Source organism: Cyprinus carpio, chromosome A19, assembly GCF_018340385.1.
Source record: "Cyprinus carpio isolate SPL01 chromosome A19, ASM1834038v1, whole genome shotgun sequence".
Lineage (NCBI taxonomy): Eukaryota > Metazoa > Chordata > Actinopteri > Cypriniformes > Cyprinidae > Cyprinus > Cyprinus carpio.
This window is the reverse complement of record NC_056590.1, coordinates 11,228,481-11,778,703: the sequence shown is the minus strand read 5'-3', so window position 1 is coordinate 11,778,703 and position 550,223 is coordinate 11,228,481. Positions and strand designations below refer to the sequence as shown.

The 550,223-nt window shown below is 36.7% G+C and overlaps 24 protein-coding genes, 1 long non-coding RNA gene, 1 other non-coding gene and 1 pseudogene across 71 annotated transcripts; 11 read left to right on the top strand and 16 right to left on the bottom strand.

The window, feature by feature from the left end:
- The first annotated feature begins 2,121 nt into the window (after window positions 1–2,121).
- On the top strand, window positions 2,122–12,422 carry LOC109083790 (hepatic leukemia factor-like). Its single transcript, XM_042776459.1, has 4 exons — window positions 2,122–3,258; window positions 5,273–5,704; window positions 8,132–8,376; window positions 9,393–12,422. The coding sequence occupies exons 1-4, from the start codon at window positions 3,066–3,068 to the stop codon at window positions 9,606–9,608; spliced, it is 1,086 nt and encodes a 361-aa protein (XP_042632393.1). The 5' UTR covers window positions 2,122–3,065; the 3' UTR covers window positions 9,609–12,422.
- A 29,264-nt stretch (window positions 12,423–41,686) lies between these two features.
- Window positions 41,687–124,829, top strand: grin2da (glutamate receptor, ionotropic, N-methyl D-aspartate 2D, a). 3 transcript variants are annotated; one of them, XM_042776457.1, is made up of 16 exons: window positions 41,687–41,882; window positions 41,969–42,067; window positions 42,656–42,722; window positions 71,612–72,221; window positions 80,081–80,347; window positions 86,057–86,385; window positions 95,889–96,003; window positions 97,150–97,355; window positions 98,105–98,273; window positions 99,969–100,122; window positions 102,202–102,327; window positions 102,567–102,796; window positions 103,832–103,992; window positions 114,003–114,190; window positions 115,878–116,110; window positions 119,338–124,829. In XM_042776457.1, the coding sequence occupies exons 4-16, from the start codon at window positions 71,664–71,666 to the stop codon at window positions 122,368–122,370; spliced, it is 5,769 nt and encodes a 1,922-aa protein (XP_042632391.1). In that variant the 5' UTR covers window positions 41,687–41,882; window positions 41,969–42,067; window positions 42,656–42,722; window positions 71,612–71,663; the 3' UTR covers window positions 122,371–124,829. The 3 variants fall into 3 exon arrangements, with proteins under 3 accessions (XP_042632391.1, XP_042632389.1, XP_042632390.1); XM_042776455.1 differs by having other exon boundaries at window positions 41,969–42,722; XM_042776456.1 differs by having other exon boundaries at window positions 41,687–42,067.
- A 12,473-nt stretch (window positions 124,830–137,302) lies between these two features.
- On the top strand, window positions 137,303–157,150 carry LOC109055117 (annotated as a pseudogene).
- Window positions 157,151–161,248: 4,098 nt separating this feature from the next.
- On the top strand, window positions 161,249–172,882 carry LOC109106881 (voltage-dependent calcium channel gamma-4 subunit-like). 6 transcript variants are annotated; one of them, XM_042776452.1, is made up of 7 exons: window positions 161,251–161,682; window positions 164,239–164,271; window positions 165,544–165,834; window positions 167,715–167,942; window positions 170,327–170,410; window positions 171,251–171,391; window positions 172,027–172,882. In XM_042776452.1, the coding sequence occupies exons 3-7, from the start codon at window positions 165,804–165,806 to the stop codon at window positions 172,812–172,814; spliced, it is 1,272 nt and encodes a 423-aa protein (XP_042632386.1). In that variant the 5' UTR covers window positions 161,251–161,682; window positions 164,239–164,271; window positions 165,544–165,803; the 3' UTR covers window positions 172,815–172,882. The 6 variants fall into 6 exon arrangements, with proteins under 6 accessions (XP_042632383.1, XP_042632386.1, XP_042632387.1 ...); XM_042776453.1 differs by having other exon boundaries at window positions 164,231–164,271; XM_042776449.1 differs by lacking the exon at window positions 165,544–165,834 and having other exon boundaries at window positions 161,249–161,682; window positions 164,231–164,271.
- A 21,924-nt stretch (window positions 172,883–194,806) lies between these two features.
- LOC109106882 (voltage-dependent calcium channel gamma-6 subunit-like) lies at window positions 194,807–200,237 on the bottom strand. Its single transcript, XM_019120143.2, has 5 exons — window positions 199,957–200,237; window positions 197,659–198,448; window positions 197,472–197,546; window positions 195,798–195,935; window positions 194,807–195,027 (listed from the first exon to the last, which is right to left on the bottom strand). The coding sequence occupies exons 2-5, from the start codon at window positions 198,056–198,058 to the stop codon at window positions 194,807–194,809; spliced, it is 834 nt and encodes a 277-aa protein (XP_018975688.1). The 5' UTR covers window positions 198,059–198,448; window positions 199,957–200,237.
- On the top strand, window positions 194,829–220,480 carry LOC109107476 (neuronal pentraxin-1-like). Of its 2 annotated transcripts, XM_042776448.1 has the most exons (7): window positions 194,829–194,952; window positions 211,638–212,656; window positions 214,730–215,110; window positions 215,189–215,372; window positions 217,095–217,345; window positions 218,129–218,308; window positions 218,382–220,480. In XM_042776448.1, the coding sequence occupies exons 2-7, from the start codon at window positions 211,904–211,906 to the stop codon at window positions 218,589–218,591; spliced, it is 1,959 nt and encodes a 652-aa protein (XP_042632382.1). In that variant the 5' UTR covers window positions 194,829–194,952; window positions 211,638–211,903; the 3' UTR covers window positions 218,592–220,480. The 2 variants fall into 2 exon arrangements, with proteins under 2 accessions (XP_042632382.1, XP_042632381.1); XM_042776447.1 differs by having other exon boundaries at window positions 214,730–215,372; window positions 218,382–220,479.
- Window positions 220,481–227,033: 6,553 nt separating this feature from the next.
- LOC109077897 (solute carrier family 2, facilitated glucose transporter member 3-like) lies at window positions 227,034–239,249 on the top strand. 2 transcript variants are annotated; one of them, XM_042776445.1, is made up of 11 exons: window positions 227,034–227,389; window positions 228,239–228,368; window positions 230,617–230,715; window positions 231,280–231,440; window positions 232,495–232,735; window positions 233,062–233,224; window positions 235,758–235,945; window positions 236,256–236,360; window positions 236,439–236,537; window positions 236,656–236,859; window positions 237,170–239,249. In XM_042776445.1, the coding sequence occupies exons 2-11, from the start codon at window positions 228,354–228,356 to the stop codon at window positions 237,518–237,520; spliced, it is 1,626 nt and encodes a 541-aa protein (XP_042632379.1). In that variant the 5' UTR covers window positions 227,034–227,389; window positions 228,239–228,353; the 3' UTR covers window positions 237,521–239,249. The 2 variants fall into 2 exon arrangements, with proteins under 2 accessions (XP_042632379.1, XP_042632380.1); XM_042776446.1 differs by lacking the exon at window positions 228,239–228,368.
- A 1,093-nt stretch (window positions 239,250–240,342) lies between these two features.
- LOC109077891 (tyrosine-protein kinase STYK1-like) lies at window positions 240,343–242,045 on the bottom strand (the record flags this gene model as incomplete). The annotated part of the gene is made up of 5 exons (XM_019093212.2): window positions 240,343–240,401; window positions 240,539–240,579; window positions 240,673–240,887; window positions 241,172–241,252; window positions 241,839–242,045. Coding segments are annotated over 5 exons (603 nt in total), but the record flags the coding sequence as incomplete, so codon positions are not given.
- A 3,691-nt stretch (window positions 242,046–245,736) lies between these two features.
- LOC109070634 (chloride channel protein 1-like) lies at window positions 245,737–265,802 on the top strand. Of its 2 annotated transcripts, XM_042776437.1 has the most exons (23): window positions 245,737–246,306; window positions 251,348–251,600; window positions 251,685–251,816; window positions 252,549–252,677; window positions 253,550–253,683; window positions 253,820–253,897; window positions 254,188–254,266; window positions 254,913–255,038; window positions 255,126–255,210; window positions 255,577–255,678; window positions 255,834–255,918; window positions 256,589–256,744; window positions 256,975–257,044; window positions 257,654–257,764; window positions 257,972–258,185; window positions 260,205–260,338; window positions 260,679–260,866; window positions 260,967–261,048; window positions 261,226–261,311; window positions 261,604–261,648; window positions 261,807–261,911; window positions 262,942–263,028; window positions 263,670–265,802. In XM_042776437.1, exons 1-23 carry the CDS (start codon window positions 246,256–246,258, stop codon window positions 264,141–264,143), a joined length of 3,006 nt encoding a protein of 1,001 aa, XP_042632371.1. In that variant the 5' UTR covers window positions 245,737–246,255; the 3' UTR covers window positions 264,144–265,802. The 2 variants fall into 2 exon arrangements, with proteins under 2 accessions (XP_042632371.1, XP_042632372.1); XM_042776438.1 differs by lacking the exon at window positions 252,549–252,677 and having other exon boundaries at window positions 245,738–246,306.
- A 145-nt stretch (window positions 265,803–265,947) lies between these two features.
- Window positions 265,948–288,632, bottom strand: LOC109085860 (protein FAM131B-like). 6 transcript variants are annotated; one of them, XM_042776443.1, is made up of 9 exons: window positions 288,463–288,632; window positions 278,635–278,672; window positions 276,757–276,792; window positions 273,643–273,745; window positions 272,290–272,508; window positions 270,973–271,113; window positions 269,876–270,153; window positions 268,976–269,236; window positions 265,948–268,210 (listed from the first exon to the last, which is right to left on the bottom strand). In XM_042776443.1, the coding sequence occupies exons 1-9, from the start codon at window positions 288,488–288,490 to the stop codon at window positions 267,977–267,979; spliced, it is 1,338 nt and encodes a 445-aa protein (XP_042632377.1). In that variant the 5' UTR covers window positions 288,491–288,632; the 3' UTR covers window positions 265,948–267,976. The 6 variants fall into 6 exon arrangements, with proteins under 6 accessions (XP_042632377.1, XP_042632374.1, XP_042632373.1 ...); XM_042776440.1 differs by lacking the exon at window positions 288,463–288,632 and adding an exon at window positions 280,093–284,532 and having other exon boundaries at window positions 273,652–273,745; XM_042776439.1 differs by lacking the exon at window positions 288,463–288,632 and adding an exon at window positions 280,093–284,525.
- Window positions 288,633–294,500: 5,868 nt separating this feature from the next.
- On the top strand, window positions 294,501–299,221 carry ing4 (inhibitor of growth family, member 4). Its single transcript, XM_042776436.1, has 8 exons — window positions 294,501–294,588; window positions 295,051–295,122; window positions 295,272–295,438; window positions 295,974–296,088; window positions 296,212–296,326; window positions 297,227–297,371; window positions 297,596–297,657; window positions 297,817–299,221. The coding sequence occupies exons 1-8, from the start codon at window positions 294,552–294,554 to the stop codon at window positions 297,854–297,856; spliced, it is 753 nt and encodes a 250-aa protein (XP_042632370.1). The 5' UTR covers window positions 294,501–294,551; the 3' UTR covers window positions 297,857–299,221.
- Window positions 299,222–302,461: 3,240 nt separating this feature from the next.
- Window positions 302,462–314,958, top strand: LOC109085895 (non-homologous end joining factor IFFO1-like). Of its 4 annotated transcripts, none has more exons than XM_042776433.1 (10): window positions 302,468–302,889; window positions 303,010–304,039; window positions 306,773–306,833; window positions 306,913–307,008; window positions 307,206–307,346; window positions 307,769–307,929; window positions 308,214–308,331; window positions 308,931–309,023; window positions 309,211–309,341; window positions 312,049–314,958. In XM_042776433.1, the coding sequence occupies exons 2-10, from the start codon at window positions 303,087–303,089 to the stop codon at window positions 312,203–312,205; spliced, it is 1,911 nt and encodes a 636-aa protein (XP_042632367.1). In that variant the 5' UTR covers window positions 302,468–302,889; window positions 303,010–303,086; the 3' UTR covers window positions 312,206–314,958. The 4 variants fall into 4 exon arrangements, with proteins under 4 accessions (XP_042632369.1, XP_042632367.1, XP_042632368.1 ...); XM_042776434.1 differs by having other exon boundaries at window positions 302,468–302,894; XM_042776435.1 differs by having other exon boundaries at window positions 302,462–304,039; window positions 308,934–309,023.
- Window positions 314,959–317,072: 2,114 nt separating this feature from the next.
- On the top strand, window positions 317,073–325,045 carry LOC109085898 (vesicle-associated membrane protein 2-like). The gene is made up of 6 exons (XM_042776431.1): window positions 317,073–317,404; window positions 317,645–317,660; window positions 319,247–319,376; window positions 319,998–320,156; window positions 323,021–323,072; window positions 323,425–325,045. Coding segments are annotated over exons 2-6 (360 nt in total). The 5' UTR covers window positions 317,073–317,404; window positions 317,645–317,658; the 3' UTR covers window positions 323,442–325,045.
- Window positions 325,046–325,191: 146 nt separating this feature from the next.
- On the bottom strand, window positions 325,192–329,348 carry LOC109085896 (chromosomal protein D1-like). 2 transcript variants are annotated; one of them, XM_042776429.1, is made up of 2 exons: window positions 329,193–329,348; window positions 325,192–327,793 (listed from the first exon to the last, which is right to left on the bottom strand). In XM_042776429.1, the coding sequence occupies exon 2, from the start codon at window positions 327,722–327,724 to the stop codon at window positions 326,543–326,545; it is 1,182 nt and encodes a 393-aa protein (XP_042632363.1). In that variant the 5' UTR covers window positions 327,725–327,793; window positions 329,193–329,348; the 3' UTR covers window positions 325,192–326,542. The 2 variants fall into 2 exon arrangements, with proteins under 2 accessions (XP_042632363.1, XP_042632364.1); XM_042776430.1 differs by having other exon boundaries at window positions 329,198–329,345.
- Window positions 329,349–331,105: 1,757 nt separating this feature from the next.
- Window positions 331,106–362,260, bottom strand: LOC109111932. 2 transcript variants are annotated; one of them, XR_006162624.1, is made up of 6 exons: window positions 360,751–362,246; window positions 348,489–348,531; window positions 344,416–344,499; window positions 341,760–341,787; window positions 333,742–333,891; window positions 331,106–332,662 (listed from the first exon to the last, which is right to left on the bottom strand). It is a non-coding gene; the product is annotated as an uncharacterized LOC109111932 (long non-coding RNA). The 2 variants fall into 2 exon arrangements; XR_006162625.1 differs by lacking the exon at window positions 331,106–332,662 and adding an exon at window positions 345,393–345,505 and having other exon boundaries at window positions 333,585–333,891; window positions 360,751–362,260.
- A 4,310-nt stretch (window positions 362,261–366,570) lies between these two features.
- On the bottom strand, window positions 366,571–372,875 carry LOC109112387. 2 transcript variants are annotated; one of them, XM_042776428.1, is made up of 18 exons: window positions 372,679–372,875; window positions 372,299–372,446; window positions 371,910–372,011; window positions 371,617–371,700; window positions 371,354–371,410; window positions 371,096–371,179; window positions 370,777–370,857; window positions 370,503–370,598; window positions 370,274–370,366; window positions 370,078–370,161; window positions 369,032–369,136; window positions 368,584–368,736; window positions 368,280–368,396; window positions 367,731–367,823; window positions 367,500–367,586; window positions 367,220–367,306; window positions 366,998–367,090; window positions 366,571–366,805 (listed from the first exon to the last, which is right to left on the bottom strand). In XM_042776428.1, the coding sequence occupies exons 1-17, from the start codon at window positions 372,725–372,727 to the stop codon at window positions 367,009–367,011; spliced, it is 1,602 nt and encodes a 533-aa protein (XP_042632362.1). In that variant the 5' UTR covers window positions 372,728–372,875; the 3' UTR covers window positions 366,571–366,805; window positions 366,998–367,008. The 2 variants fall into 2 exon arrangements, with proteins under 2 accessions (XP_042632362.1, XP_042632361.1); XM_042776427.1 differs by lacking the exon at window positions 366,571–366,805 and adding an exon at window positions 366,813–366,919 and having other exon boundaries at window positions 372,679–372,874.
- A 1,601-nt stretch (window positions 372,876–374,476) lies between these two features.
- si:rp71-15k1.1 (uncharacterized protein LOC322393 homolog) lies at window positions 374,477–380,154 on the bottom strand. Its single transcript, XM_019124936.2, has 18 exons — window positions 380,024–380,154; window positions 379,836–379,901; window positions 379,535–379,676; window positions 379,345–379,449; window positions 378,114–378,185; window positions 377,947–378,003; window positions 377,714–377,797; window positions 377,502–377,594; window positions 377,247–377,342; window positions 377,078–377,170; window positions 376,906–376,992; window positions 376,510–376,614; window positions 376,081–376,230; window positions 375,878–375,985; window positions 375,616–375,711; window positions 375,255–375,332; window positions 374,964–375,059; window positions 374,477–374,841 (listed from the first exon to the last, which is right to left on the bottom strand). Exons 2-18 carry the CDS (start codon window positions 379,885–379,887, stop codon window positions 374,772–374,774), a joined length of 1,584 nt encoding a protein of 527 aa, XP_018980481.2. The 5' UTR covers window positions 379,888–379,901; window positions 380,024–380,154; the 3' UTR covers window positions 374,477–374,771.
- Window positions 380,155–380,981: 827 nt separating this feature from the next.
- On the bottom strand, window positions 380,982–420,133 carry LOC109112389 (histone-lysine N-methyltransferase 2B-like). Its single transcript, XM_042776376.1, is given in 38 exon segments — window positions 380,982–382,722; window positions 382,832–382,961; window positions 383,115–383,198; window positions 385,397–385,504; window positions 386,315–386,567; window positions 386,672–386,800; window positions 386,913–387,031; window positions 387,112–387,225; window positions 387,394–389,842; window positions 392,702–392,857; window positions 393,032–393,192; window positions 394,407–394,485; window positions 394,576–394,693; window positions 394,790–394,948; window positions 397,186–397,320; window positions 397,403–397,485; window positions 397,577–397,677; window positions 397,907–397,983; window positions 398,119–398,229; window positions 398,514–398,612; window positions 398,725–398,912; window positions 398,998–399,111; window positions 399,406–399,523; window positions 399,662–399,732; window positions 399,735–399,753; window positions 399,910–400,056; window positions 400,226–400,339; window positions 401,775–401,885; window positions 403,192–403,286; window positions 403,416–403,664; window positions 405,369–405,421; window positions 405,585–405,795; window positions 407,695–407,851; window positions 407,931–408,038; window positions 408,687–408,874; window positions 409,137–410,600; window positions 415,513–415,579; window positions 419,762–420,133. Coding segments are annotated over 38 exon segments (8,706 nt in total). The 5' UTR covers window positions 420,053–420,133; the 3' UTR covers window positions 380,982–382,446.
- A 3,833-nt stretch (window positions 420,134–423,966) lies between these two features.
- On the top strand, window positions 423,967–424,039 carry trnam-cau. The gene has a single exon. It is a non-coding gene; the product is annotated as a tRNA-Met (tRNA).
- An 855-nt stretch (window positions 424,040–424,894) lies between these two features.
- On the bottom strand, window positions 424,895–431,158 carry LOC109108713 (NADH dehydrogenase [ubiquinone] flavoprotein 1, mitochondrial-like). The gene is made up of 11 exons (XM_042776405.1): window positions 431,073–431,158; window positions 429,982–430,160; window positions 429,823–429,905; window positions 429,222–429,392; window positions 428,876–429,059; window positions 427,376–427,565; window positions 426,914–427,126; window positions 426,649–426,815; window positions 426,192–426,273; window positions 425,938–426,083; window positions 424,895–425,758 (listed from the first exon to the last, which is right to left on the bottom strand). The coding sequence occupies exons 2-11, from the start codon at window positions 430,153–430,155 to the stop codon at window positions 425,681–425,683; spliced, it is 1,488 nt and encodes a 495-aa protein (XP_042632339.1). The 5' UTR covers window positions 430,156–430,160; window positions 431,073–431,158; the 3' UTR covers window positions 424,895–425,680.
- Window positions 431,159–431,390: 232 nt separating this feature from the next.
- hcn3 (hyperpolarization activated cyclic nucleotide-gated potassium channel 3) lies at window positions 431,391–445,867 on the bottom strand. Of its 4 annotated transcripts, none has more exons than XM_042776396.1 (8): window positions 445,552–445,867; window positions 444,717–445,164; window positions 440,114–440,546; window positions 434,704–434,865; window positions 434,401–434,619; window positions 434,169–434,315; window positions 433,149–433,389; window positions 431,391–433,031 (listed from the first exon to the last, which is right to left on the bottom strand). In XM_042776396.1, exons 1-8 carry the CDS (start codon window positions 445,637–445,639, stop codon window positions 432,817–432,819), a joined length of 1,953 nt encoding a protein of 650 aa, XP_042632330.1. In that variant the 5' UTR covers window positions 445,640–445,867; the 3' UTR covers window positions 431,391–432,816. The 4 variants fall into 4 exon arrangements, with proteins under 4 accessions (XP_042632330.1, XP_042632333.1, XP_042632331.1 ...); XM_042776399.1 differs by having other exon boundaries at window positions 444,717–445,280; window positions 445,552–445,866; XM_042776397.1 differs by having other exon boundaries at window positions 431,392–433,031; window positions 444,717–445,324; window positions 445,552–445,866.
- A 4,595-nt stretch (window positions 445,868–450,462) lies between these two features.
- Window positions 450,463–459,667, bottom strand: LOC109111943 (dual specificity protein kinase CLK2-like). 2 transcript variants are annotated; one of them, XM_042776403.1, is made up of 13 exons: window positions 459,510–459,667; window positions 457,475–457,668; window positions 456,569–456,824; window positions 455,578–455,668; window positions 454,602–454,668; window positions 454,080–454,196; window positions 453,748–453,914; window positions 453,495–453,589; window positions 453,255–453,384; window positions 452,322–452,404; window positions 451,886–451,965; window positions 451,682–451,772; window positions 450,463–451,411 (listed from the first exon to the last, which is right to left on the bottom strand). In XM_042776403.1, the coding sequence occupies exons 2-13, from the start codon at window positions 457,666–457,668 to the stop codon at window positions 451,220–451,222; spliced, it is 1,563 nt and encodes a 520-aa protein (XP_042632337.1). In that variant the 5' UTR covers window positions 459,510–459,667; the 3' UTR covers window positions 450,463–451,219. The 2 variants fall into 2 exon arrangements, with proteins under 2 accessions (XP_042632337.1, XP_042632338.1); XM_042776404.1 differs by lacking the exons at window positions 455,578–455,668; window positions 457,475–457,668; window positions 459,510–459,667 and having other exon boundaries at window positions 456,569–456,704.
- A 697-nt stretch (window positions 459,668–460,364) lies between these two features.
- LOC109111941 (histone-lysine N-methyltransferase SETDB1-A-like) lies at window positions 460,365–474,938 on the bottom strand. 11 transcript variants are annotated; one of them, XM_042776383.1, is made up of 22 exons: window positions 474,385–474,938; window positions 473,004–473,204; window positions 472,714–472,916; window positions 472,588–472,613; window positions 471,106–472,423; window positions 470,820–470,960; window positions 470,511–470,715; window positions 470,199–470,272; window positions 469,889–470,079; window positions 469,116–469,552; window positions 468,952–469,055; window positions 468,260–468,551; window positions 467,751–468,009; window positions 467,071–467,435; window positions 466,335–466,451; window positions 465,574–465,743; window positions 465,273–465,500; window positions 465,109–465,156; window positions 461,452–461,550; window positions 461,157–461,356; window positions 460,968–461,056; window positions 460,365–460,778 (listed from the first exon to the last, which is right to left on the bottom strand). In XM_042776383.1, the coding sequence occupies exons 2-22, from the start codon at window positions 473,195–473,197 to the stop codon at window positions 460,661–460,663; spliced, it is 4,878 nt and encodes a 1,625-aa protein (XP_042632317.1). In that variant the 5' UTR covers window positions 473,198–473,204; window positions 474,385–474,938; the 3' UTR covers window positions 460,365–460,660. The 11 variants fall into 11 exon arrangements, with proteins under 11 accessions (XP_042632317.1, XP_042632318.1, XP_042632320.1 ...); XM_042776384.1 differs by having other exon boundaries at window positions 468,260–468,554; window positions 468,952–469,077; window positions 469,150–469,552; XM_042776386.1 differs by having other exon boundaries at window positions 468,952–469,045; window positions 469,178–469,552.
- A 164-nt stretch (window positions 474,939–475,102) lies between these two features.
- Window positions 475,103–491,099, bottom strand: LOC109111946 (leucine-rich repeat-containing protein 71-like). Of its 7 annotated transcripts, none has more exons than XM_042776406.1 (15): window positions 491,034–491,099; window positions 490,849–490,968; window positions 490,542–490,664; window positions 490,263–490,355; window positions 484,838–484,913; window positions 484,661–484,735; window positions 482,640–482,708; window positions 480,641–480,800; window positions 480,451–480,534; window positions 480,147–480,341; window positions 479,932–480,007; window positions 479,740–479,813; window positions 479,449–479,560; window positions 475,561–475,649; window positions 475,103–475,492 (listed from the first exon to the last, which is right to left on the bottom strand). In XM_042776406.1, the coding sequence occupies exons 2-15, from the start codon at window positions 490,931–490,933 to the stop codon at window positions 475,355–475,357; spliced, it is 1,449 nt and encodes a 482-aa protein (XP_042632340.1). In that variant the 5' UTR covers window positions 490,934–490,968; window positions 491,034–491,099; the 3' UTR covers window positions 475,103–475,354. The 7 variants fall into 7 exon arrangements, with proteins under 7 accessions (XP_042632340.1, XP_042632343.1, XP_042632342.1 ...); XM_042776409.1 differs by having other exon boundaries at window positions 479,740–479,804; XM_042776408.1 differs by having other exon boundaries at window positions 490,849–490,979; window positions 491,034–491,096.
- A 2,815-nt stretch (window positions 491,100–493,914) lies between these two features.
- On the bottom strand, window positions 493,915–524,794 carry LOC109112394 (histone-lysine N-methyltransferase ASH1L-like). 3 transcript variants are annotated; one of them, XM_042776373.1, is made up of 27 exons: window positions 524,635–524,794; window positions 523,687–523,786; window positions 518,286–519,075; window positions 513,205–517,579; window positions 510,501–511,224; window positions 506,657–506,830; window positions 506,471–506,565; window positions 506,037–506,110; window positions 505,556–505,601; window positions 505,232–505,340; window positions 504,931–505,137; window positions 503,863–504,009; window positions 502,616–502,724; window positions 502,082–502,231; window positions 501,906–501,976; window positions 501,511–501,674; window positions 501,268–501,420; window positions 500,901–500,955; window positions 500,520–500,652; window positions 499,741–500,010; window positions 498,602–498,688; window positions 498,308–498,398; window positions 497,937–498,075; window positions 497,455–497,627; window positions 497,148–497,314; window positions 495,688–496,171; window positions 493,915–494,696 (listed from the first exon to the last, which is right to left on the bottom strand). In XM_042776373.1, the coding sequence occupies exons 3-27, from the start codon at window positions 518,859–518,861 to the stop codon at window positions 494,605–494,607; spliced, it is 8,865 nt and encodes a 2,954-aa protein (XP_042632307.1). In that variant the 5' UTR covers window positions 518,862–519,075; window positions 523,687–523,786; window positions 524,635–524,794; the 3' UTR covers window positions 493,915–494,604. The 3 variants fall into 3 exon arrangements, with proteins under 3 accessions (XP_042632307.1, XP_042632308.1, XP_042632309.1); XM_042776374.1 differs by lacking the exon at window positions 524,635–524,794 and adding an exon at window positions 524,108–524,609; XM_042776375.1 differs by lacking the exon at window positions 523,687–523,786 and having other exon boundaries at window positions 524,635–524,789.
- A 6,057-nt stretch (window positions 524,795–530,851) lies between these two features.
- Window positions 530,852–538,892, bottom strand: LOC109112346 (E3 ubiquitin-protein ligase RNF115-like). Of its 3 annotated transcripts, none has more exons than XM_042776419.1 (9): window positions 538,738–538,892; window positions 537,676–537,734; window positions 537,477–537,549; window positions 534,830–535,062; window positions 533,579–533,647; window positions 533,238–533,310; window positions 532,968–533,057; window positions 532,139–532,254; window positions 530,852–531,673 (listed from the first exon to the last, which is right to left on the bottom strand). In XM_042776419.1, the coding sequence occupies exons 1-9, from the start codon at window positions 538,819–538,821 to the stop codon at window positions 531,577–531,579; spliced, it is 894 nt and encodes a 297-aa protein (XP_042632353.1). In that variant the 5' UTR covers window positions 538,822–538,892; the 3' UTR covers window positions 530,852–531,576. The 3 variants fall into 3 exon arrangements, with proteins under 3 accessions (XP_042632353.1, XP_042632352.1, XP_042632354.1); XM_042776418.1 differs by having other exon boundaries at window positions 532,964–533,057; window positions 538,738–538,891; XM_042776420.1 differs by lacking the exon at window positions 532,968–533,057.
- Window positions 538,893–540,812: 1,920 nt separating this feature from the next.
- scamp3 (secretory carrier membrane protein 3) lies at window positions 540,813–549,927 on the bottom strand. Its single transcript, XM_042776417.1, has 10 exons — window positions 549,707–549,927; window positions 547,146–547,384; window positions 546,113–546,196; window positions 545,696–545,803; window positions 545,012–545,132; window positions 544,201–544,329; window positions 543,541–543,700; window positions 542,725–542,826; window positions 542,470–542,587; window positions 540,813–542,071 (listed from the first exon to the last, which is right to left on the bottom strand). The coding sequence occupies exons 2-10, from the start codon at window positions 547,197–547,199 to the stop codon at window positions 541,922–541,924; spliced, it is 1,026 nt and encodes a 341-aa protein (XP_042632351.1). The 5' UTR covers window positions 547,200–547,384; window positions 549,707–549,927; the 3' UTR covers window positions 540,813–541,921.
- Between the last annotated feature and the right edge of the window lie 296 nt (window positions 549,928–550,223).

Genomic DNA, 550,223 nt, shown 5'->3' with positions numbered 1-550,223 from the left:
CAGCTCACATGTGTTGGCACATGCCCTATGTAGTGCCACACACTATTAGAGGTGGAGGGAAGAATCTCCTTAAGGGTACTTTGGTTTGGTGAGTCAGAGGCACACAACCGTCTGTTCACTTAGTTTCTCTCTCGGATGTCTCCAAGCAAAAGTTTAATGAGTTCAATACAGGACAGCATCTCACATGACCTTAATTGAAATGAACATGAAACTGCAAGTTGCAACAATGTACACTAGGTGGCAGTAATGTTCTCTTGCCACAAATCAACTCGATTTGTCTTGCAAGGCCTGTACAGTGCAGGCTGTTGAACACAATCATGGCCAATACCAACAATTCTGTTTTGTTTTTTTTTTGCCCCAGGATCATAGATATGTTTTTTTTTTTTTTTTCGACATCTGTTACTTTGTACTAATGTTTTCTGAACAAAAGTATCTTAAGATTTAAAGTATTCTCATGTTTTGTTTTAGAACTGTTCTCCTTTACATTCAGGTTGAAAAGTCATAATACATATACAGGTTTCCTACAGTCAAAGAAAACCTGGATCAGGTTAAGTTGTGATATATTGGCTTGAAAAGGTGATAGAAATTTAAATAGCGAATGTAGATCTTTCTAGTTTTCTCTCTCTCTATATAAAACTCTTATCCAGTAGTAACTGCATTTCCCAAATTTTTTTTATTTTTTTTTTACTAATTATTTTCCATGATCTTTTCAGTTATCACTGGTTTAACGCCCTTCAAAACCTACTTAAGAAGAACAATTTCTAGCCAGTGAAATACTGAGCCCAGCATAACTAGAAAAAAAGGTATATAGAAATTTCCACACCTTTAAAACCTTTTAAAAACTGATTCTACCAGGCCTAAAAGTCACAATTTCCAAATTCACTCATATTTCTAGGTTCTCCATGACTGTGCAACCATGAATCATTAAGGAATAAAAGCCAATGGAAATTCAATTGTCAAAAGGGGTTCCATATGTGTACATAAGTTACAAGCTTGTTTCTAGAAAAATCAATAAAGTTCTTTATATCTGGCCCTTTGATGCATACAACTTAATAAGGATCAGATGTTTCAATATTATTATATTATCATAATTTAACACTTTAAATTGTGCATAGTAAGCCTATCAGCTGTGCAGGCAAAAACGGGAGTTTTTTTTTAAACATTCTTCGTATTTGTTTTCATTTTTAAACACGCAAAGGCAGATTGTATTTGATCTCTGCATCTGACAAGAGTTGCCGGCACTAATCCACAAAGATCTCACCAAGCCGCCTTTGCATGTTGTTTTACTCCCATCTCACGCGGCACTAGCATGGGGAGAACTCTGGGAGGAGCGACTGACCTAGTTTTGTCCAATTGGATATCGCGTGGGGCAGACACTGACCTACTTTAGACCAATCGCGTGAAGGAGAGGCCGCCGGTAGGTAGCGAGCGCGCGTGCCTGAGCCATGTGCTTGCTACGAGGTCTAGTGCTGGCCTTAAGGTACCGTGGAGATACATTTGTGTCGGCCAAACTGACATGCTCACGTTTTTTGACTTACTCTAGCCAATGACAACTAGCAATAAATTAGAGAATGAATGAATATGATGGCTAGAAATAGCAGCGTTACTACGAATCGCAACTCAGGACCAGACAAATGTTATTGCAATTCCAATAGTAGTCTTTTGTGTCTTTGCATCTATTGATTTTGTCATATCTGTTTACATTCGCAGGCGCATTCTCATTATCAGTTTAGCTACTGTACACTCATCATTGCAGCCCAGCAGATCAAAGTTACAAATATGATTCTTACAAAATGTCTAGAATACACATTTATAATGACTAGTGTCAATTCAATGTCCGATTTAAAAGTCATTTTGACATTTATAGTGATTCTTAAAAAAAAAATAATTAAAATGATTAAGATTGTTCAAGGGAAAAGGAAGCAGTAAGTAAGGAGTAAGTCAAGCATTTCTAGTCATGAATTCAAGATTTCTGAATGCAACTAAACAAGAATGCTAAGAATAAAACTAGGCAGTTTTTACAATTCCATTTTGTCATTGACCCGCACGTGTAGCTTTGTCCTTTGTCCTGTTGTTTGGATGCATGTAGCCTCCCGTTCAAATTAGTTCGATCTGTGAAAATGTAACAGCACAGAAGTAGTTCGTGAAAACAGGGGTGGTCTGATATTAATATGTAAACACGGACACTTTCTATTGGCCAAAGCGGCTCATTTATCATATTGTGGGCGTTAATCGAGGAGGTGTGTATAATGAATAATAAATAGCCCCGTCCTTCAGTGCCATTCCCCCGTGAGAGGTGATGTCACGAGCGCTGCCCGTGTACGTTCCAGCTGACTCTTGCTACGATACCGAGCGCTCGCTTTACCGAGTGCCCGAAGAAAGAAAGAGAGAGAGAGAGCAACAAAGAGGGCAGAGGAATAATAACAGCCATCAGTCTTAACCGTCACAGCTCACGTTTAATTGTTTATTATATTCTGAAGAGGGGGACCATCTTTTTATTTGCACACGGAGTTTTTCCAGCTCTCTCGATTCGATTTAGTCTTATATTATAGTTTACTCGCAGTTTCTTGCCGACTGTGTGGAACTGAATCGTATCTCTGACTCCATGGACGCCCGTCTAATCCAACTCATTTGTTTTTTCGGGGAATATTTCTGTCCTGGACGCGAGGAGCACCAGTTAAATGCGATGACATACGTCAACAAATGAGCGGCGATCCCACGGAAGGTTTACTAAAGGCGAAGCAATCGGCTGAGTATTCTTTAAAAGGAGCCAGTGCGTTTGAAGAGGATGTTGATCTTGAACTCCGGAATGTTTCTCACTTGAGCGGACCATATAGGACGTCAGTTCACTTCAGTTTCCTAATGGGAACGCATTAGGACTTTGAATGCGAATTTTAAATGCTCAGAAACTTCCATACACACCCTGATACAAGGCGCGAGGCGTTGCCAAACTCTGTTTTTAGAACATTTCTACTTTTGATTGGAACACTTGATTAAGTCAACCAGCTCAACTGATCTGAAAAGTTATTAACTGGTTGAACCTGGACTAGGTATTACACCGAGGAATGTCCAGGCCAATTTCTCAGCTATTGCCACCTGACCTTCCAGCAGGGACCAGTCCACAGCTCGGTCCTGCTAACCCTGCAGTTACCACCACCAATGGCCACCTGAATAATTCCATGGCCAGTCTGAAATCCCTTCTTCAGCTGCCTATTAAAGGGGACCAGAGAGGGAAAGACTGCTGTGCTGAGATGAAAGGTGACTCTATTTCTATCTCATCCACTAATCCACTATTACAGTCTCTTAAATGGTGTCTTCTTTGTTAAGATTATCTGTTATCCACAATGCCATTTTCGCTTAAAAAGAATGTCGGTGTAGGCAAATTACAAATAGAGAGCAGCAATATAAGTTTTGTTGCCTCACAAGCTCTAGACTGATCTACCTCAGTTCTGTGCAACCAGGAAACATCTTCTGTTCTTCACTCAGTCAGGCTGCTTGCTCAGCTCGATGGCTAAATTGTTGACAAATTATGTGAATTGACGGGTTCACTACAAATTAAAGAAATTTAGTGCCTCTCCCCTCTCTTAAAGGGATTTCTGAAGCTCCCATTGCTGTCATTAAAGGGATGCCATCCTAAAATGCATTGAGGTGTTGTCTTAATACGGATGTACATTAGTAGTTGCGCCCTCTTGTGGATGATACAGGTCACTTCGGCTTTAGAAAGTAATCAGGAAGAGGTGGATAAATACTGTGACAACACTGTAAGCAAATGGCCAGCGTTGTATTATCAAAATCGATTTGTTCATTCTTAAATATGAATTTGTTATTGGTAAATGTTTCACTGCTGTGCTTTGTTTGGCTCTGCTGAAAACTCCCACTCTCCACCAATATCCTTCTTTCTCATTCCATTTATTTCTGCTTTTTCCCTCTTCCAGTTTAATGGTCACATGCTCTTGAACATTCCTCTGCTTTCCATTTGTGTTGTAGAGTAAAACACAGCTTTTCCCCAGCTATCACTATGCAGTGCATATTCCCCAGCTCCATCTTCAAAAGCCCCTGTGCTGGAGATGACAGCTCAGCTCTCATGCAGCACTCTCATTTTCCAGCAAGCACCCCCCCCCCCCACTCCTCTCATCTCTCCATCTGAGCGACGGGCAGGGAAAGAGACTTCCATCTTGGCCCCTGGCATTCCAGCCGTGTGCATGGCATTGTGTGTTCCCAAGCCTGTTGCAGCTGTGATACTGCAGCAGTTCAAGGGTCATGTACTCATGAGTTTTGTTTATTCATTAAGCACACTGTACGCCTTTATGCCTGGGCACCATGTTTATTTTTGGAAGTATGTTGGGATGCACCAATATCAAAACCGTGTAATATCTTCATGTTATGGTAATAAATATGTTATAAAGCACTAATAGGACAATCAATCATTTTAAATGCTACAAGTGAATTTAGGCATCCTAACATTATAATGTACAGTATGTTAAATGGATTTGCTTAGGATTGCATTTAACATTATTATTAAATTATTAGTGTTTTAAAGATGGACTTTTAGTGAGATTTAGATGTAAAAATAACTGACGGAATTAAGTATAAATTTTTTTCCAGAAGTGTTGTTGTAGTAAAACTACTGAAAATTGTTTGCGTTAATTAAAATAAATCTAAAATAAAAGTAGTTAAAATAAACTAAAACTTTAATAAAAATAAATTAAAACTATATATATATATATATATATTATATATATATATATATATATATATATATTTAAAAAATAATAAATATTAAGATTAAAACATTGAAATTATATTAAAAAAAACAATGCTAATCAATAGTCAAATGATTAACATTAAAATAATGTGTAATTAATATAAAAATGCTATGTAACTTTTTTGTGAAATTTATATAAGTACATCATGAATCAGTCTTCCAAACTGTGTTTTTGTCTTATCCTTAATCAGTATGCCTATAATAAGTGTTTATATTCAGACTATTCTTCCGCAAGTCACATGCAGTTTTTTTATTAACCACTAGAGCTCCAAAAGTTACATAGTGTACCTTTAAAAATCCTGAATGTCGCTGAAAATCGTTATGGTACTGATACATCATGCATCCCTTGAAATTTTAATTCTAAAAATATGGTAAATATTTGTTTTTTGTGTGATTAAATCCAGAATTTCGTGAATTTCATTCCATGAGATATATGCTAATTTATTTATGACAGAATCAACAAAGTGAACATATTTGATAGATTATTGTTCTTTTTATCACTCTCAGATAAAGACAAACCTCTGGATTCTGATGAGGATTCACTGGGTGGAGTTGGGGGCATGAACGGTGGGAACGGCACCCTGCGTTCCACTAACCAGTCCACCTTCCTCGGCCCATTGCTATGGGAACGTTCACTGCCGTGTGAAGGCGGCCTGTTCCAGCTACAGTACATGGACCTGGAGGAGTTCTTGACGGAGAATGGGATGGGGTGCATGCCGTCAGGAAACACCTGCAGTACGGCCGCTCAGGTCCCTTCTCAGAGCACACAGTCAGCCGTACCCAGCCAGAGCTCTCAGTGCCCACCTTCTTCCTCTCCGCCCTGCTCTTCCTCTGCCTCCTCCATCTCTTCCCTTTCCTCATCGTCTTCATCATCCTCTTTGCTGGGTCTGGACGTGCCGCAGGGCCCCGGACTGCTGGGAGGGCCGGAGTGTCTGCATGGTGAGAACGTTTTTCCATTCGATTTTGTGAGGAAGCATAATGGCTAACATAGATTGCTAATGGTTTAGTTGCCACGCATTGATTTATGAACAGTCTAAAATAATTCCATATCGCAGATTTATCTGTACGACAATGTGTTATTTTGTCTCCACCACTTTTTTGGTGTATATGTGTGTGTGCATTGGTGTGAATGTGAGCAGGACAGTCTCAGCCACTGCAGTGATGCATGATGGGATGTCTAAAACTGTTGACCTCTGATGCCCTGGGCAATGCAGGCTTTGAAGCTTTAAGGGCACAGCTGTGTGTGTGTTTGTGAGTGTATTAGTGCGTGTAGAGTGGAAATGTTTCTTTACAGCATAATCCTCAAAGCAGATAATAACCTCATGTAAAATTTGGAGAAGCATCAAATTTGGAAATCCTACCTAACTAGTGATGTAATGCCATTAGTGATTGCATATAGTGCAGTACTTCTACTGTGTCTTTAGTTTTTGGACATTGTTAATTTGAGACTAATATAAATTAGTGTACAGTATTCTGCACTCTATTCATTAAAAGATCCATTTGAATCTTCAAAATGCTGCACAGAAAGAGGGAGAGAGAGGACTGCTGGAGATGGTGGGTGCATTTCTATTGCATGTTTTGAAATTTCTCTCTCTCTCTCTCTCTCTCTCTCTCTCTCTCGCTCCCCCTCCCTCTTGCTCTCTCACACTTTGGGGCCATGTGCAGTAGACTTGTCACGTGCTGATGCAGAGAGCAATGGAGAGAGAGAGTGAGGGGAAAGAACGGACAAGGGAGGAGAAAGAGGGGCAAGAGGAAAAGAAAAAAAGAGGAGGCTAAAAAGATACAATATTTAAGAGATATGTTTGCCTGTGCCTGGTATTTGTCTTTTCATCATGGTAAAACAAATGTTTGATTGTGTTTGGATGTCTGAAACAGAAATCAGATGTGTGACATCAATAATGTGGTTATAATTGTATATTTAAAGTACATTAACTTGTATGTGTATAGATAAATAGATAAATTAGCTGATAGACAGAATGAAAAATATTGCATTGGGTTTGCCTTTGTATTGAAAGATAGATAGACAGATAGATTGATATATAAATTGATTGATATAAGAGAGAGAGAGAATGAGAGGGATGGATTGCATTGGGTTTGCCTTTGGATAGAAAAATATATAAAAATATATACACATAAAAATATATATATACATAAATATAGATAGATAGATAGATAGATAGATAGATAGATAGATAGATAGATAGATAGATAGATAGGGCTTGCCTTTGTATGGCAATATAAACATTGTATGTTATTGTGTGTGTTTGTATAGCTTGTACAATGTGAATTGTGCACACAGCTGTGTCTCTTGTTTATGTCTCCTCCCGCATAGAAAGGAAGAGGCCCAAAGGACAGCTGGTCTTGTACATGCTCATGGGGAAAAAAACAGTTTTTTTTCCCATGCCAGATTTTAGATAAGATGAGAATTACTACAGGAACTGGACAATACGTCCGCTTTACGTAACGATCTTCCCATGTCTTTGTCTTCCTATGTCTTCTTATATCTTCCTATGTCCTATACTTTGTGTTGGTCTTTGTGCATTGTCTTAATGAATGAAAAACAAATCTTTGGCAGGCCTTCTGAGCGCTCAAGCTTAGAAGCTCGTTATTAAATCACAAAGAATTTGATTATGTTTACATGAGCAAATTGGGCTTTCAAGAGCTGTCTCAAGTCTGAAGCCGGATTGTTCTGTTGTTGAAATAAACAGAATTATCTTATTTTAACATTTACAGGCGATGTTTAAAGGTGTATATAACAGCAAACGCTACATGCATATAATTAGCTCTTAATTGTATGTGTGTATTCTAAATACATTATATCTGTGTAAGAACTTACTCAGGAACAGTTTAAAGCAGCAGCCCAGAACCGCTTTAGCAGAAACTGCCATTACAGCTAATGTATCATAATTAACGTTAAGTGCTCGCCTTCCAATCGCAGCGTTATCAGCTGCTCTAAGAGCATATTTCAAACTAAAAAGAGGAAGAATATATGAGAAGTCAGCCATATAAAGTGCTGGAAAATGAGGCCCAATAAATATTTAACAATCTCGACTGAGAACAAAATGTGAGCGTTTTCAGGGTCAGTTTTATGGTGTTTCTCTGGATGTTTATAACACGAGCTGTAACTGCAGGTAGGCTTGTCGACCTTGCCTGCCAGCTGCTGAAACTGGCAAGTGTCCACGTTGGCTTTTGGCGCAACCTTGTGGCTAAAACGAACCAATGCAGCTAGTCAGGGAACATACACATCTATTGTTCATAATCCTCTTTGGTTTTAGCCCAGACGTGTGGTGTTTTCATCTGGAAAGTAACATGTGGCCTGTGACGTGACAGACTATTTTTTCTTGATGCTTCTGTCTTTCTCAACAGGGGCTCAAACTGTACCACCTGACCCTTCTCCGAGCCCCTCCTGCCCACCTCCACCGGTGGTGCCACCCACCAACGTGGCTGATGTCATGGTGAACTTTGATCCTGACCCTGCTGACCTCGCCCTGTCCAGTGTGCCAGGCCAGGAGGCGTTTGACCCACGCAGGCATTGCTTCACAGATGAAGAGCTGAAACCTCAGCCCATGATCAAGAAGGCCCGCAAAATGCTGGTGCCAAATGAGCAGAAGGTGCTACAGATATTTTATTTTTAGAGATTGCTTTCCAAATTTCTTATCATGCTGCTGGCAAGCGTATATGAATAATCAATGAAAAAAATCAATGAAAGTGGAATATTATAAAAATATCTTAAGGATAATATACAGTTTAAGTCAGCATCATAAGAGTCCATCTTATAAAGAAGGTCAACTGTATTGTTATTAACATTGTAACTATATGGTTATGTCCTTGAATATGCTGCTATTATTCTGATTATGAAATATTATGATAGATAGATAGATAGATAGATAGATAGATAGATAGATAGATAGATAGATAGATAGATAGATAGATAGATTCCAGAAAATCTTGATTGTTTTATCATGCTGCTGGCAAGATGTCTATGAATAATCATTTAAAATTAAGTATTATAAAACATCTCTTTAAAAGTCCAACTTCTAAAAAATGTCAAGCCTATACTTATTAACATTGTAACCATTCTGTGCTTGAATAAACCATTATTATTGTGAATATTATATATTATAACAAAGGATGTACCAGTATTACCATTCTGGCTGATATTTAAATTTATATGAAGCCAGTAATTATTAATAATATTATGGTAAATAACAGATAAATGGCCAGTGTTAATATTGTACACCTTTTGGTGTAAAGTAAAAATTAAACACACACACACACACACAAAAAACCCCCACACAAAATCAACAGTTTTAAATGCTACAATTGAATTTAAGCATCACAACTTCAAAAAATGTACAGTATGAAAATTGATATTCATTTTATGAGGATTACATTTAACAGTGTAATTATTAAATTACCTATTTTTGTAAGGATTAACTTAAAGTGAGCATCAAATGATGCTAAAGCTAATCTAAATGTAACAGTTGGTGGAAATTAGCATGCACAATTAAATACCCAATATCAACCTATAAAAAAAGAAGAATATGGTGTAATAACCCATATGGTACTCATATATCATGTATCTGTAATTATGATCTGACCCTTTTCCCTTTTTTCACTTCTAAAGGATGACAAGTACTGGAGCCGGCGCTTTAAGAACAACGAAGCAGCAAAACGTTCTCGTGATGCCCGCCGACTGAAAGAGAACCAGATTTCAGTCCGAGCAGCATTCCTGGAACGAGAGAACGCCACCCTTCGCCAGGAAGTCGCTGATATGCGAAAAGAGCTGGGCCGCTGTCGCAACATCATCAGCAAATACGAGAGCCGCCATGGAGACTTATGAAGAGGAGAAAGGAAGAGAAGAACAGAAGGAAGAGAAAGACACAATTACTGATTTTAAAAAAGCGTTTCAAGGGCTGTTCAACTCATCCTGGAATGGCATTTTCTTGTAGAGCTTGCTTCAAATAAGCACTACGATACTCTGTTCACTAATTTACACTTCTTTCCGGACGTGCAGGGATCAGTTGGATTAGCTGGTGTGGTGCTTGGTTGAAACAAATACTTGAAAATTGTGGTTCAAAGTTGAACAGCCTCAGCACGAGGGATGTGCACAAGGTCTACGTGTAAGCACAAGCACATTTCATAAGCATCGGCTCTTCTCCTACGATACCACCCCAAACCTTGACTGAGGATGTGCAATCCAAACTCTCATAAATACTCACGGATCATAAAGGCAGATCATTTATAACATCATGTAGCCCTTGTGAACATCCTCTTTCGATACGGGATGATTTTCTCAGAGAGAGAACTATACAGGAGGTGTTAGAGATGTAATTTTTTTCTATGATAAAAAAACACATTGTATATTTTTGAACTGTTAGGGTCAGCTACAATAGAGTAGATGAAGAGGCAGAGGAGGGAATAAGAGAGTGCAAAAGAGATTTTGACATAGGAAAACTGTATATTTTTATATTTGCACAAGCAGGCAGGCGATGAGATTTTGGAAATAATCGTTTTTGTATATTTTATATATGGGTGGGAGGGTGCGGGTAGCTGAACCGAAAGAGGGCTATATGAAGAATGGATCGTTATCATAAAATGATATATTTTCAACATCCAGAGCAGGAAGAACAAGAATAAAAGGATGAACGTCATTAAGAGTTATGAAAGGAAACGGAGCTGATAAGAAACAGAAAATAGCGAACATGAAAACTGTATAGTTTCAAATTTTTCATCATGGTTTTGTTTAAGCACTTGTTTTGGTATCTTTGATTACTTTTCTTAAAATTCTGTGTATGTGTTCGTTTTATCTTGAGGTGAGAGAGAGACGGAGAAAGAGAGAGAGAAAAATGGCATTACATCCTGTCACGATGTCTCGGGAGTTGCGAAATGTGTACAAGATTTTTCAGTGTATATATTTAAATGTTAAAGCAAATACGTCCACATGCACACACACACTCTTTTTAACACAAACTGGACATGGGTTTTCATGTTTGATATATATATGCACAGACAGACTCATTGAAAACGTGAACAACAGAACTGTTAAACACAGCAATATCGTTTCTCTTTCTTTCTCTCTTCCTCGAGCTTTTGACGTTGTGATCGGTGCTGGTTTGGCATTTCTCACCCAGGTCGAGTCGGCAGCGAGTGGATTGCATGCTGGCGCATGCTTGCGTATTTTTCCGCCACTGGAAAAAACACTCTTCGTTTTTACAACTGTCATTTTATATGGTGCTCACCCAGTCTCTTGACCCAGACGCACATAACCCAACAGTTCTACCCTGTATGCCTATAACCTTTGCTCTCGTATGATTTCTTATGATTATTGATCATTGTATGAGGGATTGTATATATATATATATATATAGACCTACAAGAGTATATCTATACATTTCCTCAAAATTAACCCCACATCCCCCCCAAAAAACATGCACCCTAATACTACTGTACCATACAAAGTACAATATTATATTATATATTAAATATTAAACTATTCTCTGACTAGATATATGTGTGTACATGAGTATATGCTTGAAATTTGTGACTATAGATGTTATTTGCATAACTTGAATATATAAATGTAGAATCTTTCCGATAAAAAAGACAGATCTGATTTCTTATCCATTTTCTCAGGTGTCTGGGATGACTCTAAAAAAACACACACACACCACGCTGATCAGCGATACTGTGTCTTTTTTTGATTGACTGTTGTCCAGTTTTATGGAGCCAGCTAATGGTGGCTTTATAATTCCACGGAAATGAATAGTGCACTATCAACTATTTTTGGAGGAAGATTCTGTTAAAAAAAAAGAATGAAAGAAAAGGAAAAAAACTGTGCTGGATATATAACTTTATTACTTTACAGATAGGAATTAAATGTCTTTTCCTTTTGAACGTTGTTGCTCTATTATTACGATTGCTTGCATTATCATTGCTGTTGTTATGATTATAATTCTCACATTTATTTTCAGCGTTTTCTTGCAACAACTTACTTTTCGATGGAAATGTATTGCTCTCTTACCTCCCTTGTAACTGCAAGACCATCTTGAATTACTCAGTCGAGCCTGTTCACTGTTGGAAACATCCACCAAGACTGTGCTAGGCCTTAAGTGCAATGAGGGCGGAGTGGCCGTAATCTTGTCCTTGTGTGTATGAATTTGATATAACCTGAAACAAACAAATAGTAGACTGACTGTTCCTTTCTCTCGACAGAACTTCTTCTTCTACCACCTTTGACTCGCTACTTTTTGATGCCATGTCAAAGACGTACAGTTTGTTTAAAAGAAGCTTAAAGGAAGTGAAGGTTGAAACCTTAAAGAGCTTAAAAACTTTTGACAGTGCTATTTTTCTATGTAACTGTGTGCACATACTCTTTCATGGGCATTGGTAGCCCGTCGTCACTTTAGTGTTGACGGCGCGCTGCTAAATGTTATTGCGGGTATTGTATTCATCATTTTATCCATTTTCACATGTGGATTATGAACAGCTCCCTGTTTGTGACTGTTATGAACTATGAATCTCATGAGTATACCACTACCAAACATCACTTGGTAATGTCTACTGTTCCTGCCTATAGGGATGCTGGGAAAAGTGGTTTGCCCCCCCCCCCCCCCACCCCAAAACACCAATAAATAATTACCCCTGTTCACTGACAGTTCACTGTTCCTTGTGCTGTAAATAGCCAATTTATTTCAGAATTGATGGTTGAAATTAACGTAATTTGTAAAAAGGCCATTTTGAATGAATGCCTTGGAATCTGCTCAGAAGCTGATTTTTATAAATCACTGGTAGACCAGAACACACATCGTGCCAAACTCTGATTCACAATCTGAATTATGATAGAAGTGAAATAGCAGCTCAGCCCTTGCTTTTGTGTTTTGTTTACTCTGTGCTATTGTCAGTCTCTAAGCTAGTTGAATAAAGGTTAACAGCAGCTGTGTCACACACCCCATCAGCCAACTATCCAAACCAGTTTCAGGCATGCAAAAGGCTCTTTTAGCCTGCTTGCATGCCATCTGTTTGGCCTTGCGCATTGAATGCTTACGTCAGCATGTGACTATTATGCTCCTAAGTCTTCTTGTAGACATATCTAAACTGTACGTGAAAGTTTAAAACTGCATCAATCCAAAAGGCTCCAAAAGTTCACGTAAAGTACAACCTTTCTCATTCTTTGTCTCTGAGAAGGATTCAAATATAGCATCCATTCTCCCAAGTGGCCTTCAGCAGACTGAAGGTGAAAAGCTTGAAATTTCTTCACTTACTGAAAAGTCTCACTGTGACTCTAGTTATGTCTGATTTCAATTAAGTTAGGGATATGTATGAAAAATTATGTCTGTATGAAAACTGTCTAGACTTGGTATTTGATCACCAACTCAAATCAATATTTAGTATTGCGGCTCTGTTTTACAGAAAACAAAATTTACTTTCTCCAGTACGAACATTTAGAAGAAGACAGGCAACATTAAACAGTAAATGGAAATACAAAAAATTTGGGCAACAATAAATGGGACATTAATATGAAATGTAGTGCTCGGTATAGTACATTATTGCAGTGTTGAAGGGAGAATTATTACACTGAGGTGCTGTAATTTCATACACGTATATACAGGCCTTTCAGCACCTAGTAGACTTTTCAGGTGGGAAGTTGGGTGAGGCAATGAGTCAGCTATTGAGCAGCTAGATGGTTTGAGGAAAAAGCTTTCACTGGATCTGCTGGTTGTAGTGTCATGCAGATAAAAATGAGTGTTTTGGTAGGCTAACATAAGATGACTAAAAATAGTAAACAAGGACTAGCTCATGCTGGTCTGCCAAGAGGCTTTAGTGGTCAGCTCGTGTTGTATTCGACAAGAGGCCAGGGGCTGTAGTTGTCAGCTTATTATATACGCACCAACAGCCCTGCTGCTCATCTTATTTTGGCAGTCTCGAACCTCAGGCCAGAGGCTTTGGAGGACCCTGACAGTCGGAGGCCCCGGATCTCGAGCTCCATAATCCAGGCCTGGCCATACATGTTTCATAACATGCCAAAAGCCTTTATGTTTGATTACAGTGATATCCCAGAACAGGCTGATCCTGAAAAGCATCTGCCTACCTGTAGATGGTAGTGAAGATCAGGCCTCTTGTGTTGATGTTTTGAATAAGCTTATGGAGAAAAGATATAGGTGGTTCTCCATTGTACAGAGCCCCGCACATGACATTAAAGAAAAAATAAATAAACTGTACGCACGATTTACTAATTCGTTCCCTCAATGTAATAAAACATGCACACAATTCCTATTTTGCTAATTCATTCCCTCTATTTGCTAAATCGTGCGCACAATTTACTAATTTGTTTTTACGATTTAGTAAATTGAGGGAACGAATTAGTAAATCGCGTGCACAATTTATAAATCGAGGGAACGAAATAGTAAATAATGCACATGATTTAGCCTACTATTTTTTTCCTGTATGCCATGTGCTGGACTCTGTATTATTGAGGTGTATGAGTTCTTTTTAAGCTGCTTTATGGTGTGAATACACAATCATTGAAAAAGACAGGATATTAAAGAGATAGTTTGTCCAAAAGTGAACATTCTCTTATCATTTTGTTGAACATATAAGAAATGCCTTGTTTTGGAATGTCAATGGCTACATTCTTCAAAATATATTCTGGGTTTTACAGAAAAGAAAAAGGGATTTGGAACAACATGAGGGTGAGTAAATGATGACAGATTTTGGGTGAACTATCACTTTAAATACCACATTTTGGGGAGAAGTAAACAGAAATTAAGAAGTTTTTATTTTTAATTTGAATACCATATATTGCAACAAAACTCTGTTCCGAATATGTAACTACACATATGAACTTACATAAGTCTGACATAAAATGTATTTGTAGGTTTGGAAACGCGAAAAAAACTGAAAAATAACTGATAAAACCTCTGAAAAACACTTAACACAATTTAACAAGACGCGAGCCCCAGTGAAATATCACTGATAAATCCTTGTTTGTCAATGGAGATCCATTCTGAGAAGTGAAATATCACTGATAAATCCTTGTCTGTCAATGGAGATCCATTCTGAGAATCATTTTCTCTAACAATCTTTCAGCAATCGTGTGTTATCTGTCAGTTGTTAAGAATCGGATGATATTCGAAATTATTCACGATTCAGTTCGATTCATTCGGTCATTACACACTGAATAGTTTAAGCGGGTTTTCACATTGAACAGGATACTTTATGCGAGTAAACTGCAACACACTGAATCCTGACAAGGGGTTTTCAAGATACTGCACATACCTTTAATATACCTTAAGTAGGATTTTACTTAAAGGGCCAAAAATTCATTTCTCACCCTTCCGTTGCTCCAGGTTTGAACAGATACTTTTGGCGAACAGAAAAGTGAATTTAATTGAACAAACCTTGGAAAAGGTGAACCTTGGCGAAGGACATCTTATTACACATGCAGCTTCGGAACGACTCTATAGCGCGAAGGACATCTTATTACACATGCAGCTTCAGAACGACTCTATAGCAGGTAAAGACAATATTTATACATATATCCAGATTAGAGCATTAAAATGAGTATCAAGATATGGGGACACAGTAGCTAATAAAGGATTACTGAGAACATAGGCATTCGAGAACTATTAATGTCATCAAAACCCTGAGAAACCAGTTATTCGATTCACGAGAAAAGAGTCTTGATGAATCAATACATTAAAGAGAACGACTCTTATGAACCAGTTCTTTTTAATGAGTTGCTTAAAAACACTGTGAATCGGACTTCACCGTTCACGCCGTTTTTTTTTTTTTTTTTTTTTTTTTGTGCAACGGTGAGGAGAAGATTAAGAGAAAGATTCAGTGCCTATTTATTGTCGTTTAATTATTATACTACACGCAGTCTTTTTCTTTCTACATGTTAAATCAAACTGCAAGCTCAAAACTAATTTATTTTGCTGTGGCGCTGTAGATTCAGTAGTAGTGCAGTAAGAACCATTGGTTCCACTACATTACAAATGAATAACTTGACCCATTCGAGAACTATTAATGTCATCAAAACCATTGGTTCCACTACAGTTTTGAGGAAGAACTGGTTCTAAATTACTTACCCTCGCTGTATGTAATGTGCAGGCTTGACAGATGATGGTTTTGACTTGCGTTGAAAAGTCTAAACAACTCCAATGAACCCTGAAGAGAACAGATTTTCACACAGAAGGCCAAATCAAAACAGCATGAATATTTTTATTATGGGCAGATGATTACTAACATGTATACAATGTGTGGAAGCATAAATGATTATATGTGTGCGTTTGTATGTACAGCTTCTTGAGAGGCAGGAATGAGGTCCAATTCAATAGAAATGTCTTATGTGCACTGCCTCAATAGAAACCATATGTGAGACCTTCCAGTACCCTTCCTGCAATCTATGTAAGTTTACTTATAAATTTTCACCCTGCCTCCTTCTCTTTCTGTTACTTCATCTCTCTTTCCATCTCACACCTCATCCTAGTTCTCTGTCTCTAATTCCTGTCTCCTTAGCAATTGCTTGGTAACAGTGGGCTGTTAGGACCCCACGGTCATTCCAAGAGAGCTCAGACAAACACAATGCTAGAGATTGTTGCCTTCAAAGTTGTTTCACAGTGTGACCAACCGACCATGTTTGTGTCATAGTGTCTGCTTGAAACCATACAATTTTCAATATTATAGCAGGTAATCTCTCAAGTGACATGGAAGAAAGCAGATTTAGCTCTTTTATTGCATTTGAGTGTAACCTTCAAGCAAAGCTCAGCTGTTAGCCCCATATTAGCCAGTATTTCTATTATTTCAGTCTGAATATCCTTAGAAGTTTAGGATACTTTGCGTGTAGGTTAATGCTAGGGGTGTGCGATAATGAAAAAAAAATGATACCTCAATATTTTCTTGAATTTTGTCGATAATGATAATTACACAATATTTTGTGTTTGTAATGCAGAGGTGGCACAGAATCTGCATCTGAAGTGGTATTAGATGCATTCACACAGACTGTTTAATGCAGGACATGAATGCATTTGACCTGCATTTACAAATGCATAATTAAAGTCCCCATGAAATCAAAATTGAAGTTTTTTGGTTTTTAGTATGATATTGTTAGCCTCAAGGTTATCTATAAGCTATTGTTCTCCAAAACAATAACTTCACATTTACAAGAAATAAGCATTCAAAATTTACAGTCTCTTATTTCAGCCAATCTGGATCAACGATTTTGATGACATCAACCTGCACTTCAGCTTCTTATCAGATTTCCTGTCCAATCAAATGCTCTCTAGAATCCAAAGCATCCTGCCCCCGCGGCGAATGGCACATAGGGCATAGGGAATCAAACAGAAAGTAAAGATTCTTGTTTACAGAGTACGGCGAATGGCACATAGGGCATAGGGAATGATTCAGACAGTGTACATATGCTTTGCATTTGGGTGAAAGAAGTCTGGTTTCGCACTGTGTCACGTGAAAAAAGATCTGATTACTGTATATACAGTAAGGGAGGTATTGGCAAAATGTCAGCTGTAGTAAGTCAGTCTGGCCACCAGAAACTACTACAATATTTGTAATATGAAAAAAAAAAAAAAATTTGGTTCATTTTTGTATTTTATTTTTTTGTTTACTGTACGTATAGTAAAGGATGTTATGGCAAAATTACTACAAACCCACTAAACCCACAGGATTTTTTTCTCCCAAAATGTATGTATGTATTTATTTATTTATTTATATATATGTGTATTTATGTACTCGTATAATAGAAGGTATTGTCAAAATTTAACCTCTATTAATTTACTCTTGAGTACTACAAGTTTTACAACGTGTATTATTAAATGTTAAAATTTAATTTTTGACAATTTAAACCAGTTGGTGGAATTTACGCGAATCACATACAAATTAGGGGTTTTGAATAAATTTTTTATAAAGTCGATATACAATGGTTGCATTAAAACTAATCGTGGTATTGATATCTTTTTAAGAATGTTGACTGCATAGAACAGTGGCAAGGGAAAGTGAATATCCAATAAATATCAAACCTAAAACTAACTTTGCGGCGTTTAAACAACAATTACGGTATTATCATAGTCTATATATATTGCACACCCCTAGTTGATGCAAACCTCTGCAAACAGAGTACACTAATCAAAACATGAATTTTTAATGTAATCATTCATATATTTTATGTAGTTTTGTATTTTAATATTGAAAGCATTGCTCTGAAAATCCATGCATAAAAGGCATTTTAAAAAGTATAGCAAAATAAAAATATATATACATATAAAATATATTAAATGCAAGTTAAGTGTCTACTTTAATGTTTCAAATCAATTTTGTGAAAATAAGATGTCAAAATATGGGAGAAATGATGTTCCAGCATCATTCTTCATTACAGATATATGTACGTAAAAATGAAGCAACATACTTACTCTGACCTGTACTTATTAAAATGTATAAAAGAATAAGTGATCATACTACATTTAACATCATACTACATTACATTTTAAATGATTAAAAATGTCTTGCTGACAAATGGGTAAAACCTAGTGGTTTGAAGGATAGTGGCAAAGATTGGTAAAGATTTAAAATGACAATGAATTAATATTTTGAGACTGCACTGTGAGTCTTTTAATGTCATCTAATGATTCTAGTTCTAAATATTCCTGGATTTTTGGTGTACAAGCTATTGTTACACTGTATGACATTTTTTTCTGTAAATCATGGTAAAAATGTATGATAGTCATTATTTTTTTTGCTCAGAAAAAAGAAAATTAAACAGGACATATTCTAATGTGCGAAAAAAAAAAGCTGTATTAAACTTTTATTGTTTTGATGCTTGAAAACCCCTTTTTGTCTTTGACCCAAAAACACTTGCTGAGTCAAATGTATTTTTACTCAATATCATCTTCCCCTAAAATGGTGGCTTGTCGCCAAATTCTATTGCTGGCCCAGGTCCAGGATCCCAGCAGGAGCGGGTGAGGAGGAGCACAGCAATGCCGCAATACTGGCAGCACGTGACGGAGCGCGTGTGATGTTTATTATGCCTCATCACTGCAGTCATAAATCTTGCATTGCACCCCGCTTTTGGGAAAAAAGTCTTCTTCTTCTCAGTCCTGATGACCTCCTGACCTTGCACCTCTCAACCTGACCTTTGAATTTCCCATATTCAATGAGAATATCACACTTTTATATTGTTTCATGCCCCATAGACTTCACAACTTCTACCTTGACACTTCTCCTTGTCATCTCTCTTTTTATTTATTTATTTATTTATTTATTTATTTAATAAAGGCCTCTCAAGAGTCCGACCACTGATGCCACAGTGTCTGTCTTCACTCATCTGAAGACAGCTCTGGCCAAACAACAAGACCTCTTGCTCGCTTCTCAAACATATTGCATGGCAAACAGGAGAAAAGAAGCCAGAAAGATCCACTTCCTCTCCATTTATTCAGTCAGTGTCTCCAGAGTGGCAGCAACAGAAATTATAAACACCTTCAGCTCAATACTAAAGCCTCTCGCCTTCAAATAACCTAGAGAAAAAGGCACATCCTAGATAAATTTCTCAACTTTAAGGTAGCCACGCATGGGTAATGAGTGAAAAAGAGCCACAACTTTAAGACTCTGTGAACTGTGACAGTTCAGACAGCAGAGTAACAGGCTGAAATCTTGCATTTTGAAGGTGTAAGCACAGATTATCAAACGCTGTAGTTTCTGATATACTATCATATATCAGAATATCATATTAGGGCTGAGTGCTTTTAATTTGGGCAAATAAGCAACCACAAAGCAACGTGCTATTTATTAAAGTAAAGTATAGCAGTTTTACGTCTTGCACATCTCACTTGAAGCTGTACAGAAGCTGTGGTTTCTCACTTGTTTTTGCTTTAAATGTTACTCATACATACTTTTCTAAGCACATTTGATTACAATTTTAAAAAAATGACATTGATTTACACTGAAAGAAGTATTTGAGTCATATTTGGTGATATCATTTAGCAGAATATCATTTTAGGCTTGAGTGATTTTAATTTGGGGCTATAAGAAACCACACAGCAATGTACTAAAACCACTTAGATCACCTTAGCAACACTTTAGCAGATTATTTTTATTATATAAAAAAATATGATAAATAAATATAATAAATAAATAAATAAAATTGAAATTTTAAAATATGTTTGATTACAAAATAAATTGTAATTGTTTTCATTATGACTAAATATTAATATATCATTTAATAATAAAAAAAATAAAAATATTCATAAAAATAGATTTAATAATTAAAAATTGAAATAAAAAATGTTTAGATCACATTAACAACTGAATGGCAACCACCCACACCCCAGTACCTTTTAAATATATAATTTATATAATTTAATATAAAATAATTTAAAATATTAATAAAAAATAGTCATTTTAAAATAATTGTATTACATTTTAATTAATTAATATTTTTTATTAAACCAAATTGAATTTTAGCAGTTTTTTGCACATCTCAATTGCTGCTAATAAACTGTATTATACATATCAACAGTACATCAGGCTTTTATACATATATATATATATATATATATATATATAAACACAAACTACCATTCAAAGGTTTCAGGTCAGTATGATAAAAAAGAAGAAAAAAAAAGAAATGAAATGAATACTTTTATGAACCTTTGCCCTTTGACCTCAAGCTTTGCCTTGTTCCTCTAAAATAATTTCTCTGTCTTTAAGCCTCTTTCCCAACCATCTCTTGCTGTTTCTCGTCTCCTGTTATTCTACTGGCAGGCCTGTTCAGAGACATGACTTCATTGGCTGTTGCCATGGAGACCAGAATGGTAGAAGGGAGGGCCTGTTTTCCTCTGCCTAGGTGGATAAGGTGAAGAGCCCTACAGTATGTGTGAATGTGTGCTGGTGTGTAAGAGTGTGTGTGAGAGAGTGAAAATGAGAGAATAAGAGCCAAAGAGAGCGGGAGAGGGGCGTAATGAGGCTATGTTTGTCAGCCGTTGCTCAACAGTATGACTGAAAGCATGTGTATGTGCGTGTATGTTAGGCTGCCTGGAAATGTGGTCAGGTGTGTGATTGTAGAGATCTCGGCATGCATTTTAATTATGTACAATCTGAATTTTTCTGCACCCCATGTGACCCGAACGAGAGGTTTTCCTGAGTGTGAAATGCATAAGTGTGTTTGTGTGGGTGGCAGCTGTAGCTGAGCAAGGCTCTGTGCCTGATTGCTCATTTAAAGCACTATGCAGCTCTCCTCTCACTGTATCTCTCTCTTTCTCTCACCCAGACACACAAACTCACACACAGCACGGGCTGACAGGATAAGTACCAGAGCACATCAGTTCTCTCCCTGTCATCTCTCAGGAAGATATACTGCATTTAATTAATAAAGCTATCATGGTCTTGTCAAAATGACTTATGATTAACCTGTGATAATTATGATGTCCTTTAGCTTGGCACTCTGCTGACATGCCAAGACACAACACACACTGTCACAGTCTCTCTCTCTTTTTTTTTTTTTCTCATACGCACATCTTCACTGCTGTAGCACTGCCAGCGGTTGGCAAAGCTACAGTGCTGTAAGCATATGGGTTTACTCCACCTGCACACCCAATACTTGATGCCATAGGTGCCAACAGGAAGCACTAGTTGGCGCCGTGGTCTAGTGATTAGCATGTGCTCCAGATGGATGAACTGCGGTGCTCACATGGGAGATACAGTTTTTAATCATGTTTCGACACCCCCTGGAAAAATCCTATCCACCTTGGTTCCCAAAGCTTGTTCATTTGCTGTTTTAGTTACTGTTTGGGAAAATACATCAATGAATAATTCTACAAATGACCAGTTTAAACATTTCTCTAGTTTTTAGTTGAATATTCTCAAGTTTGTAACCTAAAAACATAAAATGTAATTCTTTCTTTCTTTTTAATATGTATTTTTTAAACATTTATTTAGCAATGATTCATTAAATGGATCAAAATTGATAGTTAAAAGATATTTTTACAAAAGATTTATAGATAAATGCTGTTCTTTTAAAGTTCTTTTAAATTTCTATTCATCAAAGTATCCTGACAATTTTTTTTATCATGGTCTCCGCAAATATATGAAGCAGCACTGTTTTCAACATTGATAATAATAATAAATGTTTCTTGAGCACCAAATCAGCATATTAGAATGGTTTCTGAAGAATCATGTGACACTGAAGACTGGGGAAATGATGCTGAAAATTCAGCTTTGCCATGAAGTACGTTTTAAAATATATTAAAATAGAAAACAGTTTTCAAAATTGTGATAATATTTCATGATATTACTGTTTTTACAAAATAAATTTCTACACATCATAATAACACATAAACAAACACACAAAAAACAAACTTACCAAACACTAAAAAAAAATATAAATCAGAAGAGTAATTTCTGCTTACCACAAACTTTTGACAATTCTAAAATACGCAGAATTTTTTCGAGTGTCAAACATGGATATACAAGTTGTGCAAAGGACAAATTCAAATATTTTTTATCATTCTGAAATTATGATAGCAATAACACTGGTTCCAAAAGAAGTAGTTTATTTCATCAAAATGAAAATGTTTCAAAGTAGTTTCTGCATATCATAGTTACATGCTCGCTGATTCTAGGTCAGTTTGAGTGGTAGTAGTAAGTTGTGAGTGTTGTGGTTGGAAACCTGATGTGCTTCTCATTTCTTATTTGTGCATCCTCGCTTCCTTGCTTCCTTTCCTCACGTCTTAGAAACGACCCCCCCCCCCCCCCCCCTTAGAATGTGAGGAACGGATGCAAGGAAAGAAAATGAGGAAGGAGGAATCAAAGGAAAGCTTATTTTTACATTGGAATATTCTCGATCACTCAAACATCACTTCAAAGTGTCAAGAGCTGCACTCAGGAGATCTGCACTTATTTTGTTAAAGTTTCTTATTTTAGAAGTCAGAAGTCAGAAAGAGTTTTATTACCAAGTATGTTAACACACACAAGGAATTTGTCTTGTTAACAGGAGCTTCCAGTGCAGAAGAAACGGACATTGTGCAAAAATACATGATGCATAAGAATTACACAGTAGAGATGAAATATAACACTAACAAAAGAAAAGCAGAACATTAAATAATTCAATATAATACAGAAATAGAAATATAGAGAAAAAACATATATAAGTGTTTTAATGAATGACCTATAACAGTCTCAAGCCTGTTATAGGGCTGTGCAAAATGTTTTCTATTCTCTTCCTCATCACTGGGGCACTGGAGTGTATTATAATTCTGTATAAGCCATGCCATGTTGTAGAAGAAGGTACAGCATGCAGAGGCTGAAGCAAGCAAGTCCTTGTTGAGAAACTTGTGTTTTATGCTCAACTGAAAGTAATTGAAGCTATGTTTGGTATGAACTGTGTTTAAACTATGTTTTCCACTAGAAGTGTTATTTAAATCTTTAGTATGGTTTCTTTTTTTTCCTTTTGTAGAAGGACTTTTTTGTTCTCTGGAGGATTATGGTCCTTGATATGAAGACTATGGAGTAAGTTTTATAATTTCCTTTTGTTCACAAAGCTCTACATCTCTCAAGATTGACTGTTATGCTGGACGTTTTGGAACTTTGAAAGGAATTCAGATAATAGCTCTTATGACTTTCAGCAAGATTCTGAAGTGCACATCCAATGGACGCATAACTATCCCATAAGGCAACGGGAAAGGATTTGTAAATGGCAGTGGAGTGACACAACTGACACTGGTAGGCCACATGACAATGACAACATGACAAATGTAGTTTGTCCAGTTTTAAATGCATACTACACGCATTCATATTCAATTGAAAATGCTTTTTTAATAGTCACAATTTACTTTTAATTTTAGTCAAAATAAGTACCTACTCAGAGAGAATGAGATTTTGGATGCAGCCTACAGTAGATGTTGGCTGCATTTTGAAGTCTTATTTGTGGGTTAGTGATTTTAAATATTTTCACGCACGGGGCATTTAAAGGAGGCTCGACTGTCAAACAAACAAACTTCTTAAAGAGCATGTTTGCTTGCTGATGGCTATGCTTTAGTGTACTGACATTCAACATGGTGAAAGTCATCTATGAGAAGCTTGACCTGTAAGAAAACTAATTTAAAGCACCACCATGACTGTGTACACTAGTGATGGCAAAACTAATATTGTGTCACTGATTTTTTTTCCCCTTTTAACTGTATCATAAAAAGTGATCTGTATCACAAATACTGACTGAGCTTTGCCAAAACGCACATTGAAGATTCTGAGGCAGATGAGACTAAAATTGAATTATTATCAATGGAAAGAAGGTTTACCTTCCAATATGACAAAGACCCAAAGCACACAGCAAAACTGACCTCACAGTGGCTGAAGGAGAAAAAGGTGAATGTCCTTGTATGGCCTATAGCATGGGTTGGCAACCTAAGGCACGCGTGCCAACAGTGGAACGCAGAGGTATAATCGCTGGCACACGAGCATTAGGCAAAACTGCATACTGACGTACATTTTGAGGTAATAACTTCTCACAGTCACACAGCCTGTTATGAGCTATAAATACTATTAAAGTGTGAGAATTAACTTGCGCTAGTCTACGGATGTGCTTGCGACCGCTGCACATACTAGGCACTTCAGGTCAAAGCCTCTACGGTCTAACAGCCCTTGTCAATGTTAAAATGACTGAGATGGCCAATTAAATCAAAGTAGGCGGGGTTTACTGTTCACAGAAGCAGAGCGCGAAGCGTCAATTTAATGTTAAAGAGAGCGAGGTAAGATAAAGCTGCAAATCATTTAATATACGTCTTTTAATGATACGTTTATGATAGAAATGTTAAATGACCGAAAGCTAAATCCAGTGATGCAAACTACTCCATTTTATTTTTCTCAGATATGGCCACTTTTAGAGAGAGAGAGAGAGAAAGAGAGAGAGAGAGATGTGTAAATTGTCTGCATCTGTCTCTCTCTCTACAAACAATGAAGCTGAGTTTAGTTACTTAAAAACAGCAATTTTAACCTCCTCGTTGCTGAGAAATATAATGTAGTGATTCACTATCGATTTATAAAAGTTGCATGGCAGTGCTGACAAGTTTATGAGATTCTGAATTTTTCTTTTTGCACAGTGCGATCTCAGATCTCTGTGTGCCAGTAGTGTGTGTGTGTGCGCATCAATTAAAGCAACGCATTAATATAGAACGGTGATTAAACTGAACGGTTTTAATGAATTGGCCTTGTCACACACACACATACAGTGGTGTTCAGTACGGTCACACTGTATATCTGTTATTCAAGAAATGGGGGGGGGGGGGGGGGTTGCGGTGTTGGCATAGTGGTTAACCAGAAAAATAAAAAATGGCACGTACTGCCGAAAAGGTTGCCGACCCCTGGCCTATAGCCAGAGCCCAGACTTAAACTCCATTGAAAATCTGTGGAATGACTTGCAGACTGGAGTTCACAAATGGTCACCATCAAATTTAACTACACTTCAGCAGTTTTTGCAAAGAAGAGTGGGCAAATATTGCAAAGTTTAGATTAGGGGTCGGCAACCTTTTCAGCATTATGTGCCATTTTTTATTTTTCTGGTTAACCTCTGTGCCAACACCCCAAACCCCAATCCCCCGGGACCAGGATTGAAAACCACTGGACTAAAGGCTGTAATTAAAGCAAAAGGTGATTTAAAAAATAAAAAAAAAACATTCTGGTATTTTATTAGATTTTTTTCTGAGATGTTGGTGTTGTATCTTTCACTTGGATGTTATAAGTTGAGTAAATACAGCTGGATAAAACAAAAACTGTGTGCGTCTTCATTTCAGGCTGCAAAGCAACAAAATGTGATTATTTCAAAGCGGGGTGATTCTTTTCTATACCCACTGTATATTATCCATGCCCAAGTACTGTTTAATTATGAGGATGTTTATGCAATCAGTTACAGCAGGATAATGCAGCAGACATTTTTTGATTAGGCATGGCTACCCCATGGGGTCCAGGAGGGATAGGAGTCTGTATAACCAGCTTGCTTTGCTTTCTGATCCTGTTCCCCATTACAATTGCCCCTGTTAAATTCAATAAAGTAAATATTTTGGTTTTCTTTTGGAACACATATACATTTTTATTTTATTTATTTTTTTTTACACTCAAAAACTTAAAAAACATTAAGTTATTTTACTCTCTATAATATGTAAGCCAGCTTCATGTTCCAGGGTTTGGCTTCTTATTACTTACTGAGAACAGGGCTCTAACTGTATCCTGTGGAGAGGAGGGCAGAAAGTAAAAAAAAAAAAAAAAAAAATGTTTGCTGTGGGAAATGTACATTCACCATACCTTCTCTTTGAAAAAGCCAAAAAGAAAAGGGGAAAGAGGTCAGTGAAAAGAAAGGTAAAATATCAAGAATAAAAGGCAAATTGGTGATACATTGCTTCAAGCAAAAAAAAAAAAGGCATCTAATTTTTCAAACAGTTTTCTGATTCTAATTTGGACTTAAAACGGGCGGATCATAGCTAGTGAGTCAGTTTCTCTTCAACATGTGTTGTGCCCCAAGAAAAAGAACTATCGACTGTATTACAATAGTGGCAGTATTTATTAAGGTTTTGTTTATCATCGCCTCACTTGGACAAATACACCAGTTCTTTCGCAGCCACAGAAAAAAACTGTGGAGAGTGGGATTTGATTTTGTGGCTGCCAGACTGTGAATTAATTTTAAGTTCTGGTTCTTGTAATTCCAATTTGTGCATGCTGCTTATTTGGAGTTCCACTGTATACAAATCAGGTTTGGGCAATGCAACATCACAAGTTCCCTGTATAGTTTTCCATGCAGTTATTTTCAAAGAACAAGAAAAATTTGGTTGCTATTGTAATTCAATTCCCATACAAAATGTAACTCATTATTTTAATACAATCAAAGCATAAAATTTTGCCTGCTTTAATAAATGTGGAGCAGATTTTCAAAGACTTTTAGAGATTTAAACTCTGCAGTGTTCCAAATAAAGGAAACAGCTTGCAAATAAAAGCAATGATAAACGCAAATGAGGTGCAAATGCTGACTTCTCCGTGTGTAAACATAGACTGGTGTGTATAAATGAGCTTGTTGTTGGTTATGAGGGTGTTGTACAGAGATAATTTGTGGTTCATTGGTGGCTATATTGAGATGTAACATCTTTCCTAATTATCTCCACTGAGAGTCCATGTTTAATTGGAGTCATGTGGCATGAGGACGCACACACACACACACACACACACACACATGCACAAACACACACACACACACACACATCAAAAATATGCATTTACATAAAACACATGCAAGTTCAATGCAAACATAATAAGAGAGTGTGATTAGGAGTCTCACATCTGACATTGTACATCACAAGGATTGGTCTCTGCTGAGCAGTTTCTTTCTCCTGTTGGTACTGTCTGATCCTACATTATAGCTTAGGTGCTTTATAAGGTAGGGCATAGCTCCTCAACCATCTCTTTCTTTCTGAACAAACAAAAAGCAGTGATTGAACTCAGAAAAAGTGTAGAACTGTCATGTAAACTCTTTGTGTTAGAGTTGTCACTTCATATTGCACTATTGTTTCAGTCTAAGTCTGGATTTCAAATAGTTAGTTCAAGCAATGGTAAGCAAAAGTTCTCTTGTTATTTCCTCTCCCATTTATTGCTCTTTTCTCTTTTGAAGACTGTAGTAATAGCTGCTGAAAATTCTGTTTTCATTACATTACAGTTTACGGATTACATTTCATTACAGATTACAAAATACATGCTTTACAAAGTAATTCAGCATAATCCCGCTTATGCAATGGTCATTTGCCAGCATTGACAAGTTAGTAAGTGTATCTTAAGTGTGTAAGTTGAAAGGTAAAAATGTGCAATTAAAAATATCTTAATTTGTGTTCCAAAGATGAACAAAGTTCTTACAGGTTTGGAACGACCTGAGTGTGAGTAATTAATGACAGAATTTTAATTTCTGGGTGAACTATCCCTTTAATCTGAGCAGTGTTTTGTGTATTTGCGCAGTTGTGCATATGCACAAACAGTTTCACTCTGGCTCAGGAACTGCACCCATTAAGATTATGATGTATACTCAGGTGTGTGCACGTGTATTTGTCTATAGCTAAGTGAGCATGCATTGTTTGTCTGTGTTTGATAGTATGTATGTATGTATTCTTGTATGTATGAGAGACTGATGTAACAGTGGTGAGAGAGCTCTGGTAGAGTATGTGAGGGCTGCTGTGGGTAGATTCCTGGTGCTGGGGAACTACATCAATAACCACACAACATACACCACAAATGTCTTCTCAACCAGTCCCTGCAGCCTCCCACAAGCCCCCACAATCACTTTCTATTTTCTCACTTCAGTTCTCTCACTCTTTCTTTATAATCTAGGCCAGTGAAATGTGCTTATAATGCAGCTGACATATTATGAATAGGATGAAACATTATGCACATTCAGTGCTCATGTCAGGCAAGCAAACACTCACACACACACACACACACACACACACACACACACACACAAACACGTTTTGTAATAATGTAGAAATATTTAACAAATATGAATTATTAAATAGCAGCTTCAGTGATTTTCCCATAAGATTTCAAATTTATTTACATTTTTTTTGCTGAGCTCGGTGTTATGAAAAAGATTCCCATCAACCCTTTGCTTCAACAAAGACAGGTGAAATCTATATGAACTTGTGTAAAAGACTACTGACCTGTGCTAAAGGTTACTGAGTCCTTTAACAAAGTATATAGAGATACAGAGCTCTCTTGGTGTTTGAGACATTCATTATACCCCCACAGTGGTGATTCACCCTCCTAACAGCATTATTGAGCACACACACTTATAGTCCAACACATCCACACATGTAGTTGTTCATTATCTGTCTTTGTACAAGGAGATTTTCTGTGGATTGTCTTGACATAATAAGGGATTGCAGTGAAACCCTCACTAATATAGGTTTGAGAGCTTTCAAGTTCATTCAGTGTGTATGTGTGTCTGTGTGTGTGTATGATGCACGTTTTCTACAAACACTATTTGTGTGCATGGGAAATTGTATTTTTTATATATATACTATAGCTTCTATATTGCATACTGCAATTTCTCATTAAAATACAATTTACTATAGCAAAATCTTTAATATCTCTAATTACATATTTTTTAAAGGGGTCATATGATGCGATTTCAAGTTTTCCTTTCTCTTTGGAGTGTTACAAACTGTTAGTGCATAGATAAGACTAAAGTCTCAAACTCAAAGAGACATTCTTTATAAAAGTTAAGACTCGACCACGCCTTCCTAAAATGCTTCATTTAAACACGCCCCCATATGTCTACGTCACTGTGTGGGAAGATTTGCATAACACCGCCCAAATGTTCATGCAAAGAAAGAAGGCATAACTTTGATTCTCACTGTTGCTGACACTGCCGCACTATCGTGGAGACATTGTATGTTTCAGTGTGAAAGCGAAACTACTTTGTTTGGCCTTCCAGTAGAGGACACAACTAGAAATCAGTGGTTAAGTTGTATTTACAACACTTTTCCAGAACAGTTCAACCCAAATATTCAGATGTGTGCAGCGTATTTTACGGAGGACTGATTCATGAACCTGGGAAAGTAGCCTACAATGCCATCTACACACAAAGGCTGTTTCTATAAAGTGGGGCAGTTCCAACTTTGCAAGGACAGTCTGGCGCTTCTGACTCACAGCCTGTAAGTACATTTTCATATTTAAAGAATTTGCCACTGACGATTCAAACGCGAGTTTTGAGCAGTGTAGAGTAGAACTTCTTGTTTGTCGTTTCTCCGATCACAACATGGTTTTATGTTTACGTGGCACGATACGCAACGCAACGTGTAAAAAGACAGTATAAGTCATTTTAATCAGTAATTATGTCCCCACTGGATGCAAAAAATGCTTCGTTTGTAATGGGTTTTATTAGTTTTGTCTCATCGCACCGGGACATGGTACACAGTATGTTAAGGGGCGTAACATTACCGTCAAACGCTTGAGGCACTGGAGAGCTGGCCAATCAGCAAACACCTCGCTTTTCAGAACGATGAGCTTTGTAAAAATCGACACGTTTCAGAAAGGCGGGGTATAGAGGAGAAACAATAATGTACAGTATGTGGAAAAAAAAGTGTTTTTTTAACCTTAAACCACATAAACACATTCCATTACACCAAATACACAAAATAATGTTCTTTTTGGCAACGTCATATGACCCCTTTAATCACAACTTAATTCCAAATACATTTACCAATATTACAATTTTGACTAATACTGATGATTGCTTTTATGTCATGATCAAAACTAAAATTCTATGCTATTTTGTCAAATAAATGAAAGATGTACATATTTAAAATATCAAAACTAAAACAGTCACCAAACTTGTACAATTGTATTGATGCATCACAACATTATAATGTATGAAAAATGGATATTAATTTCAAAATAATGTTATGAAATAGTTTTTCAAGAATAACTTTGTGTGCATTAGATGACTAAGCAAAATAAATTATACTGAATTAAATATAATATATTGACATGCTGTGGCAAAACAACAAAACAGGTGTGAGAACTGTCTTTGTTTTGGTCCTGTGTGCATCAGATTTGATTCAGAATAATTTATTTACCAGCGCTCATTATGATAATCCTATAAATGCTATCATGCAATTTGAAAATCCCATCGGCACAAATGCAGCATTCTGCAGCTTAATGTCACATTCATATATCCAGTTTCATTACAATCACAGCCAAAGCAGCTCTGTGACAATACTGAATGAAAAGATCATCCAAAGATTTCTGAGGATGTCAAAATGTAAATTTTAATTACGTTTTTAGTTTTTGCTACACATTTACTGTGCAACAAAGATACAGCTATTGATTTGTTGGCTGTATGAAGACTGACCAGTCAATTATCACGGTTCTCCACTTACATGTGTATTGTCAGGAAAAATATCCTATATTTCACTAAAGCCTCTGGTTCTTTGCATTGTCTCTCTCTATTATAGACCGGTGTGTCATCATGATATCCTTCAGTCACACCACTCTGTCTTCCTGTTCTCTCTTTCTTGCTCTCTCTTATCAGATAGTGTTGGACACTCTCAGGGGAATGCAAGCTGGCACTGGCCTGTCCCATCTGTCAGACAGAGGATGAGGAGGAGTGAGGGTGTGTGTGTGTGTATGCGTGATCACGTTGGCATGTGAATGAACATGATGTGTGTGTGTATATATATATATATATATATATATATATATATATATAATATATACACACAAACACACACAAAGAATGTCTGGTGGGATGCATGCATTGATTTATTTGGAAATAGTGTGCTGTGCTAATGCAAGAAGTTATGAATTATGTCTGTGCTTATGTTGGATGGAAAGAAAGATACGAGAAGAGATGAATGCATTCATTGGAAGACAGAGGGAGAGAGAAAAAGAGAATGAGTTATAAACTGTCACCATTCTCTGCATAATTAAACTCTATTATGGAATGCCTGAACTGCTGAGGTACAAGTGTGTGTGTTGTTCAGTGCTGCCCCCTGCTGTAAGTAATGTGTCAACATCACCTCATACAGACAGCAGGTGTGCTTTTTTACATAGAGGACAGGTTGTTCTGCACAGCCGGAATCAATGTTTTTTCGCGAGCAATCTTCTTTGCACATTTCGCAGTTCAAAAAGAATTCAACATACTCAACAAGCCGTGCCTGAAAACATGCAGTTGTATAGAGAGTGGTGTGACTGAAGCATAAGGATACCGTATGAGACACTGCAAGAGATGCGGCTGTAACATAACCAAACAACTTTTGAAATTAACACAAGATTTTAAAGAAAAATATGGTGTTTAAATGCAAACTATTGCATGATGAAATGTGCTGCCTTGTTTAAAGTGTGACTCAGCACTTGATGTTCCAAAGCATCAGCAACAGCAAAATCAAAGAAATCTTAGACGTTATTTATCTAAGATTCATGTTGGTTTTGGAGGGCTGTTTTTATTGTGATCATTTTGAATTGCAAGATGTCAGAAAACCCAATAAAGCATCATTACTCCCACTCCCAGTATTGTTCACAACATCTCTGCACGTCGTTCCTATCCATTTATAATCTTCACAGAGGAAGAATAAATGATTGCATTGCTCGCTGCTGCCAGAAAGACAGCAGGCTTTTTCTATTAATGCTTTTTAATCTAGTCCACTTTGCATTTAGGACTGTTAGAATCACACTCGAGTAATAAAAGAGGAGAGCCATTCTCCCATGATGTCCATGTCTATTGATTTTCAGTTAATGCAATTCATTTGACATGTTTACAGTGTATTTGTTGCATTGCAGCTGTCTGGCTCTATATGGTGCAAACTGAAAGTCAACAATATAGACTTAATTTGATAATTAGCAATTTGGGAAGACTCTGCGGGAACTTCAAAGCAATAATATTTTATGATCGATGGAAGAAATAATTAGAATCACACTGTGAAGGAAAGAACCACTAAGCCTCAGTGAGAATATTGTAGATTTTAATCATTCAAAAGTCGCAAGTATTGAATGAGTGCGTGTCTGACATGGACAATAGTTAGAGATGCAGTGGACTAGTCATATTTGCAAATTGATCGACAGCTAGTATACAGTAGTTTGGGACAGTAAATATTCAAACACTGCACCACTGTTTCAATCTGCAGATGATAGAGATAGCACTGAGATTCATGGAAGGAAATTAAATAACAGAGGTGAAATTCCATCTAGCAACACATAAGCAACTGCATGAGGTTGATGCACATCCGAACAGGTCAGTTCCCCAGAGCGGCCAGACAGAATTTCGGAGCAAGCTCGTAAGCGGCACACATATTTGCTTGAATTAAAAAGTGAGTCATGATATTTTAGAATATCTGCTCCATTTGACAGTTAATTTACGACTACAGCATGTGAAGTTTTTGACTGTCTAATGGCTCTCATGTGTTTCTTAGCTGTATTTCAAACTCTCTACTGAATGACCCACTTTAGGATAACATTTTAACAGAGCGATGATAAGATATTGATCACAGCGTCACCCTATGAATAGGCATTCACAAAACATGTCAGTCTTATGAACTACAATGGAGGGAAAATGTAAAATGTTGTCAATGTGCTGGTGGAAAAGCTCACAGACGCCTGCGAGAGCACCCATCAAACCATCACTGTACTCTCTTCACAAGATATCTGTGCTGTTATCTGATAATGACAAAGGATATCAGTCCATCAATCACAGCTAGGATGCCTCCAGCAACTGTCAGAAAGAAGGACTCAGAGAGAGAGCGAGAGGGGGGAAAACATTCTTGGGGACCGTGAGATGAGAGATGGAGGTGACACATGCATGATTACGTTCTGCTGTGTTCCAGTCCCCTCATGCAGCAACGGCCAGTCGGCCCTGCGAGGAGATGGAGACGTACTCGAATCGCAGGTGCACGGAGGTAGATGCTAATGAATCTGTTCCAGCATGATGTTAATTAAGATTAATGAGGGGAAAAGGCCTGCGAGCGAACAGTGTCCAACAATAGAAAAATCCCGTGAACCATGTGAACAACCATGTGTATAAAAGAGAAGGCTGTGGCAGATAGTTTACACTGACTCTAAATAAGTGTAAAAAAATGACAATGGGACATGTTGGAACAGGTTTTAAAGGAATATGTCACACAAAAATGACAATTCTGTCATTATATGCTCATGTCGTCCCTAATCCGTTTAATGTAATAAAAAAATTAACCATTTTTTTTAAACATAGACCACTGATTCTCCTGCAGCTCTAGAGCAGCTCTCGAGTTAGACATGGTGCTGACAATTTTCCTTTTTGGGTGAACATTTCAAGATAAAAAATGTGAAAGTTTATTGTAAACACCCCCCACCCCCCCCCCCACAAAACTTGAAAACATACTAAAGTATTGCAGTGTTGTTAACTAAAAGTTTTTGGTAATTTAAATAAAGCTGAAATAAAATATTATATAAATATTAGTTTAAACAACTATGGCTTTATATAAATATGTAAAAAAAAAACTAAAAATTACAGAAGCACATAAAATTACTATAATGAAAATATTAATTTAAAATATTAATAAATACTACTAAAATAACACTGTTTATAGTGAAACAGAGGAAAGTTGAGTTGAACTTGGCTCAAACAGTGAATGACAGATGCCTGAAAAACCTGATTAGATTTGAAAATCCAATTTTAGATTGGCCTCATAGAAACTGTATACGTGTATTTATTTTTTTATTTATTTTTATCACTGGCAGATGCTTAAATGGACTCTGAGGAAAATGACTTCTCACTGAAGGGATGAGCTGAGGGAAGGGCTGTTGCCTTGAATATAAATTATTTCATTTGGGTATTCCAGCACTAACTGGCACTCCCCTAAGTACTGTTATCAATATAATGAATTGAATATGGCTTGACAAAACACACACTAGAGTGGGGACTAGACGTTTGACAGCAAAGCATCCTTGTAATAGCACCATTTCAAAGAATTTACTTTTATATAATACAACAAATTTGTTCTACTCTATGTGGTCAACAGTTCAGTACTCAAATTACCTTGGAGTGGTGTGTTACTATTTATTTAAAGAGGTTCCAAGTAAATAAGATGTATAATAATAAAAAATTTCAATGTACCGCATATTTTTTACATTCACAATGCAAAGCTGCTTTCACCAGTCCACACAGATGATTTATGTAAATTAATCTGCCAAAACAGGTAATTCAGAAATTGTCATAGTTATGAAGTCACAACCATGAGCATATTTAAAACATGATGCCACATATTAACACAAGGTATCCAACCACCTGGCACTCCCTGTTGAGTAGTTTTCACATATATATAGACCGACAGATAGATAGATTATTAAACTGTTCTTCCCACTAAAAAAAGGTTCTTCTAGCAACGCTGTGAAAACTCCCTTTTGGAACCTTTATTTTTAAGAGGGAAGGGGAAAATATACAATGGCGTGAAAATATAGATTATGGCCTTTTTAAGGAAATGTGAATTCTCTAACTCACCTGTCAGGGTTTTCAGTTTAATTCCCCTTTGACAAATTCCTCTTCAGAATATACTTATCTGAAGACTTTCCTCATGAACTTAAAAGAGCTCTCTCCTGATAGAAACCACTGCAGATGTCATTATAAAGATGAGCACTGCTCTAAGTAAAGAAAGAGAGATAGAGAAAACTGCATTCCCTGAGGGATAGGCCTGGGTCTTCAGCTCGATGGGCTAATCATAAAGCCCATCAGGCTATTACAGCATACAGTTACAGGTTCAAGACCTTTGAGACTGCCTCTGATGCATAAAGCTGTGAGTGCCTTTGACAAATATGGCTGCCTAGCTCCATGTTGATTTTCTAAGGCAAATTATCAGGGCAAATCACTCTCTGCGGTGGTGAATTTCATTACACCAGAGCACTTGATTGCTCTTTTTCTACGCTCATTGAATGTGATCATTGGTAATTAGCACTGGGGTGGTGACAAGCATTTCTGAGAATATGTTTGGACATGCAAAAGACACAGAAAAAAATGTGTCTCTCAACTGAAACTCTAATAAGAAACAACTTGTCTTTCAGGAAATACAACTCATTGTTTGTAAAATCCATCACACAGCCAAATGAGGTTAGAACAAGTATATAAATGCTGTTTGCATGATTTTAGACTCTATTAAGGATGAATCCATGACTCTGACTTACTTAATATTTCACAATATGTGTAAAGTATTTCTGTGTGTGAATGACCTGAAAATACATTAGGTTTAGATGATGTTTCTTTTTATTAATATGTTAAATATAAATTGTAGGTTAATATAATATACTAAACCGAGAATATGAGTTGTTCAGCAATCAACTATAGGCTGTCAGTTGTATCTCATTATTCACTTGTATCCACTAAATCAGAAATGTATGTTCATTTAATGCACTGATGTGAAGTGTGGTAAATGAGAGCTAGTTTTGGCTGGCTGTCCATAATAGAGGTGCCTGAACATAAAACTGACTCTCTGGAGAGCCTCTCAGAAATATTAAACAGAGAATAAGAAGAGTTCTCGAGGACAACTTATGCTGGAGGATGGGTGAGAAAGACTGAAGGAACTTCATGGTGTTTAAAAAACTTCAGTTATGGGAATGACTAAGATATTCAGAAAACCCCAAAAATATACTACACTGTAAGATAACAAAATCAATAGTAAAAGAGAAATGGCACTAGTAATTTTCTACCAGGCCATTATCTTGTAAGTTTACGCACATTTCCTAACCCTAAAACACAACTCGATGCAATATGTAATTCAAAATACAGGTAAACCACTTATGACAAATCAATGCAGAAAATTTCTTCATATTAACACAGTAAACTGGGTGTCACGATCTCCAGCTGGAGGGCCCATGAACTCCACCAGAGGGCACTCCACCCCATGAATCTTGCCACTCTCGCAGAATACATTTCCAGATAATCCTTTGCCGGTCTCATCATCACTTATTGCATTCACCTGTGTCTTGTTACCTCCATCAGTCTCATCCCATTTATAGCCTGGTTATCCATTCATTCATTGCTCAGTATTGTCTACCCCGGGGTGGTGAACGTCGGTCCTGGAGAGCTGCAGCCCTGCAGAGTTTAGCTTCAACCCTAATCAAACACACCTGAACAAGTTAATCAAGGTCTGAAGGGTTACTAGAAAGCTACAGGCAGGTGGAGATTTAATTACAGTTGGAGCTGAACTCTGCAGGGCTGCGACTCTCCAGGACTGGAGTTCGCCACCCCTGGTCTAGCCTGTAGCGTTCCCTAGTTCCCGTGTTTTCTGTGTTTTCCTTGTTCCTTGTTTAGGGCCCTATGAAATCAGTTTTAATTTCTCCTAAATTCTGTTTTTTCAGTTTAAATTTTTCTGGATTCTGTTTTTTTCATTTGAATTTTTCTCCACTCCTTTTTAATAGTTAAATTAAAATGTATTAATCAAAAAGCATGTCTAATTAATTAAATTACCAAATTCTGTGTTTTAGCATGTGTAATTATTTGAATGCATTAAACAACTTAATTTATTCTTTTTTTTTTTTCTCAAAGTAGCCTTATTTTTTCTCCATCAGAAATTCTGTGTTGTGTATATCAATTTTTCTGGTTATCAAATCAAGGCATAAAACATTTCATTTATCTTTTAATTATTGAAAATTAAGCAAACTTTTTTTGGCAAACAAAGGGGATTTACTATTAAAATAAAAACATGGAAGAAATGTTGTGATTATTCCTTAAAAAATAAATTCATTAAAAAAAAAGTTTATTTCATTTTAGAAGTAGTAGTAGGCTATGTACATTCTACTGAAAAATAGACTTCAAATCAAACCAGACTTTTATTTTATCGGGTTGCCGTGAACACCTTTACAGTTCTGTGTATGTGATATGACGCCAGTTTTACTCAAATCAAATGGTCAAATGCTCATGAAGTGACTCTCAGAGCAGTTCTGGAAATGTTGTTCATGTGTTTAGGTCCTCATTTAGTGAGAGGGCAGATGCTGAAATCACAGCGAGCATCACGCGCACTTCAGTATGTGGGTAATAAGCGAAACCACTGCACCATTCATTAACGGAGACACGCAGAACATGCAGGATTCATATTTAAATTGACTTTTGCGGCTTAATAGTTACAGATACTAGTCCATATCATGATTCAAGTTAAGTGTAATAACCTACTTTGATTAATTCATTCAAAATTTGACAAATTCCATGGATTCCGCGATTCCGTCTGCGTTTTCTGCATCATGGAAATCACAGGGCCCTACTTGTTGCCCTGCCTTGATTTAGACCTGGACTGTTTCTGATTTCTTATTGTTTGCTACCTGGCCTGACCTTCACCTGTATTGTGGATTACTCTTTTGTCTCGCCCTGGATTATACCTGTTTGCTGTTGTTTGACCCTGCCTGTTTTGACCATGATTTTAATAAAAGCCTGCACTTCGCATTGTTACAGAATACTGAGCCAGCGGCTTTATTGAGCGTCTCAGGCCAACCATGGACCCAGCACTCAGGTTAGTTTGCCTCTGTCAGGGAATGCGTTCCCTAGAGGACCACTTTCAAGACTTTCTGGACATTGCTTAGCTCTCTGATCTCCTGGACTTCATGTTGATTTACTTTTTCTGTTATGGACTAAATGAACCGTTAAACCCTGGACACAGTGCTCCCTGTAATGGCAGTCACCATTCTATGTGTTTGGGCCACACACACCACCGCAGTTCCCCCAGAGTTGGCAGCCTCTGCTGCAGAACCTCCCAAGGTGGTGGCGTCTGTTCCAGTCCCACTTCCAGTCCCAATCCACTTCCGAGCCTGCTCCAGTCCCAGTGTTTAGTAAGGAGTCTGCTCCAGAGCCTGCTCCAGCTCCCTTGTCATGGCCAGGTATGCCATTCCCTGTTCCAATGACTCCAGTTCCCTCGTAATGGCCAGGAGTGCCTTACCAATGACTCTAGTGAGTCAAGCTCCTCCCGAGGTGGCGGTTTGTGCTGCAGAAACTCACGAAGAGGCGGTGGCCACTCCAGCTCTGTCACTATCTCCAGCTGGAGTGCCCATGAACTCCACTAGAGGGCACTCCACCCCTGACTCTTGCCACTCTCACAGACTACATTTTCCATAATCCTTTACCAGACTCATCATCACTTATTGCATACAGCTGTGTCTTGTTACCTCCATCAGTCTCACCTTATTTATAGCCTGGTTATCCATTCATTCATTGCTTAGTTTTGTCTAGCTTGTAGTGTTCCTGTGTTTCCCTTGTTGCCTTGTCTTGTTTTTGACCCTGGCCCTGACCTTTGCCTGTTTTGTGGATTACTCTTTTGTCTTACCTTGGATTATACCTGTCCGCTGTTGTTTGACCCTGCCTGTTTTGCCATGATTCTAATAAAAGCCTGCATTTGGATCCACTACTGCATTGTTACTCCTCCAAACGTTACACTCAGCCCTATATTTTACAGACTTTTCTTAGAGTGTAGGGCTGTTAGAACCTGCAATTAATTGTTTAACACCATTAATCCTTTTTTTTAAACATTGTTAAATACATTTATTAAATTGTAATTGTTCTGTTTTCTGTGAAATACCCAAGAGTGAAATGCTGTGATTCATAGAAATGTGAAAACCAGTCTAGTGTTGCAGGTCAGCACCATCCTTATTCAGATGGTATTTGAAACACAAGCAGAAACCTGTTAAAAGCAATTATTATTTTTCATTATTCTGTTTAGTAACACTAGCAATACAAAAATATAATATTTTACTTTTATTCAAAAGAATGTGTTAATTAGAAAAAATAATAATAATAAAATAAATAAATAGTAATAATAATCAAACATTTTTATTGACAGCCCTGGAATATATATTTAATGTAAAAATGGCAATAAATTCTCAGAACTCTTAATACAAACTTGCTGTCTTAATCAAAATCAAATCCATTTCTGGTGATTCTGTCTGTTACTGCAATCCCAAGGTTCCTAAATGATATACTCACTGTAAACAAAATAATATGCACATCATACAAAGCCCTAAAGCCCCCTAGCTCTTTGTATTTGAGCAAATCAATAACCTTAAAAATAAGTTTCTGCCGTTTCTAATAAAAGATGACAAAACTAATAAATAGGTTGTGAGGCTGTAACTCAAATCACATAATTCCTGTCTGAGCGTGTAAAATAATAAAGCTAAATTGCAAGGTACAAGTGATCTGAAATATTATCAATACGAGAATGTCACACTTTTCTATGAAGTATTAACATGCACCTTTTAGGCATCAGCATATTACTTTTCAGATTACTTTGCCTTAAAGGAATAGTTCACACAAAACTGAAAATTCTCTATATTTTACGCTATGTATGACTTTCTTGGTATGATTTTATTTATTTTTTTGTGTTTCCATTTTTATTCTATTGTAAAGCACATTGGACAACCATGGGTTGTAATTAATGGCACTATATAAACACATTTGCCATTGCCATTTTGCCATTGCCATCTTATGGGTTGGCTAATGTTGGCAAAATATACCTTTAAATATCCAGCTTAAACCTTGATATATTTATATGTCCAGCCTCAAAGACTGCATGTATCATGAGATAGTGCTGCTGATTTGGTTTTCCACTGTAATCCTGGTAATCCTGGTAAGGTGCTGATTTTGCTGTTGGCTTGAAGTAATGACTTAAAGTTTCGGAGATAAACGTGTCATATAGATACAACTGGATGGACACATTCACTAGCCAATGCCACTAAAAATAAGAAAAGAGCCATTTATTTCTCTAATATTTCAATGAGTATCTATAAAGAATGATTATGACGAATGATTCATACTGACAGAGACCTGCTTACTGTACTGTATAGCTAAATTAATCACTTGCCTCTGGTAGTAGCTAAAATAATATAGCAGGGAAGCTGTTAGAAGCTTTATATCCAGATTTTACAGAAGACTGCAATTTTTATAAAATTCACATTAGTTCTACACAGTTCATCCTGCACAATTCCTTTTCCTGGTGCCAAACAAGGGGTTTCATCTCAGAACTGTGTTTGGGCTCAGTCTCCACTGTATAAAAATATTTCAATGTTCATCATACTGTTACTGCCAACAGAGGTCACTGCCCTGTCCTCCAATTACTGGCTAGACCATACAAAAATGGGATGCGAGTCCTGCACTTTTAAATTAATTAGAGCTATTTTTAATATTTGAAGGCAGCTGAAAGCTGCTGAGTATTTATGGACAAATACAGACCGGTGGAAATACAATCATGTGCAGCTTTTCAGAATGCACACAAACACACCCGGAATCTTCCTCTCAGTCACACTTGTGCACACACACACACACACACACACACACACACACACACACACACACACACACACACACACTCACACTGTCAATCTGTCACACAAATATAACACATAGATACACACCTTTTGGCCCATGTGTCTCTCGCTTGCTCACACACACACACACACACACCCCCACACAGGCACACCAGGGTTGTGTGCCATTCAGAAGTGAATTGAGAATGGCTTTTAAATTCTGAATAGAAACAGAACAAGAGGATTCAGAAATGCAATTTGAATTTAAGTAGAATTAAAACAAAAGGAACTGACACAACTGCAGCAATATAATATTCATATAATTGTTAACTAGAAAAGAAAAGCTCATCATGACAAACATTTATTTATTTATTTTTTTAATAACAGCAGTTTGGTTTTATACTGTATGTCTTACAAACAGCCCAACAGATATACCAATAGAATGATAAATAGATTTAAATATTTCTAGATAGAAAGATAGATAGATACATAGATAGATTAAGCCTAAACATTAACTAAAATGAAGTAAAATATATATATATATATATATATATATATATATATATATATATATATATATATATATATATATATATATTTACTTTGGCTATTTTAGCACTTTAGTTTTAGCAACATAAAACTATATAGACAAAAAAACTACAAAAACATGGCAAGCTTACTAAAACTTTAAAATTCAACTAAAAACAGAAAATATAAAAATAAAAACTGATTCAAAATATGAATACAATTATAATATTATCTTGATATAAAATAGCACTGATATACAGACAGATACACTGTACATTTTTAACATATAAATTTGACAGTAAAATTACATAAAAAATTAATATAAATTTAAATATAATTTCTTCTTTCCACCATACAAAGGAAGGCTGATTTATAGTAAAATGTTACAGCTTTTTTGGGGGGTAAAAATGAAAAGCATTTTTACAGTGTTGAAAAAGGTTTGAAATACCAACAAATGGAATTTGTATTTAATATCTATTAGTATATTAGTGTGTTTAATACATTTTTATATAACTTTTCTTTTTGACTTTTAATTCCAATTACATAAATCTATCTTCCTGTCAATACAATTCAACGTCCTGTGGGTGTGGCCAGATGAAATTCAATTTTACAAACTTACACCTTTCTGCTCAATCACACACACACAGGATCTCCAGTCACACGAACGCGCACTGCTGCATCTCCCAGTCTGTCCACATATACAGCATAAAGTGATTACCTTCAGATAGGACAGCGGAGTGCTGAGCACTCACGTTCTCTGCAGCATTCAACACCCAGATGTCCAGCAGAGGACAACAAAATGACCGGCTCGGTAGGAGGAGTACGATAAAAAACAGACAAAAATCCTCAAGAGTTGGCTACGCTCTCAATATAGCTCACCTTTTCTCCTTGCGCCAGGCAAACCCCGTTAAGGATTTATACAAATTAACGATTTGTAAAAATGACTTTGTTAGCGTTCTGTGGAACACAACGACAGCAAGCAACGGATGATCCCAGGTTAGAGAACAATTTGGTCGTAATGATCGAGGGTTTTAAATCTCTGGTGCCTCTCCGTTTTGGCGGCTAGACGCTAAGTTGCGTCTCCTGGTCTGTAAGGGGGAAAAAAGCGGGAACGTTCCCGGCTGGATTTAAAGGACGGGAGGAGGCGTATGAGGAAGCGGGCTATAATAACTATCTTGATTGCATAGTGATAACCCAGCGGCGCATGCACAGCCGCTTTTAAAATATTCCTGCCACCGTCCACAACTGCAAGTTTAGCATTCAACACGTGTCGCGCGAGTGATGAAGAGAGAGAGAGAGGTTGCTAGGTGACGGGGCGTATATACTGAATTTTAACAAAATAACTGGAGAGAGAGACTGAGTGAGTGAGAAAGAGAGAAAGATAGAGTGAGAGAGGGGAGGGAGGAGGTAAGGAGGGTGGGAGAGAGCTAGTCAGCAACATGTAGGCAGGCTGAGCAAAGAGAGGTCGAGACTGTGTGTGCGTACAATTTTTTACGGGTTTTTTTTCTTTTTTTTTTCTTTTCTTTTTTTTTTTTTTTTTTACGTCGGAAACATACCGGGTGGAAACGTCTTGGAAATGGGCAGCAGTGGAATGGATATACAAGTGACGAGGTGCTGCAGGGAGAACAGAGCGTCTGGATCCTGAAAAACAGTGAGTATGCTTGTTGGTTTTTTGCATTCTTGTGGGGTGTTTGGTCAAGTCCTCAACGGATTTGTGCCCTTCAAATCGGCAAAAGGGACAAGCGCGAAACACACTTATGCGTCGGCGCCTGAACGCTCCTGCGTCTCGCGCGGATATCCACTTTGATGGATAGGAGACAACCGGCCGGTGCGCGAGGGGTTTGACCCCTCTGTCATTGATGCGCGTGCACATAACGCAAGGTCTCTCTCTCTCTCTCCCACTAACCCGACTATCACCTAGACATCCGAAGCTCATATAGGATAGTAGTGACTTTTACCCTACGGGCTCAAGAATAGGGTCTTAACTTTATCTCACAGACATGGGTAGAGCCTAGTATGCTTCCTCCCGGAGAGCAGCCGTCCACGGAGGAGAGCACGTATGTATAGCCATTCCGTATTCCAGTGTTTTGTCTGACAAGTGGTCGCTCGAATTTCCTGGACAGACTGTTAGAAATAGTCTTATATAGGCCTATTAACTGTTAAATATTTTAACGTTCATGTGAAAACACTGCAGTTTTAATGCAGTCGTTTGTTTCTCCTTGTATGTTTCTTGTTTGAGTTGCGATCAAATGATAATCAGTTATGTGTAGCCGCAAGTGCAAAAATACCGCGCGAAATTTCAAGGTTTTTTTTTCAAAACCTGTTTTTTTCCAAATATAAAACACAGAAATTCTGTCATTGCTGAAACTCAAAGGAATATAGTTTGTTTTTGAAGTGTAGCATATTAAAATAGGTCACACGTCACAGTATAGTCTTTAATAAATGTAATGCTTTTCAAAGGCGAGAATCCAATCCAATTCATTTCATTAAGTCTGTAATATCAGAGCCAGTGTGCCAGTTTAGTAGCCTAATTGAGGTGCTTTCTTTCTTGTAGCTCAGATTGTCTCCTTTTGTGTGCCACTTGTTATACTGGGCAATCAAGATCCAAGAAATCTGCATGTGTTAGGAGCAATAAGCTTACTTTTATTGTTCAGCGGGCTTAACATTGCTGCAAATATCAGAATGCTTTGATTGCTATGACTTCCATATGGGTCCTAGGTTCAATTACTTTTGGTGCAGCTGCTGTTCTACTCGTTTCTCACACCCAGCTCTCAATGTCCAGGTTTTATATAGGGTACTCAGTGTATTTGATAGCACTTCACAAAGCCTTCAGTCACCTCCTTCCTAAACGTTGAAGTTGTGCTGGTGACCTGTCTGAGACATTAGAGTTGGTTTGACAGTCTTAGACAATTCCCCATGGGAAAGCCAGGTTTTTGCAGGAGCCACCTAAAGGTGGCTGACAGGTTTGAAGGTGGCAGGAAGATGCCGGTGATACTGGAGGAGGGGGTCACCGTTTGGACTGTCTCAGAGATTGCTGCTGCTTCAGAGTTCTCCCCAGGTTATAGTTGTTGACTCCAAGAACATAACCACCCACCATATAAACACACACAAATAAATAATAAAAACCTCACATGCTTCAGTTGAAGCAGCACAGCTTGAGGGCATTTTTGAGACTACTGACCAACAGGAATCTGGCCTAGAGGTCTTGAAAAGGCACATCCCAGGGAGAAAGTGGGACTGAAGCCAGACTGCGTCCTGTTTTCCCCTCGCCTTTTCAAGCCCCCTCCCTACGGGATTCGGTGCTTGCCAGACCCCAGCTGTTCTGAGGAGCCACCTCCTACGTCCAACCCTGTCATGTCTATGCATCAGAGCTGTGTTACATCATCCTAAATACAAGACTGAGACTGACTGATATTTTTTCACAAGACTTAAGAGCAGTTTTAAATTGACTACATTTTCTAACGGTGGAATTTTTTTTTTTTTTTTTGCAGCAGGGCGATCTCTATATCTGCTCTTAAGCCAGAACTGAATAAAGATAACATATTTTGACCCATTAGAAAATTTTAATTAAATTTTTTTAATTTGATTTAATTTTAATTTGATTTGAAACCACTTGTGTGACATGCTTATATTTTGCAGAACATCATTTAATTGTGTGATGAACAGAAGTGCTCTGCCGGATTAGGGTGTGGATACTCTTTTCAAGGCCCGACAGAATGTATTTGCCTCTAGTCTGTAGTATGTTAATATCAGTTACACAATAGATTTTAATCATACCCAAAACCCCCCAGAAGGACTTACCTTGACCTTTAAACTTAATTAAATGTCAAAAAAGAGATATAGAAGCAATTAGCCTCTCTATATTCCAAAACATGTCTCAACTGGTGTCCATAAATGGGCTTCTAAAATCCACAGAGATACTGAATATTTCTATATCTATTATTTAACTAGTGAGATGAGACAGGTAAATGAATTTTGTAAGCGGATCCATTAAAGGCGCGTCAAACCTTTTCACCATGGTATGGTTTAAATAACCTCTATATCCTTCAGTTCCTACTGTCTGAAGCTCATAGGCATATAACACTGGAATTGAATTTAAATGAAGAGGATGGTAGCGGTTGGCATTACTTGTTAACATAGGATTTGTCAACATAACTATGCAAAGTGAGACTTAAAATCTCGGCAGTGTAGCTTCTCTGAGAACTAGAGTGCTAATGATTTTTAGCAGCTCTGCCTCCTGCTTTTCCTGTTCTTCTCCTTGACTATACCTATTTGTTGATGTTGTCTTCTCACTGCTCGGGATCACTGGGAGGAACAACTCGGGCGCTGGCTTCATCTGAAAATAGCAGGCAAAAAAAAAAAAAAACTATGTGTGCTACCGGGGAAGACGCTGAAGCAGCAAAACTGCTAGCTTTGAAGCACATAAAGCATATGCTTGTGTGCAATAATTTCATTTATATATTTTAACCAAAATATTAACTAGATATTGATGCCTGGGACTGGCCCACTGCGAAACTGAGGAGATTTGTCTGTCTTTCATATGATTTTAACATTATGGATGCACCAAGGAAAGCAGACATTGTTCATTTGCGGCTAATGAGAATAAATGTAGTTAAGTTAAGTGATATTATGTTCAGTGTGATGTACCAAACTCTTTTGGAAGCCCTCATTGTGCACATGTAGCTTTTAAATAATGGAAGTCACTGTCTCAATTATGTGGTTTCACCTTACCTTTTATTTTTACCTTTGTTTATAAACTCCTGTCCCCAGGTAATTGTAGTGCAATTCCCACTCCCAAGTAAGGCTGTACGATTAAACCATCAGCAGAAAAAGAAAAGAAATAAAACCGTAAACAGCCAAAGGACGTAACTTAGAATGGGAGATAGATCGGTGTGTGAAAAGGAAGAGAAAAATCAAAGATGATGTCACACAGACCCAGGCAGGTGCTGGTCATTCAAAAGCTAAATGCAGGAAATATGAAGAGGCATATCTTGCTCTCGGCTTCACTCACCATGTCTATATCGAACGCTACAGTTGTCGCGTCACGCTGCAACAGCTCTACACTGGACTCGACAAAGCGACCATTGCAAATCATTTGTGTCAGTAAATAAATAGAACAAGGCATCAGTTTAATGTCGGGTTTTGTTGGGCCGCATCCAGTGTAGACAGTGTCACTGATTATAATGGGTTCTACTGTATTTTGCCCCTCGCGTCTGGTTTAGACACAGTGTTTAATGTCGTTAGTGAGGAGGAAAGCCTGTGTGTGTCCTGTGCCTTAGTTTGTGTGATTTGTTACTGACTTCCGTATTAATGTTTACACCAGGCTTATTTATTTGTCAGTTCTTTATGTTGTTATAATTATTACATGCTTACAAGGTTGGAAGTTCAACAAATCAGTCAATATACTGTGATTGTAGTTAAATAAAAATGTAACTCATATCAATTCATGCATCACCTAATTTCATCATAACATATAGGCCTGGCCTACAAAAAAGAACATTTACGTTTAACCTATCTAATATTGTGTTGGTCATACTATACAATGATTTATAGCTTGTCTTTGTTGAATAATACATAACATAAAGAGCTTTAAAAAATAATTTAATATTAAATCGCAATCGCAATATTGTTAATAAAAATTGCAATTAGATTATTTTCCAAAATCGTTCAGCCCTACTCCCAAGATACTCTCAGAAAACAATAAATTTGACTTTCGATCCAACTTTATGTCAAGGCAGGGTTTTGGCTCTTCCGCAAGGTCGACCTCAAAGGCATGCGACAGGAAGTCAATGGTGCAACGAAGCCACAATTCCAAATAGCTTAAGCCTTCCATCATTTTACGCTACACTCTCTCTCAGTGACAACCTTGACAATATCACCATATTGTATATCACTTAAACAAACCCCTGATTGTTGAACCCAAAAAAATGGAAATTAAACATTTTATGAAGTGAGTGAATGATCTAAAATCTTTGTTCAGTTTATCATCTATTTCCGACTAGTGTTTCAGCTTTCCTTCTAGCTATTCAATTTCCTGTTTTTGCTTTATTTGGCTGTGAAAACACTCAGACCCCCCGCGGTATCGTGACAGAGTGACCCGATATTAAAACACAATCTCTTCCAATGCACATCAGACATTTTCTGTCTAATGGTCCTGCACTAGGCTGCCTGGCAGCCAGCATCGTTCCACACGCTCTCTCCCAGCCGGTCTTTTCTCCACCCCCTGAGGTATCTCACCCAGACCCAGATACGCTCTGATCAATGTGAATTAAAAACTCCACACTTCCTTCTTAATACCAACAGAGACTCCCCAGATGTATTTATTCATCTGATTTTTAGTTTGATTCCAGAAAGTGCACTACTCTCAAGTGATATGTGGTGGAATGATGTCTTTGTCTTTCGACCGCTGGGCTTGATTGCTCATCTAAATAAGTACCTTAGTGAAACGGGAACAAGGGCAAACCGCTATTTTGCACTCTGTTAACCTCGGGGCTTGAAATCAGCCGTAAATTTCCCTTGCTTATCGGACAGGCGTGAATGTGTTTTTTTTTTCTCAGGACATTGATTGTAAATCTATTTTTGTTCCAATGTAAACCAACATTTTATCTGTGCATTTGTGCTTGATGAAGTCTGAGCTCTGGAGTCCAGAGCCTCTGAAACCAAATCCAGCCAAGCTCATCCTGGGTTTGAATTAATCTGACATGATATCTTGTGGAGGCGGGAGGATGTTAGGGTGGGGTTTGCAGGGATTCCCTCCTTCTCTTTCCCCTGAGCGAGACAGACAGAAACCGGCCCCCCGCAAGCAATCAAAATTAAATCTCAGGGGCCTCCACAGATGTCATTTTCAACGTAGGGCAATATGGCTTGCTGCTGCCACTGTCAATTTTACTCTTTCGTGCTCCACTCTCTCCTCCCTCCCACTGGGCTTTGGGAGATGATTCAAATTAAGCACCTCACCTATGCAAGTTTTTTTTTGTCTCCTGAGTGTGATACAGCTTTGTGTTTGATGAAATGGATGAGGTTTTTTTTTTAAGATCTTTTCATTTTGTAACTCAATGAGGAATCATTCATTTATTATGAATTCATGGCAAGAGGCTTCTTTGTTTTGGACAGGGCTGTTTTCTAATGTTATACCAATTTATGGTAAAAGTGTTGTTTGCTGAGGTACATCCAAAAAAAAAAAGAGTTCAATAGGAATTTTTTATTGCTCTGAGGTTGCTCTGTCACAGCTCAGGGGACTTAATGGGAGTCTCAAATTCTTTTAAAGGAATATTCGGTACAAGTTAAGCAAAAGTATTTGTAGTTAAATGTTCATTACCATAAGAGGCCTCAATTTTCTTTCTTTCTTTCTTTTTTTTTTTTTTTAAGAAAAAAGTTAAGGTCGCAGTGAGACACTTACAATGGAAGTGAATGGGACCAGTTTTTGGAGGATAAAAAGCAGAAACGTGAAGCATATTTTATAACCACACTTAGATTAACTTTAACTTTAATGTGTGTATCATTAGGGTTTTAAAGCTGTATAAATACATTTGTACAGTAATTTTAGGCTTTATATTGTCATGGTGGTTAAAGTTGAATATAACTTTACAAGGAAAAGGTTTGTAAATTATATTTTTTACTCTGAGCTTTGCTCTGTGAACACACGTTTACAATTTGTGGCTGTACTGTTAATAAAGTGAGTATTTTAACATTTATGGATTGGCCCCATGGATTGTGCTTCATTGTAACCCACATTTTTGACTATTATATACATACATACATATATATATATATATATTCTATATATATATATGGGGGCAAAGTATATATATATATGTATATATATATATGATTCATGTGTGGGGTTAATCAACAATTCTGCCAAAAACAACAGCCATGAAAAAAGAATGGTACCATATACATGCATACAAAAATGAATGTGGGTGTAGCTCAGATAATTTGGTTTCGGAAGAAATTGATGAGAATTCATTTTGAAAACATAAATACATAAATAGGCAGAACAAATCTAAAAACATTTGATATCACATTGTTTGACATTGTTGAGCTCTCTGTGAAATACTAGAGGAGACACTTGAGATTGTTTGTGTTTTTTTCTTATAAGAAAAAATCCAGAGAAGCAGGAGACTTTCACAAAAGTCCCTGTTTGCTCTCTCTTTTATCACATTGCTGGAGAAATAAAGTGTTAAACAATTGGGATGCCTCTTTTTTTGTTTTTCTTTCTTGCCAGCTAGTTCCCTAAACCCGTTATAGCTTGGAACATATGTCAGGCTATCATTCAGAATCCACACGATTTGCTCGTCAAAGCCACACTTAAAGTGATTGTACTAAAGAAGATGAAGAAGCCCATTTGACAGATAAATCCAATGACATCAGTATCAAAGGATGAGAAGATTGACTACGAAGCATTCAACTGTAACACTTACCCTGGGATTGTTTCTCATTAGCTCTAATAAAGTGCAAGGGTCCTTGTGTAATGAAATAAGCCATCAGGTATGTTGTCAATGCTTTTCTGTTTATTATTTATCATCCACCATTTTATTACTTTAGTACTCTTCACACTAATAATGCCTCTAGCCGTAACAATGCTCTCGGACTAGAGCATCACAGCCAGATGTTTCTGCCCAGTCCATTATTCACCATCTTCAGTTAAGTGCACTGGCAAACAGGGTTACTGCGCTGTCATACTTGACATGGCCAGAATTTGTCTTTTGTGTACAATTTTTTTTTTCAGTGCCTCAATGTTATCTGAGAGTCTGTGAATACTATCTGGTCAGGGACTAATACGAATGCCAAGTGCATGAACTATGTTTTTTTTAGTTGATGTACTATGTGGACAATATTTGCATTTTTTAGAGACAGCATTAAGATAACAAGATAGAAGACTAGACTTTAAAAACAAAGATGTGACTGCAGGATGAAAATAGAGATTATATGAAGGTTGAATTTAAGGTTACGAATTTTATATCAACAGTTGAAAGTGAAGTTGCTGGAATTCTGAATGACCCACGTTGGCTTTATCTTAACATGCATTACTCACTCTAACTCCATCAGTCAATCAAGGCTTAAAGTGGAGAGCACATCAATCACTAAAGTCCGAGGTAGATTCATTTTGTGTGAAGACACTGGGGTGCATACTGATTGTGCCAAATCTTGTATTCTTGATGTTTATGTGCATTTAGTGAATGCTTTGTGATTGGGTTTTTAGATTTGGGAAATGTGTTTCTGCTTATGTCAAGAAAGCCTTTTTGTTTCACAATTATTTGTGGTGAATCTGACCATTTTTTTTTTTAAATACACAGAGCTAACACTCACTACAATGTTGAATTTGTACAAATCTCAGTTTGTAGGAATTCTAGCTGAGCATCTGCCAGTTTCATATACCAGGGAACGAGACTAGCCGCTCCGCTGATGCCCAGGAAAGTTATCGCTTCAGGTCGCCGAACTCAGATGGTAGGCTACTAAATTTAATGTTACAGCCAAACATAACAAATATATAACACTCATTGATGGCACTGTTCCAGGTTCAGTGGCATCTCTAATCTAGCTGCAGAATCCATTAATGGGTGTGGCTAATTTATTAACGATGCAGTCATAGTTATCTATAAAGCATGCGTACATTTTGCATTTATTAGTGGGTAAAGAAGCAACAGTGCAGATAACACGTTAGGCATAGTTTTAAAATAATAATATTCAATACAATGCTCATTAGGCATCCAAATGAAGACAACACATTTGATAGATTATATTAAAGTGGGAAATAGGGATTTCAAAAGTATTGGTATTTTTCTACCAAGTTGCTTTTGAACCTTGTCATGTGAATATGTGCATGATCTGTTAAGAGCACTTACACACAAAAATGGGATTTCTGTAAAATATTGGATCTGTTTGTGCAGCATATAGTGCTAATGTTATTATTTTAACCAAAAAACAGTATTGTTGAGAAAATCACTTGCTGGTCTTAATTTATTTATTTCTTCTTGTTTTATTAATTTTTTTTATTTTTATTAAATGCTTAAAGCCATATTTTTTTGTACATTTAAATTTTTTAAATGAAGTGTTTAATATTACTAGATTTTGTTGTGGAAATTTGTTACCTGCAGTCTCAGTGTGGTATGTGTTTACTACTGCTAAAATTTGGGTATTGTGTCAACCCTGTAAGGAGACTAATGTGTTGCGTGCGGTTTACCTTGCATCAGCTAACAAACATAAAGCTACAACCTCAAACCTAACCTTTAAAATACAGCCTTATTGATTAAAAATACATTGACCCAAAGTCATGTATGCATTGAATAATGCATGGATTTATTGAATCTTCTGGTCTCCAGCGAAGATCGCACTATATGTATGTTTATGTGTGTGTGTGTGTGTGTATTTTTTCTTATCAGAAAAATGAATGGCACAGTGTGGCCCACACACACCACAGATAACTAGTAGGTGTCATCAGGGACAGTTCTATTAGAAATACTCAACAACCCCATGATCGACTGCAGCCTTGGAGATTGCAGTGATGTAGCCTGATGTGGTAAAGGTTGTCTAAAATAGGTTAAATCAGCATCAGCCTACATGCCTTGTGCATGTCATTTTACAGCTTTCCTTGTTAAATTCTTCCTTCATGTAATGGAGCATTTGCCATATTTGTTGTTATTATACTTGACCACATTCGTTACTTAAAATCTACAGTTTACAACCAATCAAATTCAACATGTAATAATTTTCTCAGTGTTGGAATTTTTTTCTTCGATTTCGGTTTCTTTACACAAATCATAATGTTTAAATTAGTTTTAAATGATACCTTATTCAATGATATTTAATTAATATATATATATATATATATATATATATATATTATTATATTTATATATATATATTTTTTTTTTAACTATATCTCTTATGTAATTTATTATTAAATATGCAATATACATTATAATTTTTGGTGTACTTTTTAAAGAGTGTAATTAATTAATTAGATATAAGCACTAGGCCGGGGCATTGCCTTGAAATTTATTATATAACATACTTTGTTTAAAATTTCTCAATGGTAGTGTAAAAAACATATTTTTTACCCTGTCAAAATGAGCTCTGTTTTTAGCAAGCCATTCTAGTAAATGTTGCTTTAAATGCTAATGAGCTCTGCTGACCCCGCCCCTCTCTTCTGTGGGGTGACCAGCAGTACTGTTTACTTTAGCCACCAAACTTGCTAGCACTCATTAGGAAAGGTGATTCCCAGAGATTCATAAAAAACCCTTATACACACTTCTTCTGTAGATGAAGCTCGATCACAAATGATTTGCGTGAACATAGACACATTTAGGCAGATCAGGGATCGGTTCATTCCCTTCAAAACGAAAGTAACGTTAATCCTCTGCGTATTCAGCGGCTCAGATGTCAGAGTAAATGACAACTGCTATGTTCATTATTACATCCAACAACAAAACACCTCAGTCGCTTAATCGGAGACTTTCTTGTCTTCCCCTGCACTGGAGTCGACACAATGGAGGACAGCTCACAGCTCACTCAGGGTGGGTCTAAGGTAAGACAGCCTTGTCAATCAAATATCTTGGGAGGGGTCTGTACAGAACTATGTCATTCTGACAGGAGTCTCAGAACAGCCTGATTTGAGAAAGGGGATTTTAAAATGGGGATTTTAAAAAAATAAAATACTGGGTAGATTTTTTATCATTATAGGATGGATGTTTACACACACTTACAACACACATTTATGTTCAAACAACAACAGAAGTAAATTTTGCATCCGATGACCCCTTTAAGTGTGAGAGTTCCATCTGCATGGTGGAGTGGGCCCTAAGGCCCCCGGCTGGCCTGCAATTCCCAGCAGCTCTCTTTAAGAGCCTGTGTCTGAGCCAGCTAAATATCAACTCATTAGGTCAGGCAAATGGGACTGCAATATTAAAAAAAAAAACAGAAAGAGGGAATACTGAATACATTTAAGCCCTGGTGAGAAACACAGGAAACTCTTGCAAGAGAAAAGGTAGGATACAGAGTTTCGTTAGCATTCTTTTTCCTTCCCTGTATCAGAACTTCTTGCTACTGTCCTTGGTCTGTCCTCATATTTCTTGTTCCTCCCCTCTTGGTTTCTTTCCCTCTTACTCGCTCCCTGTTATATATATATATATATATATATATGTCTGTTCCTCCTTGTCTGTGGCCTATATATTTTGCTTTCACTCTTTCCTTCAGCTCGCAACCTTTCACCTTTTGTAATCTGTAATTTCCTGTAAAATACAGCCATGCTGAATTTTGCCCTCATTTTCCCTAGCCTCTTTTACATCTAATTAACCAAATGATTGTTAAGAACACTGGAAACAAGGTCACAGTGATGCCTGTTAATTACTTTCCCCTTGTTGCAGAATACAGCAGTGTCGGTTCAAATGCTTTGATTTCCTTGAGCCTCACAGATACCGTAACAAACTTTTTTCCTTTTCATTTTTTAACACCTCATTTACAATACTTTTTTTCATCACGTTATCCTTTTGTGGATACAGAAGATTGCACCAGTGCATCAACTGAGATGTTCTTTTACCTATATTTCACCTCCTATAGACGGTTTCATCGGGCTCACACGCCTGGCCCGAAGTGAACTTCCGGTCTGTGTTTGTTTATCAGTCTGGCTATGGCGCAATCTACAAACGCAGTTATAGTTAAGGTGATGAGTAGACTCAGGTGGTTGTGCTGTGGGATGTGTTTCCCATACATTTATTTATTTGTGGCACTCACATTATCAAAACTGACCGATTTTCCAAAAGGCTTCATTGAATAACATGAGCATGTACTGCACGTTTAAAAATCAAAATGAGGTGCGGGTGTTTATATATCACTGTATTTCTGAAGGAAGACTATCTTTATTTAGTCTATTAAATTTTCTATGTCATTTTCATTTCATCTTGCATGTCATATGCCTAAAAAAGCAGCATTTGTGAGCCCAGAGTCAGCACTGCTTTGTGTACAGCAGTTACTGGGGAAACCTCTGTTTCTCCCACTTTAAAGCACCTCCTACTGGCAGAGAATGAATTAGCATTTTCAGTAAGTCTGATTTACGCAGCAAACATATTTTGCTTGTTATCAAAAATAATCTACTCTAGCGGGACTACTTAGCTGTTGTTAGTGATTTTATTTGTAAGTCTACCGGAAGTTAAGTTAGGGCCACAAAAGTGCGCATGCGCAGTAACGTTTGTTTATGTTGTTGCCGTTGAAACCGTCTATAACTTCATTGTGCTTCAGGGCTTGCTGGTTCTCAGGTACAATCTGCTCTCTCGCAGTGACATGCTTTTAAAGAATATGCTTGAAGTATTGTGTCTGTGGTGCATAAAATTGCAATTCTGTGCTCCTTACGCCAGTGGACTTGTGCCAAACTGCATGGAAAACTGAGTGAAGATGTCGTTTCATGAAATGACAAGACTGATTTTGCCAGGTGGGTCTCTGAAAGAGAAATGGCACTTTACACCAAGGAATTAATGATGGTATTATCATACGCAATATGCGATTGATTGCATTATCGTATGCAAAACAAATATGCAATAAAATATTAATTTAATGCTATAAAGATGGGTTTGTGTGTCAAGGCACACTCTGATATTAATGCCTGTTGCATAGGGGATGGAGGTTCCCTGAAGAGGACTGGCACATCGGCATATGAATTCATTTTTTTTTTTTTAGGTGTGTGTAGAGCGCGAAGTGTCACCCCTATTGCAAGGGACAAGGCTGGGCCTGAGTGAGAGGAAGCCATCTTTAGCTACATGAAATTCCATCTCTGTCAGAGCAGGGGCCCTGCAGTGCCGTGAAAAGCAGTTCAGTCTTGACAGAATTTAATTTGTTTTTCTTCACTTTTCTTCTCCTTTCTTTTGGGTCAAAGTTGTGCAATATGTTGCTAAGAGGATGTTTTTGTTGGGAGGGGATCTTCAGCTTGATTGTGAATCCAAAGATAACACCTCACTATAGAATCCTTTTCCACAGAGAAGGTTATTGCACGGCTCAGAGAGCACTCGTGTGTGCCCTTTTGCACTAGCAAAACCAAGGGGATGACGATTTACATCAAAGTTCCTCTCTGTAATGTATTCAATGAATGGGGTCTCTGCTCTGCTAATTATCCAAAGCAATTAACATCAGGTTTTCAAGGTATTGCATATTTTTATGTCATTAATACTGTATTATGTGGAGGCGTGTGGGCGACTGTGGTGGATTGCGCGACCTCTGGAGTGACTGTGGGTGGACATTTTCTCATGCTCATTGCATTGTATATACATGAACTCTGTATTACTCTGTAACCACATATAGGCTTATACTCTGTGAAATATGAACTGTTGGAAAGGGCAGTGGGATCTATCTTTGTTAAAGTCAACATGAAATCAAAATTGACATCATTTACTTGATGCACATTTCTGCTCATATGCTCAATTTGCATGATTCATAGATGCATGTTATTCAAAAAAATTGTTTATTTATTTTTATTATTTCATCAAAATGTAATAACCTGCTCTATCTCTGTAATGACTTCTTTTTATTTGATAATGCCAATTCTACTTATTTTCCGATGGCTTCCACCTGGCCCCATTCTTATATGTAACGCCCACTTTTCACAAACCAATCAATTCAGGACCGGCCCACTTTGTTTTTAGTTTTTTTTTTGGGGGGGGGGGGGGGGGGGGGTTTTTACTGGCCTTTTTCAGTGCCACCTTTGTGCTTTCTATTATACATTTTTTATCTATTACTTTTTACTCGCATATCTCCAACAATTATTTTTATTACTTTTTTTTTTTGGGTAAAGGTGCCACTCTCAGGGAGTTAAAAGATAAGTATCATTGCCAGTTAACTTCAGAAATGGAAAATGAGGGACAATTGTGATTCTTTATCTTATTCTTTAAGAAAATATTGTTTATTCTTGTATTCTTGTAGAAAATAAGTGTTTATTCTTTTAGAAAATAAGGGACAGAATAAGCGACGTTCCAAATATTTGTACTGTACCATAATGTAGGCCTAAGTCTCTGCCTGCAGATAAAAAGTTCTCAGAAATAAAAACAATTGTTTTGCTTAACCCATTTATGTATAATTATTATAAAAAGAATTTTAATGTCATACAAAAAATGTCATCGGCCTGAGTAAATTGTACCATTATAGAATTGTGACTTCACACGTGTAATTTAGGAGGCGAAAATACTGTGAAATTACAAATTAAAAACGCAACTGAAATTTTTTTTACTAAAATATTATGCATATTTTTCTATTAAAGTAAACTTTAATTGACTGTGAGAATGACTGTGGGCTTGTTCCCAAATAAAACTTGGATGAACTAAAGAGGGATTTTAATAGCTGTGTCATGGAAGAACCATTTTTGATCCCCTTACAGTGAAACATTCTTAGAGATTTTCTACCTTTTAATCTTTTTCTAATCCATTGATGTTAAGGATTCACAATGCCAAGAAAGAGCTTTTTGTTTTTAAAAGTGACAGTGGGAAAAGATGATTTTATTTCACTAAAAGTTTTTTTGGGGTACCAAAAATGGTTCCCTATCTGTCGGTCACTACGAGTTATGTCGAACGACATATGGGGTCTTACTTGGGAGGCCAATCATCTCTGAGTTTAAGAGAAAATGCCAATGGAAATTGGCTAGTGGATTTTGCATGCTGAGCCACTCTCCGTGCCTATGGTATATAAGGTGACAGCTTGCATCCACTCATTCAGATTTTTGCTTCGGAGCCGAGTAGTCAATGTTATATATTCGCTACAAAGCCATTCATCTTTGTGTTCGTGAAGAGCTGTTCCTGGTCGGTGTGACGGCGCAGTACAGTGGTGTCCCTGCAGCAGTGATTCCCCTAGGTGCTTCTGGATGTGGTCATTTCCTGTCCTCAATTGACGGTCTTCAGTGTCTGGGCATCCAACACGCTGAAGCAGCACTTGTGGATGACTCATGCGTCTGTTGTGAGCGTATGAGCATGACATCGCTGCGATCGCGTCTTTCACTCCTTAAGGGGAGTGCAGCAGACCCCTCTGCCGCCACCCATCCCGGTTTCCCTGGCTTGAGCAGGGGACTGCCGGTTGTCGCTCTGGGAGATCTGAGGGTGACTGTGAGAGCTTCTCCGCCAGGCCAAGCCCCACAGACCTCTCACTCCTCCCGCAGCACATGTCCCATGCGGCTGCTGATTGATTCTTCTGGGCTGTCTCGCAGCAGTCCCAGCGTGTCTTTCGGTGCACCGCCCGAAGATCAGATGTCGATTGCAGCATCAGGGGATGGGCTATCGGCCTCTCCACATGTTTCTGGCCAGTTCCTCTGGGAACACGGGGAGTTTTGCTGTGATGACTCAGAACACAATGCTTTCTGGGCCAACCAACATGATTTGCCATCGCTGCACCACCACTGCGGGTACGTCGACTGTCCCTTTGGTGCCACTCTTATGGAGTTTGGGGGCGTGGCTTGCGCTGCCCAACCTGTCCCGTTGGCTCATTCGGACGGTTCGACTCAGCTATGCGATTATGTTCGCCCGGCGACCTCCCAAGTTCAATGGCGTTCTCGAGACTTCGGTGGCAGTCCGTGATGCCTCTGTCTTGCGCGAGGAGCTTGCTGTTCTGTTGGCGAAGGATGCAATCCAGCTGAGATGAGGAAGGGGTTTTACAGCCCTTACTTCATCATACCCCAAAAAAAGCGGTGGCATTCGACCTAACTTGGATCTGCGAGTTTTGAATCTGGCCTTGCACAAGCTCCCGTTCAAGATGTTGACACAGAAATGTATCATCAAATGCGTTCAAGCCCAGGATTGGTTTACAGCGATCGACCTGAAGGACACGTACTTTCATGTCTCGATCCTCCCTCACCACAGACGGTTTCTGCGGTTTGCATTCGAGGGTCGGGAATGGGTCGGGAATGGCAGTACAAGGTCCTCCCCTTCGTGCTCTTCCTATCCCCCGTGTCTTCCCCAAGGCCGCGGAGGGCACCCTTGCCCCACTTTGGGAAGTGGGCAACAGGATCCTCATCATGGCCCGGTCTCGAGAGGAGTTGTGCAATCACAGGGACCTGGTACCTGAGTCAGTTGGGGCTTCAGGTCAACCAAGAGAAGAGCAAGCTCTCCCCTGTGCAGAGAATCTCTTATCTCGGTATGGAGACTCTGTGAGTATTACGGCATGTCTCACCAGCGAGCGTGCCCAGTCAGTGCTGAACTGAGTTCCTTTAGAGGCAGGACAGTGGTACCACTGAAACTGAGGCTCCTGGGCCATATGGCATCCGCAGCCACAGGCACGCCACTTGGACTGCTTCATATGAGACCACTTCAGCACTGGTTACACTCCCGAGATGGGCATGGCACCGCGGTACACTTCGTGTCACCATCACACTGATGTGTCGCCAACCTATTCAGCCCCTGGTTGGACCTTGCTTTTCTATGGGTTGGGGTTCTATGGGTTCTGGCATGTCATTATCACGACAGATGCCTCCAACATGGGCTGGGGCGCGACATGCAACATGCAGGAAGCTTTGGGGTCCTGGACAGGACCTTGACTGCTTTGGCACATCAACTGTCTGGAGTGCTGGCAGTGCATCTAGCTTTATGGCAGTTTCGGACACTATTGCTAAACAAGCACATTTGGTCTCTGAGCAGCTCCTGGTCTGCTTTGGAGGTCAGCAGAAAGGGAGGCTGTCTCCAAGCAGAGGTTGGCCCACTGGATAGTGGATGCCATCGCCTTGGCGTACCATTCCCAAGGCGAGCCGTGCCCCCTGGGGGTGAGGGCTCACTCCACATGCAGTGTTGCCACCTATGCACTGGCACATGGCTCCTCTCTGGCAGACATCTGTCGAGCTGCGGGCTGAGCAACACCTAACACCTTTGCAAGGTTTTACAACCTTTGTGTAGAGCCGGTTTCTTCCTGTGTGTTGGGTAACAGGTAATTGGCAGAAAGAATGGGGGAATGCGAGCACCTTTCTTCTCCCAGTAGAGTTCCCTGGTTGGCATACCCCGGTTGAGCGTCCTCCAGCGCCCTCGGCGGTCAGACTTGGCGGAGCAGTTTTATGACACACCGCGGTTTGTCGACAATTGCAGCACCACAGGGTTGTAACAGTGTTCAGGTTGTGGCATTTTCCATGGACCCCATATGTTGTTCGGACACAGCGCGTAGTGACCGACAGATAGGGAACGTAATGACATAATGTCTCCGTTCCCTCCAAGGGTTACGTATGTAACCGAGACATTCTTCTATGGCCTTGCTGCTAAAAATGCATTTCAGTTAATCCTGGCACCTTTATTTTTAAAAGATATATTTATATTATTTTCTTGTTTAATATCTGATTTCACTCAGAATGTTACAGAAATAAATGGGTTATGACTGTTGGTTTAGCACTGACTATTTTTTTAAACAATGGAATTGTTGAATGCATCCAGAGAAATCTTTGTAAAAACCTGCGCCATGAGCTGTGAATGATGAAGGCCTCGTGCTGTTAGATGAGACAGAGCGGACTCCACCATAACTCATCACCATGTCCGAATCACAGACCAGCGCATGTTAGACAGCGCTGCACAACACAGACAGAGATCTACCCACATCCCTTGCAGCAACAACAACAAAAAAGACCTGCAAGGATGGCGGCTTGCACAGCATCCAGGTCTTTCACATAAAAGAGGCTTTGATAGTGAATATGTTGCATTCAATACTGCCCAGACATTGAAAATGGCAAGTAAGAAGTTCATGGTAGGCTTTTTCAGATGCTGATGCATGACATGGTGCTACCCGGATTAGCATCTCTTATATATTTATTTATTTTTCCTTTTTTTCCCCAAGAGAGTCATTTCAAATGAGTGCTTTTCTCTGGAAAGTACTGCACTGCAGACCTATGATCTGAACAAGTGACCATCTGTTCAGCCCTCCAGTTTTCCCCAAACAAGCAACTTGCACATGTAAGAAGAAATTAGCAATCTACTCAAAACCCCCCCACACAGATGCTACAGTGCCACACCGGAACATGTATAGGGGTTCACTGAGGAACACTGAATGATTTTTAAAGAAATTCAAGACTGATGAAAGTGCAATGCTTTCAATTTACCTGCAGCAAAATCCTCGTGAGGTGGAGGGATGGGGGCACAGCTGAAGAGTGAATGATCCCAGAGATGTCATTTAGAGACAGAATATTATTTAAAAGTGCATTATTAACATGAAAATGCCCCGAAGAGGCAGCCTTTTCTAAAGCTGTAAGTAAAGCTTTTTTGAAAAAAAAAAAAAAAAAAAAAAAAAACAGCGGTAGCTCTGCGGTTACCAAAAGCACAATCAGTGCTTGTCAAAGCACTGTACTTAGCTTTAGACATTTGCAGATGTACAAATTGCTTTTTTGAAAAGAGTGTAATTTCAGAAGTAGAATACCTGTGACTAAAAAAGGCTATAAATTCTTGTTTTATCCTGTTTTTCTAGGATATGCCAAGTTATATGCATGCTGGCAAGTCATGAGGAGAACGGATTCCAAGCCAGTCAATTTCTCAGAGTCAGTCAGTCGTATACAGAGCTCCACAAATTTACTGCCACGTATGCTAGTACCTCAAGCTGAACCACACTGAAAAGAACCTGCTTGTTAAAGTCCCCCTGTAGTCAAAAATGTTATCCTTTAAAACTCATCTTTGATCATCAAAATGAGATATTTAAACGTTTTTTTCTTGTGAAAATAATTTTCTCATGCTTGAATGCAAACTCTACACCCTTGCCTCATTTACTATACGCAGATCTATGAATACGCAAATTAGCTCCGCCTCCACTCAGTCACACAGCAGCCAGCCATGAGCCAGCACCTACTGATCCACTAGCTGAACTGTAGTAAACACGATACAATGACAGTGACAAGTGGAAATATTGGTTTAATTAAGCCATATGAGTTTGAACCAGAAATATATGGAGACAGATTAGTCTCAAATATAATTCACGCAAAAAACACGATTCACACATGCGTAAACAATTTCACATGCATGAAACCTAATTCACGTACACACAAAAAAAATTCACGTGCGTGAAAAAAATATATATATTCACAAAAAGCAATTCACATGCGCAAAATAAAATTATATATTCATAAAATACATTTCACAAATGCAAAACACAATTCGTAGATTTGTGCACAAAAACCTTTGAATGTTTAAATTGTACGAGTGACTGAATGTACAAATCGTCATTTACTACGAATCCACTCGGATTTGTGTGTGTGTGTTTTTGAGACTTTCCTGGCAGAGCTCTCTTCCCACGTGGGTCTGTCGTACTCTTTAGCCAATCAGATGCGAGCTTACCATTCAACCAATCATATCATAAGCCACCGAGAGTGCATTCAGAAGCTCGCAGGCAATCGGGAGACGTCAAGAGAGAAGCCCATAGAAGCCCTGGCATTACATTTTAAAATACTATACAAAATAATTAATCAGAATACTTACTCCTGCACACTCACGCCAAAGAACTCCCCGCTCAAGCTCGCCGTCTCTGCAAGATTAACGATGGCAGTTTGCACGCACAGCTACTAGAAGATTTACATCTGTCAGACAGGTTGCTGACATCATCAAGCTTAGTTTGAGTCTGCGCGTCAGAAACGGAAGTTCTAAAAATCGCTAAAAATGGGCTTCACTTGTCTCAATTGAGTTCCAATTGGGTCGCTGTGTCCATTTCTTTTACTGTCTATGGGATTACTAAAGTAAAGGCTTAATTTCCGTTCTAATTAATCCATATTGCGCAAAAGGTGCGCAGAATCGTGCTCCTTGAATGCACTCTCAGTGGCTTATGATATGATTGGTTGAATGGTAAGCTCATATCTGATTGGCTAAAAAGTATGACAGACCCACGTGGGAAGAGAGCTCTGCCAGGAAAGTCTCAAAAACACACACACACAAATCCGAGTGGATTCGTAGTAAATGACCATTTGTACATTCAGACACTCGTACATTTTAAACATTCAAAGGTTTTTGTGCACAGTTGTATATCTACGAATTGTGTTTTGCATTTGTGAAATGTATTTTATGAATATATAATTTTATTTTGCGCATGTGAATTGCTTTTTGTTAATATATTTTTTTTTTCACGCACGTGAATTTTTTTTGTGTGTACGTGAATTAGGTTTCATGCATGTGAAATTGTCTACGCATGTGTGAATCGTGTTTTTTGCGTGAATTATATTTGAGACTAATCTGCTTCCATAGAAATAAGCTGGTATTCTCAACGTAAGCAAGGAGACTGATGGCTAACTTTGTGAGGTAACATTATCTGTTTGCGCTGGTTCATACACCGATAAGGACTGATAAAACTGTTTTAACTAGTGGACAACTACAGTTGATACTGTAACATTCGTTTACTTACTTGACGATGTTGTGTGCTTAAAATGCCTTGAAGATCATACGTGTGTGTGATGTGTGGATGTCAATGCCGGGGGGGTCCGTCTGACTCAGGGCTACTTTTACACTGCTGCCATGGGTTATATACTGTATAAGTTAGCGGTTCTAAATACAAATAAATAATCGCTAACAGCACAAGACATCATGATAATAGGGGGAAAAAAATCTAACTGTTACCAGGTTAACCTGACTGCTTTGTCACTAGACCTTCTGCTTTGCAGCACAGTTAATGATATGCTAAGGATAGGATCCCTTGACGCGAATGGTTACTGAATTTTGTGACGTAGCAAAAAATACTCAGCAATGGTGTTGATAAATGGATTGGCACATGGTTTGTCAAAAAGCATATTAAAAACACTATATAGACAAATAAACAACATAAAAAACTTGATTTTCACCACAGGGGGACTTTAAGCGGTGAGTAGCTCTTATTTGATTTTTACCCTTCAGATACCTTGTTCCACAGTTTATCTTGTTTGATGTAGTTCTGAAAGTCTCAAAGAACAATTTTGCAATTTTGTCATTATTTATGCACCCTCATATCATTCTAAATCTGTGTGATTTTATTAATTTTTTTGAGTTTTTAAAGAATATCCTGCCTCTCTTTTCCTTATACTGAAAGTGAATTGAGGCTGGGGCTGTCAAGCTCCAAAATGATAAAAGAAGCACCATAAAAATATTATGAAAGTGGTTCAAACAATTTGCATGTTCCAAGTCTTCTGAAGTCACACAAAAGTTTTTTGTAACAAACAGTGAGTCAGTTGAATGCAAGATTTGAATCATAAGAATGCCTGAGACCAGTGGTTCTCATCTACAGTCTTAGGGACCGACTACTGGGCACATTTTGAATGTTTTCCTTATTTAACACACATAACTCCGATAATCAGTTCATGCATCATGAACTGAACTGATTGTGTCAGATATGAGAGACATACAAAATGTGCAGAGCAGTGGATCCTGAGGACCACAGTTGAGAACCACTGATTTAGACCATTTTTAAAACAGATTTTTAAACAGCTTCCCCTGGAATTTAGGCGATCGGCAACCAGCCGTTTTTTATTTTATTGCAGCCGATCTCTGTTCTGGGCTTGCACAAACTGTGTTGCAATGCAATCATTTTCCAAAATTTAATTTATGTGAAAATATAAGTCTGTAAAAGCCCGTTAACAGAGGCCAGAGACGCTGAAGATGGACGCAAAGAGAAAAATACATTAGGAGGCAGATTGCTCGCTGTTCATGATGCACAAACTATTGGAAGAAAAACCTAAGTATTGATGTGGGGGTTTACTGTATATGAATGTGTTTCTGAGGGGAACTGACTGTCTTCAGAAAAGTTTAGATGGTATTTTCCTTTAAACTTGTCTCTGTATAATTCATATTAAAGCAGTGTTTCTGTGCAGTGCTGCTTTGTTTACAGCAGTAACCAAAGAAATGCTTTGTCTGCTGTTCCAGAAGCACCTCCTGCTGTCAGAGAGTGAATCTGCGTTATTCAGAGCTTCTGCTGTTTTTTTCGTTCAGGCTAGGGTGAACATACGGCCCCATTTTAACAGGACGCACCCTTGCCAGGATTTCTATATTGCCTAAAATATCCAGATTTTGGCTGTTTGCACTGTGCCGATTGATCTTTGTATGACATTAAATCACGAGAGCTATAGAAAGCAGAGCAGACAACTCCTTATGCTTTCAAATCGCTCTCGCGGTACTTTGGTGTCATACAATGATCTGTGCGCAGCTTCAAGTCAAATGAACGAACAAACACGTGTGCATATTTGACGCAGTTAAAAATGTTATTGGTCAAACTACTTTAGATATTTTAGGCAATAATAAAAATCCTGGCCTGGACGTGTCCCGTATAAATGGCACATATGGCCACCCTAGTTCAGGCATGTACAGTCATGGCCAAAAGTTTTGGCAGTGACATAAAATTTGTGTTTTGCAAAGTTTGATGCATCAGTATTGTAGATTGTTTTTCCACATGTTTCTATGGTATACTGAAAAACAATGATAAGCATATCATACGTTTTAAAGGCTTTTATTGGCAAAAAAATATGATTCAGTATTTACAGTGTTGACCCTTGTTCTTCATAACCTCTGCAATTCCCTCTGACATGCTTGATATTAGCTTCTGGGCCAAATCCTGACTGATGGTGATCCATTCTTGCCTTATAAGTTCTCGAAGTTGAAAACAATTTATGGGCTTCTGCTTGTCCACTTGCCTTTTGAGGACTGACCGCAGGTTCTCTATGGGATTGAGATCCGGGGAGTTGCCTGGCCACGGATCCAAAATTTCAATGTAATGATATTCGAGCCACTTCTTTGTCACTCTTGCTTTGTGACATGGTGCTCCATCATGCTGGCTAATGCACGGATCATCACCAAAAACGCTAATGGACCGTTGGAGGAAGTTGCTCTTGCAGGACGTTTTGATACTCTTCTTTATTCATGGCAGTGTTTTTGGGCGGAATTATGAGAGAGCCCACTCCCTTGGTTGAAAAGCAACCCCACACATGGATGGTCTCACAATGCTTCACTGTAGGTACAACACAGGACTCATGGTAGTGTTTTTATTGATTTTCCAGATGTCCCAAGCAGTCTGAAGTGAGCTTCATCAGAGAAAATAACTTTGCACCAGTTTTCTGCTGTATAATCCTTGTACTTCCTGCAGAATTTGAGTCTGTCCTTGACGTTTTTCTTAAAGAGAAGTGACTTCTTTGCTGCCCTTCTTGACACCAGGCTGTTGTCCAATAGTCTTGGCTTCACTGTGCATGCAGAATCTCTCACACCAACCTGCTGCCATTCCTGAGAAAGCTCTGCACTGCTGGTGGCACGATTCCATAGCTGATTCTTCAGGAGGAGACGGTCCTGGCACTTGCTGGACACTTTGGACATCCTGAAGACTTCTTCACTGCAGTCAAACCTCTCTCCTTGAAGTTCTTGAGGATCCTGTAAATGATTCTTTCAGGTACAATATTCTTTGTAGCAATTTCTTTGCATGTGAGGCCATTTTGATGCAAAGCGATTCTTTAGAGGTAAACATTGCTAACAAGAACACAATGATTGGATGCACTTATTCCCTCCTTTTATACTGTAGCAATCAGTATGCTCTTACAATTTAATTAGTATGTAACCTGACTAGTACTCATTCACACTTTCACATGTGCTGCTGATATTATTAGTCAATTAATGTTAGCTGGTCATTTTGTGTCAGGATCAAAAAACAGTGAAATTATTTTTTTTTTTTTTTAATGTGAAAAATTAAAGGAGCTGTATGTAAGAAATCTATTTCAATTAATCATAAAATGGCCCTGATGTGTCACTAGACATTAAGAAATCATGTTCATTTCAAATACTTATATCACTGACAACAGTAGTCCGGCCAGGATATTGTCATTTAAAAAGTGGACTTGCAGCCCTCAACTGATGTTGATGTTGTCATTTTGTGTTTTGGCCTGACGCGCCTCCCTCCACCTATCTACCAATCAAGAAGTCAGTAGTGTTTCGGCATCCGTGTTGCCAGCTTTGCTGTAACCTGCCCTAACTCCAGTCGGATAAAAATGTCTAATGTTACTAAATCAAAAAGACCTCGTTATAATTCAGAAATTCGTCATGACAAAGTCCGAAATAAAACCAGAATTTGTATTGGAGATGCTTTTGAAAGATGGAGACGGCTGAAAACGGAAAGAATTTGAACACAGACGCCAACATTGCTAATTTTCTCCTGGACAGGTAAGATTCATCTATGCTTGGCTAACTTGTACTTGATGTCAATGGACATTTCATATATTCATGACAGTCGAACAAAGTTATGCATGTTTGTGCAAAGTAACATAACGTTAGCTCACATGGACGTACTTATACTTGCCATTGGATGCTCATTGAAGCAGCCTACGTTTCTGCTGAATCCTGCAGCTCATCTGGCAACCTCGAGTCAGGGGGTAGGGGGAGGGGAGACACCGCTCTACAGTATTTTTATAGTGATTGCAGTACCAGTTTAGGCCACAATCCTACATACGGCTCCTTTAAGCTTTTAGCAATTATTTAAAATGCATCTGATCACACAGAGAGCCGCGTTTCAGACAATGTGCATACTCAGAATCAGTAAATTCATTTTGGGCTACCAAAACCTGAAGAATACCTGCCCGAAGGGCTACCAGGTATTTTGAAATTTTGCGAGCCCTGCAAACTTTGCAAAAAAACAAAATTTATGTCACTGCCAAACTTTTGGCCATGAATGTACACTGAACAAAATTATAAACGCAACAATTTAGTTTTTGCCCCCATTTTTCATGAGCTGAACTCAAAGGTCTAAGACTTTTTCTATGTACACAAAAGGCCTATTTCTCTCAAATATTGTTCACAAATCTGTCTAAATCTGTGTTAGTGAGCACTTCTCCTTTGCCGAGATAATCCATCCACCTCACAGGTGTGGCATATCAAGATGCTGATTAGACAGCATGATTATTATACAGGTGTGCCTTAGGCTGGCCATAATAAAAGGCCACTCTAAAATGTGCAGTTTTACTGTATTGGGGGGTCCGGGGGGTGTCCAAAAACCAGTCAGTATCTGGAATGTTTCATCATGAGGTCACTCGCTCCAGAATGAGTCAATTCTTCTTATCAACCCTGACGGATTTGTCGAGACTGAAATATTTATTGCCGTCATACTCTTGGGGAAACAACATGAACTAACACAACAATACCCCACAGGGGAAGGTAAAAATTGCATTACTGTCCCTTTAGAATCCTGCATACCATTTACATTTATTTATTTTATAATTAAAATTGTTAGCATCATTTGAATATGCCGTGTTAGACGTGTTAAATTGTGGGGTGATAGTTTGATTATTTAAGACCTGTGGCTTGTTCTGAGACTGGAGTATAACTTGTGTTTACCAGCATTTAGTTCATTTTTGTCTTTCATCAGATGCTTTGTCACAACATCTAGCTTTAAGTAATGTATATTTTCTGAAGCACAACTGAAAAAAAAAAACATTCAAATAATTACTAAATGATTGTGTTGATTCATTTCAAGTTTAGTCGCCAGTGTGCTTTCATTTAACAGATGATATAGTACACATATGGCAGGAGCTGTTTCCCTAGAGCAACATGTGTCTTGATGAAAGGCTTGATTGTGTCAGGGTTCACTTAGAAACTCCCCAGTTTATGTGTCAGTCCTGCCCAGAATCACATTTGTGATGTCTGCATTATCAGCACAGAGTCTAAGCCCCTTTCTGCACATTAGTCCCAGAAAATTACCGGATCGCCTTCTGTGTGAACGCAAATATGTCTGGGAATTGACTGCAGGACGATCCTGGGTTGGGGACCTAGTAACATTGCCAGGTTCAGTCCCAGAACGAGCTCTGTGTGAACAAAAGCCAGAACCAATGCCGTAAAGGGTGTGTCGTAGTGATAACGCATGTTACCGTGCGACTCTTTTACCGGGGTGTTTTGAAGGCAGATCAGCGTTCGCGACCAGAAAATATGTGCAAACTGTAATGAAGCAGAGATCAGGTAGTTCCTCACTATCCACACTGAAGCTGAGATCATTCGCCAACTTAAGTGAACGTTAACGTGCCTAGCATTTTCGACTCGTACATTACAAGTCACATCCTGATGTCACATGTCAATACAGGACATTACAGTGAATGCACGCACAGATTCCGGGAAATCAATGGCAGTGTGAATGAACCAAAATCGAATGATTTGGGAACAATTGCTGGGACACATTACCCGTGTATTATCCGGAATCTCGTTGTGAAAGGGACTTTAATCACCAGACAGCCACTGACTGGCCAAATTGCGTGACTTAGAGTGTTTTCACACTTTGAATGATTCCTTCAGCCCATACCCAATTTTAGTTGTTACCCCCTGGTCTGCTTTCACATTATTTTCTGATGTGACAAAGTGCTTCCATCATAAACATGTGGCAACAAGCTTTTAAATTCTCATAAAAATTCGGAACAATGTTTGCTTCACCTTTTCGATTTTATTTCAAATCATTCATATTGAAAAAAATTACATTTATGAATTTCGAGCAGTCTTAAAGGAATAGTTCACCCAAAAATGAACATTTTGTCATCATTTACTCACCCTCACGTCATTCCAAACCTGTATAAGTTTCACCTTTTTTATTACCAGCATTCTTCAAAATACATTCTTTTATGTTCAGCATAAAGAAACTCATACAGGTTTGGAACAACATGATGAGTAAATGATGACAAGATTTTTTATTTTTCGGTGAACTATTCCTTTAAAGCTTTTCATTTCTTTTAAGAAGCGCATGAACTGATGTCTGGTTTCATTGTCGATATTGTAGCTGAATTCAGTGTTCCAGAGTCAAAAGCAGCCCTCTCTTTAAGCTTGTCTTCAGAAAGTCTTTAAGGGCAAATAGACTATTATCTTGCCATTTTGTTGATTGGCTTAGTTTTTGCCTAGAGTAAAATTGTGATATACACACTTGTGGGTATACTGTATCAGCACAAGCCCACATTACTTATTCTCATCCTGCACTACAGGTGTTACAGTGCTGGCTATTCAGGAGTATTATATTTAAAATTAAAAACAGACTTTTATAAATGTGCCATAGAGCAATAACAATTTGAATGAAGCAACATCTTGAAGTAAATGTCTTCATTATTTTTGCATATTAAAAATTTAAAAAATTATGTTTTTCAGAGTTTTGCTGCGCACCTCCTTAGGGCACAACTACTGGCCTAGATGACAAAAACCCCTCAACCTCCTTTTCATGAGAAGTCGTGCAGTTCTTTGGTGTAAACAAACCAGACTTTAGCATCAAACCAATCTGAACATTTTTGACACTTGCAGCTTTGCGGGGTTCATAATTGCCCTTAATTACTTTGGCATCTTAGTCTGGGATTAAAAAACACCTTTGGAAATATCTATAGAGCCTATAGATATTTAGCCTCTCAAATATTTAACCTCCTTTTCAGTTTACTGCGTGTTTAGAAGCAGTCTTGGGGAAAATTAATTTTAAAAGTAATGCATTACAATATTGTGTTACTTCCTAAAAAAGTAACTTATTACATTACTTAGTTACTTTTTATGGAAAGTTATTGCGTCATGTCCTGAGTTTGCATTTGACTGTTTTTATTCATTTTGAGAAATACTGAATCTGTTTTTGTGCGAGTGAGAATACTGAATACATGTTGACATTTAGTCTAGAACTACAGTAACATGTTCACACAGCGCACACAACACCTCTGCACTTACTCCTGATTTCTCTCAACATGAGGACAGGAGAGCTGTCAGTCAATACATGAGAAACTAAGTAACTGGCGTTACTTATTTGAAAAAGTAATTTAGATATTTTCTTGTAAATTAGAAAGTAATTCATTACTTGACTAGTTACTTGAAAAAAGTAATCTGATTATGTAACTCTCGTTACTTGTAATGCATTACCGCCAACAAATAAGTCTGATGATTTTGGCTGAGGTGTGTGATGGACTTTCTACTCTAAGTTTTTTTTTTTTTGCACTCTCTTACTGATAACTCATTTGAATCAAACATAAGGAGCTTTATACCTCCACAGCTTCATTTATAATCATAGTTAACTATCCAGAACAGATGTTCATATCTAGACTCGGTCTACTGTATGGGTTATTGTTTTCTTATCCATCCGTTACTTCGTATTTCTTTGAAGCGGAATTATAATTTAAATGGATTTTGATGCTTGATGCACAAAGAAGTCACCTTCTCTGGTCTAGAATTCCTTTGGATTTCAACACACTGAATGAGAGCTGAAACCTATAGCCCTTTTCAAAAGCCTGCCATCCACTTGAAGTACTGTGCACAGGTCATAATAACACAAGAGTCAAATAAATTTTGTTTGTGTTCTTCCATTTTTTCCACAGTGTTTCCCCCTTACTTGCCACTGCAGTCTTTGCCTATAGGCCAGTGTGAATGCAGTAATGATGTGCTGAATTATGCAGCAGACCCTCTGATAGGCCCTTTTGCTCAAAACTCCCTTTTAGGCATCTGTCCTTTTACGTTTATTGAACTCACTCTTAAATATTTCTCTTTTTACCTCCTTTGCTCCCATCATTTCCACCCCTTCTCTTTATTCCCACTTCACACACTCTGCTTCCATCGAAACATCCAGATCTCTTTCATTTTCACCCCCCCCCCCCCCCCCGCCTATTGGTCTTTCCCAAATGGATCTTGCTTTCCCAAGTCTTAATCCCCCATTCTGTGTGTCTTTTTTCCAGTGTCAAAAGAACCACAAAGAGAATTAATGGAGAAGAGAGAGGGAGGGAAATGAGAGAAGAAATTATGACGTCATCATGCCTTCTGGTTCAAAGCTATGACATTAGCAGACTGAAACGTAGCCAGTATGATGCGAGATAGACATGCATTTGCGCTTGTGGGTGTGTGACTGTGTTGCCAAGCCCTGAGTCAGTGCCTTACTTAATATGCACATTACAGCTAGTATAGGTAAGTTTGTGCTATACATCAAACGGTATATCACGCTATTGCCTGTCTGTGCACTCACGTACAGGTTGTTTGTGTGTAAATAAGGGTGCTTAGTGGGAGGTTAATTAAAGAGAGTGTGTATGTGCATGTCTACAGCGAAGGTGGAGGGATGGGTGGGAAGGTTTTGATGGCTGGCTTACAAAGTGACTTGAAAATGATTCATGGTGTTGCTGGCACTTACATGGCCTTCTATTTGTATCAGCACAAGCGCACCATCTCTCCCTCCCTTTCTTGTTCTTGTGTGCTCTCGCTTTTTTCACTTATTGTGAGGAACACAAACAAAAGGAGCGGAGGGCAGCCTTATCCCCTCTCTTCTTCTTTATATTCACTTTTATTTACTCATTCTGTTCTGGATCTTCCCAGGCAGGGATGGACGCTTTAAAGCCAGGCAGATTTATAGCAGAGAATCGAGACTCTCTCCTGCTTTGAAAGATCTAATGCATGAATCAGTGCAGGAGGAGTAATGATTTCCCATATTCCCTGGGGAATGGTGGGGTTCAGGGAGGTGAGACATGTTAGCTTTCTTCTCCAATCCCCATGCAGACTAAACTACCGCTGCCGGGGTTAATGTATCTTGGTATCTTTTGGTGTCCTAATTGATGCTGATGGACCGTATGCTGATGGCTTGCCTTTCATGTTTTCCCTTTGTTCAGTTCGGTTATATTGTTTCTAACAGTCCTTCTTTCTTTTCTCCCTCAAGGTCTCGTTCCTGCATAAAACGCTACCCACCCAAGTGACTCTCTGGCCAAGTCATGGCGGCGAGGCCCGCCCTTTCGTTCTTATTGGCTGTGCTGGCATGCACTGGGCCGGCCCAGCCCTCCCCCCCACTGCTGCTCCGCCCCCGGGAGAGAGAGAGGGACTCTGGAGGGGCTTCGGGCGGAGTCAACATCGCTGTAGTCCACTCCGGCTCCTCCCACCTCCCGGAAACGAGTGCTGGGGTGGGGGGCGTGGGCGGTGCCTCTTCGACGGGCTCCGGGTCCAGTGCCGGGCCAAGCAGCAGCAGCAGCAACTCGGGGACAGGTTTTCTGAGTCGGGCCTGGTCAGGACAGGTGGGTGAGAGCGTGATGACGCCATGGGGACCCGCAAACGTGATCTGGTTGGCCGTGAACGAGAGCAGTCCTGGGAGCCTCTTACTACAGTTGTGTGAGTTACTGGCTACCACTCCACTACAAGGCCTTGTGTTTGAGGAAGAGAAGCCACCACCGCCCAACCGGGCACCATTAGCACCTATGCTGGAATTTGTCTCAGCCCAGACAGGAGTACCTGTGATTGCCGTTGGAGGAGGGGCTGGCTTGGGGAGGGAGCCACAGGTAAGAGTTAAGATTCATTCATGTTGCGTAAGATTTAATGGTTCTTCATGTATTTGAGATATTAGATGCGATTTCCCCAAACAAGTTAAATGGTTTCTCTAACCAGAAATAATTCTCTAATTATTTACTATCTAACTATCTAACTATTTACTTAATTGATTTTCTTACTTCTGTGGAACTCAAATGGAGATTTTAGGGAATATAATCAATTTTTGTGAGTATATGAGTCCATCTTTTGTTGGTCCCTCAAAGTTGACACTTAAAAAAGCCACACAATACAAACACAATGGTACTCCATGTGACCCTAGTTGGTGAACCAATGAAGTCTTCTGAAGTGGAATGATAGGTGTGAGTGAGGGAAAAATACTAACATTTTAAACTTTTTAAACTATGAACCATTGCTTCCAGCCAACTGTCAGTACTCTGTGAGGCGTGATGTAAGTGCTTTGTGAAACTCATGCAACAAGTTTGTAAAACTCTGTGCCTATTTAAGTTTGTTTCACAGCAAAGTTTTGGGTGAAGTATCCTTTAAACCACAGCCGATTTCACTGGTCAATTTAGTCATGCAGTCACCTGTCAAGAAAAGACTTTATAGATGTGATTGCAAACAAAGTGTAATTCTGTCTGTTAGGATGTGCTACCAACACTACAGTATATTTAAGGTTAAGGTGTAGGTTAGGGTTTGGTGTTAGTATTTGTTTCAGTGTTGTGTAGGCAGTCACTGGGGAAGTCGACTGGGGAAGTTGTGGCCTAATGGTTAGAGTGTTTGACTCCTAACCTTAAGGTTGTGGGTTTGAGTCTCGGGCCGGCAATACCACGACTGAAGTGCCCTTGAGCATGGCACTGAACCCCCAACTGCTCCCCGGGCACCGCAGACTAAATGGCGGCCCACTACTCCGGGTGTGTGTTCACGGTGTGTGTGTGCACTTTGGATGGGTTAAATGCAGAGCACGAATTCTGAGTATGGGTCACCATACTTGGCTGTATGTCACGTCACTTTCACTTTCAACGCTGTGATTGACATGACCAGTGAAATCTTTAAAATTGGCTGCAGGACGGGGTTCACGCTAGGCTTGCTGTGATAGTCGGTGTTGACGGTGTTACCCTTGTTAAACTGTAACACCGGTTATGTCACTTGCCCACAACAGCACTGCCCGCCTCCATCATTTTGAATTTCATAGTAGTAAACATCATTTAGTTCAGTTAGAGAACAGACACTACAGTTAAGAACTGAACGTGGATGCTCAATGCAGTGTGCCGAATGAAAGTCGAATCACAGATCAGCTGCTGGAGCCAAATTTTATTTATTACGTGAGAAGAGTGAGTTGAGCTGACTGACAAGAAGAGTGAGGTGAGACAGATAAGATGATGATGTAAGATTTAGTTTCGAAATGAAATGCAAAAGCATTTGGCAAAATTTTGGCCGTTTATCTAAGGTGATTTTGGATTTTTTTTTTTATATTTGTCTCTTATTTATTTGGTTCCACTGGTTGCAGATTTTTACGTTATTTTTTGTGTTATTTATTTATTTATTTTACATCAAGGTGTATGCCATGCCTCCTACTTTAGTTTTATAATTCTCATTTATTTGGTGAATTTTTACTAATTTTGCTAATAAAAGCCTTATGTTTAATGCAAGTGAGTTTGTCATTGTACTGTTTTGTTGTTGTCGATTTGAGCAATTGGCGTGGAATTTGAAGGTGAAAGTAAAATTTTACTTTCACTCCAACGAACACAACCCCACCCCATTTCACCTATTCAAGTACACACACAGAGCAGTGGGTAATGAACACACACCCGGAGCTCTAAGCAAATTTCTCTTTTTTTTTTTTGCGGCACCCAGGGAACAGTTGGGGGTTTCGGTGCCTTGCTCCAGGGTCTCACCTCAGTCATGATATTAAGGGTGGAAGAGACCCCCACCAACAATTCCTGCCAGTACCGAGACTCGAACATGCAACCTTTGTTTTACAATTCCGACCCGCCATGACTGCCCCCATCTACCAGCAGGTGCTAACTAGGCTAGCCAGTCTAATTGAAAATAAACTAAAGCTCATTACAATTTTCTTTATACCTAATTATTTTTTCCCCCTGGAATGCACAATAAGACTTTCCCCCAGAGATAATAAGGTAATAGTATTTGGTCATATTTCAGCCATGACCTCAGTTGTCCTCCCTAAGTACACTGCTCTCAGCAGCCTGGAAAAGCACTGAGCTGTCTCCCAGATATGCCTCTTCTAATTTTAGTGAAACAGTGGGTAATTATTCAAAGTATTAAGCATTAGTCAACAATACAGGTCAGTGTGTTTTTTTTTGTTTCTTGTAATAGTGAATGGGTAGTAAACAGAACAAAATGTTGTGTAAGAGGCCTTTGTACAAAAAATGTTTTACCAATGTTATGGTAGGTAATTTATTAATTACAGCATCTATACACACTGGAATTTATTCAAGTTTTGGCTTAGAGGGAAAAGGGCAGAGGTTTGTGATCATTCGACCATGTCTTGAGAAAACTGTACCTTTTGCCCTCCAAAGTTTTATCCACCCTTCAAAAACATTTCAGAATGGCAGATGCAGAGAGGATTTCTGATTGGCTGAAAAGGTGTTGGCCACTCCCAGATTGTTTATAGAGCCTTGGGGTGTCAGGATATTTCAGGACACATTTTAGTGATTGTCCGGATTTGATTTGATGTATTCCAAAGAAAACGGCTTAAAGCACCTTTAATCTGAATGTAAACTAGTATGTACAGTATTAAGATGACATTGTATTTTCATAGTAAGGTGCCATCAGTAGCTGAAAATCATGTGAAGATGGTTTTGTACCCACTCTGTGATTAAAGTGCGCAGGTGTTATTCGTACACAAACACATGCGGTACATCTATTATGTGCAGAAATGACTCAGTCAGAGGCCTTTTGAAGGTCTCTTTTGTCACTTAAGCCTAATGCTGTCAAAACATGCCCTGGATTTACAATATTTAAAATCTCTGTCTGTTAAACACTTTTTCCCCTTCTTTTGAACAGGGCTTGTTTGGAAAAAATCGCTACTTAAATTATTAATTCCGAGCAAACCAGGATCTGCCACTCACATGTGACAGTGGACAAATAATTCACCGTGTCGTACTACTTAATAAGATTTCAGCATAATTAAGATGACCAATTAAACTTGAATAAGTTTCAAGCTACCTATGTTGTTTTATTCACACTCGGGAGACAGCCTCTCCGCCACCGCATTTCTCTCCTGTGGAAAAATATTACATTACATTTTAATTTGCTTTAATTAACTACACTTAGAAAGGCTCATGTGTTGTGAATTGGTGAGAGCGTGGGTTTGGAGCCATGGAGTTAACTCTCTCGCAGGGCATGCCTCCAGAGACTTCTTTTACCTCTTCACAAACTGCCAACCAGAGCATGGCACAAAGGAGTCACTTAACTGGTTTAATTAGGACAGTAATTAATTAGTTCATGTGGTTAAATATTTCGATGTGTGAAGAAAGTAGATGTTTCAGACACTATTTTGGCACTCGTCACAGCTGCAAAATGTAATGCTGCAAATCCAGTTTCAAGTGTTCAGTGTAGATTGATTTCAGCCGAATCAAAGCTGTGGCATCAGAAGAGACAGATGTCTGTTAGTACTGGGATTCTTTTAAAAACAAAAATACCTCATGCACTCGCCCCCTATAGCCTTCCAGGGTCCGTTTTATTCTCTTAAAGATTTTGAATAAAGTAAAATAACTTGGCCCACCTGGACCTCAATATGGCACATAATACATTACAGACAATTATTGCTGTCTCAGGGGCACAAACTAGCACATGAACAACTTCTGGTTCAAGTACAGTGTGCACATATGAAACCAGCAGGATTCGGATGCAACGCAATTATAATGCAGAGCTATGCAATGCTATAAAATATGTGACATTCATGCGACACTGCAGTACATCCTAAAGAATTTCAGATCTCCCTAGCAACAGCATTAAATCTATCATTGTGGAATCCAGTAATTTCAAAGGCTGTGACATCTGATTACAAGTGGGCAAATGTTAAAATGATTATATTAATAGCTGTTGAAGTGTTCTTCAAAAAAGCCAACCTATTTAAATTGTTGGACACTTCAGTTATCTATATGTGATATGTGTGAGAATCTGGCACAAAGGATCTAAATTTCCACTCCTAAAACAATCGAGTTAAAAAAAAAGATTTTTCCTGTCACATTTAAATAGGTCATTTTTAAGGGGGAAAAAGAATTGATTTTATATTCTTACCTGTATAGATTTGATCTATAAGTATCCAAAAATATGGATGCAGAGTGTTTTCAGAGCAGACTGTTCCAATTATCTAAGTACCGAACGTAATTGCTAAAAGAAGGTACTTCATTTTTCAAGATTTATATCTTACGTCATTTAGAGCTGAAATTGATCTTGTAGTGTTAAATATACCATATACTGTTTTGCAATTTAATCTAAACCTTCCCACCTGCAATGCATTTAATGCATGCTGCAAATCCAGTTTCAAGTGCTCAATGTAGATTGATTTAAAAAAAAACTGGAGTCTATTAGTACTGGGATTCTTTTGAAAACACAAAGACCTCTGGCACTCACTCTCCCCCCAAAAAGAATAAAAAAGAAATAGAGAATTGTATATTGCTTCAGTTTTAAATGACTGCAATAGTTGACAAAACCTAGAAACAAAAAAGAAACAAAACCTATAAAATCAACATCAAATATAAATACCATTTATTTTTTTTAATGATATATTTTAATTTCTTTGAATACTGTATATACATCGGGAAGGTCTGAAATGACTCTCCCTCCCTCTTGCTTTCAGTAAAATATAATAAAAGACATATACCTGCTCCAATTTTGACGTATCAAATTTATTGAAGGAAATGTAGAAGTGTGGAAAATGTAACCTGGCCCATTAAAAGTGCTGCAATGCTGCAAGTTACAGTACTACTGTAAGCTCTTTGAGCCTTTACAAGCTAGTCTTCATTTAAATATAGAGCGGAGGTGAGCCTTTATGCCTGGTTAATGCTCTGCAGTCGTGACATTTTTCTCCTCACCAGGTTTGCAGCTCCTCTGTCTGGTTATTATTTGAAAGACTCAACATAATAACCTAGCTTTATCCTTTGGTCACGCTGTATGAACACTTGCATATTTGAGGTTTTGTGTTGTAATGAGCATGTTAGAAAACGTGCTGAGTGACTTGATTGTTGACAGAGATGTTAACAATTCCTCTTTTTTTACAGGTATGTATCACAAATATACAGTACTAACAGTGTAAGTGTAATTATGAAAATAAACATAAAAAAAAAAACCTGCCAGTTTGCCAAGGTCATGCCTAGGGGAAAATTATTCATAGGGGAAAAGGACTGTGGAGTTAATTGAGCTTTTATTTGCATAGGAAGTGTTTGTAATGTGGCAAAACTCATCTAGATGAAGACAAACTTAACATCAGCAAATTCAACAGCAAATTGTTTGTGGTTGTCATGACTGCTATTTTGTTGTGTCATTATAAAAAATGTTGGGAAAAAACAAGCCAATTTGAGTAGTTTTTAAACACAATGTTGAGTAAATAATAGACCGAAAACATGCTGTGTTAATCTTATCTGACAAATTGGGGTGCTCGTTTACCCAGCAGGCTGGGTAACAATTTTTTTTTTTTTTTACACTTTTAACACAGATGGTAGTTCATTGATTTGACTTCATAAAATGGTTATTATTTGAATCTTTATATAACTCTAGAAATAAATTGATTAATACTGAAGTTGAATAGGCTGTTTTTGCAGTCACAAAATAATTAAATCATATATAGATGACTCAGAAAATATAGATAAAATTTGCAGTTTGGCTCTTGAAAATCAAATTCATTAAAATCTAGAAATAATAATGTTTGGGAAAAGATAACAACGGAGTCAATGTGTAATAGACAGTGCTGTATTATTCAAACAATAGCAATAAATGATTCATAATTTATTGATTCTTCCTAATTCTTTTTCTTTAAACTCACAAACCCCCTGCAGTTCCTTCACAAACTCCAGTTTGAGAAACCTTGATGTTATGTTTAATGCACTTCATGTTGTTAATAATAATGAATGCAAACATTTTCTTATCAATATTGTTCAAGATTGTCCTATTTAAATCTATGCGATGAACGTGTTGGGTCACAAGTAATCTAAAACTAATCTGATTATATTACCTAAAATGTGTAATCTATGGATTACGTTACTGACTACAATTTTTGTAACAAAAACTGATATATTTTGGTGCAGATAAGCCAGGCGTATTTAACCCAGAGGTTTTTAAAGCACACAGACACAAAGCCCTCAGTTTTAGCAGCTGCAGTATACACAAAACATCTTCCCAGAAATGATCTAGAGATGCACCGATTGCAATTTTCTTGGCCGATTCCGATTTCCAATTTTTTGTTAGTGTGATCTGCCGATACCGATTTTTACCGATTCCAATTTTTTTCCCCTAAGAACTATAATTGACAGCATATACAAAAAAATCTACTTTTCTTCAGTGCAAAGTTTTATTTTCATAAAAAACACAAGTAAAAAGTCAGTAATAAAATAAGAACAAATAAAAAAAATTGCAAACAACAGCACAAATAAATGCAATAGAATAAAGAGAGCTATGAAATGTTTTTTTTTTGTTGTTGTTGTTTCAGGTTAAGTAATTTTTTATTCATGTAAGAAATACTACATAAATTAAAGTTTTATTTATCAATTTTGATCAGATTTAAATTCTGTAGTCTTCATTGTAAAAAATTAAATACAAATTAATGCTCACCATTAAAGTTATAAAATGTATTCATGTACATTTTGACATAATTTTGTTTGCTTTTTTAGCGCAGTTAGCCACTTATTTTGGTATTTGTGGCTCACAAGCTGTTTAAGACTGAGCGTGGCTTGTGCGCTCCATTAATATAGATCAGTGGTGGTGTGCACGCTTTTGGTGTAAGCTAAAACCTGCGGGAATTACTAAAATAATGCATTATTTAACCGATGCGAATGAGAATTGTGAGAGAGAAGAGAAAGAGAATATGCGACTGACATTATTGCCTGTGCTGCTGGTAACAAAACGGATCGTTTCGAAATCAGAAAGAAGTGAGACTGATTGGCCGGTCACCGATCCGGGCTGTTCATGAGGAAAATCAGCCAATTCCGATCCCTGGCCGATCGATCGGTGAATCTCTAAAATGATCCTTCAAAGATCTAAAGAGGTCACATATCGCTCGTCTGAATTTTCAAGAAGTAAAGTCAATTATAAAGGCAACACACTTCTCATTTAATGGCCAGTGTCAGCAGGAGGCACAAAACAGGTGTCATGTCACATTTGTGATATATTTGATCATGATTATGATGCATTAGCAATTGTCAGACTAAGCATTGCTATTTTTCACTATCAAAAATACAGCTTTATGTCAGAGTCATAAATCTCTTTGATTGTATAGTGGAATGGTCACCTTCCGGGGTATAGAAAAAAAAATATGCTGAGATGAGCTGAAGCAAAGCCGAACGGACTGTTTCGAATCCTAAAGCAGTCAAGGACACTAATGTCACCTGAAACACAGGCTTATGAATAGCAATGAATCCTTTACGTCATGTTGTGTGGGTAATAAGAATGACTGTACTGATCTGAATGAGTAAGAAGCAGAGGCTAAATGGAGGAAAGAGAAAAAGACCCCATGAATGAGAAATACTGAAACAAAGGGCTTGTAGATGATTGATGTTCAGAGAAAATTTAGGCTGGAAAGGGAAGGGAAATCTGTAATGTCTCAGTCCTTTCAGAAGTTCCTCTGTTTATGCTAAATAATATGTTGCAAAGTTTTACCATATTTACCCACATTTTCTTGTTCTTTCAGGAGAGCGGCTCCGTCTACTTGCAGTTCTTGTGCTCCACTGGCCTGCAGCTGGAGGTCATTTTCGAAGTTCTGGAAGAGTTTGATTGGACGGCTTTCTCTGTGGTGACCACACGCCACCATGGCTATGAGGACTTCCTGGCCATGGTAGAAGGCATGATAGATGGCTCCTTCATTGGCTGGGAGAGAAAAAGCGTGGTGATGCTCAACCTGACTGATGACCCGGGTGGGGCTCGTACACGCAGGCTGCTGAAAGAGAATGAAGCACAGGTCAGGAGTGAGAATATGAATGCAGTTGATTCCGAAAGTCTGAAACCACTAGAAAAAAATGCTACTAACTTGTGTGCTTTTGCAATTTAATACATTTCACTGACAAATTTATTATCAGCACAAATATTTTAATGAACATTTTAGTAAAAAAAAAAAAAAACAGATCAGAATGGTATTTGGTTTGTCTCTCTTTTGCTTTAATGACAGCCGCTCTCAAGCAGCTGCTTGACCTAGACATGTTTGTTTGAAACCTGATGATCATGTTCTCCAGCATGATCTGAGAATGATCAAAGAGCATCTTGAGCATCAATAGAAAAAAGAACATGAGACTGTCTGTACAAAGGAAACACATGATCAGTGTTACTGTAAATTTACTTGCTTTTGATTAGTTATATATAGTTAAAAATTAAAAACCTTTAATTATCAATAAATCGAAATTACATTTATTTTAAATCCTAAAATGGTTAAATTCCAGATTCAAATCACAGATTTTGACATTCATTCATTCATTCATTCATGCAAATCTAAAAATCTAATTTTCTTGCACATCATTTTATGTATTTTTTTATTTAAATCATTAAATGTTTATTTCTAGGGTTGATGCCTAGAAATCTTTATTATGATCTGATGTTTAGATCCCACTTTATTTATTTTTGTAAGTCATTTTACATATTCTTTTTAAAATCACAAAATGTTTTATGAGATCCACTTCTTATCTTATTGTAATTGTCGTAACATTAGTATTATCTTATCATGAACATTTAGAGAGAGAGAGACTGTTTTTAAATCATTATTGGGACAGCATACATTTAAAAGCCAAAAACCTGGTAATTCCAAAGTTTAAACAAATTACATTCTTGTTTAATCTGTTCATTTTTTTTTCAAATCTTCATATAAATAAATCCATTTTGTGAACTGCACTGGAAGCTCTTTCTCTCAGTTGCGATTGTCCTGTTCATTCTCTTCAATGGTTTCGATTCCTTTCATTGAACTATCATTCTCACTCCACCGGCTCTTATTTCATTTTTTTCTGCCAGCACAATTAAACAACTGTATTACCAAATCAGTCTTGGTTAATTATAGAAGTATGAATATGACAACAAAAAGAGAAAAGACAGTTCTAATGCCCCAGAGCAATTATTCCAGAACACTCCAAAATCAGCAACATAAGGTAAAGCTCCTCATGCGTTCGATTATTCACTTCCTCCATATTCCCAGCTTGATTTCTTGATTAACCTTCTCTCTCATCACTCAGGTATCCATTCCACTCTTTCTTTTTCTTCTCTCTCTCTCACTCTCTTGCATTCTTTGGCCTTTATGTGAAGATTTCCAAAGAGAAGTAGGTCGTGTGACCTATGAAAGGGAGGATGGCATCCGTAATGTTACTGAGCAGCGTGACATTAAATGACAGTTTCCATCTGACCCAAAGGTGGCCAACTCATTTCCCCACAGGACTGGCTATGCCAGCAGACATCCTCAATGTTGAACAACTTGACTGATTAATTCTCCACAGTTTCCAAGCACCCAGACTTTCAAACCCTAATCAGTGACTGATACAGGAGCACATTCAAAGTACCTGTCACAGTTCCCACATGGAAAAGAACATGGAAAAAAATTGGGGTCAGCTTGGTGCAATGTAAATTCTCGCAGTTATTAAATGTCAGTCCGGTTTTTGTAAGGGCTAGGGTTGCAAAAATGTGGAACATTTCCAGTAAATTTCGGAAACATTCCAGAAATTTTGGAAACTTTCCAGGATTTTTTTTGGAATATTCAAGGCACCTTTGCAAACCTACTGCAAACATACTACAACTATTCCACCCATACTAAAATCTAGTAAGGGCCCAACAGAAACACTGTAAAGAGATTGCTTACTGGCAACTTACTGGCAGCTGGATGACAGTGCTATTACTGTTTTTCATTTACAGGACAATAATGTCTTTACTGTATTTTAATTTACAGTATTATTGACATATTCTCATTTATAGTATCAGTACAGTAGATGTTCTTTTTATTTAGTTTAAAGATTTGTTTCCTGTAAAAAACAATCCAATTGCAGTACAGCACTGTAATCCATGATTTTTTACCACCCCAACCCCATAAAAATCAAATACTCTTTTTGATTGTTGAACATATTATTTTTTAAAAGTACAGATCTCTCGGATGCACTAGCTGAAAAAAGGGCATCACAGTCCCCTGGGGACTTTGTATCATGGCAAAACATACCCATATTGAAAAACAAAACATGCCTTACAAAAAATAAAAATAAGTAAATGAAATGATACAGTAAAAATTTGTGGTTTAAATGCTGGTCTTTGGATCTTTCTATTTATCAACGAATCCTGAAAAAATGGGCTTGGTGAGCAGAAGAGAATTCTTTTAAAAACATTAAAAATCTTACTGTTCAAAAACTTTTAACTGGTAGTGTATATTGCTAGCCCGTGGCTAATTTAACTAACATAATTTATTAGTTGGTGGATTGTTACTTGTTGATACCACCGCTACGATGGCAAGAAAAGATTCCAATATACACTGAGAGCTTTCCAATATGCGTGCCACTGAGTGATGTCTGTACTTTCAGGTCAGAGAGCACCTGTCCATCAAAAGCTCACAATCCAATCAGAGTAGATCACTGTTAAGCCTGCCCCCACGAGAGGTTTGTGTCAAAACACCAAACGAAAAACTGCGAAGCGTAAGCGAAATCTGTGGCAATGCATTCAGAATCCACGATTAGCGAAAACAAATCTTTGAAAAACATCAACAAAGAATGAAGCATATTTGAAGAACCTTTTAAATTTGTGCGACTGAGTTCATTTTTTTCATTTTCATTGTGTTTTTCTTCTTTTGTAATGGCATATTTTTGATAGTTTCTGAAAAAGTTACGTACAGTTTTATAAAGTTACGTTAAATTTTTTTGAAGCAAATATAATTCCATAATACTATGGCATTCACAAGAAGAGGCTCCAAAATACACCTCCGATGTTGCAGACGACATCCAGACTAGAAATTTGAAAATAAACAAAAGAAGTACTAGAAAATACTGTTTACAATCTCCACTGAAACAGTGGTTTGTCCTAACACACTTTATCTCAGTATTGCATGTTAGTTTGCGGTTAAGATTAAGGTTAAGTAACGACTCGCCAGATTCGCTAACTTGCATTAAAGCGCAGCAAAATGTACAAAGTGTTTCTCGGTTTAACTAAAGTTTAATTCGACTTATATACATGAACTTAATTTACTCACCAGTCGATGTTACCACTGTTATAGCAGCATTCCGGCCGACAGTCAGAAAAAAAGGCTTCAACTCCAGACACGAAAAACGAGACGATGAATTAAGTCAGTTTGCTGTTAACAACTGAAAACATCTTAAAATATCTTACATAAAACAGAAATAATATACTAACCTTTTTGTCAAGTTAACGGTACATCATTTCTTGTTTCTCCTTTTTTCCTGCCACTTCCACCATCAGTAAAAAAATAAAATAAAATCTCCCTTGCTATTGGACAGTTTTTCGCGGGTAAGTTCACTACTGTAAATTTACAGTAGTTTACAGTAAATACTGTATATTTTCCATAATAATTTTCTGTTTACAGTAAAATACTGTTCAAATTACAAAAATACAGTGTACATCAAAGTGCAGATGTTACCGACAAGCTTTGTTATAAATGTGAAAACTCTGCCTCCAATGATTTGCTTTAAAACATAAGCTTATTTGCTTTATTTTATTTTATGAAGCTTTACCAAAAAGACTAGCATGCTGATAAAGTGTAAATGTAAACTGCTCCATTATCAAAACTGCTATAATCCATTCCTCCTTCACATGTTTAACCCTCAGAGATCCAGCATGGAAGAATTGCAACAGTTATAAAGCAATGAATTAATAAATACTTTTTGCTAAATATGGGTAAAAACAACACATAACTGTAGACGATTCTCTAAAAATGTAGGGAAAAAGGCATATTAACGCTGAAGTCAAAGTCAGCTGACGCAATTGTTAGTGATACTCTAGTGGTGGGAAAATGCTTACATGCCCTGAAATATTGAACCTACAAATACATTATATTTAAAATAGGATTTTATATAAATAATTATTGAAGTGTTTAAATTCAAACTTTCACTTAGTGTTTAAAAAACTGTGGTAAAATTATATTATATATATATATATATATATATATATATATATATAAATATATATATAATTATATTATATATATGTATATCTCAATATCCAGTCCTATATATATATGCTCTGCACATATTGTATATGTCTTATATATACACCTGTATATATATATATATGTAGAAGTGATATCTGTGCATAACTATATTAGATATATATGTGTGTATATATATGTTCATATATATACTATATACATGGGGACATATGTATATATATTCACTTCACACATATATACGGATATATATATGCATATATATAAGTGTACATATACCTGTGTAAATAAATATATATATATATATATTTGCATACTATATATATATATATATATATATATATATATATATATAGCTATATATCATATATATATATATATATGTGATATCCACTTAAATTCAAACTTACTTAGTGTTTAAAAAACTGTCTGAAGCCAAAAGACATACATTATATAGAGCAGGGGTTGCTCAATTCCAGTCGCTCGCAACCCCCTGCTCTGCACATTTTAAAAGAAAATAATTCTAAAAGCTTTCTTAAGACAAAGGATTCAAATATTGCAGAATGGAACCATCTACTACAGGTCCAACAACAAGTTTGCATTGTCATCAACCGCAAGTGCCAAAAATGTTAGATGTTTATATTTTAGGATTTTCATTCATTTTTGCCCATTTATTTAGCTTTTTTGCACATAAAATAAATAAATAAATAAAAATTAAGACCCATGACCACTAAAAAAACATCTGGGGGTGTAGTCCAGTATCCAGAGCCTAGTCTTGCCCCTGCTGGAAGATCTATTGATTCCACACTTCTACTTTCACTACAGTTGTTAACTGTAGGAACTGTTGAAGGAGTGCAGGTCACCAGTCAACAACCCTCAAGAGTAGTTTTATCTCCCTGTCAGGAGCCTGTGGCTACATGTCGACAAGTGGGATAAGCAACCCATCTCCAACAAGAAAAACAACACCCCTGCACATCAAAGTAATTTTAAGATGTCTGACTTCTCTGACCTTTTTCTGAAACATGTGAAGAAAAAGCCCTTGTACACCATTTCCCTGGTTCGACGTTTATAAAAACACATGCTAAGGATATTGAAGAACATGAGTTAGTACATGTATAACAAGCTGACCAAATCACTCTGTTCCGATAGGATAATATCTAAAATCATAGAAGTATCATGAGGAGCCAGGAAGAGCTTATTGAGCTTGATGATTGTATTTATTACTCATGTTTTATTACTTTATTTTAATACTTCTTATTACTTATTCAAATTTTATTTTTATTTTTGGTGTCTCTTAAAGTCAGGATATTCATTTTCTAGCTTTCTTTAATATTCTTTGCATGACTATAGAAAAAAAGACCAAAGATATTTTTGAAAATATTTTTTGTTCTTATTTTTCTTCGCAACAGTTTACACCAATGATCATCATGCACAATAAAGCCATAATTGAGTAAATACATTTTAATTTTATGTCAACTTTAAAATGAAAAGTGGTCCCTTTGAATGCTTAATCCTTTCTTGCTCTGCCTATCTTTACAGGTGCGGCTTCTATATTGCTCACAGGAAGAGGCAGAGTACATTTTTAAGGCTGCATGGGCATCCGGGCAGGCTACTCCTTCACATATGTGGTTTGCGGTGGGCCCGGCTCTGTCTGGACTTGGTCTTGAGGGTCTGCCCAAGGCTTTTTTCGCTGTACGACCCCAGGGATGGAGGGACGAGCCACGACGGCGAATTGCAAAGGGTGTGTCGGTATTGACGCACGGTGCTATGGCTTTACGTAGGGAGTATGGTGGGGCCCGAGGGACAACCTATGCTGGGAACTGCATGATGGATGGAAATCAAACACAGAGGGTGCCGGATAGGATCAGGTGAGAAAATCTACTTGATAGCTGATAAATTCATAGCTTTGTTTGGTGTACATCCCTGCATCATCCAAAAACGAATAGAAAGAAGAAAATATACACTACCGTTCAAATGTTTGGGGTTCAAAAGTAAAAACAGTAATATTGTGAAATATTGTGAATATTGTGCAATTTAAAATAATATTTTTCTATTTTAATATATTTTAAAACACAGTTTATTCCTGTGATGGCAAACGCTGAATTTTCAGCATCATTTCAGCATCATTACTCTAGTTTTCCGTGGTACATTATATTATTCTAAAATGCTGATTTGGTATTAAAGAAACATTTCTTATTATTATTGTTTAACAGTTGTTGTGCCTAATATTTTCGTGGAAACATTGATTCAATCCTTTATTATCACTTTTGATCAATTTAATGTGCCCTTACTGAATTAGTTTTAATTTCTTTCAAAAAATCAAAATCAAAATCTTACTGACCCCAAACTTTTGAAATGATCTCATTTTTAAGACCTCATAAAATCATTGGATGTGGTTCAAGTTTTGGTCCTTTTTTTCAGATGAGAAAGACGGTAAATAAATGCAAATATCCAAGTAAATTCTGTGAAAGTTTTCAGTGAGTACACTTGCATATAAATGTTATTACTTTTGGATTATGTTTTACAAGAAAATACAATTTCATTCTTTCTACTTAAAAATTTCCAGTTTAATTTAAAGGGGTCATAGGACGTTGCTAAAAAGAATATTATTTTGTGTATTTGGTGTAATGCAATTTGTTTACGTGGTTTAAGGTTAAAAAAAACACATTATTTTCCACATAATGTACATTATTATTTCTCCTCTATGCCCCACCTTTCTGAAACGCATCGATTTTTACAAAGCTCATCATTCTGAAAAGCGCGGTGTGCTCTGATGCCGAATACCCCAAGCGTGTGACGGAACGCGGTGTGCTCTGATTGGCCAGCTATTCAGTGCATTGTGATTGGCCCGAATACCCCATGCGTGTGACTGAAATATTACGCCCCTTACCAGGTTCAGAAAACTTTCCTCCGTAAAATGAACTGCATGCACTCGCATATTTGGGTTGTACTGTTCTGGAACAGTATTGTAAATAAAACTTAACCACTGATTTCTAGTTGTGTCCTCTTTATTTTTCGCAATGAAACTCACAGCGTCTCCACGTTATGGCGGCAGCGGCGACAATACTACAGTGTGAATAAAAGTTACGCCTTCATTCTTTGCGTGAACATTTGGGCAGTGTTATGCAAATCTTCCCACACAGTGATGTAGACATGTGGGGGCGTGTCTGAACGAGGTGTTTTAGGAAGGCGTGGCTGAGTGTTCACTTTTATAAAGAAGACTATCTCTTTGGGTTTGAGACTTTCATCTTTGCAACTTTACGGATCTTCTGTATGCACAAACAGCTTTTAACACTCCAAAGACAAAGGAAAACATGAAATCGCATCATATGACCCCTTTAATGTGTTACTTGATGTTTCTTTGTAATTATTTGTTAAAATTTGCTAGCAGTTTCTTAGTGAAAATTGTTTCACCACCAAATAATTTTCAGTGTAAACTAAAACTTGAATACACAAAACATGTATTTTAATTTTATGACATCATTAGATAATCATGAACAAGTATTTATTTTAAACCATGATCCGCACATGATTGAGTAGGGAGGAGAATGTCAAGCTGCATTTGAAAGAATAAAAGTACTGACCCAAATGCAGTCCTGGCTCGTTCCACTCAAAAAACTTTAAAGCATTCATTTGATAATAAATATTTATTACATTTTTGTTGTAATATATCTTCCCACAGACTCCTAAAACAAGCTGAAATCTTTATTTCAGGCTGTGCGTCACTGCTGTTAATTATGTATGAACACTACATTGACTTGTCCTGTTAGAGAAAATGGCCCTAAACCGGGATGCATCATGAACGGCAAAAAAAAAAAAGTTCCTGTTTCATCTCTTGCAGCACAAAATTCAAAGAACGGTGCTAAACAGTGCAACTGTGATGACTGTATCAAAAACCTGTGTTGTGTTTCCTGGGTCTCTTTTCACCCATCACCCCAATGAGGCCACATGTGTTCAGTCACACACACACGCCCTTAACCTACGTTTGATTTGTGTTTGACAGCCCATACTGCAGGGATTTGCTGCCTGTCCTTCATGCCTCTCACAAATCACTCAATCTCCAAAAAACTGTGGCCTCAAACAGCACCGTCGACTTTCTTTTATGGTGGGGGGAGCTCTCTCAGAAGTGTTCATGTCACTCAGACATGAACTGAGAGAATCATAAATCTTTTAACCACCTTCAAAAGTCAATCACTTAAACATGCCATCAGGTTAGGTCAGCTGACCCAGCCAGTTCATTTTCATATCGAGCGTTCTCTCAAGCCCACTCTACAAGCACCATTATAAATCATCAGATTTTGTTTGATGTGACATCTGCATATAGGTGTAACCAAAATGATCCATATTTTAAAATTAATTTGTCTACTCTTCTCCTGAAAAGGGATTTGCTTCTCTACCTCAAAGAATTGCAACATCTATTCCTTCAGGGAGTTAACGGACAGCCTGTACCCTTTAAGAGTTGCTGCTATATTTTGCTCAAGGTTTTCCCATTGATCTCTATTCATTAGCACTGAGCACGGAATCACATCTAGATCCTTTACGAGTGTTTTTGTACAGGCTTTTTCCATTGCTTCCCTCTCATTTAATTGTTTTCTTCCTTATTTTGAAATCATTGCAAACTGCATTTGAACAAACTCTTATCCAATCTTCATGCTTTTCATATAGTAGGGGAATATGACACCATTAGCACATTCTGCATAGCTTTTCATAGGTTAGTCACAGAGTACATTTTTGTTCTCTGATTCATTTTCTCCAACATGTCTGGATCATATTTCAGTTCCAAATTCCAAACAAAAAATATGAAATTATAGTTTGCATATTGTCTATTTTTAGGACCATTAAGATTGTAACACTGTGACATTATTTTCATGACAAATAAGCATATTTTCATTCCACATTCTCGTTAAAGCAATATATCAGAATATTTTACTTTTGAATTTATTGGTAATTCTCATTATTTTCAATGGTGATTCTCATTAGGCTTTCATTAAATGACCTTACAAATTAAATAATACGCCATTATTTGTTTAACAATAGGGTAATGAGTGAGTGTTTTTTTTTTTTTTTTTTTTTTGCCACGTTGTGATAATGACAATTTGAGGGCAGTTGTCATGAAAATAATGTCACGACACAAAGACAATGTTCATTTGGACCCCAGTAGCTTTAATTTTTTGGACAAAAAAAATCATACAGGTTTGAAATGACATAAGGGTGAGTAATACTGACAGAACTATCTCTTCAATGGTCCTTCAAACAGGCTACCTTTTCTTTAAGCAAAATATATTTTCTGTTTCTTTTATTTGAGTTTCATTTGAAATATATGAAAACCTGTTTCCGCCACGGAATAAAAAATAAAGGTAATTCTTACTTTTTATCTCACAAAAGAGTGGCACAGGTATAATGTCAGAACCCAGAAGTCTAATTTGCCTCTGGTTCCTTCAACATTTTCCTATGGGATTTTATAATGGAGTTTTTCAATTTTTGAGTAAAATAAAACCTGTGGTAAACATAAATTGATGATACTTTGACGTTTTGTTCCACAACGTAAACTGCACACACCCATACTGAAAACGCAAATTTTGAAGCTGTTATGTTTATTTTTGAAAACTTATGTTTCTAATAGATAACTAAATAAGACAGTTTGGGGTGTGAGTGTGTGCAGTTTGTTGCAGAACAAAACATCAAAGTATCGTCAAGTTCTGTTTACCACAGGCTTTATTCCATTATAAAACCCCATAGGAAAATCTGGAAGGAAGTAGCAGCAAATTAGTCTTCTGGGTTCTGATGTCATACCTGCACCACTGTATTGTGATATTTTTCTTGCAATTCTGAGTTTATGCAGTATCTCAGTTCTGAGAAAAGAAGCCAGAATTCCAAGAAATAAACTATATAATTGTAAGAACTGTGAACTATAAGAACTAAAAGAATTGCGACATGTAAATTCACAGTTGCGAGAAGAAAGTCATAATTGTGTTTATTCTGTGGCAGAAACAGGCTTCCATACTAAAAAAAACATAGATATAAATCTGAATTACAAGATTAAAAGTTGCAATTCCCTTTTTTAGTTTTTATTTTGTGGTGGAAATGGGCTCCCATAGAAATATAACCTGAAAATTTTTCACAAGTATGGTGAGATTCTTGTTTGATATTGATTAAGCTTTCTTAGCTATGAACCACCCATGTTTGATAATTGAGCTTGTGGTCATGGATTAAGTTGAATTGATTATCATAATGGTGGTCAGCTGGATAATGGAAAGTTACAATACAGCTTCTAGTATGATTAGGATTTATCTATGATCCACTTTCAAGTTGATGAAATAATGGAATATCGCTTTGATTTATATTTCTTTGTCCTCATTATATTCCAGCACTATCAGCAGTCCAATCAATGGCACTAGTTCACAGATTACACGTACGGTTACTGTATATTATACAGATTCGTCTGACCGTCTCACCGTATGACCGTCTGCTCTGGGAACAGTATAATGCAGTCACTCTAGATTAAATACAGAAGCAGATGAGCCAAGAGCTGTTCCTAAATCAGCCATTAGAGGCTGGAGCAGGAGACGAGAGCACTGGCATTGCTATGAGTAAGGATATTGGAACAGACCTGTCGCCCCCTAATGCTAACTTTTTGTTACTGCTTTTTGGGCTGTTTTCTCTCGTTTCTCATTGTTTTGGTTTCTTTTAGTCTCTACTAATTTTTTTCTGTCATTCTTTTTGCCTCTTTTTCACGTCCTCCCAATCTTTCATGCCCCTGCATTTCTCAGTACTTGCACTCTTTCATAATAACTCTCCTCTCTCATCATGTCGACATTACTGTCCCCACTCTAATTCCATTTCTTTATCTCATTCTTCGCTCTCTCTCGCACTCATTCTTTCCTCTCCCCCTCCTTTTCTTCCACCCTTTTGTTGGCCCCTACTGTCTCATCCCTTCATTTTTCCTCTCCGCTCTTGTCTTGCCCCTGTGGGCGGCTCTAAAGAAGCAAGCATGCGGTGTCGTTTTGCATGTAAATAGGATAATTGGTTATGGTGTGCCAAATGCAGGGGGAAATATCACAGACTGTCACCAATAGAACTGATCTCACAGCCACCCAGCTTCACCCACACACACTTAAACTCAATCTTACTCTCACTCATTCACTCACTCAAGGTCTGCTCCATCCCTCATTCACTCACTCTTACGCCCACTTCCTCCTATTAACTCATACTGTCTGTGCAGGATGTCGCAGCAGTATTGACGTCTTCAGCCAACTTGGCCAACTTCCTCTCACTCTCTCTGGTTGCGTTTCAAAACCTAGTGAGCTGCTTATATAGACATTTTTTTGGACGTAACAGGCACATTGCAATTTTCCTGTATGGGTGCATTCAAATATTCCTTCTTTTGTAGCATTATTAATGTGTGTGAATTTTCCTGCATAGGCTTCATTTTTGGCCATCATATTGTAGATGCATTCAGATATTCATTGGGATCAAATTACACTAATATCATACTGTAGGTACACTGAACATTTTTACAGACTGAGTTTGTGACTGCATTCAAACTGCGTCATGGGTGTGTTTTAATATTCATATGTAAAACATTTTTGGAAATAATAGATGCATTTGAAGGATCCTACCTTGATTGTTTCTACAAAGAACATTTCTACCTGGTTTAATTTTTTGCATTGCAGGTATATTTAAAAATTTCTACATTTGGGCACTATACTATAGATGCATTTTAAGTGGGCACATTCAAATGTTCCTAAATGGGAACATTTTTTGGGAATTATAGATATTATTGAAAACACCGACCTATTCCATTTCAGCAAGCAGCAGTTTTGGGCAGCATAGGCACAGTATGTCAAATATTCATAGACAGCAGGCATTGGTAGAGTGTTCCTGCCAAGATAGCTTTAGAGAACCTTACAGGCCTTTTTTGGGCATCATAGGGACATTCATCTGCTTTTTTGGAAATGATGTGTTTGAAGACTGCAACCTAGACAGTTACTACAAACTGCGTTTTTGGGCAGCTTGGGCACCTTGCTTGTCCTTAGCCAATATTTTTGGGGATCTTAGACACATTATTTTTTAGGTATTAAACACATGAATATGTTACATCATGGATGCTTTCAAACATTCCTACATTGACCATTTTTGGGCAATATGGATGTATTTAATGCTCCAATCCAGACTTATTCAACGGGCAGCATTTTTGGGCAAAATAGGTATGTTGAATGTCCATAGGCATCATTGGGGACAGTTCAAACAGAACTCCATTTTGCATTCCATTGCACTGATTTTCAATTGTTGCACGTAAAAAGGCACTAAATGAATGTGTTTGACCATTGCATTCGCGTATTACATTTTTTGATGTCCGTCAGAATGTTCTTTTGTCTAGATAACCCTGGGGTCCCTTTTTTGAGCATCATAGACATGTTAAATGTGCCTAGAAAGCTTTTTTGGGTATCACAGGTGAGCCTGAACATTCTTTCTGACAGCACTTTTGGAGTTTAGTAGATAAATTTGAATGTTCCTACTTACGTTTTTTTGTCATCATGGGTGAGCGCAAACAGAGACAGCATTTTTAGCCATTTCAATTAACTTTTGAACCTGTCCGTGAACCCCAAAAATTCTGTCTAAATCTCACTAGATTCTGGAACAGCCTCTCTCTTTATGACTTTCGATCATAGGGAAACCATCTTGTGAGTGTATACAGCCATACTGCTTTGAGATACTCCCTCTTTCAAACACACACACACACAGCTGCAGAGGGCAGTGCCTCTGCTCATCACCATACTAATGCAGATTTAATGGACACATTAAAACCCCTCAAATGTTTCTGATGTTTAAACACCGCTCTGATGTTTAAACGTTCCGCATCTCTCTTTATCCTGTCCTGGTGTGTGTGCCACACACTTTTTCCCCCGTGCTTCCTCTTCCTTGTGTCTCCAGGCTTTTTCATTTCACATTCCATGTGACAGTACATCACTTCTACATTTCCATTTTGTGTCAGGCTCACGCTCGCTTTTTCCTGCCTCTCTCTTTCTCGTTTTCATTGTGATGACACAAGTGACATCTGTATTCCGCCACGTGCTGTGCTTTAGGTTGTTTGTTCACCCCACAATGTAAGGCATTAGCAGAAACATGTAATGTCAATGGCTGTGTCGCTATGACAACTTTACAGGGGTCTAGAGCGAGGAACGAGGAAAGTGTGAGTGCTGGCATCACCGACTCAAGGTTGTTAAGATTGTCACGCTCTCCATTGCTTTCTCGAAATGAGTGCGAGATAAATGAATTACGCCGAATTGGGCATTTTCTTTAATTGCCGATTCATAGCAGATATCGCGTGTGGCGGCTCAAAGAAGTTTGAGAATGATTTGTAAACTTGAATATGATTCCCTTGTGAGTATGCATGAAAAAATGTGGCTTTAAAAATAAACAGTGTTGTTTATAATCATCATTTTGTATTTCTAAAAGTGTTTAGTGTGCCATTTCAAGATGGAGGAGTGAGGTTTGGCTAAGCAATACTGCTCACAATCTACTGTATTAAACGGGGCATTAAACAAGAAGCCCGCTGTAGCTGTCACTGCAACCATCACTTTTGAAATTAACATAATCTCTTATATAGTGCCTGAAATAAATTATGGATAAGATATCAAGTACATTTTCTCCCAAAGACAGAAGTGGAAAGAGATATGTGTCATAAAAACAAGCCGAGCGTCCCATGCAATGACGGGCTAAAATAAAAAAATTAAAAACGTGCTGGTTGAAAGTGCTGGCCATTACCGCATCACCAATGAAAAGAAAACTGCTGACAAATGCCCAACCACAGGAGCTGCACCCACACGCGCAGGGGAGAAAGATACTCTGTTGATGTGATGTGCACGTTTTGCGTCTGTTCCAGAGTTTCAGTGCTACTCTCGTGCTCCTAGTTGTCATGGCGACTAACAAGAGCACCTCGGCAGCATCCTAAGAGCTCCAAACACTGAATATTGAAAAGAAGCCACTGTCGAGATGACTGCCGTGTCCTGTCGCCGATCTGGAAGTGTGATAAAAGCACAATCGGAGCTGTGCATAAGGGCACGTCATTCATCCTCCATCCACCCAGTTCCTCTCTCATAGACTCATTGATTCATTCCTCTGTGAAGGTTATCCTTTTCTTTACCCTTGTTTTTTTCATCCATCCATCACAATTTTTCTTCATAGTAAGTGAAAACATGAATAAATTCGAATTTCATCAGTTTATTCTGAATTTATTCCCCCATAAATTATTCATCAATACAGTTTATCCACTTTTTTTCTCTCCATTCATTCATTCATTCATTCATTCATTCATTCATTTTTACCCTTTAAACAATTCCTGATTTTTTTTTATCATTCATTCATCCCATTTTTCTTTCTTATTTGTTCATGTATTGATGGTTGATCCTTTTTACATTTTTTATTTTATCTGTCATCCATCTTTTTCTCTTTTTCTACATTCCCTAATTAACACATTCATGAAGGTTATCTTTCAGTACCCTTTATTTTTTATTCATCTATGAATTTACCCTTTCTTCCAAAAGTATCCCTATTTCTTTTCTTATTTATATAAATAAATTTAATATATTATTTATCCATTCTCAAATAAATTTGCCTTTCGTTCATTTATTTGTTTCTTTCATTCATCCATTTTTTAATTCATTCCAAATTTTGCTTATTTGTTACTCATTCATTCAGCTTTTTTGTCTTTTTTTTAATACTTCCATACTCTCTATTTTCTTGATCCTTTTTACTCTTGTTCATATTTTATCTGTCTGTTCATCCATCTTTTCTCTCTACTTATTTGTTTAATAATTTATACATCCGTGAAGTTTCTTTGTCAGCACCCTTAATTTTTTAATTTTTTTAAATTCATCTATGCATCCATCTGCCCTTTCTTCCAATGTATTTTTTATCCATTCACAAATACAGTATACATACACCCTAGGTATTCATTCATTCTTCTACAATTTTTTCATTCATATTTCAACATTCAGCTTTACTTTCTCCATTTGCTTTTTAAATACTTCCATTCTGTCTATGTTCTTCTGTATTAATTCATTGATTCATTCATTTGGTTAGGCAGTCATACCTTGAGTTTTCGGTCGTTCTGTAAATTAATGTCTTTTTTATGTTCATTGAGATTCAGTGTTGTCATTTCTGTTTAATGTTCAGCAGAGAAGGTTTGCTTAAGAATCCCTTAAGCATTCAGCACAAATCACACACACCACCCCAAGTGGAGAGGTGACTAATGGAACTCCCATCTATCACTCTTTATCTCTTACTGCACTCTCTCCTTCTCTTTATCACTTTCACTCAGACTCCTCCTTTATCACCTCACTGTTTTTTTCTTCTTCTCCTCCTGCAGGTTCTTCAGTAACATAACTCTATCTGGACGGGACTATTCCTTTAATAATGACGGTTATCTGGCAAATCCGCTCCTGGATGTTATCTCCTACACTGCAGGAAGAGGCTGGGAGGAGGTAGGGGTGGAGCCATTAGTATGCTTAAATGTGTTTAGATATTCATGGTTATCTTTGCACTGTTTTAAATGCAGCTCCCAAGCGAGTTCACATTTTGCCTTGCCATTTAAATGCAATATAAATGACATGTGAAGAATGCATTTGAAATGAACCGTGTGTCACAAACAGAAGGGACTGAAGTGCATCAAAGAATAAATATATACTCATTCACATTACATTACAATACATTTTGTGCAAAGCCCGAAAGTTGCATTGACACAATTCTTTAAATTGTATTATAATGTATAAACTGTGTTAATAACGTAACTAAGCTTGATTTTCATATTCAGTACTTTTAGTAGCCTACATATACTTGTGATATCATGCAGCAAAATTATCATCTTGCTGTACACTGCGAGTTTGCAATCTCTCTCTCCCTCTATTAAAATTTTTTAATTCATGGTAAAAATTAGTTATAAAAATGACTAGTCTGCATCTCATACCATTTGTTTTTACATGCTCATTTATGTTTTATTGTATAATTCACAACGTTCCTGTTTTTCCAATAACTTGTCTGTTATTTTAAATTACTATCGAAAGGGAAATTGTTTACGGGGCAGTGCACTTGAATGCAATTGAGTGGCAATTGCAAATTATTGCACGCAGCATTTTCCTGACAAATGTCAATAAGCCATAAGAAATAATAGATTTTTGCAGGAACATTTTTGGTATTCATGCATTTTTAGTGGCTGGTTTCAGAACCGTGCCAGTGGAGCTGCAGAAATAGTAAATCATTCATTGTTGAGCTAGAAAAAAATTCTGTTTTATTATATTTAATTGTCATGTTCACTGACAGATGGTTAACACTTGGGATTGGGAATCATGTGAAGTTAAAAAGGTGCCATGCTGCAGTAGCTTTGAAAGGTTTGGGTTTATGTGACTTGTTGAAAGATAAAATAGCTGTCACTTGGGAAGACAGACATTTTATATGTGCTTCAGCTTCAGTTTCTTACTTAATAAAGTTGCCACTACATCCACAAACTGTCTTGAAAATGTCAGATGCCAACACCAATCATATTAAACGTGCCATTATGAAATATTCTGCATCTGTCTGAAGCCTCAGAAATGTTTTTGTTTCATTTTAATGGCATCTTCTTATTGTTGTAGGTAGGTTGGTGGGAAAATGGAGTGCTGCGTCTGCGTTACGCTCCCTGGTCTCGTTATGGCCTGTTCCTCAAACCTCTGGATGACTCCCAGCACTTGCGTGTGGTTACTCTGGAGGAGAGGCCGTTCATCATCGTAGAGCCTGCTGATCCTGGAACAGGCTCCTGCATCAGAGACTCTGTGCCATGCCGTCTGCCACTCAACAACAGGTCAAGGTTCAGTCTGTGGATTTTTAGACTGGAAATGTTAAACCTTTGGGGTTATCACTTTGGCAAATGTGTCAGTGAATATGCAGATGTTGCAAATTACATTCACATTACCCCAGGGGCATTCATTCCCTGTCCTGTCACTAGCACTGATGGAATTTAAATAAATTAGAAATGCATGTAGAAATGGAAGAGTTTGATCAATGATAGTTCTGTGTTAGAGCACTTTACTTAATTTACTTTATTTAAATGCAGAATTTCTCAAAATCAGAACAAAAAAATAAAAATAAAGAATATCTATATTACTTATTTCAAACTGTGGATTTTTTAAATGAATAAACACTGCTACTGTATATAGTAATGACTACTTTTTGGCCACCAGTGTATATTTTACAGTAATTATTGCTGTGGTGAAGTCACTTTAATTAGGCAAAATTAATACGGAAAAGAAAAAAAAAAATCTTTAGATAGATAATGACATTTTCCTGTTTGATCAATGCTCCAGTTTCTATGGAGTAGTGCTTGTTTTTAAAACAGTAGACCATTTCCTTTTAAGAATCTTATACTTTATGCTGATAGACCTCAGATAATGTGTGTTAGACTTAGGTGATAAAGCACAGAATTCTAAGCAGGGATGTTCATTTAGTTTCTTTTACTTGGTTTCTCTACATTCTTTCTTTCTTTTGTGTCACTGTCCCCTTTCTGTTTCTTTTTCCTTTTCTATGTCTTTCTCTTCTTCTTTTCAATTACAGCATGGTTGTTGAGGGCATTCAATCCATGAAGCACTGCTGCAAAGGCTTTTGTATTGATGTTCTCAAGCGCCTGGCTAAAATAGTGGACTTCACCTATGACCTCTATCTGGTGACCAATGGCAGGCATGGAAAGAACATAGATGGCGAGTGGAATGGAATGGTTGGGGAGGTCAGGCCCTCATTTTAATCTATCGACTATATGTTCACCATGATTTTATTATCACAAAGTTGACTGAATTCAGGTACCGCAGGTTTTTTGTCTTGAATTGTGATACTTATAAAGCACCAGCCCATAATATGCAAGCTAATGTTCTTGAATATAAATTATACAACAACAAATCTGATTTTTTTTTTTTTAATGTGTAAACTAAGCTAAATTCAGATTTACCGTATTTTTCGGACTATAAGTCGCACCTGAGTATAAGTCTCATCAGTCCAAAAATACGCCATGACGAGGAAAAAAACATATATAAGTCGCATGGACTATAAGTCGCATTTATTTAGAACCAAGAACCAAGAGAAAACATTACCGTCTACAGCCGCGAGAGGGCGCTCTATGCTGCTCAGTGCTCCTGTAACCTATCAGATCGGCTGCCTATTTTACAACCTGCAGTTTGTAATCTGCAGAATAGGATTTTCTTTTTGGGGGCATTTTGTTTGCATTCAGTCTTTTTCAGTTGTCTTTAAGTTAATATTTCAGTTAACAGTTTTCAGTTGTTTTCAGTTAATGTTTTCAGGGGTACGCTACAGGAACACTGAGCAGCATAGAGCGCCCTCTCGCGGCTGTAGACGGTAATGTTTTCTCTTGGTTTATTTTCTCTTGGTTCATGTCAAATTAATTTTGATAAATAAGTCGCACCTGACTATAAGTCGCAGGACCAGCCAAACTATGAAAAAAAGTGTGACTTATAGTCCGGAAAATACGGTAACTGAATTTAACATTCAGATTTAACATTCAGACTAAGTAGTCCATAAAGATTAGTTACTACTTTGACAAACTTTTTAAAGGGATAGTTCAAAAAAAAAAAAAAAATTTGATGTTTATCTGCTTACCCCCAGGGCATCCAAGATGTAGGTGACTTTGTTTCTTCAGTAGAACACAAATTATGATTTTTAACTCCAACCGTTGCAGTCTGTCAGTCGTATAATGCATGGCAATGGTTACAAAATCTATGAGAGTAAAAAAAAACATGCACAGACAAATCCAAATTAAACCCTGCGGCTCGTGACGGCACATTGATGTCCTAAGACATAAAACGATCGGTTTGTGTGAGAAACCGAACAGTATTTATATAATTTTTATCTCTAATACACCATTATGTCTAACTGTCTTAAGTGCGTGCACGGCATCCGGTGCGTGAGGTGTGTACGTGCTCTAGCATAGTTTACGCAAGCGCCGGAAGTGATCTCTTGCGCATATACATCACTCATTGATTACACAGTGCACAGTCATGGATTGATAGATGGCGGATGCCGTGCGTGCGCTCAAGGCAGTTGGACATAGTGGTGTATTAGAGGTAAAAAATTATATAAATACTGTTCAGTTTTTTGCACAGACCGCTCGTTTCGTGTCTTAGGACATCAGTGTGTCGTCACAAGCTGCAGGGTTTAATTTGGATTTGTCTGTGCATGTTTTTTTTTACTCTCATAGATTTTGTTACTGTTGTCATGCATTATACCTGTACGACTGACAAACTGTTGGAGTTAAAAATCATCATTTGTGTTCTACTGAAGAAACAAAGTCCCGTACATCTTGGATACCCTGGGGGTAAGCAGATAAACATCAAATTCTCACTTTTGGGTGAACTATCCCTTTAAATACACTTTCTCTGTTCATAATGCAATTAACCTCTTTCCACACCAGGTGGTGTCCAAGCGGGCTGACATGGCGATCGGCTCCTTGACTATTAATGAAGAGAGGTCAGAGGTTGTGGAGTTCTCTGTTCCGTTTGTGGAGACTGGCATCAGTGTCATGGTCTCTCGTAGCAATGGCACAGTGTCACCATCTGCTTTCCTCGGTAAGGGAATAGGAGGGAGCACCAGACTTCATTTTTACTTTTAGGCATTTGGCAGACACTTGTGCAAAGTAAAGCAATGTATCTGTATGCACCTTTCCTTGGGAATCAAGCCCTTGACCTTGATTTTGCCAGCACTATGCTGTACCAGTTGAGCTACAGGTTTCAAATTTCTTTAGATTAAGTGTTATATATTGTGTTATGTTAAATGTTGTATTTGCAACATTTTTGCTGATTATCTTTTGACTTTTTATGCACACTGCCAAATGGTAATGGTTTAAGAATCTTTATAATCTTGTAATTAGCAATCCAACTTGGCCTCTTCCTAACAATTAACTTTTTTTAATTGTTAAGATGGTGTTGTCATCATAACATTTTTCTTAATTTATTGTTATAATTTTATTTAAATAAAAACATACTGAAAGTCCTCCCCCGATTTTTTGCATGTCAGTGCAGGGTTCCAGATTGCGACTAAAACGGTCACATTTGCGACCAAAAATATTGGTTTGCGAGTTATATTTTTGCTGAGCTCACCACTGGCAACTATATAAATTTACATGTATTATGACTTAAACATTTGCAAGTAATGCATTTTTTCCTGCTTGTTTTGCAATCACATCTTTTGTTATGCACCCTGCTAAAAGCAGCTCCAGTTGTGGCAACATGAAAGGGATTGAAAATGACGGAGTTGTGCGAAGTAAAGTGCTGAAAACCAGTATTGCACAACTTCAACAAATTACAACAAGCAAAGCTGTCAGCTGTGTGGACATTAACAATGTTGTTAACAATTCTCGTTTATATTCGTTACTAATATGGTTTCTTGTTATCAAGATCTTTAGTCTAAATGCTGTGTTCTGTTAATGCGTGAACTTCATATTATTTGTAGCACACTTGCCATCCAATAATTGCAGTAGGCTTTGCTACCTTTTAATAAACAAAGTATCAGTTTTTTAAAACTCAAATTCAACAAAATTAAAAAAATATATATATATTGCATTTTGGCACTCAGAAATGTAGCATGAGCGATCACTTTAGTGCTTCAGTTTAATCGGGTTGAACCCATCATATCGTTCTCTTTACTACTATAGTATGAAATAAACATGAATGGACGTCAAAATGTCTGAAATGTCTCATATAATCGCTCTTTCAGTGTTTAAAACTGCGGAAAATGTGTAAAGCTTGTAAACAATGCCACATAACAATCATTTACCACAGAATAACTGTTCGGCATCCATAAGCTCATTAGTCAGCTAGAAAAAAAAAAATTAAAGAAGAGAATTTTGCTAAATATATGTACTATATTGCATATTTATGTTTGACTTAATATGTTGTCTACATGATAAGAAAGAATGCATGGAGCTAAAGATAAAATTCAACACCTCTTATATAATTGCATGTTACTAATGAAGAAAAACAGACTGGATGTGTGCAGGACACATGACAACATTTATAGGATGCATTGAGGAGGAGCCCAAACTACACTCAATGGCCAAGTGATGCTGACATACTGTAGTTATGGTCTGTGATATTGGCACAGATTCTATGTAATAAACAATTCTGTGGCACTTAAAAAAAAAAATAATAATTTGGTGCCTATTTTTGTTTCTTATAGGAGACTTTTTTTTGCCAGCAGTGACATGTATTGGGTTATCAGAAGCTTGCATGAGATAATAAGAAAATAGAATACACAGTTATTCCTAAACAAGAAGAATGATAAAATGTGAGAAAGTTTGTCAAACCTTGTGATGTTCCTGACTGTGTGTAGCACCTACTGCTCTGAAAATGCCATTGATGGATCCCAACATTAAAAAAATGACTGAAATTTATTTTAATAAGGTCCCTTATCATTTCAAATCTGATATTAATCATTTGTAAGGCACCTTTTTGCAAGTCAGGCTTAGCGAAGAGGCAGATAAATTGGCTGTTTAATTCTAAGGGTTTCAGACAGTGTGGGCAATACTCAGTAAAATCTAAACTATAGACTTATTGGCACAAAGAAAATATTATATTCTAAATGTCATGATCCCTTTTAATTGTTTGGATTGTCATCCATTGATTTTTATATTTTTTCCACCATTATAGAGCCATACAGCCCAGCTGTGTGGGTGATGATGTTCGTCATGTGCCTGTCTGTGGTAGCTGTGACCGTCTTCATATTCGAATACTTCAGCCCTGTTGGATATAACCGAAGCTTACAGAGTGGAAAGAGTATGTTGTTTATAAATTTAAGGTTTTGCCCGGGGCACTTTTATGAATGCAATCAGCAATGAAGGACTTGTTTACAGATTGTTATTATCATTGTAAGCATGTTCCACAGTTCACCTCAGGCTGTGTTCCTCCTTTTCTCATGTGTCTTTTTGTTGTCTACTTTTACACTTGCTGTTATCACCATCTATGTCATAATTAGACATGTCTCCCTTGGCTTTCCTGTGTTATTCTTCTCTCAGAGGCAGGAGGTTCAAAGTTCACCATAGGGAAGTCTATTTGGCTGCTGTGGGCTCTGGTGTTTAATAACTCTGTTCCGGTGGAAAACCCAAGAGGCACCACCAGTAAGATAATGGTGCTGGTCTGGGCTTTCTTTGCTGTCATCTTCCTGGCCAGCTACACTGCTAACCTGGCTGCTTTCATGATCCAAGAAGAGTACATCGACACTGTGTCTGGCCTCAGTGATAAGAAGGTAAACAATGATACAAGTGATTTTATTTTCTAACAAATTTCCCGTTTTTTTAGATATTACGTTGAGCTGAGTTTATGGAGGTCGTACTTGTGTGGAAACATTGTAATAAATATGACTGTTTTATATTTGCATGATGATAAATCTTTATTTGCAAATAAAATTAAGATTAAGGCATTTTTTTGTTGCAGTTTATAACTGTATAATTATTTAGAATTATCAACCATTATTGGATATTTGTTAATAATAATAATTGTTTCTGCCTATTTTATGGCTTGGGTGACCATTTATCACTAACTTAAAGGGATAATCATAGATTATAGTAAAAAGGGACCCTTTCAGAGCTATTTTTCTTATAACAAGTATTGAAGAAAAATGTTTATTCATTTATTCATTATTCATTCCACACATTAAGTACAGATTTTTTTATTATTTTAATACTTATTTACTTTATACTATTAGTTTAGTTTAGCTAAGGCAACATTTCTTATTTTCTTATTTCTTAGTTTGTCATCTTGCATTTTATTTCAGCTTTATTTCAATTACTGAAGACATTTTTAGTAGTTTTAGTTAACAGTAACAACATGGTTATCAGCCGTAAAATGGAAATAAATATTGGCTTATTGGTATCGGTCACAATTTTAAAATCAGTGTATTACCCATTTACTGGCCATGATGTGAACTAAACTGAGCTGTGAGCAAAATTTTGTATAAGCTGAAATAATGGTTGTGTAGCAATAAATGACATTGCAGTGATATGGATACACACTATAAATATATTTTTTTTAAATATGTCTCACTTGCATTTGAACCAGACGTTTGTTTGTGTGGAGCAGTTGGGGCCAAATTATGCAAATAAATCTTCTGCCTATAATCATATGAAACAATGGTTCGATTTTCATTCTTTTTACTCCCACCACACACTTCAGCGTTTCCAATCAAAGTTAGCCAAATGACTGGTTATGTGAATTTCAGTGGCCTAAACTGTACTCTCATATTTCAGAAACCTAATGAAGTATCACCTAATGTTGTGTTCAGTTTCAGCAGCCCACAGAGCAGTATCCTCCCTTACGTTTTGGAACTGTCCCAAATGGGAGTACGGAGGAGAATATACGGAGCAATTACCCCAACATGCATCAGTACATGGTGCGGAACAATCAGAGAGGCGTGGAAGAGGCCATCGACAACCTTAAAACTGGGTGAGTGAATGACGACCACCGTGAAAGACAACACTAATTCATAGGCATAAACTGTATAATGAAGTGTTTTAGTAGTAGCCAACGTGGCAACTGAAAAATCTGCCAAACTCGAGCTTTAATCCTGGTCCTAAATCAGACCACAAAAGTGTTATGTCCCAATGAATCACGATGTTCTTTTAAGCAGTCGGGGAAAACAGATGTGCTCACAAGTAATTGACTGATATGGGTGACATGATGGATCACAACAGAGGAGTTAATTATTTTGTTGGTTGTCACTTTTCGCCTCTATTTCGAAGGAGGGTGTAAAGATTGACTTTCCTCCTTGGTGCTATGTCACTGAAAGGACAAAACATTCAGAGGGCATTACTACTTCCACAGGATACTATGTCTTCAACTGGATTTGTGCTTGCAGGACATGCATGGTGTTGATATATCTCATTTAATGTACTGCAGTCAAACTTCATTTATTTTATTTAGATTTGATATTTATTCATCTAGCTCTTGCTTTTAGGCAATGCAAGGCAAGTGTATTTATATGGCACATTTCATACACAATGGTAATTCAAAGTGCTTTACATAGAAGTAAAGACAATAATAATAATAAAAAATAATCAACAATAAAACAAGGAATTTAAAAACTTTGAAAATGATTAAAAATTGTATATAAGAGGTGTAAAATGAGTTTAAAACAGTTAAGAATAGAAAATGATTATACATCAAATATAGTGCAATCAGTTCAGACATTGCACAGTGCTCATTCCTTAAATGTACAGCTAAATAGATGAGTTTTGAGTCTGCATTTAATTGTGACTATTGTTTTAGCACATCTGATCTCTTCTGGAAGCTGATTTCAACTGCGGGCGGCATAATAACTAAAAGCAGACTTCCCTTGTTTTGTGTGAACCCTTGGTATTTCTAACTGACTTGACCCTAATGATCTGAGTGGTCTGTTAGGTTTATATTCAGTGAACATATCTGCTCTGTATTTAGGTCCTAGGCCATCATTGACTCAAAAGTGATTTTATCCAAAGTGAACATCACAAGCAATTTGCCATAAGAGAGCAGTCTTTTAAAATGACCAGGGAAACTAGTTATACTACCGTTCAGTACTTTTTGTTCAACAAGGATGCATTCCAGCCAGAGGCTGGGGGAAGTCCCCTTCTAAGTCCAGCAGTCCCAGATGTATAATCAGCTCACCCTCAGCCAACCCTCACCCACCACTCCCACCACTACCTTCCCCACATTCCCCCCACTCTGCTCTGCCTTGCCCTTTCACCATGGTGATCACTGTGGACGACGTGGGCACTGGGTCTGGAGTGGATCTGACGAGATCATCCACGGGGCAGGTGGTGGATGGCGATCCATTTCTAGCCAGAGTCCACTCCACGGAGGCAACGGAATCCTCTAGAGGACCATCTTCGGACGACGGTGCTCTGCTCGTGGTGTTCAAGCTCGCATTATAGAATGAGCAGAGAGCGTCGTCCAGTTAGCTGGTGGTGCTTGCTAGCAGCTGGAATAGTCTCGTATGGTCCTCGAGAGATCTATCCCCCTGTTCCAGCAGGAGGAGGAGGAATTCTGGGCGGGTTAGGGGATCCATAAGGGCGCACATTGGAAAAAAAAGACACTGGGTGAAAACGGGAAACAAAACGGAGGGTAGAAAAACAGAGGTTACTGTTTAGGTTGGGTCTTCTGTCATGATACGCTGTTGCGGGAACATGCTGGAGTCAGGAGGAAATGTTTAACAGTCTTTAATCAAGGAAATACTGGGAATAATCAACAACAGGAGCTTATGCAACACCTGTAGACAATAAGTAGATCCAACAGAGACAGACTGCACAGACTAGAACTTAAATACAGGGGATGATTGGGGAAACAGGTGCATGGGATGACTAATCAAACTAATAAGACAGAACAAGGACAGGAACAAGACCAAATAAGGAAACACAGAAAGGACTATGGGGCAAAACAGGTGCAAAAGTCTGACAATACTGTAGTAGCAGAATGTGTTTTTGTTAGTGCCACATTGTGACCACAGTGACCACAGCTGTGGCAGCTTAGTTTAGAGGCATGGTGGTATTATAGTTGTATAGTCAAGCATTGAGTTTTCCTATGATGGTGCTTTTATTTGCCGAGCCAGTTTACTGCATTCTGCATGATGCTGGTTTAGGAAACAAAAGTTTTTTTAAAAGCTTTGTTATACAAAAAGAATTTGATGTCATTTTATTTTCATTATTAATCACCGAAAGGAGCTATTCTGCACATGTGCATTATTCATTCACTACTCTGCATCATAAGATGCCGTGTTTTTTCCAGAATTATTAAATAGCAGTGTGGTGTCGCTACCACTGCCTCATTGCCCTAGGATCTGTGTGCGCGGAAGTGTGTGTGTCTACGGTTGTCCTGTCTAAAGCTCAAGTCCCTGCATTATGCATACAAAGGGCATGAAAATGCATCCTATCGCAAAAAAGGTTGTGTTTGCGGGCTAGAATGTGTAATGGCAGTGTTCAGGCTTTACAATTTCATCTGTCATTCATAAGCACTTGGATTGTGTAACAGTTGTAACCTGCACAATGAGACTTTCGATTTCAAGCCATGCAATTCAAGGCAGGCCTGCCAGCCCATAAGTCAACAAGTCAGGTCTCCAACTAGGCGATAGCTGATTTTCAGAGGCACTTGTTTACCTCAACAGCCTACCTACTGCTTTTACTGCCTTCCTATTTTAGTCGGGTTGCACTGTGGGCCAGTGTGCTGTCAAACACCTGTCTGTGTATGTTCTGTTCGTTTGGTTTCACCCTTACTGAAATGTGTGACTCATTTTCCCCCAAGGGCTCTGTTTTGTTGGATACAACGCTTCTGACAAAAGCTGCCACCTTGAATGCTAATGTAGGGCTTGCTGGTCTTGGAGGGCCAAGTAGAGCTTGTTAATAACCTCAAGGTGTGCTTAGCAGGAGGTTGAAGAGTAGCCAGTAATAAGCTGTCAATATAAGTTTTTGCTGCAAAGACGTGGCATGTAACAAGGTGGGAAAAAATATGATCAAAGAAAAGAGGCATACCAGTGCACCTGACTCTGATAAAGTAGAAAGCTTACTTGACTTCTGAAAAGCAACTTACTTTTATGTATTTACTGTAAGAGATTCACCTGCTGAATTATTTAGCACTGTGAATATGGAGTAATAAGATTAAAATGAAAAGTAATAAAGCAAAACTCACATTATTTGAAAAAGAGAATGGCACCTATTTTGCCTGTTTTATCATGCAGCAGGTGAAAAAATTCAGTCTGATTTGCTTAGAAAAGTAATTGCACAAAATGCTGTGTTCCAAGCATCACATTTCAAACTGTTATTCAACAATCTCCACCATAGAAGAAATGTGTATTTGTGACAGCACAGACAAAACTTGCTGCTAGCCAATCAGGTCATAATATCAGGTGGTGTTTTTTTGTTTTTTTTTACATCGGGTTTATTTGAAGACCAGTGTCTGCACAAATTAGCCCTCCTATTATGCGCTGCTCATTTCAGCAAAGCAAGCAGCCAGACAATATCAGCGTTCTTTGGAGCTATTCTGCAAAGTGCTTGTGCGCATATATTATCACATTTATGGCAAAGAAACAAGTCGTGTCCCAGAAAACTCTTGAGTTATTTGATTAGTATCAAATAGTATGCAGTATGCATGCATGTAGTCGCTGTTTACTTGACGCTTATTCATGCTTACCTAGTACCTTATAATTTCATTTTCTTCACACTTTCTATAGATTTATCACTGTATTTTTATGTAGTGAGAACATAAATGCAGTTACATTTATTGAAATGCATTTTCAGTGAACCTTATGTACCTGTTTTAAATGTCCTCCAGAAACTTGATTTTTAATGTAAATCATAGATAAAAGTAACCTTAAAGAGCAGGTCATATGGTATTTTAAAGTGTCCCAATATTGTATTGGAGTCCCCTACATCAGGTTTAAATGCATCTAAGGTCAGAAAACATTGTAATTTTCTCAGAATATACATTTAATATTAGAGTCATTTCCAATGATTAGGAAATGATTTGTTTCAAGCAAGTTCGGAGCAAGCCCCTCCCTTCCTCAAGCCTACTCTGCTCTGATTGGTCAGCTGGCCAAACCTGTTGTGATTGCCACAGAGATGAGTCCTTGAGCCAATTAGCCAGTGCTACCATTGACAAAGCACCTTTACATAAAACAATAATATAATCAATCCGTTCTTATAATGACATAAAATACAAAAACACTTATGCAAGCGAATCGTGCCCACAGCTAAAGTTTAGCTGCTAAACTGTGAACACTAGGTGGATACGTTAGCCGAGTGCTAACGTGACTAACTGATTAAACAATACAGTTTGTAAACCAAAATATGTCTACTGTAATGTTTGAAGAACGAAAGACAAAAGACGCTTGGTCTTAACTTTTAATCAGAACGCAGAACAGTTGTATCACAGGAGCACCAGCCGAAATCACTCATCTCTCCTGCATTAACCCTGTAACTGCCAGTGCAGCACAATAAACAGCAGTTTCACAATTATTATAAAGTCTGTGTGCTACACTACATTCTTTACTATTAAACAAAGTAATTAGAACAAGGTCAGTCTACAATAATCGACATATTCTTAGGTTCACTGCGAATTTTTAGAACTACTTCAGTAAGACAGTAATATCGTGCTTTACCTGGAAACCTAAAGCTGCACTAGGTATACATCACATATTGGCACAAAAAATTTTTATTTTGAGCACTCAATTGAAAATGTACACCTAACGTATCAATCGTACTACTTACAGGTCGTGGTTCAGAGAGCTTGTTAGTCCAAATTAAGAAGATTAAAAGCCAACGAAGATAAAAGCACAGATTAGAGAAGCAGTTCTTGATAAAATGACAAGCACACAACAAAAGGCTCGAATTGTATTTCTGTGGTATCCTTGAACACCGCGTCTTCTCAACATGATGTAAACGCACTAATAGCAAAAGTGTTTGTGGGCAGATCAGACTCTGTTCTTATTTCGCGGGCAGGCGGGGATTATGCAAATGTATTACCCAGTGACGTACTCCAGTAACAGGCAAAAGAGTCGAAATTATAACGACTCGTTACGGCGATTCAGAACCGACTCTCTCTTTTGAGAGACAATATCTTTATTTATCATGCACTTTTTTGATTAACAACTTTGCAGATTGTTTTCATTTAAGGATAGCTACGTTATAAACTGCAAAAAAAAGATTTTTCAAAAACCCATATGACCTGCTCTTTAAAGTAGGATTTTTTTTTTTTTTTTTTTTTTTTATAAATGGCACTGCGCATGACTGCTTCGGTTTGTAGCTCCTTGGTACTGTTACTATTTTTGTTTGTTTGTCCTGCTTTAAGTAACTTTTTTTTTCCGATCAGCTTTACTAGGGACGAGCTCCTAGACATCAATAATAGCATGCCAAATAATTTTTGCCAACTTTTGAGCATTCAGACGTTTTACTGGACATTTTGGTTGGAGGAGCTATGATCCTATAGAAGTGCTCCAAGCGACACAAATGAGGGAAGTGCGCCGATGTGCTCGTGAAATTCTGACAGCACGGTTTTAGGTCTTTGCTGCCAAGAGGGAATCCGTCCCACAATTTATACAGATATTTAACCCAAAAATAAAAATTCCGGGTTTGAGTCTCGGCCGGCAGGAATTGGTGGGGGGAGTGAATGTACAGCACTCTCTCCACCCTCAATACCATGACTGAGGTGGCCTTGAGCAAGGCACCGAACCCCCAACTGCTCCATGGGTGCCGCAGCATAAATGGCTGCCCACTTCTCCGGGTGTGTGTTCACTGCTGTGTGTGTGCACTTTGGATGGGTTAAATGCAGGGCACGAATTCTGAATATGGGTCACCATACTTGGCTGTATGTCACTTCACTTTCAATTTCAATCTAGTGAATCATCGGAACCATCCCAGACATGCCTCATCCAGGACAGCAATGAGTCTGCTTACAGACAAGAGGTTGAGCATCTGGCTGTCTGGGGCAATCACAGCAACCTGGAACTGAACAGAATAGCATTGTGGAAGTAGGGTTGTAACAGTAGAGTAACCCCCCTGCACTCCCCCCTCTAACCATCATGAATAGCATTGTGGAAGTAGGGTTGTAACCACTGATCTATATATGACTGGATCGCTCATCGCGTTCTAAACTGCCAGCAGACAGTGAAGCCACCGGAAGTGTTCGATCCGCCATCTTACTAATCCCTACCAGCAGAGAGCACCATTGAGTCACATTGAAACCGCTGTCCTAAAATCACCCGATTTGAAGCAAATCAGTCAAACGGGACTAGTTTTAATGTTATGTGTATGTAAACTAATGTTTACTTCAGATGTTATCTGCAGTGGTTTACGGTCTTTTGGGGCAGTAGTATAAGCGATATATTTAAAAACCGTTTAGGTGGGGTGTGTCTGCTGCGCACTGATGACACAAGTAACCGATCAAACACAAAATATAGACTATTTCTTTATGAACATAATTATTCAGGAATTATTAAACATGAACGTATTAGTATCAGAAATGGATTTGAATATATTATAATGAATAATACAATTATGTTGTTAATGTTGCTCTATAATGAAATGAAAAGCTTAACTTACTATCTTGGAAATAAAGCTTTATGTCTTTAAATCCGTACTGTATATAGTCAGTTATTTCTCTGAATAAATTCAGATTTCGGAATGAGCACTTTGTCGTTTGTTTTATATGTTGAGGTCGTGTCCGTCTGATGTTTATCATGTTCATGATGTTCGCTACTGTAATGAACGTAGGTTTTTTAATAAGTTGGGGAAATTCCCGACATTTAAAAAATATCCGTTTACATGCCTAGGGTGTTTGCATTGTGATAATGTACAGAAATACTTCAGATTTAAAAACGCTGATTTGTTAGGTGATGTTTTCTCATTAAAATCATAAAATTTCCTATTAATTCAATAGAACGTTTACGCACACTAGGGATTACCAATATGGCGGCGCGGCGGCTTCACTTTAATGACGTCATGAGCAATCCATTCATATGCTTTGGTGTTAAGAAAATAACAGTATGATGGTAAATCTCACCTGCGCATGCAGCTTCTTTTCGCTCGGCTGCTTACACACACTTGCAGTGGAGAAAATGGCAGAGACACAGAATATATCTCATCTCCATCACCTGCCAAAAAAAGAAGTTAAAATCTGCAGTATATGGGAATAACTTCTAAAAAAAACGCGGGGTTGTCCAGGGTTGACGGATATCCAACAAAAAATGTGGATGCAAAGGGATGCAATACATCCAACATGTTCGCTCATATTCACGAACACTATCCCTCCATGCAGATAAAGGTCTGTTGCATTTATAGGTTCAGGCTGTATGATTTCCATGAGGCAGGGGGATTCCCAGTGCAGTCGTGAACATGGAATTTACAGTAACACGGATGTTGTGTAAAACTCGCAATCTGATGGATGGATAAATAAAAAGTAGATATAATATGTGTTTTTGAATATTAAAGCGCAAAGAAACTGCTATATAAATAATCTGCTTGTTTCTGCATGTCTCTGAGTAGCACCGTTTTATCTTGGCTACTAACGTACATACTGAAGTACGCATAAAGCTAATGGTGTGTTCAGCGTCTACATAAACATGAACATCAGCAGAACTGCTCTGAGAAAAAACTTAAATAAACATTTCCTAGATTTATTTGAGAAAAAACATTATCAAATACACTCTGAAACTCAAAGGTCCGTTACAACCCGTTAAAATAAAAGTTCGATTTAATTTGAGATTATGACAGAAATATATTAGCATTGTACAATTGAATGTATAATTCTTTATAATAAGATAATTTTTTAAATATTGTCTTTAAGAAATATCATGTTTGTCCATTTAGTATACCTCTGTTGTGCTGCAGTTCTTTGCCAAAATAAAAGTTGTTACATTTTAGTTTGAGAACATTTTGAAACATCAGTTAAAATGTTAAGGTTTTATGTATTCATTTGATTACAATATATTTGTATTAAACCATAAAACAGAAAAAAAGAGAAAAAAAAGTATTATGATAATGATATGATTTCATAGGTCTCCATTATTCTTAAAATGTGAATAAACCATTACAACAAAATTCAAAAAATTAAAACAGAATTTTAATAAAAATAAAACATTTTATAGGGCTCTTGTTAACTTTAATAGCTAAAAAAATGTCATTCTGTTTGCCCCATATAAATTATATTCTGCATCATTGTTTTCTGCTACACATTGTAATAAAGCATTTGTTCACTCAAAAATCATGTTCTTATTCTTTTAAGGGTCATTGTTACTGATAAAAATTATTGTTTAATATATACCAGGAAACCATGATATTTTCTGAGATGATTATCATACCGTAAAAGTCTCATACTGTTACAGCGCAAATAGTGGAGTCATTCAGATTCCTGGGCACCACCATCTCACAGGTCCTGAAGTGGGACAATTACATTGATTCCATTGTGAAAAAGGTTCAGCAGAGGATGTACTTCCTTCGTCAACTGAAAAAGTTCAACCTTCCACAGGCGCAGATGACAGTTTTACTCAGCTGTTATTGAGTCGGTTCTGTGCACTTCAATAACTGTCTGGCAGACAGTTACAGATGTCTGTGCACTAGAACATCAAGGCATAAAAGTTTTATACATATTTTTATTTATACAGCTGTATATACAGTAAATGCAAAAATATGTACATAAATCTTTTGTTCCAGATGTATAGCACATTATTATTATTATTATTATTATTATTATTTATTGTTTTTTACTTAGTCTTAAAAAAAACACAACAAATTCCTTGTGTGTTTGCACACACTTGGAAAATAAAGCTTATTCTTATTCTGATTCTGATATTAACAAAATCCAAACAAAGTCATAGAAATTCCCGCCGTGGATGTACACTATCAAAAGTTTGGTAAAAACATTAATATTGTGAAATATAATTACAATTAAAATTGCAGTTTCAGTGCAGCTTCAAAGAGCTCTACACGATCTCAGCCGAAGAATAGCGTAGCGAATCGAATGGTCATTTTCTGAAAAAAATAAAAAATAATATACTTAACCACAAATGCTTGTCTTGCATTAGCTCGACCTCACGCATTATGTAGTCACGTTGGAAAGGTCAAAACCTTAACAAAAAAGAAAAAACAACCAAGTGTTTACAAAGTGAATGTGCAAAGAAAGTCAAACACCCTTTACAAAAAAGGTAAAACAACGATGTCAGATGATTTTGAAGTTGGAGGAGAAAATGAAATTGAGTTTTTCATCCTACCCTACCTTTTTGAACTGAAGTACAGAGACGAAGAGCTAACCACATGTGACCTTTACAACATGATTACGTCATGCATAACGCGCATCGTGTAAGACGAGCATTTGTGGTTAAAAAGTATATACTTTTTTTTTTTTTTTAAGAAAAAGACTAGATAAGACCCTTATTCCTCGGCTTGGATCGTGCAGAGCCATTTGAAGCTGCACTGAAACTGCAATTTGGAGTTCAAACTGTTGAGCACCATAGGAGTCCATTATATGGAGAAAACTCTTGGAATATTTTACTCAAAAAACTTAAGAAATATTACATTGGCTCTTTTTGAGTGAAAATCTATAAATGTTTTTTTTTTTTTTCTAATCCTTACACAGTAATCCAACTGGGAAACTCTTAGAAAGGTGATGGAAAAGTCTTGGAAGTATATTGGTCTTTCAAGGCAGTTGCCAGCAGCAACAAATAACTTTTTGAGAGAGATTAAAAAAAAATCCCATGTCCTAAAAAGTCTTTTCAGTGCTGTTAAACCAACAAAAGCATGGTGTAGAACTAGGTTGGGTGGTTGATTGACTTCACTAATTACCGATAACATGCTATTTAGTTTAGAAATAGGATTTCCCTGAAGATCATCAATGTTTTCGTCTTTACATGTAACAATCAATAAAGTGATAATTAGTCTTGTGAAGTAATTTACCAATGCCTTGTTGTTTTGTTTCCCATTTCCTCTTTCTCTCTGCAGAAAACTGGATGCATTCATATATGACGCAGCTGTCCTGAATTACATGGCTCGTAAGGACGAGGGCTGTAAAGTAATGACCATCGGCTCTGGCAAAGTGTTCGCTACAACAGGATATGGCATTGCCTTATACAAAAACTCCCGCTGGAAGCGGCCGCTAGACCTTGCCCTCCTTCAGCTAGTTGGAGATGGTAAAAGAATTTCTACATGAAATTAATACCTAGATACACCCCAGGTGTATCTAATGGTGGTTTGTTGTTTGTTTGTGTTTGAGTTGTAATCTCCTATACTCAGTCTCAAAGCCATGATTTTCAGTATGACAATTGGAAATGAAACCTTTATTAGTGGTGTTACACTTGTTATTCTGATTCTCCGAGGTACCTCCACCTTTCTCTGTTTCACATACACACACATTCACATGCGATTCTCCTGCATTGCTTGTTTTTCTTTGATGAGATTTAATGATGAGGAACCTAGTGAGTTGCCCCATAATGATTAAAGAATAAATGTGAAAGGGAGCTGGAAGAGTCTCACTGAAATATGTTAAATGATATCAGAAAAATTATCACAGCAAATGAATACAATTATGTATGAATAGCCAAAGGGTCACTTCAGTAAACAGTGCAGTAGTCGAACACCTCAATTTTGAATTTTGACGCATTCCAATTTGGCTTGAAATTCTCAGGGCTGATTTTGCTTGTTTGAATTAATAAATATAATGAAAATATAGGGATTTCAGTTCCTATGATTAAATTTCCCATTACCTAAGCCATTGTTCAAGGCCATATTGTCATAAATTGAAACGTAATTAACCTGCAGGTCAGGGCGGTTTTGTTTTTATGCTTTGTTTCATATGAAATGAGGATTTAGTGAAGAAATAATCCTAGATATAAAGCCGTCATCTAAATGCATATGTCGTTTTTCTGCCAGAAACATGCCTTTGTCATGCTTTTATTTTTTCCACAGTGACATTTTCACTCTGATAAATGCACTATTGGCTATTGTTTGAGAGGTAGGCTCATCGGTCTAGAGCTTTCATCTCCAAACTACTACGGGCCTGTCTTATCACAAGAGCCTCGAAACCAGGCCATTTCAGACCTCCATCAAAGCTCTTATTATCCTCCAGTCTCTCTTTCTTTGCTTCTCTCTTTCCACCTCCTTGCCTTTCATGATTCTTTTCCTGTTTTTTCTTTTCTATTTTCATCTTTTTGTGAACAGTGTAATAATAACTGAAGCTAGAGCAAGATCTCTACTGTCTGTAGTAGAGCCCGATCGATATATCGTTTAGTCGATATTATCAGCCGATATGAGTCTGTCGGAATCGATATTGGCGAATATGTCGCCGATATGATTTAAATTTTTTTTACAGAACATATAACACAGATTAAATGCTTCTGAATGGTGTAATTACTTAGTTTGTCCAGCAGAGCGTGCTCCATAGTTTGCTACTGGCGACCCAGGTCAGTGTAGCGTAGAGATGCGCGGTTAAATTAAATTGTTAACCGAACTCTGGTCCTGGACAGCTGCTGCCCTGTCGAGTTCAGCTCTAACCCTAAGTAAAACTCACCTGTCTGTAGATTTCTAGTAACCCTTCAGACCTTGATTATCTTGTTCAGGTATGTTTGATTAGGGTTGAAGCAAAACTCTGCAGGGCTGCGGCTCTCCAGGACCAACATTTGCTACCCCTGCTCTAGTCTGTAGATTTGACTTAAGACTTACTTTTCTCAACAATAGTGTTAGAGTGCTCTTTTGCTTTCTTTAGTCTTTCTTTTTAATTTTCTCCCTTCTGTCCATCTGTCTTTTCCCCTGTTTGTAGGCCTACTTGTCTTTCATGCTTCTTATCTCCTGTCATTGCGCACATCTTTTCCTTTTTTTCAGATGAGATTGACATGCTTGAACGACTCTGGCTGTCTGGGATCTGCCATAATGATAAGATTGAGGTGATGAGTTCCAAGCTGGACATAGACAACATGGCGGGAGTGTTTTATATGCTTCTGGTTGCTATGGGCCTAAGTCTGCTGGTGTTTGCATGGGAGCATATTGTCTATTGGAAGCTCCGCCACTGTTTGGGCCGCTCTGGAGGAATGGACTTCCTACTGGCTTTCAGTCGGGTGAGTGACCCAAATAAAGGGCAAGATAATATAAATAGTAGGGCTGTCAGTTGTTTTTTTGTTAAAATGTTAATGCATTCCCTTAATTTTTAAGGAAAGAAAACTAAATAATATATGTCATTATTGTTCTTCAATTTGTGTTAATGGCACTCAAAATATATGTGCATACTTCCCCCACCACTGACCCACATTCCTCCATCAATAATTACATTAACATTTTTATGAATGATGGCGTTCCACTTGTGGATGATGTTTCACTTTTTGAGCTTCGGTGATAATTAAATTTGATCATATAAAGGCTGCAAATGACTTTACAATTGTTAAACGTCCCATCTGGGTTTGATTTATAAATAAATAATCTGTAGAATAATGATTTTCTCAGTCATTTAGGCCACTGATAAATGGGAGCTCCCATAGGGAATTTTGTGCATGTGTGTGAGATACTTTCGATGTGGCTCCAAACTGTTTCAGTCAGTTCTGAAAGCGTCTCATTCATTTTTAGAAATCACACAGAACAGATCATATTTAATAAATGTGTTATTTCATACTTAACATTTTAAAACATATTTAACTAATTACAAGTATTAAGGTAAATTTTCACAGCCCTTATAAATATACTTATTTTATGAATATTTCTCATGAAACTGTGCTGAAATTTGAGAGAAAGTGATAAAATACATTAATTGTGTCATAATGATCATTTCATTCCAGCTCTACAAATTAAAATCAGTAGCCCAGGAAATGTAAAAATGAATCTAAGAAACAAAACTGGAAGTAATGTATTTGCAAGTAAAAGGAAAGATTACTCTTTTTGCATTTCTTGTTACTTGTAACAAGAACAAAGACTGACACGCAGTAATCTCCTTGCAGTCAGGTGTTAAATCCTTAGAAGGGGACTTTGCAGCACACCCCTTTATTTCCTGTCATTTCTAAAATGTGAAGGCACATCCAGCATTCCCATTGCACACACAGAGGGATTTTATCAAAGCCCATAACTTCTCTCATAGTAATGAATAGGGGTGGAAAAGGATGATAGAAGATGGATCATTTATTCATTCTGTATTATCACTCATCCCCCTTGCAAGCAACCAGACATTTAATGAGAGAACCCTCTGGAGTCTAAGGGTATTTTTGGGGCCTGTGGAGAAGTTTTGTCATGCCCTGACATTTGTGCTTTTTTCAGTTTCTTATAAATATCTAAATGGCTAAAGTCTAATCTCACTGTAATCAGCACAAACTAGGCTATAATAATATGTGAGCAGCATGTATGTACATGATTGTGTTTTTGAGAAAAAAAATGTTATGCGTGGTTAGTGAAAAACTAAAAATGTTAAATCACTTGAATAAGGCAATAAAACACATACAGAACATTGGTTCCCAGATATTTTGAGAACTGGAGCTTGTAGCCTAGAATTTTTTTTTTCTAAATGATGTGAAAATCATCTTGTTTACTCACTTACAGAAAACAATATATTGATTTAAATTTTCTAAGACACTTTTTGTTGGTAAAAGTCATATGCAAGTAGGCGTCAACTATCATGAATTCACACCTGAGAAGACAAAGGCCTGCATAATGAGCTGCATAATGAGCCATTCAGTCACCTGTGTCACTGAGAGGGATGAGTTACAAGAACGAATGTGAGGACAAAATAAATCTATATAATTTTATGTTTGTAGTTTATTTAGAATATATTTAATTATCCCACAACATAATTTAATATTCACTTGTGAGTGCAGTTAAACAGTTTATTAGGAAAAATCAAAGCTGACTTTCAAAGCTGAATTTTTTGCATCATTACTCCAGTCACACAATCCTTCAGAAATCCTTTTAACAATCTTATTTTCTACAAAAAAACATTTATTGTTATTATTATCATCATCATTATTATTATTATTATTATTATTATTATTAATGTTGAAAAGAGCTGAGAATATTTTTTTTTTTTAGGTTTTTTTAGGTGGGATAAATTGAAAGAACAGCAATGATTGTTACAGTTACATTTATTGGTACATTTATATTATTTACATCAAGCTTTTGAATGGTATAGTAGTGTATATTGTTATTGAAACTTCATAATATTTCACTTGATTATACATTTAGTCAGGAATTATAGTTTGGCAAAAAAGTCTTTGGAAAAAAGTCTAACTAGTAAAATGTTTACACGTTATGTGAAAAACAAGTACAAGTATATAAATCAATAAAAAGAGACTTACTCATGTTTATGATCTCTGCTGAATAAAGTGCTTCATTCTTTTTTCTGAGGAAATCCAAATCTCAAATCCTCAACCACATCACATCTTTTTGGGGTGAATTATGTCTTATTCCTCTCATCGCGAAGCAAACAGTAAAATAATAAAAACTTGAAGAACAGTCTCGCTGCGTTGTCTTCTGTTGTGTGGGCGTATTCAAAAGCCGCGCGCTTCAGTGAAACATTTGAATCTCAAAAAGCGCGCTCGGCGCGGGGGCGTGGTCGCATTAGAAGATAATGAAGGGAGACGTGAAAAAAACGGACATCGCGTTGTTTTCATATGGATTACTTTATCACAGAATATTTGTTTTCAGCAGCACTTGTTTAGTTTAAAAGTAGACATGTCAGGCTTTCTATAGATATCTCTCTCATGTCTCTGTGTTGAGTATTCACTGAGTTACAGTTCATTTTAATGACGTGTTTGTATCCTGAAGATCAGTGCAGACAAAGGCTGCAGACAGCACTCCTTGTTTGTTATCTTTATTTTATAAGTGCACAAAGTTTTGTTGTTATTATGTCTGGTATACAAAAAAAAGTAGACCCTTTACAGATTCGATTGATGTATTGCACTTATCTGTACGATCAAAACTGAAAGTGTAATTTAAGTTCTTTTCGGGCAAGCAACCAGACATTTAATGAGAGAATTGGAAGGCAGTTAATCAATATAAAACACCAAAACCCCTTGCAAGCAACCAGACATTTAATGAGAGAATTGGAAGGCAGTTAGGGTATATGGAACACTCAAAGAGTGAGGTCAGCATTGCCATTACCTTAGAAAAGGTTAGCTGAGCTTACAGTTTGTACTCTTGCATCATTAAAACACTGGGAGCTTTACAATTTAATGTTTATGGTAATGTTTCACATCTTTACCAAGACATTTTCTAAGTGTATAAATCGGTTTGTATATCACCAAGGGGAATAGTAAATAGTAAACTGAATTGTTTGCTAAGTAAATCTTTTGCTTGTTATCTCTTACAGGGTATGTACAGCTGCTGCAATTTTGAAGATGAAACAGCTCCTGGAGGTTCCCAAAGCACACTTCCTCAGTATCATCATGTCTCCACAGTTCCTCCTCCTCCACCGCCTCATGTGATCTCTACAGCCGTGGCCAATCCCCCCATCACTATGGCACAACAGCAACATCAACAGCAGCAGCAACAACAAATGCAACACCACCACCAGCCACCGGTATACAATGCTGTTCTTCCTGGCTCCCCTCCTTCAGGTGGACATTCTGGAATGGCACTAGGGCCATCGAACAGTCCCATTCTTGGAGCACCCATGCCTTGCTCTACATTCTTTCCAAGGCATGATCGTCGATTAGCTGTTGTGAATCGGTGGACACATCCAAATGTGGGCCCTGAGAAGCCTGGTGGTGTGAACAGTGGGATAACAGACTTAACACAATTCCAAGGCATGCCCCCTCACTGGGGTGTGGGAATAAGAGGAGGAGAGGGGGGTCTGGATGAGTACAAGAGATACTATGGGCCAATTGATCCAGAAGGCTTAGGGGTTTCTGCTGAACCTCAAATCATAGGCATCCAACCTCCAAAAACTAAGCATCGAGGGACAAAATCCTCTGGAAACCCACGGTTACCTCCTAAAAGTCAAGCCTCTGGACACTTACCAATTAACCCTGCTTTGCCACATCCCTCTCCACCTCTGCAATCTATCTGGAGGAGAAGCAGCTTCTCAAAAAGGAAGGGTTCAGGGGGGCCACTCTATGAAAACATCCTTCCATTCGGAAGGAGAGGTGGTGGTAGATATGGAATGAGGGATGGTGGTGGGAGAAGAGGACGTCGTCCTCCTCCTCTTCATCTGCCTATACCTGTGCCCATCTCTTCCCCAACACAGACTCCGCCCTCACCTTCTCCATATGTATGCTACACATCCACTTCCTCCAGCAGCTCCAGCACCTCCAGTTCATCCTCTTCTTCAGAATCAGTCTCCCGATCCAATTCTCCCTCTTCTTCATCATCGTACACATCATCACAGAGCTTCAGATACCGGGCAGATGTACCAGATGTGTATGAGGACTATGACACAGATGAGCTTACGGAGGAGTCAAGCCTGCTTTTGGGGAGGAGAAAAAGTCGTTCAGGGATGTCTTTCCGATCCCTGCCTAGCAGTCCTCCACCACCACCTATACCACCCCGTAAACCTTGCGGACAGAGGGCGCACGTGAGAGACAGAACAGGCAGCCAGATTGCACAGCTTCAAGAGTGGTGGGCTTCTTGGGGAGAGAAAGAAAAGGGTAGAAGAGCAACTGGAGATAGAGATGTTAAGGAGGAGAAACAACATCATAAAGAAAGTGAAAGAGAGAGAAAGAGGAGGAAGAAGGGTAGAAAGAAAAAGAAGAGAGAACAGCGTGAAAAAGAAAGGGAGCGCAAAAGGCGTAAGGTGAAAAAGAAAAAGAAAAAAGAGGAAAAATCAAGAAGGAGGGAGAGGGAAAAACGATTTGAACAAGAGGAGGTAGATATGGACAGGAAAGATGTCTTTGAAAAAGGAATAGGAGAAGAATACTCTTCTTATCCTGCACTGAGGCGAAGCTCTTTCCGAAAAAAGAGTGAAAGCTCTACAAGGAGTTATGATAGGGATATTATCAGAGATGGAGTAAAGAGAGATAGGGATGATCAAGGTGGAGAAGATGAAGAAGGCAGTAGAGGAACTGAAAGACATCAGAGAAGCCCAAAATCACAACGTCACTCCAGGCCAAGGTCCAACAACAAGCATTTTTCTTGCTCAAACAAAACTTCTTCAACCGTCAAATTTTGGAGTAGCAGAAACCCAACTTCTGATTCACCACCATCTTTTGTACCCTTGCTTCCCATATATAAAAGACGAAAGTCTGTAGGAGCCGAGAGAAATGAGCGAGAAAGAAGTGGAGAGAATCAGCCCCTTTTGGAAAAAAACAAGAGAGTTAAGCCTTGCTCGAGAGAAGGCCTGTCATTTCACGAATGGGATTCCAAGGAAGAAGAAGAAGATGAGTCTGAACTGGAAAGATGTAGGCCACAAGAACAGGGGCGACGACGAGAAAGCAGAGGAATGGACTCTGAATCTGAAAGGGACAGAGAAAAAACTGTTGAGATATACACAGATGATGAAGGTTCCTCAGGAGAGTTTGGTAAGTTTGAGAGATATTGGGAGGGTCACGAAGGAAGGGCAGTTGGAGGCATTGGAGGAGGAGGATGGTTCTTTGGCACCTACCCTGCCAGAGAAAGAGGAGGCAGCATAAACAGTAGAGAAGACTCTTTTTTGGGGTGGGGTGGTGGAGAAAGTAGCTTGGGTTTCAGAGCAGGAACAGGGTGGGGATCAGAAGGATTAGGATCACATCAGTGGCCTACAACTCCGTTGACTCCCCCACCTCCTCGAAGATACTGGTCTGTTGATAAATTACCAGTGAAGACTGAAAAGAAATCTAAAAGCAGGTCTCAAGAGAAGAGTCGAGTCCACACATCCTGTTCCTGCCAGTCACCCCATCACTTTGCTAGCACTCACTCCAAATGGAATCGGGTGACTTCTAGGAGTCAGGAGGAGCTACTCCCTCACTGCCATAGTTTCAGCAGCAGTGTAAGACCCAAACGGCAATCATCCAAACCGGATCGGGCGCAGAGCCAGGCAAAATCTGGAAGCCAATCCAACCTTAGTGCACAAAGACCACAACGCTCAGACCGGTCCCGACAACCACCATCCCCTCCTCAGAGTCTACCGCCATCTTTACCCTCTCCAGTGGTCCCTGCACTCCCAGCCCCACCCTCTTCCTCTCACCATATACATGTACCTCCACCTACCTCCTCTTCATCAGTGTCCTCCACTTCGGTTGTCTCATCTACACCTGGTGCCCCACAGCCCTCCTCTTTGTCCTCCTCTAGTGCTAAGCTCCAGTACCAGAAACTGCGATCGGTTCCCCAACCCCAAAGGTATCAATCCCCACATCTTCCCCTCAAAACCAAGAGCCTGTGCTCTCGTCGAGGCTCTGCCCACTTCTCCAGTGTGGAGAGTGAGGTCTGAGGAACATAATTAAATGAGGAACATCAGCAAGTAGCCCCTAGGGGCGATCAAATCACATGCTCATGCCACAAACTGTTCATAGCAGTCGAGTTGGGTTGTTTTCGCTGGCACCGATCTAATGCACAATGCTCTAATGCTCAGAGACAAACCTGGATTGGGATGTCACATAAATTGTAGCCCTTTCTCTTTACTTGTGTAAGAATGGAACACTGCCATGCTGACAAATCTTGTTGATGTTAGCGAGGCTGTTTGTATGGGATTGGCTTTGCTTTTCTTACTTCTTGGGGGCTTTAAGGTGGAGCGTCAATAATGTGGGTAAATGTGATTTTTCTTGGAGTGTTTTGCTGTTCGATGGCTCTGGAACGATTTTTCGAAGGGAGATTCTGAGGTCAAAATACAAAGCCCTAACATCCCACACCCATCTTTTTTTTTCTCTTGCTCTCAGAGCTCTGAATCATGATTTAATTGTTGTGTATATTCATTCAAAATATCTCAAGGGAAGCACTCACAAAGGAAAGTAGCAAACCATTTTTCTCTTCTCAGAGCATTTTTCTTGACCTCCACCTTCCGCAAACTGACATCTAGCATTCTGTGTGTTGTCAGTGTTTGTATTCCTAGCAACAGGGTAAGTTAGCCATGACTGATCACATATTGGCTTACTGAACGTGAATGCCAAACTAAAGTGGAGCTGATGTACAGTCCTGTTCAGTTGAAACCATTTCACAGGTCCTCATGTTTTTATTCTCATCCCTTGAGCAATACATAATTAACTACAAACAACATACAATACATATATTTTATATTTAAAAGTTATTTTATTATATATAATATATATGTTTGTGATCTGGTTTAAAACAGTTGTGTTGAGTTATTAAAAGAATATAAGCACTGTGCTGTAGGGCACATGCAATGTTTCAACTACCTATAATCGGTGGCCCTTCCCCTCTCGACTGAATGTACATGTTGCCATGACAACACAGTGTGCTGCAACCAAGACACTTTTAAGATCATAGCTTTCTCGAGGGAGATCTTCTCGTCGGAGCCAGTTAGGGTAGCTTTGAAAGCTGATGTTGAGAGTGCCAGGATGACAGGGCTAGCTATACTGCAGCACTGTACTCGCTATCCGAGATGTCAGTGTGTGATAAAAGACATGTCATCATTCAGAGAGCGATAAGCGAAGGAGAGAACTGTTTACAGTTTAACACTGTGTTTTTACACCTTTTTTTACAAGCTGCTCTGCTCTGCCATTTATTAGTTTTGGACACAATATCATACTTGCTTAGCAAGTTTGCTTAAGCTGTACAAGTAGCAGCAAGAATAAAATGGTCAAATGAGAGCAAAATAGAGTTGCAGTTTAATGCTTTTACTAGACATATATGTTAAGTAAAAAAATAAATAAAAAAAAAAATAAAGTCAGATTAGGTTTAAATTACATGTGAGGAAAAGACTGATTAGCAAACCAGTCAGGTAGATCTTTGTTTAATTTAGCTTTTACCATTAGCCAAAAGCTAGCATCTTTGAAGTGATCGCTATAATTGACTGTGAATATTGCAAAGGGCAATGCGTGTTGGCAGCAGGTCTGAGTCAACTATGTTTAACTTTTTTTGTTATTTTGTTTATACAGTATTTTAAATGTTTGTCAGCAAAGTATGACAAACTGAGTTCTGAGTTTCTTTTGTTTCAGATTAATGAATTTTGTAATGATGTTGCCTTGACAAAGCCAGCATACTGTAATTGCAAAAATTCTATTTTGGGTTTTTCAAAATTCCAGCACCTTTCTGTTTAATCAGAGGATGTTCAAGCTACATCCACCAGACTCAGTATAATCCTTCATGCTGTTCTGACTTAGGTATGTTTTATATTTTTCTGATTATATTTTTCTGAGGCTTGTGTTTTTCACACAGAATATTCTAAAAAAAATAAAAATAAAAATAAACAAATCCTGAATATGTTTATGTATAAATCTTTAAGTATTCAATCTCAAGGGTTTTCAAACTTTCACGCAGGGCTTTGTCAAGCCAGCAGCAAAGTTTGATTATTTTCAATTTCATTTGAAACATTGTATGCTGTTATTTAGATATGTATGAATTTATTTAAGTGCATATTTGACACAGTACCTCGCACAGTCCAACAGGCTATTTGTATTTTGTGTGTGTGCTTGTAACTGCACCTGAGCCATGTGGAGCTTATTTGTTGTATGCTGAGCTTTTTGCAAGTAGTACTAATTAATTGGGGTATATTCTGTTGTCAGTGGGCTAAACAGTAATGTCAAGAGACTTTGGAGTACTAGAAACATAATGGGTAATGATGATTTTTATTTTTTTAAACACAGATGACTTCTGTTTGGTGAAATCGAGAGGGCAATAACACAAGTCTTGTCACTTCTGACCAGAATCATAACACTCTGCCTCACTGTCAAAGATTTCGGAGTAATTCTGAGTAGTATTGACATTAACATTTAGAATATTTGGCAGCTTATGTATGTATATCCTTTTGACTCCAACTTTGTTGTGTAATATGTGTCTGGATTACTTTATATATAGATGTACCTCATATATGTGTTTGTGACGTTTAGATAGCAATAGAGAAATAGCTGTTCAGCAAAACAGTATAGCTCAAGATAAGAGCATTGTTTTCAAACATTTCTGTCAGCAGAATTGATAATTAAGATGTTTCATGTATTAGCTGCGCAAAATTATTTTGATTTCTCTTTCCATTCCATTGTGCACATTAAAGTCAGTAGACAACTTTGATAAAACATTTGGGCTGAAACAGCAAGGACCTTAAGATAATGTATTTTTTCTTTTCTCAAATGATAAAATATCAGGCATATTGCATAAGTTTTATTAGGAACTGCCACCACCAAGAATCTTAAAATGGCCTTTCTCTAGACGTGTCTTCTTGTGTTGATAGTGTCTTTGACAGTAAATGTTTTGTTTGATTGTTCATTGCTTTAAGAAGTCTCTTATCAAAGCAGCAGCATAAAAAATATATACCTATAGATATAAATAATATATTTCAACAAACAACTTGCATATATGTGTATATACATACAAACATATTGCATTATATATTGTCTTCTTTTGTCTCTTTGTCTTCAACTGTGTTTTATGAATTACATGGCTGACCAACGACCACAATGAACTTTTGTCTCTTTGTCTTCAACTGTGTTTTATGAATTACATGGCTGACCATCGACCACAATGAATTTATGTTGCAAATAACAAACGCTGTGATTGAGGTTTGTATGTGTCACTGTGGTAAAAGTTTTGGAACATGGTGATGCACAGCTATAGGCTCCACACTAGGATCACTATGAGCATAGCAGGTCTTTAGCAAATGGATTTGACCTCGCTACGTCAAAATCTTTGCAGTCTTCAGATGTGTCTCACAAGGCTGGCTTTTTTGGAAACGGTATGTGTGTGCGCTCTGTCTGTGCCGAGCTGCAGTGTGTTATGCTGAAAACACATTCGAACACATGCGATGCTGCTCTGTAATACTTTATGATAATGTAGCTGAGCAGAGCCAGTTATGTTTTATGCCACTCTGTGCCAGGACAGTAGTGCCCCCCCGGTACCACTGTGTTAGGTTCTTGTGCCATACTCCTCTCAGTAGGGGAGCCTCACAGGGGGGCCACTCGCTGAGCCGCTCGACCATGGGAGACTATACTATGCTGTGCTGCGAGCAGAACAGAATAAAAGACTTTTAATACAACAGTGTTTGGTCTGTTTTGTTGTTTTCAGCGTGTGTTCAACAGAGAATGTTTGTGATTGACAGCAAACGCAGTGAATAATTATGTAAGTCTTTGTTTTCTAGGTTTCTGGGGAGAGAGAGGACTTGAAAAGAAAGAGTGAAAAGCCTTTTGAAACCACTGGTGAGGAAACCTACGTTTTACCTTGATTAATGCAGAGAATTTTAAAGAAGCTTTAACAGAGTTGGGAGAGCCCTTTTGTACTGCTGTAAAACACAAATGAGAGCTCATTAATATATCAGATGTTTCTTCTAGACAGGGCCAACACTTCTCAACAAATTCTTCATAGACAAAATTGTCTGAGCTCTTAACTATACTATACACAGTGCAATTTTAATATTTGTATATTATAATATTAATTTTTTTAGTTTTCATTTTATTTTTTATTTTTTTTATCATTTTTTACAATTTCATTTTAATTATATATATATATATATATATAATATTTATGCAGTATAGCTATATATATATATATATATATATATATATATATATATATATATATATCTATATATATATATATAAAATTTTAAGTATAGCATTTAATATTTTTACTAAAATACATTTTTGTATTTTTAGTTTTCTAATTTAGTTTTTAATTTTTTGTACTTTTGTCATTTTTTTATAATAATAATTCATATTTTCTAATACTTCTGTTCAGCTTAATTTGCTAGTTTCAGTATTAGGTTTCTCATTAATACTTATTTCAGTTAAATGCCAAAGCAATATTTCACATTTTGGGTTTTTCTGAGTTTCATTTTTATTCTTCTTTATTTTTAATTATTATTATTTTTTTTTTAGCTTTATTTTATTTAACAAAAACTGTTTAATAGTTAATAAATATCAACACTATGGTATATATACACACATTAAATTAATTATATATATATAGTTTCAGATGTTTTCACTAAATCAGAATCAGAATGATCTTTATTGCCAGGTATGTTTACACATACAAGGAATTTGTTTTCGTGACAGAATCTCCGCAGTGCAACAGAATGACGGCGACACAACAAAAAACACATAATAAAAAAAAAAAAATACAAATAAGTAGGTAAGGAATGACAGTATACAAATTGACAATTGTATGTGCAGGTATATTACAATAGGCAGTTATGTATGTACATGTATATTATGTGCAAAAATTTAAGTGTACACTAAGTATGTGTTAGATAAATAAGTGTATGTGTATATAAATATAAATAGTGTTGTGTGTTCCACAGTTATTATCAAGTGTTCATTAGATGGATTGCCTGGGGGAAGAAACTGTTCCTGTGTCTGGCCATTCTGGTGCTCAGGGCTCTGTAGCGTCGACCAGATGGCAACAGTTCAAAGAGGAAGTGTGCTGGATGTGAGGGGTCCAGAGTGATTTTGCCAGCCCTTTGCTCACTCTGGATAAGTACAGTTATTGAATAGAAGGGAGCGTTGTAAAATGTAAGGCATTTTTATTAGGCCTGCCATTTTTTCTTTTAAGAAATGTCATGAGAAACATTTGAAACAAAACTCCATCAAGTCTCCTGAACTATGAAAGGTTCCTCTGGATAAATTTGATTCAGCATCACAATAGCCTACTTTTACAGAACTTTGGGGTATGTAAATAATACAAAATTGCGACTTGTATCTTGCAAGGAAAATAAAATACCACCATGGCCATACTGAATTGGATGATGTCCACAGGTGTTGGCTGTCCAGTAGCATTGCTATCTATTCGCTATCAGCAAAGGATTTCAAGGAATCTAACATTTATCCTACGATTCCAAATATGCCAGGATCTGCAGTGAATTCAGCATGTGTGCTCTGTGTGAGTGAGTAAATTCTGTGGGGAAATAGGAGATAAGAGAGCTATTGGACACAAGCTGTTGGTATGCAGAAACATTAGAGATTGTACAACCCAAGAGAAATATAAGCATGTAAAATGCAGGTGACAGCTAGTTTGCAGAAAGCATCGCCTCCTTGTCTCCACAGACAGGTAAAGGGAACTAGTGTTACTGATTTTCCAGAAAGAGAAACGTGAGAAGTTACTGTGGGTTGCCTAAGTAATAGCTTGATGCTTTAATAAAAAAATTTTTGCCCCCTCCTCACTTCTATCATACTTTTTTTTTTTTTTAAATTTAATTACCTATGCAGCATCATAAGTCCGTGAACTTACTCTCCCATTTTTTAATTAGTAACAAATGCATGATTTATGTAACCACACGGTTTCCATGCCACCACAGAGGGAATATAATTAACCGATGGGGGCCATTTACTGGAGATTAATGGAGGAAATAAGAGGCGAGCTGTAAGAAAATCTTTACCTTTCAGGGCTTTAGTTGGAGAGTGTGAAGAGGAAGGAAAACCAAGAATGTTGTTGAGAAAGGCTTGTTCAATATACACTTACTTTGTAGGATTATATTTAACAGTATGTATGAGTATTGATTAGTATGCATAAGGATTTCATATCAAACTTTCTTTTTATCTGCTGTTACTCTGAACTACAATGTTGGATCAGAAAGTTATTCAAACAAACACTGAGTGACGTTTGACTCTTTCAATTATGTCTTATCACTAAACAAATTCTATTTGATGTTGGCCAGTGCAGGGGTGAGTATCTCTCTAAACTTTGAAAGATTTTTCTCTCTCGCCTCCTTTCTGTAGTAGAATGTAGAGCAGAAATCAGGCCAAGGAGAAAGAAGATAAGAGATTAAAAACATCATACAGGAAGGTTTGAGAAAGATTGGGGAAAGGACAGACGTATAGACAAAAGAGAGAAATCCGGGATTAGGGGGACACGGAGAGCCAGATAAAATGATCAACATTCATTTGAAATTAATTTAACGGTGTGATTTGCAAAAATGCGCTGATAAACTGCCGCCTCTGGTGAAATGCGCTCAGGAACATTTCTATCTTGATAGAGCTCCTGCTATTGTGTGGAAGTTGGATTTCAGCATCACAGGAAATGGATGCCTGCAGTGAGATTATCCGACTCCAATCCTGAGAGGTGGAGGGCAGGAGTTTGCTAATCACTGTGAAAATGAAAAGATAGCCTACTTTAGGCACCATTTGGGGTTCCTCATCATCCCACTGTCAGAAGATTCTGGAGAACATCTAGACATCCTTTTGAAGGTACCTCTAATACCTTTTCCTTACTGACAAAACTTCAAATATGTAGCTTATTTCAAGTGTCTTTTAGAACTCTTGCAGGAACTCCAATTTTAGAGGTTCTCCAGAGGTTTCTGCCAGTGTGGCAATCTGAGGAACCCTATGCTGAATCAAGGATCTTTTTGTAGCTATGTTTCATTTCTGTTCAAAGGGCATCTTTAAAACTTTCATAAGAAATTAGCTAGGTTGTTTGACAGATTTAATTAATATTTTGCCTAAGCAAAATGATAATTTATGCTGGTATACAGTGAGATCTCTAAAGAAAATGCACAGAATGTCTGAGATAGTGGAAAAGGCTTTGGTTTTTCAGAAATAAATCTTGCAATATGATTATTTAAATAGTTTTAATAGCATAACAATTTGAGTGAAAAAATATCATGTAAAACCTAATCATCATGTTCTGTAGCTAGATTTGATAATGATCCATAGAGTATCATGAACTAGATCGATATCACAAACTTACTAATTTATAACTGATTTTCTATGTGGTCTCAGACACAATGAATCGCACTATATGTTCAGTGTTATATTAATAGGCTTAATATAAAATAATAACTACGAATATAGAAAAGCCCATACATCATGGCATTCTCATAGCATGCCACAAGAGGACAGCATTTCCATACTTCCTTACAGGAAATTCCCAAACGGATACGTTCAACAGCATAGCAGCTACAGTACCTCATAAATCGGAATGACAACCAATTATACAGCCTTCTGCCTATTAAATCCACTGCAGCCATATTTAGGGCAAGAACCTCCGTGCCAGACAACATACAATGAAAATATGGCCCGCCTGTCTTGACGCATTAAATATACCAATAAACTCCAGAGTGGTGGATAAATTTATCCCGCGCATGTGCCACAGATGACAGCAGTGGGGCGCTCTCAGGCTGAACTGGGGCAGTTTGACGGGAGAATCTCTTTATGTGTGCGTGGACGATATTTTGGAGACGTAATAATGACGCGATGGAATTTCATTTGCGTCCCCAAAATAAATGAATAAACTCGTAACATCTCACGGTAAATTAAATATATCAGTGGCGAGATATAATTAGGAATGAGAAAACTGCAAATGATAACTGATGTGCGATTTATTTTTTAATAAAAGTACAAAAATTCCATATATTCTCTTATTGAATATAGGCTACACGAAATATATAGCCTATATTTTATTACATTTTATAAAAACAAAATGTTATGAAATGGCAGTAGTCCATGTAATAGAAAGGTATATAAAATTGATTAAATTTTAACACTAATTTACACAGTAGCCTATTTGCCTAACTAGGATTTACACAAGCTTCAGTCTGGATCCAGAACACCTGAGAAGAGATGATGCCAACCCCTCAGAGGACCTCAGATGATGCTAACCCTGAAACAACATACAGAACTACCACATTTTGCTGTAAGTTTGATTGCAACATATAATACTTGTGGTTAATAGTGTCTTTAATTGATTTTTTTTCTGTACATTTCTGCCATGAACATTAACTAACAGTCACCACTGATAAGCTACTACTAAATATTGTTGTAACTTAATTTTCTGTAAAGCTGCTTTGCAACAATTTGTATCGTGAAAAGCGCTATACAGATAAATTGAACTGAATTTACTTTCAAATTCAAAATGAAAACAGAAATTGTTTGGTATGTATTAATAGCTGTCAGTAGATGATAGGTTTTGACCTTTCCGGTCTATTATTAATATTATTATTATTATTATTATTATTATTAATTTGATTCAGACTGGTGAATCAGTTTGGGAGTGGTTTGACTGAATCATTGAAAAGAACTGACTCAGATGAACAATTCACTCACAAACATCATTGGCTGTGCTTTGGAAACAATCTATTATTTTAATTATCAGTTTAAAATATCTCAATATTAACACTAATTGTATTAAATATTTTCAATAAAAAAAACTATTAAAAAGTTTAAACATACAGTATTAAATGAAAAAAGTCATTAGAAATATGAACATTTAAATAAATTAATGCCAAACTTACAGCATTTGTCTATTTAAGTCCTAGATTTCATACTTTATGCAGTGCATTAAAAAATATTGGCATTAGCATTAAGATGATTGGGGTGGGGGGGGTGTTGATTTGAATTTGAATTCATCTTAATTCGTAGACTTCAGAGAATTCATCTGTCTAAATAAGCATGAATAACTAACAGAAAGACCAAAACAGTCCCAAAGTTTTTCTCACTTCTGGGAATGAGTTGTCAAGAGTCAAATATGATGAATGAGGAAAATAAATGGTTACAAGCTCTAATGACATGAGAGAGATAAACCCGAGTCGTGCCAACAGCACGCAACCGCTCCATACATGCAATCCAAACATCGTTAGATACAAATGGCAAGCTATGGCCTTAAGACATTTCGTGATGACAAGAAACTGTGATCTGACATCATAAGCGGCTGCAGTCTCAATTCTATCTGTTAGATAATCACTGGGAGCAGGAGTGAATGCCAGCAGTGGGTGTATGGCCATTTTAAATGTCCCTTTAGTTATGACATTTTCTATGTAATAATATGCTCTGAACTATAACTAATGGTGAAGTCAAGGTGATAATTAAAGAGGCTTGTTTTAACTGTTGGCCACTGAAGCATTTCCTAGTTCATTCCTGGCTCACCTCGGTATCCTAATTAGTCAAATTAATTAATAAATGGGCCTGTTTCTCCTAACAAGACTATTAGCAGCCCTGCATCAGTGTAGCTAATAAGAACAGATTGTGCCTGTATTTTGACCTAAAGGGGCTTGTGAGTTTCTGAGTGTCTCTTTTTGCTCTCAGTAGACTTCTGACAGTAATGAGCAACTAAGGTATGAGAAAATAAAAAAACTTCTTCCACCTAATGGGTTTCTCTATAATCCTTGACTGAATTAGTTACATTTTAAGTTAAGTATCATATTCTTTTTATTTACAGTAGTGCTGCAGGATGCAGCTATTTGATGAAAGATATTTACATATATTTTACAAGGCAAAATTTTCAGTAATTATCCTGTTCAAAAGTTTACATGTTCTTGTTTATAAAAATCATGTCTTGTCTCCTTGAACATCAATTACTATTTTGTGGTAGTTTCAAGAGTCACTGGTTCGTCCTGGGCAGTAAAGCTGCCCAATGTTCTTGACAAACATCCTCCAGGTCCTGCAGGTTCTTTAGAATACACTGAAATATATGTTATGCAAATATCTAAAATCCAGGCTAAATCATATAATAATAAAAGTTCTTATTTTAAGATGTACTACATTTAAAACTTTGGGTCGGTAAAATTATTTTTACGGTTTTTATAAATCTTTTATGCTTTCCAAGACTGTGTTTATTTAATCAAAACACAGTAAAAATAGTAACATTGTTAAATATTATTACATTTTAAAATCACTGTTTTACATTTCAAAATTGTATGTATTCCTGTGAATTTCCAGCAGCCATTACTTCAGTTACTCCATTGCTTCAGTGTCACATACATTTCAGAAACCATTCTAATATTCTGATTTGGTGCTCAAGAAACATCTATTATTATTGTTAAATTTGAACATTTGTTAAAATAGTTGCGCTGCTTAATAATTTTGTGGAAACCATTTTTCAGGATTCTTTGATGAATAGAAAGTTCAAAAGAGCAGCATTTATTTGAATCCTTATTAAATCTATATCTATCTATCTATCTATCTATCTATCTATCTATCTATCTATCTATCTATCTATCTATCTGTCTGTCTGTCTGTCTGTCTGTCTGTCAGTCTGTCTTTAAGTGACATGATTATGGTGTATGTTGTGCTTTTCTTGTCATTTAGGATGGGCTTTTCAGATACCTACTGTATGTGACATAAGGAATGGGGCATTTTGAATAATTATCTTCCTAGATGCTGTGTATAAATGTAAATGTAATATTTAAAGATATATTTTTAAAAAACTGCTCCAAGTGAAATTATTTATTAGTCTACTGATATAGTCTTTTAGTTGGAATTTTGTGTATCACATGTGAGCATATGATTTTAACATTTTTTTAAAAGTACCATTTATTATTTCTTTCTGTTCAGTGTTTAATGAGGAAAAAATATCTGAGTATAGATTTTTGGAAAATGTGTTAGATTAAAAGTGATCAGTTATTAGTAAGTACTGAACACAACTCAAGCAATTCATAAGTATATATGTATAAGTCCTCAAAAAAGTTCCAGTGATTTTTGTCACAGATATGGCAGAGCTGGACAGCTCTAAGCCACACACACACACCCACACTAAACATCAAGGCAAAGCACAGTGCTGCCCTGAACTGGGTCAAAGCCACAAAACATAACAGTCCTATAAACATCCAGTGCATCACACAAACACTTTTAATAATTTCCATGCACTATATTTTCATGCATATATATCAAACTAATAAAAAAAGCCCAGATTCATTTAATAAGTAAACTTATGAACAGGTATATCTCTCTGTCAGTTTAATTTGACTATAAACCATTTGACAAATTTTCCTCACTTTTTTATGACCCAGTGGTTATACATTGATGGGTGTGTATGTGTGTCTTTCAGTGCAAGTGTTTAACCCAGCTAAGCCTGTATATATGCATCATAAGAGCTCATTATGCTCATAATTAACTCCCTTCGGGATTTCATGACTGCCTTTGCACTCAGGGACCAAAGAAAAGGGAGATTTTTTTTTCTTTTTTTAAAAAAAAAAAAAAATAACTAAGCACTCTGTTAACAAAAACAGGCAATAATTGTAATTGGTATAAAATTATATTCCTTTTCAGTTGGTTTAATTTTCTGTGTGTAACTGCAGGAGTAGTGCCCAAGAATATAATATTTTATTAATTAATTTATTTTATGTTATGAGGCCAAAAATGACACACTTCAATAATGTTTGAAAATTCTCTTTCATCCATAAAAATGTTTTCTCCCTGTTGCTCTTGTTCTGTCTTGTTCGTTCTCATCTCTCTCCGTACGATCTGCCTTTATCCCTACAAGTTATCCATATATACACACACATATATATTAATATATATGCATAATTGTGTTCAAAACATGTATGTATGCATGTCCCTATAATCTGTCCTCATCTGTATAATCTTCAAATGGTCACTTATGCATTTCCCGCTCTCCATTCTCACTGACTGGACTGTGAGCTTCTCCCTCTTGAATCCTTGCCTTCCCTTGTCCTCTTCCATCAAACTCTAACTCTATCTTTCTGTTGATTTAATGTTTTAACTCACCCCTACTTCCCGCCTCTCTCTGATGAGACCTCTTTGAAGTCACGGTTGTCACAGCAACGACATGATAGTGAGGGGATGGTTGCGGGCCATTTCTCTGTGGAACGTTGGGGATTCTCTGATGGGCCCAAGTCAATAAATCAAACTCCAAAATTAGCCTTTTTCTTGGCAAGTGAATAATCATTCAAGCACAATGGTAAATGTTCACTCGGAGTAGTGCTATTTCTCCCCCAATACATTTAAGGACATGTCTGTAATCAATGCGTGCTGTGAAAACCATTTCAAATGTCATATTGAGAGTGCAATAATTCATAGAAGGAGGTTTGAATGCAGATTTTAGGCCGTCCTTGAATGGAGATATCAGGTCAGTCAACAGCACTGTGTGTTATTTTTATCACACATGTATTGGGTTTCCCCACCAGGGGTCTAAAAATAGACAAAAAAAAGGAAGGGAGGGAGAGGCAATTTAGTGAGGAGTGGGAGGGAGGAAGAGGACAGGGAAGAAGAATGAGTAAGTGAAAGACTAGCCTGCTCCTCCTGTGATCTCTCTACTGGAGTGGATTGATCACATGCCAAAAGGATAAGTTTTCTATGTGTATTTACTCTTTGATTTAAAAGAAAACAGCGCATCCGTGCAGCGCGGCTGACACAGAATAGCGTAAACTGCCTGCTTTCAGCTCATATTCTCCAAAATATAGATACACTGTGATGAGAAAAAACAACGAGAAAAAAAATTGAATAAAGAAAAAAGTCATTGTTTTTGTTTTCTTCACATACAAAAAATATTTTTGTTGCTTCATGATGTTACGGTTGAATCACTGATGGCAGATGGACTTTTCTGACGATGCTTTTCATACTTTTCTGGACCTTGACAGTGTAATTTACTTGGCAGTCAATGGGTCACAAGCCTCTCGGTTTTCATCCAAAATATCTTAAATTGTGTTCTGAAGACGAACAAAGCTTTTACGGGTTTGGAACGACATGGGGGTAAGTGATTACTGACAAAATTTTTATTTTGGGGTGGAGTATCCCTTTAAGTTAAAACTATTTTTGACATCACAATAAACCTAAATCCATTAGGTTACACAACAAAATTTTAAGGTTACTATTATTCTCTGCTGTTTGGCACATTTCTTACCCATACCTTCTTTTTCCTTTAATCTTCATCTTTTTCTTGTGTTTTTTAACACTGTCAGGCTGTTAGAATGATTAACAAAGCATAAAAATGAGAATGCCTCAGATTATCCACTGAATTATTAACTCTAAATCTATTTTTCATATCTGTTATTGATCCTGGCAGAACTGACTGAATGTTAAATGTCTTCAACTAAGACGAAAGAAGAACCCAAGGACAAAAAAAGGTGGGTGAGTGATTGTGTTTGTACAGAACACTGTCAGAAAAAGAAAAGAAAAATGTACCTTTAGGGGTACAGCAGCTGGTCACTGTGGCAGAACTCTTAAAGGGATACCTTTGTACCTTCTTTACCTCTATAGAGTGCATATTAGTAAAGAGTAGTAATATGTACTCTTATGTTACCATTATGAAGCCTTTAAGGTATAAAGGTGTCCCTTTAAGAGTTCTACCCCAGTGACCAGCTGCTGTACCCCTAAAGGTAAAAGTTTTGCTTGTTTTTTTTTTTTTTCTGAAAGTGTATGTTGTATTTGCATTATGTTTTGGTGTAATCTAAATATTTCCACCTGACCAGCTTTTATTCACCTAACTCATCCTCATGCAAGCACACATGCACAAATGCACATGCACCACAAACATCAGAGCTTCTCTGCTGCATGGGCAGGTTGGGAGTAAAAAAGCCCAAGGCTGTGCAGTGCAGCACCTTAAACCACACACACACACACACACACACACACACACTTTTTCTTTAGCACATATTGGTTTATCACATACAGACACACAGAGGCTGCATTCAACACACACGCAGTGTTGTAAACATCTGTGCTGCAGTCTAGTGGTAACTCTACGTTTCCCACAGCAGAATTAGCTTTCTTTTACTGCAGTACAGTGGGCATCTGACAGTGCATTGTGAAACTAAACATCTGTTATTCACCATACTTTCACAAGAGTTTCACACAGGAGTTTGCAGTTGATCTCTCTGAGATAACATAGTTTGATTTAAGACATTGTACCTGTACATTTTGGGCAATTCTGATATTGTTCCTCATTTTTATCACCACATAGCTTTTTATATTTCATATCACTTAAAAAAAAACTGAATGAATGTGAAAACTGTTAAAAAAAACTGCACTGTTAATAATGTTTTTGTTGTTGTTGTTGTTTAACAAAAATGCATATATTCTTTTAAAATATATTTTATATTAAATATAAAACACACACAATGACAACTGTTATGTACTTTGGGTTAGTATTTTTTATTTTGTACATTATTTGAATGTCCTCTGTACATATTGCATAAATTAGTAAAGTAAAAAGGTACCACCATATACTGTAAAAATATATATTTTACAACAGTAAGTCAATATATGTAATTTTACTGTAAAAGTATGAAATCAATATATTTTCTATTATATGTTTTTAAGACTAACATATACGTCTACAGTAAAGTATATTGTTAGAATTGAGTTTTTGTAGGTAAACACATACACACATTTAGTAATTCCAGTAATCCTTTTACGTTGTGTATAAGTACGAATAAGTAAGCACGTATGCGTGTTAGTTTTGGACACAATTTTTGTTGTTTCGGGAACAATCTGCCTATTACATGTTCTCCGTACTTGACTCGCATGCCTTTACCGACACATACAGACCGAAAACTAACCATGCCCTTATTGAGCCTCATCAGCGTCAAACTACATGAGTGAAAGTCTCTCTTCTGTCATCCCATCCTCACACCGTTCAGCCAAACCACCGCAGTGGTGAAAGAGTGAGAGAGCGAGAAAGAGAGGGAGAGAACACGCGTGTGGGGTGTGTGTTCGTGTGTGAAAGAGCGAGTGAGGTAGAGAGAGAGGAAAACTGCAAAATCTGTCAAGGTTTCCCAGGCGTTCGGTTATTCCTCTCGACGCCTGTGCAGCGCTGACTCGGGTCGGGTCGCGTGCTGGAGGGTGAGTGCTCGCGCTCTTCGTTCTTCATGCACGTTACCATCGCCGTGTAAACGGCGCGTGATTAGACAGCATAGTTCACTGCGTGCGGGGGTGATAGACAGCTAGTTTGAAGTCGGGAGATCGATTTGTTCCCGGTGGTGCTTTCCATCAAATTAGAGAAATACTACAGCCAACCAATAAACAAAACCCATTAAAACGCTTATTTTTATTTATTTTATTTCTCATTTTTGCGACTATCATAGCTGATTTTATTTATTTTTTATTTCTCATTTTTTTGCGGAGCTATATCCCGGAATTTCTCACGACCTGGCTCCACTACTGTGAGTTTCTTTGTAGCGCCATCCTTTATTTATTTATTATTTATTTATTGTCGTAGCCGTACGGCGCGAGAGCTTTATATCAGTATACGTTCAGCCTCTCGTGTCGTGGCTGGGACCCCCCCTCCCGCCCTTTTCCTCTATGGTGTTACACGGCCATCGGGACCTAGTTGCATCTTACCGGAGCCCTGGGTTTTTGCTCCTAGTTTGCCTATTCCTTAGTGCTGACTTTGGTAACGCCACGAGGAAAGAGTGTACTGCGGTTGTGGGGATTTGAGAAGGGGTAGTCACGCTGTTTGTGTGTGTGTGTGTGTGTCCCACAACTACATAGTGGGGACCAGCTTACATACAGTACTGTAGAAATATGATAAATAATGTCCCAATGATATGCAAGTATGTAAAAATGTTTATGTAAAGGTTGTGTTTAAGGGCAAGGGATATAAGATAGTATTAGCTGAGTATTTAACAAATAAGAAAGTCCTCATAATGATAGAGAAAAAAATATGTGTTTGTGAGGGTCATGTTTACCTTTGTTGTAGGGACCAAATGGACGCCAGGATAGTACAATCTGAAATCACCTGCTTTGTTGTCCATCCAGCTGTTCTTATGAGGAAAATGGCTTAATATGCTTAAAAAAGTAAAACTGCATAAATGTTACTGTAAGTTTGAGGTAGAGGACAGGAAATATCATTCCAATACATAAACTATAGAACTCTACACTCTTAAAAATAAAGGTTCTTTTTTGGAATCAATGGTTTCATGAAGAACATTTAACATCCATGGAAACTTTCCATTCCCCTAAAGGTTCTTTGTAGTTGAAAAGGGTGATTTAGATTTTTAAAATGTTCTTCAGACTAAGAAAAATTGGTTGTTTTAAGAACTAAATACTGAAAGGTTCTTTGGGGACCTAAACTGGTTCTTCTATGAAATGGCTCTAAAAAACCCTTTTGGATCCTTTATTTTTTAAGAGTGTAAGGAAAATCTTCTTTATTATAGTGTCGTGTGTGTGTGTGTGTGTGTGTGTGTGTGTGTGTGTGTGTGTGTGTGTGTGTGTGTGTGTGTGTGTCTGTGTGTGTGGTGTGTGTCTGTGTTCTGTTTGTGGTGTGTTTGTGTGTGTGTGTGTGTGTGTGTGTGTGTGTGTGTTTGAAAGAGAGAGAGAGTGGATGAGGACGAAGTGGCACGTAGAATAGCCAAAATTTTTATACTTTTAATTCTCCCTTGAGTCATGTATGATTATTTTCTGGCTTCTTGTGGCCATGCTGAAATAGATATCAGTTTGAGCTTTATGAATGGTGCTCTGCATCTATGTGAAGTGAGCTGTCATGAATGTGCACATGTGAATGTGTGTGTGTGTGCGTTTGTCATTGAGAGCTCTCACATGCATGCAGGCCTGCGCGCGTGCCTGTCCTCTGAGATATTTTGGGCCAAGGTCTTTCCCCAGACCCTGTCCTTTTTTTCCCTCTCATTCCTTTTGCTCTACTTGAATACCATCCTTTCATAAAGCATGCATTTCTTTACTCATTTTCCTCCTACACTCTTCCCTCTCGCCAGTTGGCCTAAGGGAACATACAACCAAACAAACAGAAAAACCAAAATAAAACTACACTCCCCCTCCCCACTTGATCCCCACACAACATCACACACCATCTGTGGAACCTACCCCGTACACCATGAGGGCTGTCTTTCGAAATGTGGTCATGTCTGGCATACATTGAACACCCTCTGATATAAGACCTATATTGCCCAAATCCCCTGGAAGATATAAAGGATGACTGGATATTGTTCTGTTGTGCTGTACATCTATTAGCGGCTGATGTTATGTTATAGTGTTGTTAATGTTCACAGCATTGAGGGTTTTATTTTGTTCTTGAAGTCTTTATTGGACTGCAAGATTTTCTGCCCAGTGTAGATTACAGCACTCTACAGTTACTTTATATACCTTTAGGATAACATTCTTTTAGGGTGGGCATAAAAGTTTTTGAGATTTTTAAACAGTAGGTGTCATTTTTGACTAATTTTTCTAGAGTGAATTTTTGTTATACACCTATATGTTATGGCCAAAAATAAAATAGTTCATACCTTGTATTTTCGCAGATCTCTAAACCTCCAAAAACCCTTCTTGATCAGAATTACAGAGCTTTTATGAGAGAACACAGGTTTGTGCGTCGTCTGATTTCAGCACCACAATGACGGACAGCTCCCAATTGCCTCACTGTTTTCTCTCCCACCCTGTAGCCTTGATTCACTCTCTTTTATCTTTTTCTCTTTCATTGAGTGTCTTTCTACTCACTTCACCCCTCATGGCTTTTAAAAAGGGTTACATTTGGTACCTGGGCATTTACATTTCTATAGCCATATCACATAACCAGCTGTTTCTGCAGTATGCACATATTGACCAGTATCATTTATACATGTATTTTTAATTTTTTAAATTTTTATTTTTTTTATATCTGTTTAGTATGACCATATGCTACTGGTACACTATTTGTATACTTAAACAGAGGAGCAAATTTTATCATTTTGTTCATACTTGGCCTTAGGGATTTGAACAATTCCCTAAATCTGTTTGGACTAAATAGATTAAATTTATTATTTTATATATATATATATATATATATATATATATATATATATTATATATATATATATATATATATATATATATATATATATATATATATGTAATGTGTGTGTGAGTGTGTGTGTGTGTGTGTGTGTGTGTGTGTGTGTGTGTGCGTGTGTGTGTGTAAATTATTAAACCGTTTGTTAAATTATTTAAATATTTAAGTTAAGTTTGATTTTGCATTGTTTTTATTTTAAAGTTTCAAAATTTTTCATTCATTTTGAATTATTCTCTAACTACACTTTAATAAATAAATTAAAATCATATCTATAATAAAATAATAAATAATAATAAAATTATATCTATACTTTACATTATTTAAATGACTATTTAAAATTTTTTTAATTATAAATGTAATTATTTTAACTCATTAACTTTTCATTAGAAATATTCTAAATATTGCTTAAATATGAAATACCCTAGTTTTTCTATTGACAATGAATTATGTTTTTTTTTATTTTTTTTTTTTATGCATGGCTGACATTTTCTTCGTAAAATGTACTATTGTTACAATCCTGTTACCCCAAGTGCTAATTCTTTATTCACCACAAATAAAATTCGTTCCTGAAGCCATTATTCACCATATTATCTTTCACCAATAAATTCTTCAACCACCACCTTTAACTTCTTCAAAGAACCCCTTTTCTCCCCAGCTCTGCTCTGTCAATGCTTTATGGATTATCTTAACCCTCACACATAAACCACCATTCAGTATGAATCCTTCTTTCCTATCAAGCACACCCTGGGGCTCTCAACACTAACCAGAGAAGATTTCACCAATAATAACCAATTATGGTGTTCTTCTCTCCCTGCCCAAAAACCCAAACAAAAACCCCCCCCCCCCCCCCAAAAAAAAAGTTAATTTTCCAGGCCTCTAGTCCACCAGCTACAGTATATGGTGCCATTCAGTGAATTAAGGGAATTGTGGGTTATGTGGAGGCATGCCAGACAAATCCTCACTCGTGTTTCAGAGCGTGAGAGCAAAATGTGTAACAATCCAGGAGGTATTACACTGCAAAAGCTTTCTGATACAGTTCACGTTCTCTACATTTCTCGATTTATCTTTTTGATTGTCTCTTTCAGTGTTAACCTTCAAGCTTGGGTGTGTCGATCTATTCAACAGATATACATTAGTGCAGTAGGCAGCTGTGATGCTTTATGGCTGTTTTTTTACCACAGCCCTGGGTTCACCCTTGCCCTTTATCCTTAAAGGATGAATTCAGCTAGTGATCTAAACCTATTTGTCAGAATGCAGTCCTTGTAGGGACTAGGGTGCAGAATCCAGTTTGTATCTCAATCCCATTCTCACTCTCTTCCTGGACTTTCCTGTCTATTCCATGCCATTTTTTTATGGCAAAGCCATAAAAATAAAATGACTAATGATACATAGTGTCTGTAAGCCCTCATGTAATTCTGAAGATATGACTCACTGCACATTTGCCCTTAATCATTTTAGTCATACACTGATTAAAGGACACTGTTTGTCCTTCATCTGTTTCTGTTGATGAGTCACACACTAGTTCAGCAGTCGATGGAGAGGAGTTTTTCATCAAGCCCTTCAGGCAAAGATAATATAATCATTCTTAAATGGCAAATTTTAAACAAAAAAAAAAAAAACAACAAAACAACTTCTTTCTTTCTTTTTTTTTTTGCACAAATTAAGTACTGTAAGAATATTGTATCGTCATGGCTACTCTTTTGCCGAAACATAAACAGTTAATGAATGGTTCAACCTTAGTATAATTATTTGGTCATACTTTACAATAAGGTTCGTTAGTTAACATTATTTAACTAATAATAATTTAATTATTTAGCATGAACTAAGCATGAACATTATTTCTACAAAATTGATTAATCGTAGTTAATTTCAGCATTTACTAATGCATTATTAAAATCAAAAGTTGTGCTTGTTAACATTAATTTATGCACTGTGAATTAACATGAACTCACAATGAACAACATGAACTAACATTAACAAAGATTAATTAAATACTGTAATAAATGTTTTGTTCATTGTTTGTTCATGTTAATTAATACATTAACTAACATTAACTAATGGAATCTTATTGTAAAGTGTTTCCAATTATTTTTATTTATTTAAAAATTTTATTGTTATAGACTACAAAAGGTAAACAAACAACATTAAAAAAAAAAAATCATCCTCAAAATCTCATATTCACAACAAAAAACATTTTTTATTATTCTTTAAGAATAATACAACAATATCCCAATAATAAATAACATCATCTACTATTCACACATTCATTTTAGGTGTAATTATTTATTTATTTGTTTCTTTATGTAATAAGTCCAATATGTTTTTCACCCAGGTTTTTCACATTCATACATTTGGGACTGGAAAGTTTTTTTTATTTTTTTATTTTATGTTTATAGAAAGAAATGTCTCTTATGCTGACCAAGGCTGGATTTATTTGTCCAAAAATACAGTAAAAACACTAATAATCTTAAATATTAATATAATTTTAAATAATATTATATTTTAAAATGTAATTTATTCCTGTGATGGTAAAGCTGAATTTTCAGCAGAAATTATTCCAATCTTCAAAGTAACATAATCATTCAGAAATAAATAAATTCTGCTCAATAAAATTTCTTATTATTATCAATGTTGAAAACAGTTGTGGTGCTTAAACATTTATTTTTTCAATAATCATTTAACAAAATCAAATAATGAAATAAAAAGCATTAAATAACATCATAAATCTCTTGTGTATTATAAATCTAAACTATAATACTAAAACTTTTTACCGATTCACTTTTGATCGATTGAATGCGTCCACGCTGAAAAAAAATTTTTTTTTTCTTTTAAAATAAACAAACAAACAAACTTACTGAACCCATACTTATCAACACTGAATATGGTATCATTTGACTAGGGCCAGTTACCAACAGCCTAGAGCACCCTTTCAATGCCCTTTCAATGCAACCATCCACTATATATTAAATGTTATATACATGTTATATTTTTAAATATTTATTTACGGATGTTCTTCTCTCCCATCTTTCTAGATGAGTTCATTTAGCACCAGGGCGCTGACGCTCCTGTCGTCCGTGTTCGGGGCTTGTGGGGTTAACGTGGCCCTGGTGGGTGTGGCTGTGGGTCGAATACGGACGACTGGCTGCTAATGGAAGAAGGCATTGTTCTGCAGCAGAACCAGACCACAGAGGTGAAGATGGCTCTGCATTCTGGACTCTGGAGGGTCTGTTTTGTAGCTGGTAGGTGCCATTACAGCTGCATCATCTTCTCGTCATCACCTGACAAGTGTGTTGCTGAGAAAGATGCCTGATTAAAAATCAAATGCCAATTGATTGTGGTATCACGCTGTTGTGCATCACTTCATCTCGACTTCGACTCCTGCATCAGGTGTTGCACACAAATCCACAGTTGAATCCCGGTGCATCGGTGTATCATCAGATAACAGTGTTTTGGATAAGTCACGGTTTATTTGCGGGGTGTCCTGCTGTTATGCAGCTGGTCTTCAATGTCCCTGCACAGCACTGGTGTGGCATCCTATTGCATCAGCCTCCCAAATCGTGCCAGACAGTGAAACAGGAACTAGTGAGGCTGTGTGGGCAAACCACTGTGAGAATACCAATCAGAACCCACAATGAATTCCTAGCTAAAATAAAAGATGCATTGAAACATGCATTTTAAATTTGCTTATGGAAATTGCATTTTATGTTGCTTTGCATTGCATGCTGGTTTGTTTTCATGATACTGACAGGAAGTGCTGAGGTGGACTGAAACATTGCCACACCAGTTGGCTGTGAATGGCTGACTAAGAGAAGTGTGAAGATGATGTCACCTTGTTTCTAGCTTAACCAGTCCTGGTATTTAGATTGTCTGTATGTAGGAGTTTGACAAATCACTGCAAGAAGACTCTTCGCCAATTAGGTGTGTTATGTGTATAATTTACACACTTTTCATGCACTCTGGACAGCATATGATTTATGTGTGATCAAACAGGATCTATTTATATATATATATATATATGTGTGTGTGTGTTTTTTTTTTTTGGTGTTGTGTGTGTGTGTGTGTGTGTGTGTGTGTGTGTGTGTGCGCCAAGAGGGAGGTCTAATGTGCCCTGCTTTCATGTTTGTTATGCAGAAGTGTCATGCTCATTTACTGCCCATTCATTTTTGATCTTAAAAAGTATCTTTGAAAGTTAAATTTAATAAAGTTAAAATAATTAAAATGATTGTAGATTAAAATATTTTGTCTAAAACAAAGGTTTTCAAAATGAGAGGCAGGGAAAGGAAGGGATTGCTAGGATAGAGAAACATTTTCTGAGAGAAAAGTTTTACAAAAATATATTTAGACAAAATCTTCAGTGTTGAAGTTTAAGATTTTAAATATGTTTGAAATATTAAGAATGACTGAAATATGTGTAACATAATTATGAATTTATGTTCACACTTACTAAATTTGATTGTATTTTATTTTCCCTACTAAAGATGGATCAAAAGTCAAAAAATTAATTGTGTTTATTTTAACCTTTTGACAGTTTTTAGCAATAAGAAACTCATGCCCATATAATTTTGTGATTTTTTTATTTATTTTTTTAATTTAATATCTCAGATATACAGAGCTCCTAATAGGACATGATGGGGGAAAAAATAGGAGATGGAAAGAAAAAATATATTTCAATGCTTTTGTATTTTCTCGCAAAAGATACTTTGCATTCACTTGCAAAAGTACTGGCAAAACCTTTGCGTTCTCCTGCAAAAACTTTTGCTTCTCTCAAAAAACTTTTGCGTTCCCCCCGGAAACTTTGCGTTCACTCACAAAACATTTGCGTTTTCTCGCAAAAAATATTGTTCCCCTGAGAAATTTAGCATTCGCTTGCAAACCATTTGCAGTATCTTGCAAAACGTTTGCATTCTCCCAAGAAACTTCCCCCAAAAAACATTGTGTTATCTTGCAAATGGACTGAAATACTGTATCTCATATTATTTCCATCACAAATGTTTTGCGAGCTAAAGTTTCTTGGAGTAATGCTAAAGTTTTGTGAGTTTTTTATGTTGTAAAAAATTTATGTTAAATACAAAATTATGTGAAGTGTTGGAAAGGAGAATATTCAGTCATTGAATATTCTGAGTCATATTCTGTATTTGCATATATACAAATGGATATATACAAGTGAGCAAATGGAAAAGCATTGAAATATTTTTCCTCCCATTACACTTTTTCATTCTTTCTTTCTTTTTACCATCACCATGTCCCTTTAGGGGCTCTGCACAGATTTACTGTAAACTTAATGAAAATAAATATTTTCCAGATAATATTTTAACAAATATTTCTAATAATTTGTAAATTATTTAATTTAATTGGCTTGATATCAACATTTTCCACACAAAATGCATATATAAATAATGTTATATCTTTTATATTTTAGGAAGGGGGCCTTATATTTGGGTGGTCCTTAGCATCAACAAGGGGGAAAAAACTTGCATATAAGGACAGCTACTGGTGCAAATAATAAAAAAAAAAATGCATGATGCTTCTGTGGTGCAGTGTATACGTGTAATGAATGTGAGTATTCTCACCTCTCTTCTCAGTGTTTGAACCAAAATCATTGCTGTGTTTCTCTCTGTTTGTCCCTGTCTCCCCTACTGTCACTGTCAATCTCTGTCCCGCTCTGCCTCTACACTCTCTCTCTCTCTCTCTTTGTGTCCCTGTCTCTCTCTTTCTCTGTCTCTCTTTGTTCCCCTGTCTGTCTCTCTCTCTGTCTCTCCTTCTATCTCAGGGCCAGAGAAGGGGAGATGTGTGGCATCTGAATACTTCACCGAGCCAGAAATAGAGATCACTACTGAGAACACAGCCAATATACTAAGTAAGAAAAACATTATTGTGTATGAATACAGATGGAAAAACAATGGTGTAAGTACAAGATGTTAAATACAATATAGTTTATGTTAAGTGCTGTAGAGGAGATTATTCATTCTGATATACAAAAACATGTGCATGGACAATGGCCATTATATTATTATTTAAATTTATAAATAACTATTATTTATTTACATGCACTCCATGCATATTTTAGGTGCTCTAACTGGTGATGTGCCTTAATTTTTAAGCATTTGTAATCACATTTTATGTTTTTACAAATTTTATGTTTTTTAAGTTTTTTAAATAGTCTTTTTTGTGACAATTCAAAAATTTCTTTGTACAATTTAAAGTTTTTCAATATAATATGACCACCATAAAAACTACATTTTTAATAATTATAATTTTTTTTATATTATATTATATTATATTATATAAATATTTAAATGTATAAATATATACATTAGGATATATTTTAGGTGCTGTAGCTATTTAGAATACAGTTATTATTGTACAATTATTAATCGATACAAAAAAAATACAAAACAGTTATAAATAGTTTCAGATGAAGCATGTCGCACTTGATTCAATGACTTTGAGGGACTAAAGTTTCATCATTTCATTCTCAATGAATTTTTTTCTGTCTCTGTTAGAAATGGTCAGGACGGCCACCCCCTTCCCTATGGTCTCACTCCTCTTTGTCTTCACGGCCTTTGTCATAAGCAACATCGGCCACATCCGTCCCCAGCGCACCATCCTGGCCTTCATCTCTGGAATCTTCTTCATCTTATCAGGTAAGTTGTATGTTCTTTGTTATATGGAAATGTAATGTATAAAAATCTAAATCGGTATACTAAATTTAGTATACTAAATCAGTTCTTGATTCTCATCATCATGTTTCTCATGATGTTCCCACTTTTGTGGCCCATAGTTGTGTATCTGTTTACATACTCTAGATTAGATAGAGTTTGTTGATATCCAGTTTCAGTGGTGAGCCAGGTAATTCTCCACAACTCTATTCGAAATCAGGCTGAGAATCCCACTGAGAGGTTTTCATATTTAATGAATGGTGTTCCCGATATCCATCTATGGTAATGTGCAGTACACAATATCCATTAAATACTCCTTTTTTTCTCACAAACAGTAATTAATAAGAGCGGTCTCTCTGATCCAGTCGACAGAGCTCTGCCTAACAGCTGTCATTTGCATTCGGCTAATAGAAACAGATTGTCAAGAATGTCAAAGTGTGTTAAGATTTGACTAATTTGCATGCAAAGTATGTCTTAAAACAGATCTGGTGTGCATTAATGTTTTGAGAGAAATCTTTAAACATTAGACTAAATATGTAACAGATATATGTAGGTCTGGATTGATACTAAAATAATAATTCAATTTTCTCAAGGTGTACAAGTTCATTCAGACTGTGCTGGAGAGCTGTGAATTTCACAATACTCAGCGTGGCTTGAAGACAGCTATGTGGCAGAACTATATCAGTCGATTGTATCAGTTTCCTGCTGACAGCTGTACAAATCAGCCTGCAGGAACAGATTTCCCATGAAGGGTTAGAAAGCTTGTGTTTGAACAGTTCTACAGTAGAATGCTGGAATGGGACATGTTTTTAAACAGCACTCTGGAATATTTCATTTTGATTGCGGAATGCTGAATTTAGTCATATTTGTTTTAGAATTTTCACTAATTTTATATATAATTTAATTTTTTACAGAAATGAGGCGTGTCAGTAGATTTAAATAATGACATGATTCGTTTTGATTACAGATGTTCTAATAATTATGTTCTTAACAACTTAATTGGAAAAAAAGAAATATGATGTCAGATTCTGGGCAGTTTCTAGCATTTATTTATTATTATAATATAAACATAATTTATATTATTAGTTTTTTATTAATTTAATTTATTTTTAGTAATTGTAAGAAATCAAGCTGAGGCCCCCTGGTGGCCCAGAACCCTATAGTTGAGAACCACTTGGACATAGAAAATTTTTTTTTGAAAGAAATTACTACTTTTATTCAGCAAGGATATATTGTATTGGTCTAAAGTGACAGTAAAGGCATTTATAATGTTACAAAATAATTATATTTCAAATAAATGCTGAACTTTGTTCATCTAAGAATCCTGGGGAAAAAAAGTTTCCACAAAAATATTAAGCATAAACTGTTTTCAATTTTCATAATAATAAAAATATTTGTTTCTTTGGGCACAAAATCATCATATTCGGATGATTTCTGAAGGATCATGTGACACTGAAGACTGGATTAATGGCTGCTTATAATTCAGCTTTGCCATCAAAGGAATAAATTACATTTCAAAATATATTATATATTATACTGCATTTGGGATCAAATTATATTATTGATCACTTACCCACTAAACTTACTTTCCACAAATCTAATCTAACTCAAATAAACTCATATATGACACGATAACTTCAACCCACCAACATTATAATATTCACACTACAGCATAGTCTCGCATAACTTATTGCTTAATTGCAGAACTTTATTTGCACTTCTACGTGATGCCATTTACACTCCAATCAAAACAATCAAAACTAATCATCATAATCCACTAAATTAAAAAACAGCTCCAATCAAAACAATCAACATTTGCTAATTAGAATACAGTATATCATTGAGTGGCTGTTAAAATCTAATTTGCCTCATCGTCTTCATTAGATGTCAGGAAATGAACAAAGAGGCAAAAGCAAGGAGTCAGCAGCAGTGGGAGAGTCGAGAATCAGCAAAGCCCCTCAATCGTTTGCACAGAGCCGGGTCAACATGTCTCATGCATTGCAGCCGATGTGGCTTTAATGCACGCACCACTGCAGTTTAATAATAATGGATTCAGTAGTACGACTGCAGACCCCTGTGGCAGCACCGCTAGCCGTCCAGCGCTGTGCCGTGTAATGCTGCATCAGGTGCTAATGTTACATTTAGCTCAGCATTTTGTACTACAGAATTATTAATAAAGCACAAGACACCACAACAGCGCTGTTGCAAAGTGCTGAACACAGACATGCACAACACTGCAAAAAAAAAAACGCAGAGTCTGTGATGTTCTAAACTGTAGTATACAGTAGTGGTATAGAAGCAGGTAGATCCAGTCTTTTTATATTCTATTTGTGCTCGGTTGTTTCGGAATATATACCCTAATGTGACACAGCAGTTTAACATCCAATGTCTTGCATTTCTAATGCAAAAAGGAAATATGTAAGCACATTCCTTGTTGGTATTCGCAGCATAGACAGCTGGCAGTGACAGACTGCAGTGATGTGTTTGATTACGCCAGAGGCTTTTCCTTACTGCTGTCTCCCTCTCTATTTTTTCCCTCCTGAACTCCACAATTACCGCAGCAGAGCTTTCTCCATCATAACACAGCAGCATTTGAGCACGCTATAAATGTTAATGCCTCCTGGTATATGACAGGTTGTGTGTTGGTGTGCTGCTTTATCGTTCCCTTTCCACACCGGGCTTTCAGAAGAAAAAAAATGTTGACTGTTCAGTAGCGTGATAGGAAAACACTGTGGCATCAAGTGCACTTTTATCTAAATGTTTACAAGGCATATTTGTTGCTTTCATTTGTTATTTTCATTAAATGCTTTTAGTGAGAATATACTGTAATAATTTCTCCCTTTGCTGATGTGAAGGTGATAGCTCAAATGATGCTGCTTGCTGAGGAAAAGTGGAAGCACATTAAGAAACCACAGAACAATGCCCTGGCAACCATACACAACACTGCATGGCACAGCAACTTCTATTCAAGCACTATCACATTTTCTGAGTAAAAATAAAGGCAATATTGCATTGTGTCAGGATTATGTCCTATTTTTGGTTGAGTTTCTGTGTTCTGTCTTGTTTTGCCCTAGTCAGTCTCCTTGGTTTCTAATTAGTCCCACACCTATTTCAGTTCTCTTTGATTACATTCCTTGTGTATTTAACCCCCGAGTTTCCCTTGTTGCTTGTCCCATCTTGCTTATGCTAGTGAGGTTGTTTATTCCTAGTGTTCTCCTACATGCTACCTGTGTGGATTTATCATTATAGACTATTTATTTGTATCTTTGTCATTGTGCGCTCTTTACTACAGCCACCCAGGTGTGACACATTGCTGGTACCAAGACTTCTCTCTCAGTAAACCAGTAAGCAGCCACACAGAATGTTGTAGCAACAACACAGTTATCACCCATAACACCCTAGAAACCACAAAATAATGCACCAATAACACGTTAGTACACCTTTATAATGCCTTATAACACCTTTATAACACCTTTACGACAATGTTCAGCTGATCAGGCTAGAAGAAGAAGAAACCTCATAAAAAAGCTTAAAGACATCACAGCTATTAAAGGGTTACTTCACCCCAATATTTTGGTTGAAAACCGGTAGGCTTAAGTTGAGACTGGCTGATACAGAAGAGCGTATGCCATCTGCGTACAGCTCAGAATTGCCAAAATGGCGCTGCGCTGATTTGAAGAGACACAGAGGAGAGGAATTGTTGAATAAAGTCTTTATTTTTGTTTTCTTCATGTACAAAAAGTATTCTCGTCGCTTCATAATGTTACGGTTGAATCACTGATGGCAGATGGACTATTCCGACGATGCTTTTCATACTTTCCTGGACCTTGACACTGTTATTTATTTGGCAGTCTATGGGACAGTCTCAAGCCTCCCTGTTTTCATCCAAAATAGCTTAAATTGTGTTCAGAAGACGAACAAAGCTTTTATGGGTTTGGAACGACATGGGGGGTAAGTGATTAATGACAAAATTTTCAAAGTAGTATCCCTAAAGTAGATAATCTTAAACCATTTTAGACCAGCAAACCAGAGCCTGGTCAGGCTGGTCTTCTGGCTGGTTTTAAAGGGTTGAAAATCCTTTATCTAATTTGGTGTTCCCAGTAAAAAATGACTAGCCTTTTAAAAATTTCTTGTAAATCTCATATTATGCTAGATTATTGCTAAATATTGGATTCAGTCTTTTTGTCAACCTATTTTCTTTCAATTAGCACAGGTTTTGTATTTTTGTAAGGGATTGTTTGTCTGCATTATTTATCTGAGCTTATGCACCTCGGTTTTAAAGGTAATATTCACTCAAACTGAGGTGCATAAACTCAGATCAGTGAGGTCTATGATCAGCTAGTTCCAAAAAGAAATACAAAACCTGTGCTAATTAACAGAAAACAAGTTGACAAAAATAACAGTACTGAATAACAATAAATTTACAAGCAGTTTTTTTGAAAGCCGATGATTTTACAGGTTGTTTCCAATATATTCTTTTATTATTTATTTCATCATGATTTTATTTATTATTCATCATGATTCACCCCTTTTTTGCTGTGATTTACTGCCTTTTCCTCCTTTTATTCTCTCTCAGGTTTGAGTTTAGTGGTCGGTCTGGTGCTGTATATCTCCAGTATAAACGATGAAGTGATGAACAGGCCTCGGGAGCCAGAGCAGTTCTTTCACTACCATTACGGCTGGTCGTTTGCCTTTGCTGCCAGCTCCTTCCTGCTCAAAGAGGTCAGTCACAGAGACAAGCGACTGTTAACACTTGAGCTGACTGCGTGTGTACTCTTATCACAGAGCTCAGTTCATTAATATGCAGCTGTGTTTCACTGCTGTTAGCTGCTACACCAATAGGTCTGCCCTCATCAGTATGCATTCATTTTAGCCTAGCTTTTCCTGGAGTGAAGGCAACACATTTCGGTTATGCTGCATACAGTATATGCTAATTCACTAAGTTCAGTGCAGCAATTTATAAATGCCAGCATCTAATGTCTGCAGCAACCTCAACTTAAATTCTTATTATATTTATGCATATACAGTGGGGTCCAAAAGTCTAAGATCATATATAAAAAAAAGAAAAAAAAAGATCTAATTTAATGGAAATAGAACACTTTTTTTGATTAAATTAGTTTACTTTCTAACTCCTGCCAATTTTGTACACTATCATTCAAAAGTTTAGGGTTAATAAATGTTTTTTGAAAGATCTCTCTTATGCTCTCTAAAGCTGCAATTTATTTGATCAACAATACAGAAAAAAAACTGTAATATTGTAAAATGTTACAATTTAATATAACAGTTTTCTATTTTAATATATTTTCTATTTTAATATATTAAATGTCATTAATTCCTATGATGATAAAGCTGATTTTTTAAGCAGCCATTACTTCAATGTTGCATGATCCTTCAGAAATCATTCTAATATGCTGAATTGAAGCCCATTATTATTACTATCAGTGATGAAAACAGTTGTGCTGCTTAATATTTTAACAGCATTTATTTGAAACAGAAATCTTTTGTAACATTGTAAAAGTCTTTAGTGTCACGTTTGATAAATTTAATGCATCCTTTCTTGAATAAAAGTATTAACACCTAAATTAAAAGTACTGATCCCAGATCTATCATTTTACCATTATTTATTTTTATTCAGTCCTTTTATGACATTTAAATTGCAACTGAAAGAAATCAGATCAAGAAGAGTTTGTCAAGAATCAAATCATTACAGAATTAATCAGTAAGTTGACTATATATAGGGGAATTAATGGTTAGAGAGTTTGACTCCTAACCGTAAGGTTGTGGGTTCGAGTCTCAGGCCAGAAATACCATGACTGAGGTGCCCTTGAGTAAAGCACCAAACCCCCAACTGCTCCCCGGGCACCACAGCATAAATGGCTGCTCACTGCTCCGGGTGTGTGTTCACGGTGTGTGTGTGTGTGTGTGTGCACTTTGCATGGGTTACCATCAGGGCTTGACATTAACTTTTTTGCTCACTGGCCAATGTGGCTAGTGGTTTTCCAAAGTTACTAGCCACACAGCATTTTTACCAGCCACATTTTTGTTGTTGTGAATATACTCTCATATCATATACCACCCATTCTCGACCTGACTTCCACTTTTCGTTGAAAAGTCTTTTGTTTTCCTTTGTCTCTTCCTTTTTGGTTTCATCGTCAGGTTTTCTCTTGTGTGTTGTCTGCTCACCGGGTTTTGTTACACATTTAATATGTCGCCACATAGCTACACCGGCGTCCAACGACGTAAATCCAGCAGGGCAACTAGTTGTCTTTTCGTTTCTAATAATAATAATAATTCCTTACATTTATATAGTGCTTTTCTAGGCACTCAAAGCGATTTACATTGTCAGGGGGTATCTCCTCTACCACCACCAGTGTGCAGCATCCACCTGGATGATGCGACGGCAGCCATATTGCGCCAGAATGCCCACCACACACCAGCTTACTGGTGGAGAGGAGACAGAGTGATGAAGCCAATCAGCGGATATGGGGATTGTTAGGAGGCCATGATGGTCAGAGGCCAATGGGTGAATTTGGCCAGAATGCTGAGGTCACACCTCTACTCTTTTCGAAAGACATCCTGGTATTTTTTAATGACCACAGAGAGTCAGGACCTCAGTTTAACGTCTCATCCGAAAGACGATGTTGTTGAGAGTATAGTGTCCCCATCACTACACTGGGGCGTTGGGACCCACACAGACCACAGAATTTTTCTGTCACTAGCGCGCAAGCGCAAGGCAACACTGTGTGCATTAGTGATGCGCGGGTCGTCTCATAACCCGCAGACCCCACGGGCTACCTGTGGGTCAGGTAAAGAAATTGTCACTTTATTTGTGGAGCGGGTCATTAAAAACAACAACAACAACAAAAAATCCATATATGTTGTAGTGTTGGGCGATATGGTCATTTTTCAAATCAGATCAGATCGACGATACACGATATTGTCGTGCATGGGTGGAGCAAGAGAAGAGACTCTTTGTTCTTGTCATAGCATAACTATTTGGTGTTTTAAACCACGCAGGTGCCCGAGAGAGAGCCTATGGAATCACCAATAATTGAAAAAATATACTTTCAAACATACTGATAAACTAACGTTAAATATACAAATACTGTATTTAAAAGAGCTAGTTCATATATAGTCGGACGCAACTGTCATATCGCGCGTCCTGTGACAAATTTGCCGCATCTGTGCTCGGAAGTTATCAGTCTAAATGTTCTGCAAAAACAGTCAACGGTGAAAATCAGTAGTAGATTTAATTTAAAGTCCAACAGTTTTACACTAATATTAGACATAAACAAACACGTTAAATATAAAGTAGGCTATTCAAAACAGGTAAGTTCATATATTTTGAGTAAAGTTGAATTGAACTGCTTCAGTCATACAGCGCTCAGGACCACGGGCCTCACGACGAGACAGACGCACGGCCACAGAAACAAGAAGGAGATGGATTCTAACATAACTGTGGCTTTAAACTCAGTTAGTGATGGCTCGTTTAATATATTGCACACATACAGGCCATTCAGATTACTTGTTAAAGTGCAATGAAATACCTTATATCTGCAGACAATGTATGTCTGTTTGTGGATAGACTTCAACGGCTACATGCGCTAATCCTCATTTGCACACAAGCGTGTGTGAAATGCGGTGCTGAAATGAAATAGCTGGGCAGTTTGATAGCTGAATCATAATAGGCCGCCTCATAACCTGCGGGTCGGGTTGGGGCGGGTAAGGAAATTTTACTTTATTTGCGGGGCGGGCCAAATAATTTCATAAAAGTGGGGCCCACGGGTTGGAAAAAACCCTGACCCGCGCATCACTAGTGTGCATGTAATACTCATGGGAGTTGTAGTGTCGTAGTGTTACACTGCAATATGGCTTATTTCAGATGCCTTTTAAAAACACTACAATTATTCAACCCGCCAAAGTGGCTAGTTGGAGTCACTGTGTTACCCGCCACGAGCAAAATCCACACACATTTCGCTGGTTGGCGGGTGTTAATGTCAAGTCCTGGTCACCATACTTGGCTCCATGTCACGTCACTTTCATATTCACAAAATAACATGTCCTCAAATGCCTTATGGCTTTTACAAAATGACTACAACATAATAAAAATATTAAGGACAGAAATTATCTTTGAAATTTTATCACATGATCACAATCAGCTTCAGCTCTTTTTAAGAGTGCAGTCTAAAAATGTCAACTTGTGGTTAAATTTTAGCTTGATACATTGTGATCATTTTTTTTTTTTTTTAGGATTCTTTGATTAACAGAAAGTGCAAAAAAAACTGTGTTTATTTGAAATAGAGGTCATTCATAACATTTTAATGTGATAGTTTATTCAATCAAACTACATGAATACATTACTTTTGAATGTCTCTCAATGCAAAAGTATGCTTTTTGCCCCAGATGGTATAGTTACAGCTAACTGGGTCATGCTAACCAGCCAAACTTGACCCCTTGGGCAGAGAGCATTTCTAATTGGCTAGTTTTTGGCTAAAAAAAAATACACCAGCTCAACCACTGACACTTGTTCGATATTTTCTTTTTCTTTTTTTGCATAGGACTGTCACAGAGAAAGGTGCAATTTCTTAGAACATCTATTTGCAGTGATACCTGTTGGGTTGTAGGAACATTCGGGTTCCTGCTTGTTTCTGTTGGATTGTAGGAACATTTTATCTGTGCTACTCCAAAAAAAAAAAAAAAAAAAAAAAAAAATGGACACTTGAATTTGAATTTAATATGAATAATGTTGGTGATTGACTAGTTTTGTTTTGCCAGGGTGCTGGTGTCATGTCTGTCTATCTCTTCATGAAACGTTATGCAAAAGAAGAGATGTACCGGCCCCACCCTGCGCTGTATCGCCCTCGCCTGTCTGAATGCAGTGACTACAGCGGCCAGTACCTGCACCCCGACTCGTGGCCTCCTCCTCAGCGTGGACGCAGCGGCTCTGAGGTGTCCAGCGACATCTCCATTCAGCTCAACCAGACCCCGCTGCCTCCTCAACCCAAAAGTAGCGGGCCCTCCAATCCACCCTCTTCCTCTGGCCCCTCCTCCGGGGCCAGCTATCACCTCCCACCTGCTTCCTCTTCCTCATGCTCTTCCTATCCTCACACCATACCCTCATCCCATTCTGGCGGCCACGCCCCTCAATCCCTCCCAATGGCCACGCCCCCATCTGCTGTCCCACCCCCTCGCTACCACACGCATATGCGTATGAGTGCCTCCCCGTGTTAGATTTCTTCCGTTTAAGATACTTAAACAACAGAAATATGGGCATAACATGAGATAAGAGGATAAAACTCCATAGACTATGGGATCAAAAGGGTGCTAAGTTGAAAAGAGGTAGACGAGGAAGCACTTCACTTACAATTCTGTGCCTGAATGAAGTTAAACAGATTCTCAGAGTGAGATTAATAAGTGAGGGAATAGCATTTATACACATAGAAAGAATGTACGGTGGAGAAAGAAAAAAAGGGAAAAGGTACAAAATACTGACTTTCTGAAAATAGTTGTACACATTTAAATTTGTATGTAAAATGTTTAAATCTTATTGCACACCCTAACATTTTTCATCCCTTCATACCTCATATATCATGAGCACCATGTGGCTATTTATACCACTTTTTGTTTATACTAAAGCAAAAAGACACGAATGTGCCCCAAAGGTGGCAGATTTCTTTAAATGGTGTCGCAGATTTATTTCAGCAAGCAATTTCTGTATTTAATGTATCAAGAGCAGTAGTCATCTAGTGTAGTCCAACATATTTACCTGTTTTATCATGTGGGCAAAGAAAAGACTTGTCCTTTACTATCAATTTGTAATGTTTTTAGATTTGTACATCAGGGTAGATGTTCTACAAAGCTGGCTGATGTTTCTTTACTGGGATGTTGTGCGCTTGGCCCCATGGCCCTCAATATGCTTTGTGTTTTGCTGTGCTCTCATATATAACAAAAAAAAAAAGTTTGAAAAACGTTTAGCGGTGGTATAGCACGATACAAAAAAAGTAGGGCTGTCAAATGATTAATCACGATTAATCACATCCAAAATAAAAGTTTTGTTTACATAATATATATGTGTGTATACTGTGTATATTTATTATGTATATATAAATACACACACATGCATGTATATATTTAAGAAGAATATGTTATGTTTATACATCAAATATATTTATATATAATATAAAATATAAGAATATAAATATATAAATGTATATACATGTAAATATTTTCTAAATATATAATTTATGTGTGTGTATTTATATATACATAATAAATATACCCTGTACACATACATATATTATGTAAACAAAACTTTTATTTTGGATGTGATCAATCGTGATTAATCATTTGACAGCCCTAAAAAAAAGGAAACGTTTGGAAAATTTTAAACATATTTACCTTGACCGGAAATGGAGGCTGACTTCAGTATGAATTCACTGTTCAATAATCATCTTAAAAATTTACCGTTACTTCTTGTTTATTATTGCTATTATTACTACAATGATTAATTGAATTGTTTATTATACAAAATTATCTGAAAACACGTTTTAACAGAAGCTATTGTACATTTGTTCTGTGCATATTGCAGCACTTTCTGAGATCATGATTTAGAGTAATATGGGTTGATGAAAAATCACAGCAATCAACATGAGGAAGAACTCAAAAGCACAAAACAATGTGCTGTGGTTGTTTTTCATCTTGAGAGCTCCTGGTATATTGCGCCATCTACTGGTCAAGCAGTATTAGTGCATTAAAGAAGCACTGAAGTACCTTGTATGGTACCAAGATGTATGAATCTGTATTCAATTCATTGACTCAAATGAGGCAGATGAGTCAGCACTTCCATACCTGGTGCCTGCGGATGCTGCATCGATTGAGTAATGCAGTAAAGACAGTTTATACTAATAAATCAGTCCCTTTTCCCAATGCATAAACGTTGACCTTTGTAGAAAAATATCCCTTAATACAGTAAATATTAACTCATAGATATTATCATAGTGACCTGTTATGCCCTTAAAAACTAATATTTTAATGCACAAAAGATATAGAGATATTTTCCAGAGTGTTATAACTGATAGAGTTCATTATTATGTGTAAATAAATACAGTATTATTATCATAAATAGTTATGAAATACAAATAGTTAAGAAGAACAGGACTGGATCCTGCTGAATAGTAAAGAAGTACATAGCATAACAATTTACATTATAGCCATATTACAAGTTAAATTTGTATTTTTAGAATTGAAGGTATGATTCATGGAAAATGAAAAGAGCAAGAGGAATGATTTTTGAATCCTAATATTTATTCAAGCATTGCTGATGGTACAAATTGAGTTTGCTTTTAAGTCTAAAATGTGAATATCTGTTTGTTTGTTGTCTTTTACTAATAATTGCATAATAATGAGCTTTCTGCTCTTACAATTCCAAGTGACATTTGTTGTTGTTGCGGTCTGCGCTGAGGGTCTGGCTTATAAATATGTATGGACCATTTTGCATGACAATTTTTCATTTTCATACCCTTTTCCTCTCAATGTATTTTTTTTTTTTTTTTTTTTTTTTTGCTTTTTCTCAGTTGGCTGTCTTTTGTCTTGATTTGTCTCTCTCAATGTCCCATTAAGCTAAAGCTGCCTCACTCATTTGACTTGTCTTTTCCTCTTTTACCCTTCAATTCGCTCTCTTCTCTCTCTCAGCCTTACTGTCTTTAGTTTTCAGTTATCAGTTTTGCATGCCTTTCATTCCATAATGCCAAAGCAATTGTGCCTGACTTAAGATGATGATGACAGTTATTATTATTATTATTAAAACTGTGGCATTTCTTATTTGTAATCTGGAATTTGCTTAATAATAAATTGAAAAATTAAATGACTTTTTTTTATGTCCAGTGCATTTCTAATGCATTTACTGTATGCTTATTCATTAATTTGCTATGTAAAAAAGCAAAACAAAAATGCAGAAATTGGTTTTATATGATATGCAATATGACAGCATAAAATAAAGTGTTACCCTTTTTCTATTATAATTAGAATTTTATTATTAATGATAAACAATAATAAAAGAAGGACATGTAAAAACAAGTCTAGGTCACATTTTACCCCAAAACATATAAATAAAAATGAAAAAAGTTGTTTAAGACTATTATAAGATCATTAAGATTATTTCGATAGTGACATTATTTTCAAATTATCTAACAATTTACAAAAAGACAATGACTGTATTTACAATTTAAATAATTGTATTTTTAGTGACAGTAATGAGAATGAAGGGTTGCATAATCGGGATGTCATTTGGCATAAAACCCTTAAAAATCAGCTTAATTTATTTATTGATCACATGGTAAATTTCAACATGGTTTTCATAATGTGGTTTTCTTTATTGCTTTTATATTGACAAGTACATGTTCACATTCAAATCATTCTCATCTTGCTATATACTGTATTCCTTATGCAGTCCAGTGCAGTTTTGCTGTACATCAGAGAAACGTTTCTTAATATTCTCAGTGGTTTACAAACACCCTATAGAAAGAGGCCAATGCCAGCTGGTTTTATTAATGAAATTTTGCCCTGGGTGATGAAAGTATCTCTTTTAAGCTTTTGAATGAAATCACAGTTAATATATGCGTATAATCAGATGACAATATAAGCATGTCTGTGGGGCAGGAATTGCGGGGCGAATGAGTGACTGGGTGACTCACTTGTGGAGAAATGAGTAAACGGTGGAGGAGTGTGATGAGTTCGTCCATGTACTTTAGATCGAGTATCGACTTCATGCATGAAATTCCATTGATTCCTTCTTTCTCATCTAACCTTGATAGAATGGCCTTGAAAGAACTTGGGAAATAATCTTGAGACATAATTTACTCAGAATGCTCAATGCACCATGTTTGTAAAAGTATGATTGTATTATTGTTGTAACAGCATCAATTGAATCTGAGGAATTGCTTTCATGCCAAAAAAACACTAGTGACAGAATAAACACCCATGTGAATAAGGAACCACAGTCTCTAATACATGCATCTCTCAGTGAGGGATGTTTGAAGCACTACATAACTAAGTGCTGATAATCAGCATTGCTTCTCTACCTGAAGATGTGTGGGCGAACAGTGGCTGGTGTCTCTCTCTCCCTTTTTCTCTCTCAGAGGAAAAAACATTGAAGAACATGAGCAAATGAATACATGAAGCATATCTTCAGCATTTGCCAAGACATAAAAATAATTACATCATATGGCGTACTAGATTAAATAGTCACACCAATCTGCTGGAGTCCTTAAAATTTTACAGTGGTTTAACATGCAACTAATTGAAATATATACTGTATATTAGATCCAGCTTATTTCCACCTTGATCCATTTTTCCATTAACAATCGTGCGAGTTTGGTTGGTCAAGTCCGATTAATTGGCCAATATTTGAATATCTGGAATCATAAATGGTTGCAATTATTAATCTCCTGTAAAAAATATCCCCAATAATTTCTTAAGGGGAGTTCATTAGGCCTTTTCAGGGATCCAAAGCCCACCACCCACCTGCCTTATTGATATCAGACGATGTTATTTACCTTTATGTAAGTAAATTGATATTTTGAGTGCTTTTCTTTACAAATATTTTAAGTGGGCTAACTTCAAATGTTGTGTAAAATAAGTGTAACTTTAGCAATTGTGTATATGGCTTAATGGCTCTCTGATCATAGAGTTGAATTTCACTACATATAGGCTTTGTGTGTGTGTGTGGGGGGGGGGGGGGTGTATGTGTACATGTTTATGTGGTTTATAAGGACACAAAATTGTATAATGACATATGACAGGTATTACAATATGAAGGGGGTTTATGAGGACACTTCCTATGTCCCTGTAATTCCAAAGGCTTTAAAAACATACTAAATGGTGTTTTGTTTTGTTTTTTTTTTATCTAAAAATGCAAAAAGTTTTTTTGTGAGGGGTAGGTTGTTGTAAGTTTGGTGCAATAGAAAATACAGTTTGTACAGTATACATTACTCCTATGGAGAGTCCCCGTAAACCACATATACCAAGTGTTTGTGTGTGTGTGTGTGTGTGTGTGTGTGTGGGGGGGGGGGGGGGGGGGGGGGGGTACATTCTGACCAAATCATGTCATATAGACTGTCAAATAGTCATTGCCCTCGTTAGTCATATTAAACTCCCTTTCCCTTTAAGGGTTTTAATGGCTTGAAAGTGTGTGACAGAAAGAAAAAAGAAAAAAAAATGTTATGTGCCATTTTAAAATCTTGGGTTAATTCTGAGATGGTCAATCTGCCTACAATCAATCCATTCTTCACTCTCTGACAGAATCTATATCTTTAGTTCGATTAGTTCAGGTCTGTCATCCTGCAGACCTGTTCCTAGAGAACTGGGATTTGTTTCTTGATCAATATTAAGCAAGTCCTGCTAATTCCTGCTTCACCATCGTTTATTCATATGAACACAACTGTCTCTTATCGCCCCCTCATTCACCGCCTCTCCAGAGCAGCCTCAAGAATTATTACCAAAAAGCAACAGGGATACATGTCTAAACTGCAAAGGTAAGGCGAAGAAACATCAAGCAGTAACATTTTTATACAATTTGGCAGATGTTAAGCAGATTCCTTTAGATTTATTTATAGAATGTCGGAAATGTGAAATTTGACTGGTGCTCTGTGGTCGCTTTACTTGACGCGTGAAAGCTTCAGCCTTTTTTTCAAGCGATTCATTCGAATCAGTTTTTGTGCTTTTTATGTTTAAAGAACGTGTTTTATGCTGTTAAGCTTAAGCTTATTAAGCTATAGACAGTTGTTTGTGAATATTGTGCAATTGCTAAATCGTTTCACTCGCGTCTCGATGGCAGATGCGCGAGCTCAATGGAGACGCGCGCGGACTGAACTCTCAGGATAAACATCTGCCAGTCATTTTGAAGGCTGAGCTGAATCTGTCAATGGTTTATGTTGTATCATATCCCTTTAAGGCCAAAACAACAAATCATTGATCGACTAAATGTCCGTTGGCTCTGCAATATCGCTACGTGTTGCACTAGTGGCACTGACCTATACAACCAAGAGATGTGATGTTAATTGACAATTTATACTGAACAATTTAGGTGATAAATAACATTTATGCACGTATATTTTATAATAATAAATGTAAGTTCACTTCAAAATGATTAGATGCTTTTCCATTCATTCATTTATTCATTCATTCATTCACACACACAAGCACACACACTCCAAAGACGCATATGTCTTCTGGTGCTTAAACTAATGGCAATGTGTTTTAATAAAAATGCGGTTACATTTAATGGCTCTAAATGTTTTTATATGTGAGAACAGCAATAATGGAAGCAAGGGGAACTGGCTGCATGTGCAGTTTAAATCACTGGTTTAGAGAGGTTTATTCCTCTTGTTGTATGAGATAGGCAATGTTTAACCAGTTCTGCAAGGCGCTTGAATCCTCTGTTGTTTGATGTTTCCATACTGGGAGGCCATTAGTGTCCTACAGAAGTTCATTCATATGTGTCATTAAAACATTTGCTTGCCTTTTCTCCACAAACTTGGCTAATATGTGGCCAGAGAATTGCCTGCTTTTTAGTCCCCCAAAGTGTTACAATATTATTTTAGCATTGTATAGCCTAATATATACACTCACCAGCCTCTTAGGTACACCTATTCAATTGCTTGGTAATCAGCTAATTACATGGCAGCAACTCAGTGCATTTAGGCATCTACAGTAGATGTGGTGAAGACGACTTGCTGAAGTTCAAACCGAACATCAGAATGGGGAAAGGAGATTTAAGTGACTTTGAACGTTGAATGGTTGTTGGTGCCAGACAGGCTGGTCTGAGTATTTCAAAAACTGCTGATCTACTGGGATTTTCATGCACAACTATCTCTAGGGTTTACAGAGAATGGTCCAAAAAAGAGAAAATATCCAGTGATGTCAGAGGTCAGAGGAGAATGGGCAGACTGGTTAGAGATGATAGAAAAGCAACAGTAACACAAATAAACACTCGTTACAACCAAGGTATGCTGAATACCATCTCTGAACGCACAACACGTCGAACCCTGAAGCAGATGGGCTACAGCAGCAGAAGACCACACTGGGTGCCGTTCCTGTCAGCTAAGAACAGGAAACGGAGGCTACAGTTCACACAGCCTCACCAAAATTGGATAATAGTAGATTGGAAAAACGTTGCCTGGTCTGATAAGTCTCAATTTCTGCTGTGACATTCAGATGGTAGAGTCAGAATTTGGCATAAAGAACATGAAAGCATGGATCCATCCTGCCTTGTCTGAACGGTTCAGACTGGTGGTGGTGGTGTAATGGTGTGGGGGATATTTTCTTGGCACACTTTGGGCCCCTTAGTACCAATTGAGCATCGTTTAAATGCCACAGCCTACCTGAGTATTGTTGCTGACCATGTCCATCCCTTTCTGACTACAGTGTACCCATCTTCTGATGGCTATTTCCAGCAGGATAATGCACCACGTCACAAAGCTCAAATCATCTCAGACTGGTTTCTTGAACATGACAATGAGTTCACTTTACTCAAATGGCCTCCACAGTCACCAGGTCTCAATCCAGTAGAGCAGCTTTGGGATGTGATGGAACAGGAGATTCGCATCATGGATGTGCAGCCGACAAATCTGCAGCAACTGCATGATGCTATCATGTCATTATGGACCAAAATCTTTGAGGAATGTTTCCAACACCTTGTTGTATCTATGCCACGAAGAATTAAGGCAGTTCTGAAGGCAAAAGGGGGTCCAACCCGGTACTAGCAAGGTGTACGTAATAAAGTGGCCTGTGAGTGTGTGTGTGTATATGTATATGTATATATATATATATATATATATATATATATATATATATATATATATATATATATATATATATAGTAGCTTAATAAAAATATGAATAAAAATAGAGATGAATGGAATTTTTTTATTAGGATCTTTGCAGGGTCAAAAAGTGTTGTGAGCAAAAACTGGATGAACTGTAATTAGATTATAGTATAAATTAAAATAATAATACTAATAGTTACATTGTATTTTTTTTTTTTCATTTATAATTCTATATTAATTTTTTTTTTTCCTGGAGAGCTGCAGGAATGGATGGGAAGGGAAGACACATTCCTCCAGGTAATTGGTTCTCATTAATGGCTGCCGGTGCTGTGCAGAGACCACTGTGTCTTATGCTTGTTGTCATGTTTAGTGAAATGCTCTTGAGTGAGAGTCTGAACGTGTTCTGCTGGATGACGGCATCATTTTCAGCTTACTATTGTCTTATCAGGGAACTTTTTTGCAGACATCTTCAGATGTTCCAAAAGTGTTCAATGCCAGTCTTAGTTTATGCTTTCTGCTTAGTTTCTCATGAGTTCATTGTGTTCTTTATTTCTCTGATCTCTGTTTTTCATTCACAAAATAATACTATAAAAAAATTAATATAAAAAAAAAAAAATTATAAAATTAGGATATTTGCAGAGCCCAAAATTTTGTGAGACAAAATTATTTACATTATATTACTTTAATTATATTATTGTATAAATAAAAATATTATTTAAAAAATATTATGTTAATATATTTACAGATATAATCTTCTTAAATTCAGTACATTCATAATATACTTTATGTGTGAGAAATTGTCAATAAAAGAGACTGAAAGTTGCATTCATTTATTATATGTTTTTAATTATTAATATAAGTATGTAGGTGTGAGAACATTTGTATAGAACTATATTGTATATGGATCTTTTTATCTCATTTCATTAATCTTCCTTTGTGTGTGTTCAACTATGGGGTTTGTTACTGTTTGGTTTCCTGTTTCTGAGAATGAGAATGAGTGACAAGACTCTGAACAGACAGAATAAAACTCTAAGTAACCGCCTTATTAGAGGCTGAGCTCGTCATGAGGGGACAGATCTGCTGTCCTCACTGTGCATGTCATTACCGCATCACCACATGGTCAGAAAAGAACGCTGGTGAATTCAGAACATCCATGACAATCGAGGGTTTGGCAAATCACTAGGTATGTTATGATGAATACTGCACCCCCCCCCACACAAACACACATACACACACTAGCATCACCTCACTCACCAACATCACACACCAACCTGTTCTGTTCTCGACTTCAGAATGCGCTGTTGCCATGGTGACGGAATGGCGCACGCTCTGTCTTGCTTTCTCTCTATTCTCTTTTTCTTTATATATCCCTCGTTCTTCCCGCGGATGTATTGGCGACATAACCATCTAGATTCACCGCTCGCCTGGATGAAATACATGTACTGCTGTCATGATAATGATCTTTTAATGGCAAGAATGCAATCTCAAGCTGTTTTTTTTCCCTCCAGCATGCACCTTAAACATGTTGTGTCTCTTTTAGCTCTGTTCTTTTTGTTTGTTTCTCCTCAGGTGGAGAAGCAGTAGGATTCCTGCCATGAAATCTCTCTAAGAGGAGAAAAGCAGCGAAACCTAGAAAATATACATCCACCCACGGGCAGGAGACAGAGGGAGAAAGAAAGAAAGAGAGAGAGAGAGAGAGAGAGAGAGAGAGAGTGGAGGGGAGCGTGAAAGAGGGGAGAAAGAAAGAGCGAGGGATAACAGTCGATGGATGCTGCTTGGACACTCTGGTCGGTACAATCTTCAGTGACAAGGACCGGAGAGCTGCAGGAATGGATGGGAAGGGAAGACACATTCCTCCAGGTAATCGGATCTCATTAATGGCTGCCGGTGCTGTGCAGAGACCACCGTGTCTTATGCTTGTTGTCATGTTTAGTGAAATGCTCTTGAGTGAGAGTCTGAACGTGTTCTGCTGGATGACGGCATCATTTTCAGCTTACTATTTTCTTATCAGGGAACTTTTTTGCAGACATCTTCAGATGTTCCAAAAGTGTTCACTGCCAGTCTTAGTTTATGCTTTCTGCTTAGTTTCTCAAGAGTTCATTGTGTTCTTTGTTTCTCTGATCTCTGTTTGGAATACTTAATTGGTCAATTGTGGAACTGAGCTGTAAAATGTTTTTTGGCCGCTAAACCATGTATTCGACTGTTGTCCATGGAAACATGCCGGTGCTACTTTCATGTCAGTCAGATCTTGAAGACATTGCTATATTGAAACATTTGAGCTAACTAGTCCATAGAAAAAGTACCTTGAATTGCAGAATATTTATAATATAGAAATTAATATTATAAATATATAATTATAATAAAACTAATACATTTTTAGATTTTTTAATATGTGTTATATTATATGATATATGCATTATTATATACAAAATAATTATATAATATTATAATGATATATATATATATATATATATATATATATATATATATATATATATATATATTATATATATATAGTGCTGAGTGTTGTTGCATGTTGTAATCAACTATGTTCCTAACATAAAGCTAATCTATTAGTAAAAAAAAAAATATTTCATATCTACATATATTTTTATTTAATAATATACTATTTATAATATAATATTTAATAAGTAGTGTAATGTACACTCAGCTGGACATTATTGGGTTTTATTTTGTGATAATGACTGGCTGGCTGTATATATATATATATATATATATATATATATATATATATATATATATATATATATATATATATATTTACGTGTGTGTGTGTGTGTTAGGTCGTTTTTACCCTCTGATTTCATGTTTGGGTTCATTATGTTATTTTGTAATGGTCTAAATTAGAGATTTTTCTAAAATAATATAATATGGAAAAACTCTCCAGTGAAAACCCTAATATGCAATGAATAATTTTGTTCTTTTTGAATTTGCACAAAAAAGAAGAATCAGGAAATGGTGGCCATGTATAAAAAATTTCATTTTTATCACTGAAATTATTTTTTAAAGTGTTGTATTAAACATAAAATGTCACATGATTGGCACATGTTCTTCCAGCACTATTTGAGATTCACTGAACAGAGATTTTGGTCAACTATGTATTTTTTGCAGTATGCATTCAGTCAGCTTACATATTTAGCTTTATTAATCAGAAACAATCTAATCTTCTGCAAGGAAGCACTGGACCATAGCCCTAAATACCTTTCGTCCAGATCAACATGCTTGAATTGCTCCTTATAAAAGATCTATCCATGCAAAGAAATGCTCAGTTGCAACAGTCTCATGACTGTTCACAATAACTGTCTGGCAACTACGTGCCCAATGGGACTTTGAGCAGTTTGGTTATGATCTAAAAGCCGTGACCTTTTTGACCTCTGCACTTTATTGCAGTATTTTTTTAACACATTTTCACCAATGTTGCATTGGCATTTGCTCACCATCTCAGTAACCTATATTTGGACACACTGATTGTCATTTGTGCATCTTGGTTCAAAATGTCCTCACAAAATGCAATGTGAACTGATCTCCCAACACTTGATATGTTCTGCAGGATCACACATTCATCTCATCTACTTGTAACCTTGGGCTCCGATTACAATCTTTCTTCATGTTTTTTATTTACACCCATCTTTTCAACACTGTCCACTTCACTCAGCTTTCTGTTCACACTCTTTTAGCTCCTTGTTTAACCAGAGCCGTGTTTCTGTTCATGACTTCAGCCATGGTGTGGTGCGAGCGGGGAATTCAGGTGCTTCTCACCACTGTGGGAGCATTCGCAGCCTTCGCCTTGATGACCGTGGCCATTGGCACGGACTACTGGCTGTACGCTCGGGCCTTTATCTGCAACAGCACTGCCAACTCCTCTCAGGATGACCCCCACAACAAGGACAAGAAGGATCCTGGGGCACTCACCCACTCCGGCCTCTGGAGGATTTGCTGCTTGGAAGGTAAATGAATGGCTGTGTTTGTGTGTGGGGGCGAAGGAATGGGCCATGTATGTATGGAAGGGGAAATGGTGCATAAAGGAGGTCCCCACCTCTGCAGTTTGCGCAAGTGATTCATGGAAGTTATATTGCAAAGGGGAAAATTAAGATTGTGTTATGTGTTATATGGTCTGGACAACCGACTGCCCCTTAGACATTTCTAGAGGGGCAGTTCAAGTGCTCAAGAGCTTTTTTGAGTACATTTTATGTACAACCATGACTGAATCTGTCAGGAAAGTTAGTTTGGGGTTAGTAAGTTTTTTTTTAATGTTTTGGAAATAAGTCTCTTATGCTCATCAAGGCTGAATTTATTTGATCAAAGCTGAATTTTCAGCAGCCATTATTCTAGCCTTCAGTGCCACACGCTTCTTCAGAAATCATTATACTATGCTGATATAATGCTTAAGAAACATTTATTATTATTATTATTACTAATGTTCAAAACAGTTGTGCTGCTTAAGATTTTCTTCAGGATTCTTTAACGAATAGAAAGAACAGGTTTATTTGAAATAGAAATCTTTTGTAACATTGTAAAAGTCTTTAATGTCCGTGTCTCTTTTGATCAATTTAATGGATCCTTGCTGAATAAAAGTATTAATTTCAGTCCTTTATAATATTTAAATTTGAATTGTCCTTTTCTGAACATTTAAACTGCAAAGAAATCAGAATCAAAGCATTACAGAATTAAGCAGTAAGGTGACTATATTCACAAAATAACATGGCCTCAAATGCCTTATTGCTTTTACGAAATGAGTACAACATTAATATTAAGGACACAACTTATGTTACCACATCAAGTACACAATTTTTTTTTTAGGTTTAGGAAGATTGTTGTTACAGAGAAAAACAAAACCAGCCAGAACCCTAACACAAACTGATTTCACTGTCTAGCTTTAGGGTTACTTTAAAGTTATCAAAAGCATTGTGGGAAGCGCTGCCTCCAGATCCTTTTAACCATTTTAACCAGTGGGCTCTGCAATGCGGGGTGTCCATGTTAAGCTAGTTGTTTTAACAGTACAGTACCTCCTTTGCTCTAGCCAGGTCTCAAGAGACAGGTTTGAAACAGAAATAGTCTTTATTGTTTCCATTTGCATTGTAAAACCTAGAAGAGTACATGTCAATGGCTATGATTATGTGGTGAGTCATTGCAGGTCAAAGGTGCCATGCTGCTCTTTTGTTGCATTTGTAGCATAATCAAACCAGACAAAAACAAAGTCATTTTGACTTATTATATTGCTCCCTTGGGTTCTCTACTTTATATAGCACAAACTGATCTGTTTTTTAAGGGAAATGTTATTTACTTTACTAAGTGTTTCTTATAAAATTGCTCTGTCCATTATATAATAAATGTAAAATATTTATAAGTTTTGCAAAAAATAATACTGTTGCAAAACTCTCTACACATTGTCATATAACAGGTAATATATATTATAAGTAAGTGAGAGATATTGATTCAGTAACAGAACCATTAATGCATTAGTTTGTGGTTCTTTTTGAACAATTGATTAAAATAAGTGGTTCAAAAGAGTCATTTGTTCTTGAATCAAACTACATTGGTCGAACTATACACTTGCATACAAAATTATTTCAGTAATTTACATTTTTTTTTTATTATTTCAATTTTCTGTCTGTTTTTCTGACTGTTTTTGTTGTTGTTGTTGTTTTTACTAACTGATCAATTTATTTGTTATGGCAGTGTAGATTCTGTGTTCCCAGTGAAAACCGAAAGGTAATGAGTGGAGGAAAAACAGACTCATATTAATGTTAATGCCTTCTTAAGCATCCATAGATACTAGAAAATTTCTGCAAAAGCAAAAATAAATAAAACCATTTTCTTCATAAAAAAAAATGGTTTCAAACAGAATTCCTCAAGATTCTTGGCACACAAAAATTAAAAATCTTGTTTGCCATCCTGCGGCATGAAATAAAAACAGCAAGCACTGGGAGACACTGGGCATATGCAGTGCACCAACATGTTGTCTAATGTGAATGGTTTATATCACACGGGAGAGCACTGCATGACGCCTTTGACCCGGGGTGACTCACAGCCATTGACATCTACTCTGAATCCATTTCCAACAAAACACCTCAGCGACTGTTTGACTGAACTCCATTCAAACCTTTTTTCTTTTCTTTTAGCCTTTTGTCAGTTTTATTTATAGGGACATTGACAAATAAGACAGGAAATGATTAGGGGAGAGTGGATTGGGAAATTTTGCAGGCTGAACTCAAAGAAGTCACCCAGACAAGTGTTACATCACCGATGCTAAGTGCTACTTTATTTAGTTTTTCAGAAACCAGAAAGTATGGTGACACTTTTGAATGATTCTCTCTCTGATTCTCTTTAGGATTAAAGAGAGGAGTGTGTTCCCAGATTAATCATTTCCCAGAGGATGCTGATTATGACCAGGATGCTGCAGAGTACCTTTTACGTGAGTCAGGAGTGTTGATTTGCATAGGCACGGGAAGTGGGGGTGCTGAGGGTGCTACAGCACCCCCTGTTTTTTCTGTGGGCCACTGTTTAACTGTTGGGGGGGGGGAAATCGGTGTCTATTCTACACTAAAAAAGTGCAAATAACTGGTATTGTTGGCAGATTGTGATTGTGCTAGTCAACATTACAAAAGATGGCCACTAACTGTTAGATTCAGTGGTGTAGATGGTAAAGTGCATGTTGTCTTATTCATTTTGACGCGATCGACCCGGGTTCGAATCTGCCTTTTGGTGAACTTTTTTTCTCCCTTTTAAAATTTCAAATCACACCAGAAAAGCATTTATTTTTAATAAAATTTAAGGAAATCATCAAAAAGTTTAAAATAAAGTATCAGGCATCTATTTAATAATTTGAATTAAAATTTACACTCAATAAGTTATTGCATACTGTTTTGCTGTGGTGCATATAATTGCCACTATTTGCAATAAGTAATTAGCAAAATATCCTGCTATTTTAACATAGTATAGCCTAAATAGAATTGAGCTATTTGCAGTGTAAATAGCATATCACAAAAAAATACTGCTATTTTCATTTAGTGTATTTTCACTTAGTGTAAATATGCTGTATCAAGTGAACAGCCCATCATACTGCACCCCCACCATCCACCCACAAGAGACTCGACGTCCCAAACCAAAACATCAACCATCCACCCACATGATTTGTGCATGTTTTATGGACTATAACTAATTTGTGCATTATAAATATTGGGGTACGGGGAAACCATTGCATTTGAACAGAAGTTTTTGACCATTTTTGTCTCTGTTTATTTCTTCTTCTCAGGTGTAGTCAGAGCCTCCAGTATATTTCCTATCCTCAGTGCCATATTATTGCTGCTAGGTGGAGTATGTGTGGCTTCTAGTCGGTTCTACAAGACCAAAAGACACATCATTTTGGGAGCAGGAATTTTGTTTGTAGTGGCAGGTAACATTTCTCATTATGACACATGTAGGATCCTTATTTACAATCATTTGTGTGATGGGGTGAATTCACTAAAGGTTTTTTTTTTGCGCTTTTGTGTGCCTTATTTCAGTACCCATCTAAAATCCAGCAAATTAGTATTGTTATTGTTAACAATAACTAAAGCTTTTAAAAATCAGGTGAAATAAAATAAGGAATAAAATGACAGATGAAAAACTTTGATGATGAAAATGTTGCCATGCCTGAAATAAAAAAAGTGCTAAAATAACTAAAACTAAATGAAATAAAAATAAATTAAAGTTAAATAAATCTAAAGTCAAAAAAAAAGACAAAAGCATAACAAAATTACAACATTTTAAAATAAAACTAAAATTAATGTTTTCAGAACAATCACACATCATTTCTATGCAAACTAGGTTTATTATTGCACATTATTCAATCAGTGCTGTTAGTCTGGTGTAATTAATATTTGCTGGTATGGTTAGAGGTAGATTCATTAAACAGAATTTAGAACTATGGCATCAGCGGGTGCAATTCATTCTTATTGAATTCACCCCAGAGCGTTTGAATCCTTGCTTTGTATTAAAAATAAAACTGTTGATCTAAACAAAGAAACATTTTGTTTTGAATTGATCCAGGCCTGAGCAACATCATAGGTGTCATTGTATACATCTCGGCGGCACTCAGTGACATCTCTCCCAAAAAGGATGAGGACAAGAAGTGGCACTACTCCTACGGGTGGTCCTTCTACTTCGGCGGCCTGTCGTTCATCCTGGCAGAAGTGGTTGGTGTGCTGGCCGTCAACATTTACATCGAGCGCAACAAAGAACTGCGCTGCCGTTCGCGTACTGACCTCTTCCGCAGCACGACCTCGGCTGTGTTACGCCTGCCGGGATATCGCTTCCGCCGGCGCTCCTCCCGCTCCAGCTCACGCTCCACTGCGGAGCCGACCCGCTCCCGCGAGCAGTCCCCCACTTCCACCATTGCTCCCAAGAACTTCGGCCCACCCCTGGCCGCCGGCCCACCACCCTTTTCAGTAGCAACGCTACCCAATCCGCATACGCATTCCGGAGGAGGCATGGGGGATATATCCATGTACACGCTAGGCAGGGAAGGTAAGCCACCCATGTATGGTACAATAGACCGTACCTCGCACTACCAGCTGCACAATTACTTTCCAACAAAGGAGGGTGGTGGAGGAGCGCTCATGACGGGAACGCTGCCTTCTCTGTCCAAGTCGAACCTGGCTGCATCGACCAACGCCACCCTTAACACCTCGTCTTCCTCCGGCCCCCAGCAGCCGCCAATGTCCACCGGCTCCTCCGCCACCATGGAGAGGGATCGAGGGCTGGGTACCTTGGATCGACTTGGTAAAGGAGACAGTTCAAACACTAACACTCTCAACAGGAGAACAACACCTGTGTAGCGAAAGGCTGGAGGGGGAGGGAAGAGAGTGACGCGGAAAACAAGCGATTACATGAATTGGAAGTAAAGCGGGAAGGGGGGGAACGGGAGATGGGAAAAAAAGCAAGAAAGGGCTGAGAAACAAACAAGGTCCGCTTGCAAGACAACAAAGAAGTGAATAAGAAGGCAATACATCCTCTTTTTTTCTCATTTTTGAACATGGTGACTTGAGTAACAGAATTCTATCCGCACTTCTTATTGATTCATGTTGAAATACTCGATGTGTGTGATGGTGATCTTTCGGTTCTTCAAGCTCTTTCAGTTCCAGTGCTTTATCATCAGGTTATGCCTGTAACTTATTTAGCATTCCAATAGAGTTGTTGTTTGTTTGTTTTTTTTCATTATGCTGGGTTAACTTATACATTATACATTTTTATCAAGGTATTTTGTTTTCGCACAATTATTCATCTTTATTTTAATTTATTTCCTTTCGATTGATGAACTCAAACTGTGATTTTTTTTCTTGCACATGTTGACACTATATTTCACAATGTCATTCAGTGTCAAGCATGTGTCTATTCTGCGGGAGTGTGATGACTATTATTATTATTATTATTATTATTATTATTATGACTTTTTTAGTTTTTACAAAGATTGTTAATATCTAGATCTGTGGAATTTTTCATTGTAACCGTAAGTGTACAAGTAGTTAAGTCTTCATATAAATATATTTGATTTATTTATCATATTAACAGTCTTAATATTGCTATGATGGGATAATAATTGTAATGAACTGCTTTTAAGACTGGAAGTCAAAAAAGAGAAAAAGAAAGAGACAGAAAGGCATTCATTCCAGGGGAGCAATACATATACCTAAAAAACCTCACCAGAAAAGACAAAAAAATCTATTAAATATATAGTATATTATGAATATAAATAAATATATATATATATATATATATATATATATATATATATATATATATATATATATATTAAATTGTGTGTGCGTGTGTGTGAAAAGAAAAAAAAACCTTTTTTTGGTAAAATAAAATATGATATATTCTATGAATGTGTAAAACAGATCTATGTGCATACTGTTAGCAGTTTTGACTGCAGCATATTATTTTCATGTTTATTTGTAACTTTGTATGCATGATTCATATCTAATATATGATATATTCATAATACTCTGCCTTTTGGCTTTGTGTGCATCGCATTTATGTGCTCATGTGGATGGATTTGGGATGACAAACAAGGGACAAAGTGAGGGACTTCATCAAGACCCATAAGACCAGAGAGGGATTTGATACACCACACTTTATACACGCATATTATTACATGTAAAACAGACATTTATCTTGTAATTAAGTCATTTTCCAGTCAACAACTATGGGAAGTGCATAATGTGTATCCAAGAGGATGGCTGTTCACCACCTGGTAATCATCGGCAATGAGATCCCTTAAGGGGCACCTACACAGTCAGCTGTCTTTTAAGAAAAAATGACCATTTGAAATTGTTAATAATTAATAGACAACAACTCAATAAGCCTTAATTGTGACTCACACATTCCTTGGCGTTAGCATTTTGCTTAGCTAATGAAGCAATAGTCAGTAAAAGCATAACACATACAGAAATACACAAATTAGATTCATTTATTTTTAACCTTATTTAATGAAATACATTTGCAATTGGTATTTCCCAGGAATCTGGCATCACCTTCTCTGGAATCTCTGTCTTTGAATTTGGCCAGAATGAAGTATCTAAAAAGGCCTTAAAAATACTGTCTAGGTAGACAGCCAAACACACAAGCCTTCAGGAGACGTGCACACACACACACACGGACAGAGTAATTAGAAAGAAAGCAACGCATTATAGCCTGTGTCTAGCTCAAGGGAAGGACATGACTGAAAGACATGATTCTGTAGAGTGTCACATTCACTTTATATGTTTATATATATAAAGCTGTCTGAGGGGCCTCATTTGTGTGTGCGTGTCCATCCACTCCTTCACAGATAGGCTTAGGCGTCCTTACTGTACATACCTTTCAGACAAGTGTTAGGGGTTCAGGGGGTCATATGAGGCAAATTTTCCTTTCTCTTTGGAGTGTTACAAGCTCTTGGTGAATAAAGAAGATCTGTAAAGTTGCAAAGACTAGTCTCAAATCCAAAGAGATATTCTTTATAAAAGTTAAGACTCATCCACGCCCCCCTGAAACAGTCCGTTCTAATGCCCCCACATATCTACGTCACTATGTGGGAAGTTTTGATTAACGCTGCCCAGATGTTCACGCAAAGAAAGAAAGCGTACCTTTTGTTCTCGTTGTAGTATTGTTGTTGCCGCAGCCGCCATGTTGTATAGACGCTGTGTGTTTCACTGTGAAAGTGAAACTACTTTGTTTGGCCTTCCAAAAGAGGACGATATGTGCTTCGCCATGCCTGGAGCTGATCCGTGTTGGTCGCTGAGGAAATACATCAAATTCACGCTGTGGATCGCCAAATCGGCTTTCACCGTGGACGAAGTGGAGTGCAGTCAAGCCGCCCTCCTCTGCTCACTCAAGCCGGCCTCGGTTCAATCTAGGCCTCCGGTCTCTGCTCACTCGAGGCCGCGGTGAGTGACGCTGTTTCGTTAAGAAACGAAACTACTTTGTGTAGAAATCATGTTTATATCACATTTATAATGGTTTTTATGTTTATGTCTCTTCGCTCCTGGCAGACAGGGCATCACAATATGTTAAGAGGCGAAACATTTCTGTCACACGCTTTAGGCATTCGGCCAATCACAACGAGCAGGATAGCTGGCCAATCACAGCACACCTCGCTTTTTCAGAGCGATGAGCTTTGTAAAAATCGACGCGTTTCAGAAGGCGGGGCACAGAGGAGAAACAATAATGTACAGTATATGGAAAATAATATGTTTTTTTAACCTTAAACCGCATAAACACATTTCATTACACCAAATACACATAATAATGTTCTTTTAAGCAGCATCATATGACCCTTTTCAAAAGAGCTGTCATCAGTCTGCGTTACAGTTTGAATCTGCTCCAACAGCGCTCCTGTCCAAACCAATGGACACAAAATACAAACAGCAGTAATACACATCTTAAGTGAAACAAGTAGTTCAGGATCAAGATCTAACCACATATCACACTAACACAATAATAATACATATAAAATAACTGCACAATTTTTCTCCTTTTTTTAAATTATAAAATACTAGTAATACTAGAATTTTACAAAGAAAAACACTGACAACACAAACGGCTTTCGTGACTAAATTAATAAACAAAACTTCATGCATCCACACCAATAGGTGTCAGTATAAAGATCCACCAAAGGGCTGAAGAAGAGCCGGTAAAATTTGTCTGCAAGTTACTGGCTGCATCTGAAATTGCTTCCTACTGTATAGTAGGTGAAAACCAGTATGTGAACAGATTAGCATGTAGCATGAATTTACAGTATTTAAAAAACAGTAGGCAAAAAGTCCCCGGATTACCTGGTATCCAATGGACTCCAACGAGGCAATAGAAGAGGATTTGTGAATGGCAGTGAAGTGATGCAACTGACGCTGGTAGGTCACATGACAATGACAACAAGAGGCAATTGTAACAGGGAGCAATTGTAATAACACACTCAATTCATCCAGTCAGAAACAAGCTAGAGTGATGACATTTGATCTACACATGCTCAGTAGGATTCTCTCTCTGCCTGTGAAAAAGGAGCACAATTATTTGACCTCAGCAAATGTTTTTAACAAAATACAGATTTTGAGGTATGAAAGTCACTTTTTGGATGTACAGTATTTTTCTTCTGCCGTCTAAAGTTTAGATGACTGCGATTCTAAATTTACAGAAACTTTAACGCTACATTATTAAAAATTAACATGAACAACCTATGCTAGTATAGGCGTGGCTAGCTAGCATATGAGATTTTTTCATGGCTGCAACACCGGGGTCGATTGTAACATTGTGCTACAATTGCCCCTGAGCCACATGGCCCAGTGTAAACACCTTGTTTGTCTGTGTTTACATGCTTTTCTGTTACAAAATGAACATATTAAAATGTAAAACTACATTTTTCAAAATTAATATTATCTCCACATGATCACATTGAGTTATTCTGTTAATATGTCTATCTTGTACCATTTCTTAAAAGTTTGGTTAAAGAGTTTGTTTTTGAATCATCAGCTGATTAATATATTTGAGTAAAAAATACAAAGTAGACAAATCAAATACACAAAGTACACAAATCAAGTACTTGGGCAAAAAAGTATTGATTGATGAATGTTTATTTCTTTTGCAATTTTATTTACTCTATCCTGCTGCTAAAAATAATGTCATTACTAGGCTACTGATAATTCAAGTGTGCAAACAAGTGAAAATAACAAAATATAACATATAGTAAATATAAATGTGGAAAAACAAAATGTGTGTTGCCACATTTTAAGAAAAACGTCATGCAGGCATACTAATTTTACATCATTTGAAAGTGCTACGGGGAGATGCATGGCCATTAATTTGTGTTTTTTTAACATTATGTTTAGTTTTTTTAAATAAAGGGGGGTGGTTCCACCACTGGTTACCTATAGTGCACCTATATGTTTATTGTCTATTTGTTTCTTGACTAGCGTATTTCAAGCAGTCAGTGAGTTAAGAAGGAAAATGTAAAAAAATGTTACATTGGTGCCCAGTCTCCCATAGTTTGCAAGAGCCAATTATACAACACACTGAGGCTTTAAAAGGACTAGTGAAGAGATTTGTTTACCTGTTCAGCATGATGACATTTAATGTCCCTGATAACCTCTGTAGTCCCATTTAGCAATCTCCTTTTTTAAGACGCATAAAAGCTTTAAAAAAATCACTGATGTCATTACTGACGTATTTCATGTCATAGATTAAATGTGAAAATATCTTTGCTTGTGTTCATCAAAGACCTTATTTTAGGCTTTTTAACCAGAAACCCATTTTTATAAAACTACTGACTTCAAGACGTGGGACCAGAAGAACTAAAATGCTAACTAAATTTCTGTGTTTGGCCTACAAAAATATCCCTGTCTCACGGCTGTACTTGTATTATCTTCTCTGCCGCGTCTGGTGTGTGTTTGTGCTCCCCCTACAGGTGCGCTGCGGAGCTGTGAGATAATCAGGTGGATTGGGTGCACCGGTGCACAGGTGTGCCTATTGATAAGAGCTTCCTGTTGGGCTTCCTAGGGGAGCGTTCCTTTCAGTCACATCGATCCCTGGCCAGGACCGTGATGTTGATCGGCGTTGCGAGAGTTTGAGAGATAGTCTTTGTTATGGAGACTGAAAATAAAGAGAGTATTGTAACCGCCGAAACCGCTTTCTCCTCCTTCATTGTTGCTCCCTAATAAGGGCGTAACAATTGGGGGCTCATCCGGGATAAAAATTGGGTATGGATTCGTGCGAATTTTGGTTTGAAAGACAATTGTCTTTGAAGGAGGATAAAAGGTAGGATGTTTGAATTGAATACATTTGTATATTATCCGCCTATTTGTAAATTGATAAAGTTGGAACGCTCTAGTAGTTTGTTAGGTTCTATAACATAATTTGTTGGGAGCATTTAAAGAAAAAACCTTCCGGGTAGGTTTAGTGCGTGTCTTTGGGCACGTAGTTTTTTTTATTTTTGTTGTTTGTTATTTTTGGTTGGCTCGGGGCTTAGAGCAGTTGTCTCGGGAGCACATCCGAGGTTTGGGGGGCGACTCGGCAATTGGTCGTCTTCCCAAACTTACGGGAGTTAGTGCGTAAGTACCCGGTCTTGGGCCAACTGAAGACTAGGGTTTATTTGGTTAAACGGATGGTTTAGTTTCTTTAAATAAATTTTGATTTGTCAGTAAAAAAAAGTTTTGTTTTTTTGGGGTGTAATATTTGTTGAGCGAGTGTTTTGTAAGCATGATTAATGGTAATTATGGCCACCGATGTAATTGAAGCGTTTTCTCAGTCTCCGTCGGAGGAATTGTTAGAGGGAATGACCAAAGAGCAATTATTAGAATTAGCTGCGCATTATAAAATCGAGCTAACTTATAATCAAAAAAGGTCAAAAGACGGAATTAAATTAATTATTGAGAATGCTCTGTCTTAGAATATTGAGAAGAAAATCTAGGGTGCCTGATTTAGCTGCATTGCCTGATTTCAGCACTCTTGGTGCGACTGCTCTTTCGCCGTCCGCCAGAGCTGAGTTGACTCCGACTACCCTTACATTGCCGGAGTTAAGCACTCTTTAATTTGAGCAGCAGAAAGAGTTGTTGATGATACAACGTGGAGTGTGAGAAGCGCCGCTTGGAATGTGACAAGGTGCGTTTGGAGATTGAAAGGCGTCGACTAGATTTACACGAAGGTAAGCCGGTGGGTGCAGATTTTGATATTGGTTCGACGAAACTGAGTGTGGCACATAATTTGCGTTTGGTACCGCCGTTGAATGAGTCTGAGGTGGAGATTTTTCTCTTTTCTCCTGTTTGAGCGAGTCGCAGTAGCGTGTAAATGGAGTAATGTTGAACGTGCTATGTCGCTTCAGTGCGTTTTAACAGGTAAAGCCCAACAAGCCTATTCTACGCTATCTGATGCTGACAGCCAGAATTATGAAGCCATTAAGGCGGCGGTGTTGAAAATAAATGAGCGTGTGCCAGAGAGTTATCGGCAACACTTTCATACGTTACAGCGAAAGTTGAATGAAACATGATGTTGAGTTCGTAAGAGGATTGACTGTGCAGTTTGATCGTTGGTGTACAGCGGCAGATAGTACAACAATGGATAAGCTGAGAGAGTTAATTTTATTTGAACAATACAGAAATACACTTCCTGAAATTGTAGCTACTTGTTGCGGAGCGTCAGGTTAAAACTGCTTCAGAAGCTGCACTGCTGGTGGATGATTGGGAACTTATTCATAAGCCCTATGTTGAAAGATTTAGTGAACGTCAGGTTCATACACGGGTCAATTCTTCCATTGTCCCTGTGGGCCCAGCCAGGCGGTTTGTTAAAAAAAAAACATCAAGTGACTATGATAACTGCAATTATTGTCTGGGTAAAGGACATTGGAAGTCGAATTGTCCAGTGCTTAAGTCAAAGAAATCCACTGTAAAATTTTCTAGTTAAACGGTTTGTTTTTTAATTCTATCCATGTGGGGGAAGGATTTTGTTGGTGTGGTGTGTGTGTATGTATAGGCCTATACTAAAGTTATGTGTTGGTGCGGTTAAGTGTTTAAGTATTGTTGGCGGAAACCTATTGGTTTCCTTTTCTTAAGTGGGGGGGGGTGTCACGGCTGTACTGTATTATCTTCTCTGCCATGTCTGGTGTGTGTTTGTGCTCCCCCTACAGGTGCGCTGCGGAGCTGTGAGATAATAAGGTGGATTGGGTGTACCGGTGCACAGGTGTGCCTATTGATAAGAGCTTCCTGTTGGGCTTCCTCGGGGAGCGTTCCTTTCAGTCACATCGATCCCTGGCCAGGACCGTGATGTTGATCGGCGTTGCGAGAGTTTGAGAGATAGTCTTTGTTATGGAGACTGAAAATAAAAAGAGTATTGTAACCGCCAAAACCGCTTTTTCCTCCTTCATTGTTGCTCCCTAATAAGGGCGTAACACCCTGTCATAGCCCTGCGGTCTATTTACAACTCCTCTCCCATGGCCTCATGGGATAAAGTGTCCATTGTATACATTATTCAGAATCTGGGTGGAAGTAGTTGGTCATTTGGGGTTTATTCCTGCATCATAAATGTTTACAAATTTATATCCAGTAATAATATATTCTTTAGAATGAAATGTCCTTCCTACTAATACCTGCTTTTGACTAGCATTAGCAAGTAGCAAAAAATTATTAATGGCAGTAACATACTGTAAACAAGAGGCTACTAGATAGCCTCTTGGGATTAGGTATCCCATGATTTGGAATACCATTAGCGATCATTAGCAGGCTGAAGGTGTGTGAACTGTAAGCACAGAGTTTTCAGAGGTCAAACCAACAAGGGCAGAGTTTAAAGATAGGCCAGACATACACACAAGCTGTAACTCATCAGAATATTCAGTTGCTATGTGGCCTGCAGATTTATCTAGGTCACACTGAAGGTAAAGACACCTGATATGTAACCAAAGCTGAACTTAAGTTTAACATCCACGCCATACTTGTGTCAGTCAGTGTGTAAGTGTAAATAAAATTAGTTTACACTGATAGTCACTATTTTACGAGAAGTTTGGGTGGCTTTGTAAAAGAGGGAAACCACACTTCTAATCCATGTTTGTGTTGCTTACGTCCTCTGGAGCGCAATTGGCCACGCTCTAAATTTAGAGGAAACAGAAGGGAGGAAATGAGATGAGTGGGATGAACAGGAAGATGGAAATCTGGAAAGAGGTCAAAAAGAAAATTATATATGTTTCTGTATGACAGTGACATAAAGAAATGAGGTATGAAGCAGGGTGGTTTGTGTTTTATTCTTTATATCAAATTTGCAACAATCCAAGTCAGGAGAAGAATATCACTCGATGATTGGCACACACAGTAACTTATATCAAAAGAGCATGCCAAACATCTGAAACGGATGGATGGAAATAGGCAATAGAATCTTGGCTTTGGCTGGGATGTCATTTCACATATCTGACAAATACTGAAGTGCATGTGTAGACTGCACATATACAAGTGTACTAATGCAGGAGAGATCGACAGCGGACAAAAAAAATGGTTTGGGATAAGAATCAATGCATACGCATATTTGCACAACTCTTTTTTTTTTTTAATAAATAAAGCATTCATGTAACACTTTGTTTTTAATACATTTATTAAAATGCATGTGTACAGTAAGACCTTCAAAGTAAAAAATTATACAACTAAAAGTGGTGGAGAAAGTACAAAGGCTTACTTAAGTAAAAGTATAGATATCTTACCAGAAAATGACTTTAGTAGAAGTTAAAATCACCGTTTAGAAAATTACTTGAGTAAAAGTTTTAAAGTTTGTGATATTCATTGTACTTAAGTATGAAAATTATTTTTTAATATTACACTTACTAAGTACTGAAAGTAAAAGTACAAGTAAATTCAAAATAGAAAAGGAGCAAATAAATATAAAAAATTGTTCTATTTACAGTTTGAGCAGCAAGATTGTGTTCAGTTTTAACTCGTATCTTTGGGTAAGCATAAGAGCCACTTCATCTGGTACGAAAACTTTCATTCCAACATAAGGAAACGTTTTTTGCAAATGTGGAATCAGCATCTGAAGTGGCATGATTCATTTAACACAGACTGTTTAAAGTGCACCTATTATGCCCCTTTTAACAAGATGTAATATTGGTCTTGGGTGTCCCCAGAATGTATTTGTGAAGTTTCAGCACAAAATACCCCACAGTTAATTTATTATAACCATTTGAAAATGTCATTTTTGGGGCCTGTTTTAAAAAGAGCTGTTTTGGTTTGTACCACCTTAAATATAAATGAGCTGCTGCATATCCCCGCCCTGCCTTTGGATGAGGGCGTAACTTGCATACCTATGGCAATAAACAGTAGGTAGAAGCAGAATGGCTGAGAGTGAGAGACCCGCTGTTTTGTATGGCATTCAGCCGTACATGTTTGAACTGGAATCAGACCCAGATGATGAAGGGACTCCGGCAGAAGAAACACAATTGAGAATGGAGCAGGACATCTCTGAATGGTTATTTGATACATTTATGTAATTATAGAGTTTTAATCGCGTCCCCTTTGCAATTATGGATGTGCAACACACACACACACACACACACACACACTGTGATAACGTTCGCGAAATTTTTTGAAACTACAAACACAAATACTGTGATAACGTTTGCTAAGTACAAACGAAATTATATTTATGCGAGGGAACGGTTGCGTCATGTTGACATTACTTGTCGTACAGGTGCTTATGTGGCAAATGTGAGAAGATGGCTACAGAACCAAAAAATATATGCTGCAGGGAGATAGAACAGGTATTAATTTATTTACATTTGTAATTGTTGCAAAAAATAATACGTGAAATAAAACTGTCTGACGCTATTTGTTGTATCAAAGGTTACAATATCTTTAAAAAAAAATTATATACGTGTGGATACACACTATACAAACAAGGTTTAAATTATATACACAGACATTCTACGACGACGACAACAACTTTAGACGCATTTGTTATTGAATTGGCTGACATCGACTGAAATGACTATTTGCTCAAAAAACATTAAATACACTTACTTCTTCTGGAGGTGACGTTGAATCGCGAACAGTAGGCAACGATCCACACTTGAGGATTAACTTTTTAGCAAGACCTGCTTTGAATTGACCCTCGTTCTCAAAACAGTCAGTCAAAAAATTATTCGCGCAAACATAAACGTATTTTGTAATTTTGAGTGGCGCCTTTCCTTCGTAAATAAAATCCATCCACTGCGTTTTCAGTGGCTCTGATGTCGGAAGTAAGTGAAAACTACTATGTTCATTATTACATCCCACAACAGAACACTTATGTTTCGTAGGAGACATTACCGGCTGTCGTTGAAACAATGTAACATCCTGTACACATCACCGAGGGCAGGGTCTATGCCAAAACCAGATTGTCAATCAAACCACGTCGGTGGGGCTTAGCGCAATTCTACGTCACAGTGAGAGCAATCTTAGAACAGGGCATTCTGAGACAGTGCTTATGAATTATTGAGATTGTAAAAAAAAACACTGGGTGGATTTTTATCATTCTAGGGTGGTTTTGCTCACACACTGCCAACACACATTTATGGTCAAACACCATGTAAAAGTGAATTTTGCATAATCGGTGCCCTTTAATGCAGGGGACATGGATGCATTTTACCAGCAGTTACTACAAATGCATAAATAATGTTTTGTTTTAACGTAAAACGTTAAATAGCCTATTGATATTTGAAAATATTTAAAACATGAAAAGATACTTGAAATGTGAAATTAAAGCCGTCAGTAAGTGGCAGCAAGTCACTGTTAGCAAGTCTAAATACAATGGCGCAATATTTTTATTTATTTATTTTTTAATTTAAAGAGCGCATTAGTAGAAAATGCACCTCTGGGCGGGTCCACTTTGCTTATTACACACAGGGATGTGCAGTAGCACACAAACATTTTTAAATATGAAACAATAAAAGATTAAAATGTAAAATAATATTATTGTATAGGCTACATGAATATAAAAATGCCTGCATGTCAAAATGGATAGCCATTGCATGTATCAGAATCAGGCTACCTATTTGCTCGCACACAAGCAGGTCTGTTTCATCTCTGGAGACGCGTTCTGTCTTCTGTCCAAATCCGCCATGGCATGAGCACAACTGCCTCTTAAAGGGAATGGGAGATGACACTCTGAATGGTTTATTGCACGTTATGCCCAAAAAAACACCCATAACTCATTAAGAGAATTAGGACAGCCCATGTAGACCATGTGCAGGGAGAGCCGAGATGCTCTTAGATCATTAAAATAGGCCCTATTGAGATTAAATCGATTCATTCAAAAGGTTGATTCATTCAGGAATTAAACATTGGCCTTGCGTTCCATTCGGAAGGGCTCATCCCTATGCCCTAATCCTTTCAAAGGGTTTACCCTCCGGAGTGAGAGCTTCCAAGGGTTGAAGGGTGTAGGGGACCAAACAACTATAAGTGCCCTTCTTCGTCATCATCACGTGCCCAAACGGAGGCACCGTCATCATGCAAAGAATCTGCGCAATGGATCATGGGAGCCCAAAGTGTACATCAGTTGTACCCTTCGAAATCCTTCATTCCGAAAGGTCCTTTGAAGTGGCCAGTTTTGAGCACTTCGGTTTGGAACGCCCCTTCAATATGGCGGCCATGATTGCTTTCACTCAGAAGTGCCCTTCGGAGGGTGATATATCCCATTTGGAATGCACCGTTGATGTTTGAAAGAGTGAGTAACTGAATCATTCATTCAAAAAACTGATTCAGTCAATAAGGAAACACCGTCCGGTGTGTTGCTCTGTTGCAGTGCAAAACAGCGCTGTTTGGAACTATTCCATTGGCGAAATACAGCAAAAACAGGCATCTTAAATGTAAGTAATTTAATGCTAACTTTATTAAACTTGTATAAAATCAATATTACATTTGTTATCATGCTGATATCTGGAGAACAAACGGCACTCTTAGTGTGATATAGATCAACTACATTAAATTATAAAAATATGAGACATACAGAGCCTTTTATTTTTTGTGCCTCTTATCTTGAATCTTATGGACATTCTAAATGCATTTTAATAGACTATATCACACAGTTAAAAAAAAAAAGCGTCAGGACACTGATTCGTCAAACCTGCTTTCTTACATATGTTCTTCTGACTATTTTGTAGTAAATGACAAATATGCTTCGGGAAATGTATCGTAGTAAAAGTATACATTTTAATCAGGAAATGTAGTGGAGTAAAAGTGAAAGTTGACAGAAATATTAACTCTAGTAAAGTACAGATTCTCCTAAAGATACTTTAGTGTAACGAAGTACAGTATTATAACTTTGTTACATTACACCACTGTAAAAAAAAAACTACACCTAAGAGGATATATATATATAATATATATAAAATACAGTAATATAAATAAAATAATATAGGCCTAATAGCAAAAACATCATACAACTAAAAAACTACACCCAAGAGTAGCTTTATAATATAATATAAAATAATATAATGCAATATAATTGTCAGGATCACTAGGCTCATCAGTCACTTGCTGGTCATTTCTGTGAACTTCATTTCCCAGAATCCCTCCTGGCTCACGTTCCACAATCACCACAACAAATTAGCCATATCAGATGGTCTTTATACGCCAGCACCAAGCGGCAACCTTCCGCTCTCTCTTGTGAAGCCAACAAGGAAGTGACTTAAACTGTAATTCGCCAACTGGCCGCTAGAGGCTGGCTGCAAAAGGGAGTCAATCCCATAGACTCCCCATGTTAAAATGGCCAACTTTACAGCAGAAAAAAAAAAACGTTTACAGCCTGGTACAAAATTTTTTTTTTTTGCTTTTGGTATATATAGCTAATTTTGCCCTTCATGAAACCTTTGAGGGGGCTCATCCGTATAACTCATCCGCTTACATTATATTAAGACTTAACGATCTGCATAATTAAGGGTGTGGTCACTTGAGTAACAGGTAGAAAACGTGTATACTAATGTCGTAGAGATGGTCCCTGAATTTGCAAATACCGAGCATCTAACATCAAGCCAACTTTATGCTAGTGGGTCGCGTTTCCAAAAAGCATTGTGAGCCCTAGTAGATCATAGAGACCTTAGGTATAACTGGTTTATGACAAACTTATGCTCACAATGATTTTGGGAGTGAAGATTTTCTCTGTGATTACAAAATGAACACATGCCGTAGAACCTCCACCGAATGTGTCTAGAGGCGTCATCAACTAAGACCATTGACGATGTTGATGCTTCCGGGCTAAATTATGTAACTATGAGGTAGGGCTGGGCGATATGGCCTAAAAAAAAAAATCCCGATTTTTTCACCAAAAATCCGATTTACGATTTAAATCGATTTTTTTTTGCCCCCCCTACTATATTCAAATGACAAAGAAATTGCTCAAAACACGTTTTAATATAATTCATTATTTATTATTTACCAGTCAAATTTATAACTGAGAAGATGATTTTTTTTAAATTTGTATTTAATACTAGCCCATCATGCATCTAATCATCCACTCGGCGTTAAGAACTGTTAAAATTAAAATTGGCAACTACGCAGTGAGTCATTTTTTTCTTATATAAATTATTTGTAAATAGAGCAGACACTGTCTAACTGTGTCTACACTGGACGCGAGAGTTGTCGTGCTGCGCCCCGCTGTGCTAAAAGTCTGTCTAAACTTGACCTCACACTACAGTTGCAAATCATCTGAACGTATCAGAACATTTTGTCATAAATAGAACGAGCATCAGTTTACTGATGGGGATCGTGTCGCATCATGCGTTCCCAGTTTAGACAACATCACTGGGTTCTATTGTCTTTTGTCGGATCGCACCACTCATGCCGGTGTAGACATTGCATGCGTTTTTAAATGGGTTATGTTACAGCCCTGCTTGTTTTTAATTTTTTTATTAAATATCTGTATTGACTGCATGATCATATCATCGTATTAGGCTACGTTCACACTGCAGGCTGAAACGACCCAATTCCGATTTTTTTGCCCCTATGCGACCTGTATCTGATCTTTTCATGACAGTCTGAACGACACAGATCAGATCTTTTCAAATGTGACCCAGGCCACTTGGGTATGTGGTCCTGAATCCGATACGTATCCGATCTTTTGAAATGCGACCTCCGTCTGAACGGCCAGGCCACATGTATCCGACTCGTACGTCATTGATACGCTACAAACGTCATAATTCTGCGTTGAAGTAGGCGGGAACGAGAAGATAAACAACAACCGCACCCACACGTTTCTCTGTACCGACGTTTGCTAACACTGCTCCACAAAACGCCATGGCCAAAAACCTTGCTCTCCTCCTTCTTTTTAATTTTCTTCTTAAAACGACGAGAAGATTGTAATTGTGCTGGCTCCGTTTGGAAAAATAACTTTAATATTGCAAAAAGAGCTCCGCTGTTGACTACACTGTTGTTGACATCCATGTTTAACGTTAGCTACTTCCGCAAACAACGAGTGACGTCATTGACCGTTGAGTACTCTTCTGCACATGCAGGTCACTTCTGGGTCATTTCACGTTCACACAGGAGATCACAAAATTTCAAAAAAAACTAAAAATTAAAAAAAACCTGAAAAAAAAACTAATCCCTTCAAAAAAAACCTAAACTGAACATTAAGCACTGAAATCCTAACATACACTTATTTACTCCCATGCGAGCCACAAAAGTAAAGCTTGGTGAGCCGTGCAATGAGCATTGCTGCAGGTTGCTTTTTGGCGGATATGCTATGCTTGTGCTGCCGCGGTCTTGTTCATTTTGTAGGGCAAAACATCTCTCTCACTCGGCAGCAGAGTATGAGAGTGGAGTGGAGCGGCAACTATTTCCCTCCGCGTTCCGAGCATTTAATAATCACTCCACGCTCACTGATACCAGAAACACCGCTCCGCCTTCGCTCCGTGGCTAAAGTATTTCAGTATGTTTGAAATGTTATGTTAATAACATAGCCTATATTAAAATAAAAAGTAAATAAAATAACAGTAGAGTTTCAAAGTGGCTTAGGCTACTGTGTGCAAACTTTTTTTTCCTACCACATGCCAAACTAATAACATTGTCAGCATTAAAAGGTATAATTGCTGCTTTCTGCTGTGCAAATTTTGTTTGTAATGAAAATAGCAGTTCATTTTCGTCAGTTATTTTATCTACAGATCGATGCATTTCTTACAGATTTCAAAATCAGATAAAGATGAAGTATTGTAAAATTACATTTGTTTGAATGCATTATTGCGAAAGTGATTGCGTGTGAATGTGCTGTATCTGTTTAAATCATGCTTTAACCCAGAAATATTCAGTAAAAAAAAAAAGACAAACTCCTTGAGAACTAGCCTATAACTTCCCGCTCGGTTATTGCCGTCATTATAATCTTCTGATTTGAGAGATTCATCTGTATCAAGCTATAGCTAAATATGTTTAACATGTGAATTATTGCTAAATATGCAGTTATATTACGGGCCGTTGGCATGAATTGTACTCGTGATGGAGCAGTGGAGGAGTGCTCTTGGAGCGAGTGAAAACCACGACGCTCTGACTTTTAAAAAACCCGCGCCTCGCTCCAGTCAAAATCACACCGCTCTACTCCGCGCTCCGGATGAAACATACTTTGCTCGGCAGCATGTCTTTATGGCAAACGCACGGAGGAGGGTTGAGCCCAATCGGAACAATGGGAGCCCTGAGTGGAGCGTCGGTGGATGTTAAAAAAAAAACGATTTTCATTCAAACAAACCGATGTAAACTACACATTCGAGTTAATCGATAAAATCGATTTATCGCCCAGCCCTACTATGAGGATAAGTAACTTAATTCAGTCGCTATTAAATAATTCAACATAATAAATGTGAATCTGTGAAAATATATTGGATATCTTCAGTTGATCTGGCACATCCCACTCTCAAACGCCGATCTCTATTTTTAGTTTAATCTGAGGCTTCTGTGTGAGCTCCCAACCAATGGACCGCCTCCCTCATTTCCATGTTGCACACGGAAAAGTAAAAATAAATAAATAAATAAATCTGGAAATAAATACACCTGGGAATAAATAAATACTTATAAAAAATAAATTAATTAATGAATAAATACTTTTAAAAATAAATAAATTAAATATAAAAATGAATGAAAGTATAAGTAAAAAGAATAAATACATAAAGTATAAAAGTATAAAGTACATAAAGTACATACATAAAGTATAAAAAATACATAAAGTAATTTAAAATATAAATTCAGGATTACATTTTATTACAAATTAACTATTTTTGTTTTATCACATCATTTATTTATATATTTTCTTTTTATTACATTTATATATTTATTTATTTATTTTTAATTTCTGCAGGTTTGGTCCTCCATAAAAAAGATGTCTTTAGACGTTTTTTGAAAATGGCTTAAGACTGCTCAAATGGCTGCTCAAATTGAGGCAGGTCGTTCCACTAGCTACGAACAGTACAGGAAAATGACTGTGAGAGTAATTTTGTGCCTTTTTGGGATGGCACCATGAGGCATCATTCACTTGCAGAACGCAAGCTTCTGGAGGGTGCATAAGTCTGAACTAGCGAGGGTAGGTATATTGGTGAAGTGGCAGTGGTTTTCTTTCAGTACCTTGAATTTAATGCAAGCGGCTATTGAAAGCAAGTGCAAACTGATGAAGAGAGGTTTGGCATGGGCTTTCTCCGGCTTGTTGAAGATCACTCTTGCTGCTGCATTCTGGATCAGTTGCAGATGCTTACTAGTACACGCCGGAAGGCCCGCAAAGAGTACATTACAATAGTCCAGTCAAGAGAAAATGAGAGCTTGGACAAGGAATTGTGTGGCTTGCTCTGATAGAAAGTGTCTAATCTTCCTAATGTCGTATAAGGCAAATCTGCAGAACCGGGCCATTGTAGCAATATGGTCTGTGAAGCTTAACTAATCATCAATAACAACTCCAAGATTCCCTCCTCACCCTCAATACAAGGAAAGTTAAGACTGTTATTTGTCACGGTTCGAAAGGGGCGATTTATATCTTTATTTATAAATCCAAGAATAAACAAAAACACAACTGAAACCACCCCAGGGGAAAGGGGAAAAAAACAGAGTAACATAAATGCTGAAAATGGGACATAAACTGGGCACAGGGCAGACAGAATTTAGCCAGAAACATGGGTCCAGCAGGGAAGTTACTCAACATCCGCCAGGGAGACCAGAGCATTGAGGACTACGCCAGGGACTTCATTGGAGTGGCTCGCTGGTCAGCTACAGAGAAGACCTGCCTCATGGTCTTTTTGCTGGGGAGGCCTAGCTGAGCTCTTCAAGTCCCTTATGCCTTACTGGCACCCTGAGGAGTCACTGGAGGAATATGTCAATTGGGCTCTGTACTTGAAAGGCTCATCCTTCAGGGTGGAGTTCGCTGCGGAGCCCGCTCACAGTTCTCTCGGAGTGGCAATCCAGGAGACTTCAGAGGTCTTGTCTGCTGTTCCCAGAACCTCATGCCCATTCCTGGGCCGTCCTGGGCTAATATGCAGTGTGCGGGAACCTCCGCTGAGGTCGGTGCGAGCAGCGGTGCCCACTCACAAAGCTCCAGAAGTGGCGGTGTCCGCTCACAGTTCCCCTGAGGCGGCGTTGTCTGTTTACAATGCTCCCGTGTTGGCGAGGCCCATTGATGATCCCTCCAAGGTGGCGGGGCTTACTTCTGGCCGTCCCGAAGTGGCAGAACTCGCTGATGTTCCCCCCGAGGTGGCTGGGCTTGCTTCTTGCCTTCCCGAAGTGGGTGAGCCCGTTGATATTTCCTCTAAGGTGGCGGGGCTTGCTTCTGGCCTTCCCAAAACAGTGCAGCCCACTGATATTCTCTCCGAGATGGCAGAGATGTTTCAGGCCTTCCCGAAGCAGCGGAGCCCGCTAGTACTCTCTCCGAGGTGGTTCCCACTTACAAAGCTCCAGATGCTGCGGTATCCGCTCGCATATCTCTCAAGGGGGCGGTGTCCGCTCACAGTTCCCCCGAGGTGGCAGTGTCCACTCACAAAGCTCAAGAAACGTCCGCTAAGGTTTTTGAAATTAAAATATTCAAACATTTGAATACAAAAATGTCAGACAAAAAAAAGCAAAACAAAACAAATGCATGTGGTATAGTAAGACCTTATGAAAGTAAAAAAAAATCTATAAAACTGAAAAAGTGCACCTGACAGAAGAGAGAGGTGAATTGAATAACACTGATTATCTCTTCATCAAGGCACCTGTAAGTGGGTGGGATATATTAGGCAGCAAGTGAACATCCAGCAGAACTAATAATAATAACAGAACAACCAGAAAGATATAGCTTAATTAGGAAGAATCTGTCCAGTTTTGCATAGGGAAAAACACTGAAAGGCAAATTATCTGTTGAAAAATACCCAGAGTACATCATTGTGTTGTTGGATGTCACTGCAGACCTAGGAATAGTGGAAAGGGAATAGTGTTCCTGTGGCTCAGTGGTAGAGCATTGTGTTAGCAGCGCAAAAGGTTTGATTCCCAGGGAGCACATGTTAGGTAAAAAATGTTAGCCTGAATGCACTGTAAGTCGCTTTGGATAAAAGCGTCTGCTAAATGCATAAATGTAAATAAATACAACGCACATTTGATTTTTAAACTAGCACATTCATAGTTCGGATTGTTGCATAATCTAGCCAACTCAGTAGGGATGCTATTTCTGTCATGCACCAGAGGCAGCCAACAATGAAAGTTCCTCATTTTTATGATCTGCTTTCCTCTTATACTTTCAATAACTGATTCTAGATCAGCATCAATGTCAGCATTCACAAAGGGAAGCAGCAGGAGCAGACATTGGGACTTTTAATTAACGCTTTGATTTCGGTTCGTCTCTTGCTGTCATCAAGCGACCACCTCCAGATGAAGAGGGCTGGTCAGAACCGGAGATGAATCAAGTGGGCTTTTCTATGGCACTGTCAGCTGCCAGACTCAAACCACAGCTGAAACCAAAAACAAGATTTTCATTATAACTGGAAGCAACATTACGTAACTGAAGTTCTATTTCAAAGACTAAATAGCCCTCTGTCTGTGAATTTGATGACATATTTCCGCAGTTAAAACAGAACATATCTTTTTCCAAAATATCAGTTTCTCAGAATGTTTACTCTTGCAAATCAGCCAAAAAATATAAATTTGTACAGTATTCCTGTAAATAATCATCAGTTTATTTATTTATTTACAATGCTGCAGTTTTTTCCACTACTCAAAAAAATAACTAAATAAAGAAAAATAAATTGAGTGGTCATATTGTTTTTAAAATATGCAATCTCAGATTCCATGTGGTTGCTTCACGTCTAAGGCACCACTGTTAATAAATTATCATTGTTGGCCAGGAACAGAATAAATTCACTCATGTATCTCAAGCGGCTTTTTCCTGGATTTCAAGTGGTTTTCTTATGTCCTTCACCATGTGTATATATACAAACCCGATTTTAAAAAAGTTGGGACACTGTACAAATTGTGAGTAAAAAAGGAATGGAATAACTTACAAATCTCATAAACTTATATTTTATTCACAATAGAATATAGATAACATATCAAATGTTGAAAGTGAGACATTTTGAAATGTCATGCCAAATATTGGCTCATTTTGGATTTCATGAGAGCTACACATTCCAAAAAAGTTGGGACAGATAGCAATAAGAGGCCGGAAAAGTAAAATGTACATATAAGGAACAGCTGGGGGACCAATTTGCAACTTATTAGGTCAATTGGCAACATGAGCCTCTCAGAGTGGCAGTGTCTCTCAGAAGTCAAGATGGGTAGAGGATCACCAATTCCCCCAAAACTGCGGCAAAAAATAGTGGAGCAATATCATAAAGGAGTTTCTCAGAGAACAATTGCGAAGAGTTTGAAGTTATCATCATCTACAGTGCATAATATCATCCAAAGATTCAGAGAATCCGGAATGATCTCTGTGCGTAAGGATCAAGGCCGGAAAACCATACTGGATGCCCGTGATCTTCAGGCCCTTAGACTGCACTGTATCACATACAGGAAAGCTACTGTAATGGAAATCACAACATGGGCTCAGGAATACTTCCAGAAAACATTGTCTGTGAACACAATCCACCGTGCCATTCGCCTTTGCCAGCTAAAACTCTATAGGTCAAAAAAGAAGCCATATCTAAACATGATCCAGAAGCGCAGGTGTTTTCTCTGGGCCAAGGCTCATTTAAAATGGACTATGACAAAGACAAAAAAAGTTCCTATCACAAACCAATCAAAAATCCAACATCTTTTTGGAAAACTGGGACGCCATGTCATCCGGACTAAAGAGGACAAGGACAACCCAAGTTGTTATCAGTGCTCAGTTCAGAAGCCTGCATCTCTGATGGTATGGGGTTTCATGAGTGCGTGTGGCATGGGCAGCTTACACATCTGGAAAGGCACCATCAATGCTGAAAGGTATATCCAAGTTCTAGAACAACATATGCTCCCATCCAGATGTCGTCTCTTTCAGGGAAGACTTTGCATTTTCCAACATGACAATGCCAGACCACATACTGCATCAATTACCACATCATGTCTGCGTAGAAGAAGGATCCGGGTACTGAAATGGCCAGCCTGCAGTCCAGATCTTTCACCCATATAAAACATTTGGCGCATCATAAAGAGGAAGATGCGACAAAGAAGACCTAAGACAGTTGAGCAACTAGAAGCCTGTATTAGACAAGAATGTGACAACATTCCTATTCCTAAACTTGAGCAACTTGTCTCCTCAGTCCCCAGACGTTTGCCGACTGTTATAAAAAGAAGAGAGGATGCCACACAGTGGTAAACATGGCCTTGTCCCAACTTTTTTGAGATGTGTTGATGCCATGAAATTTAAAATCAACTTATTTATCCCTTGAAATGATACATTTTCTCAGTTTAAACATTTGATATGTCATCTATGTTGTATTCTGAATAAAATATTGAAATTTGAAACTCCCACATCATTGCATTTTGTTTTTATTCACAATTTGTACAGTGTCCCAACTTTTTTGGAATCGGGTATGTGTATATATATATATATATATATATATTTATATATATATATATATATATATATATATATATATATATATATATATATTACGAGACATGAAGGCTGTTTTCCACAATATAAAGGAGAGAAGATGAATGTTTTTTTTATGTACTTTAGTACCAAAATCAGATCAATGCTTGAAAATGTCTCCATAAACATAAATAAAAAACAAAAATAAAGCATCAATTATGTTACCTACAACTTCAATAACAATCAGTGTCTGGATTCCCAATCATGCCAATAACATTTTTACCACAGTGATATTTCAGCATAACTACATTATTGCTTCAGTAGTAGTTAGACTTCCGTTACCAATTATAGTCCTAGATATTAAATATTATAATTTTACCTTAATTATATGTCAATCTTCATAAAAGATGAAATGTAATAGTTCCCAGAACCTCAGTCTTTAAATGGCCCGAGCTGTATATAAAGTCCACCAAAACATACAAGTTTAACTATGTAAGATTTATTTGACAACATGTAAATAGTATGTTATATTATATTTGTCATATAGGACATATGTCTTATATAATTTAAAAACATTAACAAAAGGAATAGTTCAACCAAAAATGAAATATTGCACATGAGTTTTACACAAAAAAACAATTGAGCTATTATGTTAAAGTTATGAGCTTATATGTATTATTATTTTAGGCTTGATGATCACACCACTGAACCATTCCATTCTAATGGTACATAAACACTGCCAAAATGTCTGGCCCACTTCCTGTTACATTTCCAGTAGCATCCTCACTTGTGCCAACTTATGCACCGTATTACGTTGCCTTGGTACTGCACTTCAGCCCCCGCGCCACTAGATGTCACTGTTCTTCTTAGGCAAGCACTTTTCCCAAGGACTGTATGGAAGAGCAAGGACCAAAAACAAGGCCCCAGCAACAATCACCAGAGCCCCGGCACAGCCTACACACGTCACTGACCAGGACAATTCATGATGTAGAGGTATGGATTGGTCGCTTGCTAAGAATGAAAGCACTGATTGGTGGAAAACTATGAGGCAGAGGAAGATTAAGACACCTGTTGAGAGACAGAGAGGAAAAAATAATATTATCAGATGTATACAAACCTAGCAATATGGATAATAAGTGCATTGTCTTTTTCGAATTGCTTGCTCTTAATGTTATTACTCCAAATTTTGCCATGTGCAAAAGTGCCATGCTGCACTTTTGTGTGTTGATTCTTTGCAATTTTGTGAAATTTCCTAGTGAGTTCTGACTAAAAACTGTTTTTACACCAATTGTTAGGTGTGTAAGTGTGCAGTGCATGTCATTTAGCATAGATGACTGATTCAAAGTGATAGAAGTGAAACAACTCTGAAATATGTATTGTAAAGAAATAGACAACCCATAAAAATATAAAAAAATCAGTGTATACACTACTGTTCAAATGTTCGTGGTCAGTATGATTTTTTTTTTTATAAATTAATCTTTTTCAGCATTAATGCATTAAATAGAGCAAAAGTGTAGTAAAGATATTTATAATGTAAAAAACAATCAGTTTTAAATAAATGCTGTTCTTTTGAACTTTCTATTCATTAACGAATCCTGAATGAACTGCACCATGTTTTCTACAAAAATATTAAGCAGCACAACTTTTTTTAACATTGATTATAAGAAATGTTTCTTGAGCAGTAAATCAACATATTAGAATAATTTCTGGAAGATCGTGTGACACTGAAGACCCCAGACCTTTGAACAGTAGTGTATGAAGATTCCAAAGAATGATCATGTAAAATGCATTTGTAATATTTAGTTTAGAGGTGCTGGCCAAGAGCATAATAATGTTACCTGACAGTATGAAGCAAACTGCAGCTGGCTTCAAGAAGAACTGAACACCTTTGCTTACTGCCATGATAATGCAAATGGATCCCATCACCATCAGGAAAAGACTAATGATAGCAAACATGGCCGACACTACTGTCAGATCTGATGGGAGAAGAGGAGTTTTAACAGATAGCAGTAATACGATGGCATAATGTACACATACTGAGCTGTATACAATTTAGAACGTTTTACTGTTAAGGTGCACTCTGTAAGGTTTGGTTTACATTTACTTATTTGTTAAAGTGTTCTTAGACTTTACATTGATATAGATGCAAAAATGTGTATTAATTGCTCTGACTTCATACTTTTTCTTTATCTATATACTTTTTATAGCAATTATTTTGAGCAAAAACTTTTTTTGCTGTCAGTTTCAAGACACTCGTGTGCAGTAAGAGTACATCATCTTATTGACATTTCTTAAAAGTAAATTCATTAACCTTTTAATTAGCATATTATTACTGAGTGCACCTTTAAATGTTTATACAGGTAATGTTGTTAGAAAATTGGGTAGCACTTTACAATAGGGTTCCATTAGTTAACGTTAGTTAAATGTAGATTTATACATTAGTTGCAACATTTATTCATATTATCTTAATAGTTTATAAAAAAAATATGGTAACACTTTATGGTAAGGTTCCATTAGTTAATGTTAATGAATGTATTATTACAGTATTTATTAACCTTTGTTAATGTTAATACAGTTGTTCATTGTTAGTCCATGTTAATTCACAGTGCATTAAATAATGTTAACAAACACAATTTTTGATTTTTAATAATGCATTAGTAAATGTAGAAATTAATATTAACCTAGATTAATAAATGCTGTAGAAGTATTGTTCATGTTAACTAAAGTAGTTAATGAATGTTAACTAATTAACCTTATTATAAAGTGTTACCAAAAATACAACTGTTGTTCATTGTTACTTCATTTTAGCACAGGTCCATTAGGTGATATCAATAGACATAACTTCCGATTTTATCAATGTATTATTAAATGTTGAAATAAAAAAGTTAAGATTAATTAATGCTTTACAAGTATCTTTCATTGTTAGTTCATGTTAACGAATGGAATCTTACTGTAAAATGTTACTGAAAAATGGTACAGAACTGGTGCAAAATCTTTTTCTGTGGGAAATGTAGTGTTTTATTCCTTAATTTATTGTAAAATGTTCCATACCACCCTCATATCTTAAAAGCACCATAGTATCTTATTTTATCAACAAATAAAAAATGAATTGGTCGAGGTATGAACAACAACCTCAAATATTTTTCTAATAATTTATTTTCAATAATTGCTGCAATAAGATTTAATGCTAATATCTCTGAAAAATATTTTATTTAATTGTGCTGGGTTAAGTTAAGTCAAAAAATAGTAAATTATATCACTCTGCAAACACTTTTGAAAATAGCCAAGGAAGCAGGCATGGCATTAAAACACCAACCATCCAATCATTACTTTCTTTTATTTTATTTCTTTTATATTATTATTCATTCTATTTGGCACTGCTCATACAACATCTACGTTTCATGTTTAGGTGAAAAATGTGTATATGGTGTCAGCACTCAGTGATTACACAAAGAAACTCACATTAGTGCTATGAGACCTAAAGATAGAGAGGGGGATGTGGGATGACTCACCCTTTTCTGGTGTTTTCTGAAATAGGACAATGTTCTCTCCAGTGGTGTAGAACTTAAAGAAGGTGCAGTTGGATTCTATAATGGGATCCAAAAAGGTGATGTTATTCTGATGGATTATTCTGAATTCTCCTACTCCAGTCGAGAAATTTTTTTTATTTATTTTTTATTTTTTTACAAAAGCTCTTACCTCCTTGTAAGTGCAAAGGCCCACAGATCTCCTGCTTTGGGTCCATATCTGACACCCAGATCGTCTTGGTACAGCATTTCCATAAGCCATAATGTGCTACCAGACAAGTCTGATTGTTGTCGAAGCTCTTGGATGGTTTAAGCTCCACCCAGAACTCCGTTCCCATCCCGAGCACAGTAAGCATGATGCCGGTTACAGCCATGAATAACGTCAGCTTGATTTTGCCCTCTTGGCTTTCGCTAATGCCATCTCCAGAACTGGGGTGTGGTCTGTGTCTGCGTTTGCGTCCACCGCCCCGTGATCCCAAAAACCCTTCCAGCCCACCAGAAGGTTGGTGCACTCCAGGAGATGTATTCACCGTCCTTACCTCTTCATCCTGAACGATGAATGTGGACCACATGATTGACTTGCAGGCTCAAAGATCCAGAAAATGAATGAGAGACAGTGGCTTGTTTTGAAAGGACATTTAAGTTTTAGATGTTTGAGTTCAAAATAATCAGATGAGAGGACAAACAAAGACTGTTAGTGCTGGAGTCTGATTTAGATTGATCCAGCAAGATCAATCTAGGCCAGTTTAATGTGTTTCTAATGTAGGCCTTGTCAGAAGAAGATGCGGCTGAGGATGTTAATAATGGAGGCGTTAAGGCCAGATAGACAGCTGAAGGATGCTGGGAGCTGCAGGACAGGGGAAGGCATTGCCTATTCACACAAAGTGTGCTGACATGAGGGCTAATACAGCTTGAAGATGTGAATGATGAAATGAGGAAGTCAGCGGTTGGGGCTGGTTACTCTAAAAAAAAATCAAGAACATGATGAAACAGTAAATCAAACTTAAGCACAGTTTTATGAGGTGGAGAAGTGTCACCAACTACTCCATGATATGCTACAGTATTTGCTGCAAGATGCATGTCATGATTCAGTTTATTGCAGTATCATAACTGGATCAGTTTTGCAATTCATTTTTAAATCAATATTTTGAATGTACGATTTTTTGTTGTTTTTGTTGATGTTGTTTTTGCCATTTCATAATGCCGTCTTTAGAGTGTTAAAAGAATAGTTCACCCCAAAAATAGTTCTGGTCATTTTTCTTTGAATTTCTTTGATTTTTGTGAAACACTAAGTATGTTTTGCATTTTTTTTTACCCCTACAGTCGAAATCAGTGGCCACCAAAACAGTTTGTTTGCCAATGTTCTTCAAAATATCTTATTTTGTGTTTCATCAATATATAACTACATGCTGAACTACAGAACTGTAGCATATTTACAATTATAGTCTTAATTTAATTGATTAAATGTCAGTAAAGACTTTTACATTGTTAGAAAAATATTTTATTTCAAATAATTGCTTTTTCTATATATTCTATATAGATCTATATTATGTAAATATAATCTATGTTATCTATATTTACTATAGTCTCTATTATTTCTATTAATCCTGAAAAAAAAAAATTCATGGTTAATACAAAAAATTAAGCATCACATCTCTTTTCAACATTAATATTAATAATAAGAAATGTTTCATGAGCAGCAAATCAGCATATTAGATCATTTCTGAAGGGTGTGACATTAAAGACTGGAGTAAATTCAGCTTTGCCATCACAGGAATAAATTGCATTTCACACTTTATTTTTGATATTTTTTGGTCAAATAAATGCAGCCTTGGTGGGCTTAAGAGACTTCTTTCAAAAGCATTTTCTATGCTCAGCGTAATCACGTCCCAGCAAACCCCCATGATTTTGATTTCAAAATAACAGTCTTACTGTGGCACCACCCGCAAAAATAAATAAAAACAATTAATTGATTGACTTTTAATAGTAACAGTGTAACATTGTACACCTTAAAATTTATTTGTATGCCTTTTTATACGATTTTATGCTGCAAAACCAAATTTGCTGTGACAGAATCAGAGACTCTGTATAAAACATGCAGCGTACATCTAAAAATGCTTCATGCAGCTCTTGATTAACTCATTAGCTTCATTAATTTACAGAAAGTAATAGCCAAAATTGTTCAGATATGAACTACAGCACAATTGAGGAATAACAGGACATGCTAATACTGCCAAACAGCCAAAGTATATAAAGAGAAAAAACATGAAACATGACTTGCTGTTCAAGCATACCATATTGTACATAGTATATTAGTAATAAAGAAAGCAGATACTGTAAGCTCCAGACTGACACAGATTAAAGTTTTCTGCAACAAAAACAAATATTATGACTTTTAATAGTACTTTAACAGTGCTGACAATGCAGGTACTTTTAAAGTGAATCACAAGAGCACAAACAAGCAGCTGACCTGTCGAGTGTTGAATACGTGGAGGCTGGTTTGCAGAGGGGTTTTCTCTAAGACCGACAGAAAGTACGTAAGAGGGGTTTAAAGAGGGAGGATGTCGATACGAAACACCGCTAGTATTTGGGGGGTTGTATGCATCTGAAAAAGATCACGCCCATGCCCTGGCACAATGATTTTTTTTTTAGGGACGTTGGCACTGGGTCTGTTTCTGTCAGTTGTTACTTCATGGCTGCCCTGCGGTGTCTGAGAGATTTCAGTGTGCGTCTCTATGCCAGCGTGATGTTTGTATCTTCTTGCGTCGCTATGTGTGTGAATACGCGCGTGAGCTTTTCTTGATTCTATTTTAGAAAGCCACCTGTTAATGACATTAAAAAGCATGGCACCAAGCCCACTCGAAGGCTGAGGTTACAGCATGCAAGTGTATGAGTGTTTGTGAGGGTAATTCTGGGAAAATGAGGCCCGGAATTCTGAAGCAGTGTCAATGTCTGTATTTTAAGCGTAGCAATTTACTTTAAATATTGATTTAGAATGCCTGCACAGCACAATGGTGCAAAATTATACGGACCAGCTAAAACAATGCAGGTCAAACAAAGTATTTATTTATTTAATCTGCTGAGGAATTGTTAAAATTTAGTTTAGAAAACTTAATCTGAAAATTGAGTACAGATTAAAATAATAATTTATTATTTATTTATTTATGTATGTATGTATTTATTTTTATTTCACTAAAGCATCTCCAGATGCAAGGTTGTGTTTATTTATTTATTTAAATTATTTAGACTTTATTTTATTTGTTGGTGAATAAATTATATTGTTAAAACTGCATTATTAAATTGATAGTCAGACCTGCAAGTTTTCTCAATTAGTGTCAATTTTGATGTCTTAAAAATCTCAAAGAAATTCAAAGAAAAATGAAAATGGGAACAGGGAAACAGATCTGGTTACCAAGAACACATACAGAAACGTCCTTGGTACCGCAATACAAACTTTCTTGACAACTAGTTAAGTAGGGTGGTTAAGGTAGCTATTTACAGATGTTAGGTAAATGTGAGTTATGTGGATTAGCCAAATGCAAAGTCCCCTTTTGATGTCACAGTGGCATGTCAAGTGAGTTATGACCATGGACGTGCACGAGGGGCGCCTACTGGACAGTGTCCCACTGGGTTAAATACATTTACATTTATTCCGTTATGAGCATTATACATATTCAAACAGTCAAGATTTGGCTTAGGCAGAATGAACCCCTCAGTCACCAGTCTTTTTTTCTATAAAGTGACAATAAATGGCAATCATCTTTTTGAGCAAAGAACATCAAAAGGCTTTGTAAAAATGTCAGGATAAGCAAATGATGAACTAGTGAACTAGAACAGGTGAACTATTGTGCATATCACATTTTGTAGCTTTGCAGCCTGAAATTAAGACGGACACAGTTTTTGTTTTATCCAGCTGTAATCCAAGTGAAAGTTATGACACTAACACATCAGAAAATCTCAATCAGGTGGAGCTAATCACCTTCTCAATGGCACACAACGCCATTTGACTTTCAGCTGTGGTCATTTTGATTAGTTCACTATGAAAAGAGCTTTCCTGGAGCATTTCAGTCCTTGGTAGTGCAACTAAAGCAAGCAATCAACTTTGGGTGGCAAGGCACTTTCAAAAGATCTCTGGGATAAAGTTGTGATGGACAGGCACAAGTCAGGAGATTGATACAAAAACATTTCAAAGGCTTTATCAATGCCTACAAGAACAGTGAAGTCTATTATTAAGAAGTGGGAGGTATTTGGTACAACAGTGACCCTCTCTGGATCAGGACGTTGCTCCAAAACTGGATGAAAGAGCTGGAGGAAACTGGTCAGAGAGGTGACCAAGAGGCCTACAGCAACTCTGAACCAGTTGCAGGAATTTACGACAAGGAGTGGTCATTGTGTGCATGTGACTACAATATCACATACTCTCCACAAATGTGGCTTGTATGGGAGGGTTGAAAGAAAAAAGCCACTCCTCAAGAAAGCAGTCACGACTGGGCATTGCCAAAACGCACCTTGAAAATTCTGAGGCAGAAGAGACTAAAACTGAATTATTTGGCCTCAACACCAAACAAAATGTTTGGTGGAAATCCAATACAGCTCACAAAAAAAAAAAAAAAACATTCCTACAGTAAAGCATGGAGGTGGTAATGTCATGTGATGGGGGTGTTTCTCTACATCAGGGACTGGAGCACTTGTCAAGACAGACGGAAAAATGGATGGGGCAAATTACCATCAAATTCTTGAGGAAAATCTGCCCTCTGCCAGAAAGTTATCAATGGGAAGAGGTTTTACCTTCTAACATGACAAAGACCCAAAGAGAAAAGGGTGAATGTCCTTGTATGACCTATAATCAGATCCCAGACTTAAACTCCATTGAAAATCTGGGGAATGACTTGAAGACTGCAGTCCACAAACAGTCACCACCAAACTGAACTGAACTTGAGCAGTTCTGCAAATATTGCAAAGTCTTGATGTGCAAAGTTAGTAGAGACGTATCCTAACAAACTAAAGGCTGTAATTAAAGCAAAAGATGGTTCAACAAAATACTGACACAAGTGGGTGATCCTTTTTCCAACTCAGTGAATTATTATTTATTTTTTATTTTTTCCTGAAATGTTGGTGTTACATATTTCACTAGGATGTTATAAGTAGCACTCAGTAAATACAGCTGACTAAAACAAAAACTGTGTCCGTCTTCACTTCAGGCTGCAAAGCAACAAAATGTGATTAATTTAAAGGAGGGTGATTCTTTCCTATACCCACTGTATGTGCTGTTGAGATGATTGCAGCTTCAACATGCTTGCAATCCAATCTGTATTCAATTCATTCAGTGAATCTATGATGTACTGACATGGTTAGTGCTCATTTGTATTATGTAACCTCATCAGACAGAAGGAAGGAGAGCCAGCGAGAAAGAGACAGACACTGTGCTGCAGTCTTATGTGCTCAGCATGGCGATGGCTTTGATTTGTGCACTCACTAACCTTTATAGATCCCTCTGCTTTACCAACACTGTCCAGTAAGTGGCGCCATCAGGCAGCGTTGCCTCAACAGAAAACCAATCAACCTATTAAACAGGGTATAATATAACATCTGCCTATTTTTATAATGGCTGTCAGTGTCAGGGAATTAATCCCCTATAACAGGGGTCGCAAACTCAAATTACTTATGTGCTACAAGCCAGATGGTTTCTATTGGGGGCAACAAACACTAGTGCTTAACAAGCCTGAATTTTAACTGCATATGCATTACTGTTCAACAGTTTGTGGTCATTACAATTTTTTATGTAGCTGTTTATTTATTTTTGGGAAAGAAATGAATGCAGTTCTTCAGCAAGGATGCAATAAATTTATTCAAAATTACAGTAAAGACATTTTTAATGTTACAAAAGATTTCTATTTCAAATAGGCCTATGTATTGTTTTGTTGAACTTTCTGTTCATCAACCAATCTTGAAATAGTTGTATCACAGTTTTGCTCAAATATATGCAGTACAACTGTTTTCAACATTAATAATAATAATAAATGTTTCTTGATAAAATCAGCAAATTAGAATTATTTCTGTATGTTCATGTGACACTGAAGACAGGAGAAATTGCTACAGGAATAAGTTAAATTCAAAGAGAAAACAGTTATTATAAAAATTATAAATTATAAAAATATTTTTTTTAAGTGCTACTGTTTTTACTGCATTTGTGATCAAATCAATGCAGCCTGGGTGAGTATAAGAGTATAAAATATCAAAAATGTGAGTATAAAATATCTTACCAACTTTAACAGAAGTGTAGTTGCAGTATTTTTTATTTAGTTATTTATTTTTGTTTGAGTCTACTTTCTCATCTTTTACTCATATCTAGCAGGGTGCTCAGATGATGCTTGAGATATGGCTTGGAAAATGCAAATGTCTCCTTTGTAGTAGACCAGAAACATCACCTGAAATAAAGGTTAGAATATAAGTAGTAAAATACATACAGTAGCAGTCTGACACCTCTCCTATGTTATATTGGTGCATACAATTCTTTTATTTCAGATGAAAATGCCGAATAAAGGGACTGGAGTAGCTGTGCATGTCAAAAAAATGTAAAAATGGGTTATTGTGAACTGCAGGTCTATCACAATGCTCTGTTTATAATGATGTAGTTTGTGGTATTATAGCATTTGATGTAACCAAACTTTTTGCCTTTCACATTTGTCATTAAGCACTTATCTAGCAGGTGACTGGTTTCAGATTGGCCTTTGACAAGAAAACAAAGATCACTATTGTTGAACACATTTGATAAAATTTTGAGGAAGATTTTAAAAAAAAAATGGTAAGGCATATGTCTAATTGGCTGTTTATTCTGATCCAGTGGAATCTTTTCACATTTCTGGGGTTCTTAGACATTCATAGCTGGGTAAATTTTTACAGTATAGTGGTGAACGGATAACAAATATGATTTTTGCATTCCCATTTGCTCCAATAGCAAAATAAAAAATCCACTATAGCTTTTTTTTTAAATAACTTTACAAAAGAATAAAAAAAATACTAGAGAAATTCATTGGTTAGAAGAGAAAAAAGTTGACAAATTTCTGTCAGACCAGACCCTGTTGCACTTTTGGGGTTCCCAGTAGCAGTACTCATTATTATAAACTTCTATAGTAGTGAACAGAAACTATAATGAATGTAATTTTTGGGTTCCCGTTAGATCCAATAGCAAAAGAAAAAAATAGTGCAATAGTGTTTTTATGACTTTCCAAAAGAAGAAATAATACAGAGAGATTATGATTATGTTGTAGCCTGTTAGAATCACTTACAGCAGCAATAACTAGTTTTCTGTCATTTAATGAAAGCTTAATAAAACAAACTATAGTTTAAAAAAAAAAATGAAAATACAATAGTTGATATTAATAGTTGGGGAAACGCCTCATCATAAAAAAGGGTTCAGTAAAAACACTCACACATTTAACTAATAATTTAAGAAAGTATAGTGTTTTAAATGTACATTAAATAAAAAAAAAATTAAAATATAAAAACTTTGCTCGATTTATGAAGCTAATAATAACTGTGGGAATGTGTTATAACAGTCAGTGAAAAGGGTCTATTCATCCAAGTCACCCAGCATTTTGTCTTAAGTAAATGTGTGATTTCTTTTGACATTAATGCATTTTCAAATATTTGGTGGTTGTGAAAATGTAATAGAATTCCACTTTCAATTCCAATGCAAAAAGAACTGCGTTCTTTACTTTTCATTCAGTTCATGATCTCAGCACTGATCAGCCATTAGATAGTGGGCAAAAAGGTTAATTTCCCACCCTGACTGTGATGCCTCACTGCCTTTGTGTGTGTGTGTGAGCATTAAACTTTGTCCTGACGCACAGCAGAGAAAGAGATAAAGAGATTAATGCCAACAGAGCTTCACACAATAAAAAAAAAACTTTTGTCTGTACTGCTGCACAGTCATTCTCATTAATGTCACTCCTCTCCATACTCCTAAACAATGTTACAGTCCACATATAGCATACAGCATATAGCGATTGATTAACGGTAAGGGCCGAAAGTCAAGTGGAGAGTCTTTAGCTTTAGCTCTTACTAAACAGAGGAGAGTGATCAGTGCAGGAGCTGTTAATTAAGGATCAATTACAGCTGTAAGTGGATGATTACACAACACCAACAGCAGAAGCCATTCACCTTATCCTGAACCTACAATTAGATGCTTTGCTGGAGAAACAATACCAAATATTATATACCTTTAAAAAATAAATGTTCTTTATTGACATTTATGGTTCCATTAAGAAACTTTCCATTGCACAAAGGTTCTTCAGTTATTAAAATTATTAAGTGAAGTGAACGTGTGGCATAAGATATGGTGATCCATACTCAGAATTTGTACTCTGCATTTAACCCATCCAAGTGCGCACACATACACACACACGGAGAACACACACTCGGAGCAGTAGGCAGCCATATTGTTGCAGTGCCTGGGGAGGAGTTAGGGGTTCGGAGCCTTACTCAGGGGTCTCACCTCAGTTGTGGTATTGAGGGTGGAAAAGAGCACTGGTTATTTACTCCCCCACCGACAATTTCTGCTGGATCTGAGACTCGAACCCACAACCTTCAGGTTGCAAGTCCAACTCTCTAACCATTAGGCAACCACTGCCCCAGATACTTCTCGATAAAAGTGAAGTATTTCCTTTAAACTCTCTTATTTTCACACATCAACGCAGGTATCTTTTCATATCTGGAATGAAAAATGGTTAAATATCTGTAAAGATCTGTGTGTCTGTGATGCATTTCAGTCATGTAACTATTAATCACAACCAATTCAGAGTCAAGCATCACATTCTGCTTTTGCTGTCATTGCCATTTGATACCCCTTTAGACATTTTAGGATGTTGGCAGACCAGCACTCGGAAAACACATGGGATTCCATCCTCCAGCAAGTTTACTCTTCCAATATAATGTAGTGCACCAAGCCCATATGTGCACAGTTAATATTGAACCTAGCCCCTCTATGTACTAGGTGAAAATGTGCAGATGCCTCACTTGGACAAGCCCCAATCTGGAGCATTATTGGCGATCTGTAGGCTATTTGAGACCGTCTCAGCACAGATTATCAGATCCTCTGCTAATGTTGCTTAGGGTTACCCAATGATTTTTATATGCTTTCCACAAAAGTATTAAGCTGCACAAGCAGTTTTCAACATTGATGCTAATAATAAACGTCTCTTTAGCATCAAATCAGCATATTAGAATGTTTTTTTGAAGGATCATGTGAAGACTGAAGTAAAGGTATCAATAATGACATCAATAATTAATAAATTACATTTTAAAATATACTAAAATAGACAACATTTCTTTTAAATTGTAATAATATTCACAATATTACTTCCTATTTTTGCTAAAATAAATGCAGCCTTGATTCATCCCATTAAACTGTATATAATCATTAACATATTTGTCAAAAAGTACCATACTAAAACAAATTCAAAGATCTCTGTGCTATAAAACTGCACTGTTTAACCATTATTATTTACCTTTTGTCTAAAAAATGGCAGTCCTATTAGTTATCTCTGTCATCCTGTTCATTTGTTTGTGTTTGTCTATCTGTATTTCACTTTCTCTCCCTTTTTAGGCCAGCTGGCATCGGTTGTGTGCGTGAATAGCTTTAGGACTGATGCCCATTAAATCATAGAAGGTTAGGGCTGCCAGCTGTCCCATTTCACATTCTAGTATCAATGCTACAAATGACAGATTACAGTAAAAAATGCAAATGTAATATAAATAAATTTAAGAGTTTCCTTCATTTCGTAAAAGAAATCAAGATTGTCTCTTACATCCTTGTGCTGAAGTCTCAACTCTGCTGGTGTGCCAGCAGGTTGGTTCACAGGTCACCTGAGCCGAATCTGTTTTCAGGATGCCATAACCAGACTGAGTGGGGTCAGCAGTGACTGCACAGACTAAGTTTAGCACCTTGACAACACAATTAGTGTAGATTATGAAACATACTTAAGTACAAATATGAGACAGTACGAGACCTGTTCCTTTCTTCATGGCTAATTGTTTCATTGGTGCTGAAAGCTATGGATTCTCCCTACATATCTTTTACTGTACAATGTACATATCAGTTATGTGTGCATTTTGGAACTAAAACGAAGTTATAAACGTCATAGATTATATGTTACATAAAGATTGACTATTAAGAAAAAACTACTATTGCATTATTGTTTTCATTAACTAAAACTTAAGATAATGTTATTAATAATCTAAATAAAGCTGAAATAAAACTAAATATAAAACTTTAACTTAAAAACTATAAATATTACCTAGGCAACTAACTGAAATAAAATGAGTTTTGAATAATTGACGTATTAAATTACTAAAACTAATATGGAAATAAAAATAAATAAATATGGCAAAAGCACAAAAAAAAATGTAAATGACTGAAACTTAAACTATAATTAAAATAGAAAATTAAACAATAAAGGCTTAATTCAAATAAGAATAAATATTATAATAGTATATAAATAATATTAAAATAACACTGCATTTTCAGTTCAGTTAAATTGCCAGTCTTGTGTCCCATAATGATCTCATGGATCAGTGTTTATGAATAGGCGATGAGGCAAGTACTTTTGTGGTGTTGCACTTTGGCGTTTTAAGAGAAAATACAATCAAAAGAACCCTTAAAGCTGTGTAATTTAAAGAAGACTGATAACAGGAGGGAGGGAAGGATGGGGGAGTGGAGAGAGTTAAAATTATCCTCCCTAAAGCAAATCCTTCTCAATCTGATCAGTGTGTTTGGAATAGACCAACCTGCCCCAACTCAGTGGCTGACTGCAGGTGAGAGACCTTTTTTATTCTCCAGAAAACTCATAGGCAACTTTCTGATGGAGCTGATTCAAATTTACTTCAGAAGGTATAGTACAGATTGATTGTGATATAATTGTGGCATTTTATTGTATGATTACCATTCGTCCTGCTTTGCACTGCTGATAATTTACTTATCAAATGTAATGAGCATTACTTTTGTTCAGCATGAACAGCCATGTGGTTTTAGGAAAACTGAAGTTGTAAGATAATCAGTTTTTGCCCTCACAAACTTAATTCTTCCTTTTTGGAGAAATTTGAGCTGCTAAAATGCCATTTATTTGTTTATTTGAATGTTTTTAAGGGAAAATGAGGTTAGATTTTTAGATTGGGTATTTAGATGTTAATTATATTGCTAATTTACAATGCATGGTTACACGCTGAGTAAATATAGTTGGGAAATGTCTTTTAGAAGAGGAATGCATGAATATTGTGATGAATTGATTGTCTGGCAACCTTCAGCTTTTTTTGGTAATGATAGTATAAACATGCCTTTCTGACTTTACTGTTTACTGTTGTTTACAGTGGTAAACAATATTTTTCTTAAAGCTTATTAGAGGTTCAGTTTAAAGCTTGCAAGAGCCTTAGGGTTAGCAATCACAGTTTTCAGTCGTCTTATGCATATATATACAAGGTTTTTGTATATATAAAACCATTGTGGCAACTGGAAGTTTTAATAGTTTTAATATGTGGTCAACAAAAAGGACACCGTACCTCATGAAGTACTTTGACCTGATTCATTAGGTGAACAAATCTCAATATGTCTGTTCTAAGGACACCTGTTCATGCTAATACTGTTGCAAACTTTATGCCCTACATGGATGATTATTTTAGGTTTTGGTCAAATTTTACACTAACAGTGTTCATGTTACTGTAAACTTAGACAAGCAAGTACTGAGTGATACTTCCAAACAACACAGTAATATAGATTACATGGACTCTCTATGGAAAGTATTACGTTTTCTAACACTAGAGGGAGTTTAGACTTGCCTCACATGTAATCTAAAACAGCAATCTTTTAATCAACTAGTAATACATACTACTGAGCAGCCAGGAAGTCTTGTGGGATATTATGGCTGATTTGATTCGACTCAAGTGCCTGATCTTTGTTGATGCCAACCTGAATGCTTCCTCTAAATGCAAACAAGAATGACATCCATTTGATCTTTTTCATTTAGTTTTTGCTTCCTTATATTTTGTGTTTATGTTTTTGGTCCAAAGTAACTTCAAGTTAATTGCAGAAACAGTTTGCAAAGTAAAATTGTCGCTTTTCTTGGTTCACCATTCTTTGGTATTTAAATGTTGTTGCACTTTTAACCATGAGTCTACCATTAGTCCAGACATTTTATCCCCTATTTTACCACCAACCATTCATTGCATCTCATGTCATTTTCTTTGAAGATGAAAAAAACTATCTAAAAAAAAATCTAATGTAAATTAATACAAAATGGTAAAATCATGTAGGCTGTATAAATACATGACCCATTTAATAAGATATCCATGATTTTAGAGCTAATCATGTGTAAATGTAAATCCATGACATCTGTTTGTGACATGATACAGACAGATTTAAGGAGCTTAGCACCAGTCTACTTTCCTTTATCTAGTTAGCCAACTGACTATGAATGATTCATTTAAGTATCACTACAATTAGGCTGAGATCAGGGCCTATAGCAGGACAGGTGTTACTGTAAGTGATTCCTGAGAGAAAGTTCATTTATCTCGATGTGGTGAAGGGCCTAGTTGAGATTCTTTCAGAAGGTTCCTCTTTAAATTATATGTAATAATTCTGACTGGTGTATAAGAATACCAGACAATTCACAAATGCATGTGTGCACTGTTAGTTGTGGACTGTTCTTTAATAAGCAAAAAGAACTGGTCAAAAAAGGTTGATGTCTTGCAAAACAGGAATGGACAAAATGGTAATCAACTGACGATTATGAATATTTTTTAAAGAAGTCTCTTATGCTCACTAAGGATATTTTAAAGAATATTGGTAACCAAACAGTTCATGATAGCCTTTGACTTTCATAGTGTTTTTTTTTCATACTATGGAAGCCATTGGCTACCGTCAGCTGTTTGGTAACTTATATTATATAAATTATCTTTTTTACTGTTCACCAGAAGAAAGAAACTCATACAGGTTTGAAACAAGTGGAGGGAGAGTAAATGATGACAAAATTTTCATTTTTAGGTGAACTTTCCCTTAAAGTGAGTGAAATTTCACTGTCAAAAATATATATCACTGTCATAATTACAGCTGATCGCTTTACACATGCATTTGTTGCTGCCGTAAAGCAATCTTCCCTTTTCACAGAATTCCGTACCCAAATTTACATACTGCCAGAACAGACGTATTAGAAATGTACCATGAGAATGATTTTGAAACTGATATTTCAAGGCAAAACATGTTAACGTACAGGTGCTTTAAAAATTCTCAAAACACCTGAGGTCTGTTCTATTGTGTTGCAAATGTTTTTAAATGCAAGAATACATTATGTGTGAAAAGCAACCTAACAAACATGTCTGGTGGACTCTAATTATACAGCTGAATAGTCTGTAAAGTCTCTTCATGTTTGCTATAAGTCTAACTAAGCTGAAAGCCAAAGTGTCCTTGGCAATCATCTTGATCTTTCACATTCTCACTCATTCTGTCTCAGTCAAACGAGGATGCCATGAGCTCTGTCTAGTGATATGTCAAGGGTGGCCTGCCGTACAGCGTGAAAATGTGGAATGGACAAGCCTCTTAGGAGACTGCTGGCTACATGTAGAGTGTTTATGAACTGGCTTATGAGTGCCAGACCATGAGCCAACACCACTGACACATGTGATGGCAGCAATACTGTAGAAAGAGACTATTGTAAGCTTGCCATGCCAATCCACCATGGCCTTTAAGCCTTCCTGGATCCTATTAGACAGTCAACCTTGGGGATTTAAGAGCAAGATCGATCTATCTATCTATCTATCTATCTATCTATCTATCTATCTATCTATCTATCTATCTATCTATCTATTTTTCTATCTATCTATCTATTTTGAAAGCCATCGTTCATCATTTGCATCAAGTTTGTGTAGCAGTAATCTGATAACAATAGCCAATGGGTTTTCAGCTGTTAGCATCACTCACCCCAGGGGCGCGTCTGACTCAACAAGTCCATGTTGTTGAATGATAAATTGAGTAAATAGAACTGAGCTATATGCGATCCCACTGCTGCCCTTTTAGTTTTTTTATTATAATTATTGTAAATAACCCCAAAAGTGTTTTTTCATTGGAGCACAGCTGACTGAAATCTCTCTTCTAATCTGCAGGGATGTGCCTGATAGAATCCGGAAATTAAAGGATTACTGCTAACTGCCAAACACTGGAGATCCGGTTTGTCAAATATTTCAACAGGCCAGGGCAAAAGAGCAGTCAACAGGTCCTGCTTCTGCTCTGGTTTGCTGGCTTGTGTGTTTGTACACTGGAATGTCTGTGTCTGATGGATTTATAACCATTCACACTGGAAATAACATTCTGTGCTCACAAAAATATTGGACATTTCTTGTGGATTTCTAAATCCACTGATTGTTCTCCAATGACCTCTTTTCATGGTGCGCATCCCACTGCTGTAAAGAAGAAATCGATGATGACGAAAAACACAAATTTTGCCATTATGGCTTTGCCTTTCTCAGAACACATGAACTGGGGAGGGATTTTTCGCTCCCACTTTCTTCTTTTTCTCATATCTTTATTACCATCATTTACAGTTTGTAGCATTCCAGGTTTGGAATATGACTGGGGAACGCAACCAAAACTTGTTTGCATCCCTATTCCTGCAGATGCAGACCCTAGTTGTTTCACACCAGGTGGGGCTTCACATGGGAATGTACATGGGGCTCCACATGGGCCAAACAGCAATGGACAGGGGAATGGCCATGGGAATGGACATCATGGGGCAGTTAGCGGGCTGCCGAGTAGTCACAGCAGCAGTAGTAGTAGCCGACATGCCATATCCGATGAGGCCAAAGCCACCATCCTTCACTTGAGGGAGAGCCTTGTGCGACAAAAGGAGACCATCTTGGATCAGCGAGAGACCATTCGGGAACTGACAGCAAAACTGACTCTCTGCGAGAGCTTTGGAAGGGGACACCATGATGACAACCATCAAGGCCCTTCACATCACAACTCGCAGCCTTCTTCACACCATGCTGACCCACACTTCCCTTTGAACGGGCATCGCAGTGACCATCACAGAGGCAAATCTCCATATCTGGGCAAACACAGCTTCTCCCCAGAACAGACAGGAAAGACTCTGCAGGCCCTGAAGGAGAGGTTGGAAAATCTTCAGGTGGGAAGGTTTACAGTCTTAAACTGAAAGTTAAAGCCTATAAATAAAAAATAAAATAAACATATATACACACTACTTTTTAAATGTTTTGGGTCTTTACAAGTCTCTATGGTCACCAAGGGTGCATTTATTTAATCAAAAATAAAATAAAAACAGGAATATTGAGGAAACATTATTAAAATTTCAAATAACTGTTTTCTACCTGAATATATTTTAAAATGTAATTTATTCCTGTGATCACAAAGCTGAATTTTCAGCAGCCATTACTCTTCAGTACATGACCCTTCAGAAATCATTCTAATATGCTGATTTGGTGACAAAGAAACATTTCTTATTATTATCAGAATGTTGAAAACAGTTGTGGTGCTTAATATTTTTGTGGAAACCATGATTCATTATTTCATAAATAGAAAGCACACCATTTTGTTGGAATCTTTTGTAGCATTATAAATGTCTGTATTGTCACTTTTGATAAGTACAATGTATCTTTGATAAAAAAAATAAAAAAAAAAAAAGTATAAATAAAAATAAAAAAAATCACTGACCCCAAACTTTTGATCAGTAGTGTTTCCCCTAGGACAGTCATGGAAATTATTTTAGGGAATATTTTATCCATGGCTTTCCCAGGCCTGAAAAAAAACCACAATTTTAAAATTTCCTGGTATTTCCACGTTTTTCAACTGCTTAGATTTAGTTTTCTTCAGAGGTTATGCATGTCACAGGCCGATCTGTATTCAGGACAACTTCTCGGGATGACATAAGCTTTTTTCCCTTTTTTGTAATACACTTTGGTGGCTTCCTGTGACTTCCTGTGGTTAGTTTATTTAATTAGCCAGATCCCTACCCTGGGAAAGCAGGACCATGCTACATTAACATGGATAACCCATATACTTATGGTTACCATGCACTTACAATTGATCCTTTAAACCAGCCACACCATGACACTTTCTTTGATTACAGTATGCAGTGAATGATGTCATGCATTTAAACTCTTCCTTTATAATTAGTCTTTATTACACAGATGAATGGCTGATGAAGGATTTAATTTTGTAGAAGTGTCATCAGGTTTGATGTGCTTTACAACTCAGATATTCTTCCTGTTTCCCAAAGTGATTTAAATATGACCACAAGGTTTATCAGAATTGTTGTTGTCTTTGAGAGGAAATGCACACACTGCACGCTGGTGATGGCACTCTGCAAATGTGCTAGTTGCTGCCATCACTAATTAGCCCCGTCTGCCTTGATGAGCCATTAAGCGCAGAATGCTGTGGTGTAAAGCTGGATTTGCTGTGACTAATCAGAGGAAGGAGTGCTGACAGTGAAGGAGGGGCTGTTGTGATTTCAACACACTTGTCTGTATTATAATACACTACTGTTCAAAATGTTGGGGTCGATAAGATTTTTTTATGTTTGTGAAAGAAGTCTCTTTGCATTTATTTGATTAAAAAATACAGTAACAACAGCAATATTGTGAAATATTAATGTAATTTAAAATAACTGTTTTCTTTTTTGAAATTATTTAAAAATGTAATTTATTCCTGCCATGGCAAAACTGAATTTTTGGAACTTCAGTGTCACATAATACTTCAGAAATCATTATAATATGCTGATTTGGTGCCTTTGATGAGTAGGAGGTTCAAAAACAGCTCTTTTTTTAAATATAAAGATTTTGTACAATTATAATTTTTATTGTCACTTTTGATCAATTTAAAGTGCCATTGGCTGAATACAAACATTAACCTATTAAATAAATAAATACAATTGACATCAAACTTGTGAACAGTAGTGTTTATTGAATGTTAATGGTAAAACATTTCTACATTAAACCTGGTCTATATTATGAAAAAAAATGGTGTTCTATGGTTTTGCTGAATTTTCATCCAAAATTTTAGCCTTAGATTTATAAAATAAAACTTTTTAAAATACTGGTCAAGTTCTGTGAAACAATTGTGATAATTGTATAAAATAAGCATATATTTGCATTGGTTATTATTATCATTGCATTACAAACATTGTGTTTAAAATCTTACCTAAACCGTATTTTTTTGTTTATTTTCATTTTTGTTCATATAGGCAAGAAATTCATCCAGTTCCTATTCAAGTTCTTTGAGAGACCTCCTGCAGCGGAAGATTAACGCACTAGAAGAACAACTCCATCATCACTATGACAGTCACTATGGTCACCATGATAACCATCATGGATATGGTCATCATGAGGATAACCATGACCATGATGACCACCATAATAACCACCACAATAACCACCATGATGACCATCATGATAACCATGACAGCCATCAGGCAAACCATCACGATGACCATCACTCTAGCCACCATCGTAATCACCATTATGGTCATCACTATGACCGTTACAGTGACCACCACGACGACCACCATGGCAATCACCAAGACAATCATCAGAGTGGCCATGATGATCATCATGACACCCACCACAACAACAACCACCATGATGATCATCATGACACCCATCACAACAACCACCATGATGATCGTCATGACACCCACCACAATAACAACCACCATGATGATCATCATGATGATGGCCATCATGGCAATGGACACCATGGAAATGATGATCATGTCCACCATCCACAAACCTCAATCCAACCACCGGGGTCAAGAGTGCCCATCCGTGGAGCCATCAACAAATTAGACGCAGTGCTGAGTAACCTTCAACACAAAACTCCAGAACCAGGTAATAAGTCCTAAAAGTATTACAAAACAGAACTGAATTAACTCTGGCTAATCAAATTTACATTATAAAAAAAAAAAATAATTAAAATCATAAGTGTATGTGCAGAATCTTGGATTTTTATTTAACTGTTCAGACCCCAAGTCTTTGATTGAAATTTGGTCCCAACCAACTAAATGGAAGTACACTGAAAAAAAATTATAAACGCAACACTTTTGTTTTTGCCGCCATTTTTCATGAGCTGAACTCAAAGATCTAAGACTTTTTCTGTGTACACAAAAGGCTTATTTCTCTCAAATATTGTTCACAAATCTGTCTAAATTGTGTTAGTGAGCACTTCTCCTTTGCCAAGATAATCCATCCACCTCACAGGTGTGGCATATCAAGATGCTGATTAGACACCACGATTATTGCACAGGTGTGCCTTAGGCTGGCCACAATAAAAGGCCACTCTAAAATGTGCAGTTTTATCACACAGCAAAATGCCACAGATGTGGTAAGTTTTGAGGGAGCGTGCAATTGGCATGCTGACTGCAGGAATGTCCACCAGAGCTGTTGCCTGTGAATTGAATGTTCATTTCTCTACCATCAGCCGTCTCCAAAGACGTTACAGAGAATTTGGTAGTACATCCAAACGGCCTCACAACCGCAGACCATATGTAACCACACCAGCCCAGGACCTCCACATCCAGCATCTTCACCTCCAAGATCGTCTGAGACCAGCCATCTGGACAGCTGCTGCAACATTCGGGTTGCATAACTAAAGAATTTCTGCACAAACTGTCAGAAACCGTCTCAGGGAAGCTCATCTGCATGCTCGTCCTCCTCATCAGGGTCTCGTCCTGACTGCAGTTCATCGTCGTTACTGACTTGAGTGGGCAAATGCTCACATTCGATGACGTCTGGCACTTTGGAGAGGTGTTCTCTTCACGGATGAATCCCGATTTTCACTGTACAGGACAAAAATGGGGGCAAAAACAAAAGTGTTGTGTTTATAATTTTGTTCAGTGTATAAAGTATTCTATCTTGTATTAAACATTTTAATATACTTTAAAACATAATTTATTCCTTTGATGGCAAAGCTGAATTACTACAGTCTGAGTGTCAAAAATGTGCTCAAGTCAGTTATTATTGGTGGCCAACTATTAGTAATTCAGGTTCTAATTATTATAATTATTAAAGTTTTTGCTGCTTAATTATTTACATTTTTTGTAAACTACATTTTTACAAGATTTTTTTTACAGAATTGTTTGATGAATAGAAAGTTAAGTGTGGTTATATATATATTTTTGTATATTTTGTAAATATATATTATATATTTATTGTAAGGTATATTGGGTCATACATTCTGGCCATAAAACTAATAGCTTAAATTACAATTTATTTAATAAAGTTTATTAATAAAGTATATGTTTTTTTTTTTAAAGATCAAGTAACTTTTACAAATATGGTAATGTGTTATTATTATTATTATTATTCATCAGCTGATTATAATTTATGTTTAGATTTAGAGTAGAACTATAAAGTATGGTCTTATTTTTCATTCTCCTGGAACATATTTGAGATTTGAATGGGTTAAATGCTAAAACTGGAGATAATTTAGTTAAATAGTCCAGGAGATTTGAGTTTCCAACTGTCTTTTAAAGATTTCATTGGTGCTTTTAGATGTTATGATGCTGAGAAATGCAATCCCGTTTCACAGTTTCTTATTTTCATCTCTAACAGGACCAAATAAGAAGCCCAAGAATCCTGATGCTTTTCAGATTGGCTTCCCGATGCGCACCAACTACATGTATGGGCGTATCAAGCGCACCCTTCTGAGTGAGATTTTTGCCCTCACAGTCTGTCTTTGGTTGAAAGGGGGCTCAGGTCCTGGGATCGGAACCCCATTCTCCTACTCTGTCCCGGGTCAGGCCAACGAACTTGTCCTGATTGAATGGGGCAACAATCCCATGGAGTTGCTGGTGAATGACAAGGTAAAGAAATCAGCCAATTATAAAACAGGGATTGTATAACAAAAGTTTAATGCTCTAGATTCATTAAACACAGGCAATCCTTACAACAACATTTTAGCTTAAAAGTGTATTTAAATTGATACAATCAAATATGTCATAAACATTAGACAAAATGATTGTGATCAAATGAATTGTGATAAAATGCTAGACCTAGTAAAGTCGCCAGACTTACACTGATAATGCCCTTGCCCTGCCCTTGCAACAGTCTGCAAAGCTCTCTCTTCCTCTTGGCTTCTCCGTCATTTGCATCATCCTGCCTAATTAGTTAATGGCTTATCCGTGGTTGACGTGTGAATACATTCTACTGTTTTTTTTTTTTTTTAAATCAAAACAAGACAGAACTTTTCTTTTGTTTATGTGCTGTCAACTAAACTTTGTATAATGTGCGTGTGTGTGTGTGTGTGTGTGTGTGTGTGTGTGTGTGTGTGTGTGTGTGTGTGTGTGTGTGTGTGTGTGTGTGTGTGTGTGTGTGTGTGTGTGTGTGTGTGTGTGTGTGTGTGTGTGTGTGTGTGTGTGTGTGTGTGTGTGTGTGTGTGTGTGTGTGTGTGTGTGTGTGTGTGGAAGTGTGTATGACAGAATTGTGTATGACAGAATTGTGTATGACAATTCCTGCCAGATCTCGAACCCAAAACCTTCAGGTTACAAGTCCTAGGCCACAACTGCCCCCACATTCAGACAGAATGCTATAATTGCAAAAAAGTTGCTGTATTGTTTAAAGATATACTCTGTGTTGCCCTCTTTCAGGCAGTTACGCTTCCTCTTTCTCTGACGGACAGTAAGTGGCACCACCTCTGTGTAACATGGTCCACACGTGACGGCATGTGGGAGGCTTATCTGGACGGTGTGAAAAGGGGCTCTGGAGAGAATCTGTCTCCGTGGCATCCCATTAAACCAGGAGGAGTCTTCATCCTTGGACAGGAGCAGGTATGTCTCACAGAATCAGTCAGTCAGTCAGTATCAAAACACACTCATGCTAACTTGAGTGTCTTCTACCCAGGACACTCTGGGCGGCCGTTTTGATGCCACACAGTCTTTTGTGGGTGAGATGTCGGATCTGCAGCTGTGGTCCCGTGTGCTCACGTCTACCGAGATCTACAACCAAGTGTCCTGCTCCAGCCACCTCACTGGTGATGTCATCACCTGGAGCGAGTCCATGGTGGAACTTCACGGAGGTGTCACAAAGTATCCGTTCGACCCATGTCATTAGGAATCTGACCAAACAGAGCTGGATTCTCCACAATTCTGCTTAACTCGCAGCTGGAAAGGTGGACAATTATGAATCCAGATGGAAAGGCTGAGGAGAAGGACTCAGGCTGCAGTTATTCCTACAGGATAATAGGATTCTAAACAGGTCTACATAGGCCCCGGGCATTTAACTAAGCACTTTATTAGTTTAAGTGTCTAAGAATTACATACTGCAAATCGATAAGCACTTAGGATGTCAACAGACTGGTTGAACTCCATTCAGTGTTTTTAAATCACTTTCAAACACTGATGGAAGAACTTCAGTATGCTGAATGTGCAAAAACACTCCACAACAACAACTAATTACAGTTGGCATGTACTATTACAATAAGGCGGGACAACATGGTCTATTTTTATATCTATATGATGTGAAGTGAAATACAAAATTGCAAAAAAAAATGTTCGTTTGTTTAGACCCATTCTTTGGTTAGACCCATTTGTATTCGCTCTAGGCAGAATGGGGAAAGCAGTGAGTTTTAAAGGCCTACTTCAGTGTTATTTGGAAGTTAATTTCCTATTTGCTGCAATTTTTTATAAGCCAGGACTTCAGTTTATAACCTGAGGTGCTCTTTCAGTCTTGCAAATCATGAATAAGTTATGCTGGAGAAGAAATAAATTGTATGTTTTTTTATGTTTGTAAATTTGTATCACAGAAAGCCGGAAAATGTGCATGCATCATGTTTGAGCATATAAAATGTGTATGATTGCATTTTTTGTATACATTAGAGGAATTGAGGTTTTGGAAAAGATGGCATTTTTTCCATATGTTTTTTGTACAAGGTGTTGACAGGTGTTTTCTGTGGGGAGGTGGACTGCTGTTATGGGTTTATATACAATATGGACATGACAGTAAAGTAGGACCTGAAAGAAAACAGTGAGTTGTCCATGGCAACATAGGAGAATTATGTCTCTCTGTCTATCTCTCCCTCCATTTCATAATACATAATGCGCTTTTTTGTATTTAAACACATGACACTGTGAATGTAAATAAGTTGACTGCATCATGCAACTGTAATTTTATTATTATTATATACATATATACTTTTTTTTTTTAATGGTTACACGCATGTGTTATAGTAATTTGTTTTGAGGGCAAGTGAAAATTCAATGGGGAGACAGTGAACCAATTTGTGTTTGATTATGGAATGATGAATTTATGTACAATATGGTTTAAAGCATTTTGATTACAGTAACACATATAAATTTTTTGTGTTATGTGGAGCTGTGAGAAAAATTATTTTAACATGCAGTTGTTTTATGTTTACTAAGTTTTTCATGATTACTGCTATAATTCAAAACCAAAATGTCCTATGAGGCTATAAAGTGACTGGTGATAAACGTAATAAAAACCATCTCATCCTTATAAATGTAGAGAGTTTTGGCCCTAACCAACCACAGCAGGACATTTTGTGGACTACTTAGTTTCTATAGGTTTCCTGACTATTGTGAAATTTCATTGGTCTAAAATCGGTATTGCATCTCATTAGGACACATTTTAGACGGGGTAAAGACTCTGAGGCCCTCTCAGAATTCATATCCAGCATGCTGCTTACTATTATAAATTTAACCTATAATCTGGAGGCATTTTTTAGATTATGCATTTTTACTATTAAAAGCTATTAATTGTTTTAAACTTTTTAACTACATGGCCAAAAGTACACACAGAGAATTTTTTTTTTTTTTTTTTTTTGGTTTTCCTATCAAATGGGCACTTTTCAGACTTGCCCGTTAGATAACCATCCAACCTGACTGGTCAGATTTATGCATGCATTTGTGTGGATTTGCTTATGTGTTCAAAAAGGACTGCATAATTCAATTTTTGCTTAACCTCGCCTTTGGTGTATATTTGTATTCAAATGCACATTTTTTTTTCCTGCTCTCTCTCTCTCTCTCTCTCTCTCTCTCTCTCTCTCTCTCTCCTCTCTCTCTCTCTCTCTCTCTCTCTCTCTCTCTCCCTCTCCCTTTTCTTTCTAATATAATTTATATAGCAGATATATGTATATATGATATTTTTGCTTATTATTAACATTATGTTTGGGCATGTCTTTAATGCCTGTAAGCCAAAATGTAAATGCTTATCTTGAGACAAACGTGTATTTAAATATTTTTAAATAAAGTAATGGTTTTCAACTAGTCAAAGCGTTCTTTTAAGATGTCTTTGACATGGATTTAATAAAATGTCTGTCAATTACATGGTTTCTGGGTTTGCCAACTTAAAACAAATTATGCCAAATGCACATTGTAAACATGGTTTTATCATTATTTAGAAAAACTTTTATACCTTATTTTATTTTTATTTCTTTATTTTTTGCACAATAATGTTTGTTTGTTTGTGTATTTAATTAATTAATACATTCATCATATGCAGCAGGAGAGTTTTAATTACTGCATGTTAGAGAAGCTTGACAGCATAAACGCCCAAAAATACGGAGGCTGGGTGAAATTTTCCTTCTTCAAGCCAATCAGCTTTCACGATCACATTAGTGCTACACCTATGGTTCAGACAACAGGTGAAGAAAAACGTTTAAATTTATGGGGATAAATTTAGCCAAAATATTGATGAAATCCAAATTAATGAAGCATCTGGAAACAACTGAGACTGGACGACAGGGCCTTATATAAATGATGGCGTGAAGGATACGCATAGGTGAGTAAGAAGAGGTGGAATAGCACTCTCCGTTCATCTGGTTAAGAAGTTGCAACCTTTACACTGATTATGATGCTAACTATTTCATCAGGGATGTATTATCTGTGTACGTGAACTTAATAAGGAAATATACAAAAGTCAAAAACAAATTGTGACGTTGTAACTTTAGCACCACTTTGACTGACTATTTAGGGCTGAAATTAAACATATATCTTCAATAAGAGCCACTGGTCAAGAAGTTTAGTTTTATCAAAATCTGTCGATAAAGGTATTGGTGCGGTTTATTTATTTTTAATCAAAATGTGTGATTAAGAGAAAGTTACATTTGATTACATAATCACAGCTGATAAAAACTGTCATTCACACCGAGGACGAGAAGTTATTGCATCGAGACATGCAAAAATCCAGTGCATTAAACTCTACTGTAAATGGAAACTGGACATTAGTTGTTTGGATAAGGTATAAGAATGGAGTATACGTTAACCAGCTTTAACTGGCTTTTTTTCTTTTAGTTTTTATGTTTAGTGTGTAGTTTTGGTATCCTGATTTTTTTTATTATTATTATTTATTTATTCAGAATAAAGTTTCATGACCGCTGTGTTATACATGTATTTTAAAAGATCTAAGTATACAATTTTCCTTTTATGAGAAATCCGTCATATGGTCTTTACTACAAAGAATGTACAATGTAAAATTGAAAATGCATAGCGTCTGCAAATTTTGGGACTAGACACCTAAGATTGCAGTAGCACCCTAACCAGTAGCATTGTGTCTGTCTGCCACCCAGGGGACAACAGCTCACCAGCTGGTGCCTGCAAAAATGGCCTTAAGAGGGTCTGTGAGACACCCAGTGTGTTATAGAGACTGAAATACAACACAGCTGCAGTTTAAGTAAAAGAATCTACTAGGCTATATCATCCCCAAGATATCTATATTTCAAAAGTGAAGTGAAGTGAAGTGAAGTGAAGTGAAGTGAAGTGAAGTGAAGTGAAGTGACGTGTGGCCAAGTATGGTGACCCATACTCAGAATTTGTGCTCTGAATTTAACCCATCCAAGTACACACACAGTATGAACACACACACACACACACACCGTGAACACACATCCGGAGCAGTGGGCAGCCATGTCGCTGTGGCACCCGGGGAGCAGCTGGGGGTTCAGTGCCTTGCTCAAGGGTCTCACCTCAGTCTTGGTATTGAAGGTGGAAGAGAGTGCTGGATATTCACTCCCCCCACCAACAATTCCTGCCGGACCTGACACTCGAACCCGCTACCTTCGGTTTACAAGTCCGACTCAAGGCCACGACTGCTCCCTCATTCAGACATTCGGAGAGCTTTCACTTCACATTTTTTTGACAGTAGTTTCACAACATCAACAGCAAACAAGAGCAAAACATGCTTTTTCTTACTGGTTTCCTCACGTTTAGGGAATGAACATCAAGATATCAATAAATTCACAAAGGAAAAAAGTATTCTCCTACAGTGCTGGGAGTCACAGCAGAGGTTCATCATGTTTAAAGGTAATGGGTGGAAGATGGTGAAGCAAAGAAACCTCTGCATAAGAAATGGCCTTTGTCTGCCTGACCTTTTCTTTTCTACTTTGCATGTTGTTTCAAAGGCTTTGAGTCTCAGGGTTTAGACAAAGCATGAATGACTCAAACTAAGTAAACACGAGAAAACCTTTGACCTTTTAAGTCAAAATTATTGCAAATATAATGATGATTGAAACTTGGCTTCCACATTCCAATGTGATATGTGTGTTGTACATGGAGACTATATGAATATGAAATAAGAAAAATAGATTTTTAATGAAATTGATCCGATATATTTCTGCCAGTTTGTGAATAATTAAATGTCATAAACTGGGATGGCTTGAATGTTTAACCTTTATGAAATGCTCTATGGTCAGTGACAATACCATGTAAAATGCATAGCCTACAATGTGATCAAAAGGAAATACATTTTATAAAGGTAAAATGACAATTCTCAATTCTCAGTATATTTATATATTTATACTGACCATCCTATTTGCAGAACACTTTATGGTTAGTGGCACTAGCCCGCAGAGGCTTATGTAATCATTGTCAATAAATGTACCAAAAACATTTATTTTCACAAATCTACAGTACACATTTCTGTGAGAATTATATAACAGATGTCTTATTATGATACTGGTGTTTTTGAATTACAAGCTCTAATGGTGCAGTTCCACATTGCGTCCTGAGGATGGCAGGAAAGTATTGTGAAATGATGAAGATTTCTGTTGCCTGCACTGCAGCACGAAGCCGGTGTCAGATTTTACCCAGGTAAGTTAGCGTTTAGTTTGAGCAAACTCGGATATCTCGAGCTCAAGAAGGTGGGTTGGTTTTGAGCGGGTTTCGCCACCATGGTTTCTTACATGGATACCCTGCTCCCGAGCAGGTAACCAAGCTGGACCAATCAGCTCTGAGCAAAGTAACATATATCTGACGCAATAAAGCCCCCCCCACCCTTTATCTCGCACTACAAATTAAAGATAATAGTGATAAGATTTTAGAAACAAATCTTTTGCTGCTAATTGTTTATTATATTTATATTTTATAGATTATAATGATGTATAATTAATATGATATATTCGTAAAGTTAATTATATGAGTTAACAATTAATATTATACTTAGCATTTCAATTAATAGGCTATATAACTATATACATATAAATACAAGGACGGGTCGTCTTCAACAGAAAAGTGAATTGCGCTGACTCTTCGCGAGAAGTGAATCAAACTGATGCTTTCCGTGTTCCTTGTGATTGGCTGTTTCCGCACGTGTCACACTTTCAGGTGCACGCGCCTCACAAACTCTGACAGAGAATGATTATACCGAGCGTTGTGCAACAGCTGATCCTGATCTAAACCAGGGCTGCGTTCAGCCCCGACAAAAAGGGTGCAAAACGTCTTCTAACCGGAAACGGTGGTGCGTTGAACACCCTGTTCTGATGACGCAAGAGTCGCAACTAATGCAGCTGAGAAGGCTTTTTATGTGTTCTTTTTGAATTTTCGGAGCCTGATATGATCGGTATAAATACCTGTTTAATACTGCAAAATACGCTCGATGTTACAGTCACTGCCCTGATAAAATGAAAAAATGTGATAACTCTCAGGGGCGTAACGTTAGATTTTAATATCATGGAAATTCGTCCCCCGCACTTTTTCGATCAAGTGTGTTCGCATATAGGATTTCAAGAGCTGGTGTGAATAAATATAGATTCAAACTCAAATAGACAGGATAGTCTGCGCATGACCTGATATTTTATTCGGACCCAGAAGGCAAGATGAACATCACGGAGCGCTAAGCACTCATGGAGTGTGTGTTTCATTCATACTCGAAGCCGGAGGGCACTCTCATACCAGGAAATTCCTAATATGGACAAAAGCCTCCAGCTATGACTGTATGAAAACAGTTGTTTTCACAGAAAAACAGAAACTTTTGGAAACACGAAGACATTAAACATACGATTGCGACAATATATGGTTTTTCAAGTCATCTCCAGCAGGTGATAAATAAAGTATATGAACAATGCAGTATTAATTGACATAGCATTTATTACAGTATAGAAACTATTTTGCCTTATTATGTGATAAAAAGTGTTTGTAGTATATAAACAAATCATTATTATTTGTTATTGTCCAGCAGTTATAGATTTCGAAGCTAATTAAAAGCTAGAAATTAGAGAAAATTTTAAGTTGCCTGTAGTATCCACTGCCAGTCAAAAGTTTTTGAACAGTAAACTTGTTAATGTTTTTTAAAGAAGTCTCTCCTGTTCACCAAGCCTGCATTTATTTGATATTTATTTGATCCAAAGTACAGCAAAACAATATAAATATTTTTACTAGCCTAGCCTATTTAAAATAACTGTTTTCTATATGAATATATTTCAAAATGTAATTTGAGATTTCAAAGCTGAATTTTTAGCATCATTACTCCAGTCACACAATCCTTCAGAAATCATTCTGATATTCTGATTTGCTGCTCAAAAAAAAAAAAAAAAAAAAAAAACATTTATTATGATAATGTTGAAAACAGCTGAGAAGAATATTTTCAGGTTTCTTTGATGAATAGAATGTTCAGAAGAACAGCATTTATCTGAAATAGAAATCTTTTGTAAAATGATGTCTTTATCATCACTTTTGATCAATTTAAAGAATCCTAGCTAAATAAAAGTATTTTATCATTTATTTTCCAAAAAAAATAAAAATGATACTGACTCTAAGCTTTTGAATGATATTGTGTATAATGTTGCAAAAGCTTTTTATTTCACATAAATGCTGATCTTTGGATCCTTCTATTCATCAAAGAAAACAGAAAAGAAAATGTATTATCTGTTTTAAATATTGATAATCAGCAAATCAGCATATTAGAATGATTTCTGAAGGATGTGACACTGAAGACTGGAGTAATGAAGCTGAAAATTCACCTTTGATCACAGGAATAAATTACATTTTAAAATATATTCAAATAGAAAACTGTTATTTTAAATAGTAAAAATATTTCACAATATTACTGCTTTTGCTGTACTTTAAATCAAATAAATGCAGGCTTGGTGAGCAGAAGAGACTTCTTTAAAAACAATACAAATCTTACTGTTCAAAAACTGTTGACTGGTAGGGTTTATAGATTACGGAAATGTTATATTGTAATGTTTTATATATATATATATATATATATATATATATATATATATATATATATATTAATTATTAATTAATTATTAAATTTCTGTCCCCCTCACTTCTGAAAAGACAGCTACGCCCCTGATAACTCTTACCCAATACTTAATAGCAACGAACTTAATGAACAGAAAAAAACATGCATCGCAAGTGAACACAATAAACCCCACAATAGGATACATTAAAGCAAGCATCAAATATATTTTGAAGGTAGATTTTAATCAGAAATTTTAGGACTGGACTAGAACCAGTTCTTAGGAAAATATGTTGATCTTTTTCTTTATGCTTAAATTTTCTGCTTCGGCTAGTTACATTTTTAACATTAAATACAAATAGCCTACAACAAATACAAAGAAAACCATATCCTGACAAAAAGTGACAACTAGCCCAAATATAGCTTTTTAAGTCAGCAGCACCATGTGGATTTAGATAAAAAAGACAAGAAGAATATATATATATATATATATATATATATATATATATATATATATATATATATATACACACACATATATATATATATATATATATGTACACACACACACATATATATATATATAATATATATACACCACATATATATATATATACACATATATATATATATATATATATATATATATATATATATATATATATATATATATTGTTACAATCTTTTTACAGTGCACCAAAATGAGGTGTATATAATGATGCAACCCAGTCATGTTATAAAATCATCTGGAGAAGTCTTGTGACTCCTGCAGTAGAATTTGGGCTGTTATACTGCAGAATTTGATACTGCCATGACTCACGTGCCTCTTTGAGGCCTGAATAAACGCAAGTGGGATGTGCCTACTGCGCTTTTCAACGGATATTCATAGATAAACAAAGAAAAAAAAGAAAAGAGAAATATTATGTTAACTAATAATATATTTATTACTATTTTTTTTCACTCTACAAATTTCATGAAGTAAAAGCCGCATAGCTGCATCCTTTGGAGTTTGTGGTACCCGGTGCTGCATCTATTTGGTAGCACCCATCAGCTGATGCTCTATCAAGGTCACCCGCGCAGAGCATCATGGGCGGCGGTATCGGATGCGCATGGTCCCACCCCACACCGCATCCTAACCTAAACCTCGCCGAATACGGTATTCCTGCATCACGAGGCGCTATGACGGAACAGATGTCACAAGACGTGATGCGAAATACAAGTCGTGGATAAATAAAGGGGCGGGGGTGAGATTTTACGTGCGTGACCGGAGGTATTCCGTCAAAGGGGAACGTGCGGTTGGTCGTGTCTTTGCGGTGTGTGACGAATGAAAATAATCCATAACCTGCAGAGCGAATTTCTCTAGACTTCAGTGACAGTGGGTCAGCGGGATACGTGCACAAGCTGACAGGTGCTCACTACGCACGAGAGAGAAGGTAACTGCAGTCTCAACTGATGATTTAAATACTAGTGTAAGATTTACCAAAATAGCCTGATGCGGATAATTCTAGTAGCCATATCTTCCATGACCTTATTTGGCTGTTTAGTGTAAATTAATTTAACTGCGTTTTTAATAAGTATAAAAGAGTGATGAACATTGTGGTGAATGTTAAAATAGTGCATGCACAGTGTGATCTATATTTTGTTGGTTATGAGACCTGATAGTATTGCTTTGGGACTTAAAATTAGGAAAATACTTATTTTTACACGTGGGAAATGTTTAATGGTCAAAACAGGTCTGAGGTGAAGAATTATGATACCAAATCCACTTGTCGAAAAAGTTGGAGTCAGCAAATTTTGTATGACATTGTATAGTTTATGTATATATTTATTTAAGAGTTGTTGTTGTTTTTTTATGGTAGGTGGGGGGTGGGGGATTACAAATTTGGGGGGAGGGTCAAAAAACAGTATCGCTTATTTTTATATTTAAGTACGTATTTGTATATAATTCCTTCCAAAACGGTTTCCAAAAATTAATTTTTTACCATAAAAGTTTACAAGTTCGCCTGAAGATGTAACTATGGCAACAGTGACGTTATTCGGGCTTTGATGTTCTTTTCGGGATGAAGCATATCGGCGAATCAAAAATACTACTTTATTTATTTATTACTTAAATTATACATTTTAATATCATATAGGCTTATACGTCGCTAAATATGTCACTTGTTGTTTGCTTAACTTGTATAAGCGCTGAAAGACGTTGCTTGTTGCAGATTGTTCAGAAAAAAAATGGTATGATTCTCACACTAATTACGCTAATTTACAAATGTTTTACACTTTTGCAGTTGAAAAAGGAAAACTAGTCACGGATAGCATCGCATCGCGGGCATAAGGAGCTTGTGTGCGCAGTATCACGTTCACTCGGTGTCCATCAATCTTGGACGTTTCCACTCTGGCACCATGGAGGGGGAGAAGGTTAGTCCTTTTAACCTGTTTTCCTCAATCAATACAGACTGCTTATGTGCTATAGTATAATGATCTGTTCCCACAAGACACACCATGTATTTGAATATGACAGTTATGCATTTTAATTACGTAAAAGGGTTTACATACACTCTAAGTCTATGTGTTGCATCTAGGAATCATGACTGTAATGAATGTAGACCTAAATGCTTTGTGTGACTTTAACCATTTTAGCTATGCAAATTATTTTATATGTATATGCAGTCTTTGTTTCAGCACTGAATGTATGTCAGAAGTCAATCAATATGATCAATCAGCAGGGTCATGCATAATCCCAGTGTGTTTGCTGAAAACTCATTGAAAGGAATGTCAATGCAACTGTTACCCTTAGGATGTTGCTATGACATTGAGGGAGTGGCTGAGATGCTGAGGATAGGATTTAAAGGATATTAAGGCCTATTGGGATGTAAATGTTTGGGAGAGAGAGGCAGAGTGGGTGCTGTTGTTTGTATTTGATGTTTGTTTATATCCTCTTAACCCTCACAACGTCAGCAGATTGAATCATTCTGGAATAAGATGTTGTGAGCAGATTAGGAGTTTTCATTCATAGCTGTATACAGTTGGAACATTTCTGTCAAGTTTGTCTTTAATCCATTTCCAAATTGAGTGTTTGACTCAGAATGCATTTTTCAGATGATGTTTGCTTCGAAACTTATTTCACTGAGTCATCGTGACTTGAGTGTGTTTGTATGGGTGCGGAAGAGAGAGCGAGAGTAATGGAGTAATAGGATCAGATTAAAAGGAAATGATGCTATTGATCTACCGTGTTTTTTTTTCAGACAGTTACAACCAGTTGGTTTTGAATAGATAAGGCCAAATGTTGCACAACACTGCATCAACCTACACAGATCCATCCGTGTCCTAGAACGACTACTGTATTTATTCAGTTTATTATGGCAAACAGTATATACTCCTTTTGTTTTGATATAGTTCGATAATATCTTTAAGGTCACCTGTGTCGAATTTCTGACCATCTCAGCATCACACAGCCCTTCACAATTCCCAGTGTCAGCACTGCTGTGTCCTATTGCCCTAGAAACCTGGAATCTGTAGTCGCAGTGTTGTCTAACAGCTGAAGGCAGGGCCATTTTAGGACATGGCTGATTTGTGATGATTAAGATGAGCTCTTTAATAATATGCTGTTGGCTGTTGTCGTGTTTACATCCCATTATTTACTACATCAGTCAAAGCAGAGTGCAGTGTGAATACTAGATCTTTTTTCATTTCTTTAGAGAATTTAGTGAAGCAAACATTAATACATATTATGTGTGTGTGTGTGTGTGTGTGTGTGTGTGTGTGTGTGTGTGTGTGTGTGTGTGTGTGTGTGTGTGTGTGTGTGTGTGTGTGTGTGTGTGTGTGTGTGTGTTTGTGTGTGTGTGTGTGTGTGTGTGTGTGTGTGTGTTTGTGGTTCATTTTAATAATAAAATTGTTTGGAATTTATTATATATTAACTATATATAAATAAATTATATATTATTCTATGCTTGATATAATAATTATTACTATATGTTTTATATTTTTTATATCAATATGTTATGTTCTTAAATAATAATTATAATAAACATTAATATTTTGTAAGAATTTGGTCTATTACAGTTTGACAGTTTTTATTCTGTCAGCTAAAAGTATATGTCATTTTAGTCAGAGCAAAATTGAATAAAATTAATGAATATGACATGATGAATATAAAAGGACATTTTCACCCAAACACACAGACACAAAAAAAGATTTAAGTCTTAATACTTTTCTTCTCTTTCTTGCTGTCATTTTTCTCATTTAGTCTGTTTGCTGCTAAATTAGTGTTTCTAATTCAGTTGAACTTCCTCCCAGGCTGTCTATATATTTCATTCTGCAGACTTAAATCTAAGAATCTCGTGAATGGCTTGAGCTTTTTTCATTATTTTCTTTGGAGAAATCAGTCAAGCAAACGTTAGCAAAAGAATATATGGGAGTAGCCAGTAAACTATGAGTTTAAAGAAACACACATGATCTACGTGACGTCTTAATGTTGTTTAAATATTTTATAAATATAGCAATTTTGAATATAAAATTATGTTTTTATAAATAAATCGATTAAATTTTTATGATCAAAATTTGAAACAATAAAAAGTCAAACTAAAGTGATGAATGAATAACCAACCTTGAACCTTTTCTCTCTCGCTCTCTCTCTCTCTCTGTTTTTTTTTTTTTTTTTTTACAGAAGCAGGTAACATGCTACCTCCTGTTTTCTTTATTAACGGCTGTAATTGGCTCCCTACAGTTTGGCTACAACACAGGAGTCATAAATGCCCCCGAACAGGTTAGTAGGTGTGTGTGTCTGTGTGTAGTAAAATCTTAAGTTCTAACACACATATACTTCACAATCAAGCTATTGGGGTCAGTACAATTTAGTTTAAAGGTTTAATGCAAGAATGCATTAAATTGACCAAAAGTGATTACAAACATATTTCTATTTCAAATGAATGTTGTTCTTTTGAACTTTCTGTTTATAAATAATTACAGTTTTCAATAAGATATGAAGCAGTGTTTAACATTCATAATAAGAAATATTTATTGATCACCAAATAAGCATATCAGAATGATTTCTGAAGGACTAATTCATAGGAATAATTTATAGAAATAAATCACATTTTAAAGTATAGTAACAGAAAACAGTTATTATAAATTGTAATAATATTTCTATTGATCAAATAAAAGCAGCCTGAGCATAAGAGACTATAACATAATTTTTCTTTTAAAAACATTAAAAATCTTGCTGACCCTGAACTTTTCAACAGTTAAACTTAAAAACATACACACACACAAATGGGAGTATGAGAATTATGCAGTGATCATCTTAAATGAAAGCCTTTTAACCTTTTAGCAACTGCGGGCATTTTTTAATGCCACATGGATGGAGCGTTATGGGGAGCCCATCAAGCCGGGGGTGTGCACCATTGTGTGGAGCTTTGCTGTGGCCATCTTTAGTGTGGGTGGAATGATGGGATCATTCAGTGTCGGTGTCATAGCCAACAAATTTGGAAGGTGAGTGGAAATTAACCTATCATGTGTAATATGGCAAATGTTGACCAGTTTGGATTGAATCGGACATATTTTTTGTGAAAATCCTGTGCTCAGAAGCTTTTGCGTTTTAAATCAAAAGAAAGAAATCCTAAGCTTGTGACTTCTTCCGTGTCATTACTCATATAGGTTTACAGTCATTGGTAAAGACACATTGAGGTCAGAGCCATGGCCTAGTGCTTAATGCATTTTTTTCCAGCACATTGCACCATGGAGCTAATGATGACATTGTGGGTTTGAACCATTTCCCAGTTCACATTATCTCCATCATTCCCCGTCTTTATTTTATGTAAAGTGGAAAAAATATAAGAAAGATGTACAGAGAAGTTTTGTGTAGTCATTTTTCATTTGTGTTGTTGTGTTGGGAAACCAGAGCTAGATAATACATCAGCTTATGTCAGAGTCAGTAAATGCTTCTTTAATAATAAAAGCAGTTTACTGTAAAGAGGGCACTCAGAGATGAAGAGTTCACCTCTCTGTCTTCCTGACTGCTTGAACACTGTCCACACTGTCAGAACAGCCGCATTCAAAGCAAGCATTCATGTGTGCTCAGTGGCCATTGTTCTTTTTCTGTGGCCTTCTCTGCCACTCTCCCTGGTTTTGGCAGGTTTTTGATTTCGTCAGCAATAATCAAGAAGAAAAATCACAACATTACATTTAGATTATGTTGATAAATCCTTTATAATTTTAAATTATTAAATGATATATTTGTGTTTAAATATTTGGGTAGAGTTTGGTCTATTACAGTTTGACATGTTTTATTCTGTCATTTTGCACGTTATTGTCAACTGAAAGTAGTATAGATCATTTTAGTCTGAGCAAAATACAATAAAAAATGAACATGACGAGTATTGACTAAATGTTTTATAGACATTTTCATTGACTAAAAGAAGGGTGTAAGTCTTAACATTGTGTTCTTCTCTTTCTTGCAGTCATTTTTCTCATTTCCTCTACTGCTGAATTAGTGCTTCTAATTCAATTGAACTCCATCCCAACTGTCTGTTTTTCCTTTCTGCAGACGTAAATCTATGTTCCTTGTGAATATCTTGGCTCTGATTGGCGGGGGTCTCATGGGGTTGTGCACTCTCTGCTCCTCCTTTGAGATGATCATTGCCGGTCGACTAATTATTGGGTTGTTCTGTGGTCTCTTCACTGGTCTCACTCCAATGTATGTTGGGGAAGTGTCGCCGACTCCCCTCCGTGGGGCCTTTGGGACCCTGCACCAGCTTGGTGTCGTTATTGGCATCTTAATCGCACAGGTAAAGCATTCTATGTCACAGCAATGTAGTTTGTTGCCCTTACAGTAGTTTTTGATTTTGGATATGACTAGATGGTTTATAAAAAAATGTGTAAATCATTTCAAGAGCCTTGTGGCCTCATTATATGTTTGTGCCACAACAAAGCCTTGGGGAATTATCCCCTCTAATTAGTTTTGATGCACTTCAGTTACATGAAGCTTCTAATTGAATCTGCCGATCCATTTTTAAGTCTGCTAGCTTAATTTATCCCATCATAACCTAATCAGTTTTAATTTGATATTTGTAAATGTTTAAGTTTCTTATAAGTCGTGTCCTTTTCCATCTAGATTTTTGGTTTGGAGTATCTGCTGGGTTCATATAAGCTCTGGCCTGTACTTCTATCTCTAACTGTGCTACCTGCCATCGTGCAATGTATACTGCTTCCGTTCTGTCCAGAGAGCCCTCGATACCTGCTCATTAACCTCAATGAGGAAGAACAGGCCCGCAAAGGTAAGAAAGAGATCACAAATGAGCTTTACCTCCACTGAACTGCAGCCATACTTCACTGAACAGCTTAGGCTGAAAGAATGTTCATAGTGATGAAAGCAAACTACAGCAAATACATTTTTTGCATTGCTTTTTGTTTCAATAGAAAATGAAAAAATCCATGATGGCTTTACAAAAGTGGAAGAAAATATGGAGAGATTACATTGGTCAGAAAAGAGAAAATTTCTAATTTCCTGCCACTCCTAAACTATTTTTTATTTGGTGAATAATGTTCTTCTGTGTGCCAGTGAAATTGTGCCAAATGCACTTAACCTTATGTTTCCACTTAACACTAATTATGTAATTGAGTGTGCTGATGACAAAATGAGCTAAAACATCTGCTTAAACAGGAGCCCTTTATTAAATAACATATACAGCTTTTCATTTACTGGAGCTTGATGATTAATTTTACACCAGATTATTACACTCATAAATGTGTAATAGATGCCAGCTAGCTGTGAAATGCTTTTAAAAAACTCCACTTTCAAAATTTTGTTATGTTTGAGCATCTTGACCAACCCAACACAGCAAACCTGGCTTTGAGCGGGACTATCAGTGGCAGCTGGCGAGTATTCAGGAAACCTGTTTTCTGAACAATCAGTCTTTGCAATTCTGTTTGGTGACGCTAGGAGTTGGAGAAATTGTACACTTCCGCTTTAAGCCAGATAAAGTTGTGATATCATTTAAGCTGTTAATATAAAAACTATGCTTTTTTTTTTCCTCATTCCATTTTCTCAGACATTCATCTTCAAAAGTAATGTGTTTACCAATAACACCTAAGAAGCAGACTATTAGAGAATAACTCATTCAGTGTTCTGGATTCAGAATTCATATAAATAAGAAGAACAGACATTACCATGTGGTTTTCTCATCTCAGAACCTGACCCCTTGTCAGACTTGCTAAAGTGGCCTGGAAACAAGTGTTTTCTGAAAATGGAAATTAAGGTGTAGAAACCATCCCTACTTTGATTTTGTGGTTTGCTGTTCCTCATAGAGGAAGCAAAAGCTTGAGTCTTTAAGAATCCCTGATCTTGACAAAAGACCAACAGCAGGTTTTAGCATCTTTGATGATGAAGATGCAATAGTTGCCTTTTATCCTAGAATACATCTAAATATACACATACAATCAAGTAAAATTACATTTAAAAGAGTAAAGACATTAATATTATTGTAATTAATGACAATAATGTTAAGATTATTGTTAAGATTTCTCTTTCAAGGAAAGTTTTTCATCAAAGAATCCTGAAAATTTTTTATCATGGTTTTCCTAAAACTATTCAGCAGCACAACTGTTTTCAACATTGATAATAATAAGAACTGTTTCTTGAGCACCAGATTCGCATATTAGAATGATTTCTGAAGGATCACGTGACACTGAAGACTGCAAAAATTCAGCTTTGCCATCACAGTAATAAATTACATTTGAAAATATATTAAATGAGATAACTGTTCTTTTAAATTATATACAGTATATATATATATATATATATATATATATAATATATATATATATATATATATATATATATATATTTATATTAGTGGTCACCGATATTGGATTTTTGACAGCCAATGCCGATATCTTGGAAAACATGATGGCGGATAGCCATTACAAAGCCGATATAATTTTTTATTTTTTTATTTTAATATTTAAGAAATTTGAAATAATTTGACAATGGATTAAAAAATAAATGTGTAAGATAAACATACTTATACTTTAGATGACAAAGTATTTTTCACAAATAAATAATATTTAATAAAAATATAATTAAAAAGGAAGTAAACACTGTAACCAACAGGGCACTCCGTATTCTGGGAAGTTTGTGTGCATTGGGAATCATATTTTTCAAATAAAGCAAACTAACACTCATTTTACATACAGCACACAGAGAAAATGACATGAATATGACAGTGGGCAAATGCATAATGTGCAGCATAATTTGAAATCACAAGTTTAAAGCATTCACTTCACACGGACCGACCGTCACACCGAGAACACGCGATCATGCTGGAAAAATGCACACTTCACAAGATCTCACTGCTGGATTCGACTAAGTTTGCAAGGTTTGTGAAATCAAATTTTCATTAGTCATTCAAAGATTTGTTTAAATTATATAAACGCGTATTTGCTTATTGCTGACCACAAACGAGAAAATATTATAATCCTTGCCTTTCTATCATAATAAAATAAATGCAATCGTTATAATATTTTTGGTATACATTTGTTTAATCGTTCTATCAGATTATTAGACAGACTTCTATCCGTATTGGTCAGCGCCGTCAAAATAAAAGTCTTAATAAAAGTCTGAATAAAAATGCCTCGACCACATCGGCCAAGCAGAATACCTTTTCGTCCGATGGCGATATTTGAAAAATGCCAAATATCGGCCTTGGCGATATATCGGTCGACCACTAATATTTATATCATAATATTTACTGTTGTACTGTGTTTTTGGTCTACGGCAAGTCACCAAACCTCCATTATTTTCTCCCTCAGCCCTGGTGCGTCTCCGTGGTTACGAGGATGTGGGGAAGGACATGCAGGATATGAAGGAGGAGAGTGCGAAGATGGCCATGGAGAAGAAGGTGACCATCCCAGAGCTCTTCCGAATCGCTGCTTACCGCCAGCCTCTGCTCATCGCTGTCATGCTGCACCTGTCCCAGCAGCTCTCTGGCATCAACGCTGTGAGTGACATACATTACCCATCATGCACTATGCTCGTAATTGCATACTATCCTAATATTTTGAATTTAAAACAATATGTGTATTGTTTATAATATGCATAATTTATGTATGCAGTAAATATTTGAATGTAGTACTGCACTGGCTGTGCGACCAAAGCACTCTGCAGTGTCCCAAATTGTAATGTGCTGAGCTTCTAATTTTTAACTCATTGTTTGTTTGGACTGTCAAATGTTTAATATACAACATTGTTCCAGTTTTACTATGATTTTACATTCTTTATTTAACCATTTTGACTTTCCTTTCTCAAAGGTTTTTTATTACTCAACTGGTATTTTTAAGTCAGCTGGAGTGTCTCAGCCCATTTATGCCACTATTGGAGCTGGAGCAGTCAACACTGTCTTTACTGTAGTATCTGTAAGTATTTAATCATTGAAGTATATGAGAGATATGTGATGAGTTTGGTATAATACTTCCATTTTATCCTTTTCTATACTCTTTTTGGTGGAGAGGGCGGGACGAAGAACTTTGCACCTTATTGGTTTGGGTGGAATGGCCATCAGTGCCTTGGCCATGACCATTGCTCTCTTATTGGTGGGTCCTGCTGTCTGGTTTAATTTTACTGAAAATTCAAAACAATCACTGTAAATATCTGACCATCATGGGAATGCTAGTGTAATAACTGTATTGTCTTACCTTTGGCCCTGAGCAGAAGGACATTGAGGCTGTTCGGTACCTCAGCATTGCTGCAGTTTTTGCCTTTGTGGCCATGTTTGAGATGGGTCCTGGACCCATTCCCTGGTTCATAGTGGCTGAACTGTTCTCCCAGGGGCCACGTCCTGCCGCCATGGCCGTTGCAGGATGCTCCAACTGGACAGCCAACTTTCTTGTGGGAATAAGTTTCCCTAAACTGGAGGTATGAGTTTAATGTAGATTAACTTTTTAATCCAGGAGTTTAATTTAGATTAATTTATTAAATCAATTGCCATTACTTTAACCACTTATAACTACTGTATTGTTTTTAAGTAAATCTGTCAATATTCTGTATGGAGAACCAGCTTTTCAATGTAACATTTATAATCTTTTTTAAATCACTCACCTATGAACTTGAATTTGAAACTTTAAATGATTTTTTTCTAATATAATACATTTTTATCTCATATTTTATGATCAAATGTGTGCACAATGTCAGAATGAACTTTTTTCTTCTTGTTTGTGAATTATAGGAGCTGTGCGGGCCATATGTCTTCATTATATTCATGATCTTCCTCATCATCTTCTTCATCTTTACATACTTCAAAGTTCCGGAGACCAAAGGGCGAACTTTTGATGACATCGCCCGTGGTTTTAGCGGGGCTCCGCCTCCGACTGCCACCTCGGTGGAGGAGCCCGGCAGAGCCGCACTTCCAGCTTCTCCGGTCAAAGAAAAGATCCCATTGGTGGAAGCTTCCAAATCTTCCTCGGAACAGGGTGCAAGCTCATCTAAGCAAGCTGCGGCAGATGCTACAAAACCTAGCTCAGTTACCCAGCCACTGATGGATTCTAGTAAAGAGGAGAAATCTAATTCCAACATCTAAGAAATGGTGTGACTATATAGCTTAATATGATTAGAGCCATGACGTACTACTGAAGATAGTCCAGAAATATAATACTAGAGATTTATTTACTGAAACAGATTATTTAGGGAAAACAGATTAAGAAGGGAACCACAGGGGAAAGTCACAGATCACCTAGTTATATTTTGAAAGGATACGAGAGCTCATAGTCCATGAGCTTTATTTTATTGTGTAGTTAGACAACTGATGCTTTGGTGCAATATTGATTCATGTTCTAAAGATTTTTATCTATTTTTTTGCTCATTTATTCCTGTTTGTGCATTTTAGTGCAGTTTTAATGTAAATTATCAAACAGTATGTCACTGTTTCCTATGTCAGATCAAAACAGAAAAAGGGAATTTTTACATTTGGCCTTCTCATTCTCACCATTTTCAACTGTCAAAACGCAGTTTTTTGCTTTTAGAAAAACCAAAGTGTTTGTCCCTTGAATGATAGTTGGCGATCATCATAATCTTCATTATGATCTTCATCATCATAAGGTTTTGGCACTGAGGATGTTCATTTTGTATAAAATATAGAGTATATTGAGATATATACGTTTTTTTGTACTTCAGATCACTACTACCATTTATTAAAAACACTTAAAACATATTTAATTAGAAGATTCGTTAAAAAATATTTAGATTTATAGAAAGTGCTTAGCTAGTAAAGCTTATGCCAAGAATAAAATCGCTAGTTTACTGCCAAAAGTAATACATCTTAAGAAAGACTAAAATCACCAAAAATTACCAACCAGTGTTCAATGAATTGTACTTATATAAAATAAACAGTCTCAATAACTAAACAAGTTCACATTTCAGATATCCAAGATAAGATTTTAAGCAAATGATGTGATCAAGATGATGACCATTAATCCCGCTACTAAATTTCCTGTGCTTGGTGATTTAGTATTCCAGCGTCACATGTGTGCTGCACTGACTCACTTTGAGGTTTGACAGAGTAGTGAGAGAAGTCTCATTTGATTTGAGTAAATGTGTTTATAATAAATAAATAAGACACTTAGTGTGAATTCCTTTCATAGAAAACACATATAGTATTTATTTGTTTATACATTTATTTTTTACTTATATTAGAGAATCTTTACCAATAGTTTCTATCATGTAAGTCAGTTGACGCTTTATGCTGCCATTGCTTAGGTGTTGCTATTTTTGTCTAGATATTGAATGTGAACGTATTTATTAATACACACATTTATACGCCAGGGTTAATATGAAGAACTGCTTTTTCCCATTCTGATGTCTTGTGATCATGTATATGTTGCACGGAGAGAAACTCCAAAAAAAGACCAAGAAAGACAACATTCCTCTTGCAGTAGTGCACTGTGGTTTGTATTCCAGCGGTCAAGAGCAGCGTCACAATGAGCCAGCCCTCTTCTAACACTAGCAAACACAACCATCTTATTAACTGTTTAAACCTTTCACATACTGTACCTTTACTGTGCATAATGTACACAACTCATAGTTACTTGCTTACTGTACAGTTAGAAGAGCATCACCCTGTAAATAAGTTAATGTGTCTGTGTTGAAGGGTGTAACTGATGTAATTGCAGTTCAAAAGGAGAGTGTCTGCTAAACAGAAGTGTTCATGTTTTGACATTTGTATATTTTATGGTGGCTTTTCCTGAATGTGTATCAAAATCATGAGTGGCACTGTGTAGAGTTGTATTATTTTGAGAATAAATAGTCTAAATAATTTTGTTTCTCCTGTTTCCTAAATGTTAGTAAGATACATCAAATTTAGAAGTATACAGTAGCTTGGGGTATTTTGGAGTAACCTAGTTAACACAAAAAAATATTCGTAAAGTCATAAGAGATAAGTTTTTACTCAGTGTGCATAGAAATAATAATGTGAATTTGGTAATTAATATTTATAGGTCTTTCAGATAGCAGAGAATGTTTATTTTTTCTTTCTTTTATTTATTTATAAAATAAAATATATTAAAATAACTGTTAATCATAGTTAACAGTGACCTTTGAAGCCAATCAGATTTTAGCATCACATTTATGCGTCCTCAAGCGTGCTCCCAGTTGACAACAGGTGAGATGAAGAGAAACTGTAATATTTAGACTAAATACAGATGAAATTAAGATTATTGACGGATTATTGTAAAACCTACTGCAGTTTCCCTCACGGACCAACCGCAGGCTTAAAGTTGTAAGTGGAAAAACAAATATTTAACCGTAGGCCTAATTTTGTCCAAGTCAGGTGACCATTATTTACAACTGCACTAATGACTAAACTGAAAAAAAGTGAGATTACATTAACAAATAGTATATTTTAAATACACGTTAATAAACTCTCCAGTTACCAATAAAATAATTTTAAGTCTTATTTGAATTAGAGGAGTACCAATGAACATAATGGTACGATAAGTTCCAACCTAAATAAATATAATGATAAATTAAATCGCATTACCAGTACTATTGACACGGTTTATTTGTGTGTGTTTTATACATGTTTACATTGTAGCTTTGGTCTTAGCTACATTTTTCTGCATAACACAATCTTTCGCTGTTACATATTTTACGTAACATCCCCTCTTTCTCATTTGTGTTACAATTGAGCTTGTAGCCTTTATCCTTAATCTAAAGTCCTTCATAATACTAGCACGTGCCTGATGAGATAATATTTTTCTTCTTTAAATTCCATAGTGATGCCACTGTCTTAAACCAGTGACATTCTGTAATCATTTTAAGGTGCTCATCTCAAACCTTGACTGTTAATTTATTCATAGCTAGTGTCCAGCTCTTTTGAGGAGTCTTGACTGACACATAAAGGGAACATTAGAGCACAGCATAGTTGAGAAGTTCGCTGGCTATGATGTTGGGAAAGGGGGGCTCTCCTGAGATTCCAAACAATGAGATAAAGAGCTTTAAACAGCTTCATAATTTGATTATTATTATTTTTTTCCATTCAACTGGAGCCCTACTACAACCTTGCAGCAGCAGCTTTATAATACTGGATGACAGACACACTCACCTAATGTCACCATCTCATACAGCAAAATGCCAAAGGACCATCTATGGAGGATTAAACAGAAATAAATACAGTGTGAAGATCAACGGTTACAAAAACATTGACTGAACATTTAAATAATCTTACATTAAACTCACATGTCGCTGCTTTGCTGGAGAGGTTGCCGTGCTAATGCTTCTGGAGCTTGCCACTTTCTCATTTCCATATCTTCCACATATTCTGTAGAGGCTGTACTCGTTTTTCTGCGATATGCCGGACCCAAACCCCATAGCTTGACCGACAGGTCCCGACCAACCAGGACGCTTCGAGCTTTGACATTGCCGGTGATGTAGTTCTTACTATGCAGGTACTCCTGTGATTTCAGAACAGGTTGTGTAAGAACGAGAATGTGATCTTGGGTGTGACAAAGTATTTATTATACATTATAAATCAGAAATGCTTCAGTTAAGTGCTCATGACTGGCCATGATTAATGCATGCAAGAGTCAAACAAAGTAAAAGGCTTGGTGATTTATGAAGTTGCCAGTATGTGCATGGCTGGTGTGGCTTATAAAAACTCTTTATTGCCAAGCTTTTGTGATGGAACTGACTTGTCAATATGATTGTGTATATTTAGCAAGCTGATTTGTTCTCTAACCAGTGCAGATCCAATCTGAGTGCCCATGGTAAAGATTCGTTTTTCAGTCATGTCACACGGTGCCTCCTGACCTGTGTGGTCCTGTGAAAGAGATTCACAGTCAGTCAAAACAAAGGTGAGGTTTAAACTAGTATTTTGACTTTTAATCAATTACAAATCATTACATTACAGATCATCAGGAATGACACAACTTGTGTGTCGTCCACTCTCAAGTAACCTCAGCCGTCACTGATCAGAGTTGAGAGTTGCGAGTCAGTATTTTACAGTAATTGCTGGTCATGTCTTATTTATCTAGAAGAGTTGGAGTTTTGAGATTTATAGTTCACGTTTATTCCTGTGATGGCAAAGCTGAATTTTTAGACTCAATGATCCAGTCTTCAGTGTCACGTGCATGATCCTTCAGAAATTATTCTGTTAATGCTCAAGAAACATTTCTCACCTTTTTGGTCCAAAACAATAATTGCTAGGTTGAGAATATTCCTCACCCACTTGCCTTTTATTAGCAAAGTACCAAATTAATTTGATGTAAACTAAAAACAGGATAATCCCTTTTTATATGTCCTGGACACAGCATCCGCTTTCATAAGGAAATATGTCAGCACAGGAATGAATCCTGAGTGTCGTTACTGTCCCTTGCAAGACTGAAAATGAAACATTACTCATGTACCTGTCTGCACCTCCACAGGAAGCTCAGCAGGTCTCGATGTTCCAGCTCCTCCAATGCAATCATCAAGGGTGTCTGCACAGTCACCACCCCCAGCAGTTTGGGCAGCGATGGATGCGGTCCCAACTCTGAAAGAAAGTGGGCAAACCCCAGAAAAGACTGGCGCTCTCTGGCACTGGCTGATTCTGTATGGGGGGAAAAGTATAAGAAAGTAAGATTGTTTTTCTTCTATCTATCTATCTATCTATCTATCTATCTATCTATCTATCTATCTATCTATCTATCTATTGTTCTATCGTTCTATCATTCTAGTTATCATCTAACTTGCTGGCCACAATGGTGAGGTTTTGTAGCTCATCCTTTCAAGAATCAAACCTGCAACCTCCTGGTTGCAAACCCTGAGCTTTAACAACAGGTGAGGCAGAATTCTACCACTGATCCATAATAAAATACTCTGTAAAATGTTTTATTCTCAGGTGCTCAGTGTGCTTCACGAGGACATGTTTTTATACAAGATCAGCTTGACTTCATTAGGTAAGAAAGACAAAAAAGTTCTGAGCTACAGATTGATGGAAATGATTTTGCCTACAGCTTAATACCCACAATTCTAACAGTCATTTCATCTTCTAATGGGTGTTTTTAGTAAAACATATAAGAGCAGGTATTGTTTTATTATTGTCTGTCAGATTATGTGTCCAACCCAGTGTTGTTATTGTTGACTAAATCCAAAACTATAAAAAATGTTTGGTTAATTGAAAATTTGTTAATAAAGCTGAAATCATGAAATAGAAATATTAGATGAAACTTAAAAATAAGAAATGTTGCTTTGGCAACTAACTGCAATGAAAAAAAGTATTAAAATTTCTAAAACTGAAATAAAATAAAGCTAAATAGAAAAAAGGTTAAAAAGTAACATTTAAATTAAACTAAAATTAAAATGAAAACTGAAAATATAAAAATAAAAGCTAAATCAAAAATTTGAATAAAAGAGTATAATACATACATTGTATTACATATTAATATTATTAAAATCGAACAAAAATAATATTAATAATAAAAAATAATGAAATAACACTTATCCAACCTTACCTTTAAGCACTCGTAAAACGACTGGCTGTCTGTCAATGACAGCTCTGTGCAAGGCAATGGTGTTGTTTTGTTTTACTGAGAAGGTTAGAGGAAGTGGAGAGACCAGCTGAAAGAGGCCCGGATGCCTCTCAGTGGTTTGCTGAGGTACTGCAGGGCCTGAATTCTGCATGTCATGGTGAGGTTGGGCTGTCATGGGAATAATCTCATGTTCCATTGGGTTCAGCTCTGCTGGAGCTATTGTTGCAAAGTAAATCAAAAGATTAAGAGAGAGAGAAAAAAATGTTAAAAGAATCCTGTGAATGTTCTTTCAGTATAACCTGTGAGAAAGACCTTCAACAAACACTTTGATAATTAATGAACAAGATAATCTATTAATATAAATTGTGATCATTCATAAAGGGAAACCCTTTAAATAAACATAGCGATCAAGCATGGTCAGGAAGGATTATAAATAAACATTTCTATCATGCATGAACCAGAAGACCTTTAAATAAACACAACAAACAACAAGCGACTTGAGTATTTAGTGTGTAACAAAGTCAGATGCCGTAGCTACCGTCAATGCCTTGCAGGTGCCATCTGTTGCTGTTACGGTGCCTGTGTGTGTTATGATGGTGTTGTGTGTCGTCTTTTTCATTTCTGTGGTGTCCATAAAAATGTGATGGCTTATGAGAGCATTTGAGCACAAACAAAATGATCAGCATGACCAGAAAAGCCAGGAGAAACAGCACCGGAATGACAGTCAGTTCGACTTCATAAAAAAGCACCTCTGCAAAACAAAAAATAATAATAATAATAAAATAGAGACAATGAGATGAATTATTTGTATTTTGTGCTGCCAAGTTTTGGTAACAAATTGAGAGAACTGAGTGTGCACATGCAGTGCATAACCGGATATATTGTACTTCAAATATAATTCTAATATGCTGATCTGGCGCTAAAGAGTTACTTAATATTTTGCTTGAAATAATTTTTTCAGGATTCTTTAATGAATGTAAAATTCACATTTATTTTAAATTGAAAGCTTTGGCAACATTATAAGTGTATTTACTTTCACTTGTGTTCAATGTAATGCATCCTTTGTAAATAAAAAAGAATACATTTCTTATTTAATATTAAAAATTAAAAAAAAAAAAAACTCACTGACTCCAAACTTTTGAACAGTAATTTAAACATAACACATTTTACTTTCCACAAAGAGTACCTGGTACACATAGATATGTTGCGTTAGTTGAATTAGACATACTGTAAAAGAAAAATATATATATATTACCACCATTAACTAACCAACCAACTTCAAAACACTACATGTAAACTGATATCCAGTAATTTGAGTGCAGTGCTATTCACATGCATCAGCTTTGGTGTTTTATGAGTGTAAAAAAAACATCTCATAAACAATCATTCAACACACATACATACAGTCAGCCATCTCAAAGAAATAAAAAAAAACATAAAATAAATATCATTCATTAACTACCTATTTTATTATGAAAATTCAATTTTTCATGCAGAGAATATGTAAGCAAATGTGGAGTCCCTTCCTATTTGATCAGAGCTAAATATTTGTTATAAAATCATCATGACAATGATAGAGCTTTTGTCTTTATATAAAATACTGGCATGAAAAGATAATATAATCTACACTCGTAGTCACAACATTGACATTTGTGATCAATGGATTTTTTAAAAAATTATTTTAATTTATCAAGATTATCCAGAACATTGACATCATCACGCCTTGAACACTCCCACACACAAAAGCCAGTGTGAGCTCAGTATAATGTAAATATAAACAACTTGATATATCAAATCTTGATTTAACCACAGTTTAGCCAGCGAAAAAGTGTCTTTCAAGTTTTCATATATATATATATATATGTGTGTATATTATAAAATTTAAAACAAGTTTGTGTGTGTGTGTGTGTGTGTGTGTATGTGTATTTATTAATTATATTACATTATTATATATACTTCATGTATATGTGTGCGTTGTTTATTTACATATATACTTTTATGTTTATATATGTATTTACTTATATATATACACACACACAGACACACACACACACACACAGCAGTATAATATAAAGTAATATGTGCGTATAAATGTATATTGTTAGCATAGTCATGAACTTACATGTCATCATCTCTGTGTGTGAAGAAAGATGAAACTATTTCTCAATTTCAAAAATTTGGTCATCTCCTTTTGTCAGAGGCTGTGTTTTTTCTATTCCGTTTGAAAACTGGTGTTTTTGCTGTATTTTATTCTCAAAGTATCATCTTCTTGGTCCCATCTCTTGGTTTCTACAAGTGCTCATCTACCTACATTTTTTTGTTTCTTTAAGCTCCGCCTTCACATGAGTTTCTGCCATGCATCACTATACCACAGACAGTTGATGATATGAGACTGGCTTAGTTGTCATATGTTAATGCAAGTGATGTAATGTTAAATCTGTTCCGAAGAAAAAACAATCTCGTCTACATCTTGGATGTGCTTGAAAATATCATAAATACTTGAGAGCTGAATATTGTATACTGTAAGCATATTTTAAAAATATCTTTAAAACTATTGTGCATGATATGAATTTGTAATGTTTCAAGAAATGTAACATGCTAATCACATGTTGAAGACATGGTTTGAAGTCTGTGGCAAAACAATTAGAGTCTAACAATTCTATAAATATAAAATTTTTCTCATCCTATTTTTTTCCACTTTTATCCAAAATGTGTTTATTTAACGCTAAAGCTGTCTCCGTGTGTCATTAAGTGTATTTTTTAGCATTCCGTTGATTATTACTGATGAAAAGGCTGAATCAGAGATGGCACTGGCCAATTTGGTCCTCCCTGTGCTGCCCTCATCATGTTTCATGGAGGACGGGGAGTTCCCTCGTCTGCTCAGACCCTCACGGTGCCCCTTTCCAAATGAACAGGTGATCAGAGACTTAGTTTGTTGCCAGGGGCCACAGGATTGGCCACTATTAAACAAACCGGCCCACTAATTAAGGGCCAGATGGGTTTAGTTTGGCATCTACACTCTCTTTGTAACTCACAACCTCTCACACACGCATAAACGCATGTATGTGTCCCAAGCACAGGCACGTCCACATAAACGGACACACATGGGGCTTAGTCAGGCAACTGGACTGCTGTGTTGCACCACATGAGAAGGTGTGTGAGAGAGAGAAGGCTGTGTGCATGCATAAAGCCAGGAAAGAGAGATCGAGCGAGAGAACTTGCATGTACCCTCTCTCCCTCAGTCCGTGCCACCCCAGGGTGGGAATGCTAAGACAGACAGGCAGTTTATTTTTGGGTCAGTGACAGTGTTTCAATGGCTGCAGATGCATCGCAAAGGAAGGCTCTGAGATACCAGCAGACCGTGGTCAGTCACTGTCTCTCTCCTGCTCTTTCTCCGTCTCCCTCGCCCTGTCTTCTGCTCTTTCTGGTTACTCTTTAGACTGTTGTGAATTGCTGTTCTTCTGTTGTTTGAAATCGTATGTTCTCAAAGATTTTGCACAATTTTTGCATGACATATATATTTCTGTCTGTACAGACTGAGTCACTGTGTTGAGTGCTGGGCTGCAGAACTCGTGGGAAAGTGCAACAGGAGTTAGTCATTTTCTCTCCCTTTTACTCCATCTCTCCTTTATGTATAGGCTCGTGAAGAGGTCTGTACAACTAGTTTTGTTTATTTGAATAAGTTTGCAATGCAATTTTTCCAAGAAAAGAAGCCCAGTCCGTACTATGACTTTAAAAAAGAAGTTAATTTAAAAATGAGTGATTCTTCAATTAGAATGACTGTGCAAAAAATAAATGTGTTCTTTCATAATCATTCTAGTTTTAAAGTATAGATTAAAATAATTTAATAAATATATTTAAAGTATTTTAAATAATTTTTCTTAATTTGTTTTGAGAATGTTCTGCAAATCACAGAAAGTGAATTTTGCACTTACTCTAACAACTTTAACAACAACAAAAAAAAGTTGAGAAAAATCATTTTTCAGGATACTTGCAATTTTTTAAAGCATATAGTACACATAGAAGATGTATCATTTTCTAAGATTTAAAAAAAAAACAAAAACAAAAAAAACACAAAAATAAAACATCACCAAAATAAACACAAAACACCACCGCAAAAAATTTCAGCATTCAATAATATTTTTAATAATTTATTTTTTTATGGTTTTTGACGGAAGTCTCTTGTGCTCACCAAGGCTGCATTTATTTGATCAAACAGTAATATTGTGAAATATTATTACAGTTTCAAATAACTGTTTTCTAGCTTAATGTATTTTAAAATGTAATTTATTCCTGTGATGCAAAGCTGTATTTTCAGCATCTTTCTTCATTCATTCTTCCAGTCTTCAATGTCAAATGATCCTTCAAAAATCACTGATTTGATGAGGAAAAAAAATGCTTATTATTATCAATGTTAAAAACAGTTGTGCTGCTTAATATTTTTGTGAAAAAAAAATATAGATTTTTTTTTTTTTAGGATTTATTGAGTATTTTTCAAGGTTTATTTGAAAAAGAAACATTTTGTAACATTATGAAGGTCTTTACTATCTCTTTTAATCAATTAAATGCATCCTTGCTGACCCCAAACTTTTGAATGGTAGTGTAAATGGAAACCTAATCATAGATTATAAATGTCTTCCTTAATCTCAGCCTGTCATAGGAGACCATCAGTGTGGTCCCTTAAGCTCCAGAGCATCTGTGTGATTTATTGTCTGCTGTGATTGCTGCTTTGACTGAAAAAGAGATGAATGAGTTTGAGCGTTTGAAATGGTGGTGATACATCTTGGTTACTGTAATATAAAAAAAAATGTAGTATTGCTTATACTACTCTTGTAGTCATGCCATTGTGATTTATTGAACAGCATAAGACTGATTGAATAAGCAAGAGAAAATATGTTTTCAATCAATAAGCATACAGTATTTTGGGTTATGGGTCACCTACAGAATATTTCACTCTTACACTGATTTACAGCAACAAAACAACTGAAAGTCATTCATTTTTGTTTGATCTCTTGATTTCTAGGAGTTCAGCTTTGTGCAAATGAGCAGATATTCCATGCAGCCATAATAAGTGGGATTGTAGAGTTTTATCAGTCATGTAGTTGGATACTAGAAATAGCTACTAGCAACCAACATCACAAATTGGCGACCTCAAGATGTTTATTAGCAATATTTATTGCAAACAGGGTTTTTACTTCCCAGTGATTTAGTTATTTTAGAGTTTTTGTGACATTTTTTGATAATTCACTGTTATGTTGTCAACCTGAATCTCAGATATTTGTCTATATACAGTGTTTTTTTTTTTAGTTTTAAGTATTTATTAATATTTTGAATTAGCGTTTATTTTTATATTTTCAGTTTTTAATTTTAGTTTAAGTTTTAGTCATTTCATTATGCGCTTTATAGTTTTTTTATTCTATTTAGCTTTAATTTTATTTTTAGTTCGGTTTTAGTTTAGTAATTTTAGTACTTCACCTCAAACCTTATTTATTTCAGTTAGTTGCCAATGAAGCATTTCTCATTTTTAAGTTTTTTTTTTTTATCTAATATTTATTAAGATTTTATTTTATTTCAGCTTTATTTCAGTTACCAAAAATTATTTTTAATAGTTGTAGTTTTAGTTAACAATAACAACACTGTGCGATTCACATATGAGGTCATTAATTTTATTTATTTATTTTTTTTTAAATTTTATTTTTTACTTTACTGCTTTATACAAGTAAAGTGTACATTTAGCAAAGTTACCAAACGAAAGAGCCTTAACAGAACGGCCAAGCATATTGGGATGTGGTGACAAGTGTGGTCATCCCAGCATGGGAAGAACATCTATTTTAAAAGACCTTCAACAGAATTACATGACATTACATAACATCACATGACAACACCATGACAATTGCCTCTCAATAGCCTTCCCATACAGCCATCAGCATGACCTAAAGCACAGCAGCATACCATCAAAAACTCTTTCCAATGCACTTTAGGTTGAGCACATTAGCATTTTCTGATTGGAATTACTTATTTATAGTTGTTTTCTTAGTATTTTTTTAATTAAAATTACAAAATCTTGATTGTGCTCAACGTACTTGCATGTGTAAACTGCACATATTGCCTCAGCGCCACATTTGTTGTTAGCTGTCTAGAGCTAGTTAGCATGGCAGTGTCGCCTGATTCTAGGTTTCCAACTTTCCTTGGGAGTCCTTGAAAGACGGATGAACAAATTGGAAGATAGAAAGATCCACACAGAGGTGTTTAGGGAAGTGTGGCTGTGAACATTGGGTCACACCAAAGCTATTATTAGCCTAGTGGCTAGTATTACAGGCCCTGAGTAGAAAGGGGGTAGTTCCAATCTATGGCTGATGGAGGGGGTCTGCGGGGGGTGTAGAAGACCTTAGGTGTAGAAGCAGACTGGGTTGAAATGAGAAGAGAGGAGGGGGTGAAATATGGAGAAAGTTGGGGATTACATGTACTGTGGGAACGGGTGAAAGTAACTGGATAGACGCATGAAATGAAAGTGAGATGTGTTATGAGGAAGAGAGATACCTGATAAACCTGTCATCTACATGGGCCCATTCCAAAGCTGAAAGTGAGAAATAAAAAAAAAAATTCCAAATAGTAACACATATAGGCCCACATTTAATGTTCTCTGAAATATATTAGGCCTAAACCACAGAAAAATTATTTTAAAGCAAGATAAATATTAATTTATAGCGGTGTATACCATAATAATTTATACTAGGATTCAAATGTTTGTGGCAAGTACTGCTTTTATTTAATCAAATATACAGTAATATTGTATGTTTTATACAGTAATATTGTATGTTTTAATATGCTGTACTCAATATTTTGTATTCAAGAAACATTTCTCATAGTATATATCTTTTCTATATTAAAAAAACTGAGTTGTTGTCAATGTTAAAAACAGCTGTGCTGCTTAATATTTTTGAGCAAACATGACCGGGGATTCTTTGATGAATAAAAAAGACCAGCATTTATTTGAAAGTTTTTTTTTTTTTTTTTTTTTTTTTTTTTTTTGTAAACAGTGTAAGTTTTTTCCTCACACTTTTGACAGTTTGAAGCTAAACAAATTGATTAGGTTAATTTCTTTGTTTAATTTTCTTTTACATTTTCTTTTATTTTTTATGTGTTATGTTTACAAAATAATACAGTAATAGTGGTTTGTTAGAACTGCTAAAATTTGGGCCAGAAAACTTTCCATTTTCAGTTTATTTAGACTTATCAAGCATGAAAATCTCCTTTATCTAATTTTTTTAAAAAACATATTGGATCATGTTAGTCTCAAGTTACATGACTGAAGTATTGAGCACTTTGCATCTCCTGCATCTACAGTTATTTTCATTGTTTACTTCACTACATTTCTAAAATGAGATTCATTCATCAGCAGTATAATATTTAGCATGTGAAAAGTTGTGGATTTGCTGCTGTCAGCAAATAAACTGTTTTGCTGCATTAAGATTACTGTGTATGAGACATCACATTTGTGGCTGTGTACCAGCTGCAACATTTCTTGTTTCATAAACTTAACCGCAGGTTAAATGCTTGTAAATAAATAAGTCAGGGTCATGGCACTAGGGTTACGCTCGCAGACATACTGGCTCAGCCTACATCATGTTCTGATCCTATTTACTGTCCCTGTCATTAGGAATTGTGGTTGTAGAGTAATTCATGAGATTTGCAGGTTTAAATTGTCATATATCAATCTCATTTAATAGATTTAAGTAAGAAAAGCTTTTTGTTTGAGGTCAAACTGTGTGTGTGTGTGTGTGTGTGTGTGTGTGTGTGTGTGTGTGTGTGTGTGTGTGTGTGTGTGTGTGTGTGTGTGTGTGTGTGTGTGTGTGTGTGTGTTTGTGTTGGAGAAAGTAGTGGGAATGAAGACACTAGGAATGTATTTTCCAGATGTCTGGGTCTTATCCGGACAGTGATAAATCTAAATGGAGACTACTGCTCTTCCTCCGGTGGTCTTACTCGAAGCATGTCAAGAAGATTTTCCTCTATTTTTGGACTCCCTCTCCTCTGTCACCTCTCGGGTGCATCATGTTGTTTTTGAAAATGAGGGCGATGTTTTATCTTTTTTTTTTTAATGGAAGAAGTGTCTATGACAATTCATTATATAATCACACCAGTGAAGAATATTAAAAGCGATATCAAAAGCACTTTTTCTGAATATTCGGTCAAACAAAATTACTAAGATGCCTTGTATATTAACATTATTCATCTGAAGAACTACTGTCGAAAGAAAACAATGACTTCTTGAATGTTAATGAATAATAATGGACTTTAGGTTGATCCAGGCGTGTTGTACCTGTAAGTTGTTTCAGAGAAATGTGTCAGCTATTTATCTACTGATCTCTTGGGTAACAAAACCTGTGATTTTCTTCTGTGATCAGCTGTATGGAGAGTACAGGGAGCACCCTGGTGGGTCCCAGCGGAGAGAGGCCACTCGCCTCCTGATGGAGAGACAGAGGAAAAAACACGGACATCACCACCATCACAGTCACCATGGGCGCAGTCACAGCCGAAGTCGCCAACACAGCCACCACCCTCTGGAGCTGGACATAGGCAGCATTCATGACAGACAGGAGGAGGAGCAGGGCCACACATCCTCGTTCAAGAAACGCAGATCCTACTCCAAGTGCAGAGGTCAATAATAATAAGCCTTGCAAAAGCCGATACAAACTATGTGTGAAATGTTGAAATCTGATTGGGATTGCAATGTTTTCCCAGACTGTGTGGCTCGAGTACAGAAGTTCCTCATCTCTAAATTGGGAGAAGACTGGATTTTTCTGGTGTTGTTGGGTATTACAATGGCATTAGTTAGCTGGACCATGGATTACGCTAGTGCCAAGAGTCTGCAAGGTACTACGCTACCCATGATTCCTTACGTGCAGTACAGCTTCAGGGGTTTTCAAACAGGAGAAGTTCTAACACTTGCAAAGATATTATAATATATTTAGCAAAATATAATTTAATTTACCTACTGTAGCAAAAAAAAAATTAAATATATATTTGAAAAAATTTAATTTAATATTTTTTACATTAGTGCTGGGTGGTTTGACCAAAAATCTGTATCACAGTCTTTTTTAGGATTGTGGCAGGTTCAAGGTTTATCACGGTTTCCCTGCTGTGTCTTTAATATGAATCAGAATGCATGAAACAGTTGCAGTAACACTGCATTACTATCCAAACAAAGATGTTGCATGAGCAGTTTTTGGATTTAAATTAGATTGTATAATTTCACAATTTTAAACAAAAACAGAATGGTCTCACTTCAGCTTTGTGAATTTATACAACATAAAACATATCTGCACGAGAGAGAGAGAGAGAGAGAGAGAGAGAGAATTAAAAAAAATATATTTTTTGAATATATATATATATATATATATATATATATATATATATATATAAGGGTACCTCAGAAGGAGATTGTCATTGAGATTGAAAACCCCTGTTTTATTTTGGCAACTGGTATTTCTCATATTCTTTTACCACCTTTCCATGTTTTTCCCAATTTTCATTTCTAAAACGTTTGTCTTATTTGCTGTCTTCCTCTTTCTCTACTTCATGTGCTCCATCACTTCTGTCTCTCAGCATATAAGTGGTTTTATGGGGAGTTGAGGGGAAATATCCCACTGCAATACCTGATCTGGGTCTTCTATCCCATGGTGCTCATCCTGTTTGCCTCCCTCTTCTGCCACCTGGTTGCTCCTCAGGCCATCGGTGTGTAGCTTCACTGTTTAGATCTTTTTTTTTACTTCTATACTTTATATTATTTGGCGCATCTCACAATGGCTGTGTTTGAAAGTCATACTCAGTTCTTTACTGATATTAGGTTCTTGGTAAGTTAATTTTGGGGCCTTACCTGCCTATATAATCTCAGTTTTTTTTTTTGTTTTTTTTTATCTTATGTCTACATACTCTGTGTCTGTCCCTTAAAAGTACACATTAAGTATTCTGTGCCACTTACAGTTAATATACCAGCCACATAAATGTTTTCTTCAGCTACTGTAATTTCTGCACACTGTTTACTACTCAACAATGCCACCTGCTGGTTAATACACTGCAGTCATTTTAACAACACCATTCAGACCATTTATTCCCAACCTGTGGTACTTATGCAGGTTTACTTTCACTTTATAAAACTGAAACTTTAAAAATATTTGGGTTGTCAGAAGGGTTAGTTAATCAGTTCCTTTTTTTCTATACTTTATTGTAAATTTCTCCACTTATAACAGAGTTTTCCAAAATTTCCAAAAGTAAAGTCTACATTCTTACTGTTTGACTATATAGAGAAAAAGGGGGTCAAAACAAAACTGAGAGCTAAAATGCAACAAATGTTATTTAAAAGCAAAAACCAAACTTTCAGAAAAAGCCCGGTATATTATAGGCTACATGAAAAGCAATGACTCAGATTACATATAATCGGTTTCAGCTGTCTTGTCTGTGTAGTGTAAACTATCCTTATCCATTATCACATTTATCTCTGTCTGCAGACTTTCCCATTGATTTTTCATGATTCATTCCTTCTTTTTACCAAGCCATTTGATAGTTTTGTCTTTTTTCTTTCCTCTTTGACTCTTATTTTCCCTCAGGATCTGGTATTCCGGAGCTGAAAACCATACTCAGAGGTGTTGTGCTGAAGGAGTATTTGACACTCAAGGCATTTATTGCAAAGGTGGTGGGGCTCACTGCTGGTCTGGGCAGCGGTATGCCGGTTGGCAAAGAGGTGAGACACATTTGATTTTGCACTCATTATGCAAAATCTTTGTGATTTGGTGGGTATGAGTGCCAGCAGAGTCACCTAAACTGGCCTTAGCCCCATCTGATGCTTACCTTTCAACTGTGCTATTTTTATGTATTAGGGTCCCTTTGTTCACATAGCCAGTATCTGTGCAGCTGTGCTCAGCAAGTTTATGTCTTTCTTCTCTGGAGTCTATCAGGTGAGCAGAAGTGCATGAAGATCCTGCAATGCATCTCCATTCATAAAATGCTGAATGCTCGTTTATCATCCAGGGACAGGACAGATTTTTTTTATATATATATATATATATATATATATATATATATAATATATATATATATATATATATATATATATATATACATTCTTTTTTAGGACAGCACTGATATATCATCCAGGGCATTTATATTACCAAGAATTATTTCCCATCTTTCCTCACCTGTACCCTCAACTGTGTCTGCTTCACTCTTTTTGTCTCTGTGTCAGTAGAGCCCATATTGTTATACAGACATCCTCACAGTGGGCTGTGCTGTGGGGGTTGGATGCTGTTTTGGAACCCCTCTTGGAGGTAAAGTGTATGCAAAAATGGCATTTTCCTTGTAATTTCAGATTATTCTTAATAAGTAAAATGCTTTATAATTCTTGATAAGTAAAATGTCAAACATTGTTGCACAAAAATGTAGTCATATTAAAAAATAAGATATACACTTCCGTTCAAAAGTTTGGGGTCATTTTTTTCCAAAAGCAATAATTTTCATTAAAATTTCACAAAAAATAACAATCTCAATATTTTGAATCAGGTTTTAGTTTCATTATTTCAATTTTTTGGGTCTTAATCAGTATTTATGATTGTTTGCCTGTCATAGTCATTGTCAGTTTTGTTTCAGGTATGAATCTGACAAAATGTAGCCAGGTTTATACTTAAAACAAGAATAAACAATTGTATAAAAAGTAAAAATATATACACTACAATTCAAAATTTTGGGGTCAGATTTTTATTTTTTTAATTTTTTTTTTGGAAAGAAATTAATAATTTTATTCCACATTCCAAAGTATATTAATTAATTAATTAATTTAAATTGTTAAAATATTTCACAGCTTACAAGTATACTTCAAGTCTTCACATTCTATAATCATATTTGTGGTCCTTGGCTTAAAAAAAAAATGCTGTACATGACAGAAGCCCCTTCTAAATGCTTCTTTTGTTTATCCAGGTGTTTTGTTCAGCATTGAAGTGACATCAACCTATTTTGCTGTGAGAAACTACTGGAGGGGTTACTTTGCTGCCACATTCAGTGCTTTTATTTTCAGAGTGCTGTCTGTGTTTAATAAGGATGCAGGTGAGATACTAAATCATATTCCTGAGTGAAGGTCTCGGAAGCCTTGAGATGTCAGATGACTTATCTTTTCCATATCTGTTGTTTCAGTCACCATCACTGCTCTCTTCCGCACCAACTTCCGTATGGATTTTCCTTTCGACCTGCAGGAGCTCCCGGCGTTCGCCATTATTGGGTGAGAGCGCGGGGCAAGAGCGTGCCGTTCGTGGTGAGGGCACAATCCTGAAGCTGTGTGTGTGCCATAATGTAACACTTGACACACTCGCAGACCTGAGCACACAGCACTTTAACTTAACTAGAGTGACCAGATGTTGGCATTACTTTTGATTTGATGGAACATCATGTTTCACCAACACATTTTGATGAAGTTATTCCACTATGTTCCATGATAATTGTGCTCACATTGATCACAAACAATTACAGCAATCTTCTAGTCTTCTTATTCTAAAACTGAGAGGGCCACAGTGAAAACATGAATGTGATTTTTGTATTTGGATCACTGGAATAATGTGATTTGTTCTTTGTTTTTTTTCCCCCACAGCATTTCTTGTGGGTTCCTGGGAGCTTTCTTCGTTTACCTGAACCGCCAAGTTGTCCTGTTCATGAGAAGACCTAACATTCTCACACGATTCCTTACAAAACAGTAAGAGAAATTAACACAGACAACATGAGCTTAAATATTATCTTTAGCATTATTATAGAAGTATGTAGTACTCGCTTGAGACTCATTTTGCTTTGATCTTTAAAATTAGTATGCAGAATTGTTTTTTACAAAATATGTCACATTTTCTTTCTCAGCCGGCTGATTTTCCCTGCTGTTGTGACATTAGTCATTACGACACTGACATTCCCTCCAGGCTTTGGGCAGTTCATGGCTGGAGAGGTCAGATTAGAAATATTTGTTAACAATTAATACTACAGTTTTGTTCATTTTTATAACAAAAAAAAATATCATCTTTCTAGGATCATCCACTAATGCAGCGGTTCTCAACCAAAGGTCCAGCTCCTACTAGGGACCTCAGCAAACCCCAAAATGCTTTCAAATAATTTTCTCTCAGAATTCTCATGATCTCTAAAGTCAATGCATGGAAAACTATGTTTGTGAATATGTGAGGAAGCCTTATTTGAAAAGTATGATTTCTAAAACTTGAAAAGTCATGGAAATGAGTCAAATCTTAAAATTCCTTGGTCATTTTTATAAAGAATACACATTTTTCTAGTTAAGCCAAGTTTATATTTTATTTGATATAAATTGTGAGCAAAAATATTTTCAAAAATCCTTATCCAGTAAATCTGGAGCAAATGGAACGGTCATGGAAATTATTTTGAAACCCTGAAGAACATCTTAAATGATAATGTACAAACTAGGAGTGTCCACTGATTAAAAGTTTAAAAAACAAAACGTTGTCATTACAGCAGCTATTTTTGCAGAGAATGGTGAGAATTGGAGTCACAAAGGTTGAGAACCAATGCTTTAATGTTTATGGTCTGTCTTGGAATAATGATCGGTTGAATTGGGTCTGAAATGTGAATTTGACTGTATTATTCCGCAGCTGATGCCCAGGGAGTGCATCAACTCTCTGTTTGATAACTTCACCTGGACTAAAATATGGGGTTCGTCCCTCCCTCCTGGTCTCGGTCGCTCCGCTGTGTGGTTTCACCCTGATGTCAGCATCTTTGTCATTCTTATTCTCTTCTTAATCATGAAGGTTGGTCCATTCCAATCTCTTGTTCACATTGTCCTCCATCAATTAAGTAATTTTCACTTTAAAACACTAAGAAAGTACCATTTACTGACATTGGCTTTAGTTATCAAGTCTTATTTGTCTAGATGGCTTCAGTAAAACTCGAGTTAGGCTCGTACATGTTGTGCTGACAGCAGTCTTTGAGATTTTAGAATTAAGGCAGTCGTGTGAAGACATTATTATTCATCTCACAGTTCTGGATGTCTGCAGTTTCCACCACGATGCCCATTCCGTCTGGAGCTTTCATGCCTGTCTTTGTATTGGGTAGGTCCCCAGTATTATTCATTTATTAGTGGCTGCCATTTACAGATGTTTTCAGATTGATTTAAAGATCCCTTTAACATACAGTGGGATCCAAAGAAACTGGGGGGAAAGAATAATTATTGATTGAAGATTTTGAACAAAGAAATGTTTTTAAAGAAATGTGCGTTATGACAAAAAATTTTTTTTACAGAAATATTTATAAAAATGTATGATTCTGCACAATTTTAGGACACTAATCAAATAAGTACTTTTTGGTAAATTTTCACTCACATTAATATGCTTATAAACTTTAATGAAGAAATATTTTAATGTAATTAAATTTTTTAATTTTATGTTATTACAAAAAAAGTAATAATTTCACTAGTAGTCCAAAGTAGACTTTTGGATCTCACTCTAAATATGTCAATTCACTTATTAGATTTACAGAGATTAGCCAGGAACATAGAATTTATTTTATTTTATGCAATAATTTTCACTTGTGGTCTCAGACTTTTGGATCTCACTCTAAATATGTAAATTCACTTATTAAACTTATAGAAATTAACCAGGCACATAGAATTGATTTTATTTGATGAAAAACATTTATATATCTACTGCAATATCTCACAGGTGCCGCATTCGGTCGATTAGTGGGTGAGATCATGGCTACTCTCTTTCCTCACGGTATCCTGTTTGATGGAATACTGTACCGCATCATCCCTGGAGGGTACGCTGTCATTGGTCAGTCATCCTTTCCTCCTCTTCCGATCCACCACTATTACCTAATGTTTGCTCATACTGTGCTGATGATGTCACTTCCTATTCCTGTCCCTTCTTCTCTTAATCTTCCGCTGCTTGTGTCCATACTCTCTCCATTCATTATGTCACTCCTGTCATGACCATGTCTGTTTTTCCTGTTACTCTATTGGTCTATCCCTTTCTCTGAAGGTGCGGCGGCGCTGACAGGGGCCGTCACTCATACTGTTTCCACGGCGGTGATCTGCTTCGAGCTGACAGGTCAGATCTCTCACATCCTTCCCATGATGGTCGCCGTCATCCTGGCCAACATGGTAGCTCAGGGTCTGCAGCCATCGCTGTACGACTCCATCATCCAGGTCAAGAAGCTGCCCTATCTCCCCGAGCTGGGCTTCGGCCACATAAGGTGTGCAGACATTGCAAACGCCATCGCCGTGGCTCCACGTATGTGACAAAACAGCTTGGCTCACAGCACAGCCAGGTTCCCGCACCCTTGCATGCTGACAGCACCTCAAAGTCCTTGTGACTCATTAGCAGCGGGAGCTTTTAGTAAATACACTTGTCAACGAGTGGTGGCAACATGAAGCTTTGGCACCCTTCCAGCTAACACTGAGCCTCTCCACACACATTAGATTTGGGATATTCATTACCTCTTTATCAAGGATGCACTCTGCGTCTTAATCTACCTTTTTGTGTTGTGAAGTAGCGGTTCTGTTTCAGATCCAAGAGTTGACACTGCACATCAAGTGGTGACCAAACACATTACCAAAATTGTACAGAAGCAATCGAAAATATCCTTAAACACCCCATGCCAAGTTTTTAACATTCTTTACATGTCTTCCAGGGGTTTTTCAATCTGCTTAAAGACAAACCATGTGGAAGTTCTTCAGTCAACATCATTGCTGAACATTTTCTTCTTAAAACTGTAGTGTGCCAAAGACCAAAATGCGGTTTGAAACAACCCATTTCCTACGGTCACAAAACATGTAACCAATCCCATCAACTTGCAGGATGGAGCTTTTCATATCGTTAACTGTCCAAGATGGCAGTTGGTTTGTGTAACATTAGCAAAATTAGCTGTTTGATAATGTAGTGAAGCCAAAAGCTAATGATATTGATTATTGTTATATGTCTGACATTGAAAAAAGCAATACATAAAATGCATTACCACTGATAGACAACCCTGAATAATTCACTTCATGTTCCTCTTCTTCATCTGAATCAGTTTCTGGTTCAAACATTAATCCAATATTGGCACTTGTCATTGTGTAGCGATACTACTATCGTTACTGATACTTCAGTGAACCGAGTGAAAGTGGAGCAGGTAAAATTGAATGGAGGCAGGGACTGATTTGCATATTCATTGGTCTGTGTATACTAAATGAGGTAAGGGTGTAGAATTATAAATAAGCCATTTTAAGGCCTGAAGAAATTTTGTTCATGGGAAAAAACATTTAAACATCATCAACGTTGAGTTTTAAGGGATAAAGTTAGGGACTTAAAAATCAAACATTGAAACTCTAATATTGCAATGAACTATGCAATGAATATTAGTAATTAACTATGTAAGCAACATGTTAAATGAGTAATATGACATGAAAGGCATGAAATTCAGGTTGAATAGGAATATGTAAGTGGGAATCAATATAAAAATTGTGTCCAATACCAATAAGCTGATATTTAAAGGGCTGATATTTAAATAAATAAATGTTTTAAAAAATATATCACTTTAAATGCCATAAGTGAATTTAGATGTCAATATAACTTTATAATATACATTTACAGTGTTATTATAGTTAATGAAAACTAAAAAGATATAAAAATGGTATAACTTAAATTTGAACTGAACTAAAATATAAAATATTTAAACTAATTTATTTTCAGCTAATTTCCAAGGTCTTTTAATTCATCTTGATGTACTAAAAAAAACTAAAACTGAAATAAAAAAATATAAAAATTATATCGACATATTTAAAAACAACAAAAATAACAAAAACTAAAATTAGCATGCAAGCAGGAAATATAAAAAATAAAATCGAATTCAAAATATTAACAAAAACTATCTCAATGATACTAAAATAACACTTGTAAAATATGAAAAAATATATGTTCTTTTTTTTTTTTTTTTTTTTTAGGTTTGCTAATGATTATTACTGGGCCTAATATGGTATGTGTCATTATGTTATGATATATTAGCAAAGCAGCCAATAAGTTTGATGAAATATGCCAAAAGAAATAGGAACCATTTTCTGCTTCATTTTAAAGCCTATATATTTTGCTGTTATAACTATTCACTTTTATATGATCAGTGCATTTTATTTTTTGGAATAAGAATTTTCCTTGTCAGAACAGATCTGAGACCACTAGTCTAGAGTTAAAAGCCTTAAGTTTGTGGACTTACTTCAGATTCTTTGTTTTCTTGCAGCCAATACAACATCTTCGTGGAGGACATCATGGTGAGGAAAGTGAAGTTTTTATCTTCCCACTCTACATACAGAGAAGGACTGCATTTGCTGGACTCGACCTCTTTAAAAACCTTCCCGCTGGTCGACTCAAAAGGTAATGTCACACAGGCTGTCTAGACAATTGCCTTCATCTAATTGAACTTCTCATTATGACATTTTTCTAGCTGCATGCAGTCTACCAAGGTGATCTACTGTATGTACTTTTATATTGTTTCACTCAAACAATCTACAGCACTGTTTAAAAACCTAGCGAGCTATCAACCTCTTATTGATAGCTTAGCAACATAAAGTTGCTTCTTTGTAGAATTTCAAATCAGTCACATCCTGTATAAGGCCTATCTCGACAGAATAGATTTTGGAACAGAGCCCTAGTGTCAGAAAACATTTTAATACTCATATGTAACTGGCTTCTGAACTCACTTCACCTTCAACAGAATCTATGATTCTATTGGGCAGCATTGAGAGGTCTGAGCTTCTCGCCCTCTGTGATTGGTGGCTGTCAGCAGAGAGGCGGATCCTAACACAAGGACAGAGCTCACAAGGTCCAGTGCCTTGTGCAAAAATCAGCTGGGAATCCTTGGCCTTTGTTGATGAGGAGGAAGAGGAGAATGAAGATGATAAGGTATCTATCTTGAATGCCTATTCTGAAGCTACTGTGCTCATAAAATGTAATAATAAGTGTTCGAAATGACAATTTGTATTTGTTCTCTGTGTATGTTTAGACAATACCAGTTCAAGAGGAAAGAAATGGTCCTGTGCCTCCTTCCAAACCTTCTGAACCATCCACCAATCACACGTCTCCCGGTGAGAAACTCTCCAGAAAACATAACCAAGCCATCCTCTTTTAAAATCTTAATAAACCTTGGGCAAGCACTTCTATTGAACAAGCATCTTGAGGCAACATAAGTGATACTCATCCTCTAATCCGCCTTCTGACTTTTTCATTTTTCTCCCACTCTATATCCTTCTCTTCTTGCCTAGATAAGGGTCCTTCCCAGTCTTTCGGGAGAATTTTACGTAACTTCTTTTCATCCTCTTCAGAACGACACACAGAAGGTCAGCCACAGGTACATTGTTTGTGTCTAGAAGTCTCTTGTGAAACCCTGTGTGTGTCTGTTCCATCAAGTGAATTTGAGTGCAATAAATTAATTACTCTCAGCATGTATGAAATTTTAATGTAAGGGCAAGCATATTGCTAATGGTCTGCATTAATATTCATCAGTGTTTTTCAAGGACATGTGCAGCTATTCCATAAAATATGTCAATATCCAAATACTCTGAAATGTTAATGAGTTTGAATGCTTGGTACAATGCACCATGTCATGTATAATTGAATTATCTTGCCATTTTGCACCATAGGAGCCTTATCCTCCACCTTTAACTGACACAATGACACCAGAACAGGTACTGCGGATACTATAAAAAATAAGATTCCAATTAGACATTAAAGCACGGAAATTGTATTAATGTAGATTCTGGATATTGTTAGTTGTTTTAATTCCTGTGTAGTTTATAAATGCAGTAGAGTCAAAGCCTTACCTGGTTTTGATTGGGTCACATAGATCAAATCCTGGGAGGAGACAGAGATGGACAAACCTCTAGAAATCGATCAGATCAGAATAGACCCCTCCCCCTTCCAGCTGGTGGAGAGAACGTCACTACATAAGGTGAGAGACATGCCTTGCCATGTCAAGTCACATTTATTTATATAGTGCTTTATACAATAAAGATTGTACAGCTTCACAGTAATAAACTGGAAAATAACAGTATTAATGTTGCAAAATGCATCTGTTATTAAACAAATTCAATTTCATCTGTAAAGCAGTACTACAGCAGACAATAGTGTCATTATTCAGCTCAAGTCAGTTCAGTGTTGATTCAGTTTGGTTTAAGTGTCAATTATGAGACACGTTCAATTCACCTATAATTAGCTCTAGAGAAGCAATTAGTGATGAATGCATGATATATCTATAATACATTCGATTTTTTTTATCAGTATCAGCTAATATTGGATTAGATACATTGTTTAAGGTAATCTAGCAAATCTCAAAAAGAATATCAATTTATATACTGTGCATTATGCCTAAATTCACTTGTAGATTTGAACCTATTAATTTCAGTTGTAGTATTTTATTTTAACAAAATAGTGTAGATTTTAATATATGATATATTCAATTAGCGTTACATTTCCTTCATATAATTAATAAGTATTAATTAAAAAATATTTTTAAATCATTATCGGCTAAATGTATCAGTCAAATTTTTAATGATGCATTCCTATTTATTAGTGTAAATAAGTAATTCATAAACATTTTGTCAACCAAATCAAGTTAACCTAAAATATTGAGATTTTAAGTTAATATTTCAATAATTCAACAACACTTTTGCATGTTCACAGTTCACTGATGTCTGTTAATAGTCACATGGCACACAGGTAAAGAAAATATTTCAAAATATTATATAAAATAACTTTTTTTTTATTATTTTGATAAGTGTTTTTATAGTACAGTTATTTATTTATTTATTTTAATGTTATATTTATTAATTATTAGCTTTTCATTAACTCACAAACTGTTGTAAAACACTGATGTAAATGAAACAAATCTTTTTTGTTTAAGCACAGTTATTGAAAATAATTTAGAATATCTTGATGAATTTTTTTGAAGGTCTGCAAAAAAAAACTTTTTTCCCCTCCAGACTCATACCCTGTTCTCTCTGCTGGGTCTCAGTCATGCCTATGTAACCAATACTGGAAAACTAGTGGGAGTCGTGGCACTGAAAGAGGTAGCCCATCCATCCATCCATCCATCCATGCATGCGTTGTCACTGCTAGTAAATTATCCTTTTCTAGGCTGTGTTCCAGTCCGTTTTCTTATGCCCTTCCCTCTGTCTCGTTTACTTGGATGTAAGTCATTGATCACATTGCATGAGTGCCCACTACTGGCGGAACCCTTGCAATGGGCTGAACTGGAACGTCTTAAGCCCTAGATCATTTAGAATCTGTTATGGAACTGGTTTATTGTTTACATTTTCCACTTACAAATTTGTTTGGTGCAGTATTCTATATGTATATAGGTACGCCTGGGCTGTTATAAAAGTAAAAAAAAAAATCATTTTTATATTGTAGACTTGTTTTGGGTGGAGATAAATGAAACGCAATCTGCAATGACATCATAATCATGTTGCATTGTGGTCTATGGAGCGGCCTGAAGTGTGCATTTGAAGCAGACTCGCTCCCTCTGTCAAAATCAAGGGGCCGAGCATATAAACTTCCCTCGTCCACTTCACCAAGTGGAACACACTTCAAAATGGCAGCGGGGATTCTCCCAAGGGGAAGTGCTTACGGAAGTTCACGAGTGCGTGTTTAAAAGTGGAGTGGAACGCAGCTCTAGATTGTTTAACCCTTCTTTCTTCTTCTGCATCAGCTCCAAAAAGCCATTGAGGGCTCCACGCGCAGTGGCGTGCGCTTGCGCCCCCCTCTGGCCAGTTTCCGTGACACAGTTCGTAAAGCTTCGAAGCCACCTCCGTCCTCCTCCCCTCCATCCTCACCGGGCTCAAACACAGCTCCTTTCTCACCTTTGTCTGTACCCGTGGTCCCTCACGCACATTCCCCCAGCCCAGCGGCCCCAGTGAAGGAAGAGAAGGAAGAGATGGAAGTGTGGATTGAGGGCGTGAAGCGGGAAGTGATTGTAGAGAACAGCAGTAGCTCGACAACAGAAAGCAGTAGCAGCAGCGGCAGCAGTAGTGGGACAGGAAGTAGTGACAGTGAGAAAGGAAGTCCTGATAGCAGCCCAAACCTGCCGCCCTCTTCTCCACCACCCCCCGTCCCTCTCTCAACCTTGCAGCCCATCCCAGAGAACAAGGAAGGTGAAGAAAATGAGGAAGAGGAGCCCCTATAGAACAAGTAAAGTTTTTTTTTTTTCTTTTTGAAGTGTGATCAGTGTACTTTTTTCACATTTATTTTTATATAACAATGTCGTTTTTTTTATTCATGTGTTCATTTCAAAGGTTTAAAAAGAGTCACTGTTTATTTGTTCTCCTATCTCTTCTGCTTCCTTTTCCCCTATTCTCTTCCTTACCACCACCACCCCTTTTTTTTTACATTTCTGTAAATAATTTTATTTTCTTTTTTCCTCTTCTTCTTTCTCCTACTTAAGGAAAAGAAAATGTACTGATTTTTTTAGAGGAAGAAGAAGAAAAATAAGAAGAGAAAGAGTTATCTTCTTATTTCTGCTCTTCTTCTTCCTCTAGAATTTTCTGTTAATTTTCTTGTCCTCTTTCGTCTTTTTCTTCTTGGTTTTTTTTCTTCCTCTTGTTTTCTACTTACACTTCACCTGTTTATTTCTCTTTCCACTAAAAATATCTGTAAATAAATGTTTTCTCTTCCACTACCACTTGCTCTTCCTCTTCCTCCTTTTTTCCTTTTCTTATAAAAAAGTTCTGTAAATAAATATAAACTGCCCCAGTAAAAATATGTATCATGTATCATGAGACTTACTATTGAGATTATGATCAAAAAGGGGCTAGATTTTTTTTGTTTTTTTTTCTCCCCAATAACACATCAAATATATTTTTCAGTGTGTTCCATTGACGTTCAGTAATGTAATGTAACACTGACCCTGTGGCTGCACTTCTTTTCAGTGGGATTAAAAAAAATAAAATAAAAAAATAATGATTATATAAAAAATTATTTTATTGGAGCACCAAAACATGAACACTATCTTTAGTGACATACTGTAAATGTTGCTGATAATTTTGAACCAGGTTTACGTGTCATACATTATTTCTCAAAAAAGCACTTGTCTTCATGCACCTAAATCATTTCATATGAATACTTTATTAAAGGGCGTGGACCCTTTTATGTTATAAAATGTCAAAAATCGATATTTACACTGCATTGTGAAGTAGTTGTCAAAAATAACTTAAAAACAAAACATGGCCAGCAGGTGGCACATTGTGGACCTTTCAAGAATCTGAGCTTTCTTTTCACCTGGAACATATTTTCCTCCTGCCCTTTTCCAGTTATACATTTTTAAGCAATTTAAAATTCAGGATGTGCACACTGTCCTTTCTTAATTAAATTCTTCATGTCCTGCCATCATCTATCCATTTTTTTTTCTGAAAACTCTCTCTCAGGTGTCTCTCATGTCTTTAAACCGAGGACTCTGCTGTTTATGAACAATCTATGGTTCATGTGATCTGCTGTCTTCTTTTAAATGTTATTTAAAAAGTTATTTAATGTGATTTTATATCTGTTCAGTCTGTGAGTAATAACTTTATTGGCTTCCATTTTTGTTTGTTTTTGTCATATTTCTTAATTAATTTATTCAATCAATCATCTCTTTCCTTTTTGGTGTGATATCAACAGAAAATGTACTTTACTGATGGTTTTGTGAATTGTTTCGAATAACGGGAAGGAGATTTATTTATCTAAAAGCATTCAATCTTGATCATATCTTCCAGGATTTAATAACAATTCAATAAACAGTGCTAAATTTGAATAAAAAAAAAACTTTTATGGCACATACTTTCTTAGATTAGTCAGATGTGGAATGATACATTTTTTTTTATTATTATTATTATTATTTGAATCATTGTGTAAAGTAGTGCAGTGATTCAGTGAAATAGTGAGTTTATTAATATATCTATACAATTTACTGATCTTTTACAAATCTCTACAGCCATTAACAAATGAGACAGACCTTCGCAATAAGGATTTTATTTACAGCATATTAAAATGCACATGATTTGAATGAGGTTACAGGATGACACCAAATGGATTTGAAGAAACTGCAAGATTGCTACCTAGCTTTATTTTTTATTCCTCAATAATCAGAAACCCATTTCAGATATCCCGCGTTGCTTTGCCATTCTGCACTAAATGCATCATATTTCGCAGAGTATGGCAGAATTATGACATCATTGCTGTGAGCTATTAATGTCACCATCTTTTGGACATTTCACAAAGAGCTCTGACATTGAAGATGCTCTAAGTGTACTTTCCAAAGAATCTAATAATGAGAGATCAACCACTTCAATCTTTCTCATTTCGCCTGCTCTCGAATTTCCAAAAACAACCATGAGATCTTTGAAAATGATTCTCAATCAGCAGCCACTAGTCCTGTGATGTTCGAAATATCACAAAGAATGACAACTCGCAGGCCACATTAGTATAGAAAAATAAATGTTACCACAGCATTGCATAACGGCATTAATCAAAACTCTCAAAATCATCAGAGAATATAAATCATTGCTGAACCAAACGCCTTCTAAATCTAAATTAGTGTTAATGTTGCCACATCCAAAATGTTTTATTTCTCTCTCTTTTGGAACGTTTATAAGTATCGACAAAGGTTTGACATGTGCACGCTAGTAGTCGAGGGCACTTCTTTCTGCAGCGGGTATTTAAATTACAGCTTATTAAATAATTAGTGGAAAGCCTGCAAGCATTAACCAGAAAAGCACCTTCTTTTCACTTCTTTCCACAGTCATACGGTCTTTCATGACAAAAACATACTGTGACCTAACATGTCAACTAGCCCATTACCACATGATTTTACTGAGGTAATGAGAGTTTATCTCTTTATCAGCATTATGTCAGCAACAGGGAAAGCTCTTAACGTAAATAACATGGAAAATGCACGCATGCATGATATAAATGGCTCCTACATGTTAGTTCATCAAAAATGGAAATTAAGGGATCCATGCATGGTCTTCAGGATTCACAGTTTGGCTTCCTGTAGTCTCAGCCTCAATGGATTAAAAGCATCCAAAGTTTACTCCTCTTTTTGCATGAGAAGATTAATGGAACGTCTCAGAATGACGACGATGACTCTTCAGTTTTCCTTTTGTTGTTCAGTGCAAATCAATATTGAGCAGCTCCGCCAGGCAAGATAAACACAGACACTGATGAGAAAAATAAAGCAGAACAGAACAAAAAACTTGAGGACAGAACCGGGCTGTCGCTATGAAGATAGGCAATACATTCGTTTATGTCCATAGTAGTGCATAAGTCTTAGTAACAATACAGTTAGGATGTTGAAAAGGGCAGCACTGTTTCCATTTGGGCAGTATTGTGCTTGGATATATTAAGATCAAAAACATGTTTTCCGGGGTGTGTATTTGTGTGCGCATCAGTGTTTGTGTAAGTGTGTGTGCGAGTATGTTGGAGGTACCTAGGGGACACTTCACGCAAACAGCAAATTTGTAATATTTTTTTCAGAATATACCTTTAAATACACATACATCCATACATTCATACTAACATATATACATGTTATATATATATACATACAAATACATATGTTTCATTGGCTTTTAGTTTTATTACAAAAATCAATATATATTATTACTATGTGGATACTGTTAATTCAGTCACTTAAATACTCAAAAAAAAAAATCTGCATGCACTTTCTTTTGGTTGTATTGATTTCTCAGTATTGCACTCTTCGTTTTCATTCGTAAGCGGCCTTGGACTCCGGCGCTCCTGCCATAAAACAGCAGCAGCAGCACATATAATGTATCATCCGGGCTTTGACACTGTCCCTCGTTTAGTCTTTATAGGCGACCAGAGCTCAGAGCATGTTTTGTTCCTGATGTGACAGTCCTTACGAGTACACATCTGGGGTAAAAGGGCATATACAATAGCTTAACTGGTGGATTATTTCACAGACAGTTTTTTTTTTTTTTTTTTTTTCGCTCCGTTCTTTCGGATGCCACTCGGTTTAAACCATTAGTTGGTTGCCACAACGACAACAGCCCCATCCTCCACCTCTTTTTCTTTCTCCTCTTGTGATTGGACGACGCAGGATGTGACTTCGTAGGTCATGTGCTCAACCACTGGCTCTGCTGGTGCTTGCCCTGGGCTCATGCCCCCGGGTGGGGTGGAGTCCTCTCTCAGAGACGGAGGGGTCAGGGTGGGAGTTACGGATGTCAGCTCTGGTTCGAGGGTGAGTGTTATGTCATCCTCCGAGAAAGAGAGAAAAAATTAAAGGAATAGTTCACCTAATTTGCTGAGTTTTATAAACCCTGAGGCCATCCAAGATGTAGATGAGTTTGTTTCTTCATCAAAACAGATTTGGAGAAATTTAGCATTACATCATTTGCTCACAAATGGACCCTCTGCAGTGAATGGGTGCCGTCAGAATGAGAGACCAAACATCACATTAATCCACTCCAGTCCATCGATTAACGTCTTGTGAAGTGAAAAGCTGTGTGTTTGTAAGAAACAAATGCATTAAATTGTTTTAACTTTTAAACCATCAATTCTGGCCAAAATACCAATCCATAATAAAGTCCATCAAAATCCATTGGCATAGTTGTTTAGAACTGTCTTGGAATGTTTTCACTTGTAAACCTTGTGTAATCTGTTCATATTCCTCTATTGATCTAGAAAAGACAACTTCTTCACTGGAGAAAGCAATATTATAGATAGAGAACTTAAGAATGTATTAGATTATATGATGAGCCATTCCTGCTTCACAAGATGTTATTGATGGACTTATGGAGTAATTGTGGTTTCTTTTTATGCTTTTTATCAGCTGTTTGGACTCTCATTCTGACGGCACCCATTCACTGCAGAGGATCCATTTGTGTGCAAGTGATGTAATTTTTCCAAATCTGTTCTGATCTTTACCCATCTACATCTTTGATGGCCAGAGAGTGATTAAATTTTCATTAAACTTTCAGTTTTGGGTTAACTGGTGGTGAAGGATGTGGAAATAAAAAATGCCACCTTGACTTCCTCCTCCTCTTGCTGCTCTGGGATGCATTCGGTCTCCGCAACGTATTCCTCACCGTACGTTTCCGCCATTCCCATTTCACCCATGGTCACGCCCATGTGTCCCAGCATCTCCATCTGATGGGGCTCCACCTGAGCCGCCGCCCACAGGTCAGCCAGTCTCGGGTGGGTGGGCGGTCCCAAACTGTGAATAGTGCTGTTGGGCGTGGCTTGTAAGGAATGAGAGGCGCTGTGCAGTCGATGTTCCAAAGACCAAGAGAAAACATGAGAAAAAGAATCAAGAATGTTTGCAGGTATGATGGGGAAAACAATCTTTAAAGCAAAAAACTATTTTAATATCGGGTATGGAAGATACGAAAATTAGTCCTGAACATCTTTAAAGAGGGATTATACTACAATTGCAAATTGAGAAATAGAAGCATTGCAAATGGAAAATAAAACACTTTTACAACTATTGGTTTAAATTTATTGAGATTACAATTTAAAGTAGCTGTTTTGTATTAATAAATTTTTAATATTAATATATTTTAAAATTTAATTTATTCCTGTGATGGCAAAGCCGAATTTTCAGCAGCCATTACTCCAGTCTCATGATCCTTTATATATAATAACTCTAATACATAATACATATAATAACAATGTAATTACATATAATATTATTTTGAAGTATTTCAGGCACTGGATAAACTACCCGCAGAGATGTGACACCAGAACTCCATCACAGCTTTCAGTCATAGTCAATACTGTTCTAAATACAGCAAGACCACCTAGAGCGCCACCCCGTGGATGACACCTGGCTAAAATAGGTCAAGCAGTAGAGCTAAACACAACTTTGTAGTGTTCCTCTGAGCGTGTAAACATGGCAGCGTCTCAAACTGTGTGTTTTCTGACCTGTTGATACTGCAGGAGCTGCTGCTGCTGGTACTGCTGATACTGTTGGAACTGCTGTAGGTGGTTCTGCGGCTGCAACGTCAAATAGTGGGTGGAGCTGTCATAACCCTCACCCGAAGCCCCGCCCGCCATGATGTAAGAGCTGGCAGCGGGAGAAGCTACACCCGAGGGCTCGTTGCTGATTGGCTCCCACGCATCAGAGGAGGAGAGACAGTAAAGGCCTTGGGAGACATAGGTGTGAGGCCACACTTCTGCAGAAGAATGATGCAACGGCTGGTCTGAAGGACAGAGACGTGGAAACGAAGGAGAGACAGATGGAAGGTCATAAGGTGAAGGTTCAAATGCAGGTGAAACCAAAGTAGTTTCTGGAACAATAACTATATTAGCATTCACACGAACACACGATAACGTTCTACACTTTGCAGTTTTGTCTTCCACTTTAAATGCTCAAGTTCTTTTTAAACAGGATGGATTCTGATTGGCTGTAATTTTTTTAATCAGCTGGAAAAAAACATTGTTACAGTTCTCTGCTACACAAAATCCTCATTATTTTGACATAATCAGGCCAAAGAGATGCTTTTTGTTTGGTGTTAAGCTGCAACCTGACTTCAACCCAGGGCTTGTATAAGCTCTGATAGCTGAACCTCAGGAAAAGTGCTGTTCTGCCATTCTCCCCATCGCCTTTGGGCCTGCAGCTGTCACTGTGGCATCTCTGACACATTTCCTCACACTAAATAAAGTGGTGGCAATGCACTCTAGACCTGTCAAATGGACTGGAAGTCACATCAGTCAAGGCTAGGTAAACAATATAAAACAAATCTGCAGAAATATCCAAGTGCTCAAATCAGTGAAATGCAGAGGAGTGGTTATGAGACCCCTGTCAAAAGATGCTAACAGTTCTTACTGCAAGAGCTTTTGAGCTGCCAGTGTAATAATCATGCAAGGATGTGCTTGTAATATCTGAGCTGTGGATTAACAAAAGTCGTCAAACAAAATGTGAAAACTTTGATGCAACATAAATTATATTGCCTTTTTAAAAATTTTCCAACAATGTATTCATTCTGTTATGGCATGAGGTGGTTGTTGGTGACCCTCACCTCTGCTGGTGATGCTCTCTTGATTAACCTCACTGAGGTGAGCCACACTGCCCTGGTTGGAGTTGGCACAGAGACTCTCTCCATCCATAGAGTTCCAGCCTAAGAGTGTGGCCTCAGAGATGGCAAACTGCTGCATAATGCCTGCAAAAAGTCAATTTACTATTTTTATGTTTTAAAGACGAAATACACTGGATAAATGTTGTAAATAATAGATTCTCACTGAAATGGTTCACTCAGCTAAACATTTCCAAATTTTTATTTTAGCATATTAATACTACTGTTCAAAAATTTGGGGTCAGTATGTTTTTAATATTATTAATATTGTTAAAGAAATTCATACTTTTGTTTAGAAATGAAAGGATGCGTTAAATTGATCAAAAGTGACAGTTAAGACATTTATAAATGTTTCAAAAGATTTCTATTACAAATAAATGCTGCTCTTTTGATCTGTCTATTCTTCAAAAGATGTACTGTATTCCATAAAAATATTAAGCAGCACAACAATGTTTCTTTAGTACCAAACCAGCATGTTAGGATCATTTTTGAAGGATCATGTGACACTAATTTGCCATTACAGGAATAAATTACATTTTTACATATATTAAAATAGAAAGCAGTTATTTGAAATTCTAATAATATTTTACATATTAGATCACATCAATTGCATAAATTCAGCCTTGGTAAGCATAAAAGACTTTCTTGAACATTAGGAAAAAATCTGATTACAAAATTGGAAATAACAATAAATTCTCAGAAAGGTTGAGTTGTTAAAAAAATATATAAAATGAAATATTACAATTTAATATAATTAATTGCACATTTTTTCATTCCCTTAGATGTTATAATTTTAATATTAAAAAAAGCCACATTTTTGTGCTGATAAAAACATTTGCAATTAATGTACTGCAATATTTATTTATTTATTTATAAACACCCTTAAACCAAGATAAATTCACCAGAGAAGCAAAATTGCATAAGATATTGAGACTTTAACAGAATACAGAGTAAATATATTATATGTGTTTTGGTAATATAATATTTATAACAATATAATTGCATTTTTCTGGTCCCATGTTTTTATTTGTATTGAGCAACAAAACATGTCAAATTAAGTGAGGTTTAATCTTTTAAGCTTACAAGTAAAACCCAAATATACTGATAAATTAAAAATATATATATATATATTTTTGAGGTACAGTTTAATTTAGAAAATGTTAAAATGTCCTTTAACGCTATAAATCATAGGCATACATTTCAACTTAATATATCATGTTTCTGTCTGGTGACTTCACCATATACATTTTCCAGTCATCTCACCCGCTGCCATTCGTGCCTCTTTTTCTCCGTCACTCAGGTCACTATAGGCGTCATTTTCAAGCCGCCTCTCCCTCTCGCGGTTCAGATTGGAGCGTCCCGCTCCCCCTTCTGGCCCTGCGGATGGTTTACTCCAGCTCTGCCACTCAATCATGTGGGCCACACGACCCTGAGCCATGGCAGTGGGCTTGGTCACTTTGTCCTTCATTGATCTAGTAACCCCTAAAGAAAAACAAACACAAATCAGCACCTGTACAGACTTTACATGGTGCTGGAGAAAGGGGCGAAATGAAAGCAGCCAGGCAATGCATTATGGGATATGTGTCTTTTGTTTAATCACCTTAGTACAGTAAACTACTGCAAGGCTCTGTGGATGATAACAACCGAATGAATGATTATGAGTGTGCTACAGTCTGTTGACTTGATCAATCACCACACAAGCGGTGAGAGAAATGTGATTGGTTGACCATGTTTAAAAATATATTATTCACAAGTGTAATGAATAACGTGAGATTCATAAGCTTTTATGCATGTATGAATAATTAGAGCCAAAAGGGAAATGTCTAAACATTTCCTTTAAACAAAATGGCTCATTAGCATGCAAATATCTCATTTGAACAAGAGGCGCATTAGTTTAAAACGTAAGGCTCTAAATGTTACCGAGAGCTAAAGACAAGGTAGTCTGATAGTAACCTCGCTGACGGTTGTGTGATTTTTCTCTAGGCTGCTGACAATGATAAAAACCCCATCTGATGAAGTGACTGCTCTCTTTAAATACTTTGATAAATCACCTCTGTTTGTTCCAGGGGAAAAACAATCTAATGGTATCACTTGAGCACTTCACCCCATTTTCAACATTTAGGAAAAACAAGAGAAATACAAAAGATACAGGACATGAAATCAAGAGAGATCCAGATACCTACGTTTCCCGAAACCTGTTGTGACAATGAGCAGTATCCATTAAAAAAAACACCACCACACCACCACAACACATTAATGAGCAACAGTTTACTTCACAAAAGAGCACTTCACCTCACAAAACAACAAAACACACTTCAATACACAGCTTGCATCACACCTAAAGACTACATTTCCCAGCAGCAAGCTTGTGGAGATGGATAGTGCACTTTCGTCAGCCGTTTTTTTTTTTTTTTTTTGTGAACTCTTGTTGGGTCTGACTGGAGATTTCGTCAATGGCTAAAGAGGCCATTGACATGCACTAATTAATGGAGGAGGCAGGTAGTGAAACTGGAAAGGGAGGGGAACCCACAGGGGCAGCCATGTTGGCTCCAATCGCCATCTCCTCCTCTGGAGCCAACATGGGGTCGGTTACCAGCTACCGGGACAGACACACACCTGACACACCTGTCAGAGAGGACTTAGCCAGAGCCCCAATCCCATAGGTGTTGGAGTTCCGCTTCAGACGGGGCAAAATGGAGGTGGTGTCCTCCATGGACAGCTGGTGAAAGAAAGAAAGAAAGAAAGAAAGAAAGAAAGAAAGAAAGAAAGAAAGAAAGAAAGAGCAGCATTAGAGAAGCAGCAAAAGTTACAGAAGTGGGAGTAAAAATCAATTAAAGCAATAAGCCACGAAAATCACTGTAACACATAGCCTCATCTGGCTCTTTCACTATACAGCGGCAATGGCAATGATAAAGGACACAAAGGCTCAGTGAATATGATTTATTAATCATAACTGACAATAAACAATCCTTCTGCCAAGCAATATAGTTCATTAGCCTAGCTGTAAACTTTTTACTGTTGTGGTAGCAAATTAAACTAAAAGCACATTAAAATGATAGTTTAAAAATTAATATTCTGTTGTCTTATTTCATAATAATGAAAGTAAATGAGTATTAGAACACAAAAACAAAAAAAATAAAAAAAAAAAAAAAAAATAAAAAAAAAAAAAAAAAAACAGATTCAAAAACTTGCCTGGCAAACAGACTGAAATTTTGTTAGTTGTTATTCACTGAAAACAGTCATCCTATTTTCATTAGAAAAGTACTGATGGCCAGTTCATAACCCAGTCATTCTTTCCAGGATTTGAAATAAATCATTTGATTCAGTTCACAATAATTTAGTCACAAGTTTGAAAACTTAATTTTTTTTTTCTGTCATGATCCAAATTTGCTCCTTTTGTGTTCCATGGAAGAAAGAAATTTCCAGTTAATATTGAAAGATTTGTCAGAAGCTTAGTGGTGGTGACATGGACATTGTGTGAATGTGGTGTAGTTCCCTCAGCCTAACACTAGCTTTTTACTTCTGGTCATTGTGTTTCAGAATTCATTCAAACTTGATGACGGAAACCTGTAAGAATGAGTTGTTATTGTAAGCTAAAACTAAAACTATTAAAAATCATTTTGAAAAGTAAATTGAAAGTATATATATATATATATATATATATATATATATATATATATATATATATATATATATATATATATATATATATATATATATATATATGTATGATGAGAAACTTTAACTTAAAAATACAGTGCACAGCATTAATGAGTACACCCCCTCTGAATAAATATAAGAGATGTGTTTTCTTAATGATCACTAATATAATTCATGGGAAGATGGCAAAATTTAAACATATACTTAATAAAACAACAAAATATGCCAATATTTTCTGTAAGCAAGTTAGCCAATTTTGTTTAAATGAAGGAATGCAGAAATAAGTACACCCTAGATTTAATTCAGAAAATATATAATATTCTAGTACTTAGTATGTCCTCCAGAACTTAAAGTATACTGCTCTGTTTTAGAGGGGGTGTACTCATTAGAAATATTCTAAAAACAAAACAAAACCTAATAAAAATGACAAAACACAAAACAAAACTACTAAAACTTAAACTAAAATTACAATAAAAATTCAAAAACATGAAAATAAGTTAATTCAACATTAACAAATAATATAATAGTGAAAAAATAAAAAATTAAATAAAATCACTGTTAAGAATCATAAACTTTTGTTGTATTAACTTTTTTTCATTTAAAGATGAGAGCAGATGTCACTAACTCCATGTGAACCACACTGTGTTATCTCTGATCTCTCACATCCAGTGCCACCTACAAGTCGCAAAAATGGGCCAAATCTCAGATAACATGACGTGGCCTATCGAAGACAGCTGGCCCTGTTACTCATACCCCCAAAGACACCTGCCAGTTACTAAACACTGTGAGTCATGGCAGACATTTAAAGGGATACTCCACCCCAAAATGAAAATTGTCATTAAATCACTTACCTCTATGTCATTCCAAACCCGTAAAAGTTTTGTTCGTTGAACACAATTTGAGATATTTTGGATGAAAACAGGGAGGCTTGTGACTGTCCCATAGACTGTCAAATAAATAACAGTGTCAAGGAAAGTATGAAAGACATTGTCAGAATACTCCATCTGCCATCAGTGGTTCAACCGTAACATTATGAAGCGACGACAATACTTTTTGTACGCGAATAAGACAAAAATAATGACTTTATTCAACAATTCCTCTCCTCTGTGTCTCTCCAAATCAGCGTAGCGCCATTTTGGGGAATCTGAGCTGTCCACAGGCAGCGTACGCTCTTCTGTGTCAGCAGCGCCACAATGATATGTTTTCAATGTATATTTAAGCTTTGATTTGAAAGAAAACAGTGCATCCTGTGTCGCGGCTGACACAGAAAGCGTACGCTCCCGGTTTTCATCCCAAATATCTTAAATTGTGTTCTGAAGATGAACAAAGCTTTTACGGGTTTGGAACGACATGGGGGTAAGTGAATAATGACAAAATTTTCATTTTGGGGTAGAGAATCCCTTTAAGGTAAGTTTGTGATTTATGTTCATACAAACATTTAATTATATTAGCATCTCCAGTAAAATTACTTTTCAACCATCATACTATTATAATATTTACCTTCACAACATCACCATCAAATACTACCAGTCAAAAGTTTGGATTATGCATTTATGTTTTTTGAAATGAATCTCTTATGCTCACCAAGTCAGTATTTTTTTTTTTTTTTTTTTAAACAGTAATAGTGAAATATTATTACAACTTAAAATAATTGCAATTGTTTAATTTTTTAAAATGTAATTTATTCCTATGATGGCAAAGCTACATTTTCAGAAGTCATTACAATTTTTTCAGTGTCACATAATCCTTCAGAAATCATATTCAACAATAGTATGGTTTTTACCATATTTTTGATCAAATAAATGCAGCCTTGGTGAGCATAAGAGATTTCTTCAAAAACATTCTAAAATCATAATTATTCCAAAGTTTTAAACAGTAGTGTACCTGACATAATATGTCCATGCTTTTTGAGCATTTGTTTAAAACAAAAAAAAAACAAAAAAAAGAGCTGGATACCCCCAGTGAGTAATATCATATAATTTATAAACAAAACAAACAAAATCACAAAATAGAGGCAGAAAACAAGAGAGGCAGAAAGTATGAAGAGCAAAAGGTCAATACCAGACTTACATTGATTCCTTCCCAGGAAAATTCAGCACGTCCATGTTGAAGCAAAGCAGATAACAGTTAAAGAATAGATGGGAAAAATACAGTGAAAAAAGAAAAGGCATGATTTCAGTTAGCAGGAAACAACAGAAGGCGAAACATCAAGCCAAGAACAGAACACTAGATCTGGAAGAACAACATAAACAGAAAGCAGGAGAAAGAGGCGAGACGCTGTTCATCTTTTATGAACTGTTGTGTAAACCAAGATATATCTTTGTATGCACCCTTGTAATTATACAGATAATTAGCTTATATGGTGTAAAATATTCATGAATGAAGTACCACCTATAGTGTATCTGTGTTGATCTCTGCCTTAGTCTCTACACTGGATGAGGACAGCAGCAAGAAGAGATGGAGGCGACTTTGATGAGTAGCAGTGAGGTAAGTAATCCTAGCCAACCCAAACATACTCAAAGCATGCTATCGATCGTATTTACACCGCACCCAGCGCAGTGAGACAACCATGGTGCCAGTACAAACAGCAGTAGCCGCTCATTGTTCATTAAGAGAAAGATCAATATGAAAGGTCAAATGGAGGTCAGTATCAGAAAGGCATTGGTGTCTGCCCCTTAGAAACTCCGAACAGACAACAGGCACAGTCGGGCCGTTCGGGGGTTTATCGATTCGTTTCCCACCATCTTAATGTTTATTGCTGCTTGTTACATAAACGTGGAGCTGGCTCCTAAAAATAAATTTTTGAGGCTGGCTTACAATTACAGCAGCCACCTACTACTTTTCAAGGAAGGGCTTAATTCTGAAAGTGAAATTTAGTTATCAAATGAAGGTCAAAAGTAATAAGGAGCCATGGAAATAATAAACCACAATCCTGTATATTCCTGTTAGAATATATTTTCTTAGAGGTCAGCTAGGTAATTTGCTGCTTATATTTGGTTGTGTGTGAATAAAAACATGTTTTATAAAAGCAAACACTCACACAAAGTCTGTAAAACAAACTAGTCCAATCTATGGCCTTCCGAATTAACCTATAATAGTTTATTATGTGAAGTTTACATTTGAGGCTGATTGAGCTAGCAATAAGATAACTAAAATAGCCTTGCTAATTACCAACTAACACCTGATTCTTGAGAGATTCACTGAATCTTCTATTACAAATTCTTTTATTTTAATTATTCTTAATTTAGCAACCAGTAAGTGCCTTTTCGAGTGCAGCTCTCTAACACAAAAGCATACATGCACAACACAGACACTGTTTTAATTGGCTCCAGCTACAGTGAGATGACACCACATCCTGGCTCAGCTTCTTAACTCTGCATTGAGATATTAAACATGCCGTTTGGTTTGGACAGCTACCAGTAGCCAAATGGTAGATTTTGAGCCAAATTCATCTGTGGATGAGTAGAGCGTCAAGCCAAGAGCTGTTGCCCTTGGGTGGGGCGTGAACACAGACAGCAAACAAGGAAGACGGATGAGGCTATGTATTCCCAGGAGACAAACCCGTTATACAGCAATACTGTACGGTAATGGCTGGGCTCTAGGGTCCGGCTCCTATGGCCTTGCTGAGGATCTAATATAGAGGCTTTTCAAATACACATTATACCATCAAGCTTTCTCTTACTTTCAGCACTACAGGGTGGCAAGACGTGTGTGTGGCACGCAGGGGGTCTTCGTGTTAGCTAAAGACTTCATTAAAGTGTCATGAGGCACAAATGTCAGCACTTGGTAGGTATAATAGCTACGGACAGAAATGCAGATGTCGCAAAAGTATTATTTCAGCAAAGGACATAATTTAGATGTGATCCTTAGAGCCTAAGCTCACAACATGGGACAAAGGTTTGGCCCAAAGTAAAACTTAAATATGCAAAGCGCTGTAGTTTTATTTACCTGCTCCCCATCTTTCCGAACGGGAACTGCATCCACCGCTGCAGAGAAAAAGAGAGAGACAGACAGAGAGAGATAAGAGAATAGGCATGTGCCTTATGCAACCTTTACCAAATATGCTAAGTCAAACTGACAGCTTCTCGCTACATTTTCTGCTGACATTCACACAAAGGCCTAAAATTAGATTCATTATCTATCCAAAACCGCCAGCACTCTGTGGGGAAGGAGATTTGTTGCATCATGCTTTTATATCGCATCTGTCATGATAATAAGGATGTATCAAACAAACAGGACGATGAAGACAAAGATAATTCCAAACAGGCTTGAATAAATCCACAATATGATCCAAGCAGAGAACAGTATCTAAACAAAGCATAGTAACAAACAATAACCGACAACTAAGGGGTGAAATTAAATACTGAAGTTAATAAGGTGTGCACAGCTGAACAGAATGGCACAAATTAACAGCCATGACAACAAATGCTAAGGGAAGATGGTGCAAACTGAAAACAAAGTGCATTTGTGAGTGAGTTTGAAAGTACGCCCCCTCCTGGAAGGCATGGCGTCATGCCAGTAGATGGAGCAGGCTCTGGAACAGGACCGAAATCCAGGAGAGGGACTAACAAAAAGGTCTAAGGAGGTGCAGATGGAGGGGACAGCTAGGGAATGGCCTTGAGCAGAGGCAGGTGGATGTTGATCCAGGCCACAGCTGAGACAGCGCCCCACGGTGGCGTTGCAGGAGGCAGGAGCCATGGATGTGTAGAGACAGACGGCACCATAGGGATTCCAGAGATGACGATGATGTGGAGGAAGCCCACCATGCAGCCAAAGAGCCAATGCAGCAACAGGACTCCAATAACCGCAGCGACGACCCCCCGAGATGGCAGCAGGGGTCCAGAGGGCTGAGGTTGAGCTGGAACGACTGAGGAGGGAGGCAGACCCTGAGGAAGGGCGGAGCTACAGTCTGCAGCGGAGGCGCGGTGATGTCCGACCCAGGCAGTGCCAATGGTCCGAGGGAGCCCGGCGAGGCCGAACGTCCAATGATCGCTGCTGACGTTGAGGGAGGATGGAGCGCAGGAGTCAGGGTGACAGGTCGGGGAGTAGTGGAGCGTGCAGAGGCAGGTGGAGGATCCATAGGCTTCCCACATCCAGAAAGAGATGGCTCCCAGCAGGCCTGAGGTGTTGACCCACCACTGAGAGGAGGCAATGAGGGACTGATGAGAGGTAGTGATGACTGGGTGGCAGGATTAACTGGGGACTGGAGAAGAGCTTGGAGAGCAGTACAAAACCCAACACAAAATTTGATTTCAACAGTATTCTGGAGAGGTGGTGGGAGAAGGAGTCTGGGCGGGGCCAGTGAGTTTGGGACATAACAGACTGATTCAGGTGGTAGCAAAGGGGATAGAAAATCAATCTCTCCAAAATCAAAACAGTTTTCCAGTGCGATGGCCAAACACTCACTCTTAGAGGCGGGAGATTGGGCAGGGCTCACTTCCATCCCCACAAATTCCACATTCACTCCCTCAGCGATGGATGAAGATGCTGGCTCATATACCCGGTCAGGCTCTGTGACAATGTTCAGCTCAGTCGCTCTTGTTAGCACTAGCTCGTGCGTTGTGGCAGAGTCACTTTCACTGCCTGGCTGCCGAGCCCCGGAGTCTGGGTGTTGTTGGCTGGGCACTGGGCTGTTAGTGGGGCTGGTATTGTCATTGATAGAGCCAACAGAAAGTGGCAATTTAATAAATCCATAATATGATTCAAGCAGAGAGAACAGCATCCAACCAAAGCATAGTAACAAATAATACCCGACAACTAAGGGGTGAAAGGCATGAACTTAAATACCGAAGTTTATAAGGTGTGCACAGCTGAACAGATTGACAAATTAACAACCATGACAACAAATGCTAAGGGAAGACCGTGCAAACTGAAAGTTAAGCCCATGTGATGTGTTTGAGTGTGGCAGCATCATTCCTATAAAATGATAAAAACATTTAGTGATCATGCTGCTTGATGCAATTATGCAAATTAATAGGCATTGTATTTTAAGAAGAGGCTTCCAAGTGATGCTGAATTTAAGATTAACCTCAAACAAGCATGTGCTCTTAGAAGAAAAGAATCCGGCCATCTTTAATATTAAAATTATATTCACGAGATTAATAAATATGTTTATTTTGTATTCTAGCTCCCCTATATTTGCACTTTGGCATCATTTTGATTATGTTGATGGTGTGTGTTTTCAGTGACTCATTCAAAATGACAAACTAGAAATGACACATAACCCAGTTTGCACTACATTTTGAATGATGTGCCTGAAAACAATCACCCCTGTAGCATTAGAGACCGTATAAACACATAATATTGTAGCATAATGACATTGTTTTTGAGACAAAGCAATAAATGGAGCCACAGCGTTCAGTGACAAAACACAACACGGTGCATAAGGCCAACCAGCAATCAAACAATCATCCGTATCAAACATATTAACAAGAGTATGCAAACATGCAGGTGATCATGTGCACTGTATTCTTATATAAAATATGTTTATTGTGTTCCGACTGTTTTTGAGAACTGCACACTTGTTGCTCATGCTATCGTCTCTAGTGAGAGTAAGGATATGTTTGCAAAGAATAATAAATGGCTGTAAAAGAGATATTGTGTGGAAGCCCTTACGGCATATAGAGATGGTTTAGTTTTGTATGCTAATTGCTAACTGCAGTCGCTGCTCCCCTCATTTACAACAATCCAGATTCATCAATTCATTGTAGAACAAGAGTAAAACCTAGTGCCTGCTGTGCAGTTTTTTTTTCCTGCTACAATTGCCACTTGTCAGATTGTAAAGTATGACCCCAATGAGACATTGCGTTAAGCTACGTTCACACCGTGACATTTTGCCATCTGACACAAATTTTGGGAATCGTGAAAGATTTATCTTAGTTATATGTTAAAATCCCTGAAAATTGTCCAGTATGCACCTTGCTTAAAATGCTAACAGACTTTAGGAAATTCATCACAAAAGCCCTATTAGGAATGGTAATTGTCTCTCATGGGGAAGGCTGTAAAAAATAAATTTGCATGGCTCTTCAGTGATAAAACTGTGTATTTAGTTGATTCATTCATGTTGGAGGAGCAAGTTTTGTGGAAATGCACTTCTCACGTTGTCAGTCACATGTTTAACATTTATTTAAATACCCTATTTAATAATAGATATTTCTTGCATTTTATCTCTCTGAATGATGGATGTCATTATAAAAATAACAGGCATTTGCAGAAACAAGTTAACACAGGTATTTGGTTGACTAGTAAAATCATTGCAAGCCCTAATTTATAGAAATGTATATAATACTGTACATATTTTAATATTTTATTGCATACCAGTTGCTGCCATAATAATGGCTAAAGGTTTACATGATTTTTGTTCTCGCTGTAATGAAGCGGTGATTTAATATTACTCCTGTAAACAGTTTCCAGCAATTTCAGGAATAAAAGTCTATTTTTAAAATGTATGCATGCTGAGCATGTCACATTAAAAGATCCAAGTCTGATGACTTTTCCATATGGCAAAAGTCACAAACAGCAAAATTGTGTTGTAACTCTTGCAGAAACTCTGTGTGAGAACCTTCACTGTGCACATATGCAATTATAAGTGAATGAGACCCTGTCTATCTGCAGTGCATGTGCTCTCTCTCACTCCCCCATCTCTCTCTATTCAATTTAGTTCTATTTAATTTAGCTCAATATCAGTGAAATTGAGTTGAGCATCGGCTTCATTCAATGAACTTATTTTCAACAGTCCTAAACCATTGACGCACTAGAATAACAATATTTGTGATAGGGTTAATCACATCAAAACAGAATGTACAAGTCATTGTTCTATTTGCATCAGTGTTTCTTTTTTTTTTCATTTTTGTTTTTTTTTACTCCAGACTGATTCAGATCTCAGAATGCATTAATTGCACCCGATGCATGTGTGTGTGAGCGTGTGTCTTTTAATTGCTGGGCTCTCTCTCTGTAAGTACAACAGAGCCTTTGGGCCTTTGGGCCATTTCCTCAATCAACCTAACCCACTCTGGAGAGATGGATAGAGCCATGCAGAGTGGTGCAGCTCTGGAGGAGACTAGTGAACAAGAGTGAAGCGTAAACAGAGAAAGACAGATAAAGTGAGTTAAGGTAAATCAAATCTACTCATAATCAATTACAAAGGAGACAGTCAGAACCAACAGACCAGAAGATCAGTAACAATGACTAGATGAGAGCAAAGATAGATGGCCACATGGCCACTGCACTGTTTATTCTGCCCATCTACATTGATGTCTGAGTCTGAGACTGAGCATTATTAAGGCCAGAGCTTATACGGGATAAACAAATCTGCATATGATGAGGATAAAAGCTAATTTCAATGCACAGTGAACGACAAGGAACATGATGAAGATTCCTAGACACCCGATGTAAGCCTGACTGTATCACGGGGAGAAGCAGCTGAAGATCTGCATTGCCAACAACCAGATGGAAGAACAACTGGACCATGGTACAATCTGGCTTGACAGATCTCACCGCCTAGCATGTATGAGAACATCTTTGAGATTTTATTATACAGCAAAAGGTAAAGATGGAGAGAGGGAAGAAAAAGGGACAAATAAAGGAATGCAGGCTGGAACTCTGACACACGGTGACGCTCACAGTGACTCTGATTAAGACTGAAGTCCAAGAGGCTGACTCACCTCCAGTACTGAGCCAAAAACACATGGAGAAGAGGGGGAGGGAAAGGAAAGACAGAGACAAAGAGGATGAGAGAAAGACTGAGACACTGAATGAAGGAAGGAACACTATGCTATGCAGTATAACAAAGAAAAACGGAGGACAAAAGCGGGTAGACATAAAGAGATTAAAATGACACTGAGTTTAAAGATGCAGAAAGAGAGAGAAAAGAGTCAGAGAGAGAGAGCACAGAGTTACAGACTGTCAGGATGATGAAGGGAACACAAAATGGGTATTTACACTTAATCGATCAGATTGCTATCCGATTAGATTTATGTCTACACAAAATGGAAGATCAGATCTGCTGTTCCCAGGCTATATTAATGCTAATGCAGAGCTGTGAAATTTTCACTCTTCAACCAAATAGAAATCAATGTTTGAGTTCTGAGATCTAGAGGTGTACATTTTCGTATTTGGCCTGAACAACAAGACGCATTTACACTTAACTCAGAGGCATCTTGTTTGTTTAAACCACTTCCTGAGATGGTCTGGGGGTATGTTTACACAACAACGATTGTACTAAAAACAGAAACGTTTTTCTTTTGGATCTTTTGAAAAGTTTTGCGTACAGACAACAATGTTGTCAAAAAATGCCCTGTTCAGACGAATCTGCGAAAACAACTAAAAATGCTGTATTATGCATGCCAGGCCAGTAGTTGGCGATGTCACTTTGTAAATAAGCACTACATGCCTGCGCATACATGCATTCCTAGACTGAACACGTAATATGCATGCACGTGAAGTCAACACTTTCACAAAATTGTGTTTTGTGAGACGATAATGGTATCATTTTCAAAAACTTGCGCTATGAAACCTTTTTTCAAAAGTTGGCCCCCATAACGCCATTGTTGTATAAATAAACCGCCAAAACGCATGAAAAGTTTCCCATTTTTAGTTGAAAACGGTGTCGTGTTAACATCCCCTCAGTCACAGATGTGTCTTAGGTACCACTCACACTCTTTCATGATCATATAAGTCAGAGAAATAGAAATTAAGTGACCCAATGAAAATACCCCAGCAAAAAATATATGAGCAAAAGACTGACCTTGAGTGAAAAAGGGGACAGTAAAAGAGAGATGGGTAGTATGAGAAATAGAAACCCATGAACAGAAACTAAACTGAACAGCAGCAATTACTGTTGATGAGCCAGCTATTTATCAAACTAGGACAACGTCTGGTTTGATAAAGTTATACCAAAATCTCCTTTTCTATGCTATGCAAAGCTGCATAATGAATTTGAGTGAATAAATGCCCAAAATAAATATCAGCAAACTCTATCAGCAAGAATCTATGCAAAATTAGCTGGGATATGTATTTATACTACCGTTAAAAGTTTGGTTTCAGTAAGATTTGTAGTATATTTTATAAATATAGTCTTTAATCTCAATAAGGCATATGTATTTAATAAACAAATTCATTAAAACAGTATAAATATAAAGTAAATATTGTGAAATATTATTTTATGATTTTAAAAAGTACTTTATTCCTGTGGTGGCCGAATTTTCAGCATCATAATTCCAGTCTTCAGTGTCACATGATCCTTCAGAAATCATTCTAATATGCTGATTTGCTGCTCAAGAAAATGTCTTATTATTAACAATGTTAAAAACAGTTGTTCTGCTTTATATATATATTTCAAAAGAATATAAATAAATTAAGCAACATTTTTCAGTTACAAGTAAAGCTATAAGAGAGAGAGAGAAAGGAAGGGAAAATGTTATTGCATTTCATTATGGTTTTGACTTGTGAGGCTGAACATTTCTTCACTTGGGACTTAAAACACACTTCTAAATTATCGGTTTATGAAGGGACCTTCAACCTATTATTAATGGAAATCTGTAAAAGAAGCAACTGCTTCTACTGTCTCAAACTTAGTTTGAGTGAACAGACAGGTGGAACTGGATGGCAGCAGCTTAAAATAAGAAAAGTCAGGGGGCATTTTTAGAATAAAACCTAAAAGTAACCTGAGGATCAGGTCCCATTATGGACAGCTCTGGATAAGAATGATAAGAGGTACAAATTCACCAGAAGACATTTGAGAACTTCCTGGCTGTCACTCCCTGTGCCTCCCTCCTTCCCTTCTCTCGTCTGACTCATTCTTTGCAGTCCTTCTCTCTCTCTCTCTCTCTTTGTGATTCCTTCTGCCCCTTCTGCCTCCTCCTCCTTGAGGAGTAAACCTCTCAATCATACTGAGCCAGTCACCTTGGACCGTGTCTGTCACCACACAAGCTGGATCATGCAATCACACACGCGCAGGAGATTGAGTGTGTGTGTGAAAGAGAAAGGTACAGAGAGACCATCTGCATGTCAGCTTGTCTGTCCCTCTTTCAGAGCTTGAAATTAAATCAATACAAAGAGGCATCCCTGAGAAACGCAATAGCTCAGAACAGAACAAACACGTACAAAGAGCAGCCCAGTGCAAACATCGGCATTAGTGCCAAGAGCTCAGCCATCTACCTGATGCCCTCCCAAACACACCTACATGACAGTTCTCACCAACAATCCTGTGACAAACAAATACACGCGCCGTTTAAGCAATCTATATGTACATTTATTCATTTAACAGATGCTTTTACCCAAAAAAAACTTTGAAAAAGTGATTTATCATAAAGCACTTAGCAAACGAAAGAAAAGTCTTTAATTTCACAGCATTGTGTGACTGTTCTTTTAAGCTTGCCAACACATACTTCTCTCAACTTATTGCTTGTTATATTCACTCTGAGACACTTACTTGGGACTGAACCATAAGATCAGATCATTCATCATTCGGCTACAGTGACAATACTGTTCAACTGCTCTGGAATATGTATAATGGAATATATAGAAAAATATACATAATTATATATAAAAACACAAGCAAATATGTCAGAATATAGCAAATTAATCATAATATATTTTCAAATAAATATGGAATATACAGGAAAACAGGTATATATATATATAAAAGACAACCTAATTTTTAAATATTGTCTTTTGTGTCATACATGTAAGTTAAATAGCTAAATACAAAGCTGTACAAAGTTGCAGTTCAAAATTAAAAAAAATACTCTGTTAATTTATGATAATATGTTTAATATGCTTAGTGCTGTGTCTAAAGCCATAGATTGACCCTCACTGCTGATTGGTGAAGTACAGAAGACTATAATTATAGCAAACATTCCCAGTGAATATGTTTGACAGCTTAGATAACACAACAACTTTAATGAGGAAAGCCTGTGAAGTGTTATTTCAGGCTCATTTACTGAAAGCTGCAAGAGGGTATTTCTAGTTTAATACTTTGATTAGTAAATTGCAATTGCCCTTTACAATCTGTCACCAGATTCAGGTATTTCAGTAGTGCCCTTTAAAGGCTGTGGTTGATTCATTACATGATCTTGCGAGAGGAGTAATAGCTGTTTAAGTGACTCTAATTAAAAACCCAAACACATACACATACATATATATATATATATATATGTGTGTGTGTGTGTGTGTGTGTGTGTGTGTGTGTGTGTGTGTGTGTGTGTGCATAGAATATAAGTTTAAAAATATAATTCAAATGCAATGCATTTTACCATTAACACTGAATCTCTAAAGGATTTGTGATGATCAATGTAGACCTAAGAATGTTCCTATTTCTGGCAGTAGCAACAATTTGCTTTGTGAGCTCATGAAGTCAAGAATAACAAAACAAAAAAATCGATAATAGGGCCTTGGTTGAGCCATTGAGAACATCAGTGCAACATCTCGACAGCACATAAATTTCCTCCGCTTACATGAGAATTGTTTGCTTCACTCAAAATAAGGGGGTGAACAACCACAGGCCCGTATCAGGCTATTGACCCATATTATTTAGCATGCATCTTATCCTCTCTCCTCTCCTTTTCGGTCACTGTAAAGTAGACACTATTTATAGCCAAACACACTAAATATGCAATCCACGCTCCTCTCCAGAGCATATAACATACCCGGCCAATTTCAGTGCCACATCTTGAATGAATATATATATTGCCTTTATATATAAAATTTTAATCTAAAAAAAATAAGTATTTCTATAAGAAGCGATTAAATATAGTTACTCAGCAGGATATAAATACAGCCCGTAAATTTAATCCCTAATTACCCAATATGTCTTACTCTGACACTTTGTGCAATAGCTTTATTATGTGAAAGACTCTAGACTCTCTGTTCCTTTGGCAACACAGCTCAATGACAATCAAAGGTCAAATACAGCAGCATTTATTTATTTGTCACTCCATCAGCTGCCTGGGTTTGTTTTGATACTGGGCTCTCGTCTTAATGGGCATACAAGCATCGTAAAACATGTTTAAGAGGGAACAATACTGTGTCTTCTCTCCAGGGTAGTTAGCCTGCCAGCCGTCTCACAGTTACAGCAGAATATTAATCGTGGCAAAACACCCGCAATTTGTCATCAACAGCTGTGTTAACGCATACCCGTTTGGCGGGAAAAGGTGCCCACCATTGCCATTGCAGAATTTGACCTACATGTGAAGCGCATCCAGTCGGCTCCACGTCACACCTTAATGCTTTTAGAGCGTGAGCGCATGGACCCTGCACCTCTGATCCTGAAAAACACCCTCTTCTGTGAACCTGCATGTACGAACGTACACACTCAAACCTGTGAACTGCTGCTGTTTTCACATAAACAGCTCCTAACGTGACTGTAGCACAGTGTCAGATATGGTGATTCTTTGAGACCGTCTGTTCCGGAGGTGCATTGAATGCAATAGTAAGCTCCAAAAATTCCACTTTGGATCTTTGAAACCACTGGGCAAACGGTCTGTCTGCATCTACCGCATGCACACGGACGCATGCGGCTATCAATTCCAGACGCACTCTCAAAAGCTGACGGCTCTCAAAAGCTGACACCTCCATCCCGGCTTCCCAAAAACAGTGTGCCGAATCACTGTCAAAGCCTGGAGGAGAAACGGCCTTCAACCAAAAGGTTTCCATAGAAACACACACCTTTTCCCCAAGAGGGGGGATGTGTGTGAGCGTCGCCTATCACTCCTCTACCCCTGGCTGGTCTCCTTTCAACCTGGAAAAGAAAGGCAATCAAAACGGAGAGGGTCTTACTGATGGTGCGGGAGCCAATACAGCCCATGGTGTCTCAGCGAGGGCCGGTTTGTGAACGAGGAACAACAGCCACCCTCTCAGCAGACATTCTCTCCTTCTCTCTCTCTCTCTCACTCCTCTTCTTCTTCTCCGCGTCTCTGACTCTCCCCTCCTGTCTCTGTAAGGCTGTATGCGAGAGCGAGTGTGTGTGCACGCCTCCAACACACTCTCGCCGTCATCCACCCTCCCTCCCTCCTTGCCTCGCTGCAACCCCCTCAATACTCTCTGGTGAGCCGAGATATCAGAGTTAGTCAGTCACTAAGTCAATGTGTCTGTGAAATGGGAAAGATCAGTGTGAAACCGTTCACCAGTCACTTATGTTCCCATAAATCCCTTTGTAATCAATACTTCTGGTTGTAGCATCATACAGCTGACAATGACATTGAGAAATGTCAATGACAACAAGAGGAAAGAGCGTTGATCAGAAGTTACACACAATTCCCTGGTGTTCCCAGGTCAGTATCTTGAGTAATTGTACAGGGCATCTCTTTTCTTTGGTTCTCTCCATTATCGCTTGACAATGCGGTGTGACTGTCTCCCCACCCAACTCTGCCGCCCCTCCCTCGCTCTTGTTTTCCTGTTGCGCTTGCACTCTCCAAAGCATGTACAAACATCTATTTATCCCTCCTGATCTCTCGGACTCCCTCTCTACTTGCTTTCTCACCCCTCATGCTCCGATCAAAGAGTTTTGTACATCCTATATAAAACCGTCTCATCATGTTTGCTTGTCATGTCCAGTGTGTCTGTGGAGATCCGTAACCTTGAATATAGTCTACCCACACAAATACACACACGCTGTCCAGACCGTACATGCGCACTCTCCCTGCCCCAATCAAGCAAGGTTTCTTCCTTCTCTATTTTTTAAACAAATTCTGTCACTGCATTCAACGAGCATTCCCAGAAGAAGAACCTTTGAAGAGGAATGGAGAGGGCTAACCCAGGAGGTGTGCTTTGAATCATATTAAGGACCGTGAGGCTGAGCAGCTTGAATTAGTATTCAGGAGGATGAGAGAGAGAGAGAGCAAGAGTGATGAGGAAAGGAAAGAAGGGATGACGGGGATGGGAGGAGGAAAGAAAGGATGAAGTATGCATGTGTGTGGTAATATTACAGGTGAGCTGTCCACACAGATGCCGGGGTTGACTGCTTTTCCGCTTCGAAAATCTGTTTCAATATTCTCCAAGAATTTCACCTAACACTTTTCGCTTGGTTTTATATTGTTTCACATAAAATCTACAATATGTTTTCATTTCTAAAATAAACTTTTAGGTTTACGTTGAATGCCTTTGTATATCCTTAGAAATTTACACTATTAAGCGCATAAACAAATTTTCTGTATAGGGAAAGGTAAGCTTTGTCGTCCCCCAAAAGTTTTTGACCATATATTATGAAAAGGCCCATTATTTACATTTAGTCATTTGGAAACTTACAAATGACAAATATGCCAAATTAAAAAGTAAATACAGTATGTTGTTAATAATTTATATTAATTATTACTAATTAATACTTAATAAGAGAGTTCTTCAAAAACATGAAAAAAAAAAAAATTTAATCTTGTTTGTGAGACAGTGAGAGAGACTGAAGTATCCCCTTAAGTATAGTAATATCATTACATTTTAAACTTGTGTGGAGATTTTTTGGATCCTATGAGAAAACAAGCTTATAAATCAATCCGTTGTTGTTGTTTTTTTGTGCTGCATAAAAACCATTACATCTATGGAATGTCTCCATGGAAACCAGGGTGTGTGTGTGTGTGTGTGTGTGTGTGTGTGTGTGTGTGTGTGTGTGTAGTTTACCCCTCTCTCCTCCTATATATTACATTTTTCTTGTGATGAAAATACACAAGAAAAACTTAGCATTAAAACTTAGACAAAATTATTTTGCATCAACTAAAATAATTTTGCAACACACCTGGTTAACAAATTAACACAGATTAACTTACTCAACAGACATCATCAGACACAATCAAAACATCAATGATAGCACATCATCATACCAACAGCTTTAGAAATTCAGACACCCAAAGTGTCAAAACTTTGCACTCGATAAATGACTCTACATAAATCAATGCCTCAACTTTACCTAACTTAAAAAAGGAGGCATATACCTGACACTGAGGGAGATAAATAGAGAGGGAGAGGGAGTGAGAAGCATCATCCTGACATCACAAAGCCAACAATGGGACACCATATCATCTTTTATTTATGCACCAACAGCTTGCCTGAAGTTACAGGAGGCTCTCTCAAAGGGTGAGTCATGCTTCTTTCTCTATCTCCCTCCCTTTCTCCATCATATTTCTCATTTTCAAAGCAGCTACTGACATCAAATTCACTTTGAGACTGGGACTTCCTATGACTCATATTTTGATTTGTGTGTGTCTGTCTGTGCACATAATAACACATCATTTTAGTATAACTGTATATGCAGCATTTATAATTTGAAGGTAGCATGCTGATCATTAAACATAACATTATTGTTTCATGCTTTTAGGCTACATTACATGCTGGTATATCTTACCATATACTGTCCTGCTAATTGCATAACTATAAATAGCATGAACATGTACTGACCTCCCTATGTGCCATAGAAGGCATGATGATGAGCGAAAATGCTCTTAGCAATCTCCATAGCAAACTGCAATACAGCCGCTGCAAATGCGATTTCTTCCCTCTACGTTTGCACAGTGTGAGTACATCAGACCTGCGCTGTGCCGACAGAACTCTAATTCAGGCTCAGGCCCAGCTCTATACTGCCCTTGGCTGCGATCAATAACTCCATGTTAGACCAAAGTTATTCAGCAGGGTTTTATTCACTCTGAACATTTCTTTGGCCCTCTGAGAACGTGAATTACCCAGAGCACGCAGCCCTGTCACTTTGTACCTGTGCAAGGGCTTTATAGTTTACTTGATCTGCAAACGGGTTTGCTTGAAAGGGTAAGTTCATGTCAAGGGTTAATCTTCTGAACATATAGCCTCTACCATGCTATCTATCTGTTTAAATATATGTGTTTTTTTTCCTCAAGCCACGTGTGGATTTCAGTAAGGGCATAATAATAGCATATCATATATATCATATACAACGTGAGCAAAATTGTTAAATCTGTGAGCATAAAAGTAAAAAATGTATAATTCAAAGAAATAAAATCTGGCCTGCACTCAAAAAGGTCAGTTCATGATTGATTTTGGAATTTTTATTTATTTATTTATTTATTTTTGGCTAGCTTAAGGGGGAAAAAAACCCTTCACAATTTTAAAGTATTTCTCGTAAACAATATTTTACATCCCCTGATAGTTCTAAGCGGTAATAATGGTGAAAATCAAGTCACTCAAATAATATGAGTGGCATGCTTCCCTTAATGAGTGCCATGGGCATTGTGATTACGACTCTGTCTAGGAAAGAGTGCTTGTCTTCTCCCTTCTTAATTTGCTCAAGGGAACATAAATGCTTATTAGCATTGCCACAGTAATTTCTCCTTGAGGGAGACCACTGACAACCCTCACTAAACAGAGAGTGCTCCCTTAATACTTCATATGATATGTGGGTGTTAGTGAGGCAAAATTATACCAGCCACAGCTAGAGGAGACTTTGAAAGCTGCTTTATCTGAACCGACGTTTATTTTATTCTGTGCCTGCTTAGGTCTAAAAAAAAAAGTGCTTTTAAAAATGGAAAGAATAGAATAGAAATCAGCATGCAAATATCATCTTGAATCGTACTTTGCAAGTGATCATATCGCAAGATCTTAATTATGTTCATCTACAGCTATTTTAGAAAATGATTCAGCAGTACAGATTATTCACAGACTACATAGTCCTGAGTACATATGTGAATACAAAGCCAAGCAATTTTAAAATAAGGAAGAAGTCTGTTCAGACATGCATCTGAATTGGGAAACTAGCAGTTATTGTTCTTTTGGCAGTCCTGCAGGGTGACATATCGTGCCAGCTCTCGCTTAAATGAGAGTATCCTCTCCATACTACACAACACAGTCTCAAATCTTAACTGCTGAATCGTTGTCCGGCTGTAAGCTCCACTTCTGTTATGTGTTTATTGGGATAATGACTGTCCTGAGAGAGACTAGCTATTGACCAACACTCCCTGGAGCTCAGTCTCCAGGTTCTCTTGCTAAACAGTTCTAAGTCTGTTGCCCTCTCCTGGTGAACAGTACTGACTACGTGCTAGGAAAAGCTGTATGGAAATATTGTCCCAAGCCCAGTAAATTTTGTGACACTTTTAATGCACACTTTAGTCCAACACTAAAAACCACAGTATGGTAAGATGGGGAAAGAAGATGCTTCCCTTAAGAATGAGGTGCAATTACTTTTAAACTGTAAAAAAAATGGTTGAATAATTGAATAACCAATGACAGACAAAGCAGAATCCCCCATGTCAAAATAGCAACACTGTGAATGAACACTGAAAGATTTCATTCAGTTAGCCTATAGGTTATAATGAATAGTGAAAAAGTCTTAAATGTACACCTGAATTAAATGACTGAATAATAGCCCCATGTATTACAATAAATATCAAAGTAAATAATTATAATTCTGTGCCAATTCTGTGGAGCATCTTAGCCCAAGGGTCTAATTTTATCTTTTCATGTTAAAATAAAAACAAATAAAACCGTGTCCACAAATTCCTCCCACAATATAATGTCAAAGATCCCTCCCGGTAACACTTTATAATAACTGCACACTATTAATCATTAATTAAGCATTAGTAAACAGATAATTCATACTTTATAAAGCATTAATAGACATTAATAAGCAGTTTATAAATACAGATATAAATGCTGTATTCTTGATTTAAAAGCATATCTATAATGTGTTTAATAACTTTACTGTCATACTTTATTCATGATCAATTTATCATTTCTCAATGAAGTATAGCATTATTTACAAACCAGTTATTTAGGAGTTGCCAGTGATTCATAAGTTCACAAGAAATTGTAAGTAAATGTAGTAAATTCAGGTAGTTATAAAGCATTTAGTAGTGGTCAGTTAACTATTTATGTGAGCTCATCTAAAGTGAGGACTAGTTATGCCTTGTAAAGCATTTATAAAGGATATTCAAAGGCTCAGTTATCTTCTAAACAGAAAAAGGAAACAAACACAACACAGTGATACAGAACATAGAAATATTAACAGCCTTTAAATATCATTTGTAAAAGCTTTACAAGGCATAAATAGTCCTCACTTTAGATGAGCTCTCAAAAATAGTTAACTAACAACTACATATGTTTTATAACTACCTGAATTAACCCTGAATTACAGTAGAAATACATGTTAATAAACCATTTATTAACACTCAAAGTAACTATAATTATATGTCTGAATAATAAGATGTATGAATGCACATTTAAATAGTTTATTAATCATTTACTTACAATTTCTAAGTGATCTTATGAACCACTGACAACTCCTTTATAACTGGTGTGTAAATAATGCTATACTTCATTTAGAAATGATAAATTGATCATTAATAAAGTATGAAAAAAAACAATTATTAAATACATTATAGATATGCTTTTAAATCAAGTATAAAGCATTTATATCTGTATTTATAAACTGCTTATTAATGTCTATTTATGCTTTATAAATGATGAATTAACTGTTTCCTAATGCTTAACTAATGATTAATAGCGTGCAGTTATTATAAAGTATTACCATATTTTCCAAAAAATAATTACATTACTTAACCTCAAAACTGTTTCGTCTAAATTTGACAGATGTTGATATGCAGATGACAAAATAAATAAGAATATAGCCATTCATTAAATGTGAGACAATAAAAAAATAATTAAAAAAAATAATAAAAAAATCCCCAATTTTGTTCCCAGTTTTTTACAACTACACTCATTTTGTTATTTGCCATAGCACATATCTCTGAACATCCAGAGAGGAGCTTTATCATTCTGTTTCAACATACATACTTTCAAAGTACATAGAGGAGATGAAAGAGGTCAACAGAGACCCCCTACTCATGACCCCTCCCCATCAAACTACCCCAGGACTTCCGGCGAAACCGGAAGAAGCTTTGTTTGTGTTTGTGAAAATGGCGGCTGGAATGTATCTAGAGCACTACTTGGACAGTAAGGCTATTGTCTTTGTGTCGATATACATCCCCATTAACAAACGTCTTCCGCGTTCAAATTGTCCGGCATGTCTGCACGTTTCACATGCACACACCATTTACAATTAAACGATCGCGGAACGGCACAAAACAGCGCTAATAATAACGTCAGTACGACCATTTGGTTCTGAAGCTAACTGTAAATGTAAACAGTGTTGTTTTGTAGTTTTGTTTGGTGGGTGCGGCACCGATAAACGTGATACAGAATATAATACTATTGTTATTAAAATAATCAAATGTGTTAAATGAATACCTGGCGATATTAAAGCGCAATGTTTCAATAAAGGCGAGCTAGCTTGCGCGATGGAAACAGATGGAGATTGTTTACTGTATTGATGCTTTTCAAATGCGCGCAGCCTTATGGGTCTGTTTATGGCCTTGATAATAGTGTTAGATGATTTATATGTCACTCTATCTCTTGGCATAGAGAATCTGCCCTTTGAACTGCAGAGGAACTTCCAGCTGATGCGAGATCTGGACCAGAGGACAGAGGGTGAGTCTAGATGATAGACCCTCCTCAATACAGTAACATAGGATCATATTTTTAACAACGTTTTCACGTTTATTTTTAATGTCTGCTTGCTTGGGGTAGTAAATGGCTGTTCTGAAGTGGTTGGTTGTTTCCATTACTTCTTTCTGTAGATCTTAAAGGGCAGATTGATTCTCTGGCTCGTGAATACACAGCCAACGCTCGGACGTTGTCCTCTGAACAGAAGCTCTCGCTGTTAAGACAGATCCAGCAGTCTTATGGAAAGTGTAAAGAGTTTGGAGATGACAAGGTCCAGCTTGCGATGCAAACCTATGAGATGGTTAGTGTGAATTTGCATTTGCTCCTTACAAATAAGCTTTTATAACTACTGCAAATTCTGTTGATATATTACATTTAAACATAAAGGTACCCTACTTTTTAAAAGTATGGAGTCAGTAAAGAAATGAATACTTTCATTCATCATATAGTATTAAAATATTAAGTAGCACAGCTGTTATGAACTTTGATAATAATAAGAAAAGTTTCTTGAGCAGCATATTAGAATGATTTCTAAAAGATCATGTGATGCTGAAAATTCAGCTTTGCCAGCACAGGAAAAATTTTTTTTTTATAATATATTGCAATAGAAAACACTCATTTTAAATTGTAATAATATTTCATAATATTAATGATTTTGCTCTTAATGATGCAGTCTTGGTGAGCAGATGAGATTTCAATCAAAAACATACTCGCAGTTCAAGTCTATGAATGTTAGTATATGTTAAATATATAGTAAAATATGTATTTGTAATGTACATTCAGTTGCTTTATAACTAAATACAATGGGTCACACTTCATTTATTTTATGCATTTAGGTGGACAAGCATATCCGAAGGTTGGATACAGACCTGGCTCGCTTTGAGGCCGACCTCAAGGAGAAACAGATAGAAAGCACAGATTATGACTCTACCTCCAGCAAGGGCAACAAGAGTGAGTGTTGTGCTTTTGATAGCTTCTTATGACTATAAGTGCTGTTTTGGCACATGCACATCTCTTATGCGGAACTCTAGACATACAACACTGTCTCTGATGGTCATTTATTGTTGTTTGAAGGTGACCATCGAGGACCCAAGAAGAAGGAGGTGACTCGCACTAGGTCAAAGGTGAAGAGCTCTGATGATGACTGCAGCTCAAAGAGCGGACAGAAGAAGGTCAAACTCACACAAAGGTGAGAATAACACACATTTTCTATTAGAATACTCTTTTTCTATGTAAAGTGGGTCATTTTTGTGCTGCTTGTGGCACAGAATTGCAGTAATAGCTGGTTTGTCTTTGTAATTCAACTTTTCAGCTTACTATTCTTCATACATATAAACTACTGTTCAAGTGGTTTGATTTTTTTTCAGATAAGAATGCATTAAGTTGATCAAAAGTGACAAAAGTTGTTACAAAATAATTCTATTTCGAATAAATGTTGTTCTTGCAGAATCCTGCAAAAAAAAACAAATAAAACAGTGTGGTTTTCAGAAAATATTAAGCAGAATTGTTTTCAACATTGATAATAATAAGAAATGTTTCTTGAGCTGCAAATCAGCATACCAGAATGGTTTCTGAAGGATCAGGTGACACTGAAGACTGGAGTAATGATGCTGCAAATTCAGCTTTCCATCACAGGAATAAATTACATTTTTTAAATATATTACAATAGAAAATAGTTGTTTCATAATATTACTGTTTTAATGTGTTTTTGATCAAATAAATGCAGCCTTGTTGATCATAAGAGACTTATTTCAAAAATATATTTATTAAATCTTATATAATAGTGTATGTGCCACAGGCAGCTTAACTTTTGTTTTCTGCTTTAGGCTGTAAATACAATGTGTTTGTGATGTTGAATAGATTTCAAAGTAGAGGGGAACTGGAGCCTCCCAGCATGTACATAAATATTTAAGAAGTTGTTTTGAAATAAATTTTTAATCTTTAGAAAAACCAAATGGTTAGATGTTTGCCCTACAGTCCGGGTTACATTATTGCTTTTCGCCTTTCTAACCGCTTCTGTCAATAAAAGAAGCAAAATGCCCCAAAATAAAATAAATTAATTCCAAAATCGAATCAAATTTTCTTCCAGCTCTGAGATTTCAACCCCGACTGTGAACTTTGGGAACGTGCACCCCTCGGATGTGTTGGACATGCCAGTGGACCCCAATGAGCCCACCTATTGCCTCTGCCACCAGGTTTCATACGGGGAGATGATTGGCTGTGACAACACAGATGTGAGTCTCCTTTCTCTTTTGATGCAGTGTGACAGAAGTCTCATACGTTATTGCTTACATATAGATAGATATTTAAAAATTGTAAATAAGTTACTGGAGGTTAAGTATCTAGTCATATGCTGTAAACTCCATTCCAAGAGTGAAGCAGTATATTCCAGCAGATTCCGGTACAGTTATAATCAGAGCTTTGCTTGTGGTAAGCGTGTGTGTTTCTCTTTCTTTAGTGTTCTATCGAGTGGTTCCACTTTGCCTGTGTGGGTCTGACCACCAAGCCCAGGGGGAAATGGTTAGTAGTCATGTGATTTTTGCCCTTGAAACTGATGCAAGTCAATGCTTTTGGACATCAGTGCAGAAATAGAACATTTAGTCTGAAGTAACTCCCTAAATATAGCAATAGAGAGTATCGGTTTTAGTGAATATATATCTGTTTTTCCTTCTACATCAGGTACTGCCCAAGATGTTCACAGGAGCGGAAGAAAAAATGAACATGCAAAACTAGAGAATTCACAGAGAGGGAGGTAGAGGCAGACACAAGGGCCCTCCATAGACACTAATATAGATCCACTCTCTGCTTAATCTGGTGCTTGTCGTCCTCTTTTCCATCTTCACATCCCTCTCTCAGCCAGACAGTAAGAAGGGATGACGGGTGAAGATGAAGGAGGTGTAGTTTTTAATTTATGTGCTCCGTAATGAAGATGACTTTTGTTATGGAGTATTTTTTTTTATATTCTTATATTTTCAATTTGTTTATTTGGATTGTCTTTTTTACAACTCATTTTAAACACATGAACTCGGCAGTCAGGGAGCATATCAGGAGATCTCACCGTTGCTTCTTACACTTCTTACAATCCAGGTGGTCTCAGACTGGATGATCGCTGTCAGTATATCCTTCTCAGATGGGATCATTTCCTGCTACTCTCAGTTTTTTCCTTTTAACAGAGAAAAAGTGGAACAGGTCCTCGAAACTGATCCCTTATCTAACTTGTTTTCTCATTTCAATGTTCATAAAAGGGCAACGGTTATCAAAATGTTTATTTGACAAACCAGCAATTACAAGAAAATAGCTGCTTAATAGGATTATTTAACTAGATTTTTACACCTGCTCAGCCTTTCCACTCACTCTCTTTCTCTTACATTCACAAATCCTGCACTAGAAGACCACCACTTCACTTCAGGTCCATTCCACAACTGTAGACTTCAGTGCATTGACATTTTTGGTGCTTATGGTCACACACTACTTGGATCGTATTGAATCGGTCGTATAATCCAGACTGTTGAAAAGCATTAACTCAGCATGTAACATTATTAGGTTGAATTGCTCTGACACTTGGTCATTAAATGCATTTGGTGTTTTTTTTTTTTTTTTTGTAACTTATGAATTAACTCTAGTATTGCCATGAGCTCAGCAACAGGGTTCTTTGCGACTGTATTTCGGTGCTTATGAATATATTAAAGTAATGTGTATGGTTTGGTTAAAATTGTGAAATACACAGCATCGCTTAAAATGGTTCTCAGTCATTGTGCTAAAGCAGTATGATACTTTTTGCGAGATGTTGGAATCAAATGTGTTGATGTGAACTTGTATTTAAGGTTCAGTTGTTTTAATAAAAGAATTACAGGTATGTCAGACAATGCAAACAGTTTCAAAACCTGGTGCTACACAGTGCTTGTTGCCAGTTCTAAATGATTCTGTTGTCTGGTGTACGATGAAGGGATTGTGGCATGTGTTTTTTGCCTTTGTCATGTTGCTTTGTGATTTGATTGTTCCTGATATTAGAGTACTTTACAAATGTCAGATATTGGGTCTGGTGTCTTCCATGCTCAATGAACAATGCCTGATTCTGAAAGCATCATTGTGTCTGTTTGGTCATTATTTCATTCATTCTGGGATTTCTGAATGCTGTTTTCAGAAAAGTGTCATGAACATAGTGTCAAATATTTCAAGTCATCTCAGAATGAGAAATAATAATACAGCATTATTAATAATATAATAAATTAATATATGAGAGTCATATTTGATAAGCTGAAAAAGTGAGGAGAAAACTGTATAATTTACTATATATTTATAAATAATATTATATAAAATATACATTATATATACTTTATATATATTTCTGTGAAAAGCTGAATTTTCAGCATCATTACTCCAGTCTTCAGAGTCACATTATCCTTGATGAATACAAAGTTAAAAAAAAAAAGAATAGTTTTTTAAAGCATTTTTAATATCTTTAATTTTGATCAATTTAATGCATCCTTGCTGAATAAAAGTATCACTTGAAAAAAAAAACATTTGAAAGGTATGATGGCATAGCCATTTAATTATTTAAAAAGGCATTGCACTATAAAGGCCACGACAGTGTCATACTGCATTGCAGTTCTCATTCAAGCCACTGGCAGCACCCTCTCACTTGTAAGAGATCCACTTTGTGTAATGCTGCAGTGATGCTGCCCTATACACCTTATGGTCCTGATGCTTCTTAAGTGCCTTAATTGTAATTGGACTTAACTGTAAATCTTCTCAATAGCACATACTGTTGAAAGTTATATATAAATATGTTCCTTCATTTAGAAACAGACTGCATGACAGCATGAACAGAATGCACCTTCACTGGCATACACATGGGGGTGTGGCTGCCTAGCACCATTAGTTCTTACTGCCGTCTAGTGACACTGAAGGCAATTGCGTTATAATTATTAACTGCAAAAGTCTGGGTGTACTAACAACCTTTTGAACCGCGTCACTTTAACTTGAAATAAATGAATTAAATGGTTTCTGTCTGTCCACAGGTAAAGTTATGTACTTTCATATAGTTTTTATAAACGTTGTTTGCTTGCTGCAGTGTGCTGGACTGTGCGTTTCTCATTGAGATTTGCAGATAAGCAAGATGCCAGGCAGAACATCATTCTGGCCTCATGGGGACTGCCAAGGCTTTGGGCAAAGTCATCTCAGACCTCAGTGAGTATATGGGCACTTATAACAAATGCTGTGTAAATGGAATTAGTACAATGTAATGGAAGAACTTTCTTCAGAGTAATGTTTATGACTGCACTTCACTCCTTTATATAGTGCCTAGTCAGATAGATCCACTAGTGATGGCAAAGCTGAATTTTAAGTGTTACATGATCCTTCAGAAATCATATCCTTCAAAGAAATATTTATTATGAATTTTGAAAACAGTTGTGCTGCTTAATATTTTTTCTGGTATTCAAATGTCTGGTGTAAGTAAGCCTTTTTTTTCTTATGAAAGAAAGAAAAACAGTTAAGACATTTACAATGCTACAAAAGATTTCAGTTTCAAATAAATGCTGTTTATTGAACTTTCTGTTCATCAAAGAATCATGAAAAAAGATATCATGATTCCCACAAAAAATATTAATCAGCAAAAACAGTTTCCAGCACTAATAATAAGAAGAACCATTATTAATGACTGAACACTAATTATAAGTGATAATTGAGCAGCGAATCAGCATTTCAGAAGGATCATGTGACACTGAAGACTGGAGTAATGATGCATGAAAATTCAGTTTCACCATCACAGGATTAAATTACATTTTAAATATATTAAAATAGTAAACAGTTATTTTAAATTGTAATAATATTTAACAATATTGTATATTGCCGGTAGTGTAAATAGATGTATCACATCCACTGAATCATGCTGTAGTGACTGAAATTCATTTATGTTTCATGTTTGGATATAGTTGAAAATGTACTCTGGTCAACCAAGAGACATTACTGTCTTGTGATTGCATTCGGCAAGTGCTATTCACTTTCCATTATAATGATTATACATGTTTAACTTCTAATTGTTTGCTTAAATATAATCTGACACTGGGTTATCTTGGTATTTCACATCTCACTGCCTTAAATGCCTTATCACGGAGCTGCCAGTGGACTTGCAAAAGCCTGTAATCATCCCTTCATCTCCCCTCTTATAGTCTCAGCTCACTTTCCACAGCATGTCATTATGTGTAGGACTAGCTGTGATGAGTCACTGTGGACAGTCACTCTATCTACTTATTTTCTATCACAGAGCACACTGAAGACAATAACTTCATTCTTTTGTTTTGTCCAAGAGCAAAAAGTATGGCTTTCAGTAACTTGATAGTGATAATACTGCTTTTATTTATCGACCGAGCTCTCTTTACACCAAGATGAGTGTGAGGAGGAGGTTAAGAAGGTAAGGAAACCAGCTGTCGCTCCATCTGGAGCACTGAGAGAATTCCCAGTGGGCTGATCCACCTGTAAACTGTGCCCCCAATAAATAGAAAAAAAAAATGTATTACATGTGTTTCATATTTAAAGCTCAACAAGGCCATTTGACTTAGTTGGCTAAATTTTTTTTTTTTTTTTTTTTTTTTTTTGTAGTATAATATTCTTTCAGTGGTTAATTTGCACAGAGACTAAACACACCAGTCTACAAAATAAAATAAAGCGGACTGTGTTTTTTTGTTTTGCTTTGTTTAACCAGTTTATTCTGATTTTTATTTTTATTTTTTTTAAATAAAGCTCTATTTACTTATTATTGTGATGTCATGTTGAAGATATTAATGAGGGTGAGTTGCAGTTTCACACAATGAAGTCCTCTGTTTGCATTTGTCTGAGTCCTGCTTGTTCTTCCATTCAACTGTAAAACACTTTGTAAACAGTGTTTTGAAAGGTGCTGTATGAATATAGATATATTATTGTATATAATATAATAAAAAATACAACTCTCAAACAAGACCATGTAGTCTTGCTTTAAAAGATGCTTTGGTAGCCTATACTGTAAAAATATAACTTTCTCACTGCAATAGGAATGCATGGCTTACACAAGACCATGTAGTCTTGCTTTAAATTATAATAAAGATTTAGATATATTAAACTGAGAGTTTATAGCTTCACCCTTGCCTTGCCACAAACAGAGTTTCGGTTTTAAACTATGAAAATCCATTCTGAAAGTAATTTCTCTCTAGCATTAATGTAGCTTATACAAAGGAGACAAAAAGGGTAACTGTTTTAAAACAATTAGACTAGTAAATTTTTTTAAACTTTCTGCGTTTCGAAAGTGTCTACAGATGAAGAAACCCCTATATTTTATCATCAATTCTAAATGTCATATTCATAAATGTAAATAAAGGTTATGATTTTTAAGATTCAGATTTCGCGATTTGCATCACGCTGCTGCTGCCACTTACAGTCAGTGACGTAATGGTACACCTTCACTAACCTTACCGTAAATCCCAGAAATACAAACGCACAATCCAAATTCTCCACTGAAATTTTGCACCGTAAAATATAACGTAACGCAGTACCTGGCGATGAATGTCTTTTTTCACAGCATCAGTTAAAAAAGACACGTTGAAGTCTGCTAAAATAAACAAGACGTAGCGATGCGTGCGTTTGAGGCGCTTCTACTAACCAATCACGGTATGAAGGAGCCGCAGTTGCTCCTCTCATGTTTATCTCTGCTCTGGAGCTTGGCTGTTCCGCTACGAAGACGCGTTCAGTCTTCTCTAAGAAGATAAACCACGTCTGGTAAGGTACTGTTATAGCAAATGGCATGCAAATACGCGTAACGCGTCTTGTGTTAGATTATAGTCTGTCATAGTCAGAATCAAAGGCTTGAGGTTGATTGGATTCATTCATTTTCTCCAGCTGAATCGGACAAGTGTTCCTTCAGTTTATTCCCTTCAGAGGATCGGCTTCAAAGACACGCAGTTAAATCAGTGTTCATGCCGGACTTTGAGCACTTCAGATTTTCCTACTCCAGAATGAATCCTGTATTGGGGGAGAACGTGTATCCGTTCCAGCAGAACCAGGTGACGGGTTTCGCGGACTCCGCGTCGTCGGGCCACTGGACCGATCCAGCGGGCCTTTTCTTAAGCGAGCACACAAGTGGCATCGGGCAAGAAGGGTTGGACCTAGGCGCATTACCCCCGCCGGGAACACCGTATCTGCACCTGGGTAACTATCTCCACCGGGTGTCTCCACCTCCTCCTGCCGCCGCGGCCCTGCGTAACGACCTGGGGTCCAACATCAGTGTCCTCAAAACTCTAAATTTGCGCTTCCGCTGCTTTTTAGCCAAAGTACATGAACTGGAACGCAGGAATAAAGTATTGGAAAACCAACTGCAACAGGCATTGGATGAGAGCGCGGAGTGTGTGGAAAATAAGAAGCCTTTCACGCGAGATGTTGGAGTGCAAACCGGCTTCGCTGGATTGATTCCTGTCAGGCCCGATTTAATACCCATTCAGAACGCGAACGACACCGCGTATCTGTCCGGAGCCTTGCTGTCACCGACTCTCAATAACACCATCCTCTCTCTCGAGTCCAATAACAGGACAACAGTAGAAAACCTGAACCCATCCAATCTGACGGACTCTAACTCTAATCTTACTCCAAATTTCCCCATCAGCCCGATTGATCCTGCTCCAAAAACATTCAGCAATATTAACGGGAAGTATGTCCATACTGGTATCGGCTGTAGCAGCAACCCTCCACCCAGATTTCTACCTGGCACCGTGTGGTCGTATAATCCGAGGTTCAGCAGCGGGCGCGAGACGCGGGCGTCATGGGTGCCTCCAGACGGAGTGGGTGTCCAGATCGACACAATAACCCCAGAGATTCGGGCCCTGTACAATGTGCTGGCCAAGGTAAAGAGGGAGAGAGACGAATACAAACGGAGGTCAGTATGAGCGCAATGTGATATTCTTGTAAATAGATGTATAGAGCTTCAAAGTGCAACTTTTACGCACACCTTTACACAGCACTTTGAGCGCTACGCAGCTTCTGTAATAGCCCTTTCGTGTCAGGCTGTGCTCTATCTATCTATTTATCTATCTATCTATCTATCTATCTATCTATCTATCTATTAATTAGGAGAACATTTTCTTGGATGTAAAGAAATTCCCCTAATTTAAAGATAACTGTTTTTTTGTTTGTTTGTTTGTTTGTTTGTTTAAACAATAATTCTAGTATTAAATAATAGATTTATAATTTATTCAAACTAAAGTGTATTTTTAAATTACCTTTCCCCTTTTTAGGAGTGTTGAAATGTAACAATTTCTGTATTTCGGGATTTTTTATTATGTTTATCTTTTTATATTATGATCTGAGGTTGTTAGGTATGTTAGGTGTCATTAAAACATGTTTAGAATAATTAAATTCACAATCAGTTAATTTAACTGTAAGTTAACATATTGTACTATTGTATACATTTTTCCAGTTTCTTTCTTTCTTTTTTTTCTCAAAAAAACCTCATTGCCATCATGCCATTACCATAACACAAAATATTAATATCAATCATACATTATGTCAAAGTCTGTTAATAAAGACCAGTGAATCCTGACATTGACACTTATGTTTTAGCAGTTTTTTAGTTATCTTTAATTACAATGCAACATCCACTCAAGCACGCAACCTCAGGTTATCCCTCTGTGAGGTGAGATTACAGGTTTATAATAGTGTCATAATAGTTATAATTGTGATAGCTCTAACAGGGCCTTGCTTTTTGAAGCCTATGGCCCTCATAAAATCTAGTACAGTAGATGCACTTAATGCAGATACATTAAAAATTTTGTCAAATTTTTATGATGAATGTGTTTGCGCTAAAGAAGGGCTTTTGTTCTGTAGCAAGACTATTAGTAGACTAAGTCTATTAGGGCTGGTTCTCACTCAGCATTTCAATCCATTTTCAGTTGACATTTTTGAGGCAGTATGAAGTAGCCTTTAAATAGTATTTCATTTTGTACTTATTAAATAAAAAATACACTTAATAACAGTCTCAATTTCAGGGCCTTTTTTGCCTTTATGGGGGCATATTATTTCTAAACATATAATGTCATGCTTAGATTAGATACTTTTGATATAATGAATACGTAATTTTGTTATTTTTAGCGGCATTTTTGCCCTAATTACCGTAAGCATTCGGTAGTTAAAGCGAGACTGTTATTTCGTTTTTGAGGTTGATTTATTATACTTTCCCCCCCCAATTTTAAATATTGTGAGCTTGAATTGGATTTCTTTTTTTCTTTTCTTTTTGTTTTTGTCTGTTATTGTTATGATATTTTTTTGGTTAACTATATCACATTATTTAATAAGTAAAAATGTAATGCAGTAATATTTTACCATGAATAATTCTAATAAGCATTAAATTATACTTTCAGCATGGATTCGGAAGAATACATGGCTAATGAGTGAAATAGCACAAAGTTGCTATATTAATACCCTATATAACCCTTCCTCTCAGTGAATCTCTCTCTCTTCATCTTTCCATATATTTCATTCCAACTTCAGCCACCTCCCCTCTGCGCCTCAGCATCTGCAATGCAGTACTGAACTGAGTGCTGCTACTGCCAGGATGCCACTAGAGAATAATTCAGCAATCTCTCTCTTACCTCCCATTCAGCCTTCCCACACTACTACCAGCTGCCAAAGCCACTGAATCCCAGCCAAAATAGCACTTTTTATGTCTACAGTCAGGTTTATTTCTGAAAAAGAAAAAAAAACCTTGGTTGTATGTTTACATTTTTGTCTTTGTTTTAGTTGTATATGTGATGCAGTGGCACCTGGTTTCTGAAATCGCTGATTCAGCTGTTTGTATATAAATTGGTGTGTCAAGAAGAAGGTTATATGGATGCTATCTGAGTGTTACACTAACATAAATCAAGTGCTCTAACACCTGCAGTGATACTGCGGTAATGGCCTAAAATGGAAGGAACGTGTATGTGAACAGTCCTGCACTTCCTGTCTCAGGCTGTAGCATACGCGTCCCCTATGCGTACAGTCCGGTGACATGTTACGTAGTGCTTTCTGCGAAAAAAAAAAAAAAAGATGATTTACTACATGAGAAGAGTAGTATCAGCCCAAAGTGAAGGGTCATGTTACATGAGAGATTCTATTTTTAACTGAGATTCACTCGCTATTAGCTAGTGGAGATATTTCTGTGACGTGTGGAAGTGGAGTCTCGTGTTTGCTTTCGTAAAGCTGTACAGAATCGGTTATGAGTCAAATTATTTTCTTTTGTAAGCCATTGTAAGAAGTATTACAGTTTAAAGTTTTTTTTTTAATATATTCTTAAAAGATCAAAGCTAAAGTATACAACAGTTCAGCACATTCAAATAAAGTTAGTTCTGTTTATGCTAGTGGCACAGAAATTACTCATTTTACTTGTTAAAGTATTTTTCAAGAATAATAAATATAAAAATATAATGCTATTTATTTATTTATGACATAATTATAAGTAAGCCACTGTAGAATTCATTACAGTCAGTTTTTAATACTTTCTTGAGTGATCAAAGCCAAGGTATACAATAGTAAAACTCATTGAATGGACTTAAAAATAGATATGGCATTTTCCCTGATAAAGGTAAACAAAAAAAGTTTGATGTTTGGCCAATTCTGGTTTTAATTATTCTAGATGGGAAGATGAATACACAATGCGAGTGGATCTACAGGACAAGGTTGCAGAGCTTGAAGAGGTAAAACCAAAGATATTTAAGATCTTTTCCACTGTCTACACTTACCGCATCTGATGACACGTCTGTGTGTGTGTTTCAGGACCTGCAGGAAAGCGAGGTGTGTCAGGATGAACTTACTCTGAGGGTTAAGCAGCTTAAAGCAGAGCTGGTTCTGTTCAAAGGCCTCATGAGCAATGTGAGTTAATGACAACATTCATGTGACCCGACCTGAAAAATATCTCATTTAGCCAATATTGTTTATTTCAGTGGAAGCACAAAAAAGTCCAGTTAAATGGTGTCCCACAAATGTCTCAGCAGAGTAATTGATCCTCTTTATCTATCTGCTCCATTTCAGTTTGTCTCATTCTGGCTTTCACACCCTCTCTCCTTTAGAATCACTCTGATTTGGACAGTAAAATCCAGGAGAAGGCCATGAAAGTGGACATGGATATCTGTCGCAGGATTGACATCACGGCTCGTCTGTGTGATGTAGCCCAACAGAGAAATTGTGAAGACATGATTCAGATCTTCCAGGTTTGTGTTTCATCATCACTATTTGCATTTGCAGTTACATGAAATACATTAGTTACAGGTGCGCCTTATTTTCTGTGTGTTTTTACCGTTCCTTACTTCCTGCCTTTCTCAAAGACTTTTAGGGTTTTAATAAAAAAAAATCATGTTAATTTATGCCAGATATTTATTTTTATATGTAATTTATATTTTAAACTTAGATCACCGTCAAAAGGTTTGGGTCAGTAAGAGTTTTATTTTTAACTAATTAATTATTTATTATTCCGCGAGGACACATTAAAGTGACAGTAAAGGCATTTATAGTGTTACAAATGAGTTTGAATTCAAATAAATCACCATATTAGAATGATTTCTGAAGGATCATGTGACACCGAAGACTATAGTCTATGTTTTTAAATTTTTCATTCACATTACTTTTTTTCTAGCAAGTAGCCACACCTCCATCAACCTTGACCCGCCGTCCTCGAAAACCAGCGTCGCAGACATTCAGGGGGAACGAGAGTGATGAACCAGTGAGCATCTCTGAAAGTGAGGAGAGCGGGAATAAGGAGATCAATGAGGAGATGCAGAGGATGCTGAACCAATTGTAAGTGGCACCATTGAACGTCAGACATTTCAGTGAATGCTGTGAAATAATGAGTCCTGTTAATCAGTTTTACACAAACATAAATAAATACTTATTAATTAGCAAGAAGATATGCACATCAACTAAATAAATAGTACTTCTAATGAATAAAATTGTCTACTACAATCATATAGCTGATACATTCTGGTTTGTGTTGTTATTTTGATAATCACACACTTAATTGTATTTGAATACAGACTGTTTAAAATAATTTAAGGTAATTAGTGTTTGTTCTTATGCCACAGGCGTGAGTGTGAGTTTGATGATGACTGCGACAGTCTTGCGTGGGAAGAGACGGAGGAAACTCTGTTACTCTGGGAAGATTTTCCAGGATGCACCCTCAGTGTTGAGAACCAAGGAGAGGTACGTTTGTCTTTAATTGATTTCAGCTCCAGTGATGGACTTTGGAAATGAAATTGGCATGATGAATTTCTGTATGAAATAGAACCAGTTACATCTGGAAAAAAAAAACAAAGCAAACATGAACATACAGTCATTTAAACAGCCAATATAAAATTGAAGTTTACATTCACATAATGTTTATTTAAACCAAGTCATCAAATCTCATCAAGTTTATACATTTTTTAACAGTTTTTAATTGTTTTAAGAAAAATAACTACAGTGTTAGTAGTAAAAAGCTTTATCTTTTGGTGTTGCTGCACCTTAAATTTGATTTGCTTTATTTTTGTACAGTTACTTTGTTTTCTCTTCCAAATGTTTTGAGACAGCACAGATATCATGCCCTGTCATACAAGCGTAATATAAAAATGCACATCCTAGACCTATTACAGTTTGTTTGCTCATCAATTAGTTGCCATTTTAACTAATTTGATATATTTCATCTATATTTCTCTCTCTGCAAAATATTTATTATGCTAATATATATATATATATTATGTAGAGAAAGAACTTCAAGACATCTCAAACTTTTTTCTTTTGTTAATTCACACTGTCTCACACAGCAGGATGAGTCCATAGAGAAAGTGATAAAGGACACAGAGTCCCTTTTCAAGTCCCGTGAACAGGAATATCAAGACACCATTGACCAAATTGAGGTAAAAAGTTTTTGCTTGTACCCAAACATCTACATGCCAAACTCTGCTCTGCCAAACACATAACAGCATTTTATCAAGCAAGGCAAACAACGTAGAGAGGTTTCTTGATAATATTGCATGATCTTTTAAAGGATGCCTTTTAAAGTGACTTTTTGTTACTTGAAGTTTGTGTTGTGTTTGTATGTAGCTGGAGTTGGCAACTGCTAAGTCGGATATGAACAGGCATTTGCATGAGTATATGGAGATGTGCAGCATGAAAAGAGGCCTGGATGTTCAGATGGAGACCTGCAGACGATTAATCACTCAGAGTGGAGACAGGTACACACACACACACACACCCACCCACACAAACACACACAGAGACTTTGAAAAGAGACTAATCATGACAGTCATTAATGGACTGTTTTCTCCAAAGATTCTTTGCTTTTCATCAGAACCTCTCATTCCTGACCAGATCCCAACATAGTTCTGCACAAGCTTTTGCCAAACGTAAAGTAATAACATTTGTGATGGTGTTATGAGTATGAATCAGAATCAGAAAGAACTTTATTGCCAGATATGTTTACAAATACAAAGAATTTCTTATGGTGACAGAGTCTTCCACAGCACAAGCAGAATGACAGTGACAAGACAGATAATAAAAACAGAAATAGAAAAGCAAATAGGAAATTGCAATATACAAATTTTTGAAGAAAAACACTATACAAATATACAGTAGATGGTATTTGTGTGTACAGGTGTGTTATGTACAAATGCAAGGAAATGTGAATAAGAAGTACGGTGTTTTAAATAAATAAATGTATAAATAGTGCTGAGTTTTACTTGTTTATTGATAAGTTAACTGTTCATGAGAGGGGTCCTTTGCAGTGCAGTTGTTGGTGTAGAGGGAGAAGAGCAGTGGGGAGAGAACACATCCCTGAGGAGCTCCAGTGCTGATCGTATGGGTGCTGGATGAGAATTTACCCAGCCTCACTAGCTGCGGCCTGTCTGTCAGGAAGATGGTGATCCACTGACAGATGAAGGTGGGCACAGAGAGCTGGGTTAATTTGGACTGGAGGAGGTTTGGGATGATAGTGTTGAAGGCTGAGCTGAAGTCCACAAACAGGATCCTCATATTAGACCATGGTTTGTTCAGATGTTGTAGGATGTGATGCAGTCCCATGTTGACTACATCATCCACAGACCTCTTTGCTCGGTAAGCAAACTGTAGGAGGTCCAGTAATTATGCTTTTCCACTGCATTGTATGGTGCGGCACGGCTCGCTTTTGGGGGGTTTTCCACTGGTTACAGTACCTGGTACTTGGTAGTTTTTTCAGTACCACCTCAGCTGAGGTTCCAAGCGAGCCGTAACGTTACCAAAATGTAATGTGTAAACCCTGCTGATCATGGATTTCAATAAAACAACCATAACAAACCACAACAACCAACTACTAACAAAAAAAACTAGACCCGCTAGATTAAATCAGCACAACCAGCGACGAACGAACACAACTTTTTTTGAACAAACGCAACAGTTTCAAACAAGCACACTGCATTTTGTTTGGTTGCCATCAGCCTCTTTTGAAACAAACTCCTTCAAGTGGCAGTTAAAAACATCCACATGCTGAGAATAAAGAAAACAATTCCTTCAATATGCTCTTTTGTTGTGTTTGTTTGTGTCACTTTTATGATGATGTCACAGCAGTAGAGGCGGAGCAACTATAATGACATGTCTATAATCCCTCCCACTCTAAAGCGGTACTAAACTGCAGTGGAAACGCAAACCAAGCAGAGCCGTGCCGTGCAGTGGAAAAGCACCATAAGGGTCCACTGATGTCCTTCAGGTCCTTCTTAGCCACTCTGATCTCCTTTGTCAGTGTGTTTTTGGGCTGTTTATACAAGATTCTGTCCTCATTCTTGTAAGCATCTTCTTTGGCGTGACAGAGCTGTCTGTTGTAAGTTAAATGAGTCCTGGTAGGGATGTACATATCCATACAGAAAGTGGTGTATGAAGTTGCAGTCTCTGTGAGCTCATCCAGATTGTTTGCAGTAGCTTCACAAAAAACTCCAATCAGTTCAGTCGAAGCAGGCTTGTAAATACCACTCTGCTCTATTGGTCCATCTCTTTACAGTCCTTATTACATGTTTAGCTGATTTCAGTTTCTGCCTGTAGATTGGTATATGATGAACCAGACAGAGATCAGAGAGCCCCAAAGCTGCCTGTGGGACAGAGTGATATGCATCCTTTATTGTGGTGTAACAGTGGTCCAGTATATTACTGTCTCTAGGAGGACATGTAACATGCTGTCTGTATTTTAGTAGTTCACAGGAGAGATTTGCTTTATTAAAGTCACAGAGGATGATTATAACAGAGTCCATAATTTCTTGTCCTGTGTCTGTGATCTGATCAGCCAGCTGTTGCAGCACTGCATTCACACATGCTTGCGGAGGAATGTAGACACTTACGAGAATGAACGAGGAAAACTCCTGCAGAGTGTAGAATGGCTAACAGTTGATGAAGAGTGCTTATAGATCGGGACAGCACATCTTCAACGCTGTTACATCTGTTCACAACCATAGGCGGAGCATGTGTACGGGGGCTTGGGGCAAAAATGCCCCAGCACTATTAAACTAAATCTATTAAGTTGCAAGCAAAGTGAAAATGAATGAAAGGTGTCGATTGCAGCATTAAATTAAGATCTGCTTATGTTGCACAATTTGTTACCTGTTTTTACAGTTGTTCAGAGCGTGCACTCACTAACTGAATTCTACACTCTCGTTTTATTACAAAAACAGTGCAAAAAATGGTGCATAAAGATTTTAAATTAGCTGCAGCTGAAGGTGTTTACCACTGTGTGACCGTAACAGCGGATGACATGAATTTAAAAAAAATGGTGTAAAAGATGACATACAAGTGCCTTCTGAATGTTTATTTTGACCACCTCACCCCTTGTTGCTTACTGTGGAGGGTGAAGCCATACACGCATTTATTTCTGAATAGAACACACCCACTGTCGTCATTCAATACATCTCCCTTCTTTCACAGAAAATCACCTCTTCTCATTTCGGTTGCTGTGGAGGAGGGAGAAAATGCGGAGAAGGAGAAGAAAAAAGCAACTGCGGCAAATTCTGACAGCACTGAACCATATTGTGACATGCAGACGGACTCCGCTGTCCCGGACCACACATGGAAAAAGGCTTAAGAGCGTTTGTGTCCCTCCAGCACCACAGAAATAGCTGTAATTATAAACATATGTTAGTGATCATTTCATAATAGAGACTGTGATGCTGCAGCAAGACTCCACAGTAAACGGGTTATAGTTTCGTTCTGAAAGGCAAGTAACCTTGTGTAGTTTCACTAGTGCCCTCTATTGGAATGCATCATTAATGGTCCAAAAAAATAATATAAAATTCTGCTTGCAGCATATAGCACCATATTAACTCTGGCCAAAAATATGAGGGTGGATGTGATATCACTCTTTCTAGATTATTTAATTTTATTTACAGTTTATTTGTATGCAGATAAACACCAAGCCAAGTCATTCATGTTATGTAGTACCGTTTGAACTCTGTAATTTGTCATTTAAGGAAGATATTTAAATGGGAACTTTAAGGAATATGTTCTAGTAAAAAAGGCACTTCATTAATTTTTTACTTTACTAAACTTTATTATTTACACAGTGTCAAGAAAATTAACAAGATGAAGAGCTGAAATTAAGAATTAAGAGTTAGCTTAAATTACATTTTTTTTATATAATAATTTTGATTCATTATACCAATTCCAACAAGATTGAATGTTTTAAATAAGACAAAACAACTAATACACAAAAAAATCATAGAATTCCTAATTGCTAATACTTGCTTATTTTGTGCTTTTGTTTTTAAAAATGATGTAATTTCCTGGAGAATTATGTCATGAACTGGCAAAAACATGTTTTGTTTGCAACAATCTGATTGGAGAAAAAGAAAGAAAAAATAAAGAAACACCTGAAATGTTTCTTAATTACCATTTTATCATTGTAGATGTTTTACTTAAAATTATATATGAAACTATATATGAATTTTACTAAATTAACTAAAAAGACTTGTTCTTATATTAGTTCTTATATTATATTATATTATCATATTATGAGCTTGTTTCAATGATCCTTTGGATACTCAAATAATAAGAGCAAGTTATTAATTTCTAAACAAGCACTTAGCAGTTTATGTATCAGCTACCAGCGATGCCAGCAATATGATAAGTGATATTTAAAAAGGTCTGCAGTCAACTTTTTGCAGCTCTAAGTGGAGATAATTTTGGGACCAGTATTTAGCGCTTAACACTTTGGCATGAAGCGTACACTGAAGTGTGTGGGTGTCTGCTTTCATTTTGTTATATATTCTGTGATTTTGTGCCGTGGGTGAAGGCCAGATGACTAATCATTGGCCTTGTTATTTGTGTTTCTTGGTTGAAGATGTCTAAATCTTTAGTGTTGTGTCATTACGCACTGTAACCTGCCCTTGATCCCTTAGCTTCAGTCAATGTCTTTAGCCTTTAGTTGCATAAGCATTAGTCAAAAACAGATGCTCAAGTGAATTTTATTAGATTCATTTATTAGATTCATCCCTCATTGTGAGGGCCAGGGTTACAAAAACAGTTTACAAAGATTATTCTTAAAGTGCATCTGGCTCAAAAAAAAGTGACATCAGTGTAGGCCTAAATAAAAAGCCAAAACAAATTGGTTAGTTAGGTCAAAAAAGTCTGAGTCATTATGCACTTATGCCTAAGTGATGGCTGAACATGTTATGTGCTGCTGAGGGCAATGTATTCCACATTATTTCCACTCTCCACGCTGAACCTCTCCTATGCTATTTATCTATTTATTTATTTTTATTTGTTTAATTATTTATTTGACTAAAGAGGGTTTCCAATATCAATTCCACGATTTTATCCAAAACAATTTACAATTTTAGAGTCAGAAACAGAAAGAGCAGTTCGATTCAGTTTAAACTGAAGGAATATAATCTGGATTCACTTTAAAAACATTATGTAATTCCAACAAATCACTTACTGACAAAACTTTACATTCATAAATCTAATTATGAGTCAGTATGCTGTGTATTTCGGTCTTTTGTTTGCATTATCTTTTCCCCCCTATATTTATCAAGTTATGAATGCTTTACTGATAATCACTGGCAAAACAAACTGTAATGGAAAAGCTTAACTAACATATTTGTATATCAAGGTGCTTTAGAGATTTTTGAAATTCTGGTTTTAGATGTGGAATGGATGGTTTTGAAAGTTTATTGTATTTATACTTTAAGACACTTGCTGAGGTGTTTACAGGCACACATCTGCTTTAAAACCTTCATAATAATGCTAATAATGTCTGTCTACTTAACTCTTATTAGCAGCAACATGTAGTTTAGATATTTTTCGTAGATGTAAACCATGGAAACAGTAGAGCTGCTTCTGTGATTATTCAATCATAGCCTACAGTAGATTACCATGCCAACTCATGCAGCAGTGTAGCTTTGGTTACCATAAATGTAAGCAGGTCTGTGTGAACTGAAGTGATATTATGGCATTTATTACAATCTAAGGTCACAGGCTCACATTATCCAAAGTCTTAGTTTGTAATATGAAGTGGTTAATATAGAAAGGAGAAATGTAAATGAAATGACTGTTTAAAACAAATGTTTATCAGTGTGCTCTGAATATATGAATGTGAATGAGGGAAATTTTCTAATTGTGAGGCAACATTAGAAAAGGGCTTCTAAACTGCTCCTGGTTTAAGACTGCTTTTTGTGCAATAGACTACTATTTATTAAAAATATGAATGTGTTCTGATTCTAGATATCTGATATCTAGATCAATGAAACTTGTAAAGATGGTCCCAAACCGGAAAATGTAAAACTGTGTACAGATATCAAGATGGACAAGCTGAAAATAAATTATTTTAGTGAAAACATTGCTCATTCTTGGATCTTATTTGTGACCCTGGACCACAAAACCAGTCATAAGGGCCAAATTGAGTATAGGACAAATGTGAGTATAGGACAATATTTGGCCGAGATACAACTATTGGGGAATCTGAGGGGTCAAAAAAGATAAAAAAAAAATATTGAGAAAATGGCCTTTAAAGTTGCCCAGATGAAGTAAGCAATGCATATTACTAATCAAAAAAAAAAAGTTTTAATATATTCACAGTAGGACATTTACAAAATATCTTCATGGAACATGATCTTACTTAATATCTTAATGATTCTTGGCATAAAAGAAAAATCAATAATTCTGACCCATGCGATGTATTTTTGGCTATTGCTATATACCCCAGCATCACATTTGCATAAAGTACTCTAATTTATTATTAATTAACCCACTGTATTAGGTGAAGGTGTAGTTTACATATTTTTCAAACAGTGAAGGCATATTTACATTTAATCATTTAGCAGCCGCTTTTATCCAAAGTGACTTACAAATGAGAGCAATAGAAGCAATCAGACTAGCGAGAGAACATTATACAAGTGCCATGACAAGTCTCAGTTAGTAGCTATGTTTTTTTTTTTCAAGAATAGAATAGAAAAGAAAAGGTAAGTGCTAGTATTAGTTGGTCAAGTGTTGGCGAAAAATATGTGTCTTTAGATGTTTTTTGAAAATGAGTAAAGACTCAATTGAGATTGGGAGGTCAAGGCATGCCTGAACTGATGTTACCACAATTTTTCATGTATTATTATTTTATAGGGATTTTTATTCTCATTAATTTATATTATAAAATATTTGTACTTTAAGTGAACTGCTACAAGTTTTAAATGGTGACCAGTTACACCAGTTGCATTCTTTTTTTAATGTTGTTTAAATAATTTTCTTATGTTCACTAATGCTGCATTTTTTTATTATTATAAAAAGTTAATTATTCGAAATGTCATTACAATTTAAAACAACTGATTTCTATTTGAATATATTTTTTAAGTGTAATTTATTCCTGTGATTTCAGCTATTACTCCAGTCTTCAGTGTCACATGATTCTTCAGAAATCATTCTAATATGTTGATGTGTTGCTCAAGAAATATTTCTTATCATTATTAATGGTCAATACAGTTGTGCTGCTTAATATTTTTGTTTTTAACCTGAAATCTTAATGTTCATGGACATGTCAGTTAACTTCAAAAAAAAAAAAAAAAAAAAAAAAAAAAACTTTTCTTAATGCTTTATGTAGTATATGTATGTTTCACAGAATCCTGGATCCAGAAATTAGACCTTCACCTAAACTATATAAGACATGTTTAATTTGATGACAGAATGATTCATCAAAAAAAACAGCTCTTTCTTGATTGTCATAGAATCTGTTTCCAAGTCATTATATTTGTTGATTATCTGAGTCACAGTTTTTCCATTAGTGGCCTGCTCTTTGGCCATAGTTTGGGCACAGAGCTGAATATTTCTCTCTTTGATTGCTGCTGTGAGCTCAGCAGTCATTATGTGATGCTGTTACCACAGCAACCAAGCTGTCTGTCTGTAGCACTTTGCTGAGCTTTGTTATTGGCTGCACTGCTTCTGTTAGCTGCTTATGCAGGCAAAACAACACTAATGCTAACCTACATGTCTGCCTAAAGAGCTTTTACCATTTAGTTTGGATTATTTAGGCATGTTGCATTTAAGAAAAAGATTTCATGTCACACGGATTTGCATGCCACTTGCATTAACCACATCCACAAATGAATAGCATTGCACATTCCCTTGAAAGCTGTGGACTGTTTAACTGATGTGCAGATCATGTTTTATGCGAGCAGAAAGCTCCAAGGCATTACTTCTGAGATGATGGTGGTCTGTTCTAATGCATAGGTACATCCATTTGTTGTGCCTCTCCTCCTTTCTTACAGTTAAAATACCAGGCCTGTGAGGGGTTGAAAGTGTATCTACAGCATGCTCAACCACCGCAGTGCTGTCCCGTTAACGTTACCGCGACACTCAAAGTGTTCGAGATCTCTCTCTCTCTCTCTCTCTCTATATATATATCCACCTATCATGCTCGAGATCTCTCTCTCTCTCTCTCTCTCTTTCTCTCTCTCTCTCTCTCATCCCCTCCCCTTCTCTCTCACTCAGGCATACATACACTTTCATGCGGAGACTGGAGGACTATTAATATTTTTTTCGTCCAGGTCGTTTTAATCCGTTCTAGAGAAGCGTTTATCATGCTAATGTCTCTTGGTTTACTGCTATTTCCAACAGCCTAACAAAAGTTGAAGTCTGACATTTTAATTAAGTCGTCACTTGACTGCGAATATTTTTTTTTTCCAATACGTGCTCTCAGGAGGATATATACTTAGTCGCATTCCGTGTGAAAAACTGAAGGAAGCTCTTCACACGGGAAGACTGGGTTTGTGTTTCGAGGCTTTGGTCGCCTGAGGCTCTCTCGGTAATGCAGCACTTTTTGTGATGACGCGGTCTAGGCATCGCTTCATGCTTCCATCATCGGGGAAATTTTAGGCTAGCTATATACTGTATTGATATAGAGTTTATTACGAGAAATAGTTTTTCTTCCTTATGTATGTTTTTTTTTTCGTCAATATAAGAAGTTTGGCCTTTGACTACTAATTCTCTCTCTCTCTCTGTCTCTCTTTCTGTATCGTTGGTGACGACGGTCTGTTTTATAAAGCACCTGCCAGCAAAATGTGAGTACCGTATATTTCCAACAAAACTCTAGTGTAGTTAATAGCAAAAACTCGTATTCATTATGTAATTATTGAGCTTTAGTTTTTAAACTACTTTTTATGCCTGAGATGTATTGAACTATTAAAACGCAATTTATTGTTTTATATGTAGCAAATGTAAGTCGGCGTCTGCGGTTGTTTGCTAGAGAGCTCGTTAACAGCGCAGCCAAATCTCTCAGGTTTTAAGAGCTGATACATAAATTGCGAGGACTTCAGTGCCCTGCTCCATCTATCGGAATTTAGGGGAAACTGCATCGAGAATCCTAAGAAATCATGGTCCTATACATACAAAAATCTTACCTGCACTAAACACTGAGAACTATATGACAGCCTTCAGTAATCAGAGCAACTAGGCCTACTGTTGCTGTGTTTACTTACCTCCCAATGCAGATTTGACTTCTGTTTCCAAGTGTGTACAGTGTGCAATCTGAATAACTTAAGCTACTGAAAACACGGTTGAGGGTTCTATAAGACCTTTTTGTTTTGAGTTTCTTTTTGGGAGCCTTAAATAGACCCAGGGAACACCTCACCCCTTTTAATTTGCACCCTGGCACCAGTCATTTAATGCTTTTTTTTTAATGGTAAATTTCATTTAGACTGTCTTATCTGTCAGGCATTTTATTGTGCTTTGACTGCATCATAACCTGTTGAATTGAGGCCCTATTCTAATTAATTTGCTAACATTCATGTGTCTTATGCCTTAAAGGGATACTCCACCCCAAAATGAAAATTTTGTCATTAATCACTTACCCCCATCTCGTTCCAAACCTGTAAAAGCTTCGTTCGTCTTCGGAACACAATTTAAGATATTTTGGATGAAAACCGGGAGGCCTGTGACTGTCCCATAGACTGCCAAGTAAATAACAGTGTCAAGGTCAAGTTGTAGAGCATTGCATTGACAAGCGCAAGGTTGGGGGTTTGATTCCCCGGGAGCACATGATAGGTAAAAATTGATAGCCTGAATGCACTGTAAGTCGCTTTGGATAAAAGTGTCTGCTAAATGCATAAATTTAAATTTAAATTTAAGGTCCATAAAAGGTATGAAAGTCATCGTCAGAATACTCCATCTGCCATCAGAGGTGCAATCTGGGATATAAGAAGCGACGCATCCTTGTGGTGCGGATGATACAGAAAAGCATACACAGCATACGGTGATACATAGAGACACAGAGGAGACTGCTGACAAAGGAATTGTTGAATAAAGTCGTTATTTTTGTTTTCTTCACTTACAAAAAGGGTTCCCGTCACTTCATATAACCCAGATTGCACGTCTGATGGCAGATGGAGTATTCTGACGACGACTTTCAAACCTTTTATGGACCTTGACACTGGGTCTATATTTACTTGGCAGTCTATGGGACAGTCACAGGCCTCCCGGTTTTCATCCAAATTATCTTAAATTGTGTTCCAAAGATGAACAAAGCTTTTACAGGTTTGGAACAAGATGGGGGTAAGTGATTAATGACAAAATTTTCTTTTTGGGGTGGAGTTTCCCTTTAAAGGCATAAAAAATGTGCCTTCCCAATCCCTGTCACTTCTTCCCTCAGGTCTGCCCCGGATGCCACTGCTAGCCCTGGAGCCCCTGGAGCCCCAGAGGGTGAGGGGGGCTCATCCGCCCAACCTCCCAACCTCACCAGCAACCGTCGTCTCCAACAGACACAGGCCCAAGTGGATGAGGTAAACCCTACCAATATGAACTCAAATATGATGCTTAAAAACAAGCTGGACTAGGTGAATCTTGACTTTAAAAATAGTAAAATATAGAAATTAAAAAAAAAAATGTTTATATTGAATAAAATTAGACAGAAGAAGATATTCTGTAGCATGTACTTAAATGTTGGAATTTGAGTACAGGCCTACAGTTCAAGGAAGTCTACTAAAGCTACTAAATACTGCACTTTTTTAATACTGCAAGTTTATATTATATTCTGATCAGTATATTTTTTATGGCTTTTAATATATTTGATGTGACATTATGTATTAGTAAAAATGTTCATTATAGCAGTGTGGAAGTCAGTAAGATTAGAGGAGCAGACTTACATTTATCAGAGCTAGACAGACTCTTGGATGGATTTTTTTGGAACCATAAAATTTTCATGCAAGCAAATTTTGCGGTACTATTCTCTCATGCAATATTAATACTAATATTGCTTCAAATGTTAAGTGTCTATGAAGACATGTAGATATTTATATTCATTGATTTTCAGTTTCACATTGAATCTCACTGATTCAGTGCAGTAATGTCTCTGATTTCTTAGATGCTAAGTTGCTGTGTCTGTGTTTTGCAAATGTGTTCAGGTGGTTGATATCATGCGTGTGAATGTGGACAAGGTTCTGGAAAGAGATCAGAAGCTATCAGAACTGGACGACAGGGCGGACGCGCTGCAGGCCGGAGCATCACAGTTTGAGAGTAGTGCTGCTAAACTGAAAAACAAGTACTGGTGGAAGAATGCTAAGGTGCGTTCTGGGAAATGTAGTATGATTTGACTCTAGATGCTGGGTTGGGTTTATTCACATCTGGAGTTCATGGTCTCAAATCCTATTTTATTAAAATTATTTTAAGATGCATATTTAAATTAAAACTGTTCAAATTAAATCTCTGAATGCAAATAAACTTCTGACCTAATTCAAGAAATGTATTTGTAATGTAAATAATCTGTAAACCATTCTTATGTGCATTGTTGCATTAAATGCAGTAATTTACATAAGGATTTAAACAGAAATTTGTTAAAGGAAGCCTTTTGACTTTAGATTTAGTTTTTCACATAAATAGTACTAAAAATATAAAAATGATTATATAAGTCTCTGTTTTAAAGATTAACCTATCGATTTATAGTTTACTATAGATAAATATACAATTTAAAAGAATAAACACACTGAGAAAAAAATATATATATTATATGTTTATAACAGAAATGGTCATTTTCACAGTTAATTACAAAGAAACAACAAGTAACATTGAATTAAACATGACAGAACATCACAGTATTTTCTTATAAAACATACTCTAATAATCTTCGAAAAATATTTTTTTACAGTATAGTGCCTCCTTTGGTGTTTCTATATTGCCAGCAGTAAGGATGGCTCTTGCGGCAAAGCTGACTCAACACTAAAGCAGAAGCATTCTCATTTAGATATAACCTGAATGCAGTCTGGCCCATAGCGTTTGAGATATATTAGGCAAGCTGCAGTTGTGGTGAAGCTTACTGCAGTAGCAGAATGAGTCCAGCTACTCCTGAGACGTGCAGACGATCAGGAGGTTACCATCTTGTTTAATTTTTTACTTACTAATTACCTGTATAATTCCATTGATGATCTATTTATAGAAATAGAATTTCGGAGTACGACATGGGTCATAAATCTTTAGCACATTTAAATATTTAAAAATTCTAAATAAAGAATTCATATATAATTTAATTTATTCCTTTTTCCTTAGTAGGAAAAGTGTCTTGTTTTAAATAAAGAGGAACTTTGATGTGTTGTGGACATCTTGTACAAGCCTGCATTGGTCCGTCTGGCCCTATGACAGCCTCACTTTACATATTACATTTTTATCTCTCCATCCAGCTATCTGTCAATCCATCCCCTCAGTGTAGATTTATAAGCTCCCCCTCATTCTCTTCCCCTCCAGACAGCATAAATGTATTACTCCCTCACCAACCCCCCACCGCCTGCCCCAGATGGCCGAACAGCTGCCCGTCCAATCGCATCTCCGTGTGGGAATGGGGGGAGGGGGCTTCTAGTCTCAATCTGGATTACAGCATTTCTGGATTAAAACCCAGATGTGATTTGTGATGTAACCTGCTCTTTGCTATCTCTCTCTCTCTTTTGCTCCTCATGCCTCATTTCCTTTTCCATATCTCTTTCTTATTCCATATCCACAGATCCTCCTCCTTTTATTGAAAGTCCCACTTTTAATCTCTCTCATCCAATCCTGGATTCCCAAACTAGATTGTTTTATTCTTCTTTTTTCTTTTGCATTTCTTTACTCTTACTGCAGACTTTCTTTTTGTAACTTTACTCTGTATTTTTTTAGTGAAGCTTATACTTGTGAGAGAAATATTGAAAGCATTCACATTCTTATGAGTCGATTTTTATGTATTCATTTCAGATAGTCCTGCAGTGTGACAAATGAAAAGTGAAAAGTATAAATGTTCCATGTACTCTCTCAATTAATATGTGACCCTGGACCACAAAACCAGTCTTAAGTCGCTGGGGTATATTTTTAGCAATAGCCAAAAAAACATTGTATGGGTCAAAATTATCGATTTTTCTTTTATGCCAAAAATCATTAAGATATTAAGTAAAGATCATGTTCCAAGATATTTTGTAAATTTCCAGTAAATATATCAAAACCTAATTTTTTTATTGGTAATATGCATTATTAGAACTAAGAACTTCATTTGGACTTTAAAGCTGATTTGCTCAATATTTTGATTTTTTTGCACCCTCAGATTCTAGATTTTCAAATAGTTGTATCTCGGCCAAATATCGTCCTATTCTATCAAACCATACATCAAAGGAAAACTTATTTATTCAGCTTTAAGGTGGTGTATAAAACTCAATTTCGAGAAATTGACCCTTATGACTGGTTTTGTGGTCCAGGGGTCACATATGAGGTCAGAAAAGCTACATGTATTGTTGTATTATTACATGGAGTATAGAATGTCTTAACTTTCTGAAAAGTATTTATTCTCTGTAAAAAATAGAAAAAAGGCTTTTAAAATGTAGTTTTAAAATGTATTTAGTATAATTCTTTCAAAGATAAAATGACAAATTAATGGATCACAAAAAATATGCCTATGATTCATAAAAGTAATGTTACTATTTTCTGTCACTTTATTGAGTAGACATAAACTGCTGGTTAAGATTCATAATTTAAACTTTTACATCACTGATAAAGGGAATTGTTTGTTATCTGAAATATAGATTTTTTTTTAGATTTTTTTTAAATCCCAAAAACAAATAGAAACAAAATGTTTGATTAAATATATTTTATTAAATGTAATTAAATTGATTTATTTAATCACCCAAATCAAAGTTATAAAAGGTAACCTTAAAGGTAATCTTATATAAAATCTTAATTTTAATATATATTCATGTAATACATTTCTCAAACAGAATTGATTCATTAGCTTTCAAAGAGAGTTAAACTATATTTATAGGGTGGTGGATAATTTGCGTTAATAAATATAGACTGCATGAATAAATATATATCTTACACACACACATATATTCATGCAGTCTTATTTCTCAAACAGAATTTATTCACTAGCTTTCAAATAGAGTTAAACTATATTTACTTTCTTTTTCTTTCACAGATGATGATCATGATGGGAATTATTGGGGTCATCTTGATGGGCATTCTTTTCAGTGAGTAGAAATTGTAATTTAATTTCACAAACATTAATCAGTGTTGGTTGATTTAGTTGTAAACCAGACAATAAAAATAAAACGTTAGTCTTTATTTCGTTTTATTCCCAGAATAGGAGGTTTTGCCACCTTGCAGTGCATTTTATAAAGGCATACATGCAAAAATATAGATAAGAAAAACAAATCTTGTGTTGCAGCTGCTATTTAAATACTGCTAAAAGAATAGCTGCTTTTACTAAGATAAGCTAAGATCTATTTGATTTATGCATCAAATTTAAAAGCTGGATTTATTCCTGAATCAGCATGGACTAATTGCAATAATTTATTTCTATTTTCTTGTCTTTTACGACAGTGTACTTCTACTACTGAGCCTCTCGTGGGACGCACAAGGACAGGAGACTCAGGCTTTGTGTGAACTCCACCCCTCCTTTTCTCCCCACCAATGCCTTTCATTGAATCAATCCAGTGTGTGTGTGTGTGCAGTCATTGACGCAGTGCCTCTCCCTCCCTTTGTCTGTCACTGCATTTCTTTGTACCTCTCTTGAGTGCTTTGCAACAGTGCCCGAGCTTGGAGTTAGGAATATCTACTTATGTTTTTAGATTGGAAAATGTCTTGGCCTTTTTCAGGCCAAAAAAAAGTGATGCAATAATATAGGTTTGCAGCACTGGTCCAAATGAACCCCTGAATAACTAAAGAGGGAAAATGAAATGCAAAGATCAGTTAAGTTTGAGTTTAGGATCAAGTCATGCAAGTTTATGCATAGAAGCCAAAGCGTACTATTTTACAACTGCTGTCCCCTATCACTAACAAAGTGCATCTGCACTAAAAAAAAAATTATGTACACAATATTTTTAGCCCTTCTTCATATAGTAAATTCCTAGCAGCAACATGTTTTCACTTCTTAAAATGGACCATTAAAACCCTGAATGATTTTAGAGAGGTAAAGACCATATTAAATGTCTGATCTAGGATAATTCCTTCTATATCATGTAAAACAGTGCAATTTTTTTTTTTAAGATTTAAAACGTTTAAAAAAAAAATGAGAAAGATTGTAGGATGTTTCACTTAAGAGTCTGCAGTCAACTTAAGGGGAACATCTGATCACAAATCGTCACTTTTGCTCTTTGATGTTGTGTTTTTGACATTAATGTCAGCCAGAAGATCAGTTGAGTTTGGAGGAAAAAACAGGGATGAAAAAAGATTTGGAGTAAAATGAAGATTGAACATTACATCAGCGACCACAATAGAAAATATTTTGATTTAAATAGTTTTTCTATGTTTTGTATTTATATGTTCAAGATTATTGTGATGCAATTTATTTTAATGTTTAATGCCATTTTTAAAAAAATGGGTAAATTGGCGGAAATTTTGATCCTGATCGTATTAACCCCTTGCACCTCCTGACTTTACTGGCACTATGATGTCTTTGGATTGAATTAATAACTACTGATATGCAAAACTAAAAGAGAAACGATAATGTGACTAGTTTAATGTATTTGTAAATATTTAGGATTCAGTGTGGGAGCAGAAACCTAATCAGCACTGGAGACGACAATGTTCAGGGATGTTCCTCTGCATGTGTTTGTTAAATATACATGGGCACTTTAACTACCTTCGTTATAGTGATTGTAAGTTTAACAGGACATTTTTTGGTAATAAGGACATATTGTCCAGCACCTAAAACTATGAGAATTTGCTCTTATTAATGTGGAATTTAATGCAAGATCATCATGTGTGAATAACCTCCTCTACATTAAGCATTAACCCAAACTAGCTAATGCAGGGCAGTGAATGTTATACCTTTAAAAAAATGTTTTATGCATTCTATTCATTTGTAGATACGTGCTGCAGAAATGCATAAAATAAGTTCTGGCCCTGAGCATTTGGAGCCAAGCTGCTAACTCGTGGTTCATTTGAAAGCATGTCTGCTTGCCCACCATGTGCTGATTCTAATAAAGTGCTGATGCTGTTACTCGCTCCGCCCCTGTGTAGTTTTTTTTTTTTTTTTTTTTTTTGAGCGGGTGGTGAAACGGATGCAAAAAGTTACTTCTGAAATGAGAGTTGTAAAAGTTCACAACACATGCAACTCTAGTAAAGGAACAGGACAACGACACTTGATGAATATGGTATGATTTAATTGGTTATTAATCAGAAACAATGATCATTCAGATCACAAAGTGAAATGAATCATACAAAGCAGTGATACAGAAATGTTTCGTACTACAGCACAGATGAGTAACCTAATTAAAAAAGCGTGTACATGAAATGCACTTAATGTCTACTGAACCATCATGTCTGAACAGTAACTGTTTTATTAACATGAAAGAACATTTCTAGATGCAAGCTAAAACAATCTGTTTTCAGCATCTACTGGTACATACAGTTTAAAACTAAATCATACATGAAAATTAATTAGACAAGATCTACGGTTTATAGCAAGAGAAATGTCTATGCTTTTACACAAACTAAGCAAATCAAGGAGAAAAAAAATAACACGGTTCCATGAGAAAAAGTTCAAAAAGACAGGAGCAACAAGAAATGTATATAAAAAGCCATAAACGATATGAAAATTAAAAAGCAGGACCCAAGAGCCTACTGTCAAACCAGAATTTGTATGTATTCACATTTTGAAAAACAATGGCATGTCTTAAAAACGAAGCAATCACAATATTTTGGCAAAAATGAGGGGAGTCATAAACTAAGCACTCAACACCTATATATGACCGAACTATCAGACAAAGATCTGATGATACAAAGCATAAAATAAGACCGTTTCACTATAAAACACTGAACTCGGCGAGACTGATTTTACAGAGTTGAAGTATAAACGAACCGACGATGATAAAAGAAATAAATCTACAGCAAAGACGCGCTTAATTGTCATCCTCCAAAAAGCTGCAGATTTTCACAGCCACTACTACGTCGACTAAAAACCGTCTGGGCGATTTCAATTTTAAAAATTAGCCTCGAGTACTTTAAAATCCTGTGCACACAGACTATTGCACAGCTATGAGGACACTACATCTGAAACGGTCTGGTTTGTCAGTTGCTTTGGCACAAGCCATTGGTAACATATAAGGTGTGTGCTTAGCATGGTAACGTTTTCAATGGAACCGTTAATTGTGCATCATCTTTTTGGATCCCATGATTTTAACAGGCTACATACTTGTCCTTCTAGTTCGCATGCTTCAAATTATGCAGACAAAATATTTTTTCCATGCAAAAAAAAAACCAAACAAACAAAAAAAAAAAAGTCAATTGTGTTCAATCAGACTGTGAGCAAACATTTCAGTTAATGAGCTTCAAAATAAAAGAGAGAGAGAATACAGTCTGGCATGGCAGGCAACATCAAAAGCACACTTTGTCAGATAAAAAAAAAAAAAAAAAAAAAAAAAAAAATTATTGACATAGCCTATTAAAACCCTTCGAAAAATATACCCACCAATTTTCAATGAAGCCCCTTATCTTTTTATTTCTTTTTTTTGAATTTGCCCACCATCTCGTTCTCACTTGTGTTGTTGACTTTTGAACAATCAATGGCGTCATCGTCTTCCTCTTCGTCTTCTGGGTCTGCGTCGTTCTCGCTCGCCCTGGTATCTTCATCCTCATCATTTGGATTTTGCGACGAATCATCAGAGGTGCGAGATTGTTTGGGAGAGGGTGCGTCGGTCTCCTCTTCGTCTTCCTCCGCGGACGCCGAGGGGAGTTTTTCGAGAACGACAGCGAGTCTGACTTTGCTTGGACGTCCTCTCTTACGACGCGGAGCGGCGCCATCGGCGTTCTCGCCTCCCGTCTCTCCACCTTCTGCGGGATGGGCCTTGACTTTGCCAGTACCTGGAGGTCGGCCTCTCTTGCGGGGAGTGTCTCCGTCTTTCCTTTCAACAATCTTGACCTTTTTGCCAGAACCTGGAGGTCGGCCCCTCTTGCGGGGAGTTCCGTCAGGGTTTCGTTGAATGACCTTCAGTTTGGTGCCAGAGCCTGGGGGCCGTCCTCTCTTGCGCGGAGATCCGTCAGCCCGCTGAATCTTCTTCACCTTGTTGGGAGAACCTGGAGGGCGGCCTCTCTTTTTTGGAGTTCCATCTGAGGCCCTGGCGATTTTGGCAATCTTGGTAGAACCTGCGGGCCGACCCCTCTTCCTTTTCAACGAGCCTGCTGGCCTCCCTCTTTTTCGTGGAGAGCCGTTGGCGACATCAATGCTGATTTCGACGCCATCTTGTTTGTCTCCGCTGCTCTGCGAACCGGATTTTGCTCCATACTTGCGTGGTCTTCCTCTCCCCCTTTTTACCTTAGTACCTTCAGCGATGGGATGAATGCGTGGTCTTCCGAGCGGCTTTGACAGTCTCCGCTTGCGTTGTAAACTCATCCTGTGAAGTCTCTCCGATTCTTCCTCAGGCGTGAGCGGGATCTTTCTCGGCCTCCCGGGCATTTTTATCTTCTTTGGTCGACCACGTTTCTTCACCTTGGTCTTTATGACTATGTCAGGAGAAAAGAAGTCCACCTTTTTCGATGGCCTAGCATTGTGTGTCGGCGCTTTCTCAATAGTGAACTTCTTATTGAGTGACCCTCGTGGTCTGCCTCGTCCACGTTTGGGAGGATGGGTGCTGCCGTTGGGCAGAGGGCTCTTGGTTCCTTCTTTATTCTCAACCTCCATCACGTTGCAGCTTCTCGCTCACAACTTCAGACGAATCAGTGCCACGCTCGTCTGTTTGGTGCTGAGAATCTGAAAACAACAAGATGAGAGGAGAAGCGAGGTTTGAGATGACGATACAAAACATTATTTGAATTAAAGTACTTGAAGAGACACCTCATATCGTTTTCCCTCCAAAACAATAATCAACAATATTACAATAAATGTTAATAAATATTTTTGTGCATACGTATATATATATATATTGTGCATACGTATGACAACAGAGCAAAGCTGTTTGCAAACCTTGTATTTTCATGGTTATTCTCAATTTTTTCCCACTCTCTTGTTTCCAATGTTAATCATCTAACTTTATATTATATATATTATTTTTTTATTAATTTAAAAATATATATAGTTTACTTAGGTGGAAATGTTAAAATATAAATAATAGTTAAATAAGTTTACTGCAAATACAGTCAAACAAAAACTGTACAATGAAAGGAAAAACATTTGAACCTATTTAATGAAACCTCAAATAAATTAATATAAAACAAATTTTAAGCCTAGGTGAAAGAAAATCTATATTGAGTTTAATATATTTTTGCGTTCTGGACTATTGCGTTTAATCATATAAATATTAACCAACTTCGCTGAATCTATTTATGTAACGTTAGCTCATTCAAAAATGTTGTTAAACTATTAGGGTCTTCATATTATAATTTTAAAATAAAAATCTTTGTTAAAAAAAATAATAGGAAAAAAACGGTAGTAAATTAAAATTACGTAACTGAATTAAATGCCATTTTTTCTATGAAAGAAAGAGCTAAATCTGTTCATTAATAATAATAATAATAATATATTTACACGGATATTTAAATATAAAAATCCACTCACTAAAAAACATTTTCATAAGAATGGAGGGGTTATGAGGTGCACAGGTGTTTTTTATAATTTTGTGAGCAATTTATTTTCAAACGGATCTAATCGACTGAAGCGCTGTTTGGAGACTCAAGACAATAGAGAAGCCCATCTCAGTATGACAACAGAAACGACTCGGCCAGAGAAGTTGGAGCACGCTGCTAGTCTACTTCATGCATGCTCAACGGGTGCAAATGGACATCTTTATCACAACACGAAAAAAAAATACATCGTTTTTTACCGCGAGATCTTACATATTACAAAATACTGACGATAATATTCTACTTGTGTTTAAATTTTTAGAGAGAAATAACGCAAAATGCGTCCAAATTATTTAAAAATGCACACGATTTAATGCAGTATAAGAGGAATAAAAGAGCGGATGCTGTAGACTGGCTGCCAACATGTACAGTGAAGCCCGCGAGCTTTTGTAGTTCCAGGTAAAATGTGAGGCTCTGGCGATTTTTGCTAGCTGCCTGCTAACCAGACTAAGATAACTTTTCAATGGAAAAAGAGACTACTTCCATTCGTTCGACATTAAAAAGCGGCAAATATTCGAAACACAACGCACCTTACTCGCAAAGCGCTTTCACAACAGCAGAGATGATCTTTTTCATGCATTCGACAATATTTTCGATGCAAACAGCATCGGACAGTGGGCGGGCGACTGTGATTATTTGAAAGGCAATGCCAGTTCTTCCTCGTCTGTCGCTCGGCGTCCACAGTTCGCGTCACAGCGCCGTCTACTTACTTTGATTGAGCAAGAAAGAACGAAAATAAAGAACGAACGTGTACAAACAAAAAAAAAAATAAAACAAAAACCAGTTGTGTGTGTGAATTTATTGCGACAGAGCCAAATCGTGCAATTGTTGTATAGCAAAAGAACGCAAGAGTATGAGATGGAATATTCCAGTTATGAGCTGCTGGGATGTAAAATTCTAAAAAGTGTAAGAAATGGAAAAGACATCACAAGTTATTTGAGCATGTTTCATTTAAAAGACGTATGGCATTTCTTTAATGACACACATAAAATGCCCCTAATGTCTGACAGATACAACTACATGGCCAGAAATATCACATCTATGCCTGAACACAGTTAAAAAAGAAAAAGGAAAAAAATAAGCATTGCCCGCCATTTCTACCCAATCAGAAACGCGTTCTGCTTTTCAATCACATGCGCGTTTTGGTTTGCTAACATCCGGTTTGCTGAGCTCTTGGGGGCTGGGATCTCGGACAGAGGACGTTTGGTTGAAAGGGGGAAAAAAAAACAGATTAAATATTAGAAGAATTTGAACACACGCACACGCACGCACACACACACACACACACACACACACACACACACACACACACACACACACACACACACACATATATATATATACATATAATTACTGGCTGTGTGATGATATATTACTGACTGTAATATATATTTAATAAACAGTCAGTAATATCATTGTTTATGTTTTATGATTTAGCTACCACCATAAGAACTTCTCTAAAAGCATAAAATCAAAAGACGATTAGATGTGTAGGCTAATCATTTTTGAGGTTATGTCCTTTTATAAATTATGTTGGTAGCCTAAGTCTCCGGCTCTTTAGATATGTAATTTATAGCCTATTATACCTGAATTACTGTTTAGATTTATTATTCATATTATATTTAAGTATGTTTTGCTTTTAAACTAAAAATAAGATAGTATACAGTTTACTTTTTATGAACTTATCGGAGATAGCCTACCTTACAAAATTATACTTAAGCATATTCTTAATTACATTCATTCATTCAAAACATACGCTAGAGTACCTCAAAGAAACCACGATATGTGAAATACAAGCCAAGTATACTTAGAACACTTAATTGTTTTCCTTACAAAGTAGTAAAGTCTCTAGCATATTTTCCAAGTACACATTATGTGTAGTAAGTAGGCTATACTAATATCAATGCATTCATTCTTAGTTGGTCGACTTTTTAGTTTACTAAAATAACTATTAAGTGTACTTTAAGTGTAACAGTAGTAAACTTTGAGCAAATAACTATTTTATACTGCAAAAAAGTAAACTTCACATCATACTTAGTACATAATTTGCTATATATGTTTTTTGCAATTTTAAGTATGCACTGAAAAGTAAAATGGAGTGTGTTTAACAAAAATATGAGGCAATTTCCAATATATACCTGTAGTCTACTGAATAATGATAGTACATATAAGTATACTCCAATGATAGTATACTTAGAAAATACACTTGTACTAAAAGTATACTTCTTTTTTGTAAGGGAAGGCCAATATAAGTATACATTTAGGGAATACTAATAAAGAATACATTCACCTCTGTGTGAACCATGCTGTTCATTTAAATGTGACATCAGAAAGATTAAATCATTCACTTTAAAGGAAGGAAATATTGCAGCTAATAGGACTGAAAAGAAAATGAGAGACAACTTAAATGCATTAAGCATTCTAAAAAAAACAACTACATAGGCAATACAAGTATAACATTTAATTCAACAAAAGACAAATGTACATATAATTTGATTTTCTTTATTGTATGTTACCCATTAAAATGTATGAGGATGAACGAGGAAATGCAAATTGGCTGATATTCTATCAAATAACTTGATTAAATTTGTATCCTGTTATGACAGTAAGTCCATCCAGCACATCCTAGTGTAGAAAAGCACTCTGGAATACAAGCTCTGAAATCATTTTTAAGATTTGTAAAGTGAAAATAACTAGCCTAGTCTATTACAGGTGCTTAGGTTCACTATAATGGTGAGAAACTCTAGTACTGAGAGCTGGGAAATGTCCTTCAGGCCCTAAGTGAAGAAAAACATGAGGTTGTATGGTCCTCATCTCACTCAGAGAGTTCCTCATCTTCCCAAACACCATCTGCAATTGTATATTTTCTCTGCCTTAGCCATTAAAACAAGACATTTGTTAAAGAACCATTTGCTTTATGCAAAACATAGTCAAATATTCAAACCAGTTCATGCTTGATAATGGTGAGGAGCTTTCAAAATGAACATATGCTCTAAATAAAAAAGGCTATTTGGCACCCCGCCTTGTTTGTCTGAAGGAGACCATTTAGGAGACCACTTGCTGATTTCAATGCTCAGTCTCATCAGTTCTTTTGCATTGTTGTGAAACAGTTTTCTGGTATAGCTGTTTAATGAATCCACTGCTTAGTGCATACCAGATGGTGGAGGTTGATGTTCTGTATCTGATGTCTCAAAGCACCAGCAGAAAGGAGTGGGACAGTCTCTCTTTGCCTACTCAGATCCAGATAGTCTCTGGGTTGCACATAACTTAATCATAATGGTTTAGTTTCATGGCTTGAGGCGCTGAGTAGAACAAAAGACATAAACATATGGTTGGGAGAAAATGTGATGCATATTATATAATACGGTCAAGGATTATCCACGAGTTTGCTTTGATTTTCAGGTCACTGTATAAGGTTTTAGATCAGATTTTGTGATTTCAGGTTATGCAAAAATTGTAAATGAATGCATTGGATAATGGACACATAAGAAAAATATGCTCCATATGATATATTTTAATACTAATGATATACTTGATGAATCTTGTAATGAATCATACTGCCTACATATTTTACAGATATAGTACCAAACTGTATCTAATTGAAAAACAAACAACGCTTATACATTCTCTTAAAAGTTCACGCTGTCTCACGCTATAAAATCTAATTATCTTTACTGCAGAAAAAGAATAAAAACACCATGTCTCATATGAGCCGCTCCGGGGCAATATCCATCACCAAAATGTTTGACAATAATGAGCACAAGATGGCAGGCTAGCCCGTAAAATGGTTTCATGGAACAGATTCGCATCAAAGCCTCGGGAGAAATGTATAGGGGTCGTGAACCTAGGCTGACTTTGGATTGGTCGCTCCGAGTGGTCAGGGCACAAAGTCAGCCAATGGGTACCATCCCCGACAGCTGCGTCAAAGTGGTCTGAAGCTGATATCACGGATGTCTGGAAATCTGGGGTGCCGTTTCAGGTAACGTGGAGTAGAAGTAGCCTAGCGAGTTTAAAACCACAGTCAAACAGTCAGTCGTGCTAATAGTGTGCCTGTTGTAATGTCAGTCACGACACAAGAAGAAACTGAATGTGACTCTTCATAGGTTAAATATATGAATTTAATTAGCAGTTACCTAGGATAATGTGACATTTAAATCTTAAAAAACAAGCCAAAGTCAGACTCGTCTGTGTCAAGGTGTTGCAGACAGATCACGTGTCGACTTTGCACTGATGTCATCATATACAGCTGCGTTCCCAAGGACCTCACCTGTGACCTTTGAAGACATCACAGGTTAAGGGTCTCAGGGACACAGACATACACTGGTTATTATTTGAAATCTTCAAAAGGAAGGCTGAAATTCTAACTTTGGATCCATCTGCATGTGACATTATTTAAAAGTTCATTAAAAGGAGCAGGGCAAAGTTTTTCCACAAATTGCACATTATAGACAAAGAAGATTTTTAAATTCACAGTCAAAACAAAAAAAACAAAATAAATCAACACAACAAATACACAAAACAGATTTTTATTATTTTTATGCAATAATAAACGTATAATTGACCATATCTTAAGCTGTAGTAAAAGTTAAATATACTAAATAAAAATATTATCTTCTTTATAAAACCTTACACTTAGTGAATATATATATATATATATATATATATATATATATATATATATATATATATATATATATATATAATTTCAAATAAATATATTAATATATATACGAATATATATTTCAAATAAATGCTTTTTTTTAATCACCATTTCCAAAAATATTAGATTTTAGCACAGCTGTTTTCACCATTGACAATAAAAAGAAATCATTTTTAAAATAATAATAATGAATCAAAATAATAATAGTAATAATAATAAATCGATTTTTAACTGTATTTTTGATCAAAGAAATGCAGTCTTGGTCAGCATAAGAGACTGAAAAAAACTTTCCAACCCAAAGCTTTTAAAACGGTAGTGTGCGTGTGTGTGTGTCTATATCTATATGTATATCTACACACACACACACATATATATATACACTTATATAAATACATATAAATGCACTGCATTATACATACCGCATACTAATCTCGGATGACGACACTTCTTTACCTTCCGTCTTTCCTTTGTCATTTGACAAAAAAAGTAAATGCATCACTCTCACAATGACGGTTTCTTCTCCAAATCTTCAAATCGAGTGCCGTCTCCAAATCTTCTGAGGTTGCGACCTGTTGCAAACAGAAGCAAATTTTAACACATTACACTAATTTGAACCCTCAGGAATTAACAGCAATCCCCTAACAAGAATTGAAAAATTAAGATTTAGCATCAGCGCCATAAACGAGTGCGCAGTTAGTTTTCAGGCCCCCTGGTGGCAGACACCGAGTATGACACATGAACCAAATGAACCCAAAAACAGATATGCACTGCCAGCAAAGTGTCTCTGCCCTCTATCTGTCTCTCTCTGGCTGCCCTCCTTTTCTGCCGAAGCCACAAACCCAGAGGCTTCGGTGTGCAAGTGAGCGAAACACATAGGTGGTATATCTAAAAACATGTGATGTGTATTACAAACCGCCCGGCCTTTGCGCAATAAATTGTACGATAAATGCGGCACGTCGTGGGTTGAAGATGTATAGAAAGCATGCAGTACCAGAAAACAGCAAACACTGCTCTCTCTCTCTCTTCCTCTCGGTCTCATAGTGCCCCAGTTTTAAGGCTGCCTATCTCTTTCGAAACAAGAGTGGAGAGGGAAACAGCAGACAAAAAGGCAGATCTAGAATGGCATGCAGGGAAAAACAACAGTTTGCAGTGTTACAAATGTTAAAAAAGCCAAACACGGAATTCTTGTTCACTATTCCTTCTCGTCCCAACCTAATTTACCGAATTTATGGCGAAACACGCACTTACAGACACGCATGGTACGCCTCGTATGTTATACACTTAAAGAGTTGTCACGAAATCCGCTATAGCGTCTCCAGACATTCTCTTCCTTAGAGCCGTACGATAAACTAGTTTCCTCCATCCCTGTTTGACTTCTATCTCGCCCTGTGCTCTCCTCTCTTCTTCTTCCTCCTAGCATGGCGATGATGCTCTGACACTCGTGGCGATCAGAGGCGGCGCAGCTCATGAGATAGGTGCGCTTTGAGCAGCCCACCATTATCTGATGCCGTCCCCTCTTCTCTTCCCTTTCTCTCTGTTTCTCCCTCCCTTCCTCTCATTACTCCTTCCTCCCGCCCCGACAGAAACCATGTCTAATCCCCCCAACATCATAAATCAGTGTCACCTAAACACTAACGCACCCAACCAGCGCGTACCGTGGACGTTCAGACCCAGTGCTGCTCCCTGTCGTCACTGTCCCTGCCTCAGTGTCTCGCTCCACTTCCTCTAACCAACCCCCCACCCCCCATTTTCTTCTTCTCCTCTCCTGCATTTTGTCCGTACAATTTCTGCTGGTCTCTCTCCCCTCTCTCCCCCCCCCCCCCCACTCCCACAGCAATGTCTGGCACTTGAATGCAAGAACAGTCATAACACCTTGTGATTGATCTCAAGGCTTGGAAGAGTGTGTGTCTGTGTGTGTGAAATGGAACAGATGAGACAATATGAGATAGATGGGGAGATTGTGAGTTAAAGATCATTTCTGCGAGAGAGAGAGAGAGAGAGAGAGAGAGAACGAGATTCCTCTCCCAGACAACAAAAGCTCTGGGGTGATTACCCTGCAGTAATGAAAAGTGTCACCAGCCATCATGCTGCATTATACCAAACTCCTTCCTTTGATTGAAAGATTTGATCTAATGGCAGGTTGGAATGATTCAATTAAGCCTGCATGAGGAAACTGTGGATACATGTGAGGGTACACGATTTCAACTCACACTAGCACGTCATATGATACATTTATAAGAGCTAGCAGGTTACATAATAATCTAAAGACTCTTTAATAATATACTGTGCGGAGCAAAAATCTGAGACTAAGTTGGACATATGGGATTTACACATGGAAATAAGTAGGAGATTTATTACAAAATTAAATTAAATAAATAATGAAAAAATTTAGACAAGTTATGACATAAAATTAGTAAATTAAAGCATTTAATATCCTGTACTTTTTCTAGGTCACTAATCAAAAAAGTATATTTGTAACACTGATCATGTGACTCCTTTGTTCAAAGTATTTTTGCCTTTTTATGATGTATAATATTATAATTAGATGACATTATTATTATTTATAATAATAATAATATTAATAATAGTAGTAGTAGTAGAAGTAAAAGTGATCAAATTGTCAAATTAAAAGGAAGTTAAAATGAGGAGAATATAAATTATTGTTCTCTAATTGGTTTTTATTGTTGTAATGTAATCACGTTTTTATTCTGACATATAAAGCACTTCGATCACTATTATTTACGATATACATGTAAATAAAATTGTTGCGTAAAATATATTATTATATTATATTATATTATATTATATTATATTATATTATATTATATTATATTATATTATATTATATTATATTATATTATGAGATAATTTTCGGTATATAAATAGATATAAAATATTGGTGGCACTTTAGAATAGGTAATACTTGTCAACTATTAACTACGACTTTTCTCTCAATAAATTCTTAATTTGCTGCTTATTAATAGTTAGTAATAGGTATATTGTAATAGGTAGTTGCTAAGTTTAGGTATTGGTAGGATTAGGGATGTAGAATAAGGCATTAATATGTGCTTAATTAGCACTAATTCATGGCTAATATTATAGTAATATGCATGCTAATACCAAACTCTTAATTTGGTCATTTTGGATAAAAATTAACAAAATATTTCACAGAAGGAGGTCTATAATACCTTGAGAAAGCTATATAATGATTCGGATTCATCTCAAGGGTAAATGCTGAGCTGTTGTAGGATCCCCTGAAGTATGTGAGGCTGCCATCTTTGTTTCATGGACATTACGTTCCAGAAACACTTGTCATGTGAATGTCAATAGCAACAGAAAATCTACAACAATATAAATGAAAATCTTGTGATTTATATGCTACTTTGTACATTTTTATTTCAAATATATAGTTTCTTATGATGCCATATCTACAGAGAGGCGTTTTTTCTACCCAAATGGTGTAGTTACAACATCTACCAGCAGGGGTGATGCTAACCAGTCAATTCATCACCCGTCTAGTTTCACCTTAAATCCGCAGCGAGTATATAATCTCCAGGATCTGAATCCCATCAGCCAGTGTACGATAAATATTCATGATCCACATTGTGAATTCACCAAACACACTGATGATGGAGCTGAATAAACAAACAAACGAAGAAGTTACACAACCAATCAGGGCCGTATTGAAAAGGAAAACAAACAATTAGATAGATTCATCAAAAGATAACGAGCCAAAACACCAGAGACAGAGGCAGTGTTTGGGGAAACAGTCGAGTGAACAAGAATCAGGCAACACGATTATGACAGAAACAGCAGAGTACCAAGACGCACTTTTATACCGTGAAACATGGATGGGGATCAAGGTAATGCTTTCACAATTTACAACAATATAGTTGTTTGCATTATGATGTTAGATATTAAAAAAAAAAAAAAAAAAAAGTCCCTTGAGACACCTGTTCTATCAAATTAGTGCATCAAGATCCATGGCACATTCCTTCATGTAATAATTCTCACTATATGATCAAAAAGCTGGAATCTTCCATTAAATCATAGCTTTTCTTGAGGCTACGCATGGGAGGGTTTTTATTTGCACAGGTTCATTTATGTGCACATGTTCTTTGTTCTCGAGTGTGTCACAATCCAGTCTCTCTTGAGTGTGGTTTCTCTGTTTTTTCATAATGTGAGCCTGAACGTCTTGGTGTGTGTTTATGTGACTGGAAAAGAACAACGAAAGGCACAGATTGCTGATATGTGCTCTTTTTATCTCTTAGAGGAGAAGGGCAACGCAATGCGGATCCTGGCAGACCGTGTGAGCGGCCAGACAGTCAGCGGGACAGACAGAGGAGGAGGAGGAGACTGTGATCATTCATATGAGTGCTGGAGAGATGATTGGGAGGCTAATTGCAAACACACACTGACCACACAAGTTAAAACCCATCCTAATATCCTACTATTTGTTATAATGTATGTGCTTAAGAAGTAAAGAATGGTGGTTTGCACTTAAAAACACATTAAAATGAGCTAATAAGCAGATTACAGGTAATGGATAATGAAGTGCTACCTGGTTTTGTCCAAAATACATTCAGTATTAGGGGAAAATGTGAAGATTGAATGCCATAGCAGTGCTATTTCTCCATATTGAACCGTAAGTACTTGTGGGAATTGAGTCTTTTTTTTTTCAATGAAAAAACCATCCTCTATTCCAGTTTTATCAGCTATTGTGTGCTTATCTATACTTGAGCAACATTTTTTTTTGTCGGATTTATAAAATTTTTCTCCACTGAAAGCAATTCAGAAGTATCTGTGTATTAAATAAACATTTTATATCAACACAAATTGCATATTATATTATATTATATATAATAAAATAAAAATATATTATATTATATTATATTATATTATATTATATTATATTATATTATATTATATTATATTATATTATAATTCTTTTAAATAAGCAATTTTAAATATGGCAACTTTTGTCTATCTATTCATCAACATGTAAAATACATTTTTTATTCTCATTAATACTTTCTCAGCTGCTCAATATTATCACAATAATTAAAAAAAAGCCGCAAAACATCATTAAATTTTGAAGTGACACAAAATATCTACCTTTTGTTTTCAGAAAGATCAATTATATTAAAATTTGGTGTTAATTGTTTTATTAAAACTATAATTAAAATTAAAATTTTTAAGTGTTTTTCCACAATGACCAATGAAATGAAAATTAATTTATTAAATATGATGGAATATATATATATATAAATTAAACACAAATTTGTATTGGTAGCATTTCAAAAACTGGTTATTTAATATCATATTTTTACAAATTACTCATATGCTGCATACTCATTTGCTAGTGACATTTATCAGTAATTTGCATGGGGAAAAATTTAAATGTATTATTTAAATATACACTTATAGCATGTTTATGATTTTCATTCTAATTTATTTCTATTTCAGTTTCAAATTCAAATTCTGCATCCTGTTTGCTTCAGGAAACAAACCGGAATTTAAATGGCTTTCTTAATGCAATTCTGAATGTTGAACATTTTCATCCAAAGCAACTTAGACTGCATTCAGGGTGTACATTTGATCAGTTCATGGATCCCTGCGAAACAAACCCATGACCTAGGGTGACCAAACGTGCCATTTTCCCAGGACACGTCCTGGCCAGGATTTCTATATTGCCTAAAATATCCACGTTTTGACTTTGTTTGCGCTGCACAGACTAATTGTTGTATGACAAAGTACCGTGAGAGCTCTAGAGAGCAGACGGCTTCTTGTGCTTTTGAATCGCTCTCACGGTATTTTGATGTCATACAACAATCGGTATACTCAGTGCTGCTTCAAGTCGAACAACACTAATATGTACATTTATTTGCAACGCTTTGACCGTTCTCTGTAGATCCCACCTTCTCACGAATCACGATTGGTCGATTACGTACAATGTCAAATGATCATTACCTTCATTATGTATGAAAACAGGAAACCAAAGCAAAAACCTGGATATTTTAGGCAATACAGAAATCCTGGCCCAGATGTGTTCTGAGAAAATGGCACGTTTGTCACCCTCCATGACCTGGCGTTGCTAACACCATGCTCTACTCTTTGAGCTAAAGGTTGAACAATGTACACAAAATGCATTTATCCTCTTAAATATATTTAATTTCAATCTGTTATCGCCACCTTCTTGGTTTTAATTAGGAATTTACTAGACTTGACTGATTTGTTGGAGCCCTCTTGTGGATGGGGGCAGTCTGGCACTCACCCAAACTGTCCATCTGGCAGATAGGAGCGACTAACGGCCTGTTAATGATAGCGCAACAAACACTGAAGCTACAAAAACAACAACAATGAAGGTGCTTCTGTGCTGATTCAGACCGTATGTTTCGTTTTCAATCTTGCAGCTCAATTTGAAGGCAAAAACATTTGAAATGCTTGTCTGCATGCAGCTGATGGTCATTCATACTCACCTCGACGTAATGGTGACACCGCAGGGAAAGCTAGAAGGTTGTACAGTTAACTCCAGGCTGATTATGATGCAAAACCATACAACCAACTACCTCAGCCTGCAGCGCACTGACTCACGGTTCGATTTCTACATACTCTCGCAATGTCTTCCCCTACTGGACAACTTATGTAAAGCAAAACATCCACTTGTGAAAAATTATATTACTGTTAGTTTTGACTGTGCAGACACTATTTGAAGAGAACTGAACTGAACTGAGCTGGACGATGACATCACTGAATCAACGATGAACCGACTTTAACTGAAAAACTGAATGTTTTCTATTGTCTTTTTTGCATTATCAGCACTGTTTGACACTGTAAAGCTGTTTTGACACAATCTGTATTGTATAAAGTGCTATTTAAATAAAAGTGACTTGACTTGTTACACACAAGAAAATCGCAAAGATTTTTGTTGTTAAAATCTATAAGTAAAAAAAAAAAAAACATGGAAATACTTCTATTGCAAAAGATGATTAATATTACTAAAATGTAACTCGATAAATAAGCAAATACTAAATAATTAACAGAAGGTTTAGCCTTTCAACCTCTTTTGGACGTCTGATAGACTTAAAGGGATAGTTCACCCAAAAATGAAAATTCTGTCATCATTTACTCACCATAATGTTGTTCCAATAAGACTTCTGTTCATCTTTGAAACACAAAAAAAGACATTTTTAATGAAAACTGCTGATATTTTTGTCCATCCATTGAAAGCAAAACTAAGATGCTTTGAAAATTCATAAAGACATGATCAAATAAACCATAAGGATCAAGTCTTCTGAAGAGACAAGACTGCTTATTAAATATGGTAAATGGAAGCTTAAATGTGCTTTTTGATGTGAAAGAACCACTGAAATGTGTTCTTGCATGTCAAACAAGTACAACTGAGCTTTTCTTTACCATATTTAATGAGCTCTATGTATGTGCACTAATCAATGTTTATATGTGAATACCGTAAAAGCCTAAATTAAATCTATCCATCATATAAAGCAATTGTGCCTCTTCAGAAAACTGTTCTATTCATATAGATTTCTTTTAAGATCTCTTTATGACCTTTTTTGAATGGACTTTCAATGGAGGGAGAGAAATCTCTCAGGTTTCATTAAAAATATCTTCATTTGTGTTTTGAAGGTGATTGAAAGTCTTATGGGTTTGGAAGGACATGAGGCTGAGTATTTTTGGGCAAACTATCCCTTTAAGGAATGCAATATGGGAATGTATTCTTTTCTTATGTCCAGACATACACATATTTCTCATTTTCATGAGAAAGCCAGAAAAATTAGCATTTTCAATGCCATGTCGTAAAAGAGTTTTTTGTGAGCATGGAACATTATATCAAGTGACAGAACTGATTTCTCGACTATCATTTAAAGTATTCATCAATGTTATTTTTTCATTCATTCCATGTGGAAAGATGAATCCTCGAAGGTGGCTTTCTGAGCGGGTATTTAATACCATTCAGAAGACTGACATGAAGTTTTTCACATAATAAAATATGGAAATACTAAAAAAAACCTTGATTGATCAAGCCATCATGAAGAGTGCTGTTGTTCAAAGGTCTTACTTATTGCACTACTAAAAACAACCGATAAGAAAGTCTGATCTTGGGGCGTTTGAAGTACTTGGAAATTGCACATGCTTAACGAGGTGACTTCAATCAATTTCATATGCAGTTCAAAAAAGAAAAATGCCCTTCATCTGTTTCGTTTTGTACTTCTGTGTGTCTGAAACCCTGGAAAATGAATCCAGCCTGTGGATCAATTTATTTTTGTGTGTCTCTAGAATGAATATTCCTATTCTGGCATTTGTTACCTCAAAAGTTTGTATATCAGCAAACAATTACCAGATCCTTGGCATCCGTCAGCCTTTGATTTAAATTATAGTTCACCCAGAAATGAATAAAATGTCAGTATTTACTCACCCACATGATGTTCCAAATGATATTTAGTCTGTGGAAAACATAATGAGAAATGTATTAAATTCTGCATCTAATTACTATAAATGAGGATTTATGAAATGAAAAAGTATGACTCAGACACTATATTTTAGTCCACGATAGTGAATTTTACATCACTATTTAATAAAAATCTTCAAATCCTCCTTAGAAGTAGCAATTACATTGTTTCATGAATAAATCGTTCTTTTAATTTGAATCTTTTCAATGAACTAGTTGATCTGATTCACAAAACAACACTGAAGGATTAGTTAGTGAATTAAACTGATACGGTTCTTTGCCAAAGCAAAGACACAGAGCCACTTAGGATAAATCTCACAAAACCATGTCAAAAACATGTCCAAGTCAAATAAAATAAAGTAAAATAAATTAATAAAAGAAAAAAATAAGAAATTGTATTTTTGCATATAGAAATTCAAGCATATTATTAGGATTATTAAGGTTTTCTTGCACAATTACATTATTTTCATAAAATTTAAAGCAATAATAATAATACTGAATTGAATTGAATTACTTGCTCATTATCATTAAGTTGAAAAAAAAATTATATTTTTAATTATAAGTAAGTAGCATTTGTGGTACTTTAATTTACACAATACAACTATAGTATTAGAGTAATAAAAATGTATCACTATTGAGAATAATAGAAATTAAAAAAGTCAAGCATCCCAAAAAACTGGGAGGGAGTGCTTAATTGTCATTACAATATTAACAAAAATTGGCTTTTATTTTTTAAAATATTTTTATGTTAATACTAACAAAAATTTTCTTTATGCAAAAATATTTTTCACTCTGATTTTGGGGTGAAATACGACCATGTTGAACAGATTATTAAGTGAACAATTCGTTTAACACGAAACAGTTAACTTTCACACTGTTCCTCTCACAAACAGAGACCCAGACAAATGCAGACACATATGTTGGACAGCGCTTCATCTGACAATGACAGAGATCTCCAGGGTGAGACGTGAATCTGGTCCAAACATTAACTGCGTGGTCTATTCAGCCCTTTTCTCACTCTCTGTTCTTTTCACAGCCAAACGCATTCATTTTACTGACGCAAACTAAACTACAAACCTAACCACTGACAACTTGGCCTATGGATTTATGCCTCCTGCTCTTAATGTTGCAGTTGTTTAGATCACTTTTGCGGTTTAATATCCTTGAAGACTTTTATCCTTCCCGTTCTGGCTCGGCTCCACCCTATCTTCCTCTCTCTTTCTTTTTCTTTCTCTCACTGCCACATTCACAGTCCAATCACGTGCGAATGCGGCACGGTGGTGCCAGTGCCAGCTTTTTGCCAACCTGAATATGTATGTGTGTGTCTTTGCCAGCACAAATCATTGGGACATAAGGTCACACACTTGTCATGATCTTAATTATGAGACCACACAGCGATGAAGCTGGAACAAATGTGAGTTCTGAAGTGTTTTTATTTTGAGTTCTAAATTTCAGAATGTTGATTTAATACAGATTTGGTTTGAATTTTTGATAAGAAGTGGAACTGAAATGAATTCATTTTCATTTTGTGTAAATGCACACAATGTGAAAAACATTTAAAGTTTATCATATACTTTTAAGTTCAACTTAGGGCCAGTTAACAAACTCTCTCTCTCTCTCTCTCTCTCTCTCTCTCTCTCTCTCCATCTCTCTTTTATCTCTTTTTCACTCTTCCTCTACTCTTCACCTCACCCAAATCCATCTCCCTCCCCATAAGCCTGTGTGTCTGTCTGCATATACCTTATTCAAAAAGCCAGCGAATGGCAGGTTGCTATGGGAACTCGCTGCTTGGCAACTTGCTGGCTTGGCGACGTGCCCATCGGTTGCCAGGGCATTGTCAGTGGCATCTAAGTGCCGTGCCAGCTGTGTGCGTCTGGATGCGGATGTCTAATGTCTTCAGTTTGTTCGTGAGCTTAACTGTAAATTATATGTGTAAGGGGGTAAATATGCATTTAAACTATGGCTTTGCTGAGATTAAAATGATGCTGAAAAATGTATTCATAAAATCCATAACTAGGTGAGACTGTGACATCGAAAGCGGAAGTGCGCTATATGTTTTTGTCAAACGAAGACAGAGTTACATGCGGAGATTCTCACGAAACCATGTCAAAAACATGTCCAGTTTATAATTTAAACCAAAATCAACAGAACAAAAAATAGGAAATGGTACATTTCGTATAGAAATTTTATCAAATTACTATGATTATTAAAGATATTTTGCACAATTACATTATTTTCATTCATTTAAATGCTAAAAAAAAATCTCATTATGTAGGAAAAAATATTTTATTTCAGTTATACATCATGGTATTATTCATGGAACTGCCTTTAATTTATGGAATAAAAATATTTGTACTGCAGCACAGTATTAGTGTAATTAAAAGTATCATTATAGAGAATGATGGGAATTTAAAAAAAAAAGTCAAACATCCTAAAAATTTGGGAGTGGGTGTTTAACTGTCATGAGAATTTGAACAAAAATAGGATTTTGTGGTGAAATATGACCATGTTTTCATAGGATTCATCTCTCATTTAAATGATTAAAGAAACATGTTCCAATGTATGACAGAGACAACAAGATATAAAAGCAAAGAAAGGGAAAGATGGTGATTTTCATTATTACCGTACATGCTGAAATTCTTTCCATCATTCCGGTCTTGAAGAACGAGTAACAATGATGATTCCAAACTGTATTTCCACAGCATTCCTGCCATCAGAAAAGACATAAAAAATATCAATGAATATCTGTATTAAAGCATTTACAGGATAAGGACTTAGTTACAATGTTTTTTGCTTTACACAAAACTTTAATGACATTTTTCATGTCTTAACAGTATTTGCCTCCCAAAACGGCAATGAAATGACAAGGTGTTCTGAAATGACACATTACAGCCACAGATCAATCAATATGTCTGTCTAAAATGTTTATCAATGTTCACCAACTGTGCATCTTCTCTGCAGCAGGACTAACTGTAGATGCTATTATCAGTGTACATTGTGAGGTAACACTTCCATTGTATATAAGTGCTCTAATGTAGAGAGGCATAATCGGCAAGCTAAAATTTGAATTGAGGTCCACGTCTGTTGATGAAAAAGTGTATAGGTTAAGAGCTGCACTTATTCTGAATTAATAAAAACGCCTATATGCCACACAAACACTACCCATTCTTATACTGAACAATACAAGCTAATAAATTCAGCCTCGGATATATCTGAATAGTAGGAATGAAAGATGACATATTGTCAAAAAAATCTACGTACATCTTGGCTATATAAATAAAACAACACAGAAACAACAAGCAAAATATGAAAATGTCAAATGGATATCTGTAATTTAATTATAAATCATATTTCACAATACAAAATACTTTTAAAGTAGGTTTACAGAGAGTAGCTTTAAAAACTCCACAGTAAGCAAGCCAAATGTGACAGTGACAAGGAAAAACTCCTTTAGATGTATGTAGAGAAAAGGCAATGACAGAAGATGATGAAATGAGTCCGTGTGAAAAGTGATGTGATGTGTTGAAAGGTCATGAACAGTTTTTGATTGTTAAAGGGATGGTTCACCCAAAAATGAAAATTAGCCCATGATTTACTCACTCTCAGGGCATCTTAGGTGTATCTGAAATTCCTCTTTCAGACGAATCCAATCGGAGTTATATTAAAAATTGTCCTGGCTCTTCCAAGCTGTATAATGGCAGTAAATGGTGCCCCTGTTTTTGAAGGCAAAAAAAAGTGCATCCATCCATCATAAAACTACTCCACATGGGGTGTTAATAAAGGCCTTCTAAAGCGAAACCATGCGTCAGTGTTAGAAAAATACAGATTTTTACAAATTGATAAACTGTAATCTCCAGCTTCCGGTCGCTTAAGCAGGCGCATTCATGACCAGGAGTTTGAGCGTATGATGTAGGAGCGGAAGGCACAACGTAAGCTCCGCGGAGAACCAAGTTTTGTGTACAGCACAGGGAAACCATTTGCACTACATCTGTAGTTTGTGCTGCCGCCGCTGCAGCCTCCTCCATCTCGCTGACACACACACACAAATATTCTCTCAAAATGATATTCTATTTCTATAATAAAACAAGCGTTTTTCTTATAAAAAGGCTGTTCAGAGATTTTCAAGGGACTGCAGCTTTAATTGTGTCACTTGTCAGGTCCTCCTCAATTCATTCTTTCAGGGCAGTGATCGATATGGCATCTTCGCCTCCAGTCTACATCTTTACATCGCCTGATGGAGTGACCTGGAGCGAGTGTGTGTGTCTTTAAACTTTTTCCACTCTCTACACTCCTATTGTGCTGCTTTTTGAATTAAAAATTATGTTTAAGGACAATTGTAATTAATAATAAAATCTTTTGGTCCCACTTTATATTAAGTGGCCTTAACTACTATGTACTTACATTTAAAGTAATCAATTCACACAATGCACACATACAGTACATACATGTTTTTACATTGTACTTATATTTTAAAAATATACCTGCATGTTATTACATCTGTAATTCATTTCTTTAATTCCATTTATGACTACACTGTTGACCTATCCCTTAACACTTTAACCCACCCTTAAACCTACCCATACCACCAAACCTGTCCTTAACCTTACACGTCTCCCCCCTCAATAGTGTTTTGAAATACAATATGGACACAATAAGTACATTGTATTTATTTTTTGATAAGGCCACTTAATATAAAGTGGGACCAATCTTTTATGTTTTTTGTATTTGAGTTCTAGTGATGTGCACTAAAGAAGTGACTTGTTTATGGCGTGCAAGGCTGAACGTCCTTGTGTTTGCACAATGTAGCAGAGGGCAGAGAACTAAATCAATAAGAAACAAATTAATTCAGATCAATATTGAGTCGAGTGATGGATAAAGGGGATGAAGGAGAGAAAGACTGACAGAGGGCAAGAGAAAAAGGGGAGAGAGGGAGAAAACGTTCAAAGAGCCTTTTAGACTCTCTAATGCACTAATGCAACGTAAAGAACATTTAGACTAGAATTTTGAGCCAGCTTTACAAGTATTTATATTTCATATTAACAACTACCCAAATTTGCAATTTTTGTAATACATTTATTTCTCCACAAAGTAAGTAAAGGAAATGCCAGGATCTGTGCTGGTTATTCACTTTGGTCTTATCCTTAAAAGAATTCACCATGGTAACCATAATTTTCCACAAAAATGCCCTAGCAACAGTTATCATACTGTAAAGCATATACATAAAAAATTAACACTGTGGCAGCACCATGGGATGGTAAGATGGTAATAACACAGAAATTTGATATGACAGTACTGTCATATCAATGACACGTGTGCGTTTTTTAACCTGAAATCTTGATATTCATGACTAAATAACTACCATTTTTTTATTTTTTAAAAAGATTTCTTCAGTCCACTCTTTAGCTATTGTGCTGCTTAATATTTTTGTTAAAACCATGACACAAAAAATAAATTCCCAGGATTCTTTGATGAATAGAAAGTTTAAAAGAACAGCATTTCTTTGAAAAATAAATCTTTTGTAACAATTAATTTGACCAATTGAATGTGTCCTTGCTGAATAAAAGTATTAACTTCTGAACGGCAGTGGATTTTAGAACCTGGGAATTTAACATCAAAAGGTCTTAAATTATGCTCTATATATGCTGAAATCCTTGCAAAACCACAAAGCCCAAGTCCACATCTGCTCCCCTCCCTATTCTTTTTTACACCCATCACTTAGCAAAACCAGCTTATCTGTTTGAGAAGATCACCACAGACTCTTAAACATGATTTCAGCCTTGTTCATGTCATCACACAGTCAGCCATAAAACACTTATATAAGTCTCAATTTAGCTTAATGCAAGTCACTATCTGAGGCAATTTCACTGAGGTACATTGTATGTTATTTTCCCATGAACTTGGATGAAGGGAATGAATGGATCGCTCAAAAAGCCTGGTCACATATCAAGTGATAATTCAGTCATTTATTTATTTATTTTCTTGCTGCATTAAGTGTGTGTTCACAAGGACAGGGAGGCAGAAAAGGATGAAGGACTGCAAATCTATAGTAATTGAACTTTTTTGCAATCAACATTCAGTTAAACGAGTGACTCATGCAGAGGAGGGCGAAAGAAAGAGAGAACAATGCAGCATGAAGAGAGAGACCAGAAAAGGACAAGTACATAGTGACTGCAGATTTGGTAGCATGCCTGCATTTTTAAATGTCTTAGAGCCTTGAACCTGAACTTAATTATACTTACAACTAATTAATCTTCTTTGTCTGTTTGTCTTATTTCAATGGCGTTTTCATGTTTTGTGTATTAAAGGGACAGTTTACCTCTATCCCTTTTAGACTGCTGTACTGTTTAACTGTGTAGTATTTACTGTTCTGAATCCACTACAAGTTACAAATTACAGCTACAGTGTGGTGTATACTTGACCTCAACACCTAACCTGTGTTATCAATAAGCAGCATAATAACTCATGGCATATATAGTCAACGTGTTTACAGCATACAATTCCCACTTCAACATCTCTTATAAAACTGTCATGAATACTTTAGTTTTCCACAGAGTAGAGTAGATAAATAGTACTGTAAACAACAATCTAACTGGTAGATTAATAAAAATAAAAAATTGATCAAAAAACATTCATTAAAAAGAGAAAAATGGTTCATTATAGGTTCTTTTTCCCATCTTGATCATGCACTTTACTTACTTTATGTAACTGGCATTTCTTCCAGCTGAATAAGAACTGAGATCTGAAAAAAAAGTGAAAAAGTGTAATATAAAGATCTGACTCATATATCAACTCAAGGTCCATTAAATGTACATTCAAGCCATTCAGTCACAAGTCTCAAAACAAAGTTTCACAAACAAATTGTGAAATTGATTCAGTACCATCACGAATGGATGAGTACCATTACAGTTAAGCATCCTGAATTGGAATCAAAGACATCAGTTAGGAATAACCTGTTCACACAATGCAAAACATCATGCAAAACAAGGGTTGCAAAGGGATATAACATTACGGAAACTTTCCATGGGAAGTTAAACTAGGGAATTTTGGAAATATTCAAAGCTGGAAACTTAATGGGAATTTACATAAAATAAAATTAAATTTATTTAAAATAAAAAAACTAAAAAAAAAAAAAAAAAATCATTTTTGATCTAATTTTTTGTAAGTAGAAATCAACTCTTTCACTGAACAATAAAAAACCATGAATGCTGAATAAAGTAAACATATAATCATATTCTTTTCGACTATATTTGCATTAAATCAAAACTATGCTGTAAGGTGTTTTTTTTTTTACTTTTTTTTTTCAAATGTACAAACCTATATTTTTGTTAATGATGGACAGAATGATAGAACAATAGAAATATACAAAACCAAACAAAAATAGAACTATAAAGCCCTTCACAAAACTAGGACAGAATGATAGAAAAAAAAAAAAATAAAACAAAGAAAAAAGACATAGAACTATAGAGCCCTTCACAAAACTAAAAATATTAAACAACACCCGAAAAAATAAAAAAAAAACATAAAATATTATTTAAAAGGCAAAAAGCAGACAATCTTTACACTGATGCTTGAATTAAATTTCTATGAGCGTCCCAGAGCTCTCTTGAGGGTCTGTTTAGCCACTCAGATCAATGATGGAGACTATTTACACAAAATGAATGTGAGAAGTGTGTTGTGTGAAGATGTGTTGATGTGTTGTTGGGATAGTTCAGTAAAAATGAAAACTCATTATTATTCACTCTTGTCATTCCAAAATGTATGACGTTCTTTCTTCTGCAAAGCACAAAAACATTCAGAAAAAGGAATTCTGTTTTAGACCCATTCTTTGCACTTTTCACTTTTGCACTTTTCATATTTTATGGCCTCTGATTAAGCATTATAATAAAGTTTTTTTAGGAGGTTTCAGACCTGCATATAACCGAGTGCGGATTGTTTTTTCTGTTAGACCCATTCTTTAAAATACTTCTTTTCTGTCACAAAGTCGTATAGGTTTGGAATGACATTAAGGTTAGTAAATGATGACAGAATACATACAATCCCAATTACATACAATCCCATATTACAGTAACAGAAAGTGTTAATGAAACCGCTATAACAGAATGCCAGCTCCCCTTTAGACTGTTACACGAAACTGGCCAATCAAATCGTAAGAGAAAGATGTGCGGCCCAATTACTGCAGCCCTTTGAGAACGAGAGCTACATATCAGACACGACCAACAGTACCAGGCACTCTAATGCACCGATAACAGACACTGTCTCTGTCTCTCATGAGACACACAAACAAACACATGCAAGTTTGCATGCAGATGAACATACCAAAGTATCTGCATTAGGATCCTCATATTCTATGCATGCATATAGAGGACTCGTTCACACGAATACAGTCTCTCTCCTTGTCTCGCTTTCGCTCACACCCAACCCCCCACAAACACAGAGAGAGAGAGAGAGAGAGAGAGAGAGAGCAAGAGACACACAGAGAGAGAGAGAGAGAGAGAGAGACAGAGAGAGAACACATGGGGTAACACAGGAGGTTGGTGAGGGAAAGAGAGAGGAAAAGGGGGGAGGGGAGAATCGAGCAGGAAGACAGTGACATGTGAGGACAATAGAGGAAAAATAAAGTCAAAAATGAAAAAGAAAGCTTGATATCTAATGAAAGAGAGGGTATTGTCAAAGGCACGACTTTGCAGGGAATTCTCTGCATCAACCTGGAAAGATTCCAACACACACACAACATGTGGACACATTCCAGCAAGCCGCAGCTGTTAACCCTTACACCACAACTGTACTTCCATAATTACTGCTGCTTCTCCAAAGAAACGTATGTTCAGACAGACCACTGCTACCGCCCGCTAGAAATTAAGTGCAGTATATTAGACACACTCTCAGCTCCAATCATCAGATCCTTCCTACACAGAGAAATGTCATTGCCTCTAACAGTGATATTCTCAATGTCATGACAACTCAAACACATGCACACAGAGTAGACAATAGAAAATTCAGACAATAATATCTCAAAACTGTTCACACAAACACACAGCATTCAGAATCATGGTCAAGGTTTTTCAGTTTCTACATTATATTTAGGAGTAGCTTATCAGTGGTGACTATGTCAAGGTGATGTCCATATGGCAGAAATGTACAGTAAAAATCATCATACAGTAAGTTAATGACATGCATTCAAACAAACGAAAAAAAAAAAAAAAATCAACCATTATATAAAAGAACATAATTATATTTATAAAACAAATCATAAAAAATAAACCATTTTATTATGACACATGTTTATATTTATTCATTTAATCATATAAAATCAGTACAAATACATACAACTACACTAATGGTAAGATAATAAATAAATATATTTAAATTAATAAACAGTATGTTTTTTTCCTGCATGGCAGATGTTTATTGAAGAAATTACCTGCATAAGATAACAGAAATTGCTCTTAAAGGGATACTCTACCCCAAAACAAAAATTTTGTCATTATTCACTTACCCTCATGTCGTTCCAAACCCGTAAATGCTCCGTTCGCCTTCGGAACACAATTTAAGATATTTTGGATGAAAACCAGGAGGCCTTGTGACTGTCCCCCATAGACTGCCAAGTAAATAACAGTGTCAAGGTCCATAAAAGGTATGAAATTCAACAAAAAAATACAAAATCTGCCATCAGACTTGCAATCTGGGTTATATGAAGCGACGGGAACACATTTTTTTAAGAGAAGAAAACAAAAATAACAACTTTATTGTTATTCAACAATTCCTTTGTCAACAGTCTCCTCTGTGTCTCTGCATATCACCGTATGCTATGTATGCTCTTTGGTATCATCCACGCCACAAGGATGCGCTGTTTCTACGTGTATTTAGCTTTGATTTGAAAGAAAGCATCGCATCCTTGTGGTGCGTTCATGTTAGCTCAGGTAATAATCATGTAAATAATATTAACAGATACAATTTATTATGTAAATAAAATTTAAAATAAGTTAATATATATGCTGAACTTAACATTAACTAATGTTACTTTAATATATGCTTTAAAAGTATTGTTCATTTTGAGTTCATTTTAACTAATGTAGTTAATTAAAGTTAACAAATGGAACCTTATCCTAAAATGTTACCGGTTAGTTTAGGATGCATTTAGATTTGTACATTTTAAATGATACCAAAATGTATATTAAATTATATTACATTATAACATTCACATTATTTAACTTGGCAATCACTTAAAGCTGATGAGTCTCTATTAACCTGAGAGTAAAGCAGCAAATGTAAGCTAATATGTAAATCAGGTTGAGGGTATTTAATAAAATAAGTGCTGATTCCAGCTCCAAACTTCCACTGCAAGAATATTTTAGCCTATAAACTAAAACTGTATAAAAGTTTTTTCTCTGGTTGCAAAATAGCTTATTCCTCTCTATAATTAATTACATTACATTTGGCCATCATTATAGACATATCCATTATATGCATCAGCTCTACATTACTGTGTGTTTGTGTTAGATAATTCGCAAAGTTGATTCCTTATTAATGCATTATTCAGTTGAGAGTGACGGTAAGATTACACAACAAAGATACATTTCTATGTGCCTTCCCTTTGCTAAAGATGCATATTCAGTGTTTTTCAAAAATGCCTTCTGATCAAATTAGCGGGAACAATGAACCTGATACTTTAAACTGGTAAACAGCCCTTTAATTTTCAACCCATGTTTTCCAAATGCATTGTTTTTTGCTACTGACTGGAAATCGTATCATTTAGTTAATTGAGACATCTGGCTGAATCACACGCCACTGTGAGTTTGTACCGAGCGTGTGTGCATCTGAACGAAGAGCTATGTGCGGCCTCCCGACACAGCGTTTAGATGCAGGGGAGGATGGTATGAACACATGACTGAAAGATGAATTATGAGATCCTTGCAAGAATTACAAAAAGAGCCAATGCTCTCAAAACAACTAAATTTCTTCCCAAACTCCAACTGCCGTTTTACAACCTCCGTCTAATAATGAATTGCATTTACATTGCCACTGAACTGCATGACCATCTACTCACAGTAAGTAACATTACAATGACATCTCACAGACATTTCCACTCAATAAAGTCTATCCCATGCACATTTACAAGAACAGTAACAACTCTTGGATTCTTTATAAGAGATTAGCTTTGTATAAGTAAAAGTAGCTAACACTGATGTACCTGTGTTCCCCTTGGGTTCCTTTCAAGCTTGGACAAGCACAGTAGACCTCAACTGACATAATTCCCCATAGGGTTTTGTTTTAAACTTTCTTGAAGAATTTATCCTCCTGCATGCTGGTCGAGTGCTACCAAGCTCAAAATGTATCCTGTGGCTATGTGGGAATTGAATTGAGATGTCAAAGTATCTACCAATTTCTGACACTGACACCAGGCTCTTCTGCTACCTCTGCTTCGTTCTTGGAACAAAAACTGCATATTTTTCTACAGGATCTACTCTAAAGAAATTTCATAAAACAAACAACCAACAAGTCCAAGATTTTGGGGAATGTGGAAGTTAAAATACATTAATTTTCTTCAATATATATATTTTTTTCAAAATATTTTCTTTTGATGTTCCACTACTACTGTATATAGCTGTTAACTCAAAACGTCAAACAGTTTTAAAAAAAAAGTTCGGTTGAGTTCAACACACAACATCAGACTAAATTCATCATCAACTGTCCATCAATAAATGTCTAAATAAAGGTGTGAGCACACCAAAAGCGAATTGAATAATTTGCGAGAGATTACATACAAATTCAATGCAAAGACAAATTTGCGAATTAGGCGACGCAATTGCTGCAAACACGTGATATTTGCCTCAATCACGTCTTCCACGCAACTTGAAAAATTTCAACTCAAGCATGAAATTTGCATGATGCGTTGTTGCGCAAGCCAATCAGTGAATAGCTTATTGACCCATCCAGTTTGATATGTTGTTGTTGTTTTTGTTGATGTGCATGAAGGTACTCCTCATCGCACAATGTTTTTATTCCCACAAGTGATGCGAAAAACATCCCGCGAGTAATCAAAAAGCGATTAGCGCGTATTCGCTTTGCTTTTAGTGTGCACACACCATTAGTGAAAACAAAATGTCTGTGACTAATTTTATTTTACAACACTCACAATGTTTGCAGAGATTCTACAATTCTGCTTGTTTTTTCACAAATAGACTAACTCTCTAACTGTGCTAATTGGTGCTAATAGTCAGTTCTCAAAACTATGTAACTGCATTTTTAGACTGGAACATCACAAATTACTAATACTAGGACTATTGCAGTAAAACTTTATTAATTTATTTTGAACAATGCATCACCTATTTTGTAAATGTGCCTCATTATGTTTTCTCCAAAGCTATGTTTAAACCATTTTGTGGTATTGTGGTAATGTCAAGACAGCTAGAAAATAGACAATGACTTATATAAGAAATATGTTGAACATTTGTTGCTAAAATGTTAGCACAGTTCATTCACTCACAGTTCATTCTTTCTAAAGCAATTCTTTCAAAGCATTTCCTATGGTATCAGGTCAAGAGTAAGTGAAAGTTCCTCACGAGATATTTCACTTTCACATGTTTCATCCATCTCTCTTAACAGAAAAATCCAGCACAGTCCAGTGACTGGGGATATCCTGAGGTGTATGCAATCCATTATAGTATGGAATGTGGTTGAATTTCATCTATTATAAATGAGAAATACACGAGATGGAGAGAACGGAGGGAGAGAGTAAAACAAGGAGTGGGAGAGAAAAACAGAGACAATGAAATGTTCCACAGACTGATCTGGACATGGAAAATAACTCAGATAAGGTAAGTTGTGACTGGATAAGAAAAAGAGCGGTATATTGAATGTTGTGAATGTAAATTTATTTGATTTTTTTTAAATGTTGCTTTATCGGCAAGGGTAGGATGTTCAAATTACTCAAAGTAATGTTTTGATAACACCAGAGAGTAATTTAACAAACTTATTTGGGGAAGTTGTGGCCTAGTGGTTAGAGAGTTAGAGACTCCTAACCCTAAGGTTGTGGGTTCGAGTCTCGGGCAATACCACGACTGAGGTGCCCTTGAGCAAGGCACCGAACCCCCAACTGCTCCCTGGGCGCCGCAGCATAAATGGCTGCCCACTGCTCCTGGTGTGTGTTCAACATAGAGCAGCTGTTACTACACGGAGCCGTTGTTAACTGACAAGATGCGCAAATCCACGTTGATAATGAATGTGGATTTGCGCAGCTTGTCAGTTAACAACGGCTCCGTGTAGTAACAGCTTCTCTATGTGAAATCACGCACCTGATGGAATTTACCGCTGATTAGAGAACCGGCTTTACTGAGGAGATGTGCATTAATTATCGGCCGATATTTAACGTGCACCCCTACTGCTGTGTGTGTGCATTTTGGATTCGTGCTGAGCACGAATTCTGAGTATGGGTCTGTTACAACCCTTTGTTTTGCATTTTCTCGTTTCTGTCTCTCTTTTGTTTTTGAAAGTGTTTGTGTCCAGGTAGGATGCTGATTGGTTCCTGCAGGCTAATGATTGGCCCATCTGGATTCAAAATTAGGCAAACCTTAATAGCCCTGATGTCACTTCCTTTCTCCAGAGCAGAGAGAGAGAGAGAGAGAGAGAGAGAGAGAGAGAGAGAGTGAGAGAGTTGTTTGGTTGGTTGGTCTTGGCTGTTTGGTCTCTTAGTTGAATTTTGATACGATTATTTTAAGTAGGAACTGTTTGGCATTTTGACCCTATTGCTTGTTATGACGTGGATTTGGATTCTCCTTGTAACTCTGTTTGCCTGATCTAATAAATATATATAAATTAAAACAAACATATATGTTAGAAAAAACGTAAATTGTTACCTTTTGATCTGTTTATTGTTACCTTTTGATCTGTTTTTTTTTGATTAGGGAGTTAGGTTAAAATATTGCACTTTTATTTTATTTTATTTTGATTAAGGTTTAGGAAAGAGGTCTTAAACTAAAGACGTTTTGTTTATTATTTTGGCCTGGTAAACTCCTGAAGAAAATTCCCTATTTACTTATTTTGATGGTTATATTTTTGTTTGGTTCCATTAAAAACCCTCAAAAGAATCCCCGCTTCCTCTTTCTCATTTCATATTGTGTCCTTTACCCCTAGACAGGGCGTAACATGAATTGGGGGCTCGTCTGTCCATTCGGATGAATTTAGAAGCTTGTTCACTCGTCCATCCGAATGAAATTGAGTATTTGGGTACTCAATGCTTTTGCAGAGTACTTGGCTGTATGTCACGTCACTTACTGCAGAATATTAAGAATACTATAAAGTATTTTTTTTAAATATATCAATATTTTATCAAATATATAAACTTCAGTTTTGATTTACAAATTTCTTTTAATGTCAGACAATCTCAATGTCAGGACAACACTAAATTCTGAAGATACAAGGAGAGTAACAATTCATGCGTTTGATTGCAAATCAAAGACTATAGAATGCCAAAGGCGTGTCATATAGCCATATAGTTTTGAATGGGGAAAAATGCAACACTCAATATGGAGGTTCTATCGAACGAAGCCCCGCCTTCTGAGTAAAAGAGCCAATCGCTAACCATTAAAGTCAGTCAGCGTTCTGAGACGTGAGCTCAGAATTTTTTTTTTAATGCTATTTGAGCAAAAGAAACAACATTTATGAGACAGTTGTTGTCAGATTTCATTGGAAATTTTACATGTAATCTTAAGCTTGGCGAACAGTTTTGGAGAATTTGATGTTTCCCCATTTCAAAGATGTCCGCACAGTGACATGACTTACATTAAAAATACTTTTTTGCAAATGCATTGATTTTGAAATATGAGTTTTAAGCAGTTGTGGGTCAATAATCTACTCCAAATGTTAATTTTTTTACGACAATATTAAAAATAACATACAATATTAAAAATAATATGTAATTAATGTTTTTATTTTTTTTTCTCTATAACATATCCTTAACCAAACTTCACCTGCTCTCCAGACCCTACGCAACTCTTACTGAAATCTAGTTCTGAAGTAGTCTCTCATTTTTTATTTTATTTTTTTTTCTGGCTAAGATACTTCAGGGGAAGTATTATAAAAAATTCTGTAAAAGAATTTGTAAAAGTTACCAAACTGAATGGCTATTCAGTGTCCCAAGATGTATTGAATCATTCTGAAAGAATTCTGAATGTATTTGAAGAAGCATTAAAGTTTCTATACACAGCTGATATGCAATACCCACAGGGCTCTGACATGAACAAACATGGATAAGACTGATGAAGTTTATGACCTTGATATAAGGGACAAGGCTGATGCTAATTTACACACTGTTCTGTTACAGAGAACCATGGGAAACATTCCACGATAACAACTTTCTAAGACTGATGAGCCTAAAACAAGGCCACGTGGTCTGCTACAATAAGAGACTCAAAATTCAAAATATGAGTTATACTAAAAAAAAAAAACCTAGAAGAATATAGGTCTATCTTCAATGTAAGAATAAACCACTGTAATGGCAAAATATTTTGTGTGTAAAAAATATGCTTAAATAAACCGAGATTTCCATATACAACGAGTGATTAAAAATATCTGAGGCTCAAAATCTAATTTTAAACCTGTAAATAAACAGAACGTTTTAGGATTTTGAAAAATATTAAAGAAACATAGCGTAAAATGAATAAGCAATATTTAACATCCTGCACTATTTCTACATAATCTATTTAATTAATCACACTGACACAAAGATCCGTGCTAACTCCACAAAGATCCGTGCTGCACTTGAAATTCTAAAAAAAGATCCGTGCTGCACTTGAAATTCTAAAATAACAAAATCGTATTGTTCACTTACATGTTGGATTTCAATAATTACTTGAAAAGTCTATATATATTTTGATGCCTACTATTATTTTAGCAAAAAAGGAACTTTTTAATGGAGGGAAACATGTTGAGTCATTCCAGTTGAAACGAATCAAATGAAGATATGGTACATAGTTACAATGACTGTGATTACATGCACTTAATTTATACACTTAAATTATACACCAAAGGACTTCTTCAGCCCCAGTTTCAAATATCCTCCTGATCACAAGTTGAGCTCCAATAACAGAGTTACCACGGAAGCCTGGGTTATGTAACGTTACATAACAGACAGGCAGTATGAGTAATATTTCATAACACTAGAGACCCTGACACCATGGCATCATCTCTCCTTTGCTCTTTTCTCTCACTTCATCTCTCTTCTGATGTTGAAATCAATGGCGTTATTTTCCGGAAAGTCTCCTTGATGGCCATCGATGGCTCGGTATCAAACGGAGCATGTCACTGCAGAGCGGCAGTGCGTTTTTTCCTCCGCCTCTCTCTGTCTAGCACTAGATCAGATGCTTTTCTCATCCAAATTTTGATATCAAAGAGTCATCAAATTCACCCCCACCCTCGACTCTGCTCGTCCTGATTTTTTTCTTCCCTCAGTCCCCTTGAGTGCTAACAGGGTCAAGCATGGGTCACGGCACAGATGCACGCCATCCACCAGCAGGCCATGGCAAGCAACCAATCACAGACAGCAGACGGCAAATCCAACATCAAGATGCTTTTCTGAAGATAATGGATTTTATATTGCTGCAGATTAATGAATATCAACAACAAGCTCTTTGTTAGATCAGACTTTATGAATATGAAAGCCAAACTGTAGATACATAAGCAGGAACAAAGAGCAGCAAACACAATATTCAGACCACATTACTGAGCATCATCCTCTTTATATTTCTTTTCACCCATGATACCCCAATAAATATGAACGCAAAGTATAAAACATGTTAAAATGGGAAACAATCAAAAGGAATTATTTAATATTAAGCTGTGCTATTAACCAACCTAATATGTCCTTGGGGTTCAAAAATGATATTATCAGCATAACAACTTAAGTGAAAAGAACTGAAAAATTAGCATGGACTGACATAAATAACAATACAACTGACCTTTTATGCAAAAAGATTCACATGGTCAGTATCACTAATTTAATTACTTGATTAGAAATGATTAATTTTAAATGATTAATCTTTTTTTTTAATATCTTAATATCATTTTTTATCCTAAATAGTTCATTTTAACTCATAATATTTCATTTTTTTCAAAATCCTAAAACTTTACATTTATTTGCAGATTGGCATTTTAAGTGGTGTCAGACTTTTGAAGCCCAATTTTGTATGTGCATTTAAAATCTTAATATATTAAGCTTATTTGTTTTTACACAGAATTTAAAAAAAGGACATAAACACTATATTTTAATTTAATTTAATGTGAACAATATTAATTAACTGTTATATAATTGCTGCTAAAAAATACTACTACACTCTACAAACCAAGCACACTGTATATTAGACCAACGTATTAAATTAATTGATTTTGCAAATAGAACTTTAGTAAATATATCTAATTTAGTAAAAATATCACTGATGTTAGTTAAGAAATACACAGTGCCTTAAAACCTAAACTGTTCAAATATACAGCATACAGAATGCTTAACTTTCACATAAAACCAACTATACATATTAAAGGGACCCCAAACTGAAAATTCTTTCATCATTTATTCACCTCATGTCATTCCAAAACTGTATCACTTTCTTTATTCTGTGAAACATGGAAAGAGTTTTTTGAGTTTTTCTCCATGTACAATGGAAGTCAGTTTTCCCCAAAATGGTTTGGTTAAGTACATTTTCTACCAAAAATCTTCTTTTGTGTTCCACAGAAAAAAGAAAGTGAAGAGGAGTTAATGATGCCAGAAATATAATTTTGGGGTCAACTATCCCTTTAATATGTATAGTTTCCAATTAAACTTGCTTCAGGAGAACAATCTTATGAAAACCGCAAACACCCACATTTTCATTACAACCTGCTTACCAATAAACACCTACACACAAACAAATGTTACACCTACCAGATCCAGGTGCATTGAGGACCAAATTCAGACAGCAGAGTATGATCTAAAGCACAAACACCCCCTCTGTAAAAAATGTGGAGAGATGCCACAATAACCCACAAAAATCTCATCCAGGATTATTCCAAGAGGAAACGGTGTTGAACATCACTACACACAGTCAGTGCCGGAGCAGTTGACTTTTGTGCATTTCAACAATCTCTGATTTAATGCCGCGATGGACTGTGCAAACCCCTGGATGAGACACATGCTTCCACAAGCTCTCTCGCTCGCTGTTCATTAGCGCTTCCCATGATATATCACCCGAGCGTTCACAATAAGAATGGTTACTTTTCCAAACTCAAAGACCCAGTGTGCCTTTTCACCTAGTGCTAACTGTACAAGTCAACTATGGCACACATACAGGCCGGAGATCTGTGGCCATTGTCTCTGATTCCCCTGAGCTATAGCGGACGACCGGATGGATGGACAGTTGTGGGGGTTCCCGGATGAAAGGATGATGGACAGAGGAAGTTAGGGGCATACTGGGAACGGCGAGCAAGACAAAAACAGGGAAAGAGAGCTACCCCCACAATTCCAATCACGGTTCGCCTTCCTGCATGTTCAAGCACGCATGGTGGCATACACACACAGACACACACACACACTCATGACACACACATGCACACGCAGAATCACTTACAGACAAATCCTACCATGCACACTAACACAATATTTGCAACACAAGCATTAGACAAGAAAAAGTGAAGGAATGAAGAAACAATCATCATCGGTTTCAACACACATCTCACACATGCTTTGATTCTGTCCTCCCCTGCACATCCCCAAAATCAGCCCACAAAATGTGAAACAAGACAATCCAGAGTGAACTACTGGTTTTCAGTAAGATTGAAATGCAAGAGACAAAAATAGATAGAAAGAAAGGGAAAAAAAGTAGATTTAGTAGTAACAGAGAGTTAAAGTTGAAAGATAGGGATGGATAGAAACAAACGGTAACTAAGGAAAAAAGAGAGCTAGAGGGTTAAAACAAAAAGACAAGAGTACCAGTCTGGTCGTTCCTCCTCCTTTTCCCGCGGTTTCGTTGATCCCACGTTCGGCTCTTTCTCCCGTTGCTCCGGATCCTTCCTCATCTCCGCTATCCCAGTCACTTCTCTCCTCTTAGCGTTTTTTCCTCCTACCCATCCCATTTCCTACTGTTCATTCTGCACTCTGAACTGCTTTCACATTATGAATGTGAAAATTTGTGGGATAGAGCTGGCAAATTATTTAACGGAAAAAAAAGAGAAAAAATAAGAATGTAAGTGAAGTGCAAAGGAGAGCGAATGGTGATCAGGCACCGAGACAAGTAGGAAAAGGAGCTGTTTAAGGGGCCTGGGGGTTTTTTTAAGGGAGGCACGCAGAGGGGTGGGGGGACCATTGGAAAGGCTGTGCGTGTTTCTCCATCTAGGAGGGAGGAACACGGATGAAGCTGCCAGGCTGCAAGGATGAGAAGAGAAGCACTGCAGCCGGCGGAGAGAGAGGAAAAGAGAGCGAGATCGTAAGGGCGCATGTGTATGCAAGCGACCGCATGAGGAGGTGGGAGGGGAGAGAATGACAGAGAGGGAACGATAGATAGAAAAGAGAGGCTAAGGGGTTCACAGGAGGGAGGGAAGGAGGAGGAGTGAGCCGTAGCCGAGAGTTCAGGGGAGGGGGCCGGAATACATTTTCTTGTCCTCCGCTCTCATCTCCCGGCGTTCGATTTTCTTTCATTTGCTCTTTTGAGAGGGTGCATGTTTTTTTGTTTTTTTCAATCTCACCTTTTTTATTCCAGGGCAAAAACTATGCCTGGAAAAAATAGGATATTCTAGCCTGCGCATTCCCATTCCGCTCTCTGTCTCACTGTCTTCCAGGTCATTTTCTCCACATGCACTTGAACTCCAAATCCTGTCTGCCGGCCCCTCCCCCCGACCTCTGTGACTCGCACTCCTTCGCTCCTTCTGATGGAGGCTTGAAATAGTGCTCACAGGCTGTAAGTGAGAGTGAGAGGGAGGGGAGGACGAGGGGGACAGAAAGGGAGAGAGACATGGGGGGAAGGGGAGAAGGTTTACATGAACAGACTCTGTGCAGAGAGTGTGTGTGCTAGTGTGTAGAAAATGAGAGGAAGAAACCCCGTGCACATACATGTGTTCAGTGACTTTGATTCTCAGAATTTACAATGAGCAGCACAAAACATTAATTCTTGGAACCAGTTTTGAACAGGGGCATCTATTGTCTTAAAGTCCTGGCACACTTGAAACCCTAGGCGAGATGAGATAAGAAGTATGGGCATAAGGAAACACTTTTTAATAACTTAGTAACTCTCTATATAAGTGCAAATAGTTTCTAAATAAACGGCAACTGAACTTGTTCATCACTCATTTTCATAATGTGGAAAACTATTTCTTATAATACATTTCTATAATAATTCCACCGGACAAAGTTTTGAGAGCAACATGAGAGTAGAAAATGACTGATTTGTCAGTTTAAAGCAAATGAACTTATTATTAAAACTTACTTAAAACTTTAACTATAACTTTATTAAAACCTTAGGCCTAAATAAAACAATATTAATTTTGTCACTTGAAATAGAACATGAACTGAAATAAATTAAAATATAAAAATAAACTTGTTTTAATTTCAGCTAGTTGCCAAAGCCTCATATCTCACTTTCTTTTAGTTTATCCATAAGTAATAAAATTATAACTGAAATAAAAATGTGTTAAAAGAACTATATGGACATATTAAAATAATACAAAATGAAAAAAAAACACAATAAAATTACTAAAACTATAAAAATTAAAATAAAAACAGAAAATATAAAAATAAAAACAATTTAAAAATATTATTAAAACCTATAATAATATATCAATGTCTAATTAGATTGACCACATTTAGACATGTTAAAGGGTGGTTTTGTCATAGCATTTTAGAAACCAGTTTTTTTTTTTAGATGCTGTTTTTAGTAATTAATTTGTTGTTGCATTAGGAACCCATTTGATTAAAACAAATCTGGTGAAGCTGATTTAAACTTAAGTAATGGAAAAACAGAGGAACGTTTTGGGTGCTGCAACAATATAACTGCTTTTAAGTGCTGGGTGTTACAAATTTTAACATGTTACTTAAAGTAGCCTATACAGCCGGGTAATAAAAAATATTTCACAATTTAGGCAGATCATCCACAAAACGGTATAGTGAAACCAAAAGTGTCACTGGAGAATCCACCTATGCGATATCAAATAAACATTCAAAATCACATTTTGCGTATTGAAATATAAAACACATTTCCACTTCATTATCAATGAGATATCAAATAGATTTAAGACATTAAAAAAAACATCTCGGGTGTCAATTATAGTTATTATACAGCAGCAAAAAAAAAAAAAAAAAAAAAAAAGAAGAAAAGAGAATCAATTCTAAGTAACTTACATTTTAAAAACAATATTGCTTATTGCAGTTACTCAACAGTGACTCACTAATAAATACGGTATCCAAAATAGTATACTACTTTAACGTTATTCCTGCCATGTTGATATTATATGTCAAAAATTAAATGGGTAGGCAATGAAGTGAACTATTTCAACTAGCAGACATGAAATCGAAGGTAAGCTAATCACAAATTAGCTTATATTGAGAGCAACAGCGCGAAATAGGCCTACAACAGTTCAAATAGCATAATAATACTGAGCAACTTACATTTTAGACACAACATTCCCAGGTCGTTTTTCGTGTTTTGCTAACACAAATAGATTCCGAATCTCTGAGCGAGTCACAGTAGGCAGTTTTCGTTCATGAATGAATCGACTGAATAATTGGTTCAAGATTCAGTCCTATTGTTTCGTTTCTGAATGAATCGGTTTTTGAACGATTCTTTTGAGAAAATGATTCAATGACTCACTCGTCAAAACGGTTTTCGTTCTTTTAATGAATCAGTTTTAGAACGAAAATTCAAATTCAAATTCAGTGACTCACCCGTCAAAACGGTTTTTGTTCTTAATGAATCAGTTTTAGAACGAATCGTTTGAATGAATGATTCAATAACTCGCTCATAAATTAACGAAAGAGCCTGCACCACAGATTGACAATCTGTCTGTAACGTGTACACCCACACAAGCAGGTGACACAAACAGTCCCAAATGTTCATTAAAGGAACATTAATGAAAATAATTGTCTGACTTGCCAGTTTGCTTAGTAACCATTACAATATCATGACAATTATGTTTTAACAATGTAAATAAATACCATTAATTGAGGTCTCATATTTATAGATACCACAGTGAGCCCTCATTCAAGCCCAGAGTAACCTAATATATAAGTCTGGGAAAATGTTGCTGTGATAACAACCCTGCTGCAACACCACTGTGCCCTTCAGCAAGACACTTAACCTCAAGCTGCTCCAAGGGAATCATCCCAGCGATTAGTGAACTCTGATTCACTGTAGATAAAAAACAACTACTAAACCACACATAATAGGTCCTGTTGTGTTTAAACTAAGCAGCAATATGTAATCCTGCTAACTGGGAGCTTGCTAAGGCTAATATTGCTATTTCTCATACATAAAACCATACTGTATCCTTACTGTATTTGATGTGAAATTCTAGGTCTGTAAATGATCAGCATGTTTAAAACTTTACTGAAAAACCTGTTGTACACAATCTGCTTCATGCCTTCTGCCCTCTGACTGATAAATCATGCTTTCTTTGCAAGTAAAAGGTAAAATAGTTATAGAGATAACGTGTTTATTGTTAGTATTTCAAGATAAACATCTACTTGATTGATTCCGTTTAGGTTCACTTGATTATCCATACATTATTTTTTAGAGAAAAAAAAATCAATATAATCTATACTATATATTATCTTACTATGGGCAAGATAAGAGGTTAAAGAGATAGTTCACCCAAAATGAAAATTATGTCACCATTTACTCACACTCATTTCAATTCAAACATATGACTTTCTTCTGTGGAACACACACACACAAACATATTTTGAAAGTCAATAAAAAAAAAAACAGGTAAAACTTATGAGAAACTTCAAAACATTTTTCAGTAAACATTAACAGAATTTTCAAAACTGGGTTAATTATTCCTTGAGTGTCTTAAGCAAGAGTGCAACAGGGATGGCTCATGGCTTAGTCCTTGTGAGGATCAAACCACCAACCTTCTAGTTACTTGTTCATTATGTATTAACCACCTCTTAAACACTCACTGACAATAGCAATAGCCTATATTATGCGTTTCAAACTGTTTTGGTTCCTCCACCAGCAGCCAGGTGCACACATGCATCACTCTAGTGCTGATAAAGCCTCATTTTTTCATTTCATAATGCTATCTTTTCTTGCCTTTATACTCATTTTCTCAGCTCTTCTACTTCCCCCTTGGTCTCCAAACAAACCAGTCACAGTGACAGTACTGCAAACAGAGGTGAGCTGATGCAATAGAAAGACCCTGGTCCAGACAGACTGCCTCTGCAGCTCGAGATCTTCCAGTGTCTGTAATTATACTCAGAAATCCAGCCACGCAGATCTGAAGCCAACATCAGTAACAATATTGGAAATCGTAACCTCTAACTACAGCATGGCCTCATTTGTATTTGTGTCTATCATGGCGGCCAAGAAAGTGGTTCTGGTCCGTGTCCACTCAGTGCAGGTGGTGTAAGCAGATTTTCAGTGCCCTCTGCTGGTTGATGGTGAATGTCTGTTCCCCTTTATTAGTCAACAACATATTACTTCATACAACATATTAATTAATGCAACTACATTTGAGATAGCTTAGCCGTATAATTTAAGTCTGGGGAAGTTACACCAAGCTATAATTATAAATCTTTTACTAATTATAAATATCTTTGCATGGTGCTTTGGTAGTTTAGAAATGCTCAAAGTACAACCAAAAAGATTAAATGGAAAGTCAAGTATTGATGCATGTTGCTTTTTGTCCCTTTTTGCTGACTTGGCAGACCTAAAAACAGATGTTTGATTACGCTATTCTAAGTAAATAAACGTCATATCTTTGCATGGTGCTTTGGTAGTTTAGAACTTTCTTCTGATTACGCTATTCTAAGTAAATAAACGTCATAAAATCATATAAAGCAGATCAGATGTTTGTACTTTTTTTTTTTTTACACATATATAATTTGGTTAGCAATACAGACAGTTTATAATGTGAACTGTTTAATCCAGCATCAAAGGAATAATTTCTCCAAAAATTAAAATTTGCTGAAAATCCAAGAAATCGATGAGTTTGTTTCTTCTTCTGAATAGATTTGAAAAAATTTAGCATTACTTCACTTGCTGCAGTGAATGAGTCCAAACAGCTGAAAAAATAATCCACATATAACCAACACGACTCCAGTCCATCAATTAACATCTTGTGAAGCAAAATGCAATGAGTTTGTAATAAACAAATCCATCATTAAGAGCTGTTAACTTTAAACGAGTCCTCTATCATTTTTATTCTTTTCTCCAGTGAGAAGGTTGTCTCACCTGAATCAGGAGAGAAATATGCACAGATTAAGCACCAGTCACAAGTCTGAAACAAATATGTTCCAAAAAAATATGTCAGTGAACTTTGAAGAGAGAGGACAACAGGGGATGGACATTTTCACTGGAGGAATATTTATTATGGATTATGGACTCATATTTTGGCCAGAAGCACCAGTTTAAAATTAAAACACCCTAATGATGGATTTATTTCTTACAAACCTTCAGCTTTTCACTTCGCTATAAAAATAATCCATTGACTAGAAACTTATGAAATACTTATGAAATCTTTCATAATAAAAAACAAGCACACCAACACTGACGGCACTCATTCACTGCACAGGATCCACTGATGAGCAAGTGATGTACAGTAATGCTTAACTTCTCCAAATCTGTTTCGGAAAAAGAAAAAAACTCATCTACATCTCAGATGGCCTGAGGGTGAGTACATTTTTGGCAAATTTTCATTTTTGGATACACAAACCTTATCAAAATATCTTATCAACACATTTGGGAAAGAGCATCAGATGCATCCTCAAAATGAAATGATGAGGCCTACAGGTCAGAGACTACCAGACCTGATTTCAGCATAACAGACACGAAGCACTAAAAAAAAAAAAAAAAAAAAAAAAAAAAAAAAAAAAAAAAAAGATAAGGAAGGGCCATCAACTATAAGGGTTCCAATCAAACAACTTCAGCGATTGAGCACTGGCAAATATACTAGGAAGAGAAGAGGGACAAGGATTACTCATAGGTCACAGAATGACAATAAAATTTAGAACAAAATTTAGTTCTTGCCTTGAGAGAAATTAATTAGACAGCAGAGAGGCCAGATTAACCAGGACAGAATCTATGGTAAATAAAGCCATCACCATCACTTTGCCAAGAATTCTGAAAGAAAATGGAAATGTTAGCAATTTAATTTCTACATTGTATTTGATATTTTACTGTATGGTTTCATAACTACTAATTTTGGAATTTAATATTTCAGAACTTTTAAGTTAAAGCATAAATTCTTACTCAGTGGAAGCACTGATCCTTTCCTCCAGACCATCGATCATTTTTACATATTTGTCGAAGAACATTTGTGTGACACTATTAAAGGTTCTTTATAATCATGAAGAAAACAGTAAAAATGTTATTTAGTTGGCTAATTGACAGTATAACTAATAATAACACAAGATCAATGCAATTTTCAGACACTGCAATAAGTCTGTAGCATATAGGCATTTCTTTTAATGCAGACATATGTAAATGTGCAGCTGTCCATTTTTTTTTTATTCCAAGACACTTTTCTTACTTTTTTGCTTCATCAAGCTTCTCTTGAGTTAATTCTCCACTGTCAGTTAACTCTTTAATGAAAATGCTCTTCACTTCATCCCAGCGCCTATGAAATGTGAGGTAAAAATTTCATTTGCTTGATGATTTATTACATTACAAATTAAAATGTTTTGTTTGGAAATGTCAAAAGTAAGACTAAACATTCAGGAACAGACATGTTGAGCACAAAATAATTTCTGTTACACTTTACCTTGCTAATTCTTTGTGTCCAACATTTTTAATTTGTCGGTTAATCTCAGAGAGAACTCTGTCCCAGATGGCAAAGCACGTTCCTTTAATTTTGCTGTTGCAAAAATCAGCAGAGAAAGTGGTTGGGATCAGTTTTATATTTCACTCATAAATTAATGCTTTGAGCGTAAATGAAATTTAGCATTATGTCCCTTGCTCACCAATGCTCTGATGTGAATGGGTGCCATCAGATTGAGAGTCCAAACAGCTGATAAAAACATCACAACAATCCAAAAGTAACCAACAGAACTCCAGTCCATCAATTAATGTCTTGAGACGTGAAAAGCTGAGTGCTGACTCTCATTCTGACGGCACCCATTTAATGCAAAGGATCCATTAGTGAACAAGTGCTGCAATGCTAAATTTCTCCGAATCTGTTCCGATGAAAATACAAAGTCATCTACATCTAGGATGGCCTGGGGGTGAGTACATTTTCTGCAAATTTTAATTTTAGGTGAACTATTCCTTTAAACATACGCACAAACAAACATCAGGGCTTTACGTATTATACCGTAAATGTCGCAAGGGGTCCTCATATTCCACATTTGATGTTATTTGGTTTTTCTTGTTTATGGAAACATGAAAAATTTCATTACTAATAATATTCCATATTTCATAAATCACAGACCTGGAAGACAACAGAAAAGGACATTTTTGCATTAATGACCAAATGATGATGAATCAGCACATAATCTTTAGTTTAGTAATTGTACAGGTGTAATATGCTCAAATGTGTTAGTATTTAGGCATCTATAACATATTTATAGTCGCCATATTGAGTTAACAGACTAGTGGGAAATTAAACGTGTTCTTACTTCAGATTGAACATGATGTCCTCGCCTAATAATTCGGTGAGAGTGTTTTCAGTGTCAATAAAAAAATCATTAACTTCAGACATCCCAAGGCCATTTTCAGACAATCTTTCATAAATTGGAAGAGGGTATACTGTCGCCATCTTCATAATGGCCCTGTGAAACAAATTACAAAGTGAATGGACATACATTTATGCATCTATACTCAAAAGATGTTCAAACAGACTATTAAACTGGAATGCAATACATTCATAAGGCACAGCTTATACTTTCATACACACACAATAAGCATAACAGCATTATGTATGATAAATGGATTTTAATCCATGCATATTTACTTGAATCATGCTTTGGGGTCTGTGGTCTCAGTTAGTTATTAGTCATACCAAGTTATTAATTCACAGTAATTTATGCACAGTGTGTACTGAATGAAAAGCACTGTCATACTAACCAGCTGGATTGATTGAATCTCTCATCTCCAAAAATCCCATTACCCCATCGATCATATTCTAGGGCAGCATTGTCAAAAAGATCACTAAAACGCTCATCTGCCCAACTAGATAAAGAAAAGGAGTTCCATTCAGTCACAGTTATTACAAATGCCATTGCTTTGATACAGTTCTTGGTTTCACAGTGAAGATATTTGCACAAAGTAACACTCATAAACCAAACTCAACTTTCTGAAATCAAAAAAGTTTTGTGTAAAAATGTACTCACCCTCGGGCCATCCATGATGTAGATGAGTTTGTTCATCATCAGAACAGATTTGGGGAAATTTAGCATTACATCACTTGCTCGCCAGTAGATCCTCTGCAGTGAATGGGTGCCGTCAGAATGAGATTCCTGATGAAAGCTGATAAAAACATCATAATAATCCACAAGTAATCTACACGACTCCAATCCATCAGTTAACACCTTTTAAATTGGAAAGATTTTTAACTTCAAACCATTAATTCCTGGATAAAAAACAAGCCCTCTATCCATAATATTAAAGTAATCTTATCTGACCCAGGAGATAAATTTGCAAAAACAGTCCAAAACAGTTAAAAACAAATATGTTGGTGTTTTGATGTGAGAGGACAAAAGGGGATGGACTTTTTTGCTGAAGGAAGCATTATTAGTGATTATGGACTCATATTTTGACCAGAAGCAATGGTTTAAATTTTAAATACCAGTACCTTAAACATGGAATAGTTTTTTTTTTTTGTTTACAAACACACAGATGTTCACTTCACAAGACATTAAATGATGGAGTGGAGTCGTGTGGACTACTTATGATTTTTTTTTTTTCCCGACGGCACCCATTCAACTGCAGAGGATCCATTGGTGAGCAAATGATGTAGTGCTAAATTTCTCCAAATCTGTTCAGATGGGGAACAAACTCATCTACATCATGGATGGACCGAGGGTGAACGTTTTCAGCAAATTTTCACTTTTGGAGGAATTATTCCTTTACTGTGTTTTTGCTGTATTAAAATTGAATTGAAATGTTCTTACGCCCAGGTTTGAAGTCCTGTTTCTGGGCTAGTAATTACATGATATTTTTCAGTATCTTTCAACACTCTCAGCTCCTTCCACCTCCTGCAACACAAACAACTATTATATTACATAAATTATTTTGTCTATGTAACACGTTTTTTTATTTTATGTAAGACTAGCCCGTATCAGGTAACTATTATGATCATAGTCTTACCTTACAGCAGCTAAATACTTGTTATGGAATGGCTGGCTCTCAGAGTATTCCAATAGTTTATCCCAGTAAAATGCAAGAACTCCAGATGCAGTTCTATGAAATACACAGTCCGTAAATTGCAGGTCACACTTCACAGCCACTATGATTAAAAAACATACAGCTAAACAGTATTTTGGGTGAATTCAAGTGAACATGAAAATCAGTATAGAAAATAATACTCTCAATGTACCTCAATGTTATTAGAAACTCATCCTTCTCATTCTGCCTCTCTAAGGTGGAAATTTCCATGGCCTTCTCTCTGACAAGTTGCACAGCCATTTGCACTCTAAAAAAGTATAACTGAGACTATAAAAATCTAGATTTGTCATCTGTGAGTGTATTTTGACATTTTAACAGAACCTTTTTAGGAAACAGTAGCTGCATGAAAGAGTCAACTTGAATGCAAGAGGTGTCATTGATTTTGTGTGATTTAACACATCAGTGCATGACAAAAAAGATCTTACTCATCAAAAAGTTGATTGATGTCTGTCTTTCCAAGTTCCATAGCAACTTTTAGGATCTCAGCCACTTTGGGCTGTGCCCCTCTGTTATATATCACAAAGAAAACAATTCCCAGTCAACATGAATACTAATATGCTTTATATTAACAAATATCTTCATCTGAACTTTGAGTGATACAAAAAAAGCAACAAATTAATAAAACAATATCTTTACAGTGTCTAACTATAAATTAGCAGCTAGACTGCAAGATATTTCTATCAAATATATTATTTCATTATTTCAAAGGGACAGAAACAGTTTGTAAGAAACAATGCGTCATACAACTTAGACAGAAGGTAAGCGAGGAAGCCCAAGGAATCTCTGTAGATTGGTGGAGCTCCTGGAAGGTAGCGTGACTCCACATATCTGCATTAAACAAAACTGATGAACTATGTTTTAGTTATCTATAATTTCAAACAGACCCTGAGAAGATTATCTGCATTTTAGAGGCAGTGGATTTGAACTGTTCAATGGATGCCTCTTTACACTATTTCAAAGCAATATTTTCAGGCATCTTGCAAATTCAGTCAAAAACCTTACTTCCAGAAATCCACCACTGTCTCGTTTTTGAAGATCCCTTTATACATGCCAAATTCTCTGTAAGAAGACCAGAACATATTAGTCAGTCTTGTGAAATGAGATATCATATATTCAAGATGTTTCAACAAAAATATATTCAGCAACAGACACATTCAACCCTATGCATATCAGCATGATCTTCATTAACTCATTTACATGTTGTAAAAATTATAATTAAAAAGTTATACAATAACATTAATTAATTGGATGAATGGTCTTCATACTGGCCAATCCATGAGTCCCTGGGGAATGCTCTTATGAGTTGAAACAGACCGCCTTGAAAAACCATACTCAGTCTGTGAATAATGCTGTTAAACACACAGAAGGAAAATAAAAGATGATAATCGGGATGGTTTGAAATTGCTCAGAAGAAAACAATATCACAGGAGTTTCCTTAAACCTAAGTGGATTGTGTACAGCTTTATTATTAATTATTTAAATGTTTGTTTTAAGTTCAGTATACAGTATGATTATAAAGTGCAAACGGTGTTTTGTATCCAGTGGATGAAGTACTCACTGCAGTGATATAATGAAATGATCATGTCCTTTAGCTTCTTTCTCAGCAGTGATCTTCTTGATCATCTCCTTCAGAGAAATCCACAAGTCTTGCAATTCAGTACTGTACAACACAGAAAACAATGGTAGTGGATTTACACTCCTCCTTCCAAGAAAAGTGATAGAAATATTGCCCAATGTACCGTGTTCACATGAAGAAATTTTCCATATTGATTTTTCACAGGTGTTTTACCTGTATTTTGAATTAAGCATTGCATTGTCCATAAACTTGGAAAACATGCTGGTAATTTTCTACCTGAACATGATCTTTATCTAGTTTTGCTACTATTTTTTTTTTTTCTTACAGCGCACGGTCCATGTTAACTTTACATCATACATCTCTGGTTTTACCCTGTTTTATTGATCTTTTTTTGTTCCATAACCACTTCTGCTGCCCCTTTTAAATTGTCCAAGGTTTTCAAAAATGCTTCAGCTCCCAGCGTGAAGAGTTTGTCTGCCATTTCATAGTCCTCATCCGTTAGGCTGATGCTGTCCACACCTGTATAAAAAAATAAAAATCAGCTAAAATATAAGTGACAGTATAATATTCAATGATTATATAAAGTCCAACCACAGTACATATTTTAATATCACATTTATATTTAAATAATCATTGTGAGATTAATATTATCACTCATTCAAGAGACCTGCCATGTCTAATGAGAAATTAAATACCACATCAGATAACAATGGTATATATAAGGTATATAAGTAAACAAGTATTAGCTTACCTTTAAAGAGCAGAACAGCTAAGATTAAGACAGCTAGTGACTTATTCATATTGTTGTTTCTTTCTCAGAACAAAAAACTAAATAACAGAAAGAGATCACAACATATTCACTGTGGACTTAAACATCAGGAGTAAAAAGCTGGACTAAATTTTCTCTCTACTGATATGAACTTTCATCTGTGTAAACACATCTACTGAATTTACCTTGCAGCCTGTCTGCTCTTATAACATGAGAAGTGTTTCAATGTCCACTCTGAAGGTTACAATAATAGTGCAGACAGTATTCAGTTGCCTCTTTTCAATTGTAAGTTTATCAATATCAGTTTTGCTCAATATGTTAAAAAGGTAAAAAAGAAAAAGAAGCAAAAGAAAGGTTACTAAAACTAAAGGTAGCTCTAAAGCAAGTTAACAAAAACTGTTCATAGTAGTGCATGCATGTACATGCCAAACTGGAAAAACTGACAGTAACTATGATTTTGACGATGTCAGATTACAAGAACTGATGAATGTTTTGTGCAAGAAATGCAATGTCAATATTAAATTGAATGTAGGCCATGAGTTTAAGGTACGTTGCCAATGATCAGATCAGTGTGAAAGTCCATGGTGTGTGTGTTTTTGTCCAGATCAATATTTCTTCAGTCAACATAAGTTTTTATAATCAGTAATTTGTTAAAGGAAAAAAATGTTGAAAAGCAGAGGTAAAATTTAAGTCTTAAGTATGTCAAAATTCTAGGAATGGTGTAATTTTGATCGTATTCCTACACTTAATAAAGGTAAAAGTGCTACAACTAGATCTCAGCTCCTAAATGATTTAAGAGTGCTGGAGATGTCTCTCAACCTAACTTAGGGGTAGCATGATGACTGTGATATGTTAAAACCACACTCTCCAATATGGAAAAAGTGCTTTAGACTTGCATAATAGTGGAATTTGGATAAATGCGATTCATAGTTGACTAAACAAGTGAAATCCATTGATATATTCATTTACTGCATTTAATGAATTTCTTTAAACTCATTTTAATGAATATAGTGTACAACATCATTATTAGTCGGGTATAGTTACATGTGCAATCACAGAGTGACAACTACATGTCAGATTGTTACAGTAGTCAGGTGAGGGTTAATGTACATCCAGCTGGTTGTTATTGCTGAATAAACAGGGTGATCAGGAATGAATGCTGTAACGGTGAAAGAGGTGGTCAGTTATTAGAGTGTTGTTATCGAAAAGTAATTATTAGGAATTTATAGTTTCATGTGTGGTGCTTTGAGAGATTCCTAATATGTAATAACTAATCTTTTATTTAGGCTATATATGTCTCTGTTAAAAAAAAAAAAAAAAAAAAAAAAGTTATGCGAGTTGCCATTATATTTCGCAAAAAAACAACAAAAACTACTTTATAATAAGTACAAGGTGCTTAGCATATTTCTACAAATGATTCTAGTTCTTAAAAATTCTACATTGCTAAAAACACGTATTTTATGTTTTCTTTTTAGAACAGGAAAACGCATTTATATAATGCACATTTTCTGCATGATGCTTAGATTGCACTTATATTTAGATTTTGTGCAGTTCTCAATATGTACATTGTTTAGAGGACAACATTCAGCAAGGATATTAACAAATAGAGGGAATTAAATTTGGCCTCATTTCATTCACTGTGACTAAAACACCATTTGATGTGTTATAATAAATCATGAACAAATGTCATATAACAGTGTCATATCAATACTATTACATCAAACCCTTGGCCTTGCACGTAAGTGTTAACACATGAAAATAGATCCAGATGTTATTGATATCAAGATATTAGGCTGTTTTTATTAAAGTGTTAAGATGCTGGAGGATAAAAATGTGTAAAACAAATAAAAAGTAATGCAACAAATCATGTTTTTGATGAAAACAAAGCATTACAGTACAACAAATACAGTGGAATTTGGTTTACTCAATATTCACTAATGCAATTATCCTAGTATTCCTTCAGAGATAGGTATGCAATAACAGCATCTTAGTTAAGTACTGTTAATACATTCCTGGTATGATCCTGCTTATTGCCAGCAGTTGCAATCTTGACATTGCCTTCAAATATATAGAGTTTAATCCAACAGGAAGTCCCAGGCCTCATTAAACATGACGTTTATGTGATGGATCAACTTCATGAAGATTCTGAGGAAAAATGTATATTATGAAGCTTACTAATTGTACTTAATAGTTTAAACTTGCAATATGAACTGATATTTATTTTCAGTCTTTTAAATGCAGATTTGGTAAGAAAATGATAATCTTACAAAACAGTTGGATCGATCCTTTCATCAAAGCCATCAACGAGATCAGTATACTGCTTCAGTCTGTCCAGGATCCGGTGAATGGCTTGAACAAAGTCTCTTTATAATTGAAAAACAAAAAGAGAGCCAGTTAAATATGAATAAACCTCAAAAAGATTTTTGAAGATTCAAAAACTAAAAATGGGAATTAAGAACATACAGTACATGTCTTTGCATATTAACATTTTCAGATTTAGAGCCACATATTAACTAATAAATCCTTGTCCTTAGACAAAACTTGATCTTTCCTCTTACTTTGGTGCTTCTTCAAGCTGCTTTCGAGTAAATGTTTCACTTTTCAGTAACTCATCAATGATGATATGATTCCATTTGCTGGGAAACATAAAATTTCCAATTGATTATTTGATTCATAAGTGAACAAAAAATTATAAATGAACAAGAATCGTTCACAAGAACATGTTAAATTTCAGCCAGAACCAAGCAGTTCAGATTTCCAACCTCACCGCACTGGATATATAAAAAATATAAAAGGATATTTCTATAAAAGGACATTACTATTACACACTATTTTCCTATTTAATGCTGTTCAGTTGCATTATTACAGTCTGTATTGTTAAAAGCGCTATATAAGTAAAGGTGACTTGACATTTCTTACCTCTGCGTTTGCTGGTTTTCAGTCTTCTCAAAATATCCGTATTGTTCTAATTTAAGAAAAGTGCTCCACAAGTCTAGAAACACTCTCTTTATTACTCTACAGCAAACAGACATGATGATTATGAAGAGGAATATATTATATCAAGAGAGCAAAGGACTAACCTTCTAAACAAATATATATATAAAAAAAAATACAAACTTAAAAAGATAATTTATTCAGTTTTGCAAACTGATTTTCATGAGGGTTTATTACATTGTCTTACCGCAAAGGCAGTAATAGTTGGTTATCTTCGCTATTTGATTTCTCCTCTTCAATTTCTGAACTAAGTAAATATAAAATGAAACGAATGCAGCTCTCCAAGAAGGTTTGTCTGCAAGATAGAAAAGAACAAATAAAAGTCTTAATATTTGAATATTTACATAGTAAACAAATAGTAGCGTCACACAGATGTTTTATGCAGCTTACCTGTTAAAGGACATATCGTTCCCTTCAAGAATAAGAGTTATGTGGTTAACTCTGAGAAGAAACTTGTTGATCTCACTAATGCCAAAGCCAGCTTCAGACAGTTTTTCATAAACAGGAAGAGAGTAAACAACAGCGCTTTTGACAACAGCCCTGTGAAACATCCAAAAGAAAATGGAGGGATCTTTTCAGTTTTAAACCTTTAATCAGTCATTAATGTTGCTTTTGTCAGAAGTTTATTAAATATATCTTCATGTTTGTTTAATTCATCTGAAACAAGACATGAACGGCTTTTGAAACGTGAACTGCTATTCCCTTCGCAAATTAAATCTGAAGCATCAGAAGCGGGGTTACATATTCACTTACCATAAAAAAATGTGGTTTAATTTTATGCAGTACTGATGCATTAATAAAGTTTCAAATGAAATTTACCAGTTGGACTGATTAAATCTGTCCAAACCCAGAGCTGCATTTCCACGATTATAATATTCCTGGGCCGCGGCCTCAAAGAATTGACCAAAATGAAATTCAGTCCATCTAGAAAAGAAAAACGGAATGATAAATGAATGATACAATGCAGAGTCAAACCTTGAAAATAAAACATAACAACATTCCACAGAATTCAACTCAAATGTTATTCTGTTTAAGAATCTAACTTACTAACAGTGGACCATTATAGTTTAAGTGATTCTAATGATAATTATGAAAAATTTTAGTAGCCTGAAAAAAAAAAAAAAAAAAACCCCCCGGAAAAGCCCTGGGATTAATTACATATTGGTTTAAATGACATTTGCGATATTCCACATTTTGAGCATCTTTCTTCCTTACTTCAAAATTTCACGCCTTGTATCCGGGTCTAAAAGCACATGATAATTTTCACTTGTGTTTCTCAACTTGGTTAGCTCTGCCCATTCCCTGTAACACACACAAAAATATTCTCTTTAATGCTCATATTCTTCATATTCTCTTATATTTGTGCAAAACTGGACTGTGGTCTTACTTCATAGAATCCATGTATTGTGCATGGAACGATGGCATTTCAGTTTGTTCCAAAACTTTATCCCAGTAAAAAACAACCAATCCAGATGCAGTTCTAGAAAACAGAAACATAAACAGATTAATCTTTTGAACAGATTAAATACAATATTGAAGTTAACAAAGGTTTTTACCTTAATGATACAAGGAAATCATTCTTCTCTTTTCGTCTTTCCAAAATAGAAATTTCAAAGGCTTTCTCTCTAATCTGATCCATAACTTTCTGCACCCTTTGGACGAGACAACAAGTGTTTAAAATGACACCTTAAGAAACACATTTTTGTAATGGGCTTATGTGTGCATTTTAGCCAAATACATTACATTTGGAGGACAATAATACAGCAAATTTGCTTTGAGCTCCAACAGTATGGCTTTAAAACAGCTCTTACTCTTCATGAATTTGGTTAAAATCCATTTTTCCAATCTCCACAACAGTATCCACCCCCGCTTCAAGCATGTTCACCAGCCCGGATTTCACCATTCTGTTAGATGCCAGAAATACACTACACTTTAAAAAGTAAAATTACTAAGTGAAATTACTTTGTAAAATGTATATACATGTACATGCTAATTATTACAAAATCATATAGTGAGGTCATACGCCTTAGCCAGAAGGTAACTGAAGAACTGCATGGGTTTACTGTAGACTGGAGGAGCTCCTTGAAGATAGTACGACTCCACTTCTCTGTAATAAACAAGTCACATGAATAAATTAAGTTATGAGCAAAATCAGAGAGGTGCATGGCGTGGACGGTGGATTTGGAAGGCCATTATGGACCAGCACTTTGGCAAATCAACACTAGAGTTGTCTATTCTACGTGAACACATGCTTACTTCCAGATGTCTGGCATTGTCTCATCCTTTAAGGCCTCACGGTACATCTTCTTATAACTGCAGAAGAAAAGCACATTCACAGGTAATATATTAGTCATGAGATTCAGTGACTAATGAATGAGATCCATTACTGTCTTGAAAATGTGTAAAGATAGTAAAGCTCTTACGGTAAGAAAAACTTGTCAAAGACATTCTTAAACGTTACCAGAAATGTACCACCAGTTGATATCAAAAAATATCTGTGAATCAAAGAACAGAAGCTATAAATATATATATTTTTAAATGACCAAAAAAATCCATTACATAAAATAAGACATATTTGTTCTTTATCAAACAGGTTTGGCCCGTTCACACCAAGAACAGGCCAAACTATAAGCTTATAAAGACTATTCTAATCATTCTAAGAGAATGAAGAAGTTCACATCACAACTATAACAATAGCAACACAGAGAAAATATACTGGTCTAACTTATTTTGTCTTGGAGTTGAGGTATAAAAGAGAATTAATATTGAGTAATATCTTTGATTTTACTGCACTGCCACTATCGAATGAGAACAAAACTTAAATGAACCTGGAAAATGATACTAACTTTGCAACATTTACAATGTTATTGAACTGAATCAAAATTGAACAGACTTGAACTGAAAAATTACACTATTGTCGTCTGTATAGCAGCTTTACAGCTGAAATGTAATTTATCTCATAATTTACTTTGCAACGTTTTCCTGACCTTTCCTTTATAAAAATGTGAAATTGCTTTAAAACAATCTGTACTGTACAAAGCACTAGCCACACACACACACACACACATATATATATATATATATATATATATATGAATGTGACTTAATAAATAAATGTGAAACAAGTAAATATCTTGTACAAAAAAAGGATCTTGAAACAAAGAACAATTCACACCAATAATTCTGTTTGAATAAACTGACCTTGATAACTGCTTTCATAATTAATGAACTTTGCACCATTCACATTGCTAAACTGAATCAACACTGAACTAAATCAAGCTGAATGATGACACTGTTGTCTATTTAGAGCTACTTCACAGCTGAAATTGTATTTGTTTCATAAACATAGAACACTGATATTGATATTTGTTTATTCCTGTGGATACTGCTATATAAAAATTTTACTTGACTTGAATGTTTGCACCTTCTGTAATATTAGTGTATAAGTCCTCAGTGTAAAAAGATGAATCTCAAAATCATATAGTCACTGTTGGAAGGGGTTTAAATATGCAGAAGATGAATGTGTTGGACATAGAAGACTTCTCTGAAGAACTGTAGGCAGTTTAAATGCTTATAACAAAGGATTCATTAACAACCATCACAAACCATCTAACAGCATAAACAATGTTATTATGACTATACAGTAGTACTTACACTGGCAATATAGTTGAATCATCCTGGCTCTTCCTAATACTCTCAAGATTTTTCAGTGATTTTGCAATATCTTTTAAGTTTTTCATGTATTCTTGAACAGCGATCCTATAAAAACACAGGAAAAAAAAAAAAACAGGCAATGGCCAAACCAACAATTCAATAGCAGTACATAATCCATAGCTGGTCTTACCTTGATTTTCTGAACTGATCATCTCTCAAAAATTTCTCTGTCGTGTTTCTGACTTTCTCCACCAAGTCTAAAAAGACTACAGTCCCAGAGTTGAGGATTTTTTGTTTTAAGTCATCATATGATGGTTCAGCACTCTGCACACCTTCAGATCGAAGACAGAATCGTAAACCATGTCAGAGATACAGAATGAGTCATAGCTACCACAAAACTCTAAGTCAGTTGGTCCAGAGCTACTGCTTTTGTCTATTAAAATGTAGTTTTATATATTGGACCACAAAGACAGTGAAAACAATTACTATACCACAGCAGCAGAGAAATGCAGTTAAACTTAAGATGGCCAAAATCTTATTCATGCTTCCGTTTTATGCTGAAAGAGGAAAACAGAGAGGTCTAAGCAATACAAATGCCATTAAGGATTCAGGACACCAAAATCAATGGATGTCTACATTGTACTAAATATTACAGACCACAGAAGTGACGAACACTTACTTTTTGAGTCTCTGTGCATATGACATAGCCCTCTCTGTCCGACTGTTGCTTAAATGGGTCATTACATGGTCACCTGTTCACAGTAGAGTAAATGTGTGTACAATTCACGAGGACAGAAGGGCAGATGTGGGACTAAACAAACATGTATCTGTTAATATTTGAGTGTTTTGTCCATTGGTTGTTACTGAAGGTGTAATGTCTGATTGGATTTCCAAAGGAAAAATTGGACAAAAAAGGCAGATATAGCAGAGAGAGGAGCCTGATCCTCTCCTTATTATTAATAATGTGCATATAATTAAAACTCTAACATATTTAGATGAGTTTAGCATGAACAAGATGTTGCATGGTGTATTATATTATTAAACACAATAAAAATAAAATGTTTCAGAATTACATTTACATTTATGCATTTAGCAGACGCTTTTATCCAAAGCGACGTACACTGCATTCAGGCTATACATTTTTTACCAGCATGTGTGTTCCCTCATGCTGAATTAGTCATAAATGCTATAAGATATTAAATCACAAATATCTGAAAATTATAAAGGCATGTCAAAGTAGAATCTTGTAAAACTATAAAAAATACAAATTTACAAGCATTGAATGATTCGGCAGTTAGCATATAGGCTGATGATGAATAAATATAAATTTCACTAATTAAAAAAAACCTTTTAGCTTACCCACAAATCCATTAAAGAATAGTCATTAAAAAATATCCAGCATAATATAAATTTGATCAACAGACATCGTGTTTACCTGAGCAATTTTAAATCTTAAAATTGCTCAGGTAAAAGCGAAAAACTATTTCCAAAAAGGTCATATCAAGTTCAAGTCCTTTAAAAGCCAAATGAAAGCCATTTTTTCTTTGGAATACCATGCTGTAATAAAGTATGCAGGGGTCAATTTTGATTTCAAATGCACTTATAATATTTAGAACAAAAACAAGTTTCAAGATTGCTCTGTTCAAATATTTTTATATCTTTATTACATACAGAACATCATAAATAAAAAAAGTGCGTAGAAAAATTTAACAGACTTAGAAATTCTTGTATACAACTATATACAAAGAGTTAGATCACGTTCAGTGATGGATTTAAGCCAGAGTCTTCATTTTTAACAAGCACACTTCAATTCTGTACAAAAGCATGAGGGAAGAGGGATCCGGGAATTCTCAGGAAAAACAAACAAATGAAACAAACAACCCCTACAGTCACATTGCATAAAATCAAAGCTAGTGTGGGATTATCCCAGCATTCTTTATACTATTGTTTATACTGCAACTTAACTAGCTGTCACTGATGTACTGAGGTAGTCAACCCAAACGGAGACGTCAGACGGTCTAAACATGCTGCATTAGGAAGGGTATCACAAAAACTTTGATACCCTGGCTATTAACAGCATGTTGGCTGTTTCGAGCTCAACCCGCCATTCATAAGTATGGTTTTGAATATTTCCTTAAATACTGGTGCACTGATGATCAGAATGGGACTTTTCAAAACTAACACTGCACAAGTGATCCTAATATGTAGAATATTACAATAGACCCCCAAAGTCTGGCCTCGAGATATAAAAGCACATAAAAACAGTGGGTTCTTAAAACCAATCTGTCAAAAATTGGACTTCAAGTGAAGTCTTATGAAGAATGGTAATCTGTACATGACCCAGAATGCTGTAAATGGTCTGTATATGCATTCAGAGCAAAGGTACTCTAACTTAATATGACAGACAAGGGTATTAAATTTGGTTGTAAGTGACACATTCATTTGCACCCATTAAAAAAATTTAAAAAAAAAAATGAAATGCACAAACGTAAATTTTCTGGAAACACACAGACTCCTGTTAGAAACTACGTTGTGTGGCAAGCTTGTTCATGGTTTGACTAAAGATTTTGTCTGTTCTGGAGAATATGTACAGAGCTTACATTTCAGGGGGAAAAAAAGAGCAAAGATTATTAAGGTGCTTTTGAGGACGACCTATAACAGGAACTCCTCTTGATTCAGTAGCAAAAATAATCACATCCTTTCTGACTTCTAGGTATCCTCCAATATGAAAACTTCTTTACATGAATTCTGCCGGCTAAAGATCCTTCCAGAGCAGATCTACTGCATCATCAGCGGCAAGATTTGAAAGGCATGCTGGGACAAAGTAGCATAAGGACAGTTTAAATAGTTAAGTAAAGGGTTTTTGGTAAATTGTTGAATCAAAGCAAACTGCCTCATCCAGTGCAGGATGTTACTAGGGTGTCGAATGTTGTGGTAAGAATCATAACTCATATGAGGTAACCAATCAAGACTCAATATGGTGTTTCCTTCAGAATACATTCATCTCCGCACCATTAAGCACATGAAATAAGTGTCTTCCTTCAAAAATAGCCACCCACACCAAAATATCCCCTCCTAAACCATTGAGTAAACATGCTGATTTTAATTCAGGAAGCGTCGGCAGCGCCGGGCCCCACAGTTACAGTGCAACTTGTTGTTTGCATCTTCAATAGGGAACTTGTAATCATAGGTAAGCTCTTCTCCACGGTAAATCTTCCGCAGGGCGAATATAACGATGTGCTTCTGGCCCTCCACATTGATGACTCTTGAGTAACAGTTAGGGTCGCAGGAGTGATTTATAAATCGTGCCGCGTTTCCGTGCATGGTGGCGTCCACCACATCAAAGTCATCAATGCGAAACATGTAGCAGCCAATGCCCTTTGAGGGAAGAGAGGCAGGAAACAGACAGTAAAGGGTTAGGAACAAAACATCACTGATGTTAGATGTTTTTAAGCAAAAACTATACACTGGGACAATTCATTTTTACCTTGCTGTCATAGTATTTCTCCCTTTTGTCTGTGAGAACTGCGCGGATGACGTTGCCAGCGTACTCGATCACCATCTCTCCAGCCTCAATGTTCCTCTTGCAGAAAAGACCACGACCATGTATAGCAGATCTATCATGGAGATAAGGAAAACATGATTGCACCATTTACTTTTCCTCTTTAAAGGTTACGTTAATTACATCTTTTTTATTAGCATGGGACTGGCTGATTTTACACAGCTAGTTTTTATGCTGCAACACCCTGCATCTCTTGGGAAGGCATTACCTGTAAACTCCCACAGCCTCTTTCGAGGTTTTCTCCAAGTGTCTGAACCTCATAGCCATTGGCAACTCTGTACTTGTGGCTCGTCTAAAAGGAAGTCAAAATAACAGGATGAGTCACGAAAAACATAAAAATGTTAACAACACTAGTAATGCATTGATTTTACATAGCTAAACAATCAATTATTTTGGTATAATAGTTGATAAACAACATAACATTTGCTCTGACAAATAAATTTAAGCATACCATAATATGCAGTATGAAACAAGGATATTCATTTTGAAATTTGCTCAGGATTATATTAAGCAGTGCGATACGAGTAATTTTCATATATTATTTATTATATTATATTTCACCTATTATATATTATTATTATTTTATTCTTTAATGTCTTCTTTTAAAAAGGTTTTAATGATATTGAAATATTTTATACCATAGAATTTTCATAATTCTTGTCACTAATGTCAAAGCTCAAGCTCACTGAAGATAAATAAATAGTCAGTGATGAAATAAGGATAAGAAACTAATTGCAAGCAAAAAACTACAATAAATAAGAAATGCTACATACACTGTGTAAATTAATTCACTGTCAATTGTATCTATCTATCTATAGATAAGACAGATAGATAGATATAATTAACGTGTATTATGTATAGATTCTATACACACACACACACACACACATATATATAAATTATGATTATTATTATTTTTTAATTTCTTCTTATTAAAGTTACAAAACTGATTTAGTCAAGAGCATTGAGAGATTTTCTCTTACTGTTATTTGATTAATATGAATTGCAGACAGGATGAATAATGGACAGCTTCCCCTTTAAGAGCCCCTTCAATAGACTGTTACATATGCATTTTCTTTTTCAGCTGTTTACTCTCTCTTAAGACCTAAATAACTGTGTTTATGAGGATACTTGCAAAGACGGGGATTCTGACACATATAAGTGTGTTTATGTAATCGTTCAAAGCCAATAAAATGGCAAAAAATTTGCGTTCCTCTAACACAGAAATGTCACATGCATATAGCTCTGTTGTTTGTGTTTCAACGGCTTAAAATCGTTTGTGTAAAACTGCAGTGCTTAAAAACGCGTGTCCATGGTACAGATGTAGTCCCTCGTTTAGGAACAAGCTCCTCGTTTTGTCCTGGCTGGTCATTCTCCACCTGGTTCTGTCTCCCCTCAATGCCCCGTTGTGGCGTGTAAAGATCACAGTCATACAAATAATGAAAAAGTATTACCGTAAACAATGTATTTTTTTTTTTTACGATGAAATAAACGTTAGAGCATAATATGAAATGATAAATATCATCATATTGCACAGCCCTATCATGATATTGTAATTTTTGTTATTTTATCTATTTTATTAATAAGAAGACAATAGATGCATAGATAAAAGTAATAAACAAAAGGACAAATGCAATAAAACTAAGACATCAATGAAAGTACAGTGGGTCTATTGAACGGTAGCATTCAAGTAAGAGATAATACAAAAATTGTATAAAGTAATCAAAAGGTAAAAAGGTAAAGCACTGCAAAATCTTCAGTGTATGAATTAAACTGATACACCCATACTCAGGTGCTCTGCATTTAACCCATCCAAAGTGCACACACACAGCAGTGAACACACACACACACACACACGGTGAACACACACCCGGAGCAGTGGGCAGCCATTTATGTTGCGGCAACTGGGGAGCAGTTGGGGGTTCAGTGCCTTGCTCGTGGGCACATCAGTCGTGGTATTGCCGGTTATTGAGACTCGAACCCACAACCTTAGGGTTAGGAGTCTAACCATTAGGCTCTGACTTCCCCTGAGTACTGCAGAGAGTTCTGTGGCAAAGTTTATTTCGCTTTAACAATTTTTTTTTTTGCAACAAAGCACATCCGCGCTTTACTTTATCATTTATGCGTTTTTCTTATTCACTTTTAAATTGTAAGTAACTTTAAGCAGTCCTGCACTGCACAGATATATAAAGTTTAGTCAGTGTTCATGCAGGAGTGGAAGCAGTGCGTTGTACACACACTGCCCTGCTGCAGCACTTGAAGCAACTCAAGAAAAATTGCTTCTAAATATCCAAAAATTCTTCTTAAAGAATTGTCATTCTTAAAGTATCTATACTAGTAAAATTAGAAATCATACTGTTTTTCAAAGCAGGGTAACGCAATACCTTTTTAGTACTGGTATACTGAGTAATGTATATACACATATAAAATTATACATCATGAGGGAAAAGTGTGAATTTTATTCACATACTTTGTTGCTGAGTGTCTAACCTGCTGGATTTGAGCAAAACGTCATCCTCTTCATCATCACATGGCCTAGACTCAGGAAGCTGACGATGTTGCGATGCCAAGAAATTGAACATATCAAAGGTAGATTTTCTGTTGAAAAAAAAAGAGGCAATTTTTGATTTCCAAATTTGGAAAGGAACAAATAAAGGAACTGAAAATCATATGTGACAAAGGCATATATGAGTTTTAGGCTTGCCGCGATAGACAGTGCTGACTGTGATACCGGCGTTAAGCCGCAACACTAGTTATGTCACTTGCCCACCGCGGCACCGACCTCCACCATCGTTTTGATTTTTTTTATAGTAAAAAAAAATAATTTAGTTCAGTAAAAGAAAAGACATTACAATTAAAAACTGAATGCGGATGCTCAATGCAGCGTGCTGAACGACAGTCACTGAATATTTTGGCCTGATTTATCTAAGGTGATTTTGGAAGTTTTTTTACACATTCATTTCTTATTTAATTGGTTCCGCATTGTTTGCTGATTTGTACTTTTTTAAACTTTGTGTAATTTATTTATTTTATTTGACATCAAGGTGTATGCCATGCTTTCAAGCTTTCTTTTTCTATTTTATATTAGGCATAGCCTGCCCTATAGCATGATGTATTTTTATTTGTTTTGTTAATTAAATTTCTATGTTTTACATACAGGCTAAAGTGAGTTTGACGTTGTATTTTGTTGTTGCATTCAAGCAATTAACGATGAATTGCCGCTAATTCGAGTGAAAAGTAAAATGCACACTGTGCTTTGAAGCTATTTAAAAGCTTAGGAAAGCAAGGAAAAGAGGGAATGCCCCTGCCTCCATGGTGATGCCTGTATTATCGGTGTTGTCACAAGTCGATTAACCGGTGGGAAAATTTCCTCACTGTCACAACCCTTATGAATTTACAGATACTTACCGCACATAAACCTCTGCGCGGGCACAGCCACTGGGGTTTATTGGCAGCTCCTCTTCCGGTGTTTCATGCTGGTGGAAACGGAAGCTGTGTTTCTGGCAGAGAGAAGCACCCTGCAGCTGCTCCAGCAGAAAGAGCACAGCATCATGGAGGACACCCAGCACCCTGGCACCGCTGACCCTGCTGAAGGGGAACTGCTCTAGCCGACAGCCTACCCGTGCCTCCTGGACACCGTCCATTACTGCCTTCCACGCCACTGAAGAAACACAGCAGAGGAAACATATAATAATGTGCCAAAGCATGAAATGAACAAACTCATACTTATTTCAAAGTTTCACTTCAAGGCTCATCAATACTGACCATCCATGCTATCGGCTTCTACGCTAAAGCCATCCTCACTGGTAATCTGGAAGTGCAGGTGGGGCTGATTCTGACTGGCACACTTATCTTGCTTGCCTAGTGATGGAGAGTCCTCATCTGAACTCCATCCTGAAACAATTGCACGTGTAGTGAACTTTCAAAACCTGTTACAGTTTAAGTTCATTGAAAAAGCTTTAGCAACTACACCAAATATTTATAAGGTAACACAATATGTATTCACCTGCATAGGGGGCCCAGTCTGAGGAATCACCATGTTTGGAGCTCATACACTGAGATTTAGCACTGTCCTGTTTGTCATTTCTCTGCACCGCAGTGGGCTCGGATTCATTTGGAGTAATTCTAAAAAGAGGAAAAAGAAAACATTGTGATTTTCTTGGGTAAAACATGACTTCATGTGATTTTAAGTCATCAGCACTGACCGCTGTTTTTCTGCAACCTTGGATTCATCGTTCTTTGGCTGGTCTAGAGATTCAGCATCAGGGTCATCAAGCACATCTTTTATACTTGGGGCCTTTATTCTAACCCGGTTTGACCTAAACATTAACAAAACAACTTGATTACTAATACATTATAATATTAAATAGAACCTCAAGACCTAATGATATTCAATGTAAAAATAAGCAAAAAAAAATCTTTCATTGCAAAAACATTAACGGGATTGTGTAACATCTGACTAAATATGACTGAATATTTATCCCTACCTGCTGTGGGCATCTTGGGAATAAGGAGGAATCTGTTCCAAGAAATCCGTCCTGCATTTTTTCATACCAATTCGATCAGTTCCTGAAGACACTCTCTTGATCTTGACTTGAGGTCTGGAGTGGGACAATATGTTGGGTTGAGTCCGAAGATGAAACCCAGGGAATGAATCCTTTGATTCAGGAGAGAGGCGTTTTTCGAGGAGGAGCTGAGAAGGGCTCATGCCAGTGGGACTTCCTATTTCACAGTGACTTGCCATTGCTTTATCGATTATCACCTGGGCCACCTCCTTCTGCCCACCTTCAGAAATCGAGCCAGGTCTTTCTATCGACGGACTGATGCTGTGCAATTGGCTTCCAGGATAACTCTGGGGAATCCTCCTGATTAGCACTTGGGTTGGTGGTGTTGCTCTGTTGTTGTTGCTGTAAGATAAGATACGCATTGGTGTGGTTTTGCCGAGGTTAGCCTGAACCTGCGGTACTGGTATCACTATAACCTTAGGAACGGGTCGCTGGAGAACATTGCTGTGGATTATCTTCGCAATCTGGCTGATTTGGGTGTAGGAGGGGGAATTAGAGCTAGATAATTGGTATGTATTAGTTTGTGGGTTTTTCACTAGAATCTGTCCCGCACGGTTGACCAGAAGAACCTGAGGTGTAGGGGGTGGACCAGGTAAACACTGGGGCAGAGACTGTTCAGTCACTTGTTTTGGGGTGGCAATGCGTATGGCGATTGTACGACCCTTAGTGGCTTCCTTAGGCAGAGCTCCAAAACCATTTACTACAACCGAAGCAGGAGCAAGTGGAGTTCCTTGTGGTGCAACTGAAATGGTGGGAGAAGATGAGACAACACTGACAGGCATGGAAAGTGGCAGAGAGTTGGAAACAGGCATTGCCATCTGGAATGTTCTGGGTTGGGAACTTGGTTGTATGGTCACAAAACGTCTTTTTGTAGTTGTAGCTGGTGCAACAACATGAATCGTTCTAGTACTACTCACTGGCACAGATGCTGCCGGTTTCTCAACGGGAGACAAAACTCTCTTAAAAACATGTTCATTCTTGTTTACTGGTGAGGAATCAGTTGCCACCTCAGCCGCAGTATTTTCTGTCAAGTCCAACACCCTGCCATCAACAGCAGATATGAAATTTCCACTGGTGTCATCCAAGAACACTTCTTGCAAGACTTCTGTTGATTCATTTTCAAGCAAGACTTCTTCTTCGGTCGTAACAAGATCACCACTTTTGTAAAGTATGGGAGTTGTTCCTTTTAGTTCTTCGGGAAATGATGCTTCTTGTCCATTCGATACATCAGAATCAACAATTACGTTTCCACCATCTTCAAAAGAAGTTATTTCCTGAATTTCCTGTTCTTCACAGACCTGGTCCATGCTTTGAGTCTCCAGCTGAGAATTCTGATCAACAGAATCGGTTTTATGTGGATTTGCAATAAGTGTTCTTGGGCAAACTAGCTGCCCGTCGCCAAGGGTTCTGCCCTTTTTTGGACCAGTGTGTTTTAATGGCTCAATATCCTGACTACAAAAACTACTTTCTACTTCCTGAGTATCATCGTCTGTGTTGGCTTCACCTGTCTCACTCTCTGAGTCATTGTCAGCTCCATCCAGCTGTGAGATGGACCCTGAGTTAGGAAGGACAGAGAGATCTGCCTGTGCTGATTCTTTGGCAGGTTCACGGACCACAACTGTGCGAGAGAAATTCAGATAATGGTCAGTGACATCATCATCATCTGTTTCCACTGGCATCTCTGAAGTCACAGGAGATGACAAGCCCGTCCTGCCACTGGTGAATTTGAAGGCTCCTTCTTCTGTATCTCCATCACCACCTTGAGAATCGCAGTCCAGAGCCACATTTTCATTGAGCAAAGCCTCATCAAATTCAAGCTTTGAATTCAATACCGAGGCCACTGCTACATCTGTGTCTGGATCAAAGTGCGCAGAGAGCAGTTCTTGATTCTTATCAGTTGCTGTGGGAATTCTGTGGCTTGGGGCACGTGCAGCCTCCTCCGGCCCTGACAAGGCAAAGAACTCTTGAACCACCTCCTCAGTGTTATGCTGCGCAGTTTTGAAAGGCTGTTGATGTCTTGGGGAGTGGCGGACAGATGAAGGTATGGTGGAAGAGGGACTTTGAAGAGTTGCTTGTGGTGGAGACGGTCCTGAGGTGATGCTAGAGGGAGACAAAGAGGAAGGCCTCCCTCTTCGTCGAGGTAAGGTGGAGCTCATGAGGTTCTTGGTTGCACCAAGTGGTGAGACAGGGGGGCTAAATGAAAGTGACCTAGGGTGAATCAACCCCCCTGATCGCAAAGCCATTGGGCCTGAAAGTACCACAGGGGGAGGAGAGGCATTTCTGCTACGTGTGGAAAGTCTCCTTGTTGCACGTCGTGTCTCATCAAGGTCACTGATGGTCAAAATGTGATGGGATGTGGAAACAGCATTTCCTAAGAAGAAATTTGAAGATAGCCATGTATGACTTCATTGTGAATAATGAAGAGTTAACGGGATAGTTCATCAAAAATTTAAATATTCAATAGTGTTGTCAAAACTGAAATGTAAAAAAATTGACACAATGGCCAATCAGAGGTGTTTGAGAATCCACACATCAGCGCTCAAAATGCTAGTGGGAAATGCTGGTATCGTCACATTTTTTTTAATTTCAGTACCGACCGGGGGTTTACAATAGGGCTGTGCAATTAATCGCATGTGATTGTAATGCGCATGATGGAGATTTACTACTAATCACGGAACCAGCTTTACTGACGAGATGCGCATGATAATCGCATGCGATTAATTGCAGAGACCTAACCGACAACAGTACTTTTGACAACACTAATACTCAACCTCATGTCATTCCAAACTCATAAGACTTCAATTAATCTTTGAAACACCAATTTCTTTTTAATAAAACCTCAAAGATTATGTAATCAAGGTTATAAAGGCATCATAAAATGAATCTATAGGAATCGAGCAGTTAAATCTTGTGAAGAGATATGATTGTTTTATATGATGAACAGATTAAATTTTTACTAGGGATGGCCCGAGCCAATTTCAAGGATCAGGGTAGGGGTGTGCGATATAACGATTTTTAATTGTGGATGATAAAAATGTCTCCACGATCTGCTTTTGAAGAAATATCTTAGTATCGTGCTACAGCACACATTCTATCAGCTGCAGTTCTGGCGCCTCCGTCATATACTGTACAATGCCACATGCATTCACATCAGTGTTGACTCAGCAGTAGAGTTACTCTCACAGGAGTTATGCTTTCATTATTTGCATGTGCTTTTAAAATGTTTTATTCGCGAGCTGGTCTGATCTGTGCTTTTTCTGAGTGCTGCATATACCCGAAGCGCACGTGCTGAAGCCTGTCAAACAGCGCCTGATTATTGAACTATTGAAGTTATTTTTTGCGCTAATACTGTCAAAAAGACTGATAAAAAGACACACACACACACAAACATGCAAATAAGTTCAAACATCAATTCAATATCTAATATTTCCAGAATATTATGAAATTCGAGATGGCCGCCCCCTGGTGATGTCATAATATGCAAATTAGATGAGTATATTTACACCCCACATAAACTATCGGTCAAGCCCAACATTTTTCTAATTCACAGTTGCTATGGGTTGCGTCTTGATTCGGACTTGACTCCATTCTAAAACAGTGAGATGATTCTTTCTAACCTTATCTCCACTTTATGTTGCAATTATTCTGCTAATTGTTCATATAAAAAAAGTTTACATCAGTAGTCCCATATTCATAATTGTGACCACAAAGTCTGTTTACAATGTCTACCACTGTAACATGTTTACATCTGCAAATGTCTATACAGTGTGTGCATATATATATATACAGTGTGTGCATATATATATATATATATATATATATATATATATATCGTCGCAGTCTGATGAATACCACGTATGTCCATTTTGCCGATTTTGAGATTTTTCGACGGATTGAATGTCCAGGTTCATTTCCGTATACAATATGCTTCACATATCTAAATGGCCAATGAAAAGTTGTGAAATCATGTCATCTGATTTTCACGTATATCCATTTGGTGTCAAAGCTGTCAATCACGTCGCGTATCTCCCACCCTGTGGAAGCATCTCGCCGGTCTCGTGAAGTTTCATCGAACCTCAGCACTGGATAGTCGAATAACACTGTGAGGTAAAGTATCAGCAAACGTTTGTTTTTGACAACTGTTCTCAAGTTTATTATATATTTAATAAACTAAGACGTAGGCTATTTAATAAACTGAGCTTATTCATCTGTCAATATGAAACGCGACTTGGCCATTCTAATTAATGATCGGAAGAACGCGTATCGACCACCGTTACTGTAAAATATGCACATATGTCCATTTAAACTCAATTTTGGTCAAATGTGGATTATATCATTACACTGGCAAGAATATGGTTACATGTAAAGATGCAGTACCAAGTATGACAACGCTACATTCAACTGCTTTTGAAATACGGTGTTTTTTTCACTTCCTGAAAAGTAACCGTTTTGGACATACGTGAGTTTCATCGGGCAGCGACGATATATATATATGCGTATCTTTTAATATACATAAACATACATCATAAATATGTTTCTATTTCTCTCTGCACAACTCTGTATACATTGGATTGATTTTAATAACTTTATTATACTTGAAGTGTGCACCAAACATACATTCCTATAGGAATATACAAGTATCGGATCGGGACTCTGTATCAGCAGATACTTAATATTCAATGACTTGGATCGGATCAGGGGCACAAAAAACCTGATTGGGAAATCCCTAATTTTTTACATATTTTAATTACATTTAAACAATGATGGACACATCCATAGGACACATCACATTTGGTGAACACAAAAGCTCTAACGTGCGTATGTGATGCACAAGAACCAATGAGGTTTGTTTCAGTGTAATAAATGCAAAAGCTTCAGTCACACGTTATGCACTATACATGATATGCGTGCGTGTGTATTTATACACGTGTGTGTGTCTGTGTTGGTATTGATTATTCTTTGGATGTTAATACAAGCAAAATCTGTTAATCATATAAAGCTCTCATGTCTCTTCACAAGCTACGGACAGAATCCTCTCAGGTTTCACTGTGAATATCCTAATTTGTGTTTTGAAGATTAATCAAAGTCTTACGGGTTTGGAATGGCATGAAGGTGAGTAAATTAAATAATTTACTTTTTTGACTGAATGATCCCTCAAATCACATTCGGTATACTTTGATTTATTTGTTTGGTAAGCGAACAGAACTTCAAACTGATGCAAAGATCTTACCTGGGGAAGGTAACGGTCTGGACATTCCTCCTGCTGGTCTTCTGCTGTGTGGATAGCCAGGAGTCTTACCTCCCGCCCCTAAGTCCTGTTTGGTCTTGGGGGGGGTGCTGGGAGACAGCCCAGGTGAAAAAGATTCGCTATCTGTGCCATCCTCATCTACAAGACAGAAATATGATTAGTCAGAATTAAAAAATATATATATATATTTTTTTTTTAAATGAACACTAATTACATAGATTCCACACCATACTGGCACAAAATTATATAGGCTCTAACTTAAATATTTGTAAAAATTCATGAATATAGACAGTTACATATTCATTTACACACCATTGTGAGCTTTTGGACTGTGTACAATTGTGTGATTTTCTCCCTGATCCACCATGGAGCTAGGAGTTTTGCACCGTGTTGATGGTTGCACCTCTGTCACTTTACAAGTGTACCGGCATCTCCTGCGAGGGTCAACAGTGCTCCAATACCATCTAGAACATCTGAAACCACATCAAATTATGTGAACAACTATGGCTCCCCAGGATTCATAATTAAAGTGTCATCTGAAACTGCTACTAGTGTATTGTTAACAGTTCTGCTAGAACTTGCTTTTAGAAGAACAAGATGCCCTTTTTTATTATTTTCTTGGACAAAAATTATATTACAGAAAAAAAGTAGATGATGCTTTGATAACTAGGGCTGGGTATTGAGTTATATTTTTAGGTACCGACCAAATTGCCTCGATACTATAGAGTATCGAAAAATGTCTTATCGTTCAGTACCAGATAGCAACACCTAAGGGGTTAATCAAGGAAAAACACTACGTGCGTTCGACTTGACACTGCGCAGATCAATAGGTGTTTGATATCAAAGTACAGTGATAGCGATTTGAAAGCTAACGGAGCAGTCTGGTCTTTATAGCTCTCATGGTACTTTGATGTCAAACACTGATCGGACTGTGCAGTGCACTGTCAAGACAAACACACCTACTAGTTTCGACCTCACCTACTAGTTCCTAATCTCATGAAAAAAGATCACACACAAATCATAAATTGTCATAATTGTGTGTTTATTAGGTTCAATGTTTCATCAGTGGAAATGTTTTTCTGGGTTTCTTACTGTACAGAAACCTAATGTGAAAGTGTAATGGACGTTCGTCAGAGTAGACAGGGCACAGGAATTGAGAAAGAACGTGTAATATGAGTGACATAAGAGCGGTGAATGAACTTCCTCCTAGTTAGAACAGCGATCGCGGAAGAGAAAACACAGGCAGACAGCGCCGGAAGCTGCTAATGCTCATCAGTAAATCAGTGGAAAGTGAATAGAAATTTTGATTCTGTCTAAGCTATGCATTTTAAAAAGAAATCGCACTATTGTAAACATGGCCTAAAAAATTTGGAAACTTTGTTTAAATTATTTGCACTGATTTCCTGTGTTAGTTACATTTTGTTCTTTTGTGCAGTGGCTCAGGAGATGAGTGTTTGATTATATAAAAATGAGCTGAAAAAGGTTTTGTTTTTTTTTTTGTCTTGAGATAGTGTGATGTAATCTTGTTACAACAGATTTCATAAAATTGGTATCAGAAAAAGTATCATTCAGGAATCCGTACCAAAGTCAAGATACCCAGCCCTATTGATAACTGATCAAGGACAATATCAAATTAACTGATTAATAAGCTTTTAGCTGAGTGACTTTTAAACTTCATATTACTCACTGGTAACCAACTGGATACAATTTTCCAGAATTTGCAGACAGCTCCGTCAGAACACCAAGTTTTTGTACATGTAGGGACCCTGCATAGATACATAATAAAACATGTTAAACTCTCTCTTATATTTAATGCACCAACACAGAAAAAGAAAAAAAATCACCTGTTTACTCACCAATCATCACATTTACAGACTCTGGCTCCAAGCCTGTTAGAAACTTCCTACGCAGACTGATTCCATCAAAATCTACGTAGACCCTTCTGAGAACTTCAAACCCATTGCTTTGTTCAATCCAAAAAGAAAAACTTGAATATAATTCTTCACACTTCGATTTTACAGTAAATGTAAAACATTAAATATTAGTTTTCCTCTGAGGCTGCATGCATACCTTGTTGTTTATGAGGTCACGGTGTTTGTAACAGTAGACTTTCTTATCACACTGGAAGACACAGTTGCTGGCACGAGCACACATGAAGTGGTAGTTACTCTGACATGAGGTAAGGCAGCAGCCCACAGTTGCCCCTGTCTGACCACAACGCTCACAGCGCTGGCAAAAAAAAGGTAATGTCAATAAATTTAGTTCACCAAAACAAATAATATTCCATTTGTTCATATTGAAAATGGTATAACGACTGCACTTAAAAAAACAATATGACATATATATATTAGAGATCGACCGATATGGGTTTTTCTATAGCCGATGCCGACGCCGATGTTTAGAGGTCAGGGTCAGCCGATGGCCGATATGTGCTGCCGATTTTTAGGGCCGATATCTTGAAGTTTTCCCCCTCATTTGCATGCTAAAATGTCACACTAATAATAAGTGGATGCACAACATTTCTAAACTTATCATCATTTGTTGAGCACTGACTTGAACCATCTCTCGAATCTTAATTTTGTGCACTGCACGGTATTACAAATAAAAAAAATTATCTAAAGTTAATCAAACAACTGACCAACTGACCAAGTATTAAATATATAAAACAAGTAATATAATATATATATATATATATATATATATATATATATTATATATATATATATATATATTATATATATATATATATATATATCATAAATGTAAAGTCAATCATTTACATAAAATTTTTAGAGCATTTATCAAGCAGAATTTTTCAAGTTTGTTGGAACATAAATGTAAACTTAAATATACATTTAAATAAAAGAAATACAATTTTATAAATAAAAATCAATTAAACTGAAAAATATAAAAAAATAATATATATAAAAAATAAATAATAGTAGTGCTGCAAACACACTAGCAACCAGCAACATTTGTGTCTGGTATAAATGACACAGAACACCTAAAGTGCATACTAACTTCAAACTTACATCGCAGTCTGTTCATTATTAAAATAAAAGTACAGTCAACCAAACATATAAAAGGTTACACTTGTCAGTTTAAATAGACCGTAGTATACCGGTCCACTCTGCTGTTATGCCAAGGACGTTTTTGCTCATGTGAAGAGGATGATCTTTTCCGTCTAGTTTACATTAAAAAAAATATTATAGTTTAACATTCAGATACATTGCGAATATGGAAACATTTGGATATGTGCAGAACGAGACGTGAGCAACAACCTCCAAACACATCTAGCCAAACCCGCGCGCGCTCATCCTCGTCTGCACGCACGCATGCACTGTCACGATCTAATGCACTGTAAATGCTGGATTTTTTAAAACAAATACCCACACGAATGCAAAAATTCAAAATCGAACAACATTCAGAAGAACAGGATCAAATAAAGTACTGGTCATAATACTCGCATAAAATGTTTAATGTGAAAAAAGCTGTTCACTGACTGCGCAGCACAGCCACAAGCGCCACAGTTACGTTTGGGATAATTTTATTTTTAATACCATATCGTCATTTGAAAACATTGCAATTGCGTTTTAAAATACAACAACGAGCACCACGAAACCATTTAAAGAGGCGCATTCAGCGGTCTCCTTGACGGAAAACAGTCAACTAAGTAAAATGATCTCAAATGTACAGCGCGCTCCGTTCATTTTATCAAATGATCTTATTCAGACTAAAACCCCTTTAATTCGGGTGAGAAAGCGTTTATTTTCTCGAATGGCTTTTGCACATCCTGTCATGCCGGTGACTGCATGCCGCTGCAATAGACGCATTTTGCAGCATTAATAACACCCCTGCAGGACGCATTTTGCAGCATTAAGCTTATTCATTGATTGTTAATTTAAACGACGATCGATCATGGAAATGAACAAATATTGCCATCCCTAAATGCAAATGAGTTGGATGGAAACCTGGCTATTGTCTGCATCAAACCATGCTTCCGAACAAATGTCATTCACCGTTCTGGACTGCTGCAGGACAGCTGTCTCCGAGCACGGTGCTGTCTGTGAGCTGGGCGGAGTAACGCTGCAGTGTTTGTGAGAGCTGCCACCTTCTCCACCCCATTTACAGAGTGAAATTCTCTGACTACCTTTATCTTCCAGGACTGTTGTTGAATCTTCCAAAAGTTTTGGCTTGGGGTCCTTCACATGCGGCAGCAGCACTTTCCACCGCACCAATAACACGGGGCTGCCCGCGGGACGTGCCTGAATTTAAATCGGCGCTACTAAACACGGATATCGGCCGATGCCGATATATTAAAAAATGACAAACGCAGCATACGGTGATATGGAGAGAGACAGAGTATATATATATATATATATATATGAAACTTATTGTTCAGTTTCAACTATCTAAATGACCTTGACTATTCTATATCAGTTCGTTCTGTCCAATATACAGCAGCCCATGAAGCGGCCCCTGGCGACGGCACTGTGGACATGTAGCAAAGCTCCTTTGACATCCTGCACCTCCGCCGACCACATGCAGCAGTTCACATGGGCCCATTCGTTCTGTCCAATATACAGCAGCCTACCAGCACCCTACACAAAAAGACAACACAACTCAGCTGAGCCAAACATGAGACTCATCTCTGAACTTAGAATTGGTCAAGGCTTCACCTACATTCGGTTTGGCGTCTCCATGTTGCTGGCAGAGGGAGCACTGTCTTTCATCCGAGAAAGACTGAGAGTTCACATTCTGCAGATCTGTAATTTGTGGGAGGAAAAAAAAACAAATAAACAAAAGACACAAAAAAGAGAAGAGCATGAGCCATAAAGATAAAAACAATGCATTTACCTTGAGATTCCGATTGAGGGTTTTCTGGATCCTGCTCTTTTAGCCACTGTGCATAACTGTGTTCATCGCTGGGGGGAATTATAGCCTCTGGGAGCATACCGCTATGAAACAAAAGAGGCAAGATGGACCTTAACTTAAAAATATCACAAACACAAAAGCCTGATTGCATGTATTAAATCCCCAAGTAAATTTGCTAAACTGCCTTAAACTCTGAAGGATGACTCAATGTTATTTTCTATGGTAACTGACAGCATACAAAGTCAGATATTAAGTTGTGTTTAATCACAGAAAACTTTATTGCTTTAAAAATAAGAAGCATAAGGTTCATACCTTGGAAATTCTTGCATATGAGAGTTCCAAGTTTTGGGGTCCTGACTGTTGAACCAGCTAAATACTTGCTCTAATAGCTGCAAAGACAACGCAAAGACATTTAAAAGAAGCAAATTATACACCAAGATGAACTACAGCCTGTAAACATCACTCATACAATATGCATTGCATTAAAATGCTCAATAACTAGGCCTACAGGAGAAACACATTACCTTTATATAATACAATTTGGCTTGGCCGGTGGGCCTTTGATCCTCTAGAAGATATTCTTCTTTTCTCAGCCTTTCCACCATCACTGCCACCACATCCTCATGAAATGCTTTCTGAAAGAACAGAGCAAACTTCATTTAGTCACAGTATTATACACATTTTATTGATGCCAAATCTCTTAACTGTGATTTCAGACTTAAATATATTGATAGACTGAAAAATTCAATAGTTCTCCTGCAAATGTATAGGGAAGATTTGGATTGAATATAAACTATAGAGTATTAGAGTATTAAGGACATGGTAATGTTAGTTTCCATAGAGTCCTTCTGTATTGTTATGTTTTCATAACTAAATTAAATCAAGTCATAACTAGTTTCACATTTAGAAGAGATCTCACCAGTGAAGTGTACAGGCCATTCTCCAGCTTCTTCTCTACAGGATGTAGACAACAGCTTGACCATTCCTCTACAACCTCAACATCTGGACAAACCTCACACTGTCGAGGCACACATATAAAACACATTTGATTCACCAAATTGCTTACAGGAGTGCGAACAGACAAATTGTTTAAACTAAATCTTCAGCAAACAGACTGCTGAACACTTCACCTGTGCACACATGAAGAGGTGGCAGATGGTCGGAGAGCTCTTCAATCCATTCATGATTTTCTCTAGACCATTCCTCAAAACTTCCTGAACTACGTCCTGCCAACCGCTGTGGAATCTCTTACTGCAGGGAGCACAGGAGAACACCAGACTTTTCCCCCGCAGTCGACACAGGATTTCATACAAATCATCTGAAAAAGTAAAAGGTAGGAAGGAAATATAAGACAAAGTACTATGTGAGGGATCAGTGAGGCACTGTAAATGGACACTTCCTACCTGTGAGCCCCTCACATTTGGGATGGACCCAGTGGGCACATCGAGCACACTGCATCATGCTGCTGTCAAACTCATGTTCTTCGAAGCACTTCAGACACACAGTGCAAAAGTTCCCTGAGAATACACACACAACAAATTACAACCATGTATTACAAAAGTAGATAAATAACTAAACTACATAAAACAACAACAACAACAAAAATTAAAAAAGGTTTTCTTTTTATTTGATTAAAAATCTAAATCTATATCTGGTCTCACTTCATTAAACTTTTTTTTAAGAATCAACTGAAAAGTAAAGAGTCCTAGAGGATTTCAAGACATCCCAGTCCAATATATACATGTAATTAATGAAATTATTTAATTAATATAATTTAAAAACAATCTGACAAGATGTTTGCATTGTCAAACCTTTGCTATGGAGTTTGCTACAGTCAGGGCAGAGGTCCAGCTCATGGTTCCAGGACGTATCTGAGGAATTCCCCGGAGTCACGCCACAGCTCTTACACCTAATACACAGCATACAAATCTACAAAGATACAAAGCTAAATTTATTTACAGACCAATAAAAAAAAAAAACTACAAAAACATTACACTCACTGAACTCACTTTACAAATAATCTGTATGAAACTGTGTGACAAACTATGTGGAAGGGAGATAACTTACCCATGAAGTGTTCATTTTGACAGGTTTGGGATATTTGGGTCCTAAACAGGATGGATGGTAGCAGTACATCATCTCTTGCACTGCAAAACTGGCTAAATGAGGAAATAACAGAACATCCCTGCTGTCAAATATATACTTGCATGGCTCTTTCAATGTATATTTACAATATTCTCTTCTACAAAGTAAAAACTGTAGGTCTGCTTCCATAACTATTCTATATTAGTACTAAACTCAAAAGTGCAAAGTACCTTTGCCTGCTTGCTCTTGCGGCCACAAACATGGCAGAACTTGCAGCGTCTGCAGCACCAGTTCTCCTTGTTCTCCTCCTTTGGACGGTCGTCTGGTGGCAGGCAGAAAAGGTGAAAAGGCTCACAGCACATCTGACAGTAGATCATCTGGGGGAGAGAACAATTAAATCTCAATTAAATAAGGATCAACTTCTATTCTCCAGCAAATAATGAAAATTGGTGTGACCACTGACATGCTGTAGTACTGTGTTTTGAAAGAAGTAGTATGGGTGATGATTCAATGGTATTGAGTGATGTAATGAGAGCTGGATCTTACATCATGCTGGCCTTTGCTGGCGCAGAGCAGACACACAAACTGGGGCATGATGGGAACTGAAGTGAGAATACTCAATCCTCCCATCAACCACACATTCTGGATGTGACAGTCTTCCTGCATAAATAACAAAAATATTGTTAAAATAACAAATAAAAGAGAATAAAGAAAGTTTGAGTCATGAATAGATTTTGACATCTAATTTTTTTCGATTCAATTCACGATACTGATTTCACAATTCGATTCTCACTTTTTTTTTTCTAAACAAAATTAGATTTAGGACAAATTACAAATGAAAATGTGTCCTTTTATTATTGCTTGGACAAAATGCAGCACATTTCTTTGTAAAACAGAAATATGTCAAATAACAAAACGAAATTGAAATTTTAAAACAAACCCTAATCTAATCAAATAATTTAGTCAAAAAAAATCTCTTCATATAAACAAAGGCTCCCTGTGCTCTTTCCATTCAAAATTAAAGGCAACTACTGCATTTGAATCACAATCCAAACAAAGATGCTGAATATATGCACCATTAGCAGTTTCTTTAAATCTAAATTAGATTGCATAATTTGACATTTTAAAACAAAAACAGAACGCTCTGACTTTAGTTTTGTGAAACTATACTACATGAAACATCTGCACGAAACAAAGAGCAGAAGCTCTGAATGAGACGCAGATTCACTCTTTGACAGCAGGTGGCGCTTATGAAACAGCAGCGATACAGCGTTTCCTTGGTTACCACTGTAAACAAAGCAGCACAGCGCTTATGAACGCTGCTTCAATATGAATTATACAGAGACGAGACGAGATGAGATGAAAAGAAAATATCATCTAAACTTTTCCAAAGATAGTCAGTACCCCTCAGACATACATTCATCTAAACTCCAACCCCCAAATATATCTCAACCGATTTGAATCGTCACTTATTTATATTGATTTTCAACTGGCTCACGGTGAATCGTTACATCCCTAAAAATTTGAGAACTGGAAAAAGGATCATCACGAAGTTGTCACTTTTGTCACATTGTCAGCGTGCAGGATAGCAATCGTCACTGCGCAGTGTGATGATGCTCCGCTCAATATTCCATTCCATGAATGTGCATTCCGTTGAGTTGTTCACAGCCCATGCGAACACTCATGTATCTATACATCTTATAATATATTTTTCTTCCCCTTGGTGAAAGATTTACATTCAACAATAATAATAATAATATATTTTTCTTCCCCTTGGTGAAAGAAGTCCTGTATGCTCACACTTAAACACCTATCCTGCATGTTTTAACAGTTATTTTAAATTGTAATATTATTATACAATATTACTGTTTTTACTACATTTTTGATCAAATAAATGCAGCCTTGGTGAACATAAGAGACATAAAAAATATTAAATTAAAATTATTAAAATAAATATAATGTATATATTAATTCTAATTTTATTGTATGTGCCTTGGATAAATAATCTATATTCGTAATCTATATTCAACTTAAACACCTAAAAAAAACTGAGCTTCTGGTTTTATAGAAAACTCATTAAAATCTCAGCTCTGACCTTGAAGTCCACACGAATCTTGTTCATCGTCCCTTGTGACAGCTTGCCCCTCTGGGTGCAGCCATTAATCAGTTGAGTCAGGACACTGGACGGCGTGTGCTCCCCCGAACTCTGAGAATGAGGAAGAGAGGAGCGATGAGTAAAAGCATGCTTCTCTTCCACCACTTTGCACATCACTTTCTTTGAGTTTGTGGTGTCGCATTCAGTAAGCGGGAGTGCTAATCCTAAAACGGCCGATTGCACAACACTGGCTGGAAGCCTCTCCAGCTGCAACCGCAGCCTGCAGTTGAGGGAGGGACTTCCTGTGGGGATGAAGGGATGGTGAGGTGTTGCTGAAGTGTCCAATGATGATGATGGCTCAAGTGGCTCCTGTGTAAATGTCAGAAAACACCAAGAGAATTGGGGAAATATGGAGGGGACCAGCATTATAGTGGGACCACAAAACAAGCAGGGAAAAGAATGGACAAAAAGTAGGAAAGAGGAGGACCGTCACCAAACAGAGCATGAGAAGAAATGAGAAGGCACACAGCAGAGGGAAGCACTTCCATCACCATTAGAACTGTAGATGTTCAGAACAACAAAGGTAAGATTAATACTAGTCCAACAATGTCCTAACCACGCAGAACGTGATAAGCAATTATAGTTCTTTGATGTCTGAACTTTTGTCCTAACCACTGGCAACCAGAAAACACAATATGTGCTCATTTAAGTTTTAATTAATCTCGCTAAAGTTAAAGAAAGAAAAATGACTTTATGCCAGAAACTTTATGTAACTGATAACCTGATTAGGACACACTGTTATACTGTAGCTGTGGAAAGACAGGAAGAACCGCATCTAGGAACAGGGTAAAAGCAGTTTTATTTTAAAGAGAGATAGACAGGAGCTGAATCAGGTTTGTTACCAAATGCAGAGGTTAAAGAGGATGACATTTCAGAGATGATTCAGAAATTGGATTACACTATAACTAAATGATCAAAATAAGGCAGCATGATTAATTCAACTAAACAAGAAATTAAAAAAGCCACAGTACTGTCATTTTCAAGTACTGTAAAAAACAAACTCTACTGTAAAATACGTTTTATTCTATAGTGGAATATAACAATAACAATATATTATAATATAGTGGAATATAACAATAACAATATATTATAATATTAATGCTTTTACATTGAGCATTTATTTTTTTATTATTAATTTTTTTTATTATATAATAAGAAAATTTTTGGACAACTTGTGATGCCCTACAAACAACCACAGCAAATCTGGAGTTTAAAAAAAAAGTTAGTTTAGAATTAAGACTTTTTTTCTCCAAACTCCTTGAACTGCATTCCTTGAACAAAATATATCCTATAGGTTGATTAACTGTCAGACATTTGTCCATTTTGAGATCAACAAAATCAAGACGAATTACCATACCTTATCATTTCTACGTTGGGCCCAAAATGCTCTGTAAAGCCCTTGCCGTTTCTGCTTTGTTGCCTCTTCTGGAGCAGTTACAGAAGTAGCCATTTCTGGAAAGTAGTTCAAAGAATTGGTTTGGTCTCAGAGACACTGGTTTTACATGATCAAGTCAACAACTAAGGCAAACAAAGAGCTGTCCTGTGAATATATAATTTGAAGTTTTGACATAAAATTCATACCACTGGATTGAGTCTTTTGGGTCCCACTGGCCTTTGTCTTTTCAGAGCTGACACTCTGTGTCTCGGTGTCAGAGGAGTCGTACCCCAGCAGTTTTCTGTAGGACTGAGGAGTGACTTGTCGTCTGGGCTGCCTCCTAGTGGGGCTGAACTGGGCCTGTCCTCCTCCATCATCTCCCCCTTCCTCCTCATTTTCTTCTTCGCTACTGTTCATGTCAGCGGCCACTGATGGCCGGCGCCGCTTCATCTGGACTGCGTCAAAGAGAGGTGGTCAAACAAAATGATCAAATCTGCATGCCTAATCAAAAGGCTAGCACTTTAATGCCAACTTTGTCTGCTTATGTTGTTGGGTACCAGTATTTTTAATTGTAATATTTGAAATCACATACATTTTATATATATATATATATATATATATATATTTTTTTTTTTTTTTATATATATATCTATCTATACACATATATATCTTATATATATTATATATATAATATATATACCACACACAGTGGGGATAATATATATCTGACACCCTGCTGATTTTTTTTTAAGTTTGCCCACTTACAAAGAAATGAAGGGTCTGTAATTGTTATGGTAGTTTTATTTTAAAGTATAGAGATAGAATACCAAACAAAAAATCCAGAAAAAAAAAAAAAACACGTTATATAAAGGTTAGAAATTTGTTTGCATTTCTGTGAGTGAAATAAGTATTTGTTCCCCAAGCAAAACATGACTTAGGCTAGTACTTGGTGCATAAACCCTTGTTGGCAAGTACAGAGGTAAAACATTTTTTGTAGTTGGTCATCTCCATCACAGGAGGGATTTTGATCCACTCCTCTTTACAGATCCTCTCTAAATCCTTAAGGTTTTTTTGTCGTTTGGCAACTCAAAGTTTCAGCTCCCTCCACAGATTATCTATAGGACTGAGGTCTGGGGACTGGCTAGGCCACCATGACCTTAATGTGCTTCTTCTTGAGACACTTTTTTGTTGCCTTGTCTGGCGGTATGTTTCAGGTCATTTTCATGCTGGAAGACCCATCCATGTCCAGTGTTCTGGCTGAGGGAAGGAGGTTCTCGTCCAAGATTTTACAGTACATGGCCCCGTTCATTTGCCCCTCAATGTGGGGAAGTCCTCCTGTACCCTTAGCAGAAAAACAGCCCAAAAGCATAATGTTTCCACCTCATAGTCAGCATTTCTCTCCCTCCAAACACGGCAAGTTGAGTTATTGCTAAAGAGCTCAATTTTGGTCTCATCTGACCACAGCACTTTCTCCCAAGCCTTCTCTGAATCATTTAGATGTTATTTGGCAAACTTTAAACGGGCCTGTACATGTGCCTTCTTGAGCAGTGGGACCTTGCAGGCACTGCAGGATTGTAGTGTTATTGAGGCCAGCAGGGGGTGCTCACCCTGTGGTCTGTGTGGGTCCTAACGCCGCAGTATAGTGACGGGGACACTATACTGTCAATATGTACCGTCCTTCAAATGAGAAGTTAAACCGAGGTCCTGACCCTCTCTGGTCATTACCATGGCTGCCGTCGCATCATCCAGGTGGATGCTGCACACTGGTGGTGGAGATACCCCTCACAATGTAGAGTGCTTTGTAAGCAGAAAGGAGCTATATAACTGTAATGAATTATTATTTATTATCACATCTGTGGGAGCCAGAATTCTTGCTGGTTGGTAGGGGATCAAATACTTATTTCACTCACTGAAATGCAAATCAATTTCTAACCTTTATATAATGTGTTTTTTTCTGGATTTTTGGGTTGATACATTGTCTCTCTACGTTAAAATAAAAGTACCATAAAAATTACAGACCCTTCATTTCTTTGTAAGTGAGCAAACTTACAAAATCAGATATATAGAAACAAATTCACATTTTGCATTCCCAAGTAGCACCTGAGAGGTTAATAATGAATCCTTAAATTATTTTCATTTTAAATAGGCAAGTAGAGTACCTTTGTTAAATCGTCTCACTTTGTTCCGCTCGATCAGCAAACACTTCTTTAGGCTGTTAAAAAAATGTGAAAAACAAGTCCACAAATCGGAAAACACTTTTCAAATACAGAAAACACTTAAAAAAAAAAAAAGTCATGTATAATGTGCCCCCTTTAAACGCTGGGAAAGGTTTATGCCATTGGCTATCATGTAATTAACACTATTTGCTCACTTACACACAGCTCTGTCGTTTCTTGTTGGGTCCTCCGAATTTGGGCTTGTCCAGACAGAAAACACACCTCCCGCAGTCCTCCAGCCGGCTGCAGCCCTTGCAGCGCATGCAGCGTTTTAGCCGACAGCCAAAAGCTGTGCTTTCGTACCTGCGTCTAAATGTCGGCTTCGGCTCAACAGATTCTTCACTCTCAGGCTCTGAGTGAGATGCAACATCTGAAGAGCCAGAAGGGACAGGTGGAAGAGAGAGACAGAGGCAAAAGAAAGCATCTAACATAAGTATAAGAGCATTTTGGACATGTCAAGGTTTGATTTGGGAAGAATTAATGTGAACACTGCCTTCTGAGGCATTACCTAGATAAAATACCACAAGTTGGCATTTCACAATTATTAGAGACATTGCAATGATTGTGCACTTTAAACTGCAATCACATATTGCCAATTTATTTGCAATCACATGTTGCCAAATAGCTTTTCAATAAAGGGAAAAATAAATAGCTAAAAATGTGGATTTTTGTGTCACTATTTTAATGTCTTTGTGCTGTAGTGCATTATGTGAGCTCTTCAAACAACCTCAAGCAATCTTAGGTGGTGTTCTGAATAAGTCCACAATGCAGTTTGCATGTGTTGTGTATTATGAATACAACACGCTCAAGGATAATTTTATTTTCACATTTACTTAATTACAAAACCTTTGTACATTACATGTTAGCACATCCAAGAAGGATGAGAACATTTCTGCTACAAAAAATATCAAGTTAAAGTTAAGCGTTTAATGCAGAATTACATTATTATTGCATGTAACTATACTAAATTAAATTAATAATAATAATAGTAATAATACTAAACATACTATGCAGGTGGGCAATAATAATAATAACGCAATAATGGAAAGTGGTCCAAAAAGAGAGATATTTTTAGGAATTGTACATTAAGTAAAAAATAAATATTTTTAGATTTTATAATATTTATTAGGGCCGGGTTGTCACAGATTTCACGATTCGATTGGATTCTGATTCACAAGCTTGCGATTCGATTTCCAATTTGATTCAATATCGATTATTTTGGACATACACTACCGTTCAAAAGTTTGGGATCAGAACGATTTTTAATGTTTTTTAAATGAGTTTCTTATGCTCATCAAAGCTGAATTTATTTGATCAAAAATACAGGGGACAAAAATATATTGTAAAATATTATGTAAAATAATGTTTTTCTATTTTAATATACATTAAAATGTAATTTATTTCTGTGATGCAAAGCTGAATTTTCAGCATCATTACTCCAGTCTTCAGTGTCACATGATCCTTCAGAAATAATTCTAATATGCAGATTTATTATCAGTGCTGGAAACTGTTGTGCTGCTTAATATTATTTTGGAACCCGTGATACTTTTTTCATGGTTCTTTGATGAATAAAAAGTTAAAAAGAAGAGCATTTAAAATAAAATAAAAATCTTTTCTAACAATATACACTACAGTTCAAAAGTTTGTTAAATTTTTATTCTTTCTTTTTTTGAACGAAATTATTCAGCAAGGATATGTTAAATTCATAAGAAGTGATAGCAAAGATTTATATTGCTAGAAAAGATTTATATTTTGAATAAATTCTGTTCTTTTTAACTTTTTATTCATCAAAGAATCCTGAAAAAAGTATTGCAGTTTTCCAAAACATTTTTGCCAATGTTCCCTTCATTAACTGAAAACAGCCGAGACTAATCGATTCTTCGGATTTAAGAATCGTTTTGTAAAAATGAGAATCGATTAAAATCGAGAAATCTATATTTTTTACCTAGCCCTAATATTTATTATCTAGAATGTTTATTATAAATATTTATAATAGAATATCTGTATTTACAACATTTGCATGTAACTGTTTTATTCATCATTAAATTCTATAAAATCATTCTACCCTGTATACAATTTGTTTACAAAGCCTTAAAGGAATTCATACATTTTATGCCCACGTAAACAAATTACTTAAACATGTATTACAATTGCACTGTAACTAACAAACAAAATTTACAATTTCCAGGTCAAAAGAACCCAGATGTCTCCATGAGCAACTGTCACTTATAATGGATGCGGACAGAATGAGGAAAGGAGAGGTGTGTACCCTCTTCGGCAGGTGAAGCAGTGATCCCCTCTCTCTCATGCAGAGGAAGGGCGCTGAGCCTTGGAATGTCGTCGGGAACCATGGCGCGTGGTTGCCCCAGTGCCACTGCTGCTGCTCGACACACATGCTTTATACGCGGACCACCAATCAATTGCTCCTATGGAGTTAAAAGGGCATAACAGTAACTCACGATCCAACAAAAAGGCTGCAGAGCAATATTTTGTATTCAAGAATACCTGTGGAGCGCCCTCTAAGTTAGCTGGTACCGCTCTCTTCCCCCTCTTTCTGCCTCTCTGCATGACTGCTGCTGATCCATCTCTTACTGTCACAGAGCCAGACAGAAGCTGCAGAGCATAAACACCATAGTAAGGATAATTATACAGAGTACTGTGGCATTCACTAAGATACAGAAGACTTATATAATATGTTTATCAAAATCTAATTCAGAAGAAAAAAACATTCTTAAAATGACAAAAAAATGTTTGGGGTCAACAAGATTTTTTTTTTTTTTTTAAGTTTTGGGTCAATAAGATTTTTAAAAATGTTTTTGAATGAAGTCTCTAGGGCTCCATTTATTTCATCAACAAAATAAAAAAAATTGTAAAGATGACTTTTACATGTTCTATCTATATATTTTAAAATGTAATTTTTTCCTCATGATGACAATTTGATGGCTGAATTTTCAGCATAATTACTCCAGTCCTCTGTGTCACATGATCCTTCAGAAATCATTTTAATATGTTGATCTGGTACTTAGGAAACATTTTTTATTATTATCAATGTTGAAAACTGTTGTGCTACTTAATATTTTTGTGGATAAAAAAAAAATGCACCATTTTTTAAATAATTTGTACTGACCCCAAACGTCTGAATGATCCTTGAATAAGTCTTTGAAAATAAACACTGAGTCACCCAGCTTATGAATACTGTCAGAACTTGTCAGACACATAGTGACTTGTATAAATGCAACAAAACACTGTTTGCATTCTGACCTGAGCCGATTTGAGCTGTTTCTGCTGGTCAATTTTAATCAGTTGGACTCTGGCTCTCTTCAGCAGGTGGAACATCCTCTTATTGGCACCGGAAATACTCATTCTAAGGGTGTTTCCACCTTGCTCCACCGTCATCTTGGCATTTTGTGCAGTCATTTTAGTGGTGCCTTCAAGGTTGGTAGTCTCTACTGAAGGAATAAATGACCTCAGGATTAGGAGGAACTTTTATTAAGGTTATAAAGTGATTTTCATCTTTAATCTTGTTATATGAATTATGGCATTTTTACTTGTTTGCATGTAAAGTACTTGGTGATTACTGTAACGTGTTTTTTTTTTTTTTTTACTGTAAAGCACTTTGAGCTGCATTCCTTGTATAAAAGGTGGTATACAACTAAGGTTAAGTATTATTATTTTTGGCATAATACTCAAACATGACAGTAAAAACCCTACCGTTCTTTTTAGCAGGGTCTTCCGCCAAAAATGAAAGTGGCGTCTGATCTGAATGTTCCCCAACATGAATGGCTACTTTTGGTACCACCCCTGGAGAATACATGTCCTGCAATGTGAGATCAGACTTTCTTCTTTCCACATCAAGGGTCTCTCCCTCAGCACCAATCTCTGTTAGCTTGGTGCTTGCACTAGCAATTCGCTGCATCCTTCGTTTTGCCAGGCAAGCTGTGAGCTTCTTCAACTTCCAGTATACCTTATAGTGGTCCGTGGATTGGCCGAGTCTCCCACCCCTCCCACGAGGACCACCAGAGAGCCTAGAGGAACTCAAAATGGGTTTGACGCCCTGAGATTGCACCTTTTCCGAAACACGTTTTTCATCATTGTTTAGGATCAGCGGTTCCTGTGCAATCTTCACCTTGCTTCCAGAATCAAGGCTTTGCAGCTCAACATTCGGTTTACCGAGAACCATCGGGATCTCAGTAAGAGCTGGTTTCTTCGGGGACCCTCGATCTGGGAGCGCAGACATACGCTCATCATCCATGAACCTCTTTGGGACCTTGATGACCCGAGAAGATCGAGCACTAACAATTGGTCCAGTGGAGTGTTTAGGCTGTTTAGCTTGGCCTCCAGAGTTGGATCGCTCAATCTCTCCAAGTGTCTGTTCCTGTTCTTCCGCCGGTTGGAGCACATGTGTAGAGTCTGTCTCTAGAGCAAGTTGCCGTCTCTTTCTTGGCATGCTAGAGGCCTGTCCTTGACTATCGGGTACTTTGCGGTGCACCTCCTGTTGCAGTAACCTTCGTTGCCTTACAAAAGTCTTCTTTTGGGAAGAACTTAAACTGTCGCTAAAAGACACTCCTGCATCTCCACCAACAGATTCAAGAGGCTCCTCATTTGCATCTGTCCTTCTGCCCCTTCTCTGTTTGGCCATTGGTTTTGAGGATACAGCACGTGCCTGATCACTACCAGCCATTTCCTCGGTCTTGTTCCTTCTGTGGGTCTTAGCATATTCTGTTGAAGCTCTTTGGTCTTGGGTGTCTCTAACTCTGGAGGCTCGCTCTTTACCTTTAACCAGTGTTAAAGTCCACACTAATTTGCCCTGCCTCGTCCGTCTGTCTACTGCACTGGAACTGCACTTCTTTGACTTTCTAGTGATCTCCGCCTCTTCAAAAGCCCCATCCAAATTTACATCATTTTCTGTTTTTGGGGAGACACATGTTGCCTCTCTCTGGTTCCTGAGTACCCTGCCATTTCTCTTACTTGAGCTGCCCTTTTTCCTTTTCCTTTTTCCTGGACCTTTATCCACAGATGTCCTTTGTACCTGCTCCTTTACTTTTTTGGTCACTTTTTTGGCTGCCATTTTAATAACCATTTTGTGCCTCGCAGATTTTTGGTCAGTTCTGGAAAATCTTTTGCCTTTCACCAAAGGTGGCTTCACCTGTGAGGATGCCAGTTTAAGGAGACTGCCTTTAGAAAAGAGATTGACAAAAAATTATTAAAACATGTAATTTTTAATAAACACAATAAACCTAGAAATACAGGCAAAAGAGCATCAACCATGTGATTAATCTTCAAACCTTCAGACAAAAAAAATCAAAAGGTCAGCATAGGAATGTAAGTGAGCAATTTACAGAATTAATTATTCTCAATTAGGAATGCATCAATATCAAACTTTTGGCAAATTATGATAAATAAATAATATTTCAATTAAAATTCTAAACTCTTGTTAAAATTTTATTGTATATTTACTTATTAATTTTATTATAAAACTTCTAAAAATAGAATTAAGGCATAACAACACTATGTATGAAAAAATGAATTTTCATTTTAAGATCTGCTAAAGATCACAGGTATTCTTGATGTAAAAATATACATAAATTAATGCACAATTGTATAGCCGATTAGCCACTAAACTTCCAACACTGACCAATAAATTAAGGAAAACACAAATATATGAGAAAAACTGAAATTTTGTACAATAAAATAGTGATGATTGTCCAGGATTGGGAATCAAAAATCAATTCCAATTTTGAATCAGATACTTAAGGTCAGGAATCGAATACTTGTAAAATTAACATTTTTGATTTCGCCTATCGATTCTTATGTGCACATCTTGCTCTTTTTTTTTTAATGCAATGAAAATTCTGGGCTGAAACCTTAAAGGGGTGGTTCACTGTTTTTTTCTAGGATTGATTGTGGGATGCAGTGTAACGTGTTAACGCATTATATTTCACATAATTTACCTTTATACCACACCGCTCTGACCCTTCTCTGAGAAACGCGCTGGCCTCGACCACTTTGCTGCCTTTTCTCGAGGGTGGGGTTTATCTGGGTTTATTACGTCATGAACCCGGGAAGTAACTTCTTGTAGTCCCTACTACCAGACGTTTTTGTAGGCATTAAACTGCCAGAATTTTAAAATACGATATCTCCTTTTGCATTAAACTTTCAGCTTCGTAACTTTGCAGATGTTGTTTATACACAAACAGCAACATTACACACTAACTAACTTTAAAAAAGTGAAATCGCAATCAACCACCCCTTTAACATTCTGGATGCACTTGGCCAAAAACCTTTGTAAGACTTCTTAATTCAATAATTTTAATGATACTGAATGTTAAAGGGTTAGTTCAGCCAAAAATTAAAATTATGTCCTGCTCGTGTCCCACAGCCCTGTCAAAAAGCACAGCCTGATATGGAACAATTAAATGTCTATTGCTTTCCATGTTAAAGAACTTTGCATTATTTTTATTTTAATGTGCTTTTAAAGTTTGAATCACATTAAAAGCGTAATTTGTACATCAGTGAATTATTTTTGCAAAAGATCTAGCCCTGTCACCCACAGCCACTTGCACATTTTGCATATGAGACACACCCAAATATCACACCCAAATTTAACCAAAAATTAAATTGCTTAATTGACCATTGAAGGTTTTAATTGATTACATCTCTTATCAACATTTAATGAAACGTTGATTAATCATTGACATCCCTAGTAGCAATCAAAATAGAGTAAATCACCTTTTGAAAGTAATTTGATGCTTCAAATAAAGATTTATCAATTACAGTATGTTGTTATGCCGGTAGGTAGCGAAAAGTGATTGGTAAAAATGTATTTGTCTTTGAATCATTCATTCAAGAGATTCATTCAAAAACGCAGCTTCATCCAGTAATGAAAAAAGCACATCTTGAGTGAGTCATTGAGTTATTCATTCATTCATAATTTTCATGTTATTTTGTTAAGTTGTGTAATGTTTTTTTCTTCAGAAGCGTGAGAGAACCATAACTGCTATTAAAAAATAAATTAATTAAAAAAAAAAAAAAAATTGTATCCAGAAACATGCAACTCTATTTTGCACCAAACAGCTCTTAAATGTGTCCAGTTTTTATGTAACCTGCTGATTTTTATTCATGGTATTAAACTGCAACTAAATGTTTTACAAAGAGAGACAGAATAAATGTATTTGATATCTAAATGTTTGACTTTTAACCACAAAGGAATCGAAACTGGGTTTCGATGAGAATCAGAATCAATACGCAGAATCGGAATCAGAGTACAGTGGGGGAACTATGACATCACTTTGTAGGCAAAATACCGGAAGCGAGTTAGCATTTTAGCACTTCCGGTTCCATCGTCCCAGAGTCAATGAATGGGAGTTTTATTAAAACCCCTAAAATAAGGTCCGTGGTTAACACAAGCTCAAAATAATTTCACGGTCTATTCTATGACATAAAACACACCAGTTACACCCCACTCATGATTTTTTTAAACTGTTACGTTTCTTGAAAAAAACTGTTACTAACAAGTTGCTAAATGGGTCTACAGGCGCTGTCTGAGACATTAAACTTGCAATAAATGCTCGATAAGATTCCATTTAAACAACAAAATAACCATCTTAACACATTCACACTAAAAATGCCTCTGGGTTCGTACCATAAGGCAAACTCATATTACAATTATTCCATGTAAACACCACATTAACCAGCTTTACGTGGTCACAGTGAAAGTGAAACTTCAATGATGCATAGTGCTTAAAGCCACGTCAAAATTAAAAGCTTACGGCCACATGAATCTATAAGAAAACAGAAAAATTTAAGATTTTCTAGAAGCAATGATAAAATAACATTTTGTGTAAACACCCTAACAAAATGATAGCTGAAAAGTATTACTTTATTAACTAAAATAAATGGAATCTTAGCATATCCAAAAACTTGCTCACTCTGCTGTTATTTAATAGATTAAATGGACTAGAATTTTATTGAATACTACGTGGAGACACGTTTTTTAATTAAAACATTCATTCATAAAAGTTATATTATTTTGTGAAGATTATCTTGACGGACAAAACGTGTAAGTATCATGAACTACTGTTGAACACAGAGCTTATTTTTTACGATAATCCAAAAGCCTATGGAAAAATCCTATTGGGTTTTTGTCTATGCAACCAGTTAGATGCTAACAGGTGATTGGCCTACAAAGTGACGTCATAGTTCCCCGAACTCTATTGATAAAATTCAAATGATACCCAACCCTAGGTACCACTAACTAAACATTAAAAGGCAGAATACAAGAAAAAAAACTTTTCTTTAGTATAGGGCTGTGACGGTGGCTGATTTTTACCACCGCGGTGGTCATGGACCAACAACCACCGGTACATCATTTTTAAAATAAAAAAAAAACAAAACAATTTAAATTTAGTAATTCAACTTAAACATTTTATATATATATATATATATATATATATATATATATATATATATATATATATATATATATATATATATATATGCATATATATATATATATATATATATATATATATATATATATATATATATATATATATATATATATATATATATATATATATATATATATATATATATATATATATATAAATAATGTATAAATATATTAGTGTCAAAATTTGCTCGTTAATGAAGGCGATTTTTTTTTTCAGTTTAACGCATTAAAAATATTTAACATAGGGGCGGGGCTAGGTTTGGCCACTCCACTCACAACTGCTGCTTCTGTCACTTTTTCTCATGACAAGAAGTGAATTTATTCAGTCACAGAATGACTGAGAACAGGACACGTTTCAGACACGCGCTCCACTTCACTTTAGCGCCAGGTGCAAGTTAAGCGAGCGCGGAAACGGTCCTGTGCTCAAAGGCGCCGGTGCGCGCTTCCTTTGTGCGTTTCCTTTCATATCAAACCGCTAAATAAAATAAGCACACACACTTTCTCAGTCAGAAAACACATAAAAACCAAAAAGGTGATTAAAGCTGACTTAAACTGTGCATGCATGTAATATATTTTATATATTATATATATATATATATATATATATATATATATATTCATATGTCTCCGAAATCAGCCCAGCACTGTCTCACTCATCTAACACAGCCTATTTAACTTCCGTCAGTGAACGCCGCCTGCAAAACACTAAAATAAATATCAAAGAAGACAAAATACTAGAACTCATTATAATCAGTGATGCAAAACACAATACCGGTGCGGCAACGGACGCGAGCGACGCAGTGCGACAAAATACTCATTATAATCAGTGATGCTACACTGGATGCAGCACGACACGATATGATAAATCCCCCGTCCGGTCTATGAGGTACTGACACAGAGTTCAAATGTCCTGTGTAGACACTAGACAGACTAAACCTGTTGCAACGCGGCGGTGTTGTGTCCGGTTTACTTTACCGCCTCCAAGCAATCTCATTAACTCCTCATCTGCACGCTCTCTTTGAAATAGGAATCGTTGCCATATTTCTTGTTAACATCTTTTATTTATCGCTGTCTCTTTTTTATTTGGCCAGTTTGGAGAAAGCCTCACCAAACCTGACCAGCCTGACCTGTGCAAACGTGGATGGGTGACATAAATGGAGATGGCTCCAGATCGGCGATGTAGTATTTGGTTTTCCAACCAGGTCCATCGCCCAACACTAAATTAATTTGCTGAATGAATGCATAAACTGTATTTTCCTGCGCTCAAACCTGCCAATCTAAAGGAAACGCTGTGTATGGTGTTTGAGGTAATTTGTGAATTACCGTAGACTTATCATAGAATTTGCAACTAATACTTTTATTACACTTCTATACAAAACTTTGTATTATGCTTGCTATAGAGTGTGTGATGTCATGTGCACTACCGCCGGTGGCAGTAGACGACAGCGGTGGCAACCGACCACCGCGGTGACGCGGTTGTCAGGGCAACCGTCACAGCCCTACTTTAGTAGATACATTTTGGCTTGAATGACCAATTTTAAAATAAAAAACAACACATAGAACATCCAAACCCAAATTACTGCTATGGTTTACACCATCAAAATGCTTAGACATGGAAACAACTAAAACACTCACTTGATGAGCTTTGTCCAGAACGCCAGGAACACTGACCATCCACATTAAAGCCTGTGAAGTCTCCCTCCTGAGAAAGAACGATGGATAAAATATAACACCACAAAACCACATGCAGACATTTAATGTATTTTAATAATTTAACATCACATGAATTTCAATTTATGTAGAAATAGGACATTCAGATTATTTACATAATTTTCCCTTTCTCTGCACTGGCCAATCCAATAGCAGTTCAATGAATGTTTGCAGTCCATTCTATTACTCACTGCTGCTGAGTACAATGACAGATGGCAGCACTACAAAACCCCTGCTTGATTGATAACACTGGAATTATACAGAACAAATATTCAACAAAGACCACAGTTTCCCTGAGTACTTAACTATTATAGGCCAGGCTACACATACAACAAAAACAAAACATAAAGCATGGGATCCCTGCTTCATCTCTCTATAAGACTGAGTGGTGAGAAATGCTGATACAGAAGAGAACAGTACACATCACAGTACTAAATTAATATACTAACCTTCTATAAAACAATGCATTATTTTTAAAGTTCAGCACATGGCACAAGTACTTATTTTTCTCACTTGGTTCATATGTGTGAGCATAAACGTGAACATTAACTATTAAAATCTGCAATTTAAATACATGTGAAATGAGATAGTCATTCATGCAAGGCTTGAAATTGCGTCAATTTTATTCGCATATGCTCCCTAAATTTAATGTGTGCGACTTCAAAATATATTTGGGAGCATTTGTGAGAGTTCAAATAATTGTTGAGGTGCAACCTTTTTTATGTCTCTAGAAAACGTTGGTTAATTACTGCACAGTATGTGCCTGCTTGTGAGCTGATACAGTGACCGGTGCACCGTTCTATCACATAATCAATTAAACTTCATCTTTACGCTCTAACGTTTAAAGCCATCACAATTGGAAATGTGACAGTGATTTCATACAACAGTTCAATAAACTGTAAAAAGTAGTTAAAATTTAAGCACTTACATTTTAGATGCAATATTATCTGTTTTTGTTCTGTTTCAGCAGTGAAAATAGTTCCAAAGAAAGATCACAGCAGAACTATGGCACATTTCACGAGAACACAACTGTGTTTTCATTACTGAATGATTCATCGTTTTGAACAAATCAACTGAGTCAAAGATTCAATGACCCATTCATAAACAGCTGCCTCTTTCTTGAATGAATCATCCGTTTGAACGAATCGTTTGAATGAATGATTCAATGACTCACTCATTAAGACGGTCAGACGGTCACTTGCCACCACCTACTGGTGGTTCAAATTCATGTTTAAATGTATAATTAAAAATATCATTCTTTCTACCATTTATTATATTAAAAAAAGCATATACATACAACATATACAATTTTAAGAATTTAAAATGAAAGGATGAAGCACACATTTAATAAGATTAGAGAAAAAAATGGCTTTTATAAAGGAAAAAATAATGCCCTGGGGGTAAACACCACAAATATGCAGATTTACATGTCAAAGCTGACAGAACACAGATGAGAATATTGCTTCAGAATAAATTGTATTTACAAACAAAAATCTGAAAAGCAACTTTTTACTCGGAAAAAGTGAATGACAAGGCTTATTGTCGAGTCCTGTATATATATGTGTGTGTGTGTACTGTATACACTAGTCAACATTTGAAATGGATCAAAACCTTTCATCAAAGTTGTCCTAAAACATAAAACCAAAATGTGTGTGTATATATATATATATATATATATATATATATATATATATATATATATATATATATATATATATATATATTTTAATCATTGAACATATAAATGGCATGGGAAAGAGATCTGGGGGAAACAATAAAGGATGAAATGTGGAAGCAGGTTGTATTTAAATGGCGTACTTGTGTCCGTGAAATTCAATCTGAACTGATAAACTATAAAAAAATGTAACAGGCGTTACTGCAGGATGCAGGAAGCGGGATGGCTAGACTTAAATTAAGAGATTATGATCTGTGCTGGTGATGTAACACTGATTCATATGTTGTATGAATGTGATAAGTTTAAAGAACTGTGGGAAAAGATTGTACATTTTGTAAAAAACATTTTTAGCCTAACATTACACAAAAATCCTGGTCTCTGTATGTTGGGTATTTTACCAGAAGATACGGGCCTCTCCCAGCAACAAAGGCAATGGTGCCGTCTAGCTATGGTGTCTGGATGTAGAATCATTCTGAGACACTGGAAATCTGTTACGCCCTCTTCGTTTGATGAATGGCTAGAACTCATGTCTAATATTGCTAGCTATGAACGGGTGATATTTAGAGTCTCAGGACGCCTTGATCTGTATATGAAAATATGGGGATCTTTTATTGCATTGATTGAGAAAATGGTATAAAGAGATATGTATAATGTCAAACATGCTTTGTCTCCTTAAGAGTTTAGGTAAAGTCTATGATATCTCATGTGTCTAACCCCTAAATATGTATACATTTTATTTGGTTTTTATTTATTTTATTTTGGGGAGGTGGGTCATTTGTTAAATGTCTTTTTCATGTGTCATACTGTTATATCTATGACTGTCATTGTTAAGTGTTATATTAGGTCAGATCTGTTACTGTCAATCGTTTAAATCAAGATTGGACTGTTTTATTGTGTAAAAGATAAAAATGCTCGCAGTTCATTCAGAGAGAGAGAGAGAGAGAGGGAGAGAGAGAGAGAGAGAGAGAGAGAGAGATAGATAGATAGATAGATAGATAGATAGATAGATAGATAGATAGATAAAATAAAAAAGTTAATGTCGAGCCCTGTTCATGAACTGCGAGTTTGACGACAACCCCCGAAATACAGTTATTATACTGACCTATGATAAGTTTAGCTGTTAAATGCAGGTGAAATGAGAAACATTTCCCACTTATAGGGTCATGTAACTCTTTTGCATTATTTAATTAATTTAATAATTATATGGTGGCTAGTAACAGCATTTTATTTATTTGCAAATGACAATTTTATTTTTGCATATGACCAATGTTAATTCAGAATCCACCATTATAAAGTGATACAAAAAAAATTAATGCTGAAATGATCCACGAACGTCGGTGTGAAATGATCACAGAGTGTTACAAATAAACCTCTGCACTCATGTCTAATGCTAGGACTTTTAAGAAGTGTGCAGACCTGCACCCAAGTGCAACAGAGTGTCAGCTTCACATCGGTAACAACTTTATAACATCAGCAACCTCTGAAATTATTATTTCCAAAATACAACACAAATTAAAAACAGAATCTTTAAGTCTTCAGGCTAATCTAATCTTCTTCTTTCTCAAACACCTCAAGAAAAGAAATGTCTACACATAGAAACATCAATGCATGTCAGCATCTCCTACTAAATGCTACTTACAACTGCTCATGGGTCAAAAGGAATCAAGTTCAGTTTTTCACATCCCCATAAAGTGCAACAGTCCTTTCACAAAAGGATAATGCTGGATAGTCCTCTCAATGCAGATAATTCAGACTTTCAAAGCACAGATTCGGACTGCATCAGTCTACAAGGTGTGATGTCAAAGCTCAACATGAGCTCTGTGCTGCTGATTCAGCTTTACATTTATTGTACCTTAGGAAATTTTGCTGAATGAAAATGAACTGCACTTCTAACAAATCGTGTCTGGTTAACAAAATTACTATGACGCAGTGAACTTGTTTATAAACACTGCTACCTGACGTTGCACAAACGGATCTAGTATTTTTAGAAACACAACATATTTTGATCATTCAAAGACGATTCCTAACAGAATGCATAAACTATAACTACATATATACCGGATGCACGCCACGCCTCCCAAACGTTTGAACTAAATACGTAGCGTCTATTAAACTATCAAGAAAAACAGACCTGTCAACAACACTGGCATTAAATCCCAAAGCCGATAACTTTAAACAAACTCCCTTAAAACTAATCAGTGGACACCACGCTGTCACTGACCCACAAACAATCCCAGGGCCACGGCAAAACCGCCAGCCGGAGTTAAACACCCGCCACGAGAGCTCGACAGCCCGGAAAAAGCCCACGATATGACTGGCGTCTCTTTAAATGCTTTACGGAAGCATCCATCCCTGTGATCTGTAAAGCTCACGACCGAGCAACTATGAGCAGGCGGCTGCATCTCTGCAGGTACGGACACCAGCAACTCAGCGACATGCTGATGATGCACTTGCTGCGCATTAGTAACGTTACTGTGTTTCACTAGACGAAGCGCTCACCTCATCGCTCCCGCTCGTGCAGAATCCCGCCTCGCGCTGGCGCCTGTGTTTCTCCGCCAGCCCGAGCAAGCGCGACAGTGACGGATCCTCTCTCAGCGTTGCTCTAACGTCGACGGGCCTTGGCCCATTTCCATCCTCAGTCCTCACCCGAACGACATGAGAACGTTTCTCCGTCTTCAGCAGGCTCCGAGACGTCCATGGCCGACCTGGGAAACGACAGCGAACGGTGGCGGAGGTGTTTACGGTCGCGACAACAGCCGAGGCTGGTAATCCGCCTCCTGCTGCCGCCATTATTACATACCACAATAACCTACGGCGCTGAGCTCTCGGTAGGAACAAGATGGAAAGGCGCGAGATAGCGGAGGAAACGCACGGCATCATGGGAGATTGAGTTTTTCTTTTTGTTGGCCTTGTGCCATTGAGCATAATGGAGCGTCATTCTATAAATACTTAAAATAATATATATTCACCAGTTTAATGCCTGTAAATCTGACATATAAAGAAATAGTCAGTCATCTATTTTTAAAAAAAAAATGTAACAAACAGTTTATTGAACCTTTAGTTACAAAAAATAATTTTAAAAAATGTCTTTATATTTATGTTTTGTATCATATATGATTTTTTGGCTTTTATGGCTCATGTAGTCTGATAAAGGACAATATGGAGGTCTTACTTAAGGGGGGGGGGGGGCGCTTAAAAATGTAGTCAGAGGCCCTATCAAAATATGCTAGCCTTTTCGTGCTGATATTTTTTTAATATCAGTATAAAATACTATTTACATAAAATGCATGTAAACATCAGTTGTCACTTTTTATTTCCTAATAATAATAATAATAATAATAATAATAATAATAATGAGATATTTTAATGTTTATTTTTATGATCAAAGCACTGTCATTTTTACTGTGATGGCAAAAACGTATAATGCAGTTCAATACAATGACGACTGGGAGATCGATGTACAAATAAACATTCCTTAAAAGCGTGTTGTATCATATTTGATTCTTAATTTGAACATGGATAATCAAGTTGCTTGTAAATGTTAAAGTGCCCCAATTATGGGTTATGAAAGGTTCACATTTTGGTTTAGGGAGTCTCAATAACAGGATGACATGCATGCAAGGTCAAAAAACACTTTCATTGTCTTATAATATGCATTTATATTTACCTCACTTGCTCAACGACTCCCAAACGATTGGCTCAAAGATAAATTTTTCCAACCCCTTCTCTGTGTGCCGCTAATCTGATGTGATTGGTCTCAATTTCATTTCATCCTGCCTGTAATGCCTGATAAAGCAGCGTTTGTGAGCGCAGTGCTGCTTTGTGTACAGCGTTACAGGGGAAACCGCTAATTTTACCAGCTCCAACAGCGGCACCTAGTGGCAAAGAATGAATTTGCATTTTCATTCAGACCTACGCAAAAAGACCAACAACCAATCAAGGAATTATATTTACTTCATTATTCAATAACTCGATGTTATTGAGAATGTTAATGTACTTGTTCATCACTGTGTCAGTGTTTTATTCGCAAGAACATCAAAGTGACGAAACGCGCTCTGTAGAGCAGTTTGTCCGTTTAGGGCTACTGTAGAAACATGGTGGCGACTTCCATTTAAGGGGACCCCTGGTGTATGTAGATAGAAATTGCTCAATCTAAGGTAATAAAAACATAACGGTTCTTCAAGAAAAGTCTTTATACACCTCTGAAAACATAGTTATGTATATTATATTGCATTTCTGTAAATATATCGTTTTAAATATTAGACATTGCACCTTTAAGACAAGTCATGTCACTCGGCGGCCATCTTGGAAACACCTCTTGGGCATCAAAGTGCAACTCCTATCTCTTTGAATGGGGAAACATCAAATTCTACAAACTGTTTACTGGGCTTGCGATTAAATTTCATATTTGAAATCACCAAAGAAATCCGATAACAACTGTGTCATTGTTTATTTTGCTCAAATAACGTTATAAAAAGCTCATTATTCAGGCTAGATCAGCCAGTGCGAGCATGCGCAGTCCTGAGTGCAATTTTTAGAATGCTGACTGTTTCTATAGCAACCGGGACGCTTCTAACGGCAGCTGCAGTGACGCGCTGACTTTACCGATTAGCGATTGGCTCCTTCATTCAGAAGGCGGGGCTTTTTTCTCCATTCAAAACTATACACAAATCCGCCGCAAACAGGGCGCCGCCATCTTGCCTGCGAAGTGTGACGGTGTGACACTTGCCGGTGCCCTCTAATGACATTTCAATGAAAGCGGATCCTGCTCATTAAAGAAAATGTCTGGTAAAAGGGAAAATTGGGTAGATGATGTCAGGCAGTGGCCTAAACTTACTGATAAATGTAATTTATTGACAACAAAATGTAATAATGTAAAAATATGTAATGTATTGTAATTAAGAAGTGTATTAATTGATGACAACAATAAAACTGAACGCTGTCATTACTAGCTGTGTTGTTAATATGTTCACAAGCTTCACAAGTTTCAAATAACTATTAGGCCATCCTTAAAAATATTATTGTTTGCCATAACCGACCCTGTCAATTTAGGACTGACCCAATTAATTATTTTTTTTCCCCTTTTTGTCCGACCGACTTGCCGATTGTAATTGCGTTAAGACCCACAGATTTTTTTTACTCTTCAAACTAATACAAATGCAATAAAATGTGAGACACACGCAATTGACGCTTTTCACACGCTCTCACCCCACACATCCATATTCTCACGCACAGAAAAATCGCGAAGCAAAGAGGACACGGAGACCGACAATCTCAGCTCTCAGATTCTGTAAATTTTATTATGAAATTCAAACAATGAATACCGTTCTGGTGCTTGTAAACGTGACGCGACAGATCCCTAGCGGCACCTGAACTGATCATCTCTAGCTGATAGTAAAGAACTCTGTGTAATCCGTATGGCCGTGAACATGGGCAGTCAATGTGCAACAAAGGTTCGTGGATTTCACAAACGGGTTTATTCCATGCCTGTAGTTTTGTGCTGTTGTTAAAACAGCCAACCACACAACACACTCTTCTCGGCATCACTGGACAGCATACGTAATAAAAAAACTAAATAAAAATAACTTTTCGTACAGCTATAATCTGCTACAGCCGCCTACGGGACTAACGCTACTTCTGCTACTTCCTTAGAAGCAAGGCACGCAGTAATGGCGGCGCTGCTGTACTTCCGTGTTTCGCCGGATTTGTCTATACGAGTGACATGTCTTGGGTCTTTGCCAACAAGTGGGCGGGCAATATGCTAATGTTTCATGTTGACGTCAACATGAACCGGCTTGGTATGTGCTTGGTATTCGTTTTAAAAACGACTCGTTTCAATGATTCAGAGTCGACTCTTTCTTTTGAACTTTATACACGGTGCACTTTCAGTTTTCAAACTTTGCAGGATGTTTTCATTCACTTACACACTACATGAAAGGTAATATTCAAAAATCCATAGTAGGGGCACTTTAATATTGAAATATTACCAACAATATAAAAGTTATTCTTAAGTTTTCCTTATAAAAATCATTGAAATTTTCACAGCAAAAAGAAAAGTACACCACAAACTGATACATTTTTTAGGCTTTTACTTACTAAATAAGTATGAATTATCAGTCAGAGAGCAGAAGGCATGTAGTAGATTGTGTACAACAGGTTTTTCCAGCAAAGACCTGATCGTGCTCATAATGCAGAGGCCTTAGAAATTAATGTATCATATATGATAACGTAGGCTACATATAGTTAATTGTTTTGTACTTCTTTGACTACTCACTACTGACATTATATAATTAAATTATATCCTCTGGAATCATTAGATTTTCTTGGTTTTGGAACCACATTATTATTTGTGAGTGTGAACAATATGAAATCTAAATAAATATTTTGTCATTTGCACTAGCAACTAACTAGTAGATACTTTTTAAAAAAAATGTACATATCGCTCTGTGTCGGCTTCTCCCGTTAGGGGTCGCCACAGCGCAATTATATATAATCATACGCACCTTAAACAGTTATTTGGCAACTTATACGTCAACTACCAATCACTGCTTCAACAAAAGAAAAAAAAAAGTTTAATAAAAACGTAAACAAATTCAAAGTAGGCATTTCCCGCTAAGTAAAATATCTAAGAAATATTGAAAAAAAAAAAAATGGTCCTAGTATTTCTTTTTTCCTCAGAAGCCTTTGCAAAGCTTGTCGTCACAGCCTCGTTGGCGCAGTAGGCAGCGCGTCAGTCTCATAATCTGAAGGTCGTGAGTTCGAGCCTCACACGGGGCAAGGCAACTTTTTAACTTCTCTAAGTGTACTATAAAGGGTTGTCTGTATTTCAAATAGACGAGGGGGATAGAAGACTCGTGGAGAAGTCCTATGAAAGGAAATAGTAAGTTACCATGATAATATATTTTTACTGAATTCTATTTATACCTACAGCAGGAACTAGTCTCACAGTTATGTTGTATGAGTCTTCGTAAGATAAAGCTCAAATTAAGGAAACATGAACTGAATCTTTTTTATGAAAGAGCTCAGAATTTTTAAAATAATAGAATTATTTGATGAGGAGAAGTCTGTAAACTGAGCATCTGATTCAAACCCATGTGACATTTTAAAGATAATTTACCTCTCTTATGCTAATTTAATAACATTTCCTTTTATAAGCAGTCATATTTATTTTCTTAAAGCTAACTTAAACAACATAAAACCAACCAAATTAAGTTTAAATTTCAATCTTTAATTGTTTACATTTCTGAAACAATATGTTGAACACCAAAGTTGTAACCTTCCCAAAAACAGACTAAACAGAGAGTTTGTTGAGTAAAATTAAATACAAATAATTATGTTGCTAAATTATTTTTGACCTGGATAAATTTGCTTTGGTGTAACAGCCATTAAATCTGTTACGCTAAAATGTTACTTTGACAAGCCAAAAACAGTTTTTAAAGTAAATGAGTGCCTTCCACTAGCTTATAGGCTATACTTTGTGTTAATGTTTGGTTTTATATGGCTTATTAAAATTATTGTGAGGTTCCAACTGCTACAAATGATAGACCTTCAGCATAAATAAAATTAATATTTTTGCCTGAAACTAATTATGAAGAGTAGAAGTGTTGAGTAATATGGACAAAACAGTTCAGGTCCACTTCCACACAATGAAGGATTTTATTGCAGCACTGCAATTATATTTTGGTGAGAAGCACCAAAATCACACGTTCAATTACATACAACTAATTGAAGAAATACAGTTAGATAAGAATAATTAAAATGAAAGGAGCTGGATGTTTATACTGATTCCACCCTTTAGAACTTCCTTCCATGACCCCACTTTAACAGTTCAGCTTTCCACACAGCAAAAGGTTTTGTGTTGGTCTCCTCACAACGTCTGATTTCGCTCTGACTGGACGCTACAAGACGACATGTTTCATATTTTTGGAGACTTTTGTACACAGTTATAATCAATAAGATCTATAAATTACCGCACATTCTCCTTTAACCCCAGATTAACAAACACTGTTTCAAGTTTATGCTCTTTATTTCCACAAATAAGTGTTTATACAGTGTAAGATTTTCTTATCAAGAAAAATGGCATTAACATCATAATGGGATTTAACAATTACATCAACCATAACCCTTTACTCAGTTACTGTATATGAGTGATGCATCTGCTCAGTTTTCACTCTTTTTAATGCGTCACAAGTCATCCACAATCAGGAGTATGATGTTGAACATATCATCACAGTGGGATAGATTTGTTAAAAAGGTTCAAAGAACCACATGACTTTTATTTAATGTCCCTGATCTATGTAAGAGAATCAAATGGAGGATGCCAGCAGTTTACCAATCAGCGAGAGAGAGACCATGACGGTTTTGCTTAAATAACTTTAAGTGACTGGATGAGTGAGAATGGATGCAGATATGAAGCTTTCAAGCATGTGCCTGCTGTTTCGGTTTAAAGTCTGCGATTCTGCTCTCCATTAATGGGCGGAAGTGACGGATTAATCCCTGAGAACAAAGAAATATACATATTATACATTTTCAGTTAAAACATTTATAACTGTTTAAATTAATCGTGGATATATATTATAAAATAATTTTTCTATTTAAATCGAATTATCTACAGATAGATATATTCTATCTATCTATCTATCTATATTAAAAAAATACAAATATTCTGCCTTTACCTGAACTGGCCATGCAGCTCCGTCTCCCAAAGCGCAGATGGTGTGGCCCTCAATCTGCTTGCTGATCTCCCAGATCATGTCAATCTCTGCTGACTGTGCATCGCCTTTCACAAAGCGCCACATCATCTTATTCATCCAGTCCACTCCTGAGGAGCACAGAAAAGACAGACAGGTAAATATTCACTGTAATGTAGCATACTATACATGCAAATACTGATAAATGTATATTTACATAAATGTGCAGTAATTCTTACCCTCTCTGCAAGGAGTGCACTGCCCACAGCTCTCGTGCTTGTAGAATTCAATCAAGCGGGCAATAGCTCGAATAACATCAGTCTATGAAGGGAGAAAACTTATGTGATCAAATGGTCAAACACTCAAATTATCAGACAGATCTTCTAAATGATCTTCTAAAAAACATAAATGCTAATAGAAATTATTACACATCAAATTTCAAGGCTACAATGTTTCCATAACACATAAAGTAGTATTTAGGTATATTTACACAGACTGTTGGCATGAGTGCATTTACACCGCAATTAGAATCGCATAAATATCTGAATCATGTTTGTCACCAACTGCACGCAATATAAGATGAAATACAAGTCTGGACCTGGGTTAATAATTTTAACTCATTATTTTTTCCATGATTAATCACACCAAATTAACCTGTTAAATAGACAGCCCTAGTTATTTTACAAATCAACTTACTGATTTATCCATGACAATAAGTGCAGCTGTGCCAAGACCGGTCTGAGCCTGAATGAGGGCATCAAAATCCATGAGGACGGTGTCGCACACATGACGTGGGATTAGTGGCGTGGAAGAGCCACCAGGAATAACACACAGAAGATTATCCCAACCACCCCGGACACCACCTACAGAGATCATATCAATGAAGGCTCAATAATCTTTAAGATCACACATGATTAGACCATGAGCAAACCTTTCCGTGTATGGATGGAATGAGGTGTACCTGCATGTCTTTCAATCAGCTCTTTCAGGGGAATGGACATCTCTTCTTCCACCGTGCAGGGGTTGTTGACATGGCCTGAAATGTTGAAGAGCTTCGTGCCAGAGTTTCTCTCTCGGCCGAAACTCAGAAACCACGAGCCACCACGACGGCAGATGGTCGGTGCCACAGCTACCGTCTCAACATTAGCAACGGTTGTTGGACAGCCAAACACACCTGTAAACGAACATGTCAAATTTATAACTGGTCATTCGAAGTAAAATGTATTATTTATATTATACATTTATAACATGTCACTTATAAAAAAAAAAAAATTATATATATATATATATATATATATATATATATATATATATACACATTATAAACATGTCACTTGTCATCATGTCACTTATAGAAAATGAAATATAAATAATACACCAAAAAATAAAATCAAAAAATTTAATTTGTTTGTTTCTGACTTACCCACGTCAGCAGGGAAAGGGGGCTTCAGACGAGGTTTTCCCTGTTTTCCCTCAATGGACTCAATGAGAGCCGTCTCCTCTCCGCAGATGTACGCTCCCGCACCGCGCATCACAAACACATCAAAGTCATAACCTGAGCCGCATGCGTTCCTGCCAATCAGCCCTGCTGCATAGGCCTCGTTAATGGCCACCTGAGTAAGCACACAAACACACGAGGTCAATACATTACTTCCCTCTACTACTGTGTAGGACATTCTATCACATTTACTCCAAGATTAACCCCTCTGAATAACAATAAGGTTTTTTTATGTTTTGAAAGAAGTCTCTTTTACCCACCAGGGCTGCATTTATTTAACCCCAAATACAGTAATATTGTGAAATATTAAAAATAGTAAATAATGTTTTCTACTTTATTTTATTTAGTTTTTTTAAAAGTGCACCAAGCGATTTTTGCCAAACGATGTTGATATTGGAAAGCACCAAAACAAACACGCTTATACCCCAACAGGACCTCCCCTATTTTGATAACTCCGCCCCACATGATGGCGGAATCTGCTATGCCTGCCGGATGCGGCATATTCAATCAAAAGCCAACACAGAATAGTTGTGTGAAAAGGCAAATTCAACTTAACTCGCTTATCAAGAAGAAACAAATCAACCTCGGCGTCCGATTCCACGCCTTCCCGGTTTTTTTATCTGTCATCACTCGCTATCTATAGTCGATCTGCTAACATCCGTCCTGTGCACTCACGGAGCGCTCTTCTCCCTATCATTACTAGACACGCCCCTTACTGCTGATTGGCTGCAAGTGTGTTTTGGGACTAGGTTCTACACTGTGGTCAAATGCGTTTGAAAATCGCTTAGTGTACCTTTAATATATTTGAGGGTGTAATTTACTCCTGTGATGGCAAAGCTGAATTTTCAGTAGCCTTCAATATCCCGTGATCCTTCAGAAATCATTCTAATATGCTGATTTGGTGCTCAAGAAACATTTCTTCTTATTATCAATGTTGGAAACAGTTGTGATGTCTAATATTTTTGTGGAAATCATGAATACATTTTTTACGGGATTCTTTGATGAATAAAAAGTTCAAAATTACATCATTTAGTTAATATATAAATATTTTGAAACATTAAATGTGTCATTATAATGTCTCTACTCTCACTTTTGACCAGTTTAATGCATCCTTGCAAAAAAAATAAATTAAAAATGTCATTATTATTTTTTTAAATGTTTAAATGGTAGTGTAATGTAATAAAGTTATAATATTAGTATATATTAATGAATTTATGATTAATATTTTAATTTATTTATTAATCAGTATTCTATTCATTATTCAGGCCTTTTGAAGGCTTCACATCAAAAGCATGTCTATGATGCCTCGGTAGGCAGCTTATTAGGTTCTAGAATGGAGCTTAGCAATAAATAATCTTTCTTCCTGTCTCTTAAAATGAATTTTGTTACAGATAAATAAGGGATCACATCCTTTTTTTTTTTCACCTGCAGGTTGGACGACTCATTGTAGAACTCTCCACGGATGTAGATGTAGGCTGCACGTGCTCCCATGGCCCTGCCAGCCACCAGACAGCCCTCGATCAGCTTGTGAGGATCATGACGCATGATCTCTCTGTCCTTGCAGGTACCAGGCTCTCCTTCATCAGCATTCACCACCAGATATTTAGGCCTGAGAGGGTAAAAAAAAGAAACTCGTATGCTTTTGTATGACTTGATTTGATCCCAATGAAAAGAGCTGAATGTAGTTCCACTGGCCAAGAATTTGCATCTGCTTTTGCAGAGTCATGTGACTTTGTCATGTGACCCGCTAATTGTTGAGATGAAAAACTACCTGCCATCACTGGGCTTGTTCATGAAGCTCCACTTCATCCCTGTGGGGAATCCAGCACCTCCTCGGCCACGCAGCCCTGAGACCTTAACCTCATTCAGGATCCAGTCCACTCCTTTATCCAAAATCTCCTTGGTCTTGTACCAGTCACCTCTCCTCAGGGCACCCTTCAGCCTGAGATATATGAACAACTATCACATTAAACAAGCAGTGTGGTAACTATTCATTATATATATATATATATATATATATATATATATATATATATATATATATATATACACAACACACACAAACACAAAGGAAGTTAATATGTAGAATTAAATATATGGAGTCTTTTCTGCATTTGTGTGTGTGTGCATATATATATATGTGTGTATGTGTGTGTGTGTGTGTGTGTGTGTAGCTTGCAATTTTGAGATTTAAACTTGCAATTCTGAGAAAAAAAGTCTGAGTTATGAGACATGAACTTGCAATTTTCATGAGACCTTACCTTTTTTATTCCATGGAGAAAATAAGCTTACATACCAAATAGGAACTATTCAATAGTAAGTTTAAATCCTGTCTTTAGATATAATTCATAATACAATTTCATATTTTTTACCTCCAGTCATGTCGTCCATAAAGGTTAGTGAATATTCTGTCCTGGTCAGCTAGAGGTCCAAATTTGGTCTTCTTTGGTGTTTCCTGGGGAACATTCTGGTTATATGCAGTGTCCACTGATCATCAGTTATGCAGACAGTGGACTGGAGTAACTAGTCACCTGTTGAGCTGTGCTGCTGTTGTATCGCACAAGTGTAGTGGAGTTTGGGGGAGAGGCGGTGCTGGCGGCTACAGAAGTGCGTGATGCACCAGCTGCAACCACGGCAACCGGGGCACGTGAAGCCCCACTGGTGAGCACCCGGCTAAGAACATGACAACCGAGACAGGACAACATCTTATCTGAAAGAGATGGATGGTACAATGAGCATGAAAGTTTCCCTCGTAACCAAAGCTGTATCACATGGTGCACTGTTTAAGAACAACTCCAGTCCTAATGACCCATTATTATTATTAACTACAACTGAAACTATTCAAATTTGTTTTTGGTAATTAAAATAAAGCAAAAATTTTATGAAATATAAATATTAGATAAAAAAAATCTTAATAAAATCTATATGACAATAAAATGACTAAAACTGAAATAAAGTAGAAATAATAATAATAAAATAATTATAATTAAAAATACATAAAATTACTAATCATTAAAAAAATACATACAAATGCATAAAACATACATAAAAAATGATTTCTATTGTTATTGTTGCATTAAATGTTTACAAAATCAAATGTTTGCACGTTTGGTGGGACGTCGACCGGAGGGAAGAACTAAACATCCCAAAATAATAATAGCAAATTTACAGAAAATTACAAAAACTTTTGAGGTTCAACACTGTACCATAATCCATAAATGAACTAAAAAGCACTCAAAATGCATAAAAAAAACTTCAGACAAATTTAATGAAGGAAACAGTTATGCAAGGCAAGAGATGCAAAGTGTAAATAGTTCAGGTGCGGCGATAAACACACATCCATAAAGATCAAAGACAGCCTCTATATTATACATTATTACATAAACGCACACGCTAAACTCTCTCAGACACTGTACGGTAAGGTTACCGGCTGAAAGCGGACTCGTCCCGCAGTGACCTCCACTTTATTCACGCTCATGTTATTTGAGGGACCGCGGCACTGCACGACGTTAATGTTTGGATTTATTTACAGAAGGTATATGAGATTATCGAAAACTGAGAAACTGTCAAAACCTTGCTTTGCAAACAGAAAAATCAAGCGAAAAACCTAGCCGCTGCTTACCTTCGTGATCTCCCTGGATCAGCGTTATAAAATGTGACAGCGGAAGGAATATAGCGACCGAACCGGATGTAATAACGACTTTGACCTGTTATGTGTGGAGGCGCTGTTGCACAGTTTAATGTAAAATTTAAAGCCTTTAAATAGCCCTTAATAAATACATAAAATAAACACTGATATCTGTGTAAATCTGAAGACACTTGAGTTGATATTCCGTTATATATCCAATACAATTTTAAGTCTGGTTTAAGTGTCCAAATAATATTTCTTCATAGCCAAATACTTCATAGTCATATTATTTCTCCATAAGTATAAATAGTACAAACAACTTTATTTGGTTTGAAGTGCAGTTTTATTTAGTGTTTAGTATGAAAACAATTAAATAAATGAAATAGTAATTCCCTGTAAATAATGATGACACATTAAGCTGACACATTAAACTTAAAATATTCTACCAAACAGTATGTAGACGCATGTACAGCGATTGTATTTAACAGTTATTAATATACATTTATAATATAGTGGCATATGAAACATCAAATTAACATTTACATTCAAAATCTCAGTTGTTTTTCATAATACTCCTCATTCATCTCTATAATTTCACACATTATGTGGGGCAATATATCTCTTTTTTTTCTTTCCAACAACACAGAGAAGAGATGTTACTAACAAAATATAATTTAAAATGAATGTATCACCTGCTCCTAAGTAAATATTTTTTTTCTCAAAAGCATGTTTGAAAACAACCTCCTCTCAAAGGGTTATTTCCATCATAACCGATTATTACAGATAAGAAAGGGCTCAGGCCAAACGGAAATTAGTTTAATCAGTGATTATGTGACTCATATTGTTTAATACTTTAATTTTAAGTTAAGAGGACAATGTGCAGTTGTCCAAGCTCATCCATGTCTTTCAGTTAGCAGACATCTTTTCTTACAGTGCATGATTCTTAAGTGCTCTATGTTGATCCGGAAAGCAGATAGAATTCAGTATAATATTGTATTATAAAACAACTAATAGAAATATTATTTTCAGTTTTTTTTTTTTATTGATTTAGCTCGATTTGATTATTTGTGTGCCTCCGTAAGGAATCAATGATACATCCAGAGACCTTCCACCAGCAGCACCACAATAATGAAAGCTTGAGTAAGTGCAACACTGTTACATGCTGGTGGCTGCCTGGAGCTTTATAAATGAAAGCAATGTCAAAGAGATCAAGATTAAAGAGTTAAACATTGAGTTGTACTGAGTTACCATATTCAAATCCCTCTTGGAGATATTTTTCTAAATGCAAAATTTACAGGGAGCAATTCCTTGACTAAGGGTTACTATTACTTGAAACTAAAGGAGCTTAGTAGAAATTCATTTTATTGTATCGTTAATGTAGTTGTATTATAATATATATATTGCTGCATATACATGTTTTACCACATTCATCGAGGTCCCTGCTAAACTAATGGTTTCTGACTGAAATGAATTACATGAATCCAGTATCTCAAGAGTCAACAAAACATTATTAAAACTACAGGACTGATATTGTTTCTTTTTATGTTCCAATACATTTCAATGTCAAATTAAGAATAAGAAAGAACTATTTTAATTAGATAAATCACACCATACTGCAACTGTACATTATCATTTAAGTCAATTATATGGACACTGTAACACCATGTTTTTTTTTTTTTCTACATTCAGTCATCTTCGGTGAGTCCCCGGTCAAAGTTCACTAAAAAATAAGAATCCATTAGTCCCCATCATCCTCCACACTCTTGTGTGAACGCACAATGCTGTTTCCCTCGCGCTCCAGACGGTCCACTGCTACGCTCTCAAACGCCCTCCTCATTAATGGATTCTCCTCTAAGACCTCATTAAAGCTGCTCACACTCAGTGAATAAAGTCTGCAGTATGTGTCAGCTCTGACGCTGGCTGTACGACGTCCACGGGTCAGCAGACAGATCTCTAGAAAAGAACAAACAAATCAGCTCAAATTTTGTATCAATAGTCTGTTGTTGTAACATCTGTGTATAAAGATAACACCTTTTTTATCTTGTAAAAGCAAGGAAAAATCATACTCACCCCCGAAGTAGCAGCCATCATTCAGTTTCTTCTCTTTATTGTCATGAGTGATTACACTGACGCAGCCATGCTGGATGAAGTACATTTTACGGCCGAGCGTCCCTTCACGGATGATTATATCACCCGGCTGAAAGACCTCGAAGCGCAACTTTGTGAGGAGCACTGTGACGAAGTGAGGATCAGCATTCGCAAAGAGAGGCATGTTAGCCACCAGCTCACGGCAGTTATAGTTCACTATCTCCTGCAGGTCAAACACACAATACAAGATGGATTAGGAATACTATTGTAATCTACCAATACACTGGACAGTTTAGTTCTGACCTAAGATTAAGGAGTTTATGGATAAGGATTTGTCATTTTTAATTGAGACATGCCAAGAGATAATGAGACACAAAATCTTGTAACCTTTATTACATTAACCAACATGATTTACTAAAATTACTTAAACTATTGGCAAGATTTTAGAAAGCATTATCTAAGTTTTGATCATGTCAATTTATTTTATGTTATGTTATATGTTTATGTTAATACTTAATTTTTGTCCAAATCCACATCTTTGGTCATAAGTTGTAAGCCATTGAAATGGGCCTTGTTACAGTGTAATTATACATTTAAGTACTGAGTAATATTAGTTAACTACATTTACTTACAATTTGGTTAGGGTTAGGATTTGGGTTTGGCTTAGGGTTACTTGTATGTAATTATGCATAATTAATTGTTACTATAATAGTAAATACATGTAACGTGTAACAAGGACAACTTAAAATAAAGTGTTACCTAGGATATTTCAATAATCAAATAATAAATAGGATATTTTTTTCATATTATTAAATTAAATATTAATTAATTGTCCAAGCAAAAACAGACATTTCCTTTACGGATGACAATCATGTGACTGACCATGTGAGCAGCACAACCGTGAATAAATTATGTCAACCAAAAAAGAAAAGTCATTTTTGAGATGGTGCAAGTTACATAAAAGATCTGACCAAAACATGAATGAAAATATATAAGAGAAACCTCTTTTAGCGGGTCACTGAGTTCTTCGAGGATATTGTCCTCGTCAAACATCTTGCCCTGGAAGCGGTGCTCATAATAATCATGGATCCTCTGCCTCATGTCAGCCGGCAACTTGTGGAAGGACATGTACTGTTCCACTTGTTTGTACTGTAACAAAGCAAACAAAAAAAAACTGTTGACAAAAGGGGAAAAAAACAATGACTCAAAAAATGCTTTATTGAGAAACTAGTACCTTCTCTTGATACTGACGATGGGAAGCATCCAAAGACTGGATCAGGTTAGTGGCATTCCCCAAGAACATGGCGTAACAGGTGGCACCGATAATCATGCTGATCATCGTGAGCCAGACATCAGTTGCTCCCTCAGGTGCCTGAGCACCATATCCAATACACAGCATATGGCTCATGGCCATAAAAAGGGCATAGGAGTATTGGACATCCCAAGTGGCATTCTGACAGAGAAAGACAAAGTGCATTTTCTGTTTGCTAACAGTTTAGTGTGTCTTTGAGACACTATCCAAGATCCTCAAACATACCACCATGTTGTTTTTGGAGACCCAGCAGTTTGATGGGAAATCTTGCAACATGGGCACCATGAACTGCATGCAGCCATTCCAGTGACACAGCAGGAGCATCATTCCAATCAGATTCACTATACGAACTACTGCGCTTGCAAGGTCATAGGTCATATGGAAGATCTATAAAAAATAAAATAAAAAAAGTGATAAATGTAAAGTCAGCACTAGAAGCACAAAATCCAGTCACTTCAATCCGCTTGTTAAGTCATGACATATCGAATGCTGTTTCCGGTTCCAAGCCCTACCCGTTTCAACTGAGAGAACAATCTCGACAACCTTTATGAGCACCGTTTATTCATATCACACATTTAAGCTAAGCACAGAAATTCCTTGAAACAAAGGGTTATTTAATGTGTTGATGTAAGTTTCACTGAAAAAGAAAGTTTGGGTGGGACATATTGAGTGTCTCATCCCCTTTTTTATAAGTAGCGTAATTTCATTTATATCACAGCCCACCAAAGCAGCATTTAAATCTTGTGACAGCAACAGTTTTATAAAAAGAAAAAAAAAAAAAGTTTAATAGATTCCCCCTTCATATTTAATATACAACTGTTACTTAAAAATAGATCATTTTCACTAATACAGTCTGAAAAACGTGTAATTTATGTTATCTCTACTCCACATTATTGCTCTTAATACTGTAGAATTCAACCAATCAGATGATGACTTCCAAACTCCTGAAGTGTTTCCAATTTTGTGTGCCATATGCATCAAACGTTCAGCCAACGGTCTGTGGGCATGACATCTGAGGCTGAGACTATTGCTCTGTATTGACAATCCACGCATCCACTTCAACACGTGCACGAGTGGTTTGTGATTGTTGCTCTATGTAACTTAGCTTTGTTTTTCTGCTGGAATCTCTATCTATACTAATTTGACATCGTTTGTTTTAATGTAAACCGCTAGCGTAGTGCGTTAGCATTCCGTTAACCTGTTAGCTTGTCATTCACATTTTGCGTTTCCTACCGTTTCTTTTGTCTCTCGCTTTATTTCTTTTCTCTCTCTCGCTCTGTTTTTCAAGAGTTCCTTAAACAACTGTGGTAAGTCAGATATCATTTAACGATCACAGTGATTTGGCTTAGGGTTACTTGTATGTAATTATGTATAATTAATTGTTATAATAGTAAATACATGTAACGTGTAACAAGGACGCATTAAAATAAAGTGTTACCTAGGATATTTCAATAGACAAATAATAAATAGGATATTATTTTCATATTATTAAATTAAATATTACTCAATTAATTGTCCAAGCAAAAACAGACATTTTGTTTACGGATGACAATCATGCGACTGACCATGTGAGCAGCACAACCGTGAATAAATTATGTCAACCAAAAAACAAAAAGTCATTTTTGAGGTGGAGCAAGTTACATAAAAGATAGAAAATACAATAAATGTCCAAAACAATTCAAGGGTAACAATTAAATGAATGTTCAACAAGTAAAACACAGATGTAATACAGATAAAAAAATATTTAAAGTTTGTCTTAATGAATAATTGGTCTCTTTCTACGAAAGCACTTTTTGTACATGATATGATCTCCCATCATAAACTAGATGTGCTCTGTTTGACAGAAACCTGGCTAAAATCAGATGATAACATTACTTTAAATGAGTCTACACACCAAGATTACTGTTATAAACATGTGCCGAGTTCAAAAGGTAAAGGGGGAGGTGTTGCTACAATTTATAGTAATATTTTCAGTATTTCTCAGAACTATGGTTTCAAGTATAATTTGTTTGAAGTATTGGTGCTTGAAGTAATGGTGCATTATCTAGAGAAATAAGTGTTAATGATAGATCCCCTGTGACGTTTGTACTGGCTACTGTATAAAGGTCACCAGGGCACCATACATACTTTAAAAAAGAATTTGATGATTTTCTATCGGAGTTAGTGCTGGCTGCAGTTAAAGTCTTAATTGTTGGGGATTTTAATATCCACGTTGATAATGAAAAATATGCATTAGGATCAGCATTTATACACATACTGAACTCTATTGGGGTCAGGCAACACTTGTAATGATCTACTCATTATCGTAATCATACTTTAGATTTAATACTGTCACATGAAATTGATATTACTGGTGATGAAATTCTGCAGCAGAGTGATGATATCTCGGATCATTATCTAGTCTCGTGTATACTTCATATAGCTAAAGCTGCAAATTCAACTCCTTGTTACAAATATGGTTGAAGCATCACTTCTACAACAAAAGACTGCTTTGTAAATAATCTTCCTGACTTGTCTCAATTCCTCAACAAATCCAATAGTTCAGAAAAACCTGATGTTGTAACAGAAAGTATGGGCTCTCTCTTTCCTAGCACTTTAGATATGGTTGCTCCTTAAAGAAGATAAAGGAAAACAGTCCAACACCGTGATATAATGAGCACACTCGCACCTTAAAGAGAGCATCCCAGAAAATGGAGCGCAGCTTGAAGAAAAGTATTTTGTATTGCATGGAGGGAAAGTACTTCTATTTATAGAAAAGCTCTAAAAACTGCTAGATCTGGTTACTTTTCGTCTCTTTTAGAGGAAAACAAACACAAACACAACCCCCCGAATTTATTCAATACAATACAGGCTAAATTAACATAAAAAAATAAAGCATTAACAGGTGCAAACATTTCCCAACAGCCCAGCAGTAATGACTTTATGAATGTCTTTACTTCCAAGATTAATACTATTAGTGATAAAATTCTAACCATGTAGCCGTCAGCTACAGTATTCCCTGAGGAACAATTCCACGCATTCTCTACTATAGGACATGAAGACTTGCATAATCTTTTCAAATCATCAAAACCAACAACATGTATGATAGACCCTGTTCCATCTAAGCTACTAAAAGAGGTGCTTCCAGAAGTCATAGATCCTATTCTGAATATTTTAATTATTCTCAATGTCATTAGGATAGGTCTCAAAAACCTTCAAACTGGCTGTTATTAAGCCTCTCATTAAAAAAACACAACTCAAACCTACACAAATATCAAATTACAGACCAATCTCACTTTGCTGTCAAAAATACTAGAAAAGGCAAAATCCTCTCAGCTATGTTACTTCTTAGAGAGAAATTGTATCTGTGAGGATTTCCAGTCAGGATTTAGACCGTATTATAGTACTGAGACTGCTCTCATCAGAGTTACAAATGACCTGCTCTTATCATCCGACCGTAGTTGTATTTCTCTATAAATGCTACTGGATCTTAGCATTAGTGGAATTACATTGGACTGGTTCAAATCTTACTTATCTGACCATCATCGATTCGTAGCAGTAAATGAAGAGGTATCATATCATTCACAAGTACAGTATGGAGTACCACAAGGCTCAGTATTAGGACTGCTTTTGATGCTTAACATGTTACCCTTGGGAGATATCATCAAGAAACATGGTGCACATTAGCTTTCACTGTTATGCTGATGATACTCAGCTCTGTATTTCTTTGCGGCCTAACAATACATAATACATTCGCAAAAACAATTCGGAATGCATAGTAGATATAAAAACTGGATGACTAGTAATTTCCTACTGCTAAATTCTGAAAACAAAGAGGTGTTAATTATTGGACCAAAAACCTCTGCATGTAATAACCTAAAACACTGTCTAACACTTGATGGCTGCTCTGTCAATTCTTCGTCATCAGCTAGGAACCTAGGTGTGCTATTTGATAGCAATCTTTTCTTTGAAAACCATGTTTCTAGCATTTGTAAAACCACAATTTTCCATCTTAAAAATATATCTTAAGTACAACCTATGCTCTCAATGTCAAATGCAGAAATGTTAATTCATGCATTCATGCCCTTAAGGTTAGATTATTGTAATCCTTTATTGGGTAGTTGCTCTGCGCGCTTAATAAACAAACTCCAGCTGGCCCAAAATGCAGCAGCTAGAGTTCTTACTAGAACCAGGAAGTATGACCATATAAGCCCGGTTCTGTCAACTCTGCACTGGCTTCCTATTGAACATCGTATAAATGATAAAATCTTGCTAATTACTTATAAAGTCTTGAATGGTTTAGTTCCTCAGTACTTGAGAGAGCTCGTATAACATTATAGTCCTTCATGTCCACTGTAATCTCAAAACTCTGGACATTTGCGAATACATAGAATATCAAAATCAACTGCGGGCGGCAGAACTTTTTCCTATTTAGCACCAATGGAGTTTTAGTTCTTTGCCACTGTCACCTTTGGCTTGCTTAGTTTGGGATGCTTAATTTCTGGCAATATTGTCAGCATGACTGCACAGACACTATTGGAGGAGAGCTGAACTGAATGATGATATCACTGAATCATCAATGGACTGACCTGAACTGAAAAAAATTTACTTTGTTATCATCCTCTTACATTATTGACAAAGTATTTTCCTGTTTGACACTGTAAAGCTGCTTTGACACAATCTGTATTGTATGAAGCGCTATACAAATAAAGGTGACTTGACTGACTATGGTCGGAAGTGAGAGACTGTGAGAAGTTTTGAATACTTATATCTTATCTTATATTTTGTATATCAGTGTTTTGGAGCACATTATCATGTAGTTATCCTTAAGTCTAACATTAAAAAGTCACAGTGTACACTATTGTCTCCGGGCTCACAGTGTCCCACACACCAATATTTTAATTATTCATATCAGATTAATCACTGTCTGGCCATCTGAGAGGTTAGGATCTTGACTTGTCAGTATTACAGCGCATTGTGAGTGTATATTGCCACCATTTGTTGTATTTCACAACAGGTTCAAATTTGACACATTGATCAAGTTCTTTCTTGAGAGAAATCTTGAGAGAAAATTTATCTAACGTGAACACACCTTTTCTCCAAATTATTTTCAAGTTATGGGCAATAACTGAAAAACAGCTTTTTTAAAATTCTAAATAAATGTAAAAAAAAAAAAAAAAAAAAAGTAAACTAAAGACAAAGGACAAAAAGGACATCAATCACTTTAGAAGTTACAAGCATATTTAGGCACCACAACATTATAAAGCAGTTCAAAATAAACTAAATAAAAAAATTTTAAATTAGTCCAAATATAAATTCATCTTGAGCTTTGCTAAAAATTACATATAACAGTGTTAAATTATCAGTGCATTTAAACTTATAACAATCATTTAAGGTTAATGTTGGCAAATGTAAATGTAAAAAACTCTAAAAACTCATTTAACTGAATTATTGCTCCTCATGTATATTAACAACAAACATGGACGTTTGTTATGGATGGACAAATTGCTTGTCACTGGAGTACTAAGTCATTCTAAAAATCAATGTCATAGTGCATTTTATTGTTTCCCTCAGACAAAAGTAAAATTGGCAAATTTTCTGCAACTATATTTCCTTTGCTATTTTAGTCTCGATTTCCTCTATTATTTTTGCTCACCTCTTCCCATTGATGAATGTAACGTATAAGTCTGGATAAGCGCAACAATCTGAGCAAACTGAGGATCTTGGTGAAGCGGACGATGCGCAAAGCCCTGGCAGTGCGGTACACCTCTGCTGACTCAAGCCGGGCTTCTATATCCACCACCAGGAAGATGTAGTCTACCGGAATGGAGGAGATGAAGTCCACCAGAAACCAGCCACGAAGGTAACGCCGACTGATCACTTGTGGGTCCAGGATGATTTGGGTGTTGTCGCCTTCCATAATACCAGTACGAAAGTTTAAGACAAGGTCAGCCAGGAAGAGGGTGTCGGAGGCCACGTTGAAGGTGATCCACGGCAGTGTGTTCTGATCCTCAAAGAAGGTGATGCCCCATGGCAGAATGACGAGGTTGCCCATCATCAGGCACAGCATCACCAAGTCCCAATAGAACCTGTGTGTGAAGATGCATGATGTAAGGAACAAAAGATGGATTCTAGAGTATGTACATTAAAATTCATAACTACAATCAACCATGTAATTCAAATTAAGAGATGCACCAATGTAACAATATATTTAATATAATTATTTTATATATATTATGGCCAATAACTGATAAATAGTCAATATTACAATGCTACAATATTTTCTCAAAATAAATAACAAATAAAATACTAAAAACTAAAATCACAAGTGAAAGTAGGCATCACAGCATTATATTGTACAGTATGAAAAATGGATATTCATTTTGAGTTGCTGTATTTTGCTATATTTAACAGTTAATAAATTGTTAGTGTTCTTAAATATTAATGTTAAAGAGCATGACTAACCTAATGTATAAATAAGCAAAATGAAAAGGCACAATTAAATATTTAATACTATACAAAGAATATATATATATAAAACCACACACACACACACACACAAACAAAAACAAAAAAAAAAAAAAAACTCAAACAAAAATTATTGTGATTGTGTAAAATATAAAATAATAAAAATATAAATAATAATGTATAACAATCAATGTGTCATTCATCTGTAATCTAACCACTAATAATTTTGCTCTTTTGTATGAAATTTGAAGCTTTCTTGCAGCTAATGTTGCCTCAAAACTAAACAACATAGGTTATAAAAAAGTATTAAAATCAAAGAAGAGAAAAATTAATTCCGTTATTCATTGTGATCGAGGCTGATAAACTAAAGTTCACTGTTTTGAACCAGTCTTTCAGAGTGCTATAGGGTGACTGTCCCTGTAATGTAATAAGACACTATCCTATGGCAACATTACATGTTTCGTGGAAATAAATTTAACCAGCCCCACATGTTTGCCAATAACTAAAAGATTATTTTATAAGAAACAAATATGTGACTCTGTAAAGCATGTCTGGTATTACAAATTAAACCATCAAGGATATAAACTTTGATTCAAACGCTCAAGTGCAAAATAAGACTTACGACTTTGAGCAAACAGGTCAGTTTACACATGTTGCAAAACATTCCTCTCAATGTGAATTACTAAAGTGGTCATGGGGAGTCATGAATGTACTGTACAGTATGCGACTGTTTAAACTGGATATGCACCCTTTTACGCACTATCATACATGTGCTCGGTGGTTTGAGGTTTCCATCTGTGGTCTTATTTTCCAAAGCAGCATCAGTCAACTGCAATGGGAATTTTTAATACGCTTTCTTGAATATGATTTATATCATATGGTTGCCATTTGATGTAACAATGAACGCAAGAGTAAAGAGTAAAATGGAAGTTGTGTTATGAGTATCAGGCAATTCTAGTGATGACAACGATTGACCTGAGCTCTAGGTATTGACACTTAAATTAACTGACAATTTTTTTCACACACTCTATGATATTTCTTGTGACAAAGATGACAAATCTGTGGCTAAAATCTACTGACTGCATGGATTTTTTTTTTCTTCAGGGAAAGAGTTTCATTTTAGACATCTTATTAACACATATATACTCTTATACTCATACTCATATTAGTCAACTACTCATCAGCTAAACAAAAAGATTCAAGTTGTAATAGATCATGACCTTTTCACCATTATCATATTTTCCCCAGTAAAAAGTGCAAAAATAAAAATCCCAGTTTAAAACATTAATGTTAATAATAATAAATAATTTTTCTACAACTATCTACAATTACATTTAAATTATTCTCAATTATGTGCTTCATCACATTTTCTATTAGAAATATACATATAGCAGTACTGTTATCATTAACTAAAACTAAAAATATATTTAAAAAAAACTAAACCTGTTTTACTTAAATTATTAGCCAAGGCAACATTTCAATTTTTCATTTGGTTTAAGTTGAAGTAGTAAAATTACTAAAAATTTAATTAAATTTATTACAAAATAAATAGACATATTTTAAAAAAAATGATCTATGATAAATGATCTTTTCACCATCATCACATTTTCCTATTAAAAAAAAAAAAGAGTAAAAGTAGAAGTTCTTAGTTTAACAAAATAGTGTTGAAAGTTATCTGTAAGTATAGAGTTGAAGTAAAGTAATTAACAACGGTGTTACCAGCAACTCGCTGTGAAATTTAGGACACAGTTGATCCATGTTGATAAAACAGGAGTAATTGGCTCAAGGGTTTGTTTTACTGTATCTAAAAGTAAAAAAAGATTTGGCACATGAAACAAATTATGGTAAAATAAGACATGTAACTGCATGGTGATTCTAGTGCCTCATTAAATTGGATTAAAGATTCAAAAATGCTGGTTTTGATCTCCTACTTATGCAAATATCTTTTTTTTCCTTTGTATGAAAAAGGTGTAGAGATTGAGTTCCAATTACCGATCATGTCTTGTTTTCTGAAAACACAATCTGTTAATCCCTTAACCTCTTGCTGCTTTCTCTGCGTACGTGTTTCAGACAAAGAACATCAACCTGACACTCTGTAACCAAGTGGGTCTTTCCAGCCCATCCATTAACGCTGATACCCTTTCTGGCTAATGGTAACTCTATAAGGGAAAGCGCTGTAACTGACCTGTGTTGCATTGTGCTTTACTGTTGTGTGGTGGTTGAAAGGTTTGTGCTTTAAGGCCCTGATTTGAGGCGTAAGTGCTTGTTGACATTGTATGATTATTGATAGCAAAGAAAATGACATGTACCTGCAAGGTGTTTTCTCACATCACATATTCTCTATTGTATATATCAACCACCCTAACTATAACCACCCTAACTTAAATATTTTTACCCATTCTGAAGAAAATGTAAGTGCTACTTGGTTTTGATTTGTTTCGTTTTTCTGGGAAAAAAAGTCACCCACAAGATGCTAGGTCCACCCTCAAGTTTCTATAAAATTCTGGTTCCTCCAGGAGCTTCTTTAATCTATCAGGTAAAAATCTTAATTCTCTATCAACAAATTGTATAATCTGAGCACCCAAAATGTAACACTCCTCACCCCAAGTATGTGCAAGACTAATAGTGAAGCACCACTAATAATTGTTGACAGGGGATTCTGTAAAAACTCTACAATGACAAACGTTAATATATATATATATATATATATATATATATATATATATATATAAAACGTTTATTATTATATTTGTTATATTAACGTTTGTCATTTTCTTGATTTATATATATATATATATATATATATATATAAAAATCAATAAAAAAATATATATATTTGAGTATTCAAACTGTTTGCCTTTGCCTTTGTTGACATGACAAAGTTTGCATCAATTACCAGTTTATATTAATTAAAAGATCTTATGCACTGTATCTGGTTCAGAAAAAGTTCTATGCAAATTATTCTCTATATTTATTGTTAAATTATTCACAATTATGTGCTTTATCTCATGTTTTCTATTTTCATGGAGCATTATTGTTATCATTAACTAAAACAAAATATATAAAAAAAAGTGTTAACTGAAATAAAATAAAAATTAAATTTTTCTTTTTTTTAGTTAGTAACTACAAGGCAACATTTCAAATTTGAAGTATGCTGAAGCATGTCTAAGTTGAAATATGAAAATTACTAAAACTAAAAATAAAACCTAAACAGACATAAAAAAAAATGTACCTAAAAATACAAAAATAATAACTAAATCCAAATATTAAGAAATACTATAATAGTATATCAATTATACTCAAATAACACTGGAAGAACAAAGTGTTACATGAAAACTCATAAGACGAAAAAACACAAAATGAAATACTTTAAATCCCACACAAAGTTAACAATCAACTAACCATTTTAACTACTAACTCATCCTGACATCACAATATAATAAGGAACAAAAAGTAGCAGCAAAATAAACAGCAGCTGCGCAAATAAAACTAGCAAACATAATAATATGCCCCAATGCATGCTGGGGAGAGGTCGAACAGATCAGAACCACAACCCCATTTTTTCAGTAGCCTGCTTGGACTGAACAAACATAATAGCATGACTCTTTTACTGTTGGCTTGACTTAACAAAAAAAAAAAGATTAAGCATTAATTTTGTTCCTAAAAATTACTATGCTCAAACTACTATAAATCAAATAAATTAGCTTATTTACTTGATTTAAGACTACTGTGACATTCACAACAACACTACCCTTGTTTGATGATCTTTCCCTTTCCTCTGCGTCACTCACCTGAAGTTACTATATGGATGTATAATCCAAACCCCAAATGACTTGACCCGTTCCTGCTCGGCTGCAACACCCTTTGCACTTCCAAACATTCGCAGTGAGAACTTGTTAACCCCTGGCTGCAGCAAGGAGCTGAACTGTCTCTGGAGAAATGTAGACTGGACAGTGAAGACCCTTTCTTCTGATTCGGATGGCTGAGGGGCTCCCGCAGGCCCTGTTGACTCTGCCATGGCTTTGTCGAGGTGAGGCGGAGTGGATGTGGTCACGGTGGTGGTGGTTGCTGAGGTGCCATCTAACCCTGTGGTCACCTCAAGGGATTTTGAGGTGGGACTGGCCCCCGAGTCTGTGCATTCCTGGTGGTTCACAGCAGACAGCAGCCTTCGGCTCACATCCTCTCCTCCTCGCAGTAAAGTCCTCGAAGAGGAACGCCAGCTGGTTAGAGAGAAGCCACCTTTGGAGCAGAGCTTCGAGTCATCATTTGAAGCCGGAGGCTGTCCATCACCATCCATAATTTAGATCTGATGTTAATGCAGGTTCAGGTTGAGGACTAGTTTGACAGATGGGAGTCTCAAGAAGAGAATGAGGACATGATGCTTTCCAAATTCAGAATCCTTTTGTATTCGGAAACCATGTTAAGGTTTGTATACAAAAACTTTTTTAAATGAATAGGTCTAAATATGATTTTAACACTTATTTAAGATTAATGTATTTGTTAATTTTTCTTTACATACTCATATGCAAACTAAACCTTCTTTTTAAACTCGGTCTCTAGTAATATATGAACACAAAGCATTAGGTCTCAACTAGCATTTCAAAAAGCCCAAACGTGTCCATTTACCGTATTTAGAAACGGACTCTCGCGTGATCCCAAAACTTCCGAGGAGAATCCATCCGCCCTTGAAAAGTTCCTCTGGGAATAAGTGCATTTATTGTCAACATTATTCCCCCGTATCCACTTTCCACACATAAACCATGTCGCGCGCTGGCAAAACCTCCTCAGAATGAGCGCGCGTCAGTTAGAGAACGCGATGAAACCCGCGGAGGTTTGTTTATAATCGGCTTCTTGATAGCAGGCGCTGTTTTTATCTCCCTCTCTGCTGACACCTGCGTGTTATCTGTTCAACAAGCTGTCGGGATGAACAGGTAGAGGAGAGCGCTGGGGATGGGGAGGCAATGGGCGGGGCCACCCTGCGCTCGAGGACACGGAATCCGCTGGAGGCTCACAGGTGTATTTACCTGAGGCTGCTGAGAGCTGCAGAAATACATTGTGCGCGTGTGCTGCAGAAATATACCGTATGCATGTTTAAGGAACACATTCATTTAAAAAATGTTTTTATTTATTTATTTATTTATTTTTTAATGCAATTTTAAAATATTTTGCGTTTTCACTAGTAGTAAATTAATTTTAAAACGTAGAATTTATGTATGAATTTATTTATTTACAATATAAAATTTGTTGTTATTTATTTATTTAAAATATATAATATAATTTAAAAAAAGGTTAGGTCTAGTAGGCTATTACTATTTAAAAATGTAGTATGTATGACTGTATTTAAAATACACAATGTTTCATTTTAATTTGACTGTGTTATGGATTTATGTATTTATTTAAATTGTAAATACTTTTTTAAGGTTTTGCTTTTCACATGTTTGTTGGTTTCAAGAATGCAGTTCAAATCCCTCCTAAATGGAATAATTTAGTGAATTCTGTCCTCCAAATAAAATTTTAATATGGTACTTTTGCTATAGCTGTAGAGACATTAAACGGAAATTCAAAAAAAAAGGTCGCAGCACATTTTTATTGGGGTAAGTTGTCCCGTGTGTTGTTGTAGGCTAACTTTCTAAATGAATTAATCATAATGGTCTTTTACCCCAAACAATGGTTGAATAATTCCCTATAAAAAGTGTGAGAACTACCCCCAGCGTTGTTTATTCTTGCAGTGCTGTGCAGTGGCCTATCATTACTCACATCAGGACATCTTCAAATTCAGCGACTCCAACGAATGCTATCTAGTTTCGACGACTGTCAATCCTGTAAAGTGCTGAGTATCGTGTTCCTGAGTCTGAGCATTAGTGAGATGCTTAACCTTTGGCAAACATGAGGAAATAATTAAAGACGGCCTTTGCTGTACAGTACACATGCTTTCTACAAAGAGGGGAACATGTTCTCGGTCATGTCCTGCAGTGTTACTGTGTATCCACTAACTGAACTGTCTTACGTAAATACAGCACCAGGGCCTATTGTTTGTTAGTTTTGTTCACTGTGTTCACATATGGAACTTGAAAAATGTTGCAAAATTCAGGTGAAATTATCTGCAAAATTATAAAATGAAGATCATCTTTATTAGAACATTTTAATGCAAAAGAAAGCCAGAAACATAAGCTGTCATAAACTGGTTCATTTGTTTACCAGTAACAATTTAATTTGAGGCATCTGAGAAACAAATTTGAGTTCAGTTGTTTTAAAGTTACTGTAAAACCTCATTGAACTTGAGCGTTCAAAAGGAAAATACAAAAGAGGTACAGAGATATGGAGAAAACACCACACATAGCCAAATGTACAGTGAGTCTGAGACCACCAGTGAAACCTCTTCTAATTTACAACTCAAATTTATTTTCAGATTTTAGTTAGTGGCTTAAAGTAAACAATATTAAATATTTATTAAATATGTATCTTCTTCTTTGTTTATATATATATATATATATATATATATATATATATATATATATATATATATATATATATATATATATATATATATATATATATATATATATATATATATACATATACATATATATATATATATATAGCTAATGACTTTTTATTATACTATCCTGATTTTCATTGAGGTCTCAAGATTTATCATAATCATGATATTTTATGATATATCATAATCAGATTATATTCCTGGAGTGCAGCATCTGTAGGTCATAATTCACCTCAGATAATGAACTGAGATGTTAGCAGCAACAAAGGAAGTTCCTTTTGGTAGCCAGGAAATAACCTGGATAACAGTCAGATGTCCCATCCTTAAGAGTCATGTGAGATGGTTTCTTCTCTGTGGTCACATGACTTTACACGGATCTGCATGTGATGGTGTTGTTATGGAGGCTTGTGCTCCATTCATTCTGAGACTGAGTCCTTGGAAGGCACCAAAAAGAGAGTTGTCACTTTTGGTGGGGGTCTTGCTTTTTAAGTTTGCCCTCTGTACAGGTGCCTGAAAAATGTACATATGTTATAAGTTAGCTACTATATTCTGCTGTTTTAGCAAATATATATATTTTTTTAAAAATGATGAAAAATAGCACAAACGTACCTTTGTGAAGCGGTGAGGGCTTCTATAATGTGACCTTATTGCGGTTCTTTCTGCATTCTTCTGCGCAAATTTGACTTGCCTCTGTCTCCTGCTCAGACAAAATACAAACAATTACATTATAAATTATGCAATAAAGATCAGATAATACGTGTCTAATAATTTTATACGCGTGTTTAGTACCTTTCCCTGTGCAGTTCTGCTTGGTAAGTCCTTAACCAGGACGAGTCGTGTGCTGTCTGACTGTAGCAGCAGGGGGCGCTCTTCCTGCGGACGGTTTTGCCCTTCCGGCTAAACCCGTCCTTATCCCCGCTCAAGCAGCTGCTCAGCTGTCGGAAGGGGGCACCCAGGGATTTCTTCACCACGGAATTCATCTCTCCTTTAGCGTGGGTTTCTGAACTTGAGTCTTTCTCAAATTCTCAAAAAGTGACAGCCTTCTGAAATTCAAGAGGAAGTGTATTCCAGATTCTCCAGTTTCATATAAGTCATAAGTCTAATTAATAAATGTAAGCACAGCCTGCATTAAAACCTAGAAGAAAAAAAAAAAACAGATATACCAATCAATTTATAGTAAACAACACTGAAAAAAAGCTAATTAATATTAATATCTACACACATCACGTATCTGCTTACATTGTACAAATAAATAAATGCATAGGCTACTTATTGAATTTATAGACAGTTAATATAATAAAGTTATATAGATAATTGTACTAACATTTTATTTGGTAATCACTCATGAAAATGCATTTATTTATATAGTAGATAGAATAAAATAATATAATATAATACAATCTTAAGTTCTTCATGTAGAACATGACAGAAAAAAAAAAAAAAAAAAAAAAAAAAACATTTAGCATAAAGGTCTGCCATACCTGATATCTGCTGAAACTCTTCAGATGCACATTATTTGATCCGAGGAACCTGACGTCCAAACCCAGGCACTATCTGCGAGCTCTCCAGCAGTCTTGTTGAGCTCCATGTTTTTAAAGCCAGCTCCCTCCCTGCATCTGTCTCAGCTAATTCCCAAATGACGTCATTGATCATGCCTAATCACATTAGTGATGGTGGGAGTTTCACAGTCATGTGTGTGAGAAAAGTAACCACTGATGGTGCTGCTAATATCATTTAATTTACAACTATGTGTAAAAGTCTATATTTTAGTACGATGAAGCTGGCCACCTGTTTTTCTTTAGACTTACAGTAACTTAAACAGTTGAAGAGAAATAGCTGTTGTGTGATTATTGATCTTAACAGATTAAAGGTAAGATCTTTCCTCCCAGCAGATGGGAGGGTAGGAGGGAAAACAGATTGAGGAGCTTTACAAACATGAGATGAACATGTGAATGAAGTCAGCGTTGAACGAATGACGTGACAAAGTCATTTTTAACCTCGACAGCTGTTACACTATTTAGCCTCAAACAACCTGTTTCGAGTTCATTCACAATTTGACATTACAGCCATTTCTTCAGTATTTCAATATGATTCATGAAAACATATTATATTATTTTCTACTAATATATGTTAGCTTATCGGGCCAAAGAAACTCTAGTATAAACAGTTTGTCCATTACGTGGCAAATTTTATCTATGAAATATTATACGTGAACTCTGTTCATTAGGTGGAATTGTGGTTAAGCTCTTTTTTTTGCTCTCTTTAGCAAATACTGTATTCAGGTTGTATGTTGGGTATGCTTTAGTCTATGTTTCTCATTTGACAATAGGTTTGGAATGACTAAATGACTGTATTAGATTACGTTGGCTACAGACAGTGATGCTTTCTAAATAAAGCTTAATGGCTGGTCAGAGAAAAGGTGCTTGTAGAAGAGCTTTACTGTGATTGTCTACACACTAAGCTGTGCTCTTTAAATCCTTTGGCCATGAATGAGGAAAAGAGGGCCAATAAAAACAAAAAAGTTCCTTAATACGTCTCTGGAATCTTTCATTCTTTCATCATCCATCATAACTTTGCTCTTGATATGTTTATATTTTACGTTTTCATATTTTTAGAATCAGTGCCATTGTTGCATTACTGCAATGTTTTTACAATTATTTTTAAAGAATGATGGAAGTTTGATGGAAACATCTTTATCTTGGATGGCCTGGGAGTGAGTAAATTTTAATTTTTGGGTAAACTATTCATTTAAATGCATGCCTCATAACCATAAAATGTTATGATTTAATACTCAAGAGCTTCAAAATATTCCTGAGGGATGTGCTTATTATGGACCACAGAAAACAGCAAATTCTATGCTTTCTGTAATTAAGTTGTAAAGCCAAAGGATGATAAAGTGCAGAAGACAAGAGTTTCACAGCATTCAACTCGAGCTAAAGCACTGCACTAACTCCCAATTTAAGTGCCAAAAGTTTAATTAATTTCAGCAGAATCTCATCTGCACACAGAGACAATATAGAAATGACATGACGAGAACATTGTGATTTGTAAAAACATTTTTGCCTGGAGAGCCGCTGTGAAAACACATTCACAGCAAGCAAACAGATAGGCCCTTTATTCTATAGTCATAACATATTTATTCGTATTTACAAATTTATACAGTCAAATCCATACAAAGACACAAAATGAGACGTCCAATAACTAAATAAATACTGTAAACGTGTGCTGAGGGACTCAATCACCAGAACACTGCTGCTGTGATGCTTGGTTTGAATTGAACTGAATACAAACAGTGTGTGTTTTAATGCATCTGCGATTATCAGCTAAGAGCTAAAATGCACAAAACAGATTTGCCCAAAAATAACTATATTGTAACAGTGATGCTTGTTTTGTCAGTTTTTTTCTCGAATGGAGTGTTACGTTAATGCTTTTTCCCAAACAAATAAATTTTCCCCTGCTTAGGGCTGTCCAACAACTGGCTGGAAGAACTGAACTCGAAGGGCATATTTATATATATAAAAAAAAAAAAAAATTGTCCAATCAATCACGTATACGCATGATGGTTTACTAGGATCTTCTAGAAGTGCCAAGTTCCTCACATTGTCCTGCTGCACACGGAGCTGTTCTCACATCATGGGAAGATGACGGAGAAATCATACGCTTCTGCTTCTCTTGCACTATAAAACTTTATGCCATGTCAGTTCAGCTCCATGGTATCTTTCTTAGCATGCGAGTCCTCATGTTTTTTTTTGGCGTAAGACAGAGAGAGACGTTGGTTGAAGATGAATGTCACCGTCACCGACTGATGTCTCGGTTGCCCTCCCAGTTCTTGCCAGTGCTCTGGTCAGCACTGCTGATGGTGCTCTGAAAGAAAGGATGCCTCAGTGCTGCAGCCAGAGTTATACGCTTCGTCGGCTCGTACTCCAGCATGGCCTCGATCAGATCGAAGAGCTGGTGATGCTCTTCAGCTTCAGACAGAAGATATCTCTGAGAGAGAGAGAAGAAAGATCAAGAACATTAACATATGACTGCCCAGATTTATATAAACATTCTAAAACAAATTTATATCCACTATTACATTTGCTTTCCAGGCTAAATAAGATCACGTATATTAAAACTTTATTTGTTAAAAAAAAAAAAAAAAAAAAAAAAAAACTGTAGTTTTACAATAAATATTTAAAAAATGTATTAAACAGGGAAAACAAAAGTTAAATCACAAGACTTAAATATGAATCCCCAAAACAGTCCGTTACTCACCCGTAAAGGTTTGCAGTTTTCTCTGACGTATCGTCCTGCTGAAGAGTTCTCGTCCCAGTCCAGACGTCCACGATAAAAGTATTTCTGTTTCCTATGGGATGGAGAAATTATTTTAGTTGCACAAACTGCTGCGCGTGCAACCATGAATGACATGTAAAATATGCTGTGAAGACAGGCTTTATAAAAATAAAAATAAAAACCCACCTTGTCTTACGAATCATACGGGATGGAACAGGGCCCAAAATTCTCTCCATCATGGCTAAATGCTCCCGATTATCATGAGTCTGAAACATCATAAAAGAAAATTCAGATGGATGAGCACTGCATATTTAGATTCTTTTTAAATTTTACACTCTTGCTACACAGTATTGGTGGGTTTTACAATACAGGTATGACATATGTTCCTATACAGAGATCTGTGTGTGCCTGAGAGAGAGAACATTAGTGAGCGCATCTGAGGTCAAAGGGTTAATAACAGGTGTTTGGCTTTAGTGTGCGTATGTGGACACATGTGACCCTTTGGTCAGAATCTACCTGATCTTAAGCTGCTTAGCATAAACAAGAGTGGTAGACTGTAGACCTGCTGTCATGACTCAGAAAGGTGGCATGAAAAAGGAAGTAGTGGAGCTAGGTTTTGTACCTGGAAAAGAGTGAAGCCGAGGTAGTACTCAAAGAGGATACTGCCTATACTCCACACATCACACGGCTGACTCCAGCCCAATTCTGCAAGGAAAAACCATTTGGTATTACATTTTGGGTCATAGAGTCATCTAATGGTGGCATCATGTTACTGCATCATAACCTTGTAACCAGGATACTGTACAGTAAATTCAGTCAGAAGCAAGTGTGCAAACTGTTCAGGTCGAAAACTGCAAAATAAATAATTGTACTTTCATTGCGATTATGATTCTCTGCAAGGATTGTAGGTGAATTATACAAATACATTACCACTGAAAATGTTTGAGGTCAGTAAATTTTTTATTTTTTAAATAAATTAATACTTCTAAGCAACAAATCAGCATATCAGAATGTGAAACTGAAGACTGGAGTAATGATGCTGAAAATTCAGCTTTGCGATTACAGAAATAACTTGTATTTTAAAATAATTAAAATAGAAAACAACTATTTTAAAGAATAAAATTTCACAAAAATAATAAATGCAGCCTTGGCAAACATAACAGACTTTCAAAAACATTTCTTAATGACCCCAACATATTTATAGGTAGTGTCCATATAATTAAGAGTGCCCACTAACTCATTTATATTTACAGCAAAGCAACATATTTCATAAGAGATTAGGGATGGGTATCAGCTTTCATGGCAACCAGTCTTACGTTGGACAATTCCCTGCAGTCTGTTGAATGAAGTCACTGTGGTCTCTAGCTGGCTCTAATTAAATTCTTTGTGGTGGAAAGGCAGAAGCTAATCTGTGTTGCTGCAGTGATTAGCTCATTCTAGTCCTGTCACATATCATACTAATACCACCAGTTATTATAATTCAAATCTACGTCCAGGACGCTGTGTATTGCTCAGACAACATGTTTGCTCAGTCACCTGGCATGATCAACCTCACCTAGAATAACTTCAGGTGCTCTGTAGTGCCTGGTTGAAACAATGGTGCTGTGGTGCTCGTGGTCAAATGTAGCGCTGCCAAAATCCACCACCCTCACTGCCGTGTTCTTCACAGTACGCTCATCTCGCTTCTACCAAACAGAGAATCTATATTAGTGGTCAGCTAATGCGGTTTTTGATAGCCAATGTCAACTTACAGTAAAATTTTGGTTTGGTTAAAAGCTAATGAAGCTCTCATCACCTTCTCCACATTGTATGTGATTGTGAAGTCAGAGTTGACAAACAGGATGTTTTCTGGTTTCAGGTCTGTGTGAGTCAATTTGTTTTCATGCAAAACTGCAAATAAGGAGAAACAGACCAAATCAGCATATTTACAAATAATATACACAGGACTGGCCCTTTAATGCATGCCAAATGGAGTGCAACATCTGCGTTATCTGTGAAAAACTTTCATTCCAACTTCAATATGATTTTTGAAAAGTGTGTTTACTTACACTTGACAGCTAAGCAGATCTGGTAGGCCATATGACGCACTTGGCTAATGGAGTAGGGCAGGTAATTGTTTTCTTTGAGGAAATCAAAAGTGCTAAGAGCCAACAGCTCAAAACTGATACACATATGGCCATGATAGTCGAACCAGTCAAACATCTGCACACACAGACTAAGAATCGAGAAACACAGAAAAGAAAATATTGTTAAAGTTATCAATACAGTGGTCTTTGGTAAGTCTGCACCTAGATGCTCTAGACTTTAAGTACTGCATGTATAATTGCTCATAACATGCTGAATTTGTGTTAATTTAGTAAAGATTGTGATCCAAACTCACTTCTTATTCTCAGGATCCTTCTCATTAATTCGTTCCAGTACGTTGATCTCCAGCCTGGCAGCCTCTTTGTACTTCTCCACATTTTTGATGATCTTCAGAGCGACATGTGCTCCACCCTAACCAAGCACAAGAGCATACAGGTTTTCAGTCTCGTAGAAGTAGTAGACGAAATGAACTACTTTGATGGGACTACAGTAAACGGATGTCTTGTTTGTTGTAGAGAGACACAAGAAAAAAAAAATGATAATCAAAAAGCTCACTAGAGCAATAAAAGCACTGGAAAGACATGGGGTGGTGCTTATTTTGCTGAACATTTTCTTCAAGGAAACATAAGCCTATAAGCCCTTGCTCTTCTGTCTGCCTATAATAATCACACACTGCATTTCTGGCCCCAAGAGCAAATATTTCCCATCCTAACAGTTAGACAGACATTTTAACAGCCAAAAACTTTTTCATTTGAGGTTCACACCATGTTGGTTTTGTAATCAAGCAACTGATTGGTTGCTAAGAGATGACGCTCACCTGCGATGATCAATACATTGCATCACCCTCCCGAAGGTGCCCTCACCCAAAGTGCTGACAATCTCATCTAAGAGACAAATAGAGGGAGAAAGACGTAGAGAAAGGGGAGGGAAGATGTAAAGAGAGCAATTAGACAGCACATTTAAAGAAAAATCCTAAACAAGCTTCCTAGAATCACATTTGTAACCATAACTGTGACTATTCAGGTTAACCTAATAAAAAAAAAAAAAAAAAAAAAAAGTGGCAATATGCACACACTCGAAAGGAATAAAGTAAAAACTGCACATTTTTCCAAAAGAGAAAAAAAAAATTCTAATAAATTACATTTTAAATCTAAATAAATTTAATAATTCTAATTAAATTTAATTAAATCTGCATTTCTAATAAAAAAAAATTAGTACGTAGACAAAAGCGGCCTTTATTAGATCGAAAGTTTAACTAAATGATTTTAAAACTATGGGATTGCTTCTAGCCAATTCGAAAACTAAAAATTACTGTATCTTCTATGAAAAATGACACGCATAGTCACTCTGAAAATATTGCGAACGTCACAGAGCAATCACATGATTGATTGACAGCATACGATGTAGGCGCAATGTGAATCTTGATGCAGCAAAATGCTGCAGCAAGACCAGAATAAAACGCACATTATGGAGACGTGGAAAAGCTAAATCTGGGAAGCTGGCAGTCAAGAATTAAAAAGGATCATAATTCTTTTACACAGCAACACAAACAGCCCAACCCCATTGAAAAGAATAAATAAAAGGAGCTACTAAAAGACATGTTGGACATGCCTTCCCCCTTGCCTTTTCCGGCAAAAGGGGAGAACATTCTACGGCAGCATCATCATCATCACCACCAACATCATGATCATGACCTCCTGCCCTCCCCTGTGTGTGTCTGCTGTGTGCTGGTACTGATAGGGAGAAAGGTTACGATATAGGAGTAGAGGAGTAGTAGTAGTGGCAGTGTGTACATCTCTCTTGCAGGACGTCGCCACTCCGACAGATCAGGTGACCCTCCTCGTCGTCCCTCACACACAGCGCCCGCGTCCCGCTGTCACTCCGCTGCTTCGGCCCCAGCCAGGGTCACAGGTCAGAGGTCGTGCCACGACCGCAGAGGGAGGAGAGGAGGTGGGTGGAGGGGGCAGAGTGGAGGGGGACAGCCGTAGCCACGGCGACGAAGATGAGCAGTGTTGCAGTTGTTGTAGGTAGGTTTGGTGGTCATGGGGCGATTCGTTTGACACCACGTGAGGAGATATATATAACGATAGGGATATAGTGCAAGGGATCAAGTCAAAGATAACATTTTACCCCTCCCTTCTTGCTTGCTTTCAAACTCCCCCTCATCCCTCTGCCTAGCAACCCTGACAAAAAGTCACAAAAAGCAACCTGCATCAACATTTACTCACAGAAGTGCACATGAGTAAAGGCACTGCTAACTCACAACTATTACATCTCCAAATTAAAAAACTGCTTTTCCTATAAGACTGGAAACAAAATTAAAAAGAGCTAAAATTATGAAATAACCTCATATGCTTTCATTTAAAAAAGAAATCTTTTTAAACATCTAAATTATGTGAGAGAGTTATACAGGTGTGTAGACAGAGCAAGATAAAGAATGGATGAGAGTAATCAGATATTAATTATGGAGGCACTCCCAACAAACCTACTTAATACTATTAATATTAACATTAATGTTTATTGGATTGAGCCTCACTATAATGCTACAGATGGGGCTAATTTGATTATAAACACTGAAAGCCAAGACTTGGACTATCACTATTAAAAAAGACAAAACGTCAACAAAAAGAAGAACATAAAACAAAGGAGTTCATACTTACCAAATCCTGGGGCTGTGGAAAAGAAAAGCATTATGGAGAAAGAAAGAAAGGAGCGTGGAGAGGTAGAGATAGGAGAAAGGATTTGGGGGTGGGAAAGAGCAGGCTCGGGTATTGAAGTACTCACCGAGGACGATGGGCTATAGGACCTGGTTCTACGCCGCCTTCGTTTGTGCTTACGCCTGCTGCCTTTCCTCCGGTATGAGTCCTCGCGGTCCCGATCGCGGCCCCGGCGGTAGTCGTAGCTGGGCGAGGTGTCGCGGGAGTAGTAGTTGCTCGGCGTCCCGTGCTCCCTCTCCCGGTCGCGGCTGTGGTCCAGGCGCCGATAGCTCTCGCCGTAGTGTCTGTCGTAAGGCCTGCGGTCTGAAGAGCGGTTGTCGTAGCTAGGGAGAAGATAAGTGCCATTAACCTTAAAGAATCACAGAATGATTCTGCTTTAAAGTAACAACTGCATAGGCTACTTCCTGGTTCTTAATTAATATTAATTTAAAAATTGTAATTAAATATATTAGAGCTGACTTTACAAAATAATTAGGGCTTTACCATATTATCAGGTTTAAACATTCACCATTTTGATTGCAAATAAAGTCAGTGGTGAACACAGTATACATATTGAGGATATTCAAATCTGAAAAATGATTCATTAGAAATCCAAAAAGAGAAGAGGCTAAGAAACTACTGACTCATCTCATGTTGAGCTACTAAATACAATAAACGTACCATATGGTAATCAAATAGCAATTTATTTGGGGAAAAAAAGTGATTTATAAAAAATAAAAATCTAATTTGCTGATTTGCTGCTCAAGAAACATTTCTTATTATCAGTGCTGATAACAGTTTTTCTTAACATGTATATTAAAAAGTAAGCTTATTATTATTACTGAATATGCAAAAAAAAAATAATAATAATATTACTATTGTAATGCTTCTCTTAAAACAACTGCTATCAGCGTGTGTTTTTTTGAGCAGTGTAAGGCATCAAGCAATGGTAAACCATGAAATTTTGGTCACTGCTTCCAGAACATGATCATACCTCCTGGATCGGGCATAGCCGGGATTCTGCCTGTGTCCTCTCCCCCTCCTCTCACGTTCACTGCTGGAGGAGAACGTCGGTGAGCGGCGATGCCGAGGTTTTCTCCCTCGATCTCTGTCCCGCTCCCGATAACGATCTTGGTAGCTGCAGTGGCTGGCCCTCTCCGAGGACGGGTACCGTCTGGAGTGTGGCATCTGCACAAGATACAACAAATATATTATGATAAATACAGGGAAATATATATATATATATATACACGTTTTTTTCTTGAACATTTTTATGAGCTGGACAGGTAAAAAGCTGAACTACATGAATATTTAAACAGCATATTTTAAGCAACAAAAGAACACAAACATAAATTGTTAAAATCTCAATGTTTTTATTAAAGGGTTACTCCATCCCAAAATGAAAATTTTGTCATTAATTACTTACCTCCATGTCGTTCCAAATCCGTAAAGACTACCAAAAAAATAACAACACAATTTAAGCTATTTTGGATGAAAACAGGTAGGCTTGAGACTGTCCCATAGACTACCAAATAAATAACAGTGTCAAGGTCCAGGAAAGTATGAGAAGCATCGTCAGAATAGTCCATCTGCCATCAGTGATTCAACCGTAACGTTATGAAGCGACGAGAATACTTTTTGTACCCGAAGAAAACAAAAATAATGACTTTATTCAACAATTCCTCTCCTCTGTGTCTCTGCAAATCAGTGTAGCGCCATTTTGGCAATTCTGAGCTGTACGCAAGTGACTTACGCTCTTCTTTGTCAGCCACACATCAAGGATACGTTTTTTATGTGTATTTACACTTTGGTTTGAAAGCAAACAGTGCATCGGCACAGCGAGGCTGACACAGAAGAGCGTACACCGCTTGCGTACAGCTCAGAATTGCCAAAATGGCATTAGGCTGATTTGCAGAGACACAGAGAAGAGGAATTGTTGAATAAAGTCATTATTTTTGTTTTCTTCGGGTACAAAAAGTATTCTCGTCGCTTCATAACGTTACGGTTGAATCACTGACGGCAGATGGACTATTCTGACGATGCTTTTCATACTTTCCTGGACCTTGATACTGTTATTTACTTGGCAGTCTATGGGACAGTCACAAGCCTCCCTGTTTTCATCCAAAATATCTTAAATTGTGTTCCGAAGACGAACGAAGCTTTTAAGGGTTTGGAACGACATGGGGGTAAGTGATTAATAACATAAAATAAAATAAGATTTTAATTAGTAAAATTTGCCACGTTATTTTTATTGCATGGTTGACACACATCAGTGTTAAGCAATACTGAATAATGAATAAAGGGCCATCGAAAACTTTATATGATATCAAAGACTTTTATGCATATAAAATAAATAAATTAAAAATAAATTTATGTATTATTATTAAAACATATTAAGGGAAAAAATTATATGAGACCTCAGAAAATGATATTAGAGTTAAGAAATAAGAATTTATATGACTATTTAAATATAAACATGTATTTAAACGCAATAGAGAGCATCTAAAATCTGAAAAAAAAGAAAGCTGACGGGTTATAATGCAGAAATCCTGCCTCCAGCTATATCAAGACCCAGTTATTCGAGAAAACTTCTATATTTAGCGGAGAAGATGTAACGAGTAAGGAAATGCCAAGAACCTCAAAATGAGTGTGAGAAGACTTACAGTTACAAAAAAAAACCGAAATTTTCTCAGAAACGAATGGATAGGCTAACCAACTAACGTTAGCTCAAGTTGTTATTGTTTTTCATCACGATTTATTTCACAGTGTAACTGCAGGGAATCCATTTATTAGTCGTCTCTATTGTTATAAAATGTGCAGCGACGACGATACATTACATGGCATCGTAACGTTTGAAAACAGCAGATAAATACGATATTTTTCTAGCGGACTAGCAGCTCTTCGCGTCGACGGCCATTTTGAGATCCTTTAATCTTCAACGGGCCAGTTTTCAAATCCTCGCTCGTGGGTAACTCGGCTCTGATTGGGGCCAAAAGTGACAGACAGTAAAACAAATGTTTTGTAATCACCGTCTTAGCAGCCAGCCCTGTCCGTTTATCCCAAAGAAAATCCGTGTTGACGCTTCGCCTCCAATTTTCTTACTCGGGCCCGACGAAGAAAAAACAACATCCGGTCCCTCCTCCAACCTTTTTTATACGCGCGCGTGCCATTTGCACATCCGACGTAAACAACGCAATATTTATTCCTTGATGATGACGATCCGTAAAAATGTGCAGCTACCAAAAAACAGTAACTACAACCACAATGTCTTCACAAAAAGAAAACAAAGTGGAAAAAGAAAGAAAATCTTATATTTGAAAGGGATTCGGTTTGTTTTTATATTTTAAATTAGTAATAACTGTAGTTATTTTGTTTGTTACTACAGTGAGACTAACACAAACTCAGTAGTCTATTTTATATATTTCACATATTTTATCATAAAAGAGAAAAAAAAAATCATCCCCTCTCCCCGAACGTGATTATTTTTATAGTATTGTTCATACTTAGCTTTTTTACCTGCATATTTAACTTTAACCCCTTAACTGTCACCCCCCATTTTTTAAAATAGGCATTAAAAATCCAAACTTAAATTGTTGTATTTTATGAACACTTAGGAATATAGACCTCTTTTTAAAGAAGTAAATTAGCAGATTTTGGCAAAAGTGTAATTTTTTTCAAAAAATTAAAGTATCAAAAAGTTATAGAAGTTTAAATGTACTTTAAATAAAATGCACTATATTAATTGTATTTTATTCATTATAAATATTTTACATAACAGGTTTTACTCTAAAATTGGTATAAAATTAAAAAGCCTTGTGTCTAAATAAGTTATGTTCCAAATTTGAAGTTGATATGAAAAAAATTGAGGTTCCTGTGAGATTTCATTTAGGGCGTTTATACAAGACAAACATTACACAAAAAGTCATTTTTGATATTTGCAAATTTTATTTACATCGAATAAGTGGCTATTAACGATACTTGTAGAGGTTAAAAACAAACAAAACAATAAAAGCAACAACAAACTTGAATATATTTTATTATTCTTTTCATATTCAAAGGGTCATGATTGGAATGCTCTTCCAGAACAGCGTCACAGCTGTGTTTCTGATGGCTTGGTGAAACTGTTTACAAGGATAACGCCTCTATTGAAGTTTTAGTGTTTTTTGTTGAAAGCAGTACATCAGAGCAGCCTTCCTGTGCACCGCAGAGAGCCACAGCAGCAGAGCAGAACCTTCCCCTCCACACTGCCAACCTCATAGTTATAATCCCACGTCAACTCCGCGCCCGCCTTGATGCGCCTGGTAAAGAGAGATCAACGGGAAAACAGAATAAGACAGCTTTCTGGATATAACATTTAAAAATACAAAATAAAAAGCCTGCATGTGTTTTATAAAAACAAGATTAAAAATAGCAAGTAAAACTCATTTTTAAGTATAACTTCAGTTTCTGTAATAGAAAATCGAGCTGGTATTAATCAAGGCACTGACTTGCTGGCAAAGAACGCCACCCATGGAAACCGAAGGTCGTGTGTGTCGACAAAGACGTTCTGAACAAACAAATTCGGACTGCAGCTGTGCTGTAGAGAGATGCAGAATTAACAGTAAAACAAAAATATTTACAAGCTTTTCTTCAAACTTCTTTTCGTCTACAATCACGAAAGGCTAAGTTTAGCTTACGTTGATGAAGCGGCCGAGGTTGCCCTCTTGTCTCGCATCGATGATGTAACAGGTGTCCTCGCCGCTGAACAGTCTGCGTGTGTTGTTGCCAGTTAGAGCTGTCCTCGTTTTCTCCTTTGCATCCGTGGTTACTAGTGGTTTTACTCTTCTCTGGAATGACTTTCTGGCGAAGCAACGCTTTGGACCTGAGGTTTCTTGACCTGTAGACACAAATTATAGACTTAGCAAATTCACTAAAACACTAAAAGCATAAAATGAGGAATAGAAATGGAGAATAGAGAGAAGGGAAACTGACCGTCCTCTCTCATTTGTTTGGTCACTTTCTCCTGAGCATCTTTAGAGGCTTCATGTGGCTTATGGGATAGTATTTTCTCACGTAAGGATGTGAGACTCACTGAACAGGTCAAAAAAAAAAACATCAGGCAAGTTTGCTACACATTCATTTTGTCTTATTAGTTACTAATAATTATGCAAAGAATGCAAAACATGAAGATTACAAACATGTTTAACTGAAATAAAATTAAATAAAAATATCAGATGAAAACTGAACTAAATTAAATTTAGATATAACTGAAATAAATACTGAAATAAGTCGAAACACTAAATTACTAAACGATAAACTGGAAATAATCAAAAACGAAAACCTAAAACTGAAATAAAAATAAATGAAACCCAAGAAAAGAAAAAAAAAAAAAAAAAGCACAAAACACCACAATATTATCAATAATTATCAATAATACATTATCAATAATACATTTTAATAGTAGAAGTCTCTATAAAAACTTCGTACAAATTAAGGATTTTTTGTGCAAGTTTAATAAATTTGATGTGATTGCTGTGTCAGAGACTTGGCTTGATAATGAGAAAGCACAAGATGTAGAATTGGATGGATATAATTTGTTGACGATTAACAGAGTTAAGAAAAAAGGAGGAGGAGTTGCTTTATATGTTGACACAGCGTTAAAATGTAGTTTGATTAAAAGTATGTCATGGACTATAGAAAACATTCTGGAATGCTTAACCATAGAAATCGACTTTGAAAGATCTAAAAATATAATAATTAGTTGTGTGTATAGAACACCAGGAACATGTATTGATACATTTATGAATAGATTAGAAGGTGTGTTAAATAAATGGAATGAGAACAAGTTACAAATTATATGTGGAGATTTTAACATTGATTTGTTAAATCCAAATGGACATAAGAGAACATCTGATTTTATTGATACAATGTATAGTAAAGGTATATTTCCGGTGATTACAAAACCAAGTAGAATAACATCAGACACTGCTACACTAATTGATAATATATATACAAATGAAATTGGAGGGGAAAATTGTAGGAGGATTATTTATAAATGATATGACTGATCATCTCCCAGTTTTTGCGATCTTTCAAAGATTTTTTACAAAACCAAATGAAAATAGGACAAACAATGTTAAAATAATTCGACATAGAACACCAGAAGCCATTGCTGCCCTTGGGGAGGATTTAAAGAAACTTAATTGGAGTGAGGTTTATGAAAATGAAGATCCTAATAGAGCCTATGATGCTTTTTTAACCATACTGATTGAAAAATATGAAAAACATTGTTTTTTCAAGAAGTTTGTAAGGAAGCGAAAAAATGTGGACAAACCATGGATTACAAATGGAATAGAGAAGGCATGTAAAAAGAAGAATGCATTATACAGGAAATTTATTACAACAATGACAAAACAAGCTGAAAATAATTATAAAATTTATAAAAATAAATTAGAAAGTATTATAAGAATTAGTAAAAAGGACTATTATCATACATTATTGAACAAGTATAAGAGTAATACAAAAAAACATGGGAAGTACTTAATAGTAAAATAAAAACAAATAGAGGAAAAGTAGATTACCCTAATTATTTTGTAAATGATGAATCAGGAATTATAAATAAAGTGAATGACATTGTCAATACATTTAATGAGTATTTTGTAAATGTTGGTTATAAGTTAGCACAAGAGATTGTGGAGCAGAGAAATGAGGAAAGGCCAGATGAAGTAGATATCCCTAGTAATATCCATTCAATATTTATTAGGGGAACTCATGAAATGGAAATACTTGATATTGTTAATAATTGTAAGAATAAAAAAATCAACTGATTGTAATGATATTGACATGTCATTATTAAAAAATATCATAGAATATATAGTAAAACCATTTACATATATTTGTAATCAATCATTTTTAAACAGGTATATTTCCAAATAATATGAAAATAGCTAAAATTATTCCTATCTTTAAAAGCGGTGATAGACATCTTTTTTCCAATTACAGACCAATTCTCTGCTTTCCCAGTTCTCGAAAATTTTGGAAAAACTATTTGTGTGTAGGCTAGACAACTTCATAGACAAACATAAACTATTGAGTGAACATCATTATGGTTTTAGAGCAAATAGGTCAACTTCAATGGCAGTGAGTGGAAATGGTAGAAGAGATTTCCACTTCAATGGATAATAATGAATATACTTTGGGGGTATTCCTGGATTTAAAAAAAAGCTTTTGACACTATTGATCAACCTCTATTAATGAGGAAACTGGAAAGATATGGTATAAGAGGCAAAGCCTATTTTTGGTTAAAAAGTTACCTTGATGACAGATATCAATTTGTCCAAATAAATGATGTTAGATCAGATTTAATGAAAGTAACTTGTGGTGTTCCACAGGGCTCGGTGTTAGGCCCCATAATGTTTGTACTGTATATAAATGATATTTGTGAAGTGTCAAAAATATTAAAAATGGTTTTGTTTGCTGATGACACTAATTTATATTGTTCAGGGAAAAATTTGGAACAGCTTCTGAATACAGTGGAAATTGAATTGATGATCTTAAAAAAATGGTTTGATGATAATAGATTGTCATTGAATTTAAGTAAAACAAAGTTCATAATATTTGGTAATCGAAAGAGTATTAATAAAGTTAAAATTAGGATTAACAATGAGGAAATAGATAGAGTATATGAAAATAAATTTCTAGGTGTTATAATAGATCATAAATTAAGTTGGAAACCACATATTAATAATGTAAAAAGAAAAATGTCACAATCCATTGCAATATTACATAAAACTAAACATATTCTGAATGAAAATTCATTATATATTTTGTATTGTGCGCTCATAGTTCCATACATGATCTATTGTGTGGAGGTTTGGGGACATGCATATAAAACCAATATAAATCCAATATATATATGTTACAAAAAAGAGCAATAAGGATTATAAAACATGTTGACTATCACGAGCCAACTAATCAATTGTTTAGTAACTTAAATGCTTTAAAATTTTTTGATTTAGTAAATTTCTACACTGTACAGACAATGTATAAAGTCTACAGTAATTTGCTTCCAAACTGTATCCAGAGGCTGTTTGAAATAAGAGAAAGTCAGTATGGAATAAGAGGAATGCATATGTTTAAAAAAATAAGGGTAAGAACTAATACAAAAAATAGATGCATATCTGTCAAAGGGGTTAATCTATGGAATAATTTGCATACGGAATTAAAATTGTGTAATTCACTTTGTAAATTCAAGAAAAATGTTTAAAAACAAGGTGGTTAATGATTATTTAATTTAACGGGTATTATAATTTATTTTATTTAATTTTTTCTTTATATACTTTGTATATGTGTGCCTTGTATTAATCGCTACTAGTGAAAAAGTGCCGCTCATTTGATTAATAATTATGTACAAAGGGTAGGCTTAATAAGCAGAGGCTTCAGCCTACACCTTTTCGGTTATTATGTACAACTTTATTTATTTTTGTATGATTGATTGTCTGTGAGGACCGAAATTAAATAAACATTAAAATATAAAAAATAAAAATTAAAAAAGATTAAATAAATTAAAATATATAAATAAAAGCGAATTCAAAACATTAATTAAGATAATAATAGTATAGATAATACTAATATAACACTGCATCTTACCTTCCATTTCTTCTTGTTCTGTGTCCAGCTCCATAGGTTCTTCTCTTTCTATGGAAAAAGCAACATAAAAGATTTCAGTTGCATACAGAAGCGAAAAGACATGCAATTGTTTGGCTAATATGTTCAGATGGTCATAAGGTTGAATATTTACACACACCACACACCTTCACTACTGCTAGAGTCTTCTTGGTAGAGAGTGTTTTTCCACAACGGCCCTGTTTTCATGGTTATGGTCTTCTTGTTGCTTTCGACCTCTGTGTCTGAGCAGTACGCCTCGCTCTCATAACCCTCTTTCAGTTTCTCCACACCCTCAATGAAGTCAAGGTTGGCCAAATAGTCATTGCCGGACACTGTGTCATCCTCATTCATTCTGTCCTCGTTTACTATTTTACCTGTGAGGTGATAGATGGAGGCGATGGGAGGAGTTTTGATGCGTTTAAAGAACTAAAACTAATGTTCACTTACCAGTGAAAACACACACGAATGTGCCCTTGGCTACATCATCTTTGCAGCGGATGCCCCATCCCTTGTGTTGTGTCATGAAGAGCTCCAGCCGCAGCTGCAGCCCGTGCTGAACCAGCCTGTTGCTGCACGTTCTTGGATCACAACGGCACAGAGGGTTACACTCATACACCCTACAGGGAAGCAAGTGGAAGTGTAATGTCATTTTTGTGGTTAGAAATGTTATACACTACCGTTTAAAAGTTTGGGGTCAGTGAGTTTTCCTTTCTTGTTTGAAAGAATTTGATACTTTATTCAGCAAGGTAAAGACTTAAACTGTTTCAACTAAATGTTGTACTTGTGTATCACGGTTTCTACAAAAATATTAAGCAGCATAACTTTTTGATAACAATCAGAAATGTTTCTTGAACAGCAAATTAGCATATTAGAATGATTTTTGAAGGATCATGTGACATTGAAGACTAGAGTAATGAAGCTGAAAATTCAGCTTTGCTATCACAGGAATAAAATACATTTTATGTTATATTAAAATAAATGCAGTCTTGGTGCACATAAGAGACTTTTAAAACATTTTAACCTCAAACTTTCGAACAGCAGTGTTATCAAAATGATGTACTGATCTGGAGCAGATCATAGGAACAATATTTTTGACAATAAAATTAACTAGTAACAATGCGTTACATCTGATTTTTTTGGGGGGGGGGGTCCATTGCAACCAAACGAGAGTCAGACAGACAGATAAACAGACAGAGATTGTTTCTAACCCTGTTGGCAAGGTGGTTGGTAACCTCTTATGTGTGTATCCAGCACTAACGTCCACTGGACCACCACTGCGTAAGGACGTGGCTTCAATGGTCAGCTGGTGGCATGCACACTTTGACCTGTCACACATAAAAAATACAAACTGTTTAATAACAGTTTCCATCATTTAAAAGAAATGTTCCATGTTCAATCCAAATTATATACTCAAATAATGTCTTGTTGGTAATCTAAAATCAAAAGGTGTTATCACTCCCTTCATTATTCATTACTAATTAATTATTTCCAAGCCAAAAAACACCTTATCTGGGAAGCCATATTTTGGTTATGACCTCAAGAATTATGATCACAAGATCTGTGATTGTCGGTTAGGAATTGGTAGATGCAGTGCATAGACAAACTGGTTTGTCTAAATGGTTAAAAAAATTGGAAAATGTTAGAAACGAAATCATCAAACATTTTAAAAGCCACCAACAACAAATAAGCAAAAAGTGTAGCAACATGCTCAATTCAACAAGGGCTGACGCTTTTACTGTCTTGCCTTACAGACATCCATCACAAGTGGCACTTTTGTCTGTGTTTACAAACTGATTGCTGACTCGTTAGTCTAAAGCATCTTCTGAAGTAATGGACAGCATGTCACAGATAAACAGCTGTAAATAAAGCTTGACCTCTACTAAATCTGAAACACATCTCTAGTTTCAAAATTTTTCCCACACAAATGCACTCAAAAAACTGTACCTGTCCAGACAACCATCTGTGCAGTCACAGCCGATCAAGAAGTCTGAGCTGGTATTAATAGAAACACCTGGAGCTGGAACTCTGTCTTTGGTGTAACTGATGTTAGGAGCGAGCGTGTTGTCCACTTCATTAACGCAGGGCACCGGTAACACCTCTCTGCCATCTGAGATGTCCGGCAGGTAGAGGTGAGGCTTGCTGGTTGATGTGGAAGGAGGTCGGGCGCGATTTACAAGAACAAATGGGTCCATACAGAACATTTCCAGGAAAAGGAAGTCACCGCGCGTTTCAAACAAGTACTCCTGCACTTCCTGCATGTCACACAGGCTCCGCCCACATGGCGAACGATAGAAAATATGGAAAAACACCTAAAGATGGCAAATAACAAGAAAGGTTTCTTAAACAAACCAGCATTTCTGAAAAATCAGGTGACACTGAAGGCTGTAGTAATAGCAGCAGAAAATTCAGATTTGCATCACAGGAATAAATGACATTTTAAAATATAATCAAATAGAAAATATCTATTTCATATTGTTACACTATTTAACAATATTCTCTATTTTTTAAATAAAAAAATACGACCTATGTGAGCATAATAGACTTCTTTTAAAAACATTTAAAAATCTAAGCAACCCCAAAGTATTTTAACGGCAAATGGAGCAACTTCCTCAAACGCCACTCACCTTTCCATCGATGCGCCTTCTAGCAGTCATTCGCCTAAACTTAAAAAGCAGTGGGATAAGAAGTGGATTTTGACCATGGTGCATGTCGACTTGAGACGGTCTCACCCCATCCAGACATGCTGGACAACAGCGATGATGCAAGTATATGGACTTGCACTGGTGTTGCTTTAAAACTGCTTTGTCTTCTTCCTTAGAAACACACTCTTCTCCATCAGAAGCACACTCTTCTTCCTCATCAGGGGCAGGTCGCTTTGCACTTCTAGAATATAGAGCCCGATATGATGTGGTTGGTGATTAACCATTAACCGCTCCGTAATTGAAGAAACAGTTCACCCAAAAATGAAATTTGGCTGAAATTTAAATTCACCCTTAAACCATCCAAGAGTAACAAATTCAGTGGTGAGCAAGTGATGTAAAGCTAAATTTCTCCAAATCTGTTCCCATGAAGAACAAAATCTTGGATTGCCTGGGTGAACTGTTCCTTTAAGCAGGACAAACCCATTACTCACCTTAAATTTGAGGTACTGTTTGCAGTAGCAGGTTTTACTGTGTGCATACTATCCTTTGACACACAGACAGCTGGTAAGACAGGTGAAAGCACAGTCAACCTCTGCAGGAGGACCTTTGGCTGGAAAGCAGCTGATGTGATCATTTGAGGCCTAATAGATGATGTTTTGGTGACTGTATCAGATTGTCGGGTCGCCTGAGATACAGCTGCTGAGGTGACAGATGTTAAAGTAACAGTCGCTGAGGCAGCTGTTGTCAAGGAGGAGGTTGTGTTGCGCTGAGATGTGGCATTTCCTGCTAAACAACAAACAGAGTTGGGCATGTGATGTCAGATTTTCATATCACAATTATATCTGAAATTTCTACCACAGAATTGTATTAAATTACAAAATAAAAGATAAATAAAAATGTGCTGTCCTCCTAAATGTATTAACTTTTTTAAATAAAAAGAAACGATCATTTAAATAAAATAATACTAAAGAAAATGCATAATGAAAAATGTTTCAAGAGATTAAACTGCAAAAGAACACAACTACAGTTTTTTTTTTTGGATAACAAAATATTGATTTTATATTTGTCATATCAATAATGAGTATATGTTCATTATCCCAAAATACTGTTTTACTGAATACTGGCACATGTCTATTTGGGAACATGCATAAAAGAGGCAGGATGTGAATGAAACAAAGTCTACTTGTTGCTGCAGGCTGTTGCGCTTTCTGTTGAGATGGCTGAAGTGGTTTCTGTTGAAAGAATTGTTGCACTTTTTGTTGCTGTGGTTGTTGCACTTTTTGTTGCGTTTTTTGTTGAGATGGCTGAAGTGGTTTCTGTTGAAAGAATTGTTGCACTTTCTGTTGCTGTGGTTGTTGCGTTTTCTGTTGAGATGGCTGATGTGGTTTCTGTTGAAAGAATTGTTGCACTTTCTGTTGCTGTGGTTGTTGCACTTTTTGTTGCTGTGGTTGTTGCACTTTTTGTTGCTGTGGTTGTTGCACTTTTTGTTGCTGTGGTTGTTGCACTTTTTGTTGCTGTGGTTGTTGCACTTTTTGTTGCACTTTTTGTTGCTGTGGTTGTTGCACTTTTTGTTGCACTTTTTGTTGCTGTGGTTGTTGCACTTTTTGTTGCTGTGGTTGTTGCTGTGGTTGTTGCGTTTTCTGTTGATACGGCTGTTGTAGTTTATGTTGTGTTTTCTGTAGAGCTGTTTTCTGTGGTTTATCTTTAGCCAGACGTTCCTTGATATTTACGATGTGTTCCAACTTTTCTGAGCCTTTATAAATCCACTCTTTCTGCTTGTCTTTCTGGAAAACAACAACAACATCACATTTATCAGCATCAAAATGGCCAACTTTTGGTATTACAGTCATGCCTTAAAATCAATGTGATACAGCCTACAAAATTCAACAACAACTTTATATCCAAGATCAGAATCTCCTAAAACCTGTCAGTGGGGTTAAGTGAGTTAACTGTGGGAGAAAACGTATGAAATGCACTTATGAAATTCTTTGATATTCCGATGAAGTACCTTTTGTTGTTTATGTTCCTTGGTATAAAGGCAATAAATTGTTAAATGCAGATGAAAGACGAGTACCAGGTTTGCAGAGAAATCTAGCATCCCACAGTGGATTCATTTTCACCTTAAAGCAGATCTGGATCAGGCTGCCATCCAACTGGAGCACCGTGCAAGTCTCAAACTTGCCATTCCGCATCGCCTTGGTGTCTTGCCCCACGCGAAGCACCACAGCAATGGGGTTGGGATAGGCACGAAGATATTCCTTAACCTGCAACCTTAATGTCTCATCCTCAATGTCCTTCCACACCTTTTTCACTGCAAAGGGAAAAAAAAAAAAAAAGTTTACGAATCTCTTTTTTTAGCAGTCAAGTGATTACACGGGGGTTTTAAACTAATGGCTAGTAATAAAGAAATTAAGAATGAGAATTTCTCACATTGTTTGCAGACGAGATGAAGGTCTGGAAGTGACAGGTAAGCTACTTCGCCATTATCATAAAACACCAAAAACCTGATAGAAACATTTAACAAAATAGATATTCTGGATTTAGTTCTGTGAAAGTCATACACAAGACTAAAATAAAGAAAATAAGACACTTGTTAAATACTAATATTGAAAACTGAAAACAAAATGCAATAGCCTGGACATTATGCTAAATATTTCCTTTCATGTCCCACGAAAGAACAAAAAAAAAACAGATGATGAATGACCTGAGGATAAGAGGATTATCCCTTGAACATAAATTCACCTCATGCGATTCTTGCGCTCGGGAAGCTCAACCAGCACGGCAGCATTAAACGAGACCTTTCCTTCATCATCTTTGCTGCTGGCCACAACACGACAGCCAATAAACAAATCCTTAAGCAGGGCAGGCTTCAGAGAGGCCACATGATGAGCAGGCAGCACAATCTCTTTACCACTCTTAAACTCCACCTTATATCTGAGGCCATCCTCTAAAAGGAAAGAAATATAAGAGAGGTCAAAACTGCAACCAAATCCATTAGATTTTCACTTTCATTTGAATGTATTGTGAATTTACAGAATAGGTGAGTCTTACCTGCTGTTTGGACTTCTTGTACTGTTCCTTTACACCACAAGTTGTGTTGCCTTTTCCCTAAAACTTCCATGCTGACTTTGAGTTTTATCTCTTCATGTTCTTGAGAAGGCTTGGAGGACTCACTGGATGAAGACTTGGAACCTAAGATTACATTTTTATTACAAGATGACAAAACCCATACTGCAAGGTTAGTCATAACAGATTAGTTCAGATACATCTATAACACATTTAAAGCATGAGTTAATATACTGTGATATGAGCTGTATGGATAAAACATAAAGCTTACTTTGATCAGGACTGGAATATTCTGCAGGAGCATTATTGCGGCTGGTATAATCAGTCGTATCTGTCGATAACTCTGACTGTGATTTAGGGGCTTCATAATCACTGTCTGATGATGACTCCGATTGTGATTCAGAGGGTTCATAATCACTGTCAGCAGGACTAGCAGGCAGGTCCTCTGTGTCAGAGGGTTCATTATTACTATCTGCAGGCGATGACGCCCTTGTTGTATCCTTTTGTGGGCAGGAAGCGCTGGTACCAGGCACAGAGTTTTTTGATCTCAGTCTAGTTGTTGGACTTCTCGTGGGCACAGAGGGTTTGACAGATTTGCTCCATGTTTTTGGCTTTTGGTTCTCATCTGTGGATTCCGAATCATGTCTGGCAAGAGTTTCAGCTTCTTCAGAATTGCTCGGCAGTGATGACACAGGCTCAGTCTGGTTTGTTTCTATGGTTGATGTATTGTCACTGGCAGCAGTTTCCATTTGTTCTGAACTGCTTGAAGGTGAAGACATTTCTGAAGGGGTCACTTGAGGATCAATCTCATTTGATGCTACGGATGCTAAAATAGGACAGGCACTAGGTTTCAATTGTTCTGAAAATAAAGGGATTTCTGAAGTCATTGCCGGCAACATAAGTTCAGTGTTACGTGTTGCTTTGTGATCTGAATTAAGGCTGTTTGACTGTTCAGGATCACTTTCAAGCAAAGATGTTTCAGGAGTTAATGCTGTCAGCTGAGGTTCAGACTTAATTGATGGAATTTTGAAAGGTTCTGAAGGGCTTGGAGGTGAAGTCATTTCTGGCTTTATTACCAACAACTGATGCTCGGTCTTTATTGTTGCTAAGGATCCAAGATTAGGACTGGCAATTGTTTCTGGTGTTTCGGAAGGACTCACTGCTATCAATTGAGGTTCAGTCTTAATTAATTTTAAGGATGTACAGTTAAGACTAGCAGCAGTTTCATGTTGGTTTGAAATGCTCATTTCTAGTTGTGGTTCAGTCTTAATTGTTGGTTTAGAATCTGGCTTTTGATGGGCAATAGATTTGTTTTGTTCTGAATTGCTGAGAAGCGAGGACATTTCAGGTGATCTCGATAGAGATTCAGTCTTAACTATCGAAATAGAGTTTTCAGGTATTTCCAGTTTCAATGTGACAGATTCAGAATGGCTGGTCTCAGGGGTCAAGGTCGATGAGGGTCTGTTGGAGAAGTCAGACGATGATGATGATGGTGATACAGCACTTATGGAGGAAGTTTTGTTCACCATATGGACTAAGTCTTGAATGAGTCTGGATGAATTCTGAATGGCCACCGTCACCTTTTCAAGCTAAAAGAAAAAGAATGAATCAAACAAAAACACAGAAAGAATGGAAAAATTAAAAGCACAAAATTAAAAGGAAAAAAAAAGTGAAAAAAAATACAGAACGAAAAAAGTAATACAAAATAACCTATCAGCATGTGTGACACCAATTTTTCAGTTAACATTCTCACCATTGGTTCCAAGGTTTCCTTGGTGGCTGCAAGAGAAAAAAACAACATGGTATCAGATTTTTAATTACAAAGCCATCATTTACAATATTAATATTTCCAAGCTCTTTCCATTAAAATGTCTTTTACCTCCCAGATCAATGACAACAATATCATCATCATCATCATCTCCATTGAAGACACTATTTTCCTGTCTATCCTCCTCTTCATCTGTGAGATGAATGACGTCAAGGGGTTCTCCTCCTCCTTCCTCCTCCGAATCCTCGTCTCGGTACTCCAATCCCAGCATTCCATAAAGACCCTTCATCACTGACTCACACTCAAGGACTGACCTGATACAGACACAAAACACAGTCAAATGGTCACCGTGATTTGGAGATACTGCCATCATGTGTTTACACAAAAACACAATAACTCACTCGTGGGCATTGCTGTACAGAAGGCAGGTGTAAGTGGAATCCCTCTCCTTCTGCTTCACCCACTCCTCAACTTGTCCGAGCTGCTCGCGCCTCTGCATCAGATGAGGGTTTCGGTCCACCTCTGCCTGGATCCAGCGCTGCAGGTCATCCTTTGTCATTTTGAGGAGGTTATCATTATCTTTTCTGCTACTCATGGCTTTACTGTTGGAGCAACATAATGAAAAAGGCCAATCGTTAATAATAACTGCACAAGATTTGCTCATAGCATGCTGTGCATCACACAATACATACCTGTGTTTCAGTTTTGCATTATTTTTCTTTTAAAGGAATAGTTGACCCAAAAAATAAAAATGGCTGAAAATTAACCCTCAGCGCATTCAAGATGAATATGATCAGAACAGATTTGGAGAAAATTAGGCATTTACATCACTTGCTCTCAAAAGGGATCCTCTGCAGTGAATGGGTGCCGTCAGAATGAGAGTCCAAACGGCTGATAAAAACATCACAATAATCCAGTCCATCAGTTAACACCTTGTGATTTAAAAAGCGGTGTGTTTGTAATAAGAAACTTTAAATCCCTGCTTCAGGCTAAAATATGAGTGTTCCATAATATTGCTTTTTCTAGTGAAAAAGTCCTGTCTGAATCAGAAGAGAGATATGCACAGATCAAGCAATGTTTAGAAGTGAAAACTGTCCAAAAGTTCGAAACAAATTTGGATTTTGTTGTAGGAGGTCAACAGGAGATGGAAGAGTTATTGCAGATTATAGACTTATGTTTTGGCCAGAAGCAATAGTTTAAAGTTAAAACACTTTAACAAAGGATTTGTTTCTTACAAACATGCCGCTTTTCACTTCACAAGATGTTAATGGATGGTCTGTAGTCGTGTGGATTACTTGTGGTGTTTTTATCAGCTGTTTGGCTTTCATTCTGATGGCACCCATTCACTGAACAGGATCTATTGGTGGGCAAGTAATGTGATAATCTCATTTTCGGGTGAACTACGCCTTTAACTTGGATTTGACTTCACATTGGAATCTAAGAACATTCCGTTTTTGTTATTCAAGCATTTATCTACATGTCATATGTATATTTGTACATAAACACCTCTTGAACAGGCACATAGTGTGAATGCAGGATGCATATTGTCCAGCACTTAACACATGGCCAATACTCTTGATTGACAACTCAAACGGTATGACTAACAGATCAAGAACTGTAGAGGAGTGACAACTCGAGGGAATATAACGTTACACATATAACAATAATTTATATAACTCCATTCCCTTTAATCTGACTAAAATTAAGGACTAATAAACCAAATGTGGCTACTCTTTGCTATGGCAATCGCGTAAAGCAGGATAATGACACAAGGTGACATACATACTGTCCAGTTCCCCAACTTGCTGCTGTAGTGTGTTTGAATCCTGAAGACACTCACATATCAAAAAGCGCGCAGCTGCAGCTGCAGGATTATATGGCGGACGCTATTCCGCTTTTTTTTTTTTTTTTGTAAGCAAAGCACAAAGTCTGCCAGTGCTGCAAAGAAGAGTCTTTATAGATAGCCTACAACTTACGACATCAATATGAAAAACTAAAAAGTGCGCAATAAAAAGAACTAAACCCACATGGAGAAAAACAATGTCGACACTATTACTGCTGTTGTGTAGTGGGGGACGCAGAGTCTACAAGAGACATTCTGATTGGTCCACTGCACGTTGACGCGGGAGGATTAGTCACGCCCACAAAACACTTTAATCGCTTGCAAATACCACTTTGTCATCAACGAGGATCTAAAATAGATGGACTTAACAAGCAAAGTTGTAATTTTTTAAATGTGTGTCAGCTCTAAATGATAATTTTTGAAGTTTAACGAGTAGTTCCAGGTGTGCTTTCTATCAAATGGCTATTAAAGATTCTATTTGTATTTTTTTCGGCTGTAATTTATCGTCAAACTCGCTTGCCATCAGTTACTTTTCTCAGCGCCGGCATGGATGGACCAATCACAGTTGTTTAGTCAGTCTGTGTTTAATCTTTGATGGAAAATGATTGAACTCTGCTGATAAAAAAAAAAAAAAAATTGAGTAACATACTTATTATGTGGACTTAAATTTGAGGCTTTAATAAACATGTATCTTATGGTACAATTAATATTTTAAGATATTAACTAATATAATTCTCGAGAGAAAAAAAGCAAATTACCAATTGGTAAAACAATTAACAATATAGCAAAGATAAAAAAGTTACACAAACTATGAAAGCATGAAATATTGATATGGTTGAGTTGAGGCAGTAAATGCATATATTAATCTTTCAGATAAATTGCAAATATTAAACCCTTCTTGTCATTCTGTTAGGCTTCACTGGTGGTCTTGGGTTCATCATGTTCATCCTCCACCTGCCCAGAGAGGTTTTTCTTAAGAGGGTCCCTGATGGACATTATTTCCTGTATCTTCAGGAAGGTGTCACAATCTGAGGGAAACTGATTCCTCTGAAAAACATTGTTGAAATCAAAACAAGCTCCTTAAAAAGGATTAGAAAAAGAATGATGACACTCACATTGAGAGAAAGACGCAGAAGACCACCTTCACCCTGGCCTTCCAGAGATGAGAGGAACACCTTGAGTGACTGCTCAGACATTTTATTTCCTGCATTATCAGAAAAGAAAAACTTACAGCTATAATGTACAAGTATGTTTTTTGAAGTTGAGTTGATTTCTAGTCACCTCCTCTTCTATTATGTCATGAATACATTATTACAGTTTTTTTTTTAAGTAGTGTATCTATTCTGGTATTTATGTTACAAGCAATGTCTGTATTTGGTATCTGAGAGGCGACTGAGGGTCTGACCCATGTCGTTTACTCATTTAGTCCAGCTTCCAGAGAGTAAATATGTATTTGTTTTGTAATAATTCATCTGAATCATTATATAAACATGTTATATTTGATAGAAAAAGAGTTATAATTTTGAACATTGTTCTTATTTTATTATGTGGTTCTAATGATAAATGCAAGAGACATTTAAAGACCAATGCACCACATGTATCCACTAACTCTTATGTATGTTAACCTATCAGAACCTGTGGAAATGGCGTCAACTGATCATCTGTATGACTATATGTACTAGTGGGTCTATATTCTGAGTTAGTTCGAGGCTGGCTCCTCTTACTCATTTTCTACAGCCTTTGGAAGTGTGGGGAACTCTGTCTTTCCTAAACTGTCTGTGAGCTGATTGAACTTGACTCCTGGTGTTCATTGAGCATATTGGTCTCTCACTACGGGGTTTAACTGTAGTTCCCCTACAATGGAGTCAATATAATATCACATATATACGCAAAAAAATAAAGTTTTGCAAAGGAAAATAAAGTTTTGCAAACAAAAATTAAAGTATTGAGGAAAATAATTTTGCTTTTTGCAAACAAAAATAAAGAATTGCAAAAAATAAATGATACCGCGCGAAAGCAATGATTTTGCAATACATATTTTCCATGGTCATATCTACAATTTTATTTGCAACACTGATTTTATTTTGCGCGTCAGTCTAGTTTGAGCTTGCGCTGCAGTTTTTCCTGTGCGCTTCATTTTTCTGCGCGTCTCGCTTTGTGGCGCTGTTTTGACGTGGGGGTGGAGTCAAGGGGCAGGGGCGTGTACAACATGCCTCCCTGGAAGTGACGTCATCGGCTCGAGACGCAGCTCACTGATCCAGGCACTGTCATGATGAGCAGATCCATGCGAGTGGATCGCTTCCTTTTATTCACCAGCATTAAAACATGCATGGTTTTGTTTTATTAACTTTATTAACAAATGTATATGTGTATTAGCAGCGTTTGCTCAAGTTAAAGAAGTTGTTACCATGCACATCTGTTGTTTATTTCTCTCGATGTGCACTCTTTTACTGGCATAAAGTTGGCTTGATGTTGGACGTTCGATATTCGCAAATCTAGGGACCGTCTCTAAAGTTACATGCGAAACTACTATACACTTCTCTAACGTCAATAGCATGCAAGGAGAATGACTAACAGTCATGAAAACAACTGTTAACTGTTCATCCAGGTGTCAACTATAATGCACACCTTTTATATTTTTTGGATAATTATTAAAATAAACTGTAAATCATATGTAAAATATTGCTACTTTTCATTACACTTTTCATTAAAATGCACTTTAGAGGATGAATTTAACAATAACCCTATAATAATAAATACTAGAATTATTAAATGAATAATTCGCTAGTTTCATTTGTAAATGAAAACACTAATTTAACAAAGAACGTTAATTAGGTAAGCAATACACGAATTAAAAGGGGAAATAAGCATAACAATAAATATAAAATATAGCCCTATTTAATATAATATTATTATCAATTATTATATACGGTTAGCCTATATGAATAAATGAATGATGCATTTATATAGCGTTTTATAATGTATTGTTGTACACCCAATTCCCTGTACGATCATGTGGGGGGTCTCTCCTCAACCACCAGCAGTGTGCAGCATCCACTTGGATATATTATATATATATAATGATAAAAATAATAAAAGCCTTATATGCACATATATTACATAAAAAGACACGATCAACGGACTGTGGGATGGATAAAAATATTTGATCAATCTCTGATAATCTCAGGTTGCTAAGGTCACGCGGGTTTGTTTATGCATTAAACTCGTGGCAAAATTTAAACCAAAAAGATTCGAGCTTCGTTTTTTTTTTATCTTACAATGACAGTCATTTATTAATTTATGCCAGGAGTTATGTAAATGAAAAACGAAGTCGAGATCGATATAAAACTTGAGTCGTAGACCTCTTTAATGATGTACGTTATAGTTTATGAAGTGAATTGCATAATTTTACATTAAAACTAGCAGTAACTCTGAACTAATGTGAACAAAGAACGCTTCTGTGCGCTGGCGTCCTCCCACAGGTTAGATCTTAAACAAACACTGTTAATACACATGCAGTTAACCAAATGAAACAATACACATTTAATGCTATAAAAGTGTGTGACTGGCATAAAGTTGGCCTGACGTTGGACGTTCGATATTCGCAAATCTAGGGACCGTCTCTAAAGTTACATGCGAAACTACTATACACTTCTCTAACGTCAATAGCATGCAAGGAGAATGACTAACAGTCATGAAAACAACTGTTAACTGTTCATCCAGGTGTCAACTATAATGCACACCTTTTATATTTTTTTGATAATTATTAAAATAAACTGTAAATCAAATGTAAAATATTGCTACTTTTCATTACCGAATGGGCTCAAATTTAAAATATGCCATATTTTGAAGCTCAATAGCATTTGAACAGAATGACTCACTTTCATAAAACATACTATAAAGTGTTCATCTAGGTGTCAACTATAATGCACACCATTCATATTTTTCATAATTATTCAAATAAACTGTAAATCATATGTAAAATATTGCTACTTTTCATCACCGAATGCACTTAAATACAAATTTAAAGCTCAATAGCATTTGAACAGAATGACTCACTTTCATAAAATATTGCTATTTTTCATTTGAGCTTATGAGCTTTAAATTAGTGTTTACGTCCATTTGGTAATGAAAAGTAGCAATATTTTACATATGATTTACAGTTTATTTTAATAATTATCAAAAAATATAAAAGGTGTGCATTATAGTTGACACCTGGATGAACAGTTAACAGTTGTTTTCATGACTGTTAGTCATTCTCCTTGCATGCTATTGACGTTAGAGAAGTGTATAGTAGTTTCGCATGTAAACTTTAGAGACGGTCCCTAGATTTGCGAATATCGAACGTCCAACGTCAAGCCACCTTTATGCCAGTAAAAGAGTGCACATCAAGAGAAATAAACAACAGATGTGCATGGTAACAACTTCTTTAACTTGAGCAAACGCTGCTAATACACATATACATTTGTTAATAAAGTTAATAAAACGAAACCATGCATGTTTTAATGCTAGTGAATAAAAGGAAGCGATCCACTCGCATGCATCTGCTCATCATGACAGTACCTGGATCAGTAAGCTGCGTCTCGAGCCGATGACGTCACTTCCAGGGAGGCATGTTGTACACGCCCCTGCCCCTTGACTCCACCCCCACGTCAAAACAGCGTCACAAAGCGAGACGCGCAGAAAAATGAAGCGCACAGGAAAAACTGCAGCGCAAGCTCAAACTAGACTGACACGCAAAATAAAATCAGTGTTGCAAATAAAATTTTAGATATGACCATGGAAAATATATATTGCAAAATCATTGCTTTCGCGCGGTATCATTTATGTTTTGCAATTCTTTATTTTTGTTTGCAAAAAAGCAAAATTATTTTCCTCAATACTTTAATTTTTGTTTGCAAAACTTTATTTTCCTTTGCAAAACTTTATTTTTTTGCGTATATATGTGATATTATATTGACTCCATACCCTACAGTTTCACACTATTGTTGAAATGAAATCACCTGAGAGATTCAGAGAAGTAAGACATGTGTTTCCCGGATGAATGACTTTCCCTCCAGCGTGCACGATTCCAGGATCCAATAGAGGAATCACTGTCTCAACCACGTCCACTCTCTGACAAACAAATGAGTCCATATTTAATGGGAAATGTGTAATTATAGCAAAAGGGGTTTCATAAACTCATGAAATTCTTAACTGGGGGGGGGGGTTAGGGGGCAACAAACAAATTAAATACTGTATATATATATATAATCTAGCATTTTCCTTCCCGTCTGTCTTTGTCTTATTCGTACCTCTTGTTCAGATACTAGCAGATTGTTGTCTTTGCCTGCTAATTTTCCAGCCTGAACACGGGGAACTTTATTATGAGTGAAAAGCAAGACAGAAAATATTTTCTCTACATGTAAATGTTTTCTCTATATGTAAAATATACTAAGTAAAATATAAAGTCCACAAACAAACAGGTGTCAAAGGAGTTCAATTACCTTTCTTGGCCACTTTTGGCTCCTCTTTTTTTGCTGCCTGACCTGCTGCTGGTTTCTCCTCTTTCTTAGGGTTGTCCTACACACATTAATGTAAAATCTTGCTACAAACATTATTAAACAACTGTAAACCATTGTATTGTATCACAAAAACAGAGACAAACTCTATTCATGTCATAAAATGTATATACAATATATAGGGAACAGCACTGCTCTACCTTCTTTTTGGTGGGGTTCTTTGTACTCTTGTTGAGGCGATCCAATGAAGAGCTGCTACGGACGGAAAGAGGTCGCTCATGTGAGTCTGCAAGACTAACCAGAGATGGCTGGAGCATTGTTGATTCTTCACCTTTAATTAACAGCTTCCTCCTCTCAACTATCTCCTCATGTGTCAGAGCAAAGGGGCCAAGAACCTAAATAAGGATATTAGAAAAAGATGCATGGAAATATACGTTTAATGTGCCAAGTTAGGCAGAGTAAGGCAGATAAAATGTAGTTGTTAATAGGAGTATATATGTATACCTCAGCCAAATGAGCTGCTCCATTATCCCCTATTTGATTGTAGGATAATGACAGACACAGCAAGGAACGGTTGAGACGCAGACCCTTTAAAAGAGGGATGGGTGATATTAAAAACTCGGTTTTGTGCTGTCTTGACATCATTAGAATCTGTCTGAATGCCTTCAGATGGACAGAGTTAAATTTTACACACCTGAGAAATGTGAATTGCACCTGCATCACCAATACTATTAAAGGCTAGGTTGAGGGACAGGAGGTTTTTGTTGGGAGAGTGTACAGTGGACAGAGCCGAACCAATCAGACGAGCTCCTTCCTCTCCTATATGATTATTACGTAGTGATAAGTCCGTCAACTTATGTTCGTTGGGTGAAAAAGAAAAACTCAATAAAAAAAGTTAGAAATAATTTGACTGATATCTTTTCCCCCCAAGGTTTCTATAGATATCACAATATATTGATATCGTGAATTCTTATGGCCACAAAAACCGTGATATGAAAAATCTAATATCGTGACAGCCCTAGCAAGTATCGTATATTTAACTAAACAAAACAGAGGTTTGGTATAAGCTGTAGACCCCGTTGTAAAACGGTGCTGATGGTTTCCTTCAGGTGGATAACTTACTCATTTTCCATAGCTGCATTCTCTGGTTTCATTCATTGTCTCATTTGCCCTTGAGTGATTGTATGTTTGTTTGTTTAGACTAGTTGTGTATTAGTGTTTAGTCAATAAAACTTTTGTGCACAAATTGCATGAGTTTCTGATTCTTTCATTGCTTGTAAATCAATGTCCCTTTAATGATTCCTGATCTTGTTCCATGTTCTAGTGCATTAGTGCTCTAGTGCATTAGTACTCTAGTGCATTAGTAAGTTATTTTCTGTGGTTAGAAAAATTACATTTCTTAGAGTTTATATAAAATTACTCTTCAATGTTCGCTGGATGAACAGATTAGTTGATGGTAATATTAATTCTGCAACAGTTACTACTGGCAGCTAATATAAATAATGGTAATTAATTGTAATTATTTATATACATTTCCCTTTTAAGCTAATTTGCTACATAAGCATCAAGTGTTGTTGGAGTAGATAGCACTGGAGGGCAATGAGATTTGCCTGAAAGCTCCTCTGGCAACGATGAACAACATCACCAGATAGCGTTCCAGGGTACCGGGAATGCCTGGAGTTCCTCTGACACCGTGGGACAAACCAGAGTTTAGTTTGTTTTTACTGTTTCTGATTTTGATCATCATAGATAATCATGACAACCATGGGCAAGGCTAAGACATTCCATGCACATGCTTTAATACACATTGTTTATTGACCCCCAAGAATATATAGGTAGGGAGGCCTATGGGGAGACCTGGGGGATGGTGATGTGTGTAGAAGCACATTGTCATGACTTTTTTATGTTTTAATATTTATAGTATTGTATGTCTTATGGATTGTCTTAAGGTTGGATAACACAATCTCTTGTCTGCACAACAAAGAAGAAAAATGTAAGTGCACAAAGTGTTCGGAAAGTCTTTTATGTTAACTGATTATGACAGAACCACTGGTTCTTTGAATGGCTTTCAATGTAATCAACCAAACTTGGGGAAGTCGTGGCCTAGTGGTTAGAGAGGTTGACTTCTAACCCTGAGGTTGTGGGTTTGAGTCTCGGGCTGGCAATACCAGGACTGAGGTGCCCTTGAGCAAGGCACCGAACCCCCAACTGCAGCATAAATGGCTGCCCACTGTGTGTTCACTGCTGTGTGTGTGTACTTTGGATGGGTTAACGAATTCTGAGTAATTCTCACCATACTTCACCATACTTCACTTCACTACACGTCACTATAACTTTCTCTTTTTTTTTTAAATGTACCTTCGGGTACTAATAAAGATACCTTGACCTTGACCTTGATGAAATAAAAAGTATTAGGAGAATGGTTCAAACTAGCAGAGACCACAATTAGAAAGTATACCAGGACAAGTAAGAATGAGTGGAGTAAAACTAGTGGAGTAAGACCAATCAGAGACCTAGCTAATCTTTGGTTAAAAAGACTGATAAGAATAAGGTATAAGCATGGATGTTGGGTCAGACAAAGACTTAGATGCGGTGACCGTCATCTCGGCTTTGTTGCTTTGTCCAATAAAGTCTTATTTTGACAACTGGAACTTTGCTTCTTGAACTTCATGGTATGTTTAAAAATTACTCACATGCTGTTTTCCGCTATGAGTAAGTGGTAACTCTGTTCAGGGAGTGGATTGCCCTCCAAAACCACTTTCCTAGCAAAACATAAATTGGTAGATGTTGTTATCAGATTTTCCAGTAGCAATTTCCATAATTTATTTTCAGAATAGATCTTTTGTCTGTGGTGTAAAGCATAAACTAGCAGGCCTATAGCCCACTAATGGATATGGTTTCATGAAAGATAATCATTTAAAGGAATACTCCACCCCAAAATGAAAATTTTGTCATTAATCACTTACGTAAAAGCTTCGTTCGTCTTTGGAACACAATTTTAGATATTTTGGATGAAAACCTCGAGGCCTGTGACTGTCCCATAGACTGCCAAGTAAATAACAGTGTCAAGGTCCATAAAATAAAAATTCATCGTCAGAATACTCCATCTGCCATCAGACGTGCAATCTGGGTCATATGAAGCGATGGGAACACTTTTTGTAAGCAAAGAAAACAAAAATAATTCCTCTGTCAGCAGTCTTCTCTGTGTCTCTCCATATCACTGTATGCTGTGTATATGCTTCTGTATCATACGCTCTTCTGTGGCTCATCCGCGCCACAAGGATGCGCTGTTTCTACGTGTATTTAGCTTTGATTTGACAGAAAACAGAGCATCCTTGTGGGCGGATGATACAGAAGACAAATACGCAGCATACGGTGATATGGAGGGACACAGAGGAGACTGTTGACAGAGGAATTGTTGAACAAAGTTGTTATTTTTGTTTTCTTCGCTTACAAAAAGTGTTCCTGCCGCTTCATATAACCCAGATTGCACGTCTGATGGCAGATGGAGTATTCTGACGATGACTTTTTATTTTATGGACCTTGACACTGTTATTTATTTGGCAGTCTATGGGACAGTCACAGGCCTCGAGGTTTTCATCCAAAGGGCCCTATCTTGCACCCAGCGCAATTGACTTTGTACACCGACGCATGTGTCATTCCTATTTTGCACTCGCGCAAAGCGCGCTTTTCCCTCCACAGAAGCATGTCGCTAAACTAGTGAATGAACTTGCGCTCCCTGGGCGGTTCAGCGCAAAAAAGGAGGCGTGTTCCGGCGCAAACAATACCTGGTGCTATTTTGCTGTTCCATTAAACAATTGCGCCACTGACCAGAAAAAACCTAGTCTAAAGTCAGTGGCGCGTTGCGCGTTGTTTCATTATGCTATTTTAAGGGCGCATGCTTGACCATAATGTATAGCGTGCACAATGCGCATACACTTTGCTCATGTAATCTACACAGATGCAACAGTTATTTTTGCAAATCATAAATTGTTACACTAAAAAAATATTAACACAAAAGATGACAGAAATCATTGTGGTGTGCCACGAAGATGTGAAAAAATAGGCATAAATCTAGCTTACAAATTATTCAGGCTAATTGTAGTAATTAAGGATCAGACCTGTTTGCCCAATAGTGGCAAGACATATATGTACATCATCAGTCTCCTCGGCTGTGAACCGCTCCTGGCGTTCACCTGGTAAATACGCCATAATAATAGCAATCCATAATGGAACTTGCGCACCTGCTTTTAAAGGGAACGTTGGATGACGCTCTGATTGGTTTATTTCACGTTACGCCCAAACCACACCTATGAATAATGAAGCTACTTCAGACCAACCCATTTTAGATTTGCGCCGGGCGCAAGAGCCATTTATCCCGCCGGGAAAATAGCAACAGCGCCGAGAACCCGCCCACAAAGTTACTTGCGCTTCGCGCTTTGACACTTGCGTTTCAGATCGTTAAAATAGGGCCCAAAATATCTAAAATTGTGTCCCATAGACGAATGGAGCTTTTACGGGTTTGGAATGATATGGGGGTAAGTGATTAATGACAAAATTTTCATTTTGGGGTGGAGTATCCCTTTAAGCCTTAAATAACATTCTGGGATTTAATTTATGTGAAATTAATGAATTAAAAGTTTATAACACACTTAGTCTTAAGAACACTGGCAAGAAATAATGACAAGTCATTTTAGCCTTTGACTGTTCTTACCTGAGATTTGAGCACAAAGACACTGTGTTTCTCATGGAGGTGAAAGTGTAATCCGTCAGGCCCACACGCCACATGCTGCAATGAATCACCATTAATGGGAAATTTACATATCATACTGTTTATTTGTAACTTGGACACTCATAAGCACACATACAAAACACACACTCAAAGTCTTACTGTAAGCACTGTAAGTTACTGAGGGATGGCAATATCCTGCTCAACACCTGAAGCACCACCTCATCCATCCTCCAGCCTATCAACAAATAACAACAATTCAGCTTAAATTTAGCATATGATCAAATTGAACAACTTCAAAATGAAAATAAATCATTGCATACATCAGTCGCAACACTTACTAAACAAGCTGACACTCTCACTTCTGAAAATAGAAGAATTAATGAAACTCTATTTGAAATACATGCTAGGAGTATGCGAGATAATTTGATCTTCACTGGGACTCCTGAAAATCCTCCTTCCAATGAACCAGAACCACTAATCAGAAATTTTATGATCTCGAAGCTTAACCTTGACAAAGAAACTGTTGATTTGATCTCCTTCCATCGGTGCATAGGGTCTGCAAATTTACCAGCAAAAGCACTCGCCCCATAGTTGCCAAACTGGAGCACTTTAACCACAGAGATCATAAAAAGAAAAGTAAAAGAGCTTAAAGGATCAAACTTTGGGATTAATGATCAATTCCCAAGAGAAATCAATGAGCGCCGAATGATACTTTATCCAATACTGAAACAACAAAGACTGAATAGTAAACGCGCATATTTAAGTGTGGATAAACTATTTATAGACAGACAACTTTATTGTGATCCTTCGATAACTTCATGGCTCTATTAAGATTGTAGCTTCATTTTTAATGTGTGAGCAAAAATATTGCCTTGTTTAAAGGGTAACACTTATAAAAAAGAAAAAAAGGGAAAAAAGTGGGGAGGGGGGATTCAAAGCTATATATTGCCTCTGCTTATTGTTGTGGTTGGTGGTTTATAATTTTTTTTTGTTTGTTTGTTTTTTTGGTATTTGTAAACATTTTGCCGTTTTGCTTAAAGGTGCCATAGAATGTAAAAATCACTTTTATAAGGTGTTTGAACACAGTTGTGTGGCCCCAGTGTTTGAAAACAACCAGCCTATAATGGTAAAAATCCACCCACTCATTGTTTTATAATCCCAATAAATCATAAACAGTCTCTCCACACTAGCAGTTTCTGATTTCTCACTACTATGACATCATACTCGGAAAAGTCCCACACATTTGTGATGCTCTCTGCCCTATTAGCATATACACAGGCCTGAGTGAGAAGCAGGAGTCCATCATTACTGTTTCTTGCTGTAGCTGCTAGAGATACAATGTCAGCGCCAAAGAGCCATTAAAAGGCCCCGATATACTTCAAACAAAATCGAAGAACGAACTGATATGATGTCATTTCAAACAAAATCAGGCCGAAACGAAGTTCGTTTTGAGTTTGTTTCGGCAGTTTGAAACAGCTGACCAAAGCGAACTTTCTGGGGGAGTTAGTTTTGGCTCCTAAACACCGTTGAGCTTCCATTGGTCCATGGCGGTTACACAATCGGTGGATGTGTTCTGAAACTTCACCTTCTTTGATGTGCAATTTTTTTTTCCTGGTTCGTTTCTCATTTAACAGAGGTCAAGCAAGAGAACAATATCTCCGGCCTATTCACTAGCAACATTAATACACTGGAGTGTCGAATAGCTGAGCTGGCAGAAATATATCCGCACCTGTACAATCATTAATCGCTTGCGGACAGACTTTAAAGATTCAGAGAAAGCATTTAATTCCTAGAAAGAAATTGCAACGAAGCTTGGTGTTGACAACCTGGAGTTATGCAAAAAGTTTTCCAAATGCATGAAAAGAATGAAAGGGAAGAGTAAAGATATAAGGTAGCAAGTACCAAATACATGTGTTTCAAATAAATGTTACACCATACTGCTAGCTGCTGTTGTTCTTTCATTAAGCAAATTTAAAGGGTATACAATAAATGAAATGCCAAATGAACATACAATAATAAACCTTTGTTTTTATCAAAAGTAAATCATGGCACCACATAAAATATAAAAATGTGTAACAATTTATCCAGTTTAATAAAATAAATGAACACTAATAAAATAAAGTAACAAACTGACTCCAATATTTTTTTTTCCCACATCATCAAGTTTTCAGACTATGACATTCACACTTCCCATAAAGGACTGATTATGGAAATTGAATGGTTCTTTTGTATTGCAAACATGATACTTGACTCTGAACTGCTGCTAATCATTATTCTTTTGCCTATAATATCCTGACATTGGTGCCCGTCTTACACCTAGATTGCCTACACTTCATCATTTCATTGTTGTTGTGTTTAGGACACGGCCTTTTCGAACTTCTTTTTGCCCCCAAACGAAGATTGAAAACGAACTTAGTTTGAAGTATTTCGGGGCCTGTCTGCAACACTCCACCAATCTGGGCTTTATGGCGGTGTGGCCAAACTCAGTCCTCTCCTCAGTGAAGACACATGAAAACACATTTAGAATTTGCAAAAAAAAACAACTAAAGGACCCCCAGACTGTGAGAAACAAGATTCTCTGGTCTGATGAACCTCAATTCCAAACATCATGTTTGAAGGAAACCAGGCACTGCTCATCACCTGCAGAGTACCATCCCAGAAGTAAAGTGTGATGGTAGCAGCCTCATGCTGTGGGGCTGTTTTTCAGAGGCAGGGACTGAGGTACTCATCAGAGTAGAAGAAACACTCAGTGCACCAAAATATTGAGATATTGAGATAGTCTTAATGAAAACCCAGTTCAGAGCATTCAGAACCTCAGACTGGGCAGAAGGTTCACTTTCCAACAGGACAATGATGCTAAGCTCACAGCAAGAGTTGCTTATAGACAACTCTGTGAATGTCCTTGAGTGGCCCAGCCAGAGCCTGTGATTGAAATGTGTAACCCCCCCCCCCCCCAATCCAACCTGACAGAGCTTGAGAGGTGAAGAGATGAGGAGAAGGATGGCAGATAATTGCCAAATCAGAATCAGAATCAGAATGATCTTTATTCCCAGGTGTGTTTACACATACAAGGAATTTGTTTTCGTGACAGAAGCTCCACAGTACAACAGAGTGACAGCGACAGAACAAAAACACAGATAATAAAAAAAAATAGACCAAGTAAGTAAGGAATAACAATATACAAATTGACAATTGTATGTGCAGGTATATTACAATAGACAGTTTTATATGTACAGGTATATTATGTGCAAATTTGAAGTGTTTGACTTAGTATGTGTGTTAGATAAATAAGTGTATAAGTGTATAAATAGTGTTGTGTTTTCCACAGTTATTGTCAAGTGTTTATGAGATGGATTGCCTGAGGGAAGAAACTGTTCCTGTGTCTGGCTGTTCTGGTGCTCAGAGCTCTGTAGCGTCGACCAGATGGCAACAGTTCAAAGAGGAAGTTGCTAACCCTTTTGCTCACTCTGAATGAGTACAGTTCTAGAATAGAATTGATGGTTGCACCAATGATTCACTCAGCAGCCTGGACTACCCTCTGTAGTCTTCTGAGGTCGGATTTAGAAGCTAAGCTGAACCAGACAGTTATAGAAGTGCAGAGGATGGATTTAATGATGGTGGAGTAGAACTGTTTCAACAGCTCCTGTGGCAGGTTGAACTTCCTCAGCTGGCGAAGGAAGTACAACCTCTGCTGGGCCTTTTTCACAATGGAGTCAATGTGAGTGTCCCACTTTAGGTCCTTTGAGAATGTGGTGCCCAGGAACCTGAATGACTCCACTGCAGTCACAGTGCTGTTCATGATGGTGAGTGGGGGGAGAGCAGGGAAAACATCTCCAATGTTTTGAGTGTGTTGAGCTCCAGGTTGCTGAGACTGCACCAGACAGCCAGCTCTTTAACCTCCTGTCTGTAAGCAGACTCGTCACCATCCTGGATGAGGCCGATGAGTGTGGTGTCGTCTGCAAACTTCAGGAGCTTGACAGAGGGGTTTTTAGATGTGCAGTCGTTGGTGTACAGGGAGAAGAGCAGTGGGGAGAGAACGCAGCCCTGAGGAGCTCCAGTGCTGATCGTACAGGTGCTGGATGTGTATTTTCCCAGCCTCACTAGCTGCTGCCTGTCTGTCAGGAAGCTGTTGATCCACTGACAGACGGAGGTGGGCACGGAAAGCAGAGTTAGTTTGGGCAGGAGGAGGTTTGGGACGATAGTGTTAAAGGCGAGCTGAAGTCCACAAACAGGATCCTCACGTAAGTCCCTGGTCTGTCTAGATGTTGCAGTACATAATGCAGTCCCATGTTTACTGCATCATCCACAGACCTGTTTGCTCTGTAGGCAAACTGAAGAGGATCCAGTAAGGGTACAGTAATGTCCTTCAGGTGGGCCAGCACCAGTTTTTCAAATGACTTCATGACCACAGACGTTAGAGCCACAGGTCTGTAGTCATTTAGTCCTGTAATCTTGGATTTCTTTGGGATGGGGATGATGGTGGAGCGTTTGAAGCATGAAGGGAATTCGCACAGCTCCAGTGATCTATTGAATATCTGTGTGAAGATGGGGGCCAGCTGGTCAGCACAGGATTTCAGACAGGCTGGAGTAACACTGTCCGGACCTGGTGCTTTTTTCCTTTTCTGCTTCTGGAATGCTGATGCTGATGAGCAAAGTTTGTCGCATCAAAAAAAAAAAAATGACTTGAGGCTGTAAAGGTGCTTCAGCAAAATATTTAGCTAAGGGTATGAATACTTATGCAATGTACTTATTTCAGTTTTTTAATTTTAATAAATTTACAAAGTTATGAATATTCTGTTATGGCTTTGTCAATATGATGTATGGAGTGTAAGTGGGAAAAAAAGTCATTTAAAGCAGGTTAACAAAAGGCAGCAACATAACAAAACATGAAAAAAATGAAGGGGTTTAAATACTTTCGCAAGGCACTGTATGTTAACAAAAAACCTCTTTATTACTCCAAATGGAGCTAATGCGGCATAACTCATCTTAATCATTTATTTTCTGATAGTAAGTTTATCTCTTTAAAACAACTAACATCTAATTATGCTATTCTTAAAGGAGAATCTATTCATTATTTACATATAAAGGTAATTAGGAATAAAATAAATATTAATTTCAGTACGCTTCAACCCTCTGTATCTGTTACTCAGATCAGAATAGTTCCACCTTCAAAAAGAATGTTATCTAAATTACATAAATTATTACTTAGTACAGTTACGTTGATGCTTGAAAAATGGGACTCTGATATATCTCATTCCTAGGATTTTAAAGTGTGGACACAAATTTTTAAAAACATGTTCTCTTTTATTAATAATTCGAATTTACAACTGATTCAATTTAAGATTTTGCACAGAGTACATATTACACAATACAGGAAACATAAAATGGGTTTTATTAATTCACCCATCTGTGTCCAATGTAATCTCAGTACTGCAGATAATTACCTCCACTCCTTATAATATTGTAGTCTTGTGCAGAATTTTTGGTTGGGGGTTATAGAGAAATTCAGACATTTTGATATTTAACATTTCTTAGGAGTGTGAACAGCCACACCTTATTGTTTTCGGAGAAGCACCAGCCTTACCAGATATTTTGACTTCCTTTACACTGCCGTGGTCTTCGTTCTCCAGCTGTATCCGGAGGCAAGGCTTAGAAGACCATGTTGTCATTTGATTTTCTAAGGATGTATGAAATTGATTGTCTTCTTCAGTCTGGGTTAGGGTTTTTATTAGGAAAAAATTAAGAGTTTTTAATAAAAGAGACGAATAAATGTTATTAAGCATAAACCATAAGGCAATATAAAAATATAACCCTTTAGTAAAGTAGACATTATAATGTATGTCTTATATACAACAGTATTTACCTATAACTCTTCTGTTTGTAGATGATGACTGCTTTATCTTCACAGAAGGGATGTCTTTCACACTCATGAGTTTACACAGTTTTGTGAAGTCCTGCTCCAGGTTTCCTGAACACTGGTAATCATCTCATGTGAGCGATACAAAAACACACTGACATTCAGTCGACTGACTTTATGTGCTTTAGGGACTATCACACAGCATTTCAACTCAAACAAACAGCCTATCTTTGGACATGGCATATATTGTGGTCATTTAAAGATGACATGAAGCCAAAATCTAGTCCGTGGATCTGTCTTTACAGTCACATACCTGCGGTTTTAGGTGGTTCTTCGCCAGTCACAGAATCCACCTTGTCCGCTTTCTCCTTTAAGTATTTTTCAACTCGTTTTTTCATCTTTTAAGCGGAAAATTACCAACAGTTGGTTTAGCCTAAAACAAAACTACATAATTAATATAAATTATTAATAATTAACATAAATGTATAGTGAAGTAACCTTTTTCAGCTTGTTGTCAGCTCAGGTTGCGTTCCGTTGCTATGCCAACAGCTCGCGCTGGCGTCACCTGGCGGATGACGCCAAACAGAAAAATGACCATCTTGCCTGTCACTCAAAAACCGATACAACAAAAACAATGTCAAATAACTAATACAACTTACTAGAATTCATACAGTAATAAACTACTGAGACAGCAGGGTGGTGTAAAAAAAGATTTTCAGCTCCATTTTTTAAATTGTTACCCCTGTCACACATAATAATAATCAAAATAAAGACATTTCGCATATCATTCATATATTAACTGCAGGAACTATTTTTCTGGAGGTGAAATTTGACTTGGCTTTAACACAAATTAGAGTAATGATTTAATGTTTTCATTATTACCTACAGGTTCTGACCAAAAAAAAAAAAAAAAAAAAAAAAAAAAAAATATATATATATATATATATATATATATATATATATATATATATATATAAATATATATTCTGTCAGGACACAGTAATACTCTTAAATTTTCGTAACATACTATAATCTTTATGAAGAATGAGTCAAAATATTTGATAAAATTAGGAGACATGAAGAGGCACATACCATTTTTTTTTTTTGATCATCTCAATTTCAAAGCAAAAAATGTTGCCTTTTTCAAAACAAATGGCCGATAAATGTTCCAAGAATTAGGAACTGCATTAAAGTCAATATATGTGAAACCATCAGTTATGTGTGGCATTATTTAGAGAGCATTAAACAATGTATTTATTTACTATATGTTTTTATTATATGTGTTTGGTAGTTCAAATGATGGTACACAATGTCAATGTGCTACGCAATAGTTAAAATTCACTTTATTTGAAGATGTAATGACTGTCCATACAGTTAAAATACGATTTGTCTGAATACCTGGAGTAATAACGGTTATGACCTGGTAAAGAACCGTATCACAGATTCTCTGCTAAATGTATGAGCAACAGGCAAGTATATTCACAATAATGTAGTGCTTTTTATTAAAAAACAAACAAACAAACAAAACAAATAGAATATAAAACAAAAAAGTAAAAACCAACAGCATTTTTCATGACTTTATAATTACAAACTTTGAACCAGAGTGGAAGAAGTTTCGACAAACTGTACACAACATCACAAAATGCCTGCCAGTCTGTCCATATACAATGCTTGCATCTTATTCTGTGATTGTCTAAAAAGAACTAAACAAATCACACAAAAAACACACAAATACAAGAAATACAAGCATTATATTTATGACCGCTATCACAAAAAACAGAACAAAAAAAAAAAAAAATAATAAAAAAAAAAAAAAAAAAAAAAAAAATTCAAAAAATATTTTTAAAATTAAAAAGGAGTTTAAGAACATGATATCGGGTTGACAGCTTCTTTTTTCTGCCAAAATATCATTTTACATTTTTATGTTGGTTTGTTTTTTTAGTGTTCAACACTTTGCAGCAAAAAACGAGGAACATTATATATTTTTCTCCTCGGAAAGTAATAATAATAATTATAATAATGTTAATATTAATTATTACAGTGACGGGTGCCGGTTGCGGGGTCACTGCGATGTCCCCTTCGACAAATCCATCAGACGATCCTCCCTCTCACAAATTCACGTTTCTGGGTAACAAACTTTCAGATGGTTTGTCGCTTGCGCAGGAAATTTGTAGCGATTATTAATCATAATATCTGCCGTTTTCATCTCGTAATGTTACATGTGACAGTTCTGTCAATACAAATCCCAAAATAATCATAAGAATCGTAATAATAATAATAATAATAACAATAATAATACATATAGGGCTGAATCCTGTACAATACAATACACAAAATCCATTATCAAGATCACATTTTCCCGTCTGTTTATATACATAGCTTGGCACTATACAATTGTCAGTTTTCATCCTCTTGTCACTAAACAATCATCCTTTTGTTTTTCATAATTCATTGTGTCGGTCCATCTAAGTTTGAAAAAATGCAGATCGGTCCACTTACGATACATTCAGTTTGAAAAGTAGCAAAATTATCTGTCATAGCTGATTCCTAGCATTAAGTCTCCGGATAACAGTGAAGGGAAATAAAAATCAATCCTCCACGCCCGGTCAATCACTGCTACGGAACTCTCAAGGCAAAAATCTCATCATGATTTTCTGATGGGTCGAATCGCTTTATAGCTCGGTCTTTTCATTCTTTCAGGCAAGACAAGACGTCAGTGCAATTCTCCATGGCAACCTGAAAAGGCCATAGTATTGTAAAAACAAGAAAAGTGCAAAAGAAAACAAAAACACTCTCATCTAAAATCTGGACCCGACCAATTGTAAAAATCCCACCCAGTGCTCTGCTGCTGCAAGCCACTCACAAAAAAAGGCGGAGAGATTTAACTGTTTATTATCTGACATCACATGATACAATAAGTTCTTGTGAATTCGTGAATTTAACTGTTTATCAACTGCTGTCAAGCCCCTCTCCTCTCCACTCTTTCGTATTCTTTCTCTCGCATATTGATTCATTAGAATGGCCTGAAAGAAGAAAACACACACACACACACACACACACACACACACACCACACACAAACAAACACCGTAAAGAATCTCACACACTACCATAAACAAAAAACGCTCAAGATAACGGCATTCTAAGGCGTTATATAAAGCCAGCGCACCTCCACTGCTAGATTTTGTATTTTTAAGCTGGTGAATTAAATACTTTTAAAAAAGGGGCGGGGCTGGCAGCCATTCTAACCAATCACAATGGCCACAATAACAGAAGCGAAACATTCCAGCCCAGTCCCGAAGTCCCGAGCTCACAAATATGGATACCCCTCGCCGTGCTCCATTCCTAATGTATAACAAAAAACAAACAGAAAAAGAAGGTAACATACTTATGTTTTGCTTTATCATACAGCATTGATCAATACTGCGTGAGTGTTAGTGTGTCTTATCCAAACATCTCCGGGAGCGAATGATGTCCTTGTTGTTGTTAAAAGTGCAGTTAGCCAACGTTCTTTCTCAGGTCTCTACTTTCTCTCTTTTTCTCAGCCTATGGGCAGTGAGTGTGCGCTACACTGCACCTCCTATGATGCCTCTATTTCTTTTTGTTTTTTTTGCCTGATTTTCTTTCTTGGTTGTACTTGTCCTTTCCATTGTCGACCATAAGGTGGCGCCGGACTCCCATTTTTCCATTTGCAGCTAAAACGAAGGCCAAATATAGTACCTCTTAGTCATAGGACACGTTTGACCAGTGAAGTCATAGTTCATCTGCAATAACTCGGTTAGAATTTCAAAGCGTCGCTATTTTTCTTCAGTTTAAACTTTCCTATGTCTGACACTTGTACTTTCTAAATGCATCAAGGTTGACGACTTGCAGCAAATTCCATGTCCTTAGTGCACGAAGCTTGGGCTGGTCTCTCTTGTAGCTCCTTTAGAAAAAGAAGCTGCAAGATATAAATATGAACGTGTCGCCTTTCACCGCTGCTTTCCCCCTTGTTGCCGGGTGTAGTCCACCTCTGCTCCTCATTATTCTCTTGCTGCTCTGCAGGCGTGCTCAGCAGAGTGTTGTCAGCATTACTTCCTGCAAATAAATTCGCTCAATCCAAGTGTCCGTCTGCGGAGGCGGCGACCAGAGCCTTCCTCGAGAAGATACGTCACATCTATCGCTGTAAGGGAGACATAAAGACATTGGGTTTTCATAGAACTAGAGGTTACATTAGATTTGTAGTAGTGTGGGGCTACAAGAGCAGATTATGAATACACATGGTGGCTTTTTTTTATGTATATAAAATAAGTTCTAAGAATCAGTTCTTTATGAACAGTTTTTTTTTATCAAAACAAAACTGGTTAAATATTAAAATATTAATTAATAATATTATAAACATTCTTAATTACATTAATAATATTTCCCATCTAAACTGAAAAATTAAAATATGAATATATATCAAATAAAATATGAATAACAAATGATTGATCATAGTAACATTTATGGGTGGATCTAACAAAGAAATGTCCAGAGCAAATTTTAACCTAAAACAAAAACATGTATTTTGTAGTATACTATAATATTCTTATATTAAACTTTAAAACACAAAATAATAATACTTTTAATATTGATAATTAATTTTAATATAAGTAATATCATAATGAATATTAAAGTAATGTAATATAATTTATATATATATATATATATATATATATATATATATATATATATATATATATATATATATGAATAATAAAACTGTAAATTACGAATAAAACAAATTATTGACCACATAAACATTTATGGGTAACAGAAAGAAATGTCCAGTTCATATTTTTACCCTTACAAAAATCAGAATTACAATTTTTTATAAATTCTGAAATAATTTAATACAGTTTGCATTAAATATTTCAGTGAATTCAATGAATTTCAATATTTCAGTAAATCATTTGAGAAACTAAATCCTTTTCAAAGAAATCTAATTTCAAAAGCCCATTCACTATTTGTGCTTGGAGCAACAGAGAAGAAATATAATGTATGTTATTGAATGCCCAAAATAAAGGCAACAATAAAGAGGCTTTCACATTCTTTAATTTAAAGAACTTAATTAGGTTGGAAGGAATGTAATTTTACTAAAGCCTTTTGGTTAAATAAATGTTTTTTTCTCTTACCATTCTTGCTGGGCGCCCGGTGCAGCAGGTCGAGCAGAATCTTGTTCAGTCGCTCTCTCTGTGCTTCCCTTCTTCCCAGGATTGATGGATGAAGAGGTAAAGAGGAGAGTGAGGATAAGCATGGGGCGTCCAGCGCATCTCGCCCTCCTCCTCCTCCTCTCTCCCGGGAGCCCTCATCCGTCTCTCTCCTCTCTTCACCCTCCTCTTCTTCCTCAATGTCTTCTTCCTCCCCACCTGTCCTCCTTTCCTGTGATGTGGATAGCTGGGATACAGGGGCGCTGGAGTCCTCCTGAGTGGTCTCCATCTCTCCCTCTGCTCCTCTCCCTCCATCCTCGTCCCCATCTCTCGAGAAGCCAGCAGACAGCTGATCACATGACACGCTGGGGGAGGGCTCTTCATCGCACGCTGATGCACCTTTGGGCCGCTCACTCTTCCAGGCAGAGCGGCCGCCATTCCTCTTGTAGTTATCCGGCACATAGTGAGGCTGTAGTCAGAGATAACATTTAAAAAAAGGAAGTGGAAACAACTAGCGTACTTACTTAATCAACTACTTTACATTCAAACAGTCATGAGTTAAGTAGTTATGCGTCATCAACAATGAAAAAAGCAGACTTAATTTAATAAGATTTACAGACAGTCGATAAAGCCACTTCCCATCCCATCTAAAACTGTCAAAATATGAATACAATTAAAAATTATGGGCTATAATTTTTGGGTGACTCCCAAAAAAGGAACGTCCAATTAAAATTTCAACCTTAAAAAGAAAATAAATAAACATAAATTTTACACTCACTCACACACACATACACACACACACACACACAGACACTGACACACACACACACACACACACACACACACACACACACACACACACACACACACAGTAATTAGAATAGTAATATTAAAACACAAAGAAACATAACTATTAATATCAATAAATATGAATGAATAATTTCGCATTTAAATCTGGAAAAATATGAATAAAATAAATTATTGCCTGAATCTCAGAAAGAAATGTATAGGTCAAAAAAAAAAAAAACATCTGTAATATAACATACCATAACAAACAAAAGAGTTAATATGAATAATAATTATTAATATTAATAGCATCATTTCCCCAAGTAATACTGAAAAATATGAATACAAAATATATATTATTGTCAATAATTTGATGCTGGTGAATCTCAGAAAAGAAACGTCAAGGTCAAATTTCACCCTCCAAGAACACATTTTGTGATATAATGTAACATAGTTTATATTAAATATTAAAATGTGCACCATTAAAAGACCAAACATTTATTTTGTGACAATATAGCCATATTAAATAATAAAATAAGTAATATTACACAAAATAACACAATTATTAATATTGTCATGAAAAAAATCTCAATGGCTCTTCTTATTTTTTTCACTTCTTTATCAGTTTTGTGAGATTCACAGCTTATTCAATTACTCACTGAGAAGTCCCTCTTCGGCGTCAGTCTTTTGGGGAAGTGGTTGAACGCATAGGGCTTGGTGCACACTGGGTACCGGTTGCGGTGGATCTTGTAGAACAGGTGTGCCGATTTATCCAGCCGGTAGTCGCAGATGTAAACATCCGGTTCCTTTACCCCTTTTGGACGACCTGAATCCATTAGCAAGAGCAGCAGGCATTAGTATGCAAAGTGTATGGGGTTTTCAGCAAGTAACGTCTGGTTCAGTACATTTCTTGAATCTCACTGTTGATTTGTTTATGTAAAACTGTTGTATGTGTGAACGTCTCACCCTTGCAGTAAGTATACAGGTCCAACACACAGCACGTTCCCACCACCGCCTCCAGTGGTATGATCTCATAGAGAGGCACTCGGAACAACTCATTATGATAGAAGCGACGGGAAGGAGAGTGGTGCGTCTCATGGGGACGGAAGTAGTGATGACCGAAGGCAAACCTCTCTCCTCTAAAGAGAGAAAAAGAGAGCCAAGATCAAATCTAAGGTACGTGCTTCTGTTGATTAATAGAACAAGCAATGACGACGACGATTTAGTCAAGCAAGACATATTCTTTTCAAACAATCCTACCTCTACAACCAGAAGCTACTGACAGGAGGATAAGAACTTAGCTTAACCTTTACACTAAAATCTGTTTGGATGATAGGAATGTTGTTCCGGGGTTAACAAGGATGTCAGTGCTTAATTCTGAATTAAGAGTTTGGATAAAGAATTGAATAAGGAGACATTTGAAGTATTGGGAGTGTGGTGAACCTCACTTTTCATTTTTCCAGAGTTTCTCGATACGGAAGATGTCCAGTTTGTCTCTGTTGATATGAGACAGGAGGCGGTATGACTGACGCACCGGCTGGCCTTCTGTTGTGCGTCTGCTGTCTCTCATGAGGTACACACAGTCACCTGCCACAAACCCCATGCAAACATAAATCAACTTAAACGGCCAATTTATGATGAATAGATACTCAAAAACAGAAATAGAAATTGTAATATTATAAATGTCTTTATTGTTTTTTGAACTATTTAATGTGTCCATGCTGAATAAAAGTATTAGTTTCTTTAAAAATAAAATACTGACCCCAAACCTTTGAACAGTAGTGCAGATTTAATTTCACAAACACACACATGCACGTACCCTGATGCAATAGTAAGTCATCACGAAGCAGGCATATATAATAGATGGATCCTGATTGGGCATAGCTGGGTTGGGGCACCATTGGGACCTCCTGTTGAAACATGATAGGAAATACATAAAAGACAAACACACACACACACACAAAAAAAGCTTCCAAACGTCTTGAATGACAGAGGAGATCTTAATCCTGGGGTGACCTTTAAAATGTTGTGATAAAAGACCATATGGCCATGCTAAACACTGTCAGAGAGGAAGAAAGAACTGTAAAGTTACACAGACTGAAAGGTCACATACCCTGTCTACTGGACGAGGGTCACACAGCTCACAGAGATAATGCTCCACATCCGCCTCCAAACGCATACAATCACAGTGCTGCCACACCTGATGAAGAAACAGAAAGATAGATTACCTAAACTTAAAATCAATACACAACTTATTACATGAACAACAAGAATAATGATAGAATAATGAATAACCATAAATATTAGAGTACATATATATTAAAAAAAAAAGCCAAAGGCACATAGTAAACTCACTAAAACGTAAACTAAACTTTCATAAAATATAGTAGTTCTTGTGGCTCAGTGGTAGAGCATTGCGTTAGCAGCGCAAAAGGTTGTGGGTTTGATTCCCAGGGAACACGTTTTTTTTAGGTAAAAAAAACGGATGCACTGTAAGTCGCTTTGGATAAAAGCGTCTGCTAAATGCATAAATGTAAAATGTAAATGTAAACTGAAAATATAAAAACAAAGGCCAAGTCAAAATATTAATGCATCCTATAATAGTATATAAATAATACTATACTAACACTGATATTAGCATATCTTGCTTAATAGAAAAAATACTGTCTGCCTGTCTTCACAAAATACCTGTAAGACTACAGATTTAAAAAGAAATGGAGCTTTTCACATTTTCTAAAGAAAATGCGAGTGTTGTTGGCCTGTGGAAAATTCGCTGCAGTAAAGCTAGGTTGTTGTAGCTGGTCGCCAGGGTGTTGCTAAGGTGTTCTGAAGAGTGTTGCTATGCAGTTAGTATGCTGTTGATGTTTTTGTTTGTCAGGGTGTTGCGAAGGTGTTCCGAATGGAATTTAAGGTGTTGCTATGCAGTTTGAGGGTATTGCTAAGGTGTTCAGAGTAGTATTTAGGGTGTTGCTATGTAGCTGAAATGCTGTTCGTTGTTGCCAGGGTGTTGCTAAGGTGCTGAATGGTATGTAGGATGTTGCAGTGCAGTTGGTATGATGTTCTAGATGGTTGCTTTTTGTGACAAAAGACTGTATTCCCAAGCCTCTTTAATATTCAGGTCCCTAGATATGCAATCTGATCACTCCTTGACAATTTTACAGTCTACCAGGTGAAAATCTTTAGTTTGGTCACAGCTCTCCTCAACAGGGAAATTAGAGATTCAAATCTGTAATCTTCCTTATGAGCACATACCATGCACTTCTCACACTGGATCATGAGCCCCTCATCCTTGTACATGCCACAGATGCAGCGAATCACATCATCGTCTTTGTCATGGCTGCCTCCTCCATCATGGTGATGGTGGGCGTGGTCTCTCTCCAGCGAATCAGAGCTGTCGGCCTCACTGGCCGTCTCGCCCACAATTTCATCAATCTGGACAGCAGCCTCATGACGCGCACCGTAGTATGCCTTCCTCAGCCGGCACACATCACGACCTACAGCAGACTTACGGCCATAATATTTCTGTTGAGGACAAGGAAATGTACAAGAGAGATTAAGGAAAGTAATACAAAACAAGCCAGAGAAGATTCTTTGAAGTGTTTTCAACATGTCTAATTTAGAAAAGTCATTTCGGACTTGTAATTATTGTTTGCAGCATTTGGTAGATGTGGGCTTGCCTATGTTATGTTGCAACACATTTATTGTTTTAAATAAAATAAATGAATGAAATAAACTAATTGTAAAAAAAAAAAAAAAAAAAAAAAAAAAAAAAAAAAATCTTTGTCTTTATTCAATACTATTTTTTATTTTTGGTTTTGCTCATTTTTATTTTGACACATTTTAATGAGTACAAAATTACAGAGTGCACCATTTTTCCAAATCAATTATTTATTTGTATTTATTACATTAACTACAATGATTTTATTAATTAGAATTATTTTCATTGTCATTACCTATAATGAAAGCAAAATGATTTACATTATAGCCTGCTATAATCATATTTGTGAGTAATGAGTGTAAGAGACACTAACCTCAGCATTGCGAAACACTTTGAGCATGTCTGCATCAAATGCCTCGACGGTTTTGTAATGACCAGTGAGGATCTGCTTCTCTATGGTACTGAGATCTAGTGGATCGGTGACCTTCTCATAGTACTGTACATTCCTGTGGACACATATGATCATAGCATAAAAAGAAAGCATTGCTGTGAGGAATGAAGACGCCACAGTGACCATAAAACACAACTTAGACTGTTCTCACTGCAGTTATTAATACATCAGAATGTTATAAGAGCCATATTTTCAGGGCTCTGACAACAAAGCCTCTGTAGACCCTTTAACTGCACCAAATATTCAAAAAGTACATATTTATATAGGAAATGACCTGTACTAAGAACATAATATTGTTCTCACCTCTTCCTCGAAGGCAGGTTAAGCAGCGGAGCAGCGAGAGTCTGACCAGATGAATCTTCAAAGAACAAGAAATTTTGCATAACTTAATCATTTAAAATGAGATTTCCATCAGAACAAATAACTAATGAGTGTCAACACTTGATAAGTTCACAAACTACAAATCCATGTCAAACTCAAATGTCTACACCATGATTATGACCTTTGCTTCTTGCTGTGCATAATGAAAATGATTATGCAGCTCTTGAAGCGACCAATACAATACAATCAACAGCAAAAAATATCAACAATACAATCAATAGCAAAAACTGCAGGTTTTTATGGATGTGAGTATGATGGTGTTTGTGTGAATGAATTAGCATCTGTTTACCCTTGTAGCTTGTGATCATGTCACAAATCTCCTTGAAGATGTGTGCCAGGCGTGCAGTGCGTGTAACTTCCATGTTCTCCTCGGCTGCTGCAAGTCTGCGTGTGCGCACAGAGCGTGACGTCTGCAGCGCTGAGAACTGAGTCAGAAATACATCTGGAAAAAAGCAGCGCAATGCTAATCATGCAACACTGACCTGAAGACTCCAAGCGGAATAGTGAGAAACTTGCGCACGTCCACACACACCTGACTTGATGTTGCCATCATCGCGGATGACTCCTCCCCAGCGGGTGTAAAGAGAAAGATCCCTGTCTCGCTCTCTCTCTCCCTCTCGCTTCAGAAGTTCCTGTTTCTCCCGCATCTTCTCCCAATTCCGCAGCAGGAAAACTCGATGTTTCAGCACGAAGTTTCTTAATTAAACAAGAAATCAGTCTTGAGTATGAGAGATTAGTCTATTATATTAGAGGTCAATTTCATATAAAGTCACACCGTTTAATTCAATGTGCCAAATGTAAACTGAAATGATGACTGTTTTTGGTACAAAAACATCCTTGACTTTTAATTAGACTTGCATAGCTTGTCAAATATGACCCTTTAAAACCAGCCGCCTAGAAAATAAAAAGTGTGTGATGGCATCCTACCTCTCTCTGTTTGACATAGGCTTCATTAAAAGGTGCTGGTAAAACTTGCTGCTGTCACTGGATTCTTCCTCCTTAAAGGTCAAACAGAAATAAAAATGGTTTTGCATTAGGAAAATGTTGTACTAGTAGCAACTGTAGCCAATAGTAGTGTATCATTATTGAATGAACTGTCATACCCGTTTCTTCAGTGAGTGTTTGGACTTGCGTTTCTCTTTCAGTCTCCCCAGCCTCCGGGCTCCGCCCCCCTTTCCAGGCAGCCCATTGATTCGCTGGCTCTTGCCGCCAATGATGCCACGGCAACCCTCTGAGCCACACTTGCAGACTTGCTGCATAGCAACAAGAGCAGAGAAACATCATTTGGCAAGCAACAGGAAAATGTTAAACATCTACTAGAAGTTCAATCATCAACAAACACAAATGAAAGACCTGATGCTTAAATGCAAAAAAAAAAAGAAGGTCAATAGAAATGTAATAATACATAATAAATAAATAAATGCTTACAAAAATAAAAAATTTTGGAATCCGAACCCTGAAATTATTAAGTGGGTATGAGAGATTGTATCAACACTGCTGATCCGGACGAATGAAGTACAAGCATCCGCTACAAAACACAGCTGCATATAAACACACTGTGCACGTGTATGTACATGCATCAGACAGGCACGTTCCAGACATGCAGGATACGGGTGATCACAACTCTTCCAACATACCTGTTCTTCCGTGTTGAAGGAGTGGAAGTTGTAGTCATATGTCAGTTCTGTTCCGCTGTTGATGTCTTTCAAAGCAAACAGACCAATACGGTAGACTCCATTCACTGACCTGAGAGAAAGACAGACTCAAGCTTAGTCAAGTTTCTAAAGCAATAATACAGATTGTCGCAGCTCTAATAATCTGATTGTACAAGCCATGTGCACAGAAATTAAAAAGCTTTTATATTATTATTTACAATAGTAATATACAATATAATTACAATATTAATATTTTTATATTTTTACAATTCAAAAGAAACGGTCATTACGTTTTTTTTAAACCAGTAATGCTGTGAAATAGTGTTTTCTTGAAATATAATTTTTGCATCAATGTATTTTAAACATTTTATGGTCACTTTTGATCAATTTACTGAATAAAACTATACATTTCTTTCCAAAGAAAAAAAATCTTACTGACCCCAAACTGTTGAACAGTAGTATAACCACGGTAGAAGTCTTGTGTGTCTTACTGCTTTAATATATTGTAGCTGCACTGCTTATGAATGTTGAACCTTGAAAGCAAATTAACTCAAGCAACATCAAGCATTCTGGGCTTGATACTGAACAACTAGGCTGAGTTGTACATTATGCAATAAGGTAGAATGAGGTCATTTTGGCACAGATGTGGGTGTGTGTGCGCTCTAACCGCTAACTACTGGGCAGCACAGCTGTGTCCCCCACCCTAAAAAACAAGCTACAGATAATCGCTCTTCTGTGACAAGACGGATGATCTTCCACCATCCAGCCTACAAGCACTGTTTTTAGTGTGTGTGTATGTGTGCATGAAAGAGAAAAACGTAGACACAGCAAGAGATGGAGGAGATTACATTTTTCTGTGGACTGTGTGTGAACACCAACACTCAACGTCACGGTACCAAGCAGATGTTGGTCACTGACCTGGATCTTGAGTTAACGATCTCCTTGCTGATATATAATCTTTTAGATTCTGACTAATTAAACTAATTTATGAAACAACAGTTTCAACAGCAGTGACCTCTTCCTCTTTAGTTTGGTCAACATGCCCACGGCTTGCTCATAATTCAGCAATTTCTAAAGGATAAAGTCATTGCTGTCTCAGTACTTGTGGTCGTCCACGTCCCCAGTGACTCATCGTTAAAATTGACCTTTCTGTTTCAGATCATCAGAAGCTGATGGAATTTTTTTACCGTACTTCTTCAGTGACTCATCAGCGGTTTTGTTTTACTCACCATTTCTGCATCTCACAGTTGGGCTCGCAGCTGTGGTTGATAAAGCGAGCCTCGTTGCCCATGTGGTAGCTGTCGATGAACATGCCGCTGTCCAGATTCAGACAGTAGTGGCCACTGTTGGAGAAGTACTGCTCCATCATGCGAGTCCTAAATACAAAACAGACTTGCTGAAAGGAATATTCTTCAAAATTTATAAAAAAAAACTGTCTGAAAGAACCAGTTCACAAAAAAGAATGCGATTTCTCATTGTCTGAGGCTATGGATTGCATGTAATAATGCTGTAAATAATGTTCATTTTCTTGCACAGACCAATCGCTTTGCTTCATAACACCACAATATATCATCAAGAGCCACAGGTATTAATTCTGTGTCCCATGATATGCTTTTTTCAATTCTCAAAGACGGGCAGCTGCTGACTTGCATTTTATGAATCACCAAGGGCCACGGTTTCAGCTAAAAATCTTCTTTACTGTTCTAATGCCAGAAAAAAGTTGGCTACATCATGGATGGCCTGAGGACGAGTAAATTAATAGCAAACTATACTTTTAATAATGCACTGTGGTTGCTACCCTCACATTCTTAGTTAGAATGTTTTAAATGCTTCTATTTTTGTGCAATTTTGTGCATAGTTTTAAATCAACACCATTAAAAAATAGTAGCATTTTTTTTTTTTTTTATTACATGTAATTTTTAAGATATTTTATTTCCTCCTAGCTGTATTAAAAATAACATATGTTCTGATGATTTGTGATTTTGTCATTGTGATTTTGCTTTGGACTTTGTGGCAGTATATATATATATATATATATATATATATATATATATATATATATATATATATATATATATATATATATATATATATATATATATGTACACACACACACACACACACATATAAAATAACCAACATTACATAAAAACTGAGAAAGAAAAAAAAACAGTTCCTTCCCAAAAAGGTTTATACATATCATCTGAGCTTCACATAATGGAATTAACCAAACTGTTGCATGTTTTAACTAATTGAAGTCTGTGTCTCGTTTTGTTTAAGGCCAAAATGTGGCTAACCTGAACCCCTGTTCGCTGACCACCTCTCCCAAATACTCGATGATGAATTGGCCGGCACGTAGGGACTGCTTGGTGCGGATCCCCCAGCCCTTCCCTTCAGCCCGGAAGCGTTCGAGGGAATGCACCCACTCATGCCTCTGGATACGCTGGTTATCACACTGATCGCCACACGGACATGTACTTGGAGAGCACTCAGCGAAGATCATCCTGAGACAGACAGAGATTAGAAACCAGTGGGATCCACTTAATGAACTACAGCTGCACTAATAGGTAAGCAAAAGAGAAGGTGTAAGCCTCTTACCTGTTTAGACAGTCATCCTGACAGCCCTTCTCTCTGTGTTCTTCAGGTGGCCTGCAGTTACAGGTAGTGGCTTCATAGCCAGAAAGAGGCTTCACATCCACATAGACATCTAAGAGGGAAAATATTAATGCATTAGTCTTAAACATCCACAAACATATGCACGCAAAACACAAAGCGTGCAAAAACGAGAGCAGGATAGTAATGAAGAAATCAAGAACTCTCAGTCCTGTCAAATCAGTATCTTTATGGAAACACAAATATGTTCTGCTCTACAAAGCTGTTGAGCTTATGGGTAGTGATGAAAACTAATGAAAATCTCCTTACTGGATCTGATCTTCTTGTAGAGAGGCACATCAGGTCTCTTGTAGAGCTACAAAAAACAAAGGTGAGTCATTTAGTAGAACGATTTTTGCTGAGAATCAGGCATTACACTGCAAAAAATCATTTTAGATAAAACTTGTTTTCAGAAATTATATCCTGAACTACATTGATTTATGTTAGCCATAATAAAGAAGCATAAACCTTTTTTAGATTTATGCTTACAACAAGGGAAAAGACATTTGCCAATGAGGAAATAAACATGAACTTAATGAAAAATATATTCTCTGAAAACTTAATAATAAAGAATAATAAAATAATAAAGATTATAAACTACATATCCTACAAGTAGATATGTATCTTGTTTTAAGGATGTTTATTGGAAACCATCACCACAATACTGATTAATAAAATGATTTTGTAGCAAAAAACATAAATGACAAATGCAGCTGTCAACTCAGGGAAAGATGTGGTTTTAAGGAGCTACCTGATCATGTTTCCAAAGCCACAGGATGTCATAAGGCAGCTGGAAATCAATGCGTTTCTGTCTCAAGTATTTCCCTGGACAAACACAGAAGACAAATTGCAGTTCTTAATTCAATCTCTTTGTCCTTTCACTTGAGGCTGCACCATTCCAATATTGAATCAACTAATCACCTCATAACTCATAAACCATAACTAATCAGCCTGATTGCCCATGGGGCCATACATAATGAACTAGTTAGGAATGACAATGAAAGCTGTATACTGGCAAGTCCACAAGCTTCCTCATTGAAATAATAGCTCTTTAAAACTGTTATGTTGAAAAATGATTCCTAAATCAAACTGCAATTAGATACAGTGCTAAATTAACTGATGCATGTCAAAATCTGCAGACTATTAGGTCACAACGGCAAGCTAAGCATAAATGGAAAAACTCACCAACATGAATGGGGGCAGGAAAAAGGCCATACTCAAGTTCACCTGGAGTGTATTCCAACTTCTCCTTCTTCAACTGTAGCAGCTGACTGCGAGGACTGATGAGGAAATGGAGAGAGGTTACGTTTATTTTCCTGGTATATGAAAGTTAGATGATAAGACTGGCTTGATGAGTGTGTTCATCCTTACTCGTCAGTCTTGTACACATCAGAGTAAAGCCCCGCCTTTTGAAACTTCTTTTTGGGTGGTCTAGCAACTCTCTTCTCCCGTTGACTGGTCACAGATGGGTTTGGGGCTTGTTCCAGGGAAGTAGGGCCTGTGCGCTCAGGGGAGGACTGGCCATCAGGTTTTCCCTCCTGTGCACTGCAAAGAAAAGCATTAATTTATTACAAGATTAAGAGTTTTGTGTCATTTAAGTCAGCATTAAATTGGGGTTGGTAAGAGCACTTTTAAAAATGTTTTTGAAAGAGGTCACTTATTTAGAACCGGTAAAATAGCTTATTTGATCAAAAATACATTAAAAACACTAATACTGGCAAATATGATTACAATTCAACATAACTTTTAAAATATTTCAAATGCACTTTACTTCTGTTCATTTTTAAAAGGGCTGAATTTTCAGCAGCCATCACTCTGGTCTTTAATGTCACATGATCCTTCAGAAATTATTCTAATATGCTGATTTGGTGCTCAATTAACTTATCAATATTGAAAACAGTTGTACTACTTAACTCTTTCCCCGCCAGTGTTTAAAAAAAAAAAAAAGTTGCCAGTCACTTGCAGAATATTTTTCTTCTATGAATATATGAACATACTACATATCAAAATAAAGATCCAAGCCTCTGCTTTTAAACAAAAGAAAACATTTTATTTAAGATTCATTTGTTCTTTTTTTAAATCACCACTTGAACATAGGTTGGTTTTGTCAAAAATACAACATTCTGAACAAAAAGCTGAGGAAGGAGTGCATTTTGAAGCAGAATACATTCAGATGTCATTTCCTTCAAAAACAAATAAAAATTAGAAATAAATGTAAAATAAATCAAATTTAGGCTCTGTAAGTTGCTTTTGAGTGGTACACAGAGTAACATTTTCCAGGATATAAGGGGACGGCACAACTTTCGCAGAAGAACGAGGTCTCCTTCCGTACGTACCCCTTAAGTACACAAACTCTGCATCCTCTGGTTGGGTGTTGCTTTTTGGCAATGGGCAGGATTGGAACAAGTTCATGAACAGCAAAACTGACATGCCGCCTGTTTCTTGGGTCAGTGTTATGTGTTGCTCTTGGGAGTGTTTTCAGCTGGAGGAACATCATTTTCTTCCCCACCACCAGCAAACTCTTGGCTGGTCCATGATTATTATAACACTCTGGATGAATGAGGAGAGTGTCACACTTAACGTGTGTTTTTCACTTTGTAAATGACAAAAGCATTGAACAAACTGATCTGAAACAGATAGGTGACAAATTTCTTCGCCCACTTGTGTGAATTCCTGACAAAAGGGTAGTACACAATGTTTTGGTCTAGTCCAACTCCATTTATTGCATTATTGTATTCCACAATGCATGCTGGTTTTTGCTTTGCAACTTTTTCTTGGTGGCTTCTCTGCCATACCTCAACACGTTGCATGTTGTTCTGATGGAATGTTGTAACCATTTTCACTGGTTGCTTGTCTCGCTACACCAAGACCATCACATTTTCGAAAATCTTGATTGACTGGTGGTTCACCTGTTTTTCCTAATTGTACCACAGACATGGGTTTTCATATCAAGCAGGCGCTCACAAAGTGGTACAGAGTTTTAAAAGTTATCCATAAACAATCTGTAGCCAAGACCTACTAGGTAATCAAGAAAAGAGACAACCGTGTCTTCCAGTGCAGCGCTTTCTCCACAATAGGGCTTCATGTAAAAACAGTATCCTGTATCGAAATCGCACAAGATGTAGGATTTTATTCCAATTTTGATGGGTTTCTGGGGATTGTACACCCTGAAAGCTAGGCGCCCACGCCACAGAAGCATCCCCTCATCTATGCAAATATTTGAGTTGGGCCAATACATTTCGCAGAATTTGGACAAGGTGATAAAAGACAGGGCCTTGCTGTATTTCACTGAAGTGAAGATGAAATCTCCATATGATTTCAAACCTGTTGCAAGGCATGACCTTGTTGAAGTAGGGGGTAGCTAACATGTCATCTGTAGACCAGTACATATTCAAGTTCAGGCTTATGAATGATACCAGTGAGAAAAAAGTGCCCCAGGAAGGTTTTCATTTCTGAAACTTTAACAGGCTTCCATGCATGGCTTCTAGCATGTTGTGAAGTATCATCCATAGCTCGAATACACTGATCTACATACAGGTATCAGTACATCAGTACATCAAAAATTAACAACTCAAAGTCTACAGGTTGTTCTGACTCAAGAGCAGCATCGCCAACAGGCCCAGGATTCTCAGTGAAGGGAAGGTTTTTTTTTAGCTGCCAGTTCATTTAATGCCACTCAGGTTCGCCAGGTTCAGCATCTTCAACTGGATGGTTCACAGTGGCCCTTGTTTGGTCACCAGCAGCACCATGTTGATGTACTTGCCGCATCTGACCTCTGCCTCACTGTGTTCTACCTGGAAATAATTATAGGAATAATTGGAATTATTTTCAATAAACAGACACAGATACACACACATATACATATAAATACACATAAAAGAGAAACAATTTGGCCATTACACATTTATGTGTGTATTTATGCGCACAGCCACACACATAAATGTATGCACATTCATACACAAATATTATAGTACATATATTTAGTATTATCCAACATTACATGCTCACATATGTATATATACACACAAATTTATCCATAAAAATACTAGTTTATATATATATATATATATATATATATATATATATATATATATATATATATATATATATATATATATATATATATATATATATATATATTTTTAGTATTATCCAACAGTGTTGTAAATGTGCACAAATAGAAACACTTTTTGGCTATTACACACTCACTCATGTATGTGTATATATATATATATATATATATATATATATATATATATATATATATATATATATATATATATATATATATATATATATATATATATATATATATATATATATATATATATGCACACACATAAATGCATGCACACTCAAACACAAACATACAAATATTATTATATATATACACATATAATAATTTAAATTATATATAATAATAATAATAATAACACGTTTTAGTATTATCCAACAGTGTGGTAAATGTGCACAAAAGACAGAACACATTCTCAGCCATCTTGTCTTGTCTTACCTGTATCCGCTCTGGCACCTGGGAACGGCGAATGAGACCTTGAGCTTGAATGCATCCACTCACTTTTTGAAGTGTCACAGACTGAATTGTCACTGTCCACTCTTAGACACACGGGTGGATTTTGTCTTCGTCCAGATTGAGAGATTAGAGATCTATCTGCAGCATGTCTGTGACTAGAACTTTCTGTGATAGCATGTGCATCTCCCTCATTGACTACTTCATCCCAATCAGATTCAGGATGATCAAATAATGAGTGATTGGACTTAGAGTCCATCAATACATTAGCGGTATTCCTCTGTGTTTTTCTATCTGATATTTTGACCTACATTTTGTTACTCCTTCCAGTTTGTGCCAATCGCTGTCTATGCTTGTTTCTTTGATCCAAAAGTCCCACACTCTTTCAGAACATGCGCAAGGGCCTTCCTTACCGTATACCACCTAAAACACGGATACCCGGAAAATTCTATTTGGTGGGGAAAGAGTTAATATTTTTTGTTTAAACCAGGATTCTTTTTTTTTATATTCTTTGATGAATAAAAAAAAAATAAGAACAGAATTTATTTGAAACCTTTTTGTAACATAAATGTCTTTCACGTATGATCAATTTAACGCATCCTTGCTGAATAAAAGTATTAATTTCTTCCAAAAAGAAAAAATATCTTACTGAAAATTTTGAACAGTTGCATATTTTGTAACACATACCTGCGAAAACAGTGCATGTCCTCCTGCGTCGACCATCCCCTTCCTCCTTCTATTCTAGCTCTCGCCATCACATCCTCCTCCTCTCTAGCAGCTGGTCGTTCTTCTTCTTCCTCCACCTCTTTCTCCTCCTCCGGTTCCTCTTCTTCATCACCTCCTTCTGTCTCCCTTTCCCAGCGTTTTCTCTTGCGTCCCTTTCTGCGCTGACTCTGTATTACAGACTCAATGACGTCAACCACGGTGTCTCCCCCCCACAGAACACTTCCTCTGTGCCTTTCAGGTAAAGGGTGGTTCTCCTGTTCAAATGTCTGTGGTGGGGGCGACGGGGGAGGCGAGGGCAGAGGGTGTTTGCGGGGACGGCCTGGACCTCGTTTTTTCACCACGTTGTTTCCTGTGCGTGCTTGCCTCTGGAGCTTCTTTGCACGGAGGATCTTGTTTACATGGTGCAGGTTATTTTTGGGAGGGGGCCGATGGGAGTGATGTGAAGGGGGGGAGTCACGGCAGCATGCAGGCTGGGAGGAGTATGTGGAGGGACTAGCCTGACGGCTGGAGGGCCGGAGAGCTGCGGTGCTTCCAGGCTGGTCAAGAGCGCAGTGAGAAAGGCAAGAGGCAGAGTGTGAGAGGGAAAGAGGAGGGTGGTGGTGATGGTGGTGCCGATGATGGGGACCCTCAGAAACCTCAGGAACAATGGACTGGCCAACTCGGTTCTGCGTGCCAGACACATTTCCTGTGATATTAAAACAAAAGCTGGGTTGAGTGGCTGAAAACATATTCACAAAAATTAAACAAATGAAAATAACAATTAACAGAAGTCGCCCCATCACCCAATGTCCCCCACGTGTCAAGAAATCAAGCAGTCAAAATTACCAAAATGCAAAAACTTATAGTCAAAAGAGACAATTATTATTAAAACAATTGCTAAAATAAAATAAAACAATATAAAAGCCAGTCTATACCAAAGGACTGTTTGCAGCAAGTATTACTGACTGGCCTTTTTGGGCACTGAGTAGCATTCTTTACGAATAACAGCAGCCTGCCACTGACTAAGCTAAATTCTCAATTTCATGGTTAGATCATCTTTCTATAAAGCACATTTATTAGCAGGTAAATAACAATGGGGAATTGTGGAGATAAACTGGATTATCCTAAAAGCCAAATTCTGATGTAGCTGAAAATAACTGTCTCACAGATTCAGCAAAAAAGCAGCTACATGTATTCATGTGCACAAGGCCTCATTAACTGTGTTCCCTCTATCCTCCATCATCCCTTTAATTAACTTACTCTCAGTCTAACTCACTTTTCAACACAGTCTAGTCTATTATGTTCTATTCATCTTATCTTTCCATCAGTCAAACCCATCCTTCCACATCTTTCTATTTCATTGTTTTCCCCCCCACTATTCTGTCGGGGTTTAATACTTATGGTTAACGCTTTGCTCAAATCACATATTAATGACTGCCTTAGCAAGCACCACTACATATGTGCATCAATTCATCAACTTCCTTCCAGTCACACCTATATTCACAGCCTTAGTCTTATTCTTGTTTTTTTTTTAATCTGTCCCATTTTCCTCCAGCACTTTTTCCTCCTCTTTTACTCTCATCAGTTTATTGCTCTCGTTGCTACAGTGAATTAATGGTGCAGTCAATGACCGTTGGATGACCTCATGTCCTGAGCTCTAATCTTGGATTACATTCTACACTTTCATCTTACTAGGGACCCTCGGTCACATTTGTGACCTCGGACCACAAAACCAGTCATAAGGGTCAATTTTTCAAAATTGAGATGTATATATCATCTGAAAGCTGCATAAATAAGCTTTCCATTGATGTATGTTTTGTTAGGATAGGGCGATATGTGGCCGAGATACAACTATTTTATAATCTGGAATCTGAGGGTGCAAAAAAAAAAAAAAAAAAATATTGAGAAATTGCCTTTAAAGTTGTCCAAATGAAGTTCTTAGCAATACATATTACTCATCAAAAATGAAGTTTTAATATAGTTACAGTGGGAAATATACAACATACCTTAATGGAACATGATCTTTACTTAATATCCAAATGATTTTTGGCATAAAAGAAAAATCAATAATTTTGACCCATACAATGTATTTTTGGCTATTGCTACAAATATACCCCAGCGACTTAAGACTGGTTTTGTGGTCCAGGGTCACATTTAGTCTATTTGGAATCCCACAGCTGCTGTAACTACCCATTAGGTAGTAGACTAGGTAGTATGTATTGTAGAACCTTTAACCACAAGCTGCAACTTCAACCAGTCTTGTATCAACGGCTTTAAACAGACTATGCAAAATGTTTTTGATGTGATGGCCTGGCCCTTATAGACATTACAGAACACTAACAGAAAGTACTTGAATCGAATCAGAAATTTGTGGGATGTACTGAGGCAAGTGTGATCCAATAAAATTTTAGCACAGAATTATGGAGGACGCCGAGGTAAAGCTATATTTGAAGAATGACTACATTTCACTGCATTAATTCTGCAACTTTCACAATGTCAATCTAAACTTGGGTCACCTCAGGAGGCTCAAGCCCAGATTTGACGACACCAACATGTAAAAAAAAAAATGCAAGGACATTCCTGACCTGAGCATAGTTGTAATATAAACCATAATCATAGCACAAAAGTATTGAAAGTGCAATATGCTTCACAACATCAGCATTTGTTTGAAAGATTTCTCACTTACCCATCTCTCTTCTCTCTGCAGATTTGGAACGATCTCTTCTCACCGTCTGATCCAACCGTGAAAGACTGGTGCTCTCTGATGTTCCACCTTTTTTGCTACGACTCCCTTTGAGGGAGGTTCGAGATAGTGCAGATGTAAACAAGTTGGTGTGGTGGCTGGTCTCTGCCTCCTCAATGGGGGAAGCAGGATCTTCTTCATCACTCTCTGAGCACTCCACTGTATTTTGCACATGTCCTTCAGAGAATGCACCAGAGCAAGAAAGGGACTGGTTTCTAGAGAGTTTGGAGTAATCAGTATCAGAACTTCCCATCCTGAACCAGGAGTCAACAGGATGATGTCCCCGGCTCACGCTGCCCAAAGACAGTCGCGAAGGCCCAAGACAAGACATAGAAGCTTCTTTTCGCTTGTACCGTTCTGCAGAAGATGAGGAGGAAGAGGAAGGGGAGTTGGCAGAAGCTGTCTGTTTGTTAGCATTGGAGTCAGCAGAGCCATCTCGCCCGAACCGGCAACGCTGCAGGGACTCTACACTACCTCGCTCCCCTCTTCCAACCCCCAACCCCTCACCTCCTCCACTTCTGCCTCCAATGTTACCTACAACTCCACCAACATCATCACCCTCCTCTTCCCCACAGCGATCACGGTGCTTGTGCCTATGCTTGTGTTTGTGATGCCAGCCAAATGACAGCTCAGACGACATTGCAGGATAGAGTACTGATGAACGACCACCACCTAGATACTCCTGCCTAAGCAGCTTATGTTTCTTCTTATGAAATTTGGAAGGGTTAAGAAGCAAGTGGGAGGGGTGATGATGATGTACATAAGAAGGGGGCGGAGGTGGAGGAAAAGAAGGAGAATGAACATGGTGGGATGGGCCAGAGTGAGGAGCCTGGTGATGGGAGTGGGGGTACAGGGCACTTGCTGGGGTATAACCACGGTAGTAGCCAAGTCCCAGTGGAGTAGAAGAGTATGGAACACCATAAGAGGGGTGATAGAAACCTCCACTGGAGAGGGGAAAGCCTAACCCAGGTACAAAAGGTACTTCTGATATAGATTCTCGGAGCTTAGGTGGTCGCCCTCTTTTCTTTTTAAGATCTGGCTTACGGACATAATGAAGTGAATCACATGGGTAGGCTGGGTGGGGTGAATAATATCCACTAAAATTGATTCTGAAGATGGTGGGCAAGAGATCTCTATGTAGATAATGATGGGGTGGTGGATTGGTTCCACCTCCAAGGCTGCTGCTGGCTCTGGCACTTCCCAAGGCAGACCCACGGCCTGGGCCTGCTGCCCCAGCACCCAGACCCAAACTGCTACCCAAACGAAGTGTTGGTGTGCGATGACCAATTCGTACATCGCTCAGCTGCACACAGATCTCATCCAAATCAGCCAAGAAGTCTGGGTCTTGTCGACGTGACCGCAGCTGCAGGTACTTCTTCTTGCGTTTTCGCTTTTGCCTTTTTAGTTTGTCATAGCTAGGGCAACCATGTCCACGACGTTTGCACTTATGCTTGTGCTTCTCTTTATGTCCAACCAAAGCAGGAGATGGGGCAGCTGGGTGTGGTCTTCTTGTATCAGGTGATGCCCTCGCTCCAAGTGGGGAGGGTGTAGGTGAGGGACGTTCCAAGAGAACTGAAGATGAGTGCCTCCTTCTACCTCTCGAAGAAAGCCCCATTCCAGCTCCCATGGCTGGACCTACGACACCAGGCATTAAGAGTCCACTTGTCATACCTTGTGAGACCCCTACACTAGCTAAGCCACTTGCACTACCAGCCTTTTCCCCTCGGTCTGAGGTGCTGTTGTTGTCTGTCCCAATGCCACTGTCACTGGGTACGGTCTCTTCGCTGTGTGATTCACTTACTGGGGAAGGTGTGGCCTCCTTCAGCTCATTAAGAGGAGCAGGAGACGTGGGCAATAGTGGCCTTGGAGGAGAAAATTTTCGATAATGGTAGTGCTGCCGGTAGTGGTGGTGGTGATGGTGGTAACCCCGGCAAGATGATTTCTTTTGAGATGGGTTTGCGGTGGATGATGAGGAGCTTGCTACAGTGCGAGCAGAGGGGGCTGAAAAAGTAGGTGGAGGAAAGGAAAATGAGTGGTGGCCCTGATGGGAATGGCTGCAGTGTGGGTGGGATGAGAAATGCACTGAGCCAGGCTCAACAAAGCTAGCATCACTAATGGGACTCTGGCCTCCACTTGACTGCGAGAGTGAAGGCGAAGGGAACACCTCAGATGGAGGCAAGTGGTGTTGCTGGTTTTGTAAGGCCTGTGACTGGTGATGATGGTGTGGGGACGAAATGTTTGGTGACAAGAAAGGTTCAGGAGGGGGTGTGGGGGCACCTGGGGAGGGATTAGCTGATGTTTTTGGCTTACGACCCCTCCTTTTACCCATATATATTGTCCCCTTTTTGCTAACGTTGATCTGGGGTCCTAATTTGCCCCCAAATGTAGCAGCAATTGATGATAGAGACCGTGGTTTTGTAGCAGCCGCAGCCCCTGGCACTCCACTGCTTCTCGAGCTTTCCTGCTCAGTTCCTGGTTTCGGCCCAAGCAGTATTTGACTGAGGAGCCTTTTCCGTTTTACTGTCTTCATCTTATTAATTTTGCCTATAATTGTCTTCATAATGAGCTGCCCATTGCCCTTATTACGAAAAGGTTTTTCACCTACTGAAGCATCCCCTGACTCAGGAGCAAGTGTTGGGGGCTGGGTTTCTTGTGGAAGGGTTGGCGGTGAGCGTTTGGGACGTCCACGCTTTCTTTGCATGGGTTTAGGTGGATTAAAGTCCACTTCAGGGTGCAAAACAGGGGGATCCTGCTCTTCTTTAGATTTGAGCATACTGGAGAAGACTTTTGAGGGTGCCAGTTTGTTTGGGGTGCGGCCACGTGCTGGTGCATCTAACCGAGGCATTTTGGTCTTGGGCCGTCCCCTCTTCTTGGGTGAAGAATCAAAATATTCTGAAGCAACAGGGGACATCCGATTACCAAAAGGAGTCTGTTCCACAGGTTGCCAAGTAGGGTATGAGGAGGAAAGCCCTGATGGCATTGGTTTCTGATGGTTAGAAGCAGCCTCATGTGAAATCTTGTGGGTGCGACTCACTGCCTTCGTCCAGCGAGGCCGTCGTCCTCGCCGCTTCTTAAGAGGCTTTGAATCCTGCTCAACTGGTGATGCAGGAGATAGAGCCCCAGTGTCGTCACATAGTTGTGGTGGGCTCCTGCTGGCACCAGAAGGGTATGAAGGTGAAATAGTGCATTTGGTGGACTCAGCAGGACTTGGTACCCCACTAACACGACTTTCCTGATTTGGACTACATTTGACTGGACTTGAGCTCTTACCCCTCTCACTTCGAGGAGCTGACAAAGAACACCTTTCTTTAGCATCTTGCTTCCCTGGCATAGCTGGAGTAGAGCCCTTACTTAAATCTCTGGGACTGTCTGTGTCTTTGTCTCGGTCACGCTCTTGGTCTTTCTCAGTAAACTCCTCTATTTGGGAGGGGCTTGCTCTAGGCCGTGAGGCTAGTGAGCCTGGCAAACATATGTGACCGCCTGTACTTCCTATTCTTTCTAAGGAGGAGGATGAAGAAGAAGATGGTGGTGGTGATGAAAGAGAAGCCGTGGAGGAAGAATGAGATGGGCAAAGCCCAAGACGAGATTGAGATTTCATTCCATTGGTGGTACTGTTGTCAGTGCTATCATTTGTGGATGTCGTCAAGCGACTACTGTTTTGAGACAGTGCAGTACTAGTGGTGGTTGTGGTTGTGCTGCTGTTGCTACTGGTGACCCCTTTTGAAAGTCCATCTGATTCCTCTTTTCTAGAGGTGCCAGAAAATTTCTCCAGAATACTGTCTTTATTTTTGGACCCATACGGGCGACCTGGGGGCCGTGAAACCGGTGGTGGTGGGGCAAGGTGCACCGCCCTGGAATAGGTGTTCCTATTGGCCATAGCCCGTTCAGGGCGTTGCAGATTAGAAATTAAGGGAGGCGAGCTACTGTGTGCTGGAGCTGGTGACACCTTTCGGGCTTTTGGCTTAGGGCACTTTGACGGCGGACATGTAGCTATGAGCTGAGCAAGCTTCTCAGTTACTGTAGGAGTACCCCAGGCAGAAATTCCCCTGTCTTGTTCCTTCTGCCCCTCAGTAAAATTGTATTGAGGAGTTTTTAAGATCCCATCTGCTTTGGGGTCCTGTTGCAATGTGGTAGCTGGGGGCATTGTCGGTGACGATGGTGTAGGAGCAGAGTTGGTTTGAGGAAGGTGGTTTTTCTTTCCAGAGGAGGTTGATTTGCTTTCCGTCATGGGGCGATGAAGATTAAGGGGTCTCTCTGTAGAAGCAACGGATTTTACAACAGCCTTTCCCTCTGACTTACAGGCAAGTTTTGGAGGCGCCTATACGCATATAAAGAAGAAAACAATTAAAATAATTGTACATATATTTAATTCAGTGTAATATAAAAAAATCATGGAACACAAAGAAATAATGATGCATTATTAACTGTGCTGGTTTTTTCCTAGTTATTACCAAAATAATCTAATTTTATGTTTGGCAACATGTGTATGCCACTACAGTTCCTCTTTATTGATTGAATTTTGGATCATTATTTGTTTTTATTGCCTCCAAATCAATAAAACAGCAGAAGGACTTTAGAGAGAGATGGGAGGAAAAAGGGAACGCGTGTGAAATACAGGAGGGGAGAGTAAAGAGAAACAGTGTTACAAGACATTATGACATAGAATTAAGGCAAAGACTCTGGAGAAAAAAAAAAAAGACTGAACAACTGAATACTCTGAATCAGACAGAAAAGCATATTTACAACAGAGAAATGTGGAAAAGAAAAAGAGTGTTTAAGTGTTTACATTATCAAAAGAGAAAAGAGTGAGAAAGAAAATGTGGCAAGGTTTGCAAAGCTTGTTTATCTGATGAAACCACATTAGCTTAGTGAAAGGAAAGTGGAGTGAGAAGGATATTTGAGTTTGTCCTGCCCTTTCAATCATGTCACTGTTGGTATCCTTGTTATGTGATTTCAGCTAGCCTCTTTCTTTATGTACAATGTCTTATTTAAGTAATGCTGCGTGAGAAGTTAAACAACCTTACCTTTTTTGCTGGAGCACTTCCATTCACAGGAGTTACTGGGCTGGTGGAAACAGGAGAAGGGAGAGAAGGTGAGGGAGATGCAGCAGCAGGAACACTTGATGATAGAGATGCTCCTCGGTTGACAGAGGGGCTTTTCTCTCCTTCTTTTCCACAACTTGGGCTAGAAGTGTGGTTGCTCCCATCACTGGCTCCGGCCCCACGATTAACACGTCCTCCGCCTCGTCCTCCACTATGCCTTACAGTGGCTCGGAAGGCTGGACGACACACATAGTTCTCCAGTATCTTAGGAGGCTTCTTCATGCGCTTGGCCTGTAGGCCTATCTTGAGCTTGACATTTCCCTCAGAGTAACTTGTTTCTTTGACCGAGAACTGTGCAGGTTGCTGCTGTTGGTCACTAGTCCCACTTTCAGCAGCACAAGTTTCACTTTGTGCCCCATCTCTTGGTTTTTCTCGTTTTTTCTTTTCCTCTTCATCGTCCTTCTTTCCTCCTACTCCCTCATTCTCACGTTCTGCTGGAGGGACACTGACAGGGAGCGGGGGCGGTGTAGAGGGCCCCCCCTGTGTCCTCTGATCCATTGGTGATTTAGGGAACAAGGGGGGCTTGAGTGGGACAGGATGTTCTCACTCGCAGGTATAGGTAGGTACTGAAGAACTGTGCAGATGTCAGGTAGGAAGAAGGAAGTGGAATGGAGGGGAAGGGGAAGGGGGAAAAGCAGAGGTTGGAAACAAATCCTTGTTGGGTTGAAGCAATGTCGTCCCTTCCCAAGTGCCCAGCCTTCTCACCTTCAAACTGAGGAGATAAAAACAAGAGAGGGGGTGTTACGACCAAAAGACAAATTAGCCACACTTCTGAGACAGCCTTAACCTTTAATTTAATTATTAACACAGAACGACTTTGCAAACATGGATCACTACCACCACAAAAACGACTTTGAATGATCCAACTAAGGACATAGAAAGGCTAGTCACTAAAATCCAAATTCTACAGGGTCTTGTGATTGTTCTGGATAGTGGATAGTTCTGAATGATACCCTATGTGACCAGACAGAAAACCGAATTCAAATAAAATTACTTTCTAAAACACAATTCAGTAATATTTGTATTTTAATTAAGTGGCTTTTGATGATTTTTTCTGCTTCAGATCGATAAACGAATATGATCACATTCACAATTTTACATGAATAATGCTTAATAAACTGACAACATATAAGATCCTGTAAACACATTTTACCAGATGAAAGTCATAAACAGTTTGACAAAAAACAGATTTTTGCCCATCTGTTTGATTGGACTCAGCACTTTAACCAGTAGATTAATTCAATGTGCCAAGGTATCTGTTTTTCATCAAAACTGGAGATAAGGATTTCTTGTGTTATGTTTTTACGAGCCGATTTCTGACAGTTTTGTTGTACTTGTAAACACTTAATGTTTCATTTCAAGAAGGCGTATCAGATACTTTTATGGTACCTTTTTTTGCAAAACATTACATCATGTGCCACAAAACGCAACAAGTCATAAGACTATGAAATAATTTAAGAATATTCATTTTTGTGTGAACCAGCCTTATAATACTCACATAACTATAAATAATTGGACAGGAGGATCAGAATCTATTATTTTTAAATGGTAATGGGAAATTCTAAGCAGTAAAGTTCACAAACAATTAACAATCCCTTTTTCCAATCCTTTGTAAGAGACTTTTTATAAACTTACTTGGATTATAAAAGACAGAGAACATAAACTTTTTTTTTTTGGAATGCACAACAAAGTACTGGGGGCTTGACAAAAGTAACCTTATGCCCCTTGCACACCACCAAAACAAAAGGCCACTGAGTAAGTTAGTACTGCGCCGAGCACAGGTGCTTTCTGAGGGTTAAGTCATTGAGAGGCGAGTCCGATCAGTGACCTCAGCATAAAGGGACCTCTGGGAGACAGAGGATCCAGTCACCTTTTCGAGCCCTTTTTATGACTGCCAGTCAGAAAAGTGCAGACTGAATGAAAGACTGGGAAAGAAAAGGAAAAAGAGAGGGAAGAGCGACAGAACTGGACAGTTTCTTTATGCCCTGCTGAGAGCCAAGGTTTAAAGATTACACAAGAATGCCTATTAAGAAGTCATTGGAACGCTACATGAACGGTTACGGCCGTTTAGCACTCGGAACGAGAAAAAGCTCCAAGAGCCATTTTACGGAGTGTTGTTTCATTAGTGGTGGTATTTTATATTGAGAAAGTAGTTTTCTGTGAAATCACCACAACTATAAACTGCGTTCCAGAACTTGGAGCCCTGCCTTCCTTCCCTCTACTCCAACTTCTCAATGTTTACTACAATTACTTACCCCATCTCACTTAAACACGCCCTTTCTCTTCCATTCGCCCTTTCCCATTTCACACACGGCCATCCAAAAATCACACCTCTCTTGTTCTTTGCCCAACCTACCCTTTCACCCCGTTCTGTCACTCTCTCCGTCCTCTCACTCATTCAGTCTCCCTCTAACACTCACTTGGAAATCTAACAGTAAAGCGGTCAAACTAGAGTCGTTGTGCTCCTGCTAATCGAAAACACATTTCCCCAGCGCTCCCTCCCTCCATCTTTTTTCCCTGGTCCGTCCCTCCCTTAGTGACAATCATTCCCCTATTTCCTCAGCACTCTGGGTCGTACTCCGCTTCTCGTTACTGTGTTATTCTCTCTTTCATCCCTCCTCTCTTTGCAGAGAAGATGCCAAAAATAAATGCTACCTTGTATAGTAAAATGGCTTAGAGAAAAGTCTTGAGGGAAAGCTGGACAAAACAATTGCAGCAAGCTGTCGTTGCAAAAATCCAACACGTTTACATTTATGTAGCCTATCTGAAGCAATGGGATTCGAACCCATACTCTTGGCTTTGCAAGCATCATACTCTACCAGTTGAGCTACAGGAACAGAATAAAGAAAACAAAGCAACCAATCAAAAATGATTTTATTTTACAGTGATCGTGTTACACATATTACACCATGCTATAATTAATTACTATTCTAACAACAATGTGAACCATTACTTTTTGTTATTTACATACATTAAGTACATGGAAACATGAACACTACACTAAAGTGTGACCAGATTCATTATCAGAAGCATCAGAAGTCAATTTATCAACAAACAAAAATGAAACTCTCAAGTTAGTGATTCTTCTGCTTCCTCCTCCATCCACGCTCCTTCAGCACCTGTCATTCACAACTCTTTAATCTATGCTTGTTTTGGCAGCATGGGTATATAATATGCTAACGCTGTGTATTTAGACAGTGTTTCTGCTGCTATGAAATTACGTGCCCGCGTTTCTTCTACGAGCAATGAAAGCCACAACCTCCAGCCAGCCAAAACACACTGCAGGACAAATTGGGAGACAGTGAGAGCTGAGTTGTAGTTTAGATTTAGTGGGCCTGAGGGTGACTAGATGGCAAGAAGAGAAACAGCAATGGCTAACTACATCTAAAAACTATTAAAAATATGGTGTAGAGGACTTACAGCAGACAATTACAGTCTCCTCTCATTTACCTCTCTTCCTTTTGGATGGAGCCTAGTTATAGTTTGTCTGTTTCTTCAAAACTAGCATTTAAGCTACAAGATCACATCATATTAAAGCTGCAATGAAACATAGCCTAGGTCCACACCCACACTAAAACTTTTTCAATTAAAAAAGAACCTTTTAAAATCCTTAACATCCATCTTAACACACTTAGAAAACACTTAAAACGCAGTTAACTGAGCTTTTTAAAAACGCTCTCCAAAGTGGATAAATTTGAAAACGCAGTTTTCACGTTGTAGTGTGGACTGTGAAAACGGAGGCTTTTGAAAACGATGATCCAAGTTTAGTCATGTGACGCATATTATACCGATAGATATCCGTGTTTATACTGGTATTGTGCACGTTATGTGCTATGCACTTTCACACTATTGCAGATGTGTTACTTTGTACACTCTTCATATCACAGTCCTGCAAAGATGAAAGCAAATTTACTCGCGATCGCGAGTTGCGTTGTAGATCAGACGTACAATCGTGAGTGTGTGCGACCTGGACGCGTCAGTGAATGGTGAGTTCTTTTCGTAAATAAAATAATCATGTCAGAAAAACTGCATGAAAACGTTTCATGTCTGTTCCATGTGTATAATCTGCAGTGAGCTTTTTTGAGCCTTTACGCATGCGCAGAAAGAGAATTTAACTTTTTCTGATGTTTCTGTGTGGATGAGACACTTTTGGAAAACGCCTGAAAACGCTAGTGTGAACGGAGAGCGTTTTAAAACAAAAACGCAGTTTTCAAATGTATCCGGATTAATGTAGACGTAGCCTAAGTTTGCAGTTTCTTTTCTTCCATATTGTGATGTACACTGAGTGATAAAATAATGGTTCATGGTTTTATCGATGGTCCACTAAGTTCTATCCATCAGTTTGTCAAACAAATGATGTCTAGACCTTTTCCTAGAAAGTTACCTTCAATTCTTTCAAGACATTTTTGTCATTACTTTTAACCAACTGATCTCAAAGTGATTTTTTTTTAGTGTAGTTCATCACATCAACCACAAACATGTTCCACTAACGTTAGACAACCAGAAAGTGTCTACATAATTTCTGTCTTTATTTAGAACAATATATTTAAATATTGAGCATATTCTCAGTCACAAAAAATAAATACAACTTAGTTTAATTTCTCAATATTTTGGTGCCACTGTAAGCCTCCCAATGATTCATTTCTCTAACATACAGCTCGCAACTCAGCATCAGATGCCATCAGAAAGAATCACAAAACGAAACTAAACCGTCAAACACAGGCTAAGCACTGAGATCTGCTATTAATCTGCACTCATATTTCAAACACAATGCGTCTTGGCTAAATCTTTTCCGACCACAAACTAAATGCCTGAAATCACGCCTATCCACTCAAACAGCACTCAGCCGGCGGGAAGCTTAGTTCTGGTTTCCTTGACAGCGGTGTCAGAGGTCAAAGGTGGCTCAAAGGCTTCAGACACCACTTTCTACACTCCTCAAAGACATCTGCTCCAATGGGAAAAATATAACCAAGCAAAGGCGCGCGCAATTTGCACGTGCAACGAACCCTATTGTGCCCGAGGTTAACTGAGGATGATCTACTCGCAGGTAACGTACTACTGAAGGTTGTTTTCTATGAAACGAACAAATATAATTCAGTGGCCAAAACGCCTCGTGAGTGAATACCGCGACAATTCCTAAATACCATTAACTTACGTACGTTACTTGGGACAACAAACAAAGCTTTTGCGCTATTTAGAGCATCAAAACACTGCATTTTCTTCACTTGTGTTTTGACAGATGTCCTAGTAAACCAATCAGCTCGTTTAAAACACCAAAGCACATTTACAGCCTAAATGCATAATTAATTAACAAGTTGCTCACCTTAATAGCGGCGGTCCAGAACGGCGTTCACATAATTTGCGATCAAAATCCTCCCTTCCTACGCAACAGCATGGTCTCTCGGATATTTATCTTGAAATCGCTGATGTGCCCAAAAAAAAAAAGGGAAAGGGGGGGAAACGGTCACATTTCAAGGAAGAACATTCCAACCAATGCATGGCATAACAAAATATTCGTCTAGTGTGTATTCCGCAAAAATGAGCTGTAACGATGTTTATGTACGTTAACGTGAGGTGCACTAGTCGCGGTTTATGATCCTAATATAGCTAGCATAGCTCGCTAGCAAAGAGCATATCTTGAGCTGAATCTTAAATTAGAACGGTGTGCCAAAAACTAGACTATATGAAACGATAATAGCAAGTTATTGGACTGAGACTGTTGCTACAACTGGATGTCAAAATACCTTGCTGCCATTGAAATTTTGAAGGATGTCTGTGAGCAAAGGTAAGTTGGCTTTGCCCAACATCGCGGCTATAACCCCGCGTACACAACAACGTCAACAGTCATTCAATTCACCTCTCTGTGTTGTTTACTACCCCCCAAACGAGTGAGCTGACACATGTAGATCGTACTACTAAACCCTGTCAGGCACGTTTGCAGGAATGGCTAACTAACCCCGCGATGCGTTCACACGACTAACGTTAGTAATGTAACGAAGCAGCCGCTGTTGGCGGGGAGCACATTAGTAAAGTGTTCCCTTCTCGCCCGGGCCGTCAATTAAAATCCAGCAACGGCGTAAAAACATCCTCGAAAGGACCAAAAGAAGCGGAATACAAAAATCTGTCGCTCTTCGGGATGAGCCCTGCACGGGTTATTAAAAACACTGACAACAAAATGGCGGCTGCTGCGTTGAATCAACAGAGGACCCGAAATGGATCTCTCCCTCAAATTCTTCGCCCTCTCCCTCGTCTTCTGCGCGGTGCTCGTTACCCGTGATTATCCGATGTGTCGCCCGAATCCCTCTCCGGATCCGCGTTAGTCGAGCTCAGACGCGTCGGAATGGGCCTCTCTCGTTAATCGGGCCTCCATGTCTGCTAAGCCCGTATCGTTTCTGTCAGTACAGCACGGGCATTCTCACAGTCAGAGCGGGAGGGGGAGGGAGAGGAGGGGAGGGGGCGGGGAGAAGGGAGGGGGTGAAATATGGAGAGTATGAAGTGTGGAAAGTGCCACGGATTACTTACCGAAGGAGACAGTCGTGTTATTTTACGTGAGAGGTGTGACACTCACGTCGTTGCTGGTTTTGTATTAGGTGTGATTTGTGCATGAAATTCATTTTAACATCATTCATCATTAATACTCTTGTAATAAGTATCTAAGTATTTCTGTTAATACAATAAACAATTCTGGTTTAAAAAAATATTTCTCCACTCTGCTATTTTGCCAAGAGGAAGAAGAATCTATTTCACATTTATTCTATTTCTGTTAATATTCTAAACAATTCTGGGTTCAAAAAAATCAGCTTCCCTATTTCTTGTGTTCCACCAGCTCTGTAGTATTTCCATTAGTAAGGTTCTTTTCCATTCTGACATTTCTGACAGTAGGGAGATCTGTGCTTCTACTTTGCTAACGAAGCAGCCAGTCATGTTGATTGTCCTTACCTTGTCGTGAACAGAAGCTGTGACCAATGACGTGAGATAAGAAGTGCGACACTTTCGTTGTGTCGCCTGCGCCGTGTCGTCTGCAGTTACTTTTCCCAGTTCTATGTGTGATTTTGTGATCTGTATTAAGTGCTATTAATGATTGTATGTTTTTGTTTTGGGCAAAAAAAAAAGAAAGTAAAAACAGTATGTTGTAAAATTTAGCATCATATATTTCCTAATCTTGTTTTGCCACCTCAGAATATGTTGACAAAAATATGACGAGTAAAATTTCACTGCAATACATTAGCCAATCAATGAACTGACAATGTGATTTAGAAGATGTGCTAATAACTTGTAAAACAACCAATTCACTCTTCTATTATAAGCACCATATATTGCTGAGATAATGGCAGTATAATTCAAATGGAAAGAGATTTTTACCTTTAAGAGTTTTGTGCCCATAGAAAACCATTCAAATGAAATTAATTAATTAAAGATTAATTCATAATGTAAGCAATGGCCTATGAGTAAACACTTCAATCATGTAATGGTTTAGTAGAAATTATAATATACTAGGCTATAAATTATACTGGAACGCATAAATACTCCACTGAACAAACTGTCATATTGCTAACACACTATAACTGATTCAGTAGGCACAATTTCCCAAGCCATTTATTCAGTTCTCAAAACAAAGACACATTTCTCAGAACTATAAACATGTTTCACTTCACACACATTCCAATTTTCTTAATGATTTCTCCAATGTTCTACACAAAAATGGTCTCATTTTACAAAGGTTTTCCCATTTTTTCATTCATGAAACACAAACACATAATATGAATGACTTAAGTGTCACAGTGTGAACTCAAATAGCACACATTTATCCATCAGTAAGCAATCAGTAGCAAAACTGATGACACACCAGTCAGAATCTCAGGATAGTATAAACAGGATCACAGGTGACTGCTTTAAAGATTTTTTTTTCATGTCACACATCTGCTCATCACAAGAGCAGTTTGTTGTACTCTAAATCTTCATATCGATATCCTATATATTGATAAATAATTAATAAATGTTTATACATAGGCCTATTTGAAAATGTTTTGTTACTGGTCCACAACAGTTTGACACATTTTTGTCAAATGTTATCATCTATAAAATAAGGCTGTAGTTCATAGGCTAGTAGCCTACTGTTAATGTGTTATGATATCTACTGGAGCCTTTATGATCACAGTTGTATGGAGACAGATGTAAATGTTTTTCTTTATTACCACCTTAAAGCCTTCCTTGGGGCAAAATAGGACAAAGCCAAAAGATTATCAATGTGCTTTGCTTATTCACACGTAGACCTACGTTATTCAGATGTACGTTATACACGTGCTTATCCACATATTTTGTGATGGGTTATCAAGGCTCACATGATCCAAGTTGACTGTTACGCTTTCTTCAATGGTAAATAATACAGACCCTTGTATAATAAGACCATCTTTGCAATGAAATTTTGGCCAGACAGCTGACAAGCGTATTAGTTCTCCTCTAGCAATCGCAAAAAACTTCACAAATCACACCTCATACTTATCACACATACATTTTTTATAAATTTCTCACATAATGCCTCCGTCACGTCGCTGATTGGTTCCTACTGTGATGTCACCGCCGGTCAATATAGCTATGTTTCCAACCCCCTATTTTAATGCACATTTTGGAATATCGCATAAAAATCTCTGGATGGGAACACCAAGATGCACAAAAATTCTTAAAATGCAGATAAAAAACATATGCACACAATTGTGTTGGGTAAGCTTTTTATCCAATAAGAAATAATGCGCATAAACTGATGGAAACACATTCACCGAATAAAATCCTCCATGCTCATAAAAAAAAAAAACAAAAAAAAAAACATGTGACTTTGAGCTATGCCAGTGGTTCCCAATCCTGTTCCTGGGTTGTGTGTCTCTCTTATCTGACACACACATCTGAGGTCTTGGAGTCTTCACTAATGAGCTGATGAGTTGAATCAGGTGTGTTTTAGTTGGGAGACGTCTAAAATGTGCAGTGTTGGGGGTTCTCCAGGACCAGGATTGGGAACCACTGAGCTATGGGATGGCATAACCTGATTAACCAGCGGACTGATGCACAGCATCTGAAATGTTATGATCATTCTTAAATGCCCGAGAAAAGTCTGTCATCAAAGTATTTCTATATAATTGCCTCCCAGAACTGTCTTACACTACTGCATTCCCAAACAGCAGTATCCATCTCCAAAAGCAATGACCGCAGTCTGCTTATTCTGAGCTGCAAATAATTCATTATATAGGAAAATTATTATTTTCAGAGGCTTATCCTACTTTTCTCTGTGATATTTAGTGCCAGTTTATCAGGAAGTGTCTTCACTGATTTTGAGTGAAGAGTGATTCTCTTTGACTTGTTTGGATGGAAACGGTGCTTAATATGCAAATGTTATGCAATATTCCAATTCTGCGCACAAGTGAAGTTCTCAACTTTGGATGGAAACAGCTAATCCCATTCAAAAATCTACATGGACTGACGGTGACGGAAGGGTAGACTGCTCTTTCTCCTCCTCCTGGTCAGAGGTGTAAAATACTTGAGTAATTTTACTTGATTACTGTACTTAATTATTATTTTGGGGGATTTGTACTTTACTCAAGTACAATTTAAACTGACTACTTGTACTTTTACTTGATTACATTTCTGAAGAAAAAAATGGTACTTTTTACTCCTTACAATTTTATTTAATCTTGAAAAGTACATTATATTTTTATTTTATCTTACGCACATTAAATATGGTAAACAGAAGCTCAAACGTGTGTGCCTGACGTGAGAACTAATGATCATTGTTTTCATGCATCAAACACACACATTTCTACTTCAATTATGACTTTCATCAGGTCAATGTCTGGGTTCAAATTTCACCATCAAATCCGAAAAAAGTTTATTCATTATTTGTTCTGTTTTGATAGAGCCATTAGCTATGTAATATATTAGCGGAAGGCACAAAATTGAGTGCAAATAAAATCAGTGATGAGAATTTAATTACAATTAATATTTGTGTGGGATTTTTTTTTTTATTAAATGTTACAAAACTCCAAAAAAAAAGTGTTTAAATAAACATTATATGCTAAATTAATTGTAATTCATGTTTAGTGATGTTCTTACCAGGTTGTATATTTACAATATGTCATTATATGAATCATTAAGTAGGAATTAGGACTGTCTGTGAATATTTTTTTAATCTTAATAATTACATGCTTTTCTCATTAATTAATCTAATTAGTCACAAATAATTATTTATCAATATTTGCTAAGAAAAAAAAACTCTAAATGCCCCAAATATACATTTAAAAGATTAATTGTCCTTTTAGACAGTGACGTTGAATAGACAACACAAATAAAGTGGCCTTTAAAAACGTTAACGTTGTATGTTTTAATTCTATGACTCACCTCATTAATTCAACACATTCTTGTATTCTGTCTGGAATATATATCTAGCATCTCCATCACATCTTGCTCTTCAAAGGGATAGTTCACCCAAAAATGAAAATTCTCTCACCATTTACTGAACCTCTGTCAGCCCAGATGTTTATGACTTTCTTTCTTCACATGAACACAAGCAAAGATTTTTAGTCCATATAATGCAAGGGGACAGGACCACTTCAGAAACCACACAAAGTGAACATAACGGTCAAGATTAAAATATTGGTTTTTGTATTTTTCTTACAAATGCGTTTCGTATCGTTTCACTTAAGAAGACAGTGATTCATTAACAGGGGTTGCATGAGTTACTGTCACTTTGTGTATAGTTTTTGAAGTGTCATTTTTGGATGTCCCATACACTTGCATTATATAAAGAGAAATGATTTATTTTTCTAAAACTCTTAGTTTGTGTTCATCTGATAAATGAAAGTCATATAGGATGGCATGAGGGTGGAAAGGATGGAGTTTCCTTTTAATCCCTTTCCCTGTTTTTTTTTTTTTTTTTTTTTTTTTTTTTTTGGTGTTCCGCTGTGTTTTGTTGAACTAAATATACATGTTTGACCTGTGCCATTGCATTTTTTTTCGTTCTCTCCCTTTAACCATTTTTCTGTATGTCTGTCAGAAAAAAAGTACTTCTACTTTTTTAATACTTGAGTACAACTTAAAGTTGTACTTTTTTACTTTTACTCAAGTATGTTTTTGACCAGATACTTGTACTTTTAATTGAGTAAAATTTTCACTGAGTACTTGTACTTTCACTTGAGTAAAATTTTTGAGTACCTCTGCTCCTGGTAAGCGTAGATTTGGCACATTTTACACGTCATAGGTTCGATACACTCTCTCCCTGCTCAAAGGTGCGGGGCATACAAATTCAGCTAAACAACTTTGAACAAAATGCGGCGTATATTTGTTTTCCTCAGATGAAAATGTAGGCAATAACACGTTTAATATTGAATTTCGAAAGCACGTTCATTTCCAGACGATTTCTAACTCCTGTGAAGTGGGGTTGTGCTGTCGTACGCTCGTGGCATTGTTTACCCAGAGTGAAATATCGAGACTCTCGTGGGAATCGTAGCCGTGAGGCGGGTTGTGAAACGTTATGAGTGAGCACTGAGCAAAATCTAATCATTAGGAGAGCAGCAACCAATCATTCAAGTGAACGAACCGTTCTTGTTCACTTTAAAGGGTTAAAAATTAAAAATTGGCTTGCGTCTTACTCACTCAGAAACTACTACCTTGGTGAAACAGAAACCAAACTTCATGGTTTATATAGTGAAACTGTTTCATAACTAATTTGTTGGGTTTTGACAATGCAAATGATAAGATAAATAATCTTACTAACCCATGGGATGGTTAAATTAATTAGGAAACTGGGCATTCATCAGCTTCCTTATCATACAAAATAGCCTAATGACAGATGTCATTGGAAACAATATGTGCTTTGTTATCAGTTTGTAATGCAAATCTTCCTCACGATATGCAAACTTTACGTTCTAACTTGTAACATAGTAGACTGAAAAATACAGAAAAAAAAATAATTTATTCTTGTGATGGCAAAGCTGAATTTTCAGCATCATTACTACAGTCTTCGGTGTCACGTGATCCTTAGGAAATCATGCTAATATGTTGATTTTGTGCCCAAGAAACATTTCTTAAGAATAGAAATTTAAAAATAAATAAATAAAAAAAATAGAAATGTCACTTAAAAAAAAAGAAGGTTGTGTTGCTTATTATTTTAGGGGAAAATGTCATTAGTTTCTTCAGGATTCTTTAATGAATAGACGCAAAAGTTAAAAAGAACAGCATTTATTTGAAATAGAAATCTTTTGTAACATTACAAATTTCTTTACTGTCACTTTTGATCAATTTAATGCATCCTTGCTGAATAAAAGTATTAATTTCTTTCTAAAAAAAAAATTAATGATTGGTTAATCATAATGTAACTTTTTCAAGATCACATGAAGCTTAAATAAAATATTTGGCAATTTTGAAATTATTAAATTTTATGTAAAATAAATGTTTATCTAGATTCTAGATTACACAGTTTTGTCTCATTTTTCATCATTAGGTTGAATTAGTTCAAATATATCAGCATTATATTGCCATCAACCACCCTGCATTCTAGATATCAGCATCAAAAGTTGAAAAATCCCATATAGTTCATACACTCTGATGCCAAAAAACAAAAATAGCCTGTTATTTATTTGAGAGTGCAATATGTAGCAGGTTGGCTTATATGTAAAGTTAAGTTTTTCTAGTTATTTATTGTAACGTTGTTTTCTCTCTTTCTCTTGTAAACATTTTACCTTTACCTTTGTGATAGTGTGGTATAAACTTCCAAATGACACTCAAAATGTTCAAAGGCCATATTGTGAAGTGAACTCTTATAAGTGGGACTGTGTCTCAATATCAAAATATGGAGCAGTCGAGGAACCCTGAGAATTAAGACAAAAGCACCAAGAGGATCATCAAGGATAGTGCTAAAACATCTTTAAAACTTGTGAATACAATAAATACGATTCTTTTTCTATCCATCCACAAAAACCCACAAATCTTCAAAATAGCAACACAAAGCAATGTCAAACTATCAACCCAAAACATGAACAGAACAACAGATGAAACGTTTAACAGTGCAAAACTTGAGCAGGTATCTAAATCTTTACGTTTCTATGAAGGCATGTGCAGAGCAGATGTCATCTGTTGACAGGTAAGGGAAAGTGAACTGTGCGCTCACTTCATTGTGAGGTATTAAAAGGAGGCTAAAGAGTCTCAGAGGTGCTACGTTCCTCTACATTCATCGGTGATGGAATTGCCCCTGAAGGTGCTGTCTGTGGCTGGAAACCCCAATCTTCACCATCCAGACTTTTCCGGCAGATAGGGCAGGTGTCGTGCTATTAACAAAAAACAGCACAAAATGAGGAGAAAACAGTTCTTTTAAATTGTAATAATTTTTCACAGTATTACTGCTTTTACTGTATTTTTGATCAAATAAATGCAGCCTTGGTGAGTTCAAGAGACTTCTTTCAAAAACATTAAAAAATCTTACCAACCTCAAACTTCTGAATACTAGTGTAGGTTATTTTAGCACATAATTTAGTTGTACGTGACATAATTTTCAAATATCATGTACATCTGAGCACATTTCAAACCTGCCACCTCAAAAGTTAATGTTTGCGGTATGACTTATAGAGAGAAGTCTGTTCAAGTAAGGGTAACCACAAAGTTTAGTGTGCTCATAAATCGAAAACTGACATTTTAAAAACCCTCTGGAAATTCCTGAGGGTTTTATTTTTGTTAATAAACATGGGTCTGATGACAAATGATCCAGCACTAAGGTCATTTATAGAGGCTCATACCAGTTGTAGCCAGGGCACGATACAGTTGCTGTGAAAGTAGTGCAGACAGGGCAGCTGTCGGGCAGATTCCCCTTCAGAGTACTCCTCTCTACACACAGGGCATTCCAGCCGGCATGCTGTTAGAGAGACGTAGAAAAATATATGCACAAGAAACATGGAGAGAGAGAAGACTGCCATGTGCTATCTACTGTGAAATGGAAAGTTGAAAATCAAAGGGATAGTTCATCCGAAAATGAAAATTCTTTCGTCATTTACTCAATCTCATGTCGTTGCAAACTCAAAAGACTTCCTTTCTTCTGCCGAACACAAAAGAAGATATTTTGGCTCCCATTGGCTTCCATTGTATTTTCGTATAATGGAAGTCATTGGAAACTGAAACTGCTTGGTTACCAACATCCTTTAGATTTTCTTCATTTATGTTCCACAGAACAAATAAAGCCATACAGGTTTGGAACCACATTAGTTCAGTAATTTTCTTTTTAGTTTTTGGGTGACTATCGCTTTAAAAAACTTGCAGCTGAATGAACAAACAGATTTGCAGCTCAGCAATAAATAACATGAGGGGAAGAATGTGAGTCTTGGGAAATATTTGCTATAAATATGGTTTATATAAAATCCACTGCTGTCAGAATTATACATATTCATCATGTTTTAACACTTTCCAGTTCACCCTCTTGAATTGATCATACTCAATACAATAGTCTGTCAGGAAAAGCAAATAAAATGCTTTCTGGAGGCGACCAGATATATGTGAGCAGCCCTGTTTTGCTTTATAGCACCTAAAATAAAGTGCGCATGGTGACTCAGAGGATTATGGGAATTTACCAGCCTGTTCTGATGAGATGCTAACGATGGGGAGAGATGAGATCATCTCCTTCCCGGCAGGAGGGGGGCCGGTATTTTCAGACTGACCAAGCAACTGGAAGAAAAAACTAAATCTGCAACAGCTGATGAGCAGGATATTTCTAATGGTTTAATTTTCACAAGAAAAATCTATAATGTGCTTGACTCCAGCCTGGGGACAAATTTAAGTGCCATGAGGCCAAATGCAAAAAGGCTGAGGACATGAGTCATATCATCAGATGACAGTGTGACTCACCTGTGTGATGACCACATCTAAACCTCCCTGTCCCCAAGCATAATCTCCAGGGTTAGAGTGCAGCATGCCAGACCTGAGGAATAGGTTATTGATAAATCATTGGATGGATCTGTAGATAATGTCTTGACATATACAAATAAGTGAATTTGTATGACACCGAATATCTTTTGTTGGTCCAGGAAAAACATTCCTGTCAAACAGCGGAGGTGATGGGTGGATACAAATATTGTCCCTTATTGTGCTTAATGTTTTAAGCCCAGCCAAATTTAAAATCTGTTGCATGAATGTTATTTCAGACACATATTATACTTCACAGAATCATGGTAAACCACAAAACATACCATGAGGAGGTTTGGGAACCTGCACTGTCAGAATTGGAAAACAGACCAGACAGGAACTGCTGGACAATCTTAATTAAAGAAACAAAAACAGAGTTTTTATGCAGACAGAGTGAGTATAGTACGTCATTTCCCATACGTTCTAAGACAAGACAAACACAGATTCAACATGTTCAATCAGCCAAAACAAGCACTGACCAATGGCCACACTGATCAGACCAAACCTGACAAATTATATATATATACACACACACCCACAGACACCACTGTTCAAATGTTTGGGGTCTGTAAGATTTTGATGTTTTTGAAAACATTTTGGAAATATTTTTAAGGCTTTGTTTATTTAATCCAGTAAAAACAGTAATATTGTGAAATATCATTACAGTTTAAAATAACCGTTTTCTATTTTCATGCATTTTAAAATTTTATTTTTTCTTGTAATGGTAAAGCTGAATTTGCAGCATCATTACTCCAGTCTTCAGTCACATGATCCTTCAGGGTCACATCATCTATTTCTTCTTATTATCAATGTCAAAAACAGTTTTGCTGCTTAATATGTTTTGTGGAAACTATGATCTATCTTTTGGACCAGATAAATGACTAGGTAAATGTTACTAACTAATAGCTGTTGCTTAAGAGACAAGAGGTGGTCTTCCTCAAGAGGACGCATACAAATCCCAAAATTTTTTGCTTTATTAGAAGCATTTGCATGCGTAAGGGTATTTTTTGAACAATTCCTGGAATTAGTATGTGACAAATGGAAATAGTCTATAAAATGTTAAAATACTCAATCAGTAATGAAGAATTATTTTTAAAATGTTTGACAATTCATTAGTCCAAATGTGTGGATGCCCTGACTGACACATATTTTTTTTTTTTAAACCAATTTTGAGGATTTTTTTGTCGCCTTTCCCATTATATTTTCAAGGTGCTTAAAATAGCCAAGACTGATTTAAAATGTTTTTTTTTTCTGGTTATTTGATTGACTTGACTTGAATTTTATTATTATTAAAAATAATTTAAATTAGTCAAGTCAAATTCCAGTGCAAAGTAAAAGAAACATGGATATAATGAATATATTATGAGTGTCACAACTGTAAGCTGTCAACAGATACTCTCAGTGAAAGAAAAAAAATATACATTTATGAATAAACCATGTTAAAACTGAATGTAAAACTTTAAATAAAGATTGTCATATATTCTGTCTTTTAGAACTCCTAGTAGACAGCAGCTGTAACAAGTGGCATTACACACCCCTCCACAGCCTGTCCCTGATCCAGTCTAGAGTTTCTCTGCTGGCTGTTTTGTTGAGGGGGGAGCACAGGCTCTGTGCAGTCTGACAAAGTCTCCACAGACGCTACGGGTCCCGCTGTCCCAGGGGCAGGATCACCAACTGCTGCTTCGACCCCTGAGCGGCTGCGGAGCGCGTCTGTGACAGTGGGGTCGGAGAGAAGGGCTGAATGTTCCATGAAAAGCAGCTGCCACAGCTAATGGCAAAGGAAAAGACAAAAGGCTCATAGAGAAACAAAACCATGACTGACCCCCCTTAAAGGGTTAATTCACCCAAAAATGAAAATTAGCCCATAAATTACTCACCCTCAAGTCATCCTAGGTGTATATGACTTTCTTCTTTCAGACGAATCCAGTCATAGTTGTATTAAAAATAGTCTTTGATCTTTAAAGCGGTTTTATGGCACTCAGGGGGTGTTGCATTACTTCAGTCCAAAAGAAGTGAAATAAAAAGTGCCCATCCTTTAAAAAAAAAAAGTGTCTCACACGGCTCCGGCAGATGAACAAAGTCCTCCTGTAGCAAATTGATGCGTTTTTGTAAGAAAAATAACCACATTTAAAACGTAATAATCAATTTAATGTAGCTTGCGCCCCCGGAAGCAGTTCCGGGGTGAGAGAAACTTTTTATTATGGATGGGCACTTTTTGCTTATGGACTGAAGCAATGCAACATCCGCTGAGTGCCATTAAACAGCTTAAAAGATCAAAGACAATTTTTCAAGGGGTGGTTGATTGCGATTTCACTTTTTTAAAGTTAGTTAGTGTGTAATGTTGCTGTTTGAGCATAAACAACATCTGCAAAGTTACAAAGCTGAAAGTTCAATGCAAACGGAGATATCGTCTTTTAAAATTCTGGCAGTTTAATGCCTACAAAAACGGCTGGTACTGTAGGGATTACAACGAGTTATTTCCCGGGTTCGTGACATCACAAACCCAGACAAACCCTGCCCTCGGGTAAAGGCAGCAAAGGGGGTGAGGCCATGCTGCGCTGCTTTAGAGAAGAGGAAGAGAAAACTAGAGGTTCACATAAAAATCTGTTTATACATGAATCTGTTTTCTAATGATTCTGTTTTCTAATGATTTTAATGGATTCACAAGCTTCAAAATCAATGTTCTAAAGCAGCGGTATTTAATACTGTTCCACACGTCCCCCTGCTCTGCATCTCTCTCTCTCTCTCTCTCTCTCTCTCTCTCTCTCTCTCTCTCTCTCTCTCTCATTCAGCTCAGCTCCAAAAATGAACTGTGAAATGAAAATGAACAATTATACACTTATTTTCACATAGCTATGAGAAGCTTTAAACATGGACACGTGTGCAGTTGCTGTAATGTATTAAAGCTTTAATCAGGATAAAACCGTATATTAAAAGCTAACATAAGCAGTAGCATTTACAAATAACAGCGTATCTAAAAGTATGAGACAACAACAAACCAAAAACATAGGCCTACCATTAAAAGCCTTATGCTGCGTATGCTCTTCTGTATCATCCGCACCACCAGGATGTGATGCTTCTATGTGTATTTAGTTTTGATTTGAAAGAAAACAGCGCATCCTTGTGGCGCGGATGATACAGAAGAGCATACGCAGCATACAGTGATATGGAGAGACACAGAGGAGACTGTTTGATTTCTTCGCTAACAATATGTTTCCCGTCGCTTCATATAACCCAGATTGCACATCTGATGGCAGATGGAGTATTCTGACGATGACTTTTATACCTTTTATATACCTTGACACTGTTATTTACTTGGCAGTCTATGGGACAGTCACAGGCCTCCCGGTTTTCATCCAAAATATCTTAAATTATGTTCCGAGGACGAACAAAGCTTTTAAGGGTTTGGAACGACATGGGGGTAAGTGATTAATGACAAAATTTTCATTTTGGGGTGGAGTATCCCTTTAACGACACTGTTGTTTACAATACAACCGGAGCACATGCTGCTGAGGTGAGGGGCGTCACGTTTAGACATCCGCTACAGGCGGTTAAGCCAATCACAACACACTGGGCTAGCTAACCAATCAGAGCCCATCGCCTATTTCTGAGGGAGGGACTTCATAAAATAAGGAAATGATCAGGGCGTTTCCGAGAGAAGGGACAGAGCGGTGTGGAATAAAGGTAAATTATGTGAAAAATAATGCGTTTTTTAAAAAACAAAGCATTAACACATGTTAGACTTCACCCCATAAAGATGATCAAGCCTAGAAAAAAAAACACTGAACCACCCCTTTAATATAACTCCGACTGGATTCGTCTGAAAGAAGTAAGTCATATACACCTAGGATGACTTGAGGGTGAATTTTTTCAGTAATTCTGTTATGTGCTTTTGTCATTTTTATTAATTTACCTTTATTAAATATTACTATTTAGATTTTATTTATTTTAGTTATAGTTTTTGCTTTTTTATAAATTTCCACTTTTTATTAATTAATTAACTGATTTTATTGCTTTGGCAAGGCAACATTTCTAATTTTTGTTTAGTTGATGTGATTGTTTTTCATCCGATAGTTATATTTTCATTTCATTTCAAAAATGTTTTTAATAGTTTTAGTTAATGATATATGATGCTCAAATAATCAGTTATTGGAAGACAGTGGGGGGAAAAAAGTATTATACCTCTGCAAACTGTGAGGCCATGTCATCACCGCCTACAGCGGCAGCACCAGCACCATCACGACTCTGAAGAAAACTAATGAAGCATGTATTACTCTATGTAAATGACAACCAAGTTGAGTAAACAGAGATCTATGGAATTACAGTAAAGAAAAATATTACAGTTTCAATCATTAGTTACTGACATAAAAGCAAAACTCACCTTGAGTTCTCTGACACCTCTTCAATGAAACCAGAGTCACATCTGGGACAAACATATTCCTGTTCAAACACATGTACATTATTAGGTACATCAGATGTTAAAAAAAATGTTTATCTGTAATGTTTTATAGTTTGCAAAAAAAAAAAAGCTTATAAAAAGCTAAAAATAAAAATAGCTTATTTAAAAAAAAAAGAAAAAAAGATGATATATAAATAAGATAGCAGGGATAGTTGTCACAGTTGTCACTAGTTTAACTGCAGTAAATAATTTTCAAGGTTTGTATATTTATTTTACTATCTTGACTGCAAAATGCTATTGAGTTATTGTCAACGAAAAAAAGAAAAATCTTTTAACATGTTAACTTTTTGTGACAACACTCTATTTGACGCAAGCTTTCACAATGTAACCTTCCATTAAATTGCCTTTTAAAGGCTTTCAGCTAAATTTAAACAATAAAATCACATATAATCGTATTGCTTTAAAACACGTGACAACCTGCACCGACCTGACATTTATCTAAAAATATCTGTCCTGAGAATATAGTTTAACCCTTGTGTGACTGTATGCCACGTGACTTACATGTTTACCAAATAGACATTACAAAAAAAACCATGGTAAGAGTATTTTAGGTTGGAGGATTAAATTCATATATATTTTGTATTATTATTATTATATTACATGCGCCTTTGTGTCAACCTGTCCAGGACGTGCACACCTGCCAATCAATGTCCCGCATGCATGTGTTTCTTCTTGACCAGGGTTGCAGACGGTCGAGGCTGTGCTAAATTTGGCATCAGTGTAACTCCCAAACTTGGTTACTTAATTCCTCGCAACCATGACACTCATCGCACACTCCTTAAAACGTTTAGTTTCGTGAACCACATTCCCATAGTTCTATACCAATGCGCGTCAACTCATACAAACACTACATGTATAAGAAATATACGCAGTACTTTAAGTTATAACTGTAAGAAGGACAACTTGAGTTGCGTTGAAGCGTATCGCAGGGTAAGCACCCAGAACGCACGAACGCTCGTTACTGAAGTGTTTCTGTGTACTTACAGGCAGCTTGGGGTCGATTTCACTTCTGCAGCAGTGACAGAAGAACCGCTGTCGTGGAGCAGCAGCAGCAGCGGCCTCCGCCATCTTCACTCACTGAACTATGACGTTACCCGTCGCGCTCGGAAAGGAGCGTCGGTTGTCAAGGAGACGCGTCATTTCGAACATTTAAATCATAGTTCTGTTTATAATAATTTCTTGAGAGAAAGTAAAACTAAAAAAATAAGTATTTTCATACAGGTCGTGAGGAAATACCAAGTAAAATGTCCTCTACTGTTTCATAGCAAAGCCTTACTATTCATTAAGATTTTAAGATACTTGTATAACAAAAGAAAAAATAAAAATTATATATATATATATATATATATATATATATATATATATATATATATATATATATATATATATATATATATATAAATATAAATAAATAAAATACTAAACATATACAGGTCCTTCTCAAAAAATTAGCATATTGTGAAAAAGTTCATTATTTTCCATAATGTCTGTTATTGTTTTAATACTGATGATTTTATTTGATTCATTGCACACCAACTGAAATATTTCAGGTCTTTTATTGTTTTAATACTGATGATTTTGGCATACAGCTCATGAAAACCCAAAATTCCTATCTCAAAAAATTAGCATATCAGGAAAAGGTTCTCTAAACGAGCTATTAACCTAATCATCTGAATCAACTAATTAACTCTAAACACCTGCAAAAGATTCCTGAGGCTTTTAAAAACTCCCAGCCTGGTTCATTACTCAAAACCGCAATCATGGGTAAGACTGCCGACCTGACTGCTGTCCAGAAGGCCATCATTGACACCCTCAAGCGAGAGGGTAAGACACAGAAAGAAATTTCTGAACGAATAGGCTGTTCCCAGAGTGCTGTATCAAGGCACCTCAGTGGGAAGTCTGTGGGAAGGAAAAAGTGTGGCAAAAAACGCTGCACAACGAGAAGAGGTGACCGGACCCTGAGGAAGATTGTGGAGAAGGACCGATTCCAGACCTTGGGGGACCTGCGGAAGCAGTGGACTGAGTCTGGAGTAGAAACATCCAGAGCCACCGTGCACAGGCGTGTGCTTTTGAACCAGAAACAGCGCAGAAGCGCCTGACCTGGGCTACAGAGAAGCAGCACTGGACTGTTGCTCAGTGGTCCAAAGTACTTTTTTCGGATGAAAGCAAATTTTGCATGTCATTCGGAAATCAAGGTGCCCAGAGTCTGGAGGAAGACTGGGGAGAAGGAATGCCAAAATGCCTGAAGTCCAGTGTCAAGTACCCACAGTCAGTGATGGTCTGGGGTGCCATGTCAGCTGCTGGTGTTGGTCCACTGTGTTTTATCAAGGGCAGGGTCAATGCAGCTAGCTATCAGAAGATTTTGGAGCACTTCATGCTTCCATCTGCTGAAAAGCTTTATGGAGATGAAGATTTCGTTTTTCAGCACGACCTGGCACCTGCTCACAGTGCCAAAACCACTGGTAAATGGTTTACTGACCATGGTATTACTGTGCTCAATTGGCCTGCCAACTCTCCTGACCTGAACCCCATAGAGAATCTGTGGGATATTGTGAAGAGAAAGTTGAGAGACGCAAGACCCAACACTCTGGATGAGCTTAAGGCTGCTATCGAAGCATCCTGGGCCTCCATAACACCTCAGCAGTGCCACAGGCTGATTGCCTCCATGCCACGCCGCATTGAAGCAGTCATTTCTGCAAAAGGATTCCCGACCAAGTATTGAGTGCATAACTGAACATAATTATTTGAAGGTTGACTTTTTTTGTATTAAAAACACTTTTCTTTTATTGGTCGGATGAAATATGCTAATTTTTTGAGATCGGAATTTTGGGTTTTCATGAGCTGTATGCCAAAATCATCAGTATTAAAACAATAAAAGACCTGAAATATTTCAGTTGGTGTGCAATGAATCTAAAATATATGAAAGTTTAATTTTTATCATTACATTATGGAAAATAATGAACTTTTTCACAATATGCTAATTTTTTGAGAAGGACCTGTATTATAGGCTATACTAAACATTTATTGGTTTAATATATAGTAAGTGCAAAGGCAAAGTATAAGATGCATATTCATGAACTTTAATAAAACAAATAACAGTGACAGTAACAAGAACATACAGCAGCAATACAATAACAGTAAAACAAGCAAATAATACTTTCATTTAGGTATATACTATAGTGTTAGACAAAACGTTAGATTGAAATTACAACAACAACAACAAAAAAGTTACAAATCACAAATGCAACACAAATAGGTTGGCCACTGATAACTGCACTAATCTTGTTGTTTTCATTTGGATAAGAAATTTTGAGTTTTATATCAAGGTGTGAAGTATGATTATGTATTCCAAAGCACAAATCACCTGCCTCAACTCGTGAAGATAAAACATTAGTCGTGTATAACTGCAAAGAGGTACATACAGTAGTTAAAGCTGCATCAAAACATGCTTTTTCATAAATAACGCTCAAAGGAACAAATCCATCCACCAACAGACTAAAAACCTGAATGATGAATCTCTAAAATATAATATGGGACTTCTCTCTTTCACTTAAGAAAAACTTTTGGCAAGTTAAACTTCACGGGTTCTAAGTAGTAACCTCCATTCTAGAGCAATGAAACGATCCCTTTCCTTGCCATGTACAGCTATTTACACAAAGAAGGAAGTCAAGGGAAAGCAAAGGCAGAATGTGACACGTCTTTGTTGAATCTGCAAGGCTGCTGTAGCTTACACTTACAGGCTTTAGAAATGTAAGAGAGACAAGAATTGTAAGCCAAATACTGGGGTATTAGGTATTTTATGTTCTTAATACATTACAGTGACTTTTTCTAGCATGATAAACTGAAAGACTATTGCGTTAGTTGATCATAGATCCTCACAGACAGCATATATAACCCATAACTTGAAATCAACCAACACCTAGATCCTTTTTGCACGTCCGAACTAATGGCCTAATGCTCAGCAAGACCAACAAATACAAACAGAAATCCAATGGTGTTTTACTACTGAGTTACTGTATCTTGACATGCATACAAGACGGGTCTAGGGTAAGTGCGTTGGTTTCCAACTTGGCCATGTCTAGGAGTGCTAGAAGAAGTCACTTTGTCTTTAGACTGTGTAAGCAAACACGTTCTTCAACACTTTTTTTTTTCTTTCATACATGTCTCTCTACCGGGGTGCAGTGAAGGCGCCCTGTGCGGCAGAAACAGTGGCATTGGTGGCTGCCTGGCGCACTGCCTGATTGGAAAGCACACCGGTAGCAAACTCAGCCTGGGCCTTCTCAAAGCTCGCTCCCGTCTGCCTGTACATAGAATGAACCTGATGGGGAAAAAAAATCATCATTCATCAGATCAATACAATGAATCAACTACTATGAATTAAAATTCTACATATGTTATTGTTCAAAAGTTTGGGGATGGATTTTTAAAGTCTATTATTCTCTCTAGGGCTGCACTTATTGGATTAAAAAAGACTCTGAAAAGAGTCTGCATTTAAAAGATCATATTTCATGCATTATTTCAAAATAAAAAGTACTAAAGAGCATGATGAATGTCATGTTTTAACTGCAACGTCCATAAACAGCCACACAGATGTGACCCACAAATCACTATTCCCAACATATAAAGATAAACATTTTGTATGGTTTTCAATTTATAATTAAGATTATATCCCTAATTTGACTGTCAATGGATGTTGTTATTGGTGTTGTGATTTACCCTCTTGAGCAACACCACTCCCAAGGCCGCCTGAGCGGTGAAGAGCGCAGCATTTATCATCATGATCCCACCCACCGCCTTGCTCTTGCTAAGAGCGGCTAAACTCACGATCCACCCACTGAGACACAAATGGAAGAGAAAGAGAGAAATTTAACAAGTAACAAGCCAGTGACCAAATTAGTAAGAATGGAATGACACTAAATGACAATCAACAGGTTGATAACCAAATCTGTACAAATGTTTTGTCACGCTCACCTGAAGCCCCAGCCAGGGATACCAATAGTCATGATAACATAAAGCACCAGTTGGGCGAAGAAGACAAAGAAAAATGCAAAGAAGTTGAAGGAACTGTCACTCCTGTTGAGAAACAAAAGCGCACAATGACCAGTTGGAAACATCTGGCTGACATATGAATTCAAACACAATGGTATAACAAACTATTATACATTTTCATGTTTATTTCCCACTCGTTTTGTCGTCGAGCAGGAAAAAACTGTCTGAAATCTGCATAATTTCATGAATTACTCGTATCTGCAGAACAAGACTTATGCCAAAGTTTAATACTAAGTTATGAGTTTATTCAGTAACAAGCAGAAATAATGACACTTAATGCCCTTAAATGAATAGTTCACACAAACATAAAAAAAAAAATTGTTTAAAATGTGCTCACCCTCAGACCATCCAAGATGCAGTTGAGTTAGTTTCACCAACAGATTTGGAGAAATTTAGCATCACTTGATCACCAATAGATCCTCTGGTATTAACTGATGGACTGGAGTGGTGTGGGTTAGTTGTAGATTATTGCGATCAGCTGTTTGGACTCTCATTCTGACGGCACCCATTCACTGGTGAGCCAATGCTAAATTTCTCCAAATCTGTTCTGATGAAAAAACAAAACTCATCTACATCTTGGATGGTCTGAAGGAGAGTCACTTTTCATCAAATTTTCATTTTTGGGGGATTTGGGTAGAGTTAATACATGAGTATTGCTGAAACGTGTTTGCTACAGCTAAAAAAAAAAAAAAAAAAAAAGGTGCCCCACCCTCAGAGAGAGACCACAGTGGTACGTACCTGAAGGCTTTGTACACAGGCCTGTACCAACAAACAAAGGAGCAGGGGGTGAAGAGGAGAAACCAGAGTATGGCAAGACCAAAACCAACTCCATTGATGGGGTCCGCACAGAACATAGCCAAACAGGAGATGAGATTAAAGAGCAAAGTGCATGCTGTGACTACAAGGAAAAAAAGATGAGAGAAGTGGGTAAATAGAGAGAAAAAAGATAAGTATAAAGGTAAACTGCAGACTAGCAAGCCACATAACATACTGAAGTAGTGGTTGACCAATAGGCCTACACTAGGGAGCAACTGCTGATGTGATACATAACACAATTTAGTGATACACAAAATTGCTAAAACTAAAGCAAAAGTTCAACCAAAAAAGAAAATTCTGTCATAATTTATTCACCATTATGTCTTTCTAAACCCTTTTGACTTCTTGTCCGTTGACAAGGCTTTTGAGATTCTCTGCTCAAAATGGCTAAATAACGGTTGATTAATCAGTCTGGTCACTATATTGGTCAATCACTACGGAGGAGACTAACAATTTCAGTTTAACTGATGAAAGCATGCATGATAATTCATAATTAAAGTATTTACTGAAAATGATGGAGGACAGATACAAACCAGACCCATCCACACACTGCAAAAGACGTACTAAACCGAGCAAACGTACACATCCAGTAGTAGTACATGGTGGTGACAGTGCGCTGGAAACTTTGGCTAATCTCCACATTAATGTCCTGATAGAAACACGGTCCCACTGGGAAGAAGGAGGGCAATGGGGGCCAATTATTCTGACGAGCTGAGGGAGAAGGACAGAAAGAGATTCACATCCCCATTCATCAATCACACTCCATTAATGTCTTGTTCATTACCGCCAAGGTCTAAATCATACTCCTTTGAAAATACCATCCATTCATCACTGTCATCTTTTTAACCGAGCTGTTTCTTTGTCCCCTCCTCTATCATTCAGGACTCATTCAACTCTGCACCTTCACTGTAACCCTGAATCCATCTAAATAATCACTTCATTTCTTAAAATACACTTGTTTTATGTCACTTCTTTTACATAAAAGTTTAAATGTGTTATGTTTTTTATGTTCTGCAAATCTTGATTGAATTGAAGCCTTTCATTGTTAAAAAAAAAACCCACACTGATTGCTTGTGCCATTTTCTGTGTTGAAAATGTGTAGAATTGTGTGAAATTGTATACCCAAATGTTGATTAAAATGTGCAAATGGAGCTGGGAGTACTGAAATACTTTTAATCAAAACTCTTCCAATAATGCATCTAGATAAGTACCTTTTTTGAGTGGTTTTTGCACGTGAAACTCCCACAGAGACAATGTTAGGATGTTGTGGATGGTTCTCAGGTCAAAACTGAAGACAAGACTATCAACTATCACTGTACAAGATGTTTTGTTTACATTTAATTCCCCTGGCTAAAACGCAAATCAAGATATTTTTTCCCAAGCCTTCACTCACTGGCTCCAGACCCAAGCGCATGTGCATTCAGCTCTCTCTCTCTTCTCTCCAGCTCTTTTGCTTTTCTTTCTAGTTCCTCCTGCTTCCTCAACAGATCTGCTGTGGTGGCATTTACTGCAGACTGCAACAGAGAGAGAGAGCGAGAGGCAGTTAACAATTATAAAATGCATGTTTTCTGTCACTACATTAATAAGCATTTTTGCACAGTATTAAATAGATGAGATTTATGGTCAACTGTTTGCTCAACGGGGAGAAAATTTTTAGCTGTAATTCAGCTGTATACTGTGCTTACTATTCCACAGCAGTATGAATTTTTAGTTTATTAATTAGTGGAAAACACGCTATCCTTCAAAATGTGTGGTTGCATTTATTTGATCAAAAATACAGTTAAAACAGTAATAATCCAATGTCAAATAAGTGTTTTCTATATACATTTAAAACAGCTTTACTGCTCAATAACCACTCTAGAATTACATCATGGGTAACAGATCTAACAGAACGGTATTAAAATATTGCTTTATGACTTGAATAAGTAGCATACACTGGCTTGAAGAAGGGGCAGCTGTGTGCTGTTGCTGTTCCAGTAAAAATCTTAACAATAAACTACCAGAAGCAACAGTTATAGTAAATCCAGTGTTATGGCCCTGTGTGAACAAATATGGCTCAATTAGTTCTAAACAGCACCTGTGTTCCATAGGATCCATAATTCTTGGGCTCAGTTGGTGTGGTGCTGCTGGGAGGCGTTTGGGCTGGAGGTGCGGCAGGAGATGTGGCTTCATAGGTAGGTGGAGGTTCATTACCCAAAACAACAAGCAAATCAATTAATATCAGCTTAATAAAAATCTAATTAAGCAAAAATAAGCCATCATATGATGCAGGACTGATATAACACAACAAATTAACTGACGTCTTTAAAAACATAACATGACATAATGATAAAAGGATCTGATAAGAATGTTCTCTTGCAGAGCAGAGGTAACTGAAGTCGACATGGAACTGTTTATAATCCATTGTATTCCCATCATGTGATGTATTAATAATTAAAGGCTTTGTAAACACAGCCTGATCAACACTGACAATGGTCAGGACGTATATATTTACCGCTGTTGTGTTGTTGTCGAATGGGTTGTAGAGGTCCAGCGTGGCATAGCCAGTGTTGCTACTGTGCTGAATCACTGAAGGATCCTGCAAACACAAGAAAAACAAACCTTTCAGTTCATTTATAGCAGGTGGAAGACAATAATTAAATATCTGGGCTGACACCACAAAAATGTAACATTTTCAAGAACTGGCACTTTAAACTTGTAATCTTGCACTAATATCATTGTTTCTGTGGCATTAACGTCATCTGCTATAGGGGGACCAACCTTCAAAACACAATAAGACATTAAATTCTTCTGATAAACTGCTAGTTACTAACCAGCAATAACATAAAATAATAGAGTGCCACTCAAAGGTTAAGACACACATGGGTGAATTTATGTTCTCGTGATCTTAAAAACCTTCTGACCTAAAGGCATTATACACTTACATTTAGATTTAAAGCCAAATATAAACTGCACCTATGTACAAACATATTTTCCCCTCATCTGGCCACTATATAATTCCTACACCTTTGTGATTTATTTATTTTTTACTTTTCTGTAAAAAAAAAATCTTAACTTCATGATAGAAATATAATAAAATAATATTTTAAGCCTAATTTAGACACTATATACATAATATTACAGTTTAACATTGTTGATGACTTAACTAATATTTTAAAATGTGGAAAATAGTAACAATAAACAATAACAAGGGGTGTCCAAACTTTTGACTGATACTCTATATACGCATGCCGTTTCATTACAATAATAACTTTCCTTGAAATATTTAATTTCATTAATTAGTTGATTATTTCATTTAGCTATACTTACAGCAGCAAGTCATCAACAACTAGCAGCTCAAATTCAGACCAGAATGTCATGGACACAGACTTCATACAAGAACACAATCATGTAAATGAATATGACTGCTCTGACCTTTGATGACTGTGTAGTCTTATGACAGCATCACCAGGACTGCACACATTAGGCCACAAAAGACAACAACACAAGCAGTTCACAATATTACAAAACTTGTAACGGCATATTACCTGAAATGGATTGTGATCCTCAGCTGCATCAGCAAAAGTGGTGTATTTAGACATTTTGGTACTGGTTTGGCAGATTTAATCTTGCCAAGATGTAAAAAGAGGTTCAACTCAACCGCGATGACCAGCTAAACACCAGAACAGTGTTGTGTAGAGGACAGCTACAAGCAGAAGTCAATTCAGTTTAGTAAATACCAGATTATAAGAAGTCAACTAAAAACAAACAAATCAAACCGCGACGGTGTTCTGAAATATTCGGTGTCTGAGATTTTTCGGTGACGCTGGGCGGAGCTTACATGAATATTCATGAGTTTCCTGGTTTCGCGTTAAAGCGACTCTGAAAATATTAGTACGTTGTCACTGAAACATAAACGATTTTCAAAAAAGTATGTTTTAGCGTAGAATGACATTATGCTTAGTGTATTGTTGTTTTTATTACTATTGTTAATATGCAAAATAATTTAAAGATTGTGATTGTCGTAATGATTTACCTGAGGTAGGCTATGCTCCAAATAAGCCTACAACAATTAAGCATTTTTATAATATTCTTATTTTACATAAATAAGAGTCCTTAAAATGTGTCGTTTAATAACTGTTCCAAAATGTATCTGTTGTGCCATAATAAAATGTATGATGATTATTCTGTGTCATTCCTAATCGTTTGCTCAATCATTCAGAAAAATGTTTTTAATAACAAAGCGAAAGATGAATGTTTTTTTTTTAATGCACACATGAACTGGAATATAAACATTCTTAATTCTGTATTTATTTATTTATTTGTCTAAAAAAAATATACATTTAGTAGATAAAATGCACTATATAGTTTAAACAAAAATGAACAAATGTCTTTATACACTTTATTTTTGTATTTAATTCATATACTGCATTGTGGTGCACTTGAAAATCATTTTGACTCAATTGGTCAAGTTTTAAAATCCACAACCTTGCAGTACTTTAACAATTTTTTGCTTATTTTCTACAAACTTATAACAATTAAAATGTTTTGTAGTTTAATAGAAAATGGCTAAATCAAAACAGTAATTTGTATATTTTCATTTCAAAGATAAAAGTAGATTGCTTTTGCTGAATAAAGACTTCAACTGATTGGGTGTTAAAAGTTTTATTAACCGATTGGTGAAGGCATTACATAAATGACATTTACTACACACCTGTATAAAAAAAAAAAAAAAAAAAAATGTTTTGAACAAAAAAAAAAAAAAAAAAAAAAAAACAGGTGAAAGCTACTCAAGGATGTAACAACTTGTATATGTGTTCAGGGATAGGCCTACTGATCAACATAAGCAAGCACATGTTATATGATTTCTGTTGTAAGTAAATTATTAAATACATTATTAAAGTAAATTCCTATATGAACAAGAAATGGCAAACAGAAATTTATACACCATGAACAAACTCAATGAAATCAGTCTAAATGTTGGGAGAAGAAACATGCCAAATCAATGGGATCATATTGTTTATACCACTGCAGAATAAGCATTCAAGAATGACCCACATGTTTTTAATATTAGTTGAATATCCACCAACATGATCTTTTTTTGAAAACCCTTTATCCATGAAAAAATGTTTTAAATTAGGTTGTGCTTGGTTTGATTACCTCTGATTATCTTGATTTCAAAAAGTGTGGATTTCAGCAAAATATAGTAAAACTTTAAAACTGGTTAAATAATACAAACATTGTATCAAATAGTAGGCTATACAAGTTTTTTTTATTTTTGCATATGATTTGTTTAACTATTACACTGATAAAGTACACATCCACCATCCCCTGCATCAGATAAAAAAGCTAAAGTTAATTCTGAGAACGTTTACGCATGTCTTTATGTATGTGTGCAATAGTGGACTCATATATAACTGACAAAAAATATAAGTCTCCCCCATTAGAAGAGCTTCTGTAAGCTAGGAAAAAAATAACAGGCAGAAGTGCAAGTTATCAAACTCTGCTGATTTGTAACAGATATATTAATTACAAACAAACAGCTTCTCCACATGAACTGTAGGCTGTCATGCACTTCCCATGTGACACCTTTTTTAAGGAGAAAAAAAAAGTTAAATAGTTGTTACTACATACTAAGAGTCTTTATATCGTTTTTCATTTCTCACCTTACAGTCTTACAATACAGTGAGCAAGTTTGTGCCACCATATGCTACACAACTTCAAACGACATACTTATCAAATGACATACTTTTAATAGCAAAACAGAGGAGGAATATGAGAAAATATTTTAACAGCTGCTGGCCAATTTACTTGTAGCGTATTCTAACGATAGGCTGCTTCTGGCATCAGTGGCTGTAATCGTTGAGTAAACATTTAAAACAGCAAACAATAACATTTTGTGCACAAACGAACAATTATATTCAACATTTGCTTATCTTCGTTCGAAGCTGAAACGTAATTAACCTACCTTGTTGAACAGTTTTTGTGATCCGGTGAATACACAGCAACGTGAACCACATGCAGTCCGTTTAATTTCATTTAAAGAGCAAGAGAAGCAGATAACGAAGTAAAAAACAACCCAATTATAAAATAAAACGTAGTCACACACGCTAACACTAACTAGCTAACCAGACAACATTACAACGAGACGTCAAGTGTCCGGTTCAAATCAATAGCAAAACTCGTCCTTATTCTACAGTGGTGCGTGGTCTTCCTCTTTGGTATGTTTTTAATTATTTATTTTCCTTTGTTAGATTCGACGAGCGACACGATTTTGTCTCAATACCAAGTCTGACGGCGTTGTTGTGTAGCGCTAGAGCACAGGAAATGGGTTCGTGTCACATGACACGGGAGTTGCCAGATTTCCCGTACGGCGCAATTAACTTAATAAAATAAATAGATAAATAAAACATTAAAACAAGCGATCCTGCTAAATTATGTATTTTTGAAAATCATTCCCATTTACATGAATATAAATAAAATAGTTAACATTTCAAATATAAATAAAATTGTCTTTAATTTACAAGCGAAACAAAAGCCCCAAATTGCTTATTAGTTAGAGGACATGGCAACCCCGCAGAACTGACACTTTAAGGAACTAGTTGCGACACATGACGCGGAAGAGC

Bases quoted from the DNA above. Each gene is read 5' to 3' on its own strand.
- LOC109083790 (XM_042776459.1), top strand. From the start codon at position 3,066: ATGTCCAGGCCAATTTCTCAGCTATTGCCACCTGACCTTCCAGCAGGG. The intron at 3,259-5,272 runs GTGACTCTATTT...TATCACTCTCAG, and splicing joins CTGCTGTGCTGAGATGAAAG to ATAAAGACAAACCTCTGGAT. The intron at 8,377-9,392 runs GTGCTACAGATA...TCACTTCTAAAG, and splicing joins TGGTGCCAAATGAGCAGAAG to GATGACAAGTACTGGAGCCG.
- grin2da (XM_042776457.1), top strand. From the start codon at position 71,664: ATGGCGGCGAGGCCCGCCCTTTCGTTCTTATTGGCTGTGCTGGCATGC. The intron at 72,222-80,080 runs GTAAGAGTTAAG...TTGTTCTTTCAG, and splicing joins GCTTGGGGAGGGAGCCACAG to GAGAGCGGCTCCGTCTACTT. The intron at 114,191-115,877 runs GTAAAAGAATTT...CCTTTTTTTCAG, and splicing joins CCTTCAGCTAGTTGGAGATG to ATGAGATTGACATGCTTGAA.
- LOC109106881 (XM_042776449.1), top strand. From the start codon at position 161,579: ATGAACACAACTGTCTCTTATCGCCCCCTCATTCACCGCCTCTCCAGA. The intron at 161,683-164,230 runs GTAAGGCGAAGA...TTTTTCCTGGAG, and splicing joins TACATGTCTAAACTGCAAAG to AGCTGCAGGAATGGATGGGA. The intron at 171,392-172,026 runs GTAACATTTCTC...GAATTGATCCAG, and splicing joins AATTTTGTTTGTAGTGGCAG to GCCTGAGCAACATCATAGGT.
- LOC109106882 (XM_019120143.2), bottom strand. From the start codon at position 198,058: ATGTGGTCCACATTCATCGTTCAGGATGAAGAGGTAAGGACGGTGAAT. The intron at 197,547-197,658 runs GTAAGAGCTTTT...ATCCCATTATAG, and splicing joins GCCTTTGCACTTACAAGGAG to AATCCAACTGCACCTTCTTT. The intron at 195,936-197,471 runs GTGAGTCATCCC...TTCTCCCATCAG, and splicing joins TCAGAAAACACCAGAAAAGG to ATCTGACAGTAGTGTCGGCC.
- LOC109107476 (XM_042776447.1), top strand. From the start codon at position 211,904: ATGACCTCTTTTCATGGTGCGCATCCCACTGCTGTAAAGAAGAAATCG. The intron at 212,657-214,729 runs GTGGGAAGGTTT...TTGTTCATATAG, and splicing joins AGAGGTTGGAAAATCTTCAG to GCAAGAAATTCATCCAGTTC. The intron at 215,373-217,094 runs GTAATAAGTCCT...CATCTCTAACAG, and splicing joins ACACAAAACTCCAGAACCAG to GACCAAATAAGAAGCCCAAG.
- LOC109077897 (XM_042776445.1), top strand. The intron at 236,361-236,438 runs GTAAGTATTTAA...TCCTTTTCTATA, and splicing joins CTGTCTTTACTGTAGTATCT to CTCTTTTTGGTGGAGAGGGC. The intron at 236,860-237,169 runs GTATGAGTTTAA...TGTGAATTATAG, and splicing joins TAAGTTTCCCTAAACTGGAG to GAGCTGTGCGGGCCATATGT.
- LOC109070634 (XM_042776437.1), top strand. From the start codon at position 246,256: ATGGCTGCAGATGCATCGCAAAGGAAGGCTCTGAGATACCAGCAGACC. The intron at 253,898-254,187 runs GTGAGCAGAAGT...CTGTGTCAGTAG, and splicing joins TCTTCTCTGGAGTCTATCAG to AGCCCATATTGTTATACAGA. The intron at 255,211-255,576 runs GTGAGAGCGCGG...TTTCCCCCACAG, and splicing joins CCGGCGTTCGCCATTATTGG to CATTTCTTGTGGGTTCCTGG.
- LOC109085860 (XM_042776439.1), bottom strand. From the start codon at position 280,408: ATGCTGTTCTCTCTGCTTGAATCATATTATGGATTTATTAAATTGCCA. The intron at 269,237-269,875 runs GTCAGAAAACAC...GTTTTCTCTTGG, and splicing joins AGCTCCTGCAGTATCAACAG to TCTTTGGAACATCGACTGCA. The intron at 268,211-268,975 runs GCATTTTTTATT...TCTTTCTCGGAG, and splicing joins AGGAGGAGGAAGTCAAGGTG to GATGACATAACACTCACCCT.
- ing4 (XM_042776436.1), top strand. From the start codon at position 294,552: ATGGCGGCTGGAATGTATCTAGAGCACTACTTGGACA. The intron at 297,372-297,595 runs GTGAGTCTCCTT...CTCTTTCTTTAG, and splicing joins TTGGCTGTGACAACACAGAT to TGTTCTATCGAGTGGTTCCA. The intron at 297,658-297,816 runs GTTAGTAGTCAT...CTTCTACATCAG, and splicing joins ACCAAGCCCAGGGGGAAATG to GTACTGCCCAAGATGTTCAC.
- LOC109085895 (XM_042776433.1), top strand. From the start codon at position 303,087: ATGCCGGACTTTGAGCACTTCAGATTTTCCTACTCCAGAATGAATCCT. The intron at 307,347-307,768 runs GTTTGTGTTTCA...CTTTTTTTCTAG, and splicing joins ACATGATTCAGATCTTCCAG to CAAGTAGCCACACCTCCATC. The intron at 309,024-309,210 runs GTAAAAAGTTTT...GTTTGTATGTAG, and splicing joins ACACCATTGACCAAATTGAG to CTGGAGTTGGCAACTGCTAA.
- LOC109085898 (XM_042776431.1), top strand. The intron at 319,377-319,997 runs GTAAACCCTACC...AAATGTGTTCAG, and splicing joins CACAGGCCCAAGTGGATGAG to GTGGTTGATATCATGCGTGT. The intron at 320,157-323,020 runs GTGCGTTCTGGG...TTTCTTTCACAG, and splicing joins ACTGGTGGAAGAATGCTAAG to ATGATGATCATGATGGGAAT.
- LOC109085896 (XM_042776429.1), bottom strand. From the start codon at position 327,724: ATGGAGGTTGAGAATAAAGAAGGAACCAAGAGCCCTCTGCCCAACGGC.
- LOC109112387 (XM_042776428.1), bottom strand. From the start codon at position 372,727: ATGAATAAGTCACTAGCTGTCTTAATCTTAGCTGTTCTGCTCTTTAAA. The intron at 372,012-372,298 runs GTAAAACCAGAG...TGTGTTGTACAG, and splicing joins AAAAAGATCAATAAAACAGG to TACTGAATTGCAAGACTTGT. The intron at 370,858-371,095 runs GTATGACGCATT...GATATATAACAG, and splicing joins GCTTACCTTCTGTCTAAGTT to AGGGGCACAGCCCAAAGTGG.
- si:rp71-15k1.1 (XM_019124936.2), bottom strand. From the start codon at position 379,887: ATGAATAAGATTTTGGCCATCTTAAGTTTAACTGCATTTCTCTGCTGC. The intron at 375,712-375,877 runs GTAAGACAATGT...TGTTTGCTGTAG, and splicing joins CAACTATTACTGCCTTTGCG to AGTAATAAAGAGAGTGTTTC. The intron at 375,060-375,254 runs GTAAGAGGAAAG...TCAATTATAAAG, and splicing joins CAGCTTGAAGAAGCACCAAA to AGACTTTGTTCAAGCCATTC.
- LOC109108713 (XM_042776405.1), bottom strand. From the start codon at position 430,155: ATGTTGTCCTGTCTCGGTTGTCATGTTCTTAGCCGGGTGCTCACCAGT. The intron at 427,127-427,375 runs GTAAGTCAGAAA...GTTCGTTTACAG, and splicing joins CCCTTTCCCTGCTGACGTGG to GTGTGTTTGGCTGTCCAACA. The intron at 425,759-425,937 runs GTAAAGGCAGAA...CTTTGTTCTCAG, and splicing joins GAGCTGCATGGCCAGTTCAG to GGATTAATCCGTCACTTCCG.
- hcn3 (XM_042776396.1), bottom strand. From the start codon at position 445,639: ATGCACTTATTCCCAGAGGAACTTTTCAAGGGCGGATGGATTCTCCTC. The intron at 434,316-434,400 runs GTACTAGTTTCT...GCTTTGTTACAG, and splicing joins ATCGTCAGTATCAAGAGAAG to TACAAACAAGTGGAACAGTA. The intron at 433,390-434,168 runs GTTTCTCTTATA...TTTGACCTGCAG, and splicing joins TCAGTGACCCGCTAAAAGAG to GAGATAGTGAACTATAACTG.
- LOC109111943 (XM_042776403.1), bottom strand. From the start codon at position 457,668: ATGCCACACTCCAGACGGTACCCGTCCTCGGAGAGGGCCAGCCACTGC. The intron at 456,825-457,474 runs GTATGATCATGT...TCTTCTCCCTAG, and splicing joins GGCTATGCCCGATCCAGGAG to CTACGACAACCGCTCTTCAG. The intron at 454,197-454,601 runs GTGAGCGTCATC...TGTGCTTGGTTA, and splicing joins CAATGTATTGATCATCGCAG to GGGTGGAGCACATGTCGCTC.
- LOC109111941 (XM_042776377.1), bottom strand. From the start codon at position 473,197: ATGAGTAGCAGAAAAGATAATGATAACCTCCTCAAAATGACAAAGGAT. The intron at 470,080-470,198 runs GTGAGAAATTCT...TTCCCTTTGCAG, and splicing joins TCATCTCGTCTGCAAACAAT to TGAAAAAGGTGTGGAAGGAC. The intron at 468,010-468,259 runs GTGAGTAATGGG...TCTATATTCTAG, and splicing joins AACAGTACCTCAAATTTAAG to AAGTGCAAAGCGACCTGCCC.
- LOC109111946 (XM_042776406.1), bottom strand. From the start codon at position 490,933: ATGAAAAAACGAGTTGAAAAATACTTAAAGGAGAAAGCGGACAAGGTG. The intron at 484,736-484,837 runs GTAAGACTTTGA...GATTCATTGCAG, and splicing joins AGTAACTTACAGTGCTTACA to CATGTGGCGTGTGGGCCTGA. The intron at 479,814-479,931 runs GTAATTGAACTC...TGCTTTTCACTC, and splicing joins GCCAAAAGTGGCCAAGAAAG to ATAATAAAGTTCCCCGTGTT.
- LOC109112394 (XM_042776373.1), bottom strand. From the start codon at position 518,861: ATGGATCAGAGGACACAGGGGGGGCCCTCTACACCGCCCCCGCTCCCT. The intron at 498,689-499,740 runs GTATGTGCTCAT...TTTCTTCATCAG, and splicing joins TCCAGTGTGAGAAGTGCATG to GTGTGGCAGCACTGTGATTG. The intron at 496,172-497,147 runs GTGAGTAATTGA...CTCTGACTACAG, and splicing joins CGCCGAAGAGGGACTTCTCA to CCTCACTATGTGCCGGATAA.
- LOC109112346 (XM_042776418.1), bottom strand. From the start codon at position 538,821: ATGGCGGAGGCCGCTGCTGCTGCTGCTCCACGACAGCGGTTCTTCTGT. The intron at 537,550-537,675 runs GTGAGTTTTGCT...ATGCTTCATTAG, and splicing joins GAGGTGTCAGAGAACTCAAG to TTTTCTTCAGAGTCGTGATG. The intron at 532,255-532,963 runs GTAAATTCCCAT...TCTCTCTAACAG, and splicing joins CATCTCATCAGAACAGGCTG to CATGCCGGCTGGAATGCCCT.
- scamp3 (XM_042776417.1), bottom strand. From the start codon at position 547,199: ATGTCTAAATACACCACTTTTGCTGATGCAGCTGAGGATCACAATCCA. The intron at 546,197-547,145 runs GTAATATGCCGT...TTGTGTTTGCAG, and splicing joins AGGATCACAATCCATTTCAG to GATCCTTCAGTGATTCAGCA. The intron at 543,701-544,200 runs GTACGTTTGCTC...TTTTCCTTGTAG, and splicing joins CATGTACTACTACTGGATGT to TCACAGCATGCACTTTGCTC.